The sequence below is a fragment of the Manis pentadactyla genome, chromosome 4 (assembly GCF_030020395.1).
Source record: "Manis pentadactyla isolate mManPen7 chromosome 4, mManPen7.hap1, whole genome shotgun sequence".
In the NCBI taxonomy this organism is placed as follows: domain Eukaryota; kingdom Metazoa; phylum Chordata; class Mammalia; order Pholidota; family Manidae; genus Manis; species Manis pentadactyla.
Window position 1 is genome coordinate 167,297,527 of NC_080022.1, and position 503,507 is coordinate 167,801,033.

Below are 503,507 nucleotides of genomic sequence, written 5' to 3' on the forward strand. Positions count from 1 at the left end.
CACCCCACTTCTAGTATCAGTTCTGCATGGTCAGGATTCTTTCAGTTGCAAGTAAAACGACCTCACTCACAGTGATTTAAAGAAGGGTGGGTATATTGGCTCATGAGATCGAATGGCAGGGGAATATTGGAAATAGGGACCAAATACTGCCTTTTCGCTCTTTCTCTTTATTTCAATTGCCTTGGTTTCAGCTTCATTGTCTTTCAACTTTGAATGGCTTTCTCTATGCAATTAGAGAACATTGGCCACTGACGGCATAATTGTAAGGATTGTATCTGACAGCTCCATGACCAGAAAAGAAACAAACTTATTCTTTGTCAATTACAGCCACAGAAAAATCCAAGGAAGGGCCTTGATTGCTTTGTCTTGGGTCATGTGCCCACCGCCCATCCAGGAGCATGAGATGCTATGATTGACTTGTGCTGGATTATAAGTGCACTCCAGTAAGTGTTACAAGAAGAAATGTGGGGGAAGGAGACACTTAGTAGAGAAAAAACAAAACAAAACACTGAAAGAATTAATGAAAAAATTGAGTACAGTGGCCAGACATGAGATAAATATATAGAAACTGATTACTCTATATACATGAACAATTATTAATTACAAATTACTAGCTAGTAATATCCCATTCACAATTTTAAAAAGCCTGTGTAAGAATACATTTAATACGATGGTTCAAGAAAACTATGACTCTTCAATGAAAGATGTAAAATATGGCATGAATATAAGAGACCTTGGTCTTAGATGAATGACTCAATATTCTAATGAAGCAGCTATCCCCCCCTCCAATGAATCTATAAATGTAACAATATCCCAAATCAAAATACTAATGGGATTTCTTAAAGGGAATTTGAAGTGCTAAGTCAAAAATTAATCTAGAAGATAGGTACATGAACATAATAACCAAGACAGTTAAAAGGAAAAAAGAAGAGTAAGAAGGGAGGCAATTAGCTACTAAATGTCAAAATAATATAAAACTACAGTAATTACAAGTGTGTTTTTGGGGATGCTTCCATTCCCAGGTAGGTGGAGATGTACTTTTCCCTATTCCTCTCACTAAGGATGACTAAAAACCCCAAATCATATACATAAAACAAACATAAGAAGGCTCTGAAAGATGAAGAGAAGGCATACAGGCATAGGGAGATTGTGACCTGAAAAATGGTCACAATGGTGAATTCTCTGGGTTTTATTTTTGCCCCATATATCCTGGACTGGCTGCTGAAGAATCCCGCAACCTGGATGCACCAGCAGACACAAACAAACAAAACCTCTATGAAAGCCTGTTCTCTTGAGCTAAAGGATCAGGAAAAGAATAGCTTAGCAATACAGAAAACTTATAGACAGAAGCCACTTAATTACAGCCAAACACCACAAAAAATAAAATACGAAAGAAAGAATATGTGGCCTAATTCCTATACATGCCAGTAAAGACCAAGTAGGGGGTCTAGACTTCCATCCTTGCCAGGTTACAAGGAAGGAACTGACTCCCCCACTCCCCAGCCCACTGGATTGGTGTCAAGGCCGAATATGGAGTCAGGACTTTCATCCCCAACTGCGGGTAGTGCCCCCCAACCCCATAGTGTCAGAGGAGATGATGTGGAAAAGCTGGACTCCCACCTCCACCTGGCAGTAAGGAGTGGGTGCTGCCTCTTTCCTTGCCTGAGCAATGTCAGAGGAAGCCAGCTCAAACAGAAAGTTTAAGTAAGATCCAGAGTAGCATAACATAATACCCAAATGTACAGATTTCAATAGAAAGTCACTTGTCATCTCAAGAAACAGGAAGTTGTCAAACTGAATGGAAAAAGAAAATCCATACATGCCAACACAGATGCCAGTCATGTTAACATCATCTGATGAAGACATTAAAGCAGCCATAATAAAAAATGCTTCAACAGACATAGTTGAAACAAATGAAAAAAAAAATAGGACCTCATCAAAGAAAAGAAAGATGTAGCAAAGAAATAGAAGACATAAAGAAGAACCAAATGGAGATTTTAGAACTGAGAAATACAATAGAAAAAAAAACTTAATGGATATATTCAATAGCAAAATGGAAGGGATGGAGGAAAAAAATCAGTGAACTGACATATAGAAAAATAGAAATTACCCAACTGTCCAGCATGTAGAAAACAGATGGAAAACAAAAATGGCAGAGCTTCAAAGACCTGTGGAACTATAACAAAAGCTCTACATTCCTGTCTTCAGAAGAGAGGAGAAAGAGGGCAGGGTTGAGAAAGTATAGAAATAGAAATAATGGCTGAAAGTGCCCCAAATTTGGCAAAAGAAGCTGAGTGAACTCCATATAAGAAAACTCAAAGAAATCCACATCAAGACCGTCACAGTCAAACTTCTGAAAAATAGACCAAAAAAAAGTCTTGAAAGCAGTGAGGGAGAAATGATATCTTTGCTATCGGGGAAGAACGGTTCAAATGGCAGGAACCTGGAGGCCAGAACGAAGTGGCCGTTGGCTAAGCTTTTTGAGCTTTCCTTACTCATATGGAACCTGCACATAATACTTCAGCAAGACCTAGGAATGGCAGGATCAACCTTGGGATGAATCAGAGAATAATTCCCACAGGAGTAAAGTGAGAATGTGGTCTCTGCCTCCCACCCTAACCCAGCCTTACCCTTTTAACTTTGTTTCCTAACAGTCTGCTATTACTTTGGGTTAAGCTGAATACATGTCCTCCCACTATAGGAACAGGATGTGTAACATTTCTGCATCTTACAATAATGTGACTTGCTTGTTATAAATGGGAAGGGATGACTTAATCGAAGTTCTCTTAGTGGTCCCAGACTCCCACTCCACAAGGGAAACTGCTGTTAGCACGTGGTGTGGCTCAGAGGACAAAGAGGGGAAGTTCAGTAGGACCTTAAGAGGAACTGGAACCAGGAAGTTCTTTCTCACTCTCACTCTCGCTCTTGCTATCACTCACTCCCCTTATATTTTATTACTCTACCTCTTTGCACATCTTCTGCTCCTGTTTCCACAAACCGCATTCTCTGAATTTTCATATACTTGGCTGCCCTGTTGCACCACAGTTTACACAACCCAAACTCAAGCAATAACGCTAACTTACTAATCAACCCCAATTCATTTGTTTATCAACCCTCTTTCAATCAGCTATGATGAGGTGTGTGGGGAGGAGCAGGCTTACATCATATAAACATGGTCTTCAAGGCTTACCCCTGGAAAGAAGAGGATATAAGTAAAGGCTTCATAAAAGCGGAGTTTGGTCTACTAGATACAATATCTATTATTTTGCCCCCAAAGTGCTGTAGTTCAATTACTCATTTAACTGATCTATAGTTAATAATCTCAATTAGTAAGTTGCTTCACTCAATTATCTTGCTATTTTAAGATCTAAAAGAAAGTTCTAGGGAACTATTCACATCTTCAATTAAATTTTAAAAAATCTGTTAGGAGAGAATTGAGATACAAAAATAATAGGGCAGGATGAAGGAGAGACAGATTAAGGCAAAACTGAAAAGAAAACCCAAATCCAATGGCAGAATTTATACTCCCAATGAAGGCTCTAAAAATCACAACTGAATTGAGGGAAAACCAAATCAGTGTAGGGAAAGACCATTCTGACTTGGTATGTTTGAACATGGTTTAGCCACTAAAATAATAGAAATAGGTTGCAGAAATGTCAAACCAGCATAATGGAAAAGTGGAATAAATATGGGGGAATCATCCCCAGAAAAGCAAGAAAGTAGTACTTGAAGTTCTGGCCAGTGCAATAAGAAGAAGAAATTAGAGGCCTTTTAAATAGAGAGGAGGAGATAAAACTGTCATTACTTGAAATAATCTGATTGGCTATTAAGAAAATAATGAATTGATAGCAAACCACTAAAAAATAATAAGAGAGTTTTGCAAGGTGGCTGGACCTTATGAACAGCATACAAACATCAGTTTTAATTCTATATACCAGTAATAATTAGGAAACATATTTTTGAAAGATGCCTTTCATAGAGGAAAAAACAACTTAATTCTTAAGAATAAATCTAATAAAAGGTATGTAAGATCTATACTTATAAATTGTGGAACTTATTAAGGACCTTAAGGATGACCTAAATAAATGAAGAAATAGACCATGTCTATGCATAGAAATATATGCACACACTTTTTATAAAGTTCAAAATAACTAAAACTAAATGACATAATAGTTAGATATATGTATTAACATGTAATTTTAAAAACAAGAAAAGTATACACAAAATTCAGGATACTGGTTATAAGCAAAAGGCAGGAGATGGAATGGGGTATTATATAGCTAGCTGTGATATTATTAGTGTTTTAATTCATGAGTTGTGTGGTAAGTTAATGAGTGATCATTATATTTATAAATAAAGAAAAATTTTAAGACCCTTAAATGTGTTTCAAATCAGGTAGTTTGCTGCTTGATAAAGACTTAACTACAACAAAAGTGAAACTAAGACATGATCAACTAAAAATGAGAAAACTTATCAGATGAATTTAAATAAAAACAAAGCAAAAATGGAATATTAATGCCAGACCATATAATATTTAAGGTAAAATGCATTACATTAACTAAAGACTGTGTGTATTCATATATATTCAGCAAAATAAATAATTAATTCCTTATCTATATTCAGTAAAAGATACATTTAGTAGTGAACAAACAGTAGTAGTGAACTTTTGTGTGTGTGTGTGAAATTTTTTTAATATGGTAAAATATACATAATAAAATTTACCATTTTAACCTTTTTAAGTGTACAGTTCAGTGGCGTTAATTACATTCACAATATTGTATAACTATCACTACTATCTATTTTAACGACTTTTTCATCACCCCAAACAACTCCAACCCCATTGAGCAGTCACTCTCCATTCTCTTCCCCCAGCCCCAGCCTGTTGGTAACTTCTGTTCTGCTTCCTGTCTCTCTGACTTTCTCTATTCAAGATATATCAAGATATGTTGTATAAGTGGAATCATACAACATTTGGCTTATTTCACTTAGCACAATGTTTCCAACATCCTTCCATGTTATAAGCATGTATAAGAATTTTATTCCTTGTTATGGCTGAATAATACTCCATTGTACGTATATACCACATTTTGTTTATCCATTCTTCTGTTGAAAGAAATTTGGTTTGTGTCCATCGTTTAGCTATTGTGAATAACGCTATTGTGAACACTGGTGTACATGTATTTGTTGGGAGTCTCTTTTCTTTTCTGCTGGGTATCTTAGGAGTGGAATTGTTGAATCATATGGAAATTCTTTGTTCAACTTTTTTAGCAACTGCCGAAGTCATATTTTTCCTCCAGTGGCTGCACCATTTTATATATGTAATGCTTGAGGGTTCCAATTTCTCCATGTCCTTTCCAACATTTTCTGGTTTCCATATTTAAAAAATGATAGCCATCCTAAATGGGTGTGAAGTGGTATCTTTGTGGTTTTGAACTGCATTTGACTTAACAACTAATGACATTGAGCATCTTTTCATGAGCTTGTTGGTCATTTATATTCTTTGGAGAAATGTCAGTCAAATCTTTTGCCCATTTTTTAGTTGAGTTGTTAGTAGTGAACTTTTATGAATCAAATAACAAAGTATCAAAATACATGCAGCCACACTTCTGGAAAAAGATGGTGGAATATGGCTTGATCACAGCTCCCTTCACTTCAATTTAATGAAGTGAACAAAAACCATTTAAAAACAGTGGGGAACCATTCTTGACTATATTGGTGGTCTTAGAGGTATCATGCTAAGTGAAATAAGTCAGACACAGAAACATGAATACCATATGGTGTCAGTTATATGTACAATCTAAAAAACAAAACAAACAGAAAAAGAAACAGACTCATAAATACAGAGAACAAACTAGTGATTGCTGGAGGCGAGGAGGGCAGGGGGACAGGTGAAATAAGTGAAGGGGATGAAGAGGTACAAACTCCTAGTTGTAAAATAAATTAGTCACGGAGATGAAAAGCACATCATAGTCAATAATTCTGTAATAGCTTTGGATTGTGACAGATGGTAACACGGTGAGCATTCCATGAAGTACATAATTGTCCAATCACTATGTTGTACACCTGAAACTAATGCATTATAGTTCAACCGTACTTCAATAGTGAAAAAAATTTAAATGAAAATAAAAACCACAGAGTAGAAAAGTATTGTAATTACTAACAACAGTTCCCCAAGAAAAGAAATAAGTCCAACTTAGTGTCATGAACTCCAGAGAGTAACAGGCAAGAGGAGGGGTAGGGGAGGAGTAATCTGTACTCACAGTTCGGGGTCTGGAAGGACTCCTAGGGTCAGTTACAAAATTGTGAGTTTCCAAATCCAAAGAGGATGGAACCAAATATATCTCCTTATCTTTTCTTTTTTTTGACTAGAAGGTACTGAAAATGGCTCTAGTTAGAGACCAGTAAAGAAGGGGACGTGAACAGTAACAGAAGTGAAGTTTTCCAGGCCCCAAATAGAATTGGGGTGCTCCAAAGCCCATAATCATGTCCCCCATCAGAATGAGGTGTCTCCTGGGCTGAGGTGAGGCAGACACAGTGATCCAACCTTTTAATGTTTCCCGTAAGCCCTTTTCGTAAACTGAGAGCACTTTTTCAGGAAGTATTTCTTATAGTGAAGAAAAATTTATTTTGAGTTCAGCAATTTCCTTCATTCACTTGAGTTTTTGGGGGTTTGATGGTTTGTTTGATGTGTTTCTTTTAATTAAATTCTGTAAACTAAAATTCAGTAGTTTTCATCAAGAAAGGGTTTTCAGTATGATTCCAATGTTATAAAAATATTTGTCTATCTGTCTAACCAATCTAAGGTTAATGATAATTACTGATGGGTGGTAAGATTTGGGGTAGTTTATTGCTGTCTTCATATTTTTCTGCATTGCTTAAATTCTTTAAGAGAAGCACATACCATTTTACAAATAATTCAGTGTGTATATGAAGGGAGACAGCATCAGAGCTAGTGAAGGATAACAGTTAACAACAATAGTAGTTTACACACTGAGTACCTACTGTTTATCAGGCACTGTTCCAAACCCTTGACATGTACTAGGTTGTGTCACAGAAATTGCCAATATTTGCTCATTCTTGACCTATAAAAACAGCAATATCATGTGGTCTGATTTACATTTTCTCCTTTAACCCAGAACAACCCTAAAAGGAAAACCAAAGCTTGCTAGAAATGCAGAGAGAAATCAAGGCTGCCTGGCCCCACAGGGTCCCACCCCAACCGCAGGTCCTCCGGCCTTGCCCTCACGACCCTCCTCCACAGGTCAGGGGGACAAAGAGGCAGAGGGCCCGACGGTTCTCTGTCCCAAGATGCCTTGTGAGGTGGCATCAACCACAACCTGAGCGCAGCAGGTAGGACATGTGGCCTTGCTCTAACTCAGGCAATCCCCTGAATGAAGTCACTTGGGATGTCTAGGAGGTCCAGGTTCTTAGGAACTGTGGGTCCTGCTGGAAAGCCGATGGCAGCGTTGATGTGGCTGCCATGTCCAGCAGGGTCCCCACGCATGTCCCCCAGCCGGGCACCCAAGCAAGACACACTTGACAGTTTCATGTTTATTTTCAGAAAGTGATGAAGACAAATGAAATACATCCAAACACCACTCTCTGTACAATAAATAGCCTCCCCCATTCCAAAAAGGAAAAAGGAAAAAGAAAAAGAAAAAAGCACACACGCACCCACAGCCACTACCCCCAAGACCTTGCTTCTCACCAAGCGCACCATGCCCCCTCCCCAGCCCCTTCCTCAGGTTCCCATTGTTTCTGAGCGGGTGGGGCCCAGGCCAGCTGCCCAGGGTCACCCGCGTCCTCTCCCAGCCCCTGGCTGGATGGCTGTTGTTACAAAATCCACAGATCTTTCTTTTCAGACCAGGAGTTTACACACGCAAACAAAACGACTGAAAGTTAGCCCGCCAAGGGAGAGCGCCGGTCTCCAGGCCCCCCCTTGCGCACGGACCGCACGTGCACCCCCAGGACGGAGGAAGCTCCTCTGTGGCCAGGCTCTTGTTCTGTTTTCTGTTCTCCGGCTGAGAACCCACAGCCAGAAGGAGCACCAGGTAAACGTCTGTAGTTGGGGCAAAGGGAGAGGAAGGGAACACTCCTCTCGGGTTTCATGGGGGGCCAGGAAGCAAGATGCAAACCCCAGAATCAGCCTTGGCCCCCTTCTTTGTCAGCCAACTACAAAAGAAGGGACAGAGGGAGCTGGGGAGCCTCTCAGTCCTGAGTCTGCTGTCTACGTTAGTTGGTGTCCTCCAACCTAATGACACTATTTCTGTTCCTTTGACCATGTCATCTGTTCAGTTGGGAAAATAGTTATAAAACTGGCCTTCGGTTTCCTTATCAAAAGGAGAAGGGGCCCCAGCAGGGGAGGAGCTGTCGCCACTGGAAGGATAGGGGGACACACGCCTCCTCTTAGAGTCTCCTTCGCACAGTCCTGAGTCATTGGACTCTAGCCGGATGGAGGTGATCTCAGTCCACACTGAGGGGGCGCCCTGGTCCTCTGGTCCCCGCCCCTCTGAAGCTCCAGGGCCAGGTTCCACGGGTAGAGTCCGCATGGGGCGGAACCAGCTGGCTGGGCCCATCTTGGGAGAGTACTGGGGGGCCACAGGCCAGCTGGCTCCAGGCGCCAGGACCTCCTGGCCTCGGTAGTAGGACATGGCAGGCCCAGGGGCAGAGGGCAGGAAAGCAGGCTTCATGCTGACTGCTCGAAACTCAGCCTCATAGCTGTGGTCCCGGGGGGCCCCCAGCCAGTAAGGCTGGGGAACCACATCCTTGGCCTGACCAGGAAGGTCGGGGTAGAAGCGGCTGGGAACGGGATACTGGTTGGGTAGGAGAGGAGAGTAGTGGTCTCCCCCAAGCAATTGACAGTTGGGTCCAGGTGGGGAGGGGATGCTGGTGTCCACAGATGCATACATGCTAAAAAAACAGGGGGCAAAAAACCAGGAGTCAAACAGAACCGGTCATCTATGAGCCTGCCTATTGCACATCCCTCCTGGGACCCTCCTTCCCTGGCTTGCCTGCCCTCCAGCACCCACCCCACCCTTCCCCACCCTCAGGGGACATGCAGAGCACATGTCTAGAGTCCCAGGCCCAGGAGGAACCAAGAGGAGGCCCTCTGCAAAGGTGAGTTGAACCCAGTGGCACTTACGACTCGAAGTTCTCCCGGAATCCTTTGGCAAAAGGGTTATTATCAATTTTCAGCTGAGTGATCTAGAGAGGGGGAATAGAGTCACCTGAGTCTGGGACTAGGGAATTTCCAAAATCTCTACCAGGGAAGATGTGATTCTGCACTGCCTCCCCGCCTCCCAGGCTCAGGCCCAGCCCCGGCAGCCCTCACCTCTGCGTTCTGGTAGGCGGTCACGGCAATAAACTGGGTTTCTTGGAAAGTGAAGATATGCGTTTTGGAAGCGCTGCAGGTCGCCTCTGGCTCTCCATCCGTCACCTCAATGATGTGCAGCCGGGGCTGGTACTTATGGAGGGACTGGAGCACAATCATCTGGGAGGGAGCAAAGGGGTTGTGGGGTGGCAGGGAGGAAGCATGAGGGGTCCCCCCACCCCCACCCCACCTATGGCCAGCCGTATGCCCCCACTAGAGAGGACCCTGAGCTCATCATGTCCATTCCCCTGCCTGCTCCCTGTAACTTCTCCCACACCTTCCGACTGTGGTCCCCAGCCCCTCTGGGGCACCATTCTGTCCTCCTGCCCCATTTCCTACCCACAGATACCCACTGTGACCAAGGTATTAGCATAACCAGGACTTTTCAGGGGTAAGGGTACTTTGACTAGGATTGTTCAACCTAGAGAAACTGTACCTGTTCCTTGGGACCACTGGGACCAACTCAGCACCCAGCAGCCAGGATCCAGTGAAGAACCTCCCCCCAGCCCCCACCTGCACCACCCCTGGCTTCTATCAGCCTGAATGTGGCTCCCTGTCCCCTCCTGAGATTCAGCTTCTTCACCTTCAGCTTCCCCCCAAGGTGGGTGGAAAAGACCCAGAGTCCTCTAGAAAAGTGATTCTGTAGAACGGAACCAGCCTACAGGACCACCTGTGGTCTCAAGGGAGGTGGGGGCTGGCCTGTGGGGAGGGGTCCCACCTGGGTCACATTGTTGGAGGCCCCCTTGTTGTTCGTGAGCTTTAGTTTGCCAAATGAAACTTCCTGGCGCATCCAGTGGGCTCCAGTGTTGGGGGAATCTGGGTGGACGTACAGGCGATTTCCTGTGGACAGTGAACCTCTTTGGTATGCAGCCCCTGGGACCAGATCTCTGGTGGTGGGGCTCCTGTGCCTGTTGTGAGGGGATGGTCAAAAAAAGATGCAAGGGGTGCACCACACAGGGCAGGACAAGAGGAGGCGTGCTCAGAGGACTGAACAGAAGACAGGCTACAGCAAAGAAGAAAACAGATGACAAGCAGAATGGGTGTGAGAAGTGGGAGGGGACTGGATGGCAAGGGATCCGTGGGATGGGAGTTAAATCCCAGCTATGGGAACAGGGGCTTAGGGGTTTCTCCAGGATCCACCAGGGGGCGCCCAGTCTTGGAGAAAAGAGCGACCACACCTCTCAAGGGTGTTCGTACCTGGCATGCTGCCCTCGGCCTTTCCGCACTGCACCCACTTGCCACTCTGATACCGCCAGTGGTGCTGGTCCACCAAGACCACGTCCACAAACATCCGGTAATGGCTGGTGGGCTCCAGCCCAGCCACAGTAAATGACAGGAATGGGAACATCCGCCTGGGGTGAACAGAGAGACCCACCAATATCCATCAGACCCCAGCCCCGCGGGCAGCCAGCCCTGTGCAAAGGCCTTCAGTGGCATGCTTGAACTGGCTTCCATCCCTCATGAGAGCCAACTGGAAATGATGGGGAATTCTGCCAGCTAGTTGTTAAACACAGCCATAACTGAACATTAAATTATATAAACTTACAATTAAACACATTATATTATAAACCAAGGTAATAAATACTCCAAAATCACCACTTCCAATTATTTTACTATGCTTCACTATCATCTCTGCTCTTGAGGTTAGTTACATCTACAGAGCCTGCATGGTGGAAATACTAGGTAATGTGCATTACTGCACATCCCTCCCCAACTTGGAGTTCATGAAACCATGTTGGGCAGCTTGAAATCAGCCATCGTAGGAGTATTTAAGCCATGGAAATCAGTGAACAGGGTTTAAAATTTTTTTTTCTTTCAGAGGGTCAGTCATTAGACATGAACTGCACACTACTGTCTTGAACCTTAGTTTGCCTCCTAAAGGGGTCAAAGCCACAAGCCAGCCCCCCACAGGCAGTTCTTTGCAAGTCTCCATGCCTCAGTCCCCATCTATCCTCTCCACCGTGGTAACACACACCTAGCCCTATGGGCCCTATGGCCCCCACCCCCAGTGCTCCCTGCCCCATCCCCCTGGACCTGATGTCTGAAGGATGGCCTGCCCCAGGCCTAGGCCATCAGAGAAGCAGCTAAGCCCCTAGATGGAGCTTCCCATCCACTGAGCACAGTCCTCATGCTCAAAGCCTTGCTTCCCAGGAAGAGAGGAGGAAGGTGAGGCTGGAGGCTGTATTACCTCCCACCATGCCACAGTAGTAGCTTCAGAGAAGGAAGCACTCCCATACCACAACCATCTCCACCACCTCGTCTGTCACTACAACCACCACGTCCACCATCACCGCCATCACAACCACCTCCACCTCCACCTCCATCACCACTATAATCATCACCACCATCACCACCCCTATCACCAGCATCACTACAACCACTGCCTCCTCCATCACCAGCCCCACCCCCACCACCATCACCACCTCCACCACCATCACTCCCACCACCACCTCCACTATCACTACCACCTCCACCATCCCATCACTACAACCATCACCACCATCACCACCCCACCACCACTATCACAACCACCTCCACCTTCACCTCCATCACCACTAACTGACTCCTCCATTACCACCCCCACCCCCATCACTAACACCCCCATCACCACCATTATACCACCATCACCACCATCACCACTCCCACCACCACCATCACTCCCACCACCACCTCCATCACTACAACCATCACCACCATCATCACTCCCACCACCACCATCACTACCACCACCACCTCCACCATCACTACAACCATCACCACCGTCACTACCACCACCACCTCCACACCATCACTACAACCATCACCACCATCACCGCCCCTATCACCAACATCACTACAACCACTGCCTCCTCTATCACCACCCCCCCATCATCACCACCCCCACCACCACCATCACTACCACCACTGCCAGTACCAGCACCAGTGCCATCACCAGCTTCAAAGGCTTAGCCTTGCTTGTCTAACCCAAGCAGGAAAAGAAGAATTTTTAGGATGGTAGCATCAAATACTCATGATTACTTTTCATTCCTGCACAAAACCCTGCAGGGTGGAAAGAAAGCACTGGTCCATGAGTCAGGAAACCTGGGGACGGGGCGTTCAGGGGCTTAGGAACACTTTGGAGTAGATCCTAGTCCCCAGAGGGTCCCAGAGCAACACCTCTAATAATCTTGGGAAGAGCTCCTGGGAGGAGACCGTCACATTCCTGTCTTCCCCCCAGACTCTCCTGGGCTGAGGAAAAGAGATTTACTTGGCCCTGTGGCCTTGGATAACTTAATTTCCAAACCAAACCTCATTTCTTCACCTGCAAATGGATATACTAACTCCTGTCCATCTTTCCCCTGAGAGCTGGTAAGAAGTTAAAAAGATGTGAAACTCAGCTCATCCTCTCTCCAGCCCCACCTCCACCCCACCTTCTCCCAGGCCCAGCGCTGTCAGAGCCCTCTGGCCTGAAGTACCCCCAGCAAGAGTCCAGAGCTCTGGTCCCAGGGGCTCGGCAGGCCAAATGACTTGAGAAATCAGAGGTTAGGGATGAAGCCTTGAACAACTGAGGGAGTTTCTACCACCAACTCATTCTCCCACAGTGGTCAGGTCACTCCTACATTTCCTATATGGTAACTAGCTTTTGTCCAAACCTGTAGGAAAACACGAAGAGAAGGAACATATTCATTGTGCCTCTACTTATGCAGCAGCCCACTCATCAAACCAGTCCTTTGAAATGTAAAATGTTATTTCCAATTTTATACTTGGAGAAACTGAGGCTTGGAGAGGAGTGGTGATGGCTCCTTGGTGGGAGAGCAGGTCGGGGTCTCCAAAGCTCAGAGCATGTGCTGTGCCCATGGCCCTCCATCCTGCTTATCACTAGTAGAGGGAAACGGAGGAGACGCAGTAAGAGGATGAGGGAAAGGGAGAGGAGAAGGGAGGTCTCAATTTCACCCTAAATGTCTAGAATCACTACCAGGTAGAATCCTAAAACAGTCCCTGATTTACAAGACACTTTGCTGGGGAGGAAATGGGGAATGAAATTGGGTCTGGTGCCAAATTGAACCCTCCAAACAGACCATTGTTCTCAGAGGACAGGATCGAAAGACCCAAATTTCTCTGCTGCCCCTAAGAACTATCTCGCCAAGAAATGATTGGTAGGGTCTTCATATCCCTCCCCCATCCTGACATCTCTGATGCTCAAATTCACCGCCATTAAGTATAAATTAAGAAGAGATGGTTTTTTCAGTTACATTGGATCATATCTAATGCTGACGGAGCCTGTGGGGAAATGGGTCCTCTCGAATCTTTTTGGAGGGAGTGTGAATCAGTACCACCTCTTCGGAGGGTGACCTGCCACTGCCTGCTACCTATCAAAATGCACAATGCGCTCAGGCATCAAGGGCTCTCCTTTGCCCACCAGCCTCAGACCCACTTCATCGGAGTCAGACAGCCAGTAGCAAACAGATGAACAGAGAGCAAAATTGTTTTCACCAGGCCCAAGAGAAATGAATTCACCTTTAAAATAAAGCCAGCAGCCTTAAAACTAAGAAAAAATTTTAAAGATCTAAAAAGTTCTCAAAGTTGGGAACGTAAAGAAGGGAAAATCATAATGTCTGTGAGCCCAAGGATCAAGGATTGTGTGTGGCTGAAATTGTTTTATCAACCACTAACTTCACACATACATACACAGTGCAAATTGAGCTACTTAACAACAGAGCTACCCCAAGTTATCTTAATTATAATAATCAACTAATCACACCCAGAAAAATGGGGATTGCCAGCAATTAATGCACACCCACACACCCACACACACAGAGATACCAGGCCCGCTCTTCCTCTACTGTGAATGTCTACCACCAACTATTTTATGCTTGCCAACACATTCACAGCACACATACGCTGCCTCACAGAAACACTACTCAGATCCGGGCACCCCAAATCTCACAAGCACAAAAACTTGAACACCAAAGTCTCCAGGTAGCTAGTCCATCATTTTGTCCTCGATGTCCCCTTGTCTCCCTATCTGAGCTGCCTGGACCAGTCTCTGGACCTGGGATTCATGCTCCCCACCCCATTCCTGCCCATGGAGAAGAGGATGCCTGCACTGCCTGTCCACACTAGGGATGGGTCTTGGGTGGGTGGGAGAGGCAGGATCCAGGAGGGAGTGAGTCAGCCCAGGGCAAAAGGCTGCAGGGTTGTGGGTGGCCCTGGGTGGAAGGATTTTTCAAAAAGGAAGAAGGCCGTGGGTGATGCGGTGGTGACTGGCAAGTCACTGGAACCCAAGAAGGGACAGGCCAGCCTGCCAAAGAAGGAGGACAGAAAGAGCTGTGCTCTGAGCCCAAGCCTCGCTTTTCAGAAGCTAGAATCGGAAGGAAATGGCCGCTGACTTCCCAGATCACTGGAGCCCAAGCTCAGAAATGGGGGTGATTCTGGGCTGAATTGGGGATCATGTGTCATCTGTCCCTTCCAACCCATCATGGGGGCCCCTAAGGCCTGATCCAAGGGGAGGCACCAAAGGAAATGGTGAGGGGCTACTGCCCCATTCCATCAGTAATCCCACAGTGTCCAAAGCAGCAGTCCCTCAGGATGGATGGAAAGCATGAGGATTGCAAAACACACACACACACACACACACACACACACACACACACACACACACACACACACACACCAATCAGAGAAATTTTATGATATTTAGGAATTTCTTTTCAGGTTTGCTAATAGTATTGTGTTCATTTTTAAAGGTACATGGAGAAATATTTAAGGATGAAATAGTATAATGTCTATGATTTACTTACTAATTACTTACACTATTACTAATATAGTTGCAGACAGGAAGGGTAGCAGTGAAGTGAGTGAGGACACTGAAGAACAAGACTGGACTGTGTTAACAACTGTTGAAACTGGGTGATGGGTAGAGGGAGGCCAACTACCTTTTTCTTTTCACTTTTGTGTATATTAGAATTTTGTATCATAAAAGACAGTGTATGGATGTAAGGGAGACAAAAAAAACCTGTCATGAGAGAATTATTTGGCAGGGACATGAAGGAAAGAGGGAGGCCATCACGGCAGAGATGGCCACCCACACTCAGAGACACGTCCCCCTAAGACACCTTCCTACACGGCCTTCGGGCTGCCCACCAGTCAGCCCAGCACCTGCCTGATCCCTGAAGGTCTGACTGATGCTCCATCCATCCCATCCCTTGGGACTGGATGGGCAGAGCCCGGCAACAGGCTGTGAGGAGACCCAGCCAGGCCTCAGGGTGTGAAGTCCCCTGACTCCCACAGAGTGGAACCCTGAGTTCAGGTCTGTTGTGTGACCAAGTACAAGCCACCCATTATCCCTGCCCCTCAGTGCCCTCAGTTTTAAATGGGGAAGCCACTGGCCTACCTAGCACACAGTGAAATAATGGAAGCAAAAGCATTCTGAGTACATCAAGGCCTTTGGACAGTGTGGGCCGCTCTTTTTACTCCAGGCCATGGGGGGCTGGAGAAAGACACCAGGCAGATACCATCTGGGTTCTGGTATGTTCTGCCAGTGACAGGTGTGCTCGAAGAAGAGTCTTTTAATATCTCTGGGCCCATTTCCCTGTCTGTGCATGGAGGAGACTGGACAGGATCTTCTGGGTCCCCTCCAGTACGGACCCAATAGGACTAGACACCTGGGCTGTGCTGGGGTGCACCTGGACGGGGCTATGGTTGTAGGGAGAAGAGAAGAATTATCAGAAGGCTTAGGATTTTAGGCCATGCCATGAAAGAAAATGTGAACATTCCTGGGCTCACCCCAGGGAAAGGGGAACAGCTCAGCAACTGGAAGCCATCTGTGGTTGGTGGACAGGTCCCTCAATCCCAGGCCACCTCACAGAAATCACTGGGAGGGAAGAAGAATGTTCCAGCAATCCCAGATTAAATGCCAAACCCGAGGCCCAGCATGGACTCTTCCTCCCCAAGCCTCACACTTGGTATCTGTTCTTCAACACCTCCTGGGTTCAGGGATGACACAGCCCCTCCACACGGAGGTTCTCTCTGGTCCCCTGCCCACCTGGACTCCCACTGGGAAGGGTGGGTACACACTCTCACACACCAGACCCAGGCAGGGCGCACTCAGAGTGCTGCTTACTACACAAATACCACACAAGTTGCAAGTTTCTCTTTCTTTCCTCATGCAGGAGGCTCTCTCCGGAAGCAGCACCGTCGGCCCCAAACCCTACCCCACATGCAGTCAGCTTCAGGACCCTAAGAGCCATAGAGCCATGGGTTACCAGGATAGACCTTGGACCAGTGACTATCTGCACAGGGGGACAGGCTTTCAGAGGACAGACCTCCAAGGGGACAGACTGTGGGACTGGCTGCTGGCTGGGACCCATGGATTAATTTCACCTGCTTAGGCCCATGGGCATTAGTACCCTCAGGCAGGGGCCTGTGCCTGGGAGGGACCTGTCACCCCCACCCTCATTTTATTCCCCACCAGCCTGCAACACACACACACACACACACACACACACACACACCAGACATATGATCTCAAAGTACTACCGGAAAGGAAAGTTGGCGACTGCCTCTCCATGTCACCAAATCCCAGTCGTACCCACCCCCCAAGGCTGACCTGTGTGCAACAGCAGCAGACCAGCTGGGAGAGGTAGGCAGAGGGGCCCCGGGACACGAAGGCTGGGTTATTGCCCCCCACACTGCAAGGCTGCCCTCCACTCCAGCTCCCCACACTGAGAGGCTAAGAGGCATCCTGCCATGTCAGAGCAGTGACACGGGCGGCCCCTCTGCCGCCAGCGACCCCCTTCAGGCAGAAAGCAGGGCAGGGGCACACACCAGTTCTGGGTGAGACCAGAGGCGCCCTTCCCCTAAGCCATGTGAGCCGCCCATTGCACGCTCTCCCACCCGGATTCCCTTTTGACTTCTGCCTGTTGGTGTATACACAGCCCCCAGAACTTTCCTGTCTTCATACGACTCCTTCCCCTCGCCCCCCAAAGCCGACGCCAAAGCTGTATGGGACAGGGCGACTTGAGCAAAGTCTAGGCAGGGGAAAAAAGATGAAAGAAAGGAAAAGAAAAGAAAAAAGTGTCCTCGTTTCGGCGGGCGGGCGGGCGGAGTCTCCCACCTGCTGGCGGAGCGGCAGCGCTCCCGGCGCGCGCCCCACTCACCGTCCCTGCTTGGTGATGATCATCTCCGTCTGGTGCTGATTAAACTTGGACCACAACAGGTGGTTGTTGAGCGCGACTCTCAGCTTCCCGGACACCTCCAGCCCTGCCGGCAGCGCGTAGTCCTCGCGCGGCCCCGGGTAGAGTCCGGCGCGCGGGTCCGGGACCGCGTAGCCATCCACAGGCTGGTAGCCCTCGGCGCCCGCGGTCGGCGGGAAGGGCTCGCCCGTCCCGGGGAAGCCGGAGGCCTGGGGCCGGGGCGGGTAGGCGTAGGCTCCGAGGAAGCGGCCTGGCGGGGAGGGCACCAGGGCGCCCCCGGCGTACGGCGCCCCCAGGCTGGCGCCCCCGCGACGGTCGGCCGAGTCCTGCACGCCCGGCTCAGGGTAGAAGTAGCGGTTCTGCGGGTCGGCGCCAGGCGCCCGGCCCTCGTCGCTCGCCGGCATTGGCTCGGTGCCCGTTAGCATGTCTCCGCAGCCCGGCTCCACGATGCCCATCCGGGGTGGGCTGGCACCTTCCCTCCACCGTCGAGGACCGGCCCCTCTCCGCGCAGCAGCAGGTGCGTAGGTCGGATGTCCAAGGTGGCCTTTGACGCGGCGGGGCGGGGACCCCACCGGAGCCCGGGCTCGGACGCCTGGGTCCTGCGCCCGCGTTTGGCGGGCGCGCTTTCGGCCGCTCCCGGGCTCTCTCTCTAGCGGGCCGCTGTCACTAGCGGCGCGGCGCCTTTGCTGTGGCTTTATGAAGCTCTCTCGCGCCCCCCCAACCAACTCTGCCACCTCGGCTCCGCCCCCTCTTACCCCGCCCCCTCGTGGCTAATACTCTGCAAATTCTGCAGTCGGCGAGGACTGGCGGGCCCCTGAGGTGGAGTGGGTCCCCGGGCACCTTGTAGTTTGCGCTTAAATACTGCCTTTTGGGGAGACAACTCCCCCCGAAACAGCAACCTGCTTCTCTCTGGATCCTCGTGGAAATTCCACCCATCCTTGAAGGCTCAGCTCAAAGGCCCCCTCCTATGGGAAGCCTTCCGTTGAGGGCCTAGATGGTTCTCACAGGCCTCCCAGAACTGGCAGGCTTGAGCAAGTAGGAACCGCTTTGACCATGAACATCCAGCAGATACTCATTGATGCACTGTGTGCCCAGGCTCTGTGCTAAGTGGTTTGTGGGATGTGTCTGCTCTGTCACTCAGGTATATGTGACCTGGGCAAGTCACTTCCTTTGCCTGAAAGTCAGTCTCAATGCCACATTGCAGACTAGGGGAACAAATTGATCTACTTCTTGGAGGGGCTGTGAGCCATAAGAGGGTGTAATAATGGATTGGACTGTGCTGCATCTTGTTCCTCCAGCCCAGGGCAGATGTGGAACCCAGGGGGCAGCAGGAAGAGTCCCTTGAAGCGGGTTGCATCAGCGAGTGGTTGCCACCAAGGTTTGCAGGGCCCTGGGCTGGGCTGGGCCCACAAAAACTCCCCTACCTGAGCATGGCAGCCGTGGGCACTGGAGGTATTACTGGGCTGCGGGAGCTCAAAGTTAGAACTGGCTCTGCCTGTCACTCAGGTATATGTGACCTGGGCAAGTCACTTCCTTTGCCTGAAAGTCAGTCTCAAGTGCCTCATTGCGGACTAGGGAACAAATCGATCTACTTCTTGGAGGGGCTGTGAGCCATACATGAGAGGATGCACCTGTGCAGCACGGTCCAATCCATTATTACACCTGGATGGAAAGCTTTGAGCAGATTCAGAGCTGTCTGACAGGAAGGAAACCCTTGTTCCAAAGGGCTGCTTCTAGTAACAGGGCTAGGGGAGAGTTTTTCTCCATTCTCCTTTTCTGTTGACTAAAGGTAGTTATACCCCTTTTATGACAGAATCCTTTTTCCCCAGTACTGAATGTAGTATCATTGGGAGTTTTCCTGTGTATACACATATAGAAAATTTAAGCAGTAACATTAAAATTAGACTGTATAAATCACCCCAAATTCTACCCCCCACAGCCAGACAGGATTAACATTTCATTGTACACCCTTGCAGATGTCCTTCCTTACACACAGCCGGTCTTTTACACAAACACACACACACACACACACACAAATACATGATTTTATATAAACACCACACCTACTGCTTTGTAAGGTGTGTCATGGAATTTTTTGCAGGTCAATATATAAAGATTTACATTTTTAAGAGTGCTTTGAAAAATACATTAACATATTCATTGTGTTAAACTAATATGGTGTGCCTCTCCCTGCACCACCATCCCTGGCCCCACAAGCTCTCCTCAATTCTCCCCTGGGGGCTGGCCCATCTCTACATCTCTGTCCCAGCCCAACAGGGCTTCACCCTTTGGGCTCCATGGGGACTCTGCTCCCAACTAGAGCTGAACAGAGAGGCAGGCTGGCAGGTGAAGGCGAAGCTGGGGACCCCAGGAGACAGGCATGATGCAGGGAGGGGGAAGGGGGAAGAGAGAATCAGTGTATTCCCTGAAAAAGGAGACCAGATATACAACAGCATCAGACCCAGACACTGGCCTCTTCCCACTACTTAGCCCCCCACTTCCCGGTGCCTTGCGGGGGGTGGAGTTTCTGTCCACTGCTCCAATTGGGCCAGCACTGTTTGAAAGAGGGTGACCTTAGGACCCCTGGCTACTTTTTGGGAAATGAGAGATTTCAGTAAGACTTCCCTGAATGACTGACTTCCCCAGGAGACATGAGAATGTTGAATGCTGACACCTCTTTTGGGGGACATTTTTGCTAAGTGCTTGGCTATGAAAGGCCAAATGGAGTCTTGTTCCTCCCTTTTTTCTACCCTAACCTGAGGATTACTCAGGCCAAACGATCCATCCCCCTGCCTCTGAACAGGATGCTCCCACCCAGCTTCTTGGGGCAGGAGGGGTTATGAATCTCAGAATCAGATGGACCTGGGGACATGTCCCTGGAGGAAGAGAGTGGCTGGGGCAGTGTCTCTGTAATCCGATGGGGCTATTAGGGGGTCTTATAGCCTGGCTCATCAACCTCAGATTCCTCACCCCCTCCCTTCAATTTCTTCCACCCAAAAAAGAAAGTGCTTGTGAAAAGCGGGGGCTGAGTGGCCCTGGTGTCACCACTGCCAGTCCCGCCCCTCTGCCAGCTTGGGTGAGAAGAAGAACCCTGGCAGTGACACCTTCTCCTCCTGTTGCCACCTCAGCCTCTTCCCAGGCCTGAGGGCTGAGAGATGGGAAAAGAGGAGGAGCCCAGGCCCCCTGGGATCCCCTCACATCCCTGTCGCGGCCCCTCCCAGCCCCTGTCATCCCATCAACCTGCAGGGCAGCTAGAAGGCTGGCCCTCGTGGGGCAGGAGCAGAGATACACAGGGTTTGTGTCCAGGATGGGGGAGTCATGGTCTCCAACAGACTGGCTGGTAAATATAGGAAACAGAATGACTGACCCAACTCATACCTACTGCTTGTGGCAGAGCTGGGGCTGGAACCCTAGGCTCTTGACTCCTGATCCAGTGCTCTTCCCCCAAGAGGGCTTGCTTTCCCATTGTGAGGAAAAACAATAATAATAACTGAAAAGTCATATGATGATATTAGGGTTTGGAGAGGGGCCGGTGGGATTGAATGCCTGAGGAGGGCTGTTCCAAGCATTGCGAAGATTTTCTTACCAAAGCTTCAGGACCAGACAATTCCTCACCCCAGAATCTAACAGCCACCTGGATCCTTTCAAAACGTGGGGAGTGCTGCACTCCAGGGACCCTGAAACTCCTGAATGAGCTCATGCTGCGTGGTGTGGGGAGGGCTGAGCGGCAAGCACAGGGGGGATTTGGGGAGGAGGCGGCTGTGGTGGGTACTCTGCACCAGGACTCAGGATTTCTGCCCTCCACCCTGCTGGTCACAAACCTGAGAGGCTGTAGAAACAGAGATGGGTGAGAGAGAGGGGGCAGCGCATTGGGGAGGAGGCAGGAAAGGAAAAAGAGAGCACGGAGAGAGGCTTGGGCTGCAGTTCTGAGAGATTCAGAGGTGGAGAGGGACAGAGGCCACAAAGTTAGAAAAACCCAGAAGGAACGTGACTCAGTGAGAAAGTCTCAGGCCCCGCAAGAGGGGGATGCAGGAAAGAGGGAGAGGGGCGGCAAGAGGGAGGTCTACAGAGGCAGAGGAGCCTGTGGGTAGTGGAGATGGGACAGAAGGAAACGGGGGTGGGGTTGGGGGGTGGCTGGCTTGGAACCCCAATTCCAACCCTCACTGGCTGTGTGGCATGTTCTAGTAGCTTAACCTCTCTGGTTTCCTTGTCAGTAAATGGAGCTGATAGACCTTCTGCCAGGACAAACTGGGTCTCAAGTGAAGTGTGAGGTGGTATAGAGGCCCCAGGGCAGGGACAGAGCAGAGGCCCAGGAGGTGCTGAACAACCTCCGTTTTCTTCTCCTCCACCTTCCCTTCCCTCTGTCTGCATCCATGGGTCTCCCACAATCCAGCCTCCCCCTTCAAAAGGCCTTGGGTCAAAAGAAAACCTCTCTGTTTGTAAGACCTCATCTCAGAAAGGGCAAGGCTTCCCCTCCTGCCCATACACCACCCTCTGGAGACTCGTGTGCTGAGGGCTTGGATGGGCCAGACTCCAGTGGACTCTGGGGTCATAGAGGTAAATCAGGCTCAAAGAGCTCCTAGCAAGGTGACCCTGGGCCCAGAGAGTGCTTGGACCACTCAGCCCACTTGCCCCTCAGGTATGGATTCAAAACACACCAGCCTGTTCACATACCATATCCCCCATGTGTGCACGCAGAGCCACGGGAGACCAATCAATCCCTGTGATCCAGTCCCTGCCCTTGTTGCGCATCCAGCCTCCCTGAGATCCTTGGGCATCCACCTCTGCTCACCACCCCCTGCCAGCCCTGAACGCGCTGTCCCTCTGTCCCAAGACTGCCAGCCTTCAGAGAGCATGGCCGGAAGCTTCGGATCAACAGCCAGGGAGGCAGAGGGGAGAGAGCACCTGTAGGACTCCTCCCCCCATGACAGCTGCAGGAGTTCAGAGTCGCTGCACTCAGCACCAGGTGGTCCGTGTGGGCTCACCCCAAGGTCAAGGGTTCCCTGTTCTCACTCCCAGGCTGGCTCACCCTGCCAGCCTGAACAACCCCTCAAGGCTGGGCTCCCTTTACCCTGGGGCTCCAGGCGACCCCGGGGTCCTCCTGCACTTCAGTCCTTTTCCCTCTGTAGGCAACCTTCCTCACACCAACTCTTCTCTCTCACCACACCCCAGCTCTTCGCACAAGAGCCGCCCCCCCCACACCCATGCAGTGCCCCGCCCGCACCGCACCCCCAGGCTAGGGCTCCAGTGCCCTCCTGAAGGGCCTGAAGATGTCGGGTCCTTGAGCCGCTCTAATCATGGGGGCATGCCAGGGTGTGCGTGGGTAAGTCTGAGCTCCAGGGAGGCCCTGGGGAGAGGCTGTGTCCCCTCCTTCCCGGGGAATCTCAGCAGACTGGCCCTTAATCTCAGGCAGGAAGCAGGGTCAGGTTACCAGGAGTGGGGGTAGAGGGGAATACCCGGAGCTTTGGGCAAAGGGAGCTGGGAGGGTGGGGGTGGAAGAGCTGAGTGGGACGCAGGTCCCAGGGTTAACCCCTTCCCAGCCACGCTCCTCTCTGCTCCCCATTCTGTGCCCCAGGAGACAGAACAGCTCCCTGGTCCCGTTAGGCTTGGACAGGACAGGCCTCTCATGTAAGGCCACCCCATGGAGCCTGTGGCCACAGGACAGCAGTCCCTGCTTGTCCCCCTCCCCAGGCCCTCTTAGGGTTTCCAGGGAGCTCCGAGTATCACTGTTTGCCCCACAACTCCATCAGCCTCTCAGGCTTCAAAGTCTCTGCTTCTCGATATGTTTGAGTCTGTCTGAGTCCCTGTGTTTTTGCCTGGGTCAACAGTGTGTCTCTCTACATCCGCTTCTATCTGTGGGGTCTGGAAACTCTGTGGCCGTTTCCTAAGCGTAGGCTCTGTGCCTGTCTCTGTCCATCTGCTCTCTCTGGGGCTCTGAGCCTACTCAGGTCTCTGTGTCTCCACCTCTCTCTCCGTCCGTGTCCTGACATCTCTCTAGGTCTCAGCGTACCTGCTGCATGGTCTGTCTGTCTGTCGGGGACTGGGCCTCCATCTGTGAGTGTGCTCTGGAACTGTTGTATAGGGCGTGAGGCCCTTTGGCTTTGTCCGTCTGCTAACATTGTGGGGTGGGAACAAGATGGGCAGACCTATGGGCTGGACCAGGGTGGACAAAAGAGGGAGGAAAAAGGAGACACAGGTGGTAAGCGGGGGAGAAGAGATAAAGGGACAAATCCCATTCCTAAATGGTGCCTAAAGCCAGCCAGCCAGCCCTGAAACACCAGGGTGTAGTCCCACCAGGCCAGTGGGCAAGGGAAAGAGGGGCATGGCAGGGAATGTACTTGGTCAGGGGCGGGGGCAGAGTGGCACAGATATGGAAACAGACAGCAGATGGGGAGGAGGCAGAAGCAAATGGAAAGAGAGCGGCAGCTCTGGGTTCTGGTCGTGGTCCCACCACTAGCTCCTGACGACCTTGGGCTAAGTGCTTTCCCCTGTGGGCCTCAGGCTTCTGCTCTGTTAAATGAGACAGTTGGCAGAGACCATCCTCTAGAATTCTGGGAGAGACCCAGGGACAGAAGACTCCCCTAAACCCAGGACAGGAGACTGGCTGCTCCTTTCTGTCCCTGAAGGGGTAACCCAAAGTCCTTTCCAGTTCCAACATCCTCTGAGTCCAGGATCGAGATTGAGCTAGGGGCAGCACAGAGGGAAGAATGGAGGTTAGATAGCAGGAAGGACTTCCTGCCACAGAGCAGGAGGGTGAGGAGGCCCCAGATTCTCCTCCCAGTGGTGCTTGGGGCCCTTCTACTGGGGCTGGAGGTGGAGGGGCGGGGTGGGGGTGCAGGCTCAGCAGCTGGGTAATTAGCCATGCTCTCAGGCCCTGGGGGAGGGGCTGGCTGGACTGAGAAACCAACTAAAAGTGACAGGGGCAGTTTTGACACGTGGTGGAGCTGACGGGCCCAGGGGGCTGGGGCTTTGGTTTGGGGGGGCGGGATCCCATTAGATGGTTAAAAAATAGGTCAGAGGGAAGAAGCCGGCACTGGGTCCTTGGTGAGAATGCCATGCAGCTTCCCAGGGCTTCAGGCCAAAACGGGGTGGGGAAGCCGAGCAGCTTTTGCAGGCGGAGTGAGCCAGGAGGGGGGACGAGAAGGCTGCAGGCCCAGCAGCTGGCCCTCTGTCTCTCTCAGCCCTGTCTCACGGGGACACTTTGGAATTCTATCTGCAGTCCACCTTCTGGTCTGCCTGTTGTACCATCTTCCTCCTCAAAGGCAGGAAGAAACGACCCTTCCTCTCTCCACTCCTACCCCACCCACAATATATATACAAATTCTATTCCAGAAATACTGAGAGACTATTGCCCCTCTAGAAGCCCTTCTTACCTTCCAGCCTCAGGTCCTCCCACTGCAAAGGCGGATTGCTTATCCCACATTTCTTGACCATCTCAACAAACTCACCTACCACTGCATCCCCTTTGTCATCTTGCCAACTCTGCATCCTGCTTGGGGTCCACCTTGGCCCTCCAGCTTGTTCTCAGAGCTTCCTTTTCCCTCCTTCCCTACTTTTTCTCCTTTTCAACTCCTATCATGGAACATAACAGTGACCTGGGAAAGGCAAAAGGCAGAGAGCAAGGAAGAGTGAGTTAGGAGACCCAAGAGCCAGAGGTACATTGATGATCTCCAAGCACTTAATAGAGGGAGGCTAAGTGACTGTCTGGAGTGTACAGAACTGCTCCATCCGTTTAAGCAGTTTAGAGCCACCTCCTACCTCATTTACTTAAGGTTGAGAAGTTCTTTCAGTTGTCTTCTCACAGTCCCTCATACTGCAGCTCAATCCCATTTCCTTTTCTGGGATCCCCAAAATCAAGGGGGCGATAGCACCTGTAGTTTAGGAGTGGAATGGAGGCCTGGGATCTACCTGCTGTGCTTCGTTCCTCATAAATCCCAGGCAGGAGTCAGGCAGGCAATCAGTGTCTGGAGCAGAGGGACAAAGCAGGCATGAGCAGTGCCATCTCTAGCTGAGCAGGCACCTGGGTCCCAGCCACTGCAGTGGAGGGCACCTAAGGCCCTGTGGGCATGGAAATGGATTGGCTAGACCTGATCTTGAGTTTAACCCCACTTACCACCCTAGACACAGGTCCACTCTGACACACAAGTCTGAGATTTCCCCCTGGAGGCTGCTGGCTGCTGCCCACCCTCCTCAGTTACCCAGGAGGGGTCACAAGGCGTCCTGCCAACTTCCCCCAACCAGGGCCACAGGCAGCTGGTGTTCTATACAGGGCCCTGAGACTGCGCCTCGACTGGCGTCTCTAGCCACAGGGGGCATGAAGCTGGTATGGCTGCCCATTAGTGCCCATCTCCCCATGCCTGCCTCCATTTTTTCCTCAGTCACTGGCACCAGAACCTGACATGTTCTGTGGCCTGGGGAGGGATGGCTATAGTCAGACAAATCCTTAGCAACTGGACCAGTGGCTAGGAATTGAGATACTGGACTCATAGTATTACACACACACACACACACACACACACACTGACCGGAGGTCACCACCCAAAGCTCAGGGTCCCAGGAATGGACTGTGTGCCAGGGCTCCCAGGCTCCTGTTACCCTGAACATTCTGCCAAGTCCAGCTTGTACTTTGCCTCTTCCCTTGACTCCTAGTGAGTTTGGAAATTAGAAAAATCTGAGTTCTTCCTGATTACCCCATTCCCCCAAACCACTGCTTGGGGGTATGTGGAATGAGACAAGGGAACACCCCCAGATAATTCATGCCCTTGATTTCATTCAGCTTCACAGTGCTGTGAATTCAGTTGCACAGGGGTCATTGTCCCTGTTTTGCAGACAAGGAAACTGAGGCATACAGAAGTCAAGTACTTTGTCAAGGTTGCATAGCTGGTGACCCAGTACTGAGCCCTTATGCTTACACTTGTACCCTTCGCATGACCCCACTTGCAAAGAGGGTACTATTGATCTCCCCATTTTACAGGTGAGAAAACACTGATGCTCAGAACAGTGAGTGACTCCATCTCCTCAGGCTCTCATTATCTTTCTCCCCCGTCCCTCTCTCCTCACAAGGTATCTTATCCAACCCAATTCCACCTCAGAGTCCTTGTTCTTCCCCTGGGGAAAGGCAAGACCCCAAGGCTTCCCCAGATCACCTGGCAAGTGTTCCCCTGTACTTTGGGAAGTGATTCCTGGTTTCCTTTTCTATCTGATGACCCTGCAGACCTGAACCCATTACTCAGCAAATCCCATCCCACTTATGGGGCGGGAGGAGTGGTAAGCAGGACTTAGAGACTGAAGGTGCAGGGACTGGCTCATGCATAGCTGAGGCGGAGCTGGGCAGGGTGGCAGTGGAGGCAAATGGCCCCAGACGGGAAGAACCCAGGAGTCCTGGTTTCCAGGAGCAGGGGACAGGGGCAGGGCATTCCTCACTTCTCTAAACTCGTGGCCCTGGCAACTGGGCCACTGCCAGACACCCAAGCTGTTAGGTGTTTCTGTCTGGATGGGGAGGGGACTGGGCAGCTCCTAGAAATGGGAGGGCACCACTGGGCATGCTCCCTGCCAACCAGGGCTGCCCCCCTCTCTCTTCCCACTCTGAGGACCATCACACCTTCAGCTCTGCCCTTCTGCCTACAGAACCTGCACTCACGCTCCCTCTTGCCTCTCACCTTGGGACCTGTGAGCCCGCAGCTGAGAGGGGGGCAGCAGAGCCAGCTGGAGCCCCACCCCTCTCCATGCCAGCCCGACTGTCCAGGATTCTGAACAGCCCTGTGTGCCCCTGCTGTAGCCTCAGCAGTGGCTCGGGGACGGCAAGGGGGGCTCAAGAACTCCTGTTCTGGGCTGGGAGTAAGGATGGGGCTTTCTTTGATAACTTACATGGGGAAATTGAGGGTCCCATTCTCTGGCCCTAGCCTCTTCTCAAGATCTAAAACCTCCTGAACCTGCTGTCCTTCTTTAACAAATCCAGGGAAGTCTTCCAAAAAGATAATCTGAGGTAGAGCCCCTTCCTGGCTGGGGCTGTAAGTTCTTCCTCAAGTCTAACCTTGATCCCTTGGAGAGGGGTAGAAGGGGACAGAGATGAATCGCAGTTTCTTATAAACCTGGTGGCTTTTTGTTCCCCGACGACAATACAGCGGACGAACTCTGTGGTTCTGGCTCTGAGTCAGGCCCCATCGCCCGGGCGTCCCCAGCGCCACCTTCCTCCACCCGCCCCGGACTGGAAAATCAGGCTCATGCCTCTGCCGGGGCCAGTGCTTCCCCTGCTTCCCCTCACGATCTCGCTTTCCCCTAAAGGGAGGTATTTCCTCGAAGCTGGGAAAAGTCAAGGGGGCAGAGACCTTGCCGGCTGCAATGGTGGGCATGGGGCACGGGCCGGGGGTGGGGCCCTGCCTTCCGGCCCCGCCCCTCCCCCCTCTCAGCCTAGCTCCCCAGTCCTGCTCTTCTAGCCCATCCGATGTGTGCTCGAGTGTGAGCGTGGTCTGTGTGTGTGTGTGTGTGTGCGCGCGCGCGCGTGCTTCACGCACGTGCTCCCAGCCCCCAAAGGTGAGGGTGGGACGGGGGAGGGGAGGTGCCATGCCTCTGGTGTGCCTATGAGCGACACAAACTTTTTCCACACCTATTCTTCATCCCTCCCAGAATCACGGTCAGTACAGCCCTCCTCACCTTGCAGCCTGGGCCGCTAAAGGGATTCCCTCCCCCTCCTGAAGTGAGAAGAACCCTCCTCTGGTCTCCCCACGGGTTGGAGGCTCAGGAATCAGTGAGGAGGCAGGCACTTCCGTCCTTCCACCCCGGGACCCCCTATCCCTCAAGCTGGTGGGGGCAGGTCACAGTCAGGTTGTGCAGACCCTCAACCTTCCCTCCTCAAAGGCTCAGAGAGGTGGGCACCCCACACCCAAGCCCTGGACCAGGGCAGGCAAGTGTGGGGAGGGTCTGGCTCTTGGGGACCATGAGTCCCAGGTAGGGGCCGGTTAGAAAAGCCTGACTCAGCAATCCAGAACTTACGTGTGCCCACCCCCAGCGAGGGGGTCGGGTGGGGGATGAGGGAGCTGAAACAGAAAGAGACAGAGAGAGACGGAGAATGAAAGCAGGAAAGAGAGAGAAACTGAGACAATGGACAGTCAGAAAGAGAGCATGGGGCAGAACCGGGGGCGAGGCCGGGGACGGGGGGCGTCGGGGAACCACAAGGATGGAGTGCGGGCACGAGGGGTCAAGGACATGGTTACCTTTTCCCTTTCATCACTAGCATTACAGATACACAAAAGGTCAGCGCTGAAAGAATTCAAGTCTTTCATCTCGAGAAAGGGAAATTGAGGCTGAAAGATAGAGTCTCCAAAAGGGAAAACTGAGCCAGGGTAGGACCCACCCTCCTGCCTCCCAGACTGGGCTCAAAATGAAGACATTTAAGCCCTGAGGGAAAGGGGACCAGGCAGCTGATGCTCAGGCACAGCCTGGGGGTTCCAGCACACATATGGCAGGGGCGGGGGCTGAGGGCGGCGTGAGGGAAGCGGACAGGAGACTTGTCTTGACATGTACTTGCTTGGCAAGTGCACTTCTTCCTTTGAGATGTTACAGATCAATAAAAATAGCAAACTTTCTAAAGGATGCTTTTACCCCACTTTACATAACATCGAGATGAAAGGATGTGACCTCTTCCCTTGGCAATGCTCAGGAAGGAGGAGGTTGCAAAAGGAGCCGGGAGTGTTTTAATACCCAGCAGAAAAAAAGAAAGCGGGTCCCTTACGCACCTCACTTCCACCCTGAACTCAGGATCTCCAGGGTTCTCTCTCCCTGGCTCTGGGAAGGATGGAGCTGTAGGTCCTCTCATCCTCAGGAACCATCAAACTCCAGCTGACATGGACCTCAGGCTGGGGCTGAGCATTCACACTGGAAGCCTTGCTTCTCGCATCTGCACCATCTGAAAGATCAGCAGCAGAACTTGGCCCAGAGAGAGAAGGTGACTATCTCCAGCTCACACAGCCATGTGGGGTGGGAGTGGAGGATTCCAGGGGAGGACTCTGGTCCCAGCCCAGTACCCAAGCCCTTCCCTTGGCACCTACTGTGCCCAGTCCTGCCTTCAGCAGTAGGCTGGCTCCCAGCTCCCTTGAGAATTGGAGCTGGAAAAAGCAGATTGAAAGTAGACTCTGGGGGACATAGTGTCCTCATTCTCAGCCCCTTCCTATTCCAAACGGTGGGTGAGGCAGCCCAGGAGTAATGTTACCCACAACCCTGGTGACCTCCAGAACCCTGGGCTCACAGATGTGCTGGGACATAGTGCCTGCAGCCGCGCTGACTGGGAGCTCAGATCCCAGCAAAAGCCTCCCCAAAAAACTCACTTTTCCATCTCTGCCTCTGACTCCTCTGAAAATTTGGGGGACTATAGGAGGGGCTTCCAACCCCCTTAGTCATCCTAGGAGGCCAAGCTGAATAGCACTGACTGATATTCACCCAACCACAAGCCAATTTTGTGGTTTCAGTTGTTTTCAGAAGGAGCAGCAATGCAGTGGGAGGAGGCCCGGGCAGAGGAATGGGCCACAGCTTGAGCCCAGCCGCTGTCCCGGGGCTCTGATGGGGTGGGGCGGCGGGGGACACTCAACTCTGCCCTGGCAAGTCTCAGCCCAAGCACAGGAAGGCCCAGAACTGCCTTCACCTCACAGATCCACACAGAACAGTTTGTAGCAACTAGGGACACCTCTGCCCAGCCCCTCCATGTCCCCCTGGCAGCTTTACTGGTTAGGCCGATTGCTTCCTAGATCCTTTTCTTTTTGTCTCTTTTGTTTCATTTTGTTTCTTTTCTTCCTTTCTTTCATTTCCTTCCTTCCTTTCTTCCTCCCTTCCTCCTCTCTCTCCCTTCTGACCCTTTTCTAATATATGTGCCGCAGGAATAACTCAGGATCCACAGCATAGAGGATAGAGGCTGCTGGAAGGATTCCCAAGGGGATGTGGCCTGCCAGGCCCTAAACCCAAACCTACAGATGCCCAGGCCCAGCCTCCAGCTCCTTCAGCTGTGATAACCACTGTCCCCCAGTCCCCAAAACACGTCTGTTCACCTTCTTCCTGAGCTGAATAAAGATCAGGATTAGCAACAATGGATACTTCTAAAAAGTAGGTTTTAGAAGAATCTCAGAAATATAGAGTACCAAAATGTCAGAGCTGAGAAGGAAATTAAAACCACCTGGTCCAGTCCCTTCATTTTTTTTTTCAAATTGAGAAGCGGAAGCTCTGAGAAGTGATGTAATGTTCCCAGGGCATGGTTAGAACCAGAGGTCCTCACTCTCAGAACAGGCTCTAACCGCCTCCCCACACTGCCCTGAAAGGTGCAAACTCTCTCCCCTTCACAGTTTTCAGTGTTGATCAGACTCCTTGTCCTGATGACCAGGGAGAAGAGTAAGGTAACCAGGCACAAGGAGGCAGATACAGGGCATCAGCAGCGGGAACAGATAGGTTTAGCGTTTTCTGGGAATGCACAGCATCTCCTTGTTCTCTGCCTCCTGGAAGCCCGCCTGAGTTAGCTACAGGCTTGTCACCCCCCAACCCTTGGTAGCCCTGGCCAGAGAAGGGAGGGAGCATGGGTGAGAGACAATTAGGATCAAGCACAGTTCGAAGCTCTGAGTGACAGGGAAGGAGGAGAAGTGAGAGGGGCAGGAGGTGGGGTCTCGACTGGAGTCAGGGGTGAGAGAACATAGGGAAGGGGAGGCAGCCCCATGGGGAAAGAAGCTGCCCTAATGAGTCACTGATGCCCAGGTGCAGGCCTCCTGGGGGCTGCCCATTTGTGGTTAAGGTTTATCATGTGATTTCTACAAAGGATAATGGAGAGGTGGGCTGGAGCTGGTTCCCACTAGCTCGAAAGAGCAAATTCTGTGCATCTCTTCCAAGTGTCAGTGCTGTCATAATGACAGCTTAAATCGGAGAGCCAGTTGTTAGACATTTACCGGCACACCCCTGGAAAATGCGGTCAGCTTCAAAGCCAGGAGCATAGGCCTGTGTGTGCACGTGGGACTTGATGCCTGTGTTGGTGTGCTCTATTCCTAGGTCCACATGGGGTCACATGTGAATGCTGGCAGTGCATGCCTGTCTTTGTGCCACCTGGGACATACCGTGTGGCACTGTGTTCCTGGTTGTGTGAGACTCTGTGTGTATGCCATATGTGTTGAGAGATGTGCATCTCTGCAAGCGGGTGTTACTGGGAGCCTGATAAGTGAGAAAGGGTGTGTGTGTGAGCACGCATGCCCGTGTTGGTGCATGTGTGCATAACGGGGACAGTTGTAGTGCTGTGTGCCTATGGGCTAAGCGTGACAGGTTGACTCTGGAGGACCCTGGAGGAAGAAATGCACACGTGCCCACTGTGAGGGACTAGGACAGTGCCTGAAACAAGTCTCTGCGCTCTGAGGACCCTCTATGCCAAGTCCTGCTCAGTCCACCTCTCTATCCTCAGGCTTAATCACCTGCCAGTCCAGGAGGGAGTGGGTCGCTAAGGCAGGCAAGGGGCTGTCTCTGATCTCCCAGGTCAGTTCTTTCTGTGTGCTGGACACACCAGAAAGGCTGGCACCAGGGGGCACTGTCCTCTTCCCTGCCCCGCACCCATGTCTCTTGGTGAACTATCTCCTTCACACCATCTCCTGATCCTCCCCCTCACCTCCCATCCAGTTTGCTTTTGCTGTCTGAGCAGTGGGAGAGTTCAGCTCCTGCTGAACACCCACATGGCCGACGGCCCCAGGAAGGGGGAGGAACATGATCGTCAATCAGCCCCATCCACCTACTTCACCTTTGGGCCAAAAGCCTGGCTGGGCGTCCCTCTACAGCAGGGGCGCCTGCTGGAACGACATGGGCTCTCTGCATTCCCCTGCCCTTCTGTGAACCCCCTCCCCAGGTCCTCTGCTCCAGGGATTTTTGGCTCCATTACCCTGCTGTCCCCTGCCAAGAAGTCCTGAAGTGCTTCTGGCTCCAGGCACAGGGAGAAGGAGCCAGACTCCCCTTGCCAGAAGAAAAGCATGAAGACAGCACAATGCAAGAGGGTTTTAGATGAGAGACAGGCCTTCCCACCTGCGGCCTTCTAACTCAAATCCCATGACATGGTCTTGAGGACAAATGTCTTCTGATGCCTGAACCCACCCTCATCCCTCCTCCCTGAGTCTTCAGGCGCCTGTGGGTCACTCTGCTCACCGGCCTCTGGCCTGCACTGCCCCAATGCCAGCTCTAACTCCCCAGCCTTAGAGGGAGGGAGGGCTCTTCTGGGGAAAACATCCAGGAACCAGATCCACGTTCATCTGAGAAATGTGCCCCAGTGCCTCCCCAGGAAGTTCTTCCTAAACCCAACCTGAGGTTCCTTCTGCTGCGGGGCCTAGCACCTCGCTGGCTAGAAGCCAGGCCTTTTTCCCATCTCAGCCAACCTTGCTCCTTCAGGTAAAGCTGGACTCTCAGGCAAAAGAAGAGTCAAGCTCCAAAAACGAAAACAAAAGTCTCCTCTCATCCCCAGCGCTCTCGCTCTCTCTCTCTCCAGGCCTGACCACCCCCTGCCCCCCGCCACCACAGAAACTCACAGGGCATCGGAGCCTTCGTCCCCATATGAGTCAGGGCCCCTCAGAGGGGCTGGGCTGGGACACAGGAACTTCCCTCCATGCCAAGCAAGGGCTCTACTTGATGCCAACCTCTGTCCAGTCTCCTTGGTCCAAAGGGGCAAGACCAGCTTCCTCTCCGGAGGGCTCCCCTCTTGGGGTGAACCAGCTGGCCCCAGAAGCACCTTTGACCCTGGCCTCTTTTAACACCAAGTTTGCTCCCTGAGTTTGATGCTAAAGGGGAATCAATGCAGAATGCCTAAGTATGAAGTTGGCAGCAAGAAGGGCTCAGGCCCGCTGAGCTGCCCTCAGTGCCTGCCTCACCCTGTGCCCCAAGGGAATAATGGAAATAGAAGCTTCTCCCTAGGTCTGAGACCCCAGGGGCCCCCAAGGGGTTACCAGGAGGCCAGCTGCCCATCTCCTAGCTCATTCTTTCTCTTCTAGCACTCAAGAGAGCAAGCCTTTCCTGATGGGGAGGGAAGTTAGGGTTCCAGGGCCAGTGACGGTGGCTGGCCAGGGAGAGTAGGGGCTGCAGGTGGTCCCCTGACCCCTGCGGAAGCTGGCATACTCCCCCCGCCTGCCCCCTGCACTGCATATATTCTCTCCCTCCAAAATAGCATCTCTGGAGGGGGAAGTGGGGGGAGTTCTCAGCTCACCGTTCGCTCCTTCCCACAGTGTGTTCACAGCTCTCTGGCTGTCTCTCGCGACCTGGTTTCCCTGCCAGGCCCTCCTGCTCTCCTCCACCCTCACTGCTTTGCTCTTCCAGGTCCCAGGACACCTCCGCCTGAGGGAGCCTCCCTCTCCTCAGCCCGTCACGATTGCCATCTTCCCCCTCCAAGCTGTGGCTGCCACATCGTTCCCTGTACTCTCTGGGCCAGAAGTAAACTCAGTGCACATAAATTGAGCACCAGATGTGTGCAGATCTGTGTGGTAGTCCCTGGGAAAGGGGAGAAATATGTCCAAATGGAATAGTCCTGAGCCCGTTCTCCAAGGCTCTCCCAAGGGGGAGGTCTGACACTTGAGAGCTACCTCCACATAAACATGGACCCCAACAGAGCTGGGAGCCCCGTTTCACTGCCATGGCCCTAAAGCCTGGGTCTCACACTGGACTCGGGTCCACCTCATGCCATTTTTAGAATCTTCTCACACGCTGCCCTGCTACTGTTTGGACGGTTGCTCGTGTAGAATGTTCCCTTGAGCGGCTCCCAGGTTAGCAGGGGTGGTTCGGGCCCTGCCCTGGGAATTGCCCACTCTGACGGGATAGCAGGGCACAGACTGAAGGGAGAAACGTCATTGGCAGAGACATCACAGCTGTGCGAGGGGCTCCTGGGAGAGAAGGGGAGGGTTGGTGAGGCAGGTTGGGAAGAAGGACAGGGCCGGGGCTGGGGTGTCTGGGCCAGGGAAGCTGGGAAGCCTGGATGGAGCAACTCCCCAGCCTGAGCAGGAAAGAGCAATGGCAGGGGCATTTCCCCTGCCAGGAGACAGCTGTGGGGCTGGAAGAGCACTGACCTCCTGCCCCCAGCACCGCCACCGTGGGAGTGTTGGAGGCAAGGAAAGACAGCCTCAAAGGCCCCCCAGGGAACCACCTCCCCCCCTTGTTATTTCTGGCTCCATTTTCTTGGTCAAGAAGGGTGTCAGTGGTAATGCAAATTAGGAGGTGTTGAAGGTGCTGGCCAACACCCATCCTGTCCCCCCTGCCAACCCTCCCCTCCCTCCCCCCGTGCCCACACTCACACAGCCGACTGGAACATCTGTGAGGCGCGCCTGGTGTCCTTGCCCTCAGCTGAATTGGCATGCACGGTGGGTGAAGCTGCGGGTTCCCGGGGGCTCCATAGGGACAGGGCAACCACCAAGAGGGCCTGAAGCTGATGCCCAGGTCCTCCCCTACCCTAGTTCCCTCCTGCCCTCATCGCTGCTGGGTGGGCCCCCCGGGACATCAGCATCTGCATAGACAGTCAATGCCCCAGTCAGAGCCTTCTGTCCAGGCTGCTGACAGGAGGGCGCAGACTGGAGCCTTCTCAACAGCCCCCTCCTGACCCTCTGCAGATCTCAAAAGGCACTTGGGCAACGAGGGGGCACAGCCCTGCATGCCAAGAATTTCCCTGGAGTCAACATGGAGAAATTAGGGAAGGGCAGGAATAGGGCCAGGTGCCAGAGGACTGCACACACTTTGACCACATCCTCTGGTCTCTGCCTCCCAGGCCTTGTCCCATCCCTTCCCAGGAAGGACCTCCTTGCCCTTGACAGTTCATCCTTGTGTCTGGCTTAATTCTTCCTGCGGTAGCCAAAGTTGCTCTGTTCTTGTCTTTACTGAGGGCAAAAGGGGATTGGGGGAGCTATTCTGCTTCCCACTACTCTATAAAGATGTCACTGAGTGAAACCCCCCACCCCTCTGTTCCTCTTCGTTAGTCCTAATCAGCAGGGTGAGGTGTTTCTCATTAACACAGCTGACTCACCCACACACCCATCCTCTTCATTAGCAATCAGTTTCTCCCCGGACCGCACACTCACACACACACACACACACACACACACACACGCACACGCACACGCACACGCACACACACACACTCACTCACTCACTCACTCACTCACACACAGAGCTTCTGAAAGGAGCTGTTGCTCTCCTTACCTGATTGCCTGACACAGGGACCCAGGAGTGGGGCAGGGGTCTCTGCAGCCTGGGAGCTCTGGGCTGAGGAAGTCCTGAGGGAAGAGGGTTAAGGCTGCAGGGTCCCCAAAGATGAGGCAAGGAGGCCTGAGGGGCAGCAGGTGGCTGAAGAGGAGACTGAGGGCAGAGGGGCAGGAGCTGGATGGGGTGTTGGGTGTTGGCTTTGCATTGGGCCTGAGACGGACCCATAGATGGTCCGTCTCTGTGAAGTCTCCCCAATGCCTGCCATGTCTGGCTCTGGATCTGTGCTGGTGAGAGTGAGCAGGTTCCCAGAGGGGTCTTCTCTATCCTAGTGGGGTCTCCTCTCTACATTGCTCCTGTGAAAGTTGTCCCACGCTCACCTTTCCAGGAGCCTAGTGATCTAGACCCCTTTGCTGCAGCCCTCTCTCAGCCCCCAGTGACCATTTACAACCACAGAGGAAGGAGCAGCCAGTGTCCTTCAATCCGATCACAGTCCTGCTTGGGAGGAGAGGGGTGAGTGCTAGTAGGCCTCCTGACCGCCTCCAGCTCCCTTATCCCCAGTGTCCTCTCCTTTGGGGGGCTTTAAATAAAGGCAGCTGTTCTGGAGGAACTGAGCTGGGGACACATTAGCTTTTTCCCCTTCTCCACCTCCCTCCCGGCCTCCAGTAACTTTACGCCCTGCACCCCAGCCCTTTCCCAGGTCCCCAGAAATCAAGGAGACAAGCTGCCAGAATCTACAGAATCTATACCCTATATCTCTCTGCTCCCTTCACACTGGTGACAGGGTGATGTCCAGACTGCAGGATATGGGTTCCCTCCCACCTTCAGACATGCTCAGGGATCAAAAGTTGTTGCCCAGGCCATGCGCTGGCCATCCTCTGCCCTTCAATGACGAGGACTTCTCTTTGCCTTGTGTCCTAGTACCACCCTTAATTCACTTATACCCTTTTAGTAAATGCTCCCAGAAATCCAAAGAGGACCCAGACCCAGAAACCTGGGTGCTGCCTTCCTCCATGGGGGTTGGTTGAAGCTGGGGAGCACCAGGCACCGTGTACCTTCTTTTCTATGGCTAATGAAGCCACGTCCCGTAGGGATGGCTGTAGGCTGTTCTCACCTTTCCTAGTACTCAGGACTTGGCTGCAGATGGAATAAAGGCTGGTGAACTTTTACCAGCAGTCACCTGTAGTTGTTCACTGCAAGAGCAGCAGTGGGAGGCTGGCAAGTCTTCCCAGGGGTGTCTGGACCTTGGCACTGAATGGGGAGAGATGTTTGCCCTGGGTCTGGAGCTGAACCTCAGGCCTGCAATGAGCACCTTCCTCTTCCTTTTGTTTCTAGGTCATGTGGCAATGAAATGCGCCCAGAATTAGATAGCTCAGGCCCTTTTTGCAGACAGAGGGCACAGCCCTGGCTGGGGCAGAAGTCATGGGTTCGTGACCTGGCTCTGACCTCCCAGGCTGTGGGACTTTTGAAGAAGCTGCTGAGGCTGAAGCCTAGCCCCTCCCCTACTCTCAGACGCATGAGGGCATGGAACATGGATGTTCTTCCTCTTTGAGGTCCTAGCCTGGTTTCTGGCATGCAGAAATCATTTGATGAAGAAATAGCTGTTCCTGATAAATGAATCCCTAAGTCTTCAGAACCTCTACCTTCCTGACTTGCTAGGAGGGAAAAATTCAAGAGTCCCTGACACCTGCTCAGGACTGGAGTGGCTGACTTATCACAAAGACACCCTCTATTGGTCCATATCTGTTTCAAATAAATTCCATCAAGTCATCTGAGCCACTTGCATGCCCATGCCTCCAGGATCACCTTGGAACGTGGATGCCCTATGCATCCCCTACTCACCCCAAGCCCACCCTCCCATGGTTGTGGTTCTTGAGATGGTTTGCAAGATCTCATGCTACCAAGGGTTCTCGCCCCAACCCAGCCATGGATGGCACAGACCGAGTGCAGATGGAACAGGTAAGTTTTATTTGGACGTTCAACTTGTTCAGAGAGCTCAGGGGTCCCCCTCCCCTCTCCAGGCCCCCTTCCTCATTTCCCCTTCCTGAGGGAACACTCAAGGTACAATGCCATGTGTCTCTGGAGTCCTCGACCCTTCCCCACCCAGCACACCCCTTCACTCCCCTGCACTGGGGAGGAGGAAAGGGGTGTGAGGAGGTGGGGGGCCTGGAAGAGTTGGATCAGAATGGTACATGCACTGACAGTAGTGTCCACTGCCCCTGCTCAGGGCGGAGACCCAGGAGAGGCTTGAAGCGGAGGGGGTTGGATTCATCGTGGGGCAGCAGGCTCTTGCCGTAGGAAGCTCCCCACCTCAGCCCTGTGGACCCCCTGGCCTCCTGCTTACCCATCCTTCTGAGGGTATGACTCTGAGGTAGATTTCACAGAGGGAATGGGGGTCGCTGGGGTGGGGGGTGGGGGTTAGCTCCTTTGAAGTTGATCTCCACAGCACCCTAGGCCCATCCTCAGGCTCTGGCCCAGGAGGCAGGGCTCATGACACCCACCCAGCTAACAGAGGCTGAGTCACACACGGGCTCCAGGGCACCTGTGGTGTGAGGGGCTTGAGTGGGTTAAGGGTGGAGGGGAGCAATTGTCTTAACAATCTGTGCCTTGGTGCTGGGGGCTCCAGGGACAGGGCATGGGCCTGGAAGACTGGCACACATGGTCCCCTGGCCTGAAGGTCATGGCACAGGGCCCCTCAGCCCTCAGGGCAGCCTCTTTAGGCTGGATCCTCCCAGCCCTCCAGGGTCCTCCCTGTCCTCTCCCACCTTCCCATTCCCCAAGCTGGGCACAGGGGGGAACAGGGCTGGCCTGCAAGGAATGGCAAGAAACAAGACATTTCCTTCACCCAGTGGGGGCCCATGCCATGAGCTCTGAGCCAGCCAGTGGGTGGAAGAACTGGCATCCATGTGCTAAGCAGGCTCTGGGACCCCTAAGGGAGGCACTCCCGGGACAGAGCACAGCCTGAGAAAGAGGGACACCTGGGGAGGGGCTGGGGGAACTCCTGGAGTCCTCTGATACCTTCCCCCTCCCCCAGGCCTAAGCACTAGACACCTTCTTGGATCCAACCCTGTTTGAGAACAGAAAGGCAGAGGGAGAGGCTGAGGGGTATGCCCCTCCCAATCTCAGCCCAGATCCCCACTCCCCAGCGGAAACCTCAGCTGACCTCCCGGAAAGAGCCAGGGCTGAGTGGTGCCTGGACCAGGGAAGATGGCACACACGTTGACTTGGTAGCTAGTGGAGGTATCTGGGGATCGCAAGGGGCAGGGGCCCCCCACGAGATTCATGCAGCATTCAAAGTGAGTGTATGGGGGGTGATGGGAAAGGGCAGAGAAACAGCCAGTGGGGTGGGCGAGGCACCCTAGATCTTGCTGTTCTCCAGATGGGAGTCGATGTGTTTGATGAGGGCATCATCTGGGTACCCAACAGGGAAACCCAGCTGGCAGAGGGGGCAGCTGCGGATGTCAGAGCCCACTGTCTCCATCAGCAACTGTGGAGAGAGAGGGGAGTCACTTATGGTCTCCAGTCCTCCCTCATGGTCCCCACATCCCAGCCTGCCCTTTCTCAGGACGCAGGCCTAGAAGGACTACAACATGCAAAAGGGGTCTAGATACCCTTTCTCCAGTGTCAACCCTCTTCTCTCCTTCCCTGCCCACCTTCTACCAGTTCAGTGTCCACTCCCTGACCCAGGCATAGGGTTCTGGGAGGTGTGTGTGAGGAGGTGTATATGCTCAGCCTGCCAGGGATCTGTGATAACGAGGGGAACCAAGACCCAGACATGCCCCCAGAGTGACTGAGACACAGCTCCCAGATAACTTAAAGCAATGGATAATCCCAAACAATGTGTGACCCAAAAATAATTTTTTGTCTGGCTTTGGAATATATTTTGGTCCTTCTAGGTGGTAAAGGTTGGCTTTGACATTCAGAAAACGCATTGTTTCAGTGAAATGACGAAGCCCTGAAGTATGGTTGTCTTCCAGGACAGAGAAAAGAGTAGGGACTCTGAGGCCTAATGGAGGGAACTGGATGAGGCTTGTGGCTGTGGTGGCAGCATGGCCTCCGGCACCACTGCCAGCTGATGCTCACTACCCAGCCAGTCAGCCAGGCGCCACGCACAGTGCTGTAGGTTCAGTGTCCCCCTCTTAAGAACCCTCTAATGGAATGAGACAATATAATTACTGCCCTCATTTTGCAAATGAGTCAACTGAGGATCAGAGAGGATAAGTAACTTGTCTGAGATCCCACAGCTACTAAGTAATAGAATTCGGAATCAAAGGCAGGACTGTCAATCTGAAGACCCTTAATGGCTAAGGGTGCAGAACCCGATTCACAAAGCCACAGCAGAGGGGTTAAGGACCTACGCTGCCCCGGGAAATCAAGGACCCGAGCCCCGCCTCTCAGGGGTGCGGCGGAGGGCGGGGCTCTCGGTCGGTCTCCGCGCCGGGCGCCCCGCACCCACTCACGTTGATGGACGGCCAGGACTGCGCGTGCTCGGCGTGGGCGTAGGCCGTGGCGGCCGGCGACTCCGGGATGGGAAAGCCTGCACAGAACGAGGCGCAGCGGATAGTGCCCGCCTCGGGGCTGGGCGGGCTGGCGGGCACAGCCCACTCCTCTTCCTCCGACGGCTGCTTCTCAAAGCGCAGTCGGATGCCCTCGAAGGCGCGCCGCGGGCTGAGCGGCCGGCCGGGGCCGTAGAGCTCGCCGCCGTAGGCCCGCGGCTTGGGCAGCGTGGCCGCCTCGGCCTGCAGCCAGGGCGGGGAGGCGCCCGCGTAGCCCGCGCCCTCGGCCATCTCCGAGTAGCTGCGCCGGCCCTGGAAGCCGGCCTTCACGTGGTGGCTGGGCGGCTTGGCGTAGGCGCGTTCGGCCAGCGTCCTCTCCCCCGGCGGCGGCGGCGGGGGCCGGGGCTGCGGGGCCGGGCAGGTGGGGGGCCCTGGTGAGCGGCGCTGCGGGCTGGGGGGCTGGCAAGACGGCGGCACCGGCGAGCGGCGCTGCGGGACGGGCGACGGGCAGGAGGGCGAGGCCGGCGAGCGGCGCTGCTGGGGCGAGGGGCACGGGGGTCCGGGAGAGCGGCGCTGTGGGGCGGGTGACTGGCAGGGGGGGCACGGGGGCGCAGCTCGGGCAGGCGGGGATGGTGAGGGGCACTGGGGGGCTGGGGAGTGGCGCTGCGACAGCGGCGAATGCCTCTGGCCTGGAAGAGAAGCAGGACGGATGGAGGGCAGTGGTGGGGAGAGAAGACCTCAGAACTGGGGGCCAGGGGCTTGCTGGCGACCAATGCCCACCCAGTCTCCTCCCAGCGCGAGTGTAAAAGACCCAAGCACCGGGAAAGAACGTCGAGAGTGGGCCCAGGACGCAGGAGGGTAGCCATTGCTGCCTTCTCGCTCGGGGTCCAACACCAGGCCCCCCCTTTGCTGTCCCATCTCACCGCCACTCCGGGCCTGCTCCTGCAGCAGAGTCCTCAAGATCCTCCCCTGCAGGGAACTCAACTCGCGAAGTCGGCCCAGCTCCTCTGTCAGCTCCGTGTAAGCCAGTGCCAAATTCACCCTGAAGGACATCCCAGTCCCATCAGGGCTTGACCCCAGCCTCCCCTGACCCTGATGTCAGGGGGCAGGGAGTGGGGAAGAGAAGGGAGTGGGTTTACTGTCATTGCTGTGGAAGCCACAGTTGTGGCTTTGCCCCAGCATTTTACCCTCCCCTCTCCTCCAAGGCCCTCCTACCCCAACTGCAGAAATTCTCTTGGGTTTTAAGGTCCACCTCTTCCAGGGAGCCTCCCTCTCCTTCCAGTGAACCTTACCTGGGGCTAGGGCAGTGGTTCCCAGACTATGGGCTGGGAATGGGGGAGCTCAGTGATTCCAAAGGGTCCCTTAATCCATGTGTTCCCCGAGCACTGTGTGTGGTCTGAACACAGCATCTAATACAGGGATGTGTGAATCTAATCTGTACAGAAGCTGTGGTGATAAATAAAACACAGATTCATCAAAAAGCTGCACTGAATTTACAGTAACTTTAGTCACTGTGACTTTTCTCAAAGAGCGTATACTAAAAGTGTAAGTGCAATCTGTCTGTTGGGAGCAGGGGGCCCATGAAGAGTCCTCACCTTGAAAGACTGGGGACCAGAGTTGCACAGCTTATGGAAAGCCCCACTCCTTAAGTGAAGATGTGGCCTCCTGTCTTTACAGAGCGGTCAGCTGATAAACTTGAACCCAGTTGCAGGTCCACTGCTCTTGCTTCTACCTCAAAGCTGCTTCTGAGCTCCTTTCAGCCTCCCAGGATCTCCAGGGAGCCCTTTACACATCAGGATCTTTTGGAGCAGCTGCTATGCACCGCACACCTCTAGGGGGCGCCACTCACAATAAGTGCTTATCAAAGTTTGCCTTGTTCTGAAACTTCACAACTCCCTCAAAGGTGGGACTATGTTCTCAGCACCTTGTCCAGGGCCTAATACCCAGTAGATGTTCAGCAAGTGAATGATGAGTTGAATCTCACTGTCCATTTTTCTCTTCTTCCCTTTTTTCCTCCCTATTCCTGCTCAGGCCCTCTGGGTACCCTCCCTTATGGAGCTGGAACAGGACTGTGAGCTTAGCAATGACTTCACCCACTTTCTTTTCTCTTCCATTCTCTTTGGGTCACTTGAACTAGAACCCCTGAAAGTTATCACTCTCATGTTCTCTCCCTTGTCTCCCACCCTTGCCTGCCCACCTCCAGCCTTTCTCGACCTCACATGAGGCTCTGCTGTGGCCTTGGGTCACTGCCTCCATCTCCCAGGACAAAGCCTGGGAGGCAGGGGTTTGGTTTCCTCAGATCTGACCCCCTCACCAAGTCCAGAGGGGATTCTGGAACTTTGTGGAAGTTGGAGCTGAAGTTAAGTGGCATGTGCAGACTTGGCCACTCCAGCATGGAGATTCTTTCCTTGGATCTCCCAGAAAAGGCCCTCTTGTCCTAGGAGCTGTAAGGCCCTGGGAAAGGGGGGTGGGGCAGTTCTCCAGACCTTGAGGCCCTGTCCTCATCCCATGGTAATGGATGTGTGAGAGAGGATGTATGGGGATGGGAGGGAGTGAAGGTAGGTGTGAGGCTGGTATGAAAATTGTGGGGACCAAAGCTAGAGAGAGAGAGAGAAAGAGAGAGAGAGAGAGAGAGAGAGAGAGAGAGAGAGAGAGAGTGTGTGTGTGTGTGTGTGTGAGCATCGTGTGTGTGTGTGTGTGTGTGTGTGCGTGCATGCGTGCGTGTGTGTGTGTGTGTGTGTGTGTGTGTGTGCATCTGACCCCAGAGGAGAGGAGGGGAAGTCGTGAGGTTAGGGCTTCAGAGGGCAGGAAAAGCTGAGGTGCAAAGGGTAGACAATGACTGAGCTCCCTTGCTCTCGGCTCACTGACTGGCTCTCTCTTACTAATCCTGGCACAGAGCTGGGTGGTGGCAAAGACAACAGCCCCTTCCACATAAAAGCGATTTTTAATTCATTCAGGCCAAAGCCCAATTCTTGTAAACAGGCTGGGATTCTGGGGGACAAGTTGACTTCCTAGCAGACGGTGCTCGCTACCCATCTGATGGTGATTGGGGAGGGACAGGAGCAGGGAGGAAGGCGTGTAGGGAGCCCTGGCTGAGGTGCTGCGGCCCTGTATCCCACCCGATCACAGCTGTTAGGTGCACTGCACGTGTCCTGTGTTCCCCCACCCTCCTCTCATAGGTCTGTGGGAACAAATGGCATCTCCCCATTGACACTGGGAGGTCCCGTCTTCATATCCCACATTACATTGGGGACTCCCCAATGGAAGGCTCCCCCTTCAGACCAAGGGCAAGCTGCGGGCAGAAGCTCTGTCTCTTCCATCAGCCTGGGGGCTTTCAGAGGATCATGCTGGCCCCTCAGTGGTGGGAGCAGGAGGGACTCTGGGCAGGGCACTGACCCAGCAGCCACAGCTTCTCTCCCTATCCGCGTTCACTGCTGTATCTCAGGTGACAGATACAGGTCGTCGCCTTCACACCCTGCCTCGGAGATCTCACCTGCCACACTCAGTTCCCAGGCCCCTATCTCTCCTCTGCTTCCCTTCTTCCCCTTGTCAGGAGCTACCCCAGTTTCCACTGCCCAACTCCTGGCACCCTCCTCACAGTCAAACAGGGCAGCAGGAAATGGAAGGAAGAAGCTCCCAGGCCAGAATGTCCAGTCCTTCTCTCAGTTCTGACCTGGGTGCCTCGGGCAGGTGGTACTGTCCTCCTGGGGCTGGGGCAGCCCTCACAAAGACCTCTGAGAGCTGGGGCGAAGTGGGGGGACCTGACCTCCTGATGCCCCATGGCCCTTTGGGACCTCCCCCTTCATCTGGCTGTCTCTTGATGCACAGGCCTGAGGCTGCTAAATACACTAACAACCTGAATGACTCACATTAGAAAACACTGCCAATTCAGTGGAAAAAAATCTCAACTTCACAACACAACCAAGAGTTGCACACGTGCACCTGAATACACATTCCATTTCCTGGCTTCCTGGCCCACACCTGAGTGCTATTTTCCATCATCACAACTGTTTGGGAAGGATGGGTCAGGGGAATGGCAGCAGATGGCTGCATTTAGGTGCTTCCTTTTTGCTTAAATGATGGGGGAAAGTTCTGTCTGAGTCTCTCAGAACCTGGGAGGTACTTAGGGAGAAAAGAATCATAGATAATCTGTATGGGTGCTTATCACAGACTAGGCATTGTGTTAAGAACCCCTCCTCTGTAAAGGGCTCTTTGCTCCAACCAGCTGTGGGACACATGGGCTTCTCAGTGCCGCTTCTGCCCCAGAGTTGCCCTTTCGTGTTGCCAGTATTATCATCTCCATTTTGCAAATGAGAAAATTGAGGCTTACAGAGGTTCAGGGCACTTAACCAAAGTCACATACCTAGTAGCAGTGGAGTTGCTGGGATAGGCGCTCTGGCCTTCTGGACTCCAAAGTCCAGGCTACTGACCATCGAGCTATATACTGCCTTCCGAAAGGATCAGTGAAAGGGGAAAGGAGAGATGGGAAGGCAGCAGAAGGGAAAGATGAGGAGGAGGAAGAGGCTGGGTACCTCCAAAGTGGCCTGGGACCCCTGAGCATCTCCATCCTGTCCTGGGAGGGAAGAGGAAGGTGCTAGATATATGTGGAAGCAGAAGATCAGAGGTAGTAAAAGGCTGGCTCAAGGTCACAGAGCAGTAGTGGCCCAGAGCTGGGATTCAAACATGCTCTTGGCACCTCTGCCTGCTGAGCTGGCGCCTTTGGAGGAGCCAGCATGCAAATGGCAGGGCGGGCAGGGCAGAGGGCTTACTCCACTGCCACTCTCTCCAGCCTTCGTTGACTTGTCCTTTCATTCATTCTTTCCACGAACAATTTAGGGATCTCAAAAATTCACCTAGAAACAATAATCTTCACTGTTATTGATAAAGCAACTGAGGTGAGTTAAGTTAGAGACGTAAACGTCCTCCCCTGTAAAGGGCTCTTTCTGCACCAACCAGCTGTGAGACACATGGGCTTCCAAGGGCAGCATCTGCCCCAGAGGAGTTTTCTGGGTGCCCTGCGCCACCCCGGAGCCACAGTCAGGAGGCTGTGCGCTTGGAATTCAGGCCAGTGTCGGGTCATGGGATTAGAACCAAGGATGGTCTTGAGGTCAAGATTAGGGCTAGGGCTGGGGGTTGATAGCTCAGGTCAGGATTGTGAAAGGTGTTGAGGTCAGGATGAGGAAAAGGGTTAGAGTGAGGGTGGAATCACTGTCAGGGTTAGGATTGGGGTCAGGATCAGCTGGGCATGCTGTCAGAATCACCAGCTGGCCCCGAGTCAGGAGGATAAAGGAAACCCAGCATTCCCAGCCCATTCATCCTTGCCCATGCCCGCCCCAGCTGCCCCTTGCCACCTCACCCCATGGGGGAATTTAGGGACCAAACTTTCCCCCGCCCACAGGCACACCCAGCACCAGCCTTCCCGCCCGACCCTCAGGGAGGGGGCCACAGGCACCCAGCCATGGAACGCGGACTTGAGGTTGCGGGCCTGTGGGGAGGAGGAAGTCGCTTTGCAACAACTCAGTGCTCCACCACTTCCTCTCAGGCGCCTTGAGCCCCTTCACTCTCCTCGACCAGCTATGACTTGTGGACCGCAGAGCCCTGCTCTTCATGGCAGCCGCTGCCATGCGTCCAGCTCAGCCAGATGTTCACCGTGTCTAGAAAGCCTCCACAGATGCGGCTGAACCGAGCAGCTCTTGGCGGGGCTGGGAACCCGAGTCCTTGGGGAGGCGGTGGGGGGGGGGCCACACATCCCAATCTGTCCAGGACCGTTCTGGCTCACCCTGGTTGCCCCAGCATGATTATGAAAATTTTGAAATGTTAAAATATTGACATTTTCACTTTCAAAAGTGATCAGGTTTAGTCAACAAATGATCTGGCCGCTCCTCAAGCAAGGGCTTCCTACCTTAAGAAGAACCTGAACCAGAAAAACAACACAGAGCTCCCACCGCCCCGTTTGCTCAGGGCCTGCGTGGCATTTGCACGTGACTTCTTACCTGACTTCTCCCATTACTTAACTTCTTTGTACCTCACTATGCTCAGCTGTGAAAGGGGACGATATCTTTACCATGTGTTTGGTGAAAATTAAGGGAGATTTTGTAGGTAAATTGCTTCACACAGTGTCTGGCATAGACAAAGAATCAGGGGAGTGCCTAGGAAACAGTAGGGAAAGGGGAAACCTAGTCCTGATCTTTTTGGAGCTCCAGCTCAATGACTTGGCTCTAAGAATGAGGGGAGGATGTGGAGTTTCCCATCTGGGGAGGGAATGTGGGTAAGAGCTGCCCTCTGCCTAGTTGGTAGGGACAAGGGCAAAATCGGGTTCAAAGCCCAACGATCCCTGAGACTACAATGAGGGGCCCCAACTTCAGAGACCCTCCCTCCAGGGAGCCCCCAGGGCTGCAAGTGCTCAGGGGTTAATTCCTGTGAGGCTGGTGCCCTGGCTGAAGGAGATTTGAAAGAAAGGAAGTAGGGAGGGTGAGAAGCGTGAAGGGGGAGGCCCTGGGCCTGCTGGTTCTGGGGCATGAGGCTAAGCTCTGGGTACACGGGGGTCTCCGACTTCCGTCCTGACCCACCCCACACTGCCCTTGACCTCTGTGCAGAGTTTCCATCCTCTCTCTCCGACTTCACACTTCTTCCCCACCACTAACCGCAGCCCACGCAGAGGCTTGTGGGCGGAGAGAGGGGTGTGGGGGGTGGGCGGAAAAGGGCCCAGGCTGCAACACTGAGCCCCCCAGGTTGGGAAAAAAGAAAGGCCTACATGTCCTCCCTCATCCCTCATGCTGACCACCCCCCTCACAGATCCCCTGTCAGGTGAGCTCCCTCCCTCACCTGGCCCTTACACCCCTCACTAAATGCCCTTCTGCTGCACCTGCTCAAGGAGCCCCCTCTCACAATTTCCCCTCCATCCCCGGCGTGGGCCACACCCTCAGAAAGGCAGCATCAGGACCTGTGACTGAGCTGGGCCCAGAGGGGAGGCGGCTGTGGGTTCTGCACCTCCCACTTCAGCTGGGACCCTCTCGGGGTCCCCACCTCCCCGTGCATCCTTGGAGCAGGGGGTCCCCACCCCTCCCTCATCATTGCCCTTGGCCCCTGAGTGATTCCCAGAGGCTCTTCCTCTGGGGCCATGTGTCACTTGGGCACCAGCACCAGGTGCTGGGTTGACCAAAGGCCAGAAGTCTTGTCCAGAGGACGTACCTGGGGGGGCAGTCTGGGCTGGGCTTTCATTTTCAGAGGATCATTGAGGATCAGAGCTTGTGGGTCAGGGGCTGGGATGGGGGGCCTAGGAAGCCTGGGGCAGAGGCTGTCTCCCAGGGTGGGTAGGACCCATGGAGGTGGAATTAATAAAGGCCGGAGCAGGATAAGGGAGGGCATTTTAACAGCTAGAACTCCCACAATAAAACTGGCTGCCCTAGAGGTGTCCAAACTGAGAAGGGTGAGCACCTTCCAGGGATTCACAAGATTCTCACATAGGTGCGGCCTGGACTCAGGCCCCCACCACTCCAGCTTTCACGTCCCACCTGGATAATCCAGCCCCTGCATGTCTATCCTAGGAAAGCCCAGATATAAAATTCCCATTTGCCTGGAGGGTCAGGCAGACGTCAAAGGATGAGAAGGGGCTGGTGGGGAAAGTGAGCTGAGAGCAGGTGACTGAGGCCTCCTCAGGTGGGTGGACAGGGGAGGGAGCACTCGGGAAGCAGCCTATTACCAAAAGGAGCTGAGTTTATAAGAAAATAAAACTACCGGGGGAGTGAGGACTTCCTCTGAGAATTAACTCTTGCTAAACTGGGGCTGTCCAGAGATGTTTGGCCTGAAAGGAAACATGAGGCTGGGCATACAGGGCCTGGCTGGCTCCCGGCAGAGGTTCAGGAGGCCCTGAGGCAGAGCCCAAACCATGGGGACCCAGCGGAGGAGCCGGGAGGTCACCTCCAGTAAGGCCGGCTCAGGCCAGTCCCGAAGCAGAGCCTGGCTCCTTTTGACCAAAGGGATGGGGTGGGGCAGGTGCCAGGGCTGGGCAGGGAAAGGGGTTGTTCTGGTCAGAAGAGCAGCATGGATGATACGACCTCCAAAAGCACCTTCTGGGTGGGCTTCCCTTCACTCACTCAGATACAGCCTTGGCCCCTGGGGACCCGCCAGCCCTTCTCTGGCCCACCCTCATCACCTTCCTCTCACATCTCAGTGATGACTGACTTCTGAGCCTGTGAGGGAAACCTGGGGCCAGAAGGTGAAGTTAATGAAGTAAAGCCACTCAGCATACTGGGAAGGATTTGAAGCCTGGCTGTCCACACTCCAGCCCTGCCAAAAAAGTCCTCTTCTGGGTTCTACTGATTAGAGGAATCTTTGCTACTGGTCTTCTAAGAGGGGACTGGACTCTGACCCAAAAAGGGGCCCTATGGTATAACTTTTGGGGCAAGTTAGGATTCTAGAGTGTGTGTGTGTGTGGGTCTGGCTGCATGAGCTAGAATGGGCTCTGAGCCCCAGCCACAAGCTAGGGTGGACCCTCTCCACAGTGGCCCCCAACACACCCCAGCAGCTTAGCAGAGGGGGTCCCACCCACCAGTCCCACAAACTGTGTTCTCACCCCCCAGCTATCACAGCTCCACCCAGGCCCTCAGCCTAGGGTGTGGAGGGAGTGAGGGGTATCCCCAGCTGGCCAGAATATGGAGGAAGGTAAGGAGGAAGCCTGCCAGGAGGAGGACCCCTGGGGTCTTATGGCTGGGTATGATGCGATGCAGGGTTTATTCCTGCCCCTCTCTGGGCCTCCATCCTCCCATCTATTGAAGGTAGGGAGTCTGTGCCACACACCTCATCTCAGGGGAGAGGGCTTAGGCGGAAGGAGGTTTGTGCTCTATTTCTCAGAAAGTGGGAGAGGATGAGCTTGGTGCGGATGTGAAAGGCCCAGGCTCACTGCTGCCAGGCTGCTGCTCCCCCTTCTTTTGCTACCCAGTGCTGCCCCAGGGGCCCCCACCATTAGGCTCTCCACTGACATGGCTCCCTTCCTACTTCCTGCTGCCCTTCTTTCCTGGCAGGATTCCAAAGGGATACCCCAGCAGAGGGTGTTCTGATTCCCCACCCGCTGCTGTGCAAACTTAAGGAAGCATCCCCTCATCTAAGCCTCCCCTTCCTCCTTCCTGAGATAGAAGATGAGGCACCACAAATCCTTCCCCCTTGTCATGGAAGGGAGGGTTAACCCAACCGCTGGGCCTTGTTTCTAGGACAGAAGATGGGGTCCCAGAGAGGCCCAAAAAACTCACCAGGGGACACAGAACATAGCAGCAAACCTTGGGGAAATCTCAACCCCTGACACTTCAAGAAGACACAGGCTTGAGCACCCAAGGAACACAAAGGGAACACCCCAGAACCTGAGCGCCCCCAGAACCTCACCTCATTCCTGTGAAGGATGCAGAGCCACACGAGCAACCCAAATCCCACAGCCCTGATGGCTCGAGGAGAGGTCCCCCAGACAATGTGGAGGGGGAGAGGTGACCTGGGACATGCCAACCCCACGGTGGAGAGATTAGGAGGGAGATTACAGATGTGACTTACTGATCATCCCCAATTCGTTTCACCCATGCCATGTCCCGCTCGGACTGGTTGGAGGCCAGATCCTAAAGGGAAAGGTTGAGAGATCAGACTCCAACCCTGCCTTGCCTGGATCCCCCTTCTCTACCATTCCAAGGGTTGGTCTGTACCAGCAAGGAAGTCCTGGACCTCTAAGGGTTGTTTCCTGCAGCCTCACAGAGCAGGGGCCTGGGGCCCAGGGCCCCCGTGCTGTTTACCTGGGCCCGGGTCTCCTGCAGCTGCTTCAGCTCCCCCTGCAGCCTCTCACACTCGGCCTGGAGCTGCTCCTCCCGAAGCTGAGCCCCCCGGGCCTCTCCCTGGGCAGCCTCTAGCGCTTCTTCCAGCTGTCGCCGCTCCAGCTCACTCATGCTTGGTGTGGGGCCTGGCCAGCCTGCAGGTGGGGGAGAGGACAGTGTCAGGAGGGGTCCAACTGCTGGTCACCCTCCAACGATGCCCAGATAAGCACAAAGTAAAGCAGATGAGGAAAGCAGCATAAGGGAACCAAGACAGCCAGAGGACTAATACCCCAGGATAAGAGCTACTTCTGCTGAGGTCAGTGAGGAAGGCTGGCTGGGCTGCTCTTTCTAATCTTCCTGGAGACCAGGGCTGAAATAAGATGGCCTCTTGAAGGGCTTCCCTGGCCAGTCTCAAGTCTCTGAGCATCCTCAGAGGCCTCTTCTAATCACAACCTAGGAGAGGCAGGAGGACCCTGGGTGGGGGCGCCCTCTGCTGATACACCCAGGAATTGCATGGGGGTAACCAGGGAATAAGTGGGTAAGAGGGGGGTGTCAGTGGGAGGAAGTGGGGTAAGAGGGGATGAGGCGAGGAAACAGGTGGCAAGGAGGGATTGGGTGACTATGGGAGAAACTTAAGACATTATAATGGGGAGTTGACTGTCAACCCAAGTAGCTGGAGGTGTCCAGTGGTGCCGAAATGGGGGTTAGGCTTGAGGACTTTGGGGTAGGGAAGCCAGGGATCACTGAGATCTCACCATGACTCAAGCCAGATCCTCCTCTCAGTGCTAAGTAGTGCAGGTCCAGGTCAGCGCAGGGCGGGGCGGGGGCAGGCGGGGGGCTCAGGCTGGGGAAGGCTCCCTCCCGGAGGCCTTGCTGCTGCTGCAGCTGCTGTTCCAAACCACAGATCTGCCGCAGGTGGGTCTCCACCACGGCCCGCTGCAGAGGGAGACAATGGGGTGAGGGTCTACACAGGGCCAGTGCACCCCAAACCCAGGGCTCTCCCTATGTCTGGGTAGCCATCACGCCCCTGCCCCAACCTAAGCAGGAGAGGCCCCAGGTCGTGCGTCCCAGCCGCACTCTTAAATGGCCATGAGTGTGAAGTCTCCTCTCCCAGCAGCTGCGATGTGGATGTTTCTGGCTATTGTCCCACGCAAGGTTGAAGTTAATGCCTCTTCTCTGTCATCAGCACATAGGAACACTTTAGGAACACTCAACCCACTGTCCAGACATAGCCACCCTCTCGGGAGCAGAGGAATTTCTATTTATATATGACTTAACCACTCTGGGCTTCATCCACCTCATCTATAACGTGGGGATAACCACACCACCTGTTAGGTTTGTGATGAGGATTCAAATGGGTAAACACACCTAAAGAGATGTGAATAGCGCCTGGCACATGGTGAATGCCATCTAAGTGTCTATGATTATTAAGGCAGAGCATTTTTACACGAATGCCCATGACAGCTCAGTGAGGTTGTTACTTGCCCCACTTTTCAGAGGAGGGATGGAGGCTAAGTTACTTGACCCAGGTCACAGGTAGGAATTGGCAGAGACAAGGTTTCCTCATTCTGACGCCTGCCCACCTGCTCACACTCATGGCCATACCCCTACTCAGAATCACACACATGCCAAGACCCATCCCAGCAGCCACAGACACTTCTGGTCTCGGCTCTCACCTACACAGCCTTCCAGGCACAGTGCTGTAGGCATAGGGTCAACCCAGCATGAGACTCAAACGTACAGAGATACACAGTGTCCTACAGGGTCACTCATGCAGTCATCATCTGTCACTGCATGGCCAGATGTACCCAGGGTTACTCACAATTTGTATGACACACAGAGCTCTGCTCATAAAGCCAAGCAGACACTCACAGACACACACCAGCAGGATTCACACCAGAAGCACATGCACACAGGGCTGCACACAATCACACAACCAGGGTCACCATTGAGCACCCCCAGCTCCCAGGGCCTCACCATCTCCCCCAGCTCTGTCTCCAGGTCGCTCTTCTCCACACAGAGTTTCTCATAAGCTTGGATCATCTCCCCAAGCTGTTCTTCCTGCTCTTTATTCTTCTGCAGCTGGAAGGGGCCCAGAGCATGCCACAGTCAGGCCCATATTTGACTTGGGCACTGAGTGGCTCTCTGTGCCTCCCCTCTCCACAACCAGCACCCAGTGGAGGGGTGGGAGGAGCTGCAGCTGATTCTAGGGAGGACTGTGGCCATCTCTGATTGTGGGGCAGAAGGCCAGAGGCTGGGGGTGGGGGAGGTATCAGAAACAGATTGGAGCAAGGAGCTCAGGAGGCTGGGAGGCCGAGGCCTGGGCTGGGGGCTCACCTCATGCTGGAACTGGTTGAGCTGCTGCTGCAGGCTGACTTTCTCCATCTCCAGCAGGGAGCCATCCTTGATTTCATACAAAGAGAAGCCGTGCTCCTCTCCAAAGTCGTTGATCAGCGGGTACTGTGGGTCGGGCAGGCCCTCAGGAGAGCTGGTGCTTGGCTCTCTGCCCGGGCTTCAGCCTCACTATGCTCCCACCTCACAGCCTGCCTCTGTGTCCACACCTCTCCTTCCCCGCTTTAGTGGGATCTGTTTGTCCCAATTCCCATGGGCCTATAGGCATCTGCCACCAAGCAGATCTATTTGAGACCCCAGGTTCTGCCACCTTGGCCCTCCGGAGCCCTTCCTGATTGGCAGCTGGGCTCTCCAGAGTTCCCACCCAGAGCAGTCACATCCCTCATGCAGGACCCTCAAGTTCCCATGAATGTGTACCCTGATCTCTCTTTTGGACCCCTGGAATCTCTGCTGGATCCCCATTTTCTGCCACCCAGCACCTGCCTCCCACTCCCACCCCCACACAGCCAGCCTCTGTTATCTCTGGGTTCTGACCTTGATCTCATAGACTTTGAGGCGGCGGCGGAGCGTGGCATTCTCCCTCTCCAGGCCTCCCAGCCGCTCCTTGATGTCCCCGTAGGCCGTGATGAGGGCAAAGTGGGAGGCTGAGCACATGTCATCCCCCAGTGAGGGGTCTCCTGGGGCGTCCAGCCACACCTCACTGGGCCCCAGGGCCTCCTGGGTCAAGATGCTGATGTCATCTTCAAACATGGATTCCATGGCAAGGTCCCGGGCCTCGGGCCCCCTGCGCCTCCTGGGAGAGCAGGAGCAGGCATGGAGAGGGCAGTCTGGAGCTTCTCCCAAGTACTCCTCCACCAGGCCTGGGGAACCCTGTTCCAGCTGAGATGCAGCTTGGAAGTTCACTGGCCCCGTCTCCCACCGTACCCTCCCAGACTTCCAAGCCCCATCTTCTCTGCTGCCTTTGGGATTAGGGACAGGACTTGGGGGGATGGGGCGACACATAGGGTGACAAGTAAGCTAGGCCAGCAGCAGAGAAGGGCTCCTTCCGGAACCCAGGGTGATCTGTGGACGGGAGAGGGCTGCCTTCCCAGTGCATGGGTCCGCAAGGACTTTCCTTGACTCACTCCTCAGCCCCTTCTCCACCCCACACCTCACTCTCCCAAATACCTCTCCACCACACTCCTCATTCCAGGCCTCTGGCACCCCTGGCTCCTCCCTAAGGCCCAGTGCTTCTGGGAGGGTCAGCCTTGGCCAGGCGCTGTCAGCTCTGCCTCTGCTGGGTCCCCGCCCGACCTCCTAGTTTCCTCCAGCAGGATCCCAGAGTTCAGGAAGAGGAAGTGCCTCCCCCTCTCACACCGCGGCTGTGGCAACCCTCCAGGCCCTCCTGGCCCCTGACCTGGGACCCACAGGAAGTCCTCAGCTGAGTGTCAGGGGGAACACACAGCGGAGAAGGGGGCTCTGGAAGAGGGCTGCCAAAGAATTCCCAAGCCAGTGGAGCCTGCACGCAGGGAAATGGGGAGCCCTGGGAGGGGGCAGGAATGACTCAGGGCTCCCGAAAGAGTAGGCGAGGGGTGCGTGTGTACTTCTTCTGGCCCTGTTTATGAATGTGTGTCTGTAGCTGGCATGTGTGGGGTGAGCGTGTGTGTCTGTGAATGAGTGTAGGTGTGTCATAGTCAATGAGTGGCTTTGTGGGGCTGCGGCTGGGGGTCGGAGATCGGAGCTGGGAAGTGGCCGGAGGCCGTGTGTTGTTTGTGTGTGCGCGTGTGTGCACGCGTGCGTGAGCGTGTGTGAAGGGTGGGCACGTTCGGGCCGTGTGTCACGTGAGGCACTATGGGAATGTCCAAGGTGTGTGCGCGCGCGCCAGAGCCTGTGTGCGCGTAGGAGAGGGGGCACGGCGTGAGGTGTGAGTCGAGACAGTGGGGTCCGCGACCTCCCAAAGCCGGGCGGCAGGAGCCTGGGGAGAAGAGGGCTCAGGCCCAGGCCCCAACACCGCGTCCGCGCCCCACTAAGTGCCCGGGAAACGCGTGTGACCGGGTCTGAGTAAGGAGTGTGTGCGCGTGTTTGTAGGGCTGGCCCCACCTTTAACCCTCTCCTCCCCGGGCCCCTGTCCTCCCCTCCCCCGACTCCGCTCGCCCGCGCTCACCACACCCCCCAGACCCCCTGCCCGCCCCCTCCCGCCCAACCCCATTATTGGGGGCTCTGTCCCGTGGGCCGCCCCGACAAATATTTCCTTCCTCTGCATTCTCCGCTCCGCGCAGCGGCCCCGGGTGAGAGTGACGGAAGGCGGATGGGGAGGGGGTGCCTCCTCGGTCCCGGGCCCCTTCTGCGGCCCCTTTAAGAGCCGCCCTTTAAACCCCTTCAGCTCTGCCGACGGAAACTGTTGCCCCTCCCCTCTCGGGGGCTGAGACCACGCAGTCCCCTTCCCCACCGCTGGCCGAGCCCCGGGCCCCGGCCCGCCGTGCCCGGGCCGGGCAAGAGGCTCCGGAGGCGGTGCGGCCTGAGGAGCGGTGGAGAAGGGAGAGAGGGGGAATGCGGGCGGCCGAAGCCGGACCCTTCCCCTCCCGGCCGTCCTGGGCCAACTGCTGGCCAACCTCCCGCCCCCTCCTCCAGCCCACCCCGACCCCCGGAGTCCGGCTCCGCGCGCCGCTCCCCTCCCCCTCCCCAGCCCAGCCGGGGACTCACAGCTGCTGTCGGTTCCTGCTTGTAATCGCAGCTTACCCCCTCCGCCTGCTCCCTCCCCAGACGGGCACCGGTGCCCCCACCCCCCTGGCACCGCGCTCTGCTCTCGCCCTGTCGCCGCCGCCGGGTCTCTCCCCAACCCCACCCCTCCCCCCAACTCCCCTCCCTCCCTCCCGCTCCTCCTCCGCCGCCGCCGCCGCCTCCTCCTCCTCCCCTGCTGCTCCGGCTCTCTCCAGCTGGGAAGACGCCCCGGACCCCGCCGCTGCCACCACCACGTGGCGAGGGGCGCCCGGCCCCCGCGGTGCGGTGCGGCCCGTCCTGGCAGCGCGCCCGGCGCCCACCGGCTCCCCGCCGCGTCCCGGCCGGAGCTCCGCGCCCCCTCCCCGGCGCCTCCTAACGCTTTTGTGGGGTGGCGTGCTGTGTGTTGGGGGCGTCTGCGGACAGTGCAAGGCTCAGGTGGCGCTCTGGGTTTTGCTTTGAGCGGTATATTTTTGGGAAAGTGAGGCTATTTATTTGGAATTTTTTGGTCTTTGCTCTTTTGAGAAGGAAAATATTAGACCTACTAATTAATTCATTGCTCTTGGGGGAGGGGGCATTACTCTGATAATAAATACACTGACCATAGTAGGGTCTAGTCGGGGAGATCAGGGTTAGATCAGTAACTTCTTTGGAAGTGAGAGTGAACTGAAGTCAGAGATTCATTTAGGAAAAGGGGACAGCTTCCCTACCTGACACAGAATCCCTTCCCCCAACACTCACCCACAAGCCAGCAAAATGAAGAAACACCAGATTTCACCCTTTCCACAAAGATTTTTGGGTACCTGCCAAACTGCTGGACAGCAGATGCAGGGTTCTTTTTGCCACTTTCTCACTGTGTGACCTTGGGCATGTTAGTTAACCTCTTGGATTAAAGTTGGAGGTAATTTCCAATCCAGGCAACTGTGGGGGAAGAACGGGAATCAGAAGTAAAGGTGCCCTGTGAATCCTCAAGAGGTGTTACTGAGTCATTTTGATTACTCGCTGATGAATTAAGAAATGTGAGCAGAGGCATGGCCTGGTAGTGTTGGCTGCAGGCAGAGACTGATCAGGGAAAACCCTGGAGGACTGGCCAACCCCTGACAAGCTGACCCTGGAAGCCGGGTATAGGCTGAGGAAGGGGCTTTTGTAGGTTCAGCACTTAGCTGTGAAACCTCCCATCTGGAGGGAGAGTTCAGGCTGCTGGGAACCAGAGCTTACTTTTCTGGGTCCTGGAGCAAGGGGATGAACCTGGAATGTGGAGAAGCAGAAGCAGCAGCTGCCATCTTGCCCCTCTGGAGGGAGATTGGATTTAGGGGTGAGCAGCTCCCAGGGCAGCCAACAGAGGCTGTGGACTCTTTCTCTTCAAAGAAGGATATTTCTCTGATTTCCTTCCTCGTCTCCCTGCTAGGTTCCTTTTAAAGTCCGAACTGAAAGACGGGTCAGCCACCCTGAGGCACTGGCTTTCTCTGATTCATGTGAGACAACCCCGCTGTCCTCTGGCTATGACAGTTACCTGGCTGGGACATCTGCTACCCTACTAATCCCGAGGGCTAGGCAGGTGTCACCTTCCTTAAGGCTGCACAAGTACTTTTCCTAAGTGCAAGACCAGGCGAAAGATTGGAGGCTAGGCTAGGAGGGGTGGGGATGTCTCTGGGGACCAGATGGGTGTGACTTAGCTACCAGCTGGACCTGTGAAACTGACTGGCAAGCCCTCCTCACTGGAAAGGGGAATGGAATGGGTCTGCGTGTGCATCTGAATACCCACTCTTTGGGATAAGTGCTGCTGCTAGGCTGCTCAGGGTACAGGCCAGAGTCATAGCCACATGGTTTATCTTGGGTTCTAGGTGGTTGGTGGCAAAAGCCCCACAGATATTAGGCCTGATTTAGGTGCCCCTAAAATACTCCTCCAGTTTTGACTTGATCTCCTATTCTCCCTGTTTCTGGTTCTGTTGCTCATACTGGAAAGTTCTGAAAGCAGGGCCTATATACCCCTTCTGTCTTCGTATCCCCAGTTGCCCAGATGTTACCTGCTTTCTGTATATTTACTCAGCAAACATTAATTGAATATCCATTATGTGCTGGATGCTGACAGTACAGTGATGAGCCTATCTCTGGAGGATAAACACATCTCTCTTGCCCTCATGGAGCTTATATTCTAGTAGGGAATTCAAACAAACAAGAAAATTAATAGATGAGACATTTACAAAGGGTATAAAGACACAAGGGGCAGCAATTCTCAGGATGGGGGGTGGGATCTGCTTTAGAGAAAGTAGTCACAGAAAGTCTCCCCAGTGAGATGATGTGGGTAACAAGGAGTGTTATTGTTTGAATGAATAAATGGGTGAAGCAGTGTGTCTTTGGATTAGTTACTTCACCTCTCATCTGAGAAAGCTGGAGATAGGTCTGAATTCCTTTGAAGAACCCATGATATCAGAGCTCATCATGACAAAGGTAGGAAAAGGTAAAAACCAAGGGCATGGTGAAAGGAGAAGTATGGTTGGAGGAGAGGAGGGAATGAACGTGGTGGACAGCTGCTGGTCGGGTCTAGGTGATACAGCATTGCTAAGAAGCATTCACAAGGTGCGGTATGAGAGGACCTGCCTCCTGGAGGTACTGGTGGGAGAAAGGGCACAGAAGCAGGGTGAGTTGCCCCTGCGTGTTTCCTCCTCGGAAACCACCATCCAGGAGAGACTGTCTCCCACTCCCAGGACTTTTGCTCCGGAGGAAAACTTTGTCTTTCCCATCCCTTTCTTGCCTGAAAAGAGTAGGAGGAGATGGTGTTAGCAGTCGGCAAAGAGACTGAATCAAAATAAAACCCAGATGACTCAAATAGAACCAGGCAGGTGGGAAAATTGACTGGACACTTGTGACAATGCAGGGTCTGGGTGTCACCTTAGCCCTCAGGTTCTTGACCTCAGAAAATTAGGGTTCACTGCAGAACCATTCTGGGACCCCAAATGCAGCTGCTGATCTTTCATCAAATCAGAAGTTTGGGCAGGGGGTGCAAAGACTCATTCCTTCACCAAATCTTCAGATTTCTAGGGAGGTAATGCACATTCTCTAATCAAATCAGCAAGGTTTGGGTGGAAATGTGTTTAGGGTATTTTTAATATATAACCGATTGCGCTTCATATTCTCCCACAACCATGTACATTTCTGCTATCTCCCCAACAGAATTTAAAAAACTGTATTGTGTTGAATTTTTGGATACTTACTATGTATTATCCATTAGAATGTAAGCACTACAGAAAGGTTTCATTTGCTTCATTCACTGCTATATCCCCAGTGCCTTGAACAGTGCCTGGCACACACTCAGTAACAGTTGTTGATCACTTCATTTCATTTAATACATGTGGGAGGCCCTATGCTAAAAGCTTTATATGCATTATCTTTCACTGGGATCCCTTCTTTACAGATGAGGAACCTGAGGATCAAAGTTGAAGAATTTGTCCGAGGTCATATTCCAAACATTGTACAGAATTTTGAAGGGCAGTGCTCAGAATGTAACAGGCGTTGCTCATTGCTATGGAGAGCTGCTTCATACAGAGCAACTTCTTCTTTCAGAGCTCAGTCTGGGTGCTAAAGCTGAAACTTAATTTCCTTCCAGACAAGAAGGTACATGTCACACTCAGGAGAGCTCAGATCAGGACCTTAGGGGCGAGGAGCTCCTAGGAGAGGGAACAGCTCAGGCTTCATCAGCCTCTGGCCCAGAGCTGCACAGGATCAGCTGACAGCGCACGGATAATTCAGATGTGCAGCTTACTCAGCAGCCTGGTGGACTTTCTGGACACCAGGCACCAGCATCCACCCCTCCCCTAGCCCTGGATCCCAAAAACTAGCTCAGAGGGTAAACAAAGAAGTGCAGGGAGATGATTCAAACTCTAGTTAGGAGGAAAGTCGACTTGAGGGAAAAATATCACCCCTAGTCCCTGAATTGAGTTTTGACAATTGCGGAAAGGTTGACAATGGACCTTATTACAGAATTAAGGCAAAATGACTTTGCTCTTTAATTCCCAAACCCTTCATCCAGGGTAAGCCCGCTGGGGGCAGAGGCTCTTCTGCTCACTCTCTAACTGATGTCCCATGAGGTCCAACAGCCCAGTCTGACAGAACAGCCTGCAGGGCCAGCGTTGCTCACTAGCCCACATGATTTTGGGCAAGGGTCTTCACTCCTTTACTTGTTTCCTCTTCTGTAAAATGGGATTAAAGTGGTGCCTTTGTTATAGCGTTGGTGGTGATTACTTTTATTGCTCTATGTAAGATGCTTATTACTACCTTGGCATCTGGTAAGTACATAAATGACATTGCGTGAGGACAAATCCTGTTCCCATTCCTTCAGTTAACCCAAGGTTAAGAGGCTAGCCTGAAGAGCCATCCAGCAAATGGGGAGAGGGAAAAGGTAGGAGTCCAGGTCTGCTGAGGTCCTGCCATTCCCAGGTTTCTGGATGCTTTACCCTTCAGGGGCTAAGCGATGCCATTCCAGAAGCTTCCTGAATGGTACTGACATGTCATTTGTTCAACATTTATTGAAGGTATACCATGTCAGGCACTGCCCTAGGCTGGGGATGAGTAAATTTACAGTGGTAAATGAGACAGCCATGGTTACTATAAGCTTATGTTATAGTTGAGAAAACTGGCAATAAATCAGGAAACAAATTTCAAATATTCTTTTAGATAGTGCTGTGAAGGACATGGGTGGTCTTTCATAAATATGTACAGTAAGGACCCTTGTTTTGTATCACCGCATCTGTCTAGGGCAAACGTGAGAAAAGTTTCAGTTTTGGTATCTTATCTGACGTTTGAAATCAAGCTCCGTGTGATTTTGATCAGATAAAATCTTTCTGCCCCACCTTCCTCACCAATCAATGGGAATAGTGACTGTTACATTTGCTTTGATAATTTACTAATTTACACTTAAAATATTTTCAGTATTTACTGTTTTTCACTTCAGGCAGGTCAACCTAGAACCCTTGAGGAGGCCAGGCAAGACCTATAACCTTACACCCTATATTCTTTCAGGGCAGATGTCTATCAGTAAGGGGGTTACCTGGGAAACTTTTGGAAAGAGCAGCAGTCCCCTGCCATTTGATAATGAACTAATATCACTCTTTCCTGTAAGAACACCTTCAATGGAGAAATATTCTTGGTGGATTGACATTGTTGAGGAGTTATATATAAGAATTACAAGTTACCCTTTATAATACTCAGAAATCTCCAAAATTGGGCATAGAAATAAATTATTAGGACTTCTATTTATATTTATTTTTCATATAGTCGCTTTTTAATATCTGCTTGTCTTATTACACAATATATGGGTACAGTAGTACAGGTATATAGTTTGTAAACACATTGGGGTATGCATGATCAAAATTTTTTTACTGACAAGTGTGCAATCAGAAAAGGTGAAAAGGCCACGTGGAGGCTAAGGTAGGAAAATTAAGGTCAGCCCTCATTTTTCTTGCCCAACATAAACTAAGGAAGTGCATGTTTCCATAAAATAGACTGCAAGCACCTCTACAGTAATAAGCAGCAGGGTAAAGGAAAGGACCCAGTTTCTTAAATCCCATTAGTATTCTTTCCTCTACAAGTTTCTGGGGGAAAAAGTGGAAGTAGAAATTAAATACACACTGCAAACTAAGTAAAAAGCTAACTCTGGATAACAAACCAGATTAGCCTGAAAAATATGCACAAGACAGGACAATCTCCAGCAGTTTCAGAATCACTCCCAACAGGAAACCTCCATAGTCCTTTCTCACTACCTCCTTTGTAGAACATGTTTTCTGCTTATTTCCCATCACACTATGTAGAATCCATTTTTAAGACAGGTGTGTCCTTCCTCTCCCCAACTCACACACACACACATCTATCACCAACACACATCCCAGCTTCTTTCAAACCATTCATTTCACCTCCGAGGAGGTGACATCATCTGGAACCAAAAATGAAGCGGCAAAATGTTGAAAATAAAAATAAAGCGGACTTTATTTAGAAGATAAAGGTGGTGGTATCAGTTTTGGTTAATAAAGTTGGGCTCAAGTGTTTTAACAGGTCTTTAATGCCATCACAGACTGGCATGCCAAGGGCATTCTGAATGCCAATTACAGATTGAAGTTGTTTCAAAAACCAAGATGCTTGTTGGAGTTTGGATTTCTCTTAAAAGTCAGACTAACACACTTTTTAAATGTAAGAGTGACTGATTACTTGGTTCTGAAAGTGAAACACTACACTGAGCAATTCCCCTCCCTTTCTCCACAAGTCCCTAAGGCAATATTACTGTTGCCTCTGACAGCCAAGATTTCAACAGAGGGGATCTGATGGGAACTGGGAAAATGAAAAGCAAAATTAATAAATGTAATTGTAATTGATATAGGCAGGCAGCTGCCACTTGTGGCAAACCAAAGCCTAGTCCGATGTCCATTTTCTTCACATTTGCACTGTCATCTTCCCAAGCAGACGGTAACTACATTCTTGAAGGAATGTGCCAAGACTAGGGTAGGGAAGGCCCAGACAGTGAGTGGACAGAATGCATTACGCATCCAGTTGCCTTAGGCGGTACAACTGATTAAGGACAAATAAGGTTCTCCACACTACGGAAAACCCGCTAGCCAAAGGTAACTAGAAAAGAGGCGGCTTAAATGCATAACCAGTGCGGAAAAACGGCAAGGCACCGAGACCACAATCCACCCAGCCCGTTTTCCTCCTCCCCGCCACTGAAGGGATCTGGGAGAACGCATTAGTAACAGCACTTGTCAAATGCTTCCCTGGAACAAAACATGACAAAACACACGGAAGGTTTTGTTTTCATTATGGTTCTTGGTGTACTTTATTCTCCTGCTGTCTAGCTAAGCAGCCCACACAGGACAGAAATGGGTAGCACTGAGGAATGATCAGATTTTTTTCTCCCTGATATTCCTGCCCCCTCCCTAAGCCCTGACCAACATCTGTCAGGAATGGTTAATGGATCATCCTCTCCCTCAAGGACTAAAATTTAAACAAGGCATTAGAGGGCCAGGTCTCTTCTGAGGGCTTAGGAGCTGATGCAAGCTCTTTATTCACAATGGAGCGTCTTTCCTTCAAACACCTGGCTTTTTTTTTTTTGTACACTGGTTCATAGATCGGCACTTGACTTTGAACCTGGCACCAAAAGGCACAATATCTGATACCCTGTACAAGAGCTATTAGAGATGCTGCCATATGGATGGGCAATACCAAGCCAATTCCACATACGAGGGGAAGGCTTGGACAGAGGGGGGGGGGGAAATGGCAGAGAAGAAACATAAGCCTGTATTTTTTTGCTAAAATGGAAATCAAAGTGGGAATTTAAGGTCTCGTCTTTTATCCTCCAAATACCAGGAAGCAATAAAAATCTTCCTTGGTGTTTTTGAAAGCAGCATATTCAAAATGCCAGCAAAACTTTCTAACTGCAAAACCAAAAGGGATCAAAGCTCACTAATATTCCCTCCTTATTGCTGAAAGATTCTAAACCCAGAATTCAGGGTGCCCTGTTCCCTTATAAAAGGGGAAATAACTAAGTCTTGGTTTATGGTTTTCATAGCATATCACACTTTAAAAAAAAGTATTAAAGCGTGTGACCAGGGAAATGTTTGACACCATTTTATTAATCTTCAACTTCAGTGGAAAAATATAACCTTTTTCAAGTGCCATTTGCATCATGAGTTCTAGAGTGTGTGTGCACATATATATGTATATATATATATATATGTACACACACACTTCATATATATATATTTTTTTTGCCTTTTGTTTTGTTGGTTAGTTGGTTTTGAAGTGCAGCAACAGACCAATATCACATTATAGTCAATCAAATAAAAGAGAACAGAAGGCCGAGCAGTTTCCAAATGGTTATTTTATCAGAGTGTTTGAACATTAAATTTATCTTTGTTTGCAGTCCAAAATAGTTACCTGAAGTTTGCTGTCTGTGTGTACTTTTACTGTATATTTGTTTTCTAAACTCTTTGGCACAATTTTCTGGGGGTGTTCAGACTGCCACAATATAAGTCAGGAGAGAACTTTTCTTTTGTGCTGCCAATTCTGAGCATTTAAATTTGGATTTGTTTGGGTTGTGGCTTTCTTTTGTTTTTGAAGTCTGCATTCTTTATTTGTAACAATTGTAATTTTTGTTATATCTATATCCTCTAACTCCAGAGTTTTCTTTTGCACCCCCCCTCCCCCCCACTTCTACATTCACAGTTGAATCATATTATTAGGAAAGGCGTCTTGATGAAAAGATTAGGATATGGGAGCTCTGACCATTCGTCAGTGTTTTCCCCAGAAGATAATTAAAAAAACAAAACAAAAACAAAACCTAGAAGAGCGTCTTTCCTTTTCTTTTTTCCTTTTTACATCTCTTGTGCTGCATCAGTAGACAGAACTTCAGTTAGTTTTATGAAATGCAATGTCTAACCCCTTTTTTTCTGGGAAAAAGAAACTGCAATGACTTGAAGTTGAGAATGTGGATACCGCCTCACTCACACACACTCATTCTCAGACTGTAAAGAATCCCACACCCTCCTTTTAGCCAGCACGCGTACGGCGTCACATGGCAAAGGTATACAAAAGGTGGGCTTGAGACCCAGGCTCCATCTTATCAGTAGCAAAGGCCAGGCTGCCTTTCACAACAAAGCACCACAGCTGAACCTATCCCTCCTCCTCTCCTAGTCATTCCACTCAGCACCAGCCCATAGACAGAAAAGCTAGTTCTAGCCTCTCCTGGGGAGAGCTAGCTTTCTTTTTTAGCAAGTAAATCCTTTGCTTCTCTTTTCCAAGACGGCCAACATTACGGTTTCCTACGAAGTCAGGGCTTACTTAGCTCACTGACAGCACTGCTGTTGGCGGCTGCGGCTGCGGCTGCTGCTGTGGCAGGATTTTCAATGTGGTGTGTTTTCAAGCCTCACTCACTCATCCTCTCACTCCCAAACATTCAGCATCCGTGCACACTCCTCACTTCCGGGTTTTTCAAAAGATTGGAGATTTCCAGCGGGGGTCTCAGGTTATCATCCCAATGGTAACAGATCTAAAAAGAAATGGAAAAGAGGTCAATCATTTGTTTTGAGATCACGTAGAGTCAAACACACCTGTTCTTAAAATTAAGTGCTCATAGGCCTAAAGTGAATTTGTCAACTTCTTGAGGATTAATTATTTTTCTTCTCTTCCTATGTGCCATCTGTCTGCTCCCATTAGCATCTACATTAGAGGGCAGAAGTGAAACTAAAAAGATAAAACTCAAAATAGTCAATTTAACTCAGTATATGAGAGGAAAACAAAACCAAATTTCAAAGCAGAGGTCAGACAACTGACTTTGGATGTCTTCTGTAGAGCTAAGCCATGTCTAGAAATACTGCAGTATATATAGAGAGGAGCATGCCAAAGGGAATAAAAGAGAATTATGGGAATATGTCATCATTGATGACTTTATTAGGGCCCAAAATGATTTGGGGACTTCAGTGAATTCTAGTTATATTAGTTCTGTTCTTCATCACCATGAGGAATCAAATATTTGGCTTAAGAAAGATTAAGGCTGCCTGACCCTTCCACTAGTACAAGGTTGAGGAACAAAGGCCTGGCTCAGAAGCACTTATGTGGGAAAGAGTACAAAACAAAATACCAAAAGAAAGGCGGCCCCTGTCAAAATAGTCTAAAGAAAATGTTCCTTCTCCCCAAGAAAGTAGGAGAAAGAAGGCAGGGGAGCCAAGTTCTTACCAAGCTTGGTTCTTCAGTTTTCTCAGTTCTTTTGTTGCCCATGTAGCAAGGGTTTTGGCTTTGTTAGTCTTCGATCTCCGTCCTTCAGTTAACAGTTCATGGATCATTGGCCTAGCCTCTACTAATTTCAGTACATCCTTCCCAAATGCTGTACACAAGTCCCTGTGTAAAATAAACACCTGAAAATGAGCTCCTGGCCTTATACCAATAATTATATTTTGAGTCTTCCAAATCAGTGCTAAGCTAGCTATGGGTTTCTTAGTAGTCACCTACCTTTTAAAATTTCCAAGAAATTTTGTGGATAAGTAAATCTAACACCTGCTGTCAACAGATGAGAAAAATGAGGTCTAAAGAGGTGTAATGACTTACTTAAGGCTCCACAGCTAATTCCTGGTAAAATCAGAACTAGAATCCAGGTCTGAGCTCCTCAAGACCAATGTTCTTTCTTCTAATGTTGCCTCAGAAACCCTCAGTAGAGGCAGCTATACAGAGGCAATTTGTTGACCAGCATCAGAATATGGGATGAATGCAGATCTGATGCTGCTTCTATACCTCTGAGAACTCACTTCATAAAGAGTTTAGTGGGGAGAAATTAGAAATCTGCAAAGTCTTGAATGATTTATCATTGTGAGAACTCAAAACAGGACACTAGGGGTTCCATTAAAGAAAAAAATCTCCATGCCAAAGAAGTGGGTAATCACCATCCATGCTACTTTGAAAATTCTTTACTATTCATCTCATTTTCCACGACCAGCTCTATTCAGCTCCGAGAACCAGGGAATAACCTACCCTATCAGTCCAGCAGCACAGGCTACTACTCCATCTGTATGATCCTCATCTCCAGCAATGTGGTCAATGAAGGACAGAATAAACTCTACTCTGGGTTGTACCAGCATCACATCCGCTATAAAAGAAGAGACGGTCTGATGAAGTTGTCCCACATTTAGCAGGATTACAACCCCATTTCAAAATTTCCACTCTACCCCCATCAGGAAGGTTTCCGGCTGGAGAACTAGTTGCATAGTCATACCAAATTACCCTTCCCCAGATTAAAATGTCTTTCTTCAAGTCAACAGGAAAGGCAGGTACTCCTCTTCCTGTAAGCAGATACAATCTAAAAGGACCAAATGGAACCTTTCCCCTAAGCCCATGATATCAAAGGGGTAAAATAAAAATAGTTCCCCAATCAATAATACAATCAAGTGACAGAGGAAATCTGAACCCCCAATCCTTCAACCCTTCCAAGTTGAGGCACTGGGGAGGCCTCAACAACTGCTGCTCACGGCTGGTGCAGATGCAATCAGCCAACAGCCTGAATGAGTCCCATTCCTGCCACGATCAAGAAACATGACACAAAGTAAGAGCAACCAGGAGGAGAAATAATGGAAATCCTCCCCCAAGGCCACTCTCTTCATGAAGCACTGTTCTGCCTTCTCCCCACCTTCCTTTAAGCAATAGTTGCTAGTTTCAAGTAAGCTACACAATAAAAAACAGCCCATTTGGCTAAATGCACACTGGACTAAATCAACTAAGTTGTATACTCAACGGTGTACGTTCTCCTGGTCTCCCTTCAATCCCTGGACAATGCCGGTATAGGCTTCCAAGCAGCCTTCTCTTAGCTCATTCAGATAATCCACCATGTCATAGTCTGACTGCAAGAGATAAAAACCAGAATTTCCATCACGCTAATCACCTTTAGTTGTATGTTTGTCTGAAGTCCCACTCCCCCAATCAGGGCTAGACTTAAGTTAGCTTTAAACTCACCTTGTCCACCTGGGCTTGGGAAGCCTGCTGAAGAGTATTCAGTACAACCTCTAGGTATTTTTTAAACTCTCCACCAATAGCGAGGGCTATATCACCAAACACTGACAGAATCTGTGGCTTCACAGACCTATGGACATTCTCATTCTGACAAGGAAAAAAAAAAAGACAAATTAATAAAAATCAACACTTGTTCTATCCAAAGACTCAAGAAACTTTTAAAATAATAAGCAACTAAGAATATGCAGGGTATAGACCCTAAGAACATAACACAAAAATTAACAATATTTATCTCTAGATAGAGAGATTGTATATTTACTTTGTTTTTACAGTTTATTGGTCTCCCCCTTCAAGTTCCATGCATGCAGCATGCATGCCTTTGACTTTACAACTTTACTATAGACTCATCACGTAAAAACAAACAATTCCCTTCCTTACAAGCACATAGCCCAACATTGTGGAACTATAGCTCTCTGTCACAGACCTTGATGTTAACCTTCTCTCCAACTAATGACTTCTTCACATACCAGTAAATTAGATTTTATGTGTTGACACTCACCCCCAAGTTCTCCAGTAGGAGCTGCATGACCTCATCACAGAAAGGCAAGATGTTGGATTGCAGGGCACGGCATAAGTCTCCCACTAAGCCCACGGCTGCCAAACAAACCTGCAAAGAATTAAGAAAATGATCCCCCAAACAGAAAAGGCCATCTGTGGAGATGCAGCATTGTCTCCAGGGCATACGAACAAAAATGGCACTATTTTTACTTAGCTGCTGGTCCTTTACCACTTGAACCTAGAGTCAAGGAAGACTCTCTGAGATTAGTTCATTTTAACAACCAATATGGCAAGAAGAAAACTAGGACTATCGGAGATAGCATTAAGAAAGGACAGAAAAGATAATATTTACTAGGGACTACATAGCAGGCAGGTGGTTTAAAAAAAAAAAAGTCCTGCTGTTAGGGTGCTACTTTGATGCATCTAATATCCTGTTTTTTACTGACTACTTCTAGTTCAGATTCTCAGGGCACAAATAAGTAGCTCAACACTTGGGAAAGTACATAGAGAAGAACTACCTGGGGTACAGGAACTTGACTTTGTACCACAATGACTACAAATGAGAACATAAATATATTATTTTGAAAAGTACAGCCTACCTGGTACTCAGCATAATTTTTCAATCCAATGCCCAGGAAGGGTTTAAAGGCCTCCATATACTTTAAGAATTCACCACCCAAAACTGTAAGGAAACAACTATTATCACTACAGATTATCACAGAAGTGAGCAAAAATAACCATCCTAGCTCTCCCAAAATGTAGTCACTCCATTCAATATGTTGGGTGGAGTGTGAGTGAGTAACACATTAAGGTTGCCTTGGGTAAGCCAAATCCGTAACTACTGGAGAGGCCTAACTCCTATGCCCTGGAGATAATGTCAAACTTTCAGAGTGGGAGCTCACTCTGGCTAAAACAACCAAGTGGTATGGCCCTCAAAGAATGTCAAGGTTAATTCTGAATTGGCTGAGCTAGCAATACTGCCTGCCTCATGCCTACCTCTTCATTTGAATATACCATATCCTTTCTGGAAGTTAGGTTTAAAAAAGGATCCCTAGGCAATTCCATAAAGGGTTTTGCAAGCCAGTCAGGAAAAGTAGACTGGGCCTCATATCCAGACCAGCCTCTCCTGGAGCCAAAATGAACTTCTGTACCCTGTCAGGGTGGGTCACATGTTGCCAGACCGGTTGGACCCATGCTCTTTATGCTAGAAATAGGTCTGGTCCTCAGGGGAGTGGTCCTCTGGTAATGGCTTTAGTACTATACCTTACAGGCCATCTCTGAAGCAGCATTCCAGGCTTCCAAAGTGCTCTTTAATGTGCTTCTAATGGCCCTTCAAAGAGTCTTAAGTCAGACATGGCTACCCCAAAGCAATTCTGCACAGTCAGAATTGCAACAATGATAAAATCAATTCCTAGAACTCACTCAATGTTTCATTCTATCCCATACCAGTCGCCATGATACAACATGAAAACTTGATTCTAGAAAAAATACAATCCGAACCAGGAGGTAACAAGTGCCAGATAAAAAAATTAGAAACCATTGCTTCCTCCATCCTTGATAGGAACCAAACCTCTATAAAGCAATAGACACTCAAGGGAGAGGAACCTGATGAACACATGATAGCTGGTTAAGTTTCTCCCCCCAAAAAGTTGCCAATCTAATTTGCAAACTGACTCCCCATTTACTTCAAGGAGAGTGGCAAGGCAGTTATATACAAATTTATACTCATCTCAACCCAGTTTTGAGCTGACTCATGCCCTTATAAATGAGAAGACAGGACTACACTTCTGCAGTCAAAACTTCTTCGGTCTTTGAAACTCTGCATTTCAGAAACACTTCTTCGTGATTTTGGTTCGCTCACCTTCCACCAGTGTGCTAACTGCCATTAGGGCATCCTCCTGCACACCCCCTGACCCAGCCGTGCTTTGGAACATCCTTAACAGGGAGGCCATGACCACATCAGAGATCTGCAAAGCATCTTGATGTTGCACTTTCCGGAGAACATTCTGTGAAATGAATACAAGTTCAGGATCTGTTGATTCCAAACCTTCCCATCAGAACACTATACCTTTTTTCCAATCAATTAAGTTCCTTAGATCTTTTTTTTTTGCTAAGGTCAAATACACTTTTTATACTCAAAAGCTTTGACAGTGCCAACTGTCTACAACAACAAAACATTCATTTCAATATTCCTTCTATTTCCCAATTCAGAACAAACACAAGACGCAGAAAGTCATCTCCTCTGCATTTCATTTATATCTGACAAATTCGTCAGTAGCCTCCCTATTCCAGTCTCACTAGAATGGCAGTTAAAATGTTTTAATGAATAAAGAATCCATTAGAGTTCTTACCCACGACACACAAAAGAGCCCTTCTTATATCCTAACCCATTTACAGATGATCATCAAGAAACTGTCTTGATAAAATTCACTATTTGTCCTAATTAAGTATTCCTCAAACCTCCCTCCTTACCCTTTAACTGTTTCAGCTAATGTTACTGGATCATTCCTTTGTTTGATGACTAAGACTTAACAGTTTAAAAAAATTTAGTTTGGAGTAAAACAGAGGAGGAGTTCACAGAGAAGGTGAACTAGTTAGCATCATTCCATACTAAAATCTAGTACCCCACTTAAGCGTGATCGAAGTTCCAAGGTTTTCCTGTCTTTTGGTAAAAAGGGAATAGATCCTCAGCTACTCCATGACTCCAGTAATGAATGAGGAGTGACATTTTAATTTTCCCAGTCTGTCCTCAGAAAAGGCCACTATGAATATTAGGTGCTTTATAAATAATGTAAATTATAATAAATCTTCCAACAGCAACTGTTGTTTCAAAAGATGATAGAAACTCAAGGCTATTATTTTTCACTGAGTGAACCACAGTTGGGAACTAGATCTGACTGAGCTACACTTGAACAACTCAATGAAAACCAAAGATTAAAAGAGGCCAACATAAAATAGCTGTACAGCTGGGAGGACCATCACAAACTGAGTGGTTTCCTTCCTTACACGGAGCAAAGGACAGATAGCCTCTTTACAGACAGACAAGAAAATGGGAAATTACCCTCCCAATCAATCCAGTCAAGGCCTTTTGAGAAGCATCATCAATACCACTACAGAGTAGTGTGAACATGAACTTGTCATCCTGAGACAGGATTCTCTTTCTAGAAGGAGCTACGAAGGGACAAGGCACCATCATACCTGAAGAGTTGCGCAGAGTAAAGACTGAAGGTCATTGAACTGGATCCTATCTGATGTGCTCTGTATATGTGACTACAAGGAAAAGAAGATGATCATGCTCTGAATATACACCTTCTAAAATAAGGTCCAAACTCCCTCAATGCTTCCCATTTTTGCTGGGTTTGCCAGGACTATTAAATAATCTTTATTGATATTAACACAGGAAATCAACTTATACACCAATATGGTCCGACACATGAGTAAACTGTGACAGGCAATACCAATCTTAAATTGAAACATTTCTTGTATAAACCTCATATCTTTCTGAGAAAAATATATACTTAACACCAACAAAAGAGAACAGCCTTGAAAACAGAGCTATGAGTCAGAAGCACCACAACCCTTCCCACCAATAGCAGGAAAGCCTGGAGTCTCACCTCCATCTGAAGCACCTGCTGCAGTCGCTCCATGATGACCAGAGTAGTTTTCTGAACCGCAGGGTAACAATCCTTGGCACTGTTTTTCACAATTTCCATCAGAGACTCATATGCAGAGCTCCTCAGGTTGTTCTGGTGTCCATCAGGCCTGTAAGGAACACACAGGAAAAATCTTAAGAGCCTCAAATGAGAAAGGACGGACGTTGCTATAATGTATACACTATCTTGCTGAAAATACAAACCCAGAAACTGATAAGGCTGCAGACCCAGTTGCAGTTTGGCAACACAATACAGCCAGCCAGGAACCAAATTTTCTACCTGTGCGCTAATGGCCATTAATTCCTTCTTTTGCAATATTTCTATGACTATGTTAGGCAGAGTCCCACAGAGACAGCAAAAAGAGCTGGAGAGAAGATACCCCATTTCTGCACAGTATCAGTTACCTGTCTGTGGTCTCCAGGAGCTTCTGAACTATGAGTTCAAAAGAAGAAGATAAGCAATAGGTAGCTGGTTCTTCCTGATCATCAGCTACATCCGCAGCCTCATAAGCAGCTTCAGCCAGACTGGAGAAAGCCTTAAACCCAGACAGAGTTCATATTAGTCTGGAAAAGAACCTCCTTTTTCCTTAAGATATCTTAGGTGTATTCCTTTCTAACTCATCTAAGAATAAATCAAAGGCAAGTATATCCTCAATTATTTGTGTCATGATCACCTCAAGAGACCTTAATGTTCTAGAAGCATCCTTAAAATTAAATGTTTATATTTTGTTTGTCCTGCCTGGTAACATGTCCACAACTAAGAAGCAGTGTACTTTCACTGTCATGAATGCCTGCCACTTCACTCTTCTCTTGTCATTCACAGAAAGGCTTTTAAGCCCACTCATTCCTTATCTGAACTTCCTCCTCATACCCCCAAAGGTCTCCAATGAATCCGACACAGCCTATACTGACTCAGTACTTAGACCGCCTACCTTCCTTCCCCCCTGCCCCCTTCTCAGCAGGTCCTTCTTGTAGCCAGCAACTCTACCTTCATCAAAATTTCTTGTCCCCAAGCAACTGAAAAAAGAAAACCAGGTCCAGACAGTTTTCCCACTGGGTTGGCATGACTCTTCTAAATGGTTCAGGAACCAGTCACCATGAGTCAACAGCTCCCACTGGTCTACGCAGTTGGCATCTCCCCCACATTTTAATTGAAGAAATTAGAAAGGAGATGCTATTCAGAAATGAGGTAAACCCATTCCTCTCCCATACCTCCTACTTCCTTGCCAATGGCTCGGCCAAGCTCCTTATCAGGCCAGGAAGAGAATCTCTTACCCAGCACACATTTGAAGCCACTCTGGGCTCAGCACTGAGGCCCTCAATCAGACACTGCAGCAGGGGAGTCAAGTAGACATCATTGATGGCAGCTTCAGGGAGCAGTTCACAAATTCTGCCCACAGTCCATGCAGTTGTATCTCGAACAACTACACTGGGGTCTTTCATTAATTCTATTAGGGTGGGCATTGCCTGAAAATACAACAGCTATATAAGCAAAGCAAAACAAAGATTAGAACTCATGCTGACTGATTCCTCAGAGGACATACCAATGGCTGGGTTTTAACTCAAAGCATCAAGATGGTTTTGCCACTTTAAAAGACATGCTCATCAAATACTAACAACATAATAAAAGCCAAGTAAGGTGAACAGTGAGAGTCTCTCTACCAAATCCCAGTATAGAATTTTAAGAGTTTGGTATAAATGCTTTCTGGAGTCTTTATGTAATTACTCAGGTAGAGATTCCAGGATGCAGCTGTGATGGCATTTAACTATATCCTGACAGATGAGTTCTACATGCACTGAACTCAACTCTAATCAACAACTGTATCATTTATAATAGTGAAATAAACACATTTCCATAAGACTTTTCATTATATAATGCCATCTTGTCCTAAGGATAGAATAATTACATTATTAAAAATCATGGGGAAATGTTTGTGATAGAACATTAAGTGGAAAAACAGGTTATAAGAAGATCTGCACAGTAAGCTCTCCATCCATGTGTATGTACATACATACACACAGAAAGAAGCTGCAAGGATAGATACCAGGAGCTAATAATGTTATCTCTGGGCAATGGGATTAAAGGTGACTGCCTTTTTCTTTTCTGGCCTTTTTAAAAGTCAAATGACTTTTGTAATTGAAAACAGTTAAACATATCTGATCCTTCATTGAGAACAAATAGCTAGAAATACCCTTTGTGGATGACTACTTACAGCTTTGTTTTTAAGATAAAGGTGTACTTTCAAGCAAATACTTTAAACAATAAGTATACCACTTTCCACCCACAAACTCCCTCAGCTTCACCTGTATAACTAATGGTTTGAGCTGATTTGGCTCTGGTCCTTCCAAGATACAGCCAAAAGCCATCACTGCTGCATCCCGGTACCGCCAATCGGGGTTCTTGATGTGTTCTTTAATGAAGGGGAGGACATGTGGGACGATGTCATCTTCACAGCAGGTGGCGAGAAGCATGAGGCACACCCCTGCTGCTTTGCAGGGGTTCCAGTCATCGTCGTCATCGTTTTCATCCTGGCGAAGGAATGTGGCTCTAGTTAAGTTTCTGTTCAAAGAATCACTTTAACACAAAAGGTCCTCTGACTATTCCCAACCCATCACTGGAACTTAAGCACTGGGGAAGTAAATAAAATATAAAACCTTTGTATTTTAATCTCATCCACAAAGATCCACACCACAACCTTTGTTAAACAAAAATGCAGATGGGGGAAATCCCCCCTTAGCATTATACAACGAGATGACCAATCCTCAAGCACATGCCACAAGGATGATGAGTCTCATACACATATAGTGAAAGGCAGAACAAAGTTATATACTATGTGATTCTAGTTATATAAAGTTCAAAACCAATCAAAACTTATCTGTGAACTTAAAGGTGAGGGAGTTAATGACTAGGAACATGAAGTGGCTTCTGGTGTGCTAGTCATTCTTCTATTTCAATAAAAAGTTAAACAAAAAAGATTCCATTCAGACCTCCCCTGAAACTGGAATTCAAGGTATATCTTCCTTATGTGGCCATTTGCACCACATAGTAATGTAAGGCAGGTTGTCTATGCGGTTGCAGAAAATTACATCTCAAGAATGATTTGTTCCCAAGCAAGGAAAGCACAACCAAAATACACAAAAGCGAAGATACTAAGGTCAAAAGATAAAAAAAAAAAAAAAAAAAGCAACTATGAAACTGAAAGATGAGATGAAAATTTAAGAAAACAAACCAGTCCATTTCAAACCAAATATACCTCTACTTATCTTGAGACTGCTATATTCAAAGTCATGTACTTTTCTAAAAACAAGTTACACTCCTATGTACAAAGTAATTTTGCAGTGCTCAAGTTACAGCAGTGTTTCCTCAGCACCGCCAGCTCCTTGGTTGTATTTCATGTGCCCCAGAAGAGAAGGTAACAGACTTCCTAACACCATACCATGAAAAACTGATGATGCATAAAGTCAAAAGGGAGCACTGGCAACCAGGACACACTTCTTACGAATTTCTGTACTTAGTCATTAGACCCACATCTTTGTAAGACCTTGTTACCTTTACTTTATTAATGATCATGAAGGATCAGAAGTTTCTTTCATTAGGATCTGAACAACTCATTCAACCTCAATCAGCATTTTGAAAGTAAATATATACCATGAACTCATGAAAATATCCCAGATATTAGCAGATGTTTGAGTGGCCTAAAACAAGCACTTTCTTCTTCCTAACCTTTCTTTATTGTAACTTTTACAGCATGTCTCTTGTGTTGGTTTGGATAATGGAGCACTCAGGAAATCAAAGAAGTATATGTGCCTCATTCCCAATCAAGACTGAAATGTTCACTGCTTCACAAACAACTCAAGAGCCCAGCAATCTTACCTATCTGGCTCAGCTGTTTCAAGCCATCTATAACAGAACTTCATCTAGTTGAAAGGTTACTGAGTTCCTTCATGCGAAGTGTTCCACAGCAAGTCCAGCCTAGCAAGGTTTCATAGCTTACCTGGTTAAATCTGGAAGTTAACTTACCTGTTTAGTCAGTGTCTGCGTGAGGATAGGAACGAGGTACTGTAATGCTCCCTTGGCATAAAACTTGCTGGTGTGCTCAGGGGGCCGACCTTGTTCTGCTGCCTGAAGAGACACATAAAGCAAATTCTGGACAGCCACAAACAAGCTGATACTAAAGGCAAACAGAGAGAGCTGCCCAGGGGTCTGTACTGAAATACATGGAGCAAATGCTAACATTCTCTGTGATCTCTGGAGGAGCTCACTTTTTGGTCTACTTCAATGAGCTTCTTTTAGGCCACACATATAACCTACCTTAAAGGACCAAGGTAACCTTAAGAATTTCATTCTTTTTTCGTAAGCTCAATTTGCATTAACAAGCTGTCACTTAAGTGACCTTTGGATGGAGAGATGAAGTCTACCTAAGGATGCCAAAAATAAGATTGTTTCTTGAATTCCACAAGATAATCACAGTTGGAAACAAAGCTTGAATTCAAAGATTCCAAGTGTAGAGTTAACCCCTTTTCCACATCTAATTCCTTCACCAGGCTTAATAAACTACCAATTATACACCTCATGCTTACGTTACATGAGGACTTCCAAAAGCAATTCAGCATCAGGTATCATCTCATTAAATTGTGACTATTTGCTGCCCTCTTGTGTTCACAGTACTAAAATCAGTATTTACAATATATTACGCCCAACTGATTTGGCAAAAACATGAGATGCCTCATTACTGATCTTTTTTTTATCAGGGCCTTTGGCTAGCAAAAAAAACCCACCAAAACCCCCAAATGGAGATACCCTCAAAGCCCCGTCAGAGTAACAGCTCTAACCGCCATATAGACTCTCTCCCAGGCTCACCTCTGAAGCCTCAATGGCCAAATCCATTTCCTCATCACAGACATTGGACCAGAATTCTATCCCTTGTAGGGCCACCTCATCAATGTCACTTTTCATTGCTTCAATTGTGATCTTCGGAGAAAAAAAAAAACACCACAGTCCCCAAATAAGAGCTCGCTTAAGTCAGAACCCTCCTCTAACACATTCAAATTTCAAAAACATAGATTTATGAGAGCTAGATCTGAAATGAAAGGTAGAAAAGAAAAAAAATTTTAAATACTCTTTTTACCAGCACAAGTTTTCTTGGCATACAACCAAGGAATTTAAACACAACACTCAGACTCAAGGAATTTCCTTGATTTCATAATATTAACTAAGAAACTGTAGAACTGACAGAACATCAGAAATGATAGCCTTCCAATTAGCTACATGCTTGAATACATAAAATAAAAATACTTACTGCAAAAAGAGCAGGACCCATATATGTCTCCATGTACTGATAATACAAGGACATTATCTTCACCAGATTCTGTAAGGCAGCCACTCGTACCTTTTATAAATAGCAAATTAGTTTACTGTTTAAGGTAATAACAATACAATCAGACAATGTAAGTAATCACTCAAGTGGGTGAATAAAGGTTCAACCATGACACATTTAGGTGATGTTATCATTCCCCCCAAATCAATCTCTCCCTCTTTTCTTCAGTATCCTTTCCTATTTATTTCTCCTTTTCTTCTCTTTATGCTTTAATGGTGCCTGTGGATCCCACAGCAGGACTAAACTCACGAATGCCAGCTGGACAGGATGTTACCCCACCTACTTCAAGGGTCAAGGTTTAGGCTGGAGCAACACAGAGCTGTGTCAGTAGCTACAAGAATAAACTAGGGCAGTCAAGTAGCCAAGGGTGATCAAAAACCATTTCTCCCTTAAATGTTTTTAAGAGGATGACAACTTCCATTATACTGACTTTCTAAGTACTGTTCTTCCTTCTTCTCTAAGACGTTAGAGAAAAATTCTTAAGATCAGTATTAGTCAGACCTTATTTCTGAAGTCACCTGGTCTCCAACATTTCAAACTACTATGCTAGCACTGGCATTTCCTAGGAGAGATGGAAGGTAAGTCTTTCATTTGACCTCACACTTACCCTTGTATCTGGACACTGTGTGGCTTCACAGACCACCTGCATAATAAAGTGCCTTTCAGACTGTAGGAAGAATAAAAATAAAGAATTAAAAGAGTATACACTATATATATTAAGACTGTGAGACTAACCCTTTCAAGGAAAACCTCACTCCTTCAGGGACCCAGACAACCCTGGGCCAACCAAGCAGCTCTTCTAAGACACAATAATGTCACTATGAAGGCTAGAGTTTCCCCCCATGCCTATTATATGACCTGCCCTCTAAGGTGGTCCCTAATCTCTGAATCCCTAAAATGACCTTCACTAAAAAGACTCCAGGGAGAAAGTATAGACAGGAAAATGTAGTTCACAGGGTTTAAATAGAAATGGTCAGTTAAAAAACAAAACCAAACCCTACATTAGAAAATCCATTTCCTTGTACTGAAAATTCAAAAGAATTCAAAAGACCTGTTTTATTTGAGACAAAATTTTTTTATTTGGGAAGTGGCAAATCCACACCAAATAAGTAAGACATTGGAGAAGAGAGTAATGGCTTTATTTGCTACTATCTGAATCATTCTGATATCTAAAAGGAAGAAGACTATTCTCTAAGCAACTGAATTGCAGTTTGCTTTGGCTTCTTAGACATTCCTACTTTGTCCACTAAAGGCTAAGAAATGGCAAAAGCCCAGCTGAAATGTCAACATACATAAAAAAGTACTTTTAGACCATATAAGCCAGCAATTCCACTTCTGGGCATATATGCAGAAGTACTGAAAGCAGGGTCTCAGATGTATTTGTACACACAGGCTAATAATAGCATTATTCACAATAGCCAGAAGGTGGAAGGAAACAACCTAAATGTCTTTACAGGTGAATGGATAAACAAAATGTGGCATATACATATAACGGAATATTATTCAGCCTATTACTCACTAAAAGGAAAGAAATTCTGACATACGCTACAACATGCATGAACCCAAAACATTGTTACGTAAAATAAGCCAGTCACGAAAAAACAAATCAAATACTGCATTATTCCACTTATACATGGTATCCAGAGTAATCAAACTCATTGAAACAAAGTAGAAAAGTGGTTTCCTGGGACGGGGAAAAGAGTTGTTCGAAGGAACTGAGTTTTGGTTTTGCAAGATAAAGTTTTGAGATTTGGCTGCAAAACCAAGTGAATACACTTAATGCTATTGAACTGTACACTTAAAACTAGTTAAGATGGTAAAATTTATGTTTTTGTGTATTTTAACAACTATAAATAGAGAAGTAATAGGGGAAAATACTTTGAGGCAAAACAAACTTTATGTACTAACTTTCAAAGCACCTTCCTAAGGAGGAATGAAACTGCCCACTTTCTATTACTTTTTAAAAAAATCCTAAAGTGTACCCATACCTTGGGCTGCAAAAGGAAAAACCTTAGCTCAGAAACACTTTAGAGCACATTATTTATTCCCCAAAGCCTGATGAGAAACGGCAAACACCTACTTCATGGCTATGTTTGTTCCCACAACACAAATCTGAACTAGAATGGTAATGATTACTTCTAATAAGATGGCACTTTCTAAACCATAAACTTAAAAGAAAAAATATCTTTTGTTTAACTCACCATTGAAGTTATACCTCTTTGCTAAAAGAAACATACCTCTTTGTCAAAGTTTGCTTTGGTGAACTCCAATGAGTTCAGGAGTGCATTAGTAGCTGCTAGCTTCACATTATTACTAGGCTCTTCTTTCCTCATCCCCTGGATTATGGCAGTCAGGATCTCATTGGATTTATCCTGTAGCTGCTCTGGGTCCTGCAACAAGCAAAGCGCAATGAATATAATAAGCTTGTATTACAGTCCTTTAAACTGTAAAATCCGCTTGAGTGAGTATCATGACCTTCTCTGATCTTTTTCCATACATTTCCATTTAGGGACAAACCACACGCAAAATATCCCAGGAGCTGGTAGTCCAAAACTGAATTGAAACAAGTTCAACCCATCAACCTCATCTCTGACTTCTTAGTTATGATGTCTCTGCGCATGAGATAATGCTGGCTTTTCCTTTCTGCGCAAATGGAGATGGCAGTCTATATATATATGATATATATATTTTAGGCCATCTGTGCCAACTGAAGTAAGGCTTCAGAACATCTGAGGCCAACAATCAACACTTGGGCACAACATCTAGGAAGTCTAAGTCCAGGTCAAATGCTGTGACTTCTTTGCTTCATCACACATCAGTGCACAGAACAGCCACAGAGAGCAGTAACTTTAGCATTGACAGTCTTAGGAGGTTGCTTTTAATTGTGCTGTAGCACCAGTGGCTAAACCAGCTACAGCAAGTTAGTGACCTGTTTCTGCAAAACAGTACATGAAAAAATAACACAGCATGCATGACACACAGAGGACCTTGCAAAAGGGATCAGATCAGGGACACTCCAAGATAGAGAATACCCTCTTTTAAAAGTCTAGAATCTATACCTCTACAAACACGGATTTCCTTTTGGAGTTTGTGACTCTCAAGTCCCTTTACTTTAGGGCATGATTAGGAATGTGAGGATAAGTTAACTATCCAAATATAAGAGTCTAAATTAACAAATAAAGTAATCTTACTTTCAAAGCACTCTTCAGTAGCTTGGTTTTCTACATGACACAGTAAATAATAATCCTAATAGCATGCATGTTGCAACTAGAGAGAATCAGATATGAGGTATACAAGGTAGATATACCACAGGCAGCACTTACTATATCTTGGCAAATGTAACCAATAGCTTCCAATGTCGACTCTTTCATGTGTTCTGTGCTGTTGGGGTTTGTGACATTGGCTACCAGCTGAGGAATGAGTTCTGGCCACTGGTTCACTGGGATCTCTGCACAAGCAATACCAGCCACACACTGTGAGGCAGAACTAGGCCGGTAAGTTTCTGTGCCCAAAGTCTGCAAAACCTGCATACACACACACACACACAAAAAAAAAAAAACAAGAGGAAAGATTTAATTTCTAATACTCTTTGAACACAATTACACACCACTACACCTCTTGTTCTCACTGACTAAATTTTCTGTAGCACAGAAAAAAAGTAGTTCTAAGGCATATATAGTACAGTCAGTTGTTGAAAAATTGCCAGCCTCAATACCAACACCACCACAATCAATGTTGCACCAGAGCCTAGAAATGAAACCACCCATCCCCTATGTCCAAATGGAATTCTCCAAAGCTAGACCCCTTACTTCAGTATTCAACACTAGGTAAGAAGGTAGCACTCACTGGGGAAATAGCATTAAAAGGTAGAGATGACAAAATTCACCTTTTAGGATCCTTGGTGAAAGATGCTCACAGCCTTGTTTTGTAGATAGTGTATGGAATTTTAGAATGGGATTAACTCTGGGGCATTCAAGTGAATCTGATTCATAGTAGATCATTGTCTAACCTGATTCAAGGAAGACATCCTCCCACTCATGAAATGTGGAATGGACCTTCTTCCTTCTGGTCATTGACAGTTTAGCACCCTAGGTGACTTTCATAGAAGATCTTGGTCAAGTAACATCTCTAGATGCAGATTACAAAGTTACTGATGTTACCAATTATCTAATTATCCTTATTAAACTTCCAGTCTGAAAGGACTCCTTCTGTTTGCCCAAGAATTAAAGACCTTCTCTCCACCATCAACAGCAAGAACTAGTCAGATATGCCAATTAAAATGAGATCCACTTACCATTAAACATGTCTTGTTTGAAATGGTAATCATTTTTTGTAAAGGGTAAAAGGAACAGGTACAGATTAAGGATGAAGCCACAATTGACCCAGGGTTAATCATTACCACGATCAGCTAATTCAATCAATGAACTCACTAAGACTCACCAGCCCACTCAAAAGGCAAACAGTTAACTGCTACTGGCATGAACACACGACAAAGAGTAGCTGCCAGATATTCAGGCCAGCTCTGCTGACTGGGTCAGGTCACTTAGTATCCTGCTTTGTAGCTAATAATGAATGCCCCGGCTTTCCCCGATACAGTATATCATCATTCCTGCCAGCCCCCATTCCAATAGCTCTACCCAGTAACACACACTTCTGATTGATTCTAAATGATAGCTACCAAAACTAGAACAGACTTAACAAAAAATGTACATCAAATACATGGGGTGGGGGGCGGTAGGGTGAGGAGAATGATGAGATGAATTGTCTGGAATGGCAGGGGCTAAAGAGGTATTAACGTAACCCAAGTTCGACTAAGAGTCCAGGGTGCCTTTATGCTATACTCTACCACTTCCTAGTACTTATGTGGAGAATGCTATAATCTATTTACCTTTATCTTTTCTCCTTTAAATTATGTCCAAAAGACTCTCAATTAATATTACTTGAGGTGATTTATAGGCCACAAATTCTAACTCCTGAGTACTGAAACTTTTTTTTTTTAACTAGGGGCGACTCAAATAGTAATACTCAATTATCAGAAATAAGAGGAGTAAGAAACTAGCTCTCAATTGTGCCCAGGATGCAGACTGCAAAAAAGAAATAACCACTAGTACGGATAATCTTAATTACCAGATGCGCTCTGGCAGGGAAAAAAGATGACTGCTAAATGTTTTTCATGCCCAAGGACTCAACAATGCCTATATAAATTCTTATCCATACAAAAAAAAAATGTTGGTGTTGAATGACATGCCAGAAAAAAGGATGAATTAGAGTTCCTAATCATATCTTCTCTCATTTACTACTGTGTAATTTGAGGAAGATGAGAAATTGAATGGGCACTATAAGCATAAAGATTTCCAGTGGTTGATGGAATAAACTTCATTTATAACAAATTACTGAGGAGAGGATTAAAAATATTACATAAGCAGATCCACTGTGGATAGAAATAGCTCTACATATCCCAAAGATTCAAAATATGGCTTTCATAACCTAGTTCCTTGGCATGAGTGCCTCCATGCAAGACTGCAGAGGAAAGGAGGTACATAATAGAGAGGTCACTGCTTTAAGGGGCACTTATTTACCTACTGCTGACCCCCAGAACCAGGAAACAACAAATCTAATGTGCATAACATGACCTGCACCAAGCACACATGAATGCCCACACTGTTCTCCCCTCCAATTCCAAGAGTCAACTGATGACTCCACAGATGCTTACCTATACCTTCTGTGCCTTATTCACGTAAGACAGGCCAGTTGTAAGAACATCATGAATGGGAAAACAAACAAAAAATACCCACATCTGCCTATCCAGAATCCTTTGCTGCAGCTAGAATTAGGATTTCTAATTTAGTAATAAAGTCACAAGAACTCCATCATGCAGAGCAAGGGACATTCTTTCCTTAAATTTCATCAGTCTACTCTTTGAACACCTTGCAAAAAAAAGCCCAATGTTTCTGAGGAAGTTCTTCACATTTGCTAGGGTAGACAGAAACACCATTAATGTTATAACCTTATTTCACAAACTCTTTGGGCTTCAAAAGCCCAAGGGATCATTTAGTTCCCCTTCTGACACCACATAGTGCTGCCAAGTCTAAACCACCAAATGATGAGAATGACCTACAGCAGAAGTTTAATAAGAGCGAGGTGCTGGTTGGCTATGAAAAAAATCACTTGAGAAGATTCATTTAAGAAAAATTATTTGGACCCCACTCCAAACCAGAATCTCTGAAAGGAACCTGGAAATACATATTATTAAAAAATTTCCTATGATTCTAGTAGTCTAAGTTTGGGAACCATCAATTTGTATACTATGCCAATTCACAAAATTCTACAAATTCTGGTACCTAATTTTTTTAAAGGTTCCCAAACTGCCACAGTCTACCTTGGTTAACTGAAAATAATTCCAATGCATTAATGAGAACAGATAAGCTTGACTGAGAAAGAAGATTTTAACCAAATAGTTTTTATCTTCAGGTGAAGTTTAAGTTCCAGAAAGCTAATTATACTGTTGGCTCAATCCCTGTAAATGACAAAGGAAATGACAATGATGTTTCTTGTTCCCTAGGCTAATATGACCAAAACAGATGGAAGTTACTCACATAATTCTTGACTTCCCGTCGAGCATTAGCATCAATAGCAAGCCATCTCTGCTGATATTGTGCCTTGATATCTGGATCTTTAGATGTCAGAGAGTTCTTGATTTGTAAACCAGCTGCAACTCTGGCAACCTGACTGTTTCCTGGATTTGCCAGCACTCTGGACAGTTCCACAAGGAAAGTGGGCTGTTAAGAGAAGACACAGTTGTGAATGAAAGTACCTTGGGAATTTCACCAACTGAGGATAGCTTATGGAACACCAAAACACTGGGGAAAACCAAAAATTTTTAGGATATATCGTAACATCTCAGAAAATACCAAAACAGCTACCTCAAGACTCCTATAAAAATGTTACTCGGTACATAAGAAAGTCACCCATCTTCTCATGCAGGCTTAGCATGTAACAAAGGGCTACAGACTTTCCTATCAACATCTTTCTAAGTGCCTAAATATTCACATTAGTCCCCCAGAATCAAAGCGAATTTGACAATCTGGTAATCAAAGGGTTCTTCTATGTACCTAGAACAGTGGCTGGTACTCAGTAAATATTTGTTATATGAATACATTATGACAAGGTACAAAGTAAAACTGTTTTTCTAAATTAAAATCTCAGTCCAAAAAGAATGATACTCCAGGTGGCTTTTGATCTCATGAAAGCAGGTAACCTTGTATAAGAGAAGGAAATACTTACAAACGTAAAACAAACTTAGGACACTAGTCCCCTCTATTCTAAGTGTTCTGCAAAAAGGGAACAATGAAAAAAGCAGATTTATAAGGAAAATTTTATAGTATTTAGAAACTGGGGAAAATGAAAAGATAAAAATGTCAAGAAAAGTGTTTTAATAGCTAACAGTTAACACACTACAGGCTCCTCTACATTTCAGACTTGATATGTCCACTAAACACAGTGGATTCTTGAAAAGCACACCCAATCTTGTGTAATGCACGAGTCCCAAGACTACTCCCTTTAAAAATTTTAACACTCCTTTTCCCTGCAAAAAGCTCTAAGTAGAAAAGTTAACAGGAAAAACCAAAAACAGATAGTTTCTGCAGTCACAGATGATAATTCTTAAAAGCCTTAGTAATTACATACCACTAAAGAATGTTAGGAACAATATAAAATGTTAGTAAGATAAAAAAGCCTCTCGAAAATTAGCAAAAGCAGAAACAGGAATATATCCTAAATGGAAATTTTTACATACCAGTGGAAAAAATCTTTTCTATAGAAAGTTAAGGATATAAAGGTCCATAATGAAAACTTAAAACACATAAGGGCAAAAAAAATCATTCAAAGGCAGTTTGTATAAAATAAGCCTTGTCACTTTTTTTTGGCTTAGATTATTTTGCCTAAATTAAGGGACACATTTGGTTACAGTTTTAGACATTACCTACTACCTTTACAAGATGTCAAGTATCATCCACCCTTCCCCCAACATAAGGGACATCAAAGACAAACATTCCTGGCACATAGACTGTTTCAAACAATTCATCCCACATTTTTATATAGAAATCCAGTCTCTAGCGGACTTATCTTCATTTTTTTCTGTACCCTTTAAATTGAAATTATGAAAAACGAGTAACTTTCCTCTGTGATTTCACCTGGAAACAGACCCGATCTTAAGGATGCACTTCAGCCTGTTGTCTAGGCACAGATTAAGTCTTTACTCATCCAAATGAAAAAAAAAACAAAAAACCCTGGGAGAGCAATAACCAGGCAGGATAGAGAGAAATATTGCTGGAATGGATTAAGAGTCATTTGGATACCGGGCCTGGCCATGAGTACAGACCAAGGGATATAGGGTAGCGCTCTGGGAAGTAGGTGGAGAGAATCACAGGGGCCACGGGACAGGAAGGAGAAGCCGGGAACGGTCGGAGCTGGGTAGGCGGCTGGGCTCAGAGCTTCCACATGGCCCCTAGGCCCGGCTCCCCCACCCCCACCCTTGCTGAACACGCAGCGCAGTGCAACCTAACCTCCTTTCCCTCCTTCTTTCTCCCTCCCGCTGCACAGCCGCCCTCAGGCCGCGCGACGATTGGGCGGCAATCACGCCGGCGCGCCGCACCATTGGCTTGCTGCCGGGCCCGGGGCGGGACACACCCACCGGCTTCCCGATGGCGGGGTTAGGTTGGACTGGGGGTGGGGGGGAGGACGGGATGGGGCGGGGTGGGTTCCCGAGGCCTGGGCCTCCGGGAGGGCGGGAAGGCCTGCACACCAGGGATGGGGAGACCGAGATATGGGGGACGACGGGGTGGTACGCACCAGGTTCTCCACAGCCGCACGCTCTAGGAACTTCTGCGCTGCTTCCAGTTCCAGCCGATCTGGGGGGAAGGAAAGTGGGAGACGGACAGGGTTAGAGGGACCAGGGCTTCCCCTCCCCCCACCCAATCACCTAAGCCCGACCCCCGGCCCCCGCGTCCTACCGGGAGACACGGTCTTCTCGAGGATGGTGATCAGCTCCATGGCGGAGGTGGTGGCGGCGACTCCTCCTAAGACGACGGTTCTGCTTCTGGGCGGCGGCTCCACTGGGGCTGGGGGCTGGGGGTCGGGTGGGAAGGGAGGGTGGGGTGGGGGGCGAGGGTCACCACAAGCCCATTCACTGGCTCCCTCTTGGTAGTCGCTCCGGCTCTTTCCTTCCTTCCTCCCTCCTAATTTGCTGCTGGCGGCGGCGGCAGCTGCTCCTCTGGTGGCGGGGGAGGGACCCCGGCGGCAGTTCAGAGCGCGGCTGGTGCTCGAGTGGCGGAGGGAGAAAGAAGGAAGGGAGGCGGTAAGTAAACGGCGGCTTTCAGGGAGGGTGAGAGAGAGAGGGGGAGGGAAGAAGGCGGAGGGATATTCGGGCCGGACCTCTCCGCGGCGGCACCGCGCTCTACATCGATTGGCTGCCGCCATGGCCACGCGAAATCCCCAATTGGCCAGGCAGTTAGCGTTGAAGGGCTGCCCTGCGCCTATTCGCCCGCTGGTTTCAAGGCCCGGGTTGGCTGGGCGGGCAGCAAAGTGAGGCGCGTGGATTGGCCGGAGGGAGGGAGATTGGGGTAGGCAGGAGAGAGCCGCCGCTGATTGGATCATCCTGGTAAAGGCCTCAAGCCCAGACCGGCTGAGGGTTGGCAGGAGGGTGGGCCTAAAGCGAGACTCCCGGCCCGCGTGATTGGCTGGGATACTAGACATTGATAGGATGGGGCGCCCGGGAGAACTGTGGAGAGGAGTCCGGGGTCGGAGCAGCGGAAAGGCGGGAGGTGCCCCACCGCTTTAGGCGCCCGGCGCAGGGCACGATGGGACGCCCCCGGGACGGGGCGGAGCCGTGTTCGGGCTGCGGTTAGGGAAGCGCCGTCACTTGGGGAGGCGTGCCGAAGAGGGTTTCGCGGGTCCGAGCCGGGGTGGGGGGACCGTTAAAGCCCAGCACCGCATCCACAGGAAGCTGCTTTAATGGCTAGGCCTACTTTGTACGAAGCTCTCGGCAGAGAAGTACCCTGAAGACCGTGCGGTTCAACTTCCAATTTGCAGATCTGGAAACTGAAGCCTAGAAAGGGTATGCAACCTAAGGTTTACACAGCCGGTTAGTGGCCTGGTCGGGACTGGACTCAAGCGCTCTTGGCCTTCCATGCAGCCAGCCCCCTCCAAGGAGGCGAACGCTAATGTAATTTCTTTAGACCTTTTTATAGGTGCGGTTATAACGTCTAACTCACGTTGGGTGGGCATTTGGATTCCTCTTAGATTCCCATCCATAGCTGCCAGGTACTTGAAAGAATAGAAATGTTAAATCCTGCGAATGTGTCCCTGTAAAGGCACGACCGTGATCAGAAAGAATGTGTGTACAGGCATAAAGGATCATGGTTCTTAGCCTTTTTTAGTTCTAAGTCCTGGGAGAAACTAATGAAAGCTTTTCCTTAGCAAAATGCACATAAAGAAAATGTACAGTTTCTTGACTTCCCCTGACATTGGTACATGGACTTCAAGTGAAGAATTACATCTTTTCACCATATTGGTCTATGGTTAATTGACTGTAGCTAGCCAATAGAACTCTTACTATGTAGCTTGAGACTAGCCATACTGGGAAAACCTAGGAGGAGCTCTGTCCCCTCAGAGGTTCCACCCACGAATTAGGAAAGGTTGGTTAGCTATCTTTAATCCTTAGAAGAGGTCCTCTGCTAGAGATCTCTTTCTGGTTTCCTGGAAGTGTGGGGACACCGTTCCTCACCCCATACTATGACTAGTTGATTTCCTATGGTTTGGCAATCCTCCGAACTCCAGCCTTTTGCTTCATCTGTTAACCGAGGAAAAGTGCCTCGGGTGTGTGTGTAACTTTATTAGGAATCAGTGAAAGTCAAGTGAGATGACATCTATGAAAATCTTTGAGTTGTCCATACCTGGATTACGCACACTACAAATGAACCATGATTTTTACTTTAAGCCAACTTTCTCCTGCCCTCTAGCAGTTTGCCTAACATCGGTCATGATAATATCAGTGAGGGCAGATGGATTTTTAAAGTAGTTGGAATAAAATGCTGGGAAGATAAATGTTTTGCTGCAAAGTTTCAGTCAACCAAGATTACCAAAACCCAAGTGAAATGAGTTTTTAGTTAAGAACTAGGTTACTGCTGGTGCTGTATAGTCCCTGTCAAAAGTACTGAATGCTATCCTGCATTCAGCAGGTGCTAATGAGGCACCATAATATGAGTGTTTAATACACAGACTCAGAAACTGCCTGAGTTCATATTCCAGTTCTGCCACTTCTTAGCTTGTGTGTCTTACTTTGCCTGTTTGTAAAGTGGGGCTAATAATTGTACCTACCTCAGGCTTTTGGGAGGTCTTAAGCAAGCTAATACATGTCAAATGCTAGGAATACTGCCTGGCATGTTATATATGCTATATATACTATTATATATTTTGCATTATTTTATACTATATGAATGCTTAGTCCTTGGCCCATTAGGGAGGAAATACTTTAATCACTTAATCTCACAAACAAATGTAAAGTTGTAAAAGTGACATGCCAAGGAATGACCCAGTTATGGGACTCAGGGAAAGCTTACCTGAGAAACGGAAAAGAGTTATTCAGATGGAGAACAGCATGTGCAAGTTGGGAGGGACCTTGGAGATTACAAGGAAATGCCGGAAGACCAGTGCCCCGGAAACAAGAGAACCAAGGGATTGAGATTAAGCTGAAGTGTTGAGTAGGGAAAAGATCATACGATACTTTGCCATGCAGTTGACTTTGTCTATATCCTAAGAGCAAAGGGCAGCTATTTAAAGGCGTTAAGAAGTTGGTGGTTATAATATGGAGATTAAACTGGAAAGAGGGAAAACAAATGCAGGGAGACCAGTGCAATAATCCAGATAAGAGGTGACACTTGTAGAAAGGAGAATGGTAGAAGTAATAGTGGAAATAGAAAAGATGTCAACATTAGTTGAACTTGGTAATTGATTGGAAGAAGGGGAAGTGTCACTGGTGCCTACTAGATTTCTGGCTTGCACTTGGGAATAGATGGGGAAGCTGTTTGTATTGTTCCCCTGAATAGGAGGAATTGGAGGCCACATGGTTTACTAGAATGGGGAGAGTTACGCAGGAGCTTCAAGTTGTATTTCTTGAGGTTTGTATGGAGTTTTGAGTTTTGATACATTATTTGCTATAACTTCTTGAATATCAGGATATTCATGTCCAGTGAACAAATTCTGAAATTGAAGAGAAAAACTGGGTTTCAGTTTAACTCTGCCACTTCTGCCATATGATCCTGAACAAGTTACTTAACCTTTAGGAGATAGGAAATGGGAGAATCTCTGCTGCACCATTAGGTGGTCCAAAGCATGAACAGGAGCCTCCCTGTGAAGTGCTGCTCCAGGGGGGCCTTGTGCTGGGAGGTGCTCATCAGCATCTGTTAAGCAAGTGAATTCGGAGTGATGAGATCAGCTGATGAGTCTCCTCCCAGCCCCTGCTCCCCTGAAGACGCACCCGCACCCGCTCACACACGCACATAACGCATATGTGTGAGAAGACTGGCTGCGAGGCAGAAGCAGCAGGCTGTGACTGGATGCTCTTTGCTCCTGAGCAAAGCTGAAAGATGTCCAGGGAGGGGAAGGTCAAACCTTTGCCCCATTAGCCGTGAACAGGGAAAAATGGAGGTGCCCAGGACATCTGGAGGACTGAGTGCCCCCTACTTAGTAATGGGCGGACTTCATTGCCTTTTCCTGACTTTCCACACAACACTTTTCCAAGTAATTTAGAAGACAGAAAGCATTTCCAAAACTTTCATCTTCAGCTCCCAGAAGCAGAAATACTACTATGATAAAATAATTCTCTCCTCTCCCCCAGCCCTTCCCTTTGCTCACTAGGCTCCAGCTTTCTGTTCCTTGAACATACCATAATGTGTGAGTCTCAGGACCTTAGTTACCATTTGCTGTTCCTTCTGCCTGAACACTCTTCTCCCAGTTGTTTCTTTCCATTATTCCTATCTCACTACAGATGTACTTCAGAGAGGCCTTCCCCGATCACCCCACCTGAGGTCGTTTCCACCATGTTATGACAGGACCCTATTTGATTATCTTCAAAACACCTTTCAATACTAAAATTACCTTTTTTTGCTGTATGTCCCCACCCCCACTAGAATGCAAGTTCCACGAGAGCAAGGATCTTGTCTGTCTTGTTTGTTGCTTGAAATTGTGCTTCACACATAGTAGGTGCTCAAACATTTGTGAAAGGATAAAGCATGCATAACTAAACATGCAGCATGCCCTAAGGGCCTGCAGAAGTGACTGTCTAGCTTTGTTAAAAATGCTTTATCACTTGCTTTGCCCTCTTTTCCAGTGTTACCCACATTAGCCTCTCCATGTACCTTTGGTCCAGTCAAGCCAACCGTATCTCTCTATCCTGCAGAAGTGCTTATCACTGTGCTACGCCTGTCCCTGCCTGGAATTCCCTCCTTGTCCCTCTGTATCTTCAAAGTTGTACTCTTGTTAATATGTTCAACTACATTAATTTATTGGGCAACCCCACACCTCCACCTCCCAGGGCATTCCAGGTATAACATGGGAATGTGATAAAGGCCATAAGAAACGTACAAACCAAATGCTGTCATCGTGCTGAAATTTCAGAGGAAACAGAATTTTTCCCTGGCTCATTGATGAGAACACTTAGTAGACAAAGGGTTTCAGCTGAATCTCGAAGGACTGGAGAGCTTTGTAAACACAGAGATTGCAACGAAGCCTTCTCCAGCTAAGGTTGTGCACATTGTATCTTTGCTACTCATAGTGTGATCTTGGAAATGTTTATTTAATGCCTTTCTGTCCATTTCCTCATCTGTAAAATGGAGATAATAGCCAGGTTGGCTTATGGGTACAAGACCTGCCCAGTCACATAGGTACTTAGAAAGGCTGGCCCCTCACTTGGTTTAATTCTCTGCTGTCACCATATTGAAATCAATAATTTTTGAATAAGGGGCTTTGCAAATTGTGTCCTGATGTTGCCTATAGGGTTATGGGGAAGTCCTAAGTTAATACATGTAAATTTCTTAATCCAGTGGGGCCTGGCCTTTGATGAAGGTTCAATAAGTGCTAGCTGTTATTGTTAGTCTCTCAACTCTCATAATAGTATAGCTCACAGCGCACCTCACTGTGTAGCAGTTAAGCAGCCAGCAAATTATTTTTAAGTGCCTGCCCTGTAAAGGTACTGGATGGGTCACAAAGATGAATACAACAGTACTTCCTATCCTACTGAAAGGAATAAAGCATGTGTTTTAAACATACTAATTAGTAATAAGTAATAAAATATGTCACATGATGAGTGTAGGAATTTTTTAAAATAGATTTTTGGCCCCATCTCCAGATAATCTTATTAGTAGCTCAGGTGCAGGCTTCAGAATCAGTTCCCAAGTGATTTTAATGAACAGTCAGTTTTGGAACCACTGGCATTAACTCTAGGGTGGCCATGTGGAGTAGAGGCAAAAAACTTGGCACTGGAGTTGATCACACTGGGGTTCCAAGCCTGCCATCTACTAGCTCTATTAGTTTGCAGAAATTACCTTCTCAGTTCCCTCATCTGTAAACTTTGAAACTGTACTTTAAAGATTAAATTTTATACTCCAAAACTACTAGATCTAAATCTGAATTCAGCAAAGTTGCAGGATACAAAATTAATACACAGAAATCTGTTGCATTCCTATACACTAACGATGAACTAGCAGAAAGAGAAATCAGGAAAACAATTCCATTCACAATTGCATCAAAAAGAATAAAGTACCTAGGAATAAACCTAACCAAGGAAGTGAAAGATTTATACTCTGAAAACTACAAGACACTCATGAGAGAAATTAAAGAAGAAACCAATAAATGGAAACATATCCTGTGCTCATGGATAGGAAGAATTAATATTGTCAAAATGGCCATCCTGCCTCAATCAATCTACAGATTCAGTGCAATCCCTATCAAAATACCAACAACATTCTTCAATGAGCTAGAGCAAATAGTTCTAAAATTCATATGGAACCACAAAAAACCCTGAATAGTCAAAGCAATCCTGAGAAGGAAGAATAAAGTGGGGAATTACACTCCCTGACTTCAAGCTCTACTACAAAACCACAGTAATGAAGGTAATTTGATACTGGCACAAGAACAGACCCATAGACCAATGGAACAGACTAGAAAGTCCAGATATAAACCCAAGCATATATGGTCAATTAATATATGATAAAGGAGCCATGGATATACAATGGGGAAATGACAGCCTCTTCAACAGCTGGTGTTGGCAAAACTGGACAGCTGCATGCAAGAGAATGAAACTGGATTATTGTCTAACTCCATACACAGAAGTAAACAACATGGATCAAAGACGTGAATGTAAGTCATGAAACCATAAAATTCTTAGAAAAAAACAGGCAAAGATCTCTTAGACATAAACATGAGCAACTTCTTCATGAACATTTCTCCCTGGGCAAGGGAAACAAAAGCAAAAATGAACAAGTGGGACTTTATCAAACTAAAAAGCTTCTGTACAGCAAAGGACACCATCAGTAGAACAAAAAGATATCCTACAGTATGGGAGAATATATTCATAAATTATATATCTGATAAGGGGTTGACATCCAAATTATATAAAGAGCTCACACACCTCAACAAACAAAAAGCAAATAAGCCGATTAAAAAATGGGCAGAGGAGCTGAACAGATGCTTTTCCAAAGAAATGCAGATGGCCAACAGACACATGATAAGATGCTCCACATCGCTAATCATCAGATAAATGCAAATTAAAACCACAATGAGATATCACCTCACACCAGTTAAGATGGCCAACATCCAAAAGACAACAACAAATGTTGGTGAGGATGTGGAGAAAGGGGAACCCTCCTACACTGCTGGTGGGAATGTCAATTAGTTCAACCATTGTGGAAAGCAGTATGGAGGCTCCTCAAAAAACTAAAAAGAGGAATACCATTTGACCCAGGAATTCCACTCCTAGGAATTTACCCTAAGAATTCAGGAGCCCAGTTTGAAAAAGATATTTTCACCCATATGTTTATTGCAGCACTATTCACAATAGCCAAGAAATGGAAGCAACCTAAGTGTCCATCAGTAGATGAATGGATAAAGAAGATGTGGTACATATACACAATGGAATATTATTCAGCCATAAGAAGAAAACAAATCCTACCATTTGCAACAACATGGATGGAGCTAGAGGTTATTATGCTCAGTGAAATAAGCCAGGCGGAGAAAGACAAGTATCAAATGAGTTCACTCATCTGTGGAGTATAAGAACAAAGAAAAAACTGAAGGAACAAAACAGCAGCAGACTCACAGAATCCAAGAATGGACTAACAGTTACCAAAGGGAAAGGCACTGGGGAGGATGGGTGGGAAGGGAGGGATAAGGGGGGAAAAGGGGTATTATGATTAGTACAATAATGTAGTGGGGGGGACATGGGAAAGGCTGTATAGTACAGAGAAGACAGGTAGTGATTCTATAGCATCTTACTATGCTGATGGACAGTGACTGTAATGGAGTATGTGGTGGGGACTTGATAATAGGGGGAATCTAGTAACCGTAATGTTGTTCAAGTAATTGTACATTAACGATACCAAAAAAAAAGATTAAATTTTAAAATGCTTGAGAAAGCTGAGCACACAATGGGTATTTAATTATGGTTTACTTCCTCTAAGCTTGGGGAGATGGTATCCCAGGAAGGGGCAATCACAGAGGGCTTCCTGGAGGAGAGAATAATCCACCTATGAGCAGTATGATTTGGATGGGAGAAAGATTTCAGATTACATACTCTAGCAACAGTCAAGGTACTGAGTTATGATAACAGAGGAATGCTAAATCAAAGTAGTTGGGATTTAGTCGCTGAGTAGATACAAAGGAGAGGGAAGAATGAAAGGTGAGTCCTAGGTCTTCAGCTTGAGTAAGAGGTTAAGTTATAAAGGTGCAGGAAGGTGGGATAGAGGTTAGGGGAAAGGTCATGAATCCAGTTTTAGAAACATTTAGTTTTTAAAGTCGTAAAGGCACAGCTAAGGGAAGCTACATTCTTGATTGGGATCTGGGGAAAAGGCTGGTGCATGGGAATTAAGTTAGGAGTCAGTAGATCAGAAACAATCATTGAGATCCTAAGAAATTTAAGTCTTGAAAGACATTCTACATACAGAAAGAAAGGCAAAAGATTTTGGAAATGGACATGGGGTTCCAAACTAGTAGGCAGTAAGAGTAAGAGGGAGAAGAGAAGGAACAGCAGGGGTAGGACAAGAAATGGGAGGGCTATCTATTTATCTGGCCTATGATGAGGGCCCAGTAAGTGCTAGCTGTTACTGTTAGAATAGCCTTAGCCAGGTTGGCTTATGGGTTAGCTGTTATTGCTGAGGCCGATGATCACAACTATCTTCTTACAGTTGTGATTGTCTGAATCATGTTCCCCCAAAGAAGTCCACATGCTAATACCATGCTAATCCACATGCTACCATAACCTGAGGTTGTTACTTTATGGGGCAAAAGGAACTTTGAGGGTGTGATTAAATTAAGGGTTTTAGGATGGGAAGATTTTCCTGGATTATCTGGGTGGACAAGGTGTAATCACAAAGGTCCTTATAAGAGGGAAGCAGGAGGATGAGAGTAAGAGAAGGTGATGTGATTACAGATGTAGAGGCCAGAGTGATGTGGGGCCATGAGCCAAGGAATGTCAGCTTCCAGAAGCTGGAAAAGACAAAAAACATTCTCCCCTAGAGCATCCAGAGTGAACACAGCTCTCTTGACCCATTTTAGACTTCTGATTTTAGAACCATAAGAGAATGTTTTGTGTTGCCTTAAGCCACTGGTTATAGTAATTTGTTACAGCAGCAATAGGAAAGTAATGCAGCAGTTAACTAAAAACAACCTAAATATCTAACAAGGATGGGTTGGTTAAATAAGTTATAATACATTAAGAATGGTAGTTAGCTATTAAAATTTATGCTATAGAAGATCATCTAATCATGCAGAAAATGCTCACAATAGATTGCCAACTACAGAAAGCAACTTAACGTTGTAAGCATTTATATTTAAAAAATCATCAAACTTGACACTTAAGAGTCATGCATTTTGTGCACTTGACCATAGGTATGATATACGTCAATGAAAAATTTTTGTTTTGCATATCATATATAGATGCCCTGTTGTGTTCAAAGAATATTATATCCATGTATGCATAAATAAGAAAAAGACTGGGAATGTATAAACCAAATGTTAATGGATGGCGGACTACAGATGATTTTTATATTCTTTTTTGATTCTTCTCTGTATATTCCAACTTTTCTTTGATGGATAGATATTTTTTTTATAAGAAAAGAATTTTAAAAATTAGTTTATAAAAATCAAGGAAAGGGGGGCTCTCTTGTCCCCTCTCGGCATGAGCCAGGAGCTCTGTCTTCTCACTTATTCTCTAAATAAAAGCCTCTCTGTGGCTCTCCTTAAAAAAAAAAAAATCAAGGAAAGGGATTGTGGAGAAGGTTTGCAGAAGTATTTGTAAGCTCAAGGGCAAGAACTCTGTAGGACCTGGCACAACCAAGCCTCTATGAACAATTTTCATAAATAGGTGATGATTTTTTAATATTGTATCCTCCCCATCCCCCAAACAGAAAGGGACTCAATACTGGAGACATAGAAGGAAGAAAAGCAAGAATATAGAGATAAAGGCTTCCTGAATCCTGAGTTAGGAGGGCCTCTGAGAGACATGAAGGAAGGGGAGCAAATCGGTGAGTCTTACCCTACCCCCCCCCCCCATTTTCCCTGGAGCCTGGAGACAGACCAGACACCCTCAGCCACTCTTTCTTTCATTTATGCCATGCTCCTTTACTCCTTTTGTTTCTCAAAGTAACACATGCTCCTCACTGGAGAAAATTAAATCAAGAAGTTAAAAAGCAGAAATCACCTGTAATCCCAAATTATATCCACCATTAAAATATTGGCGTAGTTTTCCCAACATAGTTCAATTTTAAATGACAGCCAGAGTATTACTGTGTAATTTTTGTCACCCCCTCAAAAATGTACTTTAAAGAATTTTAAATTGGCTCAGCTCTTTATTGGGTTGCATTAAAAAATAGAAGGAACTAAACATATCTGAACTGGCTCTGGATGGGTTTTCACACTGGTAGTGCAAGGCAGAAGTAAGTGAAGCCTTTTCATTTTGACTTAAGCTTTCAAAAGAGTACCAATAGAATAAGCTAAAATTTGAAAATCATTGAAGTATGCCTGCTGAGTCATGAGCCCTGAAGCTCACTGAGGCCTCTCTTCCTGGCCAGGTGTTAAAGGGAGTCCTGTGTTCTGAGCAGGGAGTCTTCTAATCCTTCTGTTCTTCTTTTCTTTCTTTAACTGCGTATATAATCAATTCAGTTACCTGCTTTGTTGTTTGGGGAAAAACCCAGCTATTTTGCTGGGGTGTGTCTTCCTTCACTCTCACACTGACTACCACATTCACAACACTTCTGACACCACATGGGGGGTTGGTTCCCCTTCCAGGCAATTCTCTGGCACCAGCTGGCTGGCCTACAATTTAACTCAAACCTGACACTAGTTGGACATGGCGTCAGATCCCACAGGTTAAGGGCTCGGTCCCCAACAGTGCCCTCCACCTCCACTTCAGATGCCAATTGCAAGTAGGAGGCCCCGAGATTATCCACAACTTCAGTCCTAATTGGTGACAAATTGGAGGTTCTTACAACCTCCTCACTGGGCCCGGTTAATCTGCTAGAGTGGCCCACAGAACTCAGGGAAACACATGTACCGGTTTATTAAAGGATATGATAAAGGAGGCAGATTCTGGGCCCTCAACCATTTTGCTATCTACTACTTTTAAGTACAAAGAAAAAATATCAGTTCATTAAAAAGAAAAGAGCCAGACCATGTCCATCTGCCTACAGAATTTGCATAGGCAAATATATGGTAAAAATAAAAGTTCCCATTCTGCCTTTTTCACAAAACAATATAGCAAATCTTCTTTTTTGCCATGTTACAAAAATCTCCTAGATCGTTTGATTGGCTGCTGCATATTCTATTAAATGTATGGGTATTTTGGTTGTTGCTACTTCATTTGAAACATAATTTTCTGACATATAACTTACATGCAATAAAGTGCACCCATTTTTAAGGTATAGTTTAATAAGTTTTGACAAATATATGAACTCATACTACCACCAACACAACTAAAATACAAACATTTCATCACCTTCATTCCTTTCTGTGTGGGGGTCTGGTTCTAGCTGGGGAGAGCCAGTTGTGCCCATCTCAAATCTACGTTTACCCCCATCCCATTAGTAGCTCAGAATTAGCCAGTGGGAGTCTTTGCACTGAAGAAAGCACACAAATCAAGGTTTTTTTGTTTATTTGTTTTTGAGTACTAGTTTATCAGCACCACAACTTACATGCTTTTGAGTCAGCCCTCCATCCTGAAACCACAGTCTGCTTTCTGACATTTTATTTTGCATTTTTTAGAATTCTATATAAAGTAAACCATGCAGTAAATACTCTTTTGTGCCTAGCTTCTTTTGCCCAGAGTATTTTTGAGATTCATCAATGTTGGCACATATAAAGAGTTCATTCCTTTTCATTGTGTTCCGTTGAATGGATATACAACATGGCCAGAGCCTTTATTGTGGTTTCCACAGGAAGGAACAGGTGAGGCAGGGTAAACAGGCTTAGGACTGGCTACTTTAGTAATTTCACTGGATCCTGGAGCACAGGACTGTCTCTGCTTGTCTGCTGCCTGGGCCTGAAGTGATTAGGGCAGGGGAATAATGATGCCTGTGAGAGCCTGAGAAAGTAGGTGGTTGGGGTAAGAGCTTTGGATTGTGTATAAAGTGGTTTGTAATTAAAAATTACACAGGCAGGAGAATAGTTTACTATCTCTAAGAATTGGCTAGCCCCAGGAGGGGCAGTCTTTCCAGAATCAGCAAGGCCCCAAGATGTCAAAGTATTAGAAATACAGAAAAAATTAAAAAACACAATTAATAAACCTTCTTCAAAGGTTAATCTAGAAAAATTCTGAACTCTGGGATGCTAAGTATAGCTGAGACAAGGTACTGTACTATATTGAAAAACTAGGGAATAAGGTAAAAGACTACATACCAAATAGTGAGACCTCTTGGTCCCCTTGTCACACCTGGCCCTAAGATTCTCCTAGCCAGCCTAATATCCTCCAGTCAGAAGATTGGAGGACTTTTCTTTGGGGAAACTGGCCAGCCCATGAAGAAATACTTCTGGATACTATATTAGTTTCCTAGGGCTTCTGTAACATACCAAAAACTTGGTAGCTTCAAAAAAGAAATTTATTCTCTCATAGTTCTGGAGGTCAGAAGTCCAAAATCAAGGTGTCAGTAGGGCCATGTCCCCTCTGGAGGCTCTAGGGAACATACCTTGCCTTGCCTTGCCTTACCTCTCCCAGCTTCTGGTGGCCCCAGCTGTCTCTTGGCTTATAGCTGTATCACTCCAGTCTGCCTCTCATCTTCACACAATTTTCTCCTCTTCTGTGTCTTTCTTTGCTGTGTCTCTTACAGACATTTGTTAGTAGATTTGGTTCCATCAGATAATCCAGTATGGTCTTATCTCAAAAGCCTTAACATTTGTAAAGACCCTTTTCCCAAATAAGGTCACATTCACAGGTTATGGGGATAAGGATGTGGACATATCTTTTTTGGGGCCAATACTCAACCCACTACATAAACCAAGAGCTGTGAGTTCCCAGTGAAAGTCAGCTCACTACAGTAACCCCATCAACCGAGAAGCCCAGTTTCATGAACACAGAGCTTCCAGACGATTTTAGTGTTTCAGTCTTTACCATGAATAGACTGTCAAGGATCACCAAGTAGTTGAAAGTCTCTAACATGACAAAGATATGACTAAACAAACAAGAAAAAAGGAAAATGGGGAATATAGAGACAGCACAGAGAACAGAACAAAAGAAAACCTAAACTTCACAATATTCTCAGAGAGGGTGATCTTGCATCCATGAAACAAGAACGGAAGGTTATAAAAAAGACATGAAGGAGTAAAACATCTTAAAAATATGATAAGCAACTTCAGTCAAAGGGTTGGAAGATCAAATTGAAATAATCCTTTTTAAAAAGGGCAGAAAATAGGCATGAAAAGATTTTTTAAAAGCTAGAGTAGAACTAGCTTTTAGTAGTAGAACTAAGAAGAGTTAGAGACATATGCAGGCAAAGCAATAATTGAAGGCATAATTCAAGAAATTATCTCAGAACTGAATGACCTGGATCTCCAGAATGAGAAGCCCACTGAGTGCCCAACAGAATGGATAAAAAAGAAATCATGAAGTACCAGATCACTAAGTAAATAGAAGATTACTAGAACTTTCCAGAGAGAAAAGCAGGTCACATTCTAGGGAACAACCATCATAATGGCACCATGCTTTTCACCAACTATGCCGGTAGTGGAGGAATGTTTTCAAATTGTTTATGACCTACAATTAGCCAAACTGTGAGTTAGCTAAATTATGAGCTCAGTGAAGCAAGCACATTTTCAGATATGTGAAATCTTAAAAATTTTACGTGTTACCCATATACCCTTTCTCAGGAAACTACTGGAGGATGTGGTGCACCAAAATTAGAGGAAAAAAACCCCAAGAAACAGGAAGACATGTGACCCTGGCACCAGGATATTCCACATAGGTGAGAAAAGAATCCCCAGTATGATGATGAAGGGGGATCCCAGGGTGACCAAGGGCCTGGCGGTGGGCCTGGGGAGTCGTCAGTGAGGACTGGCTCGGGGGGACAGGAGGCCCCCGAAAGGCTGTCTCTGAGAAGTAAGAGGAAATGAAAAGAGGAAAAATTTGCACTGTTGGTGATGGTGGAGCATCAGTTCATTATAGGGACCTGGAAAACTAAGCAAATAAAAACCAAATTGTTTTTATAAATAATTAACTCCAGGAAAAACATGTTTTTTAAAACTGATAAAGGAAAAAAGGAAAGGATCTGAAACAGGAGCAAAGCATAATCATAGTAAGACTAAATTCCTTGGCCATGAATTGTATTTATGGAGGCATGATCGTGTGAACAGAATCTACTGACCCCCACCAACCCCAGCATGCACAGGCTTTCGCTCCGTGCTGAGGCATGCCAGCCAGGAGGAGCTCTCTGTTCCAGTTATCCTGGGTGTCTTTTGGTTAAACAGAAATTGAGTTAAACTCATTTAGAAAATTAGTACATTCATAAATTAAATTGAATTTAAAATATCAATAAGAAAAGAAAAATAGAATATCAAGAAAAATGGGTCTAAGAAAAAGGCTGTAGGTGAAGGTACATTTTTTTTCTTTAGACTAAACGCCTGGCAAAGGTTGTCTGAAGCTTTAAGCTTGTGTTCTGCTAATTTGAGAACTTCTGATTTACCTGAATGACATATCCTAGTTTCTACCTAACCTTCATCCTATTATAGGGAAATTGTGTATATTTGAATCCAGCCTATGTTAGACTGACCCTAAACACGTTATATTGTAAATTTTTTCTCATTCTGTTTTTATTTTTTCCACCAGACCATGAGCAATTTGAGGGCAGGCTCTTTTTCTTTCTTCTTGAAGGTTCTAGCACCCAACACACACCTTGGCTTTTTTTTAAATCTAAGATTTATCTAGTCACCACAGAAATCACAGTTTGAGACGAAGACCACATCTAATATTTGTAGTGTTCAATTGCTCACACAGCACTATCACATCCATCTACCCTGCACTGAGGTTTATGTTTTTATTATCTTCTCTTCCACCCTTGCATTTTGTAGAAAAGAATCTGAGTTCCAGAATGTGCCTTACCCAAAGTCACACAAGTCAGTGTTGAGTCACTGCAGAACCCAAGTCTCCTGACAGCCAGTAATGTGTTTTTAGAAAAAAATACAATTGTAGTAAAAAGAAATTACCATCATAACTATTTTTAAGTGTATAGTGCAATAGTGGTAAGTATATTCACGTTGTTGTGCAACAGATCTCCAGAACTTTTTCATCTTGCAAAACTGAAACTCTGTATCCATTAAACAACTCCCCATTTTCCTCCTCCCCTCAGCCCCTACCATCCTACTTTCTGTCTCTGTGACTTTGAGTACTCTGCATACCTTAAGTAAGTGGAATCATGTATATGTCTTTTTGTGACTGGCTTATTTCACTTAGCATAATGTACTCAGGGGTCATTCATGTTGTAGCATGTGTCAGAATTTCCTTTTTAAGTCTGAGTAATATTCCATATATGTATGGACCACATTTTGTTTCCCTCATTCATCCATCAGTGGACACTTGGGTGGCATCAACACTTTGCTGTTGTAATAATACTGCTATGAACCTGGGAGGGCACATAGTCTGAGATCTTACTTGCAATTCTTTTGGATATATATCCAGGAGTGGGACTCCAGTAATGCCTTTTTAAAATTATCCATCTCATTCCAAAAGTTACTTGAGGCCACTGTCCCACCACCTTCAAAGTATCTTTATTTTAAGTTCTGAATCTTGAATGAATGAATAAATATAGCAGCCACAATGGAATAGAGGAGACCACTGAAAGCAGTGACTGAAGTCTTTGATGGAATAAAGCTTTTCACCTCTACCCTTGGGAAGTACCTGCAAATAAATAAGATATACTAGAGATGGACTGGAGTGGTCAATCCTTGTTTTCTCATCTACATAAAGGTCTCCCCAAGACATTCCCAGAGCTATATTCCAACAGAGGTAAGTCCTGTACATATAAAAGGGTCACAAAGGAGGGATACCATCTGTCTTGCCAATGGGTATCAGCCCCAGACAAGTTCATTATGGAATCAGTGAGACCAAAGAAATGACAGTGGAACATTCTTGGGTGAAAGGGTTAATACCCAACTTTATTCCCACAGTGACAGGTCAGTCACTAGAATCCCATCCACTAGAGCGAGTCTGCATGCAGCAAGCCAGTCTCTGCCTCTGGGCCTCTCTGCCCGCACAGCCATCTCAGTCTCTGTCCTTGGCGCTGCCACCACTCCACTTCAGTCTCTGCTCTCCTGCAGCCATGCCACCGTGTCACCCAGAGCACTGGGCAGAGCTCTTTATATACAGAGTCAGTAACAATGTATTGCCCACACGTGTAGTGAGCTAGCGGACCAGGGCCAGGTGAGAATCCTGGCCATAAGAACCTTCACTTTATCCACACCATCTTCCTAATACTCGGTCTATCTGGAAACAGATACATAAACTTAGATATCCTGGGCCTGTCATGGGACCGTCATAAAGGATCTCTGCAGAGTGGGGACTGCCTATGTTGTGCTGGTTCTCAGGTCAGTATTAAACTCCAGACATTTGTGCCAGACCTCCTGATTTGTCAAGAAAAGCTGGAAATTTGGGTTTTTATGTAAAATATGATTTTTGAAAGCTGGCATTTAAATTTTCAAAAAGATTTAAAAAGTATCATGTAGGTTGAAGAGAAAATACAAGTCCTTACCGTGGGTGTGCAGTGCTGTGAGGCATATCTGGTAGTTTGTGACTTCCCGGGAGGAATCATACCTGCTTTGTTCGACCAGAGCTGGGAAGAGGATTGTGGCAATGGGGCCTGAATCAAATGCCTACACCTGCAGAAGCTCGGCCCTTCTGTACTTGGGTAATGTTTAATGTGTTGCAGGTGGAGAGGAAATGGCCCAAAATGAACCATTAAGTTCTCTGTAGTAGTATATCAGTGCTGGTTAGATTGGAGGCAAAGCTCAGGTTTCTTATCTATTCTGTGAGGTTTGGTTGTGCCCACTTCACAGAGCTATTGTAAGAATAAAACATGTCATGTTTGGAAAGGCATTGAATTTTTCCTGAAACAATGTAGGTACAAGATGGGATAATTATTTTGCCATGAACAACTCAGAGTGTAATGTTTTTGGAATGATGGCAGCTTCTACAAAAGCTGGCCTAGGCGATGATGGGCTCAAGCTCTGGCTGGAAGAAATCAAGAGGAAAGAACATCTTAGCACTTCTGCTCAGGTAGGTTTGAGAAGGAGGCAGAACACTGATCTTTGCTGGAAGTAGTATCGGAGAGTTGGTGTGGAGTTGAGAAATACACATAGCCATAAATGGTGTGATCCTGTTCCAAACAGTTGTGCCTACCACCCATGGGCTTCATGAATCTCACACTGGAAGTTTCAACTGAAATAAACTTCTAACCTTCCCATTGGTTCTCCTAAGTCAGGGTATTATAGACACTTTCATATTCCCACTTAGAAGGAGATTTGAACTATTACTCCTACTCTTAAGGCAGCACAGTTTATTACTACTAATAATATAATAGTAGTATTCCTGTAATGCTTTATAACTTATGGAGACTTTCCTTTGCATTCTTCTCTGTTCCCTGGTAACTCATGAGATAGCTACTATTATTCTCACTGTACAGATAAAGAAACTGATGACTTCCCATTGTCCTTTAGCTAAAGGTTAGACTCTCTAACATGGCCTAAGTCCTTCTGTAGTCTGGCCCTTGTCGAGCTTTCTGGATCCCTCTTTCACAAGATTTCTCTTTTTTTTCCAGCTATTCTGGATTTCTTTTGGTTCCTTAAGTAGGTCAGATTCTTTTCAGCCACAAGCCTGTTGCACATATGATTTCTTCTGCCTAGTATCTTTTCCCCTCTCCTCTTCGCCTGGCTGGCAACTATTCATCTTTCAGGTTCTCAGTTTAACATCATTTCTTCATAGGGGCCTTTCCTGAACATTCAGGCCACACTGGCTTCCCTAGTAATGCCCTCTTATACTACCCTGCACTTCCCATTCCAGACTCATCACACTTAATTACTTATTCAATATTTCTTGTTCCTAGATTGTAAGCTTCATGAAGCTGAGACCAAATCTGTCTTATTTGATTCTGTAGCCTCAGTGCTTACTATGATATCCTTTTGCCTTTAAAGCTTTTGTAACAACTGTCTGCTGTCTGGATTCCATAGTCATGGAACTAATACATTAGAACTTTGCCTTGGAAACTGCACTCAAGTCTGATGCTGTGGGGCTTGTGTGACAAGTTTCTTCTAAAATTTCAATACCCAAGGTCCTTTGATTGGTGGTTAAAATACCTCCCATGTCAAACAGTAGGTTGTGAGGTTAGAGCACAGAGCCACTGTACCATCTAAGACAATGGAAGAGGCTGGTGCTGTCCTCGCCTCTGCCAGTGTTTGTGATGCTCACATACCAGTGAGAACCTTTGCCCAGCATCATATTTGGGGTGGTTAAGGGTGGATCATAGATGACAGGAACATTCAAAGCTACCCAGACTATTCCTCTCCCAGGTCTTTCCTTGGTTTGGTGCATACTTGGGTCATTTACAGTTGGATGGCATATTTATTTGTTGGAAGCAATGAGGAATAGTTACTAAATTAATGGTGCAAATATAGTAGTGGAAGTAACACAGTTGCTCAGGCTTGCACGGCAGGCATTCAGCAGGTAAGCAGGGCCCACTGGGAGGAACTCGGCCTAATTTCAACAGCTGCATCAAGCTGAAGTCCCTGCAGGTTGCAATCTGTGAGAACAGCATCTTTCTCTTCCCTTTTTCAAGCCAGCTAAGCTACATCTCTCCTCACCAGTCTTTGTGAAATCCGTCACTGTATAATTTCCTTAATCCTGTTAATGGTGATATCCAAAAATTGTAGCTAAACACCCAGGCAGCAGTGTATAGGGTTCCAAATATAGTGCAGTCCGCATCTCCAGTGAGGAAAGAACACTGAGTGAATTCATTACACCAACCACTTTAACTAATCGAGGCAAGAGCTTAAAGCCACATTCCTCAAATGTGTGCACTCTGCCAAACTGGCATTTAACATCAGGCAGTCAGGCTGGAAAACTTTCATGAACCAATGAATCTAAGCAAGGAAGAAACGCTTCTCGAGGTACACATTTGCCAACTGTTAATTTGTTCTCAAGTCATCTTTGGAGATTGGTTCCATGACTTAGGGCATGCCATCAGAGGTTGCAGATCTGAGCCTGGCACACTTAGCTTCATAAGGCAAAGACTGAAAATAGTGTGCAACTGGTTACAAAGTGGAACAAGCAAAGGGTGTACAGCCTATCTTCATTACTAATTAAATGCGTAGAGTATAAAAACATAGCTGTAAGAATATTCCCCAAACTTATCTGTAATAATGATTGTCTTTGGGTGGCGGGAGGTGTCTTTATAAGAAGGGATAGTCACTTTCTATGTTTTTTTCCTTCAGTTTTTGGAAAATGAATATGTATTACACTTGTGAACAGAAATAAAATTTGAAGTGCATAGGCATTAGTGATAAAATGTTCTTAGAAGAATAGCAAATTGTTGCAATGGGGTTGGTAAAGACATGTAACTATTTTCTATCAGACACAAAAAATACTCGCATAGGCTAGATGTAGAACAGGGTGGTCCAATAGAACTTTCTTCTGTGATAGATATGATCTATATCTATCAATATAGTGCTGCCCAATACAGTAGCCACTTACTGTACATGGCTATTAAGCACTTGCAGTGTGCCTAGTGCAACTGTGGAACTTAACTTTTATTTTAATTTAAACTTAAATAGCTTAAGTTAAATGGACTTAAACTTAAGTGGTCACTGTATTTGGACACAGAGATCTAGAATGTTCCAATTTCTCGGAATAAGAGTGTAAGCAGGGACAGGGAGAGAAGACCAGATTTGGTAGCCAAGGGGTCTTATGTAAGTCGTGTATGGTTTTGTTGTTTACCTGTTGGAGTCTGTGTACTCTGTTAATGTTATAAGAATGAAGTGAGAAACTGCAAATATAGCCAAAGTGTTCTTGAGAAAGAACAAAACCAGAGGCACCACACTTCATTTTAAACTATATTATAATGCTATAATTACAATGGTACAGTACTATAAAAAAGAGACCCACAGATCAATGGAAAAGAATAGAGAGCCCAGAAATAAACCCACACTTATGTGGTCAATTAATTTATGACAAAGGAGCCAAGAATATACAACAGGAAAAGAACAATAAATGTTGGTGGGAAAACTAGAGACATGCAAAAGAATGACTTCACCACTATCTTACACCATACACAAAAATTAACTCAAAGTGGATTAAAGACTTATTTGTAAGACCTAAAACCATAAAACTCTTAGAAGAAAACATAGGCAGTAAACTCCTTAACACAGGTCCTAGCCATTTTTTTAAATCAGACACCAAAAGCGAGAGCAACAAAAGCAAAAATAAGTGGTACTACATCATACTAAAAAGCTCTGCACAGCAAAAGAAACCATTAACAAAATGAAAAGGCAACCTATTAAACAGGAGAAAATATTTGCAAATCATATATCTGATAAGGGTCTAATATCCAAAATATGTAAACAACTCATACAACTCAATAGCAAAAAAAAAAAAAGTAAAATCTTATTTAAAAATGGGCATAAGAACTGAACATACATTTTTCCAAAGCATGTACTGATGGTGACAGGCATATAAGATGCTCAAAATCATTAATCAGGGAAATGCAAATCAGAGCCACATGAGGTATCACATCTGTTAAAAATGGCTAGTATCAAAACAATGAGAAATAACAAGCATTAGCAGTTGGTGAGGATGTGGAGGAAAGGGAACCCTTTTACACTGTTGGTGGGAATGTAAATTGGTGCAGCCACTATGGAAAACAGTAGGGAGGTTCCTCAAAAAATTAAAAATAGACCTACCATATTATCCAGCAATCCCACTTTAGGGTATTTATCTGAAGGAAATGAAAACACTAACTCAAAAAGATATGGACCCCATGTTCATTGCAGCATTATTTATAATAGCCAAAATATGGAAACAACCTAAATGTCCACCAACAGATGAATGGATAAAGGAATTTAATGGATAAATAAATTATTTAGCCAGAAATAAGAATGAAATCCTGCCATTTGCAATAACATGGTTGGATACAGAGGGTATTACGCTAAGTGAAATAAGTCAGAGAAAGACAAATACAGTATGGTCTGATATGTGTGATCTTAAAAACACTACAACCAAGCTCATAGATGCCCAGAACAGATTGGTAGTTGCCAGTGGTGGGGTTTGTGGAGGTGGGAGAGGTGGAGTGACATAGGCAGGAAAAAAAAAAGAATGAAGTGAGCAGAGGCACCTTTGCACCTGTAAAGGCCACAGTATCAACTTCATCCTACCACACTCCTTTATATTCTTCTGACTTTCAAATGCTGTGATAAAAGAGGGACTTGACCTATTAGAAAAGCAACAATCTCACCCATCCTCTTTCATCTCAAATATTTTAAGTGTTTTGTACTTGTCAACTGTTTCTATCACCCCTCCATTATCTTATATTCTGCCTTCCTGAGACTTCTCCCATTAAATCATTAGCTATTTAGTATTTTTTAAATTTCTGCTTCTTTAGTATAAGCCTAAATAATAAGCATAGTATTCATAAGATTAATATATATAATACAAGGTAGATAATCAATCCTCTAATAAGTGTATTGAAATAGCAGTGTATTGTAATATACCTGGTACAATTTGTCAAAGTCATGATAAAGGTTAAGGTTGACTGGCATTAGGGGAGGCAAATTCCCAGAGGAGCATACTGGTATGGTCAGCTAAACCATGGCAGGATTTAATTATTTTTTTCTTCCTGGTTGTCACCTTAATTGGTGTTTAGCATGTCTGCTGTCAGGTGCTGGCAACCTCCCTGAGAAAGCACAGATGATGATAGTAAGCTAGGTTCGTTCTCTGCTGCTATTGCACTCGTGTTAGAACCAGAAGTTTAACAGTGGAACCAACAGCTGCCATATACCAGGCAATGGACTCAATTGCAGGAGCAATCAGAGTTCTTTACCAATGGCAGTAACCACCCAATCAACTTTCCTTCCTCTGACTTGCCATCTATCACGTTTGTCATCAAATATACTCACAACAGCCAGTTCTCTGATTTGGTTTCCTAGGGAAAGGAGTTGTTTGGCTCATTGTTTTATTAACATCAGCGTCTCCTCTGACTTGTATTTGAAACCAAACACCTTGACCAGTTTATAACCACCAGGGTTGGTACAAGAAAGCATGCTCCACCTTTGGTTATCACAAAAGATAAGATAGTCTTATTTATAAGAAAAAACCTGAGACCCTCAAACTAGTATCCAGTAATAGGAGATTCCAGTTCTCATCAGATAATCTATTCAGTCAAAAATGCTGTTAAATATAGGTCGAGCACTATATTACCAAAAGCTTGTCTTCAGCATTCTGTATGAAAAATCACTAACTCTAAAAATGTGGCTCCAAGTCTTTATGGTAACATTCTAGGACCTGTTCAGGTAATAAAATTGAAATAATCTATTTAAAGCTATAGAGGTCTTCTCATGAGCCCCCATCCCAATTGTATGCTACAGAGAGATACATTCCTTACAAATAATTTCAAGGGTTCCTTGCTCCCTGAAACCCATCCTTAGAAACTACAAGTTAAGAATTCAGCCCCTACTGTCCACTGTTCCAAAAGGCTTTACTTCTTCCCATTAATAAAAAATAACATAAAATTCTCTATAGGAAGTTATCAACATATCCATCTTTCTTTCCAAACTACTGATACCACTAAAATCTTTAACCAAGAAGTATCAGGGAAAAGGAAAATGATTAAACACATTTAAAGCTGTGCCTGGGTCCAGTCCAACTGTAGGACCATCTAATTGTGGAGACATGACTATCAGCTAGGAGAACATAGGTCCTGGAGCCTGGCCAGCTTGGGTTGACCAGTGGGTCTAAGAGTTACCTATTGTATAACCTAATTTTTCTGAGTCTGCTTTCTCATCTGTAAAATGAATATATTACCTATGGTAGAGAGCTATTTTGGAAGACAATAAATTAAAACGTCTTTTAATTTTAAAGAACATGGAAAAGGCTGGATTAAGACCTCCAGTGACTCAAAACATCAGAACCATAGAACCCAAATCAGTCAAGGTATTAGTAGAAAACAGAGAACACACTAAACTGGGTACTCTGAGGAAGGCTTAATAAAGGGACTGTTTACAAAGACATGGGCAGAGTTCAGGGAAACCAACAAGGAATATGGAGGAATGCAGAGCTAGTAAAGTAGTAGTCCTTTCTATTCCTTTATCTGAAGGAGCAAAGGGAGCTAGAAGCTAGGGAGGGCTGCCTAACAGGAGTCAATGGTCTTTGGTAAAGGTACACAGACAACCTATATGACCTGGCAGTGAGAAAGTCGGGAATAAATATCCTGACCATCCTCTCCATATGCCTCTTGATCTTCTGAGGGTGTTACTAATTGGATCAACACAACCTGAGGTCAGATGGCAAAGGAGCCTATTAATACAGTCCATGTGGGTCAACACCTCCTGGGTGTAGAACAGGATGTAGTAGTTCTAAAGGGCAAATGGAAGATATCCAGCACAACCTCTCCCCCAGACATAATTCAAACTACTGAACCAATATACACAAAATTTGCATGTATGCTGAAACTGAAATAACTATTCCCATAATTTCTGATTGTAAAATTCTATGAGTTCTTTAAATCAGAATTTTTCTCTGTCTTTTTAGTGTCCCTGCTTTGTGGTGCCTTAAGCCTATGCTTAGACGGTGTACCAAGCAGCCTTGAGCAGGGTATTTGGATGAGGAGCCCTCAATAGGGTACTGGTAAGTCTCAAGTTAACTCCAGAATGCTGATTCTAAGGATCTTTTAAGAAATTTTTGAGAATCCAGAACTAATTTAAATGGAATCTTAGGATTTTTCTGTTTAGGTAATATTCATCAGGAATTTAGGAACTGGATTTTCATAGACTCAAAAAATCCTACGGTAGTAGAATTTATAATTCTACTGAATTCTAATTGAGAATAAAGGAAATCAGGACATCAAATTCACATTGACATTTTTATTAACGCCAACTTTTTTAATTATTATTTTTTTTAAAACAATAGCACAAAAATGTTTCAAGGAAGCAGTCTCACAATCTGATGACCTTCTGAAATACAGTTAAGCCACACCAAATATGAATTCCTATTAATAACGCAAAAAGTATTTTTGAATAAAAGGAAAGGAAAAAGTAAAGAAAAAAGGTAGGGACAAGAAAGAAATGAAGTTTAGAGTCAAAACTCACTGGATTAGATAGGTGGGGCTTGTTAGTAGGATACACTGTTGAAGCAAAACGTGGCACAAACAGGCTTACAGTCTTTAACCAGTTACCACTAATATATAGGCTCTGCAGCAGTTACCACTGACTTCTTACATGCCCCAAATTAAACAGCAGAAGCCTGTATGATACTGTCATAAAGAGGTTCAAAAGTTGGCCTGTCAGATAACTAAGACCATTTTCAGCAGAATGACTTCTTCACAAAGGCTTGGCTGAAAACCTTTTCATTTCTATTGTCTCACCTATATGCATTTCAAGGCTCTTAAAAGTCATCTTAAAAAAGAAAGAAAAAAAATAATGTATATCAGTTTCTCTTATTTAATGTGGCTATAAAAGATGTTTCCTTATTATTTATCTCTAAGAAGGACACCGGGGTGGGAGTTGGGGGTGGAACTAAGGGGAGGAAGAAACCCAGACCAGGATAGGTTTTTTTTTTTTTTTTTTTTTTTTGGCCAAGAGATTACACAGAAGGGAAGGCAAGAAGGAAAACTACAATCCTTATTAGTTCAGATTGAGTTATGCAGGAAAATGTCTTCCTGATCAGTCCCCATGCCAAAAAAAAAAAAAAAAAACACTTGGAATTATGCACAGACTCTGACTATATTATACCAGCTATCAGCCTTTCATGTTTAACCATTCCCAGCAATGGACACTACTCTTGGCTTGCAGGCTGCTTGTAGAACCCACTTCACAAAAATCCTCTTCACCCAGAAGCCTCTAGTTTCCTTTTGGTAGGTTATAAAAACAAAACATCTGTCATTAACAGGAGAGTGTTAAATACTTTTAACCACTGACAAGGCTTCAGGAAGTTTCACAGTTTCGTTATGCTCTATTTTATTACTATCATATTTACATTTTTAATTTTAATTTTAATTTTTTGCTGAAATGCTGATTTTCCTTTTTCAATAGAATTTAATTCTGGAGTGTGAGCAGGAACCAGTTAACTACATTCATTGTCCAACCCCCACTGGTTTGAAAGAAGACTCCAAATTCTTGGCATATGAATCAGCTGTTCGGTAGCTCCACCTTATCCCTGCAGTGGAGCAGCGGAACCGCAGTGGCGGCGCGCTTAGGGTTCACACTGTGGGTGGTGAGGCCTTTCGCTGAAGGAGGTACTGGTGGATGCTTTCAGCATCTCGCTTTAGCCAAGCAGCATTCAGCAGAATATTTTCACAACACTGCTGGATGGTACGCTCAGCTGATGGAGCTGGGTGACTCTCGAAGAAAGCCTAGTATAAAACAATCCAGAATGTAGGATCATTACCAGCAACAGCAAGAAGATTAATTATCACAGGTCATGAAGAAATACCCACTGGTCTGTAAAGGATTCATAAACTTCATATATGAAAATTTACCACTGTTACCCCCAGGCTAAAAGAAAACAAACACCTCCTTGGACCTGCATACAGGGTTTCTCCCCTAAACACTACATGCTTAAAACCTAGTCAAAGTTAATAGTAAAGAAACAGAAGCTAAGGCCCCTTTTGGGCTCACTGTCTGTCCAGTGGTTAATCTAGGCTTTGGAGTCAAGGTTGGCACTTGAATCTAGGCTTGGTCATGTACCAGCCTGTGGCTTTGAGTAAATTAACTGCTCTGTTTTCCCATCTATGAGAAAATATTTATTCCAGAAGATTAAAGCAATAACCCATGTAAACAGTATCATACCTGTCACAGAATACTTAAGGACACAACACATTCTGTCTGCTTCAAATAAAGATTAATTTGTAAGGGATGACAAAACTGAGAAGCTTAAATTGCTGTTATACCCCTAGTAATATAAGACTCCATGGGCTCACATTTTTCATTTAATAAAACCACTTCTGAGTTTATTACAATTTGTCACAATGCTTTTTGATTAGAAGTTGAATAAAACATACTCCAATGAAGTAAAACCTGGTTTCATAGAAAGTAAAGAAACTCTTAAATACCAATCAGCAAAAGGATGGAGGGTAGGGGGTCATGTTTCTTTTGAACTAATCATCACAGGTGAAAAACAGAGAATGACTAATTCATCAGATTAAGTCTAGACCTTTTAGAAATCAATAACCCTATTTACACAGATGGCAATACCTCCTGCTCCAGGGCTCCTGATCGTTGAGGTACCACCAATTACATACAAGAAACCAGGGAATTATCCTTGACTCTTCCTTCTTCCCCCATCAGATATGTTCACAACATAGGAAAGACACTCATTAAATATTTGCTGAATTAAAGATGAACAAAACCAAGCCCCTGAGTCTGTCATCACTCCATCTCTGAGCAGCCAGGTCATTCTTGCTTGGGTGAGTTAGCGTCCCAACACCTCTTCCCCATCCCAAACTATTCTCCACACTGCAGTCGGTCTGAAATTTTTGTACTACCAATCAGACCAAATCATTCCTCTGTTTATAAGCCACCAGGAGTCTTCCACTCTTAAGAAAATTTTGGTATGACCTCTAAGGTCTTCCACGGTCTGGCCTCTATACCTAATTTACTAGCCTCAGCTTGGCCACTGCCCTTCCCTCCAGCCCCATTATGTATATTTCTCCTTCAGACTTGTTATTATCTTCACAATAAAGTAACTTTACATGACAGTGTAAACAAATGAAGGCAGAGATCAAGTCTTTCACTGTTTTTTCAAGATCTGAAATCTTAAAATCTTATTCCTAATGATGGTTTATAAGGTGAATCAAACTTTGTAGCTTTCTTTGAACTTCTAAATTCACACCTAATAACCCCCTTGCCTTTAAGTACATGAAAAGTAAGTGACACTTTAAAAAAATACTTCATAATTAAATGCAACAGAAGGCTTAAAGATTTTCCTAATCAGTATAGATTTTGTCCCCCAAATGCCGAACCTTACCACTAATGTGATTATTAACCTTTGTAAGGGCTAAGAAGAGAGTCTACATAGTCATCTTGTCTCACTGGGTACACAACAGATCTATGAAGGCTACTAGAAAGGGAAAAACAACTAATATCAAGGACCTACTCTGTTCCAGCTCCACTATGTTACTTAATCTAAATAACAATCTTATCATCACTCCATTTTATGTGTGAGGAGACAGGCTCATAGGGGTTAACAAACTTGAAATCACGTGGGGTGGAGCATAGATTTACACCCAAGCCAACTCCTCCAAGTTCCACATTCTTTCATCCATATTCTTTCAACACCCTCAAAGATGATTCCAACTCTAAATTCCTCAGGCATTACAGATACAACCTAAGTTGTCTTTCTCCAAGCACAAAACAAGGAGTCACTAAATACAACATTCCCAACACAATATGATTACAGTTTGGTTAGTTAGTGGTTCTTCTTACTAGATTTAAAAGTGAAAGCAATCAGTACTTTCCTTACCTTAACCTCTCCAGCCATTTTATCAACTGCAAATCCTTCAACTGATAGCTGAAAAAAAACAGTGATTTGAATAGTAAGTGCAAAAAAAAGAGGCTAGGAACAAAATTCCATTTACTCAAAAAATTAAGCATTCTGTTCTCTCCCAACTCCAGCTTATTCTAGAGGGTGCAGGATGGGTGATGGAGAAGCCCTTCAATAAAACTAATAACTATATTAGGAAACTCTTAACGAACAAAGACCATAATCTTTGGATCTAGTGAACCATGGATGTCTCTCAGTAATATCCATGATAAGCAAGCTACTCAAAATGAACATCTTCGCATACCTTTATTAGTCTGGATATTAAGAATCCTCCCTGGTATCGATTATAAAGTTCTTCCCAGTTGTCTTTTATAAATTTCCATGCAGCCTTCCTTCCATGCTTGCTGCCGCCGGCCACTCCACCAATTACTGATACAGTGTCCTGTGGACGTACCTCTTCCTGAAAACAGAAAGAGAACTAAAAGTTTACTGTATCCAAAACATCTTCTGGTGCCAGAAAGAGCAACCACTGTTGAGGTACCCAAGTAATCACATTGAAGACACTCATTCCTTGTTTTAGGAATAACTGACACCAGAAGCTTTCAGCAAAAAGCAGAGTATCTAACCTAAGTATTGGCCAAATTATGAATGAGGCCTTGATACAGGTACAAACAGGCTGCTCAGCAGATGCTTGGGCTCCTATATGCTAAAGGAAGAGACACAAAGTAGGTACAGTTACCTTACCAGTGTATGTCCTCTCCCAACTATTCTGATTTTCACCACCAGAGAGAAATACAGAGATCAGTAACAAAGCTTACCCTAGTTTTCCTAGACTAGGAGGAAGCCTTAGTTTAGGGTTAAAGCAGATCAAGAGGATACTAAATCAAAGACACTTGCTGCAGATCCGTGGGTAGCAATCCCCTCTAAAAGCAATTTTTGTTGTAACTTACTGAAAGTGCAAATGTGAGGACTTTTTGAATCAATTCAGGAGAAAGAGTAGCTCCAAGGACTCTTTCAATTCGATTTTTCTCTTCCTGCATATCTGCTTGTTTGTGAAGCTACAATGAAAAAAGACACAGTTAACCCTCCTCTGGAAGTTATGCATATGTTTATGAGTTTCTCTCCCAATAAGGTGAAACTTGCTCTACAGTCTCACTGGCTAAGATTGCAGAATATGAAATTAACAAAAGAGAATACTTTTCAAGATGTTTGGGCACTAAATTTGTTATAAGCCTTTACAATAGGTCACTAGATGTTAAGTGCTCACCATATGAATGGCTTGACATCAGTTCTGAGCAGTTTAACATCAAGATCTAATGAGTAAGCCTGTCATGGCCAAATTCTTTACATCATTATGATCTCTGACTAATGTTCTATGTTATATGAACAAACTGATCATTACTAATATCATTGAAGATCATCAATTTATAACAGTGAAAATATATAAGATGCATTACTCAAAGTAACATTTTAAGAATACTGATGACATAAACATACTCTTGATATGTTACGTGAAACAAGTAGACAGACAAAGCAACATGATTGTAAATTTTAGAAAATGTAAGGTGACGGGGAAAAAAATCCCTGAAAACACATCAAAATGTTAACATTAATTAATGATGGTTTCTAACCAGTGGGATTGTCATCATCACATTTTTTTAACTGCAAGAGCAACACATGCTGAATGCAGAATATTAGGATACTAGAGAAGCATAAAGAAAAAATTAAGTTTTTACTATGTGTACATTAACAAAACAGGAATAAGATATACATGCTATTTTTGTGACCTGCTTTTTAAAAAATTACAGGTCAGTTTTATTTTCTTCTTTATACTTTTCTAGTCTCTAAATTTCCATAGTGAATATACAAAATCTTTTTACATAATCAACAAAAAAATATTATTATATATTAAAATTAGAGCCACAGATGTATATGAGATACCTCTCTAAGACAACTTAAAAGATTCTTTTGACTATTTTTCCCCCTGAAGATTTAACACTGACCAGTGTCTGGAGACCCCATCACAGCTCCCAGTTTCCTCTTCCTTTCCTTTGGACTCTTTTGAGCAGCAGTGTGGTAAAATAGATAGGAAGTCAGGAGACCTGGGTTCTAGTCCCAGTTTTGCCTCTAACTAGCTGTGTGATCTTGACTAAGTCCTTAACCTCTCCGGGTCTCAGTTTCCCCATCTGTAAAATGAGCGGGGTGGACAGATGATTTCTAAGGTCCTTTTCAGCCCCAATACTCAAGTTTGAACTCTGGCTTTCAGGAAGCATTTTTTCCCCCAAGGAGAACCTGTTACACTAGTCCACTAGATGGCACCATAATACCACATTTCAAATAAACTTTGACCTAAAGTTATTTATCTTATCTCACTATTCCTAAATTACCAACAGAAAACAATCCTCCTTGTTTCTAATCAACTAGTTTTTACAAGAACCCTGATTCTGCCTTCATTAGAGCTCTTTCCATAGTAAAGCTAAATTATTGTGAGCTCTTGTGTTAAATAGACGCAAACTCTTATTAAATATACATAATAGTATAAATTCTTAAAAGTATGCCACGACATGAAAATGTCAAAATATCTATCATGAAATATTTAGAACCCTTATTTCATTCCATGCCTTTATGGAATAGACTAAAACACAAAATATCTCATTTTATATGTAGAGAAAGACATGATTTTTAGTGCACAGGTTCACAGGATATTATGAATGAGAAGGGACCTTAATGTCATCTAGTTAAAAAATACATCCAAAGTATAATTTCTATATTATTAGAAAGGAAACCCTTGTAAAAGATAGGTAGTTGAAGGGGTACATTTTTTTTATTAAGCTATCACTGATATACAATCTTATGAAGGTTTCACATGAGTAAACTGGGGTTTCAACATTCACCCATATTATCAAATACTCACCCCCGACCCCACTGCAATCACTACCCATAAGCATAGTAAGATGCCATAGAGTCAGTACTTGTCTTCTCTGTGTTGTACTGTGACCCACCTGTATCATGTGCGCTAATCATAATGCCCCTTAATCCCCTTCTCCCTCCCTCCCCACCCACCCTCCCCACCCCCTTCCCTTGGTAACCGCTAGTCCCTTCTTGTAGTCTGTGAGTCTGCTGCTGTTTTGTTCCTTCAATTTTGTCAAGCAGTAGTACACTTTAAGATGCAGTTTCTTAAAGTGTGTATTTTTCAAAACATTCTAATCATTTAAAGTAAGATTTGTCTAAAACTGAAATACCAGAAATTAGAGTTGCACTTCTGATCCACCTGGGATCAGGGAAGTGTTCTTAATCTATTAAAGGTGGAAGTATTAAAGCACAACCTATTCCTCTCCTGTTCATCCCCTTAAATACTCATCTTTTTAATGAATGGGCTTAATAGGTATGATAGATGCTCGGGGTAGTTAGGCATATTTTGCACATTTTATTTGATGGTAATAAGTAAATTCAGCTCACTCCACTTCTAATGTAACCACTGCACTCAAGTTATTTCTTAGACTGATAGATGCATGGACAGGGCCTGGAGACAGCACTTGCTCTGAAGAATCAGCACTTCCGAACAGATTACTGCCATTGATAAGGACATAGGAAGTTTTACTTCTATTTTTCCTAAGCCAGAGTTTAATTATATGCCAACCACCCTGGGAAAGTGACAGAGATTATGCAGGCAGGTGAATTAATTTCCTGTCCATTTTTAAGGGGCGCTGGCATAGCCCAAACCCCTGAGACACCTGATCACCTATCCCTCTTCTAAGCACAGAAACAAACCCATTGTTTAAAATGGGCAGAACCCCAAATAAGTTTACACTGAAGGGAACATTTTTAAGAATTTGATTTGTTAATCAAGATGAACATTTCAGCGTTGAGATTTAAGATGTATAAACTGTTATGTAAAAAAAAGTAGTGAAAAAATTAGATGGCTGTGCCATCATATTGGTAGTATATATTAACAGGCATTATATATTTTCCCCATGCTTTTTAATATTTGCATGTCTGTAATATGTACTCCTGCATCTATTTCTTTTGCAAGGACCTTTTTTTTTAACCACTTAAAGACTACATTCTCTGTGTCAATCCAAGTTCAAAACCAGAAAATGGAAGCCCTTTCCAAATTTACTCACCTTTAGCATGATGTCTAAGGTAGTACCATCACCATGCTTCAAAACAGTCAGATAGACCTACAATAGGAACAAAGAAGAAGGCATCTGATTAAATGTATCTTGTTCCACGTATTCACAAGAAAGAAAGTCAAAAACTGCAAATAGCCATGTGGGGATATTACACACAAATTGTGGCAAGGAGCTAAGAGCCCAAATGAACAATCAGAAAGGTTGATGGCATGTAGTAACAACAGAGCGAGACAGCTCTCTGAGAGGAATGTGCACTGATAACCACCTTTCAGCACCGCAGTGTGAACTGTGAAACTTTAACATGTGCTGTTTAGATGGTTTGTAGCCAAGTTCTCATTTAAAGTAAATCAGACATGATTTGTGGGTCAGTACCTGGGTCATTTCTGGTTACTATTAAATATATTCTACACTACAAAGAATGATGCAGTCACCCAGAAATCAAAGTACTTTGTTATGAAAACCTACAGGACTCCTCAGATCAGCAGAGAGAATCTGTTTCCCTTCTACATGGTCCTTAAACCGACGACGGGCTTCTTCCAATGTAGCCTTATGTCCTGCTTTTCCAAGTTTGCCCAGAACCAGGCCCCTCAGGAGTGCATCTAGATGACCTGATTCAGAAGTAAAAGAGACACAGAACTACTTAAAAAGCTTATTTTTACAAATATGCCATCTGAATTTCTTAAAATTGTATTATACCATGTCTACAATCTTGAACAAACATAATCAATTACCTTAGTACTGAGAGAGCACTTGATTTAAATTTATAAAATTGTAAGAGTGAAATGAAATACTAATAGACTAGACAAGCAAATAAACTTGCTGACTTGGTCTAGTTACAAATGACAATTGAATGAAAATTTACTAAATGTTTACTGTAGGTAATTACACTGTTGAGGATTATGTATGGAAGGAACAGGCTTAGATCATGCAGTTTTGATACAAGATTCAGAGAAGGGCCACATACAGTACTAGAATGCTTTGTATGAAAAAACTGAAATCTTGGATTTCTAAAATCAAAACCTGATGGATCTAGTACTCCAAAGATATTTAAATAGACAATAAGCATATAAAGATGCTCAAAGTCACTGGTCACAAGGGAAATGCCAATCAAAACCACAATGACATATCACTTTGTACCCATTAGGGTGACTAGAATAAAAGACAGATAATAACAAGTGTTGACAAGGATGTGGAGAAATTAGAACCCTTATACATTGCTAGTGGAAATGTATAATGGTGTGGCCACTTTGAAAAACAGTCTGGCAGTCCCTCAATAAGTTAAACATAGAGTTATCATAAGACCCAGAAATTCCATTTGTAAAGAAAATACCAAAGAGAAACAAAAGCATATGTCCACACAAAAACTTGTATATAAATGTTCATAGCAGTATTCATAAGTCAAAAAGTGGAAACAACCCAGACATTCATCAACACATGAGCAGACCAAAGTGGTATATCCATACAATGGAGTATTATTCAGCTACAAAAAGGAATGAAGTAGGAGGGGCGGAAGATGGCGGCGTGAGTAGAGCAGCGGAAATCTCCTCCCAAAACAACATATATCTATGAAAATATAACAAAGACAACCCTTCCTAGAATAAAGACCAGAGGACACAGGACAATATCCAGACCACATCCACACCTGAGAGAACCCAGCGCCTCGCGAAGGGGGTAAGATACAAGCCCCGGCCCCGCGGGAGCCGAGCGCCCCTCCCCCCAGCTCCCGGCGGGAGAAGAGCAGGCAGAGCGGGAGGGAGACGGAGCCCAGGACTGCCGAACACCCAGCCCCAGCCATCCGGGTCAGAGTGCAGGGCCCTCGATACTGGGGAAACAGGGCAGCAAGAACAGTGAGCAGGCACTGGAGGCTGGGCGACAGAGGACATAAGAAAAGCGCGCGACCATTTTTTTTTTTTTTTGCTTTTTTGCTGCTTTGTTTTGGCGAGCGCTTTTTGGAAGTCTTAAAGGGACAGGGACCGCAATACTAGGGAAACAGGGCAGAAAGACCGGTGAGCAGAGGCCTGAGGCTGGCACCGGAGAATAAAGAAAAACGAACGACCACCTTTTTTTTTTTAATTAAAAAAATTTTTTTTTTTAATTAAAAAAATTTTTTTTCTTGTTTTTTTTTGTGGTCGTTGTTTTGTTTTGGCGGGTGCTTTTTGGAAGTCTTAAAGGGGCAGGGTGGGTCACTTAATCCAGAGGTAGGGAATCCGGGATCTCTGGGCACCCTAACCCCTGGGCTGCAGGGAGCAGGGAGGCCCCTTACGGAGATAAATAGCCTCCCAGCAGCTCCTGCTCCAACGCGACTCCACGATTTTGGAGTAGCTGCCCGAGCCAGGCCACGCCCACAGCAACAGCGGAGATTAACTCCATAGCAGCCGGGCAGGAAGCAGAAGCCCTGTCTGCGTGCAGCTGCGCAGCACAAGCCAGTAGAGGCCGCTGTTCTCCCAGGAGAGGAGGGCCACAAACCAACAAGAAAGGAAGTCCTTCCAGCCGTCACTCGTCCCAGTTCTGCAGACTATTCCTATCACCATGAAAAGGCAAAGCTACAGGCAGACAAAGATCACAGAGACAACACCAGAGAAGGAGACAGACCTAACCAGTCTTCCTGACAAAGAATTCAAAATAAGAATCATAAACATGCTGACAGAGATGCAGAGAAATACGCAAGAAAAATGGGATGAAGTCCGGAAAGAGATCACAGATGCCAGAAAGGAGATCGCAGAAATGAAACAAACTCTGGAAGGGTTTATGAGCAGAATGGATAGAATGCAAGAGGCCATTGATGGAATTGAAATCAGAGAACAGGAACGCATAGAAGCTGACATAGAGAGAGACAAAAGGATCTCCAGGAATGAAACAATATTAAGAGAACTGTGTGACCAATCCAAAAGGAACAATATCCGTATTATAGGAGTCCCAGAAGAAGAAGAGAGAGGAAAAGAGATGGAAAGTATCTTAGAAGAAATAATTGCTGAAAACTTCCCCACACTAGGGGAGGAAGTTATCGAACAGACCACGGAAATACACAGAACCCCCAACAGAAAGGATCCAAGAAGGGCAACACCAAGACACATAATAATTAAAATGGCAAAGATCAAGGACAAGGAAAAAGTGTTAAAGGCAGCTAGAGAGAAAAAGGTCACCTATAAAGGGAAACCCATCAGGCTAACGTCAGATTTCTCAACAGAAACCCTACAGGCCAGAAGAGAATGGCATGATATATTTAATACAATGAAACAGAAGGGCCTTGAACCAAGGATACTGTATCCAGCACGACTATCATTCAAATATGACGGTGGGATTAAACAATTCCCAGACAAACAAAAGCTGAGGGAATTTGCTTTCCACAAACCACCTCTACAGAACATCTTACATGGACTGCTCTAGATGGGAGCACTCCTAGAAGGAGCACAGCACAAAACACCCAACATATGAAGAATCGAGGAGGAGGAACAAGAAGGGAGAGAAGAAAAGAATCTCCAGACAGTGTATATAACAGCTCAATAAGCGAGCTAAGTTAGGCAGTAAGATACTAAAGAGGCTAACCTTGAACCTTTGGTAACCACGAATTTAAAACCTGCAATGGCAATAAGTACATATCTTTCAATAGTCACCCTAAATGTTAATGGGTTGAATGCACCAATCAAAAGACACAGAGTAACAGAATGGATAAAAAAGCAAGACCCATCTATATGCTGCTTACAAGAAACTCACCTCAAACCCAAAGACATGTACAGACTAAAAGTCAAGGGATGGAAAAACATATTTCAAGCAAACAACAGTGAGAAGAAAGCAGGGGTTGCAGTACTAATATCAGACAAAATAGACTTCAAAACAAAGAAAGTAACAAGAGATAAAGAAGGATACTACATAATGATAAAGGGCTCAGTCAAACAAGAGGATATAACCATTCTAAATATATATGCACCCAACACAGGAGCACCAGCATATGTGAAACAAATACTAACAGAACTAAAGGGGGATATAGACTGCAATGCATTCATTCTAGGAGACTTCAACACACCACTCACCCCAAAGGATAGATCCACTGGGCAGAAAATAAGTAAGGACACGGAAGCACTGAACAACACAGTAGAGCAGATGGACCTAATAGACATCTATAGAACTCTACATCCAAAAGCAGCGGGATATACATTCTTCTCAAGTGCACATGGAACATTCTCCAGAATAGACCACATACTAGGCCACAAAAAGAGCCTCAGAAAATTCCAAAAGATTGAAATCCTACCAACCAACTTTTCAGACCACAAAGGCATAAAACTAGAAATAAACTGTACAAAGAAAGCAAAGAGGCTCACAAACACATGGAGGCTTAACAACACGCTCCTAAATAATCAATGGATCAATGACCAAATCAAAATGGAGATCCAGCAATATATGGAAACAAATGACAACAACAACACTAAGCCCCAACTTCTGTGGGACACAGCAAAAGCAGTCTTAAGAGGAAAGTATATAGCAATCCAAGCATATTTAAAAAAGGAAGAGCAATCCCAAATGAATGGTCTAATGTCACAATTATCGAAATTGGAAAAAGAAGAACAGATGAGGCCTAAGGTCAGCAGAAGGAGGGACATAATAAAGATCAGAGAAGAAATAAATAAAATTGAGAAGAATAAAACAATAGCAAAAATCAATGAAACCAAGAGCTGGTTCTTCGAGAAAATAAACAAAATAGATAAGCCTCTAGCCAGACTTTTCTTCTTTAAGAAGAAAAGAGAGTCAACACAAATCAACAGTATCAGAAACGAGAAAGGAAAAATCACGACGGACCCCACGGAAATGCAAAGAATTATTGGAGAATACTATGAAAACCTATATGCTAACAAGCTGGGAAACCTAGGAGAAATGGACAACTTCCTAGAAAAATATAACCTTCCAAGATTGACCCAGGAAGAAACAGAAAATCTAAACAGACCAATTACCAGCAACGAAATTGAAGAGGTAATCAAAAAACTACCAAAGAACAAAACCCCCGGGCCAGATGGATTTACCTCGGAATTTTATCAGACATACAGGGAAGACATAATACCCATTCTCTTTAAAGTTTTCCAAAAAATAGAGGAGGAGGGGATACTCCCAAACTCATTCTATGAAGCTAACATCACCCTAATACCAAAACCAGGCAAAGACCCCACCAAAAAAGAAAACTACAGACCAATATCCCTGATGAACGTAGATGCAAAAATACTCAACAAAATATTAGCAAACCGAATTCAAATATACATCAAAAGGATCATACACTATGACCAAGTGGGATTCATTCCAGGGATGCAAGGATGGTACAACATTCGAAAGTCCATCAACATCATCCACCACATCAACAAAAAGAAAGACAAAAACCACATGATCATCTCCATAGATGCTGAAAAAGCATTTGACAAAGTTCAACATCCATTCATGTTAAAAACTCTCAGCAAAATGGGAATAGAGGGCAAGTACCTCAACATAATAAAGGCCATCTATGATAAACCCACAGCCAACATTATATTGAACAGCGAGAAGCTGAAAGCATTTCCTCTGAGATCGGGAACTAGACAGGGATGCCCACTCTCTCCACTGTTATTTAACATAGTACTGGAGGTCCTAGCCACGGCAATCAGACAAAATAAAGAAATACAAGGAATCCAGATTGGTAAAGAAGAAGTTAAACTGTCACTATTTGCAGATGACATGATACTGTACATAAAAAACCCTAAAGACTCCACCCCAAAACTACTAGAACTGATATCGGAATACAGCAAAGTTGCAGGATACAAAATCAACACACAGAAATCTGTGGCTTTCCTATATACTAACAATGAACCAACAGAAAGAGAAATCAGGAAAACAACTCCATTCACAATTGCATCAAAAAAAATAAAATACCTAGGAATAAACCTAACCAAAGAAGTGAAAGACTTATACTCTGAAAACTACAAGTCACTCTTAAGAGAAATTAAAGGGGACACTAACAGATGGAAACTCATCCCATGCTCGTGGCTAGGAAGAATTAATATCGTCAAAATGGCCATCCTGCCCAAAGCAATATACAGATTTGATGCAATCCCTATGAAACTACCAGCAACATTCTTCAATGAACTGGAACAAATAATTCAAAAATTCATATGGAAACACCAAAGACCCCGAATAGCCAAAGCAATCCTGAGAAAGAAGAATAAAGTAGGGGGGATCTCACTCCCCAACTTCAAGCTCTACTATAAAGCCATAGTAATCAAGACAATTTGGTACTGGCACAAGAGCAGAGCCACAGACCAATGGAACAGACTAGAGAATCCAGACATTAACCCAGACATATATGGTCAATTAATATTTGATAAAGGAGCCATGGACATACAATGGCGAAATGACAGTCTCTTCAACAGGTGGTGCTGGCAAAACTGGACAGCTACATGTAGGAGAATGAAACTGGACCATTGTCTAACCCCATATACAAAAGTAAACTCAAAATGGATCAAAGACCTGAATGTAAGCCATGAAACCATTAAACTCTTGGAAGAAAACATAGGCAAAAACCTCTTAGACATAAACATGAGTGACCTCTTCTTGAACATATCTCCCCGGGCAAGGAAAACAACAGCAAAAATGAGTAAGTGGGACTATATTAAGGTGAAAAGCTTCTGTACAGCAAAAGACACCATCAATAGAACAAGAAGGATCCCTACAGTATGGGAGAACATATTTGAAAATGACACATCCGATAAAGGCTTGACGTCCAGAATATATAAGGAGCTCTCACGCCTCAACAAACAAAAAACAAATAACCCAATTAAAAAATGGGCAGAGGAACTGAACAGACAGTTCTCCAAAAAAGAAATACAGATGGCCAACAGACACATGAAAAGATGCTCCACATCGCTAATTATCAGAGAAATGCAAATTAAAACTACAATGAGGTATCACCTCACACCAGTAAGGATGGGTGCCATCCAAAAGACAAACAACAACAAATGTTGGCGAGGCTGTGGAGAAAGGGGAACCCTCCTACACTGCTGGTGGGAATGTAAGTTAGTTCAACCATTGTGGAAAGCAGTATGGAGGTACATCAAAATGCTCAAAACAGACTTACCATTTGACCCAGGAATTCCACTCCTAGGAATTTACCCTAAGAACGCAGCAATCAAGTTTGAGAAAGACAGATGCACCCCTATGTTTATTGCAGCACTATTTACAATAGCCAAGAATTGGAAGCAACCTAAATGTCCATCAATAGATGAATGGATAAAGAAGATGTGGTACATATACACAATGGAATACTACTCAGCTATAAGAAAAGGGCAAATCCAATCATTTGCAGCAACATGGATGGAGCTGGAGGGTATTATGCTCAGTGAAACAAGCCAAGCGGAGAAAGAGAAATACCAAATGATTTCACTTATCTGTGGAATATAAGAACAAAGGAAAAACTGAAGGAACAAAACAGCAGCAGAATCACAGAACTCAAGAATGGACTAACAGGTACCAAAGGGAAAGGGACTGGGGAGGATGGGTGGGTAGGGAGGGATAAGGGGGGGAGAAGTAAGGGGGTATTAAGATTAACATGCATGGGGGGGTAGGAGAAAAGGGAGGGCTGTACAACACAGAGAAGGCAAGTAGTGATTCTACAACATTTTGCTATGCTGATGGACAGTGACTGTAAAGGGGTTTATAGGGGAGACCTGGTATAGGGGAGAGCCTAGTAAACATAATATTCGTCATGTAAGTGTAGATTAGTGATAGCAAAAAAAAAAAAAAAAAAAAAAAAAGGGCAGTTCCTGTGTGGTAACCTCCAACGAGTTCTACACAAGGGTATAAAGGGCATATAAAAGTGTAGGCAAAGGGTCTGTTTGTGTTTATACAGAGGATCAAAGCCTAATTGGGCTACCCCGAAAATGAACTAAGATACGATATGAAAAAGAACTTCCAACATCTGCACTCTCTGGAAGACTCATGCCAGAAGATGATCATCAAAAAACCCCAACAAAGATCCACGCACTGCTACAGCTGTAGATGCACTCATCCCACCAGTTCCTGGACTTGCCATGGGAATGAGGAAGGAGATATCTAAGCTGGCCTGTGCATACAGTAAAACAACAAAATTGGACTGGATCTATACTGTTGGAACTCAACCAAGAATTTGGAGAAGTGCAAATTGTAGCGCTCCAAAGTCTTACAACTACAAACTATTTACTGTTAAAAGAACATATGGCATGTGAACAGTCCCCAGGAATGGGTTGTTTTAATTTGTCTGATTTCTCTCAGACTGTTCAAGTTCAGTTGGACAATATCCACCATATCATAGATAAGTTTTCACAAATGCCTAAGGTGCCTAACTGGGTTTCTTGGTTTCACTGCAGATGGCTGGTAATTACAGATATGCTTTGGTTATGTAACTATACTCCTATTATGTTAATGTGTGTGTGCAATTTAAGTAGTAGCTTAAAACCTATACATGCTGAAGTTACTCTACAAGAAGATATATCAAAGAAATAATCAATCTTCCCATGTTTTCTTCCGCCTGCTACTTCTATAGCTTTTCTTCTTCCTTCCTAATTACAACCCTTAAATAGAATTCGTGCCTCATATCAAATTTACCGAGTATCATAATTCTTCCAAGTGGTAAAGATACCTCAAGACAAATGCTGGGCATAGAAGCCACAGGGCATAAATATGCAAAGAAGTAAAAAGCTAACTTTTTCAAACAATAAGGCTTCTCTCTCACTTACCAACTTCACATTTCCCTGTATGGCCCCGGAAGATGACTGGTTAGCCAGAGACGGGTAAGATTCCTCAAGGGAGGAACAACCTAAGACAGGCACAGTCGCAGGGGGGTCATCAGGTGAGAAATTGGGGATCAACAGAGGTGAGGCTTAGAACCTCACCCCCCCGTTCTGAGAGAAATCTTCTGCATACGTGGATGTTTTATTGCCCTGGTCTAGCTTGGATTAACACATAGTCTACAGGCACACACCTGATCATCTACATGTGCTCTCTTACAACACTAAACTATGTTTTCTACCTTTATCTTGTATCTACCTACCACTTCAGCATTTTATTAAAAATAATAATAATAAAGAGAGAAATGTGGTATCCACATATAAATCAAGTATAAAAACCAAATGAGTATTCATATTTGAACTGACTGTTTATAGTTCATAATGCATGAGCAAAACCGAAAGTTTCTGTGATGACTGCCCTTGTACTGTTCACTATGTAACTTATTCATTATGTAAGAATTTGTTCTACATGTAAAAACTTGTTTGTTATGCCTCAGAAGATTGGAGACTGACAAAAATTAGGCTTGGGGTGGAATAATGATTGTGCCTTGAGCATTGACTCCCCTATACAGAATTTTATTGTCGTTAACAACCATTTGATCAATAAATATGAGAGATGCCCTCACAAAAAAAAAAAAAAAAAAAGGAATGAAGTACTAATACATGCTTCAACATGGATGAACCTTGGAAACATTATTATTATGCTAAGTGAGAGAAGCCAGACACAAAAGGCACAAAGGGTATGATTCCATTTATATGAAATGCTCAGAATAGGCGAATCCATGAGACAAAGCAGATTAGTGGTTGCCTGGGACTAGGGTTGCCAGGGAATGGGGAGTGACTGACAGTGGGTATGAACTTCCTTTTGAGGGTAAAGAAATTGTTCTGGAATTAGAGTGGTGATGGTTGACTGAGCTGTATACTTTAAAAGGGTGCATTTAAAAAAACTGAAGTATCACTGATATACAATCTTTCTTTTTTGATATACAATCTTATATTGGTTCCAAGTATATATCACAGTGGTTTAACAGTTATACATATTACTAAATCCTCACCCCCATCAGGGTGTGTTTTATGGTATACTGATTATATCTTAAAAAAAAGGGGGGGGGGAGGTTAACAGTAGCACAGAAATCTGATGGAGTATAAATAGCACAATGGACAAACTGTGGTATATTCATACAATGAAATAGTATTCAGCAATAAAGAGGAATAAACAATCAGGATGGATCTCAAGAACATTGTACTGAGAGAAGCCAGATATAAGAACAGAATATATACTATGATTCCACTTATATAAAGTTCTAGAAGAGACAATATTAACATAGGGTGAAAGAAGTCAGAATATTGTTTGCTTGCAGGTGATGGGTAGGGGACACTTGAGTAGCAGGGACTGACTGGGAAGGGGCCTGAGGCAACCTCCTGCAGTGATGGAACTGTTGGGTACATTTGTCAAAAGTCACTGAACTGTAACTTTTAAACTATGCATTCTGTAATACTTAAATCATAACTCAATAAAAAGTAAGCTTAAGAAAACTACAGAACATCAATAGATAATATAACCAGACACTTGTGAAGGTTCTTATAAGAACCAACTCATAATTCTGGCGCTGGTACTGATTTGCTGTGTGATACAAGGCAATGTTTTGTTATTTGTGTTTGATTCTTCCACCTATAAAGCTAGGAAACTATAAAACATTCTACTTAATAAAGTTTGTTTTTGAGTCAAAAAGTTTCACATATCATCATGAAAGAAAAGCGCAACATCCACCCATTTACCCAGATCTGTCTCCATACATGTCCCCTACTGTCTTGTTTCTCCAGGTCTGTGTTCTTACTTAGGGGCAACTCCTGCACTTGTGCAGTGGATTCTAACTCCTCCCGATTATTCAGCCATCATTCCAGCAATGACCCCTCTATCAAATCATGAGTTTTCCTATAACTACTGCATCATTTTCTTCTTTTTTTTTAAGATTTCAAAGATCTGACTGGTTTAATTGTATGATTCAAGATACTGCATTATTCTCATCAGCACAAAAACATGTTATTAAATATTCCATCTTATGAAAAAAATGCTTCCCCTGACCCTACATCTCTCTATATATACTACCCAGTTTTCTCTGATCCTCTTTTCAGCAAAACTCCTTTGAAAAGTTGCCTAAATGTGCTGTCTCCTTTTCCTCTCCTCCAATTCTGGAGAACCCACTGTTGTTCTCCACCACTCCACAAAACTTGCCAGCTACCATAATTCTCCATCATTTTGCCTTTAGCAGCATTTATCACCATTGATAAATCTCCCTCTGCACTGCTTCTTTAAAAAGCGTTCTAGGACACCTCTCCTTCCTGACTCTCCTACCTCACTGGCCAGTCTCTCTTGCTGATTTCCTCTTCTACCCAGTCTCTAAATCCTGGACTGCCCTAGGGCCAGTCCTCAGGCCTCTGTTTCCCACCTACATTTGGGCCCCAGGTGATATCATCCAGTCTTGTGGCTGTGACATGTTCAAACTAAATGTATTTATTTTCAGTCTGGACCTCTAGGCACTATTTTCACTTCTACGTTCAAAACATACACAGAATTTACTACTTACAAGTGCTAGTTGCAACTAGCCCCTCAGCTGAGTTCCTAAAAGAGCTTTCTTGTCTCCCTGCTTCCTCTCCTGCCTCCCCCTTCAGTCTGTTTTTCACATAGCTGAGTAAACCAAATCATGTTCCTCTGCTTCAAACTCTCAAATTAGCTTCTCCTATCACTAAATGTGAAAGTCAAAATTTTCTTACTATATTCCACAGGTCTTATAGGAGCTGATCTGCTTTCCATCCCCCTCTCTCCCTCACTTACTCTGTTCTGACCTTACTGGTCTCCTTGTTACTCCTTGAATACCCCAAGCATGCTCCTTCCCCAGGTCTTTTGTACTTGCTGTTCCCTGTCTGGGCCATTTCCCCCTAGACATCCTCAGAGGTCTCTCCTTCAGGTCTCTGCTTATGCTTAAGTATCACCTCATGAATGACTGTTTCCCTGACCACTCACTATAAAACAGCCTATTACTCCTGTTCCCCATCTAACTTACCAAACTTTCTTTTTCTTCCTCACACTTGCTGCTACCTAAAATACTATAAATTTAATTATTTGCTGTGGCTCCCACTAGAATGTAAGTCACATGAGGCAATGATTTCTTCACGGCTGTACCACCAGCTTCTAGAATAGTATCTAGCATTTACTCAGTATATAAATACTTGTGGGATCAATGAAGGAAAAAAACAGCTCTCAGCAATTGTTAGTACTGTTCTTATTGCAAGACTCCCAGCTTTAGACTGGTCAGGGCACAATACTACCTTTACAGCAGATGGGAGAAAATCATTATATTTAAAACTCTCAAATTACCATTCCCAACATTTAAATGATAGCAAAGAGTAAATACATGATTACAGAAATAATCACAGAGGAGAGAACACATGTAGGAAGCAATTAACTTCCTTAATTCAGAAAACTGGCCCTGTGTCTCTCAGCACCCTTACAAACTGTATATAAGAAGCCTGTTATTTATGGTATAACAATAAATAGTATCATCCAAAATTCCCCTTCGCTTTTCTTGACAATAGACAGGCCTTTGGAACTCTTTTAAAGACATTTATTTCCATCATTTGCTTTGTGCACAAATCACATTTAGCAATGAATACACATAACCACCACTGACTGCTTTGATGTTGGTGACCCACAAAACTTCTCCAGTAGTTCTAAAAGAGCTTGTCTGAATTTCTGGCTAGCTGAATACAGAGTAACATCCAGCAGATAAAAAGATGATGCTATTAATATTGCTATCCACAGCTGAGCAAAAAAGGGACCAATTTCTCATCAATTCTGTCTTTATTCAGCACATCTATTACCTTCTCCAGGTTTGGGGTCCCAGCCCAGTCTCTCCCCTATAGGTGAAAAGACATCTTTCACAAACTCCTGGATTTCCTCATAGAAGTCTGTGTGGGACAAGAGAGTTGAGAGAATCCCCAGGTTACAGCTCAGGTCACTCCATACAGTATAATTGGGCTCGTTCACAAAAGCCTCCATGACTTTTAGAACCTCTACAGTGCTAATGATTCCAGCTCGAGCCTGGGATAGGAAAAAAACATAAATTAATCTAATCTTCAAAAAAAGAAAACAAAAACAAGAACACAGGCATGCATTTTCAGCATTATTTACTGCTGGTCAGTCATCTCTTTGGTTTAAAGGAAATGAATCTATATAAGCTCAGAATACTATTAGAATAAAATCCTATCATTAACATTCCTTATTTACTTTTTTTGCTATTTGTAAGAGTCACATAAAAAATATATTACAATTACACCAATTTGTAAAGAACAAGGAAAGAAAACAGCTTCCTATTTCTATTCAGTTTCAGGGGCCTTTGCGTTTTCTCTTGAAAATTTTCATGCTTTCAGAAAAATTGCAAAAATAGTCGGGGCTTTGGTTTTTGACAGGCTTTTTCAAAACTGGACCTGCAAACTGTGTCAACTTCAGTCAGTCCTTTACTTATTCCTAAAAGATCACAAACTGGAAGGCACTACAAATTCAGAGTCCTTTCAGAATTCACTAATAGAGCTAGGAAGAAGCACCTCTGCTACAGCAGCCAACTGCACACACACACACCTGTCTCCTGGGGCAGGTCTCTCTGAGCAATGAGATCAGCAGATGCGAGGTTTTGTGCATCAATGCTAATCTCTGCTTATACAAAGAAGGAATCCAAAGCCAGTTGCAGAGGCAAAATTTCAGTCCAATTTAAAGGAACACTAGAGAGAATCTTACAATCTTATCACAAAGATATCTAGAAATTATCTAACCTAAGTTGGAGTCATAAAGATATTACTATTAATTGCTACTTTAAATTCTTTCTAGAACAAAGCCAAATAAAAGTATAATTCCAAAGCCAATGGGCTGTTGTAATTTCTATAGTAGTAGGATGCTAAAAAATTTCTAGACTTTTCTAGCAAAGTACAACCACTATTTTAGAAAAATGTAAATCTTTGAATTAATTAGTTAAAAAATTGAATCAATAGGGAGATTTCTTCAAGGCTCCTATCTATTTCTATTGAAAAGGATTTTTGCCTTCCAAAGGATGGTTTAAATATAGTTGCAAAAGCTGGCTCAGGAATAGTGAAATGGGATTTGCTTCTGGTAAATTATATAGGTTCAATTTTGTCATGTTAATTAATAATTAGTCATGTGCTCTAATCCCAAAGGCTAATTCAACCTTCAAAAGAACTATAGTTTTCTGATTTTGTTTCATCAGACACTCCAAGAAAAACAAAATCCTTTAATCAACAGAATCCATCATACTACTAGAGAGAGGCTCACCAAGGAGAAGAGGTCATTCTGTAATCCAAGTCGATCCACAGGGGGTAGAGAAAGGTCACGAATGCCTGGTAATAAACTTTCCAGCATGGCCGAGCTATACTGGGTCCGATAAAACCCAACTGTTCCCAGGTTTAACTGAAAGATATCCAATAGGGGTCATTAAACATTACACACATTTTTAAAATCAATCTTTTGGAGGTGTGACATGGATTCTGGTTTTAGTATATCTGGATGAAAAACAGCAAAGATCATGTGTGCTAACTAGCAGACAGATTAAAATGAAACAACACATAAAGATTGAAATTAGTTGTCAAAAACGAATACAGACACAAAAGAAAACAAACCTGACACAGTGGTAGCCACAGTGGGAGACAGTAGGAAGAACATGGCAGGGGAGGAGGAAATAATGCGGATAAATTTCTATTTCTAACCTCAGTGGATAGTTTTAAATTTACAGAAAATATTTACTATATATGAAAACACTTGGGAAGTAGCAACTCCAAGACTTACAAACACTAATCTACTGTGAGACCAGAGGTTCAAGAGAATAACAATGGTCAGACCTTAGATTTTAAAGAATTACATGGACTTTAAAGGCAATTTCATATGACTTTGGGAGTGGAGTAATTATTAACTTTCATTATTTCCTATAGGCTACCAACAGCCAAGCATATTTTTGACAATATTTATATACAAAATATTTTAATGGTAAATTAATAGCTTAAGATATAAATATTTTACTATTCATATGTAAATAGCAAAAAAACACCTCACAATTCTAACAACTATTAATTTACTGATTCCTTTTATCTTTTACTTTAGGAATAACATCTTTATTTAGCAAATTATAATCACAGTGTGCATATAATATTTTTTCACATTTATAAGAAAAATTTTATATAGCTGCAAAATCTTCCAGATTATTTTTTTTTGACATTGGAAATTACATTTTATTTATTTATTTATTTTTATTTGTATAAACTAATTTTATATTAAGCAGTTTAAACATAGATTTAAAAAGAAACTCTTAACAGATTTTTTTTATATCATTAATGTACAATTACTTGAACAACATTATGGTCACTAGACTCCCCCTAATATCAAGTCCCCCCCAACTACCCCATTACAGTCACTGTCCATCAGTGCAGCAAGATGCTATAGAATCATTACCTGTCTTCTTTGCCTGCACTGTCTTTCCCGTGTTCCCTCCCTGCTACATTGTGTGTGCTATTTGCAATGCCCCTTTTTCCCCCTTATCCCTCCTTTTCCACTCATCCTCCCCAGTTCCTTTCTCTTTGGTAACTGTTAGTCCATTCTTGGGTTCTGTGAGTCTGCTGCTGTTTTGTTCCTTCAGTTTTTTCTTTGTTCTTATGCTCCACAGATGAGTGAAATCATTTGATACTTGTCTTTCTCCACCTGGTTGCTGCAAATGGTAGGATTTGTTTTCTTCTTATGGCTGAATAATATTCCACTGTACATGTATATGTACCACATCTTCTTTATCCATTCATCTACTGATGGACACTTAGGTTGCTTCCATTTCTTGGCTATTGTAAAAAGTGCTGCAATAAACATAGGGGTGCATATCTCTTTTTGAATCTGAGAAGTTGTATTCTTTGGGTCAATTCCAAGGAGTGGGATTCCCGGGTCAAATGGTATTTCTACTTTTAGTTTTTTGAGGAACCTCCATATTGCTTCCCACAATGGTTGAGCTAGTTTACATTCCCACCAGCAGTGTACAGTGTAGGAGGGTTCCCCTTTCTCCACATCCTTGCCAGCATTTGTTGTTCTTAGTTTTTTCAATACTGGCCATCCTTACTGGCGTGACGTGATATCTCACTGTGGTTTTAATTTGCATTTCCCTGATGATTAGTGATGTGGAGAATCTTTTCATGTGTCTGTTGGCCATCTGAATTTCTTCTTTGGAGAACTGTCTCTTCATATTTTCTGCCCATTTGTTAATCAGGTTATTTGCTTTTTGGGTGTTGAGGCATGTAAGTTCTTTATATATTCTGGATGTTAACCCCTTGTTGGATATGTCATTTACAAATATATTCTCCCATACTGTAGGATGCCTTTTTGTTCTGTTGATGGTGTCCTTTGCCGTACAGAAACTTTTTAGTTTGATGTAGTCCCATGGGTTCATTTTTGCTTTTGTTTCCCTTTCTCAAGGAGATGCATTCAGGAGGAAGTTGCTCATGCTTATATTCAGGAGATGTTTGCCTATGTTGTCTTCTAAGAGTTTTATGGTTTCATGACTTACATTCAAGTCTTTAATCCATTTTGAGTTTACTTTTGTGTATGGGGTTAAACAATAACCCAGTTTCATTCTCTTACATGTAGCTGTCCAGTTTTGCCAACACCAGCTGTTGAAGAGGCTGTCATTTCCCCATTGTATATCCATGGCTCCTTTATCATATATTAATTGACCATATATGGTTGGGTTTATATCAGGCTCTCTAGTCTGTTCCATTGGTCTATGAGCCTGTTCTTGTGCCAGTACCAAATTGTCTTGATTTCTGTGGCTTTGTAGTAGAGCTTGAACTTGGGAAGCGAGATGCCCCCTGCTTTATTCTTCCTTCTCAGTATTGCTTTGGCTATTCGGGGTCTTTTGTGGTTCCATATGAATTTTAGGACGATTTTCTCTAGTTCATTGAAGAGTGCTGTTGGTATTTTGATAGGCATTGCATTGAACCTATAGATTGCTTTAGGCAGGATGGTCATTTTGACAATATTAATTCTTCCTAGCGAAGAGCATGGAATGAGTTTCCATTTGTTAATGTCCTCTTTAATTTCTCTTAAGAGTGTCTTGTAGTTTTCAGAGTATAGGTCTTTCACTTCCTTGGTTAGGTTTATTCCTAGGTATTTTATTCTTTTTGATGCAATTGTGAATGGAATTGTTTTCCTGATTTCTCTCTTTGCTAGTTCATTGTTAGTGTATAGGAATGCCACAGATTTCTGTGTATTAATTTTGTATCCTGCAACCTTGCTGAATTCAGATATTAGATCTAGTAGTTTTGAGTGGATTCTTTAGGGTTTTTTATGTACAATATCATGTCATCTGCAAATAGGGACAGTTTAACTTCTTCCTTGCTAATCTGGATGCCTTTTATTTCTTTGTGTTGTCTAATTGCCATGGCTAGAACCTCCAGTACTATGTTGAATAGAAGTGGGGAAAGTGGGCATCCTTGTCTTGTTCCTGATCTTCAAGGAAAAGCTTTCAGCTTTTCACTGTTAAGTATAATGTTGGCTGTGGGTCTGTCATATATGGCCTTTATTATGTTAAGGTACTTGCCCTCTGTACCCATTTTGTTGAGAGTGTTTATCACGAATGGATGGTGAATTTTGTCAAATGCTTTTTCAGCATCTATGGAGATGACCATGTGGTTTTTGTCCTTCTTTTTGTTGATGTGATGGATGCTGTTGATGGATTTTCGTCCTCTGCCCGTTTTTTAATTGGATTATTTGGTTTTTGTTTGTTGAGGTGTGTGACCTCTTTATATAATTTGGATGTCAACCCCTTATCGGATATATCACTTATGAATATATTCTCCCATACTGTAGGATGTCTTTTTGTTCTACTGATGGTATCCTTTGCTGTACAGAAGCTTTTTAGTTTGATAAAGTCCCACTTGTTCATTTTTGCTTTTGTTTCCCTTGCACGGGGAGATATGTTCATGAAGAAGTTGCTCATGTTTATGTCCAAGAGATTTTTGCCTATGTTTTTTCTAAGAGTTTTATGGTTTCATGACTTACATTCAGGTCTTTGATCCATTTTGAGTTTACTTTTGTGTATGGGGTTAAACAATAACCCAGTTTCATTCTCTTACATGTAGCTGTCCAGTTTTGCCAATACTGGCTGTTGAAGAGGCTGCCATTTCCCCACTGTATATCCATGGCTCCTTTATCGTATATTAATTGACCATATATGTTTGGGTTTATATCTGGGTTCTCTATTCTGTTCCAATGGTCTATGGGTCTGTTCTTGTGCCAGTACCAAATTGCCAGATTATAATTTCGAATGGTAATATATCAATATAAATACATTCCACTGAGCCTATTTTAAAAACTAAGACAAGGAGAGAAATGGCTCTTTTCAGAAAAGCACAAAACTTTGAGATAATGCGTAATTACTATTAGGAACCTATAATTAGGAGAAAAGTCTGTAGTTGATACTTTCATAAGAAAGGAATAGGGTACAGAATAATGAAAAACAGTATTTTCCAACTGTTATTTTTGTGAAATGGCTTTAAAAGAACAGTTAAAGGAATTTCACATTTCACTGACATAAACTGATTATTATATGTCTGATCTCACTTGATTATAATTGTATACATACAATGACAACATATCACTGAAGTTAACATGTCATTACAATGATGGGGCAGTTTGGTGTTGCAAGAATACAAATGTTTCAGATAATGTGACTTTATATATAATCTACTATATTTTTTCCTTTAATCCTATCTGTTTGTATCTGCTTGTTTACTACTCCCTTAACTGCCATAAAGGCAAATATTTAGCCAACACTATTTGAAAATTGGCCCTAAATTTCACACAGGAAGGTTTAGGTTTACAAGTCTTAGTTTAAACTATAGCAACAGAATTTACAGCCAGCCATAAAATGCATAAAGAGAGTGACTGAAATAAATCATTTTAGGTAAGATAAAAATGGCCATTTCTGGACTCACCTTTACCCATTGGTCTGGTTTGACATTTTTTAAAACCACATTCATCTCTGGCTTGTCCATTAGAATTTTTAGTTTGGCATTGTTGGGATCTTCGCTAGTAGAGACTGTGATAGGAACCATCCACTGGGGAAAGTCTTCTCCTTAGGCAAAAGAACAAAGAGAAAACTTGAAAAATAGTTTCTCACTGGAAGAAATGGAAGGTAAGACAAAGAGAGAGGACTTGTGTCCTACATATGGGCTTGAGTCTGTTAAGCCAATGCTTATTTTTAATGGTACATGAACTCTTCCAGGTAACCAGAGTAATAGTGCAAAGGAGAGAGAATTTATTAACAAAATCATCATAGTCTAAAGAGAGAGAATAGTTTATTTAGTTGTAGAATCACAAATATAATAGTGACTTTAATTGTTTTCTCTTTACAGAGCAATATAGACAGCAATGATTTTACTGTTAAAAGAAATTTCAAGTAGGTAAAAGTTCTAACATAGTTTTTAGAAACCAGTTCTAAGGTGTAGTCCTTAATAGTTGTACGCACTGCTGAAACACTGAAGGGTTGATCTTTATTTCTGTGATATATAGGATATACTCTGCAAGCTGTTGGATTCTAACACTGAGGAATCATATCTAAAAGCCAAAGCTTTTGTAAGGCAGATACATACGTTCTCTTAAGTTAATCCCAATACATTAATAGCACTATTTTAGTAAGTTATTTATAGTTTTATGCTATCAAGTTAACCACAAATTAAAATTTCCTCCTAGATAGTTCAGGTTTTAAATCTGCTTTTTTGCTTACAGAGTATTAGAAAAACCTGCAAAACCTGTCAGTCCTACAATGCAGATTCCAGGAGTGAGGCAGAAAACAGCAACTGTGACACTTAGGGATTTATTTGGATAAAATCTGTCATCAACTTGTCAGATATATTTATTAAAAGAGTAATTCTAAAATGCTAAGGAAGGTTAAGGACGGAAGGCTGGACCTCTCCACCCTAGCTAGTATAGCGCATCATATTTTGGTGGGTGGAACATGAAAAGGCACTGGTGTCACTGATACACACCTCCCCCTGTTGACAGCTACTGTCTTAATGTAAGTAAGAAAGGTGCACAGAATACTTTGCTTTTTGATTTTTCAGTTAATCTTTAATTTCCTGGGTAAAAGAGTCTAATGACATGTAGAAATATTTGAAAAACCAGAGCTGAGTGGTAGTTAAGGGTATAAACTCATGGAATCCAACTATTTTGTTTGAATTCCTACTCTTAAACTCCTTAGATAGGTGACATTGGGTAACTTAACTAACCTAGCTGTGCCTCAGCTCCCTCATTTGTAAAATGGAAGTAATACTACCTACCTAATAGGGTTGATGAGAGTATATAATAAGGGTCAGTTATAGTGCTTGGTACATAATAAATCTAAATAATCATTGGGTTTAATTGACTTGTTTACTTATTTATTATGCCTGAGAATTACAAAAAAACAAGTTTAGTCACCCACACAAATGTGTATCAAGTCTTCTTTTAGGGATTAAGGCTAGAGACATCACTTCTTGGGTGTTCCTATCCTTCTTCATTGGTTAGCCTCCAATAACACAGGACAGGGAATTTCAAAAACTTAAGAATATAACAACACTACAAATACTTAACAAATTTCCTTTTTTGATTTCTTAGATTTCCTTTTAATTACCATTTCCTCTTGTTTTTATTTAATTCTACTAAAAATGCTTTTAAATGGATACTTATTCCTACTAGTTGGAACACTACTGGCATGGTATCCAAATTCACTGATCAGCTCCCACTTAACAGCCATTGCTTACCAACATATGGTCCACTGGCACAGAATTTCCTTTGGGACAACCTCAGTGATCTGTCATCTTCTACCTAAAGAAGCAGAACAAAGCTCTAGTAGTATCCATTTTTTTTTTTTTTTTGGAAGGGGCAACATTTCTGTTGACAAAGTAGAAGCTGAAACCCATATGGCCAAATGTCTCATGAGCATACAAAATGCAATGTTGATGAACTAACGACACTACAGAATGGGGAAAAGGTTACTATTTCTCATTTAGGCTTCAAAATAACACTCTAAATAAAAGGCCACTGTATGGCCACATGTAATATGGTCACTCACAGGAGATATGTACCCAGATAAGAACTTTAAAATATTTGAGTTTTCAAAGAGATACAAAACAATAAATAATACTACAGCAAGCTATGTTAATCTTTGTAGATGAAGGTTATGTCTTTAGTCTTTTCCCCTTCAAGAAGTAGCAACATTTGATTAGCATGTGGACTCAATATTGAGAATTCAAATTTTTAGAATGACTGATAAACATGAAAGAAGAACACACCTTGTTTCAAAGGATGAGCTTTGCAATGAAACACAAAAAAAGTGGAGAGAAAAACTGTAAAAAACTAAGCCAGAAGCCACAAAGGCAAGTACATACTAAAAAAAATACTCAACAATATGCAGTCATTTGTTTTATCATTTGTTACTGTGCCCTAGAATATGTTAACACAAGACATAACAGGTTTAAGATCAACTAAATCAAATGCAAAATTGGGCCAATGGCCTTTATGGATAAATGGACTAGAAGAGACAGAACTGAAAAGCTGAAAAAATTGAGTGAGGAAGAAATGGTTACTTTGCTGCCACAAAACAAACTACTAGTGAACTTAAACACTACCCCACTGATTAGTTACGTATCATAGATTTCTTTGAAAAAGCTGAAAGGTGATTTTAATTGATACAGAAATAAAGAAAAATATTTAAATTTAGAAAGTATACAGTGAGAAACAGATAATTAAGATATTACATGTTGCAGAGCTCTTCTATTTTTAAATGAGGAGTCATAGGCAGGATTTTTACTGTAATGTTAGACAGTCGGTGGGTTTGGCTGTGTCTATAGACAACAACAAGGCAAAGGAAGTAAGACCTTGCAAGCAGCTTGATGGAAAAGTTAATAGAATCTTGGTAATATTGGGAGGGAAGTAGGACATTAGTGTCCTCTGTTTTAACTTACAAACTATTATGCTCTTTAAAGTGTGCTCTACTTAAAGAAGACATTATAGCCTAATAGTCTGCTTTATTTGTAATCATTAAATAGTTTAGTAATTTTGAGGTGTTGATAGTTCTTGAGGGAATCCCCAGAATTGAAATCCCCAGAGGTGAAAGGAACAATCATCTTTGTATGTTATTATTCTTATAACAGTCAGGTAAAATTAAAACTACTTGTCAGTTTATATAGTGTCAGTATCAAATCTGATCACACATCTCCTATAATGGACTAGTCCAAAGTGGAGAAAGACTAGTAAGAAAAAGAATGGTCACAGTGGTAGGTCACTAAATATATAGATATCTTTTCCCACCAAATATGATGGACTCAATTACCTAAATTGCCTTTTCAAATGTTTGCAGTCAACCTTACTGAGAGGTACTCCGATTATAAAAAAAATATTTAAGGTTAAGATGTGGCTCTAGAAGGTTAAGTTACAAGCATTATAACGTACTATATAAATTTGAATCCATTTGGAGAAGTACAAGGGCTGTTTTAAATGTCACGTAGAATTCTTAAAATATGGAAAAGCAAATTTACTAACTATTTAGACTGCCACATTGAGGACATCTCTGTAAAACATACTTAGCTTTACGGACAATAAAGAACCAAATGAACAAACATATACCAAAAAGAGCTATGAATCCTCTTCCCTGAAAATGAATGGTAATTAATTCCCTACATAGCTCACAAAACCATGGCAAATAAATTTAAGAGAACAATTTCATAATTTCACATAATTAAACTAAGTTAAGATAAACTTTCTGATATGCTTAAAGGCTGATGTGTAATTCTCAGTCCTACTGGAGGATAACTCATTTTGAAGTACACCTCTCTGAATTCAGGTAACAGTTCAACTAATATGAATGCAATTCTAAACAAAATCGCACTTCCACCCAATCCAACATTAAGAACTAAAGAATGATATTATAAGTGAGTTTTGAATTTTATCAAATGCTTTTTCTCCATCTATTGAAGTGATTATGTGGTTCTAACTTGATTCTATTAATGTAGTGATTAGGCATCAATACACTGATTGTTTTTTAAAATGTTAAACAAACCTTGCATTCCTAGAATAAACCCCACTTGGTGATACTAGAATTTTATCAAGTTTATGGTGTTCTCAGGGACAATAACAGTAGACAACATTTTGTTTTCTATCATAAGTATGTATAATTTTAATGATGTGGGGCAAACCATTTAGTATAGGGATAATAAATCCCTGAAGAAAAGAGTATAAAGGCTGGTTTAAATGTTACCTAGTATACTTAAAGCACAGGAAAAGCAAATTTGATGAATGAATTTCATTTATGAATTCAATGAATGAATTTCATTTAATATAATATCAGACAATGAAAGGACTTTTCATAAGTTTACCTGTTCTGCTTCCACATAAATGAGGGGGAATCCCATTTGTTTGGTCCAGGTATTCATCACTGCTGCTATGGGCTTACCACTAGCATTTTCTAAACTTTCCCAGAGATCCTCTAGAAGATAAACACAATGGAAATCTAAGATGTTTACATGTTTATTTTCCTAAACAAACCAGAAATTTTATATAACTCCTGACACTGCATTGCTGACCAATTCTTTGTTCTTTCAGTTTCAGGAAATATATGGGCCAAATTAACACCCCCCTTAAGTAAATAAGTAAACTCTATTTCAAAAACATCATATTCTAAGATGTTCTTAATTGTTGTAAATTATTTAAAAATTACAAGTTATATAATACACAGAAGACAATCAAGTGAGTTCAAACAAAAAGAAATAAAAACAAATGGAAACATATTCAAGATCACTACTAAACAATCATTCATGAACTTAACCCATTCAATTAACAAAAGTTAAAAAATACCTCAAGAGTCTGAATGAGGTTGAAGTAAAACTCGTATGGTCAAATAGATCTCAGCCTTGGTGGTAGAGTAAGCAAAAGAGAAATACAGTGCAACACATACTATGATGACATGAAAAGAGGAAAAGTACTTAAAAGGCTGAATTGTTGAATCTTTATGGCAGAGAAATACAGACTTTATCATGAAGGGAATGTGGCATCTCAAATATTTTTAATCAGCAGGGGGAAGCAATCAGATACTCCCTTTACAAAGACAGCCCTAGCTAGCCTAGCTAGAGTGAGAAATAAAACTGCAGAGAGTGGGACAAGACAAGAAGTAGTGAGTTAGCGGGCAACTGCAGAATTCAGTGGAGAGATCAGCACAGCAGGACTTAGGGAAGGACAGAGAAGAGAGAAAAGAGGCCCTGGAACTGCTACAAAAGGATGAAGACCATGGATGTTAACTAAAATGTATCTGAACTGCCAATCGTCTTTCATAAATAACAAAACCAAACCAAAAAGAGGCCTTTCCAAAGTGTGGCCTATGAATTAGTAGCACTGGCCTGAGAGCTTGTTAGAAATACAGACTCTCAGGCTTCACCCCAGACCTACTGAATTAGAAATAGTTTAATAGACCCTAGGTTATTATATATACATTACAGTTTAAGAAGCACAAGGTTCTTTCCTCATATATTACATATTTATATGCATGCCAAAGACTGATAAAATTTCCAAGAGTACATTTTTCTATAGCCCTGCTTTGAGACACAGAATGCCTATTTTATAAACTAAGATAGAAATTTACAGGGGGTGGGGAGGGGGGCATTCAAAGTTACATCAAGTCCTGAACAGAGAGGCAGATACTGTATTTTTAATTCACAGGTCCCAAACCTCAGGAACAGCTCATGGCCAGCCTTTCTGAAATTTCATCATGCTATTAGACACTAATAACATTACACAAACTTTCTTGATTTTTACATTATTATTGCTCACCAAAGAACTAAAAAACTCTTGACTCTGGTTCTTTTTCATACTCAGTCAACTCATACCTTTATTCTGCCTTTTGACTCTGACATTTAATAAATTAACAGATCATCATACACTAAAAATTTTAAGAATTTACTTCATTGAAACTATAGTTTCACAAGTTCACTCCCCCAAATGGCTAATTTGTAGTTATTTTAATAGCCAATGATCAATTTAGGGCAATAAAACCAACAAATCACCAAAAATAACAAGCTCTGATAAGGTAAACTCTGGTAAAGTCAACAGAATTTTTTAGACTTTTTCATGTGGCAAAACAGTGAGCTGTGGAAAGCAGACTACTGGAGGATGACCAAAAGGATAATGGGCCCTGATTCATGTTGAGCCATGACTTAACACATGGTTTCAAATTAGTCAACTTATTTCCTGTCCATCACGTGGAAAGTTAAGCACTTAAAAAAAATTAAATGTTCCACTCTGGATAGAGAGCCAACACTTTCTTTCCACATCTGTCTCAAGCTATTAAAGATTACCTGTGGCAGCATTCCTTCGTTGGAACTTGGTTAAATACATGTTCATTCCTTTCTTAAAGTCCTGAGAAAACACAATTTTTAAAATCCAGGAAAGTAAGATCTCAGAATTTATAGTATTTGCAAGTTAGTACTCAAAACCTAATTTACTCAAATTATTTGAGTGTCAGATTTACTGAAAAACATATTCTCTTTCTAATGTTTACTGCCTTTTATTTAAAAATGTATTATACGTTTTGCTTTCTACTTCTGCTTTTAAGTTTTTAGCCTCCCACCCACCAACCCAAACATATTTGAACATTATTCATCTAAGAAAGCATAAGAGTTAATATAAAAAGGAACTTAATCTAAATAAAAATAAACATTTTTTGTCCATGCAAAACATTATGATTTCACCATAAAGGAATGGAAGATTAAAAAAAATTTTTTTTTACCTTATCCCCAATGTAGTCATGTAGCATTCGGATGACAGATGCACCTTTGCTGTATGATATAGCATCAAATATCTCATCAACTTCAGAAGGATGGCCCACACTGACCTGGCAGACAGTGTGATTCAGGGTTATGACAGGAAGCAGACAGCCTGTAATACTGAATTACATAAAAACCTTTCTAGGAAAACCCTTCTAACTCATATTTTTCTGCCTTTAGCTCACTCACAGTGTACACTGATGATCCTTAAAAAGAGTGTAGCAACTAATACTAATAAAGTGGAATATATAATATTATCCTTATCATCTCTTAGGATTTGAGGTCCAGTCTTGGCTCTGCTTTGCTAGAGGAAGTCCCTATGGATCTGTTTATGGAGAGTGGAATTAAGAGGGATGGGAGTAAGGAAGGGAGAGATGAAAAACATTAGATTTTTGCACTAATTGTAATGGCTTACAATTACATAGGTTCCTGGTTGAATATGTCAAAGTGGACCATAAATTTAGTTCTTTGGAGGCAAAATTTGTAAACTAGCTGAAATAAGGATAGGCTAAGTCAAGAGGATTAAATATATATAAAAAACAGGTAATGACAACAATAAAAGAGTCTGTTCAAAATTTTCTTTGAAACAAACAATGGAATCATAATGTTCCCCTATGCACATTACCCAACAGGTATGATTCTCCCATCCTATTCAATAAAAATACATTCAGTGAATGCTTGTAGGTACATAACACATGCCTTTACAAAGATCAAATTTTCATACTGCCTACATTAAAAAGCAACATAATTAGACCTTAATCTTGTTAGAGTTTCAAAACTGGAAATATAAACTACAAAAGCAAGTGACATTATCCATGCAATTTTCTTTTCAGTCCTAAGTATCTCTATAACAAATTATTTCCTTAAAAATGAGAGCAAAGGCCGACAGTTGAAAAGTATGGCTCACTTCAATAGGATGGCTGTTATCTAAGGCATCAAGTTCCTGGGCACGGGTATAATCAGCAGAAACAAATTGAGTCCAGATATCATACTCTGGGAAGCAGTGGTCTACACAAAGATATTCAATCCATGACGCAAAGCCTTCATTTAACCAAAGATGAGTCCACCATTCCTAAAAACAAAAGACAGAAATATGTAAAGAAAACATTTGGCATTCCACTAATCTGAAAAACTCATGTGTCCCTTCCACTATACTTTAAAACTTACAACTTAATGAATTAAAATTCAATTCCAAACATTTAGTAAATAACTCACACCTCTGAACAAGAGATGCCTAAAAGAGGTGCCAAGAAAGGCCAACTGGTGATATTAGCATTATGCCTGAGGGATGTTTCACTGCTAAGTAACTTTTTACTACCAAAGGGAGAAAAGGAGGAAGTGGGGAGCCCTTACATGAAAAAGGGTGAGAGAGTAGACAAATGTAGTCAAGAGCCTATACTGTTATATAAATTTAGTTTAATAAAAACTTCTCTTAAAAAGAAACCAAAAAGCTACCAGGACCAAAGAGAAAACTGGAGACTATCCCGTAATAACTGGGAAAACCACTGCAGATGAGTTAGACTTCCTAGATAAACAGAAAAGCAGCCCTTCTTATGTAAGGATTACATGAAATAAACAGAAATATCATGGCAGTAAGTAATTCAGTAATGAATAGTGTTTAAGTATTTATGGAAAAGTATAATTTTCACCTGTTAAGAATTAACAGTGGAGTAGACAGAATATGAGTCACAGATAAAATCAACTTAAAAAAAAAAATTAACTTTTTAGAGGTTTCAATTTTCATTAAATTTGATTAAATCTTTTATGAAAAGAAAGCAATGTATGAATCTAAGACAGATGCTAATGGGCTAATGCAATGGTGAAATACAAAAGCCCCATTTAAAAATTCTGAAAAGAATTTTTCAATATTAAGTGATAAGTGGCTATTTGTCTAAGTGGTTTGTCCACTTATTTAACTAGTAGCCTCCACTAAGATAAGCTGGTACAAAACTATTCCCCAACCTATCTCTAAGCTCTTGAAACAACATCTAGTAGCTAGAACAGTTACTCAAATCCAGTAAAAAGTTTTCTGAAAGCAATATGAGAATGTACACACTTCCTCTACTAAAATTTATTGCTGGCAGTTTCAAAATAAAATCATAAAAAATAAAGATCACTTAAAGCTGAGCAAAAAAATTGTTTGGTAGTAACAAACCTGCTTCATTAGGAGAAAGGAACACTTCCGTATATGAATACACAGGTACTCAAACACATAATTCCACATAAAATTGCACTTAAAAAATTTTTTTTCACCCTTAAGTAAAAATGTAAACATCCAAAACAAAGGGAAAGGGTTTACTTTCAAGAGCTGCATTTCTTTAGAAACTCTCTCAGACATATAATAGTTGCTAAATGTCTTACTTTCTTGCTTATTTCTCCAACATACGGACTCAAATAACATCCAAATCAGATCTGCTCTTTGGCAGCCTAAAATGTCATCAGGGAATTTGGCTGGTTCCAGAATCTCCAGTTATTTCTTTGCAGCAGTACTTCTAGTTCACTTATTAAACCCTGTGCTCCCAAATTCTAACACAGTTGGCTGCCATAGACAGTATTTGTTTAGATTAAGAGGAAAAAGTCAAGACTACATATACATAATTTATCTACAAACATAATAAACAAGAACTTCAGGGGGACAGTTGGAAATTTCAATATTCTTCACAGTTATTCTGTAGCTTCTTTGCTTTCATTTTTATCAAATTCCAACTTAACATTTTAGGCAATAAAAAAGCTGACCTATAAAAACATTTTGACCTAATCAAAGATCAGTTTGTTATTTATCAGGTTACTTTTTAGCTGGTGAACTATATAATAAATATGACTCAAGAAACTATAGTTAGCCTGCAATCTCACTGCATGGACTCTCTCTACCTAAGAGAGAATCTCTTTCTCTCACCAAATTAGTATCATGACTTCCCCCATTTGCAGGCAAATTCTAGAACAGTTTGGGAAGTATTTTCTGTTGAATAAAGACTGTCCACATGCTCTTAACACAGAGATTCTGATCAACACTTTTCAAAGTGGACCTTTTAAAAATAAAGTTTTTCTATCATTCAATTATTTTTTTGGCAGAATGTTCTAGCCAAACCTGTAATACTAGGCAGCCAAAATAATGTGCAGCAGGATGAAAAGAAATATATTTGAGCACGTAAAATATTAAATACCATAGTAACAAGATTTCCAAACCATTGATGGGCGAGTTCATGTCCCACAACCAGAGCAACCCATTGGCGTGATGAAGAACAGGAGTTTTTTGGATCAATAAGCAATGCAGTCTCCCTGTGTTTAAAAAGAAATTTTTTTAAAATAATAAAAGTACCGCAATAAAGTCAAGCATGCACAAGTTGGGGAAGGAGATTCAAACAGTAAGTAAGATGGTTAAGTTAGGCTATAGAGATGTCAAGAAAACACTTCTTGACATTTAAGTATATAAGACAGAAAAAATTCCAGGAAAATTAAAGGCTATTCCAATAGGATTCGTACAACAGAAGATCAAAGATATGATACAAGTCTGATTATCAGTTTGTTGATAGGACAACTGCCTGAAAATTTACACTTTGTCTAAGAGGTTAGGAATTACTGTGGTAGACAGAGAGAGGAGACAGTCCTTCCATTAAAAGACGGGGAGTGGCAAGTCAGAGGAAGATGCATTCCAGAGCCTCAAAAAGAACACTGAGCAGGCTGTCCAAAACTTAGTTCATCAAAGAAGGCAATTGAAAGTAGAAGGCAAAATTTGTTTACAGACCCTGCTTTAAAAATTACACAACCCACATGTTTGTATTGTGGTGACAAACATGTAAAAATTTAGCTAGAAAATATTAAATCAGGGAAGGTTCTTCAAGTTGGATAAAGAACTATGAAACTACTGGGAAGAAGGGAAGGCACTGAAATGAGAAACTCAGCCAAAAATGTATCTAAAAATACTACTAATGCCAGATGCTCACTTTAAAATTGTACGCCCTCAGATAGTAGCACCAGAGGGTGTTCATCAGCATTCTGAGATATGCGTGGAAGAGCAAGGAGGCAAGCAAATTTATAGCACATCATAAAGCAGAAGCTACTGAACTGTGATTAGGAGTGAAACTCTTATGAAATCAGTGATTGAAAAGATAAGGCAGGGTAATGCATATTAACATACCTATAAGTAACAAGGCCCCAGTTCTCCATGGCACCTTCATAAAATAAATATAAACATTTATTGATATATTATACATACTTCATCCTCAAAATCACAAAATTCAAAAAAAGTTACTACAATTCAACAATAAAATGAAATTTACTTTACCAGCTGCAAAGTCTGCAATAGCAATGAGATCAATTTTAGGTAGAGGATAAGGAACACTGAAGTAGTCCTTATAAAAAGGCAGGGTTTTAGCAGCAACCTATAAAAGCATAAACAAAAGAACCATCTGATAAATATTTTATTGTAATTCATACAGAAATCCACAAAGGAATCCTGTTGCAAGCCAAAGCATCTCAAATTACCAAAAACTAACCCCAGGGATCCCTACCTCCAAAGACTGCCTTAGCCCCAAGCTTTGTATTTGTTGGCCAAACTTTAATCCACTTTTGACTCTATATGGAGAATGTAATTATTTTCCCACCCACTCTCTGCATAAACAAATTCCGCTCAAATATTCTCTTAATCATTATATTGCACAATATTAATCTAACACCAAGGTGGTAGTTCCAAAATTCTATTAAAAATAAAACCAAACTAGCACAACAAATTTCAGATTAAGTTATAAATAACTGTACTAATAATTGATCAGAAATGTAAATTCCCCAACCTGGAGTTACGGACTGTTGGAACAATCCTCTTCAAGTACATTTACCTCTAACGCAAATTTTCCTTGCTCTGCTTTGCCAACAGGGGTGTAAACACGGACACACACACCATCTTTTGACCTTGTCTCTACAAAGTCATATTCACCCACAACAAATGCCACCAGATACGTAGACATGACAGGTGTGCGGGCAAACTTCACTTCCACTACATTTTCATCATCAGGGTATGGTTTCCGATCAATTACATTCTTTAAAAAAAAAAGGAAAATTAAAACAAATTTACATTAAATACCTCAGAGTGAACACTTAGCCTAACACTATTGACTTTGCTGCCTCTCCCCACCCTTTTCCATCACTGCTTACTTCTCTACCCCAATTCATCCTGTGCTTTTGTGCTGTCAAATCTTTCCTATTAAAAAAGGAAAGTGATGAAAGTGATTTGATAAAGCATTTACACTACAAAGTTGGGGGCAAAAGTGTAAAACTACCAAAGGTCTATGAGAGAAAAGAAGTAACTTTTCTTGAATACCTATTATAGGCCAGGCTCTGGGGATGTTTTAACTAAGACCTCAATGTTTTTCAAGTGAAATAAGGATAGGAGACAAGGATTATTAATAAAAATAAAATATAACCATGGAATCTACATTTCAAAGGATATGGATTTCTAGATTTAGAGCACTCACTGTACCAAGGCTGGCCCTAAGCAAATTCGTGAAGAAATCTCCACTTTACCTTTGGAGGCCCTAATCCCCTTTGGTGTTTTCCCTCTTTTTTTAATTCAGGCTCTCAATTTCCTCAAGATCTCTCTATTCTTTTTCCAAGGAAGACTTATTCAAGAACTGACCTGATTCACTCATTCACACTAAATTGTAAATGATTATTTCAATTTAATACATTAGCCTCCTCTCTTAAGAAAATCTGAGAAGAGAATGGCATTCTACCTATGGAATTCTTCCCACCAATAAAGGAGGCAAAGGCAGTAATTTTCAGGTACAGTAGGGTTTTCCAGTTCCCCAGAATCGTATTATAGGCGACAGGCTACTTCATGTCTTAAACAAGGCAGTCCTAGACAATAGATTTCAAGTGGGGAATGCTTACTCTATGAAGAAGATCAGTGACGTCAATGAAGAGAGCATATTCCAAGAACTGTTATCAGTCAAAAACCTCAATACACTACATTATGTGGCTCTATCTTTTGGCATTTAATAAGAAAGTCAGATTTTCTTCTTTCAAGTAGTATTTATTAAATTTACCACTCATTTAGGTCTCCTAATTAAAAGAAGTAGACAATCTTGGTAATACAGTTTATAAGGAATTTATTTCAGTGAGGGGAGGGGAGCTCTCCAAATAAGGCAATTTAAGAAAAAGAGGGGTTACTGGAAATAAAGAAAATGAGCATTTGTGTTCCTATTATGTATCAAGTACCATGCTGAGTGCTACTCCATTTAATCAGCAAACTAAATATGCTAAAAGCTTACTCAAAATTTAAATATACTTACAAACACATACATACCATGTTTGATAAAGCTACTCTGTCTTTAGGAACAACCAATGAGATATCAAAAGTTGCTTTGATAGCAGGCTCATCCCAGCAGGGAAAAGCCCTCCGGGCATCAGTAGCCTTAAGAAAAGAATATGAAATATAAATATCACTGAATTAACCTAACAGACTATTTCATGAAGTAACCACCACTTCTTTATTTCTATCATTCATTCATTCACTTGTTCAAATATTTACTTTCTACTCCATGCCACGCAACAAGCTGGGCACTGACTACAAAGAAAACACAAGGCCACATCAGTGCCATATCAGCAATTATCCAGGAACTAGGTCTGCTACAGATCTTAACAATTTATAGTATTAGAATAATTTACAATTACATTTTTTGATTTTTAATAAGGCATTGCAAAAATATAGTGCAAATGGCTTCATCAATAACATTCACAAAACACAGAGCACAGGAAGATAACAATACATTGTAAGGATTCAGAGCTAGAAAAAGGATAGGTTGCCTTTTACTTCAAAAATAAAAATATTTTCAGAATGTTTGATGTTTTGTTCTTTATCTAGAATGGTAGCAACAAGAACAAAGACAGATGCCCTATCAGTTCTAAACAGGTCATTCGTGTAATTCCAACAGTATATGACATTTCCATGTACTTTACATAAAATTGTCACCACTTGACCTAGCTAAAGAGAACTCATTTTTGCTTTAAAAATAAAAAAAGCAAATTTGTTAAAGCAAAATAAACTTCAGTGGTTCAGTAGAATACCAGTTATAAAAGAATGAAACTTTGATAAAACAACAAAATAAAAAAATAGAACCAATGACAAGATTCTGTATCATGAAAAGAAGTAACAAAATATGCAGAGGTAGAGGAAGCACATGCTTCTGAAAGAGTTTCTCTGAGGAAAAATGTTAGGTGGCACTCTCAAAGAAATTCAATAAATTGTGAATTCTATCAAAGAATAAGACATTTGAAAAGTAAGCAGAGTATAAAGGAAGAAATAGAAGCACAGAAAAACTTAAATTAGGAGGAGCAGCTGTAGAGAAATGAGTTTATACTGGAGGAAATTCAGTGAATGACACAGACAACAAAATTTTAAAGTTTCTAAAATATCCAAATGATAAAGTGATGAAAGCAATCAAAGGTACACTTGAGGGAGAGATGCTAGAGCTAAAGCTATGATTAACTGCTGTTTCTAAAGAAGATATCAGAATAGAAACCACAATGAAGATGTAATAGAAGAATATTTTGCTGCACTGAAGATCTGAATCTGAACACCAATAGAGTTCACCAATTACTACTGAAAGTTAATGAAAAGTGAACACCTGGTGAAAATTTTAATTTTCTGATACAAAGAAATAAATTTAACAAGCAACCAGGGAGAACAAAGCAAAACAAAATAACATGTTACCCTATAAAGGGAGAAGAAATATTCCAGTCTGACTCCTCCCCTTGACAAAATGAGATGTGAAAGACTTTGGAACAATATTTATATACCTTTGAAAGAGAAAAATTGTAAGCCAATTATAGTTGAACAAGTTGGGTTTATTACGCACTACAGCAAGGGAGAACTCACACCAAAGGGTACATGATCTAAGTAAGCCTATTAAGAAAGAATCTATTACATGAGTTGGGATTTGGTTGGGTGATCTGGGGGAGGATTTAAGGAATAGGGGATTTACTCCTAATTGGGTGTTGTCAGAAAGTGGTAGCAATTAGATGAGTGGGTTTTTCAGTAAATTTTATCTATAAGGACTTGAGCAAGTCGAAAACTTAATTGGTAAAGAAGTAGTAGTCACTTATTTTAACGAAGACAGGGACTTTTTTGTTATTTTGTAAGCAGCACAGTGACCTTGTTTTTGTCTGTGCTTAGATGAAATTATGCAGTGCCCATGTTTTGTCTCACTTTACCACGGTCTCAGAGTAACCTTGTCTGTGGTTGTTTATGTCCAATAGGAGAATCACATGGACACCTTTGAGTGCTAGAACAGCCTCTGAATGTCAGGGGTTGCACTCACCCCTTCCCACTAACACATCTATTATATAAACTGGTCATGTATAAAGGCAAATAAAAGACTTTCAGATATGCAAAGACTTAAGAAGTACACACCCACATATCCAGCCTTGAAAAAACTTATTTGGAGATACTTCAGCCAACCATTCCAGGATGAAGAAGTGCTTAAAAGGGCTAGAGATAAGCACTGGAATAATTTAAACACAGAATTAAGCCTAAACAGCTTTGGAAAATGTTGTTTTAAAACAGAAGGTAACATAAAATTCTTGAAAGAGAAGATACCAGGTAAGACAAATTAGTAGTAAACTAGACCTAAAATTTTAGGAATGCAAAACAAATAATGCAGAAATGTAGCCAGAAACATAAAAACATTTCATTACCTGTATTGGAATTTGCAGGAATAAATTTAATTAGATTTAACACTTAAAAGTATCACTAGCAAATTCAAAACAAGGTATATAACTTCCAAGTACTTGATAAATAAAAATCAAAGAAAGCACAGATAATACAGTAAGATACAAAGGACATGTCAAAGAAGGAAAGTAATGTTATACATAATAACATTACTATTAATTTAGTAGGAAAAGCCATAGGTGTCCAATACTAAGAAGATAATTTCAACTAAGAAAGGTAAAAAATATAAAAGCAATTCAAGTATTGAAATTTTGTTACCTGTATATCTGTATATACAAACATACAGATAACAAATTTTCATACACACACACAGGTGATGGAATTTGTGTGTGTATATGTATGTATATCTGGGAGTGTGTGTATATATGTGCACAGATAACAAAATTTTACACACACATGTACATATACATGTAACATTTTATAAATATCTGTATATACATACATACATACAGGTAAAATTTCAGTACCTGAATTGCTTTTATACTATGTAGCTTTCTTAATTAAAATTATCCTCTTTGTATTTGACACCTGTGACTTTTCCTACTGAATTAACAGTAATGTTGTTTATATAGATATATATAAAATCATTTCCCAGCCCACACCTCTAATTCCCTCCCTTCTATAATCAAGATAACTGGCTGAAATATAGTAAAAAATTCCAAAGTCATCAATATAATTATGGCCAAAGGTACCTCAAAAAACAACACATATAATAGAATAGACCTTTGCCAGATTGTCTAATTTAAGATCACATTTTACAAAATACCATACCTCAAACTGTGTGACAGCAGCATAGCGCACCTCTCCAGAAGGGGTAGTATATTTACTTCTATAGAAACCTTTCATTTTGTCATTCAGCTCTCCAACAAAATCTATCTTTAATGTTCCTGTACCTGTGATTGAAGAGAAATGAAAACCACTTTTATGGAGACATTAAGTACAGGATATCAAAAATATGTCCTTAAGACACTAATTCATTTGGCTATGTACAATGTTCAAATCATTCCTTCCTTTTTCAAATACTCCTGGCAATGGAGAGAATTCAGTATTTACTAAAGTAAGTGGTGGACTAATCCTACAGTAAACCTCAAAGTCATGTTTAGAATGAGTGCTTAGAAAGTTCCTTAACTTTATTAACTTAGTCTCAAATTACCAATACATGAAGATAAAAACAGGAAAGGAAATGAATATTTACTATTAAATGTATGATATGCTATTGTGCATGGTACTTTAAAAGTATTTGTATAAACTTAGAAGTAGGTATTTTGTCTATATCTCTTCAGATGAGGAAAGTGAGTCAAACAGGTAAGTAACTTGCCCAAGGTCACACAATTAATAAGTAGCAAGAATGAGATAAAAACTTATACCTGTTTAATCCAAAATTCATGCTCTCTACCAATTATACCATGTAACTTGGTCCTTCTAGACAATTTCATTCCAATTACTCTATCATTAAGACACTATCTACTCAATCCAAATAGAACACTGATTGTATACTTTCGTAAGGAACTATAGGGAAGACCACTGACTTGATCAGCCAAAGGGCTAGAACCAACTTTTACAGCCCCCTCATCATTTGAAACCTGATAATACAGCATTCTAAAATGATAAAAACCTGATAATATTAAGCAAATATGTTTAACCAATAATTATTATATGCAAATAAATGCAACCTGACTATATATTGTACTGTTGCATAAGAGCAAAACTAATTTAGACAAAATGGGAGCTTTTGTGAGTATATATACTTTCTTTCATAACAGAAAAGATTATAATTATTATCTAGTAGTCATATACTAAATTCATATGCATAACAAAACAATAATCTCATTCTACATTTTACAAATCAAGTCACAAACCTAGAGAGATGCTGACTTTTAATTGATCCTTTTAAAGTACCTATTTATAACAGGATCTAGAGCATGGGAGTCTAACAAATCAAAGATATACTATGGCTATAAAGTAATTAGCCAATCATACCAAAACTTTCATATCCTATATCCTAATGTTTTAAACTGTCATTTTAGAATGCTGTAGAGCAATGACACTGACACTGTTCAAAATGTTCTTGACATGGTCCGACTGACATATCCTTTTGGATGTTGTCAAAGTCAAATTCTCACCTTCCAAAACTGAATTTGCTTTTTTGGAAAGGTCCAAAAGTCATGAAGAGCCCAAGTCTACAGAATAAGGGAATGACAAACTACAAACTGTTTTTAAACAAAACACAGTCTATGAAGTAACTAAACTGATTTTTTTTTTAATTAAGGTATCATTGATATACAATCTTAGGAAGGTTTCACATGAACAACATTGTGGTTTCAACATTCACCCATACTATCAAGTCCTCATCCCCCCTATTGTGGTCACTCTATCAGCTTAGTAAGATGCTACAGGATCATTACTTGTCTTCTCCATGCTGTACTGCCTTCCCTGTGACCTGCCTATATTGTGATTGCCAATTATAGTGCCCCTGAATCCCCTTCTCCCTCCCCACCCAGCCTCCCCCCTATCCCTCCCCTTTGGTAACCACTAGTCCCTTCTCGGAGTCTGTGAGTATGCTACTATTTTGTTCCTTCAGTTTTGCTTTGCTAAACTGACTTTTTAAATGCACCTCAAATTCATTCTGAAAATAATTTCAAGTTAAAATTTTAGACCTTTGCACCAAAGTCATCACCAAAGAAAGTGCCATATTCTTAAAGTAATCATGCTGGGAAAATTAAAACAAAAAAACAACTCAATTGAAGCTAAACTTCGAATAGATGATTGTGTTATTTTTTTTTAATCAGATTTTCTGTCTGGAGACAATTAGTAATTTTTCTCTTTTAAAAAGAATGATATATTACTGGGACAGTAAATATGAATACAGTAAAAGAATCTAAAAGAATTCTAAATGATACTAAAGAATTGTAACTATAAATAATACAAATTTCTATTTTCTTCAGGAATTCACTAATTTTTTTAAAAAAAGCAGATGTATTCACATTAATAAAGTTAACAAGGACTATCTAATAGATTACATAAATGGACTACTTTTAAAGAGAAATGTTTGATGGAATTTTATGTTATGATTCCATAAGTGGAATTGGCCAGTTTGTTTTCATTAAGTCAACCATTAAGATGTCTTTTATGTAACTCATATTCCGTGGTAAATTTACTTTCAATTTTTCCTATTTGGAATAAAAGTGGATTTTAAACTCATAACTAAATAAGAAAGGCTGCTTACACTTTTACCTAGTTTTAAATCTCCAAGGCCATTAAACCATAACAAGATATTGATAGTGAACACTTCAAAAAAGTGGCAAACTAAAAATACAAAGCATTGGGAAGGGTTATTACCTGAAATTCAAACAAAACAGAAGTTAAAGTTTTTTTAAAAGTCATTAACAAATTTAATTAGTATCATATTATACTAGTTACAAGCGTTTACTATTAAATATACTATTTTAGGGCAAGAACAGGAGAAGAAAAGGGACTTCTTAATAAATTTCACTTAGCAAATTTATACCATATTGAAGAACTGATTGCTAGATTGTCTAACTCTATACCTATTGGCACACACAATTTTCATCGCTTCCTCAAATTAGATTCCTTATTTCAATATTCAATGTATGTAATATTTACCTGGTTGGGGTGGGAAATCTTTTAAAACATACAATAAGCTCATTTATAAACTAGACAACTGAAAAATTGGGACTTCCATCAGAAACCTTATTTGCATAAAGCTTAGAAGAGTATAACAATTGTAGAACTCAAAGTAAATCTTGATATAATACAAGAAAAATTTAGTGAGCCTACTAAATGCTGTAAAATTAAAGAGATTAATTTATACAAAAAAGGAGTAGAGGTCTTTGCCTTTGTGTCACTATTTTTTATGACCTTGTTCCTTACTCTTCAAAAATGTTAATATCTTCTAATGTTTCTCCAAATAAATGTCACTCAGCAGGATCCTAACTGATGATTCTGAGGTTTTTAGGCATTACAATGATTATGGTAACTTAACCACTATTCTAGAATGGTGCCAATTTCAGAAAAGAAAATATTTAACTTAGCTATATAAAAATTGGCAGGACTGTTAAATTTGATGAGGCTAAACAACACAAAGGTTACTCATGTCCTCCTAACATATGTTCAATATTTACTCCATTACCGGAAGATAGAGCACTTACACAACCTATTAAAATTTGTAAATGTAAGGAATTCACTCTTAAAGCAAAGAATGACGGGCTAACTCTGACCCAGACAATCTTAGGAAAATGTGGAAAGTCAGAGATTTTCAAACAGGTATTTACAGATACTCAATAATTCAATATAGTCACATCTGCAAAAAAGACAATTTTTTAATTCTAATATTTGTATGTTACTTATTTATATTATTACACTAGCTTAAAAAACTGTCAAATTACAGTATAATAATGGTTATAACCTTCCCTGACTTGCTCCTGCTTTTATTAGAAATGACTTCACAATTTGTCATGTCTGCTGTAAATAGTCCTTACCAACAATGACACAGTTCTTATATACTGATAATAAATGACCTATTATATATATATAGAAATAAGGGGAAAAGAAGAAGTACAGAATATCATGTATGGCCGGCTAACATCTATATTCTTAAACATCATGTACATAAATGCCTACAAAAGCATGGTATAGTTATAAATGGATACATAGCAAACTGGTTGCTTCTGAGGAGTGGACCTGAGAGAGGAAGTTAGGGATAGAATTGCAAACAAACTTTCACTACACATCATTTGAATTTCAAACCATGTCCATGTATTTGTTTTTTCCAATAATTAAAAAGAAAAACAAAAAGACAACATAATGTGGTAGTTAGAAGTACTGACTTGTGAGTTAAACTGCTTGGGTTCAAATCCAGGCTCTGCCACTTACTAGTTGTTGACCTTGGGCAAGTTATTTAAGTTAATTAAACCATCTTTGTGCTTTAATTTATCTATAAAGTAGAGATAATAGAATCAAAAAGGATTAAATAAATTAGTATCTGTGATGCACATAAAACAGTGCCCGGCACAGATTAAGCAACACACACCCACACCCCGAAGGAGTTTCTGTCTATTCTGACACACACACACACACACACACACACACACACACACACACACACACACACCACACACCACACACACTAGGAGTTTCTGTCTGTTCTTACCTGGTGAAGTCTACAAAATGCATTCTTGCTTCTTTTGATACGCACATTTAGTTTTTTCAATTTAATAAATTGAATCTATGCTATTTTTTCTATACATGCTAGGTTTATATATCTTCTTGGACTATTTTAAAAATCACTTAAAAATATTTTTGCTTTTCTCTTCATTTTTTATTTCATAAATTTCTGCTTTTAAATCTTTTTCTCTGTTTTGTCTAACAATGATCTGGATTCTTAGCTAGTTAATTTTCAGTCTTTCTTAACTAAATATGCTCTCTGAGTAATGTTTTACCTGCATCCCACATTTCAATATGTAGTAATTTCATTATTCAGTTCTAAATATTTTCTAATTTCCATAACAAGTCTTCTTTCACTTAATTTTCAGAGATGTAATTTTTCCAAATATGAGAAGAAATTTGTTTCTCCTTTGCTACGGACTTTAATCTTTTCACAGTGTGAACACAGAATGTAATCTGTATACTGAATGATACATATTTGAAAATTTTTTAACTTGCATTTTATTTCTATCAAAGTAATAGTTTACTGAAAACTTATATACTACAGGCTTATATATGTAAGCTGCAGGCCCCTGCGCAATGCTACCCTACTCCCCATACTGCCCCTAACAGCAAGCAATTCTGATTTCTAAAAAACTTGCTTATACAGGTATACTCATTTTTTAATTTTACATTGTTTTCTTCTTACTATAGAAAGCGAAGTTTTAGCTAACCTACATCTCCCACTCCTTTATCTTTTACAAATCATCAAATTTTTTATGACCTTGCAAATCTGAAAATGTCTTTATTTTACTCTTTAAACTCACAGTTTGGCTAAGCACAGAATTCTAGGCTGAAAATCAGATTCACTCATAATTTTGAAGGAGTGCCTTCAATAGAATCTAGTTTCCGTATTCCTGATGGTAAGCCTGCTATTCTTATCCCTGAATGTCAAAGGTAATCTTCAAGCCTTCCCTCCTTCTTCTTAACTCCCACACTTTGGGTAGAAACTCTTTGAAAGCATCACTTTATATCCAAAAGTTTTTTAATTGGCTTTGGTGTGGGACTTTTGTTGTTGTTGTTTTGTTTTGTTTTTGCTTTGTTTTGATTTTGTTATCATTAATCTACAATTACATGAAGAACATTGTGTTTACTAGGCTCTCCCCTACACCAAGTTCCCCCCATAAACCCCATTACAGTCACTGTCCATCAGCATAGTAAGATGTTGTAGAATCACTACTTGTCTTCTCTGTGTTGCACAGCCCTCCCCTTTCCCCCACACCCAACATTATACATGCTAATCATAATACCCCCTTTCTTCTTCCCCGCCCTTATCCCTCCCTACCCTCCCATTCTCCCCAGGCTCTTTCCCTTTGGTAACTGTTAGTCCATTCTTGGGTTCTGTGATTCTGCTGCTGTTTTTGTTCCTTCAGTTTTTCCTTTGTTCTTATACTCCACAGATGAGTGAAATCATTTGGTATTTGTCTTTCTCCGCTTGGCTTATTTCACTGGGCATAATACCCTCTAGCTCCATCCATGTTGTTGCAAATGGTAGGATTTGTTTTCTTCTTACAGCTGAATAATATTCCATTGTGTATATGTACCAGATCTTCTTTATCCATTCATCTACTGATGGACACTTAGGTTGCTTCCATTTCTTGGCTATTGTAAACAGTGCTGCGATAAACATAGGGGTGCATCTGTCTTTTTCAAACTGGAGTGCTGCATTCTTAGGGTAAATTCCTAGGAGTGCAATTCCTGGGTCAAATGGTAAGTCTATTTTGAGCTTTTTGAGGAACCTCCATACTGCTTTCCACAATGGTTGAACTAATTTACATTCCCACCAGCAGTGTAGGAGGGTTCCCCTTTCTCCACAACCTCGTCAACATTTGCTGTTGTTTGTCTTTTGGATGGTAGCCATCCTTACTGGTGTGAGGTGATATCTCATTGTGGTTTTAATTTGCATTTCTCTGATGATTAGTGATGTGGAGCATCTTTTCATGTGTCTGTTGGCCACCTGAATTTCTTCTTTGGAGAACTGTCTGTTCAGCTCCTTTGCCCATTTTTTAATTGGATTATTTGCTTTTTGTTTGTTGAGGTGCATGAGCTCTTTATATATTTTGGATGTCAAGCCTTTATCGGATCTGTCATTTATGAATATATTCTCCCATACTGTAGGGTACCTTTTTGTTCTACTGATGGTGTCCTTCGCTGTACAGAAGCTTTTCAGCTTGATATAGTCCCATTTGTTCATTTTTACTTTTGTTTTCCTTGCCCGGGGAGATATGTTGATGAAGAAGTCACTCATGTTTATGTCCAAGAGATTTTTGCCTATGTTTTTTTCTAAGAGTTTTATGGTTTCATGACTTACATTCAGGTCTTTGATCCATTTCGAATTTACTTTTGTGTATGGGGTTAGACAGTGATCCAGTTTCATTCTCTTACATGTAGCTATCCAGTTTTGCCAACACCATCTGTTGAAGAGACTGTCATTTCCCCATTGTATGTCCATGGCTCCTTTATCAAATATTAATTGACCATATATGTTTGGGTTAATGTCTGGAGTCTCTAATATGTTCCACTGGTCTGTGGCTCTGTTCTTGTGCCAGCACCAAATTGTCTTGATTACTATGGCTTTGTAGTAGAGCTTGAAGTTGGGGAATGAGATCCCCCCCTACTTTATTCTTCTTTCTCAGGATTGCTTTGGCTATTCGGGGTCTTTGGTGTTTCCATATGAATTTTTGAACTATTTGTTCCAGTTCGTTGAAGAATGTTGTTGGTAATTTGATAGGGATTGCATCAAATCTGTATGTTGCTTTGGGCAGGATGGCCATTTTGACTATATAAATTCTTCCTAGCCAAGAGCATGGGATGAGTTTCCATTTGTTAGTTTCCTCTTTAATTTCTCTTAAGAGTGTCTTATAGTTTTCAGGGTATAGGTCTTTCACTTCCTTGGTTAGGTTTATTCCTAGGTATTTTATTCTTTTTGATGCAATTGTGAATGGAATTGTTTTCCCGATTTCTCTTTCTATTGGTTCATTGTTAGCATATAGGAAAGCCACAGATTTCTGTGTGTTAATTTTGTATTCTGCAACTTTGCTGTATTCCGATATCAGTTCTAGTAATTTTGGAGTAGAGTCTTTAGGGTTTTTTATGTACAATATCATGTCATCTGCAAATTGTGACAGTTTAACTTCTTCTTTACCAATCTGGATTCCTTGTATTTCTTTGTTTTGTCTAATTGCCGTGGCTGGGACCTCCAGTACTATGTTAAATAACAGTGGGGAGAGTGGGCATCCCTTTCTTTCCCGATCTCAGAGAAAAAGCTTTCAGCTTCTCACTGTTCAGTATGATGTTGGCTGTGGGTTTATCATATATGGCCTTTATTATGTTGAGGTACTTGCCCTCTATGCCCATTTTGTTGAGCATTTTTATCATGAATGGATGTTGAATTTTGTTGAATGCTTTTTCAGCATCTATGGAGATGATCATGTAGTTTTTGTCCATCTTTTTGTTGATATGGTGGATGATGTTGATGAATTTTCGGAAGTTATACCATCCATGCATCCCTGGGATGAATCCCACTTGGTCATGGTGTATGATCCTTTTGATATATTTTTGAATTCGGTTTGCTAATATTTTATTGAGTATTTTTGCATCTACGTTCGTCAGGGATATTGGTCTGTAATTTTCTTTTTTGGTGGGGTCTTTGCCTGGTTTTGGTATTAGGGTGATGTTGGCTTCACAGAATGAGTTTGGGAGTATTCCCTCCTATTCTATTTTTTGGAAAACTTTAAGGAGAATGGGTATTATGTCTTCTCTTTATGTCTGATAAAATTCTGAGGTAAATCCGTCTGGCCCAGAGGTTTTGTTCTTGGGTAGTTTTTTGATTACCGCTTCAATTTCTTTGCTTGTAATTGGTTTAACTTTTGTGTTTCTTCCTTGGTCAGTCTTGGAAGGTTGTATTTTTCTAGGAAGTTGTCCATTTCTTCTAGGTTTTCCAGCTTGTTAGCATATAGGTTTTCATAGTAGTCTTTAATAATTCTTTGTATTTCTGTGGAGTCTGTCGTGATTTTTCCATTCTCGTTTCTGATTCTATTGATGTGTGTTGATTCTCTTTTTCTCTTAATAAGTTTGGCTAGAGGCTTATCTATTTTGTTTATTTTCTCAAAGAACCAGCTCTTGGTTTCATTGATTTTTTCCTATTGTTTTATTCTTCTCAATTTTGTTTATTTCTTCTCTGATCTTTATTATATCCCTCCTTCTGCTGACTTTAGGCCTCATTTGTTCTTCTTTTTCCAGTTTCGATAATTGTGATGTTAGACTATTCATTTGGGATTGTTCTTCCTTCTTTAAGTATGCCTGGATTGCTATATACTTCCCTCTTAAGACTGCTTTCGCTGCATCCCTCAGAAGTTGGGGCTTTGTGTTGTTGTTGTCATTTGTTTCCATATATTCCTTTATCTTTATTTTGTTTGTTGATCCATTGATTATTTAGGAGCATGTTGTTAAGCCTCCATGTGTTTGTGAGCCTTTTTGTTTTCTTTGTACAATTTATTTCTAGTTTTATACCTTTGTGGTCTGAAAAGTTGGTTGGTAGAATTTCAATCTTTTGGAATTTACTGAGGCTCTTTTTGTGGCCTAGTATGTGGTCTATTCTAGAGAATGTTCCTTGTGCACTTGAGAAGAATGTATATCCTGTTGCTTTTGGATGTAGAGTTCTATAGATGTCTATTAGGTCCATCTGTTCTAGTGTGTTGTTCAGTGCCTCCGTGTCCTTACTTATTTTCTGTCTGGTGGATCTATCCTTTGGGGTGAGTGGTGTGTTGAAGTCTCCTAAAATGAATGCATTGCATTCTATTTCCTCCTTTAGTTCTGTTAGTATTTGTTTCACATATGCTGGTGCTCCCGTGTTGGGTGCATATATATTTTTAATGGTTATATCCTCTTGTTGGACTGCCCCCTTTATCATTATGTAATATCCTTCTTTATCTCATTACTTTCTTTGTTTTGAAGTCTATTTTGTCTGATACTAGTACTGCAACACCTGCTTTCTTCTCCCTTTTGTTTGCATGAAATATCTTTTTCCATCCCTTGACTTTTAGTCTGTGCATGTCTTTGGGTTTGAGGTGAGTTTCTTGTAAGCAGCATATAGATGGGTCTTGCTTTTTTATCCATTCTATTACTCTGTGTCTTTTGATTGGTGCATTCAGTCCATTTACATTTAGGGTGACTATTGAAAGATATGTACTTATTGCCATTGCAGGCTTTAGATTCGTGGTTACCAAAGATTCAAGGTTAGCTTCTTTAGTATCTTACTGTCTAACTTAACTCGCTTATTGAGCGGTTATAAACACTGTCTGGTGATTCTTTACTTCTATCCCTTCTTATTCCTCCTCCTCCATTCTTTATATGTTGGTTGCTTTATTCTGTACTTTTATGTTTTCTTTAACTGCTTTTGTGGGTAGTTGATTTTATTTTTTGCCTTTAGTTAGTATTTGGTTGGTCTGCTTTCTTTGCTGTGATTTTATTTTCTCTGGTGACTTCTGTTTAGCCTTAGGAGTGCTCCCATCTAGAACAGTCCCTCTAAAATACCCTGTAGAGGTGGTTTGTGGGAGGCAAATTCCCTCAACTTTTGCTTGTATGGGAATTGTTTAATCCCTCCTTCATATTTAAATGATAATCGTGCTGGATACAGTATTCTTGGTTCAAGGCCCTTCTGTTTCATTGCATTAAATATATCATGCCATTCTCTTCTGGCCTGTAAGGTTTCTGCTGAGAAGTCTGATGATAGCCTGATGGGTTTTCCTTTGTAGGTGACCTTTTTCCTCTCTCTAGCTGCCTTTAAAACTCTGTCCTTGTCCTTGATCTTTGCCATTTTTATTATTATGTGTCTTGGTGTTGTCCTCCTTGGGTCCCTTCTGTTGGGAGGTCTGTGTAGTTCTATGGTCTGACCAATTATTTCCTCCCTCAGTTTGGGGAAGTTTTCAGCAATTATTTCTTCAAAGACACTTTCTAACCCTTTTTCTCTCTTCTTCTTCTTCTGGTACCCCTATAATGCAGATATTGTTCCTTTTGGATTGGTCACACAGTTCTCTTAATATTGTTTCATTCCTGGAGATCCTTTTATCTCTGTCTGCGTCAGCTTCTATGCATTCCTGTTCTCTGGTTTCTATCCCATCAATGGCCTCTTGCATCTTATCCATTCTGCTTATAAATCCTTCCAGAGATTGTTTCATTTCTGTAATCCCCCCAGACGTCATCCCTTAGCTCTTGTATATTTCTCTGCAGCTCCGTCAGCATGGTTATGATCTTTATTTTGAATTCTTTTTCAGGAAGACTGGTTAGGTCTATCTCCTTCTCAGGGGAGAAGGAGACTCTTTCTGACTCTGATTTTGGTCTATCTCAAATTCTGCCTTTTCATGGTGATAGAGATAGTTTGCTGAGCTGGCACGAGTGACGGCTGGGAGAACGTCCCTTCTTGTTGGTTTGTGGCCTTCCTCTCTGGGAGAACAGCGACTTCTAGTGGCTTGTCCTGGGCAGCTGCGTGCAGACGGGGCTTCTGATTCTTGCCCGGCCGCTATGGAGTTTAGCTCTGTGGTTGCTGTGGGTGTGGCCTGGCTCGGGCTCCTGCTCCGATATGGTGGAGCCACAAAGGAGGAGAAACGGCTGGAGGCTGTTTATCTCCGTGAGGGGCCTCTGAGGTGCACTGCTGCCCAGGGGGTTAGGGTGCCCTGAGTTCCCCGGGATTCCCAGCTGCTGGGCTAAGTTTCCCGGGACGCTTCCATCCAGCTGTGGGGTCTCTGTCCCTTTAAGACTTTCAAAAAGCACTCGCTTTTCTTTGTCCCCAGGGCGCCAGCTGCAGAGACCTGCTCACAGGTCTTACTGTCCTGTTTCCCTAGTTTCCAGCACTCCACGCACGCACTGTGTCTGCACTCTGGTGCGGATGGCTAGGGCTGGCTATTTAGCAGTCCTGGGCCCCCTCTCCCTCCCTGCTTCGACTCCTCTCCTCCCCCCGGGAGCTGGGGTGAGGGGCACTTGGGTCCTGCTGGGCTGCGGCTTGTATCTTACCCCCTTCGCAAGGCACTGGGTTCTCGCAGGTGTGGATGTAGTCTGGCTGTTGTCCTGTGTCTTCTGGTCTCTCTTTTAAGAAGAGTTGTATTTGTTGTATTTTCAAAAATATATGTGGTTTTGGGAGGAGATTTCCGCTGCTCTACTCACGCTGCCATCTTGGCTCCGCCCCTCTCCTGGTGTGGGACTTTTTACATTTATTGAGTTAGTCCCACTCAATAATGTACCTTTTCAGACTGAAGTCTTCTGCCCCCTCAGTTCAAAGGAATTTTGAGTCTTAAGTAACTTCCTCTTCCCATTTTCTCTGTCCTCTCTTATTAGATGGATTTTGGCTTTGCTAGAATTGGTCTTCAAATCTTCCTACTATGTTTTAAACATTCCTCTATTTCATCTTCCAAAAACTGGGTTTTTTATTTCTAATGAATTGTAATTTCCAAAAGTTTTCTTGCTCTAATTCTTTTTCTTTTTGTTTGATGGTGTTCTGTCCTGTCCTTGTTTAATGAATGTAATATCAACAGTATCTCTAAGGATATTAAATCATCTTGGGTTTTTTGAGATGTACTTTTCATTTGTCTTTGTATCTTCCAAGTTCCTGTATTTCTATTATACTTATTTGTTTTGCTTTTCACTCTAGCTTTCAAATGAGAAGTTTTATCAAATGTCTCGTAATTGTTGCCCATGACTTTGGGCTTGGCCATGCCACTCACTTGGGCCAATGAAATGTGAATGGACATCAAATACACTGCCATCCACACAGAAGCCTTAAATGTGCTTTTGTGGTTTGGCTCTGTCCCATCCCTGAATCTCCCACATGGAGAGAAATGCAGACAGTAGCTGATAACTACAGGTCCTGCAATGAGAAGTCTTGTGAGCTGAATGTAGCTCTTTAGTAAAGTTGGTGATACGGCTATAGATGATAAACAGTCTTCAGGGACATGTGTAAGCAAGACATGTTTTGTTGTAAGCCAATGAGATTTGTGATCCCATTTGTGGGTTAAAATGTACACATACTCTCATATATACATAGAGTATTCTGGAAGGATTCACCAGACAATGGAAGTAGAAGGGGTCAGGGAAAGGAAATCACAATTCTCACATTATATTCTTTGTTATCTTTTAATAATGTTCATTGCAAAATATTTTTTATAATAATTTCACACAAAAAATCATAATTAGAAAAAGGCAAAATGAAAGGTCTTTAAGAGCACCAAAATAAAAGACAAAACTTCTCCAATTTAAACTGTTTCTAAAAATATTTTCATATTAAGGCAATGTATTCTCAGTATACAAATTACAGAAGCCAGAGGAAGATATAAATATGAATAAAAATAAAATATTATGTCAACCAGATATATCATTTGTACCATTTCAGAGTTATGATTCATCACCCTAATTATGTAATTTTGTATTCTGCTTTTCAATTTTACATTATAATAAGCACTCTAGAACATGAGACTTCACAAACCTCACTTTTAATTGCTACGTGTATTCCACCATCCAGATATGTCATAAATAGCTTAATTAATTCCTTTGTGTTGAACAAATATATTAATCCTAAATTTTTACTAGCTTAAGTAATGTCTCAGTGGACATTTTGAGGCACAATGCATTTCCAGTATTTACGACTTTTCTCTAGGATATATTCCTATTACCAGAATTTCTGGTTCAAAAGATAGGAATATGTTTAGGCTCTTGATACATACTGCCAGACAGCTTTCCAAATAACTGCCTGGATTTACACTCCCACCAGTAATATCAAGGCATTAACATCACTGAGATTCTTTTTTTTTAACTTCAGCTTACATGACAGGCAAAAACTGGTATATCAGTAACTGTTGTTTTGATATTTCTCACTACTAGGAGGCCAAGTATCTTTTCACATGTTTATTAGTCAGTAACTGTTGTTTTGATATTTCTCACTACTAGGAGGCCAAGTATCTTTTCACATGTTTATTAGTCATTTGCATTTTGTCTTCACTTGCTTATTAATCAAAGTCTTACTGCTTATCAATTGATTTGTATATAATTTCTTCCACTATTTTAAGATCAGAAAGTCTTCTGTTTTCTTTGTGCTTTTATACCTAATAATGGCAACATATCAACAAATCTTTCTTTCCATGCCCTAATATCTACCTAGTATAGTCTCTAATTGTATATCACAATCATCTGGGACATTCATCTCAGAGATCTGGATCCAATTAGAAGAAGACTGAGTTAAGGGAAATGTATTTTTGAAAAGCTGAAAGGTGAAAAACAATATATTATGTTCTAAGAGTGAATGATCATCAGTTTTTTTATTTTGTTTTTCTGGTGGCCCAAAAGTTGCAATGAATCTGACTCTTTCAAAAGCTCTATCTTAATATTAATCTTCTTAAAACAATGAGGAAAAAAATGGCATACAAAAAATTTCTTTGGAAGAACTCACTATTCATGGGATTTTACAAAATCCATGTCTCTTACCTGTTTGGAGAGTACTAGGAAAAGACAAAGTGACTTTTTCATCTTCATTTTGATAATTAAATCCTGTAGCATGTATTTCTGGAATGGAAAAAAAATATACTTCACAAATCTGACTAGATTTATTTTCTGGAATGGAAAAAAAAATTACTTCAGAAATCTGACTAGACTGATAAAATCAAATCCAGATTGCAGCAATTAACATTTTCAAGAGCAAATCTTAAATTAAAACTAAACATTCTTAATTTAATAAATTAAGTTCCTATCAACAAGAGTATCATTTCAAACTAACCCATTTGGGGCACCGTAACTGAAGTTGAATGTGCTCCTTAAAAACAATTACACAACCTATATTGATTCTCAAAACTTTTAGGATATAAGGAAAATAGGGCTACTATAAATGTGAAAAGGCTTTCTACTAGATTCCCAGACATGCTTCTTATCTTTGTGTGACTATGATACTGCTTTTCTATGTTGCAGTGTTACTCATGAACACTTGAGAGATTGAGCAACTTGCCGAGTTTTCAATGCTAAAGATGTTATCAATGAAAGTTCTGTCCTTCAACCAAAGACAGGTAACAATTCCAAATAATACGCAAGTAACCCTTACTCCAATAAAATTCTTTGTTGTTATATTTTACAGAAATAAAGAAGGTGAAAACAGGTGTGTAGACTGGATTAAGTCTTCGATTCACTCTCTACTAGGAGTGAGAAGAGATTGCTTATTCAACAGATACTTCAGAATGCTTAGCTGACACTTCTCAGAAAGAGCTAAGTAAATCAACTTCCAGCCACCTCATATCTCCATCCCAAATGAAAAGTCAGTGAGGCAAAGTGGTAGCCTTTTATAATTAATAAGCACACAAAAGGATATTCAATATCGTTAACCATCAGGGAAATGGAATCAAAACCCCAAGATACTACTTCACACCACTAGGATGATTGTAATCAAAAAGACAGATAATGATAAGTATAAGGAAGGATTCAGAGAAATTGGAACCCCCATACATTGCTGGTAAGAATATAAAATGATGCAGGAACTTTGGAAAACAGCCTGGCAGTTCCTCAAAAAATTAAAAGTTACCACATGACCCAGCAATTCCACTCCTAAGTATATATCTGGAGAAATGAAAACACTGGCCACACAAAAACTTATATACAAATGTTCACAGAAGCATTATTCATAACAGCCAAAAAGTGGAAAGAACCCGTGTCCATTAATGGATGAACAGGCAAAATGTGATATACAATGGAATATTATTTGACAACAGAAAGTTCCAATACACACAACATGGATCTTGAAAACACTACACAAAATGAAAGAAATCAGACACAAATGGCCACGTATTTATATGAAATGTCCAGAATAGGCAAATCTATAGATAAAGAAAATAGCTTAGTGGTCTTTAGGGCTAAAAAGTTGAGGGGAAATGGGAAGTGAGTGTTCATGGGTGCTTTCTTTTTGGGGTGATAAAAATGTTCTCAAATTGATTCTGGTGATGGCTGCACAACTCTGTGAACATACTAAAGACCACCGAATTGTGCACTTGAAATGAATTAATTGTATGCTATCGTATGTGAATTGTACCTCAATAGAGAGAAGTAGCCTCATCAGTCACAGGCTTCTGTCTGATATGAGTAACAGTGATTCAGATTTAATAACATTCTGTGAGCCAGGCAAGATGCACACAATTCATTCCTTTTTTTAAAATGAATCACCCGAAGATTGAATTTCTAATGTTTCTAATATCATTATGGTTCAAACATGTCTTTATAAAGCTGAAATCATTACAAAACCAGTAAGAAGCTATAATTTCTGATTTTAAGAACTTTAATCAATTATTCCTCATTTTACAGATGGGAAAATGAGATTATACATAAAGTTAATGATTTCCCTAAGGTCACAAAGCTGGACTAGAACTTCCTTCCTTCCTACTCCTATTGCTAAAATTCTTTCCACTATCATAAGCTAGCTCCTAAATTGGAACAGAAACTCAAGACATGACACATATAAAATACTAACGAAATCTCTACTGAAATATTGACTTCTGCTAGCAAAAACTCGATATTTGTTCTAACCTGGTTCCCAAGAACAGAATCATACTTAGTCTATAGGGAAGTGCAGAATCACCTTCATAGTTAAAAATGTACCTTTCTGATTAAGATATAAAACTGCATTACAGTAGCTCTGATGTACTATGATCAAAGACCAGTTCCATAAAGTATCACTACAGTTAACTTGTTTTTATAAATGTATAAAAAAGCTCCAAATTGAAAAGTAATGTAGAAAAACAAAAGAATAGCAGTTTTAAAATTGAAACAATCAAGTACTGAATTGCTAGATCCCATTCTACAGCATATGCTTCCAAATGTATGTATCAACTACATTACATGTGTACACAAGTACAAAATTCCTACAAAATTCTTGGAAAAGAGGAAGTACAATTGCATCAAAAAGAATAAAATACCTAGGAATAAACCTAGCCAAGGAGGTGAAAGATCTGTACTATGAAAACTACAAGAAACTCATGAGAGAATTTAAATAAGACACCAATAAATGGAAATCTATTGCATGCTCATGGACAGGAAGAGTTAATACTGTCAAAATGGCCATCCTGCTCAAAGCAACTTACAGATTCAATGCAATCCCTATCAAAGCACCAACAGCATTTTCAATGAACTAGAACAAATAGTTCTAAAATTCATATGGAACCACAAAAGACCCCAAATAGCCAGAGCAATCCTGAGAAAGAGTAACAAAGCTGGGGAGATAACACTCCCTGACTTCAAGGTCTACTACAAAGCTATGCAATCAGAACAATTTGGTACTGGCACCAAAGACTCATAGATCTATGGAACAAAATAGAAAGCCCAGATATAAACCCATGCATATATGGTTAATTAATATACGATAAAGGAGCCATGAATATACAATGGGGAAAAGACAGCTTCTTTAACAACTGGTATTGGGAAAACCAGACAGCTACATATAAGAGAAAGAAACTGGATATCGTCTAACTCCATACACAAAAGTAAGCTCAAAATGGATCAAAGACCTGAATGTAAGTCATGAAACCATAAAACTCTTAGAAGAAAACATAGGCAAAAAAATCTCTTGAATATAAGTATGAGCAATTTTTTCTTGAACACATCTTTTCAGGAAAGGGAAACAAAATAAAAAATGAACAAGTAGGGACTACATCAAACTAAAAAACTTCTGTACAGCAAAGAACACCATCAGCAGAACAAAAAGGCACCCAACAGTATGGGAGAATATACCTAAATGACTCATCTGATAAGGGGTTAACATCCAAAATACATAAATAATTCATATGCCTCAACATCCAAAAAACAAATAATCCAATTAAAACAAGGGCAGAGGACCTGAACAGACACTTCTCCAAAGAAATATAAATGGTCAGTAGATACATGAAAAGACGCTCCATATCGCTTATCATCAGGGAAATGCAAATTAAAACCACAATGAGATATCAACTCACACCAGTTAGAATGGCCACCATCCAAAAGACAAGAAAGAACAAATGTTGGCGAGGATGCGGAGAAATGGGAACCCTCCTACACTGTTGGTGGGAATGTAACTGCTGTGGAAAGCAGTATGGGAGGTTCCTCAAAAAAGTAAAAATAGAAATACCATTTGATCTAGTAATTCCACTTCTAGAAATTTACCCAAAGAAAACAAAATCCCTGATTCAAAAAGACATATGCACCCCTGTTTATTGCCACACTATCTGCAATAGCCAAGATATGGAAGCCTAAGTGTCTTGTCCATCAAAAGATGAATGAATATGTGGTACATACACACAACAGAACATTATTCAGCCATAAAAAAAAAGAAATCCTCCCATTTGCAACAACATGGATGGATCTAGAGGGTATTATGCTCAATGAAATAAGCCAGGTGGAGAAAGACAAATACCATGACTTCAATTATTTGTGTAATATAAAAACAAAGCAAAACAGAAGGAACAAAATGGCAGTAGACTCACAGACACTGAGAAGAAGTGGCTAGTGGCTACCAAGGGGGAGGGGTTAGGGTGGTTGGAAGGGGAGGGTGAGGTGGACAAAGGGGCACAACAATTCTCAATCACAATATAAATTAGTCATGGGGACGGTAGTACAGCATGGAGAATATAGTCACTGATTCTGTAACATCTTTCTACGGTGATAGATATTGTAACCATACTAGAGGGGATGAGGATTTAATAATATGGGTAACTGTTGAACTACTGTGTTGTACATTTGAAACCAACGTAAGATTGTATATCAACAATATTTCAATAAAAAAAAAGAGGAAGTAGCCACATATTTGAATTTATGAGACAGTCTTCAAATTACTTTCTATTGGACAACATACATCTTGGCAAACATTAGAGTTGGAAATAACCTTGGTCAACAGTTTTGAATATTCTGTAACTGGCAAAACCACTTATCCAGTGGCTCAAGCCAAAAACACGGAATCATGCTAATTGCCTGCCTGCATGTCTGTCTGTCTCTCATACCATATATCCAATAAGCAAATTCAATAGCCTGTTCCTTTTATCCCAGGCTTTTCAATGCCTCCATACAACCCCAGCCCAATGTGCCATATTATTTCCCCCTAGACCACAATAACTTTTTAACTGGTCTGTTTCTACTCTTGTTGCCTTACAGTCTATTCTTCACACAGCAGCCACAGTTAATGAGTGAGATCAAGGCCTCTAAATGGAGTCCTAAAATATTCAGAATGAAAAGCTAAGTCTACTTGAGGCAGGCAAATATTTCTTAGGACAAAAAGCACTAGCCATAAAAGAAAAAAATCTGATAGATCAGATTTCATTAATATTTAAAACTTGTGATTATCAAACACTGTTATGAACATGAATAGGAGAGCCACAAACCAGAGAAAGTATTTTGTTTTATGTACAAATGACAAAGAACTTGTATCCAGAATACAAAAAAAAAAAAACTTCTATAACTCAAGGATAAAAACCAGACAACTCATATTAAAGCATATTAAAGCATGGGCAGAAGACTTGGACAATTTCACAAATGAAAATATTTGAATGGCCAAAAAGCAAATGAAAAAGAGCTCAACATCAGTCATCAAGGAAATGGAAATTAAAACCATGACAACATACCACTACATACTCACAAGAATGGTTAAATCTAAAAGACTTGAGAACAAAAGCACTGTCGAGGATGCGGAATAACTACAACTCATATTTTGTTGCTCAAAGTCTGCATGCATTCTCTAACCTCAGGGTTTCTGCAACTGCTTGGAAAGTTCTTTCTCCAGATATCTACACATTTTATGTCATTCAGGCCTCCGCTTAAATTACTTCTTTGGAGATCTGATCTATCACCTTAAAGAACAATCACTCTACATCCTTTTATTATGATTTTTAAGCACTTATCACTACTTTACATTACATATTTGTTATTGTCTGTCTTTCCAAATTGAATATATGTATCTGGAATATTGATTCTTGGTTCTGTTCACAACTCTACCTCCAATCCAAGAACACTTTTTTTGGCATGTAGTATGTTGAGCGATTATTAGCATAATGAACGAATGAATCATTTCAAAAAGCAATAGAGTAAGTGATTATGTCATGGAGATTATCAATACTATTCATACAAGATACATTAATAAGAAGCAACTTTTACTAATGTTACATTAATAGGGACATGACTAGGATATAATTTCCAGTTAAAACATATTTATTCAAAAAAGGGAGTACCTCATGGGGAGGGCTGTACAACACAGAGAAGACAAGTAGTGGTTTTACAGCATCTTACTACACTGATGGACAGTGACTGTAATGGGGCTTGTGGAGGGGGACTTGGTGATGGTGGGAGTCTAGTAAATATAATGTTCTTCATGTAATTGTAGATTAATGATACCAAAAGATAATACAATTAAAAAATAAATAAAATAAAATAAAATAAAAGATTAAAAAAAAGGAGTATCTCAAATGCCTTAGAAGATAATATTTGCTCTGGAACTATTAGATTGTTCAAAGAATGGAAAGCGATTAATAAAAAAGACACATATGGAAAGTCAGAATAAGTATGCTTCATTGAAGTAGAGAAGACAATATTTCTAAATTAATGTTTATATTTAAAACTAATCAACATATTTAATGCTAATTTATCAATACTAATTGAATTAGTACTAATTAATATTGATTAGGATTTAATACTAATATATCAATACAATAGTTCATATTAACATTTATAATTTAAAATGTATATATGTAAATTAAACACTATAGATACTTTATTATATTGTGTATAAACAGTAAAATTAAAAATGATCTAACTTAACCTTAACCAAAAAACTTTTTAAAAAATACTTAAATCTTTAAATGAGAAAACAGGAGAGAATCTTACAATCAGGCATATATAGTTACTCAACAATCTGAGCCTGTTTTCACACCCATAAAACTAAAATCATTACCTATTACTCAGTTATTTGAAGATTACATAACATACTGAGTGTAAAGTATGATTAACTGGTATGATTCTTAAGAAATAACTACTCTTTCCTAGATTATAACATATCTAACACAGTTCTTTATTAATTCAACTATAAGTAATTTGTGACCCATGTATAAATAAGGACTCTTGCTGAAATTACTTCTTATGGAGTGCTATATATCAGAAAAAATTGTTTTAAATATAATTGGCATTTTCAAATCTGTGGATATAAACATACATGTTTGGGTAAAGCATGCATGTGTTAAGTGTGTGTTAGTAGTCTGCTAAGTGGAAGCAAAACTTGAATATAATCATAGCATGTATTAAAACCATGACAAGAAAAATCTTATACTCAAAATTACTGCAATGGAGATCCACCTGGACTATAAAAGATTACTCATGACAATATAGATCTACAGGTTTTACAAGACAAACCTATAAATTGGATTTTAAATGCCTTGTTTTAAAAACTAAAAAAAAAAACAAAAACTAATTAAGACATAATTTTGACTGTAAGTAAAAAAAAATTCAGAACTATGTATACAGAATGTTATCTGTGAGCACACACATACACTATACAGATGTATATGTGTATCTATATATGTATATAGATATACACACATACATGAATATATATATGTCTGTGTAAGAAAGGATATATATAAAACTGAAAACTTTGTCTCCATGAAGGAGAGCTGAGAGGCTGGGGAGGGGGAAAGCAGGCTTACTTTGTACTGTATACCCGTTTACCATTTATATGTTAATTCTGGTTCTCCTCTTCTGTCATAATTGGTCTTAAGAGGAATACAATGTACACATACATTTATACATTTCTAATTTGGCATCTAGGTATACGTTAACTATGAAAGGTTTTTAAATGTTTAAAAATGTTTTTAAAGATACTCTTTTTGAGATCCTGACCAAATTTTTATAATAAGCCCATTTATCAAATAAATCTGATGAAGATCTCATTCTGGATTTTCCAAGTATGGCTTATTGACATGGAGTCTTTCTTGCCTAGTTCTTTAGGATTCAGGCCAACCATAATTTAATAACATACCTATTCTTAGAGAACACAGAAGGTGAAGTGGCTCATCTTATTTGTTCAATCAGCCAGTCTTTGCAGGGTAACAGCCCTTAATGTCCAAAATGCTCTAACAACTAAAGGAAGGCAAGCACTCCTAGTCATTGCTCCACTTAGTCTCTGCCAAAATTTCAGAACCTCTCTCTTGTGAGTTCTTCCTGAATATAAAGATTGTTTTCTGTTCAGCATTTGTGTAAGCATGCTATTTGGTCCAGTATGTTTCCTTTAAATTACTCTGCTCACTTCCACAAAGAATACCAGGGTCCTCAGTAAACAAATGCTTCAGCTTCTATGGTACCTTCATAAGTCTACCTTACTTTATTTTAATTGTTCCCCTCTCTGTTGGCCTTTCCTACTTTGCCATTTTGTATGTTAATTCTGTTCCTCCCCTCCTGTCATAATAGATCTCAAGAGGGATACAATGCCTTTTCTTTAGTGAGTACATACTTCTATGAGGGAGCCTACTGTTATTATTGTTAAATCCAATTTCTATTATCAATGAGTAATACAATCGGTAATTATAAGTAAACTCCTGCTTTCCTTATTAAATAAAATCTAGCTCAGACTTTCTAAATAAAAATGTACTAAATATGTCCATATGTACTTAGAATCTACAATAACTCGACTTAATCATTTATTCAATCAGTATTGTGCTACATCAAACAATAAATATTTTAAAAAAGAATAAATAAACAATAGTTTCTTTACTGCAAACCACAGGCTTCCTGTAGGTCTGATTCTCTGATCTCTTGCATTAACAATGTAAACATAAAACATTATCTAGATACTGCAGTATGTCACACTTTTCTCAAATTTAAATAATACTAGTCATAAAAATCAAATCTATTTTAAAGTACTACTAAACTCATAGAAGGCTGACCAAACTTAAACAACAGATACTAAAAGTACTGCTACTATTATGTGAAATTCCAAATGGAGCACTGCAGAGCAGGGGAAAGGAAGATGTTTTTAATAAGTGGTACTGGGACAACAGAATTCCCATCAGGGAGTAAAAACCAAGCTGGACCTAGACTCATGCCATACCTACCAAGTAGATTAGTAAAATCAAAACAATAAAGCTTTCAGAAGATAATATAGGAAGATATCATCATGATATTGGAAAAGGGAAAGTTTTTTTTAAAGACATAAAAAGCAATAACCACACAAAAAAAAAGAATGATAAATTCAGCCCCATGAAATTAAGAACTTCTATACAATAAGAGACACCATTAAGAAAGTGAAGATGCAAAAGATACTTCTGACACTTAAGTGGCAAAGAACTTATATCCAGAATATAAAAAGAATTCCTTTAAAAATCATAGGAAAAGACATAGAACCCAACAGAAAAATGAGCAAAAACTCTGACACTTCACAATAGAGGAAATACATGTATCCTATATATACATATAGGGTAACCAACCTCATAATCAGGAAGTAAAAATTAAAACCTCAATCAGCTACCACTACATACCAACCAGTTTAGCTACCAACAAAAGTATTAAAATACCAAATGTTAATGAGGATGTGCAACAGCTAGAGTGAACTGGAGTTTTTAGAAGTGTAACTGCCACGACCTTAAGATACACGTACCCTATAACCCAGCAACACCACTCCTAGGCATATACTTTACGGAAGTGTACGTATGTGCACCAGGCTGAGAATAGCAGCTTTGCGCACAACAGCCCCAAACTAAAACAATCCAGAAGTCCATCAATGTCCACCAACGGGGCAATCGATAAATACGTTTTGGTATATTCCTATAATGGAATGCAGGGCAGTGACAAAGAAGAAGAAACTTCAGCTACACAAAACAACATGGATCAATCTCAGAAGCTTAACACTGAGTAAAAAAAACCACACAGTACTTACTGTATGATTTTATTTTTATAAAGTACAAAAAAAGGTAAATTAAGCTATATTGTTCAGGGATCCACACAGGGATACTACAAAGTAAAATAAGAAAATTATTACATCAAAAGTCACTCCATTTAACGTTTTAGTGTTAATCCCTCTACATGCCACATACACTCTCTGCATCAAAAAAGCCTTCCTATATTAATATTTGAGCATAACCTTGCACTGAAAGGTAAACCATAGTTAAACCATGAAACACTTTTCCCAAACATAATGAAATTTAGCCACAGAAGAGGAAGAACAAAGAGAGAAATACAAGATGGTAAACTCAGGAGGCCACATTAAAAAAAAATTCAAATAGGAAAAAAACACATAAATAAATCAGCCAAAGTTGTTACTCCTTGTGCTACCTACAAAAGCCTCTAGTGGATTCTACCCTGGTATTATACTGAGATACAAATATAAAATCTAAAAATTCCAGTATCATAAGTTCTAATACAACTGTATTTCAAAAGTTCCTTTATAAATTGTCTGTTTAGAGCTCAGAATGTCATTTCCTCTAAGCCACTACTGTATGTAACAATTAACCTAGCCCACATAATTCTATATAGCCCACATATGCCTGTATAGTTAAGTACTACATAAACTTGTGATGGGGTTTTGTTTTGTTTTTTTATTCAGATGGCAACCTACCTACCAAATTGTTTCTGTGATTTTAAAAAGCAGTCCATGGCGCAATGAAAAAGAATTTACAGTTTAACAAAGGCTTGTAATAGCCACCTGCTACTTGGAACATATATTACTTCTTCATAAAGCCCAAAATTGTGTTGCAGTAGGAAAGAAAACACACCATTCTGGAGGAATTCCAAAGGCGCCTACAGAGATCATGGAACCAAGAGCTCAGAGATGCTTCTTACTTTGCAAGGCTCCAGGACCTCCTCCTCACCCTAACGAAGAAGAGCCATTCAAGGCTATACTGAGTTACAGTTTAAGCAGTACCTATATTGACAGTTCTATACATTGAAATTTAGTATTTACATAATGTAGTGATGGTCCTATCCTATTTGGCTACCTAAGAAGTCTAAAGAAAATTATTCATGTGCCAAATATAAATCGGATCCAAGAGAACAAAGAAATCTCTTCTACAGTGTTCCTATTTTTAATAAATGACTTATGAATATTTATGATGATTCAACAGCAGGACAAATACTAGAGTAACACAAATACATGAATTCTTTTTTTTTTTTTTAAGATGAATAAGAAATTTTATTGAAGTACCTGGGGAAGGCAAATAACATTTGAAACTAGATATATCAGCCAAGATTCTGTCCATGAGTTGCAAGGGACTGAAGCCCAAACTGGCTTCCCCCTCAAAAAAAAAGAAGTTTAAAGAGTTCAGAAAGAGAATCCTCCTCTTCACTGTCCAGTAAAGGCCTCTGATATTGCATTATTCCCTAATGGAGTTTACAAATACATGAATTCTTGACCTGGTTTTGCCACTAATTATATGGTCTTAGACTAACTTAACCTACTAGGATCTCAGTTTCTTCATTTGTAAAACAATTAGGGCTTTATTTCAGGTAACAGTAGAGTATATAGTTCAAACAAATTCTCTCTTTCCCATACCCAACTCCCTAAAAACTAAAAAAGCTACATGGAAGAAAGATCTCTAAAAGCATCAAAAAGCAAAAATATAAGGAGGTCAAGAGGAAGAAGACAGGATTTCAGAGACAGGAAGTTTAGTATGCCAGGCATTTTTGTTCTGGAGTCATTTTGCTGATTCGTCTGACAGACCTTAGAGGCTGAATCTGGTGGGCCCATGGGACAAAAGTTGGAATACAGAGCCAGTCAAGACTAGTGAGCCTTAGTAAACCACCTCCTCCTTTGGACTTGAAGCTCAAAAGTTAATAATCTCATAGGAAAGGTGAATAAGAATAAAATTAGTCCACATATGGAATACAATAAGACTTCCGAAAAACTGAAGCCATGATAATGGGAAAAAGATTATCCCTGAGTACTTGCGACACCCAGATGAAGTAAACAAAAATTCTCTAGACGAAGAAAACATCACCTTATCCTGACTACACGATTTTCCTAATTCAACACCTAATAATCAATAAACCCTGGAACATCAGAGGATGAGACAAATTGAATGAAAACAGCTAAAACAATGAATAAAATAGAGCAGAAACCCTAGGTGTTAGCAGATATATTTATATACCTTCTTACTATGTTCAAAAAGATAAAAGCCCAAGCTTGAAAAAAATCAGCTAGGATTGAGAAACTAGTTAAAAAGAAAAAACAAACAAAAAACCCCCACACACTTGGAAAAATAAATAATAAAACTAAAATATGTAATAAAAAATGAAACAAAACATAGACAAGCAAAACACACCTTCAGCAGGCAATCTTAAAAGCAGATGAGATACATCTGAAGAATGAATCAGTGAGGTGGAAGACAGGCAAGAATAAAAGGCCCAGAACAAAGCACAGTAACAAAAAATGAAAAATGCAGAGGAAAATGAGAAAGATGGAGGATACTGTTAGAAGGTGGAACATTCATTTAACTGGAATCCTAAGAGGAGAGATGAGAGGTCAGAATGCAGAAGAAGCAGTATTTAAAGGGGTAATGACTGAGGCCATTCTAAAACCAATGAAAAGATATTAAGTCACACATTCACCAACCCCTTCAAGTTCCAAGCAGGCTATATAAAAAGAAATCCAACTACTTAAATTTTAGAAAACCAAAGACAAAGAGCAACTAGAGTAGGAAGGTTGCGGGGAACACTAGTGTTAAGGAAGTGAGAGCTAACGTCTTAAGGATAAAAGTAAGATGACCGTGGAATAAAAGTCAATTTCTGACTACACTGATAGACAGTGACTGCAATGGGGTGAGGAGTGGGGGCAGTAAAGGCTTAGTAATATGGGCGAAGGTTGAAACCACAATATTGTTCATGTGAAACCTTCATAAGATTGCATATCAATGATACTTTAATAAAAAAAAAAGTCAATGTATGGAAAGAAAGTAATTGCCAATCTAGAATTTTAAAGCCAGCAAAAATAATCTTCAAAAATAAATGTTATAACACTGGTATACACACTGTTGAAACTCACTGAAATGCAAAATGGACATTAAAAATGAATACATCTTGTATGTAACTTCAATAAAGTAGGAATTTAAAATGAAGGTTGGAAAAATAAGGCAAAACAAAGATGCTCAAAGAAATAAAAACAGAAACTTTGCCATCAACAGACCCACACTAAACATTACAAAGGGTATTCTTCAAACAAAAAGAATGATTCTAAAAAGACTGCTAGAAGAAAGAACTATACAACACAATAATGTCTTACGACTTTAAAATAAATAAAAATACATATTTAAGAAAATTATACTATATCATAACAGTAACATGTAAGTCAGAGAGAGAGAAAGAGATTAAGTGCTCTAAAATCCCTGTATTATCAAGGAAAGGAGCAAAATGACTGCTTAACACTAGACTTTTAAAGTCAAGGGTGGTTGTTGTAATCCACGGGGTACTGACACCCACCAAAAAACAACAATAATTTTTAAACCTTCCTAATTAAGGGAATAGGAAAAAGCACATAAGAAAATGGGAGCTTTAAAGCCAAGTAGCAGAATTACATTAAATGTAAATGCTTTATTTAGAAGACAAAGATTCTCAGATTAGATATATCTAAAACTTAAGTATTCAGAAAGGTGAAAGTAAAAATGAGAAAAATATGACAAGCAAACATTAGTAATTCATAGAACAAGCAGGAAAAACATTAGTAAAAATGAAGATTTTAAACAAAATTAACAAACTTGATTTAGTAAGACATATAAACATTATATCTAACAACTACAGAAATCACTCTTTTTAAGTATACACAAGCATTTAAAAAACTAACAGTATCTTGGGCTAAAGTAAGTCTTCACATCCAAAGGACTTAACTCATATTGTGTGTTTCCTGACCATAATCCAGTTAAACCAGAAAAGTTCCAAGTACACCTAAACATTCCATGGATCAGAAATCAGAAAATGTTTTGAACTGAATGATAAACTACGAAATATTTTAAAATATAGAAGCAGATCAGTGGTTGCCTGGGATTGGGAAGAAGGGGAGGAATGGATTACAAAGAGCCAAGAGGAAACACTGTGGGTAGGATGGGTGTGTTCATTATCCTGGTTGTACTCATAGATAAAAAAATATCAAATTACATATTTTAATACGTGCAGTTTACTGTATGTTAATATTGCATATAAACCTTCATAAAGCTCTTTCTCTAAGGAAAGAAAAAAAGAAGAGGAAAAGTGGAGGTACAGCTACAGCAGTCATCGTCACTGCCTGGAGAATTTCCCCCAAAACAAACCAAAAAAAGTATGGGATGCAGCTAAAAGCAATAAACTTTCAAGAGGAAAATTTATGGCTTTAAATGAATATACTAGAAAAACAATTAATAAGCCAAGCAACCATCTCTAAGAAGTTTTCAAAAAAAAGCTGCAAAACAAACCAAAGGAAGTAGAAGAGCAAAAATTAAGGAAATAGAAAATAAACATTCAACTGAGGATTTAAAATCAGAAGTTGATTCTTTGAAAAGACTGAAAAAATTGACAAAGATATGGAGATTAAGGGGAAAAAAGAGAAGGCACAAATAAATATTTAAATAAATGATAAATTTATAAAATTATTGTTTATATAAGATATATAAATAAAATGATATTTTATTATTATAAGGGATCTGGCAGCTAAGATCCCTTGGAATTATAAAAATTTGAAACCATTTAGAGCAAAGCTTTCCAGGTGTTCTGTGGCAGTTCCAAATATAAATAAATTAACAGGTTTGCCAAGATACTGATTTCCTTAAACCTTGGGTCAGCCAGATAGGGCTTGAGCAGTGATAGGCCTCTGCCACTCTTCTTGTGTGAGCCACTTCTTTCCACTCTATCAAGAAAACATCATTTTCTATTAATGTCTTAAAAAAAAAAGTCTTAAAAAAAAAATGTCTTAAAAAATACTAATTTGGAGAACAACTCTTTCAGCTTAGCATTTAAAGACAGCAAATATATTATTCCCCCCCCCAAAAAAAATCATGAACAAGTGACAAGGATGTAGAGAAAAGGGAACTCTTGTACACTGTTAGTGGAAATGTAAACTGCTACAGACATTACGGAAAACAGTACAAAAGTTCTTCCAAAAATTAAAAATAGAACCACTTAAGATCCAGCAATCCTATTTCTAGATACACATACACAAAGGAAATGAAATCAGTACCTGCCATGCTCACTGCAGCATTCTTCACAACAGCCAAGATATGGAAACAACCTAAGTATCTGTCAGTGATGAATGGATAAAGAAAATGTGGTGTGTGTGTATACACACAATGGAATACTATTCAGCCTTCAGAAAGAAGGAAATCCTGCCTGCCATTTGTGACAACATGGATGAGCCTGGAGTACATACTAATTGAAATAGGTCAGACACAGAATGAAAAATGTTACATGTACCACGTATATGTGGAATTTAAAAGAGTCAAACTCATAGAAGCAGAGTAGAATGGTGATTGCCAGGAACTAGAGGGAGGGGCAAATGGGGATATAGTGTTGAAAGGGTACAAAGTTTCAGTTAAGCAAGATGAATAAGTTCTGGAGATCTAATGTAAAGCAATGTGACTATAGTTAACAATACTGTATTGTATAGGTGAATCTGATTAAGAGGATAGATCTTAAGTGGTCTTGCCACAAACACACAAGAAAAAGAGACAAGGAAAATGGTAACCACGTGAGGTGATTGATGTTAATGAGCTTGTGATGATTATTTCACAATGTATATGAATATCAGAACATCAAGTTGTATATCTTAAATATGTATAAATTTGTGTTTGTTAATTACACCTCAATAAAACAAATAAAAAAGCCAACAGCGTATAATACAATATTACATATTATGGAAACAGTTTTTCTTTTCAAATTGAATCTAAAAATTACACAATTTACAGTTTTTATGCTCTCCATTTCCTTAACGTTTAAAACACTATACAATTAGTAAATATCTCAATTGTATTCCTCAAACGGAAGTAAAATACAAATTTGAGCTAATGACAAAATCACCCCAAATGTAATGTAATTGTGTTTATTATGCTATAAAGCCCATAGAATAAGCATATGAAGAAATTCAGGCCTAACAAATATGACAAACTTACAGATTTTGCTTCAGTTCACTCAACAAATTCTTACTGAACACCGATTATATGTCTGATATCATGGAAGATCAAAGGTGAAAAAGAATGAGTCGTGGCTCTTTATCCTTATGGAACTCAGATTTTAATAAGAAGTAGTAGTACAGACAAAACAGATAACTACTGTGTGGTGTGGTTAAATTATACACAGGCAGTAGACTGTGGTGATTAAGTGCATGGACCCTAGAAGCCACTACCTTGGTCTGAGTCAGTTACCACTTTAATGACCTCTGTGTACCTAGGGTTTTTGTCTATGTGAATATGTAATACACTTAGTGCCCACATACAGTAAACAATGAATTCTTCATTATTTTTATCATTACTATTAAACATTATCATTATTATGAAAAATGAGATACACTTAGTTGGGCACCTAATGGTGTCTGAAGGTTAGGGAGCCTAGGAAGACAAATGTACTTTCTATGTTAAGTCATCTAAATTTTTAGAACAGTCACTAAAGCAATCTGTATCACCTTAAAGCCATTTAAATATTTAAAAATTTACCAGATACAGTTAAATTTTACAACTACTATACACTCATATACTTTCTATTTGTACATAACCATAAGGAAACCTGACTCTGCCTTATCAGAGAGTTTTTCACTGTCATTCAAAACCAACCAAAGTGAAAGTGAAAGAATGTGAGTATGCACAACCGGAAACTTCATGTTCTTTATTTCTGACTTGTACTAAAAACAAATAAAAGAGTTGGCTAACAGTATAAGTTGTTCCTTCTAATTCCAGGATTTATTCAATCTGACAATTTTATTCAAATTTATTCAGTTTGAGCTAACAGTTATCCATTTATTTTTAAATGGATCCATCCTGCAGAGAAAATAGAACATAGTTCACAGATAAACTTAGAAATGCCAACAAAATCAGGAATTAGAAATCTAAGGTTTTATCTTAATGTTAACACTAAATAAATTCTTCCTTTTTACAAAATTTGTTTTCTTTTTCTCTATTGTCTTTGCCATTGGCTTTAAGTTTCTTATAAAGAACAATTCAGACATATTTTCATACTTACCAAACTATCGCTTAAACACATAACAAAAACTCCTTGAATGACTACACAAATGACCACTTAATGAAAAAGAAAAAAACTTGATATGAGGAGGAGGGAAGGTTTCAAATAAATAACAAACTTCCTTTGATACATATAAGTCAAGCTAATTTATCTGAAAAGCAAGTGAAAGGTAGAATCTGGGAGATAGGAGACTTGTTACTTGAAGTTCCACAATAATCAATCAAAGGTACTTGCTTCTAGCATAATTATTATGTTTACATAAATAACATAGTTATTTATGTATCTATCAATAAGACTTAAACCAAAATGCTAAATGTTTATAAAGCAGCCACATAATGTTGGTTTGGGAACCAGTACTTAAATTGAAGACTATATATACCTTCAGAGTAAAGTTCCATTAAAATGAGAAATAAGAAAGTATAAGAATAAAAAAAACCTGTTCTCAAAAGCTGTCACTGAATTGTTTACAGTTGTAAAAGCATCTCACGACAGGATCTGTAAAAATTGTGCAATTCTAACAAGAAACTGATACTGATTTCCATAAGAAAGCTAAAAAGCCTCTTCATGTGTAGTGCCATAATTCCAAAAATCTAAACTACTGGGAAGTTGGCTTACACCTGGGAGGGTCAACTGTTAATATATCTGGATTAAAGAGATAAGAAAGTCTGTTTTTATTTGAAATGGTCTCACCTTGATCTTTCCAAGGGGGAGAGGGTAGAAGAGCAGACAATTTATACTTAGTATAGAGTTAGTATAAATCCTATTATGGATTATTTTAAGGCATGTTCTAATGTTTCTGGAGTAAGTTCCAAGATTACTCAGTGACCAAATGGTCAAAGAATGTTAATTATGAAATCCAATTTGTAGACCTGTAACACCACATACCAAATAAAGCCCAGAAATATTAAATAGCACATAAAATTCTAGAAGAACACCACAAAGGAGAATTCAAACTAAAAATTCAAAATCAAAATATCCTTTTAGTAAGCTACAGATTACCATGGAGGTAGAAAGTCAATTAAAAAAAACTCACTCACCTGATAGGTTTGACTAGTATGGCAAAAGATACCATAACAAAACTAAAACACAGAAGACAGACCTGACAAAATATTTGCAACATATGTAACAAATAGTGCATGTACATAAGATGTATGCTTAAAGCAATACAAAAATGGGCAAAAAAACCCCAAAGTACAATTGTTACAAAAAAAATTAAAAAGCTAGTAAGTATAAGAAAAGATATTAACCCTATTAATAAAAAGTTCAAATAGAAACTATGTATTTTTCATTTCTCAGATTAGAAAATAATAGAAACATTGATAATATCCAGTGAAATGGCAGTATAAAGAAATGTAAATTCTCATACTCTCGATGGGAATGTAAAATGATACAACTTTTTAAGAGGGATATGTGATCATCATATTTATAACAGATAATTTGGTATTTGTTAAAAATTTAACATAATACTCTTACTTCTGTCACAATTTATAGGTATACTCTCATTGGTGCACAAAAGATGTCCTCTGCAATACTGTCAGACAAAAAAAAGGAAGGATAACAAAAATGTGCAACATTTAGAAATGGCTTTGTAAAATGATATATCTATACTAAGGAATACTAGGCCTTTGTGAGACAGATGTATGTACATTGCCTTAAAAGATGTATAACACATTAGGTTAAAAAAGCAAGTTGCAAGTCATTATGTACATCATAATCTTAGTTCTGTCATTTAAAGGGGAAAAACCTTCATGTATAAAAGAATTCATATCAGATCATTAATAGTAGTTACTTTTGGGACTGGTAGTTGGTACATTAAAGGGAGGGAAAGAGGAGGACTTTTACATCTTATATCCTGTGTTGTTTGATTTTATTACAAGCATGTATTTCTTTTGTAATTTTAAAAGATAAGCAAAAATATATTAAATGCCATGTGATGAAAATAACCTGTAATTGTTTTATAATTACATTAAAAAAATTATTCCTATGCAATATTTGCAGAAGTATTCTCAACTTTATTAACAATCTTCAGATTATTAAACCATCATCTTAATACTTGCTAATAATTATTTATATCTGGGCTAAGGCCAGTAACCTTTGGACCTACAAATAGTTGAATAAAACACCATCTTCTATTACAGATCTCATAATGAAATAAGTTTCACATTTTAAAATGATTAATTTAGACTTCTGCTTCTGGCTATGACAGCTTATCTGGCATCAGAACAACTATTAAAAACTGGACTAAAAATATCTTTTTAAGTATTTGAATGGGAATCATACAAATATCAGCTCTGTATTCACAGGCTCTTTATTCCCTTGCATTTGCTGACTTCTAAGCAGAACATAGAGACCGATGAAGAAAACTAAGTACTAAAGCTTGCAGCAGTGTCAATGGACTGGGGAGATGAAAACTGGAATTCAGTACTACCAAAGCTGCCAGGATTCAAATGGTCAACATCGCAGAAAAATGGAGAAATAGATAAAGTCTAACATTCTTCATTTAATTTCCCCTAAAGACATTTGCTGACTCCTAGATTTCAGCAATTTTATGACAGGAGGGAACGAAAAATTGAATTTCAAGGCCTAGAAAGGAAGGAAAAACTTAGTAAGGAACCCTGACAGGGCTACAAACCTGGAATAAAAGCAAAAACAGATTCAACTGGATCAAGATGGTCTCACTTAGTGAAAGACTGAAAGTTTCCCCCAAAGATCAGGAATAAGACAAGAATGCCAGCTTTTGCCACTTCTCATCAACACAGTACTAGAGATTCTAGCAGAGTAATTAAACAAGAAAAAGAAATAAAAGGCATCCAAGTTGGAAAGGGAGAAGTAAAATGCTCTCTGGTTTACAGGCAAAATGATCTTATGTAGAAAACCCTAAAGATTCCACAAAATAACTGTCAGAACTAATACATGAATTCAGCAAAGTTGCAGGATACAAAATTAGCATACAAAAATCAGTTTCATTTCTATATTCTAATAATAAATAATCTCAAAAGGAAATTAACAAAACCAACCCATTTATAATAGCGTCAAATAAATAAAACATTTAGGAACAAATTTAACCAAAGACGTAAAAGCCTTGAATGTTGCTGAAAGAAGTTAAAGAAGATACAAAGAGATGGAAAGACATCCCTTATTCACAGATTAGAAGACTTAATATTGTTAAGATGTCTATAATCTCCAAAGCAATATATAGATTCAATGCAATCCCTCAATGCAAGGCCAACAAAAGGTTTTTTTTTGCATAAATTTAAAAATCTATCCAAAAATTCATATAGAATCTCAAAGGACCACAAAGAGCCAAACAATTTTGGGAGAAAATTTTAAAAAGTTGGAAGTCTTACATTTCCTGATTACAAAGCATAGTAATAGTAACAAAAATGAAGTGTGGTACTGGCAATAAACACAGACAAAGACCAACAGAATAGAATGGAGAGACCAGCAATAAACTTTTGCATATACAGTCAAATAATTTTCAACAAGAGTGTTAAGACCATTCAATGGGGAAAGGGCAGTGTTTTCAAAAAATAGCACTGGGAAAACTAGATATCCACATGAAAAGAATGAAGTTGGACCCTTTATACCATGCACAAAAATGAGCTCAAAATGGACCAAAGGCCTAAATGTGGTAACTAATACTATAAAACTCTCAGAAGAAAATGTAGGAGAAAAGTTTTGAGAAATACAAATCAAAACCACAAAGAGATACCATTTCATATATATTAGGATGGCTACTATAAAAAAAAGAAAACAATAAGTGGTAGCAAGGATGTGGATAAATTGGAACCCTTATTACTTTTGGTGGGGATGTAAAATAGTTCAGTTGCTATAGTAAACAGTATGGTGATTCTTTTAAAAAATCAATAATAGAATTATAAAATATAATATATAATAAGGTTATATATAATATAGTCATTCTACTTTATAACTCACCCTTGAACAATGTGGGGGTTAGGATCACAACCCCCTAAGCAGTAAAAAATCTTCATATACCTTTTGACTCCCTAAAAACTTTACTAATAGCCTACTGTTGACTGGAAGCCTTACCAATAATATAAATAGTTGATAAACATATATTTTGTATATTATATATTGTATTCTTACAATAAGCTAGAGAAAAAAATGCTAAAAAATACATTTATAGGTGCTGTTACTTTATTTATTGAACTAAATCTGTGTATAAATTGACCTGCAAAGTTCAAATCCATACTGTTCAAGGGTCAACTGTGTATTCAAAAGAACTGAAACAGAGTCTCAAAGAGATATTTGTACACCCATGCTTACACCAGCATTACTCACAATAGTTAAAAGGTGAAACAACTCAAGAGTCCACTGACATATAAATGGATAAACAAAATGTGGCTTATTTGTACAATGGACTATTATTCAGCCTTAAAAAATAAGGAAATTCTGAACTACAACATGGATAAACCTTGAGGACATCATGATAAGTGGAATTAGCCAGTAATAAAATGACAAATACAGTATGATTCCACTTAGGTACCCAGAGTAACCAAATTCATAGAGACAATAAGTAGAATGGTGGTTCCTAGAACAGAGGGACATGAAGAATGGAAAGTTATTGTTTACAGTTTTCGTTTCTCAAGATAAAAAGAGTTCTGGAGATGGATGGTAGTGATGATCACTCAACAATGTTTATGTGTCTCAATGAACTGTATACTTATAAATGGTTAAGATGGTAAATTTTATGTTATGTGCATTTTACAATTAAAAAAACAAAGAAAAAAGATCTGGCTGAATTCTGTCTGCCAAAATAAAAAGCAGAAAATAAATTCCTCTCTAGAATAAGCTATAATCAACTAGAACGTCCTGCAATCTGCTCAGAGAAATTAAGGAAGATCTGAATAAATGAAGGAATAAATACATCCTTCATGAATGAAAATACTCACTATTGCTCTCCCCAGTGGAGTCAATGCCATCCCTGTAACAATATCAATTTCTTTTTGTAGAAATTGACAAGCTGATTCCAAAATCTATATGAAAATTAAAGGGACCTAGAATAGCCAAAATCATTTTAACAAAGAACAAAGATGGAGGACTTACACTATCTGATTTCAAGACTTAAAATGGAACAGAACAAAATCCAGAAATTCAATGGGGAAAGAATAATCTTTTTAACAAATAGGGCTAGAATAAGTGGAAAGCCATATACCAAAAAACTAATTTATTAATTAATAAGGAAAAAGAATCTACCCCTATCTAATACCATATATAAAACTTGACTCAAAATGGATCAAAAACCTTAATGCAAAAGTTAAAATGATAAAACCTCTAGAAGAAAACACAGAAGATAATCTTAATTTCCTTGAATTTTACAGCATCTTAAATGGGTCACAAAAAAACACATGACCTATAAAAGAAAAATTCAATGAACTGGAATTCATTGAAATTAAAAAGTTATGCTCTTCAAAAAACACTGTAACAAAAATGAAAAGGCAAGCCACAGTTTGAGAGAGAGAATTTGCAAAACCTGACCAACAAAGGCTTCTATCTCAGATATATAAAGAACTTAAAAGATCTAAATAGGTACTTCACCAAGGAAGATATACAGTTGACAATTAAGGACATGAAAAGATGCCTGACATCATTAGCCATTGGGGAAATGTAAATGCAAATATTAATAGCAACAATGTATTTGATTATGTTGTCTTGTGTGCAGGGTGTGCGTATGCGTGCTTATATATAAGTGAAATGAATGACAGCAATGACATAAGGGATGGAAAGGAGGAATTAGGAATATTTTGTTATTAAAAAGTACTTGCACTACCTGTGAAGCAGTATAGTGTTATATGAAAGTGGACTTGGATTAGTTTTGAATGTACATGGCTAATTCTAAGGCAAACAACCAAAAAAATTTAAGTATAATTGATATACTAAGGATAGAAAAATGGCATCATGTAAAATACTCAATTAAAACCACAAATGGCAGAAAAAGTGTGTAAGACAAAAAACAAAAGCAACAAATAGAAAACAGTAACAAATACGGTAAATATTAATCCAATGATATCAATAATCACCTTAAACATCAATGGTCCAAACAAAACAATGAAAAGACACAGATTGTCAGAGCAGAACAAAAACAATACCCAACCACATGTTGTCTATAAGAAATCCACTTACGTATAAAGACACATAAGATTAAAAGTAAAAGGATAGAGAAAGTATAAATATAAACCTAATACCAATCAAAAGAAATTGGGAATGGCTATATTAAATTCAGAAAGAATAAACTTCAGAACAAGGAAGTTAATCACATAATGATAAAGAGGTCAACACTCCACGAAGACATGATAATCCTGAATGTGTATGAGTAACAACTGAGCGTCAAAATACATAAAGCAGAAATGGATAGAACAGCAAAGAGAAATAGATTAATCTACTATCATAGTTGGAGACTTTAACACTCTTCTATCAGAAATGGACATAACCAGGAGCAGAAAATCAGTAAGGATACAACTGAATTCAATAGCACCATCCATCAACTGGCTATAACTGATATTTATAAACTACTTAATCAAACAATAGCTGATGTTACACATCCTACTCAAGCTCACATGGAATATTCACTAAGACAGACCACATTCTAGGTCATAAAACACACCTTAACTAATTTAAAAGAATAGAAATCATAAAATGTCTGCTCTCAGATCTCAGTGGAATTGAATTAGAAGTCAATAACAGAAATAGAGCTGGAAAAATCCCCAAACAACTGAAGAATAAACAATACACTTCTAAATAACAAAAAGGCCAAAGAAGAAATCCCAAGAGAAAATTTTTTAAGTTTTGAACTAAATGAAAATGAAAATACAACTTTTCAAAATTTGGCAGATACGGTGAAAGCAGTACTTAGAGGGAAATTTAGAGTACTGAAACCATATATTAGAAGATCTAAAATCAATCATCTAAGCTTCAATCTTACAAAACTGGAAAAAGAAGAGCAAATTAAATCAAAGTAAGCAGAAGAAAAGAAATAATAAAAATGAGAGCAGAAATCAATTAAATTGAAAACAGGAAAACAGCAGAGAAACTCTTTTCTCTGAAAGATCAACAAAATTGATACACCTCTGGTCAGACTAAGGAAAAAAGACAAATTTCTAAAATCAGAATTCAAAGAGAGGACATCACTACAGATCCCATGGACATTAAAAGGATAATAAAGAAATATTATGAACAACTCTATGCCCACAGATTTGGTAACATAGATGAAATGGACCAGTTTCTTGAAACACACAATCCACCAAATCTCACACAAGAAGAAATAGACAATTTGGGCCTATTACCTTCTGAAGACTGGTGAATCCTACTACACATTAAAAAAGAAATTATAGTCATTCTTTAAAATCTCTTCCAGAGGATAGAAACAGAGGAATACTTCCCAACTCATTTTATGAGGCCAGCATTACCTCAGTAACAAATTCAGACAAAGACAGTATGAGAAAACTACAGCCCAGTATCTCTTATGAACATAGATGCAAAAATCCTCAACAAAATATTAACAAATTAAATCCAGCAATGTATAAAGAGAATTACATGTTATGACCATGTGGTTTTCTTTTTGTCCTATACAAGGCATTTATTTCCAAATATTACCTTATTCCTTGACATAATGTACAAATGAGTTCAACTCAGAATTCACTACCCACAGCTGAGTAGGTTTGAGGATTACCTAAGAAAGTGTTACTAAATAATTAGGATTTAAGTATATATTTGAATATGTTCAGCTTTGTCCATGTGACATGATTCTAAAACAATCAAATACATTAATTCTATTAATGTGGCCAATTTATTGGGAAAAAAACAATTAGCTAATGGACTCAGCTAGCAAGGGTGATTTATTTCTCATATATAAATATGCCTTTATTATAGATAATTTCATCTTAACCTTCCTAGAAATTCTGTAGTTATCATTAACTTAGATGTTTGTATGCAAGTCCTTTACTAGCCTTCATCTCACTTCAGTGAGCAATATACATTTACATTTGAAAACTGCATATTTATCTCTCTTAATATATATAATTTCTATTGGCAGAACTCATGAAAAAGAGTTTTGGTGTCATTCTTACCTTTTCATTATTATTTAGTAAATTTTCAATATCCTATATTTGCTTGAATAATATTGAGAGATAAACTTCTAAAGTAATAGTCATAATCATCATTCATGTTCATATTTCCATTTCCTGCACTGACACCTGTTAAATGTTTTGGCCTCTCTTCCTCTCTCCATCTTTTAGGTGAGGGCATTAATCGATAGTTCTGTTTTTCTCTATTTACATTCTCATCCTCGGGGAATTTAGTTTAGTTTCATTGTTGAACTACCACTTCCAGACAAAAGTATCCCAAATCTTTTTTTTCTAGCATTGTTTTTTGCATGTGTTTTTTTTTTGGTATCATTAACCTACAATTACATGAGGAACATTATGTTAACTAGACTCCCCCCATCACCAAGTCCCCTCCACAAACTCTATTACAGTCACTGTCCATCAGTGTAGTAAGATGCTGTAGAATCACTACTTGTCTTCTCTGTGTTCCACAGCCCTCCCCGTGCCCCCCTGCACATTATATGTGCTAATCGTAATGCCCCCTTTCTTTTTTCTCCCCCCTTCTCACCCCCTTCCCACCCATCCTTAACAGTCCCTTCCCTTTGGTAACTGTTAATCCATTCTTGGATTCTGTGAGTCTGCTGTTGTTTTGTTCCTTCTGTTTTTTCTTTGTTCTTATACTCTACACATGAGTGAAATCATTTGGTACTTGTCTTTCTATGCCTGGCTTATTTCTATGAGCATAATACCCTCTAGCTCCATCCATGCTGTTGCAAATGGTAGGATTTGTTTTCTTCTCATGGCTGAATAATACTCCATTGTGTATATGCACCACATCTTCTTTATCCATTCATCTACTGATGGACACTTAGGTTGCTTTCATTTCTTGGCTATTGTAAATAATGCTGAGACAAACATAGGGGTGCATATGTCTTTTTCAAACTGGAGTGCTTCATTCTTAGGGTAAATCCCTAGAAGTGGAATTCCTGGGTCAAATGGTATTTCTACTTTGAGCTTTTTGAGGAACCTCCATACTGCTTTCCACAATGGTTGAACTAGTTTACATTCCCACCAGCAGTGTAGGAGGGTTCCCCTTTCTCCACAACCTTGCCAACATTTGTTGTTTGTTTTTTGGATGGTGGTGATCCTTACTGGTGTGAGGTGATATCTCATTGTGGTTTTAATTTGCATTTTTATGACTAGTGATGTAGAGCATCTTTTCATGTGTCTGTTGGCCATCTGAATTTCTTCTTTGGAGAACTGTCTGTTCAGCTCCTCTGCCCATTTTTTAATTGGATTATTTGCTTTTTGTTTGTTGAGGTGCATGAGCTCTTTATATATTTTGGATGTCAACCCTTTATCAGATCTGTCATTTATGAATATATTCTCCCATACTTTAGGATGCCTTTTTGTTCTATTGATGATGTCCTTTGCTGTACAGAAGGTTTTGAGCTTGATATAGTCCCACTTGTTCATTTTTGCTTTTGTTTCCCTTGCCCGAGGAGATATGTTCATGAAGAAGTCATTCATGTTTATGTCCATGAGTTTTTTTGCCTATGTTTTTTTCTAAGAGTTTTATGGTTTCATGACTTACATTCAGGTCTTTGATCCATTTGGAGTTTACTTTTGTGTATGGGGTTAGACAGTGATCCAGTTTCATTCTCTCACATGTAGCTGTCCAGTTTTGCCAGCACCATCTGTTGAAGAGACTGTCATTTCACCATTGTATGTCCATGGCTCCTTTATCGTATATTAATTGGCCATATATGTTTGGGTTAATGTTTGGACTCTCTATTCTGTTCCACTGGTCTGTGGCTCTGTTCTTTTGCCAGTACCAAATTGTCTTGATTACTGTGGCTTTGTAGTAGACTTGGGAAGCGAGATGCCCCCTGCTTTATTCTTCCTTCTCAGGACTGCTTCGGCAATTCGGGGTCTTTTGTGGTTCCATATGAATTTTGAAACTATTTGTACCAGTTCGTTCAAGAATGTTGTTGGTATTTTGATAGGCATTGCAATGAATCTGTAGATTGCTTTAGGCAGGATGGCCATTTTCACAATTTTAATTCTTCCTAGCCAAGAGCATGGAATGAGTTTCCATTTGTTAGTGTCCTCTTTAATTTCTCTTAAGAGTGTCTTATAGTTTTCAGGGTACAGGTCTTTCACTTCTTGGATAGGTTTATTCCTAGGTATTTTATTCTTTTTGATGCAATTGTGAATAGAATCGTTTTCCTGATTTCTCTTTCTGTTAGTTCATCGTTAGCGTATAGGAAAGCAATTTCTGTGTATTAATTTTGTATCCTGCAACTTTGCAGAATTCAGGTATTAGTTCTAGTAGTTTTGGAATGGAGTCTTTAGGGTTTTTTATGTACAGTATCATGTCATTTGCAAATAGTGACAGTTTGACTTCTTTACCAATCTGGATGCCTTGTATTTCTTTGTTTTGCCTGATTGCTGTGGCTAGGACCTCCAGTACTATGTTGAATAACAGTGGGGAGAGGGGGCATTCCTGTCTTGTTCCCGATCTTAGAGGAAAAGCTTTCAGCTTCTCATTGTTAAGTATGATGTTGGCTGTGGGTTTGTCATATATGGCCTTTATTTTGTTGAGGTACTTGCCCTGTATACCCATTTTGTTGAGAGTTTTTATCATGAATGGATGTTGAATTTTGTCGAATGCTTTTTCAGTGTCTATGGAAATGATCATGTGGTTTCTGTCCTTCTTTTTGTTGATGTGGTGGATGACACTGATGGATTTTCGAATGTTGTACCATCATTGCTTCCCTGGGATGAATCCCACTTGGTCATGGTGTGTGATCCTTTTATGTATTTTTGAATTTGGTTTGCTAATATTTTGTTGAGTATTTTTGCTTCTACGTTCATCAGGGAGATTGGTCTGTAATTTTCTTTTTTGGTGGGGTCTTTGCCTGGTTTTGGTATTAGGGTGATGTTGGCTTCATAGAATGAGTTTGGGAGTATTCCCTCCTTTTCTATTTATTGGAAAACTTTAAGGAGAGTGGGTATTATGTCTTCTCTATATGTCTGATAAAATTCAGCTGTGAATCCATCAGGACCAGGGGTTTTGTTCTTCAGTAGGTTTTGATTACCGATTCAACTTCTTTGCTGGTAATTGGTCTGTTTAGATTTTCTGTTTCTTCCTTGTTCAGTCTTGGAAGGTTGTAGTTTTCTAGGAAGTTGTCCATTTCTTCTAGGTTTTCCAGCTTTTTAGTATATAGATTTTCATAGTATTCTCTAATAATTTTTTGTATTCTGTGGGGTCCATCGTGATTTTTCCTTTCTCACTTCTGATTCTGTACATGTGTGTAGATTCTCTTTTTCTCTTAATAAGTCTGGCTAGGGGCTTATCTATTTTGTTTATTTTTTCAAAGAACCAGCTCTTGGTTTCATTGATTTCTTTCTATTGTTTTGTTATTCTCAATTTTATTTATTTCTTCTCTGATCTTTATTATGTCCCTCCTTCTGCTGACTTTGCGCCTCATTTGTTCTTCTTTTTCCAGTTTCAATAATTGTGACTTTAGACTATTTGTTTGGGATTGTTCTTCCTTCTTTAAATAGGCCTGGATTGCTATATACTTCCTTCTTAGAACTGCCTTCACTGCGTCCCACAGACGTTGGGGCTTTATACTGTCATTATCATTTGTCTCCATATATTGCTTGATCTCTGTTTTAATTTGGTCACTGATCCATTGGTTATTTAGAAGCATGTTGTTAAGCTTCCATGTGTTTATGGGTCTTTTTGTTTTCTTTGTACAATTTATTTCTAGTTTTATGCCTTTGTAGTCTGAGAAGTTGGTTGGTAGAATTTCAGTCTTTTTGAATTTACTGAGGCTCTTTTTGTGGCCTAGTATGTGGTCTATTCTGGGAAATGTTCCATGTGCATTTGAGAAGAATGTGTATCCTGCTGCTTTTGGGTGTAGAGTTCTATAGATGTCTGTTAAGTCCATCTGTTCTAGTGTGTTGTTCAGTGCCTCTGTGTCCTTACTTATTTTTTGTCTGGTGGATCTGTCCTTTGGAGTGAGTGGTGTGTTGAAGTCTCCTAGAATGAATGCATTGCATTCTATTTCCTCCTTTAATTATGTTTGTATTTCTTTCACATATGTTGGTGCTCCTGTATTGGGTGCATATATATTTACAATGGTTATATATCCTCTTGTTGGACTGCCCCCCTTTATCATTATGTAATGTCCTTCTTTATCTCTTGTTACTTTCTTTGTTTTGAAGTCTGTTTTGTCTGATACAAGTACTGCAACACCTGCTTTTTTCTCCTATTGTTTGCATGAAATATCTTTTTCCATTCCTTGACTTTTAATCTGTGTATGTCTTTGGGTTTGAGGTGAGTCTCTTGTAAGCAGCATATAGATGGGTCTTGCTTTTTTATCCATTCTGTGACACTGTGTCTTTTGATTGGTGCATTTAGTCCATTTACATTTAGGGTGATTATTGAAAGATGTGTACTTATTGCCATTGCAGGTTTTAGATTCGTGGTTACCAAAGGTTCAAGGGTAGCTTCTTTACTATCTAGCTGTCTAACTTAACTCTCTTATTAAGCTATTATAAATACAGTCTGATGATTCTTTATTTCTCTCCCTTCTTATTCCTCCTCTTCCATTCTTTATATGTTAGGTGTTCTATTCTGTACTCTTTTGTGTTTCCTCTGACTGCTTTTGTGAGTAGTTTATTTTATTTTTTACCTTTAGTTAGTATTTGGTAGGTCTGCTTTCTTTGGTGTGATTTTATTTTCTCTGTCAACATCTATTTAGCCTTAAGAGTGCTTCCATCTAGAGCAGTCCCTTTAAAATATCCTGTAGAGGTGGTTTGTGGGAGGTAAATTCCCTCAACTTTTGTTTGTCTGGGAATTATTTAATCTCTCCTTCATATTTAAATGATAATCGTGCTGGATACAGTATTATTGGTCAAGGCCCTTCTGTTTCATTGCATTAAATATATCATGCCATTCTCTTCTGGCCTGTAAGGTTTCTACTGAGAAGTCTGATGACAGCCTGATGGGTTTTCCTTTATAAGTGACCTTTTTTCTCTCTCTGGCTGCCTTTAATACTCTGTCCTTGTCTTTGATCTTTGCCATTTTAATTGTTATATGTCTTGGTGTTGTCCTCCTTGGGTACCTTGTGTTGGGAGTTCTGTGGGCCTCCATGGTCTGAGAGACTATTTCCTCCCCAAGTTTGGGTAAGTTTTCAGCAATTATTTCTTCAAAGACACTATCTATCCCTTTTTCTCTTCTTCTTCTGGTACTCCTATAATGCGTATATTGTTCCATTTGGATTGGTCACACAGCTCTCTTAATATTCTTTCATTCCTGGAGATCCTTTAATCTCTCTCTGCCTCAGCTTCTCTGTATTCCTGTTCTCTGATTTCTATTCCATTAATGGCCTCTTGCACCTCATCTAGTCTGCTCTTAAGTCCTTCCAGAGATTGTTTTATTTCTGTATTCTCCCTCCCTACTTGCTCCTTTAGCTCTTACATATTTCTCTGCAGGTCCATCAGCATGGTTATGACCTTTATTTTGAATTCTTTTTCAGGAAGATTGGTTAAATCTATCTACCCAGGCCCTCTCTCAGGGGTTGTCTGGGTAATTCTGGACTGGACCAAATTCTTCTGCCTTTTCATGGTGATAACAGTAGCTGTAGGCAGGTAGCACGTGTGTCAGCTGGGAGAACAAAATCCTTTCCTGTTTGCTGGTCCCCTTGCCCTTCTCCGCTGCCTGTGTTGGTTATATGCACTCCTGAAGCAGCCTCCGGATTAATCCCCTATGCTACTGTGGGCGGGGTTACCGTCAGGGTAGCCCAGAGCCCTGCAGGGAGTGGCAGGCGCACCGGGTGTGCTCTCCTGTTAAAGCGGTGCCCCTTTGCACCTTGCCATGGTTTCTTCTGCCTGTGCCGGGCAGCTGAGCGCTGGCAGCAGCCTTTGGGTCTGGCCTGGGCGGCTGTGCACCGGGATTCTGGGAGGCTGCTGGGGGTGTGGCCACTCCTGGGCTGCTCCGCCGCTGCCCCCACCACCGCGGGCTCGCACAGCCGCTCCTGGGCTGCTCAGCTGCCGCCGCAGGCATGCATAGCTACTCTCAGGCTACTGTACCACTGTGTCGGGGGCTGCACCAGCTGGGGGAATGACTGGCAGGCTGCTTATCGCAGTGAGGGGCTTCAGAGCTGCACTGCGGCCCAGGGGGTTAGGGTGCCTGGAGTTCCCCGGGATTCCCAGCTGCTGGGTTGAGTGTGCCGGGATGATTCCATTCAGCTGTGAGGTCCCTGCCCCTTTAAGACTTTCAAAAAGCACTCGCTTTTCTTTTGTCCCAGGGGAGAAGGTTGCGGAGGACCCACTCACAGATTTTGCTTTTCCGTTTCTCTAATATCCAGCACACCGTGCACTATGTGTCTGCGCTCCCGGTGCGGATTACTAGAGCTGGTTGTTTAACAGTCCTGGGCTTTCACTCCCTCCCTGCTCCAACTCCTTTCTTCCCGCGGGAGAGCTGGGGGGTGTGGGTAGCACTTGAGTCCTGCTGGGCCACAGCTTGTATCTTAGCCCCTTTGTGAGATGCTGAGTTCTCACAGATGTAGATGTAGCCTGGTTGTTGTACTGTATCCACTGGTCTTTCTTTTAGGAATAGTTGTAGTTGTTGTATTTTCAAAAATATATATGGTTTTGGGAGGAGATTTCTGCTGCCCTACTCAAGCCACCATCTTGGCTCCTCTCCCCCATGACCATGTGGTTTTATCATAGTATGCAAGACTATCTCAACACTCAAAAATCAATTAATGTACTCCATCACATCAACAAGCTAAAAAAAATCACATAAATATATCAATAGATGCAGAAAGGCATCTGACAAAATCCAACACCCATTCATAATAAAAACTCTCAGCAAACTTAGGAATAAAGTTGAACTTTAAGTTGACAAAGAACTACAAAAACCATACAGCTAACACCATAATGGTGAGAAACTCCAAACTTTCCAGCTAAGATGAGAAACAAGGCAAGGATGTCCCTTTTGACCACTGGTTTTCAACATCATACTTGAAGTCCTAACTAATGAATTAAAACAAGAAAAGGAAATAAAAGGTATACATATTGGGAAAGTAAATAAACTGTCTTTGTTCACAGATGACACGGTCATATAGAAAAATAAAAAGAATTAACAAAAAACTCCTGGAACTAATAAGCAATAAAAGCAAAGTTGCAGGATATAACGTTAACATACAAAAGTCATTCACTTTCCTATATACCAGCAATGAATAAGTGATATTTGAAATTAAAAACACATTATCACTTATGAAATAAGATAAATGACCCTACAAATGAAATACTGAGGTATAAATCTAACAAAATATGTACAAGATCCATACAAGGAAAACTACAAAAAACTATGATGAAAGATATAAAAGAACAACTAAATAAATGGAGAGGTATTCCATATTCATGGATAAGAAAACTCAGTATTGTCTAGATGTCAGTTCTTCACAACTTTATCTACAGACTCAATACCATTCCTAATCAAAAGCCCAGAAAGTTACTTTGTGGATATTGAAAAAGATTCTAAAGTTTATACGAAGAAGGAAAAAACCGAGAATACCCAACTCAATACTGAAGGAGTAGAATAAAGAGAAATTAATCTAACCAAGTTTAAGACTTACTATAAAGCTACAGTAATCAAAGTGATGTGGTAATAGAGAAACAAGAGACAAATAGATCAATGGAACAAATAGAGAGCCTAGAAAAAGACCCACATAAATATAGTCAACTGGTCTTTGGCAGAGGAACAAAAGCAATACAGGGGAGCTACCTTTTCAACATATGGTGCTGGAAAAACTGAACATCCCCATGCAAAAAATAAATTAATCTAGTCACAGACCCTATACTTTTTATAAAAACTAACTCAAAATGGATTATAAACCTACATGTAAAATGCAAAATGCAAAACTATCAAACTCCTAGAAGATAACATAGGAAAAAACCTAGTTGACTTGGGTATGGTAGTGACTTTTTAGATACAACACTAAAGGCACAATCCATGAAAGAAATAAATGATAACCTGAACTTCATTAAAATTTAAAACTTCTGTTCTATGAAAGGCAATGTCAAGAGAATGAAAAAACAAGCCACATACTGGGAGAAAATATTTTGCAAAAACACATCTGATGAAGGACTGCTAGCCAAAACATACAAAGAATTCTTAAAACTCAACAGTAAGAAAAAGAACAATCCAATTAATATTGTGCAAAAGACTTGAACAGACACCTCACCAAGAAAGATATGTAGATGGCAAATAAGCATATTTAAAGATGTTCAACATCACATGATTACAGACCTATTAATTAAACCAATAATGACATATCACTCATTACACAACTATCAGAATGGCCAAAATCCAAAACACTGACAACAACAAATGCTGGGGAGAATGTGGAATAACAGGAACTCTAATTCACTGCTAGTGAGAATGTAAAATGATACACTCATTTTGGAAAACAGTTTGGCAATTTCTTACAAAACTAAATACACTCTTATCATAGGATCCAGCAATCATGCTCCTTGGTATTTACCGAAAGGAACTGAAAATATATGTACCCCCAGACACCTGCACATGGATAGTTCGAGCATCTTTATTCATAACTGCCAAAAGTTGGAAGTAACCAAGATGTCCTTCAGCATGTTCATGGATAAAAAAAATGATACATACAGACAGCAGAATACTATTCAGAGCCAAAAAGAAATGAGCTATCAGGCAATGAAAAGACATGGAAGAAACTTAAATGCCTATTACTAAGTGAAAGAAGCCAATCTGAAAAGGGAACATACTCTATGATTTCAACTGTATGACATTCTGAAAAGGCAAAACTATGGAGACAGTGAAAGACTAGTGATTGCCAGGGGCTAGGGGGAGGAATGAATAAATAGACAGAGCACAGAGGATTTTTAGGGCAGTGAAATGCTTTGGTATGACATTATAATGGTGAATACATGTCATTACGCATTTGCTAAAACCGACAGCACGTATAACACCAAGCATGAGCTCTAATGTAAACTATGGAGTTTGGATGATAATGAGGTGTCAATGCAGGCTCATCAACTATAACAAATGTACTACTCTGGTTGGAGATGTTGATAGCAGGGTAGGCTTTGTGTGTGCAGAAGGGGGACAGGGCATATATGGGAAGTATTGATTTTCTACTCAATTTTGCTGTGAATTTAGAACTGCTCTAAAAAATAAAGTTTATTAATTAAAAAAATAAAATCACCATTTAATTCAGAAAACAAGATCCCTTGAAAGTTAACAAAGAACTGGGAAAATACTTGGCTCTTCAATGTAGCCTGGAAAAATGGTTTGCTTATGTATTATTTTACCCATTATCCAGAAGAATTAAAAACACATAACAGACTTTATGTTCAAAATTCCCAAAACTCAGTATACCTGGGAAAAGTAGAAAACCAGAGACAAAATAAAAACAAGAACTCAGAAGTAAGACCATTTTAGTGCCCAAAAAACTCTAAAAGCTACCTAAAAAGAGGTATTATGCCAGATTCTGAGTCTTTCAAAGTATGTATCGTAAAACATACAGCAAACTAAAGCAATTTGCTTAATACATTTAATATTATATGGCATATTCTACATTATTTATATCTACATTATTTATATCAGTTTCAATTAAATACCTAGAAGAATCTCATAAGGGTTTTTCCTCTTTTTAATGAGACAGCTATACTCAAGTCTTATCTTCTTGTCCAAGTAAATAAAATATGCATAACACACCACAGTTCCCTGGAATCCCTCTTCAGAGGGTACAAATTCAACAGAACTCCATACGGCTCACAAAAATGTTGTTTGGCCAGAAAAGTTCTTTAAAATTTTAATATATTTATGTGAGACAGGCAGTCTTCCTTTCAGCCTCTGCCTTAACATTCTTATTTTCCTACACCCAGCCCAATTCATTCATGTTTATTTGCTTAATCACGACAGTACCTTTGGTTTGAGGCCCCTGCCCTATATCTTAGTTGTATAATTAAAGTTATACTCAGATTCCTTTAATTTAAAATTTCCTTGTGAAAGTCTATATTTCAATACATTTGTATTAGAAAGAGGTATTTTCCGCTCTCTTTCAATCTTCCTGATTTGAGGTCTACCACTTAATTTTCAGGATGACATAAACAACTGTATTGCAGAGATGATGGTTTATTAATGTCATTACTTATCCACACATAATTTTATGAAAGAATATGTATTACTAATAGTTGGATAAAGGCTTATGATCAAGTGTGAGGAATGATTCCTTTTTATCAAGTTAATAGTTTTTCGCAAAATTATTAATATTTGGCCATGTTTTTGACTAAGCTGTTTTATCCTTTCACTTAAACACACACATGTGCACATTTATTTGCACATGCTGAAAAAGACGATCCTACTTCAAGAATAAACATGTTAAAAAATTTACATGCCTTACATGGATAAACCAAAGTGATGCTGCTGGATCTGAAACTATGAATTAGAACTTTGTATGAAATACCATGTCACCGATGGAAAAATTTTTTCTTACACAGCTAATTCTACAAACACACCTGACTGAGTATACTAAGGGAAAGTCAGTACAAAACTTTCAAGTGACCATTCTCTCCATGGTTATGCCCAAGCCATCTATTAATGACAAATTAAAAGACTCTTTACCTGTCAGGACCTGAGTTCAGGCACTCAAAAGTTTCATATTTCTCTTGCAGAAGCTGATGGCAATACTAATCCCTGCCCTGTGTAGGGGAGGTGCATTCCTTGCACTGGCTTAAGTGCTAGTGATTTCACCAACCCTTGAAGTGCAGAACAGTAAAAAAACAATTTTCAGCCATTTTTCTGATTTCCCTTTTTAAAAATATTACAAGGTAATATCTCAAATAGATATCAAAATAAATTATTTCTGTTTAAAAGGCAGTGCCCTAATTTAAAGAGACACATGCCAATTGGTTGTTCTGGGTTACTGCACATATCACAAGATGGCCTTTTTCATCAATTAAAAACTTACACAAAGAAGCAACAGTTTCATGTCTTTAAATAATTTTCTGATTTTACCCTAAAGCACCAAGATTTAGTGGTTACAGATATGTAAATAGATCTTGCAGAAAATCCTAAGTATTAATAGGTACATCTAGATGAGACTAGCTGGGTTAAAAAATGATCTCTTTCCTATTGACTCATTTATTCCCTGCTTCTAGCATACAGACCTGGAAGGAACTGGCAGTCATATTTGCAACTACTAGTTTCCAAAGTAACATGTTATACTCTTCTATAAGGTAAAAATCAAGAAATGATACTATGTCCAAGGGCAAAATTGAGTTATGCAGTTATCTGGAAAGCCAAATCTATCTTTGTTTCTGACTGAAACCTTAAAATACCAAAATACAATTCCTCATTCTTATACTCTAAAATTAAATTGGCTTACACATGAGTCCAGGTTTTTCTTGTTGCTGTAGAAAAAATGAGTGGAGCAGAAGAAAATATTTTATGCACCTGAAAAATGTTAATGTTTTCTCTGAATCTCTCTCTAAAAATACTCTTTACTTCCTACATGCTTTCATCTCTCTTTTGACTCTCTCATCTGCGTGAGAACACTAACACTGCTTCCTTGAAATTCATATCATCATGGCTTGGCATCATTCAGTTATGGATATTCAGCACAGTTGAGTTCTCAGAATTCTTTCCTGGCATTTTAGTAGAAAATTAAATTAAAAAAAAAGACACCTGAGCTGAAACTGTGACAGCTGGGTGGGGCACATTTATTTTACTAGCTCTACCTATTTATAATGGACACTACTTAAAAATTGTACACTGAATTTAAATGTTCTCTCCCTACAACAAAGAAAGCTTGCCTTGATATGCTTGGCTAAATAGTCCCATTTTTCTTCACAGTTAAAGAAATTAAATAATCTCTTTCATTTACCAAGCTATTTTTTTTAAGCAGGCATTCACTCAAAATCCATTTGAAGGATCTGTTCCTCTAACTTAAAAATCACAGTAGTTTGACCTCATTTACAATCAACTGAACATAAATACTTCTTGGCAATAATATGCTCAACTGCTACTTACTTTCTGACTGTATATATGTCTTTCTACAGACAAGATATTTTAAGAAAAATTCATGAAATAATATTATCAGGCCTTTATGCTTCTTTTCAGTATAACATAAAGGAGAGGGGAAATAGCAATACAAAATGTAAATTAAAAGATCAAATTTCTAACTTATTTTATATCAAATGAGAAGACTTTCCAAGAGGAAATCTGAGTAGTAGAGACTAACCAATAAATCATTTTGACAAAGAACATCAAGGTAAAGAAAAAAATAAAAAGCAATCCAGCTCCAATATTAGTATACTTGTGAATTTATGCCAAACTTGTATCTTTTTAAAATGCAGTTCATGTGGAATAAGATTTCAGGCCAAAACTGATTACTCAATTTAATCCTTATTGTAATTACAGGGTCTAAAATAGTTTCCATTTTAAAGATGCTAATTGAGTTCTTACACATTCTGTATCATGTTCTTTTTAATATACTTTTTCCCTATAACTCTGTTGTCTAGTTTCTAACCTTCACATTTGATTTCATAAAGCAAATATTTTTCTCCCAGTTAAGAGTAAGACTTATTATCTCAGTTTTAATCTATTGTTCAAGTGAAAGAAAAAAAGAACTTTAGGAAAACCACCTAAGAAATAAGCCCCCTTGATGAACCAACCTTTCACGTTCAAAGTACTTAATTTTTAAAATAATTCAGCTTATATGCATTACATTCACTTTACACTTATGAAAATATGATCTACCTAGGGTCACAAAATCAGGTAATATTTGAAACAGAATTAAAATTGTGACATTTCCTTTATCTAATAACAGTTGGGTTATGCTATTAAAATATTTCCCATGAACATCTGAAGAACTTTCCTATTGCTAAAGTAACAAACATTGATATCTTTACCTGAAAATGTGTATGTTAAACACACATACAAGCACACACAAATACATATACACACAAATGAACAGCAAATTAAAATGAAACAGCTCTTACCTTCATCTCCCTCTGGTGCATATGAAGCTGTAATAATGTCAATATCAGCACAATTCATCACAATCTGATTGGTTGCCTGCCTTACCTAAGGGAAAAAGAAAAACCACTGGTGTCAGAAATAGCCTAGATTAATAATATGTACATCTTCATCTCAGCCTAGGGTATGTCACAGGTAATTTTTTTAAGCCCAGAGATCACTGAACCCTAGACTGAGTTTTTTATACACTAACAGTAAAAATAAATGAGAAGTTTCGAGTAATCCAAAACAATTCACATTTTTAAAATTATATTAAAAGCAATAATAAATATTCAAGTATTTCACAGAATTTAAACATCTGACCAATGAGTTAAATAAAAGCAACTTTTCTTAAACCCTGATTTACAACTTACCAAAATATTTTTATTTCAAAAAAATTGTTTAATTAGGAAACATTTCTTATATGTTGCCATTAACTATGTATTTTAACCTGCATATCACACCCATCATAAGGCCTTCTGTTAGGATAGAGGAAGAAAGCTGGTATCATAAACTATGTCAAAACTTCATGAAACACTCTTTAAATTTTTTCCCCCAAAGAAGTACTTTGGATGTAAGACATGAATAACTCACCACCAAGATTAAATAAATTTTAAGACATTGTCTTACTTGCTTCAGATCCAAACAAAAATAAAATACAGATATAATGAAAGTCCTTTCCCCTCTTTATCATTCCCTAGATAACCACTTATTCTAAGACTAATGTGTATCTTTCTCACATATGTTTAGTATATTTTTGCTACATATACAAAGATCATCAAACAATGTTTTAAACTTTACACAAATTATATCAAAGTGTGTATAGCCTTTTGTAACCTGCTTTTTTCATCTAACACTGTATCTGAGATGAGTAAGTGCTGACAGATTTAGATTCTAGTTCATTAATTTTAACTTCTGCTTAGTAGTAGCATATTCTATGAAGGAGGTTAGGTTATTTCCATATTTTTTTAATTTAACACAGTAATAAACATCTTGGTCCACGTTTTCTTGTGCACATTTTCTTTACCAAGAATTGCCAAATGATCCTGCAGAGTAGTTTCAACTGACACTTCCATGAGCAAAGGATAAAGGAATCCCACTTTGAGCACCCTCCAAAACACTTAAAAATTGTTGACAATCTGATGGATAGTAAATGATATTCCCCTTGTTGTTGTAATTAGTATTCCCCTGATTACTAGTAACATTACTAAATGTATTTTCTTTTCTCTCTTTTTTGCCATTAAGTTTTTCCTCTGCAAATTGCTCATTCATAACCCCTGCCCTTTTATTAATTTGGTTGTAACTTTGCTTTCATACACTTGTTGCATTAAAAAACACCTCAAATTCATTTGCAGACATTTGAATGGTCTAAATCTAAAATAATAAAAATATAGATATCCTAAATCACAAGCAAATGCCTACAGAGCCCAGGCAAGCAGGTGAGCACAGTAGGCCATGTGAAGGCTGTGCATGAGTAAAAGCTGACTGCGTGTAAAAGAAGAAGAAAGTAGCCATTTCTTGGAGCCAACCAATCATTGCAAACTGAGAAGCAGAGTTGGTGTTGACTCATCTTCTAATTAAAAAAAAAAGTTACAAATTCAGATATCACATGCCATCTCCCAATTTTTAATTGATGGAAAATAATTTGAAAAGTCTACACCGTGTAGACGAAACAAAACCCCTGTGTAGTTCAGAAGTGCCTTGAGACCACTGAGCAAACCACAGAACTAGGTACAGACACAGGAGTACTGTAATATTGGTATGAAAAAGTTATACATAAGAGTAATCATTTTGTTAGCAGCAGACTCAGATACTGAGAAGGGACTAGTGATTGCCAAAGAGAAGGGGCTGAGGAGGGTGGGTGGGGAGGGAGGGAGAAGGGGATTAAGGGTCACTATAACTGGCAATCACAATATAAGCAGGTCATGGAAAGGCAGTACAGCACAGAGAAGACAAGTAATGACGCTATAACATCTTACTACATTGATGGACAAGTGACTGCAATGGCAGGGATGAGAACTTGATAATATGGGTGAATGTTGAAACCACAATGTTGTTCATGTGAAACCATCATAAGATTGTGTATCAATGATACTTTAATAAAAAATTATTTTAAAAAAATTTTAAGTAATCATTTTGTTAATAACCAATACATAAACATGATTAGTTTTAAGCTAAAATTACCTAACTTAAATTACAATGAACATGGTATTAAGCCTGTAACAGACTGTCAAAATCTCTAATACATAAAATGAAACTATAAAGGCTCATTAGAAAAAATTCTCCTCATAAATCTTTCTGTTTCTAAACAAAAGTGTCATTTAATGAACATTTTGTCTTGTTTTATTTTTTTGTAAGTGGTAACATTCCTTCACACTGTTTATTTCACCAGAACATACCTAAACTTTTTTGTCCTGACTGGCCAATTATGTACTACATTTTGAACAAAAAGAAAAAACTCTTTGCCTATTCATAAACTGACTTTAAAAGAAAATTAGAAACAGACAAGAGAAGCACTTACTGGGGTGTGCTCCAAAGGGAAAATGAATAAAAACCTCCCAGATTTTGAAGTTTATGCCAACAGAATAATAATAGCGGTCTAGTTACGTGTCTTAATCTTTATCTAGGCAACCATATTTTCATCCATCAACATATACAGTGAGTCTAATGGTAGCCAAGCAATTAATCTGCCAGTGTCAAGATACCTGTACATATGCCAAGTGACATTTCTCTCTCTACTGTTTGTAACTTTCTGAGGGAAAAGTGATTGTGTATTTTGGAAAGGCACAGTGCACACCAGTTACAAGTACATTCCAATTCTTCCTGTTTATACTAATGAATTAAGCTAGTTGTTAAATAGCTAATTTTTTCCCTCAAAAATTAGTGCCATTTCTGGAAGGGTAGTAAGGAAGAACCAAAGGAACAAAAGTGCGTTTATCTTAGTAATAATAAAACTCCACTCAAATTTTAAAAACTGTACAATATATTGTCTCATATTAGAGGTGCATAACAGGATAATTCATAGAAAGTGCTTGTTTTAGCTTTTAGTGCCTGATACAATAGTAATCAATTAATAGATAACGTGTTAAGACACATACACATAGACCAAGATTAAACATGCCCTAATCATCTAACTCTATCATCTAACAGCATTCACCTACTAGTTTTTACAGTGCCTGATCATTATGATAAAATTTAAGAATGTTGTGCTGTACTTAATGCACTACACAAGCAAGGTAATTTAAAATATCCATATGGACTTATATACCTAAGTACTTGACTAATACTGTAATACTACTCTTTTTGATGCTTCCTTTGTTTCAAACCCAGGGTTAAGTCTTCTTGGAGTCCCATACTACAGACTACATTTCAACTCAACCAGACATTAAGTAATGGCTCTACTGAGGAACAGCTTGACAACTGGTAACAATTTTACAATGGAAATTTCCTATAAATTAGAAGGCAGCAATTGCGGCAATTTTTTTCCCTGAATGACTCTCTAATACGATCACTCAGGAATACACTTTACATATACTATAGTAAGACGCAGAGGTTTTTGTTTTTTTCTTCTGATTTCCAAAGTCCTGAGAATTTTGTAAAAGGAAATCTCCAGTGTGACAATTCCAAATACCAGTCTGAAGTCTGAGCCACTCTGCCTAGCAAATGATTAGATCATTACAATTCTGTAATAATCATTTTCTTTGTGGAATAGGGCTAACTTCTAAAGACAATAAGGAGCAAATAATTAGTAAACACAAAATAAGCCAAGTTTTCTAACAAGAGACATTGACAAGAGCACGTTGCAGAAAGTAAACCATAGTAATTAGTATTAACATAAATTTAACCTACAGAACATTGCTACCAATTGTTTATAGGTACCTCCATATGCAATAAAACTTTAAAACTATACATAGGAATAACACTCACCTATCTAAAGAGAGAAGTTACCTCTGGGATTGGGGGTGGGAAGAGGCGGAAATGGGTTTAAGACGCATCTGTGACATTTTATTTCCCCAAAACATCATACACAGTCTGAAGCAAATGGGGAAAAATGTTAATAACTAACTGCTAACTTTGGGTGGTGGGTTACTTTCTGTATTTCTAAAATATTTCATAAGTTAAAATAAAAATTTTAAGTGATTACGAGTGGCAAAATGAACTGAAAACTACATACTATGGTGTTCAAAATGGAATACTCAAGACCTACAGAACCGATCTCAGGTTAACAACAAAACAGCTACTGAATCACATACAGATCAGTACGTAAAGATTTACTTTACAATAACAACAGGCTCATTTATGTAGCAAAGTTCAAAGACATTTCATAGATAATTTACTACTCAAGACCACATTTATCCAGGTTGTATTGGACCATATCAATTATCTGGAACCAGGAAGTTTAAAGACAGCATGTATGAAAAGCCAGAGAATAGATGATACAAAGTCCATACAATAAACCTCATACCCGCTGCTCAGAAAAGAACCCATCAAACTCTCACTTAGAAATTTCTTTTTAAGCGCTAACAAGTTAGTTTATCTGGTTACTTAGACCTTTTCAGATCAAGTTCAGTGAAACAAGACAGGAGAAATTGCACAACAGGCAGCAACAAGGCACAACAAACAGCAAGAATAACCTGGATAAGGAAAAAAAACTTTAAAGAACAGATATGAAACTAATTAATAGAGTACACAGTTTTGGGTAATCTATGTGTGTAAGTATCAATGACACTTGCAGAATGATGTCGAGTATTTTTTAAAAAGAAGAAAAGAAACAAACCTAGGATTATGAGGAATTACAGAGTTTAAAAAGATAATACTTTGAGGTGTTTTATACAAATCGGTAAATATTTGTTAAAGTCTAAGTGGCTCAAAGGGCATCATTTATCTGGAATAGCCACTGCAGAATTTACTATCAGATGATGTTAGATAAAGCTTAACATGTAAAAGTCTGTTGTATTTAGGTGTTCCCTTGTAAATAACATTTCAAGAAACAGAACAAAAATCTGAAGAAATTCAATTCCTTACCACCACATTTCAAATTTAATTTCTGAAGACCATCTAATGACTTAGCCCAATGCTGGACAAATTATTAATTTTATCATTTTCTTTACGTAATAAAAAAACTACCAAAATGACTACAAAAACAATGTGCAAAATTTGGGCAGATAATTTCACAACACAGGGTTGACAGTAACACCCACTTAGGTGCCAAGTTTTAGCCTGCCAAACAACTATATCTGTAACTATCCTCTAGGTGCCAATTTAGTCATCACCAACATGAATATTTTGTGGGCGGAGGTCATTGTCTAGTATATCCTGACTTCTGGCCTTGAAGAATGAAGTTAATTTTTCTGGCACAGGTAAAGTATTTCCATAAAAGAAAGCCCAATTACTGTATAAACCAGGAACTGCAGCCACTCACATAAACTTGTAATCTATTTTAAAATGAATTATCCACAAAGCAAAAGTGTCAGAATTTGAAATAGCTAAAAAAAATCCATTGCTCTAAAGTATTCTAATGTAAAAAGGGAGTGAAAAGGGCATGTCCCATTTCTCAAGGCCCATTTTCAAAACCGCTGAATTAGACCATATTTACTTATGTAAAAGACAACTAGTTTTTTAAAATCACAGCACACTGACTAATTTCTTTACCTTCCACAGGAGTCCACACCCCAAGCCAAGTTAAAAATCCACTAAGTTTCTAATATGTAACCTGTACAAATACTCTGGACTTATCATAAAATTTTGCAACTAAAGCAACCAAGCAACTTTCACACTTTGTGTAATGTGATTCCAACTGCTAGGAAACTGATCAAAGACCAATTACAAAACCTGGGTTTCTAGAGATTAATTCTGTCCACATTTTTAGAATTCTACAATAAGATATCACCTAATGCCTCCATTTAAACTTATTGCTCCAACCCATGGACTTCAAAAACATTATTATATGCTTTTTGCTACTAATGTTCACATTTTTTCCCACTAATGTTAACTCTCCTCTTTACCTTTACAGGTGGCAATAGTACAATTGAAAAGTCTAATCATCCTTTAATAAAACCTGCTAGAATTCACTAGCATGCCATCTTTCATTTGTGTTGCCAAATGTTTTCATTTGCACAGCCTGAGAAGAATTTCTGAAAAGAAATGCTTTGATTACTAAAAAAGATTCACTTATTTCCTTGTATCAAATTAACAATTCTCTGCTTAAATCTAGTACCTTACCACGTGCTCTCGCAATGGCCCAAACCAGTCTTTCACATAGTTCTCATCTTTTTGTTAAAGCAAGTAGGACAGGGGTTAGGAGAAGCATGCACTGCTCGTTCTATCCTACCAGTTAAATAAAACTTGTCACTTCCTACTAAAATAATCACTTAAAAATTTTTACGGACAATTTTTTTTCTGATATTTTCCTTAAATACGTACACTTCTCCAAATTATGAACCCATTATGCCAACTATGAGTTTTTAAATGTTAGCCTGTTCACATAATATGAACTCATTCTTCAGTAGGTCCTTCTTCCCGCAGGTTTGCCAAGTCACAAGACACACTTGTGTTTACAATCCCTCCCATCTGCCCCCTGCCAATATATATCAAACTCTGGTCACTTGGGCTTAAACAGTCTGCCAAAGAACCCTCTCAAAACCTAATTTAGACCCAAGATGCACTCATTCTGATTCATATTCTTAATGGAAATTTTTAAAATCACCTTTCACAGGGATAAGTTTTGCCTTTTGATGCAGCCAGACCTAGAGCCCTCGTGCTTTCACACAAGTACCCCAAATCTGATAGTATACTTTTAAATTCTACACTTTTAGACATATTTTCTATCTGAGTACTCGGCTTTCAAAGACAACTGCCAACTTTCAATTCCTTCGAGCACTAGTCTACATTTCTTTCATTTCACCACTACACTCTGTTTGGTAAGACTGATTTTCGGTAAGGCCTACTGATTTTTCTCCGTGACTGCAGTAGGAAAAGAAATGAAACAAAATATATTAACCATCATTCTTTTTGAAGATAACTACTAAACAGATCCCATTTTTCATTACAGACTTTACGTAATACGTCATATAACATAGTATCACCAATATCTATTGTTTGGGACCTTTGCTGGGCATCAATACTAATGGTCTCCAAAATCAAACAATACTTCAAATAATGCGGGGGGTGAGGGGCGGCGGGAGCATGATTCACCAAAAACTGCAATGAAGAGTAATGGAATATTTTCACCAGTGATATGCTAAATAGCTTCTTTCTTAGGGTACTGCTAAGCAACCAGTGCTGTAGCAATAAATCCACCTGCTTCAAACGCTGCAAAGCTAGGAAGACAAGAGGAAAAGCGGAGATGGGGTCTTCCTTCGGCTTCTCTAGATTAGGAGAGAACAAAGTCACTGCTGCACTGTCACTTGAGGGGAAGGGACAGGGGAGGGGGCGGATCATCTTGGAAACCCAGCCCCTGGGCCGGAGCAGGCGGGGAGAACTCAGCAAGGCTGCCTGGGATTAACATTCTCCTTCTCAACCTCTCCCCGCTTCTAGAATCTCCCCTGCTCTCAGACGCGCGGCGGTCGAGTCCCAGATGACCGCCCCTTTCAATGTGTCCTCCATGAAGCGTAGGGAGAACAAGCCAAAGGAACAGAGTCAGGAGGTTGAGACATAGCGTGGACTCCAAAGACCCCTCTGGCCTCCCCCAACACCCTCCAGCCTCTCCCAGAACACCACCAAGCCCGGAAGCGCCGGGGGCCGGGGGGAAGCCTCACACAGGTGTGCCGGCCCGGAGGGGCTCCCGCAGCGCTCCCCGGGCCCCAGCGCGGAGCACCCCAGAGCCCCGAAGGGCGCGCCGGTGCCTGGGCCGGCCTCCCCAGCCCCAGGCCCAGGCCTGCCCGCCCCCAGCCCTCGGGCGCGGCCTAACTGCTTGCCCCGCAGCTCGCCCCCGGCGCCCGAGGGTCGCCGTACCTGGGCGGCGGCCTCCAGCTTGCCCTCGAAGGTGAAGTCCAGCAAGTCGGGCTTGAGGCAAAGGCTGTAGTTGATAGGGGAGACATCGGCAGGCAGCCGCTCGAAGGGCCTCTTCTCCGGCATCGCGGCGAGGCCCAGGCTGTGGAGGCGGCGGCGGCGGCGAGAGGAGCGGCTGAGAAGGAGGAGGGGAGGAGGCGGAGGGCCGAGGAAGAGCAGGCGGCGAGCGAGGGAGGGGGCGGCGGCTGCCAGCCACATCCACCGAGCGCGGGCGACCGCCTGAGCAGAGCGACCGGGGCAGCCTGGGGGGCGGGGGAGAGACCCGGCCCGAGCGCCAGGGGCCGGGAGGGAGGCAGTGCGGGCGGGCGCGCTGGCGGGCTGGCTGCCTACGGGGAAGGGGGCGGAGGGGAGGGAGGGGAGGAGGGCCGGCAGGGAGGACGGAGGGAGGCGGTGGCTGCGTGCGCGGCCCTGCCAGCCGAGCGCGGCTCCGCCGCCGGGCGCGCGCGCGCCGGGACAGGGGGCGGGGCGGCGAGGGCGCGGCCGGCGGGGCGGGAGGGTGCGGGGTAGCGGAAGCGAGCTGGCGGCGGGAGGCGGCTCCTCGCGTTGCACCTGTCTGCGCCGCTGGGGCGAGTCGGCTGCCAGCCAGCCGGAAGGAGTCCGGCAGGGTTCTTGAAGAGGAGGGAAAGGCGTCAGGGTCCCCGCCTCCCCCGAGTTGTGTTTAAAAACTGAAGCCTGTGCAAGTCCGTCGGTACAGTCAAGGTAAAATGTTAAAATACCAATTCAGAGCAAAACACGAAACTGGATTTTTACCTCCAAGTCAGTGAAAAGCCCTGACCAAAGGCTCTTTGGCAGTAATTATCCCTGTTATTTTAAGTACCGATTTCAAGGGATGATAGGAAAAATTTTGTAAAATATTTAGTAATCCACGTTATTTAAACCAATAAAATTTGCACCTTTGAGGGAATGAGTTCAAAAGTTAGGAAGATTTTTGTTTTCATGAGTTAATGTTCAAACTGTTTTCCCTTTTTCGTCTTTGTTTCTGCTTTTGTAAAAGAAATCTTTACCGATTGTCACCTCTTTGAAGGTAAACTAGCTGTGGTTCCCTCAGTTCCGTAGATATTCTGCAAATTGATATATACATAATTTTTATTAATATATATTAATTATACATATGTAATGCATATATTTAAATAAATGTATTTTAAAGTGTCATGGGTAAGGGGACTTATCTATAATTTCCATATTCCTTTATAGAACCTTCTCATGTAGATCCTCTTAATTTCCAAAACTCAATGCTGAATGTTCTACTGGACCAGCACTGTCCAATAAAAATATAATGGAGGCCAACTACATAAATTTTCTAGTAGCCACATTTTTAAAAAAAAAGGACTTCCAACATCAGCACTCTCAGGAAGACTCATGACAGAAGATGATCAGCAAAAAAAAAAAAAAAAAAAAAAAAACCCCAACAAAGATCCACGCACTGCTACAGCTGTAGATGCACTCATCCCACCAGCTCCTGGACTTGCCATGGGAATGATGAAGGAGATATCTAAGCCGGCCTGTGCATACAGTAAAACAACAAATTGGACTGGATCTATACTGTTGGAACTCAACCAAGAATTAGGAGAAGTGCAAACTGTAGCACTCCAAAATCTTACAACCACAGACTATTTACTGTTAAAAGAACATATGGGATGTGAACAGTCCCCACAAATGGGTTGTTCTAATTTATCTGAATTCTCTCAGACTGTTCAAAGTTCAGTTGGACAATATCCACCAAATCATAGATAAGTTTTCACAAATGCCTAAGGTGCCTAACTGGGTTTCTTGGTTTCACTGGAGATGGCTGGTAATTACAGGTATGCTTTGGTTATGTAACTATATTCCTATTATGTTAATGTGTGTGCACAATTTAATTAGTAGTTTAAAACCTATCCATGCTGAAGTTACTCTACAAGAAGATATGTCAAAGAAATAATCAATCTTCCCAGGTTTTCTTCCGCCTGCTACTTCTATAGCTTTTCTTCTTCCTACCTAATCACAACCTTTAAATAGAACTCGTGCCACATGTCGAATTTACCGAGTATCATAATTCTTCCAAGTGGTAAAGACACCTCAAGACAAATGCTGGGCATAGAAGCCACAGGGCATAAATATGCAAAGAAGTAAAAAGCTAACCTTTTCAAACAATAAGGCTTCTCTCTCACTTACCAACTTAACATTTCCCTGTATGGCCCCGGAAGATGACTGGTTAGCCAGAGACGGGTAAGATTCCTCAAGGGAGGAACAACCTAAGACAGGCACAGTCGCAGGGGGCCATCTGGTGAGAAAATGGGGAGCAGCAGAGGTGAGGCTTAGAACCTCCCCCTCATGTTCTGAGAGAAATCTTCTGCATACATGGATGTTTATTGCCCTCGTCTAGCTCGGATTAACACATAGTCTACAGGCACACACCTGATCATCTACATTTGCTCTCTTACAACACTAAACTCTGTTTTCTACCTTTATCTCGTATCTACCTACCGCTTCAGCATTTCATTAAAAATAATAATAATAGAGAAATGTGGTATCCACATATAAATCAAGTTTAAAAATCAAATGAATATTCATATTTGAACTGTTTATAGTTCATAATGCATGAACAAAACCGAAAGCTTCTGTGATGACTGCCCTTGCACTGTTCACCATGTAACTTATTCACTATGTAAGAATTTGTACTCCATGTAAGAACTTGTTCGTTATGCATCAGAAGATTGGAGACTGACGAAAATTAGGCTTGGGGTGGCTTAATGATTGTGCATTGAGTATTGACCCCCCTATACAGAAATTTATTGTTGTTAACAACTATTTGATCAATAAATATGAGAGATGCCCTCACACACACACACAAAATATATATATATATATATATATATATAAACAGACTTCCAATTGTAAAATAAATAAGTAACCGGGATGTAATGTATAGCATAAGGAATATAGTCAAAATATTGTAACAACTTGGTATGGTGATAGCTGGTACCTAGAATTATCATGTATATAAATGTTGAATCACTGTGTTGTACACCTGAAACTAATGTAATGTAATACTGTGTGTCAACTACCCTTCAATAAAAAAAAAAAAAAAAAAAAAAGGAAACAGGAAACAGATGAAATTGATACATCTTATCAACCCAATATATCAAAAATATTATATCAACATGCAATCAATTTAAAAAATATTAATGATTTTGTTTCATACTAAGGGTCTGAAATTCAGTGTGTATTGTACATTTACAGCACATCTCAGTTCTGACTAGCCACATTTCAGGTGCTCAACAGACCCATGTGACTAGTTGCTTTTTTTTTTTTATTGACTAGTTGCTATTTTATTGGGCAGCACAGTCTTAAGACACTGGGCCTGCCTTCTTACCCTCTGAATTCTTCTTCATGCCAAGTAGGACAAACTGGAAAAGTGCAATCATTCAAACTAAGATATGAGATGGGCCTTTAGTTACATGGATGTATTTCTATGACCAGACTCTTAATAATACATTAGTAATCTAATTAGTGATTGAATAATAACATATTGAATGCTTACTAAAAACTTTACGTACATTGATTCATTTAATTCTTTCAACAACTCTGTTAGGTGGACACCATTATTCCCATCTTATAGATCAGGAAACGGGCATACAAAGATTTAGTAATTTGCCCATGGTCATACAGCTAATAAATGTCAGGAACCAGCTTTTTTCTCTCCTGGAAATTTTTCAGCAACTTCCTTCTTTTTCTAACTCTCCAATTTTGTTTTGTTCTAATAATCCATCGGTATCTCAGCTCCTTAAAGTTATTTTCAAAACCTATGCAAGTTGTATACTTCAATCAAAAAAGTAAGAAAGAAAAAGCTAATCAAGGTCATTCTACAATCAGGCACTTTGTGTTTAGTTTTCAAGCGCTAATCTGAGAGTCTGAGGACATAGTCCCAGTCTGATCACTGACTTCATCTCTGACCTAGAGCAAGTCTTATACTTTCCCTGCTTCAACTTCCCCATTTGTAAAGCAGATAAGTGCATAACGCATGCTTTTCTCAAAGAATAGTATTATTTTACCTGTGGTTAAGGAATTTCTATGCCCATGCAAGAACCCTTAAGGCTCCCTCTTGTCTGTTAAAGCAAATTTGGTTTATTACCATTTAAGGCTCTCCAAGACTTGTCTTCTTACCCTTTGACATAGATTTTCCAGTTTTAGCAAGCTAGGCTGTTTACCATTTGGCTCTTAGGTTTGCTCATTCTGTCTACTCTACCATTGCTCATGCATTATTGCTGTAAGGACCTTCTCATCCTTTTCACCAAATGTATGCCCCTCCCTTCCTTCAAAACTCGCCTCTTCCAGAAAGTCATCATTAACTTAACTCCACCCAACTCTAACCCTATTCCCATCAGCTCCCACGTACTGACTTTTGCTGATATATTTGTATTTGTTCTGTTATTCTGTAATTGTATTTTCTGTTTGTTGTATATGAATATATTTTCAAGATGTACTACTTATTCTCTTATAATTGTCAGGACTAATCCCTACATAAAGTCCATCCCAACTGGTATTGACTCAACTAACCACTGACCAGAGAATATTTTACCCAGTCTATAATCTTTCCTTTATGTACATGTGTATCCCACAGAGAATCTATGTGAACCTTAGAGGTCACCTTCTTTTATAAAATCATAGAAGTGCTCTAAAAAAATTAAATACCAATTACCAGAGCCATAACTTCATGACAACAGTAATTGTGACCCTGCTGAGGAAAAAAGGGGAGAAACTTGCTTGACCCCATCCTTAGTCCCATGGCTCTGCAGCAAGTCAAGAGTGAACCCAGACCTGCTACCTACAATTTGGGATAGGGGAATAGAAGGTAGCATATAGTTCCCATAAGGGAGACTGACTAACAATCTAACATATGCTCTAGGCAGGCTTCTCTGGAATAACTGAAATGAAGAACACAAGGGCTCTTGGAAATTCCTATTCTGTCCATGGTGCTTCAGGAGGAGCAGGGAAGCCAGGAATGTCTCAAGGTCATTAGCTCAACTTCTTGCAGATTTCTAGGCTTCTTTGGTTAACAAAGCCCTTAAAAATCCACAAATGAAAAACCTATGCAAGTTGCATATGTCAATAAAAAGTTAAAGCTAATCAAGATCATTCTAATATTAGGCACTTTCATCTTTAGTTTTCAAGCACTAGTCTGAGAGTCTGAGGACATAGTCCCAATCTGATGACTGACTTCATTTATGACCTAGAGCAAGTCTTATACTTTCCCTGTTTCAGCTTCACCATTTATAAAGCAGGTAAGTGCCTAATATATGCTTTTCTCAAAGAATAGTATTTTACCTGTGGTTTAGGAATTTCTGAAAAAATGTCTGTCATGTTTTTAATATCAGAACAGTCTTCATAGGGGGCCTATATTTAGCCTCCCTGACTTAGAAAATGTGGCCTTCAGTGTTGTGGGAATTATAACTTTAATTTCACTAGTAAGAGTCTTACCTGCAGAAGATGGTGAAGGGGTTCCACCATCTGGGGACACAAAAGTTGGCAAGCAAGCCATAGGAAGCTGATACTATGAGATCCCAGACTTGACTCTTTTCTATAACTTAAGATGGCTGTTGGAATGACCATTGGAAATGTGGGAAGTAGATAGAATGTTGCCTACTCACCTGTATTCCTCATGAAAGGCAAGTAGATTAATTCCATATGCTTTAAAATGTACACAATACTGGTGGATAATAACTATATATAACAGGTGATATATATATATACGTATTATATGCATGCATATAATATGTAATTATATAATACATGTAATTTATTTAAGGGAGGCAATATGACATTAAATAAATCCAAATCCAGCCAGAGAATGGTTGGAAAGAGTTTTCTTTCTCTTGGTATCTTTCCATCAGGAAATTGAAAAAGTCATACATTTCCACCTGCTTATTTCCTTTCTAGCCCCATCTTTTTTTTTTTCCCCAGTATTTCTGCTTCCTTTCTTCACAAACCACTACTCTCCTGCAGGATTATTTACCACTCCCAAGTGACTGGCAACTACATGACTAAACCCAAGCACTTTGTTGATCTTCAAACTGGGATGAGTCCTTTTAGCTGCGTCCCCTTAGGAAGGGTTAGCCACTCTCTAATATGAGTTAGGGAATAAAGCCAGTACCTCTGTGCAGGCAAGAATGCATATGTCCTTATGCACCCCTATGTTTATCACAGCACTATTTACAATAGCTAAGATATGGAAGCAATCTAAATGTCCATCAGTAGATGAATGGATAAAGAAGATGTGGTACATATACACAATAGAGTATTATTCAGCTATAAGAAGAAAACAAATCCTACCATTTGCAGTAACATGGGTGGAGCTAGAGGGTATTATGCTCAGTGAAATAAGCCAGGCAGAGAAAGACAAGGATCAAATGATTTCACTCATCTGTGGAGTATAACAACAAAGCAAAACCGATCGAACAAAACAGCAGCAGATTCATAGAACCCAGTAATGGACTAGCGGTTACCAAAGGAAAAGGGGTTGGGGAGGGTGGGTGGGAAGGGAGGAATAAGAGAATTAAGGAGTATTATGATTAGCACAGATAATATAGGGGGGGAGCACAGGAAAGGCCATGTAGCACAGAGAAGACAAGTAGTGACTCCATAGCATCTTACTATGCTGATGGACAGTGACTGTATTGGGAGGTGTGTGGGGGACTTGATAATATGGGTAAATGTAGTAAACACAACATTGCTCATGTGAAACCTGAGCATAAGATTGTACAATAATACCTTAATAAAAAAACTGCAAATGTCTGTATCTGAAGCATGGGTCTCTGGAACGCCGCTACATTTCTTGTGGAATCCCAAGTCTCTAAAGGTTACAGTATTCTGGAGCTGGCATGCTGGAATTGACTTAGCAATGATGCCTTGACCTGACAACCAGAAAAATAAGTGAGGGCTCGGGTTGAACCTGACCAAGTCAAGTAGCCAAGAGGATTAGAAGTCTCAGAAGCTTGGTAACAGATAGCCTCAGTTTCTCCACCCTTGACTCTATCTCTGTTTGTTTTTTAAATCCCTAACAAGAATTTAGATCAGATTTTAGATCAGAATATCAATACCTGATCCCTTGCCTAGCACAGAGAATAATCTCAACCTCTGTCCAGCACTAGGTTAGGGGTGGGTTGAAGAAAAGATACCCAAGACATTAAGCCCCACCAACCTGGTGGAATCAGGGGTGTAATCCTTTTATGAGAGCAATTTGCCTTGGAGTTTTAGCCATGATTTTAAATAACTGAGGATGAAAATCTGCTTCCAGCCTCTGTACAGAATTTGTATTAGAGTCAAGAGTAATGAACACATAAAAAGTGCAGGGGGAGCTAGAAATCGGCTTGTGGTCTCCATATGCACAGGACTGAACTGATAGTCATCTTGTCCCCAGTAAACAAATAATGCCAGGCCAGAAAGACTGTAAGGTAAGCAAGCATGTAGGCCCCTTTCATTTCCAGATATTCTGCAGTTTCTAGGAAAATAGTCTCAGTATGAAGGCTAGCCTGTCGATCTGGTACTTTTTTTTTTTTAATAAAATCTAGATGGTAGCATCTCTGTATTGTGAGTTGAATTCAAGAAGAATCCAAAGAGACAATAAGCAATTCAAACTGCTCATATTCTTTAGTCCTGGGAAGCTGTACCAGCAGATTTCTAGATATGGTCTATTTTAGTTCAAAGTGCGATCACACTGTATAAAATACACATTCACTGAGAATGAGGCATAGCACAAATACCCTAGGGTCCTGATGTCAGGAATTAGGGCAGGCCAAAAAAAAAAAAAAGACTAAACTCTTAGGCAACAAGGCACAATTCAAACATTCAAGAGAGATTTATATTTTTAATGCCCCAAACATACATTAACTACGAAGTGGAGGCCACAGTTTTAGGAACTCTGCATCAGGAAACCCTGAACTCTTGCTGGGCCCTATCTTGAGGTGCCTCGGTGCCAAGAGATGGCAAAATATGACATCTTTGTTTAGTCTTATGTACGTTTCCTAATATGAATCATTTCTGTTTTATCTCAGTTTAAGAGGATATTGATATGTGGAGGGGAGGATAACAGAATCAAAGGAATTGAACAGGTGGAAGGGAGTAAAAGGAGTCACTATTTTACAGAAAGTACCATTCTTACTGTCTGATGGGATAAATCACTTTCTTTATAAGCCCACTTTTATTTTTCCCCTAAATTAGAACACTATATAATTCTATCCGGGTTGAGTTCAGACTTGAAGTTTACAAACTATGGTCCTGAAAGCAGATGATGTTTCATACTTCTGAATAAGGAATTAAAATCGTAAAACTTTAAGACCTTTGTTTTCCATAACTTTCCCCCCCTTACGGTAAAGGGACAGAGAAGCCCAATATGTGGTGTTACAAACACTAGGATTAAGCTTAAATATTAAGGATAGGCAATGTAAGGTGGAAATGAGTTGCTTTTACTTTTTTTAAATTATGATTGTTGTTATAGGGGGCTTCAAATAAAGGGATCACAAACTGACATGGGAGATAGGTACAGCAATTGCCCAAGGTTAACTGCAAAGCAGTGATTAAAACCATGATGAGAATTTCTGACTCAGTCCTCTTTTCCAAATATCCTTACTATGGCAGATAACTGTCAGAGTACAAGTACCTAAGTATTAAGGAGACCACATGTCCTAGATTGTACAGGACAGTCCTGATTTCACATCTTCTCTACTGTTATAGTCATGTAACTGTCCTGGAAATTCCAATATTCAGGTATTTGAGTTTAGAGAAAAAGAATTGTGTTCCTTGGGAGTCAAGGCAAAGCACGCACATGATAGTGGGTGTCAAGGCCAGGTAACAGGAAGGAGACAGAAAGATCTGATTGCTAGAATAACTAGGCAGCTCAAATGAGATAATAGAATTCTGTGCTGTGGGAGCATAAGCTGATGCTGAAAAGAAGGCTCTCTCCACAAGTGCTTTAAACAAACAGAGCAACGTTGCTGTTTTCAGCCCACCTTTGAAGTACTAGTACTCTAGCCTCCATTAGAAGCAGGTTTCCACTTTGGATATCGATATAGTATAACAAGTCCTATAAAGCAGAACAGTGGGGGTGATCCTTTACTGAAAGGGGTGTGGGATAAGTTCATTAGAAAAAAATGTCTTCATGCAGCAGGTTTGAAGTCCTCAAACTGCTTTACAGAATCAGGTCTGTTCGTTCCTCACTAGGAACAGCAAACCTAACGAGAAACAAGTTCTCTAGGTTCATAAATCCATATGGTTAATCCTAGGCTCTTAGCCCATACACAAACAAACCCGAGACGTCCAGTTGAAGTACACTCTTTATTTAGTACAACTAATCCATTACCACTCTAAATAATTGGAAGTACATTTAAATGCTTTCCATAGTGTTTTTCAGTATGAAAAAGAAAGTAGAAATCCATGGAGCAGAAGAAAAGTTCAATTTTTCTTCCTTTACCATGATCATTGCCTACCTAGTAATTCCATGTAGTAACCTTAAAGGAATTCTCCACAGGCAGGTGGGGCCTCTTGTTCTGCAGAGTATATGCCAAGTAACTCTCCCCAGTACAAGGGTTGCCAGGTAAAGTATAGGACATCTCATTAAATTTGAATTTCAGATAAACAAGAAATTGTTTCCTAGTGTAAATATGTCTCAAATATTTCATGGGACATGCTTATACTTAAAATGTGCAGTATTTGAGGGGAATACTTACACCAAAAACTATTTATTGTTTATCTGAAATTCAAATTTAACTGAACATCCCATATTTTTATTTGCTAAATCTGGCAACTTCACCTTCAGATTTTGAAGAAAGCAGCCAGTGGCCTTTGAACTGTTTGATTTTATAAAAGGGAATTTAAAAATAGCTTTTGTGTTTGCAAAAATCTTCTTGAAAGTCAATGGGCAGTTGATACACATCAACAGAGTCTATGTTTAGATTTTAGGCTATGAAACCCCTGAAAGGATTCTGATTTTTCTAATTTTCATAGGCTCCAGGGTATTAATCAGAGTGGGAAACAGCATAAGTTAATATCAACTGGCTCCATAAACTTGTCTCTCCAAATATTTCAAATACTTTAAATACTTTTTCTGAGATTAAATACCCGTATTCAAAACAGGGTGGTTATTGTACCATATTTCATAAGAGAAATTGCTTTGAGAGTGATGTTGGCAAGGTTTTGTAGAGTCGTAGCTAAATGCTGATCTGCCACACTGAGAAACCAGTGATGGTTTTGATTTCTTTCTCTCACCACTGTTACTATGTTAATATACTTTAAGCATTTCCACTCACCTGCAAATGATGCAGACAGACATAATAGACCTGATTCTGTCACTTCTGAAGATATCAAAGCTTGATCATTTTAATAGGGGAAGAATAAAACCACTGTGAAGAATAAATATTCACAGGATTTTAATGAAGGACTATCCCAAGAGAATCTCACATTTTACCATAACTCAGAAGAGGGAAATCTTTTCCATAATTATTAATTTGGTTCTTTAGAAAAGTCATCTCTTCACTTGCTTATTAATCATATATTGAATGCCTAGTGTATGCTACTCATGTGTATAAACTTGGATTGAAGTCTAATTTACACAGAATGAAACAGACAAATCTTAAATGTTCAGGTCAATGCCTATTGACAATTGTAACCACTGTGTAACTACCACCCAAAACAAGATACAGAATCTTTTCATCATCCCAGAAAGTTTCCTCATGGCTCTTTTCTGTCAATCCCCACCCCTGTCCCTTCACCCAAGCAACTAACTTTCTGATTTCTATCACCATAAATTTGTTTTGCCTGATCTTGTATTTCGTATCAATGGAATAATTCAATATGTGTTTGGTGTGTGTGTGTGTGTGTGTGTGTGTGTGTGTGTGTGTGGTTTCTTTTATATAACATAATGTTTTTGATCTACACATGTGAATATAAGTAGTTCATTCCTTCATGTTGCTGAGTAGTCTTGTAGAACTATGCTGCAATTTATTTATCCATTCCCTTATTGATAGATACTGGGTTATTTCCAGTTTAAGGCTGTTATAACTAAGACTACCTATAAGCATTCTTGTACAATTTTATAGATATATGTCATGTGTACATACTTAAGAAAGGAATTCCTGTATCATAGTAAATGTATATTTAAACTTCTAAGAAATGGCCAAACAATTCTCCAACATGGTGGCACCATGTAAATTCCAACCAGCAAGATATGAGAGTTCTAGTTTTTTTCACATTTTCAACCAACATTTGGTGATTCCAGTCTTTTAAAAAAATCTCTTCTGGTATATGCAAAATGGCATCTCCTTATGGTTTTAATTTGCATTTTCCTGATGATTACTGATGTTGAGCATTGTTACAAGTTGGGTTCTCTTGGAAGCAGACTATAAAAGGGAAATTAGTCAGTGGGAGGTTTTTTTGGGAGTGCATTTGAGTGCAACACCTCTGAAAGAGGAGACAAAGGCATGACTGGGCAGAGGAAGAAGCTGATATGTGATGTGGTCTCAGAGGCCTCAGCCAACCCTAGGGAGAGCTCTGAAACTGGGATGATCCTTCAAAAATGTTCTGAATTTGGGCAAAAGGCCAAATTGTTGATTAGCTATTAGATGCAGGCCACTGTGAGAAGAGGGAGTGACCTTACGGAAGTCAGGGCTCGCCAGATGAGGCAATCACTGAAGTGGACTGACAGCTGAAGGCTGTCTCCTGGCAGCCTTTTCAGTAGCTGAGGAATAAGTCTTTTTTTCCAAAAGTAGACTCTGGGTGGTACGTAGCACTTACTACAAGCACCTTTTCACAGCTTATTGGCCATTTGTGTCTCTTTTTTTGTGAGGTGTCTGTTCAAGCCAGACACCCATTTTTTTCATTCTGTAGTTCATCTTTTTTTGTGTTGATTTATAGGTATTCCTTATATTATCTGGATATGAATCCTTGGTCAAGTATATACACTATGAATATTTTTCCCCAGGCTGTCATTTGTCTACTTCTTTTCTTAGTGGTATCATTTGATGAGTAGAAAATTTTGATGAAGTCCAATTTTTCAATTTTTGCTTTTATAGTTAGTGCTTTTTGTGTCCTGCCAAGAAATCTTTGCCTCATTCAAGGTTGCTAAGATATTCTTCAATATTTTTCTAGAAGTTGTGTGATTCTTGTGCTGATTACTTCAAAACATAAAGTTAAAAAATAAAGTTTATTGTGAGGGGGTTTCTGGTTATAAAAGTATTGCTTGATCAACGTAGGGAATTCAGAAAATTTAGATGAGTACTAAGAAAAGAAATCAATAATTCCAGAAATACCACTGTTAACATTTGGTATACTGCCTTCCTTGTTTTTTTCCTGTGCACATATACGTGGCACACACACTCATATACACACGTACTTACTATGTTGGGATCATAATACATTTTTCTTAATTATTATTCAAGTGTTCACTTTATTAAATATTCCTCTGTACAATTTAATGACTATAGATATATGTTAACTTATTTAATTCATTAACTTACAAATTAGTTAACTTATCAACTCATTTCCTATTCTTGGGTATTTAGAGTATTTAGAGTATTTCTAATAATTTTTGCTGTTTTAAATAGAATCCATATAAAGCCTAGCTGATAGATAGCCCAAGCAAAGATTTTAAAGAAACATCATTCCAACATATAAAAAGAAAAAAAACTGTCAAAGAGAAAGAGTAAGAGGGTGAGAAGGAAGAAGAGAAGAAAGAGGGAACATGAGAAAAAAAGAAAAGTAAAATAAATCTTTACTTTCTCAAGATGAAACCAAAGGAAGATTAGATTAACAGGACATAGCAAAACTTCTCAAAATCCTCTCTTCTCCCACTTTCCCTTAATACCTCACACATAAGATGATTGTTTGAAGCTTCTTTCCCAACTAGCCCCTCTCTCCAGCTTCTTCCCTTCCTTTTCCCATCATCTTTCTCTTCCCATCCCAAGTGTTCTGATAAAATTATTCTCACCTTTCTTGTAAATATCTGCCTCTTTCAATGCAAATTAAATTAAAACTCTATCTCATTTTCTGTGGGACCTAAGCCCCTCATTTTACTGATCTAGAGGCAAAACATCCTTCTTGCCTTGTGGGAGAGAGGAAGGTTATGAAAACTAGTACTTACTATATTTGTTCCTATCATATAAAGAACTTATGCAAATGAACTTATAGATAGATATATCTTTTCCCCCATACCTCTGATTGTTTCCTTAAGCTAAATATCTAAAAGTAAAATCCTGGATCAAAATGTGCAAACTTAAGGCCCTTAATGCACTTTGTCAAACCAACTTCCAGATATGTACCAATTTAGACTCCTTCAGTAATACATGAGAACATCTGCTTTCACATCCTGCAGTGTTATTAGCTTAGTTTTCATTTACTCTTTGTCAGTTTGGTAGGTAAAAGTGGTATCTCACTGATCTTTATTTCACATTTCTTTTGATTCCTGGTTAGGAAGAATTTTTTTCTGACTGGCCGCTTTTATTGCTTTGGTGAATTGCTTATACTAGGGTGCACTGTGTACTATGTATTCTTTTACTTATTCCCCCAAGACCATATGAAACAGATGTTATAATTCCCATTTTGGACAACTGAGAAATGCCTGGATTATGACTGGCTTGGGATCTCAGTGGCTGGTAGTTGGCAGAGCCAGTGTAAAAACCCAGGTCAGCCTGACTCAGGACAGATGCTCTTTCCTCCACAGCACTCGGTCTTCCCATGATCCTTTTCTGCAAACTCCAGGACTGATGTAATTTACCCAAAGAATTACTGGAACATGACAAGACTAGAGCTTGAGTTCCCATTTAGCTCTTCCCTAACAGATGATGCATACCTTGGCCCACTCAAGAGCAGATGAGTTTTCATCACTCATTATTTGCTCTTGATGGTTATCAGAATCTCCTGGCTTTCCAACAGTGCCACCCAAATCGTTTGTTTGTTTCTAGAACTTCTTAATGCCTTAGTTTCTTCATCTGGAAATTGGGCACTGGACTAGATAATCTTTAAAGTTCTTTCTAGCTCTTAAATTATATTTTCCTACTAATTCTCTGTGGGAAAATGTACTATGCTCCAACCATCAGCTTTGGCTAGTAAGAGCTACACATAACAGTTTATGAAGTTTAGGAAATTCTTCTTGAGAATCCTTTTTGCTTTCTCATTTGCTTTTCTGTCCTTACTGTGCTTTTCCCTCGATATATGCATTATTTTCTTTTTTTTTCTTTATTAAAGCATCATTTGATATATAATCTTATGATGGTTTCTTATACACAAAGCAGTCGTTCAGCATTCACCCATTATCAAAACTTCATCCCCTCCATTGCAGTCACTGTCTATCAAAGCAGTAAGATGTTATATAGAGTCATTAGTTGTACTCTCTGTGCTGTACTACCATCCCAGTGACCAATCTTTGTTGTGGTTGCAAATTATAGTGCCTCTTAGTCCCCTTCTCCCTCCCCACCCACCCTCCCCAGCTCTTCCTCTTTGGTAACCACTAGTCCCTTCTCAGTGTCTATGAGTATACTGCTTTTTTTGATCTTTCTGTTTTGCTTTGTTCTTATACTCCCCAAATGGGTGATATCATTTAGTATTTGTCTTTCTTCACCTGACTTATTTCACTGAGCATACTACCTTCTAGCTTCATCCATATTGTTGCAAATGGCAGAATTTCTTTTCTTTTATGGCTGAATAATATTCCATTGTGTATATGTACCACATCTTCCTTATCCATTCATCTACTGATGGACATTTAGGTTGCTTCCATGTCTTGGCTATTGTAAATACTGCAGCAGTAAACATAAGGGTGCATATATCTTTTTTAATCAAGGATCTTGTTTTCTGTGGGTAAATTCCTAGGAGTAGAATTACTGGGTCAAATGGTATTTCTATTTTTAGTTTTTTGGGGAACCTCCAAATTGCTTTCCACAGTGGTTGAACCAATTTACATTCCCACCAACAGTGCAGGTTTCTCTTTCTCCACATCCTTGCCAGCATTTTTTGTTTTTTCTCATTTGGAAAATGACCATCCTAACTGGTGTGAGGTGACATGCATTATTTTCCAGAGGATCACTCCCTCCTTTTCTCCCTCTCTGTTCCCTGGATTTGGATATTTTTCCTCCCCCGATTTTGTTTCTATGGTCACAGTCTGTGTGTTTCTACTTTTACCCTTTATCTTTCTCTAGATTCTTTACTGTTCTCTTTGCATCCATTCTCTATATTCATCTCTGTAGAAGCTACAAGATAGTTGTAAAACCTACAACAGATAATAGCTTACTTTTTACTGACTGAACTGGATTATGTCTTCTGTGGTGTGCAGGTTTATTCGGTGAAAATGAAAATCAAAGATAAATTCTATGAGGAAGGTATCATAGACTCATTTGCAGGAACTGATAGAAACTCTGCACAGCATTTGCTGTAGGTTGGCACATCACATTGAACCAAGCATTCCTAATGAGGGACATTATATCGACCATATATCATGTAATGTTATGGAACATAGCATGTGTTGTAATATCTTTAAATCTTTTATTATGTATTTTTCACCTGTTACCAGATTTTATGGCCACTTGGAGCCCATCAATGGATTTTTTTCCTTACTTTTTGTTTCTCTTTCGGTTATCCGTATTTCTTCCTAAGTATGGTCTTCATTAAAACTGGCCCTTGTTTTAATGACTCAGCTTTGAAGATAGAACCAAATGCTTAAGTGGAGTCTATTGAGAACCAGAAGTTGTAGAACAGTTGAATTCTATTTTCACTCCTCTAGGGTTCTGTCAATGGCCAGAATTTCTGTCCTAATTAAGAAGGGGAAGTTATGCAAGAGAGGCCCCTTAGCAAAACTCAGAATCCATTAAAAAAAAAAAACCTAATCAGCCAGGGTGCTTTTACTTTTCTGAAACAGTCTGAGAAATTACTGAAAACAATAAAAGACATCTCTATAGAATATAATTTCCTGAAGCCTGTAAATGTTTATCTATTATTCCTTTCTTTCCTTTTTCACAATATAATTGAGAGACAAGAATTTATTATTCCCACAACACAAGTGAGAAACTGGATGTACAGATAGGTTGTAAATTTCCAAAGCTCATGGTAAGTTGGACCAGGTCTGACACCAGGAACTAGGTCTCTCAATGACTGAGTCTCTCATCCAGGTCTGTCAAGAAACTGTCTGGTTGATGTAGAGGATGTGGCTTGCTTATTCATTATTCTTGGAGAATGAACCCCTCTCTTCCTTTCTCCCTACCTCCTACCTCAAAGAAAAAAAAACATCCATAATACCCTCACTTTATTAAATGAGTAAGAGAAAAAAATAAAGAATCTCTAGTGGCCTACCACCTGGAATGGCTCAGGTGATAGCTGTGGTCACTGGTGATTTCAGTGATTCTTTTTTCCCCATCACCAGCTGTCATCACAATTTACAAAGAAGCTGCCAAGAAAAACCAGGAATTAACATTTCACAGGAATTAACATTTCCCCCCACAATTACGGATCTTGGAACTTTTCCTGACCGCTCTTTGCCCTCATACCTTCATTCCCCCACCATGCCAGATAAACGGCAAGGTATTTGACATTACCTGCAGTTGAAGAACTCAGCACTCATGAAAGTGCCTCCCTTTTGCCAGAAATCCTTACTGAGACTGTTATTATTTCTTTCCCTAATCTGAATTGTTTTTTTAAACTCCAAACCCCCAGGGACAAGCTCCTTACTTGCACTTTCTCTTTCCCTTTCTCCCCTTGCCCTCTCACACTCCAAACAATACACTCACATCTCTAGCTATTGAGACACTTATCACACTGTAGGTAACTAGCAATTAAAGTGCTTATCTTCACCTCTAAAGCATGTGACTTATTTACCTTGGACAGTAACACGGCACAGTGCCTGGCCCATTGTTGGGACTCAATGAATGTTGAATAGAAAATAGAATTTCCTAAATTGACCTCAGGTACCTTCTGAATTTCATCATGTGATCAGTTGCAGGGAAAATTAGACTGACTAAGCCAACTGTTCCCTTCCTGTCTGGGGAGACCCACCCAGAGACCAGAACAGGGAGGCCACACCTCTGCAGAGGGAGAGAGACTGACTGATGTCCCCCTCGGCCTGTGATCCCACCCAACATTTTTTCCTCTGCCTCTGGCTAAGGCAGTTCTGAAACTTGTTTTTTCCAGGCACTCTTGTGGGGCAGAGCTGCTCACAGAGTAGGCTGTAGGCTAGATAGGGATAGGGTAGAGACCAGAGCCTCAATTGTTATCCGGAATCACTAAGAAAATTAGGTTAGAATTTGCTAGAATGCTAATCTCCCAAGAGAGGTGTCTGTCTGCATGGGTTCAGAGCCTAATCTCTAGAGACCTGCCGTCTAGGTTCAAATAGTAGGTGTGCAATTTTTAAACTGTGTAACCTTGGAAAAGTTACTTCACCACTCTATAGCTCAATGTCCTCACCCATGAAGTAGGTATAATAATGGTACCTGCGTCATAAGGTTTTTCAAAGGATAGCTTCATACATGTTAGTGCTCAAGATTGTTATTACTAAGGAGGATGGCTTTGGATGGTGGTAAGTGTACTATACTGAGGTTTGTACATGCAAATGCAGGGCTGGGGCAAAGGTAAGTAGTTGGACAGTAGAGTTACTTTATCCAAATGAATGAGAAGAATTTGGAGTTCAGAGTTGGGGAACAATCAGAGGAGAGAATAAGGAGGAGAAATGAGGGAGAAGGGAAATATTAAAAATGATCTCAAATTCCCAATAGCATAATCGGGAGATCTCTATTAAGAACAGGTATATTTAACTCAAAATTGCTTAGGTTACTGAGATTTTAACCACCACTAAAGCAAAATGGTAGAACTCCTTGGAGAACAATTTGTCACAATCTATCAAAATAAAAATGTACACGTCTTTTGACCCTTCAATTCTATTTCCACAAATTCATTGTACTTTGGTACTTGCAAGTTGACCCATGGCCTTTTTGTAATACCAAAAGTTTAGAAACCACCTCAGTGTCCATCACATAGTATGTCTATGTAATGGAATACTATATAGCCAAGGTTATACACCTTATTTTTTGAATAATAGTCAAGCTGAAAAAGAGAATTCTATTGTACACAGGAGGGAAGCACCAAGAGCCCATGGGAAGAGCCATGTCAAAGTCCAAGCCAGACTCTACATCCTAAAAGAATATAGAGGCATCCTATTTGGAGTGGCTGGTGAGGGTAATGAGGGTTGGGAATCACAAAGCCTCCCACAGACTTGCAGGAAGGGAAGATCAGCATGACAGCAGGTGGGGAATTAGCAAGAGGGAAGGATCTTAGTGATTTCTTTAAAAACAGCTGGTGTTTGTGGCTTCCATACAGAAATCCATAGTTATGTGGTACGTGGGTGGGTCTGGTGGGTTTGCTTAATGGACAAGGGGCAGATTAGAGAGAAGTAGTAAAGGAGCAGGAAGATGGAGCTAAGAAAATGAGGCTGAGGAGTTGTGGGTGGATAGTCATAGTTATGTAGGTTTTTAACTAGGTTTTCAACTGAACTCAAAAGATATTGATTACAAGATCTATATCAACAAAGAGAGGGTCCTCACTGTCCTTTAAACATTTTTTTAAATCCATAACTTTGATGATGATCTGGCTGGGAAAAATAATTGAATGGATGATAGAAACAAGATTTAAAATCATCTTGACAGATTGGAAGGTGCCAAAATCAACAAGATGAAATTTGACAGGGACAAAGTGAAGACCTACATTTAGTTAAAAATTTTTTAAATCAATAGTATAGGAAGGAGTGGGACTGGCTCGACAGCATTTTATGTGAAAACTAAAATGTTGTCAAGGATTTTATTTTTAGGACTCACCAACCCCAAAGCAGTCACAGTTTCATGAAGACATGATGTCAGACCAAGAGAGATAATAGTCTCACAGTATTTTGAACTGACCAGTTCTGGGTGCCCCACATCTAAAAATATATTGAAGAACTATTATACTCTGAGTAAAAGATAAGGTTGGAAAAGGATCCATTAATTTTACCAGGTAAGGAAGACTTGGTGGAGTTTAGAGATGATAAATGTGGGAAGAGAAGACTAGGGTAGATAAATAATAGCTGTCCTTGAATAGCTTATTTTGTCAAGTAGGCTAAAAATATGAAATTGCCAAAATTCAACCATTTTGATCTACAAATGGCAATTTCATTTGGTTCAACCTCATAGAAGAGGATGTAGGGTCTTAGTGATGCTGCAGAGGGCAAACAAGAATCACTGGGTAAAAAAGGGAGCAAACTCTGAGGAAAGCATCCTGGAGAATGTACTAACCATTTGAAGAATGTATTAACCATTCTGCCTCCAGTTTCCAGCCTGCTGCTCTAATCTACAGCTCTGTCCTTGGGCTGCAACATCCAGTGGGATCTCCAACTTCCAGGCAGCTCTATAACCTTCAGACCAGCCAGGCCCCACACTGAATTTGCTTGAGCCAATTCTGAACCAATTCCTTAACCTATCCTGTTGCTAGTTTCCTCCTAACAGGGGTTTTATACTATGAATTTTTGCAAGGAAACAAAGACTCCTTAGCTTGTCTTAAGTCAAGGGGAGACTCAACCAGAACAGGTTTTTCCTCTAATTGCAACCTAAAGTTTTACATGTCTTACTGTCCTGCGTTTATATTTGTGTCATTTAATTTGTGTAAATGTATAGAATCTAACCACACCCTAGATTGCTTAAATGTGTAATTCTTCAAAATCTAATGTATCTTTATGCTTTTAACTTCAAACCTGGATGTAATGGCCAGCATATTCTTATGCTCAGTATTTAATTGTGAAATTTAAGTATAAGGACAAGAAACATGACCTGTATACCCATGGGAAGAAAAAAAAAGAGGGAAGCAAATATTACATCAATACAGGAAGGAATTTGTCACAATGTCACAATCAGGTGCTTGAGAATAGAATGAGCTGCCTTACAAAGTTCTAGAACTTTGTATGCCAGAAACATGTCTCTTCAATCTGTATATCCCCAGTTATTAGAGCAGCATCTATAGATTCACTTAATATTCATTCATTTAATGGTGTTTTTATTTTAAAAAGCTAAAATCATGAAGTTGTTACATATGTAATTTTAGTCAAATATTAATTAAAATTAATGATGCTCATTGATATTTTCTTGTCTATTTTATTCATTTTTTTTAAATGGAAATCATGATCTAGGTTCTCAAATTAACTCTTGGGTTCCCAGCCCTTTGACTGACTGGTTTCAGAGGTATTTTGCCCTGGGATTTCCTCTTCCTGGACTTACACCAGCCTTATTCTGAAAAACACTGAAATGTATGGTCAAGAGCAGGGATTTAAAGGGAAGGTATGAGAACCTATTAGAAGCCATGAGCCTTCTTGGCAGAAAGATGCATATATGCACAAAATTGGCATTTAATTTCAGCAGCTCCCTGGACCGGCTAAAGTCCTGTGCATCATAGGTTATGAGAAAGTTCCTTCTAACTCAGTAATCCTACTTTTCTGAGAAGTATTAAGAAGTAGTCTAAGAGTATCTAAGAGTCATCCACAAGGAGAGAACAAAATTGGAAGGGAGCTGCAGATAAAAAACAAAGAATCCAAGGAAAATTCTGAGCCGGCACAGCCAGGACAAATAAGTACATGTGAAAGATAAAGGAATGAGGAGCAAAATAAATACTGACTAAGGGATAGGAGGAAGGGAAATGTGCGGCACTACTGGGCCAGGATTTTAGGTCTTCTGATCTGATACTCTCTTCAGACTGTGGTTGGCTGTTTGGGGTTCCACCCCTGGAAGCTTTCTCTTTCCCTCCCTGTGGCTCACTTTCCCTTCCTTTCCTTTAGGCAGCCTTTATGGAAACTCTGAAGCTCTTTTTCTCTTTTCTTCCAGATGGGGAACTCTGGCAGAAAGAATGTTCTGGCCTGTGTGGAATAACTCTGTCTCTGCCGAAGGATAAACCTAAAATCTGCTTTCTTGGAAACCAGCTAATATCTTTAGGGAGCATGACCTTAAGGAGAGATCTGGACCTTCAAATAATAGGGAGGTAAAATGATAGTTTTCAGAGTCTACTGGTAACAGTGATTCAGAAGAATATTAGTATCTAAACAGCAAGAAATGATTTAAAAATGGAAACTCCTGTGCCTGAGATCTAATCTCATGCAGACTACTACATAAGTCTTCTTTGAATCTTAGATAACTCATACAATGTTTTCAACAACCTATGGAGGAGGCAACAAACATATCTCACATTTCTACGGGACAGATAGTGGATGGTACACATATGACCCACTGTATAAGCATAATACAATTGACTTCCTATTGAACCTTCAGGAATGAGAGGGTTATAAGAACTTCTGTGAAGTTCAGAGAGCCCAGAACATTCCTACAGTCCATAAGGAACTAGGCCAAGGAAAATAATGGAATTTGGGGTGGGGTTAAGAAACCTGAATTATGTCCCTAGATAGGTCTTTGACTCATTATGTGAAAATGGCCAGTCACTTCCTGGCTCAATGTTCCAGTCCTCATCTCCCTTCTCCACAGCCCCTTCCCCTGCCCCTGCCCAATTAAAATAAAACAATGATTTTTTTCTTTTTTAAGAAAGTTAAGCACAATTTTTTCTATAAAGCAGTCTGGAAAATAGCCAGTCTCAGTGTAGCAATGTGAAATGATTTTGTTCATTTTATAACTAATGTAACCTCCTGGGTGGTGCATAAAGCCATGAGGACTGTAAACTTCTAATTTGTTCTTGGTCTCCCCGGATGGGGATGAAGAACTACGTGGTCTGCTTTTCTCTTTGGTCTCTACTGTCTTCTGGGATGACACTGTTGTGTTGCTAACAAAGGCCTCTGGAGAGACATTTGGGAGATAACTGGGTAACACCCAACTAGGTCAGGGAATGAGTCAGGGCTCAAGGACTTGATACCAACCTCTCCCACTCATGCCAGGAAACCTCTGGGGTGAGACAGAGAGGAGAGTGGAGGGGCGGGCCTCATGGCTGCCTGCCCTAAGGCCTCTGGCTTGTAGTTTGATCCTGGCTTGTCCTGCAGCTGTAACGTGTCTCCGGACACGCAAGCCCTAACACATTTTCCCTCCCCCTTTCCCAAACTTCTGCTCAGTTTCAGTAACAGATGGCATGTTCCACCCCAGGAGTGACTGTAGGAGAAATGAGAGGAAAGGGGACGGACAGAACCAGGTGGAGATGTGGTGCTTCAGGATATAATGGGGCAAAACAGAGACCGTTTTCTAGGAGGTGAGTGGAAAGTAGACATTGAGCTCATCTCCAAGGAAACCAGGGCAGAAGAGCACTGTGGCTGGACTCTGCTGAGTCCAGCACTGAGCACCGAGGCTGAGGAGTGCCAAGCAACACCAGTCTGGAAACTGCAAGACTCAAGAGCAAAGTGGCACAATGTCATGTTTCCTGTTTGAAGGTGCTCAGCTCTTGCAAAGCCATCTTTCTTTCCTCAACACCATTCCCAGTTTGTGGCAATTCTTTGAATAAATCCTCCAGTGCAAAAACAATTTTATGCACCTACTGTCTACCAGTCACATATATCCATATATGATTTCATTTAGTGCTCACAATGGTCCTACAAGGTTTTATTATTTTCACTTCATAGATGGGTGTGCTGAGACTCAGAAGAGTTAAGTAATTTGCCCATAGAGTTTGGAAGTAGGGGAGCCAGGTGTATCTGTTGCCAAAAGCCCCCGCGGATTCCACTCTAAAAAGCTGCCTTTGATGTGAAGTCAGATCAAATTAAAATGATGTCAAAATGGTAAGACTTGTCAAGCCTTCCAAGAAGCAATAAGGAGAGGACCAGGTAAGGAACAGTGAGCAGAGATCTCTAAATCTCTGAATGTGGGTATTTACAAATCCTGAAATCGTTGGCTTTGCTAGGCCTCCCTGCAATCTGAGATCCCAGTGCAGCCGTGGTACCCTCTAGTGGACATTTCCCAGATTCACACAGCTTCCCTGGCTCCAGCACCCAAGAGCTGGGAGGGAAGCCTTCACCCAGACACTGGAGAGGGTCCCAAAGAATGGTCATCTGGAAGATACAAGTTTTTATGTCAGAGTCCATGGTGGGTAGAGAAGAAATGCAGACTGGGGGTGGGGTGTGTGTGCTGAGCACTTGGTTCATGGGGCCCCAAGGGGAGTTCTTGTCAGTATATAAATGTGCTCAGGGCTTTGTGTATTAATAGGAACTCAATACACATCACATGTGACTGTAGGCTTTTAGGGCTCTAGAGAGTGGATTTTTTTAATAGGGAAAATTAGTGATCAGAGATATGAAGTAACTTGTCTAAGGCCACAGGGTAAATTGATGTCAACAATGGTAGGATTGGAAATTTTGTCTCCTGCCTCCCAACCCAGAGGACTTCACACTGCATCACACTCCCTTAATTGTGGGTTGATTGATTTTAGCCATAAACTGGTGTTGCATATAAGGATATGAAGTTGTAGGTAAAATTAGGGAATTGTTTTTGCCTTTTTCTGCCCACAATCTATATGCTTTATTCTTTCATTCACCACATTTATAGAGTGGCTAGTATTGCCAAATACTACTCTAGGCATTGTTTTTCAAGTTTGTGGATCTTTTTATAAGGGACTCCAGCACATGAGACTAGGCTCTCAGGCTCCTGCCCCATGCCTACAGCCCTCCAGGCACCCCTGGGCTGCCTTCCTCAAGTCCCCAGAGCTAATATGCCAGATTTATTTTGGTCTCCTTCCTCCTGCAGATGTAATCCCTGGAAATGGAAGTGGGTTAGAAACAGATTGCTCTGATCCAGGGCCTTTTTCCTCCCCTCCCTGAATGTGGTGCAGGGGGAGAGGGAAATCACAAATAGCCTGAAGTTCCTTTTCAGGATTATTGCTTGATTTAGCCAGCAAGAAGAGGCTAGGGATTAATTCTAGACCTAGCATGAACAGTGGAATGCATGGGCTTCTTTTCTGGCTGAGCCAGATGAGCAATATCTCTTTCTAGACATACCTTCTAAAAAAAGGAGTCTGCGGCAGGCAGGAAAAGTTCTTTGTGTTTAGCAGCAGGGATGAGTAGAAGGATCATGAGAAAAAAGAGCAGCTAGTAGAAGAAAGCTGTGCAGCATGGAAGTAGGGAATCACACTGGGGCTTGGAAACAACCTGCATTTGGGTGGTCTTAGCTTCAACAGAAGTGAGAACTGCTCCCTAGGGGAAGAGAGCTAACACACAGGGCTTCTTGAGGATTTTCAGTTCATATCCAGGCTAGAAGCTCTCTTGCTTTAGGGGCACCGCACTGGAGTGGACTTGGGGTGGGATGTTATTCTGTGTCCAGCACAAAGAGCAGTTACATTTACCAGGACTCTTCTAGGCTCTGTATGATAGCTCTTCCAGGTCTATCACGGGGCTTAGAAGCAGTAGCCATAACTAACCAGTGTGGGAAACTGTATTAACTTATTTAATGAGTTATTAACAATTTTGTGAGTTAGGTACTTAATTATCCCTTCCTATAGGTGAGGAAAAGAAGTGGCATTAATATGTAACCTCAGGCATTGTAGCATTCTCAGCCAGTGTGTGGGAGCCATAGAAAGTCAACTCCAGGACAGGCAAAGCAGCACCACTAACATTGTGAGCTAAGGGTCAGTTAAGAACATTTCTTAGAAAGTCAGAATTCTTGGTTTCTTCTATGTCACCTTATCTTGGACAGTTTACATTTGCTTTTCATGCCTTCACTCAAGGTGGGGAAGTACAATGTAAATACATGGCAAGCCTGTTACTTGCCTCAATCCAAGGATCATACTGTTTATTGTAATTGATAAACATATTGCAATCAGATTTTTCCAATTCTCCAGAAGGATTTTCCTGGTTCAAATCAACTGTACTTCTCCCAGATGTAGGTTATCAAGTAGAAGTTCCGATCTTGGATGTTATCTACCAGTGGGAATAAAAAAATGCAAGTGCATGCCCCGCTGTTCATGAGCTATCCCGTCCTCTTTGGCTCCATTTAGAAATTTCATCAGGACAAGGGATTCCAGGAATCCCCTGCATTTGGAGAAACAGGACATCAACTTTGCCCTCTACCTCATCATATTTCATCTGGGATTCTACTCATCTGTTTATTGAATAAATATTTGAGTGTCTACTATGTGCAAGGCTGTTCCTTGCAAAGATGAGCCCTTAACCACCTATTCCTTCCTCTAATTGCACAATGAGTTCCCTTCTCTTGTTTTTATTTTGCTTTTTCTGAAATGGGAACTACAACATTTGTGGGATTAAGAAATATCCTTCTGATATCACCTCACACCAGTTAGAATGGCTAGTATGTTAAAAAAAAGAAATAAGTGTTGGAGAGTATGTATAGAAAAGGGAACTCTTGTCCACTGTTGGCAGGAATATAAATCGGTTAAGACACTAGGGAAAGTAGTATGGAGGTTTTTCAAAAAATTAAAAATAGAAATGCTGTATAACCTGGTAATCCCACTTCTGGAAATTTATCTGAAGAAAACAAAATCACTAATTTGTAAGGATATTTGCACTTTTGTGTTTATTGCAGCATTATTTATAATAGACGAGATATGGAAGCAACCTAATTGTCCATTGACAGATGAATGGATAAAGAAATTGTGGTATATATATACAATTGAATACTACTTGGCCATAAAAAAGAATGAAACCTTGGCATTTGTGACAATATAGATAGACTTAGAAGGTATTATGCTAAGTGGAATAAGTCAGAGAAAGACAAATACTATATGATTTCACTTTTATGTAGAATCTAAAAAAACAAAACAAATGAACAAACAAAATGAGATAGATTCATAATCACAGAGAACAGACTAGTGGTTGCCATAGGGGAGGTGGTAGGGGCTGGTGAAATAGGTGAAAGGAATAAAGAGGTACAAACTTCCAATTATAAAATAAATTAGTCATGGAGAATCAAAGTACAGCATAGACAATATAATAAAATAAAAGTAATATAATATTGTTACAAAAGATATAAAAGGAGAATATGATAAAAGTCAATAATCTTGTAATATCTTTGCATGTAGACAGATGGTAACTACACTTAATGTGATGAGTGTTTAGAATTGTATATAATTGCTGAATAACTATGTTGTACACCTGAAACCAATATAATATTGTTTATCAATTATATTTCAATTAAAAAAAAGTAAGCTCAGCAACTTTCTATGGACACACGCACACGCGCGCGCGCACACACACACACACACACACACACACACACTCCTCTTAGTGTTACTTCCCCAGCGTACACTTCCAATTTTCCATGGAGTTAATGAGGTAAGAAGATAATCTAAATTTTTCAAGAGCAGCTAACAAAAAAGCCCACTTATAATTCATCTCAGAATGAATTAAATGATATTGACTCCACTTATTATTTCATCCAGGCTGATATAAAACACGTTTGCATTCTCTGAGGAACTGATCAGAGGGCTGGAAGAGATGATGGGATGTGCTGGCTACCACGTGAGGCCAGCATAAAATTTACCAGTGGAATTGATAATCCCAGATAGACTATATCAATGTTCTGTATTGATAACACTCAACATGGAGTGTCATTTCCTCATTCCAGTCGGGAGACAAGTAAAAAAAGAATCATTTTTAATTTTCTGGGGCATAGAGTAGGCAGAAAGGAGTCTGTTAAGAAATAATTAGGTATCTCATTTAAATGTTTAATAATGTTTTTTATTTAACATAAACATAGAACAGATAATTCACGTCACTATTAATATGTCATGCTATAGGTTCAATGCTGTGGGTAGGACTTGTGGGAGTATTCTTACCCTTGAAGAATTTACAGTATAGTTGAGAAGTCAAAATATAAGACAATATGTGTGTTCCCCAAACTCAAAAGTAATCTTTTCCTTCCAGTCTCCGCCTGGAAGCTCTTGCATGTACATCCCATTGTTCCTAACTCATTGCGAAATGCTTCAGGAAGTGCTCAAAAAACACTAATCTATGGTTAAGTGTGGAAAGTGTTTGCCATTCAGCACTGGATTTTCCAAGCTGATAGCAAACAGCATGAATTCTTTAACATCTAATTGTGACGAAGTACACAGCATAGTACTCCGTGCATGGGTTCTGGAGTTAAGACTGCTTGGATTTCAATCTCAATTCTGCCAGTTATTAGCTGTGTGACCTTAAGTATTATGTGACCTTAAGTAATTTCTCAGCGGCCCAACCTCATATGTAAAAGAATACTACTCTTGTTTGTGGTGAGAAGTAACTGAGTTAACATATGTAAAATGCTACAAAATTGCCTGGCACCCGCTAAACATTTCTGTATCATCTATTATTTGTTAATATTAAACCTGTGACTCTTTCCCAAAATTACAAATAAGAATTGTTTTTGTCAGTCCGCTTGTCTTTTGCTTCAGTAAACATAGTAGTCATTAAGCTTGCACAATAAACATAGTAGTCATTAATTTGACAGTAATAAATTTCTTTCTTCAAACTGTACGGATTGGGAAAACTTGGGCTCAGGTTTGAGGTTACCCAGCATAGTCACGTCAGACACAAAACCCAGAAACGAGTTCATTTCGCCGTTTCGGGAATCAACCTAGGCATTGAAGAAAAACACTTGTCTCAGAAGTACACCACCTCATTTTCAACAGAAGCGAAACAAGGCGCACGAACATCCCAACCTTCGGGGAGCGGAGCAACTCCTCGCAGCCAGAAAGGGACGTGCGCAAGCGCAGTTCACGCTCCAGAGCTCTCCAGCTGGCGCGTGACAGCCGTGCGTTCCACCCAAACCCCCAACGCCGTCTCAGTGCACATGCGCTGTCCTTAATTCACACCGCCCCCTCCCTGCGCACGTGCGCGTTCGCGCCGCTCACACTTCGGCGGAGGACGCGCGCCCTGGAAAATTCCACACCGCGGCTAGCTCCACCCTTTGCGCCTTCTATCCTGAACTAAGCTCTTGAAGCGTAATTTCCATCCCAGAGGCCTTTGCGTGAACAAAATGGCAGCCCCTGTGTCGCGGGGGTTGTCTTGCTTTCCCAGGACGGTGGGTTGGTGGTCTCGTCAGGTGGGTAGGGACGGAGCGGGTAGGACTCTAGGGGCTGGAAGACGACAGAGTAGAGGGGAATTTTCGCTTTGCAGTTGTTCTTGGTAAGCTTGGTCAATACGACTGACATCTCAGCTTAGGTAGACGGGACCCAGTTACTAGGCTAAGTAGCCGAGTGCGGACAGCCTGGGTAGGACCTTAAGGGCCAGCAAGTTCTAGGGGATTAAGTTTCTCCAATTTGGTGTGGGTCTGTCTGGCGGGGAGGTGTTAAAAGGGGAAACAAGTAATGTTTGAAAGGGGCACTCGCTTCCCCTCGATTCTTTATTTTATTTTATTAAATGTGCATCACAGTGTTTTCAACAGTCCCAGTCCCCCGTAACTGCTAGTCACTTCTCAGTGTCTACGAGCCTAATACTGTTTTGTTCCTTCTGTTTTGCTTTGTTTTTATATTACACAAGTAAGTGAAATCATATGGTATTTGTCTTTCTCTCCTGGCTTATTTCACTGAGCATAATACCCTCTAGATCCATCCATGTTGTTGCAAATGACAGGATTTCTTTTCTTTTTATGACTGAGTATAATATTCCATTGTGTGTATGTACCACATCTTCTTTATCCATTCATCTATTGATGAACACTTAGGTTGCTTCCATATCTTGGCCTTTGCAAACAGTCCCTTGATTGTTACAAATGTCCTAAGTTGAACAGTAGCTGAACAGAGGGGAGTCCTGTATTGTCATTGTACCTGCCTGAGCAAACTTCATAATCAGAGAGAAAAGCAACCTGGCCCTTAAAGAGCTAATTGATCAGTTGGGAGCTACAACAGCAGAATGAAGTTTATGGTGAGGATCAGAATGTAATGAGCAGAATGTAATCTGAGTAAATATAGAGGGGATGCCAAAAAAAGGACTTTTCTTATGTTTTAATAATAGCATTCTGTTCATTTTACTATTAGGTTGGTGTTTAAGTTCTCCTTTGGATCGAAGGTGTTTTGAAAGCAGAGTAACCTTGCTTCAATCAATTAAGCATCTCTAGGAGTTGGCATAGTCCTTGTACTATGGAAAGTACTAAAAGAAAGCCTTTAGTTAATGTTGAGTGGTGTTAGTAAATGTTGCTTACTGGCCTAGTAGAAACACTCATAAGTATTAAGATAGTAATGCATTTTCTCTCTTATATGTGGCTTTATAATTATTCCTAAGTCATTCTTTGGTTGTGTCCTTTCTGTCTTTGCTTAGAGTTTGTTCAAGATAGATTTTTTTTCCAGGTTATCTATATCCTAACCTTTTCCTGAATTCCAGCCAGTCCTTGCGACTCACCCCACAGCCATAGTTCCAGTGAGAACTAAGAAACGTTTCACTCCTCCTGCTTATGAACCCAAATACAGATCACAAAAGGAGTTTATAGAATTTACCCGGAAAGCAGGACTAGTTATTCCTCCGGAACATTTGGAGCGTCCCATACATCTGGCTTGTACAGGTGAGGTGTGTTATTTCTGAGACCCTGACCCAGTCTCCTTCTGTCAGAGATATTCTGGAAAATGGAATGATTTGGACTGTGATTGACAGTATTTAGTTAACTACAAAATCAGGTCAGCCCCAGTGATTCACTCTATTTACACTATATTTCATAAGGTCATCTTTGTACTTGTTTTCATACTATTCTTAGTGACAAGGGTGAAATTTCTCCATTTTGTTTAAGAAGAAACTGAGGCTCTAACAGAAGACTTAAATTATCTTAGTCTATGTCTTCTAATGTAATAGATTTCCTCTTCATGGGAGTCTGTCTCATTAGTCTACTTTGTATCCAGAATCCCTCCCAATTTTATATGACCTCAAGATGACTTTTTTTCAGTCTTTCAATGCTTGCTTAGTGTTCGCCTTCTCTCATTACAGCTAATATCTTTGACACCTATATTCCTCCAGAGGGTGATGCTCGTGTATCATCTCTTTCAAAGGAAGGACTGGCACAGAAAACTGAGCGGTTGAAGAAAAATGTGGCATCACAATTGTCGTAGGTGTCTGAGACAACTGGGAGTTAGTATTAGAATAAAATTTCTTGTTGCGACTTTTTTGTCCAGAGAGGCCATCTTGGGTTAACTGGGTTGGATATAACTCCCTTGATGACAGTATTTTCTTTCCCTGTAATATAGTCTGTAATTAATGTTAAGTTATATGGGTATTTTGATTCTTAGCATCTCAGCCTTTATTGGTAGTTTGTGTCATGTCAACTAAGGAGTTGACTTCTAGTTTGTTAAGACATTTTCTGATCATGTATTTTAAAAATTAAAATAATAATAAAAGGATATTTGTATGAGAGGTACCTTAGAGTTTAAACTTCAGAGAGTAGGAAAAGCCAGAAACAGTCAAGAAGACAGGGAGATAACTGGGCCTTTGTTAAGAGGTAAAAGCCAAAATCTTCTTAGTCCCTCTTTAAATTGAAAGGACAGAAACATTTAGTATTTGTCACTCTGAGGTTCTTTAGGGTCATATATAGATTTCTATGCATGACTGTTTTTTGAGTCAGTGTTAATTCTTAATGTGACCATAATTTATTTCTCTAAATACAGATTTTATCACATCACCTTTCCTGCTTAAAACTCTTGTGGCTCTTCATAACCTTAAGAATAAAATCCACATTTCTATAGTGGTATTCAAGACTTTTAATAATCTGGCTCTTGCCTTAACCTCTACCATCATCTCCTTATTCCATTTTTCACATCCTAAACTTCAGCATTTCTAAACTAATTGCCAGTTCCTTGACAGTACTGTGCTATGCCTCTGTGTCTTTGCACATCGTTTCCTTTGCCTGAAAATGTCTTCTGCACTTCTTTACCTGGTAACTCCAACTCATTCCTCAAGAGCCAGTTGAGTATTGTGTCTGCCTTTAAGCCTTCCCTGACTCTTTTTGGAGCTGCCTCTGCATAGTTGTAACTGTACACTTACGTTTCCTACTTGTGATAATTCTGTGCTGTAATTATTTCCTTTTAAGTATTTCTTGCCTGGACTGTGATGTCTTTGGTGGTTGGTCTGTGATGATGATAAGCAAAACACATGTGGCTTTATTGTGGAGTTACCATCTAGGAGAGGAAGACAGCCATTGAATACTGGTTGTACACAATTAAATAATTATAGGTATGGTGAAGTCTGGGTGCTATGGGATCATGTGACAGGGAAGATAACTTGGTCTGGAAGTTCAGGGAAGGCTGCCCTGAGGAAATGGCATTTAAAGCTGGGATATAGGAATTGCTTAACAGTTGGCTAAGCAGAGGGATGTAGTGAAGAATAGCATTCTAGGGAGACAAACAGTTCAAGGAAGGCTTTGAGGTAGAGTATGGAGGGGTGTTGGATTCTTTTTTTTTTAGTCACATGCTTTTTCTGCATCTATGGAGATGATCATGTGATATTTGTCTTTTATTCTATGAATTAACATTGATTTGAGAATGGCAAACTTTGCATACCTTGAATAAATCCAGTTTGTCATGGTGTCTCTCATCTTAATATACTAATACTTTTAATTATATCAGAATTCCCTGTTTATGTTATCATAACCATGAAAATGCCATTGACAGCTAAATCATGCAGTACATTATCATGACTTTTCCTTCCCTGCATAATTTCTTTTTTGGAATTGTGTCTTTTTTTCTCATTTCCTTATAGAACCCCTAAATTTCCTTTCAATATTTTCAAAACATTCATTATTTTCTTAGTTTAATCTTCAAGAAAAAGTCCCTCCTGTAGCCTTCTTACCTGTTTCAGTCTGGACTGGTTGCTGTTTAAGACCCACTGTACATCTTGGGATCTTCTTTTATCATCCTCCTAATATTCCATATTCCTTATGCCTTCATCTTCTTGTATTCTCTTATTCCTTGATGTTCTGTCTTTCTCTTTCATGGTTCTACTCTGTTACTTCTTATTATTTGTTCTGTCATTATTAACTAGTCTGTTATTTTGTTGAGCATATTCCCCAGCAGCTTCCTGAGGAAAAGAGATGAAATCTTGCAAGTTTAAGAAAAAGTATTTTACTCCCCCACTTCATTTATAATTTGCCAAGGTAATGGAGTTCTGAGCTAGGAATAATTTTTTCCTAAACTAAAAGCACTGTTCTATTGTCTTTCTAATGTCTAATTGTTGCTAGTTAGGAGCCTGATGTTATTCTGACTCCTGAGCCTTTGTGTGAAACCTGTTTTCTTTCTATTCTAGTGCTTATAGGATGTTTTCTTTGATGTCAGAATTCTGAAATTTCTCTATAAGAAGACTTGGTCTTTCTTTAGAATGACTGATTTAAGTGCAAGTAAAATTGAGTTTACAGGACTTGGCACATTCAAAACATAGTTATTGAGTAAGAGGACAGACATTAATGGAGGTTAATGTAAGCTGTAAGTTAAGATTAATGTAAGCTGTGAAAATTGTATGAAATCTTTAGAAATGATTCTCATGCTTAATTTTACAGAATCCGTAAGATAAGAGAATATGATGCAAATTTTAAAATAAGAGACTTCCCTGAAAAAGCGAAGGATATCTTCATTGAAGCTCACCTTTGTCTAAACAAGTAAGTGAATCTCCTGTGTTAAGCCAGTTATGTTGTGAGCAGCTATTATTCTAGGTACAATTTTTTTTTTCTTCAGGTAAGAGTTCTAAAGTGGGAGAACTTTCTATGTGGAGAATAATTGGAGCCTGGCAGTAACCTTGTCTTCTCTCCCTGCTGTTGGGAATTGTCACCATTTGGTCTGGCTCTGCTCCACCTAAAAATGGTGGGACACTCTGCCAAATGGCTGCTGTTCTTACCCTGCCTGATCTCTAATTCGTCCTCTTTTTGTGTATTTGTCTAATGTATGTACATTTCCTTTTCCTGAATAAGTTTCTTTTGAAAATTTCCATCTTTATCATGATTCAACCAAGGGAAAGAAAGGGCTGCTAGGGAAATGGAAAAAAAGCAAAGAAGGGCCTAGAATAATCTTAAGTACCAGTCCTTGGACTGTTGCTGATATTCTTGAGCTGTGGCTGTGATGGTTCAGGTAGGACCCCAAACCTGTACTCAAAATCCATTAATTATTTCCTTTTACTTTTATTTCTTAAAAAAATTTTTCTTAATTATGAAATACTTCAAACATAAAAAATACCATTCAGGTTAAAAGATGTTTATGTTTTGCCATGTTTGCTTCAGAGTCCCTAACGGGGTGTGGACAGAGATAAAACATAGCTGACACCCCATCTCCCCATTGTTTTCCCTCCTACAGATAACCACTATGCTATATATCATTCCCATGCATATTTTTATACTTGTTCACCTCATGGATATGTGTATAAACAATGTATAGTATTGTTTTATGTATTGTATTTATCTTCTTAAAACCTGCCATTTTTATTGTTCAGTGTTGTTTTTTATGTATTGGCTTTTTTTTCTACCACATTATTTTGTATGTTCTATTTGCCATGATTTTTCTTTTCTTTTTCTCCTTTCATTTGTTGGATTGACATAATTTCCTTCTTTTTTGTTCCTTCCACTTATTTGGAAGCACTACATTCATTGATTTTTATTCTTTTAGTCAGTAGTCCCTAAAATGTTTTAACGTACTCTTGACTTAATATTACAAGAACCTTAGAATACTTTTCCAGTCACTGCCTTGTCCATCTCCATGTTACTGTCATCTAGTTTTTCAGTTCTACCTTTTTAAAATTTCTCCTTCATTTTTTGTTTATGGGCTTTTTAAAAAATCATCTTCATTTTTAAAGGATGCTCTCTTTGGGTAGAGAATTCCAGGTTAGTACTTATTTTCTATCAGCATTTTGAAGATGTCATCTTTTGTTTTCTGTTCTTTCTACTGAGAAGTTGGCTGTTTTTTTTTTGTTGTTGTTCCTTTGGAGTTAAAGTTTCTTTTTCCTCTGGCTGGTTTCAAGATTTTGTTCTCTGCCTCTAGCATTCAGCAGTTTACTTTGATGTACCTATGTGTATGTGTGTTCGTGTGTGTGTTTTTCCTGCCCTAGGTTCCTATTATTTTTTAAATCTTTGGTTGCTTTTTTTGTTAGTGTTGGAAAATTCTAAGAACATCCCTTCAAATGTTGCTTCTGCTCTACTTCCTTGTTCCTTGTGTGGTTCTGAATACGCATGTCAGATATTTTCACTGTGTGCCAAATAGTCTCATAGGCTCTTTTTTATATTTTCCAATATATATTTTTTAACCCTGTCAAGCTTCAGTCTGTATATTTTCTGATCTATCTTCCTGTCCTTTTTTCAGTTGTATCTAATGTGCTGTTAAACCTATCTGTCAAGCTCTTAATTTTGTAGTTATTTTCTGTTTTTCACTTTCAGAATTTTCATTTGATTTTTTTTGTGTTCTTCACCACAAATTCTCCATTTTGCCATATAATTTCTTGAACATACTAATTGCACTTAAAGTCCATGTCTAATAAAAATCTTTATCTTCTATAGGTCTTTTTTTTTTCTTCTGATTTTGGTTAGTTGTTTTTTTGTATGCCTGCTTTTTAAAAAAAAATCAAAGATATAACCATTCATTTAAAAATTATCAGTTTAGGAAGGGCTTTATTATGATAAAATACACATAATATACATTTACCAGTTTAGCCAATTTTAAAGTGAATAATTCAGTGGTCTTAAATTTTATCATCTGCTATTTCCTGTTTCCTGAACTTTTTCATTATCCCAAACAAAAACTCTACCTAGTAAGCAGTAATTCTCTCCATTGCTCCCTCCTCCCAGCACCTGGTAACCTTTATTCTGTTTTTTGTCTCTATCAGTTTGCCTATTTTAAGTACCTCATATAAATGGAATCTTACAGTATCTGCCCTTCTGTGACTGATTTATTCCATTTGGCATAATGTCTTCAGAATTCATCCATGTTGTACCACCTGTCAGAATTTCCTCCCTTTTTATGGCTGAATAATATTCCATTGTATGTATATACCACCTCATGGTTATCCATTAATCTGTTGTACATTTGGGTTGTTTCCATCTTTTTGCTGTTCTGAATAATACTTTTATGAACATTGGAATACAGGTATCTGTTTGGGTTCCTGCTTTCAGTCCCACTGGAGTTGCTGGATCATATGGTAATTCTATGTCTGATTTTTTGAGGAACTGTTTTCCACAGCAGCTTCACCATTTTGTTTTCCCACCAGCAATGCACAAGAGTTCCAGTTTCTCCACATCTGCACCAATACTTGTTATTTTCCATTTTTTTGGTAATAGCCATCCTGATGGGTATGAAGTAGTATCTCATTGTAGTTTTTCATTGTTTTTCTCTAATGGCTAGTGATGTTGAGCATCTTTTCATGTGCTTCTTGGCCATTAGTATGTTTTCTTTGAAGAAAGTTCTGTTCAAGTATTTTGCCCATTTTTGAATTGGGTTATTACTTTGTTTTGAGTTGTAGTACTGTGTATGTTCTAGCTATTAATCCCTTATCAGATATATATGTATTTTGCAAATATTTTCTCCCATTCTGTGGGTTGTCTTTTCACCTTATTGGTGACCTTTGATACAGAAATGTTTTTAATTTTGAAGTCTAACTTACATTTTTCTTCTTTTGTTGCCTGTGCTTTTAGTGTCATATCCTGGAAACTATTGCCAAATCCAGTGTTATGAAACTTCCCCCCTATGTTTTCTTCTAATGATTCTGTAGTTTTAGCTCTCACACTTAAGTCTTTAATCCATTTTGAGTTAATTTTTGTATATGGTATAAAGTAAGGGTCCAACCTCATTGTTTTGCATGTGGAAATCCAGTTTTCCCAGCATCATTTTTTTTTTTCCTACCATAAATCTACAATTACATGAAGAACACTATGTTTACCAGGCTCCTCCCCTCACCAAGTCCCCCCCACACATCCCACCACAGTCACTGGCCATCACCCAGCATCATTTTTTTAAGAGACTGTCCTTTTCCATTGAACAGTCTTAGCAGCCTTGTTGAAAATCAGTTGGCCAGAGATGTGAAGATTTATTCCCACCCTCTCCGTTCTAGTCCATTGAATCTATATGTCCGTTTTATATCTAAATAATATCCCATTGTATGTATATAGCACATTTTGTTTATCCATTCATCTGTTGGTGTATATTTGGGTTGTTTCTACCTTTTGGCTAGTATGACAATACTTTTATGAATGACTACACTGTAGTGGAGTTATTTTTTTAGTTTCCTTTTCTGGTTGTTTATTCTAGTCTATAGAAACACAATGCATTATTGTTGTTGTTATTGTTATCCTTAATCTACAATTACATGAAGAACATTATGTTTACTAGGCTACCCCCTTCACCAAGTCCCCCCCCCACACACACCATTACAGTCACTGTCCATCAGCGTAGTAAGATGCTGTAGAATCACTACTTGTCTTCACTGTGTTGCACAGCCCTCCCCATGCCCCCAACATATTATACATGTTAATCATAATGCCCCCTTTCTTTTCCCCCCACCCCCCATATCCCTCCCTTCCCACCCATCCTCCCTAGTCCCTTTCCCTTTGGTAACTGTTAGTCCATTCTTGGGTTCTGTGATTCTGCTGCTGTTTTGTTTCTTCAGTTTTCCTTTGTTTTTGTACTCCACATATGAGTGAAATCATTTGATACTTGTCTTTCTCTGCCTGGCTTATTTCACTGAGCATAATACCCTCTAGCTCCATCCATGTTGTTGTAAATGGTAGGATTTATTTTCTTCTTATGGCTGAATAATATTCCATTGTGTATATATACCACATCTTCATTACCCATTCATCTACTGATGGGCACTTAGGTTGCTTCCATTTCTTGGCTATTGTAAACAGCGCTGCGATAAACATAGGGGTGCATCTGTCTTTTTCAAACTGGGCTGCTGTATTCTTAGGGTAAATTCCTAGAAGTGGAATTCCTGGGTCAAATGGTATTTCTATTTTGAGCTTTTTGAGGAACCTCCATACTGCTTTCCACAATGGTTGAACTAATTTACATTCCCACCAGCAGTGGAGGAGGGTACCCCTTTCTCCACAGCCTCGCCAACATATGTTGTTATTTGTCTTTTGGATGGTGGCGATCCTTACTGGTGTGAGGTGATACCTCATTGTGGTTTTAATTTGCATTTCTCTTATGACTAGCAATGTGGAGCATCTTTTCATGTGTCTGTTGGCCATCTGAATTTCTTCAGAGAACTGCCTGTTCAGCTCCTCTGCCCACTTTTTAATTGGATTATTTGCTTTTTGTTTGTTGAGGTGTGTGAGCTCTTTATATATTTTGGATGTCAAGCCTTTATCGCATCTGTCATTTACGAATATATTCTCCCATACTGTAGGATGCCTTTTTGTTCTATTGTTGGTGTCCTTTGCTGTACAGAAGCTTTTCAGCATGATATAGTCCCATTTGTTCATTTTTGCTTTTGTTTCCCTTGCCCAGGGAGATATGTTTATGAAGAAGTTGCTCATGTTTATGTCCAAGAGATTTTGCCTATTTTTTTTCCTAAGAGTTTATGGTTTCATGACTTACATTCAGGTCTTTGATCCATTTCAAATTTACTTTTGTGTATGGGGTTAGACAATGATCCAGTTTCATTCTCTTACATGTAGCTGTCCAGTTTTGCCAACACCAACTGTTGAAGAGGCTGTCATTTCCCCACTGTGTGTCCATGGCTCCTTTATCATATATTAATTGACCATATATGTTTGGGTTAATGTCTGGAGTCTCTATTCTGTTCCACTGGTCTGTGGGTCTGTTCTTGTGCCAGTACCAAATTGTCTTGATTACTGTGGCTTTGTAGTAGAGCTTGAAGTTGGGGAGTGAGATCCCCCCCACTTTATTCTTCCTTCTCAGGATTGCTTTGGCTTTTCAGGGTCATTGGGGTTCCATATGAATTTTTTAACTATTTTTTCCACTTCATTGAAGAATGCTGTTGGTACTTTGATAGGGATTGCATTGTATCTGTATATTGCTTTGAGCAGGATGGACATTTTGATGATATTAATTCTTCCTAGCCAAGAGCATGGGATGAGTTTCCATTTGTTAATGTCCTCTTTAATTTCTCTTAAGAGTGTCTTATAGTTTTCAGGGTATAGATAGGTCTTTCACTTCCTTGGATAGGTTTATTCCTAGGTATTTTATTCTTTTTGATGCAGTTGTGAATGGAATTGTTTTCCTGATTTCTCTTTCTGCTAGTTCATCGTTAATGTACAGGAATGCAACAGATTTCTGTGTATTAATTTTGTATCCTGTAACTTTGCTGAATTCAGATATTAGTTCTAGTAGTTTTGGAGTGGATTCTTTAGGGTTTTTTATGTACAATATCATGTCATAAGCAAATAGTGACAGTTTGACTTCTTCCTTGCCAATTTGGATGCTTTTATTTCTTTGTTTTGTCAGATTGCCGTGGCTAGGAGCTCCAGTACTATGTTGAATAGAAGTGGTGAGAGTGGGCATCTGTGTCTTGTTTCCTATCTTAGGTGAAAAGCTTTCAGCTTCTCGCTGTTAAGTATGATGTTGGCTGTGGGTTTGTCATATATGACCTTTATTATGTTGAGAGGTACTTGCCCTCTATACCAATTTTGTTGAGTTTTTATCATGAATGGATGTTACATTTTCTTGAATGCTTTTTCAGTATCTATGGAGATAATCATGTGGTTTTTGTCCTTTTTGTTGATGTAGTGGATGATGTTGATGGATTTTTTAATGTTGTACCATCCTTGCATCCCTGAGATGAATCCCACTTGGTCATTGTGTATGATCCTCTTGATGTATTTTTGAATTCAGTTTGCTAATATTTTGTTGAGTATTATTTTCATCTATGTTCATCAGGGATCTTAGTCTGTAATTTTCTTTTTTTGTGGGGTCTTGCCTGGTTTTGGTATTAGAGTGTTAGAGTGATGCTGGCTTCATAGAGTGAGTTTGGAAGTATTCCCTCTTCTTCTATTTTTGGAAAACTTTAAGGAGAATGGGTATTCTGCCTTCTCTAAATGTCTGATAAAATTCAGTGGTGAATCTGTCTGGCCTGGTGGTTTTGTTCTTGGGTAGTTTTTTGATTACCGATTCAATTTTGTTGCTGGTAGTTGGTCTGTTTAGATTTTCTGTTTCTTCCTTGGTCAGTCTTGGAAGGTTGTATTTTTCTAGAAAGTTGTCCATTTCTTCTAGGTTAGCCAGTTTGTTAGCATATAGATTTTCATAGTATTCTCTAATAATTCTTTGTATTTCTGTGGGGTCTGTCGTGATTTTTCCTTTCTCATTTCTGATTCTGTTTATGTGTGTAGATTTTCTTTTTCTCTTAATAAGTCTGGCTAGGGGCTTATCTATTTTGTTTATTTTTTCAAAGAACCAGCTCTTGGTTTCATTGATTTCTTTCTATTGTTTTGTTATTCTCAATTTTATTTATTTCTTCTCTGATCTTTATTATGTCCCTCCTTCTGCTGACTTTGGGCTCATTTGTTCTTCTTTTTCCAGTTTCAATAATTGTGAATTTAGACTATTCATTTGGGATTGTTCTTCCTTCTTTAAATAGGCCTGGATTGCTGTATACTTTCCTCTTAGAACTTCCTTTGCTGTGTCCCACAGAAGTTGGGGCATTGTGCTGTTGTTTTCATTTGTCTCCTTATATTCCTTGATCTCTGTTTTAATTTGGTCATTGATCCATTGATTATTTAGGAGCTTGTTGTTAAGCCTCCATGTGTTTGTGAGCCTTTTTGTTTTCTTTGTACTATTTATTTCTAGTTTTATACCTTTGTGATCTGAAAAGTTGGTTGGTAGAATTTCAATCTTTTTGAATTTACTGAGGCTCTTTTTGTCGCCTAGTATGTGGTCTATTCTGGAAAATGTTCCATGTGCATTTGAGAAGAATGTGTATCCTGTTGCTTTTGGGTGTAGAGTTCTATAGACGTCTATTAGGTCCATCTGTTCTAGTGTGTTGTTCAGTGCCTCTGTGTCCTTACTTATTTTCTGTCTGGTTGATCTGTCCTTTGGAGTGAGTGGTGTGTAGAAGTCTCCTAAAATGAATGCATTGCATTCTATTTCATCCTTTAATTCTGTTAGTATTTGTTTCACATATATAGGTGCTCCTGTGTTGGGTGCATATATATTTATAATGGTTATATCCTCTTGTTGGACTGCCCCCTCTATCATTATGTAATGTCCTTCTTTATCTCTTGTGATTTTCTTTGTTTTGAGGTCTATTTTGTCTTATAAAGTACTGCAACACCTGCTTTTTTCTCCTTATTGTTTGCATGAAATATCTTTTTCCATCCCTTCACTTTTAGTCTTTGTACGTCTTTGGGTTTGAGGTGAGTCTCTTGTAGGCAGCATGTGTCTTGCTTTTTTATCCATTCTATTACTCTGTCTTTTGATTGGTGCATTCAGTCCATTACATTTATGGTAATTATCGATACATATGTACTTATTGCCATTGCAGGCTTTAGATTCGTGGTTACCAAAGGTTCAAGGGTAGCTTCTTTACTATCTAACCGTGTAACTTAACTCACTTATTACACTATTATAAACAGTCTGATGATTCTTTATTTCTCTCCCTTCTTTTTCTTCCCCCTCCACTCTTTATATGTTAGGTGTTTTATTCTATACTCTTTTGTGTTTCCCTTGACTGATTTTGTGAATAGCTAATTATATTTTGCATTTAGTTAGTATTTGGTTGGTCTACTTTCTTTGCTGTGGTTTTATTTTCTCTGGTGACATCTGTTTAGCCTTAGGAGCACTTCCGACTAAAGAGCAGTCCCTTTAAAATATACTGTAGAGATGGTTTGTGGGAGGTAAATTCCCTCAACTTTTGCTTATCTGGGAATTTTTTAATCCCTCCTTCAAATTTAAATGATAATCTTGCTGGATACAGTATTCTTGGTCAAGGCCCTTCTGTTTCATTGCATTGAATATATCATGCCATTCTCTTCTGGCCTGTAAGGTTTCTGCTGAGAAGTCTGATGATAGCCTGATGGGTTTTCCTTTGTAGGTCATCTTTTTTCTCTCTCTGGCTGCTTTTAATACTCTGTCCTTGTCTTTATTCTTTGCCATTTTAATTATTATGTGTCTTTGTTGTTGTTCTCCTTGGGTCCCTTGTGTTGAGAGATCTGTGGACTTCCATGGTCTGAGAGACTATTTCCTTCCCCAGCTTGAGGAAGTTTTCAGCAATTATTTCTTCAAAGACACTTTCTGTCCTTTTTCTCTCTCTTCTTCTTCTGGTACCCCTATAACACGAATATTGTTCTGTTTGGATTGGTCACACAGGTCTCTTAATATTCTTTCATTCCTGGAGATCCTTTAATCTTTCTCTGCCTCAGCTTCTCAGTATTCCTGTTCTCTGATTTCTGTTCCATTAACAGTCTCTTCCACCTCATCCAGTCTTGTCTTAAGTCCTTCCGTTGTTTCATTTCTGTCATCTCCCTCTGGAATTCATCCATTAGCTCTTGCATATTTCTCTTTAGCTCCATCAGCATGCTTTTGAGTTTTATTTTGAATTCTTTTTCAGGAATATTGGTGATTTCAGTGTCACTAGGCCCTCTCTCTGGGGTTTGAGGGATTTTTGACTGAACAAGTTTCTTTTGCCTTTTCGTGTTGATTGAAGCAATCGCCGTGAAGTGGCGTGTGTGTCAGCTGGGAGAACAAAGTCCCTTCCTGCTTGTTTGTCACCTTGCCCATCTCCACTGCCTGAGCCAGTCATCTGCACACAGGGAGCAGCATCTGGGTTAATCCCCTGAGCTGCCATGGATGGGACGGCCCTCGGGATGGCCTAGGGCATTGGTAGTGGTTGCAGGCGATCAGCGCGTGTTTGCCGCAAGAAAAGAGCTCCTATGTGCTTTCTGGACTCTGCGCTGGCTTCCTCTGCCTGTGCTGGTCAGCGGTGCGCAGGGGGCAGCCCTCGGGATGGCCTAGGGCACTGGTGGTGGTTGCAGCACATGTTCACTCCAAGAATAGAGCTCCTCTGTGCTTTCCGGACTCTGCACCGACTTCCTCTACCTGTGCCGGTCAGCTACGTACAGGGGGCAGCCTCTGCGTTGATCCCCTGAGCTGCCGTGCACAGGGCAGTCCTCAGGATGACCTAGGATATTGGCAATGGTTGCAGGTGATCAGCACGTGTTTGCTGCAAGAGTAAAGCCCCTTTGTGCCTTCTGGACTGTGCACCAGTCTCCACTGTCTGTGTTGGTTGACTGCGGGCAGGGGGCAGCCTCTGGGTCTGGCTCGATTAGCCATGTGCTGGGAGAAGCCTCTGTGTGGTTGCTGTGGGTGGGGCTGCTCCCCATTGCTCTGCAGCAATGGCAGGTCAGCCAGTTCGCTTGCAGTGCCGGTGGTGAGGAATGAATGGCAGGCTGCTTATCGCCGTGAGGGGCTTTGGTGCTATGTTGCCACCCAGGGGGTTAGGGTGCCTGAAATTCTGGTTATTTAGCAGTCCTGTGCTTCCACTCCCTCCCCACTCTGATTCTTTTCCTCCTGCCAGAGAGCTGGGGTGGGGGGTGTGCTCGGGTCCCACCAGGTCATGACTTTGTAGCTTACCCTTTTCATGAGATACTGAGTTCTTGCAGATGTAGATATAGCCTGGCTGGTGTACTGTATCTTCTGGTCACTCTTTAGGTACAGTTGTATTCGCTGCATTTTCAAAGTATCTATGGTTTTGGGAGGAGATTTCTGCCACCCTACTCATGCTGCTGTCTTGAGAATTCCCCCAAGTCTTTTCTCTTTTGAGCTAACTGAAAGTTTCTCCATTTTGTTGAACTTTAAAGAATCAACTTTTGGCTTCTTTGATTTTCTGATTCTAATGTTCTCTATTTTGATTTTCTCTGGTCTAATCTTTATTATTTGCTTCCTTCTGCTAGCTTTTGGGTTTAGTTTGCTCTTCTTTTTTTCTAGTTTCTTAAAGTGCACAGGTAGGTTTTAATTTGAGATGTTTCTTCTTTTTTAATGTAAATATTTGCAACTATAAAATTTTCATTTAGCACTGTTTTTGCCACATCCCATAGTTTTGGTATTTTGTGGTTTCAAAGAAGAATGTGTGTTCTGATGTTGTTAGCAGGAGTGATCTGTTAATTGGTAGTGTAAGTTCTTTGTTTCCTATCGATATTCTATGTGGTTGTTCTATCCAATATTGAAAATGGAAGATTGAAATACCCAACTATTATTATAGAACTGTTTCTTTCTCCCTTCTGTTAATTTTTGCTTTATATGTTTTGGGGCTCTGTTATGTATGATATTTATAATTGTTATATCTTTTAGATGGATTGAACCTTTTATCAAATCCATTGTCTCCTGTAACCTTTTTTGCATAAAATCTATTTTGTCTAACAGTATTATCACTACCCCAACTGTCTTTTGGTTATTATTTGCATAAATATCTTCTTCCATCCTTTTATGTTTCAATCTTTCTGCATCTTTCTATTTAAAGTAAATCTCTTATAAACAACATATAGATGGATTATTGTTTTTTGTTCATTGGTCTGCCAATCTCTACCTCTTAACTGGCGAGTTTAATGCATTTACATACAAAGTAATTACTGTTAAGGAATGAGTTCTGCCATGTAGCTATTTATCTCTGTATGTCTTCATATTTCTTTGTGTTCCATTCCTCCATTACCACCTTTTTTGTATTTAGTTGATTTTTTGTAATGTACCATTCTGGTTCCCTTCTTTTTCTGCATACTTTTAAGTTATTTTCTTAGTGGTTACCTTGGAGATTAGAATTGATATTTTAAACTTAGAACAACAACCTAGTTTGAATAATCAACCTAATTTTATAGTATACAAACACTCTGCTCCTTCATATCTCTGTTCTTCCTTCCTCTTCGTATTGTTATTGTTATGGATTACATATTTATACATTGTGTGCCCGTAACGTAGATTTATAATTATTACTTTATGCATTTGTCTTTTAAATCTTATAGGAAAAAAACAAGGAGTTACAAACCAAAAATACAATACTGGCTTTCGTATTTACCTATATGGTTACCTTTGCCAGTGTTCTTTATTTCTTCTTGTGGCTTTAAGTTACTGTCTTGTGTCTTTTAACTACAGTCTGAAAAACTCCCTGTAGCATTTCTAGTAGGGTAGATCTACTGATAATGAACTCTTGTCAGTTTTCCTTTTATCTAGAAATGCCTAAATTTTTCCTTCATTCTTAAAATAGAGATTTTCCATCTATAGAATTCTTAGTTGACAGGTTTTTTTCTTTTCTTTCAGGACTTTAAATATATTACCCCAGTCTTCTAACCTCCATGGTTTCTGATAAAAATTCAATTGTAATCTCATTGAGGATCCCTTGTATGTGACAATTCACTTCTCTCTTGCCACTTTCAAGATACTCTCTTTGTCTTTGGGTTTTAATGTTTGGATTGTAATGTGTCTCAGTGTAGATTTCTTGGAGTTTATCCTGCTTAGAGTTTGTTGAATTTTTTTAGTTTTGGGTTTTTTTCCCCCCCATTCAACCCTGGACAGAGAAGTTTTCTCTCTCAGCTGGTGGACTGTTTTTCTAGTCTCCCTTGGCTGCAGATGCAGGACTCTTGAGGGTCATAGCTTTATGCAGGGATCCACAGTTTTAGGGAAAGTCAGCTCCTAGCCATCATCTATTTCTGGATCCCTTAATCATCCCTTATCCTGTTGTGATATCAGGTTGTATTCTTTTCCATTCTGGTTTAGTTCCCATTCTGGCATCTAGGGATTTACTTTTCTTTCTTGTGAACTAAGCTACAGTTTTTGGAAATGTGCATGTGTGCATGTATTATATTCTATCCAACATTCCTAGATGTTTATAGTGAGAGTAGTTTCACATTAGCTCAGTCCTTATGTTGCCAGAAACAGATGTCTTTCTTTTATTCTTCAGTGTAAGTTCTATTACAGAATAGTAAGTAAAGTCATAGAAAAGGGAGTTATTTCTACTGAAGATTTATAGGCCAGAATAGTGAGGGGGAAGAGTTTGTTAGAGGTGCAGACTTGCTGGTGGTAGCTGTCAACACAACTCAGTCTAGTCTAACCGAGAGCTACTGTGGGGGGAATGTCTTGGAATATTTTCTATTAGGAATAAAGGTAGAAGGGAAGCAGATAGAACTGATCCCTTACTCATTCTGGGATTAGAGATAAGATTTTTCAAAGGGATGAAGACTTAAACTGCCCAGAAAGTATTAAACTTTGGGGAAAAGTCATGCATGTGTATCTGAAAGAAACTCATCTGTGGTCTTAGGTTTATTTGAAATCTCTCAGTTAAGAACTCTCCTAAAATCCTGTATGTACAGGAGCTGGAATTTGCTGTCTGTTTTCTTACTATTACTGCATAGAATCAGCACAATTAGGTCACTCTGGCAGCAACAAAGATGGGGAGAAAAAAAGAAAAGATCAGAAAAGACAGATGATTATCTTTTGGCTAGGTTCATAGATAAAAGTGTAAAATCCACAGCTAAGCCAGTTGGTACCATTGATGTGTCCGAAGTAAGATAAGTTGAGCTTTTGACTATTTGCGTTGGATTTCATTCCCCATAGCAGCTTAGAGTGAAGACTGATACCCATGTCCCTATGAGGGTCTCTTGCCCATCTAAAGGATGTATGGTAATTTCAGAGAAATTTCTTTTCTGCTTCTGAGATTCAAACATAACTTTACTCTTCTATTAGATTTCAAGGTTTTCTTTTAAATCATGTTCATCTTTATGTCCCCAAGACATAGCATATTGCATGGTTTATAGTTTGTGTGTAGCGTATATTTGTAAAACCAATTGTTTTCCATTTTAAGGGCCATTTTCAATTTTCTTACAGGGTATCATAAAAGCAAAAGTCAGTGATATATTTCTCTTTCGTTTTTAGCTCAGATCATGACCGACTTCATACCTTGGTAACTGAAAACTGTTTTCCGGTAGGTTCTCATCCTCCTTAGAGCTGTGGGGTGTCTGAATGGCAGATTGTAGACATCACTTCTGGTTTTCATAAGAAGGATTAGTTTGAAAGTGCAGGGAACTTAAGGAAAAAGCTTAAGTTTCTTTATTTTTGGCCAAATGATAATGACTGTCTTAAACTCTGGTAAGGGCACTGCAGATAGGAAGGAGGAAGTCCCTTAGCAAGCAGTACTGAAGCCTCTGGGACCCATCCTGAGGTCAGGGTATGGGCCACAGTAGGCCAGCCCTATGCGTACCTGGAGTATAATAAAGGATTTGACAAGCATTCATGAGACTTAACATTGTGTATTAATAGGGGTGCTAGGTACTTTGGGAGACTCCTGAAAATGGGAACTTTGTAGATCAAGAATAAGAACTTCAGTTTCCATCAATTCAGCCTCATCTCCCTAGGGTCAAGTGTAGCCAACCTAGTCTTAGCAGTTTAGACTTTATGATCTCTGTAAAATCCCATCCTTCACCTCCAAAAGGTGAGGGGGGAAAAACAATATATATGCGGTAAAAAATGCATTCAGTAATTAGCAGATCATGAAAGTATATGGGAGGGATAATGATGTATTAGTTTGGAGTGTGGTTTTCATTGACTTGGAGAAGAGTCCTCAAGGAGGTGGACGGGTCTTGAGTTGTGACTTGGATGAAAAGAGAGTTGCTGTGAAGTGGGCTTAAGCAGTAGCTGAATCACAATTTAGGAAGGTGAGAGAGAAAGTAGGTATAAGAAGGCCTTTGATGGGAAATGTTGCTTGTCGGTGTAGTGTTGCAAGAAGGGAGAACAGGTGTGGAAGGAAGTACCAGTTTCCCTAGAGGGAGGGAAAAACCCAGTTGAACTTGCTCTCCTCTGCCCTCAGGACATGGTCTGGGACATCAAATACAAGACCGTCCGCTGGAGCTTCATAGAATCTTTAGAGCCATCACAGGTGGCTCAGGTTCGCTGTTCAAGCCTGTTGAGCCAGGGCAACATATATGGCCAGGTCACCGTCCGCATGCACACTCGGCAGGTAGAGACACCATCCTTCTGGCTTTTCTTCACTCTCAGGTTGGGCACCTCTCTCTGGAGTCCTGGGTGCAGCTGCCCAAGACTTGGGTTCTAAGACAAGGTTTGCCATGGTTTACCTTGTTCTGTCGTTGTGCCCTTCCCACTGCTAGATGTCAGCTCTACTAAGACAAGTATGAGAATATTCTTTCTCACCCTTCCTGGTCTTGACACCCCTGTCCCCCCAATCCTGGTCAAAAATCCTCTAAGAATAATCAATACGTCAGTTAGTCAAGATTCAGAATTCTGAGATAATTTTTTTCTACCCTCTAAAGTTTATTGTTATGGTGGTTGGAAAAATGGCTGTGTGGCAAAGAAACAAAAACAAAACACGGACTAACAGGCCAGATTTGCTTTTCATCCATGCAGACTCTGGCTATCTATGACCGGTTTGGCCGGTTGATGTATGGACAGGAGGATGTGCCCAGGGATGTGCTGGAGTATATTGTGTTTGAAAAGCACTTGACAAACCCCTATGGGAGTTGGAGAATGCATGCCAAGATCGTCCCACCGTGGGCACCCCCTAAGCAGCCCATCCTTAAGGTAAGGCCCTTGCCTCATTTAAGAGGCCGGAGGCAGTATTCATATACATCCTAAGCCACTCCTGTTGGGCTCCACCTAGTGGAGAGAGGGGGTGATGCAGCTCCAGGGAAGGGAAATCCTGTTGGGGTAGGCATGTAGGAAGGGGCAGTGAATCTCTTGGTTCAGCCATGTGCTTGGGTGGTCGATAACTCAGCTTCCTGCTCTTTCAGACGGTGATGATCCCTGGCCCCCAGCTGAAACCCTGGGAAGACTATGAAGAACCACAAGGGTCACAGGGAGAGGCCCTTAAGCCTCAGCTAGCCTGATTGCAAAAATACCTCCTGGGGTGAAGCAGGGGTGATGAGGTGACTGGAAGCTTGGCTGTGAAGTTTGGGAGTCTGGGAGCTATGTGGTCATCCATCTCCATCAGGCTGTAGAAAGAACCTACTTGGTTGTCTTCTGTCCTGCTTGGGTCTTTTCAGCAGTCTCACCCTCGACAACCACGGCTGATGGCTGGGCCCCAGTGGGTGGCTGGCACGCACAGCCATGGACCCACTTTTTTTACTTCTTTTATAATTATATACCTAGCTTCTAAATCTAGATAAAAGTGTGTTTCAGAGACTACCTAATACCCATTTTTCTTGCAGTAGGGACTGTCAGGAGCAAACTGGCAGAATTTTATAATCACAAAATAGGGATTAGAGTTTGAAATAAAACACCATCAGACTGTTGGACAAATTGTAGTGGGTTCTGTACATTTCCCCTGGTTCAGGCTGGAAGTAGACCAGCCTTCAAATGGCAGAAATGGGAGACAAGCTGAATTGTGAGTGATGTGACATCCAGGAAATCCAGACTTGGGAAAAATGATGTTGATATAAGAGGCTCTTTTCTCATACACTAACCCAGTTAATCAGCATTTGTATTTCATAGAAGAATGTAAATCTAAAGAAATCATTTATTCCTCAGCCTTTGGATTGTGTTATCATCCTGGTGTGATCCAGAAAGTTTGGGGAAGGCAGGGGCCATGGAGGAGTAAATACATTTGGGAAATCCATCTATAAGACTTTGTTCCCTCTTTCTAGCACTCCTTGGAGTGACTATTCCTGCATTGGGAAAGCACATATACCAGTTTATGAATCTGGTGGAGTGAGATAGCCCAGCCCCTCCTTATTCCTTAGCTCCAGCTGGGCTGTCAGGAGGAGGATGTGGGACTTCACCTGCTCATGCATCCTGGGTCATCCAAAGTATGACAAGGGAAATTACTCTGTACTAGCAGCAGGCTTGGCCTTTTGGCTGTTGCTTTCATCAGCCCAGCATGGGCTCCCCCTAAAAAACAGGACCTTAATTCTCATGCTCTCTATTTCTCAAGCCTAGAATTTGCTTTTAAGGAGCCTATCATTAGGTCAGGATTAATCGGTTCTGACCTTGTCCTGAAAATAGAGGCCAAAGAAACTGGAATCAAGTCAAGAATAACCTAACTGCTCAGTCTCTCTAAAACCACTATCTCAGCAAAGCAGCAAGCAGACCAGACCACACTGGGGGACACTGATGTGTTTTTACAATAGTTGCTGAGTGCTGGCTGTGGAAGCAATATGTGTATGCTGAGGGGAGAGGCAGCATTGCTAGGTTAATCCAAAGCAGCTACTTAGTCGCAACCCTTTTGGCTTAAAATGTACATCACTTTGCGTCATTGCTGCCCAAGTGAGGTTTGGTCACATCCCATTTGCCTAAACCCTGGATTAAGGCAAAAATTAGAAGCAAGTGCTTTGAGCAGCATCCACGGCCAGTGAGTATGGAGTAAGGGGAGATAATCTAGGGAGGTAGGGAAGCAGAGAAACAAAAACAAAGTGAATAGGCAAATGACCCGTTGATTTCCCTGAATATGTAAAAACAGTACTTCGAAAAGGCCATTTTGCCCCACTCCCCTCAGTCTGTCTCGGGAGTCTCTAGGTAATCCTGCAAAACAGCCAAGCAATAGCTGTCATCAGGGAGCCAGAGGAGTGCAATTTTTGTGTCCCGTTGGGATCAAATCCAGCTGAGCTAATGGCTCAGATGTAAAGAATTGGCTTAAAGGGCCAGGCAGAGACCATCTGCAGTGCCAGCCACCGAGCTGAGCACTGGCTGAGAATTAGCCAGATCCAAGGTCCTGAAGGCTGCATCGTAGTTCTTCTTTCTTTACCTGTCTACTGTTCCTACTTAAAAACATTGAAAAAAATCATAACAAATAAGCTAGAACCAACTGCAATGGTCAAGAAAAAGCATTCTTTTATTTTTTCCCTGTGGTTTATTTCATAAACAGTGGTTATAGGGACAACTTTTTTGTTCCCCACTAGACTAGACCCATGGAATTGTTCTGAGGTGCAGTTTGCAAAATTCTCACTGGCTGGGAAGCTGTGGGGTTGGCTAGCTGGAGCCTGGAGCAACTACGCACTTCAGTTGCTGCTCTGAAAGCCCAGGGTAAAGGACCCAGGCAAGTGGGAGGGCCTACATATGAGAACAAGGGTGTCTGGTCCCTGAAAGAGTGGGTTACTCCTTTCCTTCTGCTTTTTGGAAGTGGAGCACTGTGCTGCTTTTTCTGTGAAGTCCTGTAGCTGCCTGGAGTATTTACATGCAGATTCATTTTTTTCCCATTGGGTATTTGGCCTCCTCATTTTGTCTCTTTCCTCTCCATGAATTGCATCAGTATGTCCCGTTCGAGGGTGTGCTTACTGCCATCTTAAGTGCCCCTGCCTAGCTCTGCCATGTTTAATGTGTAGTCTGTTTTTACACACCCACCTCACCCCTGCCAATGCTGGGAATCCTTTGACCAGTGTTTTTTTCCCTCTGGTAATGTTATCTAATTCCAGCAACTCTGTTATCTGGGACCACTTAAGCAAGGGTAGCTTGAGCTGATTTTAGAGAATAGAGCCAAGCAAAAATCTTGAGAGAGAGATTTCCCTAAGAAAGAAGGCTTTGTTTATACACAATGCCCTTTCCCAGCCCTCAAGCCTCTAACCTGCCCTGTAGCACTACTCTGAGGGCAGTTATAGTGCTGCCTGTAAACAAGGCCTTGTTTCTTTCTCAGGCTTCTTGGAAAGGATACTGATGTGGGCCTCTTGTTACTGAGCGAGTTTGGAGTGGTTCTCACATCAGAACTAGAAATTCTCCTTTGCTCCAGTTACATTGACAACAGAGGGGTCCCTCTGATGACAGCACTTGAAAGGCTAAGAGAGTGAGCCAGTGAGATGAACTCCAGAGACTGGCCACAAGATGGGACAGGAAGAAGGGGAGACCCTCTGAAAAGGCTAGCAAGAGGTATATTCCTTAAACTGGGAGAGAGGGTGTCTGGAAGGGGGAACTCCCTTGGCCAGTGTGGGGAGGGCCTGAAGCCGTCCATTGCCTTTCCATCTGTGTGCTCTCATGTTGCTTTGGATGCTAAGATGCTGAAATGAATGTAAAAGTGCTTGATTAGCTCTGTTTCAGCAGTAAACAGAGTAGGTGTGAGGATCATTAAAGCAGAAATGAGGTCAAAGGCAAAATGACAGGGTCCTTAAGGCATTTCAGACTCCTCTTTTGAGCCATTTAAGGTTTTCCTCCGATTTATCTTTAACTCGTAAGTGGCTTCTTAAGCTTCCTCTGGTCACCTTATAGCCTTCTATGATCCTCAGTCCCTGTGTTGCCAATGCCTCACTTGGTTTAGTTTCTTCTCAAAAAATGGTCTTTCATAGACTTCAGCAAAGAATGGGGTTTCTCTATGAGAAAATGTGGGCTGGGCACCACTAATACTTTACAGATGAGAATCCAGACACAGGTGGATGGGCTGTGTTGCATACTCTAACTGGAGGGGAGGATTCATTAGAAGCAGAGGGTCCAGCCTTTGCTCCCTGGAGCAGGAAGAAGGGTTAGAAGTAAAGAGGGTGGGACTTTATTGGGGTCTGAGCTGTACCCCCTTGTATAATTTATCTTTGGAATGAACTATCTTCTGGCCTTCTTGGAGATGGGAAGTGGCCAAGTGTCTTTGATTCAGCTCTTTGGGAATACCCAGGACTTGGAATGGACCTTGGCTCCCGAGAGCTAGCTCCCCCGATGTAGTTTTTACTCCTGATCCCAAGGGTAGACAGTTGGAGGGGTGAGTTCTCCATGTTCAGCTTTAGAAGCTTCTTCTCCTTGGTCAGTTAAGGAAAAAGACATCTGAGCCTCAGCTTCTTGGAACCTTGGCTCTGGGGTGAAGCTGGTCCTTGGCCTAAATTCTGGAAGTCCTTGGAGTTCTCTGACACCTTCTAGAGTAAAAGTACTGGCCTGCTTGCTCACCTCTGGGTGGGGGCTTTTGCTCTCCTGAAGGAAATTATCCTGAGGTCTGTGGACTAAAGGGCATGGTGGGTTATCTGGAGCTGTAGGAGAAAATATTTCTGTCGGAGTTGCTGTTAAAGCAAGGAGGCTGGATTCCTCAGATGGGATTTCAGTTCCCTCCCAAAGCCCAGTGTCTGCCATGGTGCCCTTTATTTTATTTCCCTCTGGATCTGTGACTTCCCATTGACACAGCTCTGCCACCCTGCTCCCCATACTGTTTGCTCCATAGGGACTGACTGTGGGCCGGTCGGTGTCCAAAGCATCTGGCTGGGGGCAGAGGCCCCCAAAACCTGTGCCTTCCCAAGAGCAGACTCTCTCTTGCTCTCTGCTGACTTTTGCTGCTTCTTTTGGAAAGTGTTCTTCAGTTCCTCTAGATCCTGCCTTTTGAAGGAACATCTCTCCTTGCCCGGGGGAGTCTCTGTCCACCTCTTGCTCCAGCCCCCCTTTCTGTGCTGCTCCTTTACTCACCTCCCAGGGGCAGATTCCTGCTTTCTTATCAGAGGGAGTCTCTTCTACTTCCCACGGACACACTTCTGTTACCCTGGCCTCCACACTGCCTGCTGCCTCTGAACTGCCTTTGCTTCTATCTGAAGCTTGTGGGGCTGGTTGTGGAGACAGACCCCCACGATCTTGACTCTCCCAGGGACACACACCCTCCTGCTTCCCATCTGCCCTGTCTGGCTTCTCCTGAACTGCCACAGCTTTGGGTTCTGGTTTTCCTTGGGCTTTCCCGTTCTCCTCTTGAGGATTCCCATTTCCATCCTTTCCTCCCACCCCGTCTTCAGGGACTCTTTGCATCACCTCCCAGGGACAGATCTCAGCTTTGGCACTGCTGTCAGGTTTATGGGCAGCCAAGGCAGGGGCATCCCATGGGTACACCTCAGCGAGCTTGCGCCCAGCGCTGACCAGTCTTGGAGAGCCAGCTTTAGATCGGTCAGGGCCTTGTCTGTCTGGGTGGGAGAAGTAGTCTACTGGGGCCATGCACTCCCACGGACAGAGAGATTGTAGCTCAGTGCTTGCCTGAATCCCATCTTCAGTAGTGGATTCTCCTGTTTTTGAAGATGGAGCTTTTTCTCGGGTTATGTGTTCTGGGAAGGAGCCTGTCCTTGGGTCTTGTGTCAGGTCTCCTTTGTTTGCTGCTTCATCACTCAATTCCCAGCAGTGTCCCTCTGCCACTTTGCTGCTCATGCTGCTGGACAAGTCTGAGACTTCAGGAGCCTGAGCAGAAGTTTCCTTCAAGTCCTTCTTCTCCCAAAGACAAATGATTTCCTGCTCTTGACTCAGTTTTGTCTTCCATTCTGATATGTTTTCTCCCTGGGAGGTGAGGCTCCCTTTTTCTAGAGTTTTCTCCCTCTTCCCTGCTGAATCACTCCCTGTCTCTTGATCCAGTCCCTTTCCAGTAGCTCCTTCATTTACTTCCCAGGGACAGATCTCGGCTTTTTCTCTAGTAGGTGCTTCCTCCACTTCCCAGGGACACACCTCAGCTGGCCTGCTCCATGCGTGGTCTAGTCCCTGGAATCCAGCTTTTGGCCTGTCAGTGCCCAGAGTGTCTGAATGCTGAGAGGAATCCCCTGAATCCAAGGGACGAGCCACCTCCTGCTCCCAGACTGGTCTTTCTAGCTTCTTTGGAGAAGTAACAGCCATCTTGCTGGGTCTAGAATCTGCAGAAGTCTTTCCTGCTTTGTTTGAAATTTTCCTTTTGGCCTCGGCTCCCAAAGCCCTCTCCTCCCCTGCCTCAGCACTCACCTCCCAGGGACAGATCTCTGCCATCTCTGCAGGCAGGGTTTCTTCCACATCCCAGGGACAGATCTCAACAGTTTTGCTTCCCACACTGCCTGACATTTGGAAACTGGCTCTGGGCTTATCTGTGTCTTGCGGACATGATTGTGGAGAGAAGCTGCCTGGGTCCATACTGTCACAAGGGCAGACCACTTCCTGCTTTTGGATCTGTCCCTCAGGCTTTTCCCAAGTTGTGACATCTTTGATTCCTGATGTTCCAGGCATTTTATCCTTATCCTTTTGAGGTTCTCCTTCTGGTGATGCCTGTCCCAATGTCCAATCCTCTGTTCTCTCTTTAACCTCCCAGGGACACCTTTCTGCCTTGGCAAGTGGTGTGTCCCTTAGCTCTGGCCTGAGATCTGCCCGTGGATATACCTGCTTTACTCTGCTTCCTCCATTGCTGAGGAGTTGGCCACCAGCTTTGGATGAGGAATTGTCTAGACATGATCTGGGGTGCCCAGGGGCTATGCTCTCCCAGGGACACACCAACCCCTGCTCTTGACTCAGTTTCTGCACTGCTTTCCCAGTTTGTTCCCCCATCTCTCCATTGAGCCCTTTTCTGGAAGTTTTCCCCTTTTCCTGGAGAGGGTCTCCACTTGTCCCCTGACTCAGCATTTCCTTCCCCACTCCCTCATCACCCAGCTCCCAGGGACAGATCTCTGCTTTCTTGATAGGAGCATCTCCTGCCTCCCATGGACACACCTCTGTGATGCTATTGCCCAAACTCTCTGGGTAACCAAGGTTTCCTGGGGTCTGGGTAGAGACTGCTGAGGGACCCCGGAAATCTGTCCTCTCCCATGAACACAGAGACTCCAAGTCTCCACCTAGTTTCTGCTCTTCCCAAAAGGCTTTCTTGGGGGTTTTCTGCTTTTCCTTGGGGAGCTGTTTTACTCTCTCCTGGGATGGTTTCCCATTGTCTCCTTCACTTGCCTCCCAGGGACAGAGCTCTGCCTTAGCAATGCCAGCTGTAGAAGCTTCTGGGCTAGTGACTTCCTGCTGATGTTTCGCTAGCACTCTGGCCTCCACAATACCCACTTTCTCAGACCTGCCCTTGGTTTTATCAGAGTCCTGAGGGGCTGACACACAGGAAAGACTCCTGGGATCAGCACTCTCCCAGGGACACACTGCCTCCTGCCCCCTGACCAGCCTCTTTGGCTTTTTCCGAGCAACAGCAAACACATCTTTGGGCTCTGATTTTCCTGAGGCTTTCCCTCTCTCTTCTTGGGAATCTCCTAGATCTTGTCTTAATGTCCCCTTCTCAGGGGCTCCACTCACCTCCCAGGGGCAGATTTCAGCCTTGCTACTGTCAGGCTGACACATTTCTGACTCGGTGATTTCCAGGGGACATACCTCTGCAGCCCTGTGGTCAGCACTGGCCAGGGGCTGGAGGCCAGCTCTGGGCAGTTCCGGACACCACACAGGGGCTTCTTTTGCTTGCTCAGCACTTTTGTCCCCAGCTGTGCACTGCCTGACTTGTCTCGGTGTGGCAGGCCCTGTTTTCCCTGCTGTCTCAACTTTCCCCTCTCCTAGACCCTGGGATGTCCTCCTGCCTCTGTCTTCTTGTTCCCTGCTGCCCTCCTGGTGACAGACTTGGAGCATTCTGCTGGTGTGAGCATTCTGTTGGTTCTGGAGCAACTCATCATCACAGGGGGCAAGGGCAGCCTGCTTACTCATCACCTTGAGCCGGTCTAGCCTGGGAGATCTGGGGCATGCTCCAACACCCTCTCCAGAAGCTCTGCCCTTCTCCTCTTTCTCAGGTCTCCCTTCCCCACTCTCCTCTCTGTATGTGCTCCGAGAACGGGTCAGAGCCTTGATAGCCAGTCCCAGACTGCGCATGGAGCCTTGCTGAACAGGGGTCTTGAGGCTTTGGGATTTAGAGACCTTGGGCCTGTTCTCATCCATGTCTTCAGCTTCCCCCTGGAGATACCTGCCCTCTGTTTCCATCCCGTTCTCCCCAGCCCCTCTTTTCTCTACTGCAACAGAGAGGGCCCTCCAGAACCTAGCCCGAACTGGGGCAGGGAGGTAGTTGCCTCGCTCTGGCCCTGAGGGGCCTTCTTGAGCCATGTTTTCTTTCTTGACTGGCAGTTCTGCATTCTCCCAGGGGCAGATGTAGGTGAGTAAGCTAGGGCTTTGGTGGGGTACTAGGACTGGTGCCATGACAGGTGCAGGGGCTGGGGCTGGAGCTGGAGCCAAAGTGGAGATGGGAGACAGCATCCTTGGCTCTCCGAGACAGGCCCCAGACAGGGCTGTGATGGGTGTGGAGACCTGGTGCCGCATGGGTGAGTGAGGCAGCCTTTTTGCAGCCTCCTCATGAAGCTTCCCAAAGGTGTGGGAGCTGTCCATGCTGCTGCTCTTGGCAGGGGAAGGTGGGGCTGACGGGGGAAAGCCTTGAGCTCGCTCTAGCCTCCTGGCTGATAGCCTCCGCATGGGGCTCACCAAGGCTGCCTCTGCCTTTTTCCTCTCCTCTTGCTCCTTCGCCTGCTGATAGGTCTCCTCCAGGTAGGCCTGGCTGGCCATGAGCAGGGCCTTTTCACTGGAGCCAGTCACAGCGCTGAGCGACTTATGCAGAGAGGCTGGCTGGGCTCTGGGGAGCCTCTCCCCCACTGTCAGGTTGTGGGCACTGGCTGACCTGAAGCTCAGGGCAGGGGGCCCCTCTGTTGATTCCCTGCTCTCTGCCTGTGAGGCTTTCTTGGCCAGCTTCCTCCTCAGAAGAGAGTCGAGGAGAGGCGGGTTCTGCTCCCTGCGGTGGTTGTGGTCGTAGGTGCTGTGGGATTTGCGCAGAGCTGGTGGCCCTTCGGGTTCCTGGAAGCTGGAGCTGAGGAGCCTGCGGCGGGAGGAGCTGGGCAGGCTGCTGCGGCCGGGGGAGTGTGAGTCCCGGGAGTGCTGCCGGCTCAGGGCCTCCGGGAACTGGGCCAGGTACCTCATGAAGGAGCGGCCCGGGCCCTGGCGTGCGCTGCCCCGCTTCTTAGGCAGGTGAGGGTTGTTAGCAGCCATTTCCCTGGTCTTGTGGACCTCTAGCTGAGCATAGAGCTTCTTCAACTCATCCTGAGGGGAGGGAGGAATGATGAGAGCAGAGTTGACCTTCCAATGGACAAGCTAAGCTCTCTCCATCCCCTGGCTGCACTGTTCTCCCCTTCAGCCCTTATTTAGACCATTTTCTCTGGGGAATCCTGCTTTGAAAACTGTCAGGATTCACCTCTCTACTCCTGCAGGAGGCACCCTAGTTCTAGGCCAGACCCACTCGTCTCTGAGGACACAGTGAGCATTCACTTCTCTGTGGACTGGGGGGAGGTCACCAGCTTGGGGGACAGGAACCTGGGTTTGAGGCTGCTGACCCATCATGTGCCTCAAGGCTATTTTCTTAAACTCTGAGCCTGTACTTCTGTGAAGTAACAATAACTAGACACCTAATGCTGGCTTCCTTAAGAGGATTACATGAGAATGCTGGGACTAGAGCATGAAAAGTGCAGATGATGGAAGGGGACTTCAAATTCAGCCCTATATTTTGGATTTCTCCCCAGAGCCAGCACAGGGAGAATAGATTGGCTGCTGCTCCCCTAGTGGAGGGCCAGGGTGACACTGCTTTGGCAGTGCACCTCCACACTCCCTGGCCTCTCTGCTGGACTAGGGCCATACCCAGGGAGCCCAAAGCTGAGGAGGACACAGGGGGAAAGAGAGGCAGAGGCAGCTGGGACCAGTTGGGAACTGGGAGCTCTAAACAACGTCCCGGTGGAGGTGGAGAGGATGGAGAAAACAAAGTGGTTCCTCTACCTTAGGTTTTATAAAACAATGGGGTTAAACCTCCAGGTCTTCTTATTTCCTGCCCTCTAAGCCTCCTATCAGCATTCCTGTGAAAATAATGATACTCCTAAGCAGAAAAATAAGAGTAAGGATGCTCTCCTGATGAAAGATTCAGGAAGAACTTCCTTTCTCTAGACTTCCAGGTCCAGGAAAAGGGGATGCTTGTGTGGAAACTCTCTGATAGCCTCTCACTGCCTGAACTACCCTGCCCCACAGCTGGCCTTCAGGTCACCCAGCTGCCCCAGTGTGCTGGGGATTGAGGGGCTTCTTAGTCTACTCCTCACAGGATGTCACTGCTGAATGGGAGTGGAGGATGGGGGGATTAGAGCTCCACTCATGGCTCTGCCTCTAACTTGCCAAGTGGCCTGAGCCTCAGGTATCTGGGTTCTGGGACTTTTGGGGTCTTTCCAGCTGGGTGGTGTCTGGCCTCCTTTGACTAGTCAGGGGAAGCAGCTTAGGGCAAGTGTGGAGAAGGGAGGAGGCAGGTGTTAGGGAGAGGAAAGCTAGGGGCAGGGGAAGGGGCCCGCACTGGCACATAACCCAGGAGGCAGGGCAGCAATGCTTCCTGCCCAGCGCCTAGCAGATACCATCAAAAAGGAGGCGGGGAGGGTGGCAGGTACCCGAATGTCTCCGGGGTCCAGACTGCGCTCACTCCAGGCTGAGGCGGTGCTGCTGTCCAGGTAGGAGCCTGAGCCCTGCAGGTCCAGCTCATCCTCGTCCACCTCATCCACCATCTCCTCTCGGGGAGGAGCCCCCAGCTTCCAGAACTGGCCAGCGCAGGCATGATTGGGAGGAGTCACCTTCATTCCTGTTCACTTCCATTCCACCTGCCTCGTGGACTACATCTTACTTTGTGAATATTCATCCCTTTCTCTGATTTGCAATCCCAGGGGTCCAAAGAGTTTTACTCCCCCCTTATCCTCCCTGCTTTTCTCCAGTTCAAAGACCAGGGAGGTCCTAGCCCCCCACCCCAACAATCCCTAGCCATGTCCTTCAGCTCCCCCAACTCTCTAAGTGCTTCCAAGTTGATTTTCAGACTGCCAAACATCCAGTTGTGATACAAGGACCCCTCCAGCTGCAGCACTTAGTTCCTTGCCCAGGGATTGGAGGCAGAAGCACAGTAGCTTCCTCCCCACGCCTGTCTGCTCAGGTGGGCCCCTTGCTTAGGACCTCTGTGGCTCAGCGCCTGCACCCCCAGGGTGCCATCCTCACTCTGAGCTGGAGAAGGCGCTGCAGCGGCAGCACATTCACAGTGCCCCTTTGTTCTGGAGACTCCTCACCCCCAGGAGTGGGAAGACCTCACCTTAGGGATGAAGATCAGAGCCAGTGTGGTTGTGACTGTGCTGTGTGTGTGGAAGAAGAAGAGAAGGAGGGTCCAGTCCGGGTGCAGGGAGGGAACCAGCATGAACCTGAGGGTGGGGAGTGAGGGGATCATTGGCTGCTGGTGAAAGGGCCTCTTCCCCCTTAATCTGGCTCACTGGCTCACCTCCCCATCCCCAGCCCTGATCTCCATGGAGGTGCCCGGTAGGGCAAGGAGGGCACTCTTCGCTCTTCCTGCCCTCTCTAGGAGGTAGATTCTACCTCAAGGCTCACTTTAACCTCCACCTCCAAGAAGCTCTCCCAGACTGCTCCAGCTCCCCTTCTCTGGCTGGCTGTAGCACGGAATCATGCTCCACACCTCTGTTGTGGACTGTGCTGTGGGTTGATTCTACACCACAGGGCCAGGTACTTGTGGATATTCATAGCAGGTCTGCTGCTGGGCCAGCTGAGGTGTGAGGGGGAAGAAGGCAGGGAGAATTGAACATGTGTGGGAAGGAGCATGATGGTACTGGAGAAGTGGCTTAGGAGTGGGGCATGCTCCTCTTTGTGGGTGTTGGGAAGCTTGAGGGGGCAGCAAGGGTATCTATCGAGTAGGGAGAGAGCTATACGTGGTGGGTCTTCCTCACTTACTGAGGCATGGCAGTGTTGCAAGGATGGCCATGGGATGAAGGTACCCTCACCTGGGAGAGGTGAGTTATGTTAGGGTGGGAGGAGTCATGGGTAGGAGGGGCCCGTCCTCACCTGGCTGTGTGGAAGGCTGCAGAGAGCAGCAGTTCATTATGCAGGGCGATGCCCAAGTAGCGTGGCTCGTGGAAGGCTGAGGGTACAGCCCGGGTGGCATAGCAGAGGAAGCTGCCCCAGCACAGGAGCAGCATCTCAACTGTGGGGAAGTAGGGAGGGACAGAGTTGGGCACATGGCTGCCTCTCTCTCTGTAGGGCATGCTGGGGGAAGCTGGGCCAGGGGTCTGGTTACCTAGCAGGAGGACCAGGATAAGAGGACCCCTAGAGGTGCAGAGCTGAGGGCCAGAGAGGCTGGGCTGAGTGGAAGCAACTCACCCACAACCATGATGTAGTCCCAGCGGTCATGGTAGCAGAGGTAGAAGTGGCGGCCTGAGTGAGTGTGGCCTCGGGTCACCAGAGGCGTGTGCTGGATGCCTTGTTCCAGGACCCCCGATGTCCACACAGCCAGGAAGCCCACCACAAACAGCAGGAGCAGCCCCAGACGCTGCAGCAGCCGCCCACTGCTCAGGTGGGGGCCCCGCTGGGCCATTCGAGACAGAAACAGCTGGAGCACTCTACAGAGGTGTGAGGGGGATGAAGGGGAGGGGGCCAGGCTCCAGCCTCTGTCCATTGCTTCCCTCCCCTCCACGCCTGTTTGCCCAACCCTTCCATGGTTTACTGCCTCCTCCCCCCAAAAAAAGTGACATGAAGGAGGGAGCTATAGTGATGGGGGCAGGCCTTGGGGGCACAGGGAATGGAGCTGGTAAGAGGCTGGCTGTGAAGAACTCCATTCCAGAAATGAGCTGGGGTAGCCTGGGGTGAGCAGCATGAGAGCAAGATCTGCCGCAGACCCTACCTATAAAGCTTGAGTATAATGGTGCCGTAGACAGTGGCAAAACCCAGCAGCCGGACCCAGCGGAGAGCAATGCAGCGGAATACACTGGGCTTGAAGTACAGGATGAAGACCTGGTGAGGAGGGGGGCAAAAACAGCTGCTCTCCACTGCACTACCACTCTGCACTAGGCCTATGCTAAGCACATTGCTGATCCTCCCAGCAATACACGCATCATCACCTCCATTCTGCAAAGTTGCAGCTTAAACAGAGGTTAGGTAACTTGTCTCAAGTCACACAGTGGGTCACAGTTCTTTTAAGCCTGAACTATTTGGCTCCAGAGCTCACTATGCCAGCTGGCCATTTGTGGATATGAGTAGGGGGATTTTGAGGTCTCTGAGTGCCACCAAGAGGTCAGAGAGGAGGAAGGATTCTGGGGTTTGGAAGATGCCAGGTAGAGACTGTAGGGATCCTGGCCAGTGGGATCAGCCTCTGGCCACAAACTCACAGGGAAGTAGAGCAGCAGGGATCCAAAAAGGATGGCTTCCAGCAGAACAACTCCAGATGCCCGGATCCTCTGTGAACCCAGAAAAGCAAGGCATGTAAGCAGGGATGCAGGAGGGTCTCTGGCCTGTTTTAGAGGTCACTCAGTGGCCCTGGGCTTAGGCTTTGCCCTGTAATACTCGGTCTACTCTCTGCCATGCTGCACTCCCACCACAAGCTCTTAGCTCCCCTGACACTAAGCTTGGCTAAGGCCAAGATTTCACTAGCCCCTGCCGCTCCACCCCGTGCCCCTCCCAGCCCAGGCCGTGCTGCAAACCTGGCCTCACATGGGAGGTTGCTGGAGCCAGATGGGATCTCATGCGTTCCTCCAGGCTTTGGGTCAGACTGCTCCCTTGTCTAGATACCCCTTCCCTGCCTGGTAACCATCCAGCTGAACTTCAAGCCTGCCTCAAATGTCACGTTCTCCAGAAAGTCCCATGCCATCAGGGCCCGGCCAACTGGATCCCTTCTCTGAGCAGTCCCAGTAACTGACACACCTCTGTCCTCACCCCTGTCTCATGGTGCTGTCATTTTATTTACGTCTGCTTCCTCCATTCAACTGGGAGCCTCAGGAGGGTCAGATCATATCTAGTGCTTACATGATGCTTTGAATCAATGACTTCATTTTACAGGTGAGGCAGGTCTAAGGCAGTGAGGTCACTTGCATAATGTCACAAAGTTAGATTAATAACCAAGACCAGAACCCATTTCTCCCAAGTTCTAGGCTTGGGCAGTCTCTGGTTGTCAGGTGAAGCCAGGGGCCCAAGATGGGTAGCACCTGTGTGGAGGAGAACCATGTGGGGCCTTCCTTGCCTTGCTCCGGCGGTAGCGGTAGGAGACCAGCATGCCCAGAAAGACGGCTAGCATGCAGCAGGCCTGGCAGGCCAGTAGTGCTGCCCGCAGTGCCAGGCCTTCCTCTACCAGGCATGGCGTGGCATCCTTGCAGCTGGTGCAGCCCTCAGCACATGGCTGGCACTGCAGCAGCCTCCCAAAGCTGCCTTGAGAGGACCGGAATTGCCCAGGAGGCTGGGCAGTACTCTCTTCTAACCCTAAAAAGAACAAGATGGATGCAGGGAGAAGGTCATGACTAGGTCATCCTAGGATCCCAGCCTTCTCTCCCAATGGCCACCACAGCCCTCTCCCTGCCCTTCCGCGGTTTATGGCCTCTGGGCTAGGGTCAGGAGGGGAGGAAGGAGGAAGTTGTACTCTCAGGGAAAGGCAAGCTAACAGGAATGGGGGCTACCATGCTGGGGCTCATTGCAAGGTCAGCTTGCATCAGGTCGGCATGCTATGGGCTTTCTCAGAAGACACAGACACCCCAAACTGGACCGTGCCTGCTTCCCCTGCCCCACAAGTTTCCTCCCAGTGTCTCACCCCAACTGTCTTTCTTGCCCAGATACCTACCTCCAAACAACCCAACCTATAAAATGTGCCTGGCCCTCACCCCAGTGACATACCCCTGGAGTGGCTTGCCCCATAGAAGCCAGGTCGGCAGCGGCAGATGTAGTGGCCTAGAACAAAGCCCTGACTCTCCAGGGGGACACACTGTGGAGACAATGAAACACCATAGGGATTTATATTAAACCTCCCTCCTGGGAAGAGATAGAGGGTCCATCTACCTTCTTACCTATATCACTAGGGTCCACACTAGGGAAGCCCCCCAGAAGCCCTCCCTAGTCCTCGAGAAGCTTTCTGTCTTGGGAAACTCTGTCCCCTCCCCAACACAGTCTCTCTTCTCAAAGAGACCCCCAAGCAGAGTACAGGAATATATCACCCTTTTATTCAGACTGGCAGTAGCAGGGGCCTCACAGGTCTCATTTCCCAGTGTCCAGCTAATGCTGGAACAAGGTGCTATCAGAGATGGAAGTAGTGAGAACTTTGAGTCCAACCACACCAGTGTGCCTACATCCTTCTTCAAAGGGTCCCCATCTTTGGCACACAGGTTGGCTGAAAAGGCCCCCATGGAGGAGCAGCTTCCTCCATCAGGGCTGTCTGGCTTTGGTATAGGACTGCTTTCCCCAGCCCCAGTGCCAGGCTAATGCCAGGGTGGTGGGATGCCAAGGCCAGCTCTTTATTTCATCTCCACCCACTGATGTTTTCACAGCAGGGAACAGAGTAGACCTCAGAGCCAGTCAGGGAAGATGAGCACATGGATGAGGTTAGATCTGCTGTGGGGAGTGACTGGGAACAGACAGCAGTGGGACAAAGGAAAGAGTTAACCCTGGGAGATTTCCTGTCCAGCCCCTGACATCACCAAGGAGGGTTAGAGGGTGGTGCTTCTGAAATCGTGACCCAGCTTCCCCTCTGGCCCAGACCACTGAACTTACTCTGTTCCTGCCACAGTCTACACAATTAGTTAAATGCATACCCAGAGACCTGTATGTGGCTGGGTTTAAAAGTGCATTGGCCCATAGGAGCCTTTCTCCACCCCTGGATTTATAGCTGCAATGCATGTACCCTGAAGAGCAACAGATGCTCAAATGTGCCCCACCTCCCAGCAGGCTGCAGGGCTGGCCTTGGCTTTGGTTCAGCTCAGGAACAAACATGTAGTCAGTGTAACAAGGGAGCAGATTAGTTCCCTGGCCTCCCAGGTTCCCAGTACTGGGCTTGCAGGATTACCAGCCATTGCTTTCCATTATCCAGATTTTCCTGCATTCATGGCTTTGCTTCTGCCAACATCTGGCCTGGGTTCCATCACTATCACCAGTCCCAGAGCCCTTTACGCTCTTTCTTTTGTTAAGTTCCTCCCATACCCCAACCAGCAATTCCACTTATTTTAATAAACACCAACAGAGCATCCTTTGTGGGCCAGAAGGAACCTAGAGCTCTGTTGACATGTAGAACATGGTCCAGGGGAAGGAAAGGGGATGATTAACAGAAGCTCAGGATATGGCCCTGGGGAGGGATTCTGGAGCACTCAGTACCCAAAAGGAGAGCAGATAGGAGGCAAACTGAGACTTCAAAGGAATGGAGGTGACTTGGGTGGGAGATGGAGGGGTAGGCTGTCAGTATCCTCACTTATAAAAAGCCTAACATCTCATCTCATCTCTATCTCATCACTAGGTGCTCCCCTGAAGCCCTGAGAGGCTGGTGTGCCTTTGTCAGCTGCTTCTAGGACCTGGTGGCAGTCATGGGAAAGGGGGAGGGAGGCATGACCCTAGTCCCCGCTCCCCATCCTCATGCTTACCTGGGTGGTATTGAGATCACACAGGTGTGTATTGGAGTACCAGCCTGGGCCACTGGCACACTGATTGATGTCCACACTCTGAAGATCTATGTCCATCTGCACCTGCCCCCTAGGGCGTGAATTGGGAGTTAGCTGTACAGTGAAGGATGCCAAAGCGGACATGTGTCCTTGAGCCCCAGACTATGGGGCAATGCAAGCTTTGCAAGCTTTTATTTAGCACAGTGGCTGGAATGTATTGGGAAAGAGGGAACAAATGCATTTCATTTCTCCAGTGCCATTAGCTCTCAGTGTCTCTACGGGCAACAGTCTCCCTCCCCCAAGGTTGTCCCCATCTTCCCTTGGCTTTTCAACATCCTAGCATGTCCTGGTTTCTATCAGTGGGTAGAGGCATGTCAAGATATATGGGATGTTTTATTGCCCTTGTCTAGCTTGGATTAACACATAGTCTACAGGCACACACTTGATCATCTACATTTGCTCTCTTACAACACTAAACTATGTTTTCTATCTTTATCTTGTATCTACCTACCACTTCAGCATTTTATTAAAAATAATAATAATAAAGAGAGAAATGTGGTATCCACATATAAATCAAGTATAAAAATCAAATGAGTATTCATATTTGAACTGACTGTTTATAGTTCATAATGCATGAGCAAAACCGAAGGTTTCTGTGATGGCTGCCCTTGTACTGTTCACCATGTAAGAACTTATTCACTATGTAAGAATTTGTTCTCCATGTAAGAACTTGTTTGTTATGCCTCAGAAGATTGGAGACTGACGAAAATTAGGCTTGGGGTGGATTAATGATTGTGCATTGAGCATTGACTCCCCTATACAGAATTTTATTGTTGTTAACAACCATTTGATCAATAAATATGAGAGATGCCCTCACAAAAAAAAAAAAAAAAAAAGATATATGGGAGCTGGGGCTCTGATGATCTGGTCTGAAGGAGATTTTCACACTTCCCACTGCATGTGTACACACACACACACACACACACACACACACACACACACACACACACACCTCAGCTATTGACCACCCTCCCACTCTGCCCAAACCACGTCTCGATCACAGCAAGGGAGATAAGGAATGGCGCTGCCTGGCCCAAGGACTCCTAACCTCTGCTCTGGGCTGAAGGGGATGAGAGCCGGCAATAAGCCAGGCTGCCTTCCTGCAGGAAGGGACCCCTACTAGAGACACATAGCTGGAAAACAATGTTGATTTCTGAATGTATTGCAGTACTGTGGCCATTTGCTGTCTCCTTCCCACCAGAGCTCCCAATCACCTCTTTACTCTGGTTGAGGGAGGAGGTCAATTATTTGAGGAATATCATTAAGTATCTGGGTCAGGACAGGAAGGACAGTGGAACCAAGTTGATGTAAGAATATAGCCATTGGGTGTGACCCTGGGGACCTGGCCAACTCCTGGGCAGAAAGGGCAGTGATTCCAAGCCTCCCCGCAAAAATTCTCCTTCCCTTGGAGAAGCCCACTTTTATGCTCTAGATGGCTAGAAAGTAGTGGGCTGGACTCTTGGAGGGCCCACCTGGCTCTTGCAGGAAGTCTGGTGCCTGGACTGTCACTGTCATCCACACTAAGCCCTCTTCTGCTTCACAACACTACTCAGACCTGGAGAACAAGACCTATGTCTGGCTATGCGCACACATTTCTACACATACACACATGTGTATGCCTATGTGTAAATGGTTTGATTCACACACAGTCTGTACACATACCTGCATGTGTTAACACATAGATTCCCAGATTTGACTGCAATTACATGCATCTGTGCCCCCAGACACACATGTGCATGCTAAATGGCCCATGCACATACCTACAAATGCATCCAATCCTCCAAATCCCACTTACCTGACCTCCGGGCTGAGGTCTGGCTTAAGTCCATAGAAGGTGGCTGAGAGTGTGATAAGCCAGCCTGGACGGAGCTGGCCCTCCTGGCATTCCAGGAAGGGAGGAGACAGTCTCACATGCTGCATGTCCCCCACATATCCATCCCCCTGGGGCCACTTGGGACTGTCGAGGCTCCCTAGGTCATTGGTCAGCACCCGCTTCTGCAGGGCAGAGGTGTCCAGGGCCTCAGCTGGGCTCTCCTGCACCCTGTTCCCAGACAAGTCTTGAAGGATGGTCTCTTCCCCTATCCGGGTGGCCTGCAGGGCCAGCTGTGGGTGAATGGCCCCCGGTGGAGAGTTAAAGGTCAGCAAAGCACGATAGGCCCTTGGGTCTCCCTCAGCCACGCTGCGGACCAGTGCCTGGTACCACTCCACATCCTCCTCCACACTGGATTCGCGGATGTCGTTGGCTTGTAGCAGCATGTTGAGGAAATTAGCAGCCTGGGTAAGGGTGCCTGCTGCCCTCCATAGGACTGGGGGGAGCCCTGGCTTGCCTTCTGCCCCGTGGGCTTCATAGCGTTCACTGCAATTAGCCCCTGAGAGCTGTCGGGCATCTCCAGAGTAGAGAAAAGCCAGGGCTGCCTTAGGCCCCTCCGGAGATACCCACACAGGTACAGATCCTGGCTTGACTGGGGAGGACAGCGGGGGCAGAGAGTGGAGCAGCCGTGGATCCCCCAGAGCCCAGCTGCAGAGGAAACAGCAGCCTAGCAGCCCCCACACCAGAGGGGGCATGACCACTGCCCTGGTGCCCATCCTGGAGGATTTGGCAGCTCAGAAGAGACCAGGCAGAGGCTGGCTGAAGTCTGGGGCTGCCTGGCTCCACACCTACCCTTGCTTTCTCTCTTCCTCTCTCCCTCTCTCACGCTGGCTCTGTCTTGCCTGTTTTTTCTTCTCTCTCACGTCATCAGCTGGCTTCTGGATATAGGCATGAGGGCTCTGCCCCTTCTCTCTCCATGTGGCCCCTCACTGCAAACCCTCTTAATCCTGGCACACCACTCTTCCCTCCCCCTCTTATCCAGGATCTAGGCTCCCTCCCCCACCTCCCCTGCCCACATCAGCTCCAGAGAGGGAGAGCTGGAGGGGAGAGGAAGGGACCAGGCATTTTCTCCCTCCCTCCCTCTGCCCTCTGCTCCACTAGGAGAGATGGGCAAATCCAGGATGGGGCACCATAGCAACCACAGATAAGCCTATGCCCCTCTCTCCACCCCTCTGCTCCACTCAGCCTCCTGGCAGCAGTGGCTATGGGCGTGATAAAGGACCAAGTTGCCCCTCCTGGCACAGCTCTGGCTGGCTGTGCCCTTCTAACAATGCTGCTGAACAGGAATTTGAGACTGGGGATTGCGAGGGTGGGGAAGAGAGCCTAATATAACCATAATCAATCTTTGTCCAGACTCTGGCTATTTATAAGGTGTTTTTCTTGCGTGTTATCTCAATGATCTTCCCCCCAACCACTATGGTGACTATGCTTAGCCCTATTTCACAGGTGCAGACACTGAGGATCAAAGACTCACCCAAGATTATGTAGCTGCTCACTTTGAGTTGAGACTCAAACCCAGAGCTCCGACTCCTCTACATGGCCCCGTCCAACCACTGCCATCACCCTGTTATTCCAGCTCAGAGACCTTAGTAAAGCCTCATTACAGAGGAAGAAATCAAGATCCAGAGAGGTGAAGGGACTTCCCAACACCACCCAGTTGTTCTTGACATAGTGAGAGCCGCCGATAGATCTCCACCTCCCCACTGGGGGCGCCTTCCTTCTGCACCACAGAGTTAACAACCAGGGCCCATTGGTGGTGGGAGGTGATGCGTGCAGGGGAAAATAAACTGAACAGTTTTCCTTGTTTCTTCTACCTTCATTTTCTGCCTTTGATATCCTAAGCCCTGTCTCCATCCTTTCCTCATGAAAACTCTGCCTAACCTCTTGCTCTTCCTGGGTTTCTTAGTGCCCACATTCTTCCCACCATCAGACACAACAGCTGGGGTGGCCAGAGTTAGTACTGTCGCGGCAGCCTCCTTGGATCCAGAAGGGTGTCAGTTCTTGTGGGCAGCCACAGAATGAGCCCCTACCTTCCTCACCCTGCCTCTTCTATTGCCTTTCCATTGCTGATGTGCTCCCCCTCACCAGCCATCTGGATCCACATGCATGTGCCATCTCTCGGCTTCCCTTCTCACTGCTGCCCACCCCCATCTTAAACCTTTGGTGTCCTAGATCACTATGCAGGAAGGGATGGGTGGTGGTTACTAAAAATTTATCTTGCTTTGCACGTATCCTTTGCAAACAACAATTCTGCTTTGGAACTCTTAAGTGGAAAGGTAAGAGGTGGGAGAAAGGGAAGGGGGCCAGAGACCAAACCCCCAGCAGAATCCCTCTGATGTCAGAACTAGAAGTGCCTACAACTGAGACCTTTCTCTGAGAGAGAAGGACACTGAAACTAAAACTAAATGTCAGCAAAGTGAACTTCTCAAGGCCACAAAACCAGTGAGTGGTCACTGGGCTCAGACCATCCATAGCTCATTCATAGCTCTCTCCTTGGCTTCTGATTCTGTGTGCCAACAGAGGGAGAGGGACAGGGGAGCAAGTGACCCACGCCACATTCCTGGTATTACGGGTTATGGTGAGTAGAGGGCCAAGAAAACACAGTGGGTGAAGACATAATAGTAAGTTGTTTTTTTCCACCCAGAAGCTTTTCATAATAATAACTAATGTTTATATAATGTTTGAGCATTTACATGTGAATTTTCATTTAATCTCCACAGAAACTCCATCAAGGGGGGGTGGATTATTATTGACCTATTTTTACAAATCAAACACAGATTCAAAAATGTTTAATTACTTGCTCTTGGTCACGCATCCAAGAAATGGCATGATTAGGACTCAAAAGAGATGGCAAGCTCCAGAGAGGCAGTGGCTATGCCTGCCTCAGTGGTCACCGGACCCCAAGGCCTAGCCATTGCTGAATGGCTAAGTGAATCTCAGGACTGGTTTAGATTCTCTGAGTTGTTCTTCACAAAGCTTTTAAACTAGGGTCCTACCACTACAGAGATCACTTACATAGATAGCCCTCAGTGAAAGAGGTACATGTAGACATACAACCTGCTCAACAAACACACATAAATCCAGCTCATACAAAGATATACTTCCTTTGCTTGGAGCAAAAGGAATGTTTATCAATGTTTATCCCAGGACCTGGGTTACAGGCCTGGACACTTCAGGAAATGGAAAAAGGCAGCATTCCTTACCCTGCCTTGGAGTCCGTAAGTGTTCCCCTGTGTTGCTGTGTGCTCTGCGCAGGTGGAGATATCCCAGATGGCTGACAGAAGTCAGCCAAGAAAGTAGGTGGACAGCAGAGGGCGCTGCAGAACTACAAACCTCGCATTTTTGGGGTAACTGGTTCTGGGGGCCAGAGACAGCTGGGAATCTTGGGTGGTCTTCTTGGCCTCAGGTGTTCTGTAATCCTATTGTAAGTTCCCTTCTTTCCACCAGAAATCTGAGTGACATCTAAGAGGTAGCTGAGGGGGAGATGGTAAAAAATAAAATCTTTGGAATCAGACAGAGCTGGGTTTGAATTACACCACACCTTTTGAACTGTGGGTCTTAGTAACTCTCTGAGCTTCAGCTTCTTCATGGGCAAGAAAGGATTAATACTGTTGTGCTAATTAGAAATGAATATTTATCAGAAGATTCTTACAAGGTGTAAGGTTGAACAACCATTCCATACTTATGTATCAAGGCCCTACTCTGTGTCAGGCACAGTCCTTGACACTAGTCCATGATGGACAAAAAGCAAATGTGGTCCCTGTCCTCCTGGAGGTTACAGCTTAGTAGGGAGATAGACTTTAATAACCCCACAGATAGACGACACACTATAACTGTGCAAGTAAGTACAACATAAGAGAGTGGTCTTAGATCTTCATGGGGAGCAAGTGCCCAGGCAGGGAGATTTCCCTGAGGCAGTAAGGAGTAAATTCAATCTGAAGGATGATTAGGAGTTTACTAAGCAGAAAGAGAGAGAAAAAGCCTTTCAAGGAAAGGGAAAAGCTTATGCAATGAGCTTATGTGTGTGAACCCCACAGAGGACTAGAACTACAGGGGAGAGAGAACACGGTGGAGACTGAAGGGAGAGGAGACCAGAGAGAGGCAGGGGTCAGATTACACAGGACCTCACAAGCCTCTTTAAGGAGTTTCGTCTTTAGCTTAAGAACAATGGGAAACTATGAAGGGTTATAATCACAACCTATGGACAAATATCCATTTAAAAAGGTCAAGGTCTCTGGCTGCAGGATTCCTAGCAGATGCTTGACTCTCTTCCCCTCAGTGCACCCTCTAATACTTAAGTTGCTAAATTCTGCTGGCTGATCCTTCCTCTCTATCCTCTATATTCAACATCACTCATGGGATGATTGCAGTAGTTTCCTAACTAGGCTTCCTCCAGTCTTATCTTCTCTACACAAGCAGCTTGATTTTATTTGATCTTCATAACATGATTTCAAGTAAGTACAGCAGCAATCCTTATCCCTATTTTGCAGATGAGAAAACAGGTCTAGCTGTGGAGCTGGCTCATGCAGGCCTTGTGAAAGCCAATTGTTAAAATTTCAGGTATTTTGCAAGCCAGTTGTTAAACAGCCACTCTTAAAAACTATACACTTATAATTACACGATACTAAAACAAGGGTGGTAAATTATCAAAAGCCATCACTTCCTAATTACTTTACCATTATTATTTACCTATGCTCTTGGGGTTATTTATGTTACTACATCACATGATGAAACTACAACCTAATGGTAGACTACTGCCCATCTCTCTTTAACTGTGTTCAGTAAAGTCAAGTCGGTAGATTGAAATTACCCATGGTGGGAGGATTCACTCTATGGAAACCAGCAAGTGTTACAAATCAAGGATTTATTGTTTTGTCAATTATGTAGACTTAAGAAAGTCATGGAGAAAGTATTAGCCATTCAGATTTAATTTTAATGTGTTATGCCTATAGCCACTATATTGTGAATAGCACAAAAACTGAAGAAATATTCTTTCAGTATTTAAAAATCGCTTTCTGTTTCAGCAAAGAACTTGCTTCTGTGAGTGACAGCTAAGATTCTTTGTTTCTCATTTTCCTCTTACACTGACATGTAAGAAAACATCAACATTGATGTTGCAATTACACTCCTTGGTCAATTGAAACCACAGGTTGGCTATCCTTTGGCGAAAATCAATGAAAGGATTCTGTAAAAATCATTGGTTATATGGAATTTGCAACTGTATATTTGTTTATAAGTTGTGTATTACACATCTTTTACATCAGTACAATTTATAATAAACATATATACTTGTTCACAGGTGCATAAATTCCCCTTCTTCCCCTACAGAGTTGACTGTCGAACATTTATCAGTTACACCACTGGGTCTGTATGTAACACATTCAAATATCATTCCATAAATATTCACTGGATGCCAGGGGATACACTTAGTCAATGAAGAAATGACTCCACCACGGTCACATATCGCAAGCGACATAGGCAGGACTAGAACCAGAGATACTCCCAAGGCCAGCAGCTCTCTCCTAGGACCAGATCAGGCTTTCCAGGCCCGTTCCACCTTACGGGGAGGTGCGGCTTCGACCTGAGCGTCCGGGAAGTGAAAAGCAAGGGTCGGGCAGGAGACCAACGGTCGGGCGAGGAACAGTTCACTGCCAATAGCGGCCCAGGCCGCGCGTAACGTCCCCCTTCATGAAGGCCGGCGCGTGCACACCCCCGGAAGTGACGCAACACGGGGCGGTCCTCGGTGGCGGCGGCGCGCGGCCTGGGCTCACGCTGGGCTCCGCGCGCCCCCCGCCCCCCTCTATGAGGCAGAGGCCGCGGCGGCCGTTAGCGCTGTCGCTCCGGGGACAGCGGCGGGCGGGGCTCCCGCGGGGCCCGGCCTAGTCCCCACCCCAGCCCGGCTCCCAGCCGCCCTCCCTCTCTCCCTCTCCCCGATGCAGGGGGCCGAGCTCCGGGATGGCGAGGCGGCGGCGGCGGCGGCCGCTTCGTACCGCGTCCTGAGCCGCCTGCTCGGCTATGGAGAGGCGGCCCCCGAACCAGGCCCGCCGCCGCCGCCCCCGGGCCATGGCCCCCAGCCACCACCCTTCCTCGCGCGGCCCGGCCCGCGGGGCTCTCGGCCGCCGCAGCTGATGGTGTTCCGCAACGTAGGTCGGCCGCCGGAGGAGGAGGACGCAGAGGCAGCCCCAGAGCCGGGAGCCTCGGACCTGCTGTGTCCCCGGCACCGCTGTGCCCTGGACCCCAAGGTCCTGTCTCCGGGATTGGCGCTCGAGCGAACCTGGGGCCCGGCGGCTGGACTAGAGGCACAGTTGGCGGCTCTGGGGCTCGGGCAGCCGGCAGGGCCGGGAATCAAGACGGTCAGTGGGGGTTGCTGCCCGTGCCCGTGCCCCCCGCAGCTGCCCCCTCCGCAACCCCAGCCGCCTACTGCCGCCCCGCAGGCCGGGGAGGACCCCACGGAAACGAGCGACGCGCTGCTGGTCCTGGAGGGCTTGGAGTCGGAAGCGGAGAGCCTGGAGACTAACAGCTGCTCGGAAGAAGAGCTCAGCAGCCCGGGCCGCGGAGGAGGAGGGAGCGGCCGGCTTCTGCTGCAGCCCCCAGGCCCCGAATTACCCCCGGTGCCCTTCCCGATGCAGGACTTGGTCCCTCCAGGGCGATTGAGTAGGGGCGACCAACAGCTGCAACCTCCCCGGCCGCCTCCTCCTGAGCCCCTCCGGCCGCTCGCAGGCCCTTCTCGGAAGGGCTCCCTTAAAATCCGCCTCAGTCGCCTCTTTCGCACGAAGAGCTGCAACGGTGGCTCCGGCGGCGGGGATGGGGCCGGCAAGAGGCCGTCTGGAGATCTGGCTGCTTCAGCTGCGAGCTTGACAGACATGGGAGGTTCTGCGGGCCGGGAGCTGGACGCGGGGAGGTGAGACCGGCTGTGGGGCAGGCTGACAAACTTCCTTTTCTTGTTGCTTTTCTTTTGTTCTGCTAACACGATTCTGACAGTTCTTCTGATACGGTCTCCATAAGGAGGCAGAAACTTGGGATTGAAGGTGGTGACATTACCCATTAAGTCAGCAATAATTGTGGGAACAGCTTTCACTCTTAAGAGTTCACCCCTCCATCCCTGGACACTTCTCAGCTGGTTAGCATCTCTCTGAGAGAGGATTTGAAACCACCTTCGCCACCTCTATCTCCCACTCCGGCCTGGCTTTTAAAGTTTTCCCAAGGTGTCTGTCTACCATTACTCCTGGCCTGGAGGGTGCTGGAAATATTTGGCCTTTGGGGCAAAAAGTTGTTGCATGTTGGTTATTTGACCACCTTGTTCGTTATTTCTGTGTACTAGCACCCTACCCCCTTCACACTCGTGCATACAAGTGATGTGACATATAATGTGCAGTTGTAGGCCATCAATCCATTGGGCATCTCTGTTAAAGTTGTAATGTTTTCCTGGTTGGTCTCTTAGATATACTTGGCATCCTAAGCTGTGTATTGACCACTATCTGTAAGGATAGAAAATAGCTTTGCTCTCAAGTCCATGTGAGAATTCTAAGTGTGAGGTATGACATTGCTGCCTGAATTCTAGGCCAGTTGATGAAAATTCCAAACCTAGACATTGAGGTTTTTTTTCTGCATCTCTAAAGGGTGGACTGCTCTCTGACATCCAGTGTTAGATCTGTAAATTAGAAGGCTGTCAACTTTCGTGTCAATGAAATGAGAGTCCATTGTGGCAACTGCTTTTGTGGTTTGCGCTGCTGATGAGTGGGTTCTTAGAAAGATTGGAATTAGTTTTGGTGCAGCTTGTGTGATGGATTCTTGAGACACATCACAGCCATACTTAAGGCCAAAGAACAGGTAGATGAATAAGGTGAGAACATTACTGTGCACCACAATCACATGTGGAGCTTTGGAAGCAGATCAGTATGTCTAAGGGCCTAGGAATTTGAATCTTTAAAAAGCTCTACCACTTGATCCTGTAGTGTGACCTGGACTGGAAACCAGGCATCCATGAACTTGTCATTTCAAGGGAACTTGGGTACTCCAAGAGGAAAGTGTGAGGTCAATTTAACTTTGCTGCCATTTCTGAACAGCTGTGCCAGGGGCTCTTCTTGACCCTCAGACCAAACCAAACTCCCTCAAGAAGTAGGTTGATGCGTGTTGCCCCTTTAGGTAGACTTGTGTTTCTGCATTTGCTTCCCAATGAACTCATGCTGGGAGCTCAGGCCCCAAAAAGTGTGTGGCTGCTGAAACAACTTTTTTGTAGTTGGCTCTACATTTGATGCTCCACTTAACCAGTAAAGATGAAATTTTCATCAGATGGGGGAGGGCAGGATTGAAGCTGAGGGTAATAACATAGGATAGATTGCTAATTTTCTTGTGGTTTGCTTTGCCTTTGTTCTGTATTGACCAAGACTTAGTCTGAGATTCCAGAGACGCCAAATATGAGGTGTGGCGTGAAATTAGCTGCTATGTCTAATAGGTTAGGAAGAGGAAAAGTCATATAACATTATACGGTTTTTTGCCTTTGGAAGCAGAATTTTATGGTCATTGGCTGCTCTGTCACCAACCTTCCCAACTAAGCACAATACAGATTTCTGCTGCAGAGCAAATTGGGCTATAGCTCTGCAAAGAAGCTTAGTTCAGGGCACTGGAGAATTACATTTTTTGGTCCAACGGCTTTTTCTGATGAATTGGAGAAGAGCTAGGTATTTGTGTATGAATGGTTGGTTGACTGCTGTTTGGAGGCAGCATGTTGTACAGAGAATGTGAATGTCTAGATTTCATTTACAACTCCAAACATCAGCTGTGGGATGCAGGCCAATTTTGAGTTCTTGCTTTCCCCCTTTTTTAATCTGTAAAATGGGAATGATTCCTGTCTGTTCCTGTCCTTTTGGAAAAGAGTGAAGACAAGAGAAATTGAGATAGAATATTTTCTGCTTTGGAAGAGAAGTAATAAGATTGAATTGGTAATTTTTTTCTTTTATGCTGAAGATTTGGTGCTGTTAGATTTGCTTGTTAACTTTTCCACAGCTTACTATGTGCCAGTCTTGCTGGCAGCCTCGCAGCTGTGAGAAACTTGGTAAGTCTGGCCAGGGTAGTTGTGATTTCTGTGGATCTGCACCTCCTAAGTAAGCGTTCTCTGTTGGGAGGAAGGATGAATTTGGATTTTTAGCTTGCTCCCTTGTTTGATTGGTAGGACCAGGAAGCCATGAGAGAAATGTCAGCCTTTTGCCAGAAGGTATATGCCTTCCTCCTTATTGTTGGTTGGAATTAATTATGAGTTTCTGCAGTCTTTGCTGTATAATTTGGGGCTTTTACAGTAACCTCTGGGCGTGATTCTCTCTGCTCTTCTCAATACCTTTCTCACAGCTATCAATAGAAAGTACTTTGTATAATCATTTTATAAGGCTTAACAGTTTCCATATTTTAACATTAATCAACTTTAGTTCTTTAAAGAGGCTTTAGAGTCTGCTAAGTGGATCTGCCTGTATATACTGGTCTTAAGCCTAGTAGGAGTTAGACAATTACTTTCAAGTGAAGGAAGAAATGGGCCCATCAACTAATCAGGTTTCTGTTCTGGAGAACTGGGCTAGGCCTTGTAACACACATATGTTGGAATTCAAAGAGCTGGGCTTGATGCCTGTGGGCTTCAGTGTAATATAGAATTGCTATTTCAGGAAAACCAGTGAAGTTCCCTTGTCTGTTTCACATATGTTGAGCTGATTGTCTTTCTTCGTACTTGGTGAGAAATAGCATTTGATCTGACCTTTTTGAATCATCATATAATACACACTTGGTGGGAAATGGGCACCTTGTTCATTTTTCAAGTTTTTTTTCTGAGTTAACAGTTGAGGCTATTACTAGCAGTCTTCATAGCTGTGAGGTGGAAAAATGGAGAACAGTTCTATAGTTTCCTATCTATTTGTTTGGAAAAAAGACACAGTTCTGGAAAGAGAGGCAGGCTGCCTTGGCATCGCTTTGGGGCCCTGCTGTTGTGGACAGACCTGGCAGACATGGGAAACTCTTCTCTCTGTTTTCTTGGGTCTTCAGGTTTCAAATGGTCTTTTTGAGGAATAATATGCCATTCTGAGAGCAAATGATTTTGTGGTGTGGTGAGGAGGTTCTGACTTAATGTTTGGGTTTGGGGTCCACCCACCATTGATCTATTTAACTATATTTCATGAGGTGGTTGTGGTTGGCAGCTCTTTTAGAATGAGCAACCTGGCTTCAGAAAATCTCTGTGCGTCCATTTGAGTCTTGTGTCTTCTTAAAATTTTCCCCACCATCATTCCTAAGGTTTTAGACCTTGGACTATATTGCTTGGCTTTTCCCTGGAAGTTCCCTCCATTGGTTCTTTAGTTGGTTTATGATGGAGTTTTGGATCTGACCTTGTTGCACAGATGTCTGTGTATTGGAACTAAAAATGAACACATGGTTTTTGTGCCTGTAGCACATGAACAGACATTGGCTTATGACGTGTTGGAAATGGCACAGGCTGGCTGACTTGGCACTGAGTGCTTTAGCAGGGGCAGAGGTAAAGTGTGACCGCAAACCTGATTTTTGGACATCCTAGTTTGGAAGTTACTGTAGGAAAGGACGTGTAGGACATCAGTAGAGGGGATTTATTGACAAGCAGGAGGGCATTATTACTTCATTGTTTATACTTTAGGGTTCAAGGAATTTGAAAAGTGGCCAGTGGTTGTATCAATGTGGTATTGGCCTATCTAGTCTAATGCTTTTACCTCCTTTTATTCCACAGATCTGTTGCTATACAGTTAGTCATTTACAGAGTGCAAATGGATAGAGATATTCTGTCCCTTTGCTACCTGCAGCACAAGCAATACATAGTAACACAAAGGACCACGAGCCTCAAAGAAGACCTGTGTCTAACGTGCTCTGCTGCCCCTGTCCTATCCTGTCACCTGAGGCCTACCCCACCAAATCCCATCCCACCCCACCCTTCAACTCGTCTGCTGCTGAGAGTCAAGTGACCCACTGGCAAAGTTACAGTGACTTAACTTTGCACCCTGATATTTGTCAAGGTGATCTATATTACATGGGACTGTAATATAGAAGCATCATTTAAAAATGTTATCAGGGCATTTATGTTGCTCTCCAAAAAACAGCACATCCAGCTTAGGTGGGCTTTTACAATTTTAAATGTTTCATATATACAAAACATAGTGTGTAAAGTATATGTATTGTGATAATAATGACATGCATACCTAGGTACCCATCTCCAAGCTTATTAGCAAATAGAATAAGTATCTTCCAGGACCCCTGTGTGTTACTTCCTGATTACAGCTCCTCCCTCCCCTGCATACCCACCATCCTTAATTTTATGTTAATTATTCCCTTGCTTTGTTTTTTATAGTTGTTTAGATTGATCTTTTCATGAATGGCTGCCGTTAGGATGCTGTCAGGACCCTTGAGGCAGAAACCGCTTTTGATTTTTAGTTAGGCGGCATCTTCCCGAAAAGAGAAGGAAGTGCTCATGTTCATTACTAGCCTTTCAGCCTCTTAGACTTTCTACCTCTCCAATTTTCCAGCTCTGAGTCCCCTTTATTTGCCAGAAAAAGCCATCCCAGGGCTCTCAAATGGCCCTGCCTGGTTTTAGAGTCATATGTATTTTTCTAGATCCTAAAAACTATGATTTTCTTCTTCAAAAATCTGTGTGGGTGGGAGACAAGATGAGCTGGAGTGAGAAGGCCCCCACAAGACATGTGCATTTGGGCACTGCCATTCTTCAGTGCTTGGCACTGCAGAGAATCGTCCCCAGCATGGGCAGATGGCAGAGTACCGCAGCTTCCTTTGAAAAGAGGCAAACAGCCAAATGGCTGAGGTGTGAGCCTTTGAGAGGCCAGTGCTTTACATTCCTCTTTGTCGAGCTTAATGTTGTACCCCCAAGTTATCAAGTGGAAATCAGCTTGGAAGCTCTCCAGTCTTAAAAGTCCATGTCCAGTGGAATTAACTTTCCAATCCAGCCCTTTGGTATATTGAAACTAAGCTGCAGACTGTCATGAGCGACTTTTGCAAACAGAGGGAGTGTGTGGTGGTGTCTTGCTTTGATGCAGCCACCTCTCCTGTATGTGCCATGGGTTGAGCATTCACGGTGGGCACTGCTGTTAGATTTCTCCCCTGTCAGCATGGAGGAGGTTGCTGAGGGAGTGTAAGATAGGTCAGGAGAGGGAATCCAGCTTCTTAGCTACATCTGAATAAGGTCTTCCCAGTATGGGTTTGAAATTTTGTTTGAAGTTCTGAGAATCTCAGATGTCGATGTTAAAACCTAAGTGCATAAAGACCTTCCACAGTCAAGTAGTTTTAAATAAGATTTCATTTTGGATTTTCTTTGCTTCTGCCCCCTCTATTGGTACAGTTGAAGTTTTATTTAGTCCTTTGGGTGAGAGTAATTTTGGAAGGTGAGCCAGCTATAAGGCCTGGAATCAGGCACTCAATTCAGGGATGGGATTTTTCTTAAAAGTCTGGTTTATTAAGGTGTAGTTTACGTACCACCTAAAATTTACATTCTTTAGATGTCCACCTCTGTTAATTCTCATGCATGTATATATAGTCATCATAACCTCTGCACCAGTCAAGTTACAGCATATTTTCATGGCCTCCACAAGTCCTTCCCCTTGTAGTCATTCCCATCATCCTGAGGTGAGCTTTTTGAGCTTAGCACAGTTCTAGCCAGAAAATCTTTGTCTTTGGATTTCTTTCATTTCTCACTGAAGAACAGGTTGAAATTGGTACAAAGTGAAGTTACCTTTGGTGTATCTGTTCACAGGAGATTGGGTTTTCTAACTGGTTCCCTGGAGCTGGCAGCTCAGAGAGGGGAAGAAGCTACCTTCTTTGGGTACCAAGTAGAGCCCCTAACCTGAGGAGACCCCCTTGTAGCTGATGGCTTTGACCCATGCCTTGGGGGCATTTGTGCATGTTGTAATGTTCACGTGTCCACGTGTGTTTGTGGCTCACTTTGGGGCCTCCTGCCCATAGGGGCAGGCCCAGAGGGAAAGCTGTTGTTCTGAGGTGGCACCTGTTCAGGTCAAGAGCTTTTTTCTTGGCTCCCATAGGAAAATCAGCTCTACATCTGACTTCCTTCCTCTAGAATGGACTTGCTAATTACCACTCAAGGTGTTTTACTCTTCTAATGTGCTGGGTGTGGAGAGCTCCAAAGGGATTTGTTACTTTGTAGGCTGTGAATTCTGTAGCCAAATCTATTTAAGGGATTGTCTTAATTATTTCATTCTTCCCCTTTAAATATTAGGCTTTATTACAGAAGTGTTGCTGACAATGACTCGGGTTTGCTTTGTTTCTCAGTGCGTCTGGAATTGAGTGTTGTAGTGATTTAAATGCATCTGTGTTCGTTGTCCACACCCCCTTATTCTGTGTGTGCTTTCTCACCCCCTAGGAAACCCAGGTTGACACGAACTCAAAGTGCCTTTTCTCCAGTCTCCTTCAGCCCCCTGTTCACAGGTAAGAGTGACTTCCTTCTTTTTTCTGACAATCAAAAGCAGGAGTGTTGGGAGAGCTGTCAGAAGACCCCTGCAGGTTCACCGCAGAGGGAGCTCCAGGCCTGTCTGCAGTTACTTGCTTCACCCCATGCCTACTCGGTTCAGGATGAGGCTGTTTTTGTGGTATGGAATGTGTTCTTGACTGGCTGCCAAATAGTGTGAGGGTGAGGCCACTTGCTGGTAACAGGCAGCCTGGCCATTAGGCAGTGCTGAGTGCCGTGGCATCACATGTAAATTAAAGTAGGAATTACAAGTTTTTAGGCTCACAGGGTATGAAGGTCTCCAGAAGTCATATCATGCCTGTCCCCACTTGCAAGGGAGTTCATGGACTGTCTAATACACTTGATCCATCTAGTCTATTTTTAAAGACTTCAGGCAAAGGGGATTACATGAACTCTTGTCTTACCCGTTTCAGGGGCTCATAGTTCTTGCAGCTGTTAAGAGTTCTTCATTATGTCTAATTTAAGTCTTTCCTCTTGCAGCAGGGAACACAGTTGCTTAAGAAGGAAAGCAGTTGAATACTGCCTTCTCTCTAATGGGGAACTTAAGGAAGAACACCTTTTGTTATGTCAGATTTGAAGCTCCTGTTGGAAAAAACTGCAGAGAACAAGGTCTTTAGCACACTGTCTCAAATCTCAGACATTGAGCCCTCCTCATCAGTTGTGGCTGAAAAGCCTTTACAAAAGAATCCCAATTTTAAACTCTTGGAGATTGTGTCCCTCAAAAAGATGGATGAAAGAAGTATGATTTGGGAATAGACATTAAGCAGGCTCTTGGGTCCCATTATTGCCTAGATTGCCGTGAGCTGTCAGAACAAGTGAGTTGGTGCCTGTAACAGGCATAGTTGAAGAAGGGGGTCTCTGTTCTTACCCCGTCCAGAATTAAAGGACCTTATCCTGTAGGAGCACGTCTTTCTAGCTAATAGTTGTTTCCTCAAAGTAAGGAACCACCCACATTTGTAGTTCAGACAGCCTTAGATCTCCTGAATTATATCCTTTAAGTGCTATACCTACAATTTAGACCCCTCTGGCCCTTCAGGAAGCACGCTGTGTGGGCTCATTGCATTGCTGAGGGCACCTCGGCTCTCAGTACGCTGTATGCCATGTCTAACACCAGCTTCCCAGGACTTCCACTGATGACTTTTAGAAGAGCTTTTATGCTTATCTTACTTCGTGTTCAAGGCCTTTGTAAAAAAAAACCCTGTGTATTAGATACTGAAGTTTTCTAATTCTAACTGAGGGGCTAATTCAGTCTCTTGAATAAGAAAAAGGTGTTGGAAATAACACCCTAAGGGCCAAATTAGAGAAATTCCGAGTTCTGACCTAAGGGTCACACCCACTAAGACAAACCTATTCTTGGCTGTCAACCTTTGTTAATAAAATACCCTTCATCCTCTGATGACTCCAGTGGAGAGAGGTTATGTGGTTTTGAGTGGCCAAAAGGATTGTAGATGGCAAAGAACAGAACTGCATGAATGCTGGGAAATAAGAGAAACCACCTGCCAGCCCCCCCAAGTTCCTACTGAAAAGCTTCCTCTAAGCTTACCTGACTTTTGGCTGACTGTGGAAGTAGTCAATTAGGGTTGTAAATACACTTTCAGCCTTTGTAGCCTTAGCTGTTAGGAACTACTTGATATCTGAAGTTGGTTCTCTCATGAGTGCATATTCTGCACACTCTAGAAAGGAAAGCCATTTTGGAAGAAGTTGGAGCTAACATCAGGACTTATGTCTGCATTCAGCTTGCTATGCAGCTCTTAGAGTTTTCTGGCACTTGCTTTCCATGTCCATGTGGGCTCTTAACAAGCCACTTGCCTTGCTTCCTAAGGCAGAGACTGGTATACAAGTCTGTAAAAATAAATGGTATGACCCATTTGAATAAAGACCCCTTGTTCAAGGTCATAGAATCAGTGGCAGAACCACAATTGGCTGGCTTTTCCATTGTTAGTCCCATATTTTTGTCCTAAAGAAACTGACCTTTAACAGGGCAAAGAAATGATAGAATTTAAAATTGACTTCCAGGTGTTTGGTATGGTTTCAGCTCTGGCAAGCGTTAGATTTTGAGCTTTTTGAGAGCCAGCAATCTCCAGCCTCCCTTGCTTGCCACCTCAGCTTTGGGCAAGGTGCTTCTGTAACATGCTTGCTCTGTGAATCCTTTAGGTGAAACTGTGTCACTTGTGGATGTGGACATCTCTCAGCGGGGCCTGACCTCTCCTCACCCACCAACTCCCCCTCCTCCTCCGAGAAGAAGCCTCAGCCTCCTAGGTATAATCTGCCCCCCACCCCCCTGCCTTCTTGCCCTAGTGGGAGGGTGAGCTCTTGGGACCTGTTGTCCTTTACCAGGAGCCAAACAAGCTCCTGGATTTCTGATAATGGCCCAATTTTTTCCTGTCCCTTTCTCAGCACTCATATCCCTAGGTGGTTAAATGGGTCTCTTACCTGCATGCTGTAACATTTACTGTCCATGTGTTGATTAGACCTGTGTTTATCTTGCCCTGAATCTACTGCTAGTTGACTGCTTTAGAAATACACTTACTTCCTGCTTTCAAGCAAAGGAAACCAGATTAAGATGATTGTTGCCCTCTGTGCAAAAAGGCAAGGCGAAGGTCAGGCCGTCTTGCCCCAGAGGGCAGCCTGATGATCCTTCTCCTTTTCCTCTGCTTCACTTCACTCATTCTGTGCTCCTATTTCTGAATCTCTTGCTTTTGTTCTTTCTTCTAGATGATATCAGTGGGACGCTGCCTACATCTGTCCTTGTGGCTCCGATGGGGTCTTCCCTGCAGTCTTTCCCCCTACCTCCGCCTCCTCCACCCCATGCCCCAGGTTAGCTTAGCTTAGAGGCAAGACTTGCAAGAGTTGGGAGTACAAAGTGATAAACTTTTGAAAGATGGGAGAAATCTATTTAAGGAAATAACAGAATCTAAGAAAAAGCTTGAATCTTATCCCCTTGGCTGGACCAGAACTCCTTGGAAATGAGGCCAAGAACTGGTTTTTCTAACCTGTTTTCTTTATGGAGGTGAATCTGACTTTTGTTAGGGATAAAAATCTTTAATTTTTTGTCTCTTTGCTGCTGAGACTGTATTGCAATCCTTGAGTAGATATCACTTAGGAAATTGCCTTATTTTCAGGATACCTAAGAGGTTTGATATGTTGCTGGTTTTCAAAGTTCTGTGGTTTCTCTAAACTTTTAGTGTTTACTGCAGCCTTGTAAATAAGTACCAAGCATTTAGTAGCCCATACCTGCTTTGCCAGCCTCCAGTACCCAAGGAATAAAATGAATGAAATCGGCATTCTTTTCTACTTGCCTGGCAAAATCGTTAACTCTTCCTGGGCAAGTAAGCGAGTCACTATTTCCAAGGCTGCCTTACCGGCACTTCACCTCGAGGTGAGAGAAGTTGGAATCAACTTCTCTAGGCTGGTGAAGCCCCTGAAGTAGTCACCTTAGTCAGGTTAGTGAGCAGCTCTCCTACCCCTTTCCTGGGGTTAGAAGCCCCCACCCATTCTTCACAGCTTACACGAGCCCACACAGCTTTTTGTTCCAGCCCATTCAGCTTTTCCCACTGCTTTGGCTTCCACCCTTTCAGCTTAGCTTCTAATGCCTTGCCCCCCTCTTCAGTTAGCATCTGTTTTGCGGGGAGGGTCTACTTGGGGATGGGAGCAATGAGAAGGTAAACAAGTGACCACCACTCTCTTGCTCTGCAGATGCATTTCCCCGGATTGCTCCCGTCCGAGCAGCTGAATCCCTGCACAACCAGCCCCCCCAGCACCTTCAGTGTCCCCTCTACCGGCCTGACTCAAGCAGCTTTGCAGCCAGCCTTCGAGAGCTGGAGAAGGTAGGTGGTGCCTGAGGATAGCGGCTTGCCCCCTGTCCTACTTCCCTAATTGTGTTCCGGGTTCTCCTTTTATTATTTTTAGAGGAAGAGTAGTAATCTTGCCTTTGTATTTATAGTGACAAGACAATATGTTGCTATTATCAATTCCATAGGAAATGTTGTAAAACTGAATCTTGGAAAAAAAATTGTGAACATGATGAAGAAAGGTTATAGAGAAATGTTTGCATAGTTTAAGCTGATTTGGGACCCAGTTCCCTCTTCTCTCCTTTGCAGGGCCTTAATAATCTGATTGTAGAACTATTCTTCTGTTACTTTGGAAGGATAAAAGTCTGAGCCTGATATTTGTTGCTAATGATCAAGACAGTCTTAGTGGCTTTATCTATTGAAATGTTTTGGAAATGGGGGCAAGATTGTGCTAAAAACTTTGACCTGTGTCTGTTGTGTTAACTACTTGATCACTTCTTATCTTTGGTAGTGTGGATGGTATTGGGGACCAATGAATTGGGAAGATGCAGAGATGAAGCTGAAAGGGAAGCCAGATGGTTCTTTCCTGGTACGCGACAGCTCTGATCCTCGTTATATCCTGAGTCTCAGTTTCCGATCACAGGGTATCACCCATCACACTAGAATGGAGCACTACAGAGGTAAGAGGTGCCAGTGTTTGAAGAACAGCTTCCTCCCCCTTTGTCCTTCTCTGCCTTTGCTATCTGACTTTTCATAGGAAGGGTTCACAGAAAAGGAACTATAAACAGGGGAGAAATCTCATAGATTCAATTGAATGTTGTTAAGGGCACTGGTTTCCATCACAGAAGAAATGTTGGCAGGGGTAGGGAGGAAAGTAAGGGTTCCATTTAAAAGTATTCTCAGTGTTTTGTCTCCTAAATAGGAGGTCCTGTAAACAAAGCCAATAAAACTCTCTTAGTAGAAGGAAGAAATAACCTAGGACCATTGGACAAATTCTCCTGTGCTTTGTTCATAATTAAATTAACATTTAGAGATACTGTGTGTTAAATCATATCTACAAAGAGAAGAAATACTGTCAATTCTGTGACTGTTTGGTAGTGGGTTTCTTTGCCTGCTGGTCACATCAGCTCTTCCTGCCAGGCAGCATGGTGATGGTCATTTCTTCATTGTTCAGCTTTGTAGTCTCTTAGGAAATAGTCATCAGAAGTCTGAGAGTTAGTGGGATTGATGTACTTTAGACTGTCTACTTCATTCCTGAGGGTACCTTCTCATTGTGGTCAGATTGGGGTTAATGCTGCAGTCATGTCTGGAAGCTTCCTTGCTAAACAACGTCTGGAGTGACATCCGGGCTTTCTGTATTTGACCTGGACCAGAAACTTGCGATGGGCCTTGGTGGTAGGGCTGGGTAAATACATCTCTTGTCAAAATGCCTGCTCATGCTACAAATTTAAGAAGTGTAGAGAACTTTGGGGAGTTGCAGGGACTTGCCCTTCCTATCCTTCCACTCTCTCACATGTGATCAACCTTAAGTGAGCTGCATTAGACGTTGCATCTCAAGTAAGAGTCTGTTTCATGCTCAGCACCACCATGTTCTGCTGAGTTATTTGATTTCCTTCTCTTGTGGTGCAGGCAGTAGCTGGTTAGGTCAGTGAAGCTTTGTCCCTGATTTCCTCTGCTCTACCTCTGCATTGGAGATGCATGAAGAGAGGAATTCCAGTCCAAAGACCTGAGAATTAAGTTGCCTAACTGTGGGGTAGACTGCTGTCTGTTTTCCTGCTATTCCTAAAAGCAGAAATCAAACAAACCAAAAAACAAAGTGCAAGATAGCATTTTAGAGTGAAGTATTTTTATAAATCTGTTAAAATGGTAAATCATTAGGCCATGGGAATGATGAATAAATGCTTGACCTCTAGGTTTCTGATAGGTGAGATGCCAGGAATGAGAGAACTCTTTCAAGTGGTTCTCCAATTACTGTTTGTTCAAAGGGACTTTTCTTCCTTGAGTAAATGGAATTTTTAATAGAAGTGTTATGGACTTTTCCATTGCCAGTTTGTAATGGAACATTTGTCTTCATTTCGTAAGAGTAGCTTGAGAGACTCAAATCTGCCATTCTCTGTAGTGATTAGTATCATTTTGGTGGATGATTCCTTTGGTTACAGAAGTTTAGTTTTTCGAGTTTTTTGTTGCTGTTTTTTAAGTCATAGTTGAGATTTCCTTTTACCTTTGTGATTCTGAAGTTCGGGGTGGGATCTTTATAACATGTTGGGGCTTTGGAAGTTAAAGAAGAAAAGACTTAGAATTTGATTTTTTTGTGCCTACCACATGAATAAGTGAGACTCACAAAAAAACAATGTTTTGTGCTGTTCTGTCTTTCCTCCACTATTCCATGAATACTTGGAAGCTAGATCTTCTTGAGGGGATGTCATTTAAACTTGGTTTTGCTATGACAGTCTTTTCTTATGGTCTATGATTTAAGGATTGGTGATTATGCTTGACCAAACATTTTTATATCTTTTTTTCTACTTGAATTTATTATTTATTTATTTAACAAAAGCCTTGTAGTACCTAATTTATGCCTTACTAAAGGTAACATCTTCCTTTCCATTAATTGTGTAACAAGCAGGAAAAGATGACTTTTTAGGGACCTTTATCTGATTAAGTTTGTCCACCAACTACCAGCGCAGAAGTGAGAATCATTAAAATGTTGAAGTCAGCTTCCCAGATCTTTTTTAAAGTAAGTTTTACATTTTTTGCTGCTCCTTAAAATTTTCCATTCAGGAACCTTCAGCCTGTGGTGTCATCCCAAGTTTGAGGATCGTTGTCAATCAGTGGTGGAGTTCATTAAAAGAGCCATCATGCACTCCAAGAATGGGAAGTTTCTCTATTTCTTGAGATCCAGAGTACCAGGTAAGGCTATAATTGCATTTATTATGTAATGTACTTGGGTATGATCCAATATGGTACCAAAATGTGCCCCTCGCCCTAAAAAAAGGCCACACTTACTTGCAGCTTTTTTTTTCTACCTTGTATAGTAACCACTCTTTCTAGAGTCCAGTGGTTAATTCCCTGCCCTTGTTCATTAATCTCTCAACATATTGACAAGGAGTCTTTGCTTCTCTGACCACATGAATAAGCAAACTGATCCTGTCCCCGTTGTCTAGGCATCATGTGAATATTTAACAGTCGAGGTGTCTCCTTGTGCCTGATCCAGGTGTCTTACACTTACATGTGGAAAAGGTGAGGGGTCTCAGGTCATTTCCACAGGAACAGGGAAGGTGAAAGAGTATTCACTGAAAGGCAATGGTGAGTGTCAAAGAGGCTGAATTCAGTGGCCAGTGTGCACTGAATTTTGTCCATTCCTAGTAAACTTGCTGTTAAAAGAGTTAGATGCTTTTTGTTGTATCTTGTCTCCCACCAGTGTTGGATATAAAGACTTCCCTCAGCCTAAAAGGTCTGGGCAGTTCCCATGCCTGCTGGTGTGGTAGAGAGGTATGTGTGTAACCTTTTCTGAAGGGGGAAAAAGGGATGGTTTGGAAGAATCTGATTTTATATTATTTAGAAAAGTAAAATGACAAGCTCATTAATTGAGGAATTTATAAGATACAAAAGAACTTAAAATGAGAACTTCATACTTTCCTATTGAATCAAATTAAGATCCTTAAACTTGTTGCCAAGAAATCACTCTTAAGAAGCAATTGTAGGGGTGCCTCAGGCAGAACATCAGTAAGAGGATTGAGCCAGGTACCAGAAATGTGCTTTATAATCTTGGTGATTTAAATAAGGCATGACAGGGTGCAAACTGTATTAATTCTCACTTTGTTTAGTATTTGCCTCAGTGATGTCAATACAGTTGGGTCTCATGCAGTTGACTTGGCTAAAGGGAAAAGATAGAATTCTTTCTCATAGGAATTGACTCTGCTTAGCAATTTTAAAAGTTTGTAGCTTGTGGTGGGTTTTTATTTAACAGATATTTATTTTGTAACTCAATATCAAAAATAAGCCACATCTACCCTCATAGACTCATAGACTCACAGCCCAAAGAGGTTATAAGTAAAAAGATAAAGGAAAGAGCACATGCTCATTCAAAACGAGGCATGGCCCGGAGGCAGCTGTTTGGGGGTGAACCAGAGAAATCACCTAAGAGGATTCTGGAGTCTGGAGCATGTTTCTACTTGTAGAGCCTTGAGAGACTTCTGGATTCTTAAACTCCTCAGGTGTAGCTCATTTTGTTCCACAAATGTGCCTTGTCTACAGAAATTTTAACTGAGATTCTTAACATTTTTAAAGGCTAGAGCTTGTAATAATTGCTTTTATTTATTGAGTGCCTATCGTGTGCCAGGTACTTTGTCAGGTTGTTTACTTAAATATCTCTAATTTCTCACCACCAACCCCGAAATTCACTGTCAGCTTGGTGAATTTATAGGTAAGACCATTTTCATTTTGCCAGTGAGGAAACTGAGGCTGAGGCTCAAAAAATGAAGTTACTTACTCTACAAGTCACTTAGCTGATCAGTTCTAAAGTCAGGATTCAGACCCAGGCCCAACTCCAACTCCTATGCTCTATTTGCTACCACTCTGTTGTGGAAGAAAGTAGCAGTAAGCAAATTGAAAACTGAGTTTTCTGAGATTTATGGAGACTACATAAAGAAGAAGAATTGTGTTTATTGGTTGGCAGTGTCTTTCTAGGACCTATAAGCAATGCTACAGGTAGGATATTTATTTGCACTTAAAGTTGTAATCAAGTTGAAATGGCAATACAGAGTTAGTATTTGCCAGTAAAATGACCTCTCTTTGAACGATTGGGACAAAGATGGCAAGGCCAATATTCTCCTTTACCATTGTTTGCTGCCCTCCACTTATGATAAAGGTCTGGGCAGTCTATGGGTTGACTTTCTTAGGGGTGAGGAGTGGCATGGGGAAGAGGTGGTCCTAACTAAGCATTTAGGTTGGTTGGGCTCTATCAGCCTGCACCAGGGTTTTTTTTTGTTTGTTTGTTTTATTTATTTTGGTATCATTAATATACAATTAGATGAGCAACACTGTGGTTACTAGGTTCCCCCCATTGTCAAGTCCCCACCACATACCCCATTACAGTCCCTGTCCATCAAAGTAATAAGATGCTGTAGAGTCACTACTTGTCTTCTCTGTGCTATAGTGCCTTCCCCATGCCCCACCTACATTATGTGTGCTAATCATACTGCCCCTTTTCCCCCCTTGTCCCTCCTTTCCCACCCACCCTTCCCAGTCCCTTTCCCTTTGGTAACTGTTAGTCCATTCTTGGTTCTGTGAGTCCGCTGCTATTATTTTGTTCCTTCAGTGTTTTTCTTTGCTCTTATACTCCACATATGAATGAAATCATTTGATACTTGCCTTTTTCTGCCTGGCTTATTTCACTAGCATAATACCCTCTAGCTCCATCCATGTTGTTGCAAATGGTAGGATTTGTTTTCTTTTTATGGCTGAGTCATATTCCACTGTGTATATGTACCACATCTTTATCCATTCATCTACTGGTGGACACTTAGGTTGCTTCCATTTCTTGGCTATTGTAAATAGTGCTGTGATAAACGTAGGGGTGCATATGTCTTTTTGAAACTGGGATCCTGCATTCTTAGGGTAAATTCCTAGAAGTGGAATTCTTGGGTCAAATGGTATTTCTATTTTGAGTTTTTTGAGGAACCTCCATACTGCTTTCCACAATGGATGAACTAGTTTACATTCCCACCAGCAGTATACAAGGGTTCCCTTTTCTCCGCATCCTCTCTAGCATTTGTTGTTCCTAGTCTTTTATATGTTGGTGGTCCTAACTGATGTGAGGTGATATCTCATTGTTGTTTTAATTTGCATTTCCCTTATAATTAGCTGTATGGAGCATCTTTTCATATGCCTGTTGGCCATCTGAATTTCTTCTTTAGAGAAGTGTCTGTTCATATCCTCCACCCATTTTTTAATTGGGTTATTTGCTTTTTGGGTGTTGAGGCGTGTGAGCTCTTTATATATTTTGGATGTTAACCCCTTGTTGGATATGTCATTTGTACCACGGGTTTTAACTTGGTAGATTCTAAAAGGAGCCTATTCAGACTTTGGGCTGATGATAACTGAATGCCTACAGGAAGCCAGGTATTATTTCATTTAACCCTTAAAAAATCCTTTGAAGAGATATTACAGTCTCCCTGTTCTTCTTCTTCTTTTTAACAGATGAAGAAACTGGGGTACAGTGAGTTTTGGAGCCGGGATTCAAAGTCAGGTTTTTCTGGTTCAGATATAGAGCTGGATGTGCTCTGGCAGGGCATCCAGACTAGTGGTAAAGCAATGCCAGGGATCATAGTAATCATAAAGCTAGAGCTAGTGGAAAAGTTCTGGATGGTACCAAATAAGGAGCAGAGAAGGAAATTAACTGGAATAATTGGTGCCTGTGGGAGGGACCCTTGGTAAAAATTAAGGCATCTGAGATTGGTTTGCCCCTTATCTCTCCTTATCACAGTATTGGAACATAGTCATAACAAAGCTGAGATCTGATTCATTCCACTATTATAAACTAAATCCCTAACACCAGGCAAAGTCTCCTAGAGATGTGACTGGATTAGCACAAAACCTCTGACACTATTAGAGCTTGTACTCAAAGTGAACATGGCCTTCTTACTTGGGAGAATCTTCATTTTTGGAGTACATGATGAGGAAAATACCTTTTGTTTATTTATTTATTTATTTTTTAAAATTAATTAATTTATTTTGTTGTCATTAATCTACAATTACATGAAGAATATTATGTTTACTAGGGTCCCCCCTTCACCAAATCCCCCCCACAAACCCCATTACAGTCACTGTCCATCAGCGTAGTAAGATGCTGTAGAATCACTACTTGTCTTCTCTGTGTTGCACAGCCCTTCCCATCCCCCCCCCAACATTATACATGCTAATCGTAATGTCCCCTTTCTTTTTCCCCATCCTTATCCCTCCCTTCCCTCCCTTTCTCCCCAGTCCCTTTCCCTTTGGTAACTGTTAGTCCATTCTTAGGTTCTATGATTCTGCTGCTGTTTTGTTCCTTCAGTCTTTCTTTGTTCCTATAGTCTTTGGGTTTGAGGTGAGTCTCTTGTAAGCAGCATAGAGATGGGTCTTGCTTTTTTATCCATTCTATTATTCTGTGTCTTTTGATTGGTGCCTTCAGTCCATTTACATTTAGGGTGATTATTGAGAGATATGTACTTATTGCCATTGCAGGCTTTAGATTCGTGGTTGCCAAAGGTTCAAGGTTAGCTTCTTTAGTATCTTACTGTCTAACTGAACTCACTTATTGAGCTATTTTAAACACTGTCTGGTTATTTTTTATTTTTCTCCCTTCTTATTCCTCCTCCTCCATTCTTTATATGTTGGTTGTTTTATTCTGTGCTCTTTTGTGCTTCCTTTAACTGCTTTTGTGGGTAGTTGATTTTATTTTTTGCCTGTAGTTAGTATTTGGTTGGTCTGCTTTCTTTGCTGTGATTTTATTTTCTCTGGTGACATCTATTTAGTCTTAGAAGTGCTCCCATCTAGAGCAGTCCCTCTGAAATACCCTGTAGAGGTGGTTTGTGGGAGGCAAATTCCCTCAACTTTTGCTTGTATGGGAATTGTTTAATCCCTCCTTCATATTTAAATGATAGTCATGCTGGATACAGTATTCTTGGTTCAAGGCCCTTCTGTTTCATTGCATTAAATATATCATGCCATTCTCTTTTGGCCTGTAAGGTTTCTGTTGAGAAGTCTGATGATAGCCTGATGGGTTTTCCTTTGTAGGTGACCTTTTTCCTCTCTCTAGCTGCCTTTAAAACTCTGTCCTTTTCCTTGATCTTTGCCATTTTAATTATTATGTGTCTTGGTGTTGTCCTCCTTGGGTCCTTTCTGTTGGGAGTTCTGTACACTTCCATGGTCTGATCGATTATTTCCTCCCCCAGTTTGGGGAAGTTTTCAGCAATTATTTCTTCAAATACTCTTTCTATTCCTTTTTCTCTCTCTTCTTCTTCTGGTACCCCTATAATGCAGATATTGTTCCTTTTGGATTGGTCACACAGTTCTCTTAATATTGTTTCATTCCTGGAGATACTTTTATCTCTCTCTGCGTCAGCTTCTATGCGTCCCTGTTCTCTGGTTTCTATTCCATCAATGGCCTCTTGCATCTTATCCATTCTGTTTGTAAATCCTTCCAGAGATTGTTTCATTTCTGTAATCTCCCTCCAGATGTCTGTAATCTCCCTCCGGACTTCATCCCTTAGCTCTTGCATATTTCTCTGCAGCTCCAACAGCATGGTTATGAGCTTTGTTTTTAATTCTTTTTCAGGAAGAACAGTTAGGTCTATCTCCTTCTCAGGGTTTGCCTCTGTGATCTTGGTCTGTATCAATTTCTTCTGCCTTTTCATGGCGATAGATATATTTGTGGGAAGCTGGCGTGTGTGTTGGATAAGAAAAAGTCCCTTCTTGCCAGTTTATGGCCTTCCTCTCCTGGGAGAACAGCGGCCTCTAGGGGCTTGTGCTGGGCAGCTGCATGCAGACGGGGCTTCTGATCTTGCCCGGCTGCTATGGAGTTTATTTAGCTCTGCAGTTGCTGTGGGTGTGGCCTGCCTCGGGTTGCTATTCCAATATGGCGGAGCCTCGTCAGAGGGGGAACAGGTGGGAGGCTGTTTATTGCGGTGAGGGGCTGGCCTCTGAGCTGCGCTGCAGGGGTTCGGGTGCCCAGAGTTCTCCAGGATTAGCAGCTGCTGGGCTAAGTGTCCCAGGGCACTTCTGTCCAGCTGTGGGGGCCCCTGTCCCTTTAAGACTTTCAGAAAGCACTCACTTTTCTTTGTCCCAGGGGCGCCGGCTGTGGGGACCCGCTCACAGGTCTTACTGTCCTGTTTCCCTAGTTTCCAGCACCCCATGCACACACTGTGTGTCTGTGCTCCGGGTGTGGGTGGCTAGGGCTGGGTGTTTAGCAGTCCTGGGCTCCCTCTCCCTCCCAGGTCTGACTCCTCTCCTCCTGCCGGGAGCTGGGGTGAGGGGCACTTGGGTCCCACCGGACCGCGGCTTGTTTCTTACCCCCTTCGCGAGGCGCTGGGTTCTCGCCGGTGTGAATGTAGTCTGGCTGTTGTCCTGTGTCTTCTGGTCTCTCTTTTAGGATTAGTTGTATTTGTTGTATTTTCAAAAATATATATGGTTTTGGGAGGAGATTTCTGCTGCTCTACTCATGCCGCCATCTTGGTTCCTCTTCCACCTTTTGTTTATTTAATCACACTTTGAATTGGACAACTCTAAAGAAATTGGTCTCTTCCACTTTCATGACTATCATGTAGCCTGTAAGTACTTGTTCAGTGACATGTCCTCTCTATATCCCAAGGCTTCTCAATTCAACACTGTTGACGTTTTGGGCTGGATAACTCTGGTCTTCAGGGAACAGTTTGGAAGAGATTTGTTACCCCAACCTGGTCCTTGCTAAGGAAGAGAAAATGTGAGGTGGCTGGAAAGTGGATTTGTGCCCAGGATCCCTAGACTGAGAATAGAGGAAAGTTCCTGATGATTGCTGTCCTGCCTCACCCTTTCCCTTTCACCTGCACTGGTGTCCAACCTTGGGTTCATTTCTTTTTCCAATCTCTTCTATTAACACACTCAGGATGTGAGAGCTCCAATATTTGCTATGTTTGGGGCAAATAGTAAATGGTCAAGTTGACACTAGAAAATATCAGAGAATTAATAGATTTCAAATTGCTATTTGTGAACCTAAGGCTAAAAGTGACATGATTAAATAGGCAAGTATATATGGTCATTAAACTTCAAGGAGGTGAACAGATAATCTCATGCTGCTTATTATCCTGACCTCTTTAGGCACCAGTCCTGTTGTAGTACTGTGTCTTTGGGAATAAAAAACTAGATGCATAAATTAGTTTTATCTCTGAAATGTCATGTTGAATTAAGCAATATTACAACCAACCCCTAAAAGCTTTCTGTTTAACATATTTTAATTTTACTGAAAAATATTTTTAAAACATACGAGAGAAAGGGTAAAGAGGCATTTGAACCCAAAATCATTTTAAAAACCACTTGAGCTTAAATGCATTCAAGAGAGAAATCCATGTGTGAATTTTTTTTTTTTTTAATTGTGTGAGGAGGAGAGGACCAACCAGGTGAGTGGGGGAGGGCTGCAGAGCTTCAAAATATACGCCTTAGGCTTGAAAGGATGGGAGTGAGGAGAGGACTGAGAGAGGCTAGTTGTGAATCACGGTGTCTGGCTTGTCAGACAGCCAGGGGGAAGGTGCTCTGGAGAGACTCCTGGAGAACCCTTTGATGTTCCTTAGGCTAGTCTTTTCCCCAGACAGAGCAGGTGTTCAAGGCAGCTCAGCATTGTCTAAAAGAGCGTTGCCGAGAGCTCTTTCTGTAAGCCTGGTAGGCCTCAGTTCCTTCAGATATAGAATGGAGATATAATAGTATCTGTCTCAAAGTATAGTTTTAAGACTAAATGAGTTAAATGTTTTTAAAATAAGCCTATTTGTTAACAGTATAATATATATTTAAATTTTGTTTTAGAAGGTCAGTTGTCAACCTCATGAAAAGGCTTTGGGAGGCAATCTGCAAGCTATAATTTTTTCTTCTCACACCTTCAAAATCTAAAAATTGTTTGAAATTAAACTCTAAAAATAGTAGATATTTTATTTTCCAGCAACTTGTGTCTACAGAATTTCTTTGATGTGACGATGGCTAAGAAAAAAATTCTTTCAAAGATTTTGCAATGCAGAGTCTTTCTGAGAATAGTTTACTTGTTTACCTTCCATAGCCCCTTTGTTTATTGAAACCAGAATATTCTCTGTTCTCTTGAACCTCTTTCAGTGTCCCTGCCATCTGGGTGTCTTTATTCTGTGGCATTGACCCTTGGGGGTTGGAATTTCCCAGCAGAGAGCCTGCTGATGTTGATGAAACATGAGGGTGTGGAGCTCCCGCTGCGCCTGGCTGGCATCAGTCAGCAGGCATTTTGACACTGAATAATACTAATTCCACCTTGCCCAGGCTACTCTAGGTGCTTTTCTTTGAAAAGTGTCATGCTTTTTTTCCCTCTTCCTATACCCAACCTGAAGTTTCAGAAGCAAAAAGAATGTAGGGGGAGCAGTCAGTAAGAGGTGGCCACATCTGACTGTCCTGGCTTGAAGTAGATGCAGGAGTGATAGGCAGTGAATTGTGATCCCAGCCTCTCAGTTGGAATTTGGTGGGACCCCTCCAAACAGCCTGAGGCTTCACCTTCAGGGTACTGCTGGGTATGCTGGACAAGCTCCTCCTTTCCCAATGGGTGTTTTTGGTTCTTGCCCTTCCCTGCAAGCCAAGGGCCTGAGGTTGGCTGCGTGGGTCCCAGTAAACTCTCCAGCTTAGCATTATTCACTGAAGAGCAAGACTGTCAGCTGTTACGAGTGGTGCTAGGGAGGCCCTCAGCAGGGAGAAGAGATTCCCTTGAGTTTGGAATATGGTAGTGGTGCTTCTGCAAGTGGAAATCCGCAGTTCTTTGTGGAAGGGAGTTTTTGCACATCACACATATATGAACTGTAAAGAAGCCCCATTTCCCTTCCCTGGACCCTCTTCATAAGGGAAATTACAATTAGCTGCATTGTACCCTCTGAATATTTTTCTTGTTTTCATTCTTGAAGGACTGCCACCAACTCCAGTACAGCTGCTCTATCCAGTGTCCCGATTCAGCAATGTCAAATCCCTCCAGCACCTTTGCAGATTCCGCATCCGACAGCTCGTCCGGATAGATCACATCCCAGACCTCCCACTGCCTAAGTACAATGGGATCTTTAGGGTTGGGGCAGGATGGAGGGTCAGTTACAAATGTTAGTGAGGCCTGCAAGCTGACTGCCCAGGCAGAACCTGGCAGTGTTCACAGGCATCACTCACTTCTCCCATGTCTTAGCACCTAACTCTAGAAATGACACACTACAACCAGAAGGCAGAAGGTGTGTGTGTGTCAGCCTCCCTTCTTGAGTCTCTATGAAGGGTGGAGTGGCAGTGGTAAGACAGAAGGAGACAGAACTGTAATAAGTGAGAAAATGGGAATTTTCACAGGTCGACAGAGAGTCTTTGGTGTTATCTCAGGGATATAGGGGTTGAACAAAGGTGGCCTTTCATTTGTAATCTATAAATAACATTTTTATGTTTTCACAGACCTCTGATCTCTTATATCCGTAAGTTCTACTACTATGACCCTCAGGAAGAGGCATACCTGTCTCTAAAGGAAGCGCAGCTCATTTCCAAGCAGAAGCAGGAGGTGGAACCCTCCACATAACAAGGGGCCCCTGCTGGTCTCCACCAAGGGTATGAGCTGTCTGCCTCCCTATCCAGCCAAGTCTCTCCCTGGGCAGTTACCATGCACTGGGCCTCCTCACCATCCTCTGCCCCCATATGTATGTCCCAGAGCCAGGCATCTGCCCTTAGAGTTAGCAGCTCTGATAATGGAGCACATACCCCAGTCGGGAGAAGAGCAGACAGACATGAGAGGCTTAAAGAGTATCTGCCAAGCAACATGCTTGACTAATCCCTGACTGTAAATGAGGAGGAGGCACACAAGAGCTGTGTGTGCAGCCTTCTCTCAAACTGGCTGACCTCCCCGATTTTGCACATGTGACACATAAAGTAGGAAGCCAAAGGGGAAGAACATGTCATCAAAGGGAACACAGACATGCCTCTAATTGCTGTGGGCATGCACTTGGCTGAGAGCACCACCATGGCCCACAGCTTGGAATGTGCAATGAGGAAAAAGCTGGCTCTCCTACTTAGAAATCCATTGGGTCACCAAAAGTAAATTGTTGAAAAGAATAAATGAAGTAACAGGGAGTTCAATTATCTAAGAGGCTGTTCTCCCACTGCTACACTGAGTTCTACTCATTTATTTTCCCATAAAATAGCTTGGAATACTGGCTTGTGCAGATGAATTCGAATTAGTCTTTTAAACAGCATTAATGTAAACGTTGAAGGTAGAGGTGAGTAGGGAACAAAACTGCCTGAGAGTTGTGATTTTGATAGTGTGGGTTGCACACAAGATTTACTTTCTAGTGATCTACTTCCAGGGTGCAGTGACCCCCCCACCCCCACCCCAGCTGTTTTTCCTCTTAGTGTGGAGTGTCCTTTTTAAGCATCGAATACTTCTGCCTCCTCTTCTGTCTCTGTTCCTCAATCCCATCCCCCCACAAAACAAACAGGGGGAGACTCACTGGAGCAAAAACCTTAGCATGAAAAGGGAGCTTTCATTTCCCTACCCTCTCTCTGCTTTCTTTATAGTGGAGAGAGTGACAACTGATGTTTACATCCCATGGGTTTCTTGCGCCTTGGCTAAGGCAAATCCAGTTGTGTCTCCTCTTGGCTCTGGAAGTCCCTGATCCTGTGACACTGGGGCAAAGCACATGAGCTGGGGTAATAAGGATTAACCAGGGGTGGAGGACTGAAGAAGAGAGATCGAGAAACGATAGCTCTTCCTGCACAATTTTAATTTAAAGGATCCTGGTTTAGGTGTACAATCCCTTACCCTGTCTTCAATTATGTATTAGTCATATACCCTCAGAAGTGACTCCTAAAACATCTAAATGCTCTGATGTCTAGGTGGACTTCTCTGCTGAATGGCTTTGTTGTTGAGATTATGGTGGGAAGAGTGAGCCAGGGAGGCCCACCTATCCAAGGAGTAGTTAGGACCCTTCAGTTTTGCTTTTGGGGGAGTGGGAGGGGCCCATGGGAAGAGGAATGCCTTTAGAGACAGGCTGAGGATGGTGGGGGCTGTGGATCCGGTGATTAAGCTGGAGCAGAGGAGCTTTAGGGGGAGAGGGGCTTGATAGCTGAAAGTAGTGCTTGATGAATTTTCCTCAAGAAGAGTGATGAAACTTACTCTGTGTGGTTTCCAGGGGACAGGAACCACAAGGACCACAAGGGATTTAAGTCTAAGGAGTTAGATTTCAGCCCAACTTTAGAAGAACCTTTTAACAGAGAGGTCCAAAAATGCAATGGCTTTCCACAGGAGGTAGTGAGTTGCCCATTTACTTATTCATTCAGTATTCATTCAGCAGATATCTATATATATTTGTTAAGTACCCAGGGTGAATTTGGAAGAGACTGCTGAGCAAGATAGCCAAGAGCCCTATCTCACTAAGTTACAGTTACAGGGAGAGAGAGATAGAAAACATGGAAAAAATGAGTTGGCTGATTTCAGTGAACTATACACGTTGGGAAAATAAAGTTGGGTGAAGTTTAATGATTAGTGGTGGGATACTCCTCAAGTTTGGATGATCAGGGAGGGCTTCTGTGAGGAAGTGACATTTCAGCTAGGATCTGAATATCCAGGAGTTAGTCATGAGAGGCTCTGGAAGCAGAGGATTTGGGCAAGTGGTTCTAGAAGTATAAAGGTCCTGAGATGTAAGGGGGCCTGATAGGATCTATCCCCTAGAGGTGGGGGTAACCATTTGTCATGAATGTGGGATTTAGTCATGTTTTGCCAAAGGATTGAACTGAACTCCCAGGATCTCTTTTTGCTGTGACACTTTACTGGCTCCTGATTTAGACCCTAGGGCCCCTTGCAAAAAGGGAAGTAGCACTTCTCAAGGGAAAGGTCTTTAAGGTGTGAAATTTGACCCTGATGACTTGCTAATGGTCAGGCTGATTTTAATTTGGGAGTTCTGAATGGCTTGCTTGGTCTGTTTGTGCTGTTACCTGGGGAATTCCTGGCAGGCTGCTCGGAATCAGAGGACAGCTGGAACAGTACCCTTCTTAAATCAGAAGGTAGAAGCTACACTGGCCTTTGTGATTATACGACAACTCTCACCATTGGCCAGAAGCTCCAGAGACGTACAGCTCTTTGTAGTCAGGCTCCTAAGGGGTTTATTCCAGGGACTCAATTCCTATTTTAGTCCCTAGAGCAGATGGGCCTCAGGGAAGAAGTGGGTGGAAAATTAAGGGGTAAGGGACAGGGAAACAGAAAAGTTAGATAATGTGGTAGGATATATTTATTAGTTATTTTAGGACCTCTTAGCATCCAGGCCTTATGCTGCCCCGGCCCCTTGACAAAGGTTGTTGCTTCATCCCCAGCAGCTACAGTGTTTGTGGGAGCATCTGGCTCTCCCAACTCCAACCTCCTTTTAAACTACACTTCTTCACCTCTAGAGGCCAGGCTGTTTATTCTTTAACTCCATTTTGGTTCCACTCTGCTGAACCACTCTAATTTTTTCCCTTTTTTCCCTAGGCATTTGGTTGCCAAGCTCCAGTTTTGAAGAACCAAATGAAGCTACCATGTGAGGAGAAGTGAGGAAAACCAGAGCGAATGGGAAGGGTTGGGAACCTCTGTGTGGACTGTGGCTCCCCACAGCCCTGGAGCTTGGAGGAAGCCCACAACTGTACTGTCTGAGGGGAGGCCCCACCTCTCCATGTCCAGACCTGGGGTGGCCTGGCACTGGATGAGCTCCTTGGAAAACTGGAAGAAGTCTCAACACTGTTCCTTTTTCAGAAGTTTTGTTTTGGATGTTTGTACCTTTTGGTATGGAAAACTCACCTTAAAGGCAGCTGGGGTTGGTGCCCATTGGACTGGAAGTGGTGCCAAGGGTTGAGCATGTCCAAAAGAGGGAGGGGAGGGGAGGGGATTGCCAGCGATGGTCATTCAGCTGGCCGCAAAGGCCGAGTGCAAGTCTTCACCACTGACCTGGAGGAAGGGAAGAGGAGGAGTCAGAATGCAAGTCAGGAGTCTCTGAAGGATGGGAGTCTGCTGCTCTTCAAGCCCGGGTAGCCTCAGGAGGAGCAGGAAAGAAAGGAGGAAGCATAGTGTCAGCTGGAAAATTACTGGACAGAAACTGGTAAATGGCCTCTGCTGAGGGAAGTAGTGACTCCTTGCATTCTTTCCTGTTAAGATTTAGAAACCTGGTTTCAGAATCACCTCCCATAGAAGCTGTGTTAGTTTTGTTTTACTGAATTCCTAAGTTCTGTGACCTCAAGTCTGCCCCACTCTTCCTCCACCCTCAGTCCATTCCCCTGGAGATAACTGCATTTCACTCTGGTCACAATCTTAATAATATCATTCCTGTTGCTTCCACCAGCTGTTGAGGCAGTAGTTTTTCTCATCACCTGAGCAGTTCAGAGCTCCAATCATGAGCTGCTAAAGTTAATGGAGCTTGCTTCCAGATTCTTAATGGCAAAGCGTCCCGGTGACTTAGGAGTCAGTGTTACTTATCTCCTTGTCTGTCAGCTAGTGAGAAGGAATGTGGAGAAAAGTGGGAAACGAAGCTATTGTAGTTGTGCTCTTCCTCAAGAAAGCTCTTTAGTGTCTCAGCCTTAATGGGATGTCCTTAGATCGGAGAGGAGAGCATACGTCTTCTGTGTGTAGGTTTATCACTGTCATCCTGTTACCGAGATGGGAGGCAGCAAGGGCTTTTTTATTTCCTGTCTTCTTTCTAGCAACCCAAACATTCTCCTGAGTCAGATCTTACTTGCCTGCCTTTGGGAATTCTGTCAGATGCTGATTTGAGAGTTGCGCATCTTCCATGTTGGAGTAGAAGAGGAGGGAGAACTCCAGTGCATTTCAATAGTCTTTCATTTTTTCTGAAGTGGGCCATTGTCAAGTCATATAACATGAATTTGCTTTTCTATTGAGTTACTGTGGGGAGAGGTTTGCTATTAAGATGGAAAAATTGAACTGTTTAGTCTTTATTACTCTTTTGCGTTGTGTTCCATTAGATTGCCTCTTTTGGTTCCCCGATGCTTGTATCGGCCTCATCTCGAGATAAATAATATTGTCAGGTTTGAGGTAAGGCCCCAGGGATTAGGTAATCTGTAGGACTGCCTCATCTGGAAGCATGGGCCTTCTGCCTGATGTCCTGCATGGAGGGACCAGTCTTCCTCCGTGTAGCTGAATAGGGGGGAACTTGCATTGTTACTTGGCTCTGAAGAGGTGACCCATAAAATGAGCTTTAAACACAGCCCACCTCTGATTTGTCATGAGGTGCCTCTTCTCTCCTTGGCTTCCATGGTAGTATTACCAACCAGTTAGGATTATGATCCCAGAAACTGGCTGAACCTGTGAGTCCTGCCACTTGGGGGTACCAGTTAAATTGCCATCTTCCAGAAGGCACCACCTAACTATGGAGCCCACAGGCTGGATTCCACTGCGATCCTTGAGTGGCTGAGTGCAGCTACCTGGAATCTTTTTTTTAAACCATTTCAGCCACCCATAATTTTAAAATTATTTTTTAGTGTATGTTTGCCTGATTCTGGTTAAAGACTATGGGAAACAGGAGGTGAAAGACATGCTATCTGGCCTAAGGGAGCTTTTTGGTTATTGCTGCCTGTGAAGCAATTGGAGAGTGACTCAGTGTGACAGAGAGAATCAAGGGCTGTCTTTAAGATGAGGGTAGACCAAATGGTCTAGGAAAGCTCTGTGGTGGTGAGGCTTTGGGTTGTAGGCGAGGGTAGGACAGTGAGATGGAAAACATGGAAGCAGAAATCTGTATGGCATGTACTGAATGGTGCACAGCCCCCAGGTTAGCGTGGGCCCATTAGAGCAGGACTAAACTGAAACTTCCTGGTCATTACACACGTCTGGATACTGAGGTGTTATAATGGTGAAGTGGAGCCCAAGCCCAGAAGTCAGCTGGGTTTCTGCCATGGCTAGAGCCCCACTGCTCTAGTGCAGCCTGGGTAGGGGAGGCAGAGGCCCCTGTGGTTCAGGGGTTTGCATTGGAGAAGTTGTGTACTTGGCACAAAATCAGACTGGCTGTGAGGCGGCATGAACCAGCCCACTGCCGTCCTTCCTCCTGGGGAGGATGTGTTTACCTGTGATCTGCCAGCATGAATCACAGGCTGGGCTGTAGCCCGGTCCTCCCTCTGTAGAGTGGGCCACAAGACAGTTGCACAAAGGAGACAGGCCCCACTGAGTGATGAGGAGGGGGGAGGGGCAGCTGGCAGAGGGCCCACCCTGGTCAGAGAGCAGAGAGAGGTTGCTGGGGCAGCTGGGCCATGCTCAGCACTTGCCCTTCATCTCCCCTGGCTGGGCCCACTCCTGCCTTTGTGATTCCATGCAGTGCTAATTAAAGTGCATTCTATACTGAGGGGACTCCTTTTTAAAAGGTTGTTGCATTTTAAAATCACAAACTGGAAAAGGTTCTCACTTCTAGGGACCCATCATTGGGTGATGTCAGCACCCTCAGGTCCTGCCCATATAACCCCCAGTTTACTACTGCATTACTGTGACCTTTCTCAGGACAGGCGTGGACCACTGTGAGCTAGTGACAGCTACTGCTACATGTGCTATTACTTGAAATTTGTGTGTGTTGTGGTGGGAGCACAGGAGGGTGGGGGCTTTGGGGACTCTAGATAAGTAGGTGACACCTGGGAGTTGGGACCACTGCTGATGACCTTGGTCTGGTCGCCTGCCTGGGCCTAGATGTAGTGAATGTAAGCCCCTGGAATGTGAGCCAAGGGTTGCAGTCCCAGCCTCCTGAGAGTGCTATGGTTTCTGCTCTTCCTCCTTTCCGACTTCACTGGGGCTGATTGTATTGGCCCCTTAATAAGGTTGGGAGTAATGCAGATAGCTGCAAACCCCCACAGCACACGTCCGGGGAGGGTGATTAGTGTTCGCAGTTCCTGGTGTGAGAGACTAGAGCTGGATGTCCCGGAGAGGCAGCCTTTTCAGCCCTCACCCCGGGGCCCCAGAAGAGCATGGCCTGCTTGAAGCCCTGGGGTCCCAGCAGGAAATAGGGATAGAATGAAATTTTCCCTTAGGTTAGATCCTGCCCTGCTCTGCCACTTCTCCCTTGGCTTTGAGCCCTGAGGTTGTAGGACTGGGCCCTGGGATATAGCTCTGTGGCTGCAGGAAGGTCTGAGAGTGGAAGAGTGTGTGTGTGCGTGCGTGTGTGTGTGTGCACGCGCATGAGTGTCTGTGCGTGACTTCATTTGCAGAAGTCTTGCTACCAGTTGGGGTGTTGAGAGTATCTCCACTGGGGGGAGACCTGCGATTTGTTTTCCACTTTTAAGAGAATGACATGCCCCCTGTCCCTAAGGGAGGAGCTTTTGAGTTAGACATTTTCCCTATGGGAATCCTCTTGGTTTGATCTGTGGGAAAGGGGGAATGGATAAATGATTTTTATCTCTAATTGTCAACATAGCTGTTCTTACACTGAATTTGTGCTATTGCATACATGTAGCCATCTTTCTTTTCACTGCAGCAGTGTTTATCAGTAGTTTAAAATGATTTATTTGCTCCTGGGGAGTAAAACCTTTTTTATTAAAAAAAGAAAAAGAAAAAAAAAAAGAAAAAGTGTGACCCCTTCCCCCTGTTGATAAGCTGTAGGCTCATTGGGCCACAAAGCTCAAGAAGGCAAAGTCAGGTCTGCCAGTCCCCATGATCTACCCTGTGTTGACACTGGAGCCTTCATGCTCAGCACAAAACAACAGGAGGCCTTGAGAAGGTGGAGAGCAAAGTCTTGGGATGAGTGAGATAGGGGTTGAACCATAGAGACAGAGTCCTTGGGGATTCAGGTGCTGCAGTTGCAAAAACAAGAGTTATGGATTGTATTAAAATATTGATTATCTAATCTGCTAGGGGAAAGACCTTTCTTTACATGCAGATTCCGTATTGTCTTGGTCCTTTTCATCACTTCTTGACTGTCCTGGTAGGTGCTGCCTTGTTTCTTCCAGTTTCCCAACCCGTCCTCTCTACCCCTCTTTCCAACCTTTCCCACTCCCAGCTACCCCCCGGGAAGCCAGTTCTGCATGCCAAGTCTGTGACATGCCTTCACACCCATTTCATCTCATTCAGAGGGTATCTGGAGCTGCCCACCCCACTCCTTCCTCAGTGTCAAGAGGCATCAAGGGGCAGGCGCAAAGCAGCCAGCCGTGGCAGGAAGACATGACTGTCTGGTTGCAGCTGGACTGCAATCGTAGTTGCTCCTGGAGATACAGCATAAGGAAAACGGAGGACATTCTTGATCAGAACCCAAGATAATCACAAACCACACAGCCCCACTCAGAGCTACATCCCGAGCCCCCTACCCAGCTCAGGTGGAGCAGGAAGGCTGGTGTGCCTACTCCATCCTTGGTGCTCCCTTGAACAGGGACCTGCCCCTCACTGTTAGGCCCAGAATCTTTCCCCAGGAACAAGCATAATCCTGGCACTGCTCTGAGGGCAAGCTGATTGTTGAAATGCCCGAACTGGTGCTGCCCATGGTGGCACAGCCACTACTGTACATTTTTTGGTTGTTTTTGGGAATCTGAATGAAGAGGAGTGCCATTCTGGGCTCAGGTGGTTGCCAGTTCTTCACCAGGAGGGGAGCCACACCCCCTGCAACCACTTCTGTCCTCTTAGCCACCCCGCCCTCTTCCAAGCCAAAGCATGGCCTGGTTTTTGTCTTCCCATTTAGTTTTCCTCCTTTCCTCTCCTTTTTTGTGCTTAATTTATTAAAATAGTTGCTGTATAATTTATTTTCATAAACTATAAAAAATACTAAATGGTTAAAATAGACTTGCAGGCCAATCTTAAATGGGGTGGGAGGGCCTTGGGGTGGGAGGAGAAGGGAAAGATGTTTTGATATAAACAAAATAAATGCACTTTGGGTGTGTTTTGGTATTTTTCTGGGGACAGATGGGTGGGTATTGGGATGTCCCTGTAGATTAGTTCCAGAATGGGGTGTCTGTATATACTGTATTAATAGGCATGTTTGACTCTTGTAAAGGGACATTAGTAGCTGCTGCAGGTCCTGTTTGGAAATCCCATGTACAATTCCTGGTTTTTGTAAGTGTCAGTGCGGGAGACATTTGACTCTTGTGTTTGTATCTCCTTTTTATGATTGCTGTACTGACCCATGTCTTTTTGGGGAGGGGTGAAAAGAGATTTGAAATAAAAATGTTTAGAAGTTATTACATGTTACTTGGGTTGCGTTTTTCAATCCCTCTTCTGTCTCCTAGGATTCTCCACACCACCACCAGCATCCTTAGTTCCGACGACCCACCCTTGGCATTGGGGAATCCCTATGATGTCAGCCAGGCAGAGCACATTAGAACTGCTCTTGTGAGATTTAGAGATGTTGCAAAACTCCCAAGGCTGATGGCCATTACTCAAAGCTACTTTCTCCTTCCCCAAGCAGTGCAGGAGAATTCCAGAGGGCTTTGGGCCAAGTGTCCCTTGCCTTTTTGCCTTGGTGAGCAGTGGTGTGGGGCTTTACCTAGGAAGAGTTCATATTTTACCATAATAGTCATTCCTGCTGTTTACCTAGGCTGGCAGTCAAGGTTTTCTCATAAGTTTAACCTGTGTCCCTCCTGCCTTTCTAACCATTCCTTTTTTTAAATTAAATTGAAGTATAGTTGACATACCATACTAGTTCAGGTATACAACATAGTGATTCCACAATTATGTACATTAAAAAATGCTCACCACAATAAGTAGTTTTTGTTATCTTTTGACTCCCTCTAGTGTATTTTTTATTTCAGGTACTGTATTCTTCAATTCTGACTGATTGTTTTCATATTTTCTATCTCTTTGTTGAAGTATAGTCACTCTCAAGTCCACTGAACATCTTTATAACCATTACTTTAAACTCTTGATCAGGTAGATTGTTTAATTCTGCTTCATTTCGGGTTTTTTTCTGAAGTTTTGTTCTTTCATTTTTAGCATATTCCTCTGTCTCCCCATTTTGTTTGTCTTTCTGTGTTTGTTTCTGTGAATTAGATGAAACAGCTGCCTCTCCCATTCCTGAAGGAGTAGCTTTGTGTAGGAATGTCCTCTATGTAGACTGTGGGTGCCTAGCGCCTTTGGCTGGCTGGAGATGTAGTAGGCAAGCCAGTAGGATCCTGGGGTGCCCTGTGCAGGGGGTGCCCTGACATACATAGTCCATGCCCTCTTGAGCTGTGCTCTTTGGAGAGAAAAGGACCAGAAATGTTCCCGTGATTGACAAGTGTATACTTGGAGCCACTCAAATCTCCCCACTTTGCTTCTCACCCAATCCTCCAAGTTGACCACTCAGAGGGCCAGTGTGCCACCTTGTCACACTTGGAAGAATTTTCTGCAATTTCTCTGCACCCTCAGAGTGGAAAGCATGATAAATGGGGTGAAACCCTAGTTTTCAGCAATTGAATTTGCACAGGACTGATTAGAAGAGGGGTCCTAGAATCCGTGCTTGCCCCTCCGAGTGTATTTCCAGGTCACAGGTCCATTTAGGGTAAAACAGTGTCATTTCAATTCTGTTGGTCATTCTATGATAGCGTGAACTCCTGATTAAAGTTGTCTTCCCTTTTGGAAGAAAAGGTGCTCTAAGTTCTGAGATGTGAACAACGTCACAAGGGGAAGTGCTTAACTCAGAATTGGCAATTCAAATGCTCTAATTGCTGCCATTTGGACAGTTTGTCAGTCATAAGGAATCTTTGCTAACACCATTAGTCAAGAGGGTTAGTGTGCATTTCTTGAAAGCAGAGATTTTCATCATTTCAAATCATCATATTAGTGATGATTTGTTAAGTTTGTTAGGAAAGATAGGTACTAGTCCCCTCTGACTTGGGTAATTAAAGCCCACAGAAGGAAAGGCATTCTTTTGGAGACAGCCCAAAATAACAAAAACCACCCCCTCCTACCCTCTTCACCCCCAAAACCTGAAACTACCTACTTCATCTCCTATGTTGCCTGTCTCCTTTCAACCACCACTTCCATTCTGTCACAAAGCTGTTCCATCCCACCTCTCTGTGGCATCTATTCATGCACCTACCTAACTTGCTTGAGTTATAAGCTATAGCAAATAATAGCTCAAGAGATTCCCTCCTGCATTCCACAGTGCGTCCCTGATTGAAGATGAGATGGGAGAAGTGAATTTTCTGTCTTTGTTCCTTCCTGCCTCACATAGGGTGAGCATCCTGTGCATAATGATTCTGGTGTCTTGTCTGTGGCATGTGGATTCTGAAGACCAGCCGTTTCATCTGGTGCTCAGCCAAAGGCACAAGAGTTGATTCCAGCTCTGAAGAAGCAGTAGTTGATTATCGTCTATCTCTAATGGAGCCCTTTCCCAGGAGATTTAGGAATTTTGACTGCAATTTTATCCTCCGCATTGTTCCCCACATAAGCAGCGACTTCATAATGCATATCTCCTCAATTGCCAGGCATTTTTCCACCGGGGCAATTTCAGCAACTTCCCAACTGGTCTTCCTGCTGTTTCCCCTCTCCAGTCCTCTAAAAGTCTTTCCAAAATAAAAATGTGCTCAAGTCAGTTCCTTAGTTTAAAAATCATTGATGACTTTCTTCCAAGAGAAAAAAATCTTAGCTTCTCAAATTGACATTCAGGGCCGTTTCCCCTTCCCCGCCACACAGGTTGCACTCTGGTTGCAATGCAAGAGTTGAAGTCTCCAGGTCATGGCATCCCATCTGCCAGTCCACCCTGCCTTGTGCTGTTCCTCTGCCTGGAGGACCCCTGTCACCCTTTTCACCCACAGAACTGCTCATCCTTTGAGGTTTTGCTCCAGGGTCACCTCTGGAGTTTTCACCAGCCATTCCCAGCCAAACAAATGCTCCTTTCTCTGTGAAGATTTTTTTTCCTATGTTCACCTGCTTGCTTGACTGGGGCCTCTGGTACATGAGGGACAAACCCTGTGTCCTGTTCTGCTATCTCCCTCCCCCCAGGGCTGGCACAGTTGAGTTGATGTGCCAAGGTGGTGGTGATGAAGGACAACTTGATTGCATGGAGGGTTTTTTTTAGCCACTAAGTGTCAATCTTCTTCAGAATTTTCCCAAGGGACTGACGTTTGGTGGTTGGGGTAAGAGCATGAAGTGTGTAATACAGCTTTAACTTGAGATATTCCAAAGATGGGGTGTAGACTGCTTCCTCTTGGTGCCAGTGGCATCAGAATGACAGCTGTCACTGAATGAAGCTGCCCATGTAGGGTCAGCAGGCTTTGTCCATGACCTGAGGTTGCACCAGACTTCCCACTGCCCCTTGCTGAATTCTCCTTTAACAGAAAGCAAGCATTTAAAGAGCTCAGCTCAGATGCCCTTCACATCTGGGCTTCTCACCTCAGCCCCTTGGGGTGTCAAGGCCTGGCTCTCTCACTGCCCCCTTTTGAGAAACTTTGGCTTTGTTTATGGGCCTTTATTCTGTAGGCAGAGGGGTGATGGGACAGGTAAGAGAACAGAATAGGCTAGCTAGGTTAATACTGGAGAGAAAAGTAAGTGCAGGAAGGTAACAGCTGCGCTTGGGTGTGGCTTGGAGGGTTTGGAATGGGACAGAGGAGTCTGGCAGCAGCTAGCTTGTATGAGGTTGACAGGGGGAAAGATTTCAAGAAATTTCCCTGTGCATTGGATGTCATCTCCTGGAGCCCCTTCCTACAGCTGCCACCCTCCCTCATGCCCTGGTGTCAGTGAAGAAAGTGACCGTAGAGATAGACATCCTTTTCTTCTGGATGTGGGACTATTTCTCTGAATGGGACACCTTACATAGAAGTGACCGTAGGGTAGGCCCAGTTTTAGACATGTTAAACTCACTGCATGTGGAGTGTGGGTTCTGCGTGTTGTTCATCTGCTCTGTCCCCACCCCTGCAGCCCAGTGTGGTGTCAGCACATCAGGAGATGCTCCATGAATGTTTGCCGACCATGGAGTAGGTCCACGACAACCAAGCCAGAAGTGGAGGTGGCTGTGGGGGGCAGCCCTCTGGGCTGGAATCACCTTCGGTCCTGAGTGGGGGTGACACCCCGGGAATGGGAATTCACCTTGGAGCAGTACTGGTGAGGGGAGAACCCAGCGTGCCTGTGGAGTCTGGAGGAGAGGCAGCATGCAGTGGTTCTCAGCCTGAACCACTGGGGCGACCTTCCCCACACTCACCCTGAAACTAAGGCACCCTCCTAGAATCTCAAGGGGCAGCGTGGGGAGGGGGTGGGAAGAGTGGTCAGCACTTGTCAGGTGTCCCTGATAGGCCCTCTGTCTTCACACCTCCGTCCACTTGTTAACACCCTCAGGGCGGGGGTGCCGCCGGGCTGGCCTGGGGTCCAGTGCTGGCTCCACCACTTGCTAGTCCTGTGGTCTTGGACACTCTATGCTTTCTCAGTCTGTCTCCTCTTGAATAGAGAGTATTTTTACTTACCTCGTGTGTGAGTCAATGAGATAATGCATGTAAAATGCCTGGTACCTCTTCAGCACGTAACAGCCGTGGGCACTAATCACCATCATCACTATTAGGAGCGTTTTGAGGACAGAGTGCTTTTTGCCTTCCCAAAGGCAGAAGGAAGAGTGTAAAGATTTCGGGGGCTGGGGGCACCAGAGGCTGCAGTGGAGTGGGCTGGATGGAGGGAGGAGGAGGAGGGGGAGTGGCTTGCAGGGTAGAGCTCCGGGGTGGGTGGAGCCGGGTGAGTTTCTGGGCTTTTTCTGCCACCTAGTGGCTCCTCTGGGCTAGGCCACCCACCTGTCCCCTCAGGTCTGGGTTGTGGTGGGTGGAGGCTGGGCTTAAATATCCTGAACACAGTATCTCCATCCTCTTCTGCTGCCCCCGGTTAATACCCTGTCCCCTGGGGGACCTGTTCCATGACACAGGACCTCTTTCATGGTCCTGGTATATGGGACAAAACCCTTTCTCCAGATGGAAGGAGAGGGGAGCCTTTGTTCTCCTGGCTCCCAGGCAGACACCTGGGTCTGGTGGAGGCCACCCTCAGGTCCCACCCTGCCCTGATGGCTTGCTGGGCACTAGTGGTTTTCTTGCCCCAGGGGGAAGGAGGGCCCAGACCAACCCAGCCCAGACCCATCTGCATAGATCTGAATTTCAGACCCATCTCCGCACAGACCTGAATTCTATAAATATATACTGCTTCATGCAGGCCCTGCGTGGTTCTCCTGAGCCTCCCCATCCCACCTTCTCTAGGGGATTTTGCCTTTTGCTTCTAGGATGAGAGGAAGGGGAGGCAGAGACCTGCTGGTGAAGGGCCCAGTGGGGGCCTGGGAGTCAGCTCCGTGTCTGGGTCTGTCATTGTCTCTTTCCCCTGGTGGGGAGGCACTCCCTTCTCTGAGGATGCTGCCAGGAATGATGTCCTAGTTGCATCATCTCTGACTCCTGCTTTGAAGGCTGTTGTGACTATTTGGGAAACGTCTGACACTGGGTGCAAGGCTCCAGCAGGAGGCCAGGAGCCACACAAAGGAGTCACATGTTGGGCAGGCGTCCCCAGGCCCCTGTGTCTGCCCCGCTGCCCACTGCCCTCCCCACCCATCATCCACTTTTTCTCTCAGGGCCTTGCAGCCTCAGTGCATCAGGCCTGGATTGCATCATGCCTGGCTTTGCTCACAGAGCAGCAGGAGGAGGAGTAGGGCCTGCTGCCCGCTGCCCGCCCCCTTGCTCTCATCTCCTTCCACTCCCTCCTGGGTAATCCTCCTCCTTCCTCCCTTCACAGGCCCATGGCACCTGGGAGTTGTCTGCCAGTGGCTTTCAGCTCCCTTTTCCTTCTCCTGCTCCCCAGGGAGCCCCGAGGCTACAGAGGCCAGGGGAAGGAGGCTGGTGGGCAAGGATCAGCATGCACTGAAACCGCCCTTCTTCATTTCTGTTCCCCTCCTGGCTGAAGACAACTGCCACCCACAAAAGGAACACCTGGTTGTATCCAGAGTGCGACCTCCCAGAATTGGAGGACGAGACCAGAAATTGTCTAAACTATTCTGAACTAAATCATTATTCCAAACTATCTCAGAACTAAAGCTACTAATAATCAACAAAAGATGAACTGATTCAGCTTTGTAGAAAGTACTTAACTTGCATTGATCATTCATGTCCCCGCCTGTGGTCCAGGCATTTTATTCTCACATCTCATTTAATCTTTCATCAACCCTGTGAGGTGGTGCTATTCACATTCCTGGCTGATGGATGAGGAAGCTAGAGCACAGAGAGGGTACCACCTGGCTACTAGCGGTAGACCTGGGATTTGAATCTTGGTCTGTTTCCCTCCAGTGTGACTCAAAGCCTCTCAAAGAGATGGTTGGAAAATGTGATGCTGACTACTTGGACTTTTTTTTTTTAACCCTCAGAAGGAGGTTTTTGCCCAGGACATTCATCGAAAGATAAGACTATCTTTTATCTTATGAAGGAGATACAAAAAGACCAGTCCATATCAAATGACCTGGACTGGGCTCTGCTGTCACCCGTATGCTGCCTCTCTGACATAATGCTATTGTTGAAGGTCCTGGATCACGTGGGGTATAGAAACAGGAATCAAAGATAGGAGCTTGTCAGGGGTTCCAGCCTGCCAGGAAAGAGTGAGGACTTGAGGGGGCTGCACACATGGACCCCGCAGGCTGCAGCAGAGATGGTGGGCAATACCATCCCCTCCCTTCACAGAGACCCTGCTTGTGAAGCTTCCCCTGATGAAATAGCTTTCAGGTTAAGCAATCTAGTTACCATGGCTTTGTCTAATAGGAGTCTACTTTTCAGGGTCAGCTCAGCATCTCTGGGGACAGATAGTTCTAAACTTTGCAAAGCCCAACCCCAGACCTTAGGCCTGGCCAAGCTGCAACTATTAAAGAACCCCAGTGTGGGCAATTGCTGCCATCTTGGTCACCTCCTTATTTTCACTGCCCATGGGCTGCTTCAGTCCTGAAAGAGAACAGGAGGAAAACCAACTAGGAGGAATGCAGCCTGCCTTCCACAGCTCAGGGCCCAGCTCCACCCCTGTGAGAGGCAGGGTCAGGGTGTGGGTCATGCTTGCTGGCTAGCACCCTTCTCTCTCTCCCTGTCTCTTTAGCCCAAGACAAACTCGGAAAGGACAAAGGGCCCCATTGACCCAATAGCCTTGTGACCCCACCCAAGTCTTTTCCTCTTCTCCCCAGGCAGCCAGCAGAACACTCACTAGGGTAGCAGTCAGGGGCCACAAGGCCACCGAGGGGGCATTGCAGGGAAGCCACGAGCATCTGCAGCCTGCTGAGTGGGGAAGACAGGGAGCATGTGGGCAGTGCCTGCCAGACCCCTGAGAGGAGGGGTAGCCAGGACTCCTGCCTGCAGTCCCAGGAGCAAAGCAGCAAAAACCCTCAGGGTCAAGTGTGGGAGGGCCTGGGGGAGTCCAGCCTCAGCTCCAAACTGGGCTGCCCGGGAGCTCAGGACTCCCCAGCCTGCATTCCTGCCTCCCACCCCCAAGCATGCCCCCCACACCCAGGCTATAAAGCCCCCTTTGTCTGGGCCCACTGAGGATCTTGACTGTCTCCATCTCAGCTTCCTGCGCCCTGCTCATCACCCTCTGGTGCCTGACAAAGAGGTCAGGGCACAGTGAGAAGTGGTAAAATCCTCTTCTTGCCTGGGCCCTGGCCCTAGGAGTTTAAGCATCCAGGCCTTGCAACTGATACTCCCACCCCCAGACCGCACCAGGATAGGTTAATTCCCCCCACCCCCGTCCCCTCTGGGACTCCATGCTCCTGCCCCAGGCAGCCCCCCTGCCTCTCACATGCCTGCTCTTATGAGGCCCCCTCAGTTTGGCCCTGCCTTGTCTGGGGCAGAACAGAGGGGCAATGGCAGTCAGGAGCCACCCCTAATGGGGAGTGTCAGTGGGGGAGGCAGTCTTTTTTTGTCACCTCCTTGGTCCTCACCAGAGTGGGTGGCCTCACTGCCACAAGTTATTTTCCTGGCTGGTATCTGGGGCTTCAGATGATCCTCCTCTGGAAGTGGATGAGTTCAGCCCCTCCTCCTGCTTGGCACATGCCTGCAGGGGCATGGCACATGGTGGGCGACAGAAATCTCCATTTCGACTCCCCATAGCCAGCCAGAACATGTCTGAACAGAGGCTGGATCCCGACAACAGGGAGTGGCGTCTCTGCACCAGCTCCTGTCCTCACAGGATCACAGGGTCCAGACCCCTGCTCACCAAGTGGGGTCCAGGCTGTGTCTCCCTGCCTTCCAGGCCTGTGGATATCTCTGGCTTGCTCTCAGGTAACCCCTGAGGCAGAGCATCAGCCAGGCAGACAGTGGTCTGAGCTATGGGGTCAACTCTGTCACCAAATTACTGTGTGACCTTGGGCGAGTCCCTCTGTGGACCCTGTAAAATGAGGGGTGTGACCTTCTGACTGACAAACCTCAGGAACTAGGAGAGGGGCTGCCCTGGGAGGGGCTCCTCTCTGGACTAACAATGTCCCCGAGACAGGCAGAACATGGGGTGTTGGCAGGGATGAGCCCTGAATATGTGAAGTGTGTGGGTGCATTGTGTGTGTGTGTGTGATAGAGAGTGTGACTCTGCATGCGCGCGCGTGCGTGTGTGAGCCTGGTCCTCCACCCGCGGGAGGGGAGGGGAGAGGAGGGGGCGGGGCCTGCGGGGCGGGGCGGGGGTCCAGGCGGCTGAGACCAGGCGCTCTTGCTCAGCGGTTGCTGGTGCTGCACCGACCGGGCTCATGGAGGGGCCGCTGGCCCCTGTGCCCCCCAGGGCCGGCGCTGCCAGGACAGCGTAGCGAGAGGCAGCATGGAGCAGGTCAGCGGGCGCGGAGCGGGGGCGCGAGTGTGGGAGCGGAGGGCGGCGGCATCAGGACGGGATGAGGGTGGGCGCGCCGAAAGGAGGGGGCTCAGCAGCAAGGAGGGCTCAGGCGCTGGTGCTGCGCGCGGGGCCGGAGCTCTGCGGGAGGGATGGTGCTTGCGTGACAGGGCTTGTGTGGCCCCACAAGAGGGCTCCCCCACCACTGACACAGGAAGGCGCGCGCTGAGGGCGCACACGCTGCCTCTCTCCCCACCCCCTCCATTAGTAGAGCGCCCGCGTTTAGAAGCCTCCTCCCCACTCGGTAAGGTCCCACCCGCTGCTAGGATCCTAGGTCTAAGGGGGCTGCAGGTTCTGCAGAATGGGACAGGAAGCCAGGCGGCTCTCCCAGGCCATACAACTACCGCTGACCCCCAGACCTCCTTGGTGGGACCTCAAGATACAGGCGTCCCCACACGTCAGGGGGCTTCTCCCAGCCAGGCTCCCCCTCTGCTTCCAGTCACAGCAGCTGCAGCAGCTGCTGCCACCATTTCATGGCGTGGGCGGACACCTTCTCCTTATGCACCCCCGCCCCCACCAATACACACCTGCAGCCCGGGCCAGGCTCCTAGGGCTTTCTTTCTTCCACACAGGCTCCATCAGAAAGGGCCAGGGGTGAAGGCCCCCTCGGGTCAGAGTCCTCCCTGTGCCCACTCCCCAAGTTCCTGAAACCAGCAAACCCCGGACAAGCAGGACCAGACCCCTTAAGTGATCACGGGGGCCTCTGTCCTGACTTGCAGAGGGTCAGCAGCCTGATGTGGGTGGGCGTGAGGACACTGCCTGCTCCCTTCCTCATCACCACGTGAGATCTGAGGGTGGGGTTTGGAGCTGTGTGGTTTTCTGTTCCTGGGCATGTCTTTAAGGCCTGAGGCTGCCTTCACTCCCAGACTTTTGGACTGCTCTGCCTAAAGCAATGTCCTGGGGCCCTGGGCTCTGAGACCCCTCCCCTCCAGACTGACACATGCCCCCTACCTCTGTGGCAGAGGGGTTCGTGGGTTGCCTGTGATGATGTTGAGGACGGGGGGAGGAGTGGAGGGCAAGGAGTCAGGGTAAGGTGGAATCAGGGAATGGGGTGATCCTAAATCCTGGGATTGGAGAGGGAGGCATCACGTCCACTAGGCCTCTTCCCTGGGTTGGGCCTGATGTTGGGGTGGGGTTGTGGGCTGGTCTAGTCTCCAGGCCTGTTTGGCATCTTGGTTGTTAATTTAAATGGCCAATGGCAGCTCCTTTGAGCACCAGGCCTGGTAGGGGCAAAGGGACTCGTCATTATCTGCTGCTGTTGTCATTAGTGACTCTACCCTCAACTCTACTCAGTATGAAAGAGTGGGGAGAGGGTCAGTGCTAAATGCCAATGAATTGCACACATTAAAATCGTTAATTTTTTGTTATGTGAATTTCACTTAAATTTTTTAAAAAAGGAAGGGCAGGGCTAGGGGCCACCACTACTTTCTGCCTAGAGGACGCTCATCTCATCTCCCTGGGTGTGCACTTCAGCCATCAGCCCCATCAGGCTTCTGCATTTCTGGGGTCCGCTGCTTCCCCTTCCACAGAGGACAGAGCCTGGCTTCCCTGGGCACTGGCATCATGCAAGGGAGGAGAGAGTTTGGAGGAGAGTCAGGACGTTGGGCTCTGGCCCATCGAGGGACACAGGGAGGCCTTGGACTTCTGTCCTTTCTCCGGGTTGCTTGGAATCCCTGCCAGCTGTGCTGAGTGGTGGCTTTCCAGGTCCTTTATAGTGTCCCAGGATGAGGAGCACAACTGCCAACCTGTCTGCTGGACCATGGGACTGCCCCCCTGTCACCCCCGCAAAGGGGACTCTGATGATAAGCACAAGCATAGAGGTGCCCAGGCTGATGCCAACACCTGAGGCAGCCCTGGCCTGACCACACCCCCCCTGCGCGGCAGCCTCCTGGCTGTGCATGGGGAGCTCCTGAAAGCAGAGTTCCTTCACCACACCAGAGGAAGCTCCTATTTTAAGTTTCCCATGTGCTGAGCCCTCTTGTAAAGCAAAGAATCCTTTTATAGTGCAAGAACCGCCCTGATGTGTCTGTTTGGTATGTGTGGATTTTGGCATGTAGGGTTTCCTTAAAGGGGAGCATGCCTGGAATCTTTCACAGGGGCTGGAATTGCCAGGTGGGGTGGGTGCCAGGACAGAGGGGTTTGCCCCCTGCGGTCAGTGCCCTTCCTCTCTTTTTTGTCTCCATCTAACTCCCCTCACACCCTCCCAGGGCTGGCTCAGGGCCAGACAGAGGAGAGGGGAGCAGCTGCTGGGGATTTCCAGAGCTTCCAGGGGGAGGTGGGAGCTACCCCTGCCCTCCTCCTTTCATTCCTCCTCTCTGTTTCTCTCCCTTCTCTTCTTCCCTTCCTCTACATTCTCCTCTCCCCTCCTCTCCTTTTTCCTTCTCTCTTCCCAGCCTTTACCTTCCAAGAGGGGCAAAATGGAGGTGGGGGTGAGGTATGAGGGGCAGGGAGTGGCACAGGCCCCACCTGTGTTCAGGGATGTATAGGGGCCAGGTGGGGCTAGGCTGGAGGCCTGTGGCAGAAGCAAGACTGCAGACTAGTTGCTGGGAAAATTTTAAAGCCCTTACATAGAACCGCAGAATTTAGCATCCTGGACTACCTGGCTTAGCTCCTGCCCGAGGGATCGTGGTGATTCACAGGAAGAGCAAGGGCTTAGCATCACACCTGAGCAAGTTACTTCACCTGTGTCCCCATTTATATAGCGGGGCTAATAATACCTGCCTTACAGTGTTGTCATGGGTGTAAATGAAATAATATTTGTAAAGAGCTTGGCACATAGTAGGTGCTTAACACTTTTAATTCCTCTCCTTCCCATCTTGGTGTTTTCCAGCCTCTGCTAAGTGATGTCATGATCCTTTAAGTCATCTGTTAGCCTTGCACACACACACTCCGGACAACTGGGTCTTCAATTGCCCACTGTCACAGAGGTGAGAACATGCTAAAACTCCAGCCCAACGCCTCTTCCCCAGAACCATGACACAGTTCCCACAACCATGGTTCCCTGGGGGCTGCCAGTTGAGAGCAGCAGGGCTGGGTGTGAAAGACCTGCCCCCTGCCTTGCCATCAGGCTTTTGCTGGGTGGGGCTGGCTTGCCCTGCTGCCAGAGAAGCTGTAGCCTCACTTCCACCCCAAGCTGGCTGTCCAGAGGTGGGGGGCTGGTGTCCTAGCTGTTTGGCAGGTTGCCAGTGCCTTTCAGCCCCAGCCTGGCCAGGGTCTGTAGCTTCCCACTCTGAGGGGTGTTCGGCTGGGGTTCCTCTTATGCAGGATTCCTTGGGGACCTGGCAGCAGGGATAAGGGTGTGGACTGGCGTCATCCTGAGTGGACTCTCACCCCACCCTACACCATTAACGATGCTCAATGAGGCCCACTCTTTGGGATGTTTCGCCAGAGCCTGCGTTCCATGCCCTCCCCAGCTCTCAGACTTCAAGCCTCTTTTCTCTGCCACTTGTCACTTGAGGTCCTTCAAATTCTAGGCCAAACACTGCCTCTGAGGCCCCTGCCTTCTGTCCCCTTGTTTTGCTCAACACTGTGGGCACCACCACTACAGCACCGCCCCAGCTGTCCTTTGCCTGGGCTTGTTGCCCTCCCTGGAGTCTGAGCTCATTGAGGGCAGGCACATCAGCAGCCCCACGGAGCAGTTTGCATGTAGTCAGTGCTCTAAATAGATAAGATTAATGTCTTTTGATTTGAATTATGGAAATTTATGTGGAGGTGGGCGTTGCTGTTTTGGGACAAGCAGACCCCCCGGGTGAAAGCCAGAAGCCCAAGAACAGGTCAGGTTTCCCTTCCCTGCTCTCCCCTCTAGTCCTGCCCTCCTATCCTTCTCCACCAGGGGGTGCTCCTTCCCCTTTGGTGGAGGGGCGGCAAGCTGTACCCAGCTTCGTGGTCTCCTGTCCTACAACCCACCCTCCACCCAATTTTTCCTTTTCAGCTCACAGAGTGCTTTGAATCCGTTATCAAATGTGAGCCCCAAATCGAGAGGCAGGCGTAGGAGGCTTATTGTTTTCATCTTACAGAGGATGAAACTGAGGTTCAGAGAATATGCTTTTCCTCCAAGACATAGCTACCAGGTGGGCAGGATGCAAACCTGAACCCAGGTCTTCAGACTCTCAGCTCAGCACTCCTTGATGACACCATACAATCCCTTGCTGGCCTCTGGGCCAGGCCTGATCCTGACCCTGGGCTGTCTGGTCTCGGACTCCCTGACTGCTCGCCTGCTCCCCACCTAGCCCTACCTGGCTCTGGGGAAGACAGGTTCCTCCTCTGGAGCGCTAGACTCTGGCTGCTTTTCCTCCACTCCGCTGCTGATTCTCTCAGCAGGTCTGACTCCATTCTTCACCCCTGCTGCTCTTCCTCACAGCATAGTCTGGCCTCTGCCCCACCTGTCCCCTGAAAGTACCCTCTCTGCCCAACACCGTGCCACGTCCTCTGTCCACTCCCTTCCTCTCAGTCTTCTGTTTTCCTTGCTGCCTCCTCCTTCCTTACCTGCCCCTAAAAGTGAGTGTCCCCCTCATCCTGTTCTGCATCGGGTCCTCCCTGCACTGGCCCTGGGGAATCTGAACCACTCTCCTCGTCCATCAGGGACTTCACAGCCATGCCTGTAGCTCAGGCCTCTCCTCCAGGAGATGGACCCAGGGTTTAAGCTGCCAATCACTACTCTGTTGGCAACACAGCCTGTGAATTAACAGTGTGGCTCTGGAGCCAAATGCCTGGATTCAAATCCTGTGTGGCTTTGGGTAAGATACTCAAGTTCTCTGGGCCTGTGTTTCCATAAAATGAGGATTATAATATCTATTTCACAGTACCTTTGTAAGACTAGTTTGGAATAATAATACAAAGGACTTAACACAATCCCTAGCATGTTCCTCTCCCTGAGCTCACTCAAGGCAACTGGTCTACCTAATATTCTGAGCCAGAAACCTTGGAGTTGTTCCAGACTCTTCCATCTCTGATCCCAAACACCCAGTTGGTTACCAAATCCCAGGGCCTCTGAGGTTTGCTACCCCCAGCCTTTGTGCAATGCTCTCCTCATCTCCTTGCTGCCCTCTGTTCTTTTCTGCATCCTGCCACAGCAGCCAGGGCACATCTCCACTTAAATCCCTGCCCCAAGCCAGCTAGAATCTAAGTGCCTCAGGCCCACTCAACTCCAGGGTCACATCCCCACCCGCATTTCCTTCCTTATCCATCCACGCTTCCTGCCCACATCCCCTCCCTCCGCTTGGCTCCAGCTATACTGCTAGAATCTCCTCCCTGCCTTTGTCCATGAGTGTCCTTCTCCCTGCAGTACAGTTTGCTCCATCCTCCGCCCCATCCCCATCCTGTTCAGGGAGCCCCCAAAAGCTCAAGGCCACCTCCTTCTGGAAGCCTTCCTCTGCTTCTCCAGCCTTCCATTGCTCCTTTTCTGACATTTCACTGCAGAGTCAAGATTGGTAAAACCACGACCCCTCAACAGAAGGAGCTAGGCGTTATCTCCATATACCCAGGCGCAACCTCCTCTCCTCCACCCCTCATAAATTAGGGCTCCCCATACGCATTTGTGATGGAGAGAAGGTAACTGGGCTTGGAACAGAATTCAGAGAGATGGGGAGTACCTCAGTGAGGGACACCCTCCACCCCATATTAGGTTTACTGCCTGAACCCCCAGAGAGAGAGTGTGTGCCAGGAATAGAGTGGATTTGGGGGTGGACAGTAGAATACAGGGAGTGAGATGCAGGGAGTCAGAGGGGAAGGATGGGAACAAGAGGGGCTGGAGAATATGATGGGGGATGGGGACAGGGTGGGGGTGCAGGTCAAGGTGCAGGAAGAGGTGGGAAGGGCAGCAGGGTGGGAGAGAGCGGACTTTCTGGTAAGCGGGGGAGGTGAGTGCAATGCATTGTGGAGGGAGGAATTCATCCCCAGGCCAGTGTGAGCTCATTTCCTCTCACCACCTCCTGCAGTGTCTGAGGGCATCAGGCTCTGGAAAAAGTGAGCCAGGGGCACCCCAGCAGCCACCACCCTCCTGGCTTACTCAACAGCCTCAATTCAATCTGGATCTCAGGTGTCACCCTTTCCCCTTCACACTGATACCCCATTTGCCTTGAGAGGGAAGGACCCTTGAGACAGGGTGACAGCAAGCTTTGGACCACTGGAGCGATAGGGCAAAAAAGAGGTAGAAACAGGAACCTGATTGAAGATTAAGCAAGAAAATACTGGCAGTATGACAGATTAGTTAGGTGGCAGGAAGGACTTCTCAGAAGTGGAGGATAATTCTGGCTGCACATGACCTTAATGAAGAGATGTGGGGAAGGAAACAGACTCATTAAGTTCCCCTCCATCATTATGAAAGAATCCATTTCCATTGACTTCCAGGGGATTTAAAATAAATTAAATAAAACACAAGACTTTAAAACAAGTCAGTGTCTCCTTCCTCAGGCTCACTGGTGTAGGGATAGCCTAATTGGTATCTGGGCCACCTCACCCCATCCAGAACCTGAGTCCCTGATCCTGGTCAGGTGAAAGGGCAGGGGGCTTGGAGATGATCAGCTCTCAGGAGTCTGGGTGGCCATGGCAAAGCAAACATGTTTTATGAGGTCTCCTTGCCCCAGAGGGTAGGTAATTCCAGTAGACTGAGTTGCCCCTCCCACTTTGATTGCCTGCCTTATCCAAATCTTATATTCATCTGTGCCCTGTGCCTCTTTTCTTCATGATCTGGGTGAAGAACACAGAAGCCCCTTAACTGCAAAGCATGGGAAATGGGTAAGCATAGGCTGTAGGAGATAGGAGGTAGGAAGGATATTAGTTAGATAGCATAAAGAATTTAGAGCAGAAATGAAGGACTGAGGGACTGTCCCTTCCTAGATTATCAGGGGACAGACTGAGGGTCTCTGCTTGGAGGCAGGGAAATGAGGAACTGGCTCAGTGCCCAGGTGGCTCTTGGGCCCAGCTCAGACTGAAGGTGGGAAGGTAAGCTGTGCGGAGCTTGTGATTGGGAGGTCCAGGGGGTGTCCCTGCTCTCACTGCCATCCACTGCAGAGCAGATCTATGGCACAGTCCAGAGGCCTGGACCACAGGCTGGCTGGCTGGGGGCCTGAAGGCTGGGGCATCTGCCATTCTTTCTCTTCCAGCCTCTATTCCCCTGCCTTCATGGGGTCCTGGGCTGAGACTCTGCCTGGGATAAGCCCTAGATGGAGTGCTGTGGACCCCTTGAAGGCTCCCCCGTTCCTCCCATGCACATCACCACCTCTGCCCTCGTCTCAACTTCGTGAGTCTCTGGATGGAAGGCTCCCTAAGCTTTTTTCTGGCCTTCCCTCTCTTTCACCCTGGATCTCATTTTCTGTGTCTTCTGACTTTCTCTGCCTCTCTCTATTCTGTCTCTACCTTGTCTCTGCCTCTCTCATTGGTTCTGTGTCTCTCAGTCTCTGTTTCTGACATCTCTGCCTTTCCCTGCTTCTATCTGCTTGCTTCTCCCTGTCTTCCTTCGTCTCCCCCTCTTCCTATGCTAGTTTTGGGCTCTGCTCCCTCGTCCTCTTTCCTTGTTCGGCCAGGATCACCTATCTGGGCCGGTTCCCCGGAGGCCTGCCCAAACTGTCTGCCTGAGACTACCTCTCTTCCCGGAGCTGTGCTCTGCCCTCTGCTGCCAGCTCACCCCCTGCCTCAACCCCTTTACCAGTCAGCTGCGCTAGGGCGAGGCTGCGGGTACGCCCCGTCGGTAGCTCAGGGGGAGGAGCGAAGGGGCTGGACCCCCTGGGGGGACCCACTCCGCGCTCGGCCCCGCCCCCTCCGGCCCCGCCCCTCCCTGTCCTGCCCGCTCCCTCCGCGGTGCCCTGGCCGCAGAGCCGCAGTTGCCGCCCGATGAATGGAGTCGCCTTCTGCCTGGTCGGGATCCCTCCCCGTCCGGAGCCCCGACCCCCCCAGGTAACGGCGCTGGACCAGGGGAGAGGGCGGATCCAGGCGCAACCCGATGGCTGGCGGCGGGGCCGGGGTCGCAGCGCCCCAGCTGGGCGGGCACAGCCTGGGGCGCAAGGCGCGGGCACCTCGGGCACGGCTGCCAGGAACATCGGCTGGTGGCGGGCCGAGCAAGGGGCCGGAGCGAGAGCTGCCCTGGGCGGGGGACGGGGGCGGGGCGGGAAGGAGGGAGGTAGGCAGGGGGACGGGAGGCGCACGGGACCGCCGCGGCAGGGGGCACCGACCCGACACGGCAGTGCCAGGCCCCCCGCGGCCGGGCAGCGGGGGCGGGAGGCCCGCGCCTTTTGTCCGGGTTTTACAGGCGGGGCGCCTGCCGCCGTTTCCTCTGCCCGAGTTTTCGTTTTCCGTTGGCGAGGCCCCGGCACAGCTGGAGGGAGCGGGAGTGGGGGAGGGGTTCCCAGAGCGGGAGGTCCTTGGCCACTGCGGGCCGGACACCCCCCTCCCCGCGCCACACTCGCCCCCTTCCGGGCCGGACCGCACGACGAGCTTCGGGGCGCGGGTCCGCAGCTCCACTGGGTCCTGGGAAACGAAACAGGCCCCGGACCCCGGTCCTGCAGGCGCCTTTGCCCTCCCGTCTGCCCCATGCGCTCGCGGTGGGTGGGTCTGGGCGCGGGGTGCCAGGGGCATTACTCAGCGCTGTGCTACTTTTCTTGGGCTCTTTGATCTGCCAGCTGCTGAAGCTGGGGAGGGGCCAGCAGGGGCCTCTGGGTCCCATTTAGGCCAGCCCCCTACTTCTGAGCCTGGCCCGAGAGTCCTGCTGGAACACCCCAACATATACCACCCCCTTCCCAAGTTGAAGGGTTGAGCACAGTCGTTTTCTCAGTCTGGGAAAAAAGTTCCTTGGGGGTCTAGGTTGGGGTCTGGACTGAGGTCTCTTCCTCTTTGACAGCACAGGAGCATTTAGGGATGCTCTGCCCTCCCAGCCCCTTGGTGTTCTGCAAACTTTCTGAGCTGGGTGTGTTTCTCCAGGTCTTTGTGTGGGCTCATTACTCCCTCAACCTGCATCTCACTCCCCCGACTCATCCTCCACCTTTTAGCCAGTGTTTCCTAATTATAAACTTGAAATTCAGGATGGACAGCAGGTGGGGGTGGAGGTCATTAAGCCTGAGTCCCTTGGCTTCTCCCCCTACTAACACATACTAATACATCTCCACCCCTCTACCATTTCCATCCCCACTGCCATCCCAGGTCCAACTGGCGGTAGATGGCATTTGATCCCACATGTTTCCCCCTCTTCCGGGGCAACCGCCTTATATCCAAAAGTGGCCTCTCTCATGGAGATGTGCTCACTGGTATGCGATTTGAGTCTTGATTACATAACCAGTCACCTCCAAACACAGCCCAGAGACCCCAGCCCCAGGCTTTTCTTCCACTTGCTCACAGGTGATTGGGTCCATCCCTCGGTGGCTGGGAACTCCAAGTCCCTGCATCCAAGCCCTGCCCTACCCTGGGGAATGATAAGAGCAGTAAATCCCTTACTTTCAAGGCAGGGTTCAGGGCCTCAAAAGCCCCATGGGTGGGCAGGGCAAGTGTTAGGATCTGAAGGTACCCAGCAATAGTGCCAGGGCTAAACCCTGGTCCCCTGATGGGAGTCATGGCACAAGATGAAGCTCTGGGGTTGGGGGGAGTGTTATTAGGCAGGTGGCTTTGGGACACTATGGGGAATAGGCAGGCTTTCAAGGATGCCACCCAAGCAGAGAGGGAGTTTGTCTTGGGGAATAGGCCTTGTGTTTGAGCAGCCTGGATGGGGATCTCACTGCCCCCTCTCCAGACTGGCCCGAGCTCACTGGGCAGGGGGCAGCTTTTTTGGCATGAATGGGAGTGGTGATGAGGGCGGGTGGGTGTTGGTTACAGAACAGGGCAGTGCAGGAGCAGGCAGAGGCGCTTTCGTTTCGTCTTCATTGCGGGGACATGTAGAAGGACTTTGTAATATGTAAGGTTAAAAGAGAGACTACGGAGGAGGAGTGTGGCGGAAGCTACCCGGTGAGGGATTGCTGTTAGTTGTCCGGAGATGGAGAGAGAGCCTTGTGAGCTGCCGCAGACCAGGCAAGCCTGGAGCATCATGTAGGGAAGTTTCCTCCAGGACAGTGGGTAGCTTCCTGCGAGCCTGGATTCCAGGGTAGAACTCTGGGTAGATTCATAGGGTATGCAAATATATTCAAATTAACATATAGGTTAGCGTCGGAAAAAATGTGTTTTTAAATGGAGGAGTTGCTTTAATAATACAGCTGATAGCTAAGACAGAGAGAGCACTTACTCTGGGCCGGAATTTATATGAACTACCTCATTTAATCCTCACACTACCATGACAGAGTACTGTTATCACCCCCACTTTATAATTGAGGGCAGTGAGGCACAGAGAGCTAATAGCTTGGCTGCAATCACATCACTAACAAAGAGGGGAGCCAGGGTAGGAACCTGGCAGTCTGGCTGCAGAGTCCATGTTCTCACTCTGCTATCTTGCTTTTTAGGACTTGTTTTGTCCCTGTGTCACTACCACCTCCCATCTGGGCCCATCTTGGACACAGCCTAAGGTCAAGGTCAGCCTGTCACTGGACTGGAGCTTGGTTGCTTGTCTTTTGTCTGGGATAGGCCTGGGGACGGGAGGCCTCAGGTGCCCATCCGCGTTGGTGGGTGGGGAATCAGCTCCTTGACTCCTCCAAGCCCCCCACCCCCACCCCATGCCAGCCTATAGCAGTTGGGCTGTGGCTCAGTTCATTAGTGTTTTCCTTCCAAAGGGGCATCAGCCCTGCTCTGTTGGCTGTGGGGGTTCAAAGGTGAGATATTGGCTTGGTCAGGGATTTGGACAAAGCCAGGTTTTAATTATCTTGCTCTCTCTTCCTCCCCAGAGAAAGCCATGAATAGGGCCTGTGGGAGCTGGCTCTGCCTTCCCCCAGCACCCTCCACCCCCTTTAAACAAGCCGCCTTTAGATCCAGGCCCCCATGTTCCATGTGAAATTGTGCCAATTTGTCAGCAAGGCAGTGCCAGTCAGTACCAGGCGGGCATCTCCTCCCCACTGCCTCAGAGGGACAGCAGGCTGGATTGGCCTTGGGTCTGCACTTTGGGGTGAGTGGAGAGCTCTGTGAGAGTGGAATATATTCATCACCTGTCAGTGTGGCAGGAGCAGAGGGCTCATCTTGTAAGGAGACTGAGGCCAGAGAGGGCCTGAGGTCAGGTAGCCTGTGAGTGGTGGACCTGAACCCAGGTGTTCTGACTTCTAGGCTCCCAGGCCATGCCTTTCTCCACATGGTTCTGTTCTTTGTGTACCCTCTCCGTGCAGGATTCTGGAGCTGGGCCCCAGGAGGGAGAGGGAAGGCCAGGGAGGAGCTTGGGTGAGTGGACAATGTATTCCGTTCATCTCTGTTTCCCCAGTGATCAGCACAGTGCCTGGCACAGAGCAGCTCTCCGTAAATGTTTGTGAAGTGCAGGCTGGGGAGCAACCCTCGCCTCCCAGGATGCTCTGTGCCCAGCTTTACCCTGGCAATGTGATGGCTGGGTTACACATCAGCCTCCCACATCTGACTGGAGTTATTCGAGAACAAGAAACATAATGAAACAACTATTTCCATAGTACTTACCACTAGGTAGGTATGTTATCCTGTTGAACAGATGAGGAAACTGGCACAAAGAGATTCTGTGGCTGCCTAAGGTCACACAGTTAGTAAATGACAGAGCTGAGGTGTTGACCATTCCAAATGGCCCCAGATGTGTTGTATATGTCTTGGTATCTACAGGGGTTGGCTTGCAGCCAGGACTCAGAGAATGTTTGTTGACTGACTGACTGACAGTATATGGAAAACCTACAGAATCCTGTAAACTACCCCTTTGGAAGTAGTTGGGGTTGGGGTCTTGGGAAGGCAGCCTAGAGATGCATCAGAGTGTTACATGCACTAAGAATGCCTGAGCCAAACCTAGAGAGGAAAGGAAAGCTCACCCACACCCTGACATGACGGCCTCTAAAGCTTAACAGGGGCCACTCTTCTGGCTTCTCTCTTGCTCTAACCCTCCACCTCTTCCCCCAGAGTTCTAAGGGGACAGTCCTGAGCAATGGGCACATGGAAAAGTCTACAGGTTGGATTAAAGAGGCCTGTTCCTTTTTCATCACTCTGGCCCTGAGATATTCAGCCCAATGTATCACCTTGGTGGAAGACTCTGTCCCTTTTAGGTTGGAAGGTGGGTGGAGTGTCTAGCTTTGGGCCAGGCCTGTCAATCCCCCCTCTCTCACGGGAAGGGGTATTGGATTTCCCGCTACCTCCAGTCCTAAACCCTTGGCTCAGAGTCATCTCCAACCTGCTCAAACCCAAGTGTCCCTGGGCAGGTGACTTTTTCCCCTCTGACTTCCCCGTTTCCCATTTGCTGGTTTGAACTGACATCAGTCAGTCACTTCCTCCAGACCACATTTTTATCTGCTGGCAAAGGCTGGTAGGGAGCTGGCTAGGAAAAAAGAAGACTCTGTGTAGGTAATGTGGTCTGTCTTCTAATATAGATGGGCAACCAGGGAAGAGAAGAGGCCCAGTCTGGCATGGCCCCTCATGGGGAGGAACATTGGGAAGGAGGTTGTTTGAGCCCTGCCTTCAGCCTGCTGAGGTTCAAATTTCAGCTCTACCCCTTATTCACTATCTGACCTTGGACCTTGTAATGAAGTTATTTAACTGTTCTTAGCCTCAGTTTTCTTATTGCTGAAATAATCCCTCAAAATTGTTGAGATGATTAAATGAGGTACTACAGGTAAAGTGGCTGACATTTGGTAATCTCAACTATTAGTGACAACTATTATATATATATGTATTTTTATTAAGGTATTATTGATATACACTCTTATGAAGGTTTCACATGAAAAACAATGTGGTAGTAATAACTGTTATTAAACAAAAAATAATCAATGGATGGAAATGAAAACAACACACTTTTGGCCCAACAAAGAGAACCCTTTACGGTCAGAGTAATCTGAAGAGAAAGTAAGCTGCTCCTGGAGGTAATGAGGCCCCCGTCAGCGGAAGTGAGCAAGCACAGGCTGAACTAGAGAGAATTCAGGCATTGGGTGAGGTGTTGACTGAGAAACCTTAAGGGCCCTGCTTTGGAGTCAGCACTGTATGGTAGGAAGCTAGAGAAGAAGGGGAGACCTGGTTCCTGCTGTGGGGGACTGGGGCAAAGAGGGGCAGACACCCGGCCTCCTGGGAACTTGAGAAGTTGGCTGCTGTGGTTTTGGGCTGTGAAACTCCTGTGAGGAGAGGGAGTCCTGAGAAGCTTCCTGGAGGAGGCCTAGAAGGATGGGTGTGGTTCTGTTGGGTGGGAGGAGGCAGGCTAGTGTAGGCTTGGTGGTTGAGGGACAGTTAAGCACCTGGGCCACTGGTCCCAAAATCTACCCCAGGGCTGCCTCCACATCCTGGCTGCCCAAGGGGGTCGGGGGTGCGGTGGTGGTGGTAGTGGAGGGGAAACTGGTAGCTTGCTGTCCCACCACCCCTCAGCCTCTCCTGAAGGATGGGCCTGTAAGGAATGGAACTGGGGAAAGAAAGGCTTCTTATGCCCAGTGCATTGGGGGCGTCTGGGGGTCGGGGGAACAGTGGGGCCTTTGTGCACCGCCTCCGGGAATCTGGCTGAGGAGCCAGCCCTGGGTCTGGCTGGCCCTCTGCAGGCAGGTCTTCCTTGAAGTGACCCTTTCAACTCTCAGTCTGAATCCCTGGGAGGAGAGACAGCTCGGGGTAGGGCATAAGGATGACTGAGACCAGCAAGCCAAGGATGGAAACAGACGCAGTGCTGGCCTCCTTGGACTGGCAGACCGGCAGGAGGTGTGTGGGCCAGAGGAATGTGGCCAGGCTGGGGGTGGGACATGTGGGAGGACAGCCACTCCAGGGGTCTTGGCCCCCAAGTGTGGGTCAATATAGGGAAGCGCAGAGTTCATTTTTTCACGTGCCTGGTTTCTATCAGTCCCCAGCTGGATTTCTGTCTGCCTCTGGGCTCCTAAATCCACGGCTTCTCCTTCCTTTTTAATTCTCTCAAAGAGTATGAGAACTCTGAAGAGATTCAGGGGTAGATGCAGGATTTTAGCCCTTGGTAGGAGGGAGGGGTGAAGCTCAGAGCTTTTCCTGCTCCTTAGACCTTCCAAAAGGCGAGAAGGGGAGGCTGAAGTGGGAACCCTTGCCCTCCACCATGGGGCCCCTTCATTCTCAATGTGGAGGAAACTCAGTATTATTTCCAAAGGAGAGAGGGTGGGTGGGAGGAGGGAAGCCAAGCAGAGAGGGCCCATCTTAGGGCTGTCATAGGCCAGCCCTCCCCCCGGCGTCCCCATTGACTCATGGGAAAACCGAGGCCTAGAGAAAGGACAGGGTCAAGGGGAAGGGACACAAAAGAGTGAGAGGACGAGGGAAGATGGAAGCCAGGCAAGAAGGGGGTCCATGCGGCTGAGTTACAATCTGAGGATAATGGAGTGATGCGCAGAGTTTCTTCAGTTATGACCTGCTGTGATTCCATGAAAGGAGGTGAAGGAAAGAGCAGGTTTCTGTTGGTGGGTTTTTGTGGACTGAGCAGTGGACAGTGGAACATTTGGCAGTCCCGGTAAGACCCCTACCCCACCCTGAGGCTGTTTTCTAATTCACACCCCCACACCGGATCTCTCCTTGGCATCCTGGCACCCTTATTTGGGATGATTCTTCTAAATCTCCCTTTCCTCTCCTAAGGGTATGGCCCCTGGTTCCTCCCAAGAAAGTGGGAAGAGGGAGCTGAGCACCAAGACTGTGATGGGGACTGCGGTGGTCCTGGTACTCTCGCCCTCCTGCACTGGCATCTGCAGAGCTGAGCCCTCATTAGCTCTAAAGAAATCTTGGCACTGTGCTCCCCTCTGCCTTGCAGCACCTGGTGGGCTGTGGGGGTGAGGGGACAGCTGAGGTTGGACCCAGAGCCCAGGAGTGGGTGAGATGTCTACAAGAGGGGAGAATGGGAGTCAGGAAATGGAGGCCACGCAACAAAGCTGGGACTGCTGCTGGTGCAGCAAACAGGCCCAGTCCCCCTTCTTCCCCACTGGAACCTTTTCCTCCCCCAGTGGCTCCCAGATGCTTTGGTCCCCAGAGTGCTAGGGAAAATGTTATCTGGGAGACTGGGTGCAGCCCGGGTGCTGAGGACATCCCCAGGCCTGGCCTGCAAAGAGTGTCCCTCTCAATTTCATCCTGGGGTAGGAGAAGGGCCTGACTCCAGAAACCGGAGACTCAGTGCTTGGGAAATCAGGCAGTGGCCAGATCCTAATGCAAACTGGCCTTTGTTCATTTGGTAACCATTTCCTGTGTTCCCAGCTCTCTCCATTGGTCTTGGGACCTGGATGAATAAGACATAGCCTGCCCCAATAGGGTTCCTTTTCTGCTTTCCCTAACACCCAAAAGTTCCACTAGGATTTTATAACCACAGTTCCTTAGATCTGCATCAACACTATCTGCCAGTCCAAAACATTCCTTGTGGTCCTCTGCTAAAAATACTGACATAAAAATGGCCCAGCCTAACGGGGAAACAGACCGGCAGCTAGTGTCTTCACTGTGACATCATTTAGCTGTGAAAGTGGTCACAAAAAAGTCTAACACTGTTGGTGGGTGAATTGCCATAGGGATTAGTAAAAAACCAGTTGGCAATAAATGAATTTCTTTTCTCTCATCACCTGTTTCCAAAGCTATCATTAAGTTGAGGATTCTTTTGTGAAACTCCTTTTGATCAGTTTTCAAGGTTGTATATTTTGTGAAATAGTTGTATATTTACTGAAACAAGAACTGAGGCCCTGAGAGGGTAAACAACTTCACTGAAGGTCATCCAGATTTTAAATTTAAATCTGGATCTTTCTGAAACCTAAGCCTGTCCTGTGGTGGCTGCTACATTGCATGACCAGGAAGAGCCCCCCATCCTGGACAGGTGAACCCTTCCCTCTACCCTCAGCTGAGCCATGAAATCCAAGTAGGGGTTGGCATAATACAGGAGTGGGGAGGACAGACATCATCAGGTGGTGGATGAAAACAGCACAATTATGCTCTGCTTTTTCTGCTTCTCAGTAACTCTGCTGTGCACAGGGGGTCTCCCTGTGCCTGCCTGGAATCTGGGTTTGCTCTTGAGTGGTATGGGGGACTCTAGGGTTCCATCAGTAGACATGGGCCAAGCCCCTACCTCCTCTAAAGGTGCTCCAGCTCTGAGGGGAAGAAGGCTTCACTGAGGAGGCAAAGTTTGCCAAGGCTTGAAAGGTGTCTGCTGGGACAAGAGAGGGGTCATGGAGAAGGAAGACAAGGGTGCTCCAGAGAGAGGGACCCAGCACAAGCAAAGGCTAGGACTTGTGAAACAGCCTAGACTCTTATAGGCTCAGTGAGTGCAAGACTGAGAGTAAAGAGAGATGAGCTTGTCAAGGCCAGTGATGGTCACATTCTTTCCCTCCCCTCCACCATTATGGCAACTCCTCATGCCATATTAAGGAATTTTACGTCCATGGAACCATGGACACGTGTTGGGCAGTGAAGGCAGGAGACTAGTTGAGAGATTATGCAGGCTGAAACTGGAGGTGAAGATGGAGAAGACAGGACAGAAATGGGATGCACCACCCTCTTCCCCTTTCCAGAAACGTGCCATGCCATCTCTTCCCCTTATCTAATATAGCCTTCCTTACTTTCTCTGTTTCTCAAACTCCTATTCATCCTTTAGTCCCTAGTTCAAATATCCTTTTATGTAATCACTGTGCCCTCCCATGCCCTCACCCACCCAACCACTACCAATTTCCTTAAATATATGGGGACTTCCTCCTCTGGGCAGTAGAATTTAAGCTCCATGAGGGTATAGACTTTGTCTTGTTCACTGCTCTATCTCCAACTTCTAAACCAGGCCCTGTTGACTAAATATTGTTGACCGGTAAACATTCCCATAGCAGTTGTCATGCACTCTGAGAACCACATAATAATAATAAAAGTCTTGGTTGCAACTAATATTTATTGAATTTCAGTGCCAGATACTGCTGTGCTGAGCGCTTTACACACACTATATCTTTGATCTACACAATCCCATGACGAATAGATTATTTTGTAATTGAAGAAACAGAAGCTCAGAGAGATTAGTAACTCATCCAAGGACACGCAGATAGGAAGTGGAACCATGCTGGGGGATTCAAGCCCAGATACCTCTGAATCCTGTTTAGAAATGTTTAAACACTATGCTGTGCAACCTCCTTATTTGTGACATGTCTGTCTCTTCATAAAGTCAGGAATTTTGAACTTCATAAAGTTCAGGAACTGTTTTGTTACTTAAAAAAAAAATCCTTTGTGGACTATTGAACTTAAATTTGTTGAGCAACTCATACGTGCCGTGCATTCAGCACTGAGTGCCCTCAAGGACCCCAGTTACAGCTGAGGAAACTGAGGCTTGGAGCAGGAAGAAATCTGGACTGGGGTCACACAGCTGGAACCTGATTTTCAGTTTCTTTGACTCCTTGTCCTCTGTGACACCTAGTCAATAGTCCCAGAACGACAGAAAGAGGAGCAGAGCTCTGGGGTTAACTGACTTGTTTGGGGCAGGACTAGTCATGGGCACTGAGTCTCCTGCCCATCTCTCCCAGTGTGCTCCCCACTGCCGTCACTGATGAGGAAAGGAGGCCCAGAGTCAGGGATGTGGGACCAGCTGTCTGTCAGACACATGAGGTCCAAGGAGGCAGGGCTGACCTGGCGCTGGGGTGGGTATGGATGGTGTCTGAAGGCAGCAGAGCCTTATGGGGACTACAGAAGAGAGCGAGAGCTTCCAGAGGCTGCATAGCGTCAGTGGGATTTCAGCCACGGGGTTTCCCGAAGGACCTCCCGGTTTGGGAGCCGCAGGCGCGCTGGTGCTAGAGGATAGGGGCCCCGCGGTGCTGAGCGCTGGGCCCTGCCTCTAGGTGAGTGGCCTTTTAGGCGCACGTTCCCAGACCGGCCGAGACCCAGCAATCAGATACGCCCGTTGCTCTCTATTTGCATGTCATTTGCATAAGCATACCCCTTCCCTCCTGCCTCTGAGCCTCCGCTCCCTAGCGAGTCTCCTTGGCGCTGGCCTATTTCAGGTTCCCGGTGCAGGGCTGGGGCGCGGGGGCCGCGAGGCGGAAAGAGCCGACCTGGGCTGCCAGCCTGGCCGCACTATTCATAGCGCAGGGGCCGGCGTAGTTCGCATTCTTGGCGTTTCTCACGTCTGGCTGGCGCGAGGCTGCCGCCGCTCCACGCGCCTCCTATCTCTCTTCTCTCCCTTTTCCCACTCCGCCCGGTGCCTCCTCCCGCACCTAGGTCCTCCCGGCCATTCTTCCTGAAGTGTAGAGGCGGCCAAGCCTGCAGGAGGAAACTGAGGCCCGGAGAGGGGGCGTGTCTTTCAGACTGGCCTCGAGGGAGAAACTGGTAGTATTGAGGCGTGTGATCAGGTGGCCAAGAGCCTGGGCTCTGCCCCCAGACAGACCTGGGTTTGACTCGGAGCCGCCACCAGGAAGTTCTTTAGCCTGCTGCCCGAGAAGCTTTTCAGAAACGGTCAAGCTGAGACCTGGAGGATAAGGGCTCAGTTAAGGAAAGACGGGGGAGGGAGAGAGACCAGTGTTACATTCTGGGAAGAGCGAACTATTCTGTGGGCCAGCCCTGGGTGGAAAAGGGCTTGGCTAGCTGCGGTGAGGGGACAGAACGCTGCAAAGGGGATTAAAGCAGCTTTCCTTTCCACTCCACCACCTATGCCATTATTCCAGTCCCCCTTCCCCCTCCTTTCTGCATCTCGTTCCCACTGAGGAAGCAGTGGGGCTACAGAAAGATGGACAAAGCTCAGAAACAACCCCTGCCCCAGGTAGACCCCTCCTGGGGACAGGGGTCTGGCTACCGTGTACTCTCTCTGAGGAGAGGCTCGTTCATCCACATTACAAAACAGTGTGCTGAGCACCTACCTTTGCCAGGTGCTGTGACAGGAACAGGGGATTTGACTGCCAGCAGAGCAGATTGTGCTCCCAGCCTTCAGGAGCTCACAGCCCCAGGGGGATCATGTTGGTCAGAATAACCACATAAATATATACACACCAACTCAAGAGTGCAGTGAGAGGATACACAGGGACCTGGGACCTGACCTGATCTGGGGCCCAGAGGAGGTGTCTCTGAGTAATTGACTTTTTGAGAACCATTGGGTGAGTTATTTAGGGTGTGGGTTGGTAAGGCAGGGAGGGAGCTGGATAAGAGAACAGTATTCCAGAAACAGTATGTGCAAAGGACCTGAGGCTGGAAGGGTGCCTGGTCCTCAAAGGAACTGGAAGGAGGCCAGGGTAGCCAAGTACCGAGGACAGGGGTATGGTGGGTGTGGAACCCGGAGGTATGTCCCACAGGGACTGCTAGCCATAGTATTAAAACAATTAGTTTGGACTATTAGGGGCCCCAGAAATGATGGTGGTTTGGAGCAGAGTGGCGGACTCAGGAGACATTTGAGGAGCAGGGTCCACTCTGATGGGTGGGATGTAGGGCGGAGGCCATAATGCCTCCCATTTATCTCTTCTCAGAATTCTCTCCCAGCAACTTTATCAGGCTGCTATCCCTAGCTTCATTTTGTAGCTGAAGAAATAACAAAAACCTGTGTGACTTTGAGGTCACACAGTGAGAAGAGGGCTAGGGCCAAATCCAGTGGCAAGTGTGACCCTTTTTCCATTATCAGCCTTCTCAGTGCTGCAACAGTGGTCTCTGTCTCACCAGCCTCCTAGCCTCCACCCTTTGGTGCCTCTGTTGGTTGGCCCAGCATTCCCTACCTAACATCAGACTGGGTAGGGGGCCAAGGGACCAAGGTGGTGGATAGGTGTGTTTTTCACACTGATCTTAAGAGGCTGCTCTGCTGGTAGGATCTGGGGCCAAAGGCGATGCCATCTGTTCTTTGACCACAGAGCCAAGCCCAGAAACCGTCCCAGCTCTGTCATGGGCAGAAGCCTGGGGAGCTTGTTTGTCCCTGTAGAGCCACCATTCCCCCCCCCCTTTCAGCAGCCTCTGGGGCATCCCTGGCTGGATTAGGGAGAGGTACAGCCCATAGGCAGGGTGCAAGGCTGACCTGGGCAGGTTGGGCAGGGCCTGGGGTGAGGGGGTGGGTAGTTTCAGGGGTGGGGCTAAGAGTTTCTCCCTGCAGGGAGCCCCATGTACCCCAGGGGAGACTTTCGAATCTGTAGAGGCCTGCCCTGGGAGGGGATGTGGTCTCAGCTTGACTAGGACTGAGCTCTCCCCTGAAAGAAACTATTGGGTGTACCTGTTGTCTCTCTGTCCAGGTGGTCAGACAACAGGAAGAACTTCTGGAGAGGTGTCTGTGGGACCACAGGGAGCATCGCTCCCCGGGTTCTCCCCCAGAGTCCTCTGAGATGAGCTGTCCAGCGTGGAGGCAGAGAATGATGGATATGATAATTTTGGAGAAGAGTCATTGCAGGCATTCTCCGGCCTCCAGGAATGACTGCCCCAAACACAGTCTAGTCTGAAAAGGGGCCCTGGCCTCTCTCCAATACTCCTTGGCCAAAGGGAGAACCTTCCTAAAGTCCCAGAGTTACTCTGTCCTTCTGCAGGGGCCCTACTCCTGTGTGGGAGGTGGAGAGGGGTGATCCTGGGATGTGGTTGGGGCCTGAGAGGCCTGGAGAATGCTGTGGGGAGAGGCAGGGTGGAAGGAATGAGGGCATCTGCCCACTCTGGGCTCTAAGGGACATAAGTGTGACAGACCTGGGCCAGCAGGGGGCTCTGCTGCACATGGGACCTGCTGGTGTCTCTGGCAGGACTGTGCACTCTTCCGTGGGTAGGCGTGTTTTTCTTAGAGTATGTGCATGGGAGAGTATGCAAAAACAGGGACTTGTCTCTGTGTGCACACCCGTGTGTGTGTGTGTAATGGGCAGTGTATAAGCATGTGTAAGTTTGGAATAGACATCGGTATTGAGTGGGGTCAGGAACCCCACATTTAGCCTGATTTTTGCTAGGAAAACTCTTTCAGGGTCCTGACACCTTGGGATGTGGCATCCCCAGAATTTGTGCATCCATTGCTTCAGTCTCTGATAGACAGCAGGACCTACTGTGTGCAAGGTTCAGACTCCTCTGGCAGCCTGAGAGTACCCCCTGTGAGGGAATTATTAGGGCCCCAACTATGATAATAGGGGCTCTGAGAAGGCACAGTGGAAAGGGATGGGGGGAAAGGTCTTCCAGGTAGGAGGTACCAGCTGTCCTAGGCAGCCTCTGTGGGCAGGGCCTGCTGCTGGGCCCCGACAGACCTATTCATTTTTCCTTCTTCTTTCAACATTTTTTTTTCAGTTGAATTCTGACTTTGCCATTTTTTTGTGTGTGGTAAAATACACATAATATAAAATTTGCGATTTTTAAGTATACAATTCAGTGGCTTTAAGTATATTCACACTGTTGTACGGCCATCCCCACCATCCATCTCCAGAACTTCCTTATCTTGCCAAACTGACACTCTGTACTCATTAAACAATAATTTACATCCCTTTTCTCCCAGCTACCATTCTAGTTTCTGTCTCTATGAATCTAGGTATCTTATGTATGTAGAACCAAACAATATTTGTTTTTTTGTGTCTGGCTTATTTCACTTAGCATTGCCTTCAAGGTTCATCCATGTTGTAGCATATGTCAGAATTCTCTTCCTTTGTAAGACTGAATAAACATTGCATTTATTCCATACTTTGTTTATCCACTCATTTGATGGACATTTGAGTCGTTTCCACCTTTTAGCTATTGTGAATAATGCTGCTGTGAACATAAGTGTATAAATATTTGTTTGAGTCCCTGCTTTCACTTCTTTTGGGTGCATAGCCAAAAGTGGAATTGCTGAATCATATGGTAATTCTATGTTTAATTTTGGGGGGAGTCACATACTGTTTTCCACAGCAGTGGCACCATTTTGCATTCCCACCAGCAATAAACAAGGGTTCCCATTTCTCCACATTCTCTCCATCAACAAATAATTTTTAAGAGCTTGCTATGTACAAAGCACTCTAGTAGCACAAATCCGTTTCTGAGAATTCAGTAGCTATTGTCAGTAGGAAGCTCTCATCTAATGGGGAAGACTCAGGCCATAACCTGGAGAAGTCTCTATTCTGAACGAAAAACACAGGCCAGGACCTTTGGGAGACCCTAGTCTGATATGGGGCAAAGAAAACCCTGCTCTCAGGGAGCTCCCAGTATGATAGAGGAGGCAGAGCCTCTTCTCTTTGGGGAGTCACCAGATAGGCCCAGAGACCAGAAAGGGTACATGGAGGACATGCATTGAGTCAAGGGGCTGCTGCATAGAGTAAATCAGGGTGGAGAGGGCTTGTAGTGGGCTCTGTTCCATGCTGGCCCACGGCTGCCTGGGCCTTGGCCCTGCTGCTTACTTTGTGGCTGACTCCAGCCTCACCCTTTTCTGCAAGTTCTCATTTCCCATCACAAGGAAAGATGCTCATCTTTAGTCTCCTGTCCCTCTGGTGTCCCAAGGAGGGAACTGGCTCTCCTGCTGGGTGGAGGCCCTGCCAGCCCATCACATTTGCCAGGTTCCATGCCTGTTGGGAGCAGGCCTCATCCTGGGGTCTTGTGTTGTCCACTCTTTCCCCACTCCCAAAGGGCCTCAGGACAAGGCTCTGGGACTGCTTGAGTCCTGCTGTGGAAGGGGGTGCTCTTGATGATCCCTCCCTGGTGGGGGGTGCTGGGGCATGTAGGAGCCTGTGGGGGGCTTGCAGCACGAGGTGATGGGGATGCCCATGGGAATGGGTTCACCTGGGTCCATGTAGACCTTTGGGAGTGTCTGCCTGTGTCACTGTGTCTTTGTGTACATATGGCCAAATTGTCTGCATGTCTGAATGTGATTATGACTTTGTGTATGAGAGTGTGAAAATCCAAAAGACAATCAGATGGCTTTGATTGACCTTGAGGGCATTATGCTAAGTGGAAGAGACAAAGAAGACAAATACTGTATGATCTCACTTATACGTGGAATATGAACAACAAACCAAGCTTATAGATACAGAGAACAAATTGATGGTTGCCAGAGGCGGGGGTGGTGGGTGGTGAGATAGGTGAAGGGAGTCAAAAGGTATAAACTTCCAGTTATAAAATCAGTCATGGGATGTAATGCACAACCTGGTGACTATTCATAATAGTTAATAATACAGTATTGCATATTTGAAAGTAGCTAAGAGAGTAGATCTGGAAAGTTCTCCTTGCACAAAAAATATTCTTTAACTATGTGTGTTAGAGAGGTAAGGGATGGTAACTAGACTTATTGGGGGATGCCTCACAAATATGGAAATAATGAATCATTATGTTGTACAGCTGAAACTAATACAATGTTGTATGTCAATTACATATACATCAATAATTTTTTTTAAAGGAAAAAGCCCCCCCACCAAAAAAAAAGAAAAATGAGCTTGCATTTATTGAACCATTTACTATGTTATCAGGGCCTGTGCTAAGGACTTTCTTTAATGTACTTAATTCTCCCAACAACCAATGTGGTAGAAATTAGTGTCATTCCCATCTTCTTGGCTCAAAGAGGTTAAGTAACTCACCTTAGGACTCTCAGCCAGAAGGTGGTAGAGATGGGACTTGGACCCAGAAGTCCTGAATCCAGAGGCCTCCAGGCCCAGGTGCTAAGCCCTGACCCATGCTGCCACCTGGGGGATTCTGTGCTGCTTGGGGCTGCGCTGCTCCCTCCTTGAGATGGCAGTGGCGCTTCTGGCATGGCAAGTGCTTCCTCCTCTTCTCTCACTCTCCTCTCCCCAGAGAGGACTCCCCAGAGAGGACTCCTCTCGGGTCCAGTTTGAAGGTGGGAGAAGAGTGTCACAACCACCCCAACTCCAGGCAAGATTGGTCCTGGATGGGGAGAGCATGGGGTCTGGAGAGACCCTTTGAACCACCCCCTGCCCACAGGCCTGATCAAGTGCTGGGTCCCCAGGCCCCTAGTAACGTGGGGTTCTCTGCACTTTGAGGGTGTTGGGGAGATGCAATCTTGCTTGGCCTGCTCATCAGCTTGGCCTGTCGAGGCATGTCAGGACTACAAAAAAGTGGTGCGGGGAACCAGGCATCCGAATGGGGCAAGAGGGTGGAGGAGGACTGAGGGGGAGGCTGCTCTGGAGCCAGGAGACTGGGGCAGGGGGCAGGGGCCCAGGTGTGGGCTGGGCGGGCAGGCCTAGGGTGTCACATTGCCTGAGTGCCTGTGTTGGCCAGGGCAGGCTGTGGATTTGCTCTGTGTTGGTGTGAGCTTGTGGGGTGGTTATGGGTCTGCCTTTGGTGGTATGCAGTGGGTGCTGGATGGTTCTCCTGCGGTGGGGGCCTTGTTTGTCATGTGGCCTACATTCTGGGAGGAAACACGAAGCAAGACAGAGGAAGGAAAAGCAGGCAAATTGGCCCTGAACTCCTTTCTCTCACTTCCGGAGCCACATGCCCTTCAGCCATATCAGTTTTTCTCTTCTAATAGGCCCTGACCCGTGGGCCCTGGGACGCTCTCCTCTTCCCCAGCTCCTGGTTGTCAGGCTGACCCCAGCAGTCTTCTGCTTCTCCAGTGGAGGCAACCCTCTGGTCCAAAAGCTAACCTGGGATGTCCCTGACCCCATCCTTAAACAAAGTGTCCCCTCCCAGAGAGAAGAGGCCTTGAATCCCAGACACAGGGGCTCCATTGGTGTGTAGAAGTCTCCCTTGGTGAGGGTGAAGGCAGATGGATCGGGAGCTGGAGGACCCCTAAAGGTTTCAGGACCTGGGAAACTTAGAGCAGAGCTATAAGCACCCTGAGAACAAGGTCTGCACTTATCCTCCCAGGTGTCCCAGCCCCTGGCACAGCACCTGGCCCACAGCAGGCACTGAAAACCTGGTTGTTGAATGAATAAATGAGGAGGTAATGGAAAGAGTTCTGAGTCGGGGTTAGAACCCTGGGGTCTGGTCCCAGGTTAGTAAAACTGAGACCTTGAGCCAGTCACTTGTCCTCTTTGAACCTCAGTTGCTGCATCTGAAAAATGGATACAAGAGCAATCCCTGGATATCCAGTTCTTAGGGTAAGCGTCAAATGAGATGAAGTGAAAGTGCTTTCAAACAGTAATGGATGATTATCTCACTTGGAGAGAGGAAGACTGGATGCCCTCCCCTTGGAGGTGCAGCTCCCAAGCCCTGCCCCAAGGACCCTCAGGAAGATCAGGTTGAATGGATTTTGCAAGCTGGTCAAACTAGAGGATGATGGGAGGGCCTGCTCAGTGGGGAGGCCCTGACGAGGGCGAGGAAGCTGGGAAGGGTGTAAGGGAGGAGGACTCACACTAGGCAGGAAGGCTTGGAATAGAATCTCAGCTACGCCTGGTATTTCCCAGCCCTTGACCCCCTCCCCCACCATCCTCTGGGGCCCACCCCGCATTCCTTTCCCAGAGGAAATAAGGGAGGGAGCTGAGAGGCTCCCCAGGCCTGAAGGATCATTTATTAAAACTAGTACAGTCTTGGAGGCCCTACTGTGTGCACTCCCCTCCTGCTGTCACTGCCCCATTAGAGGCAGCTGGGGAGGTGGTGGGGAAGCTGTGGTTTGTGTTGGAGGAGGCTGTTACTTCCTGTGCTGGGCCTTGATGCCCCTGCCTGGTTAATGGGCAGGAAATGGTCATCATATATGGCTCATCATTTCCCAGGTCTCTGTAACCCTGGACACCCCCCCCACGCTGCTTGTCCACTTCACCCCCTACAGCTCTCTGAACACTCATCAATTCTGAGGGAGGTGGATTCTTTATCCAGATACACAGCAACACCTGTTGGCCAGGAGAGGCTCCATGGAGCATGACAGGGGAGTCACTGCATTTCCTCAAAATCAGGGACTGGACTTTTGTAGCAAGGGGAAAGCAAGTTAGGCAGCTAAAAAGACTTCCTGGCTGTTTGCTGGGAAAGCAGGCCAGATTCTGAGTGAGGACACCCCTGTGGCTGTTGCCCTCTGCCTGGGCCGTGGTGTAACACGGCTGAGGACATCTTGGTGGTGCTTCCAGCTGGTCTGTGAGGGCCTGGCGTTGAAAAGTTGTGACAGGAAAGCACCGGGCAGGCAAGAGCCCAGGTGGGCCTGACCCAGAATCCTTGGTTTAGGGACTGGGGAGTGGGGGAGGGTGCCAGTGGAGGTGCCATGCCTTCTGCTCCTCCTGACTGTGGTCCTTTCCCGCTCTGCCCCGAAGCCCTCCTGACTCAGCGCTAGCGGCAGCCTTGCTCTTCCCGTCTGGCTTCCGCCAGGGTGGGGGTGGGGGTCCGGCTCCTACACAGGGGGCCCAGCGGGCAGCAAACAGGAAACAGGAGAACAAAACCGCTCCCTGGCCCCTACTCGCCCCACTCTCACCCTTCCTCCTCCCTCCCTTGCTTGTGCATCCTTGCTCCTGCCCACTCACATGATCCTCTATTTCTCCTTCTCTGGCCCCAAAGCCCCTCTCCTTGCCTGCCCTTCCACCTCCTCCCCTACCTCCCACACTACCACCGTCAGGGCTGTCCTCGCTGGGGACAGCAGGGGACAGATGGGGCAGGGAAGGGGGAGTTGACACTTCTGCTCTCTTCTCCCTCCTGGTGACTGCCCGACAAAGGGCCAACCCTGTGACCCTTACTCTCGGGACTCCTAGATTTGGGCCAGGGTTGGGCTGGAGCTGGTCTCCCTTCCCACCCCAGCCTCCCTTCCCTGGCTGCTGGCTAGAATTTAGGTGTAAAATCTGAAGTTGGAATGCAGCGCTCTGGGCTTGGAGTCCCAGGAACTGGGTCATAGCAGTGGCCCTGGGCCACTGGGAGCAGCTGTGGTGAGAAGCACTCAGTTTGTGAACAGTCAGGTAGGCTAGACATGGTGGCCGCGACTATACACTTACTGGCCAAGGCTTCTGCTGTTCCCACCTGGGAAGGGGCCTGGGAAGGGAGAGCAGCAAGGGGAGGAGGGCAGGGTCTGCCAGCCATGCGGGTTTCCTGTCTGACTCACATGCCAGGTGAGCGGTGGTGGCCAGGTTTAAGCCCATTGTTAGTCTGGTGGTGGCCGCTCTAGGTAGAGCTAATGGACAAGGGGACCTGGGAAAGAGGGTCGGTCACACTTCCCTACCTGCAGCCTTAGGGTATATCATAACCCTGGTGTGGGACATTAGGAGAGGGAATGCTGTTCTCTGTGCAGAGGCAGTGTGTGCGTGTGTTTGTGTGTGTGAGGCCTCCGGGGCCATGGCATCAATGCATGGAGTGTGTGTGCGGGTGTGTTGGAGTGGGACTGTGTTGGGCGGCACACGTCTGTACAGGGTGGGAAATGTGTGTTTACGTGTGGCATCTATTGAGAGATGTGTACACGAGTGGATGTGTATTTCTCTGGGGCTCATGAAGCTGGGTGCTTGTGTGAAACGGAAAGAGTACAGCGTGTGCGGGCCAGGGTACACTTGAGTTTTTGCATGAGTCGGTGGGAGGGAGGGTGTGTGTGCCTGTAGCCGGTGTGCAGTGTGTGACTGTGAGGGGGCGCTGCACAGAGCCTCCCGGCTGTGTGTTGGGGGTGTGTGAGAGTGTGGGATCCGGGCGGCCGCTGACAGGGGCCGCCCCGGAGGGGGAGGTGTCTGCCCTGTGCGACTCGCCGGCGTGTCTGGCTCGGGCGCCTTCAGCCAGCGGGCGCGGGAGGCGCGAGCCGCTCCAGCCGTCCTGCCTCCGTCCGCGCGGGCCGCTTGTCCCCTCGGGGCCCCTGGGTCCCGGGCCCGCGGCTCCGGGGGGCGGGCGGGGGCCCCCGGGGCCCGCCTGCTGCCTGGGGGTCTGAGGACGACGCCCTCCGGGCGCGGAGGAGCGGCCGCGGGTCCCCGCGCAGGGCGCCCAGCTCCGGAAGCCGGGCCCGCGGCGCGCTGGCGCCGGGGCGCCGGCCCGGCCCCGGGGTCCCCGCCGGCGGCAGCGCTGGTGGGAAGCGCCGTGTGGTGCGTGAAGCGCGCGGGGGCCGCGCGCTGGCGCTGGGAGCGCGCCGTCGGCGTGGACTGCAGCTCCCCGGAGCCGCGCTGCCTCTGGCTGCCCTGTCTCGGCCACAGCGACCGCCGCTTGTCCGGGCCGCGCCGGGCCAGGGTGAGCGCCCAGGACTGGCAGGGGTAGGCTTCGTGGGTTTGGGTTGGACCGGGCCACCAACTCCCTGCTATCCTTGAGCTGTACGCGCACTGTATTCCGGACAGATGGCCCGGAGAGGGGAGTGAGGTAGGAGCTGGAGAGATGCACGTGATAATGGCTGGGTGCTTTTCCAGGGCTGCTGGCTGACAACCCCCAGTGTGGGTGGTGTGGTGTCTTCCAGTGGGCCGACAGGCAGTGGAAGGGTGGAAGAGATCAGCGTTGTTTGAAGAGGTTCTGGAGCATGGAATCCTGGAGAGTTTGGGCTGGCAGGGACTCTGAGCCAGAAGCAGGCAGGGGTACCGCTAAGTGGAACAGTGAGCACCACTCTGCTCTCTCCCTTGTAGGGGACCTGGGCACAGGGGCACATAAGGGTTTTCTAGCAAGCAAAGGAGGCTGAGGTGGCAGAATGGGCCCCTGCAGGTAGTGAATGCTCTCAGGGTGAGGACTGACAGGGCCGGAGTGGGGGGCGGGGACAGTGTGTCTGATGTCCGGGATCGACCCGGCTGGTAGGGCGTGAGTCACAGTGGGCACCATGCCCAGCATGAACGCTGTGCTCCCTGCAATGACCTCTTTATGCTCCTAGTGGGGAGGAGCAGGACTCCTGGGTTCTAGTTCCTGGTGTGGCCAACCCACCATGAGTCCAGTTTTGTCTAATTTGTGGCCCTGGAGTCATTTGTGCTTCTTCCACCATCTGTTGGTATTTCTGGATATCTGTTTTTTCCCTAACACGAAGGGGAGAGCATTTGGAAAGAGATCTGAGCCAGGAGAGAATTAATTAGTGAAGTCCCTGTGTCCTCTGAGCCTCTTTCTCTCCATCCCCTTGTCTCTGGGCCTATCTCAGGCAGAGGTGGGTAGGATGTGTGAGCCAGGCCCCTTCCCAATCTAATCACCTTTCTAGTTCTCACTGCTGGCTGCTTCTCTGTCTCTGTGCCTATCACCTTCCTCCCCATCAAGATGAGAGCAAGACCCAGTGTTGTGCCAGGTCAGAGGGCAGGAGAGGAAACATGCCTGCATGACAGCATGAAGGATTGAGGTTAAATCTAAGGAAGAACTTCCCACAGCTGTTGATGGGGGCTGCGATGTCTCCTCCACAGGCAGGGGTGTGGTAGCTGCAGCAGGGAGGGGGATTACCACACCGACATTCTCCAGGACCTGGTTGGAAAGGATGGGGGAAGGGGGGCTGGAAGGAAGGAAAAGAGGCATGGGAGAGGCAGAGATAAGGGAGGGGCACCAGTGGTGCCTGTGTGAGGAGGAGATCTGAGAGAAGAAGGCATGCCCACTGCCCTGGATTACAGACAGGTCCCCCAGGGAGGGGCACCCCCAGGCAGCTGGAAGCTCCAAGCAGGATGTGTGCTGGGGGGCGTGCGGGGACCTGTCCCAGCCACTTCTCATCACTGGGGCAGCTGGTGGCTTAAACCTTAATCCAGAACACCAGCAAAACAATGGGCCCTGCAAACAACCTCAGCTCGGAGCCTGTTGGAGGACATGCGAGGGAGGCAGCGCACGCGGGCAGTGGAGGGTCCCCTGAGGCCCTCTTCTCTCCCTGATCAGTTCCTGGCCAGGCCAGCAAAGATAGGAAATCCAGGGGATTTCAGACCTCAGCAAATTCCTAGGGAATTTTCTCCCCTGGTCTCCTCAGACTCCCATGAGGTACGGGGCTCAGTGGGAAAGATCAGGCTACAGCCACCAGTGGAGGGAACTGAGGGGCTGTCACTGGACCTCCCGCTCAATGTGATGCTGGAATCTCAACGAAGGACTTCCAGACTGTGGGTCCTCTAGCTTTTGCTCGGACCCTTCCAGGGAATGAGAGCTCACAACCTCACCGGGGTGGTTTTCCAGATGTATGTGATTAGAATGGTCTCCCTGGCTCGGAGCTCCCCTCAGTCTCCTTGTATCTTCCACCTTGCTGTGTTCTCTGGGACCGTGTGAAACAAGCCTATTGCCTCTGTCACATTTTTCTTTAAGCTTCTGAGATTAGAGGATATACCCTGTCCCACAGCCCAGCCTCCCACCGTATGCAGAAATCCCTAGCATAGGGCTGGGCACAGGGCGGGCTCCCCTCCACAGGATGTGTGAACAGGAGGGTGGATGGCTACATGAAGGAACATGTAGTATCAGGACATTTGGGTGGCAAGCTTGAGCTTTCTCCAGCTATTAGGGAAGAAAGGGGAACTTAATAGGGAAGGGGGAGGCCTCACCCCAGAACCACCCCAGGCCCACCTTTCCTCCCACAGCTGAAGGCTCCTGTGAGGTGCCAAGAAGGAGTGAAGGGACTGAGGACTGTTGAAGATGGGGATGCAGGGGCTTGTCCTCCCAGAGGTTGGGATGAGAGGCCCCAGATATGCTCAGCTGCCTGAGGTCAGGGGTCACAGAGCCCCTGAGGGAAGCCTCCTGGCTTGTCTCTAGGCAGCCTGCCTTGGCTCCCAACTTCAGTCTACCATCTGCTTCCTTGTGCAAGTGTCTCTGACAGCCTGTCACCCATTTCCCCTCACTGCGTCTGAGCAGGGGACCTGAAGGGAGCCTTCTCTTAGGTGCTCTCTGTCCTTTTCTCCCTCTTGCCCCAGAAACAGACCTGTATGTCCCCAAACACTTGTCTTCAGATACCCTCTGCATGTCATCTTGGGGAATCCCAAGTGTTCCATCAGGTCGACCAGAGGGCAGTGGGGTGCCCTCCCCAACCCGGTTCCCTACAAAGTTTCAGTGAGACAGCCAGGCAGGCCTCTGGCTGGGCTCCAAAGCCTCAAGAAGTCCCTTTAGTTGTCTGATGTCCAGTCTAGTCCCTTGTGGCTCTTTGTCCCCTACCTTTCCTGCTGCTGTTCTTGAAGGATGCATGTGTGTGCCTGTGTATCTGTGCCTGAGTGCATCTTTGTGTCTGCAGTTCATGTCTGTGTGCACGTGAGTACGCTTGCCTGTCTGTTTGTGGTGTGTTCTCTCTCCAGCATGAGTGTGGATGTCTGTGTTTGCATAGTGTGTGTGTGTGTGTGTGTGTGTGTGTGTGTGTGTGTGTGTGTGTGTGTGTGTTGGTGTGTGTGTGATTGTGCAGCAGCAGGCAGGAGTGAGCTCAAATAGCAGCAAGCACTTCCCAGGCAGAAAGGCTGTGTGTCCAGTGCCAGGCCCATAGTAGGTGTTCAGCAATGTTTGCCGAACTGAACTGAATGAACACATGGCTCACTGCAGTGAGTTATTTCCCTATAATGTGTCATGAGTGGATTGAAGGGAAAGGAAGAAGGCAGAAGCCATCATGCTAGCGAGGGTGGGAGAGGAAGAGTGAGGAGGAGGTTGGGGGCAGGAGAGGGTGACTGGAACCCAAGACCCATGGACCCATTCCAGTCCTCCTCAGGGCCTCTGGGCTGCAGGAGGCAGTGTGCAGATGGGAGTGTGGGCCACATGGGCCCTCAACCCTGTCTCCCTGTGCTCCCACAGCTGCCACTGGGCCCTAGAGATGGGTGCTCTCCTGGGCGCCCCCTTCCCTGGCAGGGGCCACGGACGCTGCTGCTGCACAAGAGCCTCCAGGATGGCTTTGGCTTCACCCTGCGCCACTTCATCGTGTACCCTCCAGAGTCAGCCGTGCACTGCAGCCTGAAGGTACACCCAGCTTGCCCAGTGCCCTGGCCTGAGGAAACTTAGGTGTGGGGAGGAGAGATTCCTTTGCACTGTCCCTTCCACAGTCCTTCTTCTGTTGCCTGGAGAGGGGGGTCACGGAGAGGCAGGGGCAGCCCTGGGTGGGTCATTTTGTGGTGTGTGATCATGGACAAGACCCCTAACTGCTCTGGGTTCAGGCTTCTCGGGAAATGGGGCAGGGTGGCCAGTTCAGGGCAAAGAATCTAGAGGTGAGGGGGCGAGGATGCTCACCCACACCCCCTGACTCTGGGCCTTTGGAAGGTGAACAACTGTCCCAGGGAGATGGAGCTCCTGGGGCCTGTTGTCCACTGGCTGCTGCTGAGCTGTGTTAGTTGCTCTGTCCCCAGCTTGAGCCCTTGGGCAGTCTGTCCTGACACACCTTGGGGACCCCTCCCAGAATGCCCCAGGCCCATGCTGGCCTCAGCTCTGTGCACTGTAAAGAGCCTTGGGCTGGGATGAAGGAGACCTGGGTTCTAGTCTTGGTATAACTCCCAACTCAGTGTGGATCTTGGGGTGGTCTCACTGCTCTCTGTGCTCCATTTCTCATGTTGTAACCTGAGAGCATTTATCTACTTGACCTGAAAGGGTGCTTCCAGGCTAATAATATAAACGTCAAGGTCTCGGGTAGAGGAGTCAAGGCCGCCCTTGGTTGTGGGTGTTAGGGGGAGGCCCCTGACAGTGAAGCAGGTGTGCTGGAGGACTAGAGGGGGCCCTCGGCAGGAGCAGGGCTCTCTGGGATGGCCCTGCTCCCTTCCCCCACCTGTCTCCCAGCACAGAAGGAGACAGATTTATTTTAGAGTCAATGAACCTGTTTCTCCCCTTCCCTTGGGACTGGGACCAGCCTGAGCAGCTGTTGGGGGACTCTCCCTTGGGGAGCTTAGTCGCGCCTGCCAGAGAACCAAGGCACTGGATCTCGCTGCCAGTTCCTGCATGCTTGCATGTCTCTATTTGTGTGCACATGTTTATTCACGGTATGCTGGTCATGTGCATGCATGTGTGTATATCCAGATGTGTGCATATAGGTGTCTGTAAATACATGTCATGTGTACACGTCACTGTGCAACTCTCATATCCCCATCTGAATCTGGGGGCACCTGCAGAAACTATTCTCAGTGGCTGCAGCTGTGCTTAAGTGAGGGCTGATGGTATGTGGGAGGGCCACTGCCCCACCCCTTGATGCCCAAGGACACCAGCCCTCTAGTTCCCTGGAACCTCTGCTCCCTCCTTCCCTCCTTCCCCAGAGCCCTTCCTTCCTGGGCCCTGCCACCTTCTCTCAGGGGACACTGCTGAGGATTGACAGGGACAGAAGCAGCCTGGGTGTGGAATCTGTCTCAGAGAGACCTCACTCACATGGAGCACTGGGAGACCCTGGAGCAGGGCAAGCCAGGGACCTCATCCCCTTCCCAGAACCTGCTCAGGGCTGGGAGCCTGCAGGGACCTCAGCTGTCTAAATGCATCTGTCTGCCTCCACCACCCGTTAGCTGTGCTGTCAGCTCACATCAGTGGGCATGCGCCCCCACATGGAAGGGTGGGGACTGCTCTTCAGCAGGGCCCAACGGCCTTCCTCTCCTGGCTGGGGTGCCCAAGAGTCCTGGGTTCCAGCTCTGGCTCTGCTACTGAGTCTCTGAGTGGCCCTGGGCAAGTCATGCCCTGTCATCTGTAAAATGGATAAACCCTGTGGAGGGGCTTAGACAAGATGACGCCAAAGGTCCCATCCAGCTCTAAAATGCCGCATTCTGCTGGCTCTCTGGCCTCCTTTCCCTTGTTTCTATTTCCTCCCTCAACCCCCTCATTTACCAGCATGATGCTGGAGACTTCCCTAGTGCATCTCCTGACTCTATGTCTTAGCCACCTACCTAGATGCGAGAATCTTCTTCCTTAACTGGCATTTTCACATCCACTGTCTCCTGCTCAAGAATATTCGCTGGCTCCCTCTTTCTCTCCCTTCAAATCTGAATGCTTTAGTCTGATTTCTGTCACTCGCTGGGATTGACTTTCTCTCTCCTTCAGCTCAACCAGTCCAGTCCTACACCCGCTTGCTTATTTCTGCCACCGAGTACTTGTATACCTGCTCCCCTCACCCAGAATGCCTTCCCAGCCACCCTCCAACTGGCCTTAAAATCCCCTCCCCCAGAGCAACACTAATCAGGCCTTCCCTCCATTCTCTAAAAGCTGGTAGCCACTGTTTGCTTTTGTTGTGTCTGCTTATCTGTGCCTCTCTGTGTGTTAGTGTGTTTGGTGCCTCCCCCACTGGGCCTAGAGCTCCCCAGGGGAAGGGGTCATGGGTCTCCCATTGGATTAGGGGCCTTCAAGTGGTTGAGATGCTGATGTGGTGGGATCAGCAGGCTTGAGAGGGCTTTGTGTCACTGGGAAATGCTGGCTGGGACTTGACGTTTCCATTGACCCCCCTCCCGCCCTCTCCAGGCGCGGGGCTAGTTGAAGGAAGATAAGCAGGGAGGCTGCTGGGTGGGGGAGCTTGAAAGGGCCCGCCCAGGTGGGGCTGGACGGAGGGCCCACACCCACCTCTCTGTCCCCTACAGGAGGAAGAGAATGGAGGCCGAGGAGGAGGTAAGGAGCAGCGGGGGGCTGGGTGCCAGGGCTGGGGCCGAGCTGTTACTCATCCTGCAGCTTCTGGGTCTCTCTCTGTCCCCCAAGGGGGCCTGGACTTTGCTGTGCCACTCACTCTCAACTGCTGCTCCCATCGCTGCCTTTCTCTGCACATCTCTATCGTTTCTCACACTTGTCTCCCTCTGGGCCTGCCTTTCCACGCTGCGGGTGGTGCTCTAGGGAGCAGATGGCTTTCTAAGACCTGGCCCCTGCCCTGGACTGCGGCATGGCAGGGGCCTCAGGGCCAGGGGAGTAGGTGGGGGTGGGGCAGTGTTGTGGGTGTGCTGGCAATAAGGTGCAGCTGATCAAAGGCCCACCTCAATACACGGGTTCTGCTGGGCCTAAGGAGGGACCCGGAGGTTTTATCTTTCCAGATGTCAGCCCAGTTCCCCTCCTGTCACCCTTGCTCTCCCAAAGGGCCCTTCATTGGCACCCAGGCTCCTCAGGGTATTCAAGGCAGAACCCCCTGCACAAGCAGCCTTCCTTCTCTGCTGCTGGGGGCTTCTGCGGGGCCGCCATGGATACACTGGCTCCCCGAGTCCCCATAGCAGGGGCCCATGGTGGGGAGGAGCCAGCTGACCTAGAACAGGCCCATTTCTCTGAAGTTAGAGGCAGAGATGTATTGCTGGGATATTATGTGATGTCATGAGGTGGGGGGGCTCACCCTGGGATCCTCAGGCCTCTGCTTGGAGCCCTCCAGCCCTGGGGAAGGGAGTCGGGTGGAAGGTGTGGGTGTTGGGTGTCTGTGAGCTTCAGGGCCTCTCTGCGGCTCTCGCTGGGTCAGTGGGTGTGGACATTCTCTGTGTCGGGGGGGTGTCTCTCCCTGCTGTGTATCTTTAGGACTTGATATGGGCCTCTCTTTTGTCTTGTGACTTATGACTTGTGCTCGTGTGTGTGCACACTTTGTGTGTGTGTGTGTGTCTGTCTGTCCCACTAGACAGTGAGCTCCAGAAAGGCCAGGACCATATCTATCTGTCCTTTTTAGTCTGCTTTCTAGCGCAGTGCTGGGACATAGGGGGCATTAAGGAGGGACTGTCTGTGTAGGTTTTTGTCCACGTAGGTTTCCATTCTCCCAGGAGTGTGTCCTCTTGTCTGATCCTATACATCCGTGTCCCTGTGGATGTGCTGGTCTGTATTTATATCTGGGTGAGTGTGACCATTCTCTGAGTGCATGTCCCCTGTGTGTGTAGCTGTGCATGGGTGTGACCTTCAGCAGCCACCCCCAGCTAACCTGGCTGATGCTCACCAGGACCCTCCCCCCGGCACCGCTTGGAGCCCATGGATACCATTTTTGTCAAGAATGTGAAGGATGATGGTCCCGCCCACAGGGCGGGGCTTCGCACAGGTGAGCTATCTCCGTTACCTGGCTCATTCCAGCCCTCTGGTTCTCTTCTCCCTACCCTTTGATTAGGATGGGACTCTTGGATCCAAATGTTGGGAAGGTTCTTGTCTCCCCACCCTGCTGTCATCCATATCTGGATCAGGGGTTCTCAGGTGGGGTCATTGACACCCTTTGGCCTGCTCATTCATGGCCTTGTCCCTGTACCCAGGAGACCGCCTGGTCAAGGTGAATGGGGAGAGCGTCGTTGGGAAGACCTACTCCCAGGTCATAGCTCTGATCCAGAATAGGTGAGCGCCCCCTGCCGCCCTTATCGGGTAGTAGCTCCTGGCCTCTCACCACATCCTGCACACCCCACCGCCTTGGCCCTGGGAGTGCCCTGAAGACCAGATTCCTGCTCTCTCAGACCCTGGTACCTCAGCCTGCCTGACGTGCTGCCCTGTCTCTGTAGTGATGATATTCTGGAGCTCTCCATCATGCCTAAGGACGAGGACATCCTCCAGCTGGTGAGTCCTGCCCTGCTGTCTGAGCTGAAGGACCCCCAGGGCCTGGGGGTCAGGATACAGCCCTTGTCCTTGGGCTTCTGTCCTGCATCCGTGCCTCTGGGAGGCAGAGAACAGGGTGTAGGGGCTGCACCAGTCCAGCACTGCCCAACTGGGGACGATGCCAGGCCCATCCCTGGGCTGAGGCTGGTTGTTGCTCATTCAGAGCGGCTCTGTGCTGGGTGGGGAGACGCTGGCCTCTGCAGGCAGGATTACTGCCAGGGTATCTGGAAGGAAGGTGGCCCAGCGGGCCCTGCCAGACTGGCACGTTCTTGTGGCCTCCCATGAGACGCCTGTTCCCAGAACCCGCTCCCTGCCAGGCCCCGAGTGAGCATGTCTCCTGTAGATGTGTCCACATGTACAGCACACCCCACCACACCCCACTGTTGAGTGCTCCCATTCACACAGCACACCACACATCACTCGATACACAAGCAGCCTGCCAGGTACACAGCCAAGCGGCGTGACCTGCAGCGCCATCCCTTACCTGGCACGCCCTACATTGCAGTTCATGTTAACATACACTGTGCACCAGACACACCACGCCGGGCACGTGCCATGATGTGCACATTCCCTCAGAGCTGTACGCTGGCCCCCACTACCCACACATACCTCCTCCAACATCTCAGTGCACCATAGACATCAGTACAGCACGGCACATGCCTCAGCATCTCCATTCCCCACAGCACAACACCAGTGTTTCACAACACATGTACTGGGACTTCTCGCCACAACATGAGTACTTGCTGACATCACAAATGCTCGCCCTTGTCATGACACGTATGCCCACAAACGCCACAGCCTGCCATGGCCCAACACAGGTGCATGTGCTCACTAGTATCACAGTAACCGAAACTTACACAACTGTGATGCGCAGTCTAAACTAAATCCCCCCTGACAGGCCCTTCACACCCAGAACTCGGCACTCGGCCCACCACACACACAGCAGCTACCATAGACATTCACGCAACATACCACACACTCACATGTGTACCCGTTTACCACGCACAGTGATGTGCATGTGCGTGCACACACACACACACACACACACACACACACACACACACACACGCTGTCTGTCTGTCTCTCTCTGTGCCCTCCCACCCCCAGCCCTGACCCAGATTCCAGGGCTGTCCTCTCTGCACAGTGCACAGTGCCTTGGTCTCATGGGTCCAAGACAAATGCCAGCTTGCTTGCCCCCAAGGTCACTGCCCCCCAGGAGATGGCTGAGGGCCAAGCCCGGGAGGCCCTGGGGGCCACTGCACTGGCTTCTGGTCTGGATGTGCTATAATCACTGTAATCACAGGGCCATGCTTGGCACCATGCCCCTCTGGGAACCTCCACCTCTTGACCTCAATTGTCCCATTGCCCTTCCTGGGGACGGGGAGGCAAGGATGGAGTCTGGAGATGTAGACTTCTCTCTTCCAGTCTGGAAGGCCCTGCCCCATCTCCCCACAGGCTGAAGTGAGGCAAGCTATGGGGGAGAAGAGTGGAGGGGAGGGGGAAATGCAGGGTGGAACCTGGGTGTAAGATCTCTCCAGCTGGAGGGGGCAGTGGGTCAGGAGGGCAGCAGCCTTAGCTCTGCTATGGCTTGAGTGGGCAGACAGCCCCAGATGTCAGCATCTGGGGGCCGCTGCTGGCCCTTACATCTCCGGCGGGCCAGAGGGTGGGGCACAGGCATTCCTGTGGTTGGGAGCCAAGGCTGGAGGCCAATGGGGCTGCGGCAGCTGCTGACGCCACCGCCGACGCGGCGAGGCCCCTCCACACCCATCCTCCCCTCCCTCCTCCTCCCACCAGCCAGACGAGAGCCGCTGGGGGCTGGGGGCAGCTGCACGGAGGGCAGGCCTGGGGGGACAGAGGCAGGACCAGTGCGGTGGGGGCTAGCCCGGGGTGGGGCGGGACGAGGGCGGAGGCGGGCTGGGATGCCACCGCCACGGTGAGGCGGGAGCCCCGGGAGCCGGCAGGATGTCAGGAGGGAGAGGTATGTGAGTGTCTCTGGCCATGGTGTGTGGGTCCAAAGGGGGCTGAGTGTGGGGCGTGTGGTTTAGCTGGACTTCTTCACATGATATGTGTGCCTGGGACTGGAGGTGTAGTTATTTGTCTGTGTATGGCTCATTGTGTTTCACTATGTGTGTGTGTGTCTCCCGTGTGTATATTTTCCGGTGTCTCCTTGTGGTGTGGCCTGTGTGTGTGTTTGGTGTCACCCTCCCTCCCTTTGATGGGCCCCTGGGCACCCATCAAGGGCCATGCTAGGGCAGGGCCACAAGGCCGCTGTCCCTGGGGGCCGCCTCCTTTTTTGGCCTGGTTTGCGCCCTGGCCCTGTCACTCCTCAGCAATGCAGCGTCAGCCTCAGTTCCCAGCGCCAAATTCCAGGCCTGGGGTGGCAGAAGGTGGCCAAAGGCTCCTCAGCCAATCTGGCCCCTCCCCCAAGCCTGGCCCAAAGGGAACAGGAGGTTGGCAAGTTCCTCCTCACCTGGTAGCTCAGGAGCCAGGCCCCCAGCAACCCAATCAGGGGATGGAGGACAGCGGGCTCTCCCGGCCCCGGCCTGCCCCCTGCCCAACCCACCCTGGACACACCTCTTAGCTGGCTCCCTTCTGGGTCTTTGGCCACCTTGAGTGGTCTCTGGTGGGGTTTCCCGGCCCCGCCCGAGGGGCTGTCGGCACTGGTGGACATAAGGAAGCTGGGAAACAGCTGAGGCCAGCATAGGGGGAGGGACCCCAGAAAACAGATGTTGGAATGTTTGTGGCTAAAGGCGGTCCTTGTCATAAGTCTTAGAGAAATCCTTGCTCTTTCGAGAGAGAGAGAGAGAGAGAGAGAGAGAGAGAGAGAGAGAGAGAGAGAGAGCATGTGTGTGTGTGTGTGTGCAAGACACTCTCAAAGGCCTCTTATTTCTTTGTCCTATCTCCTACCCTGATTCTCTTTGCAGTGTGCCCTCCCACCCACTCAGGACTCCCCCTGCTTTGTCCTCTCCCTTTATTCCCCTTCTCTGGGGTCATGACCTCCCAGAGAGGGCTGCTGTAGCCCTGCCCTGTGGGACCTGTCCAGCTCTGCTCACCTGTGTCTGTGTCCCCGGCCAGGCCTACTCCCAGGATGCCTACCTGAAGGGGAACGAGCCGTATTCTGGAGAGGCCCGGAGCATCCCAGAGCCGCCCCCAATCTGCTACCCTCGCAAGACCTACGCCCCATCGGCCCGTGTCTCCACCTGGGCCGCTATGGTGCCTGAGCCCCTTTCAGCACTACCCAGTGACCCCCGGAGTCCGGCTGCCTGGAGTGACCCGGGGCCCCGTGTCCCATCCACAGCCCGTGCCCATCTGGACAACCCTTCCTTGGGGATGAGCCAGCCCCGCCCCAGCCCTGGTGCCTTTCCCCACCACCCCTCGGAGCCCCGGATGCCCCGTGCCTTCCCAGAGCCTGGCAGCCGGGTGCCCCCCAGCAGACTGGAGTGCCAGCAGGCCTTGTCTCACTGGCTGTCGAACCAGGTACCCCGCAGGGCGGGGGAGAGACGGTGCCCTGCCATGGCCCCTCGGGCCCGCAGTGCCTCCCAGGACCGGTTGGAGGATGTGACTGCCCACCGCCCATGGCCCTGCTCCACCTCCCAGGGTGCCTTGAGCCAGCTGGGCCAGGAGGGCTGGCACCGAGCCCGCTCAGATGACTACCTGAGCCGGCCCACCCGCTCAGCTGAGGCACTGGGGCCAGGGGCACTGGTGTCACCCCGCTTCGAGCGCTGTGGCTGGGCTTCCCAGCGCCTGTCTGCCCGCACCCCAGCCTGCCCGCCCAGGGACCTGCCAGGGCCCCAGGCCCCACCCCCACCTGGCCTGCAGGGCCTGGACGACATTGGGTACATTGGGTACCGAAGCTACAGCCCATCATTCCAGCGCCGGACTGGACTCCTCCACGCACTCTCCTTCCGGGACTCACCCTTTGGGGGACTACCCACCTTCAACTTGGCCCAGGCCTCTGCACCGTTCCCAGGAGAGGCCTCCGAACCACTCAGGGTTGGCCGGCCAGAACCCGGCACCCGGGCCCTGGAGCCCCCCGCTGAGGACCACCGCGATGAGGTGGTCCTGAGGCAGAAGCCTCCGACGGGCCGCAAGGTCCAGCTGCCCCCTGCCAGACAGATGGACCTCGGGCTTGGGGGCGAGTCCCCAGAGCCAGAGGCCGGTGTGCAAGGACGCCTGGGCAGGAAGGTGGCCCCTTTGGCTGCTACTGAAGATTCTCTGGCTTCCATCCCCTTCATCGGTGAGTGATGTGCAGGTGGCCGTCTTGGGAGACTTGGTTGTCTGTGCCCTGTTGAAACCCCCCCACCTGTCCCTCACCTTTCTGTGCCCTGTTGTGCCCCACCCGCCTGTCATGGGCAGAACTCTGGGTCGGGTGCTGATGGGATCACCCTGTTTGTCTGTCCATCCATCCATCCATCCTTCTGTCATCCTTCCTCCCACTTCCGGCCATAGATAACCCTTCCCTACCTTCTTCCTTTCTTCTATTTGTCCATCCACCTGTTCATTTCTTCCTTCCACCTTTCTTTCTTCTATCTTTCCTTTGTTCTTTTCACTCTTTGTCCTTCCTATCCACCATCCTTCCATCCATCTAACACATATTTGTGGCAGGCACTGGATGAGGCTCCATGCTCACCTGGAGTGTATCGTCCAACAGCGGGGACAGATGACCCAACAAGCACAGTCCATGGGGTGGGTGTGGAGGGAGAGCAGGGAGCCCTAGAGGCAGAGAAGGGCTGCACAGCCTAGAACCAGTGCGGTGGCCAGGGAGAGAATCTTGGAGAAAGGAGATTTAGGCTACGGCCAGAAGGATGAGGGGCTGGGGAAGAATGCTAGGGCAGAGACAGCCGTATACGCAAAGACCCTGAAATGAAAGAGGCCACATGCCTTCCAGGTCATCAGAGTGGGTCCAGGGGGGCTTGTTGGTCACTGGGAGCTGGGACTTTGTCCTGAGAGCAGAGGGAATACAGAAGCCTTGCTGCCTTTAGAATAGATGGAGAGGCTGGTGCTCCCCAGGTTTCTGGCCAGCGGGAGGGTGGCACCTCACCTCTATATGGGAACGAGAGGGAGTAGGGCAGGGAAGGGCTTAGCGTTTGCTGAATATGAGGCACCCATGAGGGAGCAGGATGGGCCGGGCTGAGTCTAAGGGCTTGGGAGAAAGACCAGATGCAAGATCATGGGACTAGCAGCCAGGAACCAGGAGCTGAGAGGGGTAGACTCACCCTAAGGTCGCCATGGAGGGAGGGAGAGGAGGCCTGGCTCAGGGGGAGCCCCAGTTCTAGCCTCCCCCAGCCAGCCTTCAGACTGAATGGGCAGCACAGCCTCTGTAAGCTCCCAGTCCTGTGGGAGAGACACAGTCCCTGCCCTCAGGAGCCCGGTCTTAGTAGGTTGGCTAAACTGCATGCCTGGGTGCCCTCAGTGTGATGGGGAAGGCAGGGGCTGAGCCTCCGTGACCCCAGGCTGGTGGGTGGGGTACCCTTGGCCGTGGGCATGTTGCCAGCAGGGATCTGGAGGACTTGAGGATCCTTGGGGATGTGGTCTGGGTCTGGATGCAGGCTGGGGGTGGGCAGCAGGCAGGTTCAGCTTTCTGCCACCTTCGACCCTCCGCCCACCCCTTCTGCAGATGAGCCGACCAGCCCCAGCATCGACCTCCAGGCTAAGCATGTCCCTGCCTCCGCTGTGGTCTCCAGTGCCATGAACTCAGCCCCTGTCCTGGGGACCAGCCCATCCTCCCCAACCTTCACCTTCGCCCTGGGCCGCCATTACTCCCAGGACTGCAGTGAGTGCTCCTTGCACCCCCAGCCCTTCCCTCGCCCTTGCTGCCTGGTCCCCAGGGGTCACTGTTAGGCTCGGGGTCTCTGTTACGCCTGCTGCCTGATGTCTAGCCTCTTCCAGCTGACTGCTCCTCCTGGGGCCCCATGGGGAGAGTCACCTCCTGGCCCTGCTCGGATGGGAGGGCTCTGGGGAAGCCCCAACCTGCTGCCCCGCTTACCCGCAGCCCGCTGTGGGTGCCTTTGCAGGCAGCATCAAGGCCGGCCGCCGCCGCTCCTCCTACCTGCTGGCCATCACCACGGAGCGCTCCAAGTCCTGCGACGACGGGCTCAACACCTTCCGGGAGGAGGGCAGGGCTCTGCGGTGAGGAGGAGGGGTGGGGTGGGGCCATCGCAGCCACCCTGGTGGGTCCTCTGCGCACCAGGGCAGCGAGCTCCCTCCCTGGAAGGCTTCTGAGCCTTGGGATTGTTGGCGGGGAGTCCTGGCTGCTCCTCCCACACCCCTAACCTCAGACCTTGCTCCCTAGGCGTCTGCCCAACCGAGTACCCAGCCTGAGGATGCTTCGAAGCTTCTTCACTGACGGGGTGAGTGGCAAGTGTGTGCCAATGAGGGGGTCAGCGGGCGGGGTGGGGGTGGCACCTCATCTGTGGAACCCCACCTTGGCATAGAGTTCCAGGCCTGTGGCTTCTGTGATCTGAACGGGCTGCTCTGGCTCTGTCTTCGCCTTCCTCCCTCCACCCTTCACCCTCCTGTCAACCATGTGTCCGGCCCTCCCACCAAAGGCCTCTGTGCTTGTCCTTCCCCGTCTAGAATGCCCTTTCCATGCAGCCCCCACCCCCAGTAACCACATGACTCACTTTTTTACTTTCCTAGGTTCTCTTAGGCCTCCCCTGAAGTTCCAGCCTTCAGCCCTGGTGTTTCCTGCTCCCTCCACCACGTTAGGTCTTCCTCTTTAGCACCTCTCACATTATTCATTCTCTGCATCTACTTCCTTCCTCGCCCAGCTCCCCAGCCTGAATGGAAGCTTCACAAGGGCGGGGATCGTGTTTGATTTGTTCAATTCTGGGGGTGCCAACTCAGGGCTCACACCAGGGAGGCACGCAGCCGGCGCTTGTGTGGTGTCTCCAGGGATGGGGTCGCACTGGAAAGGGGTGGGCACAGGGCTGAGAGTGATGGAGGGGCTGGGTCTCCGGCCTTGGGACCTAGGAAGGCATAGGGTCAGTTACGAACTGGCCTTAACTCTTTTCGATTGCAGACAGACTGGAAAAGCAATTTTGATTTCAAACCCTTGATATCTTTGGTTCGTTTAAGACCTTGATGATATTGTCACCTGGCTTATTCCTTATCACTTCCTCTGCTTACTTAACTCTCCCTTGTCATGTCACCTCTGTTTCTGGAGTCCTGTTGACGCTATCACTTCCTCCGTTTAACTCCTTGTGGACATGACTACCTGCTCCACTAACTCAGTCTTTGTTGTTCTTCCCACTTCCTCTGTTTATTTAACTCCCTGTTGACACAGTCACTTCCTCTGTTTTCTTAATTCCTTCAAGTCCATAAAATGAAGGGAAGTTCCAGACTGGCTTTTCTAGCATGGTGAGGCATGTGGTCTGCAGGTCATATCCTTTCCTCCTTTCTGCCTTCCCTGGAACATAGGTCTCATGACCTCAACACTGGTTCAGAGAGGTCAAGCAAGGCACACAAAGCCACACAGTACAGCAGAGCATCACAGAGGCATACGCCTGGCCTGGGTGGCCACAGGTGGTCCATGGGGCTCCTGAGATGCTGGCACTGTGGGAGCCGCCCTAAATTGCCCTCTGTTGTCTCGCTGCAGTCCTTGGATAGTTGGGGCACTTCTGAAGATGCTGATGCTCCTTCTAAGCGACACTCAACCTCTGACCTCTCAGACTCGACCTTCAGTGATATCAGGAGAGAAGGCTGGTTGTATTATAAGCAGGTCCTCACCAAGAAGGGGAAGGTAAGATGGCTGGGGGAATGAGATGGAGGTGGATGGAAGCGGGCTTCAGTGGAACTCTCCAGCTTCTCCTACGCCCACTTCCCAGCCTCTGGAGCCACAGAGGACCAGCTGAGGTTATAGCATGAGGGGTAGAGGTTAGATGCTAGGAAAAACTTCCTGGGGCACCTAAAGAATTCGTGAGAAAGAGTTATAAACAGAGAGGTGGTCTTTGCTGTGGGATGGGTCTGATCAAATTGTGCTTGGAATTCTGACAAAACCACCCAGAGTGACCCTTGGTTGGCAGATCACCCCAACAATGGCCACTGGGGCTTAGAAAATGAAGGGAGGAAGGCCAGGATGCTTCTCTTAAGAGAGCTGAGGCCTGAAAAGAAAGCAGAGATCTGCCTTTTTAGGTCCTTGCAGGGCCAAGAAATGTTTCAGTCTTTATCCTGAGGGCAACTGAAAGCCTCTAGGGCCTCTTTCATTTGGCTTCCTGGGAGTGAATTCAGGAGGCCACCTGGAGGCAAGAGGACCAGCTAAGGGGCACCACAGAGATCCAGGTGAGAGGTGAAGGGGGGTTGCACTGTCGGGGGGGAAGACAAGCAGGATCCCCAGGTGAGAAGGTGGGGCCCCCGGGTCCATGGCGTCCGAACCTCCGTTCACGCCGACACCGTGAGCTGAGGAAGGGGGAGGACAGGCAGCCGTGCTGCTGCGCTTGGTCCGAGCAGCGCAGGCAGAGCCGAGCCCAGCAGTCAGCATAAACCTGGGCATGGCTCCTGACTGCACCACAGATTGCTTGGGGAGCCTGGATGACTCACCTGCCTGTGGCTCAGTTTCCTTGTCTGTAACTGGGGCTTATAATAATTCCTACCACCTGTACCTGTTGCTGAGATGAACTAAGCAAAAGCATTTATCCATTGTGTGGCACCAGGGAGCTGCTGTTCCTCAGCTTTCTGCCGTTGCCTGAGTTTTCCACCCTGCCTGCTAGGGGTCTTGTAGCTGGAAACCACATAAGCTTTGAAGTCAGTCAGACTTGGAGTTCCTGCCAAGCCACTTGTCAAGCACAAGGTTTTGGGAAAACCCCTTAACTTTTTTTTTTTTTTTTTTTTGGTATCATTAATCTACAATTACATGAAGAACATTATGTTTACTAGGCTCCCCCCTTCACCAAGTCCCCCCCACATACCCCTTCACAGTCACTGTCCATCAGCGTAGTAAGATGTTGTAAAATCACTACTTGTCTTCTCTGTGTTGTAGAGCCCGCCCCGTACCCACCCCACATTATACATGCTAATTGTAATGCCCCCTTTCTTTTTCCCACCCTTATTCCTCCCTTCCCACCCATCCTCCCCAGTCCCTTTCCCTTTGGTACCTGTTAGTCCCTTCTTGGGTTCTGTGATTCTGCTGCTGTTTTGTTCCTTCAGTTTTTCTTTGCTCTTATATTCTACAAATGAGTGAAATCATTTGGTACTTGTCTTTCTCCGCCTGGCTTATTTCACTGAGCATAATACCCTCTAGCTCCATCCATGTTGTTGCAAATAGTAGGATTTGTTTTCTTCTTATGGATGAATAATATTCCATTTTGTATATGTACCACATCTTCTTTATCCATTCATCTACTGATGGACACTTAGGTTGCTTCCATTTCTTGGCTGTTGTAAATAGTGCTGCAATAAACATAGGGGTGCATCTGTCTTTTCAAACTGGGCTGCTGCATTCTTTTTTATTTTATTTTATTTTTTATTTTGGTATCATTAATCTACAATTACATGATGGACATTGTGTTTACTAGGCTCCTCCCTTAACCAAGTCCCCCCCACATCCCCGTTCACAGTCACTGTCCATCAAAATAGTAAGATGCTGTAAAATCACTACTTGTCTTCTCTGTGTTGCACAGCCCTCCCCGTGCCCCCCCAACACTATACATGCTAATCGTAATGCCCTCTTTCTTTTCTTCTCGCCCTTATCCCTCCCTTCCCACCCGTCCTCCCCAGTCCCTTTCCCTTTGGTAACTATTAGTCCATTCTTGGGTTCTGTGCTTCTGCTGCTGTTTTGTTCCTTCAGTTTTCTTTTGTTCTTATACTCCACAGATGAGTGAAATCATTTGGTACTTGTCTTTCTCCGCCTGGCTTATTTCACTGAGCATAATACCCTCTAGCTCCATCCATGTTGTTGCAAATAGTAGGATTTGTTTTCTTCTTATGGCTGAATAATATTCCATTGTGTATATGCATCACATCTTCTTTATCCACTCATCTACTGATGGACACTTAGGTTGCTTCCATTTCTTGGCTATTGTAAATAGTGCTGCAATAAATATAGGGGTGCATATGTATTTTTCAAACTGGATTCCTGCCTTCTTAGGGTAAATTCCTAGGAGTGGAATTCCTGGGTCAAATGGTATTTCTATTTTGATCATTTTGAGGAACCTCCATACTGCTTTCCACAGTGGTTAAACTAATTTACATTCCCACCAGCAGTGTAGGAGGGTTCCCCTTTCTCCACAACCTCGCCAACATTTGTTGTTGTTTGTCTTTTGGATGGTGGCGATTCTTACTGGTGTGAGGTGATACCTCATTGTGGAAAACCCCTTAACTTTTGAGCATCACTTTTCTGATCTCTAAGATGAGGACAATGCTATCCTACTCCAAGGGCCAGTGTAAGGGTGAAGTGAGATATAGTCAGGCCCCCATCCATGCCCTCATGCAGCCCATGGACACTGATGAAGGGCCTGCTCTGCTCCTGAGTCTCAATTCTCTATTAGGTTTTGGATATTTAGTGGCAAGGGAGCCTGGCCAGTCCTATGCTGCTGGCGCCCATGATGAGCAGAGAAAGGACACTCTCGTTTCCAGTGCACAGCTGTTGTCTTGGGGAGTTTGGGGCAGCAGTGCACAGAGGGTGACCCTGACCTCAGTGGGGGTGGGGGGGTGTTGAAGGCTGAGGCACCCAGAGTGTGTGGGAGTCCATTGAGCAGGGGGAGCAGGGGGTGGGGAGAGTGGACTGACAGGGCAACGCCATCCTGGACGGTCTGGGAGAACAGAGGGGAGGGATGCTGGGCAGCTGGGAGACGGGGCCAGAGGTGGAAGCTGAGGTGGGTGCTCAGGTGCCTGAGGTGGGTGCTCATGGGGCCTCATCCCTCAGGGCAAGCCTTTGCAGGGATTCAGTGGGGGGGTGGGCTGGGGGGCAAGGAGGCAAGGGTTGTGTTTGCAACAGGAGGTGACGCCACCACTGCTAGTGTCCAGGTGAGTGAGCATTTTGAGGAACCTGGGGCACTGCCCAAGGTCACGGCATGGCATCAAGGGAGGGGGACGGTTTAGAGAGATTCAAGGGGCAGGATGGCCTGGGCCTCCTTATGGCTGGGAGGTAGGGGAGGATGGAGGACGGGACGACGGTTCCCGCGTTCTGGCTTGGACTACGTGGGTGGTGGGTGGTGGGACCCTTCCCTAGGCCACAGGGCACTGGAGAAGGTTTGGGGAGAGGAAGTGAAGGGTTCCTCTGGGGCCTTGCAGAGTCCAAGGGCCTTGGGACCCTTGGACCCCCATGGAGGGGTCGTGGGGACAGAAGCTCTGCGGGTGTGGCACTCAGGGGAGGGTGTTTGCTCACCAGGGTACACACTGGTGCAGCTGCAGGTGCGGAGGCATGGAGGGAGAAGGCAGGAGACCGCCTGTGCCCTGAGAGGTGCAGGGGCTGCAGACCGGAGAGGAGAGCCAGCAAAAATGGTAGCAGACCAGGAGGGGGACTAGGAGGGCAGCAGCGGCCAGCTGTGTGAGCTGAGCCAGGTGAGCCAGGTGTGGGCAAGCCCTTCCTGCCCAGCGCCAGAGCTCCCAGAGGGCCTGGTGAGAACTGCTGACTCCTGCCTGCCAGGTGGCCTGTCTCCCAGCTCTGGGTTTCCCTGCCAGCCCAGCAGCTGTGTCTCCTGGGCAGGGAGAGGAGCCAGCCCCTTCCGCGCCTGTCCTGGCCCAAACCTGATTTCCCTGGTCCCCTCGATGCCGTGGCCTGGGTTAGGAGAGGCTCCTCAAGCCAGCTGCAGGTCCTCAAGGCCCTTGGTCTGTCCAGGTCCTGATGGCCGACCAGATGGCGTCTGCTCCAGCCAGTCCTGCCTCTCCTGTGTGTTCCCCGCCCAGTCCCCATCCTCTTTCAGAGACTGTTGACTCAGAGACGGGGTACCTGTGGCATGTAGCCACAGACCCAGCTTTTGAGCTGGGTGCTACCTCAGAGAGCGGCTAGTTCACTGATGCCAGAGGAGGGGCTTGACCTGCCCAAGGAGGTCCAGCTGGTTCAGTCTCAAAGGGGCACCCTTTGTCACCACCTCCTTCTAACACTAAGATTCTCCCGGAGGTCCCCGCTGTCCCCTGCTCCGAATGGTCCCGCTCAGGCCCAGCAGGTCCGTGGTGAGTGGAGCTTGGCCAGACATGGCTGTGTGCATCTGCTGGCCGTGGAGTTTCCTCACCTGGTTTGCTGGGAGGACAGAGGCCTGTGCTGGGTGTGGAGTAGGTGGGCCACCAGCCCGAGGAAGGGAGCCCTCGGTCCTCTGGGGAGACGAAGCCCCTGCCCTCAGGGCGCTCCCAGGATGATGAATTCATTTATTAGTAAATACTTACCCTGCACCTGTCAAGGCTCTCGGTTCTGTGATGCGGACATGGAAGGACGGCCAAGCTCCCTGCCCCTGGGAGCTTACCATTCCTGGAGAAATCCATAACCCATGTAACCTGGGATTGCAGGGAGTGCTCAGGGACCAGGAACAGGGCGACTGGATTGCCTTGGAGTCAGAAGGAAGGTGGGAGCTGCCTTTTAAAAAATGGTCAGGAAGGACTCCCTGATGAGGCGATGTTGGTGACATTTGAGCTCAGACCTGAAGGCAGAGAAGAAGCCAGGGAACGGGGAAGGGGCTCCGGGCAGAAGTTGCAGCAAGAGCAAAGGCCCTGGGGAAGGAAGGCGTGGCTTGTCACCGGAGAAGGCCCCCCCGAGTCCTGACACAGATGGGAAGAAGGAACGAGAAGACGGGTTTGGACACAGAGGGACCAGATCGTAAAAGTGCTTAGATCTGATTCCAAGGATGGTGGGAACACCCGAGAGGGTGATAACAGCAGAGGGACGGGATGGCATCTATGTGTTTGATTGGTGGCTGCAGCCGCTGAGTGGAGAGTGGGCGGTGGGAGGCAAGAGCAGAGACAGGAGGCTTTGTGCAGCTATCTGGGCAAGAGGTGGTGTTGGCGTGGACAAGGTGGGAGCAGGAAAGATGGGGACAGTGATGTTTTTGAAGACAAGTTGTGGCTTCCTGATGGGTTGGGTGTCAAGAGTGAGGAAGAGGGAGAAGTCAAGGGCAACTCCCAGGCTTCTGGGCAACTGGGTGGATTTACTGAACTGGAGAAGATGGGGGTGCAGGTGGAGAACAGGTCTGATAGTGAACGTCAAGTGCCTCATAGCAGAGAGTGTGAGGTGCCTGTGGGCATGCGAGGGGAGACAGGGAGCAGGCAGAAGGAGGCCCAGGACTGGCTGGGGGGGGTGCGGGTGCTGGGCCAGGGGTACTCTTGGGAGTCACTGTCAGCAGATAGCAAGGATTTAAAGCCACAGGTATGGACAATGTCACGGGGGAGGCTTGCAGGGAGAGGGGAACCCAGGACAGCCAACGCTCGGGAGCTCCCCTGAGAGGGCAGGGTCTCAGCCTCTGCTCTAGTGACAGTGGGGCCAGATGACTCGTGGGGGCTGCCTGGGTATCAGGGGACGTTTGGTGGCATCCTGGACCCTACCCACTAGATGCCATAGCACTTCCCCAGGTGTGATAACTGTAAGTGTCTCCAGAGCAATGTCCCCTGGGGGCAGTTCTCCCCTGCTGAGAACTGCTGAGAGGAGGGAAACCAGCGGAGGGGACCGGGGCCCTGGATACTAAGAGAGGGTTGGAGAGGGAAGGAGCAGCTGGCTGCATCAAATGTCACTGAAAGGTTAAGGAAAGGGCCAGAAAGGCCCAGAAGCCTCCATTGGCTTTGTAACATGGAAGGCCTGGTGAGCGGCTTCCCAGGAAGGGGATGCTGAGAGGAGTCTTGTGTGAGAGGCCCAGAATCCGGGGGGGGGGCAGGTGTGGCCGGCAGCTTGTGACTGGTCTGGCTGTGAAAGGGAGCAGTGCGAGGACTAGGAATGGCTTTGCAAGGATCTATGTAAGGTGTGGCATGCTGGCGAGCCCGACTGCCCTCCCAGAGCCCTTGCTGGTTCTCTGGAGCATTGCCACGCCAGATAAGGGTCCATGTTAGTATTTAAAGAGGAGGTGGGGACCCTCGGGGGGTACTGAGAAAGGTGGGTAGGGGTGTCCAGGCAGGTGAGGGTTTGAGTTGGAGGACGGTGGGCAGGAGGCTGCCCCAGGCGCCAGTGGGGGCTCCTGGCTGGCCGTGGGGTGGGGTCCCCACTGCTGCCACTGTCTGCGGCCTCTAGGGCCCCCTGGGCTCTGGGGCGGGGAGGGCAGACTTGGCCTCACGTGGCCCCCCGTCTCTCCCCTCCCCGTGTCTCCCTGCAGAAAGCGGGCGGCGGCCTGCGCCAGTGGAAGCGCGTGTACGCCGCCCTGCGGGCGCGCTCGCTCTCGCTGAGCAAGGAGCGGCGGGAGCCCGGGCCAGCGGCGGGGGCGGCGGCGGCCGTCGCAGGTGAGGACGAGGCGGCGCCCGTCTGCATCGGCTCCTGCCTGGTGGACATCTCCTACAGCGAGACCAAGAGGAGGCACGTGTTCCGGCTGACCACCGCTGACTTCTGTGAATATCTCTTTCAGGCTGAGGACCGGGATGACATGCTGGGCTGGATCAGAGCAATCCGAGAGAACAGCAGGGCCGAGGGCGAGGTGAGGGCCTGGCCCCGCCCCCGCGGGGCCGGGATGGACAGGGCAGGCCCCAGGGCCGCCTCGCACCTGCTGGGGACCTCCCTTCACCGCTCTGAGCCTCGGTTCCCTCTTCCATAAAATGGGCTAACAGGAGGACACCTTGCAACTGTTTCCACCTAGGCTTTGGTGTGAGGAGAAAATGCAGGCAGTCGCTCACAGGGCACCTGGCATCCTTAGTGTTGCGTGGCAGGCAGTACGATAAAACTAGGAATGGTAGTAATTATTATCATTGTTATGACTGCCTTGGGCAGGCTTTGGCACAGAGAGGTCAGCTCCAGGCCAACCTCAGCATCTTGCTGGAGCTTCGGGAGGCAGGGGTCTCCTACGGGGTGTATTACAGAATGATGTGCCCCCGTGCCAGAACTGTGGCTGGCCCTTCAGACAGGGCTGGCTTGTCGACAGGAGCACGAGCACTGACCTTGGGAGCAGGCCAAGGGGACTGGCCTTTGGCAGCAGGCAGCAGGGCTTAAGCCAAGGGCTTTGCTGGAACTTCAAGACAATTTCAAAATGGCGCCCCTTCCTGGACAGCTGCCGCTGCACACCAGGGGCCTGGGGGGCGGTTTCTGCCCCACTCAGCCCCTTGGCCAGGGGCCTGCACAGAGGTGCCTTGGTGTACCTACACAGAATGATGGGGGGACTCGGCTTGGGTGCTGGTTCTGCTAAGAGGACAGTGGGCTTGAGTCCTGATGCAGGCATGCACCTGCCTCGGCCACGGGAAGAGGGACACTAGTGCACAGCCTCTGAGCCACAGGCCTTCATGCTGAGGTCACATTCTCTCGCTGAACCAGGCTCTGCCCTCCCCAGGACGTTCTTTCCTCACCTCAGGGAGGAAAGTACCTGGAATCTGGAGCCTCTGCTCTGGGGGGCCAGGCTGGGCTGTCCCCAGCAGCGTACACTGAGGGGGTCCCAAGTCCCCTTTGTTATTACAGTAGCTTCCCTTCAGAGAGCACCTCTCTGTGCCTTGCCAGGACTCTGACGAGTGCATAATTCTGCACCCCAACCCTGAGGTTGCCATGTTATCACCCTGTGTTACTACTGAGGACATGGAGGCTCAGAGAGGCTAAGTGGATTACCCTAGGTCACACAGCTGGTGAAGGGGTCCTCGGGAGTCCATCTCTGGCCTTTCTTGCTCCAGGGTCTATGCTCTCCAGCTGGCAGACGGAGGAGCAGGGGAAGAGGCCAAGGAAGGGGCCGGGGATGAGCCCTGGGTGGGCTGGCTGTGGGCACTGATGGGGTCTGCTTTCTCTTCTCCCTCTTCCAGGACCCCGGCTGTGCCAACCAAGCTCTGATCAGCAAGAAGCTTAATGATTACCGCAAAGTGAGGTGAGTCCCAGCCCTCATGGAGCAGTCCTGACCTTGGGGTGTGGGGGCGTTCCAGGTGGAGGTCATCCTCCTGGCCCACCTCCAGGCCTGGGGGGGCCAGCCCCAGGTTTCCCTCTGCTGGGGACAAGGAGGATAGCAGGGACATTAAGGCCTCCAGACCCACGGAGGATTTGCCTCAGGGATGGGGGGGCGGTCCTAAGTGACGGGAGGCCAGGGAGATGGCCTGCTGAATCACCCCCAGTGAAGACTTCTCTTCTCCCCCTTTTCCTATGCAGCCATAGCTCTGGGCCCAAAGCTGATTCCTCCCCAAAAGGCTCTCGTGGCCTGGGAGGCCTCAAGTCTGAGTTTCTTAAACAGAGTACAACACGTGGCCTCAGGACTCCGGACCAGCCTGCAGGGAGCAAGGGTAGGAAGGTGGCCACCAAGGGGTGGTGTGCATGCATGCATGTGGGAAGGTAGAGGTTAGCCCTGTGGGTCTGCACGGAGCAGACTGTGTGTGCCAGGGTTTTCCTGGTGTGTCTGCCTACATGTGCCTGCCTGTTAGGATCTGTGGGCTCTCAGGGTCTCAGAGCTGGCTTCCCCCCATGACATCCAGCTGAGTGGCCTCCAGTCTCAACTTGTGCTACCTCAGGAGCAGGGGCTCATCCTCTCTGGAGGCAGCCTTTCCCAGTTTCACACACTTTGGGCTGTTAGAAAGTTCTCCCTTTGGTTGTACACAAATCTGTGGCTCCTACCTTACTGTTTTAGGCCTTGAGGCCATCCAGAAGTTCTTACAATACTCTGAGGCCTCTCCTCCGGGGTAAACACCCTCATCCCTTTGACCTTCTCTCTTGGATATAATTTGCCATCAGCCCTTGGCATCCCAGTTGCCTCTCTGAGGGGGTCCCCATGTGGCCAGACGTGTGAGTGTGACAGGTGAGGATGTGTGCCAGGAGTGGGTGCTGACCCTCCCCGGGACCCAGCTCACCCTGGCTTTCTCTGCCTTCTCTCACCCCAGATGATAGCACTGCTGCCCCCAAAACTCCCTGGGGCATCAACATCATCAGGAAGAACAGGAAGGCAGCCCCCAGGGCATTCGGGGTCCGGCTGGAGGAGTGCCAGCCAGCCACCGAGAACCAGGTGGGTCCCCTCTGTATTCCAGGGAAGGGAGGAGCCCAAGGCACGAGGGTCAGAGCTGCAAGGGACTTTGGAGCCAACTCCCTTGTCCCACGGGCACAGCTGGGACATAGCCCAGGGAGCTGCAGAGCTGAGGCAGAGCCCAGAATCCCTGCCCCCAGCTGGTGTTCCTTCACAGAGCACGGCAAGGCTATGGTGTTGTTTCTAGCCCCCAGACAGGAGGCAGTGAGGGCCTTTTATCCCTGCCGTGGGGCCCCTGGCAGCAGCTCCGGCCTTGCACTCTCCCCAGCTTGGCCTCCCCACCTCCTCTGGCCCACTGGAGGACAGGGCTGCCTTTACCCTTCCTAACACCCCTGTCCTGTGTGTCCCCAGCGCGTCCCCCTGATTGTAGCTGCCTGCTGTCGTATTGTGGAGGCACGGGGACTGGAATCCACGGGCATTTACCGAGTGCCAGGCAACAATGCAGTGGTGTCCAGCCTTCAGGAGCAGCTGAACCGTGGACCCGGCGACATCAACCTGCAGGATGAGGTGGGCACTGCTGGGGGGCCTGTGGCAGGGGGGCCGGGGTGGTGTGCGTGTCTACTGTGTTCATTGTACTCTGTGACGTCCGCAGCACTGGGCCGGGGCACCAAGATGGGCAAGACAGGACCTGCCCTTGTAGGCCAGCCCTGGAGATGGGCATCACCCCAACTGAAGCCTCACCCATAGAGGCAATCGTGGCCTGGGCAGCCCTGAGGCAGAGGCTCACGAGCAGCAGTGTCTCGGGCTAAGAGCAGGACTAGGGCTCACTAGGAGCCCGCGCTGAAGGGTTGCCAGCAGTCCGCACACCTTCTCTGTAAAGGGCCAGGCCGCAAACATTTCAGGCTTTGGTTACCATCCAGTCTCTGTCGCATCCCCTCCCTCCTCCTCCCCTTCCTTCTCCTTCCTTTTTTTCACGATCTTTTAAAGATGTGTGAACCATTCTTAGTTCAAGGGCCATACAAAGACAGGCCGTGGATGGGTGGTCTGCAGGCTACAGTCTGCAGACCTCTGGCTCAGAGGGGAGGACACGGTGTTTCCTGGAGCAGTCGGCAGCCAGCGGTTTGGGTGGCCGCAAACGGGAAGGAAAAGGGTGGTCAGATGAGATGCAGCCAGCTTTTGAAGGGGTCCAACGGGCACACTTAAGAGTTTGCAGCAGGTTATATGTCAGTTACATCTCAATAAAGTGGAAACAACTATCCAAATAAATATTCAATGTGAAAAAGAGAAGGACTTTGCAGCTGGGCCAAAGGTTCTCCAACTGTGTTTCCCAGAACCCCTGTGGTTCCCTGGGGAGGCCAGGGCCAGGGTGGGGCCCCCATCCTTACTTAAACCAGAGTAACCTGCTTTGCTTTGCTTTCTATGTCGATTTTTTTTTTCATCCTGGGTTTTCATGTGCATTTTGTTTGACAAAATGGGCTCTATGGAAAAAGATGTCTTGGCAAACCGAGAATCTGGGCAGCGACGTCCTATGAGTCACATACTGTGAAGACTTATGGGACATGTAAGACAGTCTTCCTGCCCGTAGGAAGGAAGTGGGGCGAAAAGACCAGTGGTAGCACTCAGGGTGGTAGGCTTGAGTGTCTGCCTCTTTGAAGAATAAGTAGGGGGGCAGGTGGCCAGCAAGGTAGTCCAGGTAGGGAATGATGGCATTTTCCAAAATCAGACAGAGAAGGGTCTGAGTGTTGGAACAGAATGGACCCAGCTCCTGGGCTTCCCAGTGGGAAGGGTGAGGCCCAGGGCAGGGCACTGGGCTTTTGATGGCTTCCCTGCAGCCTTTGACCTTGATCCAACAGACAGTAGGGAGCCATAATGGTTCTCCAGCTGGAGAGGCATAAATGAGAGTGGGATTTGAGAAAGAATAGTGCTTTAGCTTATGTCTAATGGATGGGAACGAGAGCAGGGCATCTAGGGAAGAAATTACTGATATACTGGAAGTGCGGGAAGATTCTGGTGGCAGGGGAACAGGAGGATGGGAGCAGCTTTAGGAGTTGGCCCTATGAGAGGGAAGGAGGAGGAGGTACCTGACCCTGGCAGGAACTGGGGAGGAGGGCAAGAGCGAGGGGGTGTCAGGTAGGGGCCCCATTGGATTTGGGGTGATGGCCAGTCACCCACCCTGGGGTGGTGACATAAGCACTAGATGAGGGGCAGACTGGAGAGTGGGCATGGGGGTCACACGTGGGCATGGAGGTGAGATGACGGAGGGAGCTGCTAACCGTGGGGAGGGTGGGCATCAGGAGTGCGGGGGCCAGGCTCCGAGTGGGACAGAGGACAGAGGGGCTCAGGGGAAGCGGGAGATGGGGTGCAGATGCACACACACGGAGGCGTCAAGGACAGGGCGAAGCCCTGGGTTTGGCAGCTGGGAGATGAGAGGAGCCCATGCATCAGGGCTGAGGGGGGGCAGGAGCTGTGCCGGGTTGGGGCGGGTCTGCACTGAAGCACCTCAGCTGGGCCTTGGCCAGGGAGAGAGGGGCCGGAGCTGCGGCGGCTGCCTAGGCCAGGGCCCAGAGCGGAGGTGTGCTGACAGTGTGGGGCATGTGGTTTTATCTCAGACGTTCGTGTGATTTGTCACAAAGAGTTTGTGCTGGAGGTTAAGCATTGTGTGCAGGATGAATCTAACTCCTGGTGAGCCTTTGGGGAGTGTATTGTTTGTGGGTGGTCTGGCATTAATTGTAATAAGCACGTACATTGTGCAGTTGTGTGTCTTTGTTGAGGGCACTATGTTGCATTCCAGGCAGGAGTTATTTGGAGCAGGTCCCACCTTTGCCTTTGTGTTGGGGGGACGGTGCCCCCTGGTGGCCAGAAGGGACAATGACCTGGCTGTTCTTTATTCTGGTCTTCAACAACCACTTACTTGGACCAGGGTTTCTCAACCTTAACACTTTGGGCAGAATAATTCGTTGTGGGAAGCTGCCTTATGCCCTGGAGAAAGTTTAGCAGCATCCCTGGTCTCTATCTTCTGGATGCCAGTGGCACCCCACAGCTGTGAAAAGCAAAGTGGTTCCAGACATTGCCAAATGACCTGGGGCGGGGTGCGGTGATTCAGTCCCTGGTTGAGAACTACTGACTTAGACCATTTAGGTACCAGGCTGACCAAGCTAAGCCATCTGGGCAAGAGGAACACAGTGGGGAGTAAGACAGACAGGAGCCCTGCCCTGGTGGAGCTAATGGTTCCATCAGCGGGACAGGCAGGGACAGGGACACAAATGCATGCGATGACAAGAGTGTGGCAAGTGCCACAGAAGAAACGAAGTCAGGCTGTGGTACAGATGAGAGAGCACTGGCAGTAGTGGCTGCATTCACTGTGATGGTCAGGGAAGTCCTCTCTGAAGAGCTGGCATTTAGAAAGGATGGAGGCCAGTTGTGTGAAGGGCAGGGGAAGGGAGCTCTGGTGGAGGGAACCAGCATGTGCAAAGGGCCTGAGGCAGAAAGGTGCCAGGCACCAGTGACTGGGGGAGCACGAGGAGGCAGGAGCAGGCACTAGGCCCAGGGAGGCACACTGGGCAGGCTTGTGTGGGGTGGGTTTCTCTCATTTCTGTCCCCCACAGTGCCTGCACCAAAGAAGGTATCCAGTACTGTCTATGGATGGGCAAATGTTGGAGCCCACTAGGCTGGCTGGAGTAGGGAGAGACTGGGATCAGTTGGTTGGGTTGGTGTGAGGTGTGAGCGTAGCTCAAGGAGGGCCTGGGCTGGGCTGGGCTTAGGGCTGGCCCAGCATGGAGGCATGACCGCTGGGTGGGCCTAGCTGGCCCTGGACCTGGGGGCATGGAGTTTGGGCACCTGGGCTGGGCCAGGCTGTGGCCTGACATCTTTGCCCTCTTCCCAGCGCTGGCAGGACCTCAATGTCATCAGCAGCCTGCTCAAGTCCTTCTTCCGAAAGCTACCTGAGCCCCTTTTCACGGACGGTGAGTAGGGGTGGGAGAGGAGGGGGGAGCCGGGGAATACTTGTGTGCTGCACTCTGACCACTTTTTAAATTGGGTTTGTTTTGGGGTTTTTGTTTTAATACAAAAGAAACATGTGCTTGTAAAAACTTAGTACAGATGTGAATAAAGTGAACACAAAGGTTCCTGTCATTCTCCCATTCCCTGTCCTCAGAGATTATACTGACACTTTCTGAGCATTTACTATGTGCCAAGCTCTACTCCATGAAGTAGGGGCTTGTATCTCCACTTTACAGATGAGGAAACTGGGACACCAAGAGGTTAAATGACTTGGTTACACAGCTTGAAAGTGTTAAAGCCAGGATTAGGCCCCAGCATCTGACTCTAGAGCCCAGCTCCTGGTGACAAAGACACATGTGTATCAGGTTTGGAGTCGGGTGAGTTCAGTGATGTGCTGGTAAATGTTTAACATCTGGCTCTCAAGAGAAAAAAACCTTGATTTGTAGCATTTTCTAATTTCCATGGTATAAATATTCCCACCATGGCTTATTTTGAGTTACTAGTATGCTGTCACCAACATGGCGCTGAGAAGAAAAGAATACAGTTGACTCTCAGAAGCCCATGTGAGTGGGTCTCAGTCACCACTGGCTGAATTGTTCTTAACAAAAGGAGGCTTGTAATTTTGAGATTCACTCGTGTCAGTACAAAGAGCTCTACCTCATTTTTCTTTTAGGTCAACCACATGGTATTTCATAGTCTGAATAGACTATAATTTATCTAATCATTCCCCTCTTGATAGATATTTGTATTGTTTTTCAAATTTTTGCTATTACAAAACATGTTACAGTGACCTTCCTTGAATATGTCCTTGTGTGCTGGGTCAGTGTCCTTGAGGTGGACTCTAGATATAGAATAGCTAGGTCAGAGTCCTGATAAACATTTTTGAAGGCCAGTGTCAAGTTGCACTCTGAGAAAGAGGCCCTAGTTCATACTCCTGCTTACTAGCATTAAGAGAGAGCTGGGTTCTCTACACCTCTGTCAATGTTGGATGTTATTAATATTTTATTTTTGCTAATCAGGGGAAATGGCATCTCATTATTGTTTATGTTTCATTTCCCCTAGTACTGGGGAAATTAACTATCTTTTCATTAGTTTATTAGCCTTTTCTATTTCCTCTGTAATTGCCTGTTCAGACTGTGTGCCCATTTTTCTATTGGCTTGTTTGTCTTTTTTTGGTATTGATTTGTAGGAGACAAAATCTTGTATATTATGGATATTAACTCTTTGCTAGCATTTGCAAATATTTGCTCTTAGTCTGCTATTTGCCTGTTAACTTTTCAGGATAGAAATTGAAAACAAATATTTTAAGTGTAGTCAGAGCTGTAATCTTTAACAAATTTGGCCTCTCATCTTTAGGAAGGCCTTATAATTATAAAAGTATTTTCTTATTTTTTCTGCGATATTTTAATAACTTACATTTGGCTCTGTGACACAATTAAATTTGTGTATTGAGCTAGAAATGGACTTTTCCTCCTCCAAAAATAATTGTCCCAGAAGCATTTATGAGCCCCTCCACTCCTCCCCACTGATTTGAAGGCTGCCATCATCACACAGTAAAGATCCAGGAGGCCTGATACCTCCTTTCTGCTCTTCTCTTTGATCGGCTTTCACTCCCCATCCATACCACCTGAGCTGTGCTGTTTAGTGTGTTTCAGTATCTGGTGGGACAAACCTTCTACCATCATTCTTCCTTTAAGCAATATCCATGGCTATCTTGTGCATTTACTCATCCAGCTGAATTTTTGAATAAACTTACCACATTCCATTTTTTTAAGTTCCCCGTGGACTTCTTCTGAATGGATTGGGGGAATCCTCACACAGGTGGGGTGTGGTATCTGGAGGCTGAAAGGTCCCTCCCTCTTTCTAGGTAACCTTCTCTTCTGACCTTGTGATGGCCTTGTCCTGGAGATTGGGGCAAAGACCCCTTCCCAGTATCAACGTGCAGCTTAGGTCTTATTTCTTCCTAAAGACATACACCTGGGCTCTCCCAGGTCAGGCGCACACCTGAGTGCAGCTCTGGTGGGTTTGGTCACATGAACCCAGGGCCACCTCAGCCCTGGGGTCTCCTCAGCATATTCTGAGCTGCTCCAGGTCAGATAATCTCATCGGTGTGGGCCTCCTCAGCTGGCGGGGACCTCCAGCCCAGAAGCCACCCGCCCTGCCGGTGGAGGAAGGCACTGCCTCCCATCTCTCTAAAGAGTCTTCACTGTGTTCTAGACAAATACAGTGACTTCATCGAGGCCAACCGCATTGAAGACTCAAGGGAGCGGATGAAGACACTGCGGAAGCTGGTAAGGAAAGAGAGATGCTGTTAGGCAAAAGGTAGAGCAGACTGGGATAGTGCCACTGTCCCAGGGGGCCCGGAGTCCAGTGCCACCAGTTTCCTCTGTGACCTTGGAGAGGCCCTTCTCCGCTCTGGGCCTTAGTTTTTCCGTATACACAGAGTGGGTGGTAGAGGGTGGATTCCAGACCCCCTGAGCTATGACAGTGGGATCCCCTTTGAAGCGAGGTGGGGAGGTGGGGAGGCCATCAGAGCCTGGTTCCATGCCCCTTCTTGCTCCCGCCCAGATCCGGGATCTCCCAGGACACTACTATGAAACGCTCAAATTCCTTGTGGGTCATCTGAAGACCATTGCTGACCACTCGGAGAAAAACAAGGTGGGTGGGGACTCTGGAACAGAGTGTGGGGGAAGGAAGCGTTTGGGGTCTCCTCAGCATATTCTGAGGTGCTACAGGTCAGATAATCTCAAGCCCCTCTAGGTGTGTGCTCACCTCTAAAGGTCATTCTGTCCCACATGCTGGCCAGTGCTTCTTCCCTAGAGAGCCATCTCCTGAATTTCTGAGGGTCTTTTAGAGGCAGAGAGCCATAGTCCCTCTATGTCTGGTGGAAATCTATCCTCTGATCTGGCTGGAATCCCTTGCATTGCATTTTCCCATTCAAACCTCTCTGTCTCCTGGTTATGCAGCAGGGAAAATGAGCAGAGCTATAGGATTTCTCCAAGTCCTAAAATGCCCTCAGAACCTCCCACTGTTGGCACAGTGTGGGTGTGCAGGTTGGGCTGTGCCCAGGGCTGCCAGGCCTGGAGTGGGGGTGAGTGGGACAGAAATCTGGCCTGTGCTCTGCCTGCCAGACACCTCCAGGCCCATCGAGGAGGTGTCTGGTCCCTAAGCCAGGGACAGCTCAGGATGTGGTTAGAAGAGGGACCGGAGAGAGGGAGGCCTGGGGGACTGGAGGTCAGAGATGGCAGGAGCATTGACACGGACCCATTTCCCTCCCCTGCCCAGATGGAGCCCAGGAACCTGGCCCTGGTCTTCGGGCCGACACTGGTGAGGACGTCTGAGGACAACATGGCGGACATGGTGACCCACATGCCCGACCGCTACAAAATTGTGGAGACGCTGATCCAGCATGTAAGCAGCTGCTCCAGGCCCATATGGTGTCAACCCTGCTCGCCTAGGTGGCTGCCCAGGGAATTGTGAGGCAACCTAGGAGGAGGATGCTGGGACAATGCATGCCCTTCAGCAGTGAGAGGCTACATTTGGAGGCCAAACAGAAAAGGATCCTAGAATCTCTGTCTTTCTAGGTTGTTGCAACCCTAGCCAGAAAATCGGGAGGCCCTAGAGCTCCCAAGATGTGTGTAAGGATCAGAGGGAGGACGGTCAGGGAGGTGCTGCTGGGCAGGGGAACAGAGGCAACTGCAGGGGCGCCTTCAGAAGGAGGCCCACAGGAGAGGTGTCTTGGCAGAAATGGGCAGGAGGTGCTGGGGTTGGAGTCAAAGCTCTGCCCCAAGGGCCCCACTGAGGTTTTCGGGGAGAAAATGGTGACGTCCAGGGTAGGGCAAGGCTGATGGCGTGTGGGCTGAGGCAGGGTCCTGCTCTTGTCCTGTATGTGTGCAGGGCTGGTCACTTCCCTTCTCCTGGCTGCCTCGAGGCAACCAAGAGCCCAGGGTTTCTTAAAGGTTCTTGTTCTTGTGCCTGACGGATGAGAACCCAGAGCAGCCAGCAGAGGGCGCAGAAGGCCTTGGTTTTACAGAGCCAAACCCAGGGCAGCGCTGCCCCCTTCAGGGGCACTCAGGGATGTTTTTATAAATAACGGATTTTTCCTTTTCCAAATCTTGGTCCAGCCTGCAAAGGACAGAGCCAGATCCCTTCCTGCCAGGAGAAATAAGATTAGCAGCTGGTCAGGGGAAGGGGAGCCTCAGCGTCCCGTGCCCCGTAAGACATGTCAGGGAAGGGAAACCAGATTATGTCACTCCGTTTTTACAGGGGCTCAGAGAGGCAAAGTAACTTGCTGAAGATCACACAGCTAATGAGGGAAGCCCCAGGATTTTAAGGCAGATCTGTCTGACCAAAACCTGTGCTTTCCCGCTTACTTCTTGGGAGGGTGGACTTCTAGGTCCATCCTAGAGCTGGAATTGGGGCAAGGGAGGCTGGCCAGGGCGGGCAGAGTGAGGCAGTTGGGTGGACTTTGGTCATGCTGACCGGCCCTGCCTGCCTGTTTCCTTCCTTCACTGAGTGGTGCGGGCTCTGAGCCATGGGAGGGAACAGCAAGGCCCATTCTCATTCCAGCCCTGGTACCACCAGCCCGGAGGCCCACTCCAGAGCTGTCAGGGAGGCCGGGGCTCCCAGGCAGTGTCAGGAATCCTGATGAAGCCCTGGTCTGGGGAAACTTATCTCCCTTGAAAAAGTTCCGCTCCCCAGCCCAACAGGGAGCCCCTGGAGTTCCCCTAAGGGTGTGCTTTGGATGGGGCCTGTGGGGAGAGAGGGGGACTGGCTCCACGGCTAGATGTTGAGCCTGTCACCAGCTGGGCTGTCAGGAATAGTAGCCTTCAAGGAGAAGGGAGGCCCAAAGTGTGTCATTTACCCTCCCCCAGGGCTCTGAGGAGAGGCCCCAGCCAGTGGCAGCCCCTCCTCTGGGAAGGAGTGGGGAGCTGGGGCATATCTGCCTCCTTCAGAGGTGTATTCCCAACACCAGGCCCAGTGCCTGGCATGAAACAAGCACTTGTTTGTTGCATGAATGCACAAAGGGATGAGTGAAGGGACTGCGGTTGAGAGTATACCAGTCTGGGCTTTCTCACTCACTCCTGGAAACTAACTGAGTCATCGACCCTCCATTCTCTGCCTCTTCCTCCAAAATTAATCACAATACCACACCCAACTCCACCACCCACAATCAAACCAAGCACCCTATAAATAGAAGGTTTTGAAGAAAAACACACAAAACTAATCAAAAATAATACTTAAAATAAATACAATATATGTCATCATCATTCCCACATGGACTCAAACCATGATCTTTGACATGAAAAACCATTGTTGTAATTAAACCATAGGAACCTAACGACAAATATCCAAAAATATCACCCACTACTCAATTATTAATAAATCTTTTATTGATCTACCTACCCCTTCTAATATTCTCAGCATGATGAAATTTTGGTTCATTACTAGGTATCTGCTTAATTCTACAAATTCTGACAGGCCTTTTTCTAGCTATGCATTACACAGTGATACAGCCGCCGCATTCTCATCTCTTACACGTATCTGCCGAGATGTCAGCTATGGATGAATTATCCGATATATACATGCTAATGGCACATCAATATTTTTTATTTGCCTATTTATACATATCGGATGCAGCATGTACTATGGGTCTTTCGCTTATAATGAAACATGAAACATTGGAATTATTCTTTTATTTGCAATTATAGCAACAGCCTTTTACCATGAGGGCAGATATCTTTCTGAGGAGCAACAATTATTACAAACTTACTTTCCGCTATTCCCTATATTGGCTCAAGCCTAGTAGAATGAATCTGAGGGGGCTTTTCAGTAGATAAAGCAACCTTCACTCGATTCTTTGCCTTCCACTTTATTCTTCCCTTGATTATTCTTGGCCTAGTATTAGTACACCTCCTATTCTTACATGAAACTGGTTCTAATAACCCAACAGGAATTGTATCTGACTCAGATAAATCCCATTTCACCCATATTATACAATCAAAGACATTCTGGGGTTCCTTCTCATAGCTGTGGTATTGATAATTCTAGTCTTATTATCCCCTGATCTGTTAGGAGACCCAGATAACTGCACACCAGCAAATCCCTTAAACACACCACGCCACATTAAGCCAGAGTGGTATTTTCTCTTTGCATATGCAATTTTGCGATCAATTCCTAACTAGGAGGTGTATTAGCACCAATTCTATCAATTCTTATACTAGTAGTAATTCCAATACTACACACCTGAAATCAACAAACCATAATATTCCCACCTTTAAGTCAAGTCGTATTTTGACTCCTAGTAGCTGATCTTCTAACACTGATCTGAATTGGAGGGCAACCCGTAGAACACTCTTTTATTCTAATCCAACAGGTAGCTTCTATTCTCTATTTCACACTAATCCTAGTAATTATACCAATTGTAGGCATTGTTGAAAATAATCTTATAAAATGAAGAGTCTCTGTAGTATAATCTAATACCCTGGTCTTGTAAACCAGTAAAGGAAGCCATAAACCTCTGTAAGACTCAGGAAAGACACAACAGCCCCACCATCAACACCCAATGCTGATATTCTTTATAAACTATTTCCTGAAAAAATCCATAATATATAACTAGAATTTTAGTTCCTAATATCTAAACAATCAAGATAGCACTTAAAGATTTTCACATGTGTAAGTACACATACCATACTATACAAGATATGCTATACATAATACACAAGATACGCTATATTTAATCGTGCATTACTGGTATGCCCCATGCATATAAGCAAGTACATTATATTGTAACAGTACATAGTACATACCTTTATTGATCATACATAGCACATTAAGTCAAATCATTTCTATTCAACATGCATATTACCACCACTGAAGGCCGCTTAATCACCATGCCACATGAAATCATTAACCCGCCCACAATTGTGTCCCTCTTTTCGCTCCGGACCCATTAAGAGTGGGGGTCGCTATAAGTGAACTATATCTGGCATCTGGTTCTTACTTCAGGGCCATGCAACTTAAACTGCTCATTTGTTCCCCTTAAATAAGACATCTCGATGGATTAATGACTAATCAGCCCATGCACACATAACTGTGCTGTCATGCCCTTGGTATTTTTAAATTTTCAGGATGCAAGGTTCAACTAGGCTGTCTGAGGCCCTATTACAGGCAAATAACTTGTAGCTGGACTTTAATTGAATATTATTGGTTGTGCATACTAACCTTAAGGTATAATTCAGTCAGTGGTTACAGACATAACACTTTATAACAACATTTAAAATAAATTAAATCTATACAAATACAAATTTTACATAAGCCATGAATAACTATCAGACTTATAACAATTCTATTAAAACATCAAAAAAGTACACCATTACTTTGATATAATCAACCCCCCCCTTACCCCACTCAACCCCACGTATACTAAATATCTTGTCAAACCCCAAAAGCAAGAATGTGTACACAAGGGTACAATATAAAACACAAAGTATTACTAAGTATATGAATCATAACACTGTTGCACAGCTTTCTGCCTACCTGTAAAACACTTAGATGTTCAAACACATATGACCAGGAATCTTACAGTAACTATCTCCCAGACACAAAATTAAATAAAATACAGCATATCTAAATTTAAAATATTCTATTACTTATCATTTATAAAACTAATATTATTTACTTATAGGTGCCTATAATATAAACTGCTTTCCCTCTACACATATTTTAAAATTAAAGTTAATGTAGCTTAAAAATTAAAGCAAAGCACTGAAAATGCTTAGATGAGTGCATATACTCCATAAACACACAGGTCTGGTGAACATAATCAGCCCTGAATGATTATCAAGGGAAAGAGCTACCCGCCTTCTGCACACCCAAGTTTGCCAGGGTCTGTCTAGCCCAGAGGCTCTGTAGGTAAGGATCAGTGTAATCATGAGCCCAGGCAGGATCAGACTGGGGGCAGAGACTGCTCTGTTTCTGAGCCCCTGGCCAGCCAGTGAGTGGCTGGAGTTAATGGGTGACACCACCTTCTGCTGGAAGTTCTAGCCGTAGCCATCACCTGGCCCCCCTACCTGCAGCTCCTGTCTTCTGAGGAACTCCTGGATAGCAGAGCTAAGAGGGACCTTACGGTATCTAGATCTATCCTTGAATCGTACAGAGGTGTAAAGAGGAACAGTGACTTGACCAGGGTTGTACAACAAGATAAAGGCAGAGGGGAGATGAGCAATACCAGGTGCTCAGCCTCCCAGCCTCAAGTCACCAACCAGCTCACACCCATGTTTACTAAGTCAGTTGGAACCCCAATATAGACGCTGTCAAGGCATTTGTTCATTTATTCACCAACAAACTTGATTCCTACTATGTGTACACTGGGATTTCTCAACCTTGGCACTTGTGACCTTTGGGACCAGATCAGTTTTCTTTGGGGGGCTGTCCTGCATATTGTAAGATGTTCTGCAGCATCTCTGACCAGATGCCAGGAGGTCCTGCCAGTTGTAATGATTGAAAATGCCTCCAGACATTGCCAAATGCCCCTGTGAAGCAGAAAATTTCTTTTTGTTATTTTTAAAACTGAGATATAGTTGATATATAACATTGCATTATTTTCAGGGATACAGCATAATGATTCAATATCTACATATTGTGAAGCCATCAGCAGACTGTGAAGATCCAGCACCCCACGTAGTTACAAAATTTTTTTCTCATGATAACTTTTAAGATTTACTCTCTTAGCAACTTCCAAACAAACAATACAATATTATTAACTATAATCACCATGCTGTACACTACGTCCCCATGACTTAATTATTTTACAACTGGACATTTGTACCTTTTGACCCTCTTCATCCATTTTGCCCACCCATCTCCCCCAGCCTTTGGTAACCACCGATGTGTTCCCTGCATCTGTGAGCATGGTTTTTGTTTGTTTGTTTGAGAATCCACACATAAGTGAGATCATATGGTATTTGTCTTTCTCTGTCTGATTTATTTCACTTAGCATAATACCCTCAAGGTCCATCCATCCATGTGGTCACAAATCAAGATTTCCTTCTTTTTAATGGCTTAATAATAATGATAATGTACATATGTACCACATTTTCTTTGTTCACCCATTGATGGACACTCAGGCTGTTTCCATACCTTGGCTGTTGTAAATAATGCAGCAATGAACCTGGGGGTGCAGATGTTTTTTTCAAGTTAGTGTTTTCATTTTCTTTGGATAAATACCCAGAAGTGGAATAGCTGGATCCTATGGTATTTCTATTTTAAACTTTTTTGAGGAACTTCCAGACTGTTTTCTATAGTGGCTACACAAATTTACATTCCCACCAACACAAAGATTCTCTTTCTCCCACATTTTCACCAACACTTGTTATTTCCTGTCTTTTTGTTATTGGCCACATAGTATCTCATTTTATCCTCATCACAATTCTGTTAGTAGATACTCACATTATGCCCACTTTACAGATAAGTAAATAGAATCAGGTAATTCACCTGAGGTGAACTTGAGTCCCAGACAACTGACTCCATCCTGCATTTCTTTCTTATCCTCTGTCTCTTTCTTGTTTCTCTTTTGTGCTGCTTATCTAAGTTAAGAGTATGCCTGATTATGATTAAGAATAACTGAATTTCATGGCACATAGTCGTAATCAACATTACAATCTCTTTGTTTTCCCCCTTCATTCCTGACCCCCCACAATTACCATTCTCATAGGTTAATATGTGTCCTTCCAATCCACCTTTTCTATGCTTATTTTAAATATATGGATATCCTTAAGTGTACATAATATTCTGTGTGTTTTAAATTTCAGCCAGTGAGTTTAGCTCATTTACTTTATTATAATTTCCATACTGTTGAGACTTATTTCTGCCAGCTTAAATGTCACTTTCTGTCTACCATTTTCATTTTACTTCCTTGTTTAGGTCTGTCCAATCTTGCTTTGGAAGGACTGGTTTTATTTTCCTGATAGGAAAGTTATATAACTTATAAAACCCATGTTGTTTAATTATGCAATTATAAAAGTCCATACTTATAGTTTTCACTATCAATTTCTATCAGTGGGTGTCTTGTCGGTATCCATGTCTTCCTTCCACTACATCTAAAGCCAAGTACCTTAGTGTACTTTCACCTGTCACTGGTTTCTCTCTCCGAGTTTGAACTCCAGATTGGATATACTTTTTGTGTGTTTGTATAAGTATGTGTATCATTTTTTGGTTTGATAACAATGGACTTTTCTACACTATAATCCCTTCTTGTCAGAGTTTATTGCTCCCTCCTGAATTAATTTCTGTATTTGTGCATGTACTCAGTTAAGAGAGCCTTTGTGTAGTGACCTTTCTGATGTCTCCATATAGCTTTATTTCAGAATTTAAATTAAATTAAATTTAAAATTTATTGAGAGTTTAGCAGGGTATAAAATTTGGAGTTCAAAATTCTGCGTTTGTAGTCCAGCCACACATTGAAAATATTACTTTTTTGTCTTTTTGTGTCTGTTGCTGCTGAAAGTTCTAGTTACAGATGATACGTGTTCATTTGTAAGCAATCTGTTTTTTCAGAAAACTTGAAGAGTTTTATCTTCAAAATTCTCAAATTTCATGGATTCTATTTGGGATTTTTACTTTACTCCTCTCCTGTGTGGCATTTATGAGAAAACCCTTGCCTGCCTGCCCCTCAGGGAACCTCCCAACACTCCCTCCAGACACTTCCATTTTCTGGGCAGGGGATGTCACCCCGGGTGTCGGTGTGGAGCCCACGGCTGGCGTGCAATACACTCAGCTCTAGCAGCTGTGGTGGCCTCTTCCCTGCAGTGCACTCAGTCGACACTAGATGGCGATGCTTCCCCCAGCTTCTGGCTTGCAGTGGGGAGCCAGCCACAGTGATGTGCACTGGACAGTGTTCCATGAAAAACAGGCAGAGATGCTCTCCCTGAGCCAGTCATCTGTCTACACTGGGACGTCTCCCACTCCGGGTTGCATTTCCCTCCCATACGGTGGTCCAACCTTTTCTGTCCCCAAGGGTTTCTCATAATCTGTGGCATCAGGCTCCAGGAGCCATCAGCCTCCCTCTGAGACCTCGCTAGCAACCAGGCTGGCCTGGGTTTGTTGAGAAGAGGGGGTACCTTGCCTCCTGGTGCCCCTCCTGCCCCGCTCCATCCAGCACCTGAGTGGGTCCTCTGGACTGAGCTTGCGGGAGCCCTCTCCCTGTCTTCCCTCAGCCCCTACCCACACTGATCTTATCACTTCCTTTTGTCTCCTCTGCAGTCAGACTGGTTCTTCAGTGACAATGAGGACAAGGGAGAGAAAGTAAGTGAGGCAGGGGCCACTGGGGTGGGGTCTGGTCTTAGCGGCCCTCATCCTGGGGTGGGAGTGGGGCCGCAAGGCTCAAGCATGGGGGGTGTCTGTCCTTGGAGCTGATGCAGGAAGCGCAGGCCCTCTCCTCAGGGGCCTCTGATCTGATGGGAGACGCAATCTTGGCCTTCATGAGCCCCCAGTCTGAAGAGAGAGATACTGGCCTTGCCCTAAGGAAACTGAGTCCAGACCCTGCCTTCCAGTCTTATGTGGAGGATACAGGTCTTAGGGAGGTCCAGTCTGATGGGGGAGACAGAGCCCCTGCCCGCAGCTGTAGGAGCAGCTCAGGCCTTCTGGGTTCAGTCAAGGTGTTGGGAAGGCACAGAACAGTCTAATGAGGGACAGGTAGGACCTGCCGTCCAGAGTGCCTGACTGATGAGGGAGACAGTCCCCACCCTGGTGAGCCCCGGTGTGATGGAGGAGGCAAGGGCCCTGGGGTCCTTTCTGCGGAGTCCGCAGTCCAGCCGTGAGGGCATGCTGGCTCACCCTCCTCCTGTTCGCAGACCCCTGTGGATGACAAGGAGCCTCAGTCAGTGCCCAACATCGAGTACCTCCTGCCTAACATTGGGAGGACAGTGCCCCCAGGTGACCCAGGTCCAGGTGAGTGCAGGGGCCTGGGAAGGGGTGGAGGTGGGGTCTGCACCCCGAGGGCATCCCAGATGCCTGGCCAGACGCCCAGCTTCCCTGCCCCCGCTCCAGTGAGGCCTTCCCTGTCCCCACACTGAGGTGGGCTGTGGCGAGGCCTTCTCCCTGTCTGAGGAGGTCCAGCCGCCGGTGTGCCCTCCTCCTTGACTGCTCAGCTGCCCTCACCTCGGGCTGGGCAGGAGCTTTGCCCTCCTTCACTGGTTTCTCTCCTGAGCTTTTTATTTGTCATGGGCTGTGTCCTTCTGGGCTTGTTCCTCTTTTAATTTTTCTTCCTTTTCTCCCTGCTCCCCTCCGCCCACTCCTCCCTGTGCTCTCCTCCCTGCCCTGGATCCTGCCCCATCTCTCCTCCCCTTCCCCTCCTCCAGCGGACCTGTTGGAGATTTAAAGGGTACAGTGTGGCATTGCGGCCTCGGTCACTAACAGTGGCAGGTGATTATAAGAAGGCTGGTGAGGCAGAAACATTTGGCCTGTGAGGGCCTCACCCTCAAACACCATCTACCCACACTCGGTAACAGCTTCCCCTCACCCCAGAGTCCTTCCCTCCAAAGCCCCTTCTCAGGAGGAAGGAGGTCCGTGTTGGAGCCAGATCCTGCCCCCTGCCAGGAAGGCTGGGCACCACATGGCTACACCCCCCACCCCCGCAGTCCCCCAAACTCAGTGGCCTTCTCTCTATGCTGAACCTTGCCACTTCTATTATCTGGGCAGGGGGAGACCTGGCTGGTAGCAGGACCCAGCCTCTCTGGACACCAGTGATGCCACTCCCAGAAGCCTCTCTATATCTAGAGCTCCTGCCTCAAGTTGCCTCCTGGGGCCGGCTCTTCCAGCTTCGGGGGCCAGAGCCCCTGGTCATTCAGCCCCTAAGTCCTGTTTCTAGGCCTCTGGCCCTCTCATAGCAGAGTAGCCCAGAGATGAAGGAACGGCCAGTCCCTTCTTGGCTCAAGGCACTAACTTCTACCCCGTGGATGACCCACCCTTGGTATTTGGACCTCTCCTGTCTCTCACGGAAGCATACCACAGCACCCCTAGGTGCAAGAGGCAGGGTACAACAGGGAGCCAGAGGACTTGGGAGGGTGGGATGGCCAACAGGAGTCCCCTGTCTCTTCTAATCACCTGCTGCCACTCCCCTGCCCCGTGTGTGTCACTGTGTGGTGAACCCATCTGCTCTTCTCACCGTGTGCAGGGGAAGGCTGGGGACGAGGCATCTAACTTGCTTGCCAGAGAGTGTGGATTAACCGCACCTGCCCACTGCAGCGTCGGACCTGGGAGGTCCCTGGGGCAGCCTGCTCCCTCCCCAGTCCTGGAGAGGACACTGCCAGGACTTCTTTCGGGTTCCTTCTTCACCCGTGACATCCGGGAGTGGGAACTGAGTCCCGTTGATGTAATGACTTTATTCTCCCTCATAACTCTGGTTATAAACAGGGGCCTTGCCCCCTCAGGGCAAGTGGACCTCAGGTCTGAAGGTGGAACCTCTCAAGGCTTCATCGCCAGCCCACTCCGCCTTCTGTGTCCCACCCACTTCATGTGTACCCCTGTACGTGATCGTTCACATGGCCCCTCTTCCTTCTCATGTCCTGGAAGCAGGGGGGAGGGGGGAATGTAGGGCACCCACCTCTCTATGCACTGTGTGGTCTCCATTTCTCCAGAGCATCTGTGCTTTGCTGTGTTTGTTGTGGCTTCGTGGACTTCCTCTGACTTTTGCATTTTCTCTCCAGTGCTTCAGAGTAACAGGGATAGAAGGGGAGGGAAGAAGAACTGGGCCCAAGGAAAAACCCCCCTTGCCCTTAACCCTGGGCAAATGAGGGTCCAGTGGCAGACAGCCTGATGTCACTTCCTGCCTCTAAAGGAAATGGTGACTGACATCATTCTCTGCTCCATCCCTGTGCCAGAGGGAATGACATCAGAGGCCCATCGCACTCCCAGGACCTGGGAGATTCTGGGTTTCTGAACTCCCTGGTTTCTGAAGCCTTTGAGGAGAGGGAATTGTGTTCACAAGATTCAGCCTTTACTTGCTCCAATCCAACTTGAATTTTTCTTTCTGTCTCTCGCTAACAGATGCTACCACCTGTAGTTCAGCCAAGCCCAAGGTAAGCGCCAAGGCAATTCCAAAGGCCTTATCCCCGCACAGGCCAGCCCACTTAGCCCACTCAGCCTTTTGGTCAAGGGAATTGGGAGAATTATGGCTGGACCCTGAGGAAAGTTGATGGCTGAGAAGACACTTGTAGTAGAAGGATCTGGCTTGGGAGTTGGGGGGCTGAGAAGTGTTCCCAGCGGTGAGAAGCACAGACAGTCTTGCATCTGAGTCCTGGCCTCACCGCTTAGTCACTTTGGGACATTGGCAAGTTACTTTAAGCTCTTTCTGATCCTCAGCTTCCCCATCTGTAAATGATGGATAATACTTATCTCCATAAATGGGGTTAACAAGTATGTCTGATATAATAACTATCCTTTAAGGTCTTTGGAGAGCCCAAAGCAAGCAGAAAGGAGGAAGTAATAACAGAAATCAGTGAACCCAAAGCTGGAACCAGCTCTCACAGCCAGCTAGCAGCGCGCGCACTCCAGAGCCTGCCCTCTGAGGCAGAGCCCATCAGGCAGTGGTGCCTGCCCCAGGTGGACCCTGCGCAGCTGTTAGATTAGAGCTTGACGGCAGGGGATGCTCGCCGTGTCTTAGTTACCGTGGGCTGCCATAACAAAATACCATGGACAGGGTGGCTTAACCCACAGAAGTCTATTTTCTCACAGTGCTGGAGGCTGATAGTCCAAGATCAAGGTGTGAGCATGGCCACTTTCTGGCAAGAGCCCTCTTCCTGGCCTGCAGTGACTGCCTTCTCACTGCGTCTGCATACAGCAGCGTGAGAGCGAGAGAGAGCTCTCTGGCGGTTCTTCATTCGAGAGAGAGCGCTAATGGCACAATAGGAGCTCCACCCTCATGATCTCTTCTAAGTCCCAATATGTCACCAAATACTATCATATAGGGGGTGGGGGCTTCAATATATGGATTTAGGGAGACACATTTCTGTGCATAGAGCAGGTGAAATCAGCTAAGCCTTGGCTGGTTGAACTGGGCTCATTTCTGTCTGGGTCTCCAGGCACCAGCCAGGTCCCAGTGAGCCCAGTGTGCCTGACACTGAGCAGGTGCTCACTGTGTGTCAGATAAAGGTCCTGGACAGAAGGAAGGAAGGCTGCTCTGGTCTGGTGCAAAGACCCCTGCAGCCTCTCCGCAGAGCCCCTGCCTGCACACCTCTGGTGGCGGGGAGCTCATGCCATCAGAAGATTGCCATGGCAGGGAGCACATAGAGCAATCTGAATCAAGCCCTTGTCACTTGCACCATTGCTCCTGCTAGCCTCCTGGTTTCCTGTAGCCTCTCCTGGACTGACCTCTTGACCTTTATGTGAATCTACTGACCACTACGTTCCTGGAAGTGTCCATTCTGACCTGTTTCTGTAACTAGCCAGGATGAGAGGGTAGTTTGATCAGATGATCCCAGGGGCCTCTCAAGTCTCTCAGAGAGCACTGACCAGTAAAGAAGGTGGCACTGGCCACTTTGTGCTTCAGGTTGATCACAGCAGTGCTGCTATTTTGCACAGCTCCAGGGGGTGCCTTCTGGATTAGTGCAGTGTGGGCAGCCATGGCCCAGGAGCCACATGCCTGTGAATCCTGAATTCCTAACACCTCTGACTTTCTCAGAACTAACTGACATGAGAGAGAGTATGTAGGATGTGGGAGCCACATGAGGCCTCTCTGAATCTCCAGGCATTATTGCACTGTGGCCAAAACAGGAGGCAGCCTGTGAAAAGGGTCATTCCAGCCCAGCAGGGGAGCCAGTCCCAGCGTCTGCTTCTACAAGGCTTCCTATGTTGAGGGGACTCCATTCACCCATTTGTTCATTCACATACCATTTATTGAGCACCTATTATGTGCCAGGCACCATGCTAGGAGTCATGGATGCAAGCACAGATAAGCCACAGACCTTGCTCTAGTGGAACTCCGTTTGATATAGACGATGTGGTAACAAAGTTATTCTGATGTGAGAAGAGCTAGCATAGATTCATTTTCAAAGGGCTGTGGGGACAGAGAAGGGGTCTCCCAGCTCAGCCACAGGGAGAGCTGGGAGGGTGCTGTGCAGAGGATGCCATGTTTGAGCTGGGCCAAATAGGAGGAGTGACAGCTCATCCAGCACATGAGGCCGGGCACTAAGCGCTGCCAAGGTTTAAGTGTAAGTCCTATGGGACCAAGGGCTCATAGATCAGCGTTGCCAGTGTGAAGGCTGCGTTGTGGCTGGGGTCAGGGCAGGGAAGGCTGCATGCTGGGAAAGCTGGGAGCAGGCTGGGAAGGGCCCTGTGTCTGCTTTGTCCTGGCAGGGGCAGGATCCTGCAGAGTCCTGCCTTGCCTTTGAAGGACTGATTGCTCTAGAGGAGAAGGGATTGGGGTGAGGCCTGGGTGGAGGCAGGGAGTCCTACTAGGAGGGGGTGGACAGGCCCAGAAAAGGTGGAGCGAGGGCCTGAATGGAGGGCGATGGGAGCTGCCTTTGGGAGTCATTCAGGAGGATGGGGAGGGAGGAGGCGAGAGAGAATCATGGTCAGGTGGGGAGACAGGAATGCAGGCAGTTTGGGGCAGGGGTCGGAGCATGACGTGGTTCCAGGTAGTGAGTTTCAGACCTGCAGATGCCTTGGTAGAGAGGGATTTACAGCTGGAAGAAGAGTTCTGGAGTTCAAGAGATAGTTGAGTGTTGGATGGGGAGGCCTTGGGAGCAGGGATGTTCCCAGGGAACATGAAGAGAGAGAGAAGGTAGGGGCTGATACAGAACCTTGGAAACGCGGCTTTGTAAGCGGGAAGATGGGGAAAAGAGCCCCTCAGGAGACAGAAGACCAGAAAGGGAGGATTAAAAAGCAGGCTGGTGGAGGCAGTGATGGGCAGGCCAGGACCAAAAAAACACCCACTGGGCTTAGCAGTGAGCATGGTGGCAGGAAGTTGCTCAACTCCAGTTGGAAATAGTTTGGGAGTGGTTTCCATCCAAACCAGTGGTTGTGTTACGTTAGCAGTGATGCGTTAGCTACGTATGGTTAGCAGCACAGCTGGCCGCTGGATTGATCCTGGGCTGGGGCTTGCCCGGTGGGGCGCTGGTGGGATGGCTGAAGTGCATGTTGTAGGTGCGGTGGGAAGGGGAATGGTCTTGGGCTTGTTGCCCTGGAGAGGCAGGTTTCCCAGGCTGGAGTAAGTGGAGGGGCAGGGGAGAGGGGCTGTGATCAGAGAAAGGTCCCTGCCAGGTTCTGGTGATTATAACCTGGGATACTTCTGTGAAATGGGTTCCAACTGTCAAGTATTATTCTCTGTTGGGAGACTGTCATTACCAGAGCTGTGTCTAAATGAATTTCTCTGATGCTGGACATGGAGAATGGAATGGTAGTTGAGGCCCAGGCGAGAGACCAGCCCCTCAGGAAAGAGCTGAGTTTGGATTAAGACCAGAAGAGTTGCCGAGGAGGCTTCAGGATGGAAGAGGACCCTCGGGGGTAGCCTCTAGCGTGGACAGCCGTCCAGGAGGAACGATTTATGGGCCTGTGGGGGTGCTGCCTGGGCTTGGACCTGCTGAGAGTAGGTACTGTGGTGTGTGAGGCGTGGGTGGGAACTTGGGGGAAAGCGCAGCGCTGGCGCAGGTCTGGGCGCCTCCTGCACACTGACCTGTCTCCCGCCCAGGGCTCGTGGGCCCCCAAGAAGGAGCCGTACGCCCGGGAGATGCTGGCGATCTCCTTCATCTCCGCGGTCAACCGCAAGCGGAAGAAGCGGCGGGAGGCGCGGGGGCTGGGCAGCAGCACCGACGACGACTCGGAGCAGGAGGCGCACAAGCCCGAGGCGGGGACGCCGGCGCCGGGGGGCCAGCACCAGCCGGAGGGGCAGCCGCCGGGCGCCGCTGCCCCCGAGCCCCCCGGGCGCCTCAGCCCCCCGGCGGTGCCGGAGGAGCGGCCGGCCGCGGATACGCGCTCCATCGTCTCGGGCTACTCCACCCTGTCCACCATGGACCGCAGCGAGTGCTCGGGCGCCGGGGGCCGGCGGGCGGGCGCGGGGGACGAGGCGGACGACGAGCGCAGCGAGCTGAGCCACGTGGAGACGGACACGGAGGGCGGCGCGGGGCCCGGGGGGCGCGCGTCGCGCCGGCCCTCCTTCAGCTCGCACCGCCTCATGCCCTGCGATACTCTGGCGCGGCGCCGCCTGTCCCGGGGCCGCCCCGACGGCGAGGGCGCGGGCGCGGGCTGGGGGGCCGCCGAGCTGCCGGGCTCGGCCTCGTCCAGCAGCCAGGAGTCACTGCGCCCCGCGGCGGCCCCGGCGGCGGCGGGGCTCGGATCGCGGCCCTCGCGCCTCGAGGCGCTGCGGCTGCGCCTCCGCGGCACGGCCGACGACATGCTAGCTGTGCGCCTGCGGCGGCCGCTATCGCCCGAGACGCGGCGACGCCGGAGCAGCTGGCGCCGCCACACGGTGGTGGTGCAGAGCCCGCTGACCGACCTCAATTTCAACGAGTGGAAAGAGCTGGGCGGAGGGGGCCCCCCGGAGCCTGCGGGTCCTCGGGCGCACAGTGACAACAAGGACTCGGGCCTCAGCAGCCTGGAGTCCACCAAGGCGCGGGTCCCGTCGTCCGCGGCCTCGCTGCCGCCCGCGCCCGGAGCCCTGCAGAGCCAGCCCCCGCGCCGTGCCGCCGCCGCCAGCCTCCATCAGTGTCTCTGACCAGCCCCGCCCCACCCCGCCTGGTGGCCGCCCCCTCCGCCCCCACGCAAACGGGCGTCTCCTCTGGCTTGCGCCCCCTCCTGTGTCGCGCCCGGGTGCATCAGGCCCTCCAGCCTGTATCTGATTGGGATGCTGTAATTGGTAGCGGGGTGGGTAGAGGAGAATGCCGGGTTTGGGCAACGACAGAGTGAAGGGGAGGGAGGGAGGCTCCAGAAACAGAGGGGGGTTGTAGGCTGCTGGAGCCCCGTGCAGGGCTGCTGAGTGCCTCTCCCCTGGTGAGTGACGGTGTGTGCCCTTCTGGCCTTCCTGTGTCTGCACTTAGGGATCCTTGTCTGCCATGGGGTGTGGATAGGGAACCCCGAAGTCTGAGGCTAAAGAAAAGACACCGGGTGATGCTGGCTTTTCGCTCCTTTCCTGTGCCCACCCGCCTCCTCTTAGCTCCTAGCTAAGGTGTGGGGGGAGGTTGATTACGTCTGGGGAGAGGAGATGTAGGGCGGTGGTGCCCATGGGGGGAAGGGGGTTGTGTATGTGTGTGTAGTCACTGTCCAAAGGTGTTACCAGTAGCAGCTCCTCCACTCGTGTCCCCTTCGTCCCTCCCCCCACCACTCCCAGGGCTCCCTGCCTTTGGTACACCCAGGGGTCCTGCCCCCTATTGCTTGCAGAGCCAGAGAAGGGGGTTGGGGCCACTCCATAGAGGCAAGAATAAGACACTGACCAGGGCTTCTCCCCCACCAACCTTTTACCAAATTGTAAATCACCCCACCTAGGGGACTGCGTTAACCATGGGGAGCTGCCCATTCCCCAGCCAGTTTTGGGAGGGTGCAGGGCTCCCCCTCCTAGGCCCCCCTTGGCCCTCTTTTTATTCTTCCAGCTGTGCCTGCTTCTTCCACAGCTCAGGCACACAGACCCCCACCTTCTTCCCCTTAGGAGGGGGCAAAGTAAAGCATCCCTGGTGTTTCTCTCTCTCTCTCTCTCACACACACACACACACACACACACACACACACACACTGATTTATGGGGTCTGAGCTGGGCTGTTCCTTCAGGATGGGCGGGACCCAGCCCCCTCTTCTCCTCAGCCCCCTCTTCTCCCCACACGTTGTAAATAGACCTCAGATCACCAGGCCTCCCCCACATGCCCTCACTTATTCCAGGCAAGCCCAGGTAGGGTTCTGAAGCCAAGTCTATCAGTCCTCTTGTTTTATGCAAAGATTTGCTGCAAAGTAGATTTCTCTGTCCTCCCTCCTGCATCCTTTTATTGTAAATATTGTCTCTAAATGTGTAACATATTATAAAGAATTTATAAGGATTTTTAAAGATGTTTTGCTCATTTAAAAAAGTGTTAACAGTGTTGGCTAGGTCTCCTGTCCCACGTCCGCATGTCTCCTTCCACTGTGTCCTTGACACACCTCTTTAGGCGACAACTAAGATTTCCTGCTTCTGAAAAGTCCTGTCTTTAAAGTATAGTCTATATCTTGGAAATAAATGACCTTCCTTAAGGCACATGTCAGCTGTCGCGCTTGTTTTGGGGGGAGAAGCAGCTGGAAGACAGAATGGGGTTGGGATGGAGAGAGGTATCTGGCCATGGAAGGAGGACAAAGGGGGATGAGCCAGGTGGTGGCAGAGTGGAGGCAGGCAAACCTCTATGCGGTAGGTTTAGGTGTCCTGGGGCTGGGAGGAACAATGGCAGGGGCACAGAAGAGACGAGAAGGGTGCTTGACCCTCCGTGCTGCAGGCGCTCTCCATACTCCTGCCAAGGCCAGGGAGGCACACAGGCACCTTCCTTCTCTGGCTGGCCTGCACCTTCGGAGGGGTCCAGAGGGTGCTGCCCCACAGACAGGAGGCTCGGGGAAGGCCCAGGTCACTGCTGGGGCCCATCCTGGCCAGCTGCCATCACAATCACTCCAGGCCCAGGCAATATCCAAGGGGACAGTATGGGTTTTGCCCATTGGCTTAGACACATGTGTAAGCCTACAACATGGGATGGCTTCCTTCTATGTCCTGGCTCAGTAGTTGTCCTTGCTGGCATCCAGACTGTCTCTGATGAGCCTAGTAGCCATCTGTTGAAAAAGCCAGTGACATTCATCAAAGAGCCTGGAGCTGGGAAGAGCTCAGTCACTGACTGAATCCTCCGTCCTTCCTCCGTGCTCCACCCCTGCCCCACAGGTTGTTCTATTTGGCAAAATAGCCAAGAGCTGGTGTTGTGGGCTCACACCAGCCCCAAGGGCTTTACATGCTCAAGTCGGTCCTCCAACACTTTTGAGCTCCACATCATGGTTATCTCCATTTTATATATGAGGAAACTAAGGCACAAAGAAGTGACATTACCTGTTCAAGGTCACACAGCTAGTTAAGTATAGATGAAGACTAACATTCCAGCCTCCTATTTAGGAAGGATCTTTGCAAGTTAACTGGGTGGACAGCCTCCCTGGGTCAGAGATCTTCTGTCCTGGTCATCACCTCCCTCCTTGCCATTCTCTGCCCAGTGCTGACTGCAGGATCAATCTAAGCCCAGAGGAAGGACATATGGACAGGGTTATCTGCCTATTGGGCAACTTCTCCAGGCTATAGTAGGCTTGGATGAGAATGAATTAAAATCCCGTGCTTCCCTTCAAAAACAAAGGAAAAATGAAGATCTCTCCAGTAAAGAAAAACAGAATTTGTCATTAGCAGACCTGCCCTATCAGGAACACTAAAGGAAGGCCTGCAAGCTGAAACGAAACTACACTAGATGGTGACTTGAATCTACACAAAGGAATAAAGAACACCACACGGTAGCTACATAGATACTATGAAAGACAGTATAAACATTTTTATTTGTAATTCTTTTCTATGTTGTATTTAACTCTGTCCTCAAAAGGCAACTGCAGTAATCAGAACACCGCAGGCAGGTTTATAAACATACAAAGGTAAAACTTGTATGACAACAATAGTACAAAGGAGCGGGGAGGGAATGGAGCTATACTGCAAAGTTTTTGTATGCTGTTAAAAATTAAGTTAGTATTAATCTGAAGTGTATTAAGTGAAGATGCTAGGTGTAATCTCCAGGGCAACCAACTAAGAAAATAACTCAAAAAATATTCTACGTGAAACAGGGAATTTAAAAAATATGTTATAAAATATCTATATTACACAAAAGAAGGCAGGAATCAAGGAATAAAGGAATAAAAAAACATAAAACATATGGAAAAAATAGCAAAATGGCAGACATAAATCCTACCTTGTCAGTAACCACATGGAGTGTAAATGGAGCAAATACCCCAGTCAAAAGGCAGAAATTGGCAGAATTGATTTTAAAACATGAGAATCCATCTACATGATGTTCACAAGAAATTTACTGTAGATTCAAAGACACAAAAAGGTTGAAGGTGAAAGGAAAGAAAAAGATGGCAGGCAGAGTTACTGACGGAACCAGAGCAGCTATCAAGTGCGAGACAGAACAGACTTTAAAGACAAAAATTGTTACTGGAAACAAGAATAACACTTTTATGATCTAAGGACCAATCTATTAAGGTAAAATGATCACAAATATGTACACTTCAAAGAATAAAACTAACGGAATTGAAAGACATTTCAAAATAACAGTTGGAGCCTTCAATCCCACCTTCAATAACAGATTGGACAACTAGCCAAAAGATCAGTAATACATTTGAATAGCACTGTAAACCAACTGGACCTAAGAGATATCTAAAGAAGACTCCATCCAACAAGGGCAGAATACACATTTTTCTCCAATGCACGTGGAATATTCTCCAGGATAGGCCATATATGAGTCCATAGAAGAGGGCTTGATAAATCTAAAAGCATTGAAATCGTACAGTTTACTCTCCAACCACAGTGAAATTAACAACTGAAGAAATGTTGGGAAGTTCACAAATATGCAGAAATACAAAAGCACACTCCTTAATCACCAATGGGCTAAAGAGGAAATATAGAGGAATTTAGAAATACTTTAAGATGAAGCAAAGCAAAACCACAACTTATCAAAGCTATGGACTACAGCAAAAGCAGTGCTTAGAGGAAAATCTGTAGCTGTAAATGTCTGTATTGGAAAAGAAGAAAGATTTCAGATCCGTAACCTAAATTTTCACCTTAAGAAACCAGAAAAAGGAAAGCAAACTAAACCCAAATTAAGCCAAGGAGGGAAATAATAAAGATAATAGAGATAAATGAGATAGAAAATAGGAAAAAAAAGGATAAAATCAATAAAACTACAACTTGGTTCTTGGAAAAGATCGACAAAATTGACAAATATTTAGCTAGACTGATGAAGAAAAAAGGATTAAGAAATTCATTTAAAAATTTCATTTTTAATTAATTTTCCCTGTTTTCATTAATTCACAACTACAGTGAGATACCACTTCACACCCACTAGAATGGTTTAAATCAAGAGAAGAGAAGACGACGAGCGTTAATGAGGATATGGAAAAATAGGAGCCCTGGTACACTGCTGGTGAGGATGTTGAATCGGACAGACTGCTGTGGAAAACAGTCCAGCAGCTCCTCAAAAAGGTAAACATAGAGTTACCATGTGACCCAATAGGTTCACTCCTAGGTATAGCCCCAGGAGAAATGAAAACATATGTCCACACAGAAAACTTGTACATGACTATTTACAGCAGCATTATTCATAGTAGGCAAAAGGTGAAAACAGCTCCAATGTCCATTAATGGATAAATGGATAAACAAATTATTGTACAGTATATACAAACAATGGAATACAGGATTATTCAGCCATAAAAAGGAGCAAAGTGCTGGTAAATTTTACAACTGGGATGACCCTTGAAAACATTATGCTAGGTAAAAGAAACCAGACACAAAAGGGCACATATTGTCTGGTTCTTTTTGTATAATATCTGTGTTGAGTGGGCAAACCCACAGGGACAGATTAGAGGTTACCAGGGAAGGAAGTGGTATGGAGATAGGGAGTGTACGCTTAATGTATGGGATGTGTTTATGAGGTGATGAAAATGTATGCTCACTTTGAAACTAGAGAGAGCTGATGGGTTGCACAACATTGTGAATATATTAAATACCACTGAACTGTACACTTTAAAAGGATTAATTACTTGTTATGTGAATTCAATCTCAATAAAAATCCTTAAATAACAAGATACTCGTAAATACAGACTGCATTAGAAATTGAATAATATGACATAATTTTGGAAGATCTAGTTTTGTTTTTTAAACCTTGGTGTGAATTAGTGCAGCCACTGTAGAAAGCAGTATGACAGTCCTCAAAAATTAAGTATAGAACTACCTAATGATCCAAAAATTCTACTTCTGGGTATTTACCCAAATAAAACAAAAACACTAACTTGAAGAGGTCTCTGCACACCCATGTTCATTGCTGCATCATTTACAACAGGCAAGATACGGAAACAACCTAAATGTCCTTTGGTAGCTGAATGGATAAAGAAAAAGGTGGTAAAAAATACAGTGGAATACTATTTAGCTGTAAAAAAAAAAAAAAGAATGAAATCTCAACATTTATAACAATATGGATGGACCTTGGGGGCATTATGCTAAAAGAAATAAGTTAGATAGACAGATACCTTATGACCTCACTAATAGGTGGAATAAAAAAAAACAAGCTCATAGATACAGAGAACAGATTGGTGGTTATCAGAGGTGGGGGCTGGGGGAGATTAGGGGTGGGCAAAGTTGGTAAAGGTGGTCAAAGATACAAATTTCCAATTATAAATTGAATAAGTCATGGGGATGCAATGTTCAGAATGACAACTATAGTCAATAACTGTGTTGCATGTTTGAAAGTTGCTAAGAAATAAAATCTTAAAAGTTCTCATCACAAGAAAAAAATTCTGTAATTATGTCTGGTGACAGATGTTAACTAGACTTACTGTGGTGATTATTTTGCAATACATACAAATATCAAATCATTATATCATATACTTGAAACTAATAGTGTTATGTGTCGATTATACCTCAATAAAGAAAGAAAATCTTTAACACCCTCCAATTTTACTTCTATGAGCAAAGAACAATATAAAAATGAAATTAAGAAAACAATCCTATTCATGATTGTATCAAAAATAATAAAATACTAGGAATAAATTTAATAAAAGCACAAAACTTGTACCAACATAACTACTAAACATTGTTAAAAGAAGTTAAAGATCTAAATAAATGGAACGATATTTCATGTTTTAAAAGACAATGTTGTTAAGATGGCAGGTCTTCAGTTGATCTACAGAGTCAACATAATCTCTATTAAAATCCCATCTTGTTGTCTTTTTGGCAGAAATTAGCAAGCTGACCCTAAAATTCCTATGGAAATGCCAAAACAATCTTGACAAAGAAAAAGAAGTTGAAAAAAAAAAAGAAAAGAAAAGAAAAAGAAGTTGAAAGTTCCCAGTTTCAAATTTATTACCAATCAAGACAGTATGGTACTGGCATAAAGATAGCCATATATTTCATAAGAAACATTTCTTTGGGAAAACCCCAAATCTGTCTGGGTTGAACTAAGAGGAATAGGGATTTTTTCCCCTGCCATTCTGGCATGGCCGTGTAGAAGGACCGTGACAGTGGCCTGAGCTAAAGCAGAGAATCTGGAGATATTGAGTGAAATTTCTGGGGTGGGGATCAGGGTTAAGGGATGGAGCTTCCTGCCAAATGGTGTTATGAGTAGTGGTAGTTGGTCACCATCAGTGAGTGTCAAGGGAGCCTGTTAACAGCTAATGGGCATGGTGGCCGTGAGCCCAAGGCCCCAGCCCTGTGGACTGTACTCAGTAGCCCTGTGAGCTCCAGGATTGCTCAAGCCACTCAGATCAAAGAGGCAGAAAATGCCCAGAGGACCCAGAGACGTGCAGTGAGGGGAAGAAGACAAGGCCTCCCCAGGTTTGGGTTTGTAAAGCAGTCAGTCCCTTTTCTCCCATCAACCAGGATCCGCCTCTGGGGCCAGCCTGATGCTGGTCAAATCCTTGCTTTGCTCAGTCAGTCTTCCCCGTCAGTAAAACGGACGCAGTGGTACCTACAGCCCACATCATGAGGATTACATGAGCACTTAATAGATAGTAGTGATGAGTATTACAAAGCATTACAAAACATGGCTATTGGGAGGGCTAAGTCCTGAATTTCAATCCTAGCTCCATCACGTCATAGCTACAAAGCCTCTGAGACAGCTCCCCTTGCTTCAGCCATGGGACTGTGGGTGCCGAGTGAGTCCAGGCAGCCGGCATCCGCACCTGCCCTGACTTAATGGCCCCGCACGCCCACCCTGCCCTCTCTCTTCTCCTTACCCCAGCCAGAAGTAACTTCTGAAATAGTGTCCATGGACGCTTTCTTACCTAAAACCCTCCAGTTGGCTTCCATGGCTCCAAGAATAAATTAATTTTCTTACCGCATCCCACAGGACCTCCTGGAGCAGGGCCTCTGCCCACCACTCCAACCTCCCCGCACCCCCCTTCCTCAGTTCCCTCTACTTGGATTTCATTCATTTTCCGGAACCCACAGATTACATCCCACCTCAGGGCCTCCTGCCTGGGACACTCAGCCACTGGCTCCCACGTAGCCACTCATCCCTTTTAAGATCTCCACTCAAATATGCTCTCAGGGCCTGGTCACCTCTCTGAGGTGGTCCCCATTACTCACTGCCACAGGTGCAGCAGGCCTGCTCCCCTGTGGCATACTCACTGCTGTCATGATCCCGCTCAGGGCCGTGTGCTCCTGTGTCTAGGTGGCTGCACTTTGGGTGCTGAGCCACGATCCCAGGGAGTGAAGCAGCAGTGCCTGGTGAGGGGCACTCACCAGGCGCTGGGAGGATGACAGAGGCACCAGGCAGAATTCCTGGCATGTGGTCGATGGTCCCATTTGTTACCTGATCTTGAACCACCAGTGAATGGGGTAATTCTGGGAGATGAGGGGTTTTTTGGCTACTCTCCCAGCTTTTTGGGGAACAGGATGCAAGAGAGAAGGCCAATTCTGCTAACATTTAATAAAGGACATAAGGGATGAGGTCTGGCTAAGAATCTGAAGGGCTGCTTGGCAGGTGGGTGGCCATGCCCTGCAGACAGTGAGCAGATCCTCAACCTCCGTCTCCAAAGAGACTTTTGATCTTTAGGAGAAGGAAGTGGGACTGGGACTCCAGAGAGTCCTGTCCAGTGGCTCCAGGACACTGTTACCATGTTGTGGAATAGAAGGGATGGGGTTGGGGAGGAAGTAGAGGAGATCCAATAATACCCGACCTCAGGCAAACAGGAGGACGCCTAGGAGGGCAGCCTCGAGGACCCTTAGGACGTGCTACAACAGCGGCACGGCATTCAGAACTCCAGGAAAACCTGAAAAACCCAATCAGGCCATCCGGCCCACTCAGTGTGGGGCAGGCTGGACTCTGACTTGGTAACCTGGAAGGGTTCAGGCAGCTTGCTGCCCACAGGGTCAGGGGTCCAGGGCCCCCACCCAGCCAGAATCCAGGGTAAATCTCTCCATAGTCTTCCAGTTTCAGAGGCGGCCATGGGGTAAGTGGAGCCAGTAGGTCTTTGAGGAGGAGAAAGCAGAAATACAACACAATTGAGGCTGAAACTAGATCTTCAGACGAGTATTCTTCAAACTGTGAGTTTTAATCCATTTAACCTAACTCAGTGGGTTGTGACCAAAATGTTTAGAATTTAGCAGGAGATACCAGAGCACACTGTATATAGTAAGCACTGTTTCACTAATTGTGTGTGTGTATACATATCTAAATCATTGAGATATAAACTATACTTCTTACTGTGAATTACAGTTTAAAAAAAAAAAACAAAGTTTGTAAGCTGTTGCTCTTGAAAGGATGGGCAGATACCATGAGGTGTCATCCCACCCAAGGGGCAGGTGACTGAGGCTCAACCCTGGGGACTGCTGGAGGTAATCAGACCCTACTTGGTTTTCAGAGGAAAGTGCTGGGTGTGGGATCAGGCAAAGCTGGATTCTAACCCTGGCTCTGCATCTCACTAGTTGTGTGACTCTGGGCAAGCCACAGAACAACTCCGGAGGTGTCACTCGCAGGTGACAGTAATGCGAGTAGCTACCTGAGTGGTAAAGTGCCTAGCCTAGAGCTGGCGTCTCATGAGAGTTAATGGTGTTCCTCTCCAGTGTCACAGATGGTGGTGGTTCTGACAGGCCCTTGGGGACAACAGACCTCCCAGGGCCCAGGTTTCTGCTCCCCCTCCTTCCTGCCCTGCGTGCTAAGCTGTGGGGCAGCTGGCTGCCAAGGACTCCCCAGCCTCCACCCCATCCATCCCATCACCTTCCAGGGTGAAGATGAGAAATAATGAGACAGCAGCCTATATAGGAAGGAGATCCAGGAGAGGAAAAAGAAATAAGTTTTATTTAAGCCCCAAACACTCGGCTAGAAAAACTGAAAAGGAGAGAGAGTAGGGAAGTGGGGAGAAGAAAAAGGACATTAAAAAAGAGACAGAGAAAACACAGCAACCCTTTCCATTTAGAAATTGTCAAGTTACACTGACAGAGGTCACAGAATATCCACAGAAGCCATCACTGCTACACCAACACGGGCCCTACAGGATGGATGGGGCAGGGTGTGGAGCCAGAGGTCACCTGGGGGGGCCCACCTGGGACCCCTTGCAGAGCCTCAGGCCTGAGGCTCCTGGGGAAACAGCATATTGTGGAAGGGGTGGGAGAGAAACCCCCCATGCGAGTAAAACAGCATAGTGGACAGGGGCTGGGGGGACTAGTACAGGAGTCCCTCCAGGTGTCTTAGTTTTCTCTTGGTCAAGCACACACTGATGGACAGAGCAGCGAGGCGCATGCAGCTGGGGGGGCAGTGACGTGCTGTGGGCTTTGAGAGGACCACGGGGATGGGTGCTTGGGAGGGGAGCCGGAGCGAGTGGTGCAGGGATGATGGGACAGGCATCCCATGCGCCCAGGTCCGCACACAGGTATGCACGCATACACCAGCACATACAGCTCATACGCGCCTCCACAGACACCTCTGTACACACGTGTGGCCCACACATACAGTCTCTCGCAGCTCATGTCTGCCCACACACACTACACACCTTCTCACACGCAAAGCTCCTCCACACCTATGCGCAGGTTCCCAAGCAGGTTCCATGCACCTGCGTGCTCATGCCTCCCTGCTCACTTGTGTGGTGGTCACACCTGTGCACACACATGCCTCCCTCCACGCAAATGCCTCTCAGCCCGTAAATGAGCAGGAACCAAAGTGAAAGAAAGATGCTGATCCCACTGGGCTCCAGGTGAGCGGGTGGGACAGGGTACAGGGCTCCTCCATCTGTCCCCTTCGTGGTGGACACCTCCCCCACCATCCTCCTCCCCCCACAAAGGGACATTCAACTCAGGACAATGACAGTGGGGCACACATTCAGGTCACAGGGCTGAGGGTGGGAGGTGGGGGCAAGCGAAAAGTAGCAAGCAAAGACTAATGGGGTGGAGGGAGGAAGGGGCACCACTCCCCCCTCTCCTCCCAAGTCAGGGGGGTCTCTGTACAGCCAAATCAAACCAGACCGTTTCACTGGACCACAGAAGCCAGGCGATGTGCCCACCCTCCAGCCCCCTCCCCCCGCTAAAACAGCGGCCAGGGAGAGAGTGCCGTGGTTTTCTTTTTTTTTTCTTTTTTAAATATTTATATATATTTATATTACGTATATTATATATATAATATGTAAATATATTTTTAAAACAATATAAAATGTTAAGACACTTCACTTAAATGTAAAGAGTTGCCTGCAATTAAAAGTAATTGCATCATTTATGAGGTCCTTTTTTTTTTTTTCTCTTTTCGAAGGTTTTTTTTTTCAGGAAGGATTTTTTTTCCTCTTCTTCTGTTATTTTTTCAAAAAGGCTTACTTGCCTTTGTACAAAAAAGATCCAAAGCTAGAAAACAAGGATGAACCAACAAAAAGCAAAACAAAACAAAAAAGAAAGAAATGGAGAAACACAACCCAATTTCCCCTCCCTCCCCAACCCTCAACAGCTCCCCTGGTCTCCCAGAGCACTGACCTTCCCTTTAGGCCCCAGGGTCTAGAAGCTTCTGCCCCTTCAGTGACTCTTTCTTTCTGTGCTTACTCAAGGAGACTAGTCCCAAGCCCCCACCCACATGTGCTCACCCCACTTTGTGCTCCAAATAGGAATTGGCTCCCAGGGGACCCCCACTCCATCCTCCTCCTCTGCCACCCACCAGTGTCCCTGCCGGCCCCTCACTGTGCCCTCTGGGGCCTGGGCTGAGAACCAAAATTGGTCTCTCCCTCCCCATCTCAGGATCTGACCAAAAGCCTCACTGCTGACAGCCTGTGCAAGGCAGGTGTCCACAGCTGGGGGCTGGCTGGCTGCTCAGCCCTCAGGGACCCTCAAGATCTCACCAGGGGTCACCAGCTTCCCACTTAAAACCCACATCTCACTCCTTCCCTTAAAATTCTCAAATCTTAGCGGATAGTTGAAGGTTAAGCCGCCCACCTGTGAGGTCAGAGCTGTCCTCACTGTCCCCATCAGCCTCCTCTTTTTCCGCCATTTCCGTCACAACCAGACCCTTCCCACCCTCCAGGACTCAAAATCTAATTTTCTAGGCCCTTCATTCTAGCCCACTCCACCCCCCATTAAATAAGTTAATATCATTTAAAGTGCTAAATCAGGAAACTAAAAGTACCAAATACCCCTCCTCGGGGCTGCCCTCTCCCAAGGCAGTGTCCCCAGCGTCAGGCTGTCTGATCAACACACCGTCCACAGCCAACAGTCCAACAGGGCCCTTCCTCGGCTTGCAGCACAGGCCCGGCAGCTCCTCACCGCAGGAGGGGAGTCCCAGGAAGCCGCCTCCTCTCCAAGGACACAGATGTGCATCTCATGCCCGCCCTGAGGCCCCTCAAACTCTGGCCTCACTTCCAGCCCATCCGTCTGGACTCCAGGCCCACCAGGGCTCCAGTGGCAGAGAGCAGAGGGGCAGCAGCACTGTCACGTCCCGCAGCTGGACAGCTGGGGTGCCTCCAGGGCCAGCGTCTCCCTGTGCCCCATTTTCCAGCCTGATACTGGAGTTGGTCCAACGTCCAGGTTTTCCTCCAGGAAGATTTCTGAGGACGGGGAGAGGGGCTGCCTCGCCGCTCCAAGGCTCCGTGGCTCAGAGTTTGTTTGGCGTGTTCTTGGGAAGTTTGGGGGCAGGCAGAAGGGAGGGTGGGGTGCGGGTGCTTCAGGATGGGCTGGGAGGGAGGGTGGGGGAGGAGGAGGAGGAGGAGCCGTGACCGCAAGGGGGCCGTTTGGGAGTAGGAAACCAAGGGAAGGTGGTGTGTTTTGGTTTTGTTTTACTGTTTTGCTTTTTCTTTTTTAAAAAAAAAAGATAATTAAAAGTGAATCATTAAAAATCCAAAAACACCACAGAGAGCTGAGGAGGACCACAGCCACGGCAAACCCTGGGGAGGGTCCGGAGACTGGGTGGCGGTGTGGGGGGATGAAGGGCTGAAGCAGAGGGAGTGTGATGCCAGGGGAATGGAGGCGGGCAGGCCGGGCGCGGTGCCTCGGGACTTCTAGAAGGAGATGGAGGAATTCCTCGCCCCAAAGGAAGTCAATACGGGGATGGAGGTTCTGGAAGCCGAGGGCTTTTCTGAGACGGGGCTCGAGGTCTCATGCGACCCGCTTATGTCTTTAGCTGGTTTAGCGGCCTGGAACACAAACAGGGGTCAGGGGTCAGACAGAGGAAGGGACAGCCTTCATGCCGGCCCTGCTGAAGGTGTAAAAAATGAAAAACCTCCACAAATCCAAGAGAAAATGAACTGCAAAAGACACCAGAGGGCCTTTGGGAGAGACTGGTCCCCTGAGACAGGGGAGGAGGGGGCCATGACAGGGGCAGAAAGGGTTGGACCAGAAGGCCTGGCAACCAGGGTGGGAGGGCGCCCCATGGTTACTGATAGGAGAGAGAGAGGGTGGAAGAGACCAGAGAGGCACAAGGGAGACCGCGCCCAGGTCGGGCAGCCAGGGACAGGGAGTGGGGAGAGGGCAAGGAGGGGAGGAAGAAGAAATGAAACATAAGCAGCCACAGGGGTGCATCACTAGGAGCAGAGGGTCTCTTAGGCCCAACCGGCCAGCAGCCCAGCCAGGGACCCTTCCGACCTCAGCAGGAGGCCGGCTCTAAGCAGAGGGACTTGCTGTGGCAACTGAGGACTGAGCCTGTCCTCCCTGGGGCACACTTCTCTAAAGAGCCCCCACCCTCCACCAGCATCTTTCCATTGGAGGAGCAAAGCCCTGCTCCTGCGCTCCCAGGCCCTGGGCCTGGAGGCAGACTCATTTAAAGGCAACTAAGGGCTCTCTTACTGTCACCTAGGGCTCTAGTCCTCCCCTCCCTCCCACCCTTTCCCACTGAAAGCTCTTTCTCCCAGAGCCAGGTGGGAGGGGACCATGTCCACTTTAGCCCTGGGGTCTCTCCACTTCTTACCACCAGCCGGCAGCTCTTTCTCTCCTGCGTTCTTTGTTCTCAACCCGGCTCTCTAGTTAAAAGCTTTCTATGCTCCTTCCCTGCAGCATTTGTTAAGAGCCTCTGTCTATTCTGAGCTTTGGCGTTTAGAACATTTGTCTCCTGGCTTGTGTGGCACCTTGACCCCAGTATTCACTCAGGTGACGCGTCCTCACCCAGGCCGTGTCCCCCACCCCCACCCCTGCTCACAGACGGAGCAAGGCCGTTAAACATCAGCCTGAGGCAGCATTTGCCCACTTACGTGACAGCCCCACCCCTTCTTCCTCTTTTAGTTGCTCTGTGAGCATTTGTTCTGTCAAGTCCTCTCCGGGCATCTTTCCTCCCAGGGGACTGGCCACAGCAACCCCCAAAATCTACTTTCCTGAAGCTATTAATAGCAGCTATTACTATATCATTATTATTTTAACATTGCAAGTCTGTTTTGTCTATTTCCATCTGGACTGGGTCTGGTCAGTGGCAAATTCATCCATTCGTGCACCTGCTCAGCAAATCCTGACAGAGGGCCTATGTATGCTGGACACTGGTCTAGGTGCTGCAGAGACATAGCAGTGATATGTGGATTAAACACATATATTTTAAGATATGAAGTTGTTATAAGGATTAAATAAGATACATAAATGGTGTGTTGGCTAGTTTCTATTTGCCTCTCCACCCACCCACCCCCAGATCCAATTTCTTCCCTGCTCTGTGCCCTGGTTGACTGACCCCCACCATGCCTTTGCTCACTGGCTTCTGGCTGGGCTTGGCAATGGGGTTATTATGGCAGGGTAGCACGAGAGAGGGGGTAAAGTTTCTTCCCTTCTCCCTCCCCTCTTGGCGCCCTGTTGCAGGCAGCAGCTGCACCCCCTCGTAATTCCCACTCCTGCCATCCAGCTCTTACTGGACTCCTTACACCCCACGGCCCTTGTGGCTCTCCTCAAGAAGGCTGCAGCTTCCTGCACTCTTGAGTCCTTGGGTGCCTCAGCATCTTTCTTCTCTCTACCCTCTGGGGTGGTTCCTTCACTAAAGTCTCCTCATTGGAGCCATCTGAGGAGTACATAGGTGTTCAAGGTTTCTTCGCTCTAACAGAAGAGAAGGCATGCCTGGTTTCACATCTGCACCAAGCCCTTGATACTTGCACCCTGGGAATCTGGCTCTTATCCACCTCTGATCTGGAGCACAGCATCCAAGGGCTTTTTCTCAATCATTTCCTCTGATTTCTCTGAAGTCGCAGGCCCTGTTGCATCCCCATCTCAGAACTTTTCCCCATTTCTGTTTCTCTGGTCCCTCTGTGTTCCTGTTCTCCCCCATCATCGTTAAAGGCAGCTTTGAGCTCCACGTGTTAGAACCACATGATGAGGGAGAGGCCTCCCTCTGCCCAGCCCTTGACCTGACACATGCACAGTGCAGCCAAGGATGATGGTGACTCCTTCCCCTCGGGGGCACTTAGTGGCTTTCAGAGCTCTTTCCCACACTCAGGATTGTGACCTCAGAACCCAGCTGCTAGGTTTTTGTCCCCATTGTACAGATGAGGAAAGAGCCTGCAGAAGGCAGAGGACTTTGACCAAGGTCACCGACTGAGTTGGTATGACTGAGTCCTTGCAGAGGACGGAGGGCCAGGTGACCTAGGGTGGCTGGGGCAAACAAGGGTATGGGGTTGGAGGGTCTGGGAGAAGTGGGCAGAGGGAGCCAAGGCTGGTTATGAAGCACCCTGGGCAGCACATGAAGGAACTTTGGGTTTTCTTACCCAGTAGTGGACATGGGTTTTAACCTGGGGAACAATATAATCAAATCTGCATTTTACAAATATCCCTCCCCACCTTGCAGGTCTGGGCAAACAGGTTAGAGATGACAGCAGTCACAGGGAGGACTCGGAAGGGCATGCATTTAGGTAGTGAGGCATATGATATTTTTCCCTGCCTCTTTATAATGCTACTTTTTAAAATTTTCACAAGGAACATATATCAGTATTTTAGAGAAAAGATGCTTTTTTTGAAGAAAGGCTACTAGAAAAGTGAACATGAGAGAGAGAGAGAGAGAGAGAGATGGCCAGACCAGATCAGTGGCAGCTGTGTGGAAAGAGAACAAGTATGTTTTTGTAGGAGGGAGGGAGGAGGCACGGAGACCCCCAGGCATGGCTGGACACTAGGGGTGGATGACATTTCCTAAAGGGAAAGCAGCCAGGGCAGGCATGAGCTCAGAGCAGAGACCTGGGCAGGGCCGGATGGCACCTGGTGCCCAAGAGGAGAGTATGTGGTGCAAGGAGCAAAGAGTCTGAGGCTGAAGCTGGGCACAGTCAGGCAGAGAAATACACAGGTGTCGGAGGCTCAGGGTGGGGGCTGGGGGTATGCTGCCTCTGCTGCGGTGAGTGGGGGACAGCACAGTGACAAGAGTCCATCCAGAGGCCAGGAGACATGCCAAGCCCCGTGGCGAGGCTGAAGGGGAGGCAGAGTGGGCTGAAGAGAGAATGGAGGAGAGGGCGCAGAGGCCATGGAGGTGACCAAGGGCAAGGAGAGGAGACCTGGGTGCTGAGAGGCTGGGAGCCAGGGTGAGAAATGTAACATAATGATAGGAGAGGGAGGCGGCTGCTAAAGAGGCGGAAGCAAATGGATATGGGGGAGGGTGTCAGGCAGTCAGAGGGAATCCCACTCCACCTCTGGCCAGCTGTGTGACCCTGGGTAGAGCCTCAGCTTCCCCAACTATCAAATGGAGATAATTAGAACCTGCCCCACCCCTACCTAACCTGGGGGCCAAAATGTTTCTCCCTCTTTCCCCTCCACATCAAATACCAGCTGGGAACCCACTGAAATCCCAACACAAGACTGAGAAGCAGATGCAAAATTGGCTTCTCCCTCGGCTGGGAGACGGCCTAAGAGCTGAGAAGGGGGCTGAGCGGAAGGCGAGCCCGAGACCACAGGAGGAAGCCGAGGAGAGGTGTGCAGTGGCGGAAGGACAAGGGACCACAGAAGGCCCTGCCAGTCCCCCAGGGCAGGCTGGCCTTGCAGGGACCCAGACACGGGCTGGTGGGGACAGGAGTCCATTGGCTCCCCGCGGCCAGGAGCAGCTGGGGAGAGGCCTTCTCCGGGCCTCCTGAGAGGGGAGTGGCCTGCTTGAGAACTCTGTTCTAAACCAGATCCAGAGCAGTGGGCCAGGGGGGAGGAAGGTGGTCCAAGGGGCTGGTCAGGGCAGTCCCGGCAGGGAGGATCTCGGGGGGCCGGCAGGGGGGTGGTCATTACAGCTGCCCTGTTTACAGGGTCGGGGTGGGGCTGGACGGGCCAAGTCCTATTGTCTCAAAACTCTCCCCCCCATGCCCTGCCTACCTGCTGCTGCGCCTGGATCCTCATGTACTCGGCCCTCTGCTTGCCATGCTTGCCTTTGTCGGGGCTGCCTGCCTGGCCCTGGGCTGCCTTCAGCCGGGAGGCCCCCGGGGTCACCACCTTCATGGGCGGCACGCTGCCTCCGCCGCTCTGCAGGAAGAAGAATAGGGTTGGCACTGGAGGTGGAATCGCACGGGACCCCTAGGCACTCGGTGGGGCCTCTGGGGCCGGGACCTCCTCAGTGGGCCCTTTGAGACCTGGAGACCCCGCCTCAGCTCCACATCCCTGCCCGGGACTCAGGACCCCTCTCTCTGCAGCCAGGTTTGAGACCTCCCTGCAGGGGAGGGGACAGAGCCCCCAGCCATGTTCCCAACAATAGCTCCCAAGTAGGAACTCTTTGGTGGTTTCCTTGAGTAGCCTAGGGGCAGCTGGTGCCCTCCTGGGAGAGCCGTCTCAGCTCTGGTCAAAGGAGTGGGTCCAGGAGAGTGTGACTGAGATCTGGGGAAGGGGTGAGAGGCTTTAAAATGACAGACAGTAGGGTGGGTAGCCCCAGGCCCACGTCTTCCTCCAAAGGGGAAGATGGAGGTGAGCTCTCCCTGGATGTCTGGAGCCCCCTGAACCATCCCAGGTACCAAGCCTGCTCAGAATGAATCCAGAGGCGCAGGCAGAAAAATGAGAGACAGAGAGTCGGACAGGACAGGGCGCGGGGAGCGTGGGGTTGGAGAAGGGGGAGAGAACTTTATTTGCTGGTTTACAGATACAGAGCAGAGGGGAGGGCGCTGGTCCCTGCGAGGTCTGGTTGGGCGGATCCCTGGGTAGGCCAGCTTCCCAGCCTCCCTGGGGCTCTGCCCGCAAATGCTGCCTGGTGCCAGGCTCCCAGGAGAGTGGCAGGAGCTGAGGGAAGGCCGGTGGGAGGAGAGGGCTCTCAAGATGAGAGACGGGAGCGTGAAGGCAGGAGGAGAGGACAGGGCGGAGGCAACCACCTGGGCACCAGGGGATGGAAATGGGGGGCCACCAGGGGGCCCCGCAGTGAGGGCTGTGCCCATCTGGCTCAGTGTGGCTTCCAGCTCCCGGAGCATCTCTTCCAGGCTGTCCATCCGTTGAGTGGTAGTACCTCTCGTTGTACAGCCTGGGCCAACAGCAGGCTGGCCATTGCACTCCCTCCTGCAGGGGTGGGCACCTTGTTCAGAGTCCCTGGGGGTCTCCCCCACATGAGTCTCAGCAGTGGAGGGCTTCTGAGTCCCGTCCAGGGCTGGTCTCTGAGGACCAGGGACCCCAGCTCCTCCCTCCTCTGGGCTGCAACCCCCTATCTCCAGTCTCTTCAGAACTGCCCCTTCCTTCTCAGGCACCCAGCTGCTCCTGGGCTGGGAAGCCGTGGCCACTATGCCTGGCAGGGCCTGTGGGCCATCCCAGCCCCTCTTGCTGCCAGCCAGGGTCCGGGGTCTTGGGGTGGGAGTCAGTTCTTCAAGCCTGTCTTCTGGTGGGGAGGGAGGGTTAGGGGCACACTCCGTCAAGATGATCCGAGGGATGCAGAAGGCTTTAGGGCCTGGAGCAGCCTGGGGGGAGAAGAAAGGTGAGCAAGAGTGTGACCCCTACACACCAGAACACCCCAAGCTGGGGCAGGGGCTAGACGTGGGGAGCCCAGCCCCTTCCTTTCATAGATGGGGAGACTGAGGTAGGGTTTACCCAGCAAGTTAGAGGCAAAGATGGACTAGAACTCGGGCCTCTTCGCACCACACCCTGCAGTCTCCCACTTTCTGGCAGAGATGCCAGTTTACCTAGAAGCACAGATACGCTTCTCATTGCCCATGTTAAACTCTTAAGAACAGGTCTCATGAGTATGTCTGTGCAATGAGATAACAATAACATGGGCTTAGTGAGCTTAGAGGAGAACTAGAGAGCTCATGGGGGAATGTGCTTAGAATAGTGCCTGGCACATTGTAAGTGTTCAATAAATACTTGTATTAGCTACTCACTGAATTGAACTGAATGCATGGGACTGGCAGCCCTGTGTGGGTGGAGGCCAAGCGCTGGCCTCTGCGGGAATGACTGTCATCCTCATCTCAGGCCGGAGACTCCTGGTCCCCTCACTTGGTGCTTTCAGAGCTTTCTCCCAGGGCTTCACAGACAGAAGGGGAGGGGCTTGGCCAAGTCCCTGTGCTACACACATGCTTGACAAACTACAGTGTATGCTTCTGTGTGGGTACCCCAGCTCTGGCTTCAGTGGGAGCACAGACAGAGGCCTCCAATCACTACCCCTAGCTCGAGAGAATTCTGGTCTAATTCTGAGCAGTCTTGGACCAGGCACTATCACACATCTTTAATCTTTACTGTTACCCATGAAATGGCCACTGCTCTCTGTCCCTACTTTACAAAGAAATTGAGAGTGGGGGAGGGTCGGGTCACATGATTCGCCCAAGGTCATTACCCACAGCTAGTTAGTGGCAGAGCCAGGATTTGAAACCAGACAGTCTGACTCCAAGTTCAGTGCTCTTTCCACTAAAAGGAGCCATGGGGAGATGTAGGGGGGGCAGTAGGGACCCCAATCCCCCCTCCCAAGGCAACCCACCCACCCCTGCCACCTGCTTACCTGGAGGTGGGGGGTGCAGACTAGGAAAGCAGAGAGGCAACCCATGCCTGCCCGGCTCCACTGCCCGATGGTGCCTCAGGATGCAGAGGGTCAACTAGCTCAAAAGGCCAGCAGAGGACCCCTTCAGGCCAGAAAGGGGCAGGGACTGGGTGCAGTGGGCCAAAGTGCCAAGGCCATAGCCAACCTGGGGTACCCCTTCCACACTGCTCATCCCCAGACAGCTCCTCAGACTGTTCTGCACCCCTCCTCTCCCCAGCAGACAGCACTGTCCACTCAACTGGTGCCAGTCTATTCTCCCTGGCCAGGGAGCCAAGACACCACCAGGCCACAAGCCAGGCCAGAAATCAGCAGGCAGCCAGCAAGGAGCCCTCTGTGGGCCAAGGAGAACCACATGAGGCAGATGAGCATGGATGCGCTTGGGAGCAAGGCCCTCCTGCCCCAACCTGACTGGCAGAGGGAGAGGTTCCCAGCCCCCCCAACCCCAGCAGGTTTCCCTCCCCAAGCACAGTCCCTGGGGGTACAGATAGCAAGTCCACCCCCCAGTTCCCAAGAGAGAATAAAGAGGAAACAAGTACAGCAGGACAGCAGCAAAGACTGAAGTTAGAAGGAAGAATTCCCCACCGCTGACAGACAGAACCAGCAGCCAAGGAATGGCGTAGGTTTCTTCGGTTTCAAACTTCCTGATCAGATGGGGCCAAACTCCCTGCAAATGAGCTTGCTCCTGTGGTGTCCTGGCCCCCAGAGTAAGGTATAGGTTCCAGTTGGAGAAATGAAGCCCCCGCCTGGCATAGGCAGCAGAGGAGAAGGGCGATGCGGGCAGGCACTAGGCAAGGGTTCAGGACAAAATCAGATTCTGAGTTGGACCTAAAGTCATGGAGTGAGCAAGGTCCAAACTCCAATCTTGGACAAAGATAAAACCCAGGCTTCAGGCCAGACCTAAACTCTGGTTGCAGACAGGAAAAATATATGCAGGCCACCGTGGACCAGACTGGAATCAAGCCTGTAAGAAAACAGACCCAAGGGACCACCAGACACCAGGCTGCTGGAGTCTCTGAGAGGGAAGGAAGGGCTGCGTGCTCGTCCTTGGGGCAGGGGAGGGGCTGAGGCTATGGCAGTGGCGGGACTTGGGGATGTGACTGACGCTTTAGCAGGTTAGCGTGAGAGGTGAGGAGCTGAAGCTGTGAAGGCACAGGCAGAGAGAGAGCCGTGAGAGGTGGGGAGCAGCCCATTACCTTCCACGTAGGGCCCGGGGCTGAGCCCACAGGGAACCCCAGATCCTGGGGGGACAGCAAGGTGGGGATCAGCTGGCGGCGGGGCGTGGGGGGTAGGGAAGACACTGAGCTTCTTTCAAACACCTGGGGAGCAGAAGGTGGGGGCAGGTTTGGAGGAGGGGGCTGGGGTGGGAGGCGCTGGCCCACGGCCTGGGTAAGTGGCCTGGACTGGCACTGGAATCCCAAACTCACTCCTTGGCCCCTCAACATGGTCAGCAGATGCTCTGCCCTCCACTTTTTCTCTTCTTCCAGAGGCCCTGGTAACCCAGAGACCCCAGCAGCTTGCAGAAGGGAGCTGAGAACACCTGAGTTTGGGTGACTATACCACTGGGAGGGTCTCACGGCACTTGGTATGAAGGTATTCAAGCACTCTGTTCTCAGAACATTTGGGGATGAGGGGTCTCAGAGCACAGGGGGTGTTGGAGCAGCTGGGGGTCTCAAGAGAGTACAATTAAAAAATTCAAACATTCAAGGAGGAACTTAAGACCCCTCTCCCCCATTTCACAGTGGAGAAGAAATCGAGGCAAGAAGGATGGGGTCCTGAACAGACCAGCACTCAGCAGGGAGCCCAAGAGGCCATGCACCTGACCTAGTCCAGTCACCGCACCCTGGATTGGCTTGCAGGGAAAGGGACTGGGGCCTGATGGATGACTCGGGGGCCAGGTGTACCCCTGACCCACCTCCAGCTCTGCAATGATGCGGTCCTCATCGTCCTCATCCTTGATGGCAGAGGCCATGATGGGCGGCGTGGAGGCTGGGCGGGCCACCTCGGACACTGTCCGGCGCAGCTTCACTTGGGGCTTCTGCACCTCCAGCTCCTCGGACTCAGCCTTCTGCAAGGCCCAGCCCCCATCAAGAGCGGGCTCTGCCCCAGTCCAGCGCCGGCTCACCTCCTAGGCCCCACCAATTCCAGACCGTCTCCTGACCCAGCTGCTTATCTGCTACTTCTTCTGTCCCCTGCCAGGATGGCCCCTTCCCATGGCGGGAGCCCAAGCTGGACGGAGAGTCACCACTGACCAGCCTCTCTCTTTCTGTCCACTTCCTCTGAGAGAGGGGACCACCCTAGAGAGTCTCCAGAGGTCATCTTGGGCATCCCCCAGCCCAACCCCTTGGCCCCCTGGCTCAAGAGGTGGTACCTTGATGAAGGCTGAGTCCTTCTTGCTGGTGACCACAACCTCCCCAGTGCGCGTGGTGGTCAGGCCGTGGGAGGACGGGAAGCTCCGGCGTGGAGGGGGTGGCGGGGGTGACTTGGACGGCTTCTCTGTGCGGTACCGGGGCACGGTCAGCTCGTCTGCAGGCAGCCAGGGGGCTGGGGTCAGACGACCCAGAGCACTGGAGTCTGTGAGCCACATCTGACTCCAAGGGGATACACCTGGCTTCTTCCTCCAGAGAGGAGGGGGAGGAAAGCTCAGGGGAAAGGACAAAGGCCGTCCTCCTCCTCCTCTCTGACCTCCCCAGGCAGTTCAGCGCCAGCCCCAGCGCTCCTCCCCTTACAGCATTCTCAGCCTCTGCTACTCAAAGTGCGGTCTTCAGTCTGCAGACTGGCAGCACCTGGGAGCTTGTCAGAAATGCAGAAGCTCAGGTCCCACCCAGAGCCCCTGAATCAAGAATCCTCGTTTTGACAGATCCTCTAGGTGATTTCACATGCACGTTCAAGTTTGAGAAGCGTGGCTCTAATCCACCTCTTTCCCTGCTGGCCCTCGGCCCTGGTACGGATCATCTTTTCTCCATCAGGAGAGAGCTGTTACTACTGCCACAGCCTGACTCCCCACACCAGGCTCTCCCTTCCCCAATTATGGGGGTGGGAGCCATTTCCAGAGTGACCTACAGAAGAGCCACTCAAACCTGATACTCTGCCTTTCATCACCCAGTGGTTCCCCATTACCCCAAACCATGTCCAAGCCCTTTGATCCAGCCCCCTCCCTGCTGCCAGTCTTTCAGCCTCCACTCTGCTGGCTACTTTCTCGCCTGGACCCCTGCTCAGCAACACAAAACACACAGCAAGGAGCTCACCTCTACACCTGTGTTTAGCACCTGCGTCCTATTTCTGGTTTACACACTAGGTATGGGAGATTACTTAACTAGATGGAGCCTTCATTTCCTCACCTGTAAAATGGGAATAATTACCATATCTGTTTCCTGAGGTTGTTGCAAAATTATAAAGATTAATATATAAAAAGCATCTGGAGCAGTTCTTGTCATATAGTAAGTGCTTAAAAGACATAAATTGTTAGTATTACTCTCCACTAAATATAAAACTTGAAAGCAAGCAGTGTCTTATCTCCTTGTCCCCAGCACCGAGCATACAGTAGGGGCTTAACAAAAGTGTGTCAGGAGTGAATAAATAAATGAATAACATTGCCATTTCTGGTTCAGATTTCTGCCTCCACTGTGAGTTCACAGCCTCAGGGAACACACGTACCGAGTCCGTGCAGATCAGCTGTACCCCACCTCAGCAGAGCCTCTAGCTCAGGGCATGCGCTCCCTCAGAATGTGTACAGGCAATGACTGTGCCTGGACTTGCTCTTCCTCCCTGCATGGCTCTCTCAGCAGCAGTCAGGGCAGTGGGAAGAGCCCGGATGGAGGCCAGCTCTACCGCATCCTGGCTAGACGTCCCAGCACCTGCCTTCTCTGGCAGCCTGACCACCAAGATCCTCATGCCGAGTCCCCCCATCAACCTGGGAGCTCCTGAAGATAAAGCTCCCCTCCCCTGGACACTTCACCAGCCCCTACCTGCCCCCATACCTGAGCCCCTCCTCCCACTGGGCTCCGTCCGGGGGGCTGCCTTCTGGCCGTGGGGGACCTTGGGGGGCTTGTGGTCAGGGGTGGGGGCCAGGCCCGGGTGGGCCTTGCTCGCACAGTCCAGGTCAGGGATGGCCTTCAGCAGCTCCGCCTGTGTCTCTTCCAGCAGCCGGTTGATGTCCTTGGCACTGTACTGGGTCAGGGCTGCCCGCTTCTCCTCCCAGTCCCGCTCAGCAGCCTTGAGAGGAGGGGTGAGAGTCAGGACTGCCACAGCTGCCCTACTGCTGGACCTCTGGGGCCTCAGCCCCTCCCCCTGGCCACACATGCAATAGAAAAGGAATAGAAAAGGAAGCCTCACATTTGGTCTGGCCCGAGGACCCATGGATTCCTCCTTGTGTACTACATGCCTTCCCCATGAGTCTGCAATGCCACCTTCATTATGCACTACTCTCTGAATATACATAGGCCTGTTGTGGGGCATTCCATTCTGTTCCACTGACCACACAGTCTATTCTGATGCTAACACCACACTGCCTTAACTATTATAGCTTCATAAGATACTTTTCAGTCTAACAGGATTAATATCACCTCAATAGGCTTCCCTCCCCAGGGCAGAAGTACCCATGCATCAGCACTTCCCAGCCCAGGATGGTGGTGAGAACCTGGGGGCCTAGCTCATGCCCCCCATTCTGGGCCCAGCACCTCAACAGACACAGCCTTGTCCATGCTTCTCTTGCCAGGAGTGTCCAGGCCTTTGGTGGGGTTGATCCCCTTGGGGGTAGTCGGGGCTCCCTCAGCCGACCCACTCAGTTCATGGAGGTTCAGTGGAGGGCTCGGGGGTGGCATTTCAAAGTCCAAGGTCTTGTTGAAGTCAGTCTCAGCCATCACCTTCTTGGGGGACTGGTTCAGGAGGCTGTTAGGGGGTGGCCACACACCCTCATCCACTTGCCTGGGGTTGGGAGAGTTAGGAGCAGCTGTGAGGCCAGCAGGGTGGTGGCCCCTTGGGAGAGAAGCCGGGTCTGAGCAAGGTGGGGCATGAGGCATGCTCTGGGATTCAGCAAGACAGATGGGAGAGCCTGGGAGAAGTGACTATCAGTATGAGAGAATGCCAAGCCTACAATGTGCATGGGGTCATGGGTCAGAGCTGAGGTGCAGATCCAGTCGGCACATCAGTGACCTCTGGGGAGTATGGATAAGGGGTCAGGCCGATCTATTGATCTGGGCCCAGTGTGTGACTCTACTGGAAATTGGAGGTCAGAGATAAGAGGTCAGAGATAGAATGACCTTCGGATCTGGGCCAGCGTGTCTGTGACCCCACGGCAGCGCTTGAGTAGCCCATCCAGGCGCTGTGGCTCCTCCTTCAGGAACTTCACAGCCTCCACCTCCACACGCAGCACAACCCGCATCTTGCTCTGCAGACCTGGGAAGTGAGCTGCAGGACCAGAAAGAATGAGCTGGGGAGGATGTGGCTCCGAGGACTGGAAGGATGAGCAGCAGGGAAGGTAGCGCCTGGGGGTGGGGGTGGAGGTGCAGCAGGGGTCCCCACCCTGGACCACAGCCACACTCGCAGGACCCCAGGCTCACCCTTGAGCTCAGTCAGTGTCTCCCCAAGCTGCTTCAGCACCAGTGCCTTCTCCTCCAGCTCGGGCCCAGGCACCAGCCGGTGGTTGTGGGACACGTCCCTCTGGATCTTCTCCACTGACTTTTCCAGGTCACTGCAGCCACAGGGAGACCCTCTCAGCTCTCCCGGCCCCAGCCCAGCCCCCCGCAGTTGGGCAGCTGCTTTCAGACCACCAGTCAGATCAAAACTAAAACCCATCCACCAGGTGAAATCATGACCAGATGAAATCAGAAATGCCAAACCTCAGCGATGAGGCCTCAGAAGAATTCCCTAATAGGTGCCCTGAGACCCTCCCCCTGCTTTGAAGTTCTGATCATTAGCAACATCAGCCTAAATCTCCCTCCTTGTAACTTGCATCTGACTCTCATTCTGCCAAGAAAGCAGCAGAGAACTTGGTAGCCTTGCAGAAACTGCAGGCAGCTGTGTGTGTCCCTAAGGGGTCTCTTCTCCTGCGGGGTGGCACTGCCATGTCCATCCACCTTTTCTTGAGTGATCCAGATAATCATTCTTTCCTTGAGGACAAAACTGGTTTCAATTTTCAGCTGGTTTATGCTGAGCTTGTATCATTTAAAACCCCATATCTTTCTAAAATGTAAATCAGACCAAGTCTGTTAAATCCTAAGTGGATCCCATTGTTCTGAGGCTAAAATCCAAACTCTTCAGTGCAAACAAGAAAGGCTTCAGGGTAGCAGTTGAAATCTGACTCTAGAGTCAGATCCAGATTCCAAATTCAGCTCTGTCATCCCAGCAGAGAGATCTTGGACGTTACCTACTATCTCTGGGACCCTCTCTCCCACTCTCTATACTTGGGGTTGGGGGCCTGCTTCCTGCCTCCCAAACCCCTGGAGCTTGTGTTTGCTGAGCTGAGTAACTCCTGGCAGGCAGGACCATGTCTTCCAGATTCTTTCATCTCTGATTCCCAGCACCTGGCATGATGCCTGGAGCAGAACAGAGGTTCAGTAAATAATTGTGGAATAAATGAGTAAGTGAAAGAAGGAACTGCTGCCCAGGTAGATCATCTCAGTTCTGTACTTGAGTCACTGACAGCCCTGACCCACATGCAGGACTTTACATACATTCCTGTCAAATCCCATCTGTTGAAGTTCAGCCAACGATCCAGTTGGGAACAACTTTTGAAATTCAGTTTTACCATCCAACAGATTTGTTCCCCCTCAAAGCTCGGTGTCATCAGCCAGTCTTATCAGCATGCTTTATACATCTTTCATCCAACTAGCAGATGAAAAGACAGACCATGCTGGAGCAAGGAAAAAATCCTGTGACTCAGCACTTTCATTTAAAGAGCTATCTTGTATTGTATGAAGCATTGACTGTATGCTGGGTGCCACATTCAGCCTCTCACTTACCTTATTTAATCCTCACAATAAGTCCTGTGAGTGGGAAACATTATTACCCCCAGTTTACACATAGACCAATAATAATAGCTCAGACACTAGACTACATTTCCCAGCCTCCTTTGCCGTTAGAAGTAACCACTGACTGAGGTCTAGGCAATAGAGTGTGAGTGGAAGGGATACTGCTTCCAGGCCTGGCCCCATAAAAATTTCCCATGTAAACTCCTCTATGGTTTTTTCCCCTTCCTGTTGGCTGAAAGATAGTGACCCTGTGGGTGATCTCAAAAGGCACTTATGGAACACGGCAAAACCTCCATTGGCCTCTGGGTCCCTGAGTGACTGCATGAAGGATGGTCTTTCCACTAACCCACCCAATAGTGTTCCATGAGAAAGAAAGATATCTTTCTAATATCTATTAGTTTTGGACCATTTACAATTTGTTGTAGCAGCAACCCTAGCTAATACAATAGGCTTTAACATAAAAAAATGGTTTTGGGGGGTGTGGAACTCTGTGAGATTAAGTAACTTGTCTAAGGTCACATAACTGTTTTGCAGCCAAGCAGAATCTGACTTCAGCCACTGGGTTCTGCTGCCTCTCACTTCCACACTGGACTAGCACCAGCCTACGCCCTTCACCATCCCACCCAGCCCTCTCCCTGCCACATGGGAAAGAACAACTCTCCCCTGCTGTGTGTGATGCTTGCCTGGCTCTCACGTTGTGCCAGTTTTGTAAAACTGTCACTCCCAAACATCCCTCTGAGAGGGAAGAGACTCCCACTTAAAGGAAGACTCAGGTAGGCCTCCAGGAGGAGACAACACTGCAACTCTCAGGCAGGAGGATTAGGTTCCTCTTAGGCTCAATTAGCACTTTTATTTTCTGATCATAGACTCTGCCAAAGGTTTGGGGCCTCTAACTTGGGCAGACTCTGCAAATGAGTCCCAAACCACCCCAACTCTAGAGACTAGGGCAGAAAGTGATCAGGCCTTCCAGACCCAGGTTTAGTACTGGAGGGGTTGAGAGGGGAGGGTCAGGATTGAACCAGCTATAAATTAGCGGGGCCCAATGCAAAATGATTTTGTTCCTAGTTAAAAAATTACTAAGTATTTCAAGATAGTAATAACAGAGCAGTAAATTGAGCATGGGGCCCTTACGATCATGAGGCCCTGTGGCTATGCAGGTCACTTGCCTAGAAAGCCAGCCTTGGGTTAGGTCAAGTTAGACTTCAGAGGCCAGAAGGACTCAGTCAGCAGAGGCTTCCCCTAAGGGCAATGCCTAGACAGCTCAAGTGGTTGGCTAGACAGAAAGGTGAGCAAGCCAAGCTGAATGAAGCCCAGAATTGGCCTAAACTTCCAGCAAAGTGCCAGGGCAAGAGGAAGGGGCAGAGCAAGAGCAAGTGTACAGGGGCTACAGCCAGAGGAAAGTAAGGATGGGCCTCCTGGCTGATCTCATGCCTGGGAGGGTATGGGAACTGGGCAGGGAGGGCTCTCATAGCCAAGCTGGAACCCCTGCATGGCTGGTGTGCAGCCCAGTCCAGGCCCCACCCAAAAAAGTCTGGAGCCCCCTTCAAAGTGGATGAAGAATCCTGCCAGAAACAGTATGTCAGCCTCCAAGCTCTCTCAAGTGAGCAGTCTGAACAATGGGTTTGATAATAGGGCAGGGGGAGGACAGTCTGTGTATTTCTGGAGAAGCAAGGCCCCCAGGAAGCTCAGGACCAGACACTCATCTGACAGAGCATAAATCTGTCCTTTCATCTCTTCTGTCTCTGTGCTTTTATATTTCCTTTCATTTTCCTTTAATGTCTCAATAAAGTTCCTTTTGAAAATTTCAACCCAGCTCTTCTGTGTTGAGTGCAAAAGGGTAAGGAGAGGATAGGAAAGTTGGGTAAATGGAATTCCCTGGATAAGGGGTGGTGGCCACCATCAGTCTACTTGGAGATCTGACTGGAGCTGCCACTAAGCTTTCACACCTGGAGTGATGTGGTGGCTGTTACCAGCTTAGTTCCAAGGAGATGTCCCCTTATTTCATCAGCTACTAGGGGTCATGAGAATCTTTGTCTTACATCTTACTGAAATGCACAGGTACCACCAGCCTGTGTGGGCCTAAGGGTCCCTTCTCAAGGAGCCCCTGGCAAGTTGTGCAACCACATATGACTTGGTGAGAAAGCTGGGCTCCTCTGCGTAGCCTCTCCTGGCTCCCTGAATCACTGGCCAGTACATCCCACACCCTCTCTGGAAAAATCTTAACACTGAGCACAGATAGGAAGCCAAAGTGCAAAGAGCAGAAATGGCCCTGATCACATAGCTGCTGTGCTGGAGGTGGACTTCAGGTCCCCTTGTGCCCTACCACCAAGGGAGGCCAGAGGAAAGAGACAATCCTCTGTCTTAGGCCCCAGTGGCTGACAAGGGAAAGCTGCAGTGGGACAGGGTCTCACTTAGTGGATAAACAGTGAAAGGCAGCATCTCCCTTCAACTGTACCAGACAACCAAATCTTGATCAGACAGCCTATTTGCTAAATTTGGATGAGGATTGTCTTCTGTTAACACTTCCATGTCTTAGCATTTGAAGACAGAGTGTTTTCTATTCCTCATTCCTTCTGTAAAAGCTAGAGCCCTGCTTCAGCAGCACTAGGATGGGAAGACAGTTTGCCTTGGCTATCCCTGGTCTCAGAGATCAGGGGATTGGAGTGGTGGCAGCTGTTGCTGGTCACTAAGCTGACCAAGCTGGCAATACCTGAATGCTCCATCTGAATACTGTATCCCAGAGTCAGTTTGTACAGGTCGCAGGCTGGAATGAACACAGGCAGAGGGCAGAGTGAAATTGGGCAGCTGGCCACAGAAGAGTAAGGCTGCAGGCCCTGGGGAAGCCAGACTGGAGCATTAGGAGGCAAGACCATAGCAAAAACGGGCATCAAGCCAGAAAAAGGAAATCAGGAATTGTGCCAGATGGCCAAAGGTTTGTGGGTCACAGAGAAATCAGGCCACAGAGGAGAAGGAAATCAGGATTCGGAACAGACCAACGTCAGCTGTGATTCACAAGGAGGTGAATCACACTTGTGCCTCCCACTAAAACCAGGTTTTGGGCCACTCAGGCCGCACCCACAAGCCCTCCCTCCACAGCTGAACCCTCACTTGAGCTGCTGGGTAATGAGCTCCTCGTCGTTGAGGTAGCGCAGCCGCTCCTCCTCCACCAGGGTGCGCTGCCGCTGCAGCGGGTCCTCCTGCCGCCGCGCCGCCTCCGACACGCGCATGCTCAGCTCCGCCTCCGTGCCCTTCAGCAACACGCGCAACGACTCCAAGTTCTGGAGCTGCGGGTCGCAGATGGACTGATGGACCCGCGTGGAAGGAATGTGGGCGCGCAACAGGGAAAGGGCCAGGAGAAGGCGGGCAGAGGACAGCCCGATGCCGGGCGGCCTCCACAGAAAGTGCGGCTGCTTGGCTGTGGCCGTGAGCAACAGCAAAAGGATGGGGTGCGGTGGAGGTGGAGGCCGCGGGCTAAATTCTGGGGAAGAAGAGAGGCTGGAGGAGAAAGGCACCGGCGTCGTGGAGGGAGAAGTGCTAGTCTGGGCCATGCAGAAGGTGCGCCTGCATGGCTGTGGCCCTGAGTAGGAGCGAAGGGTGGCTTGGTGGAAGGCGGAGGACAAAGTTACGTGCTGAGCAAGTATAGAGGCAGGAGAAGGGGATGGGAATCTTTGGGAGGCAAGGGGTGGCCCTCTCCATGGCCTTGCCGACCTTGCAGCTGAATCGCTGTGGCTTCCATGAAGGACTCAAGCGCTGGAGTTTGAGAGTTTCCGTGGCTGGGATGGGAAGACTGACTTAACGCTGGAACTCAGTTCTAGGGCCGAGTTGGGGCAATGGTGGAGAAGCCCGAGATCTTAGCCCGTTGCCAGATGGCAACTCTCTGTCCCCTCTCAAGCTTGTCTCTGTTCATTATTCTCACCTGATGGGCCTGGCGCCCTCTCCAGGAGCGGGCACAGCGATGCCAGGCTCCTGACTGGTGGGACCATCTGCCAGGCGGGGCAGGGCGGGGAAGACTGCTTGGGCTCCGGAAGGGGGACCTGAAGGGATCTGGGGAAGGGCTTCCCCCCGAGGTAGAGGAGGGGCAAAGGAAAGCAGGGCAGGAAGGAACTAGGACTGCACAGAGGAATTCTGACAAGGGGAGGGGGCTAGTGGGGTGGACTAGGGCTCCACGAGAGCAGGGAGGATTTTGGGAAGACGAAGGAGTGCTCAGTGAGGGGGACAAGGATTAGGAGTGGGGGCTTGGTGAGGGAGCAGAGATTCCCTCAGGGGAGTCTTTGAGGGGAGGGAGCGAGAGCTCGAAGAAAGGAAGGGAAAAAGTGGTTCAGAGAGGGGCCCAGCCTGCGAGTAAGGGGATGGGGCAGGGCTTGTGGGACCCAGAACTGCGGGAGTGGGTGGGTCCTGAGGGGCGGGGCACGGGGCAAGTCCTCGCAGGTGGCAGTACCTGGAGTTTACGCAATTGCTGTAGTTGGCCGCGCAGGTCACTGGTGCTGTTCTGCAGGCCACGCAGGTGCAGCTGCATCTGCAAACGGCTGATGGCTGTAGGTTGCCCTGCAGGGGTGCTGCTGGCTGATGGTGGAGGAGGACCGGACACTGGGGTGGCCCCGCTGCTCCGGCCACCTGACCCACAGGCTGCAGAGAGGGACCATGAGGATGGGAGAAAGGGAACGAATCGTGAGCCTTGGAGGGGCAGGGGCAAGGTCATCTCCATTCCCGATCCCCACAGTAGCCAGATAGGCATGTGGCTCTGACTCCCTACCCCAACTGATGGTCAGCCCTATTGTGGGGAGCAAGGCACCAGCGTGAGGACACCTTGGGCTAAAGTGATTACTTTACCCATTGAATCTCGGTGACGTAGCTGTGGCTTAATCCCCACTTGACAGATTAGGAAGCTGAGGCTCAGAGAGAGCAAGGACCTGCAGGGAAGGAGGAAGGGTCACTCACGTGCTGAAGGGGTGGCTGCTCCGTTGGAGCCTTCAATCTTCTCACTGTGGCACAGAGAAAAGATGGCCATCAGAGGTCTGCCTGGCCCAGGTCATCCAGGCTGGATGAGACCTTAACATAAACTCCTTGGGGTACCCTGATCCCAGGAGTTCCAGGGAAGGGAAGGGACATGCCCAGAGTCACACAATGAGAAATTGGCAGAGCTAAGCCCAGGGCTCCTGCTGCCCACTTCCCCTCCCTCAAGCCCCAACCACAGGCCCTGGCAGTGGTGTTAGAAGAGTCTCACCTGGGGGTCTCAGGCTCTGAGCCTCGCAGTAGGGCACTCTGCACCAGGCCTGTGAGACTGGCAATCTGCTTTTCCATGGCCTCCATGCGCTCCCTGCAGAGTGATCATGGCTTTGAGCAACCCCTTCTGTGGGCAGGGGATCCTCCTCCTACCCAGCCCCTCATTCTTAAGATTGACATTCAGAGGAAATACTATTCCTTCCCCAGCTGCTAGCACAGAGACAATTCAAAGGGCAGCAATGCCTAAGGATCAAGCTCACAGTCCCCACCTAATATGAGTCAGGCCCTTCTCCAACTGACAATCACCCCCTTCCTTGCCAGCCTCATCTCTCACCCGTGGCTCCCTAATGGGCTCCACCCAGGCCTCTGTGCCTCTGCACATGTCTTCCCCCTACCTGACATGCCCTCCTCCCCACCTCCTCTCAGAAGCCATCCCAGAGTTCCCAGCAGCCTCTAGGAGTCCCTCCTCCCACACCACCTGTACACCCTCTCAAAGGAAGTGCAAATGTTTTTAATGTTTCTCCCCCACTAGACAGAGTAGGCACTAGGTTTGTCCAACTTGGCACGGGCAGTGCCCAGCACAGCACCTGGCCCACAGGCCACAAGAGAGCTGCGTGAATGTGAATCACTTCTCAACAGGGGTACAGGTTAGTGCCCTGTTACCTCTCCAGCCCTGCATCCCTAGGAGGTAACTGAATGATGGGTAAGAATTCCCCAGCTCCAAAGCTATCTAACGGAATGTGCCTCCATTCCCCTCCCCAGTAGACTTCAGCGGGCCCTGTGCTGGACAGCTCTCGTGGCTGCAAATTCCGTGTCTGAGCAGGAAGGGCACTAAAGAGTGCTGGTTCAGCTTCAGTTTTAGTGGGGAAATCGCTCAGGAAACGGGTGCGAACCCAGGTCTCCAGAGTCTTTGTTTGGGACCCTCTAGTCCACCTTTCAGTCTTGTAGTTAGAAGGAAAATGGCAGTTCCACCTCACCAGTACCTTCTCTGCCACATCCACGATACCCTGGCGACTCCTCAAGGCTACTCCGGGTCTACAAAGGACTCTGGCATCTGCGTCCAGGACACAATCCTGCCACGGGTTCTGCCATGCCCCCTCTCCTCATCCAAACTTCACAGTTCTGAGGCCTCGCGAGCGTCCCTCACCTGGTCTCCGTGTCCTTGGCTGGCACAGGCGTCCCAAACCCAGCGAGCGGGCGGTCCCCAGGCCCGGGGAAGAGCTCAGGAGGAGGAGCTCCGGCCGTCGAGGAGCCCCCGGCGCTGCGGGTCTTGCCCCCAGGGCTCTCTGCGAAGACCGATGAGGAGCCCGAGTCTTTGCGGAAGGACTGGCGCACCGGCGAGCCGCGACTGGGCGGCCCTGAGTAGGGGCTGTGCGGGGGCTGGGGGCCTCCGGGAGGCGCCGCCACGTCGGTCAGCTTCTGCGGCGACGAGGGCGGCAGGCGGAAGCCGTAGCCGTCGCCGTAGAGCGGGCCGCTACCCGCCGCCTTGTACAGCGAGTCCTCCAGGTCGGACTGCAGCGCGGCGGCGGAGTAGGTGCTGAGAGAGCGCACCGAGCCGCGCTTGTAGAGGCCGCCGGCGCCGGGGTAGGCAAATGGGTCGCCAGCGGCCGCTGCCAAGCTCAGGCGGCCCTCGTGCAGCAACCCATAGGGGTCGGCGTAGAGGCCCTCGCCCTTCACCAGCACCATGCCGCCAGCCTTGCCCGCCAGGTCCTCATCTGGCTTCACGTCGCGCCGCTCCAGGATGGCGCTGGGGCTGGGACTGACGCCCTGGGCGGCTGGGGCACCTCCCAGCCGCTCGGCCGCGTGATGTACCGGGCTCCCTGCGTAGGAGGGAGGGCGGCCCCCGGCGTAGGAGAGGCGCGAGCGCGACGGTGAACCCGACGGCAGCCCGGTTGGCAGCCCGGACGGTAGTCCCGGTGGCGGCGAGCTGGACGCCAGGTGCGGGGCCGGCGACAGGTTGTTGAGGCGCCGGGTGGGGGACGACTCACGCGACGCATACACCATCTCTCTCTGTGCAGAAGATAGCCCCGGAAACCCACAGGACTGGTCACAGACGGATCCTCTTGACCCTTGCTTTGAGCAGCCAGCATGTCCCCCCGGATGCTCGGGAAGTCCCTAAGGTTCTCTGCCTTCCCTCCCTCCTGCCGCATCGTGGACCCTTTCCCAGCCTAGAGGAGGCAGTGGCAGATGGAGAGGGATGGAGGGGCAACCCCAACCCACCTTATGGTGAGGGGTGGGGAAGCAAAACGGGAAGGGCTGGCTCCTGAGAGAGGCCCCCAAGAATATCTAGAGGCATGTTCGAGAAATCCTGAACGGACAGGAGGGGAAAGTGGCGGATGAAGGGAGGGATCCATGAACCCACAATTAGTGGAGGCCACCCTCTGCTTCAGCCTCTGTGTTCCCTTCTCTAAAAGTGGGCCTGGTCCCTGGTGACAAGTGACCAGAGTCCGTGCTCTGGAATCCCATTTTCCCAGTCTCCCCAAAGCCCTGGGCATCCTCAGCCATACCCGGAGGTCCCCGTTGGTGAGATGTGAGCCAGGAAAGGCGGCGTAGAGTGGCTCCTTTCTATAGATCTTAATAATACTGCGGTCTTGGATGTCCCTGGGGAGAACAGGGAGGTGCAGGGGGTCTGCGATGAGAAGGGTAGCTATCCCAAGTCGAGGGAAGAGGGGTGGCAAGAGGGGCCAGGAGCCCCAACCCCTTCCTTGCGCCTCGCTCAGTGGGTCTCGTGCCTCAGGCTGTCTGGCTACCAACACACACACCCAGCTGCCTCCACCCCGCCCACCTCCTCGGCCTCACGCGCCATTTTCAGCTGAGCTCAAGCCAATGGGAACTATCCGGGGTGGATAACTTAGAGGGGGCAGGGGTGGGGCTGGAAGGACCGAGCAAGGGGGCGGGGCGGTAGGGCTCTGGGAGGTTGGGTCCTGAGGTGGCCGGGGAGCGAGGTGAGTCGAGCCCCTCTCTGGAGGAGTAAGGGAAGCCCGCCCATCCCATCCCCCCGGGGCCACGCCCACCGGACGTCCTCCAGCTCGTAGAAAACGTTGCGAGCCTCGTCTTTGATGAGGATGGCGGTGTTGGGCGACTTAAGCATGCCCATGGTGAGCTTCTGCGGGAACATGTGAGCGATGAGTGCGTGCAGCGTGTCCAGGCTGCTGACCTCGTGCGTGATGTGCACACGCCGAGTCTCCTCCCCGAACTGCAGGAACAGCACCCCTGCGAAGGAGACGCCGCCCTCGCGGTCAGTGCCACCACCACCACGCCGCCGGCCAGGGGAGGGAGGGGAGCCTTCGGGAGCCGCGCTGGTCCTGCAGAGGCAGGGTCTGAGGCCGGACGCTGCCCCGGAGTGCAGGTGCACCCAGGCACTCATGCCGCCGGTCCCTCCAGGCACCTCCTCGACCCCAGGCAAGTTGGAAGCCTGGGTGAGGAAATGGAATTGGGGCAGAAGCAGGCGGCACAGCAACTGAGAGGGAGTCGTTGCTGAGCGGGAGAGGTGAGCAAGAAGGGGACGAAGGAAAGGGGAGCTGCTGAAGCGGGTATGAGAGAGGCCCAAGGGAGAGAGGAGGCTTGGAGAGAGAAAAAGGATAAGGATAGAGCAGGGGATACTGAGGGAGAGGGGAGGGAAAGAGGTGGAGGAGGGCTAGGACAAGGGGAGCCTAGGGGAAGAGATTACTGGAAGGTGGGGGATCAGGGTGTGGGAGAGGGAGCCAGAGGCTTCCTAGAGAAACAGTTGAGGAGAGATGGAGTGGTGAAGGGGACAAAGAGGGTTCCAGCGCAAGCAGAGCAAAGGGAGGAGCCAGTGGCCAGGAGGAGGATGCACTGGGTGTGAAGTACCTGGTGAGCGCAGCTTGGTCTGGCTGGCAGAGCGGGAGAGGGGCAGGCTCTGTCGGAAGCGGTTCATCCTACTAAAACCCAGGGGCAGCTCCGCCTCCGACATGGTCTCCAGTGACTCAGCTGAGGCGTATGACAGTTTGGCTGCCTGATCTGCCAGCCCAGGCTGGGCTCCCTGAGTGTGGCGCGAGCTGCGGGTCTGCAGGGGCAGGGTGAGCAGACAGGAATCAAGCATGAGCCCCTTGCTCTGCCATTTACCCCCATGAATGCCTGGGGAGCCCCAGCCAGCCTGGGACACACACACACAGGAGTGTCTCCTGGATTGCAGACTCGCTGTGTGGCTGCAGGAGCATTCCCCAACCTCTTGGGGCCTTGGCTTCCCTGGGACACGGAGCAGATAAGGAGTGGGCAAAGGACTCAGGCACCCTGGGAACCAGACAAGAATCCATCTGAGCGGGAGCCATGGGCACGCCTGCTATTTTAAGCTTCTGAAGAACAACAACAACACAAATTTGTCACTGAGGTGAGGAGCAAATTGGGGCATTAGTTCCAGACATTAATTAAGAGGCGGGTTTGTGAGCGGCGAATTTATTCTTGGTGGAGTTCAGAGGGTTGGGTGGGTGTGGGAAGCAAGGCCCAGGAGAAAGTAAAGTAAAAGCTAAGGACCCCTGATCCAAGCTCTGGGAGGTCTGAGCCCTCCCAGAACTGGGCACAAATGTCTTTTTGACTTACGGTGACTGGTAGAACCATCCCAAAGCCAGCTGGACTAGTTTCAAACAGACTACCTGCCTCATACATGCAGCGCACATGCTAAGCCTGGTGTGATCCACACAAGCCTGTGGCCTCTGGGTCAGGCCTCAGCTCCTCCCTGCAAGGCACATGCTGCCCACAGCCAACCAACTTGGCTAGCCTCCCAGAAAGGCCGCCACCAATACCAGCATGGCAGCCCCTTGCCCTGAAGTTACAGCTGAGGGGGATATCTGGCTGGGACTAGGAAAGGGTATCACCTACGGTTCCCTGCCCCAGTGACAGCTGATTACTCTCACCTTGAGAGAGAGGTCACCATGGTTTCAACTGTCCTTACAGCCCTACTTTTGGCTAAAGCCTGGTGCTGTCACTCAGGACCCCAGTCCCTCCCCTCAAACCTGGTTGCTGTCAGAAACTTATTTAAGGGAGAAAGATAATGAATCAGATCTACTTCATTCCATGTTATATACATTATGTACATATATGTATTATATATACATACATTACCAAGAAAAATACGCTGCCCAATTCTATTTTTCTATAAAATCAAGGGCCTATTTTTTACAACAAATACTTAAAACCATTAACACTGGTTATCTCAGGGTTGAGACAGAGCTTTCTCTTTTTATACATTTCTCTGCTGGGTGAGTTTTGCACAATCATAAAATATCACTTTTATAATTTAACAAAAACACAGTAAAAACATCTCTAAAAATGAATCTTTTATTCTCCTCAGCTCCCTCCTTCCCCAAATCCTGATTAGCCCCTAATTAATTTCCATCTTCGTATTAACTCAACTTAATGTTCCAATCGGATTAGCACTCTAGAAAAAGAGCATCTTCCTCTGATGGGCCATGTGCCTAGCTGTCCTCAGAGTGACCTCAAGAGCTTGGGGATGTGTAAGACCAGACTTGGGGACCTCAGGAGGCATCCAGTCTCAAGCACAATGCCTTGACCAGTTGGTGGGCATGAGTCTAGGGAAGAGGGAGGCAGCATAGGAACTGGCCCACCTGGGGGGTGCCTGTGCCCAGACTGGACCAGCTCAGCTCTAGGCTGATCATCTGTGCCAGCCTGTGCCCTCTCTCTCACCTTCAGCCCCTTGGCAGTGTGGGCAACAAGGTCTGATCTGGTGGTCATGGGGTTGCCAGACAACTGGAAGGCCAGTGGTTGCCAGGCTGGTGTAGATGAGGGGCTACAGAATCCAGGCAGAATGAGGCAGCTAGCAGGGATGAAGAGTAGGGGGTGGCCACAGTGCCTGGAGGGCACAAGTGAGGCTGTAAGAAGGTGGAACAGGGGCCAGAATGAAGGGCATCCTAGAGATCCTGCCTAGGGGGCCCTGGAAGAAGAGATGCCCACATTCTCTGCCTTGCCAGTTCCTGTCTCTATCCTGGCCCTATGGGCACCTTTCCATCCTCACAGCCTTTGTAGCAAACCCCCTTGAGAAGAGAGAATGGCTATTAGCACTTCTTTCCAGCCCTGGGTTGAAACAACAGGGTAGAAAAAAAGTGAGACATCCAGAGGGACTTCCTGACTAAAAGAGAGACAGCAGGAGAACAAAACTGTCATTCAGGCAGAGGTCCCCAAAGATAGGAGAGGGACTGCTGTGGGAAGCAGTGAACACCTGTCACTGGAGGTGGTCCAAGGGGGAGCCGATGACTCCTGGTCAGAGATCTGGCAGAGGGAGCCTTGAGTGGGGTCAGACACCCTAGAATCTGAGGCTCCCAAATGCTGTCCACAGATTAGGGCAGAATCACTTGGGAGCTTTCAAAACCACTTTCCAGGACCCCACATTCACTGAATTGGAATTACTGGGGGCTGGGGCCCGGGGTTCAAGAGTTTTGACAAGTTCCCAGGAGATTATGATTTGGGAATCAAGTCAGCATCTGTGATTCTAATAGCTAATGAGGTAAGTCACCACATAAGACTCGCTCTGAGCCAGATGCTGTGCTTAGGACACATGGTATCTCATGTCTTCTATCTTTACCACAATGATGCAGATATTGTTGTTCCATTTCACGGAGAAACTGAGGCCCAGGGGATTATGTAATTTGCCCAGGTCATGGAGCTAGTTAGTAACAGCCTAAAATTTACCACCAGGCCACCTGGCTCCCCAACCCACGCACTGAACTACTACACTCTACTGCTTCTTCCAAAAAGGCTGTGTGTCTGATGCCATGATTCTCTGAGTCAAGGACTTCTTCTCTCTGGGAGAATGCATGCAAATGTGACACTTGGAGCAAGATGACACTTGGGGAGTCAGGGATGGATGCCTCCCACCCCCATCATGATCCTGGAACTTAAAGGCCCAGAGACTCTGAAACATAAGCAGCAGTCTAACTTGGTTCAGTTCTGGGCCTGGGTGTCAGAGAAGATGGAGGAGGCCCTGAGGGTGCTCCCCCAGGCGTCAGCATGATGCCAGAGGAGGCAGACCAGTCTCCAGTTGTGGGTAGTCCAAACTCTCCAGCAGAGGCAGGGAGGCAACCGTCCCTGAGCTGAGCCCTGCACTTGGGCAGCAAGTTTGAGGGCACAGGGCTGTGAGTCTCTTGCCTGGCACTGACCAGCTCCCCATAGTGGACAGTAAGAAAGGGATGAGGCACCCATCCCAGGCACAGGGTCTCCCTGGAAGATGAAATCTGAGTTCAGAGAAGAGGGCCCTCCACAAGATCACAGGGTCCAGGTTCCTGCCTCAGAGCCAGCAGTCTCTCCACAATGGGGTAAATGTCAGGCAGACTCTCATTCCAAAATGCCCCTTGCAGCCTGGAGAAGCATGAGTAGCCCCAGCCCAGATCCCCAGCAGGGCCAAACTCCCATGAGAGATCCATGAGCCCCTGGGAGGCAAACCCAAACTCTCAAAGCAGCAGCCACAGCCTGCAGCCCCACAGCCCACCACCCACGCCAGAATATCCCGTGCAGACCCGCAGCCCTGTACGAAGCATGTGCAGGGAGGGGCAGGGCAGGAAAGCACATGCAGTTGTCACGGAAGCCGAAGCCCACACACTGACCTTGAAACTCCAGTAGTTTGGCTGCTGATGGAAATAAGAGAAGAGATGGTTATGTGGGGGTCTGGGAGAGGAGAATAGGGGCAGACGGGGGTTAGAGACCCTCAGAACTCAGCACTCAGCCTTGGGATATGGGCTCTCCACCCTCCCAGTAGCAGGAAAGAGCAACACCTGGTGCATCCCATTCTCTACTTAGACGCAGGATGGTCCTGAGCAGGCTCTGGGCCTGCTGGTGCGGACAAGAGAGGACAGCTCCAGATGTTTCCAAGCCATGCTTTCTAGTCATAGTAACTCACAGTGTTACAGGTAGGGGACAGCACAGATGACTGATAAAGGCAGGGAACTCATGAGGTAAAGGCAGAGATTAATTGGAGCTTGGGACTCAGAGAAATGGCATCTGCTTGTGGCAGGCCAGGGAAAATTCCCCGGAAGAAGTGGCATTTGAGCTGGGTCTCAATGAATGAGAAAAATGAGCAGCTGGAGATTGGGATGAAAGGCTTGCTGAGCAGAGGGGCAGTATGGGCAAGTGCCCAGGGGCAGGCAAGTGGACTGTGTGTGGAGGGGATCATTGGTGATCCTGTTTGGCTGGAGTGCAGGGCCCAGGAAAGTAGCAGATTAGGCTACAAAGAGGGGGCTAGGGCTAGGTGAGTGGCTTCAATGCTGAGCAAAAGTAGTTCGACTTAACTGGTGGACAAGCAGAAAGCATCTGAGTGAACTGGACCCCAGGAAGGTTGATGAGGCAGAGAGTGGAAGAGGAGGCTGGGGGCCAAGGGCAGGAGGGCCCAATGTAACAGGATGACTCTGGATTCTAGAGAAAAGTGGACAGATGCCAGTCACGTCAGAGTACTGGGCAATGGCTGGGGAGCCCTGGGCAGCGAGGGGAGTTGGAGAGAGAGGGAGCATGGGTAATATCCTGTGGCTGGATGCATGAGAGAGGAGGGCTCCTTGCACCCCTAGAGTAGGGGGCCTCAGCTTCCTTTCCATTCATAATAAGCTGGGGTCACCCTGTCTTCCCTGGAGACCAGAAGGCCCTTCCAGATGGCTAAGGACAAGGAAGGAGGGGCCTGGAGGCTGGACTGGTTCCTGGCAAAGCTGAGGGCACCCTGCTGACCGGTGCTAGCCTCAGGAGGAAGACAGAGGCAGCAGATGGCCTGGTCCTGGGGTGCCTGGCACCAGCAGACAAGATTCCTCAGGCCTCAGAGCTACTGGCAAAGGAGAGGGGCACAGTGGGTCCCTGGTGGGGGAAGGATACCACCCAGGGGTGTCCTGTGATACCTGAACGATTTAATGGCAGAGAGGAGTTGGATAGGGGCTAAGTTGGGGGGCACTGCTAGGAAGGAAGCTTTCCTTGAGTTAGACCTTTGAAGTGGGGGTGATGCCGGGCTAGGGCTGAGAGGAAGAGGTTCATTGTCCAGGGCCATCCCCATCTGAGCCACAATCCCCACCTCTCCTCCCAGCACTGGCTCCATGAGACACAAAATACAGTCACATGCCGGGCAGGGGACAGCAAAGTCTCTGCCCTAGTCAGTGCCTAGAACAATCTATGGACACATGCCACCCCCATGGGTGATCAGGGGTTGTGAGGAGTGGGGCTGGAGTAACAGGCTCTAGCCACAGCTGCCTGTGGCCTTGAGAAGGGGAGGGGTAGCAGAGGGAGAGGACACATTGGGGGCTGGCAGAGCCAGGCAGAGGGCATGGGAAGGTTTATGATGAGAGTCATGTCTGCAGCCCAGTGGTAATGGACAGATCTACAGAGAAGGCTGCTGTCCCCCATATACCACCACCATTACCTGTGTACACATGGCCCACCCACAGCATCCATAACATGCAGGCCCCATGCCAAGCCTCACAGACTCTCAGACATCCCCTGATAAGAACATTGCCACAAACACCCTCAAAGAGTCACAAGCACTTTATGGTCAGAAACAACCCCAGAAACAACCAAAAACTCAGAGACAGAGATATTCATACATCGACCACCCCCATGCATACCCAAGCCAGCACGCCCCACAGGACCCTAACTTGCTCACACACACTCCCACAAACATCACTCCAGTCACAGAAACACAGAGGCACTGACCCAGTCACACACACCCTCCAACATCCCCCATAGTTTAAAAAACACATGGACATATGAATATCATTCACACATATGTATACACACACACACACACACACACACACACACACACCAGCTGCAAAAACCCACCAAGCAGTGCACCTACCGTGTACACATACAAATAGAAAGTCTCATCCTCCCTTCCCCCTACTAGCCAGATCATGGTGCCTCTGACCGCCTGAGCCACGGTACCATGCCTATGATGTCCCAGACATCATATGTGTCAGATAGGCAAACTCCTGACTCAAAAGAGGCAGACAATGCCCCACCCCCACCCAGCCCCCAATGTGAACACGGGATTTAGCATGTGCAGATGGCTGGGGCCCACCTCTTGCCTCTGGGAGGAGACAGGTATAGGCCTGGCTACAGCCACACTGGCTATGTGCTCTACCCGGGCCTGCCTCATGGTCCCTAGGCTGGGCACATCCATGGGGCAGCTAGACCTGGAAGGAGGGGTCGCGAACTGAGGCAAGGGGGGAGGACTGAGTGGCATCAGTGCCACAGGAAAAACCAGCCAAGCCCCACTAGAGGGTAAAGATAGAAGAATTGCTGCCTTTGTGCTCGATGAACTGGAAAGAAGTTGAGATCAGTCCTGGGACTCTTGGCTGGGGCCTGGAGAGCCCACTGAGCAGATCCTGCCCCTCCGTGCTCTCTGCAAAATGGGAAGAACCATCTCCTTTCATACTGGCCCCACCAGGAATGAGGCAGAGCCTCCTGGCAACTCAGTGTCCTTGGATGGGGGAAACCATGGTGGGGAGAGGTTCTTGGGGATACCATCCATCCCTGTTTCTGTCTCTTTCCAGGTGTTCAACCCAGGGACAGCCTTGTATGGTTGAACACAGAAGGCCCTTCTCCAGTTTGCAAAGGTGGGGCTCTCCCCATCCAACTTCCAGAACCTTTACTTCCTCACACTTTTCCTAGTTGTCTTCTCCTCCTGTCCTGCCCAACACAGTGCCTGCTGTACACAGGCTCTCAACAAATACTTGCCCAGGGATGAATACCTATAAAATAGGACCAGCCCACAGGAAAATGGGGGGTGCCTATGAGTACTCCTGTCTGGCACCACTTCCTCCACCTCCTGATACCCAGCGCTGCCCAGCCTTCCGGAATTTCGCAGTACCAGAAACCCCCTGGAAGGAGAGCAGAGGCAGGAAGGGCCCAAGAGAGGTCTGGCTCTCCACCCAAGCGAAAGTCTCCAGTACCAGCGCAAAACTGCCTCCCTCTTCCATACTCAGGGAGGGATCTCACCTTCCCAGAAGACAGTGAGAAGGTGAAGAAAAGACAGGGTGGGGCGGGGGAAACCCTGCCAGGGGTCACCACTCCTAGGGAAGAAGCTTACAGGATCAGTTGCAAAATGAGAGGTATTTTAAGAAGTTAAGATGGAAGCCAATCCCTTTGTAGGGACAAAGCTTTCATAAATGCGGGAGGGGGAGCTTCCCAGGGACCCCAGTAAGCAAGGCAGGGAGTCCTCAAACTCCCTGGCGAGAAGAGGAAACAGTTTCTTCCCTCTGGAGGCTGAAGAGTAACTCCCTCCTTCCACAACCCTAGGCGTCCTAGTGGGATTCTTCCGTTCCCCTGAAGCTGGTCCTTTCTCCCCCAGGCAGGCCGTGGGAGCTTTGGCCCAGCCAGCTGAGGTCTCTCCCCTGCTCTAAGCAGGCGTTCCCTGCAGGATAGGTGAATGCGTGACCCTTCCTTGACCTCCACCCCCCACCCACGACGCACCCAACAGGGAGGGAGGACAGCCAATGGGTCGCACCCCTGCTCTTTAATCCCCTGGCTCCGCGTGCACCGGCGCACACACCCACCTCTCAACTCCTGTGAGCACACGTCCACGTAAACACCCGGCCCCCGGGCTGGCGCTATATACTGTGACCCAGCCGGCGCCAGCCGCCCATCGCGATGCACATGCACGGCCCTCTCCCCAGGTGTGCCCATCTACAGCCTCACCCGCCCTACCCTTTCCCAATGCGGAAAGAATGAGTGTGCATGTGCGTGCGTGTGTGTGTGTGTGTGTGTGTGTAGGGAGGGCTGCGGGACCTGCGCCGCGCCAGGGGTCAGGGCGCACGCCGGAAGGTCATGACTTCCCAAGGCTGTGGGAGGAGGAACCAGCCGCATTTTGGGGTGGGGGCCCGGCCCCTGCAGAAGAATGCGAACGCGGTGGGGGAGGGGAGGGGGCGTTGCTCAGGGATCAGGAACCGCTACAGCCTGCACGCCCCCTATTCCCGGATGGCCCCTCGGAGCTGCAGAAAAGGTCCCCGGATCTCCGTGCCCCTGCCTCCGAGGAACCCGAGGCGGCGACCGGCCCCCGCAACCGCTCGCCCTTACCTGCGGCCACAGGTGTATGCGCTGGGCCCCCAGATCAGCGTCGGGCGGGGTAGGGAGAGCGGCCCCCTACTCCCACCCGCCCTGGCTCTCTCCTCCCCCGGCCGCCTCCGCAGCCGCCGCCGCCGGTGCCCTTTGCTGCAGTGCGAGAGCCGCCGCCGCTGCCGAGCCGGCCCGGGCCCCGGTCGCCCCGGTAACGGCGACTCCACCTGGCGCGGCGCGGCGCGCCGCCGTGCTCATCCTCTCTCCAGCCCCCTCCCCCGGCGCGGCCCCGCCGGCGCAGTCCCGGCGAGGAGCGGCGGAGGCTGGTGGCTGCGTCGCCGCGGTCACCCGATACGCCGGCCCGCCGCCCGGGACTCGGGTTGCAGGAGGGAGGGAAGTTAGACAGGCTTGTGGAAGAGGGGGAGGGGCTGAGGCTTGGAGTCTAGCCTCTGATCCTCTCCCAGGGTCCTCTTCAGGCCCTCACTCCCCAAGGCCTGGCCTAGTGTGGCGGGGAGGAGTGTGTCCTGTGTCCTCACCTGCCACCCTCCGGGGACCTCACAGCCTCTCCCCACCAGGGTCTCAGAGGTGTGCCGCTGCCCTCTCAGCTCTCCCATGGCTCAACTCCCAGTCAAGTCTGGGAGGCCTGTGGTGCCTAATTTTTTCCATGATGGCCTCTGATCCTACTCTGCTGTGTGACTCTGGCATTTGATGAATGTCTCTGGTCTTGCACTTTACAGAAAGGAGCCTCAGACTCAGCCCAGGGGAATGGGAAGTGTAATAAGCACTGAGTTATCAAGTGATGATAAGATCCTGTCTGTGCACAGCCACTTTTCTCTGTAATTACAAAGCCCTGAAGTGAGGGTCCCTTCCAGCTCTCCCCTTTACTCACTCCATCAGAGCAAATTCCAGATGTAGATAGGCCCCGAATCCCATGACCTGGGGCAGCGGAGGGCCCCAAGTCTAGCCTCAATCCTCTCCATCATCCCAACCATAACTAGTCCCAAGACATTCCATCTGGGCTAAGGGCCTTTTTATGTCCCAGGCACAGAGCATCTATCATCTGCCCCATCACCATCCCTGTCCCAGCCCCACTTTGGCCTCCACGTGTACCTGGCCACGCAGGACAAGTCTGTCCCACTTGCCATCCAGCCTTGGAAGCAAATACATCTTTGTTCCCCATAGTGCAGACAAGATGGGGCAGAGAGCCAGAAAAGGATGCAAACTGAATGCCCCGTGAGTGATGTCAGGTGTGCCAATCTGTTCGTAGACTTGAGTTATACTCGCCTAAAACATCTGTGCTCTGGATCCTTGTCATTTCCTAGGCTGTCATATTTTTACTCCTAATTCTCCTTCCAAAAGTTAAGCCTTGCTGCTCCTCTCCAGGGGGAGCAGGGGGTGTGAGGAAGTGCCTGGCACCCCTGCAATCCAGTGGATGCCCTGCCTCTGTACCTTCTCTGCCTCCTACAGCCAAGCACCCTTCCCAGCTGCAACTCTGAGTCTGGCTTCCCTTCCCCATTTGGGCTTCGGATGCCTATTTTTCTCCCATGGCAATGCCCAGGCCTCAGATGCAGCCCAAGCCCAGTCTGAGTGTGCTCCTCTCTAAGCTGAGATCCACCCTCCAATCAGGGAAACTGAGGCTTGATGAGGAATCAGGGGACAAGTTCAGAACAAATGGCTAGATGCCAAAGTCCTCAAAAATTTGAAACTAAGCCTTGAACATAGCCAGAAGGGTGGGAGAGAAGCATCATGAGCAGTTTTGCTGATGGTGAGACATCCGGGGAAGGTTGGGTCTGCTCTAAGATGCAAGAACAGGGTGAGGAATGAGATGATCTACAGGCCTTCAGGTGGGAGGTGGGACTCAATATAGGGTATAAGGGATTCCTGAGACCCAATGGGGTGAGAGTGGGGGTGGTACTCCTGTTTAAAGGAGAAAAGAATCCAAAAATTTCTTTTAAAACCTGAGTATTCCTCCTCAAAAATTTCCTTCCTCAAAGCATTTGGGGAGGTGCTGGTAGGAATTAGGCAATTAGGGGGAGAGTACAAGGCATAGGAGTTTCCTGAAAATGGGGCGCTCCTATATAAGAGAAAGGGATGCAAAATTAAAATCCTGGATATCCCCCCTTCAAAAAATCTCCCCGAAGCCAAACTCCGCCATGGGCTTGGGGGCTGTGGTAGAGGTGGGTGACTCACCTGGGCCGGCTGGCCAGCCCCGGAGGGGGCGGAGTCGCCATGGAGGTGGGAGCAGAGGGAGCTGAGGAGGCACACGGGGTCCACGGTCCAGCCGCCAACCTGTGTGTGCGAAGGGGGGGACACCCCATTAGGGGGAGCGGGCAGGAGCCGCTGGGGGACTGTGACAGGGCAGGGAGGGGTGTTCCTCAGACAAGCTTTGGCAGAGAGCTCACACCGCAGTGGGACCCTACAACACTGGTTAGTCCCTTCCTGAGGTTGGGTCTCTAAATAGAGCCTGTGGTCTGTTTCTGGATGTTTCTCTCCTGTCAGACTGGGGGCTCCCTGAGCCCCCCGGAGGCCCTTTTCCATCAGATATTCTGGAAGCCTTTTCTTCAGTCCTTGACCGCCTCCTAACACGGTCCTCACCTTTCCCTCCTCTAGCTCTTCATCCCCCCTCACCGAAGAGGTCACCTCCTACCTCACAGATACGGGAACCAACCTGCAGGAGTCCTCACCCCATGTGCCTCTGTGGCGACAGCACCTCTTTCTTCCCTGCCACACCAGAGGAAGAAGCTTTCTTCTCCCACCCCCAGGCCATACCTAGAGCTTGAAGCCCATTCCTCTTGATTCCTCCAGGACCTTCTCCCCGTGGTCCTCTTCCCCCTCAGCATCCTCAAACCCATTCACCTTCACTCTTTCCAGACATCTCCTGGGCCAGCACTGTGCTTAGGCACCAAGCATTCCATGGCAAGTGAAATGGCTGTAGGTCCTGCCTACTCACACTGTGAGGGATGGAATGAACGAGTGAATGAAGAAAGGAATGAATTTGTCAGTGGCCGTGCTTTGATTTGTTTACTAAGTATTTACTGAGAACCTATTCTGTCAGCAAACACATCAGACATGACTGAGGCCCTCAAACACACCCATGTCTTCTCTCATAGGTCTGGACCCCTTGAGGCCACCAAACCAGCTTTGCATGTTTTTTGGCCAAACCTCCCCAGACAGGTCTATGGCCAAGAGTCTTGTTCTTTCACCACCTCCAACCTCCTCAGCCCTTGAACGGACATTACCTCATCACACCATGAGAAGTGAGCTCCCCATACCCTCTGGACCATGGATCCTGGCCAGTCCCAGTGGCTGTTTCTCTCTCCTCATCCCTCCTGACGTCTGAAGTGCAGGTGGCCCCCCTGCTGGGCCTTTCTCCTCTTCTTCATGATGCAGATGTAACCAACTCACCCTCTTCCCACCATTGTGAGCCCCCTCCCCTCTCAGATTCCATTCTGCCTTGTGGATGTACTTAGGCCCCAGGGCATTTCTGTCCTGCCCTGGTCACACTCAGCCCTCCTCTGAACCTGTGGTCCCTTCAGAATCATGAGCTGCACACACCGTGCCTAACCAACATTCCTGTGGATGCCCCACCCAGTCTGCAAAATCATCTCCCATGTTTCTGTCCCCCACCCCCGATGTTTCCCTCCCAACCCTGCTTATTTCTCCCCAAGGCACCGACAACTCCTTGTCAACAGGACCTCCTAAGTCCAGGCAGCAAACAAGCCTTGCTCAGTCTTCCCCCCAGCCCTCCAGCCCTTGCCCTTGGTCCTCCCTTGGTCCGCCTCTTCCTCCTCTCCCACTGCCTCGAATCCACTTTTGTCCCCTCCTATTCTCCACCCAAAAAGAACCACAGCCCTCCTAGCCACCACCACCTGGCCCCACTTTTCCAGTCTGCCCCCACACCTCCCAGTACTCCCCATTCTGAGCCTTTAGTGCCAACCAGGTGGGCCTCTGTGCCAGTCCCTAGCCAACTCAGGCCTATGCTTATTTCCCATTTTCCCACCTCCTGAAACAACCTTCTCTTCCTCGATGTCTATTCAGACCCTTTTCATTCTTCTAAGACTAGTTGAGGTACCTCCTCCTCCTGGAAGCCTTCACTGACCAGGCTTGCCCACCTCTAAATCTCTCCCAACACTGTGCCCCCATACTTAACATTAACCATCTTTTTCATCCCATCTAGGTTACATATACCCTGCTCCCACCCAAGCCAGAGCGTATGGAGGGAACCCGCTGCAAGGGGCTCCCTGAGAGTGAGGGCCATATCTCCTTCATCTGCAGCTCTCCCTTTTCCCAGATGGAGCTCTGCTCCCAGGAGGACTCTGGAATTGGGAAAGGCAAAGCCAGATAGAACTGGAGATGACATCAGGGAACAGACATGGTACCAGAAATAAGCCAGTGTTTCCTTGCTCCCTGCAGTGAGGGTATGAGCGGGGACACTCTTTCCCTCTCCCAGCCAGACCAAGCAGTACCTGGAAAGGGGGACAGAGCAAGATAGGTGTGGAAGCAGGGCCTGACACCCCAAGGCTTGATTGAAAGGACCCTGATAGGAGGTACCACCCTCCCTTCATCCCTTTCTCCCAGAGGACAAAACCTGAGTGTCAGCAGCCACCACGGTACCTCACCAATGTGGGACTGTAAGTAGAAGGCTAATCCCAAGAAGGAACTTTTCCTACAGACAAGAAAGCCATACCTGGATGGAGAGATGCATCTAGGAACCCAACAATCTGGGAGAAGTTTGGCCCTGACTCCTCTCTAAGCCTTACTGATGGCGGGAGAGAAACCAAAGCACAGAGAGAGGCAGCCTCTAGCTCAGTCACACAGCGAGTCTTGGGAGAAGGAACCAAGAGAGAGGCAAAAGGCCCCAGAATTCTGGGCTCTGTTCTTGCAGGAGCTGGGGGCACATCAGGTCCAGCCTACAAGGTCTTTCCCAAGGGGCCATATCACAAAGGTGCTGACCCCAAGTGTCTCAACTCCACTGCCAGATGGACCCTCAGGCCCAGAACAGTCAGTCCCCAAGGCTGTCCCCTCCCCTTCCCTACCACTCCCTTGGCCTCCAAGACAGACTTCCAGTCCAACAGCCCAAGTTAAGAGTCCGGTCTCTCTGCGCGATCTTGGGCTCCAAATTGCAAGACTGCAGACAGAGGTCTAAAGGCTGAGCCCCCACCCGCTTCCGAAAAGGCCAATCAGGGCATCCCTCTAACTCCACCTCCCTCTCTCTGCCCCCTGTGCCTCTCAGAAGCGAATGAGCCTGGGGGCAGGGGAGCAAGGGTCAGACCCTCTCCCACCCCAGCCCGCAGCAGGCCCCCACTCACCTGCTCTCGCATCCTGTCCTGCTGGCCCCGCAGAGCGAGGGCGTGCTGGGGGTACTTGCTCTTCAGGTGGTCCATGAAGGCATCGCGCTTGCGGTCGGCATCCGCCTTCTGGAGCCCGCTGAGCGCCTCCAGGCTCTGGGCGGCGATCACCGTGTGCCGCCGCTCCGACGTGTGCACCAGCCCCACGTTGGAGAAGCGCCGGCCCCCGCTGCCCCCGCCGCCCCCGCCCCCCAGGGTCCGGTACTCTCGCGGGTACTCGGCATCGTCCGCAGACAGCATGGGGGGGCTGCTCCGCTCCGGATCTGCGAGAGGGGAGATGGGGCACGGAGGGGTCACTGCGCATCCCTCCTGGGGCTGCCCTTCCCCCACCGGGGCGTTGCAGGAAGGGGCTGGCCTAAGAGAGGGCAAGAGGCGCCCGGGGTGAGGCAGGGGCTACCCACCCCCACCGGGGGTGGAGAGTGAGCCTGGAGGTCCGAAGAAGGTGGGGACCAAGGGCAGGGCCCAGCTTCTTGCCCTTCTTCCGGTGGGTTTGCAGGGATAATGACTACACGTGAGGTTCTGTCCTTTGAGGCCAAGAAGGGGTTGGAAGTAGGGGTCCTGGACACTGTCTAATCACATATCCCACCTGGAGGGAGGGGAGTTTCCTTTTGGATGCCTTCTGAAAGATGTGGAGAGGAGGCTGCACCATCTCCCTATCAAGAACATCTTCTAAGATGAGGTGGGGGTGGGGGAGCTGGCCTCCTCCCTCAGACTAGCATGTCCAGGATACTAGTCCTAAAGGCCAGGGTCAGGAGTTGGCGGGGGGTCAGGGGGCAGGGCTAGGCTCCCCAGAGTGTGGAGCTGAGGTAGAGGACAAGGGCAAAGATCATTCTCGGGGCTTCCTAAGGAGCTGGTAGCCCAGAGTCTGAGTCATAGGGCCCCTTTCCCCTCCCTCCCAGAGACAGACAAATGGACAAACATGAGAGGCTGGGCACAGAAAGGACAGTGAGAGATGGACTGGGGACAAACTCAAAGAAGAAAGCAAGCAGACAGAAGAACAGCTCAAGCCCTCTTCCTGGGACCCTCCCCCACTTCTTTCAGTCTCCTCTCCCAACACACACACACACACACACACACACACACACACACACACACACACACACACAAGTTCAAGGCCTAGAAGGGACACACAGCGGACAAAGAACAGTACAGAAGCAAAAGAAAGAGAAGGCCGGGGGTTGAGGTCCCCACTCAGATTTCGGAATCCCTTCCCCACATGGCCCCAGCCCTGAGCTCCTGGCCTCCCCAGTCCCAGTCCCAATGTTGACTTGCCCACAGCCCAGCAGGGGACAGTGGCTCCAGAGTGTCACCCGTGCCAGGGCTAGGAGGAATTGCTGGGGCTTACCTCAGCCATATTCCTGGGAATAAAGCAGATTGGCCTTCCTTGCTCCCCACTGGGAGACAAACAGTCTCCCTGGCACACCCCCAGCCTCATAATCCACCGGCCTCAAAGCATCACCCCACAAGTGTAGTCTCGGGCTGGGGGCATCTAGCCCCGCAGCAGACACATGCACCCCCATGCGCTGGCCAAGGTGCAGGGCCAGGGACCACTGAGGCAAAAGGGAAGAAGGTGGGGCTACCGGGACCCAGCCAGGGTCCATCCAGGCTGGCCCCTCATCAGCCCCTCTCCACTCATCCCCAGTTCATCAGGCTCGCTGCCAGGCCTCAGTCACTTCCCATCCAACACAAGAGGAAAGAAGAGATTCAGCTGCATTTCAGGAAAAACCACCCCTCACCCAACAAGCGCGTGAGTGCACACACACACACACACACACACACACACACACACACACACACTCCTCCCTGAGCTGTGGCTTGGGCACGTAGACTTGGGGGACAGAGCCCTAGAGAACCCAGAACCTCCCACCAAAAATCAAGCAAAGAGAACAGCCTCTGAGTGCCTGCCTGACTGCCATCATCACGGCCTTCAAGCCTCCCAACACCCCTACTGGGGAGTGTTCCTGTGGCCTCATTTCAGAGATGGGGCTACTGAGGTCAGAGACCTGCCCAAAGCTACAGTGAGTGGCAGAGGCCAGATCTGACCCTAATTTCCGTTAGGCTCACCTTATCCCTTCCCACCCCATTTCCTCACCAGAGGACAACTGTTTACTGATGGGACAATGACAGCACCACGTGGGACTGGGTGCTCTTCCTTGTTTACCTGGTGCTTCCACACCCTGGCGCTAGGTCTGGGGTTCCTCCTGCATCCCTCCCTCGGCTCCCTCTCTCCACAGTCACCACCCTCTGTTGTGCTCCCCAAAGTGAAGTCCAGATAAACAAGAGATGACCTTGGGAGGAACAGTGTTTCAGAGTTTCATAGTTCCCACCTTTATTTTCTTAAGGATGGGAAAAACCCCAATGGAAGGTTCAACCATTGATTTCATGGAGATCATTCCTTGGGATGGCTAGGGAGATACGGTTTCCTTTTAAGTAAATTTATTTATGCTCAAATGAAAAACATACTGAATTAAAACAGTGCACAGGTTCCCTGATATGGAAAAAATTCTTGAAGATGGCCCCTGGCTGAAGGCCATCTTCACAGGAGCCAGTCACTGCCCTTGAGGAGCTGGTGGCAGCCCAGGGTGGCCAGTGAATGGCTGAAAGGGAGTGACCTGAATAATCGTCTGGGGGAAAGAGGGGCCAGGATGGGGCTGCTCCGGCGCTGGAGAAATAGCTGCAGAGTCAGGCGACTGCCCCCTGTAACCCCGAACCTCCTTCTTCCACTCACCCTCACCACCAGCTGGAGGTACGCAACCTCACTGGGAGAGGAGGAGACCCTCCATGGCCAAGGGCCCTGGGCACTCTGTAGCCCTCTCTTTGCCCAGGCAGGGGACAATGCTGCCCATGGCCTTGCTGTTGCAACCCTGGATCTAGAGTCCAGCCCAGTGTGCCTGAGCCAGAGGGGCCTCTCCCCTTGTGCCAGACAGCCAGGCTCATGCCGCCCTCCTAGGGCTCTGGACACTCATAGAACCTTGGGACAGTTTCTCCAGTTCTCATCCGCCCTCCTGCCCTCCTGGACCCCCTAGAGCTTTTCATCCCCACCCCCACCACTTCCTTCCCTGGCTTCTAGGGGGAGAGCTCAGTGAGTCTGGGGTGGGGCACACAGTGTGCCTGTCTGAGGCAGTCAGGGACTGTGAGGAGGTCCAGGGGTCACCCCAGATCTCCCAGGTAGATTACAGGGGCAATACGGAGCTGGCAGGGAGGGGTCCAAGCTACCAGAGCAGGCAGCAGGGAGGGCGGAGAATTAGCTGCGGACAGTGGCCGTGTGCTCGCAGCCCTATTTATGACTGCAGTCCCATAAATCTCACACAGGCAGCCAGGCAGCAGTGGTAAGGGGCCTGCTGAGCAGGTCTGAACAGAGTGGAGCAAGAACTGACTCCTCCCTGCCTCCTTGAGGTCAGGGCTCAGGTGTCCAGGCATTGGTGGAAGGAGGGGCTGGAGTGACACAGGAGCTGGACTCTGGGGGGGTGGCAGAGAGAGGGGAAGGGGCAGGAGAGACAGCCTGTTATCTCTGTGGGGAGGAGGGAAAGAAGGGCTTTGATTTGAAAAGCCTTAGAATCTCTGTAAGAACATTCTAGATCCTTGGCTTTATTTAACAAAGCCAGAAACCGGGCTCTGGGAAAGAGGAGAGGCACCTGCATAACCCAGGTGTCCTAGCTCCTGCTCTGTGCATATTGCATTCTTTTCTGCAGAGCCCCAGTGCACTGGGAGGACTGGCCTGGGCTTCTGGGTAGGGGGGCCATCCTGTTGCCCTTGGGAGGAGGCCTATGGGGGCTCTGAGGGCTCAGGCATGACTTTATCTCCTTGAATCAACCCCGAGCACTTGAGGACAGAGCATTGGGAGGAAAAAAACCCATGCCAGAGATACCCTGGGTTTAGAGTCAGCTCCTTCCCTGAGAGAACCCAGCATAGCCATTCACTTAGTTATCCATTCAGTCCACAAGTCTCTTTCCTCTCAGAGCCTGAAGGCACTAATCTGTAAAATGGGGGTGTTAACCTTGGAACCCTGCCCCTGAGCACTGAGTGAGAAGCTGACAAGACAATGGAGAGGAAGGTACATTCTTGTGAATTAAGGACTTCCCTGGCACATGGGCTGTTGAGCCCTAGCAGGACAGCCTTCCCTTACCCGTGCATCTGCTCTAGCCACCACCAAGACCTCAGGGCGGCCCTGACCCTTCCCAGACTGAGCAGCCCAGTGAAAAGCCCAGAGATCGATTCCAATCTAGCAAGCAGCAGGTTCTGGGCACTGTGGCCCTGAGCAAATCGATGCTTCCTGTTCAGCAACAGAGGAGTGGTGGGGGATCCATCCGGGCAGGGGTCTGGAGGGAGGGTAAGGGGACAGATGGGACAGGCAGGCCTTGAGGGGGTAAGCAGGGCTGGTTCTGCTGGAGCAGGGACATGGGAATCGCAGGACTCTGAGGTGGAGTGGCAGAGGCAGGGAGCTCTGAGGGAAGGGGAGGATGGGGAGGTCCTGGAGAGGGAAGCAGAGCTGGGGTACACTGAGGGAGGAGCATTGGGATTGAACCCCTGAGTGAAGGGGGTTCAGGGAGCCAGGGAGGTAATTTGGGGCTGGAGGATTGGATGTCTCTCCTAGGCCTCTCAGTGTGCAAGGCCAATCATGATTTTTGAGTCAGAGATTCAAGCTCCAGGGAAGATCCAGGGTACTGAGGAATCCAGCTCAGAATGAGAGGAAATGAAGGCTGGGGAAGGGGGGCTCTGGTCACCCTCAGCTCAACCTTCCCAGCCTGGGCAACAGTGAAGAACACTGCCTGAGGCGGGAGTGACCGGGAAGAGATAGGCGCCCCCCAGTGGCCAGCTGAGGGTAAAGGTGCAGCTGCTTGGGAAGAAAGCGACATTGTTATTTGTTCCACCAATTCCAATTTCCATGCTTATTTATGAGCCTGCTTTATTTTTATCCTCCACTGAATTATTTTACATGACATCACTGTAACTCATGATGAGCATTAAGGTCTCCACGTTTTAGTGACACTGTCTCACAAGCCTTCAAGCCCATCCCCATCTGGTGTCTTGACCCCCAATGTCATCGTCTACTGTCCTCTGGCTGCACTGAGCAACAGTCACGCATGACATCATCAGAAGAAGAGAATGTGGGAAAGAGGAAGCGGAGGGAGAAGGAAGAAGAGGAGGAATGGGGGAAAGTAGGCAGAAGAGTGAAGCCACAAGCTGCAGAAAAAAAGAGGTCTCTCTGGGGCCCCTGGCTGTGAGGACCTGAGCTCAGGACCTGGAGTTCAAGTCCCTATCTCCCTCTCCCCAAAGACAGAGAAGCTGGGAAAGGTCCCTCCCTTGGGACCCTAAGAGGCCTCACAGGGTTGCCCCCACCATGGCCTGAGCAGGTCCCTGGGGCTAGATCCCAGTGAGGTCCTCAGGCAGGGCAAGAGGAGGGGTGCAGGAGATTGCTGGAAGGGTGGGGGGCCTGGTTCAGACCCTGAAGTGCCTTGCTCCCTACACCCACACATGCTTTAACACATGCAGCTTGAGGCTCCCCCACTCCTCCCATTTGCAGCCAAAGCAAGAGGCCCCCAAGTCGCCCAGGAGGAGCCCCGAGGCGACTGCCACCATCAATTGTGCCTGACAATTCCATCTTGCTGGGTGCCTGCTGCAGTCAGAAAGCACATGGTGCTGGGAGGTCAGAGGCCAGAGGCCAGAGATCAAGCTGGGCAGAGGCTCCAGGAACCAGGATCAGGTGAGGTAATGCCCTCCCCTCTGTGAAGGAATTGATGTCTCCATTTTTGGGGACCCCTGGCTCTGTGCTCCTTGTGTGCACATGCCCCTCAGCCCTGCTTTCCGTCTGTGGGTCCTTGGAGCAGAAGCCCATCTGTGTCTGTTTTCTAAAACCATCTTTCCCGCCCCAAACCACAGCAACCAAAGTCATTTTCCGGGCAATTGCCTTTCTGTAAACATTCCTGTGTAATATCCCCCCAAATTGCTAATGCCCAGCGCCCTGTTGAGTCTCCCTGTCACTTCAACCAGTGCCTCCGAGGTGGGGGCGGGCAGTGGGAGGACGGGTGATGGGAGGGGAGGAGGCAGCTGGCCTGAGGGGTGAGGACAGAGTTCCATGTCCAGTTCCAGGCAGAGAGGGGCGGAAACCCCCACATCTGCCTCCCACGTTTCCCCATTCCCCACCAACGCCGACTGTCAGGCCACCTCAGGAGAGCCTGTCTGGGCCAGGTGAGGAGACAGGAAGAGAAGAAAGGGAGCTGACTTGAAAGCATGTGGGAGGTGGTCAGACAATAAAGGTGATTTCCTGGTAACTGGGAACGGTGGCACTAAAGGGACAGGGGCAAGACCAGGCAAACTGCCATCAGTGGGTCCTAGGGAAGGCCAGCATCCCTCCCCCGAGGTGTGAAAGGGGGGACAGAGAAGTGGGAAGAAGCCAGGTGGAGCCCACCCCCCAGGATGGACCACTCCCTGGGCACTGCGGTGGTGAGGGAACTTGGGCAAGGCAGGAGGGTGTCAGAGGCAGGGCAACCCTGGGCTGGTGGCACACTTGATGCTCCCTCCCCCACCCTCAGCACTGATCTACGGAGCCCAGTGGGGAAGGGCCTCAGGCAGGATGATTAAACGCAGCAAGGGAGGCTGAGTGATGTCATGAGTCACTGTGTGGACTCCCTTCCCCAGGGATGGGGCGCAATGGTGGGTAGTAGAGCTGTGGCCTGTGACCCCTGGTCTCTTCCACCCTCATTCCCAGGGAGCTCTGCTCCCCCTGCGTTCTGGGAAGCTGGGCATCTAGATTCAGGTGGGGTGTGGGGCAGGGGCCACAGAGCCCACAAGGAAGAGCCAGGAGGCAGGGGATGGGGGTGCCAGGCACTGCCAGTCACAACTTCATGCAGGCAGAAAAACACAAACCAATTGGCGCAGATTTAAAACCCACCGAAGGCCACTTAGTTGGTAAACGAATTAGAATCTAATTAAGGGACCTCGTCAGGGCTGAGGGAGGGAGAGCTCACCTGCCTGGAAGGAGCTGCTAGGAGGAGCCTGGCTCTCAGCTGCTCCCAGCGGAGCTTCTGGGGCCTTCCCCAGGGAGAGAGAATTTGAGAAAGAGAGGGTTTGGGCTCCCTGGGGGTCAGGCAGTGTTGCCCCAGCCAGATACTTCCTCTGCCATCTCTTCCTTCTCACCCATCCCCAGGCTGACTCTTCTGTCTACTTGCTCACACTGGGGGCACCCTGAGAGCAGGGCCTCTTCCTTCAGACTGGGCACATCCCAGGGCCCCTGTCTCCTCCCTCAGATGGGGTATATTCCCAGGGCAGAGCCTCTGTCTCCCTCCACAGACCGGGTGCAACCCTGGGGTGGGCCCATGCTCCCCCCATCAGACTAGGGGCTCACCTAGAACAGAGCCTTATCACCCCCTCAGCCTGGGCACTCCCTAAGGGCAGGGCCTGAGCCTCCTCTCTGAGAGGCACTGGGGCAGGGCCTCTGTTTACCTCAATAGATTGGAAGTTCCCTTAGAGCAAGATCCTCATCTTTTCCCTCAGACTGGAGGCCTCCTTGATGGCAGAGGTGCCATTCCTTGATAGCAGAGGTGGTCTTACAGGACAGAACTGCGTGAGCTGAGGAAATCCGCAAGCCACCTCGAGTGGGGGTAGAGGGCTGGGGACAGTCAAAGATGCCAGGCTTGCCTCGGTGCCATCTCCGCCAGCTGCTCCCCTAGGCCCTGCGTGTCTGTGGACTCCTTGCTCCCTTGCCCCTGCCGCCCTCTCCCCCTACCCTCCAAATCCTCAGAGCACACACCCAGCAGCCCTCTAGCCCCGGCGGTGAGGCCTCTCTCCCCTGGTCTCTTATCTCTTAGGCAGGGAGGTGTGATGTTTCAAGACTGTTCTGTTTATCCCTGCCTGAGTCTTGAAAACCATGCTCTGCTCTCCCTCTAGCCAAATGCCTTTCACAGGAGGTAAACCAAGTCCCAGAGAGTAGGGGGCAGAGTCAGAAATGGAACCCAGGCATCCTGGCCCTGGGGACAAGGATATTTCCATTCCACTATGCCACTTCCCAGAAAGCGATTGCCAGGAGAGCCCCTCTCCAGGCCCCAGGCCCCAGGAGGGCATAGACTAACAAGGTCCTTGGGAGGAATCAGCAGCAATGTGCAAAACACGCCAGGGCACCCTGGGCCCAAGAGAGAAGCGCTGTGGGTCTCACCTGCTCACTACCCCAGGTGCCCACCCCAGCCCAGTGGGATGCTCACCACACAGAAATCAGGGTCCTTTCTGGGATCCTGACCACACTCCTCTGACAAGACCTCCCCCCCTCGCAAAAAAGCCAACAAGCCAGCCCCCTGGCCAGAATTTCAGATATATAACCCTCCCTCCTCTCTCTGCACCATCCTCCAAGCAGGCAAAGCTATAACATACCAAAAATCACTGAATTTGGGAGTGAGAAAGCTTTGTCCAAACCCAGCTCTGCCACTGACTAGTTAGTTGTGTGACCTTGAGCAGGTCAGCAGCCTCTCTGAGACTCAGTCCTCTCATTTGTTTAAAAAAAAAAACGAAGCACTACTAACATTGAGCAGATGGGTGTGCAGGTTGTGCACTGCACAAAGGCAAAGGCCTAGGAGTGGGGACAGCTCCTTCCTGATCTGCCCCATTGCCTGATTTCCTTTCATTCTGCTGTCAGAGTTTTATCAGACCCAGGACAGTAGGGTTTTGATTCTTTGCTACTGATGAAGATCTGGCTAATTGGCTTCTCCAGGAAGGGAGGGGGCAGAGATGCAGAGGGGAGCATGTCACCCCCAGTCTGAAGCCATTGCTGCAAAAGCTGGGAACAGCCCTGGCATGTGCCCACATGGCACCGCGTTAGCAAGCTAACTCCTGCACGGCATCTCCACAGTCACGCGCCCAGCAAAGGTGTCCTGTCAGCTCTACATCTCCTTGGAGAGGCAGCAGAGAGTAACAGAGGCCGGGAGGAAGGGAAGGAGCAAATGCAAGAGGGTGGGGAGGGAGGGAGGCAGGCGCCTGTCCTCCCAGCTCTGCCACCACTCTGAGGAGGCTGCCAGAGCTCCATCTCTCCCAAGGGCCACCGAAGCCTCAGGGTACTATGGCCAGGGCAGTGGGTGTGGGCAAAGGGACCTTCCCATGCCCCTAACCACCTCAGGCTGAAAGCAGACCTCGGGGGAGGCACCTTGTTCCCTGGAGAGAGACCACAGTCTGTTGGAAGTGAGGGGTGGGAGCCCCCTGTCTCACCCCAGGGAGGTGTCTGGACCAAGTATTCATCAAGCGCCCCCCAGATGTGCGGCAGGAGCCTCAGCCCTGCCAGACGTCTGCCCTCCCCCCACCACCCCACATCCTCAGCCATCCCACACTGGGTCAGGCTCTCTAGGAGGCCTCTTCTCTGCCAGCACCCAGGTGGCTCCCTCGGCCACCACCACAATCTGGGTCCCGGTGCCTCCAGATTCCAAGCACATGCTAGTCACTTCAGAACATGCTTAAGCTCACCCACACTTCTACTGTGACACCTGTGCACCATGACGCACTCCCATGTGCCCAGCACGTGCTCACCAAAATGTACCCAGTCACAAACTGCCTCACCAGCACCCCCCATAGGCATCTACATTGGGCCCAACTTGAACTGGGATCACCACTCATGCCACCCTGACTCAGCACCCTGCCATCTTAGATGCCCTCTGGGCAGACAGTGCACTGAACCCATGAACACACATCATGTACACTTAAGACCCCCCCCCCACAGACTGCAGTGTGTCTGGAGGCTTCCTCAAGGGCCAGGTCAATGCATCTCCAGTTTGGGGTGCAAGGCAGTGGGGACCCCACTTGCCCATCCTGAGTCCAGCTATGCCTTCTCAAGGGAAGCACCTTCCTTGGCCCCACTCCTCCTTTGCCAAATTCAGGGTTTCCTTGCTGGAGTGTCTACTTGAAAGTGTCTTGAAAGAGAGGGATGGGCCCGTTGATCCCAAGGCCACTCTGCTCCGACCAGCGTGTAGCCAATGAGGTATCGCCAAGGACTGAGATGCTCCTCTCAGACCTGGGCACCCCAGCTCTTGTTCTGCCTCTGCAGGTCCTCAGCCTCCTCCACCAGGGCGAGCGGTGGTAGTTCTTTGACCTATTTCCACTTGCTGCTGGAGCGGGAAGGACAGGGCTGATGGGCTCCGAGGCTTAGCCCTCACTGAACGGGTTAATGGCCCTACTGCCGGCAAGCCTACAAGGAGCAAACAATCTGCCTCCCATTATTTTCTCTCCCCAGGGATGACACGGTTAGCACCTGGAGAGACCCTGGTGGACGGTGGAGGAGGGAGTCCAGAGAATGCAGGAGGTGACTCTGGGAGTTCCCCGCCTGACCACTGGGTCCAGACTGGCCTGGGGAGCCTGATCAGACACCAGGGGCATCTTTTCAGAAGTTCTCCCCATTGTCTAACCTGAACCTTCCCACCAAAGCAGGGTCTGAGAAGGTGGGACACAGGCTGGAAGGCAGGGGAGCGATAACCATTCTTCCCTTCCACCTGTAAGACTCAAAGACTCCAGCCTTCTTTTCTCAGGTAAACCCACCCATCCACCTGGAGCGACAAGGTTTCAGCGCAGCCCCAGGCTCCTGAACTCGAATCTTCTCTGATGCTGTGGCAAACGCGGGCCAGCTATGAACGATACCCCTCCTGAATAATCCCCATGCTGGAAACAGTCTATTCCTCATTGAATTCTCAGAGACACCTTGTGGGGTCGCTCTCTCCCATTTTACAGGTGAGGAAGCAGAGGTTCAGAAAGGTGTTCGTTGTCCAAGGTCAGAGTTGGTAAGTGGAGGACCAGTGGGGGTTCTCAGCTCAGATCCCCCCTCTTTCCCCTGCTGTCCCTGAGGAACATGCGGATTCTGCTACCAAGGCACCCCTGAGTCTTCATCCAAGCCATTGGGCAAGAGCCCCTTGGGTCCCCTAGTCTGTCCAAGGCCCTGAGAAGGGAACACTCAAACCGCCCTCCTCCCCAGCGAAGCACAGAGACCCTCAGCCCCCTCTTGGGGGAGGCCCAACACGGGCAGAGCCAAAGGGACTCCCCGCAGGCGGGGCTGAGACGCCGAGGGGGCGGGGCCCCGGGGCCCAGGGGGGATGGGGCGCCGCAGTCCTGAAGGAACTCCGGGAAGCTGGCTTTCCCCAGGCCCTCCTCACACCTCAGCTGGGTACAGAGCCCTCACAGTCCCTGCCGCAGGCTCCGCCCAGACAGGAGAATTTCAAGCCCTCCCTATTTCAGGACCACCAGCCAGCCAGGGCTTGGACACCTCCAGGAACAGAGAACTCATCACCTCCAAGGCATCAGTCATCTTGTGGGGCTCTTCCTTCCTCAGGATGAGCCAAGGTCTGCAGCCTTCCCTTCAGAGCAGGGTGGAGGCTCCTGAACCCCAATCTTCTCTCCAGAGCCCAGCATCACAGGTCTTCCCTTCTGTGGCCCAGTTTCAGCCCCCAGCCACCTGCCCTGCTCTCTGTTGGGTGAGCCCCATGTTGTCACCACCCCTCTTGGTGGCCTTCAAAACTGCTCCAATCATTCACATGAGGTCTGAGCAGCCCAGATGACCCCTCTCTGCTTCTGCCCTCGCCAGTCCTTCTCTTGCTCCCAGCAGGTGTGGCAGGGGAAACAAATGCCCAGGGCATACCCAGCCCTGCTCTGGGACCAGAGTGTATCTTCCTTGCCCTCTGCTCCTAACTTTCAGGCCTCCCCTGACCTTGGGCCTCAGGGGCCAACTTGACTCCTCCTGCCTGGACTGGGCAACCCTCCTGGCAAGGTTGACTAAACCTGCCTGCTCCTTCTGGGCATTTCCATCTGCCCTCTGGTGCTTGGCCTTGCTAATGGGATTCAAGGAGTCTGCACTGGGTCTTGGCCTCTTCCCAGCATCTGTGCCCTTCACAGCCCCAGCAAGGCAGATCCAAGCTCCAGCCACCAAATGGTATGCCCAGAAGTCTGAGTGGGCAACCTGCTGTACCCACAGTCTCCTGGTCAGTGGCCTGAGGCCCGTGCACCCTGTGCAAAGGCCAGCCATCTCAGGGGTACGCCCAGCCACTTTGAGGACTGGAAAACCACAGCCTACACAATAATATCTGATGCATATGAACCACACAGTTCTTCCTCCTTGCTAACCTACTTCCTCTTCCCCAGTGCCTACTCTGCCCTACTGCCAGAGGCCTGCAGGCTTGGTAGGAGAGGCTCCCTCACCCCCATCTGCTTCCCCACACCCTGCCCCATACTGCATCCCATGCTCACACAGTGGCTAATTCTGGCGCCTCATCAGACAGTAATTATGGGGGAATCAGCAGTGCTGTCATCTCTGCAGCCCAGCACCTGTCACCATGCCACCATCCCCAGGCTGCTGGGATGGGACCGGAAGCTGAGGGAGGAGGGATGTGCTGGGGTGAGGGGCATCTGCTCCCTCCCTGCCTCTGGGCCCTCACCTCTCCCAACCCTACCTCTCCACAGGGAGTACAGTGCATGTCAACCAGGTGGCCACTAGCCACTAAATATTCCCTGTTACCCAGGGCAGCTACTGAATGCATGTGTCATGTGTCACACATACACATGCCCATGACCAAGCAGAGCAGGAAGGACACAGCAAGCCAAGACGGAACCCTCGACTTGGCCCCTTCCCATATATGTGACCTTGAACAAATCATTTTACTTCTCTGGAGGTCAGTTTCCCCAATGGCAGAATGGAGAAAATAGTGCCCAACTTGGGAAGATGGGAGGAAATAAATACATAATGTATCTAGAACAGTGCCTAGCACGTTCAACTATGGTCATGTAATGAGCAATTCGTACACACCTATTATGTGTTGGTGATGTAGGGATGCCAAGATAAATGAATCACAGTTTAGCAAGGGTCATGGTGGGGTCACACTGGACACAGGCATTTTGTTTGCCTAGTGGTGTTTTGTTTCGCTTGCTTTGCTTCCTTTGAGTTTTAATGCCTTTAAAGAGGACATGCATTCTTCTCACCACAGGCCCCACCATTCCCTACTGTCCTCATCACTGCTTCACTTATTTACTGCCCCTGACGGCATTGCATTTCTGTCCCCAAGAGTGAAAGTGGGTTAGTAGGTTTGGTTATGTCTGGAACCAATGGCCATGAGAGATTTGACGGTGCCAAGGGAGTTCAGAGGAGCGGGCCCAGAGGTGGTCAAGGAGGGGCAGAAATGGGAGGTGGCAAAGGGAGGGTGTTCCTGGCAGAGGAGTCGCAGAAGCAAAGGTTCACAAAGGGGGCAGGCCAGGCCTAACTGGGAGCTGAGGGAGACAAGGACATCTCAGGTGGCCCTTCCAGGCGTGGGCCACTCCCCCTCCCCAAACACTCCCACTACTCCAGAGCCAGTTCCCAGGGGGACCTTACTGGTGGAGCTAGGATATAAGACCACCTCCCTTGGCCTCACAGCCAAGCAGCACGTCCTGTCACAGCCACAGTCAGTTTCCTGTCCCCACCATCTTTTCCCCAAGTGGAGAGGAACTCTGCTGGAACAGAAGGTGTGAAAACAGTAACTCACCTCCAGTTGCCCTCCCCCCCTCCTGGGCTGGTTGCCCCTGAGCCTCCCCAGGGGTGGAACCAGGAATGGTGTTGGGGGCGGGGAATGAAGATGAACTTGAGAGTCACTTCTCAGTGGCATGAACCATGGAAGAACCCTGCTTGAGGGAGCGCAGAAAGGGAGGTAAAGGTGTGCCTCTACCTACAGCACGAGGGATTGAGGCTAAACCTAAGCAAGGCTTCGGGAAAGCAAAAAGAGGCTGCAGGCTGCGTGACCTTGGGTATGTCACTTAACCCTTCTAGTCTGTCACTTCCCCATCAAACAGAGACAACAGCATTGAGCTCACGGGATGGTTGTGAGGATAAAATGAACGAACACATTCACAAAGCTTAGCCCAGCATATGGCTCATATATTATTGAGGAAACATTCAATAACATTGGTCCTTAGTATTTTCATTATTACCAGATGACTTTTTTTTTCAAAACTCAGCAATGACTAAGTGAACCCTGTACACCTTGCCAGCCCTCCCCTCCCCTGCTCTCTCAGAGCCCACAGAGGGGACAGAGATCTTTTCTAACTGAAACCAGAGTCAAGAGTGAAAGGCTGACCCCACTGTGTTCACCTCCAGGGATGCCTCCTCTGTCCTGACCTGCACCCCCGGCATTCTGCAATCCTTCACAGCACTTTTCCAAAACCCACCCACATCTTATTTCCTCTGGCTGGTAAAGCAGGGCAGGGGTTGCTCCCCCTCTTTACAGGCATAATAAGTAACTCTTGGGAGGTATTGAAGCTCCCGCCTCTGGGAGCATCCCAGAAAAGGGTGGGTGAAAGAGGAGAGCATTCAGTAACCCCTCCCTGGTTCCCTGTCCCCAGCCCGGCCCTCCAACTGAACCTCAGCCTCTCTGATGTTTGTATGGGGAAGTGGAGGTGAGGCGGTACCCTGTGACCAGGACAGGGATGGAAGGGAAGGGCTGTAGTCTCAAGTCACTCCTGCCTTCTCCTGGCAGCAGCCGTGGACGGGGGAGGGAGGGGAACAGCATTGTTGCTCTTTTAGGAAAACGGTAATTTTAATTAAGAGGCAGACAAACGAGCGCTCTGCAGATTGTCTCGGAGCAAAGTTATTAAAAAGCCATCAAGGAGGCGGCAGCCACAGTGGCAAGGAGGGCTGCCTCCCCCAGCTGCCCTCCCAGGTTGGGGCTGAAGCATCCTTCAGGGAGCTGGAGATGGGCTGGAGGACGTGGAGCCTACAAATAGCCAATATGGGGACTTGGCAGTCCCTCTCCTGATGGGAGATGGGCAGGGGCAGCATCCAGACAGTACTCAGGGCAGAGCCTGCCCAACGCCGGGCCAGGGCAGAGGGGGCAATCAGGTGGCCTCTGCCGAGGGTCCATCCAGCTTTGGACAAGTTGCTGCTTTTTTTGTCCTCAACAGCACTGTCATTTGTATTACAGGCAAGAACCCTGAGGCTCAGAGACAGAATGTGGCTTATCCAAGGCCACACAGCTAAGAAATGGCTTAAAAGTGCATCTGAACCCAGGTCAGGCTGACTATGAAGTCCAGTGCTCCAGGCTGCTGGTGCTGGGCACACAAGTCGGAGTGGGGGTGGGGGGCTCCCAGGTTGGGCTCCCTGAGGGCCTCTGAAGGAGCTGCAGCGCCAAAAGTGCTGCCCACAGTCCCCAGGGTCACCAGGGCCTTGGTCACTGCTTGCTTGGTGGGGCACACTATGGGAGGGACACCATCAAGCCAGGGGACACAAAGTACATAGTGGCTGCCAGCAGGGGGAGCAGGGGCGGATGGGACATGGTGGGCAGAGTCACAGCCCTGGGGTGGCAGCCGGTACTCCAGTCAGCTGGCCAAGCACAGCTCCAGGCCCACAGGGGTGGCTCAGCCAACCCCCTAACCTCTATTTGAAAAAACCTCATCTGTCTTTGTCACTGTTAGGCAGTACCTGGCATGGGAGTGTTCAATAAATCTTCACTAAACGAGTGAATGAATGACTGAATAAATGAAATGAGAGCACAGGTTTGCAAGTGTCTGTCAACCACACAAAGTTGTACTGAGGCTGGATGTGGTCCCGTCTTCTCCCATCTCCCACCCTCTGGCCATCCCTGGAACACGGGCTTCTTTGGGCAGGGCCCCTTGCCTCTGATCCCTCTCTCCAGACCATGAGTGCTCTCAGCAGAGGGCTCCTGCCTGCTCCCGCCTCCCCAGCCCAGTTACATGGAGGCTTTGCAGCCATCGCACACATGTACATGCACACGCACACTAACTCACATGCACACATGGACACATTCTCTGCCAGGCAAGGCACCCTCCCCAGAGTCAGGTCTCTGCTGCCCCCTCCCCTGGCAAAAGGGATAGTCCCTCCCCGGTTTCTGGCCATCTAAGCTGGGAGAGGCACCTGGCTAAGGAGCAGTGGGATGTAGGGGGAGGCCTCCCTCCTGGCTTACTAACCTGGAGACTTTAAACAGAGGGAACAGAGTCCTGGAGGCTTCCCTCCTGCTGCACGCTGGAGCCCTGGGTGAGGGACAGGAAAGGAGGAAAGTCGTGAATGAATGAATGCCCAGAGTTGGAGGAGAGGACTTGGAGAAAGGAAGGGGCTGGGGCGGGCCTCCCGAAGTGGGATGTGCCGGGGCAGGAGCCTTGCGGGGGTGCAAGGACAGAGAAAGGCAGAGCCTTAGGAACTGTCCCTTTCGGGGTCGCTGGGGGCGGGGGGGGGCAGGCAGGATAGGGATTGCGTGCTGGAGGACGAGCAGGGGGCTATGGGGGCAGAGACACCAGTGGGAGACAGACAGGAGGACAGACAGCAGGACGACACAGAAAACATGGGGTCCCCAGAATGAGATCCCCAGGACAGACAGCCAACAAGTCAGGCCTTAGTCTCCTCCCAGAAAGGGGGCAGACTCTTTGTGGGCTGCCCACACAAGATCCCAAATGATAGACCTTGGAGGGCCTATCTGCCTCCCCCAGTCAAGGTCACCCCATTCGGAAAGGTTGGTGGGTTCAGAGTCGGAGGGACCTCCCATCATTGCTCTGCTGACAAACCTCTCCCAGCCCAGGGAGCTGCTCCATCCACCCCCTAACTCTGAGGAAGGCCCTCCTCCCCTGCCTGTAACAGGACACAGAGGCATTTCACACTCAAGAGCACTCACACTCACACTGGGACAGAGGCAGTGGCAAGGGTTGGGAGGGGGTGCATGGCACCCCTGCCCTCCTGTCTTTGCACCCACCCAACCCCCAAACTGCCAGGGCAGGGCTCCTCAGCTGTCCATCACGGCTGCCCCCCTCTAGCCCTGCAGGGAAGTCCTTCTAACTGGGCTCCCTCTCCCTCATGGCGCAATGCCTGCCCACTGCCTTCCATCCTGGGGCATGCACAGTAAGACCCTTTCTGCTCTGGAACCACTGTAGCCTGGACACCCTCTTGGGCACAGCCCTCACTTAGCTGGCTCAGACCCATCCATACGCACATCACGTCTGGCTGCAAGCGCTCTCAGTGGCCCCTGACAATCTCATGGTTCCAATTTTCCCTCCGATTACCCAAGACGCAGGCATCCCAGGGAGAAGCAGCTGTTGTACCCAGATGTTGGAACATTGACTGGAGGAAGAAATCAAGAATGCTCACTGATGTATCTGGTCCTGAGGGCTTCCTGGATGGGGCAGTAGGGACTGGGAGTGGGGCATGGAAGGGGCAGAAGGGCAGAAGGGCACAGGGTTGGGGGCAGTGAAAACTTGTCACCACCAGCCTTAAATGGCAGCTGGGCCTGGCCCCAGACAGGCAGAGGGGAGGATTTGGGTTTTAGAAGAGACTAAAGTGTTCTCGTGTATGCCCCTTCCTCCAGGAGAGCAGCCCCCCCATTTGCTCCTTCCTTGGACAGTGAGGATGATGAAGACAAATTACTATTTATTGAAGGTTTACAACAGGCCAGGAACTCTGCCTAAGTTACTTCATTTAATCCTGGTACCCACCCTGTGAGGAAATCACTGTTATCAGTCCCAATTTACAGATGAAAAAAATTAGTTTCAGAGAGGTTCAGTGACTTGCCAGAAACCATACAGCAGGTGAACATCAGGGCTGGGATGCCAGCAGAGATCTGTCTAACCTGAGTCTGAGCTCTCGATCCCTCAGCTAAACTGCCTCCCATCCATCTTCCCTACTCTTTAGCTACCATTCAGTGCCTTCTGGGAAGTTCTGCCTAAAATCTAACCTCTTTCCATCCCATGCTCCAGTATAAACTATCTCTTAAGGGTAATAAATTTTAAAAAAGGCTTCATTTCAGTCTCTTTCTGCCTCATCGTAGCAGTGGCAGGCAGATTATTCTAACCCTGGGCTGCAGGTGGACCAGGACCAAGGGTGGGAGGGGAGCTGTCGGGTTAAGGAGAAGCGGGTCCAGGATTTCCTGAGCTTCACCTTTAAGTGACTTCTGGCCTTCCAGGGGGCCCCTTTTCTGCATCATGGAAGAGGCTTCAGGCATCCCCTCAAAAGCCCCTTCTTGTTTTAACATCCAGAAATCCCCGAGCACTCAGGCTAAGAAGAGCCTTAAAAGTTGGGGGGCTGGCAAAGTGAGCATTAATGTCAGTCCTCACAGCCCTCACTTTTTCTCCGACCCTTAGCTTTCAACATAAAAGGTGACTGGGACAAGAATGGGGACTCATCTGGCCAGTCTGGCCACTGCCTGGGGGCAGAGTAGTCAGGGCACAGCCCAGGAGAGCAGGCAGAGAGGCCCGGATGTGTTTGCAAGAGCTTCACTGAGCCGTGGAATGCCTTGCCTGTGAGCTGCAATCGTTAATTCTTCCCCAATGAGGCAGATGCTGGTGCCTGGGGTGATGCCACAGATGCCCCACTATGTCTGCAGTTATCACATGCCCTAGGGGGGCGGGGAGCCAGCAGAACATACACCCCCTTCCACCTCCTATACTCTGCACAAACATCTCTAGCTAGGATTCCTCTGTGGGGGTCTCTAGGTCTGGGGCTTCCAGCATACTCTCTGGCTGGGGTGGAAAAGAAGCCAGTGTGCTCAGATGAGGATGTTTGCAGAGGTGAGGAAGTCAGGCATGTGAAGATCCTTCCCAGTCTTATGTTACTCCACACCAGGACGTGCAAGCAACTGCGCTAGGTGGCTGGAGCTCCCAGGAACCAGGAAAAGGTTGTGGGGGTAGAGGAGCCACCAGCTGAAAGGGCCTCGGTGGAAGAAAACACTAGACTGGATATAGTCCCTGGCTGGAATGGAGTGGGGCGAAGCTAGTTCTGCTAGGGTGGGAGGAAACAGTTTGTGATTCAGAGGGTAGCTAAGTCCTCTGGCCACTCCCTTACCCATTCTCTAGGCTGAGAGGACAGACTTAGACAAGGTATGACTTTGGAGCAAGAGGAACCATTTGTAGGTGTGTGTGTGTGTGTGTGTGTGTGCATACCAAAATTCTCTTGAGCCAAATCTCCATTTAAATGGTTTAGATGGAGTTGGGAAATATTCTTCCCCATCCCTCCCCCCACCTCAACCCCAGCCTTATGGTGATCACACAGGGGAATGGAGGAAGGTAGAACCTATGACATCTGGAAGACTCTCTGATCCTATCCTCTCTTCTTACACCAAGAACCTTGAAGACCAGAGGGGGCAACTAACTTGCCCAAAGTCACACAACAGCAGGGGAGACAGGCAACCTGGCCCCAGTTCAGTGCTTGCTATTTACACAGCATTTCAGTTCTCTCCTCTTTCGGATCAGTCTTCCTTCCCCCCTTGACTTTCCTGTCCCCTTCTTTTCCCTGGCAGCTATGGAGCCCTCTTCAGAATGTACCCCTGCACTCGGCAAACCACATAGCCGAAGAGGTTAAACTGGATCTATCGATCTTCTCAGGATGGTCCAAAGATCATCTCGAAGGTCAGGCCAACCAGTGCCCTGCCCCTGGGTACAACACTAGCCTTCTCGAGCTTATATACTCCTATCATTGCTGAAAAATATATAAAAGCACCACCAGAGCTCCCCGCCTTGGAGTGGCCACCCTTCATACATCAGGAGGTTTCCTTCCTATCTAACCTCCATTCCTCCTACTGAAGTGTAGAACTGTTTCCACTCAAGCTGTTCTGTGCAAAGATAGGGTGAGGGGGAGAAGAGCAGCTTTCTCAGCCTTCAAACCCTTGTTTGCCTGCCTGCAGCAGGGCGGATGAGGGCAGGGTGTCCCGGTGCACGCGTGGGGCATGAGGCATGTGGTGGGGGAGCAGCAGCCTGCATGTGGGAGAAATAGCTCTTCTGAGAACTGTCCCTCTAACTCCTCATCCCCTGCAGAATCCAAGCACTCAGGGTTAGGGGAGGGTCTTCTCTGGATTCAGAGACATCTGTTGCCTCCCCCGCATCATTTATTGAGTGTTTCTTATGTGTTAGGCACTGTGCTGGACATTTTCATCTACAATTTCGTTTCATCTTGACAATAATCCCACGGTCAGGAATGCATCTGGACAGTCCCTTCCTAAGACAAATCTAACCTTGATCCCTCTTGCTGCATTTCCTCTAGCCCAGTCCTTCTTGGTGGTGGACAGCATTTTTGCTCCTGTCTTAAGAAATTCTCACCATTAGTCAGTGTCCCCACTTTATCATCCCCAGGCTGCTAACCTTTACCCCAGTCTTGCTCCATGTGATGGGCATTATGGGGATGAAAGCAACTGAGGCAGGACTGGGGGCTGGGATCCAGGGCATTGGCCTGGGCCAGACATAGAGCACATGCTAGGTGGCAGTGAGGAAGCCCTGGGGGCAGCACCCATGAGATCAGGCTGGGCTGATAGAAGTAGGGGCGGAACTGAGGGCAGCAGGTTCTCCCTCTGTGATCCCTGCAGGGAGCTGGGGCCTCGCCTTTGGTGTGGTGACCAAGCAGGGCCCAGAAAGGCAATGATCTAGTTCTTGCTCAGGGACCATCTCTCAGGTCCAAGTTCCAACCTACACATACACAGAGCCCAGCAGCCTGAGCAAAAGCTGGCAAGGGCACAAGACAGCAGAACTTGCCTTGGGTTGTGTGTGGGAGCTGAGCCAGAGGAGGAACTCTTAAACTTAAGTTCCTGGCATCCAGAGGGTTCCCAGGCCCAGGGAACAGAGGAGGAAGAGACCCAAGCTAGCCACAGTGGGGTTTCACACACCTCATGGTAGCCACAGGCAACTTGAGTGAATCCACGCACCACTTGGCTTTCCTGCTTGGACCTTTTGGAGCAGGAGTGATGAAGGAAGGGACTCCCTCCACTAGAGCTGTTCCCCCACCCTGCCTCCAGCTTGGCTGGCACACAGAGGTAAGACTCCCCTCTCTAGGGAACTCTCAGGCCTCAGCTTCCGCCAGCCTGGGAGATTTGAGCAGTGAAGGCATGGGCCAATGGGCAAGGCGAGTTGGAATGGTGGGTGGGACTTTGGTCCCTGTGGGTGGCACCCTCCCCCTTCAAGCAGGCACCATTAATATATGCAAAGCATATGCAAATCACCCAGAAGAGAGAGGCATCGGAGGAATGTCAGAAGAGACCCTGAAGATGATCCAGCCCATACCTCCTCATCTCACAGGTGAGGAAAGAGGCCCACTCCGGGAAGGGACTTGCTCAAGGTCACTTGGACATCTGGGAATTGAGAAAGGATCAAAATGAGGTTTCTTTACTGAGTCCAGTGCTCCTTCCCAGACAGTCTTGTCTTTCCTACGGGGGGCTTATGAGATGGCAAAGGGCACAGAGGCTGGATGGGGCTCCGGGCAGCCCTATAACGGCAGGGAGATGGGGCCAAGATGCCCCTCAGACCCTCCTTCCCACCTCTGAGCCTGTGAGGGGAACAGTGGACAAGGACAGCGGTGACGTCTGGGACAGTGGGCAACCAGGGGGGCGGAGGGGCCGGGGGCTGGAGGCATTGGTTTCCGGCATCAAGCAACAGTAGAAGGCAGCAGGAGAACTGGAGCATCTGAAGCCCAATGTCAGGGCAAGGTGCCCACTGTGCTGAGGGGAGGAGGATGGCGTCCTCTCTCACACACACACACGCACATAGATCTCTAAGTGCTCAGCAGCCCCCTTCCGCCTGGACTCTGATGACTCTGGCACCTGACAGACCGTAATAGTCAATCCAGAAGGGCCCCTTCCAAGGCTGCCGCTGCCCCCCACAACCCCAACTTGGCTTCTCAACCTTCTAGACAGTCCTAGAAAGCAGGACTAATGCTGGGGAAAGGAAGACGGACATATGGAAGGGGGTAGATAGAGAAAAGGAGAGACTGAGGGCCAGAAAAAGGGTACCAAGAGAATAAACTGGGGCAGATAGAGGGGCTGTAGGAGCAGTGGAGTAGAGAGGGGAAGGCCCCCAGCCTCTGGAACTAAAGAACAAAGCTGGGTAGCAGGCATAGGAGCCCCACTGAGGCCAAGGCTGGCTGCCAGAGGTTGGGGACTATGCCCTTGCCCCTCTGCCTACTCCCCAGCCCCTCCCCCAGCTGCCAGGAAATCAGTCCTCCCTCCTCTGCCTCCCTCCGCGTCCTTCACTCGCTCCCTCCCTCCCTCAGGGTAGGCAAGCGCAGCTTCCTGGCCAAATCCAAAGCCTTCATCTCTGCTTTTCAAAACTGGGAATGAAAGAAGGGGAAGCGAATGCAGCCCTCAAACCCGCTGACGGCCAGATTTTTATTATCTTTGCTCGAATGGGCCCTAGGAAGCCAACAAGGGAGTCTTCAAAGAGCATCTGAGTGGTTCACTGAAGCTTGCACCTGCACCGGCCCTCCCACGGCAGGCAGCCAGGGCTTGGTGGGCACAACCTGTCCCCCACATCCCACCAAGCCCAGAGGCCAGATCCAAGGGTGCCAGGAGCCCCACCCTCAGCTCTCTGTGCCTAGACAGGGCCACTCAGTCAGGCAGCCAGACTCAAAGGCCAGACCGAGGCCCTCTGAGCCTCGGAGGATAGTTTATGTCCCTCTCTGGGCCTTGAGGGCACAAATGAAGGAAGAAATCAGATCTCCTTGCCAGGGCTTGCAGGAGATGAGTGCTTGGGATTCCTCGAAAGAGATGCTTTTATGACAAAGCCTAGGTCCTTCCCCTGAACTCTCTGCCTGCCCCACACCCACAGGCCCCTTTAATTGCTCCTGACTCCATTTCGCAGGACCCCTCCCAACCACAGCTGCCCCTCCATTTCCAAGCCCCAGGTCCACTACTCAAGATGACCCTCAAACCTCAAAACACAGCTAACTCACTTGAAATCCTCAACCCCCAAACTCTTCTTTCCACAAGACCTAACCTGGGCTGGAGCTGGGGCTAAAACAGACCTGGTGCTTCGAAGGACCCGAAGGACCCAGCCCCTTCCCTCCTAAGCTTGAGTTTTGTCAGCAAAAGTCAATGTTGACACTGGGCAGACAGCAGCCATATAACCCCCATCCTCCAGCTCTGACGGAACCGCACTGTTGAGATCCTTGCCCGCAGCCAAAGAAGGAATCAATGGTTCTAATTAAACCATTTTTCCCAGGTGGGTCCTTGGCCAGAGAGGGAGAAGGAGAGAGCATCTGAGACCCTGCATCCCAGCACCCACCCTGGGGTACCCTGCTCCTCTTTAAGAAACCTGCAGTCCAGCAGGAATCAGGCCATGAAGACCCCAGACCCCCACATTAGGCAAGGAGGCAAGCAGAAGGTCTAGGATGGGGGCAGGCGACCCGATGGCTCATTTCCAGCCCCCTCTCCACTCAGCACTGCCTGAGGACCACAGTTGCTTCTTCCAGATCCTCAGAGCACATGGGGGACCTGCATCTCCATCCCAGCCCTGAGGCTCGTCACTGAGAACTGGCCATCATGGTAAGGGCGGAAGAAGCGGGGCTGGGAGTGAGAGGGAGGGGGCACTGGACAAAGACCCTCTTGTCCCTAAGGCTGGGTGGCAGGAAGCCAGGGCAAAGCCTTTGCACTCACTGCCAATGGTGCCTGGGTGCCAGGCAGTCTGGGTGGAGGCGGGGATCTTATTCTTGGGGCCCCCTCCCCTTATGCCAATAGCCTTCACCCCCATCCCTTTTCTACACTGGGCCACCAGCTAAGTCTCTTCCCCAACAACTCTCAGCTTGCCTGGAGCCCTCTTTCCTGTGTAAATGCTGGGCCCTGACACTTGCCCACAGTGGTCCCAACACCTACCAGAACAAGCAAAAACCCTCATGCATAAGCCAAAACTGTCCCCCACAAACATACACATGCACAACCATGCCAGAAACCACCATCATCCCAGCTGCCACCAGTGATGGCAGAGCCTCACATTTTCACAGTGACAGTATCAAACGCATCACCGATTCTTTAAGAGCAGCAAGAGGGGCAGGGAAGGGAATGAGAGAAACTGAGGCACAGAGGCAGACATCAAAGCAGTTGGCTCAAGGTCACCCAGACCAGAATATCCAAACCCCAGGCCAAGGAACACTCAGACCCACAAGTCTGGTCAGGTGCCTCCCACTCCCTGCCCTCATCTGTTTTGCATTCCCCCAAAACAACAGTAGCTCCAACAGTCTCCTGAAAGGCTTCAGCCAGGAATCCTCCACTCAGGGAACCCACATCCCTTAAAGTTGGGGGCTGCAGGACCTCCTGGTTCCACAGTATTTGGGAGAAGGGAAAGACAGTCTGGGATCTTGCACAATCCCAGTTCCTGCTCACCTGGCTCCCCGCGGCACCCGGGGTCCCTTGGTCCAGCCTCCTCCCTGGCAGATCGGGAGCTGCCCTCGGCTGTCCTCTCCCACCAGGCCAGGGCAAAGCGCCGGAGGCACTGCCAGGGCTGCATGGGGAGGGGTCGGGCTGTTGGGGGCTCGCACTAGCAGCCGCACACACCCCACCGGGCCCTGCCAGCCCTGCCAGCCGAGCTGCGGAGGCACCCGGCCGGCCCCCTCTGCTTTCACCAGCATCCTGCTGCCCCCACCGACAGGACTTGGAGCTGGCCCGGGAGTTTCTGACGTAGCAGGGGGGTGCGTGGGAGGGGAGGGGGGGCCATGGCGCGTCCCCTCCCCAGCCCCGCCTTCTGTCCCTCAGCCGCCAACGGTCCCTATCTTCTCTCACCCTAGATGCTCTCCCCAGCTGAGGGCGCCCTCCCTGCCCTGTGGCCTCTGCAAGAGGAGGGCTTAAGATCAAATAGCCCCTCCCCCAGCCCTTCCCTCTTTTGGCCCCTCCCTCTGTCGTGGAGCGGGGAGCCGGTCCCCAGTTTCTGCAACTGCTGCCTAGGTTCCGAGGTCTCCAGGGCTCGGGCCTCGAGGTGAAGGGGGAGCGAGGATACAGGCTTGTATCCTGGCAACACAGTCAACCCCAGAATGCCCTCATCCCCTTCTTTCCTGAGGGAGTGGCGCAAAGCGCCTGCCACCAAGCGGGTGCACCCCATTCTGGGACCTGGGGAAAAGGGAGCCTTTGATGCGCCCCCCACCTCTCTGTCCCCTTCACCTCCCCCTTCACCCTCTAACTCTACCTCTGATGGACCGCTCCCCTCCCCCATTTTCCTCACCATCCACCCCCCTTCCTCTTCTCACCCCCTCCTCCCTCCACCCGTACCCTTTTAAATTGTAACCCCCGGCGCCCCTCGCCTGGGCGTCGCCAGGCCCTCCGCACCCTGTCTCCAGCTTTGCGGAGCCCTGACCCGCTCTGGTCCCAGCACTCCTTCGCCCGGGTCGTCCTCCCTAGCCCGGTGCGCCGCGGTCCCTCGCCCCCCACACACCTGCGCCCGGAGCATCCCTCGCCCCGCCGGCCGCCGCCTCCCCGGCCCGGCCGCCGCCCCCGCCCCCGGCCGAGGGGAAAACACACAAAGAAAACAGAAATACCTTCCACTTAAGCATGGAGGCACATTAGGGAGGAGAGAGACAGGGACATGCCTTGGGACGGAGCGTTCCCCATCGGGCGGGGGCGCGGGGGGCGGGGGCCCCGGGCCGGCCTGCCTGGCGCTCGCCCTTTCGCCGCCTCGCGGGCTCGTCGTTCGGCCCCGGCCCCGGGGCGCGGTGCCAGGCGGGCGGGCCAGGGGCGCGGACCCCGCCGGGGTGGACCAGCTGAGAGGGCGCCGGCCGCCGGGCGTGTGAGAGCGCGCGCGCGCGGGCGTGTCACCGAGTGTGCGAGAGCGAGTGTGTGCGTGCGTGTGTGTGTGTGTGCGCGCGTGTGTGTGTGTGAGAGAGCGCGCGCGCTGGCGCGGGTGTGTCATGTTGGCGGGAGCGCGCGCGGCGCGGGAGCGCGCGTGTGGCCGGAACGTACAAAGGGCCGCCGGGGGCGGCGGGGGGCGGGAAGGGGAGGGGCGCCGCGCTTCGAGCCCCGAGCGGCTCGGCGAGATTCCCTCGGCGCGCGGCCGGGACGGGGGAGCAGGGCGCGCTCACACTGCCCTCCCCACTCCACCTGCTTCTCCCCCCGCAGACAACATTCGCGCCCCGGCAGAGACAAATACCTCAGGCCCGGGACCGGCCTTAGGGGAAGGTCCTACAGGGAAGGGTGGGGGACTTCTAGGTCTCCAAGCCGCCGCGCGGGTTGGGATGGAGAAGCAGTAGGGGAGGAACCGGACAGGGAGAAAAGGCGCCAGGACTGGAGGGCCACTCTAAAGCCAAGGTGACCTCCGAAAGCCACAGCGGCCCTATGCAGGGGAAGTCTGGACGCTCCTCTGCTTCTGCCCCGATCCCCTCTTCCCCTCCCTCCTCCTCCGTGGTAGCCGCTCTGCTGGGGGCACCCACTCCCCAGGCGCCCCCTGCTGGGCTATCTTCTTGCCCCCAGCTCTGGCTGCGGCCCCTCCTGCAGGCGTCTGCTACAACTGCAGGGGCCCGAGCTCAGAGTGAAGGGAGTCTATGCTCATCCGTCAAGTAAGACCCTAAAGGAGGTGCTGCAGCTTCGGCCCCTTCTCACACCTCGCTTGGCTAGTATTCCATTGCCACTTCCCCTGCGACCTGCAGAGCGCCGGCTCTGCCCCACCCCCGCCTTAATCCCACCTTGGCCTACCTGATGGCTCCACAAACTTCTCCAACTCCAGCTGGCACCGACTCCGACCCCTCTTCCTGTTCTGGTTGCTTTCTTCCTCTCTCCCTCTGGTTCTCTGTCCCGTCCCTTCTCTCCCAAGCATCTCTTGAGGAGGAGAAGGTGAGCTGAGTCCCCTGCCCCTTGTATTTACTCCCAGCATTCCCAAAACCAGTTTAGATGACAAGAAAGGGTCACGGTACATCTCTTCCATATAGGCAGTCGGCAGAGTGGCAGGCAAGCAGAGAGGCAAGAGAGGAGACCCCACCCCAAGTGGCCCGAATGACAAACCGGTTTCCCCACTTCCTGGTCTACCCAGTCGTAGCCCTAATCTAGGCTCTCCCACTTTTCTGCCCGCCCCCAGGCCTGCTCCTGAGCCAGCCACATGCCTGGCTAGGGACAAGACTCAGATGCCCCTGAAAGATTAATCTCCAGTTGCAGTAATTTAGGTGATAGGGCCAGTGCAGGAGGAGGGGGCCCTTCCCAGATCCAGCCGGACAGCTCAGAAGGGCAGCCAAAAGCCATGCGTTGGACACACCTCTGGGCACACGACCCCAGCAGTCAGCACCCTGACTTTTCCCCTCCTGGGCCAGCTGCCTCTTCCTCTGCCAACTGGACAGTGCCCATCTTTTGGCCTCTGAGCGTGCAGTGGGCACGCATCCAGCTCCCTACCTGGCTGCCTGCCCAGGATGGGCATGGGAGGTGGTAAGCCCTGTGTAGGGGAGGAGTTGGGGGGAGGGGTGGCTTCCCCTTTGCTGCATGGACGCATCCCAAGCCTCTCAGAGTCCAGAGGCTGGGGACTTGCATAGCCATCCCTCCATTCAGGCCCCCCATACAACTGCACAGGACTGTGCCCTTTGCCTCTCCCTCAGTATCCTCCATGAGACAAGTTCTCTCCCATCCTCCACTGCATACCCACCTAAAGAGAAGAGAATCAGCAGGGCCTTTACCCATATTCTCGAATTTAACCCTCCCAGCAACCCTGCAGAAAAAGGTGTTTTCAGCCCCATTTCAGAGACAGAGTTGAGTCTCAGAGAGGATTAGCCTCCTGCCCAATCTAAGAGTAGCGAGCTTAAATTCAAACCCAGTTCTGCCTGACTCCGCAGCTCCCAGCCTCTCTTCTATCACCACCACCATCTCCTAACCCTGTGGGCTGCCAGAAGCAGGGACCCACCTCTGGCACATGTCATGACCATATAGTGGCTGCAAGAGAGCTGGGCTCAGGAATGTGGCCGAGGGTTAAGACATGCAGTCATGTCAAGATTAAGGAACTGGGCATTCCCCTGGATGACAGTTGAAAAGATACTTGTTCCATCACATGGAGATTTTTCTGCTGTTAAACTAGATGCCAGGAAGATGCCAGGAAGCCACTCTGGGACCTGGATGGGGAGAGACTCTGTGAATCAGCCCCCAAAGATTGGTAACAGTTTAAAGGTGTTAACAGGGCAATGCATCCATCTTTTCCCAACCTATGGCAACCTCCAGCACCATGAGGGACACCCCCCCATAGTGGGGTGCTTAAATCAGATTCAAATAATATTTTTTATTTGTGCAGCCATTTTTTAAAAGAGGAATCCTTAAGATTCTTGATCATCTGCATAGCTGTGAGCTCATTTGACCTGTCCCCTCAACTATTTGGTCAATACCCATCAAACCCAGGACAGCTGGGTCCCATGGAGTGAAGCAGAGAGGGGATACAGCTCCTGAATGGGAATAAAGACCCTTAAGGCCCCAAGTTGAGCCAGGGATGGTCTGTCGCCTTCATGCCTCACTGAGCCCACCTGATCCTCTTCCCACCCCCCGAGAGCAGATAGGAGCCTCCTCCTGCTCCCATTAGATCTCAAAAGCAGGGTCTCCTGGAGCAGGGAGGAGGCTGGGGAAGCCATCTCCACTGATCAGGGTGAGAGCAACACAGGTATTATTCCTCCAGCCTAGAGATGAGAATTGCTCCTGTAAGCTGGCATGGTGCCCAGGCACAACCACTGTGCCAGCTGCCTACCTGAAATGCCTCAGGTGCCATCCCTCCCCAACTCTCACTCCTCCACAGGTAACTTCCCTCTGGCCCTCCTCCCCTACATCTTGGGCATGGCTCTCTGCTGGGGGTGGGAGGCAGCTGGCATGTTTGAAGGATTGGAACAGCAGATCTTAACCACACACCTTGCCCTTCCCAAACGTTCCACCCAGCCTCCTGGCCTTCCCCTGGGAGCCTGCAGGCAGGAGGTTATGGGGGAGCCCTAGAGGTGAGAGAATTCTCAGCCTCACCTCTCTTTCCTTAAGGTGCAGCCCAGAAGAGGGCAGGAAGAGGGAGATGGGGCCTGGGGGCTAGGAGGACAGAGTGGGGCCTCTTGGGGGAGGCACAGGGAAAAAAGGGACATGGAAATTATGACCAGGACAGCCAAACTGCTTCAGACACCCTGGAGCGCGCCACCCCAGATCCTCGAGAATGTCCCCTGCCAGTGGGCTATTGTCTAGCCAAGGCATTTCAGAAGCTCCCTTTGGACCATCCACACACCACCAAGGCAGTGAGGGGACGGGGGTCTGACCCTGTTCTAGAGCGGGTTACCAGGAGAAGTGACATGGCATCTGGGGCAGAAGCTGGTCGGGGTGGGGCAGCTAAGGAGGAGGGTCCCCCTCTACTGCAGACCTCCGTCCCTCTGACCACAGATGAGCCTCCCAGAGCCCCTAAATGTCTCCTCTTGCATTCCTGGCTCTCCCATTCCTCCTCCCATCCCATAAATGGCAGTACATTTCGAAAGACCCTCCCTCCTTCCTTGTGATCCCCCCTCTGCTGCTTGTTATTGTAAAGAATGCTAATGATGTTCAATAATTGATATCTCATTAGCACATCAAACCCACTTTCTGAAGAATGGAGAGAGAATGTGGGAGGAACAGTTCTCTGGGGTCCTGACTGTCACCAGCTCGTCCTGGTGCTTCCAGCAGGGAGGAACCCAAGTATAGGGACTTGCAGGGAGAAGCCTAGATGTGCCCCTCTGACTGAGAATTTTCTGAGCACAGGGCTGTCTTCCCTATGAGATGGCAAGCAAGGGTCATATGTCTCCCATCCGTCTGGGAGCACAGAGTCCCCTCATTCACCAGGGCTTCCCCGCAGGGCAGGGCAGTGGTTCTTAAACTGGAGTGAGAATCAAAACCACCCAGAGGGCTTTTTAAAACAGGGCCCCAACCCGGAAGCCTCAGATTCCATGTGTGAGTAGAGCATGGGGATTCGCCCTGCTAAGTCTAGTGAGGCTGGTCAGGGAACACACTCAGAGCCACCGGGACACAGCCTGTCCTGCTTTCCCAGTTTAGGGCTTTGCCTGCTAATGCAGCTTGGCTGGCGCGCAGGGAGCATCCGGGAGAATGTGGAGGCACAGACTCCTCTCCTGTCCTTTCCTCAAACCACCACAAAGGCCCTCCTCTACCTCATAAGCACCCTGGCAACTCCTTTCTCCTTTCTTGACCTTTGATACTGAGGGACAGAGATGACCAGAACTGGGTCTCCTGGACCCCAGCTATGTGCCACCACCCTCGCTGGGTGTTAGAGATGCTGTGGGTCTCCTCTCCTGGAAGGAGGAGGGAATAAAGGTGAGGGACAGGCTTCCCAGCACCCCACCTCACTTTGGAATGACGTACCTTGGCCTAAGTGGGGAGAAGGGCTCATGGATACAGTCGATGAACATGCATGCAGGTCCTCACCTCCTTCCCTTCTCTCAAAATTGCTTTGGTGAGTGAACTGCTGCCTTGGGGAGGGGTGGGAGAGGACGGGGAGAGGAGGTGAGAGCAGGAAAGTAAAGGTGGAAGGGGAGCAGAGAGGAAGGTAGATGGAAGTGGCACGAAGAGAAAACGAGAGGTGGACAGAAGCAGAGGTGGGGAGACTAGAGAAAGGAGAGGTGGAAGGGAGAGAGTGAGGGGGTGTGGAAGGCCCAGGAGAGGGGGACCAGAGCAGCGAGGAGGAGGAGGAAGATAAAGGCAGTCTGCATCCTTGAGAGGACATATGTGAGCCACTGCGGCCCAGGTGGATCACAAGCCCAACACCTGCAGAACCACACCCAGCTTGGCTCTGAGGCTCTAGATTTCACCATCTGATCTATATGCTATGGTGAAAAAGAGAAAGATACCCTCCCCTGATACTCTAGCCAGCAGTCTTCCCAGGACTGCCTGCCAGCTTTATAAGCCTACAGCGGGCCATAGGGAAATGGGGCAGGTATCATCCTGACCTGTTTTACCCATACTAGCACCTGGTAACAATCACCTATTTAATAATGAAAGGAGATGGAACCTTTATGCATTGCTGGTGGGAATATAAAATGGTTCAGCAACAATGGGAAACAGTTTGGCAGTTCTTTAAAAAGTTAAACATAGAATTGCCATATGACACAATAGCCTCAGTGTCCTTCAGTGGATTAATGTATAAACAATTTGCAAATATCCACAAAAAGGAACTAAGTACTAATACATACTCCAACATGGGTGAACCTCGAAAACATGCCAAGCGAAATAAGCCAGACAAAAGGTCACATACTGTATGCTTCCATTTTTGTGACATATTCAGAATGGGTAAGTCATAGAGATTTGCCTGGGGGAGACAAAGTGGGGAGCAACTGCTTAGCGGGCATGAGGTTTCCTTTTGGGGGGATGAAAATGTTTTGGAACTAGTAAAGGCAGTGGGTGCACAGCATGGTGAATGCACCAAAAGGCACCAAGCTGCTCACTTTGATATATGGATTTCACCTCAATTTTTGGAAGTAGGCATTTTCCAGGGAGCTCATTAAATTGACCCATCTGCAGATTTCAAAGTCTATCTTCTTTGGAAATGCGCACTTGTGCCCACATGAGTCCAGATCTTTCCCTATGCCCTGGGGCACTGGGCATCTGCTCTGAGACTCAGAAATGCTTGCAGGACACCAGGATGCTGTTTTCTGGACCCAGACAGCATTCCCGAAGCCTCCTCCTCTGCCTGGCTCCCACCCCAAGAAAGAGGCTCCCTTTCAGGTTCCTGCTTCTCAAGCAGGCAGCAGACGCAGGATGGCATGATCGGGGGCTGAGGAACTCAGCTTCCCATCTTCAGCTAACACCGTGCCATCTGCCCCAGCGGCACACCCACCCCTCTCTGAGCTTCTTGCTCCAAACATAGCTTTCAAAAGTCCTCTGGTTTTCTTTCCCACAGATTATTTTAAGCATTCCCTAAGTGGGCCCCCTGCTCTCTGGAATCTCTTACTCCCCCAGAGTCCCCTCTCATTGTTAGTCCCTGGCCTGGCTGGTTTGGGTGCAGGGAGGGGTTCCAGGACAAATCAGACACCTCTTGCTCTCCCTGCTGCTCTAAAGCCCCACTAGATTCTTCCACTCAAAGACCTTCAGTGACTGCTCCCTACAGCAGGGCGTTGTATCCTGGAGGGAACCTTAACTGTTTGAGGTCCTGGCAAAAGCTTTGCACCCTTTCCCTAGACAAATGAACATACATACCCATCCACAGGAAATCTGTGGGCCTCCCTGATGTCTGCAATCCCCCCAAGGACCCCTAGGGCAGGACTTTTCAAAGTGTGGTCCATGGACCAGTGCTGATCCCTGTTTTACAAGATGAGTACAGAAATGGAGATTATGTATTGATAAACCTTTACAGGGATTTTACTTGCCACAACATCCAAGCACATGATCATTTTTATTGTAGTTTACAAAAATACAGATTCACAATCAATTGGAAAGTGAACTAAAAAGTTTTTTTAAAGGTCCTCTATAGAGTTTGAGAAGCACTACCCTGAGGATCCATTCCTCAATGAAGAACACCTGACCTACTCAGTAAATTCCTTAGCCTGGCATTAAAGGCCCTCCAATGTCCTGCCGCCTAATCTTTCCAGCCCTATCTCTGGCATCATCTGGCACCACACACACACACACACACACACACACACACACACACCTATGTGCTCAGTATCTTCTCTTTGCACTACATGCCTTTGCCCATACTGTTCCCCACACGGGGTGTCCTTTCTTTCCTCTGCATCTGTTGACACCTGACTCCACTTCCAGGCCCAGCTCACATTCCATTTCCTCAATGAAGCCTTCCCAAGCTCCCCCCAACCCTCCTCACACACACACATTCCAGCTGGAATCTCCTCTCCCCTGGGCTTTCATAACCCCCACTTTGCTTCATTCGTGGCCATCTGCCTCCTCCTCACAGGGCAGAGCTCTGCTCCTCCTGGTCCCTTATCTTCTGCACCTGCCAGAGGGTCCATGCCACGTGGGTTCTCAGCATTCCGCTGTCCTGATTCTCCCGGACTCTCCTGTGTCAGCCCCACCTCTTCCAGGCTGGGCTTTTTGAGCTTTGAGCTCCATCCCAAGATAGAACCCAGGCCTTCATACCACGCCTTGCCTTGCCGTCTCAGCAATAACCACTGGTGTACGACTGGGGCCCCAAATCAGTGACATACATGATATTAAGGATTGGAAAAAAATTAATTGGACTTACCTTTTGAATAGGAAGTCTAATTTGTATACATGATACAAAATTCAAATGGTACAAAATGGAATATAGTGGAAAGTCAAGTTCCCTACCACTGCCTCTGTCCCCAGCCACCCAGGTCTAGCATCAGAAGCAAATATGATTCCCAGGTTCTTTGGCCTTTCAGAGCTAGCCAGTGTGTTCCTGAGCATTTCTTTGGGTTCCCTTACTCTCACAGGATGCAATGATACACACTCAACCATGTGACCTGGAGATTGTTCCACATCAGCACATATAAAGGTGCCCCACTGATGGATATTTAGGCTGTGTCCAGGGCAGGAGATATCCTGGTAGTTAACTACTTTATTTCGCACAGTGTGAGCATACATGTGGAAACAATTCCTAGAAGTGGAATAGCTGGATAAAGGGTGCATGCATAATAAGTGTTGTAAATATGAGCCACTATTTTTGTTCTTGCCCTGGATTGCAGATCCACGGCAACCAATCTTTCTCAATTTGCTCCTTACTTCTCTAGCTGTGGGTCAGTTGGGGAAACAGAGAAGAAATGCATCCCTCTACACCCACAACACACACACCCTGTAGAATCCAAAGTTGGTCGAGGGACCTGAAAGCAGGGGAAAACCCAGCTTCATCGGAGTTAGAAAAATGCCACAGGGATCCTGCCCACCTTGAGAAACAGAGAAGGATGGGGAGTCTAGCCTGAAAAGGAAGAAACTAAAATAATGACCACCTCGTGTGTGAAGGAGACCAGCCAGAATGCCCAAGGCGTTGCCTATCAGTAAGAGAGACTGAAATTAGCTCTGAGCGTGAGCCTCTGCCAGGGCAGGAGGAATGATACGACTGGCACTGTACGACTGCAGGTGCCTCCCCACTCACAGGCCATTAAACCAGGATTAAGGGTGGAGGACCTGCCAGGCCTGCTGGGAGGCAGAGCTGGAGCAGGTGACCACTTAAGCCGCTGAGTGAGGGCACAGCCTAATCAAGGCAAAAGGCTGAGAACCGGATCAGTAAGGCTGGGTCCAAAGCTTTCTAGTCTTCAAAGCAGTCCCACAGTCAAGCCGCCGAGGAGGCCAGGTGAGGATTATGAGTAGTCCATTTTGCCGATGAGAAACCAAAGCGCAGAGAAGTTAAGAAACTTGCCCAAGGCTTCACAGGTAAGTAAGGACTTGAAGTGAAACCTTCAGCCCCCAAGTCCAGTGAAATGGCCTCCACTGCCTTGCCTCCTGGGGCTGGAAGCCTCCCCAAGAGAGGACCCAGGCCTCTGTCGTTGGTTCCTCTGCCACTTCCCCCAGGCCCTCTGCACCCAACTCCAGACCACCCTCCCCACCAACACCCCAACCACACAACCCCAGAGCAGGGCGGGGCCTCCTGGGAGGGGCTGCAAATCCCTCTCCTGTTTAACAGCTGAGCTGAGGGAGGAAGAAGGAGGCAGGAACAGGTCCCAAACTTCCATCTCACTTGTCCTTGCCCGTCACAATCTCAGACTCTCTCGTGATAGGAAAGTAGGCCAGCTTGGAATATGTCACGGATATTTTCAACATCCCCATCTGTACTATAGCTTTGCACGTAGCCAAGTGAGGCGGAGCCAAAACCTTCTTGACAAATGAGGGGTACACCTGTTACCTCCACAGCTCAGAGCCCAGATGGGGGCTGGGGACATGCACAGGGGACCCTGGAAGGCACTGGGCAAGTGTCCAGCAGCCTGGACAGGGCAGAACAGGAGACCAGCCATGTCTGCCCTCTACCCAGAGGAGCGGGAGCAGAACAGCTGTGACCTATGGACACCATCCCACTGCCCCTGTAAGCAGTGTGCCTGGCTAGCCTCGAGGCAGAGCACTGAGGCTGTCTTGCCGGGGAAGGGGTCTGGTAAAGCTCTCTGGGAGAGGTGACTGACATCCGAGTTGGGCCTTGAAAGGGGAGCAAGACTTTGCTGGTGGAGAAGGTGGGGGAGAGTGTTCCTAGGCAAAGAGTGCACTGCAGCCACTGTGGCCAGGTTAGAGGGCTTACCAAGGAGCAGCAGCAAGAGAGACTGGGCTGGGGTGGCTAGCACTGGAGAAGGAGCTAGCTGTTAATAGTGAATGCCCACCTGAGAAGCTTGGGGTGTGCCTCGCAAGTGCCCACATAGGCTTTTAAATGGCATGATTCAGAAAGAACAGGTAGCTTTGGGCAGAGAGGGGTGAGGGTGCAGGGGGTGAGTGGGAGGTTTCTGAGCTGCCAGCCAGCCAGACTGTGTTCTTCTCCAGTTTGCTGGCAGGTGCACCTCTCCTGCTTGGGGAGGGGAGACCAACACGAGAAATTAATTCCTTGCAGAGGTATTAGAGATTTGCCAGTTTACAGAGCCAAGGTTGGGGTGGGGAGTGCATTTCAAGAGATTCTCCTGGAAAGATTGGTAGAAGAGACACCTGGGCACTGTGTTTATTAAGCACTTACTATGGGCACTTTCTTTTTTTGCAACATTGCCTGCCCAATCCTTAAAAGCCTGGGAGGCAGGTATGTTTTGCCCCTTTTTGTTGATATGGAAACTGAAGTTTAAGTTGCACTAGCAAAGAAATAAAAGGACATGTAAGACCCTTCCGTAAGGTGCCACAGCTTAATAGTGGGATTGGATTTCAGGTCTTTCTGCCCCAAAACCCATCCCCTTCGTCTCTCATCACCTCCCAGAGAAGAGCCAAGACTCCCTTCCAAATGATTAGGCCCCAACACTTACCGGTCACCCTCGATCAGATCTCCAGGATCCCACAGCAATCCCATGGGATAGCCACTCTCAGATGAGAAAACTGAGGCTCAGAGAAGTTAAGTGACTTGCCCAAAGTCACAGAGCTACATCGTGGGGACGGGGTAAGGGCACAAAAGTTCTCAGTCATCATATAGGTTGGTCATCACAGGGCGACAGTACAGCCTGGAGGATCTAGCCAATGGATGATTCTGTAATATCGTCCTATGTTAACAGATAGTAACTGCAATGAGTGGGAGTGAAAATTTAATAATATGGATAATTGTCAAGCCACTCTGTTGTATACTTGAAACCAATATAAGATTGTATATTAACTATACTTCAATTTTAAAAAAAGGTAAATAGTGGCAGAGGTGAGCTGCAGACCCAGGTTCCCTCTCCTACCTAATCATTCAGTTTTATTCCTCCCTAACCACTCGGCTGCTTTGTTCCCCAGTTTCCTCATCTGCTAAATGAGCCTAGGAGGATTAGTGAGAGAATGCACAGATAAAAGCCACTTGGCACAGGGCCTGACATGCATTCAGCATTCAATATTGACTGAGCACCTACCAGGAGCAGGGTCCTCTTCTAGACGTTGGAAGCAGCAGGAACCAGAAAGCAGCCCCTACTTTCCCAAACCGGGTATGAGAGCTGAGAGGAGAATGGGCTATAGGCACAGAGAAAGTTCTCCATAATTGCTCCCACTAAGTCCTACCTCCTGGATGTGGGAGCCTGGGCAAGTCACCCCTGGTGTTCTCTGCTCCTGGATCTAGAAAAAGGGAAGAACACAGAGTAGAGATGCTCTGCACAGAGTAGCTTGCCATGTATTAAGTCATTGCCAGCCTCCCAGGAGAGCAGCCCTGCTCCAAGCCTTGTGAGACCAGTACAACGCCTGCCCAAGGCTGTACCAATGGCCTGGGGTGGCCGAGGACAGGCACCTTTGCTTCCTGCTCCCTCTCTTCTCAGGACCTACAGCCTCTGTTCTCTGTTCTGTTGCAGACTGACAGCTGGCCGGACTCCAGTCCAGGTCCAGTGCTGAATATGATGCAAGATTCTTGGATGTTGTAAGAGCCCCGCGTTCAGGGAATGCCCTCGAGGCCCTGATGCAGCCCTGAGGAGCTACTCACCTTCAAGGGGTGGGATGGATTCAGCTTGTTGAGTGGGGTGGGCTTCTGGTCAAAACCAGGGACCTTCTCTCATAGAGGGATAGGGAATTAGAGTCTAGCCCTAGGAATACACAATTATCATTGTTGAGGCCATTTCTAAGCACTTAGAGTATTATTTAATTTAATCCTCCCTGTGTATAAAATCCCATTTCAGAGTTGATAAAACTGAGACTTGCCCAAGGAATCCAAAGCCCCCTGCTCTTCTGTACCTCTGGGCTGCTGGCCAGGCTCAGCCCTGCAGTGCCTGGGCTGTGCACTGGGGCTGGACTCCAATCCCCAAGTGTAAACAGAGGTTCGGGAACTACCCAAGAACTGGGAAGAGAGTCTGGCACCTCCCCTGAGCCACTGCTTCTCTTGTCACCCCTTCTCGGGGCAGCCCCCACTCTACCTCACCCCCAACCTCAGGGTCAGGAAACGTGGTCAGTGTTGGGAGGCAGGGTCAGGTCCCTCCTAACTCCCCGATGCTGGTTCCAAACCATCACTCTTGTCATTTTCTTGCAAAAGCCCCTGCTCCATCCCACGGTGCCCCCCTCTCCCCATCATTAGTGTTGTATACTGACCTCCCAGCACTGCCTCTCATCTGTTGACGCCTTTGGCACGGCAGTTCCTAGTGCAGCCTGGGTAACTCTAAAGTCCCAGCCTCTCCCTTCCACAGCCTTCCCATCTAATCACTTTCTCCTCCACCCACACCCTTGCTCCCAACCTGGGCGCTGTCGCCACCTGCAAGCGCTCACATTTTCCTTTCTGGACTCACCCTCTGCTCCTTCTGTTCAACTATTCCTCAGACAACTATTCTCCATCCCCCTACCAAACGGCCCTGAGCTCTTCCCCATCTGTCAGCTCCCTTCTGTCTTCATTTTCTTCCCTTTCTCAGCCCAGAGTCTTTGCTTTATCCAATCATCTTAACCCCCTGCCCTCTGTCTTTTAGGGTTACACTTCCCTGGCAAAACCCTAACAGTGACTTTCAATTCAAGGAAGCTACCTTAGCACATATACTTACCACTCCATCCTCAAAAATCCCTTTGAAATGACAGAGAAAATATCTACTAGAGTTTTAAAGCAGATTAGATTATACTGATGGCAAAACCCAATAGAGAAGAGGAATTCATAATCCCATAAAGGGAGCCACTAAAAGTGTGAATTTTCCTAAAAGGACCCAAGATGTCCTGCTAATAAGGTTAGGAACAGGCCAAAGGATGTCACTCTCATCACCCTTATTCAACATTGCACTGGAGGTTTTAGCCATGTGCTAAGGCGAGGGGCAAAGGGCATCCAGAATTGAAAGGGAGAAGAAAAACTGTCTTTATTCTAAGATGGCATGGATTTCTATGTAGGAAATCAGAGGGAATCTAAAAAATAGCCATTAGAATGAATAGATGTGCTTGGTGAGATTGTAAGATATAAGATCAATATATAAAATCAATTCTAATTTCTATATACTAGCAAGGAAAAATGGGAAATTTAAATTTAAAAATATAATTCCCTGTATAGCTGCATCAAAAATAGTAGAGATAAGTCTGACAAAGGACATATAAGACCTATACACCGAAAACCACAAAACACTGCTTGGAGAAATTAGGGAGCTCAGTAAACGAGGAGTTATACTATGCTCATGGATGAGAAGACTCAATGCTGTTAAGATGTCGATTCTCCTCAAATTGGTTTATAAATTCAACACACTCCCAGTCAAATTCCCAACAACCATTTTTTGTATAAATGGACAAGCTGACTGGAAAATTCTTATGGAAATGCAACAGACATAGAATAGCCAAAACAGCTTTCAGAAAGAAAGGGTAAAACAAGTTGGAGGGTCCTTTCCCCTGGTTGGCAGCACAGAGGCTGCAGGATGTCTGGAGTTACTGTAAAAGACATGGACCAGCAGGAGCTCATCAGAGCTCTGGCAGCCTTCCTCAGAAAGCCCAGGAAGCTGAAGTCCGAGTGGCGGCACACCATCATGCTGGCCAAGCAGAAGGAGCTTGCTCCCTGTGATGAGAACTGGATCTACACATGAGCTTCTTCCACAGTGGGGCACCTGTACCTCCCAGGCTGTACTAGGTTGGCTCCATGACCAAGACCTAGGAGGGATGTCAGAGAAATAGCATCATGCCCAGCCATTCAAAGGCTCCAAGAGCATGGCTCACCTGGCCCTTCAGTCCCTGAAGGGGCTGCAAATGGCAGACAAGGACGGAGTAGTCCACAATGTGGCCCACTGGGGGTCAGAAATGGACATCTCAGAGACAGAGATCTGAATAGAATTGTTAGACAGATAGCAGCTACCAACAAGAGGCATTGGAATACATTCTGGGTAAATGAGAATGCTTCACTTGTAAAACTTAGCCAACATATCTGACTACACTGATGGACAGTCACTGCAATGGGGCATGGGGGGAAATTCCATAATAAGGGCGAATGTAGTAACCACACTGTGTTCATGTGAAACCTTCATAAGAGTGTATATCAATAATACATTAATAAAAGAAAAAACTTAGCCAACAAACGAAACCAAAGTGGGAGGATTTAACCTACCTGATGTCAAGATCATTAGAAAGCTACAGTGATCAAGATAGTGTCCTCTTGGCATCAAGATAGCCAAATAGATCAAAGGAAGAGAATAGAAAGTCTATTTGGGCAATTGATTTTCAACAAAAATGCAAAGACAGTCTAGTGGAAAAAGAATGGTCTTTCAACAAACGTCCTGGAACAAATGGATATCCATATTCAAAATAAAATACTTCACACCATATACAAAAACTAACTCAAAGTGGATCCTAAACCTAAAGATAAGCCTAAAAGTATAAAATTTCTAGGGGGAAATCTTTGTGACCTTGGGTTAAACAAAGATTTCTTAGATAACAGTGCCATAAAAGAAAAAATTGAAAAAACATACTTCATCAAAATTAAGGATTTAAGGATTTCTGCTATTTGAAAGACACTGTTAAAGAAATTACATCACAAGCCACAGACTAGGAGAATATTTGCAAAGCATATATGTGATAAAGGACTTTTATCAGGAATAAATAAAGAAATCTCAAAACTCAATAATAAGAAAAGAACCCAATTTTTTTTTAATGGGCAAAAGATTTGAATACACATGTCAACAAAGATATGCAGATGACAAATAAGCATAGGGGAAGATGCTTGTTATCTGTCATCAGGAAAACACGAATTAAAACCACAATGAAATATTGCTATTAGAATAGCTTTTAGCTAAATTTTGAAGTCACAATACAAGTGTCAGTGAGAATGTGGAGCAAATAGAACTCTCATACACTGCTGGTGGAAATGGAAAATGTATGGGAATCAGTTGCCAGTGTCTTAAATGTTAAACAGACACTTACCCTATGACCAGCAATTCCACTCAAAAGTTATTTACCCAAGAAATAAAAAGATACAACCATACAAAGACTTGTATGTAAATGTTCATAGAAGCTTAATTTGTAATAGCCAAGAACTGGAAACTCAAATATCCATCAACAAGGGAATGAATAAACAAATTATAACATATCCATACAATGAAATCTACTCAGCAATAAAAAAGCAATGAACTATTTGATACACACAACATAGATGAATCTCAAGATGATTATGCTAAGTGAAAGAAGGCAGACAAAAAAAGAGTATACACTGTATGATTCCATATATAAATATATTCACAAATTGCAAACTGATCTGTAGTAACAGATAACACATCATTGGTTGCCTAGAGGTGAGGAGAGAGGGGAGAGAGGGGCGGGAGCAAGAGATTAAAGGAACTTTTTTGGGTGATGGCTGTGCTTATTATCTTGACTTAGTGATGGTTTCAAGGGTGTACTCATATGTGAAAACTTATCAAATTGTACATTTAAATATGTGTAGTTTATTGTATTGTCAATTATTCCTCAATAAAGCTGTAAAAAAAATTAAAAGCAATAATCAAATAAAATGAGTTAATCTGAAAAAAAGAAATGAGATAGAGGTATTGGAAAAAAGAGCAAAATATCACTACATGCAGATTATATTATTATCTACTTAGAAAAATCAAAGATTCAGCCGAGGCCTTGTAGATCTTATCAGCAAGTTCAGTTAAATGGTTAAGTTGAATAAAATATATAGAAAAATCAATAGCTTTCTTTTTTTACCAACAAAACCAATTTTAAAATGTTAGAAAAAATTATTTTATTCATAACAGAAATTAAAGCTATGAAATACATAGAATAGATTTTATCAGGGACATACAAAAAGACCTGAATAAATGGAGAAGTATATGCTTCCAAAATGGAAGAAAGCTTTGGTAAAGCTATTCGTTCTCTCCAAATTGTTCTGTAAATCCAGTGCAACTCCAGTTTAAAATGCCAGGGGAATTCTTTAGCTGAAACTAGAAAAGATAATTCTAAAAGTCATCTGGAAGAGTAAATGAGTACCAAGAGGAAAAAAAATGTTTTAAAAAATAAGGCTAATACTCAGAAGATTGGAGACTGACGAAAATTAGGCTTGGGGTAGATTAATGATTGTGTATTGAGCATTGACTCCCCTATACAGAATTTTATTGTTGTTAACAACCATTTGATCAATAAATATGAGAGATGCCCTCACAAAAAAAAAAAAAAAAAAAAAAAAGTATATACTTCCAATGGTAAAATAATAAGTAACCGGGATGTAATGAATATAGTCAAGATATTGTAACACCTTGGTATGGTGATAACTGGTACCTAGAATTGTCATTGTCATGTATATAAATGTTGAATCACTATGTTGTACACCTGAAACTAATGTAATGTAATACGGTGTGTCAACTACCCTTCAATAAAAAAATAATTATCTACCAAAAAAAAAAAAAAATAAGGCTAATGGTCTGGGTGGGAATTGCTTGCTTTACCACTACTTCAAATATACCATAAAATAGTCAGTACTACACTAAGAATAGGATTTGTCTCCACACAGTAGGCACTTTACAAACATTTGTAGAATGACCAAGCAGTTGAACAAACAGATCAACAGAATAGTCCAGAAGCAGTCTCAAAAACATTTTCCATATAGTGAATATTGTGATGTAAAGGTTTATCATGTATTTCTATTAAATATATACTTGATGTTCATGGGCATCTCAAAATCAACATGACCCAAATTGATCTAAACATCTTTCTCCCCTTCCCTATTCATGCTTCTCTTCCTCCTTCAGAGTTCCACACAATCACCCAAAAGGGAAAAATGGTAATCCTGGATCCCTTTCTTTCCCCTCTCTCATCCACTTTTACCTTCTAAGATACCTCTCAGTCTGTACCTCTCACCACATAGGAACTTAGTACATGAAAAAACAATATTTCAAACCAGCAAGGAAAGGAGACAGTGCTGGCTGTCTATCTAAGGAAAAAAAATACTGAAGTTAAATCTGTACATAAAAATAAATTCCAGATGGATTAAATATCTAAGTTATAAAGAGAGAAACTATAAAACCATCAGAAAGAAGTATACATGGATGCTTTTTATAACTTAGGAATGGGAAAGACTTTTATAAGACATGAAAGTCATACAACACAAAGAAAAATAGCAACAGACTGATTACAGTGAAAGACAACACAAAGTTAAAAATCAACTGTTAGACTAGGAGTATTTGCAACATTTGAGACACAGAAAACTTTAATTAGCATCCCTACATACAAGGAGCTCCTGCAAATCAGTAAGAAAAAGTTAGAAAATCCAATAGAAAAAAAAAGGGACCTCCCCCCACCCATATTCTTTGGAGAACCTCCCCTCATCTACTCTCTGGCATGTGATTTGGTGGGAATGGTCCCGCCTCCCAGTTCCAGGGGTGAGGCATGTGACTTAGGCTTGACCAGTCAGTGCATTCCATCCTCCCTCGGACAAATTGATTGGTTTAGGACAGAGTATGTGATCTAAATGAGGGTCAAATTGAAGACCACCCTGTGACTTTTCCAATCTCCCAGAAAAGAAGAGCAGGTGGAGTGTGTCTGGAATTTCCATGGCCATCTTGACTTCACATGGACGAGTTGATCTGAGAATGAAACCAAAACAAAGGAAATCAAATCCAAGTACTTGTGAGAAATTTATGAAGACTGAGTTTAGGTACCTGGACCCAGCTGTACCTGAAGCTAGCTAATCCTAGGAATTTAGTTTTGTGAGCCAATAAAGCCACCACTTTTTTCACTGAAGCCAATTTGCATTGTATTTCTGTCACTTGCAAGCCAGAATAATCCTAATATTTAGCCTATCCTTAAAATATTTACTCAACTGTTGAGAGGAAAAATGTTTCAGAAAACTATGTATAAATGTTATCCTGTTTAAATTTAAAAATATATATCTATACATACAAAAAGCTCTGGAAAGACACCTATTAGCAGTCGTAACCCCTAAGGGAATGGCAACAGGAGCCAAGGGAATGAACGCGACACACAGTCTCTATGATTTGAATTTTTCCAAAAGAGCATTGAATCATCCATTGGCATTTTCTATTAAGCACCTATTTTGATCAATCACTGTTTTATTCTGGGGGCATAGCATTCATCAAAACAAACGAAACCTCTGGTTTTATGTGCAGCATCATTATTTTTTAAAAATAATATCTAAAACAATAAATGAATTCAACTCTGCTTTCACTGCACCTGTATCACTAGAGAAAAGTACACAACTGAAAAGATGAGGACCAAGGAAAATGGTGGATCCCAAGGCAGCATGGATGCTGAGCATGGCTTGACATCTGTCCTATGTCTCTGTGGTTAATTCCCTCTCCTGCTCTGTAAAATAACAACTGCCAACATCTCCCATTCCCCTTCCTGAAACTACTTACAAGAGGGATTGTACCTGTCGTTAGGACAGTTCCTCAGTATTCTGAGCCTCTTCCCTCCCAGTGCATGCTAAGATTCCACTTCCCCGCCCTTAAGGTTTGGCATGGCCATGTTTCTGGATCTGGCTAATGAAGTGGCCATGTGCATTACTTCCGGGTGGATGCTTTTGAGAACTGATGCACAGTTTGCCATGTTGCATTGCCCCTGCCAGAGCAACTGTCAATAATCCAGCTGGTGGAGGCACCCCCCGACCTGGGTATGGAGTAAGGGGAGCAGAGCCTCATGTCAGCCCATGATGGCCATGCAGCCTGAGCAAGAACCAAGTCACGATGCTGTGGGAGTTTGGGCCTTCTGGAAAGCAGAGTCCTATGTAGGATTAGATGTACAAGAGATTTATTGGGGGAAATGGCTGTGAAGGATAAACATAGGAGCCAAAGTAGACATCGAGAGCCTTCAGACCACAATGCCAGTCTGACATTTTGAGAGCAGAGGAGGAATGAAGGAGGCTGGGCAGGAAGAGTGTCAGACTTCAGAGCTGTTCTAAGAAGCTTTCAGACATGCTGATGGAGATAGTCTGCACGTCAAAGTGCCCATTAGAAGAATCCAAAGTGCCACAGGCATGGGACAGTACTAGTACCTCTGCCATGCTCAGCCATTGGCTAGTAACAGCCCAAGGGAAACATTGCCTGGATTCACAGGGGACTTACATGGGTGGTAGCTGGGGCTGTCCATCCATTATGCTCCATGTGACAGGTTTCCTTGAAGGAAATCTGAATAGCACATTTCAATGACTCCCAGAGCTTCTTTAACCCAGGGGTCGGCAAGCTACAGCCCACAGGCCAAATCCAAACTGCTGCCTGTTTTTTGTAAATGTAGGTTTGTGGGAACATAGTCACACCCATTTGTTTCCATGTTGTCTATGGCTATTTTGCACCACAGTGACCAAGTTGAGTAGCTGTGATGAACTGCAGTCTCTGTAGTCTGTGACAGTAGTTGTGGCCTGCAAAGTCTAAAATATTTACTAGCTGACACTTTATAGGAAAAGTTTGCCAATTTCTGCTTTACCCACTGTGTTTTGAGGGTGGTTTATTGTCACAGAAAAGCCTAGCCTATCCTGACTGACAGAGTGGTCTAGATTTGTCTCCTTTCCTCACCTCCCACTCCACGACCTACTTCAACCTGGTGCCACATCTCTGCACCCACCCCAGCTGCATTTAAACTATTCTTTCTAAGGCTGTGGCATACCTGATTTTGTCCTTATCTAATCTGAGGTCTCAGCAGGATGCAGCGGTTACCCATGACCTCCTTAAAACGTACTATCCTCCCAGCTTCTAGGACACTTTATTTTCTTGGTTGTTCTCTTATAACTTCTCTGACCATTTCTTCTCCATCTCCTTGGTTTAACCCAACTATTAAATGTTCCTCAGATTTTTGTTCTAGGCCTGCTTCTATTCTCACTCCCTAATATTCCTATGGCTTAAATTACCACCCATATTCTAGTAGTTTCCAAATTAATATTTCCAAGTCACGTATAAGCTTCAGTCCTATATATTCAAATGCATACCAGGACTCTCCACTAGGCCGTCAGCTGATCCAAAACCAATCTCATTATTTTTCCCTTAATCCTGTTTCTCTTCCTATGTTTTTAAAATAAATCCACTGAGCTGCTTCAACAAGAAATCTGAGAGTCTTTTTGATTCTTTATTCTCTTCCACCTCACACTCTAAGTTTGGTTTTACTTCCCTCCTAAATATCTAATTTGTCCATATCTCCCTATCCTCATCACTGTGAATCTAATCCAAACTGTCATTTTTACCCACCTGTACAATTGCTACAGTCTCTTAATTGGTCTCCCTGTTTCTGTGCATGTGTTCCTTCAATCAAATCTCCATACCTCAGTCAGAGATCTTTGCCAGTTGGACTACTGGAACAAATAGGAAACAAATAGAATATGGCAGATTTAAATCCAACTGTATTAGTATTTACATGAAATGTAAGGAGGATAAATACTCCAATTAAAAAAGAAAGAAGAGAAGCTCTCTGGGTCAGAAACAGAATGAGAAAAGAAAGAAAGATTGATTCCAGGCTATATTAAATAATCCAATTATATGCTATTTATAAGACACATATCTTAAATATAAGAACACATATTTCTTTATACATATATTCTTTAAATATAAAGAATATAAAAATATATAAAGAACACATATATTCTTTAAAGAATGAAAAAGATACAATTCAAGCACTAACCAAAATAAAGTTGGTGTAGTTATATTAATATCAAACAAAGTAAACTTTATGGCAAGAAGTATTACTAAAACAGAGGGACATTTCATGATGATAAAACGATCGATCTAACAGGAATACATGAGTCCTAAATTTGTATGCACCTAATAATATAACCTCAAAATATAAAGCAAAACTGACAAAATTAAAGGAGATATAGATAAGTCTCCAATCATAGTATGGTATTTTTTAACACATCTCTCTCAATAACTGATAAAACAAGTCTATTTTTAAAAATCAGTAGAGGAATAGAAGATTTGAACAACACAATTAACAAATTTCCCTGACTTTTATAGAATACTATTAAAAAAAACAGAAGGAAACCAACAACTACAGAAGGCATCTTCTTCTTAAGTATCAATTTTGACACATAACAAAATTGACCATATGCTGGGACCATAAAGCACATAAAAATTGTCTTAGCAAATTTAAATTTAAATTATTCAAATCATACATAATATGTTCTCTGGACTTAGTGAAGTTGAACTAAAAATTGGTAACTAAAAGATAACTAGAAAATTCCCCCAAATGTTTAGAAATTAAGTAATAAGCCTCTAAATAATCCCCAGGACCAAAGAAGGAACCACAATGGAAACTATAAAATATATTTAACTAAACAATAGTGAAATACAAAAAAAACTATGCTTAAAGAGAAATTTATAGACTTAAATCCATATATCAGAAAAGAAGAAAGGATACAAATCAATGATTTAGGCATCTATTTAAAGAAGCTTTAAAAATAACAGTAATGAAATCCTCCCCCCCAAAAAGTAGAAGGATGGAAACATTAAAAACAAGAGTAAAAATCAACACTTTGAAATATTGAAATAAAAAAATTAATAAAGTCAACAAAGCCAAGAATTGGTTCTTTGGAAGACCACTAAAATTGATAAAAATCCAGCAAGAAAGATGTGAGAGAAAGAGAAAGAGAATGAATGGGCAAATAAATAATACTAGGAATAAAAATGGAAATATTACTACAGATTCCACAGATGTTAAAAGATAATAAGAGGATATTACAAAAAAACTTTCTGTCAACATTTCAAAACTTAGGAAATATGGGAAATTCCTTTAAAAAATTCAACGTACCAAAAATGTCACAGGAATGTTCTGATTTTTGAGATCACAATAGGCCTATACCTGTTAAAGCAATTTAATCCTTAATTTAAAACCCTCCTACAAAGAAAACTCCAGGTCCAGATGGTTTCACTGGAGAATTCTTCCAAACATTCAAGGAAGAAATAATACCATCTTATGCAAACTCAGAGAATAGAGAAAAAAAGAATATTTCTGAACTCATTTTATGAGGCTTGAATAACCTTGACACCAAACCTGACAAGGATATTTCAAGAAAGAAAAATCATGGCCAATATCCTTCATGAACATAAATGCAAAATCTTACACAAAAATACCAGATCAAATTCAGTAATTTTTTTAAAGATTATTCATAATAATGAACAAATGCAGTTTTATCCAGCAATGATGTTTGGTTTAATATTCCAAAATCAACCAATGTAACTAATCACATTAACAAAATTAAGTAAACTATCTGATCATAGATACAGAAAAAGCATTTGATAAAATTTAATACCCATTCATTCTTTTTTAAAACTCTGAGAGAACTAGAATAAAAGGGAATTTCCTCAATTTGATAAAGGATGTCTCAAAAAACCCTACAGCTGACATCATGATTAATGGTACAACATTGAGAACACTGAATGCTTTTCCTCTCTATTGGAAACAAATAAGGATATCCAGTCTCAAGTCTTCTAGTCAACATTATCCTAGCTAGTTCAAAAAAGAAAGAAAATAACAAGGCTAAAAGACTGTAAAGGAAGAAGAAAATCTGTATTTGTATACAACATGTGATTGTGTACATAAAAAATCCTAAAACGATTAGAATTAATAAGAGAACAACATTGTCAACATACAAAAATCAATTGTCCACTTATATATTAGTGACAAGCAACTGGAAAATTTTAAATACCATTGACAATAATGTAAAAAAAATACTAATGAATAAATTTCATGGAAAATGTGCAAGACCTCTACACCAAAAATACAAAACATTGTTTGGAGAAATAAAGACAACTTAAATAAATAGATAGATGCCCCATGTTTGTAGAATGGAAGACATAACATTGTTAAGAGACCATGGGTCCCTACCTTGAATGACAGATTCAATGACATCACAATAATAGTCTGGGCAGGTTTTAAAAATGAGAAATTGACAGCTGATTCTATCATTTATATAGAAATGCAAAGGACTTAAGACAGTCAAAAAAATCTTGAAAAAGAACAATCTGGGAAAATTTATACTATCAGATTTAAAGATGTTAAAAAGCTTAAGTAATCAAGTGTTATATCAGTGTAAGATAGACAAATAGATCAATGGAATAGCATGTTCATATATAATGTCATTCAATTTTTGAGAAAGGCATCAAGGTACTGAATGGGGAAATGAAAGTTTTGTCGTTGGAACAATTGGATGCATCCCAACCCTCATTTCACACACCACATACAAAGATTAATTCAAAATAAAGCATAGACCTAAATGTAAAAAGCTAAAACTACAAAGCTCCTAGATGAAAACATGGGAGAATATCTTGGCAGTCTTGGGGTAGGCAAATTTTTCCCTGGACAAAAAAGTACTAGCCACAAAAGAAAAAAATTGATGAAGTGGACTTCATTAAAATTAAAAATGTCTGCTCATCAAATGATAGCCTTGTAAAATGAAAATGTAGGCCACTAAGAGAAAACAGTTGTAATACATATATCTATATAGAATTTATATACAGACTAAGTAAATAACTTCCATAACTCAATAATAGAAAGATGAACAATCCAATTTTTTAAATAGGCAAAAGGCTTGTAGAGGCACTTCACAAAGGATATCAGAACAGCTAATAAGTAAATGGGAAGATGCTCAGCATCACCAGTCACCAGTGAAATGCAAACTAAAACCACAACAGGCTGCACATCAGAGCGACTAAAACTGAAGTCAGAAAATACTACATTTTGGGAGATGTGGACAACCGGAACTCTCCTACATATAAAGTAGTGCGACCACTTTGGAAAACAGTTTGGCAATTAAACACACACCTACCCTATGCCCCAGCACTTCTAGGTCTTACCCAAGAGGAATGAAAAAAATATGTCCATGCAAAGGCTTGTACAAGAATGTTCCTAGCACCTGTATTCATTATAGCCCCAAACTGGAAACAACCCAGATATCCATCAACAGGTGAGTGAATAAATAAGTTGTAATACATTCATACAATGGAAAACTACTCCTTATTAAAAAGGAACTAATTATTGATGTATGCAAGAATATGATAAATCTCAAAAATATGATTAGTATGAAAAGCCAGACAAAAAAGAGTACATATCTAATGATTCCATTTATATGAAGTTCTAGAATAGGCAAAATTTAATCTATGTTCAGTGATTGCTTCCGGAGATTAACTGGAAAGGGGCATGAGTGAATTTACTAGCATGATGAAAATGCTCTATATTTTAAATTGGAGGCAGTGGTTAGAGGGCAATATACTTTTGTCAAAACTGAATACTTGAAAATATGTACATGTCATTGTAAACTAGACCTCAGTAAAAATGTAATCCTGTATAAGTAGCATGTTAATTATATACGAACTGCATGTTTTAAGGAATTAAAACAATTGTTTTATTTAAAAAATTAGAGTTAGCATCAGATCTAATGATAAAATATTGAATGATCTTCTCTTAGTTTGAGAACAAGACAAGAAGTCCATGTTGTATCAGTTTAGCCAGTGCTGTTAGGCAGGAAAAGAATATGAAGTTTGGAATGGAAAAAATAAAACTCTAATTATTTGGAGGTGACATGATTGTTAATGTAGAAAATCCAAAAGAATCTGCAGATAAACTATTGGAATTAATAAGTAAAATAAGCAAGGTCTCTGGATATAAGATCAGTATCTAACATTAATTATTTTTCTAGCAACAAATTATTACAAAACAGAGTTTAACAAAAGCACACTATACAAGAATATAAAAATTCAAATACCTAGAAATAAATATAATAAAAGATGTGCAAAACTTCTATATTAAAAACTAGAAACCAGTTTGAGAAAAATTAAAGACCTAAATTTTGTTTAAAAGTATTTAAATAAATAGCTAAGAACCTGAATAAATAAAGAGCAATACCATGTTAATGAAATAGGACATCAAGGTTGTTAAGATGTCAATTCTTCCCCTAAATTTTTATAAGTTGAATGGAATACCAACCAAAATCCTGGAAACCTTTTTTAGAAAAACTGACAAATTGATTCTAAAATTTATATGGAAATACAAAGGAACTAGACTAGCCAAGACAATCTTGAAGAAGAGCAAAGTGGAAAGACTTACACTACCAGACAGCAAGACTTATTTTTGAAAGCTACTCTATGAAGCTACTGTAAAGAATTAGCCTAGGGATAGACAAATGGACCATTTGTACAGAATAGAGCCCAGAAACAGACCTTCAAACATATCATCACCTAATTCACAAAAGAAAAACAACTGTAACTCAGTGGGGAAATGATGGTGCTTTTCAATAAATGGTGCTAGAGTAATTGGATATCCACATAGAAAAAAATGGAATTATGACTCCTGGTGGAAGTGGTTACACCATATACCTATGGAAATTTGTCAAGCTATAAGATTTGTGTGCACTTTATAGTATGCAAGTTTTATCTCCATTTAAAAGTTTTGAAAAGATTAGATGATGTTAATTACTATATGATAATAAATGTGTAAATTTAGAAGAGGTGAGAAATTCTTTAAGTAGCACAATTTACTAAAACACAAGTAACACACAAATAACTTTGAAGTCAGACTAGTCCCATATCCACTAAAGATATTGAATCAGTTATTAAAAGTCTAGTCACAAAGAAAACTCCAGGTCCAGATGGCTTCACCAGTAAGTTCTTCCAAATATTTAAGGAAGAGATATAAAAGTTATACAACAAACTCTTCCCAGATTAGAAAGAAAAGAAATACTTCCCAATTCATTGTGAAGCCGCTATAACCTTGATATTGAAACATGATATGGACATTACAAAGAAAAGAAAATTATGAGTCAGTCTCTCTCATAAACAGAAATGGAAAAAATCTAAACAAAATATTAGCAAATCTACTACAACAATAAAAAGAATAATGCATAACTACCAGATTGATTGAACATTAGAAATCAATGTTTTTAATCTCTTTTTCAGAATAACATACAAAGGATTAAAAAGGAAGAAATAATCACTGTTATTCACAGATAATAGAACAGTGTACATAGAAAAAATATATACTATATATGTACTGTATATACAGGTTAAATTAGTATATAGTATTGGTCAAACCTTCTGTATTCTTATTGATTTTCTGTTTACTTGTTTTCTTAATTACTGAGGGGGACATTAAAATTTCTGACTATAGTTGTGACTATGTCTATTTCTCCTTGCATTTTTATCAGTTTTGCTTTACCTATTTTGAGTTACTAGGTGAATAAACCTTCAGAATTATGTCCTCCTGTTGAAATGACCTCTTCATCATTAAGAAGAGGCCCTCCTTATCATTTGTAATAATCTTTGCTCTGAAATCTATTTTGTCTGATATTAATATAGCCCTTTGATTAGTGTTAGCATGATATATTAATATAGCTACCCCAGCATTCTTTTGACTAATGGTAGCATGGTATATCTGTTTTTACTTTTTCCCTACTTGTGTCTTTTTTTGCAAGTGGACTTCTTGTGGACAGCATATATAGGTAGGCCTTCCTTTGTAATCTGCCTCTTGATTGCGTTGTCTAGACCATGCATATTGATTGTGATTACTGATATGGTTGAGTTTAATCTACTATTTTGGTTGCACAACTGTATAAATTCTCTAAAACTCAGGTAGACCACCAGACTCTCCCTGAGGAACCCCTCTCTGTGCTGTGGCCAGGAAATGCTCCGACAATTGTAACACTGAAGAGATTTGCTTCTCTTCTCTAGAAGAGCAATAGATAACTAATACCAGGGGTGAGGGAAAGAGGAATCAGGCTTATTCTGGGTTTGAGGGCTTGAGCAAACTGTACCATTTACTGAAGTAGGGAAGCCTGAGAGAGGAAAAGGATTGGAAATCACATTGTTGATTTAAGATGCCTTTTAGACATCTAAATGGAAATATCAGGTAGGTGTTGGTTATAAGCCTCCAGGCTTGAGACAGAGAGAGTCCCTGGCCCTGGGCTAGTGATTAAAGTCATGGACACCCAGGAGAAAAGATGAGCAGTCCTGGGGCCAAGCCCTGGAGCCCTCCAAACTTTAGAGGTAGGATAGGAGAAGCAATCAGATTAAGAGGGAGTGACCGGACAGGTGGAAGGAAATCCGGAAGACAGTGGCAACCCAAAGCCTAGGAAAGAGAGTCTCGAGAAGGAAAGGGAGACCAGCTAAGGGACTGGCAGCAGAGCAAGAAGTTCAAAGGCGCAGTTCTTCCCTGATGACAGTTACTTCAAAGAAACCAGGTGTAATAGTGTGCACATCAGTTACCATTTCTTGAGTGCCAACCAAGTGCCTGGTACTTTAATAATTCTTGTTGACTCATCACACTAACTCCATGAGGTAAATACCACTACCCGCATCTCACAAATGAGGGGACTGAAGGACGGAGAGATTAGGTAACTTGCTCAAAATCATACAGTTTGTAGAATGGCAGAGACTGAGCTGAAACTCAAGTACATTGCAACAGCAAAGGCCTTGTTTGATCCTGACCACAAGGCCTGCTTTTTTTTTTGCATCTCACCATGAATGGGTTTCCTAAGTTTTTAGTACCAGGCAGGGAACCTAAGCGAATATGAGCCCAACAGGTGGGTGTTCCCCAGAAAGTGAGCCAAGAAAGAGGGGAGAGGTAGACAGAAACCCCTGCAGAAGTGAGAAAGGCAGGACAGGGGCCCGGAGAACTGTGCCTTTTGACTTTAAAGGAGCAGTACGCAAATCATATGCAAAGCAATATGCAAATGATATGTAAATCGCATGCGAATGAGCATCTGTTCTTTTTGAGTCAACAGCTCAGGCACTTTTGGGTGAACCCTCCCCGGCTTTCTCCCAGGGTTGCCGCAGGTCAGGATCCCTTGCAGGGTCTATTAACTCAACTGGAGAAGTAGCATGTGCCTCCCCCAAGGCAAACAGCTCTGGACAGGAAGGAGAGTGCTACTTAGCACATCCAAGTGAGTCCTTTATTCACGCATTCATCTGCCAAACCTTGTAAAGTACCTACTTGGTGCAGAGGCAGATGCTATAGACAAGGAGAAGACTCATTATTTCTAAGCTCTGGGAACATATTCTAGTGGGGGAACTGAGTAGGCCCAGTAAAGACCCTGGTATTATCTGGAGTCTAGACCAAGGTTTCTCAGCCTCCGCACTGTGGACATTTTGTGCCAGGCATTGCTTTGTTGGGGGGAACTGGGCTGTGCCTTGTAGAATGGTCAGCAGCATTCCTGGTCTCTCTCCACCCATTAGATGTCAGTAGCACCCCCTCCCCACTCATGACAAAAACGTCCCCAGACATTGTCAAATGTTCCCTGGGGTTGGGAGGTGACCAAAATCACCCCAGCTGAGAACCATGGCTCGAGACCCTAAGGCTATCAGCTCTGAGTCAGCGTATTCAGTGAGCTCAAGCTTCACCTTTAGGGACCCATGTTGTTCCTAATTTTTTCATTTTGTCTGTTGTGGAAGTCAGTCTTTCCCAAATTTCTCATCTGCTTCCTTTCCACCCATCAGGACCTTCCCCTGATGCCCCCCCAGGCCTCCACTCTGAGCATGTGCTGTTTCTCAGACCAGCCACCAGAGATTCTTGAGAATGATCAAGGTCACCCCCAAACTAAATGACCCCAGCCTTGAGCCCCTCAGGTTTGCATGTCTGCCTTTTAGCCTCTTTTGCCTTTGTTATCGAGTTGTCACCTGTAGGACTGTCACTTACACTCCTATCTCTGCCAGCCCCCAATCCCTTTGATTGGCAGCTACCAGGAGTTAAGAGACTAGATTTTGCAGATCAGTATTTTTCTAATCGGGTCTGCCCAGCCTGGGAGTCCTGCAGTCCTGGGAGTCTCAGAAGCCCCTCAGGGATGGCAGGAGAGCTGGAGAGGCTTCCAAAAGGTAGGAAGAATAGAGCAGGTAGGTGTCCCTGGCCCCCAGCACATGGCTTCCATCACAGCAGCTGGACTTCTCTGGATTTTGTTGCTCTCTGCTTCTGCGTGATATCCTTTAGACAAAAAGTCCTGAGGGTAAAAGGTGTTTGTAAACCACTGACCTAGATTGGGGGACATTGTGAGAAGCAGAGGGCTCCCCAACATGTGAAATGCCTGTGTTTGGTGTCCAGTATCTGTCTGGAAGCTTCCTTCCCAGCTCCTTATCACTGGGTAGATGGTGGGGATGCTGACAGAAGGGTGTCACTTGACACAGAGGCCAAGACCTCTATATATGCAGGCAGGCAAGTGGACCAGACAGGCAGGCCAAGCCTTCAGGCTTCCATATCAGACCATGGCCTAGGGTAGAGGAGGCAGCAAACCCCAGGCCATGAGGGTCCTAATCCCCCCCAGATAGCAGAAGAGACAGTAATTGTACTGAAGTGACAGCAGAAAGAACTGAGTAAAGACATCAGGAAGAACTTCCCAACTTGACACCCAAGGGAGAAGCAGTTGGAGGCCGCTCTGGAGCGGGTAGCTTGAGGGCAGGAGGGTGTCACAGTTGCAGGTGGAGGGATAGTCACACACACCCTCCCACATACAACCCTTCCTGGTCCCTGCCTCCATCCAGGGCTAAGTGTGACACAGATAAACTCCAGGCCCCAAGACTTGGCAAAGG

The 503,507-nt window shown here is 46.3% G+C and overlaps 9 protein-coding genes and 2 long non-coding RNA genes across 42 annotated transcripts; 5 read left to right on the forward strand and 6 right to left on the reverse strand.

The window, feature by feature from the left end:
* Window positions 1–7,536: 7,536 nt before the first annotated feature.
* Window positions 7,537–18,308, reverse strand: TBX21 (T-box transcription factor 21). The gene is made up of 6 exons (XM_036930511.2): window positions 17,509–18,308; window positions 10,568–10,722; window positions 10,089–10,210; window positions 9,332–9,490; window positions 9,143–9,204; window positions 7,537–8,910 (listed from the first exon to the last, which is right to left on the reverse strand). Exons 1-6 carry the CDS (start codon window positions 17,997–17,999, stop codon window positions 8,292–8,294), a joined length of 1,608 nt encoding a protein of 535 aa, XP_036786406.2. The 5' UTR covers window positions 18,000–18,308; the 3' UTR covers window positions 7,537–8,291.
* A 19,355-nt stretch (window positions 18,309–37,663) lies between these two features.
* TBKBP1 (TBK1 binding protein 1) lies at window positions 37,664–55,165 on the reverse strand. Of its 3 annotated transcripts, none has more exons than XM_036930443.2 (10): window positions 55,040–55,165; window positions 52,892–53,150; window positions 52,343–52,465; window positions 51,983–52,087; window positions 50,761–50,941; window positions 49,988–50,160; window positions 49,755–49,816; window positions 41,138–41,256; window positions 40,179–40,903; window positions 37,664–39,205 (listed from the first exon to the last, which is right to left on the reverse strand). In XM_036930443.2, exons 2-10 carry the CDS (start codon window positions 53,114–53,116, stop codon window positions 39,077–39,079), a joined length of 1,842 nt encoding a protein of 613 aa, XP_036786338.2. In that variant the 5' UTR covers window positions 53,117–53,150; window positions 55,040–55,165; the 3' UTR covers window positions 37,664–39,076. The 3 variants fall into 3 exon arrangements, with proteins under 3 accessions (XP_036786338.2, XP_057357390.1, XP_036786337.2); XM_057501407.1 differs by lacking the exon at window positions 55,040–55,165 and adding an exon at window positions 53,525–54,482 and having other exon boundaries at window positions 52,343–52,408; XM_036930442.2 differs by lacking the exon at window positions 55,040–55,165 and adding an exon at window positions 53,525–54,473.
* A 7,738-nt stretch (window positions 55,166–62,903) lies between these two features.
* Window positions 62,904–85,512, reverse strand: KPNB1 (karyopherin subunit beta 1). 2 transcript variants are annotated; one of them, XM_036930367.2, is made up of 22 exons: window positions 85,135–85,512; window positions 84,974–85,032; window positions 82,720–82,902; window positions 79,447–79,647; window positions 78,361–78,513; window positions 76,731–76,790; window positions 76,046–76,135; window positions 75,607–75,717; window positions 74,767–74,868; window positions 73,050–73,274; window positions 72,021–72,227; window positions 71,151–71,281; window positions 70,708–70,855; window positions 70,292–70,363; window positions 68,955–69,099; window positions 67,693–67,775; window positions 67,095–67,202; window positions 66,539–66,682; window positions 66,321–66,426; window positions 65,564–65,678; window positions 64,775–64,936; window positions 62,904–64,088 (listed from the first exon to the last, which is right to left on the reverse strand). In XM_036930367.2, coding segments are annotated over exons 1-22 (2,646 nt in total). In that variant the 5' UTR covers window positions 85,175–85,512; the 3' UTR covers window positions 62,904–64,087. The 2 variants fall into 2 exon arrangements, with proteins under 2 accessions (XP_036786262.1, XP_036786263.1); XM_036930368.2 differs by having other exon boundaries at window positions 72,021–72,212; window positions 85,135–85,511.
* Window positions 85,513–85,908: 396 nt separating this feature from the next.
* LOC118934687 (uncharacterized) lies at window positions 85,909–110,327 on the forward strand. 2 transcript variants are annotated; one of them, XR_005033558.2, is made up of 5 exons: window positions 85,909–86,237; window positions 98,750–98,844; window positions 101,992–102,146; window positions 108,663–108,758; window positions 110,162–110,327. It is a non-coding gene; the product is annotated as an uncharacterized LOC118934687 (long non-coding RNA). The 2 variants fall into 2 exon arrangements; XR_005033556.2 differs by lacking the exon at window positions 101,992–102,146 and having other exon boundaries at window positions 85,911–86,237.
* Window positions 108,980–212,011, reverse strand: NPEPPS (aminopeptidase puromycin sensitive). Of its 2 annotated transcripts, none has more exons than XM_036930355.2 (23): window positions 211,607–212,011; window positions 203,638–203,722; window positions 165,833–165,910; window positions 151,910–152,031; window positions 148,715–148,822; window positions 147,249–147,449; window positions 146,699–146,795; window positions 146,552–146,585; window positions 145,578–145,692; window positions 143,321–143,485; window positions 142,377–142,481; window positions 141,946–142,006; window positions 139,975–140,084; window positions 137,362–137,425; window positions 135,556–135,692; window positions 130,865–130,999; window positions 129,403–129,622; window positions 117,209–117,351; window positions 116,735–116,791; window positions 113,561–113,668; window positions 112,915–113,070; window positions 112,590–112,637; window positions 108,980–110,481 (listed from the first exon to the last, which is right to left on the reverse strand). In XM_036930355.2, exons 1-23 carry the CDS (start codon window positions 211,859–211,861, stop codon window positions 110,329–110,331), a joined length of 2,757 nt encoding a protein of 918 aa, XP_036786250.1. In that variant the 5' UTR covers window positions 211,862–212,011; the 3' UTR covers window positions 108,980–110,328. The 2 variants fall into 2 exon arrangements, with proteins under 2 accessions (XP_036786250.1, XP_036786248.1); XM_036930353.2 differs by having other exon boundaries at window positions 135,556–135,695.
* A 27,480-nt stretch (window positions 212,012–239,491) lies between these two features.
* Window positions 239,492–259,738, forward strand: MRPL45 (mitochondrial ribosomal protein L45). Its single transcript, XM_036930465.2, has 8 exons — window positions 239,492–239,643; window positions 240,921–241,098; window positions 241,515–241,632; window positions 244,072–244,170; window positions 257,363–257,411; window positions 258,294–258,443; window positions 258,848–259,021; window positions 259,231–259,738. The coding sequence occupies exons 1-8, from the start codon at window positions 239,578–239,580 to the stop codon at window positions 259,324–259,326; spliced, it is 930 nt and encodes a 309-aa protein (XP_036786360.1). The 5' UTR covers window positions 239,492–239,577; the 3' UTR covers window positions 259,327–259,738.
* Window positions 259,739–262,769: 3,031 nt separating this feature from the next.
* Window positions 262,770–278,443, reverse strand: GPR179 (G protein-coupled receptor 179). The gene is made up of 11 exons (XM_036930466.2): window positions 277,385–278,443; window positions 275,512–275,620; window positions 273,782–273,869; window positions 273,138–273,373; window positions 272,290–272,358; window positions 271,806–271,915; window positions 271,286–271,524; window positions 270,971–271,109; window positions 270,213–270,318; window positions 269,530–269,676; window positions 262,770–268,153 (listed from the first exon to the last, which is right to left on the reverse strand). Exons 1-11 carry the CDS (start codon window positions 278,173–278,175, stop codon window positions 263,075–263,077), a joined length of 7,113 nt encoding a protein of 2,370 aa, XP_036786361.2. The 5' UTR covers window positions 278,176–278,443; the 3' UTR covers window positions 262,770–263,074.
* A 4,745-nt stretch (window positions 278,444–283,188) lies between these two features.
* Window positions 283,189–315,610, forward strand: SOCS7 (suppressor of cytokine signaling 7). 2 transcript variants are annotated; one of them, XM_036930382.2, is made up of 10 exons: window positions 283,189–284,360; window positions 290,847–290,911; window positions 293,106–293,210; window positions 293,667–293,768; window positions 294,648–294,778; window positions 295,254–295,422; window positions 297,521–297,649; window positions 306,379–306,514; window positions 306,896–307,045; window positions 309,954–315,610. In XM_036930382.2, the coding sequence occupies exons 1-9, from the start codon at window positions 283,393–283,395 to the stop codon at window positions 307,014–307,016; spliced, it is 1,926 nt and encodes a 641-aa protein (XP_036786277.2). In that variant the 5' UTR covers window positions 283,189–283,392; the 3' UTR covers window positions 307,017–307,045; window positions 309,954–315,610. The 2 variants fall into 2 exon arrangements, with proteins under 2 accessions (XP_036786277.2, XP_036786278.2); XM_036930383.2 differs by lacking the exon at window positions 293,667–293,768.
* An 8,413-nt stretch (window positions 315,611–324,023) lies between these two features.
* ARHGAP23 (Rho GTPase activating protein 23) lies at window positions 324,024–401,495 on the forward strand. Of its 7 annotated transcripts, none has more exons than XM_057501410.1 (24): window positions 324,024–324,146; window positions 355,614–355,775; window positions 358,352–358,379; window positions 359,668–359,763; window positions 359,969–360,047; window positions 360,164–360,263; window positions 363,378–364,539; window positions 365,920–366,075; window positions 366,317–366,431; window positions 366,595–366,652; window positions 367,900–368,043; window positions 374,531–374,845; window positions 376,146–376,207; window positions 376,483–376,613; window positions 377,205–377,326; window positions 377,696–377,851; window positions 381,168–381,246; window positions 383,501–383,574; window positions 383,852–383,941; window positions 384,569–384,694; window positions 392,546–392,587; window positions 393,136–393,232; window positions 395,330–395,361; window positions 398,970–401,495. In XM_057501410.1, the coding sequence occupies exons 1-24, from the start codon at window positions 324,138–324,140 to the stop codon at window positions 399,990–399,992; spliced, it is 4,458 nt and encodes a 1,485-aa protein (XP_057357393.1). In that variant the 5' UTR covers window positions 324,024–324,137; the 3' UTR covers window positions 399,993–401,495. The 7 variants fall into 7 exon arrangements, with proteins under 7 accessions (XP_057357393.1, XP_057357391.1, XP_036786378.2 ...); XM_057501408.1 differs by lacking the exon at window positions 324,024–324,146 and adding an exon at window positions 331,998–332,099; XM_036930483.2 differs by lacking the exon at window positions 324,024–324,146 and adding an exon at window positions 331,998–332,099 and having other exon boundaries at window positions 360,209–360,263.
* Window positions 401,496–409,294: 7,799 nt separating this feature from the next.
* Window positions 409,295–475,547, reverse strand: SRCIN1 (SRC kinase signaling inhibitor 1). 19 transcript variants are annotated; one of them, XM_057501419.1, is made up of 23 exons: window positions 472,945–473,318; window positions 464,795–464,857; window positions 448,850–449,151; window positions 445,731–445,829; window positions 439,121–439,144; window positions 435,676–435,797; window positions 435,375–435,570; window positions 434,558–434,756; window positions 434,051–434,144; window positions 432,691–433,553; window positions 431,545–431,637; window positions 431,259–431,302; window positions 430,759–430,946; window positions 429,429–429,604; window positions 424,911–425,041; window positions 424,611–424,758; window positions 424,029–424,275; window positions 423,330–423,564; window positions 421,721–421,875; window positions 421,265–421,417; window positions 420,553–420,668; window positions 416,727–416,871; window positions 409,295–412,618 (listed from the first exon to the last, which is right to left on the reverse strand). In XM_057501419.1, exons 1-23 carry the CDS (start codon window positions 473,187–473,189, stop codon window positions 412,484–412,486), a joined length of 4,173 nt encoding a protein of 1,390 aa, XP_057357402.1. In that variant the 5' UTR covers window positions 473,190–473,318; the 3' UTR covers window positions 409,295–412,483. The 19 variants fall into 19 exon arrangements, with proteins under 19 accessions (XP_057357402.1, XP_057357406.1, XP_057357397.1 ...); XM_057501420.1 differs by lacking the exons at window positions 409,295–412,618; window positions 416,727–416,871 and adding exons at window positions 419,434–419,683; window positions 419,935–420,136 and having other exon boundaries at window positions 420,546–420,668; window positions 472,945–473,323; XM_057501414.1 differs by lacking the exon at window positions 409,295–412,618 and having other exon boundaries at window positions 416,727–418,279; window positions 420,546–420,668; window positions 421,265–421,414; window positions 472,945–473,327.
* Window positions 434,765–460,397, forward strand: LOC118934740 (uncharacterized). 2 transcript variants are annotated; one of them, XR_005033582.2, is made up of 5 exons: window positions 434,765–435,033; window positions 435,700–435,894; window positions 454,413–454,592; window positions 459,096–459,586; window positions 460,088–460,397. It is a non-coding gene; the product is annotated as an uncharacterized LOC118934740 (long non-coding RNA). The 2 variants fall into 2 exon arrangements; XR_008997368.1 differs by lacking the exons at window positions 454,413–454,592; window positions 459,096–459,586; window positions 460,088–460,397 and adding an exon at window positions 446,151–446,390.
* Window positions 475,548–503,507: the final 27,960 nt, after the last annotated feature.

Excerpts from the sequence above, each read along its gene's own strand:
- TBX21 (XM_036930511.2), bottom strand. The coding sequence starts at position 17,999 with ATGGGCATCGTGGAGCCGGGCTGCGGAGACATGCTAACGGGCACCGAG. Across the intron at positions 10,723-17,508 it reads ATCATCACCAAGCAGGGACG|GCGGATGTTCCCATTCCTGT; the intron begins GTGAGTGGGGCG and ends TGTTCACCCCAG. Across the intron at positions 9,205-9,331 it reads CCGCCTACCAGAACGCAGAG|ATCACTCAGCTGAAAATTGA; the intron begins GTGAGGGCTGCC and ends CCCCCTCTCTAG.
- TBKBP1 (XM_036930442.2), bottom strand. The coding sequence starts at position 53,544 with ATGAGGAGTGTGGTGGAGAG. Across the intron at positions 50,161-50,760 it reads AGGATCTGGCTTGAGTCATG|GCTGGCCAGGCCCCACACCA; the intron begins GTGAGATCTCAG and ends CCCCACCTGCAG. Across the intron at positions 40,904-41,137 it reads GGAGCAGGCCCGGAGTGGCG|GCCAGAGGCATTCGCCGCTG; the intron begins GTGAGATGGGAC and ends CTTCTCTTCCAG.
- KPNB1 (XM_036930367.2), bottom strand. The coding sequence starts at position 85,174 with ATGGAGCTGATCACCATCCTCGAGAAGACCGTGTCTCCCG. Across the intron at positions 75,718-76,045 it reads TGGGTCCTGCTCTTTTTGCA|ATCACAATTGAAGCAATGAA; the intron begins GTAAGTATTTTT and ends TTTTCTCCGAAG. Across the intron at positions 71,282-72,020 it reads TGGCTTCAAATGTGTGCTGG|GCTTTCTCCAGTCTGGCTGA; the intron begins GTAAGAGATTCT and ends TCTGGGTTTAAG.
- NPEPPS (XM_036930353.2), bottom strand. The coding sequence starts at position 211,861 with ATGTGGCTGGCAGCCGCCGCCCCCTCCCTCGCTCGCCGCCTGCTCTTC. Across the intron at positions 147,450-148,714 it reads GAGTAGCTTTATCAAACATG|AATGTAATTGATCGGAAACC; the intron begins GTATGTATGTGT and ends TTTTTTTTAAAG. Across the intron at positions 117,352-129,402 it reads GGACCCCAAACCTGGAGAAG|GTCATCTAGATGCACTCCTG; the intron begins GTAATAGATGTG and ends CTTCTGAATCAG.
- MRPL45 (XM_036930465.2), top strand. The coding sequence starts at position 239,578 with ATGGCAGCCCCTGTGTCGCGGGGGTTGTCTTGCTTTCCCAGGACGGTG. Across the intron at positions 239,644-240,920 it reads TGGGTTGGTGGTCTCGTCAG|CCAGTCCTTGCGACTCACCC; the intron begins GTGGGTAGGGAC and ends CCTGAATTCCAG. Across the intron at positions 244,171-257,362 it reads GCTCACCTTTGTCTAAACAA|CTCAGATCATGACCGACTTC; the intron begins GTAAGTGAATCT and ends TTTCGTTTTTAG.
- GPR179 (XM_036930466.2), bottom strand. The coding sequence starts at position 278,175 with ATGGGCACCAGGGCAGTGGTCATGCCCCCTCTGGTGTGGGGGCTGCTA. Across the intron at positions 271,916-272,289 it reads CCCTGCTGCTCTACTTCCCT|GTCTTCATCCTGTACTTCAA; the intron begins GTGAGTTTGTGG and ends CCTCCTCACCAG. Across the intron at positions 271,110-271,285 it reads GGACTACATCATGGTTGTGG|TTGAGATGCTGCTCCTGTGC; the intron begins GTGAGTTGCTTC and ends ACTTCCCCACAG.
- SOCS7 (XM_036930382.2), top strand. The coding sequence starts at position 283,393 with ATGCAGGGGGCCGAGCTCCGGGATGGCGAGGCGGCGGCGGCGGCGGCC. Across the intron at positions 295,423-297,520 it reads TAGAATGGAGCACTACAGAG|GAACCTTCAGCCTGTGGTGT; the intron begins GTAAGAGGTGCC and ends TTTTCCATTCAG. Across the intron at positions 297,650-306,378 it reads CTTGAGATCCAGAGTACCAG|GACTGCCACCAACTCCAGTA; the intron begins GTAAGGCTATAA and ends TCATTCTTGAAG.
- ARHGAP23 (XM_057501408.1), top strand. The coding sequence starts at position 332,037 with ATGAATGGAGTCGCCTTCTGCCTGGTCGGGATCCCTCCCCGTCCGGAG. Across the intron at positions 374,846-376,145 it reads ACAGCAGGGCCGAGGGCGAG|GACCCCGGCTGTGCCAACCA; the intron begins GTGAGGGCCTGG and ends TCCCTCTTCCAG. Across the intron at positions 377,327-377,695 it reads AGCCAGCCACCGAGAACCAG|CGCGTCCCCCTGATTGTAGC; the intron begins GTGGGTCCCCTC and ends GTGTGTCCCCAG.
- SRCIN1 (XM_036930467.2), bottom strand. The coding sequence starts at position 473,189 with ATGCTGGTGAAAGCAGAGGGGGCCGGCCGGGTGCCTCCGCAGCTCGGC. Across the intron at positions 434,145-434,557 it reads TACGAGCTGGAGGACGTCCG|GGACATCCAAGACCGCAGTA; the intron begins GTGGGCGTGGCC and ends TGTTCTCCCCAG. Across the intron at positions 425,042-429,428 it reads CTCATTACCCAGCAGCTCAA|TGACCTGGAAAAGTCAGTGG; the intron begins GTGAGGGTTCAG and ends CTGTGGCTGCAG.